Genomic DNA, 519168 nt, shown 5'->3' with positions numbered 1-519168 from the left:
ACATGTGTGATAATGAGCAATTCTATTGCTCACAAGTGCTCATTATTGCTTGGGGTTAACCCCTACACTCCTTGACTGTTGAAAGCGATCTTTTAACTGGTTGCATCATTTGTGAAATGTGCTGATAAGTTCATAAGGGACCAAAGCAGCAAACCTGCATCTGTTATAATCAGTCATTTAAAGCTAAGCAAATAAAAAATTATACAACACAGTTTAGCAGTTTAGTCATTTATCCTCCAATCAGCGACCTGCTAAGGCAAATATATATATATATATATATATATATATATATATATATATATATTATTATTTACAATAAAACCTATATGAATATATATATATATATATATATATATATATATATATATATATATATATATATCTATATATATTTATAAATATATATATATATATATATATATAGATATATATATATATAAAATATATATATATATAGTAGTTCACTTCAAACTTTTTGTAACATTCACAGTTGTTCGTGTACAAAACGTTAGTTAAAGAAAATGTATACATGGGAAGCATGGTATTAATGCAAGTATACTAGTATGTTTACTGCAAACGCAAAAAAAAATTAAAAATGTACAGTGCATACCACTTGCTGGATAAGACACCACTTGTTAAGTTCATACAACCAGCATGATATACTGTATGCTTGCATTTAGTATTGCTTGCACAGGCTGGCCATACACATCTGATTTTACAGAACTATGTTTAGTTAATAGTTTCTTGCTGATTTCCAAATTTAGCTCATATACCTATAACAAAGATACCCCAGTGCAACACAAGATATACAGTATAAAAATGCATTGCTGAAATCAATAACACATATAAGTATATATTTTAGTGCCAATAAAATGTGTAAGGGTATGTGTTATGGTCTTTTCTTAAATATAAATTATATTATAAAAAAGTAATATTTTGTTTAATAACATTCCACTGAGCTCATTTATAAACTTTATCTCCGTGCTAACTGATTAAACATGGCCATTTGGCTGGAAGTTTTGTATGTTTCTGATTTAGCTGTCGTCTTTATTGTAGGTTCTGATTCTGTGAGTGATAGCTGGCCTTTACTTTATTATCACTAGCTGTTAGCTCACTGTGCAGAACTAGTTGGAATTACTATAAAGGTTCTGTTCATACCCTGTGGGTTGGGTGAAGAATTAGGATTTATGCATTTACTTCTGCTGCAGTATTGTTTATACAGCTTTGGTTCAGTTTTGATCCCTTTTTTGCCTTTGAGGCTCTTCCACAGTGTCAGCTGTTGACTGATAGTAGGAAAACGGCCTCGTGGTGTGAATGAAAGGGACCTAGCGGTTGGTAAACAGAGATAAGGAATAAATAGAGCACAGGCAAAAGGAGATAGTTCTGTGGGAGCCCAGATTGCCGGCAGTCTGTTCAAGTGAGATGCAGAGCCTGTCCTTTTCCCAGATTAAATTAGTGTGCGAAATCTCTTGTGACCTCCTCCCCTTCTCCCCATACTCTTTCGCCAAGTTGAACAGCCTCTGCTGTAAAGTATTCATTTTATCCAGGGACAAGTTGGACAATAGAACTCTCCCTGATACTTATAGACAGCTGTCATGCTTCAAAGTGCTTTCAGTATTTCATTTTTCATTGGCATTAAAAAGGTTTTTACCTTGTAAATGAACAGAGACCATAATACAAATATAATAGTTTAGCGTTGGCTTGTAAAAAGTCTATCAGGTGTAGGTGTACCATGCTAATATTTAAATGACATTGTACTTATAAATATAAAAAAAACTTGCTTTAAAACTTTGCTATGTACGTTTTTTTTATGCAACTTATTTGCTAGTACATGTAAAACTTACAATGGCTATTCTCTGTTGTATTTTTCCATTCCAATAATATTTTTTTAGTAATTTATCACAAATATATTCACCATCTGAGTGACTGAACAGACCTCTGCCAACATTGAGGGTCACTATGTAGAGTGTGTACATAGAAAATGCATAAGCCCATTGTACTCTGGCAGCTAATGAGATTGGTCGTTAAGTAAATGACACAAAGCCTACAAAAAAGCTTAGTAGCTCACTAGAGTATCACAGAGTGTCCCTGCACACACCATACAATGACACAAACAGTGGACTAACCTAGCCCACCCTGCTTTATTCTACATCACTGCTTCCCTCAAGTCAGCAAGAGAGACAGAACAAAAGGCAAAAAACACACGGTAAGTTAGTCTGACAATTTTGCCCTGGGGAGACACTATGAAAACCTTAGCCTATCTAAGTGTCTGAAAATCCGTTGGTAGACAAGTAGGTCGTAATAAAGGGCTGATTTTTCACCCCTCATTTCACATGAATAATGATTGTAAGCTCTTTGTGCATTGGTACAGTACTTGCTAAAAGTTTGAAATACTATATTGAAGTTTTTGTAACGGAACTGGTGCATGAATTATGTAGATCACTATGTTTCATCTTCTGAAATTTAAATGCAGCAGATGCTTTGTTGTTGTCATATTGGGTCTAATAGAAGAGTGCAGAAAGACTATATAACTACATTAAAATGATAAAAGAGCAAACATATGGCACAACACAGCAGTGTATGCTAGTTCCCACTTAATAGTGAATAGGATTTATATCCTTCAAAAGTGCATGTTAATGTGATAAAGCGCATGTTGCTTTTTTAAAAAACAAATCTAAAAAAACGAAATTTCACTTTGATATTTTGAAAGTCTGAGATGAGAATTGAAAAGTGAGTGTATTTGAAAAGGAAAGGTGGTAGTAAAGTATGCGGTGATTGCATCTGGAAGAAGAGGTAATCTTGAAGGGGAAAAACAACTTTTAAACAAAATGACAATGATAATTGTTTTTTTTCTTTTCTTTTGCTCTTTATTTGTATTTGTTTTTTCAGTTTTAGTGATTGTTGGCCAGCCTAGGGCAAAAAATGTTTTTACTGAGACATAAACATGAACCATGAAATAATTGAATATTATTTTAAAGTGTCTGCTGTTTGAGTTTGCATTTTGGCTAGGTTGTAATTGAAAAAAACATAATTAACACTGTCATTTAATATCAATTCATTGAAAATACTGCGATTACACAGGTGACATTGAAGATAAAACAAACTAGTAGTATTTAAAAACACCACTTGGTGTGAGAGTTCTGCCACTGAATTCAGAGGTAGGATATTATTATTATTATTATTATTATTATTATTATTATTATTATTATTATTATTATTATTACTTTTTGACATACATAAATGTTTTGCTTTTTTTTTAAACCCAACTTAATGACAAAATATAAAGATGCACCTTAATGTAACGGGATAGGTACAATAACATTGCAGTTTCCTGAATGTACCTGTACATTTCTGTTGTACATGGCAGCTTTTAAAATCCATGTGGTGTATTCATTTTTGAAATAATACTAAACTTTGCAAGGTTTTTATGCTATGGTATAGTGAAAAGTGGACTAGAAAAAGTGTAACTAAAATATAAATATTTTTGGACAAAGACAGGCTGCAGTAAAATATACATGACATATTGCTATATACACATTTTAAGTCAATTTTATGTTCCATTGTTTGACAGCAAGGTGTAAGGTGTTCAGTGGTGTTTTCCTGAAGTTCTTTTGCCTTTTATAAAAACACTTTTGGTTTGTTACACATTATAAATGTCCATTCTAAAAAGTACTTTATGTGTACATTAATGGATAGATTAATCATTTATTGATATGCGACACATAATTAAAAAGTACTAAAATGAGTTTATATCAAATAAAGAGTTACCATACATCAAGTCAGTAAGTTAAGAAACATAGTGTTTAGCAGAACAACACCTATAGGAAAAAAAAATATGTTTATATTATAGAAAGAGCGGAGTGTATCATGCCAATAAGTTCTTAGTTGTTTGCATTTTTTTAGATTTGTCAAATATATGCTGACCAAATAAGCTTATATGGCTTATATGGATTTCAAAGGCATGCTGTGTTTAAATGTTGTTCTTCCTGCAGTTAAATAAATAAATAAATATATATATATATATATATATATATATATATATATATATTTATATATATATTTTAATGAACTGAAAAAAAAAATCTAGACCTAAAACCCATATTGTATTAGCGACATACACTAAAGGCAGACTGTTAGACCATGAGCTTATCCATAACTTTTCAGTCTTTTGCAAAACATGATTCATTATAGATAAGGCAGTACTCTGGAGAAGACTATTACCAAAAAAAAGTTCTAAGCTTCCCTATACTTTTTTCAGTAATTTTAAAGTTATCTTTAAATAGTAGGTTTAATTCTGTCAATTGTGCGTGAACACCATGGAAATGATCAAATATGATCAATCAATCACATCACATTACTATCACAATCTTCTCCTATTTGACTCTCTTATTTGAATTTCAATCTTCACATATTTGAAATAAAAGAAATTATGTATACAAAGCAGTAAATACAGTAATAGCAACTTGCCAAAAATAATCTACAAAACCTGTTTCAGGTTGCTTTAAATATCAAGATATAGTTTTGACCAAGTACTTACTGCTCTCTTATGTCCCTGTTTTTGCAAGGCACTCCAAATATGCCCCTATGGGAAATCTATATAATTAGACCTATGGTTTTTTCTGCTTGAATTTAAGTTAAAGTTCTGAACCACGGGGCGAAGTTTCATGACTTTAATTCACACCAACAAGTACATCACTGGTCCAGAAAATGAATAGATAGATTTACTACATGGTAAAATCAGCACTATATTAATTGAAACAACCTTTATGCAAAAGTGGAAAATGCAAGTATGCAAAACTTTAATGGGCTAGTTTTTCATAAGTAAGTTTTAAAATCAGGATGAAAAGAAAAAAGTTGGATGACGACTTTTTTTTTAGCTATTTTTATAGAGCATAGACATTTCCATACTTTTAAATAGTAAAAAAAAAACAACTATGTTGCATTTTCATCAAATATAATCTTCATAACCTAAGGTAGCCTAATCTGTCGGGCAACCTTTAACGTAATTGTCATTTCAGTATTCTGAAACCACAGGTGGAGAATTATGAACTACATAGAATTTGAACTTTTAACTTTTTTGCCCAAGGGTCTCCGACTGAATGACTCCATAAATCATAACACAATGCTGAAGTACTTAGTAAATACACCAGCAATAAAAAACATATATATATATATATATATATATATATATATATATATATATATATATATATATATATATATATATATATATATAAATGTCCTAGGGGCCTGTCTAATCGGTTATAAGGCAGGCCCCTAAGTTTAGCACATTTTGATATTCCGTGACAAAATATGCCCCATGCAGCCAATACAAACAGTAAGGAAACCTACCTTCTCAGCTGCCGCAGAAGCTTTAGCGATCTGTTAACATTTTTTTATTCTTTCATGAATAAGGTGTTTCTTGGTATAAAAATAAAGGTAATCGAGTCAGATACACCTCTGATATGATTAAATAATCACCTTCTTATTATTACTTTTTTTTTTAAAAAAAAAGCATGTTTTACTGTGCTGTTCTTTCAAATATAACATTTTTGCACCAGAATTACATAATTCTGTCTCTGCGTTAGTCCATATCCAATAACACAAATACCTGTATCAGAATTGTTATGCAATATAATACTGCAGTTTCCCAAACTAGTGCCCCAAAGTGCTAATAGCTCATGTTTTCTATATGTTCAGAGAGCACACATAATGTATAATTAGACCCATATCAGAATTATACATACTAATTATTTCTCTTGTGACTGAATATATACAATGACAGGGGTCCTTAAAGATCTGAGTTATGAAACATAGTATTATGTCAGAGAACAAATACTGGAAGCAAATTGTGACAAATGCTTAATTAACATACTTAAAATTGTTTTTTATACTTGTATGTGGCTCTCCTAGGGCAAATAAAAAAGGGCAATAAAAATAGGGCAAATTAAACAAAGTTTTTGTACCATAAGGTTGGACATATACAGGCAGTTCCCGCGTTACAAACATCCGACTTACATACGACTCATACTTACAAATGGAGACAACAGGAAGTGAGAGTAAATCTACCCCTAGGAAGGGAAAATCACTCCTGTAAGAGTTCTCATGGGAAAAAGGTGTCTCTATAGAAGATTTATTACCATCATTCTTTCCACAACAACCCCACAATTTCAAAATTCAATTGTCACAGGGAGAGGAAGTAAGGTGAAATCTTCTGAACAGGGGCACAGACAGAAGAACAAATGTTTCAGGGGTGTTATCCCTTCCCTATGTTATCCAAAATAATGTAAAAAATTGTATTTTTTTGGCTGAAGTTACACTTAAAAAATGTGCCTGTTCTGACTTACATACAAATTCAACTTAAAAACAAATGTACGGAACCTATCTTGTTTGAAACCCGGGGACTGAGAAAAAAAAAAAAGGTTGCAACTTTTCTGTTTTACCAGATTTGGGGAATGGGTAATGCAGGGTCTCTTCCTTTTCCATATACTGTAGAATCTCTGCATCTACTGAGATTTTACAAACTGTTGGATAGTTGTTATTATTCTATAATGAACACCGTACAGCCTAAAGCTGAAATCCATAGAAAAAAAAGATTTATCTCTGCCCTGGGTCCCTCTGCAAGGGCTAAGTGCTCCTTTTGCCCAGGGGATGATGACTAAGATGATATACTTACTATATTCCTTACTTTCTCAGCAGTCAGTGCTCTCTTCCACCATTTGAACCACTGGAATGCAGAGAATCCCTCAACGTCCTCCCGTACAATGCAGGACTGCTGGTCCTGCATTTTTTGGGATGATGTCACAAAGCTGCAGCTGGGGGACCAGGAATGCGAAGAAGATGTATGTTAGGTGCAAGGAATAAAGCAATTATGTCACTTTTTTCATCAGCCTCCAAGCAAATTGAGGACCCGCTGGAGTTCAGCTTTAAAGCGTTTACTTAGCCAACATTTTTTTTTGTAGTTTTAGATTGTTTAGAAAAGTGTTAGGACTTCTGTCAGGCTTTTATTGCTGTCTGTTTTCTGCTGAAGAGACTAATAATAAGTCACCATAAACACAAATTTAGTTTGGAAATTCAAATTGTATGATTGTCATTGTAACAAGAGCTGAACAAACTTCCAAAATAGACAGATAACACTTAAAGTGGATCCATATCTGACTTTTTTTTTTAGTTTTGGATATAGCTAAGAAGTGCTGAAAACCCTGTCAGGTTTTTATTGCTCAAAAAATAAAGGACTATTGTGCAACCTTCACTAACCCCCTCACTATCGAAAAGAAATAGCAGCTGTAAAATAATTCTTAAATATATTAATAATAAAATATTTATTATAATAACAGCACTACATAATTTGCTAAAAAAATTGGTACAAAAATGTATGCACTACCTATAAGCAATAAACTTATCAGTGCTAATAAAACTTTGCAATTTTATATAAATCATCAAATAACCCACAAATCATTATGAATACTGCATTAAATACATAAAGTGCTGATATAAATATGAAAAATGCAAATTCATATAGTTCATTTCATCATATAATAATCCACCAGTGACCATTACATATATCCTCTTTTTTTGTGTGAGAGTGTGCTAAATCTACTTCTTAGTGTGAGAATGTGCCAATGTTCCACAATTTAGGCAGCCCCATGTGTATCAAATCACTCGCCTGATTTGTCTGACCTTTTTTACATAGATGGTCAAATAGCGCTGATTTATTATCCCCAGTACACAGAGATTTACATACTCCTCATATGGCACACAAATGGTGGAAGCAAATAGTGTAAAACTGTATCTAAAACCACAATAATAATTCAATATGCTTACAAAGGCAGTGCTTCAGCCAGCACTAAGAACTATCAGCATTCACTTTCGTATATGACACTGCACCACTTCCAAAATTCTATGTCAGTACATGCAGCCACCCTTGCATGTGTAGAGAGGTCACAGCACTTTGATTTGGTTTCATCATTAAAGCGGTAGTATCCCCTGAGAAAAAAAAAACCTGCAGGACAATGGCATAATGTGCTAGTATGCATCACATACTAGCACATTATGAAATACTTACCTTAGAACGAAGCCCCCACATGGTCGCCCGGACGCCTCTGAGGGAGCTGTCATGTTCCCTCTGCATCTCTACCGGGGTCGGTGGGTTCGGCGCCTCCAGCGCTGTGAGTGGCTGGAGCCGCGATGACGTCACTCCCGTGCATGCGCGTGGGAGTTCACTTTTGGCAGGAAGTTCTGAAGGTCTGCCGGACCTTAAGAGCGCATGCGCCGCTGGTGTCAGCGGCTGCATGCAGGGTGAATATGTCCTAAACCGTGCAGGTTTAAAGCACGGTTAAAGCATTTGTTACCCCATCACTTCATATTCCTGATACAGTATCTCACAAAAGCAGGTACACCACTCACATTTTTGTAAATATTTTATTGTATCCTTTCATGTGACAACACTGAAGAAATTACACTTACTTTTCTACAATGTAAAGTAGTGAGTGTACAGCTTGTATAAAAGTCTAAATTTTCTGTCCCCTCAAAATAACTCAACACAGCCATTAATGTTTAAACCACTGGCAACAAAAGTGAGTACACCCCTAAATGAAAATGTCCAAATTAGGCCCAAAGTGTCAATATTTTTTGTGGCCACCATTATTTTCCACCACTGCCTTAATCCTCTTGGGCATGGAGTTCACCAGAGCTTCGCGGGTTGCCACTGGAGTCCTCTTCCACTTCTCCATGACAACGTCACAGAGCTGGTGGATGTTAGAGACCTTGCGCTACGTCAACCTTCTGTTTGAGGATGCCCCACAGATGCTCAAAAGGGTTTAGGCCTGGAAACTTGCCTTGCCAGTTCATCACCTTTACCCTCAGCTTCTTTAGCAAGGCAGTGGTCGTCTAGGAGGTGTGTTTGGGGTCATTTTCTGTTGGAATACTGCCCTGTGGCCCAGTCTCTGGAGGGAGGGGATCATGCTCTATATCAGTATGTCACAGTACATGTTAGCAATCATGGTTCCCTCAATGAACTGTAGCTCCCCAGTGCCAGCAGCACTCATGCAGCCCCAGACCATGACACTCCCACCACCATGCTTGACTGTAGGCAAGACACACTTGCCTTTGCACTCCTCACTTGGTTGTCACCACACACGCTTGACACCATCTGAACCAAATACGTTTATCTTGGTCTCACTCATCAGACCACAGGACATGGTTCCAGTAATCCATGTCCTTAGTCGGCTTGTCTTCTGCAAACTGTTTGGAGGCTTTCTTGTGCATAATCTTTAGAAGAGGCTTCCTTCTGGGACGACAGCCATGCAGACCAATTTGATGCAGTGTGCAGTGTATGGTCTGAGCACTGACAGGCTGACCCCCCCATCCCTTCAACCTCTGCAGAAGAATGTGCACTCAACTTCTTTGGTCGACCATGGCGAGGCCTGTTCTGAGTGGAACCTGTCCTGTTAAACCGCTGTATGGTCTTGGCCACCATGCTGCAGCTCAGTTTCAGGGTGTTGGCAATCTTTTTATAGGCCATCTTTATGTAGAGCAATAATTCTTTTGTCCAGGACCTAAAAGAGTTCTTTGCCATGAGGTGCCATGTTGAACTCCCAGTGACCAGTATATGAGAGTGAGAGCGATAACACCAAATTTACCATGCCTGCTCCCCATTTACACATGAGACCTTGTAACTCTAAGGTGTCACATGACACCAGGGAGGGAAAATGGCTAATTGTGCCCAATTTGACATTTTCACTTAGGGGTGTAATCACTTTTGTTGCCAGCAATTTAGACATTAATTGCTATGTGTTGAGTTATTTTGAAGGGACAGTAAATTTACACTGTTATACAAGCTGTATACTCACTACTTTACATTATAGCAACGTGTAATTTCTTTAGTGTTGTCACATGAAAGGATATAATAAAATATTTACAAAAATGTGAGGGGTGTACCCACTTTTGTGAGATACTGTATTAGGAATATGAAGTGATGGGGTAACAAATGCTTTAAGGACATCATTAGAGGTAAACAAATGCACTGTCCTGAAAAAATTTCCTTTCACTTCCTGTTCTGTTACCAGGTCACAAAGTAATATCTCTCCATTTGCACACAGACAGGGAAAAACTTTAATGGTCATTGTGAGACATCCCTCCTACATATTAAAACTCTCTTCTTCAATCAGTACAGTAAATAAATTGTTATGTCAGGCAGAGCAGTTGAGTCATTTGTAAAGGAAGAGTGTGATCTTAGGGAAAATAGTATTATGTAAAACAATGAAATATGAAATGAATGTCTTTAAAGTAAGCCTGTGCTTTTTCCATGCAGGGTAAAGATACAGGTTTTCTTTAAAGTATATGTAAATCCTTACCTTGTCAAACAACACATTCAGTTTAAAATAGAAATTAAAGGCAAAACATCTGTGTAGACATATAAAAATATTATAAATACCCCCCCCTTTTTTTTATAAGTGAGCCCATCATTTCTGTTCCCAGCTGCAAAAGAGCTAGGGAAGGTGAAGCAGCAGCACACTGATCTTCCAAATGTATGGCTGTACAGGGGAGGGGACATGTCAGCACATTTCTGATAACTGCATTAGTCCCCAGTACAGCCAGAAAACTGACCATGTTGTGCTCTCCTGTCTAGTGTGATCAGTTTGTAATAGGAAAGCAGAAGGACTGGTAGGAGCACCAGGCATTTCACACAAAGGAAGCAATACAAAGAGAACAGTATACGTTTTCATAGATTTACATGGTACAGCAGGCACATATCAGGGATATGAAATATTGGGTTTACATATCAGTTTTTTATCACTTCCCAGCAGCAAATTCCCACAATCCTTTTGATCCCCTGATGGCTGAATATAATAGAAGGTCCTTTGTAATTCCTGATCTGCCAGAGTTGTATGTTACAAAGGGCTGCAGACTTTTCAAATGACAAATCTGATTGGCCCAGCACTGCCAAATGAGATGAGTCGCTTGCACCTACATACCCAGAAGTACTTGGTATTACTTTTAGACACTGAATAGAATGACAGGAGTTTGAAGGAAAAGTAAATACATGCTGGGGAGAGATGCGGGATTAAAGCACATCTGTAATGCATAGGAACTGTACTGAATACAACTGATAATTATGTTACAGTGTGGGAGGGCTTGTTGACTTCTTATTCAACCATGACAACTCATTACCTTTTAAAAATTGGAAGAGCACTAAAGAAACAGCAAAGAGAAGTATAATGAAATGTGACACATTAGCTTTTATATCCAGAAGTTTGACACTCATTTTTGGTGCAGAGTTCCCTGCTGTCAACTCCCCTTCTTTGCATACTTATCTATTCTATGCTGTGCTTTGCCCATGAAGGGAAATTCATCAGGTTTAATATAATCCCTCTCCCAAAGCACCACATACTCACTTTTTCTTTACTTTTTTCTGCTGATGGGAACAGGAGTCATTAAAGATATGGCTTACACAGGTTTATGGACTCTCCTGATTTGATAGGGTTGCTGCTGCTTGGTAGGTGGTCCAGTCACATGCTCCCACACGTATCAGGGAAGTACAAGGTAGTTTCTTCCTTTTCAGGAGCTGAATGAAGGAAAGATGAGTATATACTACTGGGCAGTAGTAATTAAAGCAAACCTGTTGCTTAATAATACATGGATACTATTACAGGTTTGTACTTCAATTTGATTTATCCAGCATGATAGTTGTAGCAGAGTGTTCATTTACACAAATGCTAAGATGCAGGCGCAGGCTCCTTTAGTTAATTTTCTTACAACTCCCTTGGTTCCTGTGGAAACCCAAGGAAAATTGGATTCTCTGCTACCCTCACTCAGCAGCTCAAAAGGAATACCTGATGAGGCAGAGGTAGCTGGGCAAGTGATCTGCAGCAAGATGGGAGACCCCCACTGCCAGAATTGGAGTGTACAGCCAGGCAGAAACCTAATAGAAAAACGCTTTCCTGGAAAGCTACCCAATTGGTATTAGAGGACTCTTGACCCAGTGGAGGGGCCTGCTTCCATAGGCCTAGGATCTCTCTAGCTGTTTGCCTATGTTACCAGAGCTACTTTGGCCATCACAGAGAGAGCTGCTGTTAATGAGTATAAGCACAAGTAGCTGTTTGTGTTCTGAACTGTTTTACTTAAGTAGCGATTCCCAACTCTGTTATTATAAAGCCTAACTTAAGTCTAGTACGCACTGCTAGTTTTTTTTCGTTCAGTCCGATGTTAGTACAGTGATTTTCCCTGCTGATCCATTGTGTTCTGATAGGGGGACACCCCCCCTTCACCAGAACACTCCGGTCAGCACTCCCAGCCATTTGCATGGTTTGGCAGAACTTTTTTGGTCATGCTCCTTCAACAGAAGCCAGCGGAAATTCGGCCAGTGTGTATGGGACTTAAGACTATGCTCATTTCTCATAATGTGGCTGATTGCCCATTCTGTTACACTTGATGTCTAGGAACAGAATTGACCTTGCCAGTAAGTGATAATGGGAGTGGCCTGACAGTGAAGCACAATAGCCCACAGGGAAGTGGGGAACCTACAGCCCCTTCAATAATGACCCCCTTAGTCCTGACAGGATTCCTGTGACTTAAAATACCTAAGTTCACAGGTCCATATCAGGACTTGTCTGACTGGTCCAAGAGATCGAAGGGTCTGCTCTGATCATATGGGATCCTGACTGTTCAACAGGAAAAACAAGCCAATACGGCCTTTAGAGGGGGAAGCAATAAGATTAACCTTGCACCTCCCAGTGAACAACCTCTATTCTTTTCAAAAGCTAGTTAAAGGCATTGCACATATTCAAATGCTTTTGTTGTTTTAACTAGGTATTGGAATAGTTAAGTCCCTTGTTTTGTTTGTTTGCCTTACTTTGTAATGATGGGATCACACTTTGTGGCTGCAGTTTGTGGTGTCATAGTTGATTGATCCCCCATGTTTATTTAATGCATCAACTAGTTTGTACCTACATGCCAAAGAGACAAGACAACTTCTTGTTCTGGGTCAGACTGAATCTAGTGTACGCTTCAGTACCCTCTCTGTTTTGCATCACAAATGCGGTGGAACAGATCATCTCCAAACTACAAGTACGCCCTCTGTGTGTCTGTAAATGTTCTGCCTCCTTGTGTCTTTTTTAGTTTTAAATACTGTGTAGCTCTCACCTGCAGCAGTGCTAGACTAAGAGACACTGAGATTGTGGGATCTGTAGTTTCTTTAAAGAAGTGTCAAGCCTCATAAAACAGACCATGTATTAAACATGAGTCTGTTTAGACATTAATGGCAGTGTGTTGAGTTATTTTGAGGGGACAGAAAATTTACACTGTTATACAAGTTGTACACTCACTACTTTACATTGTAGCAAAGTGTAATTTCTTCAGTGTTGTCACATGAAAAGATATAATAACATATTTACAAAAATGTGAGGGGTGTACTCACTTTTGTGAGATACTGTAAGTTGTTTGATCACATCATGACACATGGGAAATAAAAAAAATGGACCTGATAGTCAAAGTAAGCCTGAAAATACAAACCACATAGTAAATTATTTGACACTGCCATGTTATATTTGGGCATACATCAAGGAGCTCACAGACCTATGGATCACAGTGCTCACAGAAGAACTTTATCATACTCTGACTTCATTGATTCAGGTGTGAAAATGATGCCTGTCTGAAATCCAATAGTTTTTTAAGAAGTGTCATGTTTGATTTAAGTAGATTTAGAAGCATCTAATTTTGACCTTCAACCTGGGTACACAGTGTTCTCCAATGTAAAGGCACCTACTAGCAAGGAACATCATAAAACATGGTGGAGAGATGTCCCTAGAGTTTTCCTACAACAGCATATTCCAGGTATGCCATTCTACACTATCCAGAGAGAAGAAACCCAAGAAAAACTAAGATGCCTACACTGTAAACTCATTAAACTTATAAGACTCGCAGAGAGGTCCACAAAAGGGATTTTGAAGAACCTGTCCAAGTCTGTGAACCATAAACACTAAATGATCTGTATCTTCTGCTCTTTTGCCATAATCTCCAAGATCCCCAGGAGAAGTCATGCATTCTGACAAACTTACACAGCTCAATGGTCACCTAGCTCAAACCTATTCTCCTGCTGTGGAGTCATCTCCCTCACCATCAACAGATGTACCTAAAGAAAGAGCTTCATGTCCCAGGATGTGGAAGAAAGACTCAACCCCTGAGGCCTAACTTCAGGAGACCCCCCCTGTACACTTGGCTGAATCTGAATGATCTGCAAACTTTCCAAAGACAGCAATATCAAGTGGGGTGGAGCCTAAATAGCATGCAGCAATTCTAGAAGACCCATCATCTAAGTGAAGCACCTTCACCTTCACAGTATTCTTGTTCCACTTGGGTGGCCCTGTGTTCTCAGGCCTTGCATAATTCTGGCAGCTGTTCTCATGTTACCAGAGCTACTCCGGACTTTATCGAGGGCTAATTTTTATGAGGAAAAGTGCAAGTGGCTGTTTGTGTTCCAAACTGCTGGTAATGATTCTCAGCTAGACTCTCTTGTTATAAAGACTTATAGAGACTATGCTATGCAGCCAGGTTACCTTGACTGAGTTACATTGCTGAGAAGATTCTATGTATGTGTAGCTTTCTTAAGCTAATTATTTATTTATTTTTTGTATGCATTTTCTTTTTTTTTCCTGAACCTATTTTTTATTATTGTTTCTAACTTTATATCTTTTATTGAACTGCAAGCCGCAGTTATACAATTTACATCTTTCAAATAACCTATCCCATTACACAGTTACTCACACATAACTCATAACAGCATTAAATATGTGCCTTTCTCTAAACCAGAATATGCAGAGAAAATCGCCATTTATGACCTGTGTCACAGAGAGTTTGCACGTCCTTTGAAATTGCAAAACATCTAGATTTTGTTTAGATATAAATCTGGATCAGTATTTAGTTTGGCAGTAAAAAATATGCTAACAAGCAAACAACATTACATTACATTACATATTTACAATGTATTTGATGGATTATGTCAAAGCCTGTAAAAGTAATTTGACATTCAATTCAAACTATTTTGCATAGCAACAAAATATATTTATTAGTTTGTACTAACTAATGGAGTCCCTGAGAGATCCAAAAAGTCAGCCTGCCAACCATCTCTGTAGCCTATAACCAAAGCTGTTATCAGTTGGTGAACTTACCCACATTTATTTTTGCAATAATGAATGTTTGCTCTGATAACTACACTTCCCCTTAGTATTGTGTATGTATTTCCTTTCTGTTATTTCTCACTTCATAATAAATCTGTGTGTAGAACTACCTTGTACTTTCTGCGTAATATGGATAACCTCAGATATTTAGCAATAAATTCTGTGTTTGGAAAATTCACCTGAAAAACCAAGTTTCTCTTGTCTTACCAGTATGACTTCAGTTTCCATGGACATGGATCATGTGGCTTTGTTTCACACCCATAAGGGTTTTCTGGTGTCTGGGTGGCACTGCAGCCTCCTTTTAGCCCTTCTGTGTTGTGTGGCATCCTTCCTTCAAATCTATTTCTCCTTGTACGTAATGTTTCCTGTAGACTAAGGGAGTGGTAAAGCAGGGAGATTATTACATTCTCCATAAAAGATTAGGAGTGTGCATAATTAGGTTTCAGAGGGTCTACTTGGCCTGCAGAACTATGAAAACACAATTAGACATTGCCAGAATACCAGCAACAAAACTCTATAAGGTTCATTTAATAAAGGAATATGTGTGTGTGGGCTTTCAAAACCAGACAATAAGCTGAAGTTAGGATAAGGCAAAGTTCACTTTTAATATCCAATCATGTGCAAGAGAAAAAAAAAAGAAAAGATTTTTGATTTTACATTACTGGAAGCTTCAATTTGTTTACTAAGCTAAAGTAACATTTACTTTGCAATTTCAATACTTTTTCTGTAGTACATTTTTACTTATAAAAAAAATAAACCAGAAGTCTAGTTTGGTTAGGCAAAATGGAAAGCAAAATCCAGTCCATTGATATAGTACTTACTATAGTATTTATATTGGTATATGGTAAATATGTGGAGTGTACCATTAACAAAGTGGTCCCCTTATAGCACATGTGTCAAACACAAGGCCCGCGGGCCGAATCTGGCCCTCCAGGCTTTTTCATGCAGCCCTCGACCCTCTCCTACAGCTGCAGGAGAGCTCCAGATCTCCTTCTGACCCTGTGCTTTCTGCTTTCCAGCAATGTCTCCAGCTTTTTCCCAGCAGCAGCACAAGGTAAAGTTGGTGCACTGTAATGTAAGGGAGGGTGGGGGATTCAACTTCTGATGGTGGGGAGGCTCCTGACATCTTATGTAAGGGTAGGTGATGCTCTGAACATCTAGCCTTACCGATACAACCGGCCCTTTTGAGGGCAATCCTATTGCTGATTCGGCCCTCGATTAAATGGAGTTTGCCACCCCTGCTTTATAGTATGTAAGTGTAAAAGGCTTGTTGAAATCATAATTTCCATATCTACACATCTTTACTTTTAATCCAAAAAAGGACTGTTTTCTGTCTATTTTTGCAAAGTTAAAGGTTTATTCAAGGAATTTCAAAAACCTCATATAAGGTTTTCTTTTTTTTTGTATTGATATGATTGCTTTAGTGCACAAACTTCCAAAATATGCAGAGGAAAGAGAAAAAGCAAGAAGTAGCTTACTGTATGTAGATATAAGCAGTGTAAGAGCTGTATTTTAAAAGTAAATAAATCGTTTGAGAATGAACAAAGGCAGCAGCAAAAAAAGTATACAGCAGCATTTGAATAAGAATACAATTTAACGTTTTTTCTGTTTTGTTAGTTAAATGGAACTGAAGGGGCACCAGACATTAACATTTTCAGCTTCAAAAAGTTCAAAATGACATCACGTCGGCAAAGTTGAAAGAGATTATAAAAAATGACCAGACATGTATTTGTTGAATCTGAAGTAATTGGTTTAGTGTATATTATTTCTGAATACGCATTTTTACCCAATTAAAAAATAATTTAGCTACAAAGTTTAAAAGGGAAGTGTATTCAATGCTTTTCTTCATGATGACAATGTTAGGCTTTGTCACTTCATGACATGTGGGTCACAACTGAAGTAGGAAATCTCAGCCTTTTCTGTCTACAGTAATATATTTGTAAAAAAAGTGTCCATAATACTGACAGAAGTTCATGGCACAGTTATTAAGAGCTCAGTTACGGACATGACTGCATAGCTGTGTTCTGTTGTGTTTATACATAATGCTTTTTAATGACTTTTACAGTAATTTACAGGGGTAAAGTTGAGCACCGTATTATATAAAAAAGAGATCAAAGGCAATTATTATCATACAGGATTTATATAGCGCCGACTGTTTGTGCAGCGCTTTACAACTTGAGGGTAGACAGTACAAATACAATACACTTTAATACAGTAGGAATCAGAGCTTATTAGAGATTACAGTCTAAGAGGGGGATTGAAGAGATACAAGAGGCAATAACTGTGGTGGATGTGCTGATGTAGAAATAAAGGTACAATTGTCAGGTGGGGGCCAGATAGGCTTCTCTGAAGAGATGAGTTTTCAGGGATCGTCTAAAAGTAGACAAGTAGGAGATAGTTGGACAGATTGGGGTAGAGAATTCCAGAGGACGGGAGAGTGGCTTCAGAAGAAGTCCTGGAGGAGAGCATGGGATGAGGTGACAAGGGAGCGAGAGAGCAGAAGATCTTGGGAGGAACGAAGAGGACGATATGGTTGGTATATTGAGACCAGGTTAGTGATATAGCTGGGGGCCAGGTTGTGGATGGCTTTGTAAGGTACTGTTAGTATCTTGAATGTAATTTGTTGGTTGAGTGGCAGCCGATGGAGGGATTGGCAGAGAGGGCTGGCAGGCGCCGAGCCGTTTGTAAGGTGGATGAGCCTGGCAGCAGCGTTCATGATGGACTGAAGGGGGAAAAGTCTATTTAGAATTAGGCCAATGAGGAGAGAGTTGCAGTAGTCGAGGCAAGAGAAGACCAAGGAAGTGGATTAAAAGATTTGCAATATTGCAATAAAACTTTTTCCAAAAAAGGCAGGCATTTCTTACTGCAAACATACAAAAAAAAAATAATAATAATAATTGTGTGCTATGGGAAAAACCTATATTTTAAATACAAGAGTGCAGTATAGTGGGATGTGCTTTGTTTCATTTGGGTTATATAAAGGGTTATACATGGTTTATAATATTTCCATTGCTATTGTATCTAAATATACAGGATATATGACTTAGTTTGTGTTTCTTTTACCAATTGTTTCCCTTTTATAAAAGGTAATCACTTTTAGTAGATAAAAAAAATATTCTTTAGACTACATATGCTCCCTCAATATGGAAAGATGTTAGGGTAGAGTATAGAGAAAGAAATCATGATGTTACAGGTTCAGTGAACTCATTCTTCTAAGACTGCCCATAAAGAGTGACCCTTGGGCAATCCTCCGTTTACCTGACATGCATATCCACTAGTCAGGGCATGCCAGTGATCTCCTTTTTAATGTTTATGATGCAGTGATGGCAAATGTCGATTTATTTACATTCACTTCGACATTATCCGCAGACACCGGTCTTTTGAGGTCTACAAATGCAACTGTTCTCATTCTGCACAGGGAGAATTTGTTGCACAGCTGTGCTTCAATTCTGCACCAATCTTGGCCCAAGTACGACCAGCCTGAAGCATTAAATGGAATATTGTAGAATTAACCATAAACAATCTATTCCTATTGTTTCTCAAGATCTCAAGTTCTGCAAAAACCCTATATATAAAGTATATGATAATATTTCTTTAAAATCATTGCACTGTTGACTATTACAGTGTGATTTTTTTTGTCATGTATCATATATATATATATATATATATATATATATATATATATATATATATATATACAGTATCTCACAAAAGTGAGTACACCCCTCACATTTTTGTAAATATTTTATTATACCTTTTCATGTGACAACACTGAAGAGATGATACTTTGCTACAATGTACAGTAGTGAGTGTACAGCTTGTATAACAGTGTAAATTTGCTGTCCTCTCAAAATAACTCAAAACACAACCCTTAATGTCTAAACCGCTGGCAACAAAAGTGAGTACACCCCTAAGTAAAAATGTCCAAATTGGGCCCAAAGTGTCAATATTTTGTGTGGCCACCATTATTTTCCAGCACTGCCTTAACCCTCTTGGGCATCAAGTTCACCAGAGCTTCACAGGTTGCTGTTGGAGTTCTCTTCCACTCCTCCATGACAACATCATGAATCTGGTGGATGTTAGAGACCTTGCGCTCCTCCACCTTCCATTTGAGGATGCCCCACAGATGCTCAATAAGGTTTAGGTCTAGTGACATGCTTGGCCAGTCCATTACCTTTACCCTCAGCTTCTTTAGCAAGACAATGGCCGTCTTGGAGGTGTGTTTGGGATTGTTATCATGTTGGAATACTGCCCTGTGGCCCAGTCAACAAAGGGAGGGGATCATGCTCTGCTTCAGTATGTCACAGTACATGTTGGAATTCATGGTTCCCTCAATGAACTGTAGCTCCCCAGTGTCGGCAGCACTAATGCAGCCCCAGACCATGGCACTCCCACCACCATGCTTGACTGTAGGCAAGACACTTGTCTTTGTACTCCTCCCCTGGTTGCCACCACACACGTTTGACACCATCTGAACCAAATAAATTTATCTTGGTCTCATCAGACCACAGGACATGGCTTCCTTGTGGGACGACAACCATGCAGACCAATTTAATGCAGTGTGCAGTGTATGGTCTGAGCACTGAGAGGCTGACTGCTGCATGGTCTTGGCCACTGTGCTGCAGCTCAGTTTTAGGGTTTTGGAAATCTTCCTATAGCCTAGGCCATCTTTATGTAGGGCAACAATTATTTTTTTCAGATCCTCAGAGAGCTATTTGCATAAGGTGCCATGTTGAACTTCCAGTGACCAGTATGAGAAAGTAAAGAGCAAAGGTGACCAGCGCTATGGAGTATGAGGTAGAACAGTGAAGAGTGGGTAAATAGGTGTAAGCAGCCAACAACCAAACCCCGAAGGGTTAAGAATAGAGTGAATGTGCAAAGGGGTTGAGACGGCGCTACCTAAAAATTAATAAAGTGCTGATAAAGGTGCAATAATGTGCAGAGAAACCCCTTTAAAAAGGGGGTGATACCAATTAGTCTAAAATATAAATATTAATTAAATTCTCAAAGGGTTAAAAACAACCGATGTAATCTGTCAATGTATGGTGAATTTTATCTGCAAATAATAATTGTGCCACAAGTGAACAAGTGTTATAGTGGGTTTATTCCAATAAAGTGATACAGTGCACTGCTGATTTAAACATATGGATGCAAATCCCTGGTAGTGAAGTGGTGAAAATATATAAACAAATAAAATCCTGGAGTGATATATTCCTCAGAGGTGATAGTGCTGTTTTACCCTCAGTGACCACTAGGTGTAGTATATACGACCTGATCCAATAGAGTGGTCCACAGAGGTAGATCCTGGGGTTCCTCTCTTGATCCAGCAAGGCACCAGCTGGTGATCTCACAAAAAGAAAGGAGAGGGGAGCCCCATAAAGTAGTATATAACAATGTGCCAATACAGATAGTAATATCGACTCACGGTGAAGCTGCCTCGGATCAGTGTAGAGCAACGCCGGGAGGCTTCCGCGTTCCACGGCTGCAAAGTCCGAGACCGGAAGTGACGCAATGACGCAATGGACCCGCCCTACGCGTTTCGTCAGATGACGTCTGCTGGAGGGAAAGTGAGAGAGTTTTATGAGAAAGTGAGAGCGATAACATCAAATTTAACACACCTGCTCCCCATTCACAGCTGATACACTAACAAGTCACATGACACCCGGGAGGGAAAATGGCTAATTGGGCCAAATTTGGACATTTTCACTTAGGGGTGTACTCACTTTTGTTGCCAGTAGTTTAGACATTAACGGCTGTGTATTGAGTTATTTTGAGGGGACAGCAAATTTACACTGTTATACAAGCTGTACACTCACTACTGTACATTGTAGCAAAGTTTCATTTCTTCAGGGTTGTCACATGAAAAGATATAATAAAATATTTACTAAAATGTGAGGGGAGTACTCACTTTTGTGAGATACTGTATATATATATATATATATATATATATATATATATATATATATATATATATATATTGATAGATATATATATAGATATGTATCTATATATAATTGAATCTTTGGTGCTTAGGAGATTTATGAATTGTGATTACTTTTAGTTTTACAGACTTCATAAGTATGCATTTTAATATTTTGCCAAATGGTTCCATGCACAACTGCCCATAAAGATTATAATGTAATTTCTTTGAACACAGTATGCAAAGTAATCTGTTCAAGGTCAAAAGAGATGGACACTGATATTCTCATATTAAAACATCATTCAGCTTCACATAAGTTATAAAACAACGGTCACATCTGAAAATTAGAAAACAAAATTATACAACACAGTATATGCTTTCAAAAAGATGTCCTCTTTGCTTGACCAACTTGACTTTTTTGAATTTTGAAATTATATAAATATACTGTACATTATACATATATATCATGTTATTTCTAAATATGTCATTCCATTTTGTAACAGTTTAGAACAGATGTGTCTATAAACATGTCTAATTAACACTCAATTACTTCTACAAGAAAAGATTCATGTTTAAGAGCAAACTAGTGCTTGTGGTAGTACTGCTTTGCTTTGCTGAAGTCTTGATTCAGTACTGTGCATAGCAAAAATTGTTCTCCTGTTGTCTGTGTTAGTCTGTGTTGGTCATTCATAAGGAAGGAACTGATATGAATATTAAACATGATATGAAAAAAAAAAAAAAACATATTATGAAAATGCCATGTAATAAAGGCTAATGTTGATAGTACGTTTCTACTAATTATGCAGGCATATTTACATACAGAATTTGTTTAGTTAACTATAGTTGTTGCATTTATTAACAAATTATTATTCAGCATATGGATTTTCTTGCCATCCTGTTTTCCCATAAAGATGACAATAATATTACTATTTTCTCTAGAATTGTGAATATTTTATTAAATAATTCCCAAAGGAAATCCAGATTAGCCTTTAGTATCGTGGATAAGCAGGGCTGAACTGGCAGAGGCATTGACTACTGAACATTTGTTCAGTTGAGGGCTTGAATGTGTGACCTGACCAAAGGCTTTCCAGACTCCCATGTGTACCATACCATGTAATCTTTATTCTTTCATCCTGATCCTTCCATTTCCCTACCCTAAATGTCATAACCTCATGTTAAATACAAGCTACAATTTCCAGTTAGATGAAGGCCAATAGGGCTTAAAAGTTCTTGCAGGACATTAACCACTTGCCGACCACGCACTGTACATTTATTGTGACAATGCGGGCTGGCTGCGCACAATCACATATACAGTATATACATAATCCTGTATTTTTGGGGGGCACTGCGCCCGCCTCCCCACATGCTGATCACCAGGTCCTGGCCAGTGATTGGCCGCCGGCACCCGGCGATCAGCTCTGAGCTTCATGGAACAGGTCTGTGAGTCTACACAGGACAGAGCTGTGTTTCAGTGACAGGGAATCTAGTTGATTTTTCATTCCCTGCTAAGCAGGGAATTTAAACAACTATATCCCCAGTAAAAACAGCACACAGTACACACATCAACTATTGTAAGGCACATATTTAACCCCTTGATCACCCTAGATGTTAACCCTTTCCTGCCCTGTGTAATTTATTCAGTAAGAGTGCATATTTTTAGTTTATATCGCAAAAAAAAAAAAAATCAGTAGTGATTAAACACCACCCAAATAAATCTCTATTTGTGGGAAAAAAAAGATATATATTTTATTCGGATACAGTGTTACAATAGGTGAAGTAGCACAGTGCTAAATAGCAAAAAATGACCTGGTCATGAAGGCAGTAAAATCTTCTAGAGCTGAAGTGGTTAAACTGATGGTTTGGTGGAACACGTGCATGGAGTTTAGTGATATTATCATACTGCACACCTCTCACTCCTCTCTTCCAAACTTTGTTAGGAAGTTGTTTCAAAGGAAAAGCATGTCCAAAGCTCTTTTGCAGGGCCAGTGCTTCCACTAGGAAAACTAGGCAGCCGCCTAGGGCGCATTGCCACCTAGGGGCGCAGACACGAGTTGGCACTCTCTCTCCATCATGAATGATCCTTGTAAGCTGAGGGGAGGTGCAGCAGTGGGGGAGGAAGAAGGGACAGAGGAAGATGTCAGTTGTCTGGGGTAGTGGGGGAGCTACAAGGCCCTTGCTTTCCACCACTGTTGGTGGGGGGGCCCTAAGAGGCCAGAAGGGAGCCCACCGGAGTGCTGCCTGCATGATGATCCTCTTTGTCTAGAGCTGAGCAGCCTAAATCCTGGACAAGAAGTGACTCTCTACACTGAACTTGTGGGCAGCCGTTCATTTTCCTGGGTCGGTATTAAGCAGGGAGCAGAGGAGAGCTGAACCTGAGCCAGAGCTTGGCACTGGAGGGTGGCAGCATTACTGGAGCAGAAGCAACAAGGCACCAGAATGGTCTGAGGAGGTTGGTGATGAAGGACATGTGGAGCTCTATGACTGCTGCTTCTCCCTCCACCAGGAGCCAGTTGTAGCTGTGGTGAGCACTGTGGTCCAGGAGAGGAGCGTCCTGGGAGAAGGAACCAGCAGGATCACGATGAAGGAGGGCAGAGTGCGGGCCACTCTCTTCATACTTCCCAGTGAGTGTCCCCAGTAAAGGGGATCAGGGTCCCTGGGTGTGACATGAAGGATCCCTGGTGTGAAAGAGAATTGGAGTCACCAGGTGTGCCATGGGGAATCAGAGTCACCAGGTGTGACATGGGGGATATGGGTCACAAGTGTAACAGGGGTTTGGGGTCACCAGGAGTGCCATAAGGAATTGATATCCCTGGGTGTGCCATGGGGGATTGAGGTCCCCGGGTGTGACATGGAGGAACATCAGGGTCCCCAGGTGTGACATGGAGGAACATCAGGGTCCCCAGGTGTGACATGGAAAAACATCAGGATCTCTGGGTATGACATGGAGGAACAGCAGGGGCCCCTGGAGTGACATAGAGGAACATTGGGGTCACTGGGTATGACAGCATGACATGGAGGAACACAGGGGTCCCTGGGTGTGACATGGAGGAACATCAGAGTCAGTGGGTATGACAGCATGACATAGAGGAATATTGGGGTCCCAGGATGTAACATGGAAAAACATCAGGGTCCCTGAGTGTGACATAGGGGGGATATCAGGGTCCCCAGGTGGGACATGGAGGAATAGAGGGCCACTGGGTATGACAGCATTACATGGAGGAACCATCAGATCAGGGTCACTGGATATGACATAGAGGAGTTTTTAACCCTTTTATTTTTTTTGTGGGGGGCAAGTAGCTGATCTTGCCTAGGGCATAAAATAGTCTAGCACCGGCCCTGCTCTTTTTACCATACTTCTTTTATGGGTCCCAGGAGTTCACTTAGTTCTGCAGTCCTGTGACCCAGATTCAGCTGACAGTGGGCTAAAAGCCACTGTCGGCTGATGTCACCGAGCCGGTCCAGACTCTGCAGGGATCCCAACATTAATGTTGAGATCTGCCCAGATCCCTGACCAGCAGCTGGCTCAGCCTCTCAGTGCATCACTGAGAGCTTGAGCTAGCCAATCCAGCCCCCTCCCCTGCGCTCCCTGAGCTCCCATGAGCACTGGAACAGCAGAGCACAGAGCACCAGCAGGCACCAGCTCTCTGCTCACTGAAGACCAAGAACTGAGCAATCAATGATCTTTGATTGCTCAGTTTTTGGGCTGCAGGGGACCAATGCAGCATCGGATCAAGTATGAATGTTTATTTTGTAGAAACTCACACTTCTCTTTTAAATGCTCCAACCAGAACTATTTCTAACTTTCCTGAAGTGTAAGTCAGTCCTGCATATCTCTCCATGTTTATCCTGTAAAATACCTTTTGAAGACAGAAAAATACCTGATGATCTGCCAAAAATGCACTTAGTGCTTAAGTCATGTTGTGGGCTGCCAATGCATGCAATTTTGTGATCTGAATGGTTTCAGCCTTGCCCACCTTTCTTTGCTAAACTACCCAAACTCATCCCCATCTTATTCTCCCAACGTATACACTTATAATTTTAACCACTTAAGCCCCGGAAGATTTTACCCCCTTCCTGACCAGGCCCTATTTTGCGATTCGGCACTGCGTGACTTTAACGGACAATTGCGCGGTCGTGCAACGCTGTACCTAAACAAATTTGACGTCCTTTTTTTCCCACAAACAGAACCTTTTTTTGGTGGTATTTGATCACCTCTGCGATTTTTTGATCATGCGCTATAAACAAAAAAAGAACAACAATTTTGCAAAAATAACAATATTTTTAAAAATTTTTATATAAAATTCCCCCAAAAAAATGTAAAAATTAAAAAAAATTTTTAACATTTTTGGCCAATTTGTTTTCTGCTACATATGTTTGGTAAAAAAAATCACAATAAGCGTATTTTGATTGGTTTGCGCAAAAGTTATTGCGTTTACTAACTAAGGGAAAGATTTTTGCCATTTTGTTTTTTTTTTCTTAACGAGTAATGGAGAGCTACATGAAGGTATGCATGAAGGTAAAAAACCTTCTGCTTTTACAATCACTTTAATAATCCAAGTCAATTTAGACAAGAGCAAATATTAACTGGCTCCTGTCTAAATTGGCCTTAGTATGTCTATGTATGTATGCATGCAATATAGGGACCGTAGAGAGAGCAAGAATTGATGTGAATGTACAGTATGTAAAGAGCTGTGTATATTGTCAATGCTATATAAATGCCTCTAATAGGTACATAAATAATGGGCTTTTGGGGCTCCTGGGTTTTTTGATTGCACGAATATGGACCTAAGTACATTTGTGATTTCTGTTAAAGAGGTTGTAAACCCATTCAAATTTTTTTTTTTCAACCTGAAAGAGAAACACATAATGAGCTAGTATGCATCGCATACTAGCTCATTATGAAATACTTACCTTAGAATGAGCCCCCGCCGTGCCGCCCGCTTACCTGTATGACGGGAGACATGTTTGCCCATCTTCCAGGATCGCGGCAACCGGCCATCTGATTGGCTGGAGCCGCAGTGACGTCACTCCTGCGCATGCGCGCGGGAGCCGATGGTCACGGCACGGGGCTCTGAAGGAACGGCACCAGCGCCCATTCCTTCAGAGCGCATGCGTCAGTGACGTCACTGGCTGCATGTAAGGTAAATATCTCCTAAACGGTACATGTTTAGGAGATATTTACAGTACCTATAGGTAAGCCTTATCATAGGCTTACCTATAGGTAAAAGTGTCAGAGGAGGGTTTACTTCCTCTTTAAGCTCTTTTGTATTCATCGTGGTTTCACTTATAAGCAACTCAGAGAAAACAGTTCTCCCCATATAGGTCAGTCGAGAAATCCTTAGAAATACATCCGGAAATGCTGGATGTTCAATGTGTCAGAAGGCTAGGCTATGGAAATGCCCAAGTGTGAAATGTAGGGATGAGCTGCAGTGAAGACAAGCAAAAGATTTCGTCCCAAACAAAACCCTTGGATGAAATTAATTTTTAACAAAAAAAAAAAAATCACTTTCTTGAAGTGTAAATGATAAATGACTGGTTTACTTTAGTATTTTGAGATTTTCTAAGTTCTAACCTGTTAATTGCAAAATTATATTATGGCTAATCGCCATGAACTTACATACGACATATACATTTTTTGCTGCATGTCCAAAACCTACAGAAACAATTGTAATTACAGCATACTACACAATAGTCTTTCAAGCAAACATTGTGTGTTTGTTGGTAGTATTCAGTTACTATGTACATACTCAGTGCAACATATGGAGCAGAGTACAGTCTTCCCTTCCATTTCAAAGGTCAAATGAGGTTTTGCCTAGTACAGTAATTTGATACTGAATATGATAGAGAATGTGTTTGCATTATCTAGAAGTGTTTTTGCTTACACGAATAAAAGGAAATGATTGATAAAAGTCATGTCAGTTCAAGAACAAATTGATATATTATACTAAGAACTTGTGGATTAAATGATTACCGTCAGTGTTATATAACCATATTCCATTAGTTAGAATTGAAAGGTTCATTTCAGAATCATGTCGAAAAAACTGTAAACAAACTTGAAAACGGTACGAAATGCAGGCTGCAAGATATTGAAGCAAAACTATAAGCAAAATCTTTTTTTTTTTTTTCATTTTGGATAGAGCAAAGAAGGGTTCGAACCCCATTTTTTTTTTGTTTTTTTTTTAAACTTCATGAGAAGATTTGCCTTCACATTCCTGCCCATAACAGGAAGTGGAAGGAAATCCCTGCAAATTAAGAGAATTCACTGGGGGTCCTCAGGCCACCAGAACTAGTGTCCCAATTGGAAGATTTCCCATCTATTACTGTTCTAGGGACAACCCAAGATTTGGAATTGTCTTTCACTCTCTCTTTTAGAGCCGGTTCACACTGAGGCGACACGACTTCGGGGGGGGCGACCTGTGAAGTCGCGTGCACCGCGACTTCAGCGCGACTTGCAGGGACTTCACATAATGGAAGTCTATGCAAGTCGCTCCGAGGTCGCCCCAAAGTAGTACAGGACCCTTTTTCTAAGTCGGAGCGACTTGTGTCGCTCCTATTAGAATGGGTCCTGTACTACTCAATGGACCGCGACCGACCGCGACTTGTCAGGCTGACAAGTCACCTGACAAGTCGCGGCAGTGTGAATGGGCTCTTAAGGGTAATGGTAAATAGGACTAATAGAGAGAGTGAATCGCCCTAATGGGGCAGAGGTAGAAATAAAAATCTGACGGCTACTACTGCTACAATCTACTCTACTGTCCAAAATTAAAGAAAATGTGGGTTATGAATTCAGGTTTTAGGTTATCCGTCAGAAAATATTTTAAAGTTTTGATCTGAAAATAGAAGCTACATGGTTGTATTTGTGTTTGTGTCTGCTCTGTTTAGGCCTGCATTCAGAACAGACCATATTTGTGGTGATTTTGAAGCATTGTTTTTCAGGAGTTTTGCACAGGTGTTTTTTAGGCATATAACAGGCATTTTTACATGTGTATCAAGCTTCAGGTGTTTTTTTTTTCCCAAGCTGAGTAGGGTGAAGACAGGTGTTCTATAGCAAGAGAGAAACTGTGTAAAAATGTGTGCAATAATGCACGTATCACATGTTTCTAGATACTCTCAAGTCTATGGGATCAAAATGCCTGAATATGTTAAAAAAAAAGTTGGAAAGGGATTCTGTATAGTCAGATGTAGGTAAATGAGCAGAATATGTTCACATTTGAATGGGGGGCTAAATTATTACATTTCACTATTTGTTTGTATTAATAATACACTATATTGTCAAAAGTATTGGGACACCTGCCTTTACACGCACATGAACTTTAATGGCATCCCAGTCTTAGTCTGTAGGGTTCAATATTGAGTTTGCCCACCCTTTGCAACAGCTTCAATTCTTCTGGGAAAGCTGTCCACAAGGTTTAAGAGTTTGTCTATGGGAATGCTTGACCATTCTTACAGAAGCACCTTTGTGAGATCAGTCACTGATGTTGGACGAGAAGACCTGGCTCACAGTCTCCATTCTAGATCATCCCAAAGGTGTTCTATCAGGTTGAGGTCAGGACACTGTGCAGGCCAGTCAAGTTCCTGCACCCCAAACTCGCTCATCTATGCCTTTTCAGACCTTGCATTGTGCACTGGTGCTCAGCCATGTTGGAACAGGAAGGGACCATCCCCAAACTGTTCCCAAAAAATTAGGAGCATAACATTTCCCAAAATGTCTTGTTATGCTGAGGCCAAGCCCAACCCCTGAAAAATAACTCCACACCATCCCCTCCTCCACCAAATGATTTGGATCAATGCACAAATCAATGTTCATAAAAACATGGATGAGTGAGTTTGGGGTGGAGGAACTTGACTGGCCTGAACTCGACCTGATAAAACACTTTTGGGGTGAATTAGATCGGAGACTGCGAGCCAGGCCTTTACGTTCAACATTAGTGCCTGACCTCACAAATGCACTTCTAGAACTTCCATAAACCCACTCCTAAACCTTGTGGACAGCAATCCCGGTTGAAGCAGTTATCACTGAAAAGGGTGGGCCAACTCAATATTGAACCCTATGGACTAAGACTAGGATGCCATTAACCACTTTACCACTAAGCCTATTTTTGACACTTTTTGTTCACAAGTTAAAACCAGTATTTTTTGCTAGAAAACTACTTAAAACCCCCAAACATTATATATATTTTTTTAGAAAAGACTCTGGAGAATAAAATGTCGGTCATTGCAAAATTTTTTGTCACGCGGTATTTGCGTAGCGGTCTTTAAAACGCCATTTTTGTGGAAAAAATTAGAAAAATCACATTTCACTGCATTTAAAAAATACTAAACAGTAAATTTAGCCCATTTTTTTTGTATATTATGAAAGATGATGTCACACCGAGTAAATAGATACCCAACATGTTATGGTTTAAAATTGCGCCCCCCCCCCCGTGGGATGGCGACAAACTACGGTCAATAGAGATCTCAATCTGCGACGCTTTAAATTTATTTAACGGTTACCAGTTTAGAGTTAGAGTGTAGCTCTTTTTTTTTACATTATTGCCCATGCTCTGGCGATCGCGGCGATACCTCACATGTGTGGTTTGAACAGCGATTTAATTTGCGGCTCGACTTGCGTATACGTTTTTTTTTGTGCGCGAGCTAACGGTGACGGGGCGGCTAAATTTTATTTTTTTCCTATTTCTTTTTTCTTTTTTTTAAACTTTATTACAGGTTTTTAAAAAAAAAAAAAAAATATGATCACTTTTATTGCTGTCACAAGCAATGTAAACATCCCTTGTGACACCAATATGTAGTGACAGGTACACTTTATGGAGGGATCGAGGGTCTAAAAGACCCTAGACCCCTCCACTACACTTCCCTGTATGCAAAACACCAAAAACTGCATTTTTGCATACAGCCGTTTTTCAAATCTGCCGCCTTTTGCAGCACAGTAACCCGGAAGTGACGTCATGGACGCCGCCTCCGGGTTACGTCATCGGAGACCCGATCGATGCCGTTTCCGGCATTCATCGGGACTCCATCCAGCCGGCGGACGTGCCACCGGGAGCCCCGAGCAAAGCCACGGAAGGCGGCGGGAGGGGGGGACGTCCCCTCCCGCCCCCCCGGGTAACGATTGAGCGGCTCCCGAGCCGCATCGGTCGTTACCGACGGAAAGCCGACCGTCGGCTTCAAACCACGGTACCGAAAAGTCAGCCGATGTAGGTCTACGTGGCTAGACATTAAGTGGTTAAAGTCTATGTGAGTGTAAAGGCAGGTGTCCCAATACTTTTGACAATATAGTGTATATTAGATTAATGGAATTGATATTCTTTTGGTTCAAAGATTTTTATTCAGGTTTTCAAATAATCTATACAGCAGTTAAGGAAGATGGGCCATACATTATAGAATGTTGGCTGAGGCCACTTATTTTGGGCCAAAAGAACGTATATTATAACTAGAGGTCATAATCTCATAAACCAATGAGTACAGCACTGATGATGGGAAACAATGCATTCCTCGTGTAGTAGTAAAATAGTGAGAAAAAAGGACAGGGAAATGGGTATGTGAGTGGGGGAGGTAAGGGAAGAAGGGCAAAGGGGGGTTCCCGGGGGTCCAATGTCACGGTGGGGAGGCTACCCTGATGATAAAAGGTAGGAGTGTGCTGTTATAGGTCAAGTAGTGTGGTATCATAATTTTTGGGTTATATAGTAATTGAGGTTTAATAAAGACAACAGTCCATACAGTTCAACCAGAGTAGGTGTGTGTGGACGTATTCATTTCCCATAACCCTGAATTTTGTGATCTTTGAGATGCACATCCAAGAGTCTTTTAAAAGTATCTATATTCCCCACAGTTACCACCATTTGTGCAAGAGAATTCCACAATCTTATTGCCCTTACAATAAAAAAAAACCCTTACGTATTTTAAGGTTAAACAGCCTCTCCTCTAATCTCATTGTGTGGCCATGTGTCCTCTTACACTCCTTGAGACTAAATAGTTTTTTTCCTATGCTGAGATCACCATTGAGGTATTTGTAAATCGCTATCATGTTCCCTTTCAACAGTCTCTTCTCTAGGGAGAATTAATCAAGCACTTGCAAACACTACTCATAATTAAGGCCCTCCAATCCCCTAATTAGTTTAGTTGCCCTTCTCTGGACACTCTCCGCTTCCAATACATCCTTGCTGAGGATTGGCGACCAGAACTGGACAGAGTACTCCAGATGTGGCCGGACCATGGTTTTATAAAATGGTAGAATTACGTGTTGTGCCTACCACTAGCATTGGGGGTCAGGCACAATAGCTGTCTCTGTGTTTTTCATCCATAGCAGCCCTTTTTCACATAAGGCAACCTCCCACAGACAGATAGGTGTGTTCCCAATTCTATGCAGCCCTGAAAGCACTCCATTTATTTGAACATAGCCAAAAAATTTCTGTTGGTGGCAAATGAATGCATTGACATAGCTTTGGAAAAATGAGGATCCCATCAGGGCCTGCTAACTTGTTCATCTAGTTCATTTGAGATCAAGCCAGGATGGGAAAGAGGCAATAGAGGTATAGGCTGGGTACAGTGAATGGCGTTACATGAAAGTGACATGGTTCATGATAGATCTATACACTGCACAGCACTTTTGAGTGCAATTTGGTCAGTCGGACCATCTAAACTGTATGGTAGAACTTTTTTAGATGTGGGAGCCCCAGACTGCCACATATTTTGGGCAAAAAAATAGTGGGTCTAGGGAGTCTTAGGTGTGCACGTCCCCAAATAAACTGGGAAAAGTGTTGTTGAAGTATACTCATGTAATGTAAGGGTGCGTTAACCAGCAATATGCAAAAAAAAGTGCAACATTTTGGGAAGGAGTGTAATTTTAACCTTTGTGATTATGCCCAACCATGATATATGATGTTAGCTTGGTTAGCACGGAGGGGTAAATTGGCACGATATAATGAATCATACGTAGCAGTCAGCTGAATACCCAAATATGGGATGGAGTCAATAGACCAAAAAAGGTAACAAAGCTTGTAGGGAGGCAAAGTCTTGAGGGGAGGGAGTCAAACTAAGGGCCTCTGATTTGGCTTCATTAACCTTCAAATCTGAGATGGTAGCAAACTTTTCAAGGATCTGTAAGTTATGCCCTGTACACACATGCAGATTGTCGGCCGAAAAGATTCGGCCGATTTTCGGCTTGTTAGTGTGATGCTTCCAACAGCCGACAGCGCACTTTCGGCCGAAAAGAATCTGTCGTGCAAGCATTAAAATTTTTGTATGCCGACACCAGAGTGGCCGATTGTTCGCCAGTCAATACAGAATTCGGCCGACAGACAGCAGATTTGCAAGACTGGGCATGCTCAGAAAAGAAAAAACACAGGGAAAGTTAACCATCACATGACATCACTTCTGCAGTCGGCTGTAGTCGGCGGACAAAATTCTTGTGCAGTCTTTTGCACTTTTCAGCAGACACGACAGCCCGGGGACAAAAGACGGCCGATCGTTCGGCCGACGATCTGCACGTGTGTACGAGGCATTAGGGATAGAAATTATAAAAAAAGAACGTCATTGGTGAACATATTAAGCTAGTGGTGGTGTCCCGCTAGTTTGATGCCTCTAATGTCAGGGGAAGAATGGCTTAGTTGGGTGAAATTAATAACATTACTGTATTTGTGTAATACCTGATAATTATTCCACGATTCCAAAAATGCTATATTTATTTTTTGGCACAATACATTTTCATTTATTATTTATTTATAACATGCTATTTTTTCACAAAGTCTTGACTTAAAACCCAGATCAAGTATGAACAAGTGTGAAAATTTAAACTACAGATCTCTTGTGGCTTAAGGTGGTTATACTTGTTTATACAAGTTTATTTCGTAAAACTGCTATGTCTCCCACCTGCTGGGTTTAAAGCAACTTTGTTGCTAAAAATAAACAAAATCAAAAAATGTACCATACTCCAGATAACATAATCAATACTCCCCTCTACTACAGCTCACACTGCTGATCATCCCTGAATTGCAGAGGTACAGCCACTTATAAAATATATTCTCAGTCCAACACTTCTGAGTGCAGTTTTGTTTTTGGGTTCTCTGCCATGTGGTGTGTTTCCCTCATTGACCCCTACTTTACTTCAGCACAGGTATATCTTGTCTCTCTCGTCTCTACTTTACTATAGGACACAGGAGGAACGACAGCACATGGGAGAATACCTCCTGACAGCTCCTATGCCATTACAGGATACAGTAATATGTGGAATCCAGTAATTGTTGGATCTAGAAAATTTCTTTAAAGGAATTCCCCTCTCTCCCCAATCCCCCCTTCCCTGTGAAGGTTTCTCTTCCCACACCGCTGTCACTTTTTTAAAAGCAGCAGGGCTCCACCAACACTGCCATGCTATTCATTTACAGATTCCTGTGAGTAAATAAACTACAAGTACTGTCTACCACCAAGGCAGATGGACTAGTAATTTCAGTGGGCTGCGGAAGCTCTGATGAGTGCTCTTGTAGTCCTCTGATATGTCCTCTGGCTTTCAAACAGAAAGCCTGTACAGAGGTATGAGCTGAAAGCTGGAGGATATGTCTGCAGGAGCCCGCATTGCACCCATGACCTACTGATCGTGGGTGCAATGCTTTCCAGTCTCCTGAAGAAAAAAAAGGACAAATGTACTTTTTTTTCTCCTGCAAAAATATGTGCATTTATTTATTTTTTTCTGTAAAGGTGAACTTAGCCTTTAAGCAGCAGTTTTTTCTGCAATACAGCCGCGATCAATTGTTTAGATAGCAATATAAGAGTATAAAATATATTTTTTGGACTTTTTTTTTTTCAATGAAATAGTTCCTTTAACTGAATGGAACTTCTAAACATGTGTTAGTAAATCTTCTAAAACAGCTAAACAACTGTATAGTTCTGATTGTAGGGATCATAGCTGGACAGTTACATTTCTAAATGTTTCTAGTTGAAAATAAGGCTTTAATGTTTTTCTTTCCAAAGTGCATAAGTATTTAAAAAAAATTACCTTTAATAAAACCTACAGACTTAACTTTCATATATTCCAGACTGTTCTGGTTTGTTTAGACAACTATTTGTCTGTAGGCCCTCCCCCATGCCTCTTAACAGAACCTGCTTGAGAAAACAGATGTTTGCATAGATTACAATTTCCCAGGTGATCAATATTATTTTCCTCTGAGACAGACTGCAACACCTGCAGCTTCCCCTTTCCCCTCTTTATAGGTGCACACATGAAAGTCCACCCAATGCAAAGTCACTTTTTTTTGTAATGATTGTGATTGGCAATGCTTTTTTCATAGACAGATCATACATGGATGAGTGGCTGCCATCTAAAATATATAGGCACAAGTTGACTTTTTGCTCAAACTAAATGCATTAAACCAGCCTGATAAGAAACTGATCAACAGTTATATTTTTGAAAAACAAAGTTATATGAAAAGTTTTGGGAAAAATGACGAATAGGGATAACCAATATACCTGGGTTTGATTTGTGGGGGGTTCCTCAAAACTTGCTTCAAATCAGCAAATCCAAATTTAGCAGCAAACTGCATTGATATTAAATTGAACTTGATACTGAATTCTTTTTATGAAAGATTTGCTTTAAACAACAGGCCTGTGGGGGAAAAAATATTAAATTAGCCATCAACAGATAGGAAATATTCTTTAAAAACAATAAATAGGAAAGATGTTCTGTAAAGTTTTACAAAAAAAGTTTTTTTTTCTAGCTAATGATTGGTTATTTATGGAGCACCCATGTTCACCTCTAGTAATGCTAAAAAAATAAAATAAAAACATGGTCTGAACCTGAGTTTGGACAATCCTGCAAGTAAGCTGTCAATCCTGAGCCACTCAGATGTGGTGGGGAGATTCCCTGCCCTGAAACTATAGTTACACAAAGGAGAAGCTAATTACATCATTGGCCTAATATGGGGACACTAGTCTTGGTGACCCTGGTGACCACCAGAGATTTCCCTCACTTCAGAGGGAGCTCCTCTCACTTCCTGATGTGGTTACAGGATTGAAAGTAAAAGGAAATCTCCTAATGGGATACAGATGGAAAAAACCTGACATGGGCTATACCCTCTCTTATTCTATCCAAAATGAAAAAAAAAATGCTCTCAGTTCAAATCTTTACATTTAATCAGTCATTCACTCTTCTATAGTGCCTCATTCTACTTTCTAAGATGGGAAGACTTAGAAGACTTATTTCTCCCTAACCTACCTGCTCTAAATTAAAACTGTTATTTCTTCTTGAAAAAAAGGTTAAAAGGTACTTTAGCAGAATGTGTGTGCCAAGCAGTAATCACTGCCAGTGGAGTCGGTAGCCATGCCTCACAACTCATAGCTGCAGCAGGAATCTCTGACAGAATTCCTAGAGTTCTTTTTTAACTGATGATTTACATTCAGTAATAGCAAATAATCAAAACCTCCAGACAGCTGCTTTAGACCAGTGGTCTCCAAACTACAGTCTGCGGGCCAGATGCAGCCCTTTGTTCGCAATTATCTGGCCTTTGGAGCAGTATTCCTCTCATTGACATTAACAATGTAGCATTATTCCTTCCACTTACACCATGATCAGGAATAATTCCTCCTAATAACACCAACAATGGGGCACTATTCCTCCTTCTGATACCAACAATGAGCACCTAATTTTACCACAAAAAAATGGGAAAAATGATTGACTCGAGTTTAAGCCTAGGGTGGGAAATGCAGCAGCTACTAGACCCAACTGGACCACCACGGGACCCAAAACAGGGTCCCTGCGGGCATGGTGCAGGGGCTGTGGACACGGTACAGGAGAATTCAGGGCTGCAGGCATGGTACAGGAGAATGCAGAGCTGTGGGCATAGTACAGGAGATGCAGGCCCTTGGGCATGGGACAGGAGAATGCAGGGCTGCAGGCATGGGACAGGAGAATGCAGGGCTGCGGGCATGGTACAGGAGAATGCAGGGCTGCGGGCATGGTACAGGAGAATGCAGGGCTCCAGGCATGGTACAGGAGAATGCAGGGCTGCAGGCATGGTACAGGAGAATGCAGGGCTGCAGATATAGTACAAGAGAATGCGGGGCTGCGGGCATACTACAGGAGATGCAGTACTGCGGGCATGGTACAGGTGTACCATGCCCGCAGCATTGCATCTTCTGTGGTATGCCCACAGCCCCGCATAATGGCAGGCAGTTCAGCTGTGGAGGAGTCTCACTTACCTGTTCCTGAGGCGTCTTAGATTTAAAAATGGTGCTGCCCGGCGCTAACACGTCACTACGCATGCGCCGCCGCTCGGGAAATCCTGTACACATTCGGGCTTTCCTGAGTGGCTGCGCATGCCTAGTGTGCATGTCGGGCCGGCCGTGGACATCTTTTTTTTGTTATGACTCGAGTATAAGCCAAGGGGAACTTTTTCAGCACAAAAAATGTTTTAAAAAGACTCGGCTTATACTCGAGTATATACGGTAAGTTGAATTTGTATGTAAGTTGGAACAGGTACAGGTTTTTAAGTGTATTTTTTACTTTTTTTGGATAGCATAGTGAAGGGTTAACACCCATGTAACATTTATTTTGCTGTGTGTACACCTGTTCAGAAGATTTCACCTCACTTTCTGTCCCTGTGACAATTGGATTTTGAAAATTTTGGGTTGCTGTGGAAACAAGGATTGGTGATAAAGATTCAGTGGAGGCATCTTTTTCCTATGATAACTCTTACAGGAGTGATTTTCCCTTCCTAGGGGTAGATTTCCTATCACTTCCTGTTGTCTCCCTCCGTTTGTGAGTAGGAGTCATTTTTAAGTCAGATGTTTGTAATTTGGGGGCTGTCTTTAATTTGAAGAAATCTTCAATAGTTTATTTTTCTATTATGTGGTTTAACTGTCAAAACTCTGATGTGCTAGCCTAGTCATGTGCAGTACGACATCAATATCCAGAAAGTACAAGTCATAGAACTACATTATAAGATCTGTTGTTATGTATTTGCATCACTAATTCTAAAGTTACTGGAGCACAAGTCTGCATAATATTAAAACTATACTGATAAAGTTGCACTGCGGAAATCAAAATACTTTCCAGTGTTTTTACTGTAACCCAAAAGTGTTTTTTATCCCAACACACCATACCAGAATAATCTTGGACACGGCTATATATTTCTGCATGTTTGCACAAGAATTTCCCACAATTTTGAAAAAGCAACAAATCCCTGTATATTAATTGTGCTCATGCAATAACTTGGAAGCCACATGTGGTTTTCAGCTATATTGTTTGGTGAAGCACATACACATATAGTACATGCATAGCTACCACTAACTCCAAACAATTACTTTAAACGGAATGCACCAACAGGAGTGCTTTGTATACCAAACTTGAATGTTAGCAGCCTTTGCAGTTCCAGTACTTTGAAAAATTGTTACTAGCTCTATTTACAGGACTATTTTAGTTTTAACCACTTAAGCCCTGGAAGATTTTACCCCCTTCCTGACCAGGGCCAATTTTGCGATTCGGCACTGCGTGATTTTAACGGACAATTGTGCGGTTGTGCGATGCTGTACCTAAACGAATTTGATGTCCTTTTTTTCCCCACAAACAGAGCTTTCTTTTGGTGGTATTTGATCACCTGTGCGATTTTTTGATCATGCGCTATAAACAAAAAAAGAACGTAAATTTTTCAAAAATAACAATATTTTTCACATTTTTTTATATGAAATTCCCCCAAAAAAAATGTAAAAATCAAAATTTTTTAACATTTTCGGCCAATTTGTTTTATGCTACATATGTTTGGTAAAAAAAATCGCAAAAAGCGTATTTTGATTGGTCTGCGCAAAAGTTATCGCGTTTACTAACAAAGGGAAAGATTTTTGTCATTTTTGTTGTTTTTTTTTTTAACGTGTAATGGCGGCGATCTGCGATTTTTTTTGCGATACTGCGACATTGCGGCGGACAGATCCGACCCTTGACTGACATTTTTGACACTTTTGGGGTTACCAGTGACATTTCTACAGTAATCAGTGCTATACATATGCACTGTTACTGTAAAATTACACTGGCAGTGAAGGGGTTAACTTTTTTTGAGAGGGAGGGGTTAACCCATGTGTGTCCCTAGGGGCGTGATTCGTGATTGGCTGTGGCTTGAGGTGTAGGAACAGTGATCAACGGTCCTACATAGTAGAACCGTGTGATCACTGTTTCTACACAGGGGAGAATGACAGGCGGCTTGTTTACATCAGCCGCCTGCCTTTCTCCCTCTGCACCGACGATCGCCGAGTGTATATACGTCACTTTGCCTGTGAGAGGCTGACCGCCGCAGTATATGTACTTGCGGCGGTCGGCAAGTGGTTAAATGAGGAAAATAAAACTCAGCCCAAAGGGAAGTTGATGCCCATAGTGACCTATCAAATGTCATCTCTTACTGTGTCTAAAAAGGCAACAAGGACAACTTGTTTGGGTAAAGTGTTAACAAGTTTCATTTGTGTCACTTGTAATGGGCATGTTCTGAATCTAATACTTAAATAAAATAATTTACAAAAGAAAAAGGAAACAAATCTAGACTTTTGGTCCAATGTTCTTTTCTTCTGCTTTTTATAGATTTGAAACTGTGCCCATAACAATTTTTCATTTTTTTTTAAACCTGAGATCAAATAGTCAGATAGAGGTAGTATTGTATTTTTATCTTCAAAATGTTTAACATTCATTTCTAGTAATATTAGGTGTATTGTTTTTTAATTACATCAACAAAATCTACTTAGAAAGCAAGCAGAAAAAAAAAAGAAAACTCCAGCCAGTGATGTAAATGAAAAGCATTCTTTCTAGGGCAACCAGCAGAATGGGTTAAAGAAAATATATTCGGTTGCATCTGCTTACCAAATCCCTTACTTTAGTAGAAATTCAAATTTTGTAAAGATTATTCGTTTTATTGATGCATATAATTATAATCACAAGCCATCTGCTGATTTGGCAGGCATGGGTGAAATTCTCTAACTCTCATAACCTTTCAAGTACAGTACCCTTGGGACTCTATTTCACTTTTATATTTTGGAAAACATGTAGGGACAAACAAGAGAGGTCACCTGGTGAATGTCAGACCTGGAAAATGAGTTTGTGCCGTTAGTGTGGTGGCTATAAAAGAAAATATTCCATGTTCTTTTTTTTCTTTTTTTTTTTTGGATAGAAATTAACAGAGTTTCCAAAATGATCATTGGGAAATTATCTGTTTGGGCACTAGTTCTCTGCACAGTAAAAGAGGAAGGATTTTCTATGCGGAAAAAAAAAGTTTAGCACTAATGCTGCAAATAATTTTAGCAACAAGCAAACATCCATTATTGACTTCAGTTTACTATATTTTCTTCTATTAATTCTAAAATTCATACTGCCTAACTAACGCAATTTTAACACATTTCATAAATTTGCACTTTAACATCAGAAATATAGAACTGCTGTGCAGTTAATATATTTTATGTGAAAATTGCTAACAAAGTTCAATGGCACTCTCACATTTTAATACATCTGCCAGTCTATTTTTCCTGTACATTATTCAGTGACATCTGACTTAATTTTTGATACAAGCTGCATTATAATCTACTAAGTACTCTCATGCTGAAGCAAAGGTCAATGTAGCTCCACATTAAAACATAACATGATCTTGTTCATCGAGAAGGTTTTAGCACCTCTCAAGAGTGGCAAATGTTTAGATGACATATTCAAGGGTACAAATTATGTAATACAATAAACTTATCATATAAACAGAGAGAGAAGGATTTCATGGAGTAACCTTTGTTATATTCACCTTTATCTATTTTCTCCTTTATATGTATTCAGAATGTTACAATCATTTGTATTTTAGATGTTTTACTATTTAAGACATAAACATGGTCAGTTATGGAGCCTGTAAGCTAATTTTAAATTTAGTTAAAGGATTTGTGTTTTACAATGGTAACTTCTAGAAGAATCCTAGACTGGCTTATCAATTATGAGTGTCCCATACCTGGTCAGTGAGCCTGATGTGTGGAGGAAGGCCTCTCATACAGCTTCGGATCAAGGGCCACTGGTAGTGAGACAGAAGCCACAGGAGCATGATGAGGTGAGTTCCTGTTATCATTCAAGTAGTCTGCATGGCAGGGAGTCAATGAGTAGATGTGGAAACAGAGCAGGCTGATAGTAGGTGAACTGGCACAATGCTTGGCTGGTGGCAGACTGTAGTAGAAAAGACAAAAAAGAAAAAGAGGGGCGCACCGACCTAGTGCATTACCTAGCAGCATCTTTTCTGGCTCTGAGGAAGGGGGTTCGCCCCTGAAACGCGTCAGCCTAGCCACAGCAGCCCCATGCGACTATTTGCATGCTCATTCGTCACAATTGGGACCTGGCTACCTTGGAGACTGTATATGCTATTCTTGATGTGTGTTGTATCACACCAGTCTTGTGAGTACTTTGTACACTTTTTAATATTTTAATAAATGTTTTTATGGTAATGCACTAGGTCGGTGCGCCCCTCTTTTTCTTTTTTGTCTTTTCTACCAGTGGTTCTGGATACCCTTGATCCTGAAGGGGGCAGCAAGACCAAACAGCTCTCTTTACATCTGAGTTTGTAGTGCACCTCTTTCTACTCCATCAGACAGCACTTGAGCGCAGGAGGTTTTGTTTTTACTGGGCAGACTGTAGTAAGCAGCTGGAAGCAGGAACAAGATTAAAGCTTGCTGGACTGGAAGCTGTAGCAGGCTGGATGAGCGAGGTGTAGGGTCAGATAAGGCAGCAGCCAGCGGTCGGGCAAATTAGGCATAGACGGCATATAGCAGGATAGTCAGGTAACAAGCCAACTCAGCACTGGGAGATCAATCAAGCAGAAACAGGAGGCAAAAGCAGGATCCAAAGACAAGCCGGGGTTGAGATCAGTAGTAGACAAACCCAAGTCAGAGGTAAGCCGGATTAAGATCAGAAGTCACACTGAATTAGGATACAACACACAGAAGCTGTAGACCAAACAGCAGTGAGTCCATACTGAAGCCTGCTTAAATAGCCTGCTTGGCACCAGCATTAGTGACAGACGCATGGATAGATGCGCGAGTGAGCATACACACGCATAGATTCATGAGTGCGCATGCACATGAGCCTTTGCCCACTTCCAAGCACATCTGCTCGGGCATTTGATGGTCAGCACCACGGACATGCCTTCCCTGACAGTGAGTGAATATGGTGGGCTGCTACTCGCCCTCATCATATATACCCTAGTAGCAAGGCCTTTGCAAATGATTTATGTTGTAGTGTGTCTACCTGCTACAGTATTTAAGAGGATTTGTTTGCTTCTTACTTTTAAGAAGTCTTTAATCTACATATTGGAGAATGCAACAGTAAGAGTGATACTTTTCCTGATGTTCAAGTAGCATTGAGTCTTTGGTACATGTAAGATTAGAGCTTGTAATACTAGCATGGGGGATTCACTAATGAATTCTAAATGTATTAGAAGAGAGCAGATAGCCCAATAATCTCCACTCATAACTGAAAAATTGAAGTTTGGGGCAAACTTAGCCTTTAAATTCTTGTGAGTGTTTGGAAAGATGACATGGCTGTCAGACCAGATTGCTTTTTTCAAAAAGGTAATCAAAACAACTCAAACCCAGATCTGAGTTAAGGGTTAATCCTTACCAAAACTTACATTTCTAATACAAAGGGTGCATTAGAGACATTCTGTACAATAGCTATGAGACAATATCCACAAAAATTGTTCAGTAACTGGGCAGTATATAAGCAGCTTTGATAGGCTGCAATATAAGAGGGGGGAGACGAGGCAGTTTTATCTTGAAATAGAAATTAGGGTGGATTATTTCAGAGAAAATAGCTGCACATATTGTTCAGTGACTGGACAGCATGTTAGCAGCTTCTAAGATCAATATGTAAAAGAATGAGACAAAGCAACTATAGCTTGAAATAACATTTAGAGTGGATTATTTCCCGAGACAATAGCTATACATATTGTTCAATGACTGGACAGTATGTAAACATCTTGGTAAGGTCATAATATTAAAGGGAGAGATTAGGCATGTTTTATCATGAAATAAACATTAGATTGTATCATTTAAGAGACATTATTGTTATTTGACTGGACAGTAAGTAAGCAGCTTGGTTGGACCGCAGTTTAACAGGGTGATAGGAGGCAGGTTTTAACATGAAATAAATATTAGAGGCAATATCCAAAAAAGATTGCATACTGTCTAGTCACTGCACAAACAGCTACGAATATTTTTAAATGCCAACGTACCAGAATAGGCCACAAACTTGAAGCACATTTCACAATTTTCCTTGCAGAAAACGCTTGCAAGCTGGGGTCAAACAGCAGAAAGATTGTGTGGCACCTTAAAAAGCCAGAGCACCTCCACAAGCTTTCAGATGCAACACAGGATTTACCTTGTAGCACACAATACAATTGGCCAACTGGGTTCCATCTGCCAAAGCATTGTGTGGAACTTTTACATTGGAATATGCCACAAACTTTGAGGTTCAATACAGGATTTACCTTGCAACTCAATTTCACCTGTGGAAACATTGTGTGACACCTTCACAGTGCCAGCACTCTGGAAAAGGTTGCAAAATGCAAGATACAGTGCAGGATTTACCTTGCAGGAAACATTTGAAATTTGGCAGCAGAGGTCCAGCTACAAAACAGCATGGCAGCATTATGCCTGGGACATTACATTTGTCTGGAATGCTGGTTCTTATTTTATGATTAAGCACATTATCTCTGTGTGAAATGTGTCAACCTGCTATCACCTTTGTCGTCTGGTGTGTGGTATTTGGAATATGCAATAAAATGAACTCTGACTCCAGTTGGTGTGCAGCCTTCCTTTATCTATCCTGTTTCTCAGAGGTAAGCCAGGGGTGGCACCCACACGTGGAGCAAGAAATCTGATTGATATGCTCACCTGGAGCAGCGTTCCCTTCTCTTTCCAGTTCTGAGCAGTTGCAGGATGAGGCCAGAGAGGAGGAGGGTACAGGTAACTGCGCTGTTAACAATATACAAAAGACAGTGAAACACTACAACCTCCAGTGGTGTGCCCAAGTCTGCATATTTTCCAGCCACCTATAGACTAGCCCAGTGTGCTGTGAAGGATATGTAGAAACCCTGCCCATGCTTACTGGACCAGATGTTCAGGCTCATGTGTACCCTGCTGCTGACAAAATAGTTGGGCAGCACAAGTACATTACATTCCATATGCTGGTACCTGCCACCGTGGTTTAGTGCAGACCAAAAACTTACAGAAGGGGGCTGATTCCACAAGCTAGAATATGAGCAGCTGCCAATCCAGCAGTTTTGCCAAGCTGGCATTGAATCACTGCGCTTGCAGATGATTTGGGGACATTTTTGTCTTTTGCTACAGCAGCTATGGAAGAGGCACCTGCTTTGGGTAGGATTCTGCTGTAGATGTTAGGGTGGGTGTACAAGAATTCTGCCTTCACTTTACTTTAAACTTCATGGCCCTATGACCCTCTTTCATACTTGATATGGAAAATAATAACCCTCTCAAACCCTTTTGTTTGCCACTAGAGGTCGTAGATGTTGCTGAACATGCAATAGCAGAATCTTGTGGAGAGGGGAGAGATGTGGAAAGAAAGAAGTGCTGCCCTCTTGCTGATGACTTATTTAATTTAGTTGCTGCTCCAATCACCAAACTGTGGTGCAGAGTCTTCCCATGCATGTAGTACACAATTTACTAGTACTTTTAACATGGCTAATACACTGCAGGCAGGGACTGCAAACCATGATAGTTCTGCCAGTGTTAAAAAAAAGTAAATCCACAATGCAGAACTCTGTGGACTGGCCCTGGGAATAGTAGTGGTCTGTTCCTGTGGGGCAGTTCCGTCATGTGGATTAGGGTGGCTGCTCCCACCAGTCTACTGAAAGCTGCAACTGCCGCTGTTAAAAGCCCCCCCACTCCATGGCCGGCCCTACCATGGGTCCCGCTGGGTCCATTGGACCCAGGCAGCACTTTGAGAGGGGCAGCAAATTGACTCCCAAGATTTTTTTCCAGCAGCTTTGTGTGTCATCAGTTTGTGGTGCGTTACGGGAGGCATTTACCCAGCTCCTACTGCCACCTGTAGTGCAAACTGATGAGTATGAGGAGGCGGAGCGTCTCCTTCGGGGAACGTCCCTCATGTTATCACAGGTGTGCGCAATGACTTCAGACATCAGCACTTTCCATCTCATGCAGGGCAGGCTGGATCTTCTAGGGCAGTGGGTGTGGCAGACACAGTAGTGACAGGGGTGACAGGAGGAGAGACAGTGGGTGTTTGGTGAATCGGTCCGGTGGTGAGTTATGGAAGAAGATAACAGTATATATAATATTTTCAAGATTATATATATATAATGGATGTGGGGGCCTTCTGGTGGGCCTGAATTTTTTTTTTGGAGGGGGGGGGCAGAATTTCATTCTTGGACCCAGGCAGCACAATGTCTTGGACCAGCCCTGCCCCCCTCTGATGCATGTGTGTTTAAAAATATAAAAAGCCCAACCAATAAAACTTAAAAAGTCTATGAGGGGAAGGGGGGACAACAGATAAGCAGCAACTACACTTTTCGCTGACACACAAAAAAAGTGGTTCTATAAAGTATTCTCTGAATTGTGAACCGAGGGTGGTAAACGAGAATATGCAACCCACCACACTGCAATCCACAGTAGCTTTGCACAGTACAGCACTGTAAAGAAACTAACACTCCCTACACACAGACTATAAGTTAAACTTTTAAACCTAAACTTTTCCAACACACACTTATAAATAGCTGCTGGGGAACCACCCTATTATAGTGAGAGGGCAGGTATATAATAAAGCCTTCATTATTGGCCCTTTAAAAGCCATGCGGTGCATCATGTTTAAAAATAAACTGGCACAGTGAAACCCTGCTATAGTTCTCTAGGTCACTGAACCTTGAACCCATGATAGACTCAAAATCAATTCTCATCCCTATTCCACTGAGACTGAGAAGATATGTCTGATGAGCCAAGCACAAAGGCTACAGTTTATTAGTGTCAAATATATAAAGAAAGTTATTTGCTCAAGTATCTAAACAACTGAAAGCCTGCTCAAGAAGACCAGCTAGGATAAGTCACACGCAGGGACTTTTACTGAATTTTTTCACTCTGACTTCTCCATAACTTTTATGTTTACACCTATTTATGGACCTGGTTTACTAACATACAGTTTACAGTATGTGTGAATGGCTGTTCATAAATGCTGCCCCGATGAGCAGGTCATCAGGGCATGGCAAGCAGTGTTGGACTTTCACTGATCCGAGCTGTGGGTGGTTGACGAGCTCATGCAGAGTGACCGGCTTAATTGCAATTGCACTGAAACAGATTTTTACAGCCGTTTTTTGGGATTCAGTGAGGATCTTTTATTATCAGATATTTTGTGAATCTATTTATAAACCACTTCTGGGCCGAAAGGTTTTGCCCCCTTAAAGGCCAGGCCATTTTTTTGGGATTGGGCCCTGCATTACTTTAACTGACAATTGCGCGGTCGTGCAACACTGTACCCCAATAAATTTGATGTCCTTTTTCCCACAAATAGAACTTTCTTTTGGTGGTATTTAATCAGCTGTGCGATTTTTTTTTTTTTTTTTGCTATAAACAAAAAAAGAGTGACAATTCTGGAAAAAAATAATATTTTTCACTTTCTGCTATATAACATTCCCCAACAAAATATTTAAAAATCTAATTTTGTCATCATTTTAGGCCAATTTGTTTTCCGCTACATATTTTTGGTAAAAGAAATTGCAATAAGCGTATTTTGATTGGTTTGCGCAAAATGTATCACGTCTACAAACTAGGGGAAAGGTTTATGTCTTTTTTATTTATTTAACTGTTTTACTAGTAATGGCTGCGATCTGCAATTTTTAGCAGGACTGCAGCAGACAAATCGGACCCCTAACTGACATTTTTGACACTTTTGGGGGGACTAGTGACATTACTACAGTAATCAGTGCTAAAAATATGCACAGTTACTGTAATAATGACATTAGCAGGGAAGATGTTAACCCAGGGGTGATCAAAGGGTTAATTGTGAGCCTAGGGGAGTGTTTTCTAACTGTATGGTGGAGGGACTTGTGGAATGAACACAGAGACCTGTGATCCTAAATAGGAGGATCACAGGCTCTTTCTGTTCATTCCAGAGAGAACAACGGTCAGCTGTGTTTACAACTGCATACTGTCGTTCTCTCTCAGTGGGGAGCGATTGAGGGTGCTCGCTGGGAGTCGCTGCCGCCGCTCCCATGGATCGGCTACCCCGCTTCCTATGGGGGCAGGCGCACACCTCCGGCATCGCGCGCGCCCACAGGAACGTTCCCGCAAACTGCCATACAGGTACGGTGGTTTGGGAAGCCAAGCCAGCCTGCGGCTGGCGGTCGGCAAGTGATTAAAATATATCTCAAGAGTATTAAACTATTTGAGTTTTATATATATATATATATATATATATATATATATATATATATATATATATATATATAAAACATGCATGGAGTACTGGAGGAGAGCTCTATTATCCCATGAAAGGGTGTCCCTAATAGTGTTTGGCCACACATGGATTGAAATTGTCCTGTTCAGCTGGGACAGGCTTCTCTGAAGAGATGAGTTTTCAGGGATTGTCTGAAAGTTGACAAAGTAGGAGATAGACATATTGGGGTAGAGCATTCCAGAGGATGGGAGAGGCTCTGGAGAAGTCCTGGAGGAGAGCATGATTTTTATGTCTGCCTGTGTCCTCTTTTCCAACAAGGTCACAGACAGCAATAAAAAAACCTATCAGGGGTTGTACACCTGCCCCATTTACTAATGAAACAAATGCTTTTTATTGTTGCCTGTGTCCCTATTTGAAAAATCTTGAAATCCTGCCCCAATGATGCAACAAACATGTAGGAAAATCTCCTTTGTGGGAACACAGACAACAATTGTCACCTAAAATAGTTTTTTATGGTGTTGAGACTACAGCCTCCAGTAAAGGGTATAACCCATCCCGTGGTCCAGTCCAAACAATTAATAGATTGTCTATGCATCAAAGCCAGCACATTACTTGTTTCAGCCAGATTGTGTAGTTTTTGTCTATACCAGGGGTCCTCAAACTACAGCCCACGGGCCGCATCCAGCCTGCAAGCATCATGAACCCAGGCCGCCGGGCCGCTGGCAAATGCAGAACCCAGGGACGGACTGGGCTGACATCACTTTGTCTGACTTAAAGCAGAGCGAACCCGGGGGCCTCAGTATTTAGAGAGGAGGAGGATTTAACTTCCTCCTCCTCCCTCGCTCCACCCCAATCAGTTTAGCTCCACTCACCTCCTCCATCATCTCAGGTGGCATGGTCAGAGGAGAAAGAACTGCAAGGACTTGAGGTCTGAGGTGAGGCTGACTGAGCTCTGAGGATGGATCATGTGTGTCATGGGGAGCCAGGCATTGCAGAGACACCCATACAAAGAGGAGGGGTTCATGCTGGGAATTGTAGTCCTTTGCTTTTGGAGGATGTGACCCCCCCATAAATGAAGGGCTACAGATCCCAACATGAAACCCTCAGACCTAAGGATGCGATACCCCCAACTAGTTAAGGACTACAGGCCCCAGCCTGAACCCATGAGATCTAAGGGGTTCATGCTGGGACTAGTACTCCTTCATCTTTGGGGGGGGGTCACAACTTTAGATCTAAGGGGTTCATGATGGGACTAGTAGTCCTTCACTTTTTGGGGGGGGGGGGTCACATCCTTAGATCTCAGGGGTTCATGATGGGACTTGTAGTCCATCACTTTTGGGAGGTATGAACCTCCTAAAAGTGAAGGACTGCAAGTTCTAGCAAGAACCCCTCAGAGCTGAGGACGTGACACCCCCTCCTAACTAGTGAAGGGCTATAAGTCCCAACATGAGCCCCTGAAATTTTAGAATGTGACCCCCCAAAAGTGAAGGACTACTAATCCCAGCATGAACCCCTCAGAGCTGAGGACATGACAGCCCCCCAACTAGTGAAGGACTATAAGTCCCAGCATGAGCCCCTGAGATCTAAGAATGTGACCCCTTAGATCTCACAGGTTCATGCTGGGACTTGTAGTCATTCACTAGTTGGGGGGTCAGGTTTTCAGCTCTGAGGGGTTCATGCTGGGACTTAATGTGCATATCTGGTGTATATAACAGAGTGAGCAGGTATTTAATGTGCATATCTGGTGTATATAACAGAGCATCTCTTTAGCCAAAAGCAGGTCCATACTTCCCACTGAAATGCTTACAAGTTTATGTTGATTAAAATCGTTCTTCATTTTATTAATAAATATTGTATTGTTTTTCCTGTTTTTTTGTGCACTGCAAATAAAATATGTGCATAGGAATTCGTTCATATTTTTTTCAAACTATAGTCCCCAACAGTGTCTGGGGGACAGTGAACTGGCCCCCTGTTTAAAAAGTTTGAGGACCCTTGGTCTACACAATAGATGTGTCAGAGTTGCCCAAGCAGCAATTAGCATATGAGGGTGTGCAGCACATCCCCATTGTCACTCCCTGAACTTGTAAATATGTCTTATCCATAAATGTAAAGAGGTTTCTAGTTAAGATAAACCTCAATAATTGATGAATACATTTATTGAGGGGCCAAGTAGATAGCGTAGCTCTGGGACGCATAAGGAAGCCAGGTGGTTGCCAGGTGACGCTCTATGCGTCCTTGATTACCGCTTGTACTTCCTTAAAGAGGCTTGCCTTTGCTGTGGGCAGACACCTCAGATTGGCCGAAATGCGTCAGCTTATCTCCCTGCTGTTCGAGGACACGCCGAGAACTATAGGACCACAGAATTCAAATGTGCACACTGTTTTACCTTTACTAATGTAAGTAGATGCGATTAAACGTCCTTTTTTGACAAAACCTACTACACTATGAGTTTATTGTCTTTGCGGGTCCTTGCTAACACTCCCTGTTGAACTAATGAGTGGATTATACCATCATGCCTGCCATGGGAGCCTAATGACTGCTTATGAGAAGACTCAGCTTGACACAACTACAACTATATCATTGCTTTAAAGACTAGTGTTTCTGGTAAGCAGGATTGAAGGATACACTGTGGTGCCGAGTGATCTTTTCACTTAAATTTGGTGGTGGTCTGTCTGCATGCTACATTTTAATATTGAATCAAGTTACTGCACTATGAATTTTTTTCAATCTTTTCAATATTCATGCTGGAGTATCATCATCTTATTCTCCTACTACTGAATTGACTTTCGGAGGTTCAGGAAACCCAGTTACCAGAGTGGATTTAATGACAGGCTCATTTATTTTCTCCATCTGGTAAGCAGTTTGAATCACTCTCCTTGGTTCCCTAAATCATTGAAATTGATGATCGATCATTTGATCTATTATATCTAGTGCCACATATGAACATTTTTTGGTTTAAATATAGCTCCCTAAGGTTTAAATGTTGGAGGCAGTATCTGTGTAGTTTTGACTGAAGAATCAGGGTCAGAGTCGGTTGACCCCTCATCGTAGAGGAACATCAGATCTCTGAGAGCTCTGAATTTTTTCATTGTAAAGTTTTTTATTTATTCAGTTAGATCTATTTCTAGCTTTTTCTGCTTCCATTATTTATTAAACATGTATTCAAAGGTTAGTTTACGTGAGGACAGCAAAAGATCTTTTGTAATTTCCATAGTGTCTATAGAATGTGTCAGACAAAAACCAAATCCCAGTTGTAGTACTGAGATTTGTTCTAAGGTGAGTGATATGGTAGTCAGGTTAATGATATTAAATTCTGTTTGGAGTACGCAAGGATGTGGAGTCTGAAGCCTTTAAATTGCCCTTTTTGGCGAGTCTGGGTTTAGTGACTGTGAGTTTAAGAAATCATCAGGTTGTGTATTCTGTGTTTTAGATGTGACAGAACTAGTACCCTTGTATAATACTTTCAGGAGAACCCGTGTTAAGTTACTAACACCGGAACTAATGTCTCCCAATTGTGGTGAATTGGGGCACTTTTTACTCCTAGGGTCATTGGGGGTGTACCCACCAGCATTCCGAGTGCGCTTGAGTGACCATGCCCATGACAGTTGAGGTCCAGATGCTCATGGAAGAGCCTGTAAAGATATAGAAGTAAAGTTAGAAGATTCCCACATTTTTTCAGTTTGAGAAAGAGATTGATTAGATGGGTTTCTTTGTCTAATTCTGAGGGAATGTTGCTTCTTAGTTGTCCATTTATAGACATAGTAAAATAGCATATTCCAACGCTGAAACGCTTTGGATAGAACGCTTAAATGCACTTTAATGATATGCACACGTTGAAACCCTTTTTATGACCATTCAGGTTTTAGTATATTAATTTGGCTTTTCTCATTTATTTTTCTCCCCTTCTTTTCTATTCCCCCTCCCCTCCCCCCTCTTTCCCCACTCCCCCCCCCCTTTCTTCCCCATTTATTCTCCCTCTTCCCCCATTTCTTTCTTCTTCTCTGCTCCCATGTTTCTTTTCTTCTTCTTGGTCTTCTCTTTATTATCTTTTTTCCCTCCCTTTTGTTTTTTTCCCCCTTTATCCAGGCTTATATATCCAGGCATCCCATATTTTGTTGTTACTATGTGATGCAAAGCTCATTATTATTATATCACTATGTGTATCTACACTTTGTAAAGATTCCATTTATTTTTCTTACTTTGTTTATAGTTTTGTATTGAGGAATACTTTGTTATACTAGGTTTACAACATTGTCTATTGTGATCCATTGTGATATTTGCCTCTTGGGATGATATTCATTCTGACCAGTTCATGGCGCCCTTGGTGGTTGAGCATGCCATGCCTGTAGAAGGAGGTTTAAATGGGAATTCCCTTAGGAGCCCCTCCTTCTTTCTTGTGAGCTGCTTTAGCACAGGGCTGAACCTTTGGCATGCACACTGAGGATAGTGCCTTGCGCCCTACATATATGTGTACCTGGTTCATGGCCAGCCTCCCTTGACAGGCCATTGGGCGGGTGCTTAGTCGGCCTTCCGCCCGGCCTCACTCGGTTTCAATAATAGCAATGCACATCGTTAAAATCCTTTTTCCCGAACCTTCCAAATATATATAATCCTTTTTCCCGAACCTTCCTATATATTGCAATGAATGTTCCCTGAGCAATCCTTTTAGTCATTCTGCATTGAATATAGCTGTTTATTGATTTATTTAACAAATATCATACCATTCTTTAGTTTCATCAATAAAAAAATGCCCATAGAAGCTCATGATCATGATCATGAAAAATATGGATCAAATAGTTCCCCTTGCAGTCTAAAGTAGTGAATCTGGAATGGACACAGAGGAGACATGTCCCATAAGTGAAGTGACATAGAACATCACCAAGTCTCAGTGAGTGTATCAGCATTACTAGAACCCACTGAAACTCGCAAGTCCCTGTTCAATGTACATTAATATGAAACTAGAACACTGTCTGCACCTGGATTCAGGTCGTTTTTAGCTCAGTGTCTTCTTGGTTTAGGCTCAGCTGGCTCTGGAGCAAGATAAGGTGAGTGTGAAGTAAAATGGTCATCATGAATAAGGGCTTTCACTTTCAGTCTAAGGGGAAAGGTGGTAAGGGTTAGGTTTTGGGGGGGGGGATAAAGTTAAAGGTTATGGGGGTTAAGTGTTAAATACTAATTTTGGATGTAGGTTAGTTCATAAGGTTGGGTTAAGGTACGGGTCATGCATTAACCACTTTAAGTCCGGAAGGATTTGCCCCCCTAATGACCAGGCCCTATTTTGCGATTCAGCACTGTGTTATTTTAACGGACAATTGCGCAGTCGTGTGATGCCATACCCAAATAAAATTAAGGTCTTTTTTTTCCCCCACAAATAGAGCTTTCTTTTGGTGGTATTTGATCACCTGTGTGATTTTTATTTGTTGTGCTATAAACAAAAAAAGAGCGACAATTTTGAAAAAAAAAAACAATATTTTTCACACTCTGCTATATGACATTCTCAAAAAAAAATGTAAAAACCAAAATTTTTTAGGCCAGTTTGTTTTCTGCTACAAATTTTTGGTAAAAAAATCGCAATAAGTGTACTTTGATTGGTTTGCGCAAAAGTTATCGCGTCTACTAACTACGGGAAAGATTTATGTAATTGTTATTGTTTTTTTTACTAGTAATGGCGGCGATCTGCAATTTTTTGCGGGACTGTGACATTGCGGCGGACAGATCAGACCCCTAACTGGCATTTTTTACACTTTTGGGAGTACCCTTGACATTACTACAGTAATCAGTGCTAAAAATATGCACTGTTACTGAAATAATGACACTGGCAGGGAAGGGGTTAACATTATAGGTGTTTAAGGGGTTAAATGTGACCCTAAGAGAGTGATTTTAACTGTGGGGGGAGGGTGTGACTTCTGAGATGACCATAGAGACATGTGATCCTATATAGAAGGATCACATGAGCTATGTGATCATTTCAGGGAGGACGGTTGGCTGTGTTTACAACAGCCGACCACCCTTCTCTCTCAGCGAGGATCAATCACGGGTGTCAGACGGCAATTGGAGCTGCCTGACACACGCATTGGCTTCCGCGCTGACGATCGGCGTGGGAGTGCGCCGCCGACAGGGCGCACTCGCCCCCTTGCTGCCACCAGGTGACCAACGTACCCATACGTGGTTTTGCCTGTAGGAGCCACTCTGCCGCCGTATATACATATAGTAAGCGGTCGGCACGTGATTAAGGCATAGGGTATGAAAAAAGAGTGGTGGGCAAGGTTAGGAGTTAAAGTGGTATTAAATGCAAACGCATACATTCATTATATTGCAGCTTACCAATGCTTAGATGAGATGGCTGCATTTGTTTTCTTTTTAGGCTTTCTTTGTTTTATTTCCACCTGTCAATGTGTCAGTTGTTTTTCAACTGCCCTGCAGATGTAGCAGTTAGGGGGTTGACAGAAACCATTTACCACTGACAGGGGTGCTTACAATGGTCAGCTATTATTACCCCCAAATGGAACAAAACTGTTTGCTGTAACTGCTCAAAACCGTGTTAGCTGGAGTTCAGCTTTACTTTGTTTAGTGTATCCCAATCAGTTAGTACATCCAAGAATGCTATTGTTGAAAGTGTCTCTGTTGCTACTTCATCTAGAATGTAGGCACCCTAACACAGATGAAAACAGAAGGAAAAGAGCCTAAAAAAAAGGAAACTAATGCAGCCACCACATCTAATGAGTAGTAAACTGCAATACATTATATTTTTGTTTAATGGGTTTACGACTGCCTTAAAGTGATATTAAAGAAAAATTTTTTTTTTTTTAAATAACAAACATGTCATACTTACCTGCTCTGTGCAGTAGTTTTGCACAGAGCAGCCCCAACCCTCCTCTTCTCGTGCCCCCTGTCAATGCTTCTGGCCCCTCCCTCCTGTTACCAGTGCCAGACTTCTGGTGCCAAAATACAAATGTATCATAGAAACATGCATGACTTTACTGGTTCCATGGCCCAAGGCTCTTGTTCCCTTTCTTCCCTGATAAATAATAACGATTAAGTGGTGTAAAACTTAAAAGTCCAACTCTGGGGGAATTTTAAAATGATCCCTTACACTGGGATTGTGTCTACACTGCAAGGTAAATTGTTTGTTCAGGTCTAGAAGATTTACTTGCCTCATTCCTGATTCCTCCACATTGCTAGACTGGTTCCCACAGTATAGTCTACGCTGACCTGACTAAAGATCCTGACATCATCAAGACCAATGCAAGGTCCACAGCCCTGTCCACTGGGCATCATGTGACAGTGTGACGTGTGACAGTCCACCACCGGGGTGTTGGAAGTGCCACCTGCCAGGGGAGTGGAGGTTAGGGTAAGTAAAAGAGCTTCACATTTCCCTGGGCAAAACAAGCAAGTAACCTTTGCAATGTGGGCACAACCACACTGACAGAGATATTTTTACCATTTCCCAGAGTTGGGCATCACTCTGAAGTATGCAACTCTTCTATATGTGTGGCAATACCATACAATAACTAAGTAGCTGTGAAGTCACACCACATTGACATTCCCCCCCAATCTAATATTACAGGCCCTGGGAAATGCTAAAGAGTGGAACCAATTAGGTGTTTTAGGGTTTTCACTAGTGGGATTTTTGCACTTCAACTCTCTGGCCTTCATTCTGTTTGTGTTTCACAAGCCTCCTAGTATTTATTCTAAATTATAGAAAATGCTTTGTAAGAAGAAACATCCCTTTAATACTGTAGAAACAATCATGAGACCTCAACATAGGTAGGTACAGGGTCAGGAGCAGCCTTCTTGTTGTTCCTAGAAGAAATAACCTTTCAGGTACCATAAGGCTCTACCTAAAATTGAAATGTCACTTTTGGGTGAACTAAACATTTACTGCAAAAAAACTCAACTTTTAGTAATATTTCTATATCCCTGTGTCCTCAACTTATAAAAATCAATTTATGGAAGGGCTATGGACATTTTTTAAAGATTACGCTAATGTTTTTTCATACAGGGTCACAGAGCAGCTGTCTCAGCCTTGCTGAAAATTCTAAAGTCTGATATCAGTAAAGGGTTTTACATTGTTAGATAAAGAAACTAACAGGAAAGAACAAACATTGATAAAGAGAATAATTACAATCTTTTTCATGGCAAATTACACTTCCACAAATCGCCCCCCTTCATAAAGTGGAAATCAGATTTATCTATTCAATTCACTACTGCCCAATAGCATAGAGCCTTTAGTGTGATATGCAAATCCTCGAGCTGTAAAGACCATTGAGAACTGATGTCCAAACTTATCTTACCTTACCTAAATTCCACCCTTCACAGCCTTCTCTTTATTAGAGAAAGTACGGATCCACTGGAACACTAATACATATCTTATGGTATTGTAAATACCTCAGTAGTTTCTGGAGGAAAACCTTCCAACTCCAACTAACAGAGATAATTGACTTTATAATACCACCCTCCCCAGCACTTGCAATATTGAACCTAGGTATAGATATTTTTACTCCAAATTTTCTAATTCAAATTGTTGTAACCCATACTGCTAGCTGACAGACTCATGCTTACGAGACATTGGAAGTGTCAAATTGCCACTGTCAAGTCTTCAGAAACTAGGCCCCTTTCACACATATGGGCTGTTCAGTTCATCAGTTCAGTCACGTCAAATGTATCAGTTTTCCATCCATTTTTCATCCATTTTTCATCCATTTTTCATACGTTTTTCATTTGTTTTTCATCCATTTTTCGTCAGTTGTCATCGGTTTTTCGTCAGTTGTTATCCGTTTTTCATCAGGTGTTATCCGTTTTTTCATCCGTTGTCATCCGTTTTTCATCCATTGTCATCCGTTTTTCGTCCGATCCGTTTTTTTGACAGATGAAAAATAGGGCATTCATCCGTTCAAAAAAAACGGACATTGACGGAAGCGGATGAAAACGGATGTTAACGGATGATCATCTGTTGTCATCCGTTTTTACATAGAGATACATTGATGTCCGTTTTTCATCCGTCAACGGATGGATGAAAAATGGACAAACGGACCGTATGTGTGAAAGGGGCCTTAAGGTGGTCAAAACAAACTTTGTAAAAGTATAACTACTAGCCATCCATCAAGGTAGACATTCATTGTTCCTGAAAGCTTGGGAACCTTGGATTACTTGGCTTAGGAAGTCTTAATATCAGCTTACCTCTGATATCCTTTGTTTCTCTATTTTAGGTTTTCGTTTCAATATTTTTATAGAAGATTTTCACAGAAAGTAAAGAAATGCCAATAAAGATTTCAAACAATACATCATTTCCGCAACATGAAATGCAAATATAATAATAAAAAATAAAAAAAAAGGAATTTGTGTTAAAAACAATGGAAGAACAGAAGGAATATAACCCCAAGCTCCACAGCAGCCAAATACTACGCCCTCCTAAAGGGCTCTCTTTATCACATCCGAAACACATACCTGAGTGCTTATGATCTATTCTCAACTTTTTACAGTCCAGCCATTATAGCTAATTGGAAGACTGTAGAACCTAGTAATCTCAATATACAATTCTATTGCCATGAAAACTATTATATTCCATAAAGTTCAGGGTATGCCCTCTCATTCATAAGTACATGTCCCCTCCCACATGGAGAGAGGGCATTCCACCTTCCACAGATGTAAATTACATAAGCTGAATTTTCCAAACACGTAAATAAAAGAAAAGATATATGAGAAAGAGTAGAAGGAGAGAAAGAGGTGTGGGGGTAAGGAGACTCCGCGCTCTGGCACACGCCACCAGAAGACATTTTTTAGTCTAGTATAGTCCGGGGATCATTTGTCAAATATCTGATCTACGGGGCCCCAGACCTTTTGAAACTGAGGGAGAAGAAAAACATTGGAATGCTAGTCAGTACCAATGTGCAAAGGTGTATTTGTTTTGGAAGAATGAATTACCTCTAAAGTTGGATGCCCTACATTTGTGGATGCTGCTGTATTATGCAAAACTATGTTTCATTTTATACATTTTAGAATGGGGTGTCTCCAGATTCTGCAGAATTTTAAAGGGTATTTTAAAGGTTGAGAAAAAACTGCCTTAGAGACTAAGGGCCATCCCTTTGGGTTGCTCTAATCTCTAAAGTTTTTCACTGGGACAAACTTCATGGTCGCTGCCTTATTATTTTACAGGTCAGAGGTAGGCCAATCTGTAGGTTTGAAGTACACAGATATCACAAATCTGTTGTTATTGTGATGTATTTAGCTTTTTGTGCAGTGAGTTTCAGGTTAAGTTTGGGGTAAAAGTTATTTTAGTCCTTATGGAATTTATAGAGGTTTGTATGTCTCCTCCTATCTCAACAAAACTTGTTTTATTGCACATACCAAAAATCCCATTGTTGTTTCCAATTGTGATAGTAGAGGTCTTCCCAAAATGCACAGTAGTTGTGTATTTGGATCAAATTTACCAAGTGTGTGACCAGGTTTTGTTGCATGATTTACGCTGCTATTCCAGTCCTTTGGGTAATGGGTTAATAGGGGTTTACATTCATAGTATCTATAATGACTCATCCAGGTACTCAGAGCATTGTATTTAATTTGTTAAGATGATCTATTGCGGTTGATAAAACACTTGCTGACCAAAGTGAGTATAAATATGTCCTATCAGCTCATGGTTATTAACCAGACCATGGCTGCAACTGCAGGTCCGGTCTTGGTACTGTTTTTTTCCAGCCATGGATCAGCTAATTTGTAAAAGTTATCCTGGTGGCTTTACAGCCACTTGATCCCTTTATCAGCACATGCGAAACCCCACCCCCCTTCCACCACTGCACTGGTGGTTCCCAGTATCTCCTCTTCCTCCAGGGTGCCTGGAAATGCAGTAAATTGTCAGGACTGCTTCCCACAGAGGAGATGGAGGAGATGGAGGAGAATCTGTTCCCCGATCTCTTCTGTGATGAATGAACCCGGAAGCAACAAGGATTTTGTCACTTCTGGTTTCAGAGCTGTCATTCCCTCAGCCCCACAGCCAGCTAACTAAAGCTATCTCAAGGGGGCTTTGCTAAAGGCAAATAGGCTGATTGCTTTGCAAGGGAATTTTCCTTTAGCTTAATGAATGAAGTGAAGCTCTGCTGACCTCAAACATCCAATCATGTGCAAGCAAAAATATGTTTTTTTTTTTTTTTGTTTCCTTGCATGTGATTTGGAGTTCTTTGCAAAGCAAATTTTTTACCACATTCACTAAACTAAGGGAATATTCCCCTGAAAAGTGAATAGCCTAGTTTCTATTGGAAAATCAACCCTGCTGTGTCCTAAACATAGCTGGGTGTTCCTAATTAGGAGTTTGGAGATATTTCAAACAAACCATAAATGCCCTCCGTGAGGGTTAAAGCCTAATGCACACTGCTGCTATTAAACTAATTTTTTGTTTCTGCACTTGAACTCCCCCAATGTTATCCTATGTGTCATGCACACATGGTGGTTGTTTTTAACAGTTTAGTAGCAGTCCAGTTTAGAGGATGTTTAGTGAACGCCCTAAAATCACGTTCAGGAGAGGAAATTTTGATCACAAAAAGCGCTGAATGCTGTAAAAAAACGCATGGAAATACTGTTAAATGTATCCGAACGCTAGGCAGCATTTATTTATTTCAGTGGGCAAAATAAATCAATATTCTGGTTAATGAAATAAATAAACACCCAGTCTCACTGCTAAACTTGCTAAAACTGCCTAGGGAAGTTTATAACACTGATTTTCTGCTCTCAGGATATACAGTGTTTACAAGAAACCAGTGTGCATGGGGCCTAATACCTGCAATGACAGTACTGCCAAAGTTCCACATGTGGGTATACATAGCTTTGATTGTTTCTTATGAGCATCTGTTGGATTCTCTTCAAGTCTAAAGTAGTGAGACAGTTAACATAGAATGGGATGCCAATGCAACACATCATGCAGAAAAAACAGACATGCAACATTTTTCTGATCCAGCGTACCAGAATACATGGTAGTACATTACCATGCATTGGGATGCACTGCAACACATGTGTATAGAAGCTGTGTTGTTTGAGTGCAGTGGTCTCCAAATTGTGGCCATTTGCCTGCCTTTATCTGGCCCTTGGGGCACTGTTCCTCCCACTGACAACGATAGGGCACTATTCCTCCCACTGACACCAATGATGGAGCACTATTCCTCTCACTGATAACAACAATGGAGCGCTATTCTTCCCACTGATAACAACAATGGGGCACTATTCCTCCCACTGACACCAATGAAGGAGCTCTATTCCTCCCACTGACAACAACAATGGGGCACTATTCCTCCCACTGACACCAATGACGGGGCACTATTCCTCCCACTGTCACCAATGAAGGGGTACTATTCCTCCCACTTACAAAAACAATGGGACACTATTTCTCCCACTGACATCAATGATGTAGATCTATTCTCCCCACTGACAGCAACAATGGGGCACTATTCCTCCCACTGACACCAATAATGGGGCACTATTCCTCCCACTGACACCAATGATAGGGCACTATTCCTTGCAGTTACACCAATGATGGTGCACTATTTCTTGCAGTTACACCAATGATGGGGCACTATTTCTTGCAGTTTACACCAATGAAGGGCACTATTCCTCCCCCTGATACCAATGATGGGGCATTAGTCCAACTGATGCCAATGATGGGGCACTATTCCTTGCAGTTAAACCAATGATAGGGCACTATTCCTTGCAGTTACACCAATGATAGGGCAATATTCCTTGCAGTTACACGAATGATGGGGCACTATTCCTTGCAGTTAAACCAATGATAGGGCACTATTTCTTGCAGTTACACCAATGATGGGGCACTATTCCTTGCAGTTACACCAATGATGGGGCAATATTCCTTGCAGTTACACCAATGATAGGGCACTATTTCTTGCAGTTACACCAATTATGGGGCACTATTTCTTGCAGTTACACTAATGATGGTGCACTATTTCTTGCAGTTACACTAATGATGGGGCACTATTTCTTGCAGTTTACACCAAAGAAGGGCACTATTCCTCCCCCTGATACCAATGATGGGGCATTAGTCCTCCAACCGATGCCAATGATGGGGTACTATTCCTTGCAGTTAAACCAATGATAGGGCACTATGCCTTGCAGTTACACCAATGATAGGGCAATATTCCTTGCAGTTACACGAATGATGGGGCACTATTCCTTGCAGTTAAACCAATGATAGGGCACTATTTCTTGCAGTTACACCAATGATGGGGCACTATTCCTTACAGTTACACCAATGATGGGGCAATATTCCTTGCAGTTACACTAATGATGGGGCACTATTCCTTGCAGTTACACTAATGACGGGGCACTATTTCTTGCAGTTACACAAATTATGGGGCACTATTTCTTGCAGTTAAACCAAAGATGGGACACTATTCCTTGCAGTTACACAAATGATGGGGCACTATTCCTTGTAGTTACACAAATGATGGGGCGCTATTTCTTGTAGTTACACCAATGATGGGGCACTATTTCTTGTAGTTACACCAATGATGGGGCACTATTTCTTGCAGTTACACCAATGTTGGGGTACTATTTCTTGCAGTTACACCAATAAAGGGCACTATTTCTTCCCCTGATACCAACAATGGGGCATTATTCCTCCCACTGATGCCAATGACGGGGAATTCTACTCACACTGGCCACAGTCTGGCCCCTCAAAGTCTTAAGGACAGTAGACTGGCCCTTTGCTTTGAAAGTTTGGAGAACCCTGTTTTAGTGAATTAGGTTGACATTGAATGGCACTGCTAATTTATGTAATATACTGCAACAGATTACTAAAATGAGATTCAGCCTCAAGTGCACAAATCAAAATATCTACAAGTGGATATCTTTCAAATGTATTAAAAATGAATGAAGAAAAAATAGTTCCCTTTAAGAAGTGTGTTGAGCAGAGAAAGTGAGAAAAAATGAATATGTCTAACAGCTTGCGAAACATTTAACTAAAACAAATGGAGTCTGATATAAAACTGTTCCACATAATATTTATATTTAAACACATGTGAGCGTAACACACACTATAGTATAAAGTTTTTCAAAATAAAAAAAAAAAAAAGCACACGCACAGTCTGGTATCCTAACACTACAAACATGCACACCATGTAAACAGAGATATGGCGACTGTGTTTGTCCACAGCAAGAGCTACAGATGAACACAGTGTAGCTGTGTAATGACAGGAACAGCTGACTCATTAGTAGAGAGCAGTGAAAGGTAATTAACCCTGGGAAAAGTACAGCTGCCATGCGGGCTGTTCCTTTCTGTAGGATCTGATTAGAAATTAGTGTTAAACCAGTGATTCTTAAAAAAAAAAAAAAAAAAAGAGACCGTCATTGATAATTCACTTTCAGGTAGACCCAAAAAAGATCAGTGCATAGTAATGGAACACAAAGGCTTTCTCATTAAAACGGCATTGGAACACATTTCAAGAGACACCTGTCTGGTTATTGATGAAGGAGGGGCCAAAGATTCAATTCTATAGGTTGTATTGTCGAAGTAACACAAACACCTGTTGCGGTGTCATTTAATTCACTTTTCACCAAAGCTCATTTTTTATCTATTAAGCAGGCTAGAATTTTGTTTTGTGTGTGCTTTTCTGCAAAGTATGATTAGTAACCACTCAGATGAAAATAAATATGCATTATGGCAGGCTCACAGAAGATGGTAACTTTTGCCAGATTCAACATTCATCACCATCAAATTGTGATCAAACCAGCCAAAGAACTAACAACCAAACGTAGCGAATTCACACTGACAAAAACATTTAAACATCATTTTAGGTGTCTATATATTCCTATTTTATGATTGCTATGTTATGTTTCAAAATAAAGAGTTTTAGCTTACATTCCAATGGAATAAAAGAAATGTATAAATGGAATGCACTCATCCTGAGCATTGGAAAATCACCACTGTAAAGTTGAAGTCCAAAAAAAAAAAAATATATATATATATATATATATATATATATATATATATATATATAATAAATGCACCCATATTATGGAAATATTATGCATTTAACATTTTCTTTGCAAATGAGCCTGCACTCATTGCAACCAAAATGGGATTGATTTACTAAAGGCAACTCCACTGTGCACTCTGCAAGGGCATTTGCTCCAGAGCTTTGTAAATGAGATGAAGCTTCACTGTTTAACCTTCTTAGCGGTATTCCCGAGTGTGGCTCGGGGTTAAATTTCAGAGCCAAAAGCGGTAACCCCGAGCCACACTCGGGGTACCGCCAGAAGCATCGCTGGATCCTGTAAAAGAGGTTTCTTACCTTGTCACCGGGATCCAGCGATGTGTCTCAGCGGTGTCTCGCGGCAGATCTTCCTCCCGATCGTCTCCATGCCCCGGCTTCCGTCTCCTGCGACGTGACGTTCGCAGGGGGGTGGAACCGGCGGCAAATTCAAATGTAAAAACACACCAAACACACTGATACCATTCAAAATAAAAAAAAAAATCACATTAGTTTGCCCCCCAGTGCCCTTTCCTGCAGTTTTACTATACTTTTTATGTAAATATATATATATATATATATATATATATATATATATATATATATACGTAATTCTTGTGAATGAGCAGCCCAAACCAACTGTATACATTATATATATATATATATATATACGTATATATATATATATATATATATATATATATATATATATATATATATATATAATATATATATAATATATGTATACATAATATATGTATACATACATATATATATATAATATATATAATAAATGTATACAGTTGGTCTGCTCATTCACAAGAATTACATGCAAAATAATGGTACCGCTTTCAGCACCTAAAATCCAAAAGAATCATACCGCCAGGGAGGTTAAAGAACACCCAATCAAACGCAAGGAAGATTTAAAAAAAAAAAGTGTTTTTGCTTGTTCCCTTTTTTTTCTTTTTCCGTGATCATGTGCAGTACTGTGATACATTATACTTTGGTACTCTGATGTTGTCAATTTACTGTTCCATTTTATTTTATTCCGGGGGCACCGTCCCTTAGTTTGTTGGTTGTATTTGTTATGTTTTCTTTTTCTCAATAAAAACGTAATTTTAAAAAAAAAAGTGTTTTTGCTTGCACATGATTGGATGGAGGAAATCGGCAGAGCTCTCCTTATTTACTAAGCTCTGGAGCAACTGCACTTGCAAAACTGCACAGTCTATTTGCCTTTAGTAAATCAAATCTTATTGGTGGATAGCGCATGCATTGCACAGGTTCCTGCAAACTTTTCCTTAAAGTGATTGTAAAGTCTTGTTGTTTTTTTTCTAATAAATAACAAACATGTTATACTTACCCCTCTGTGCAGTTGGTTTTGCACAGGGAAGCCCAGATCCTCCTTTCCTCGGGTCCCTGGCTGCAGCTCCTGACCCCTCCTGTTGAGTGCCCCCACAACACGCAGCTTGGTGTGGGGGCACCGGAGCTAAACTACAGCTCTGTGTATCCATTCAGACATGGAGTTGACCATTCAGCCCCACCCCCTCTCTCCTGATTGGCTAACTGACTTTGATTGACAGCAGTGGGAGCCAATGGCGCAGCTGCTGTATCTCAGCCAATAAGGACAGAGAGGCCTGGTTTGCCAAGGGACATGTGGACATCGCTGGATAGAGAGGAGGCTCAGGGTAAGTATTAGGGGGGCTGAGGGGGGCTGCTGCGCACAAAAGGATTTTTAACCTAATGCATAGAATGCAATAAGATAAAAAAAAACCTTCTGACTTTACAATACTTTTAAGCTCAGGTCCATACTGAGGTGCAGATCACCTCATAGTTGCATTATTTATATTGGGACAAGCCTTTAACCACTTTAATACAGGGCGCTTTCCTCCCTTCCTGCCCAGGCCAATTTTCCCCTTTTAGCGCTGTTGCATTTTGAATGACAATTGCGCGGTCATGCAACACTGTACCTACACCAAATTTATGTAATTTTCCCCCCACAAATAGAGCTTTCTTTTGGTGGTATTTGATCACCTCTGGGTTTTTTCCTTTTTGCTAAACAAATAAAAAAAGACCGAAAAGTTTGAAAAAAAAAAGTTTTTTTGTTTATGTTATACAATTTTGTAAATAAATACATTTTTTTCCTGCACTGATGAGCACGGATGAGACTGCACTGACAGGCACTGATGAGGAGGCACTGATGGGGTGGCACTGATTGGGTGGCACTGATAGGGTGGCACTGATAGGCGGCACTGATAGGCGGCACTGATATGCAGCACTGATAGGCACTGATATGTGGCACTGATAGGTAGCACAGATATGCAGCATTGGTGGGCACTGATAGGCAGCACTGCTAGGCACTGATAGGCGGCATTGATGGGCACTGATAGGTGGCACTGACGGCACTGATAGGTGGCACTGATGGGCACTAATGGGCACTGATATGAGGCACTGGTGGGCACTGATGGGCACTGATGGGCGGCACTGATCGGCACTGATGGGCGGCACTGATGGGCACTAATGGGCACTGATAGGCGGCACTGGTGGGCAATAATGGGCACTGGTGGGCGACACTGAAAGATGGCAATGATGGGCACTTGTGGGCAGCACTGATAGGGAGGGCACTGGCTGGCAGCACTGATGGGGAGGGCAATGGGGGGCTCCCTGAGCCCTGATTGCCATCCCTGGTGGCCATAGTGGGCATCCCTGGGGTCATAGTGGGCATCCCTGGGGTCATAGTGGGCATCCCTGGTTGTTCTAGTGGCATCCCCCCCGAGGGTCTGCACTGGTAATCAATGATCTGATTACCAGTGCCGACCCCCCCCCCCTGTCAGGGGAGCCGCCGATCGGCGCTCCTTTACTCGTGCCTGTCAGGCACGAACTAAGGAAAGCCAATCAACGGCTCTTCCTGTTTACTATGTGACCAGCCGTGATTGGACACGGCTGATCACATGGTAAAGAGCTACGTCAGTGGTCTCTTTACCGAGATCGGAGATGCAGGGTGTCAGGCTGACACCTTGCATCACCGATCGCCGCTCTGCGCGCCCCCGGGGGGCGCACAGAGCTGTATTATCCTGCCGCCGTCATATGACGTCCGGTCAGGATAATACAACCACATTCCCGCCATCAATCTGTTATAGGGCGGGCGGGAAGTGGTTAAGGGAGAGGGTATTTTTAGGATTAGTTAGTGTTACCCAGAATTCTACTTTAACCACCTAAGGACCGGAAGGTTTTTCCCCTTAATGACCAGGCCATTTTTTATGATACAGCACTGTGTTACTTTAACTGACAATTGCGCGGTCGTGCGACGCTCTACCCAAATAAAATTGATATGCTTTTTTTCCCCACAAATAGAGCTTTCTTTTGGTGGTATTTGATCACCTCTGCGATTTTTATTTTTTGCGCTATAAACAAAAAAAAAGAGCGACAATTCTGGAAAAAAATATATATATATCTATATATATATATGTATATATATATATATAGATATATATCTATATATATTGTTTTGTTTTTTTTACTTTCTGTCCAATAAAAGTTAAAAAATCCAATTTTTTCATCATTTTAGGCCAATGTGTATTCTGCTACATATTTTTGGTCAAAAAAAATCCCAATAAGTGTATATTGATTGTTTTGTGCAAAAGTTATTGCGTCTACAAACTAGGGGAAAGATTTATGTCATTTTAATTTTTTTTTCTTAGTAATGGCGACGATCAGCGATTTTTAGTGGGACTGTGACATTGCGGCAAACAGATCGGACACCTAACTGACATTTTTTACACTTTTGGGGGGACCAGTGACATTACTACAGTAATCAGTGCTACAAATATGCACTGTTGCTGTACTAATGACACTGGCAGGGAAGGTGTTAACACCAGGGGCGATCGAAGGGTTAAATGTGTCCCTAAGGGCTTGCTGTATGAACACAGAGACCTGTGTTCCTAAATAGGAGGAACACAGGATCCCTGTGTTTATCTCTGACAGAACAGCGGTCTGCCGTGTTTACTTCAGCAGGCCGGCTGTTCTGTCTCCATGTTGAGTGATTGCGGGTGCCCGGCGGACATCGCAGCTGCTGGACCCGCTGTTTGGCTCCCTCTCTAACACATCAGTGGGTGTGTGCGCCTCCAGCGGCATGCGCACCCACACTAACTGCTACACGAAGCGACACGTACATGTATGTTGTTCCGCGTAACAGAGCCAACCTGCTGCTGTATAACTATGGCCATTGGTCGGCAAGTGGTTAACAATCAGGGGAATTCATAAAGAGTGTCTACAACTATTTAAAATCCCTACGTGCCCCCGCATGACAAATGTTGGTGCAGGCAACCTGATTCATATATCTGTTGGAGTTTGTGGCAAGAACCACGTGCGATATACTGTAGACACCCTATCCTTAGTGCATCTAAGCTCCCCCCACTGCTGATGCAGCAGGAACATAGAAAGCACAGCAGCCGAGAGTTTTTAAAGTTGGGCTGGTGGAGATTCAAATACACTATTTCCCCATCAGTTCTGTTCCCCTTGTGATTGACAGCTGCCAGTGGGTGGATTCATCGCCAATAAACAGCCTGCTATTGGCTATAGAATCCACCTACTGCCAATCACAAGGCCACCTGCTACACAGCGTACAGAGACAGGCACTCTGTCTCTGTACGCCAACTTACAACTTAATTACCTCCAGTTTTGTTTTCTACAAACTGGAGGTAATTATTTTCTGAATTTGGTGTAGTAATAGCACCACTTTATAAAAGTGGCACCAATAAGAATCTGCTGTGTGTGTGTGTCAGTATACCTACTGAAATGGAGAGCAACAACTTTTTAAATCTGGCCAGGCCATTTAAAAGGGCCATACTTCCAGGAAAGTATTGTTAAAGCTTTATTAACCGCTTGCCGACCGCCGCAAGTAGATATACTGCGGCGGTCAGCCCCTCACAGGCAAAGTGACATATATATACGTCACTAGCCTGTGAGGCTCTGGGGAGCGAGCGCGCGCCGCCGCGCGGTCACGGACCCCCCCCCGCGCGTGTGACCGGCGGACCCGATGTCCGCCGCTCACCCTGCGATCATCAGGGGAGAGGGAGAAAGGCAGGCAGCTTGTGTAAACAAGCTGCCTGTCATTCTCCCCTGTGTAGAAACACTGATCATACGGTTCTACTATGTAGGACCGTTGATCAGTGTAACTACAGCTCAAGCCACAGCCAATCACAGTTAGAATCACGCCCCTAGGGACACACACAGCCCCTCCCTCTCAAATAAAGTTAACCCTTTCACTGCCAGTGTATTTTTACAGTAACAGTGCATATATATAGCACTGATTACTGTAGAAATGTCACTGGTAACCCCAAAAGTGTCAAAAATGTCAGTCAAGGGTCCGATCTGTCCGCCCCAATGTCGCAGTACCGCAAAAAAAATCGCAGATCGCCGCCATTACACGTTAAAAAAAACCAACAAAAATGACAAAAATCTTTCCCTTTGTTAGTAAACGCAATAACTTTTGCGCAAACCAATCAAAATACGCTTTTTGCGATTTTTTTTTTACCAAACATATGTAGCATAAAACAAATTGGCCGAAAATGTTAAAACATTTTGATTTTTACATTTTTTTGGGGGGAATTTCATATAAAAAAATGTGAAAAATATTGTTATTTTTGCAAAATTGACGCTCTTTTTTTGTTTATAGCGCGTGATCAAAAAATCGCACAGGTGATCAAATACCACCAAAAGAAAGCTCTGTTTGTGGGGAAAAAAAGGACGTCAAATTCGTTTTTTCGTTTTTAGGTACAGCGTTGCACGACCACGCAATTGTCCGTTAAATTCACGCAGTGCCGAATCGCAAAATACCCCCTGGTCTTTTAGCAGCCAAATCCTCCGGGGTTTAAGTGGTTAAATCCCCCATTGTATTTGTATGCACTTTTTAACCAAAGCTTTGATTAGCTTTGTATAGAATGGAGGAGGCTTAGAATGTCTTTTAGGTTGTTATAGCTGTAAGTGTCACAATTGGGGAGATTTCTCTCATATCTTGTTCTGCTGACACTGGGCATGATAGCAACAGAAGATGTAAGCAGAGGAAAAAAGAAAAAAAGTTGGGTGATTTTTTGTACATTAATAACATATAATACCAAATACAACAATAAAGCATTCTATCTTTTTAATGTTTTAGTTTGGGAAGATTTTGTTCCCCTGTTAAATCCTTACTACTGAATGTAACATGAGTCCAAACATCTCCCCCTGCCCTACCATTACTGCTCCGCCGTAAGCTGCTGTAGCTTACATTTGTAGCACATATGGACATACTAAAAGACCGTAGTGGTTATTTGTAGAATATTAGAAACAGACATACGCAAGTGCACACATAATGCAAAACACAGTTTGTGAAAAAACAGGTATCAGATACATAAACAGATGTTCAAATAATTGATTTCTTGCTGTAGGTTGTATTTTGACTGGTGTTTTACTTCCAACTAATAAGCCAGCTTTAGAGCCCATTCAGACTAGCGCGACACGACTTTAGGGGGCGACCTGTGAAGTTGTGTGCACCGCTGTGCACCGCGACTTCGCCGCGACTTGCAGAGACTTCACATAATGGAAGTCTATGCAAGTCGCCTCCAGGTCGCCCCAAAGTAGTACAGGACCCTTTTTCTAAGTCGGAGCGACTTGTGTCCTATTAGAATGGGTCCTGTGCTAATCAATGGACCGCAAACCGAGCACGACTTGTCAGGCTGACAAATCGCGCTGATGTGAATGGGCTCTTAAAGAGAATCTGTCATTTCACTCTTTGTAAACTCATGGCACTACTTTAGCGACATAAGACCATTTTTGCACCAGTACAATAGTAGTCTTCTTGCTTAGGGAAATTAAACCTGAAAATCCTGTGCAATTCTGGCCTTAGTTCCAGGACAATGCTCTGACTATGGTAACTTAAACTTAGTGCTATAGATTCTACTGATCTGTCTTTAGTGACGCAGCATTAGTTCTGGCTCTACTAATGTTGCACCGCTTCCAATCCCATGCTGATGATGATTAGTGTCCTTAGCTTGTCATCTTTGTCACTTAAAGGATAAGTCCAGGCAAAACCTAACTAACGCTAAACCTCCTCTGTTCCATATTCTAAACCTAATCTATCTAACCTTGTAAAGCAAAAATCGCTGTACTTACCTTTTCAGCACCCGATCCGGTCTGGTCTCCAGGGATGGAAGCTGTGTGCAGGAGAGGACCGACAACGGCTGTGAAATGAATGGGAACTGACATCACCCATAGACTTACTATGGGGCTTCCATTGTCGAGTGCCTCTCCCACACCTGCCTCCATGCTGAGGCCCGACGGTGACAGCTCTGCGTGGGACCGCACCGGGTCGGCTGCAGGATAGGTAAGTACAGTGATTTTTGCCTTACACAATTAGATAGATTAGAAGCAACAAGCAAAACGTCAGTGCAAAACATCTATCCCCTGCACTCTGAGTGGTGTGATCCTCTATCCACCTCAGCCACAATCTTGTAGCTGTTGAGAACTATCGACTCAGCAACACTGGATAACTTCAGCCTTGCAGCCCCTTACGAGACCAGGGTAGTCTGAGACAACTGTAATGCCAAAACAAACACAGGGGCGCACAGGCCTAGTGCATTATCCTCTAAAAAGGTTTATTTAAATAAAAGGTATAAAAATACTCCCAGACGAGTTCTTGATTAAAGCATATCAAACATGGTACGCAGTCTTCAGCATCGAGATCCAAGGGTGTACCGTCCCTTGAAGCTGTAAAGGCTTACGCGTTTCGAGGCTTAGCCTCTTCCTCAGAGCCAGGTTTAAAGTGTCGCACAGAGCAGGTTTAGCGTTAGTTTTGCCTGGACTTATCCTTTAAACCCAGCTGCACTTCTGTACTGTAATTACATATGATACTTTGTAGCCATGTGGTGCAAAGGTAGGTTGCTTCGTCACTAGTGGAACTGTGTGGGGGGGGGAGTTACTTACCAGGAATACTTATTCATGTACAAAAGAGTAACCTAAAATAAACCAATATGGGCACTGTCACTGCTGACTTTTATTACAAAGTGAAGGCTATTGCTATCTTGACTTCTGTTTCACTACCTAATGCCCAAACTTTTCTTTTCATGGTGATATGACTTTCCAGGACACCTTGTTCACCTCTGAAAACAGTTTCACTCTTTAACTTGGATCAGACTTTTAATCCACAAAGATATTGGCTGCAGAATCAAAATAATTTCCCCTATTATCCTACACATCTCACTGTACCACCTTCACCTCTATAACCTTTCTAAACTATGCCCCTTCTTATCAATAACATCCCCAAGCTATTCATTATTTCTCTTGTTATTTCTTGCCTTGACTGCTGCAACTCCCTCCTTATTAGTCTACCTTTAAACAGGTTATCCTCTCTACAGTCTTCCATGAATGCTGCTGCTAGAATCATCCATCTTACCCTTACTGGGTTCCAATTGCCCAGCAAATAAAATTTGAATTATTAACAAAAGTTTAAAAAGCCATTCACAGCTCTACCCTCGGCTACATCACAATCCTCATCTCAATATATCAACCAAACCATCCACTTCATTCCTTCCAAGACTTCCTGTTCTCTAGCTCCTTGTCACTTCCTCCATCTAGAACTTCTCAAGAGTCTCTCTCATCCTCTGGAACTCCTCACCCCAACCTGTACAGCTGTCTCCTATTCTGTCTGTATTTAGGCAATCTCTGAAAACTCATCTCTTCAGGAAAGACTGTCTCGCCCCTAGCTATTAACTGTATATTACTTTCTCAAACAACCCCCCCCCCCCACATAGTTACTACATGTTGTATCACTTCCATTTCTCTTTAGGTTGTGCGCTTTTACAAGTAGGACCCTCCTAACCCTCTTGTTTTGAATTGTATAGTACTTGTACTGTCTCCCTTTATTTTGTAAAGTGCTGCACAAACTATTGACAAAAAAGAAGAAAGTGGTGCCAGGCCAATCATAATGTAGTAAGCAAGTTTATTGTAGAGATAAAAAAAAAGTTGCATTCTGTATAAATCCTCTATAATAACGTCTGCTAAGGAGAGGATGGATTTAACCACTTGCTGACCAGCCGGCATGGTATTACTGCAGCAGGTCGGCTCTATTACGCGAAAACGAAGTACCTGTACGCTGCTTAATGTAACAGATAGTGGGGGGCTATGCTGATTGGCCAGAGGGGGAGCCAATCAGTGGGTCCGACCGACGCAATGTCCACCAGCCACCCGCGATCACTCCCCATGGAGACAGAACAGCAGTCTGCCTATGTAAACAAGGCAGACCGCTGTTCTGTCAGAGATGAACACAGGGATCCTGTGTTCCTCCTATTTAGGAACACAGGTTTCTGTGTACATCCAGTGATTACAACCCCCACACAGTTAGAAATCACTCCCTAGGAGCATACTTAACCCTTTGATCGCCCCTGGTGTTGACCCCTTTCCTGCCAGTGCCATTAGTACAGTAACAGTGCATAATTTTAGCACGGATTACTGTATTAGTGTCACTGGTACCCTCAAAGGTGTCAAAAGTTTGTATACGTGATAACTTTTGCGCAAACCAATCAATATACACTTATTGGGATTTTTTTTAACCAAAAATATGTTGCAGAGTACATATTGGCCTAAATTAATGAAAAATTTTAATTTTTAATTTTTTTTTTCTTTGGAATATTTTTTAGTAGAAAGTAAAAAATATTGGTGTTTTTCTTTCAGAATTTTTTGTTTATAGTACAAAAAATAAAATCGCAGAGGTGATCAAATACCACTAAAATACCACTAAAATAAAGCTTTATTTGTGGGAAAAAAAGGACATCAATTTTATTTTGGTACAGTGTCGCACGACTGCGCAATTGTCAGATAAATTAAGGGAGTGCCGTATCACAAAAATGGCCTGGTCATTAAGGGGGTAAAACCTTCCAGTCCTTAAGTGGTTAGGCATACCAATTGGTCATATCAGATTTTTAGTTGTAATTAATATTTAATCTGGCAGGACGTAGTACTGCATAGTAATACGTAAAATTAACACATTTCATTAATTCAATCTGAAGAAAATCAAACTAGTGTATATTTGGCATGAGCAGAACTCCAGCCACAAATAAGATAAACATGAATAGCCCATTAAAAGAAAAACAAATGACAAAACTAGATTTGCTACAATATTTACCCTCAAACCCAAGCTATTCCTCCCTACCTTTTTTTGCTCCCACTACATGTCCTCATTCTGATGGCCAGGATCATTTAACCCATTACCTCTAAGCTCAGGTCATCCTGGACCTGCTGCAAGTTGTGACTTGACAGTGAAAGGAACAAAAGCACAATGATGAACCCATCTCTGTCACTCTGCTTTCTCATCCTATCAGCATGTTTCTTATCAGTACAAGAACTGATTGTTCTACACCCTCTCCCATCCCAGCTTGCTATACAGGGACAGCAAACGGCTAACACCAGGTCTGCTTGCATCTTGAGAAAAAATACATTCAGTGATCAATTAATAAAAGCAGAGATGCATTCATTTTTTTCCATTAATTTGTGTTTATTGAAATATAGAAAATGTTCCCAAAAACACAATGAAAAAGAAGTGAACTGTTACATTGACTATCAGGATAATGTAAGGCGTTGGACCAACAATGTCCATTGAATAAGGAAGGTCTAACTTCAGTCACAATATCATTATCATACGACCAGTAATAAACTTATTTAGTGTGCTTGCAAACAAAAATCTGGTACATAACATTTATTTTTATTTTATTTTTATTTTTTTTCAGGTACTTATATAGCGCTGTCAATTTACACAGCGCTTTACATATACATTGCACATTCACATCAGTCCCTGCCCTCAAGGAGCTTACAATCTAAGGTCCCTAACTCACATACATACACATAGTAAGGCTTTTTTATACAGGATCCAATTAATCTATCAGCATGTCTTTGGAGTGTGGGAGGAAACCCACACAGGCACAGGGAGAGCATGCAAACTCCAGGCAGGTAGTGTCGTGATTGGGATTTGAACCAGCGACCCTCTTGCTGCTAGGTGAAAGTGCTAACCACTACACCACTGTGCCGCCCATAACATATAAAATGTCATATAGAATGTAGCTTGAAGAAATTGTCATTACAGTCACAATAAGTGTATATTAAGAAGAAGGTTAGGTCATTTTAGACCAATAGAGATAGGTAGGAGCAAGTAAAATGGGGAGAGAGGAAGAAAGTAGAAGAATATATAAGGATAGTCATTTGTGTATTTTATATCTGTCTGGAGTTCAGTTTTAACCAGGGCCGCTGATAGGGGGGGACCACCAGCCCTCTTGTAGGGGGCCCGAGCACACAGGGGGGCCCACACAGAGAGGGGGGATTAGTGATGGACAACAAATACAGAAATCTTCCTCCAGCACCTGAGTCTGATCTGTCCCTCCCCCTGCTATCAGCTTTTATCTGTTGAGAAAGAGACAGTCCTCCCTTCACTAATCCCCCTCCCTTGTGTGGGCCCCCCTCCCAGCACTGGCTCTAATGTTATCTCTGCTCAGGAGTTTATTTGTAAATTGTAACTTTGTTTCTCTCTCTTTCTCTCTGATCACTGAGCTCCAACTGCCCAGCCTGTATATTTTTCTCATCTCATCTTCTTTTTTATTTAACATAGTTTTTTTTTTAGATTTAGAAGGAATTATGCGAGTTATGTTATATTTGTGTCTGATAATAGTGATTTTGTTGTAACTTTAGCTAAATATATCTTTAATATTTTCTTGGGGGGGGGCCCTGCCAGGTAGTCTGTACGGGGCCCCGCGATTTCTAACAGCAGCCCTGGTTTTAACCATCACGTTTTTGCCACCATCACTGATTAAATGATGACCCTAAAATAAACAAAATTGTGGATTGGTAAATTAAAAGGGTGCTTTATGAACTATTTCAAGATAGTTGTTCCATTTTTCAAAGCTGGTTAGTTACTATGTTCAACAAGAAGTTTTTCCTAGAGCTAACATTTGATACATCATCACCAAAACATTTATATGAATGTGAATAGATAAAATATTTAGCTATTTATTTTTCTTTAGTGAAATAGTTTTTTTTTTTTTTAAACATTTTATTGAAAATTTTTATAGGCATACAGGGAAGGTCACATTGAATGCGTATACAAAATTTAGAGAAAACCAAAATGCAGTTTAAACGAACCTCAGTAGTTGTAGCAATAACACCTGACAAGCGGCACATAGTCAACACCAAAGAACCTATTGAAACGTATAAAAGAGAAGAGGCACATGAGCTAGTCCAGAAAGTCAAGGCAATATGAGCAATAGGGAAAGCGTTTGATAGTGAAATAGTTAAATCTCTTGGTAACCATCCTATTATACCTGCTTGGTCTTAATTGGAAAAAAATAGTTATTAGTACACTGTAGGTAAAGCTGAAAGGTATACATGTACACTGTAACAAAGTGTCCCTCTAGTATGGGTTGAACATTGGTAATTGCGCTTACAATCCCTTTAGGCTCTTTGGACCCTTAGTTTGAGACTACTAAAATGTTTAAGGACAATGAGGGAGGTCCCCATACACTATGCACACCTCTACTGGGAAAGCCTGATCACTGTGTGCTTATGGGAATACCATGATTTACCTACATTACTGGACTGTCTCAAGAGAGAAAAATACAAAAATATATACCTATGTGAGTATGGACAGTTTTTCCCATAAGACAAGAAGATCTTTGAATGAAAAACATCCATTTTTATGATCCTGCTGATTTTTACAAACAAATGTTATCCTTCTGTGTATATATAATAATATAAATAAAATGCATAATGCAAATAAACAATAAGATCATATAAGCCCCGGTTCACACTGGGGCGACCTGTGAGGCGACCTGGTCGCCTCACAGGTCGCCGCAGGTCGCCTCCCATAGGGAAGCTACGGACCCGTTCTAATAGGAGCGACACAAGTCGCTCCGACCTAGAAAAAGGGTCCGGAGCTTCTTTGGGGCGACCAGGAGGCGACCGCCATAGACTTCAATGTTATGAAGTCCGTGGCGGCCGCTCCGAGGTCGCGGCGCGCTGCTCGCACCGCGATCTCGGAGGTCGCCCCTGAAAGTAGCGTCGCGCCAGTGTGAACCGGCGCTAAAACAGGTTAAGAAAAAGCAATATTGTGCTTGGTGAGTTTACAGTGCCCCTAGAAGTACACTGTATAGGGATGTGCTGTCTATGAACCAGGACACCAAATTCAAATCCTGCAATAAACTTTTAGGGTCCCCAATTTTTGGTAGCCTGTGGTCTCATTAAACAGTACATCTGCAGAAGGGTCTACAACAGCAATGAGCAACTCTGCACAATATTTTATTATTTGTCTCACAGTTTTACAAATTGTCAACACACTTTTGTTCATACAGTTACTTTTGGCAACTGTATTTTGCGCCATACATTCTTTATTTAGTTTTAACAATGTGCCCAGTCCCTGCTACTGAAAAGCAACACCACGGCTTAATACCTCCACCACCATATTTAACTGAAGGTATTTGATATATTTGGGCTATGAAATGTGTTGTGTTAAAGGGTAACTCCACTTTTATTGAGAAAAAAACATTCCCCTCTGGATAATCTATGTATATTACAAGGGTTTTGACAAACTTTGTTTTAGATTCCTATCTTTTGTTATTCCCTGTGTGTTCTTCTGTGCTCCTGTGTTGAGTGAGTATAATGGGAGTGGTTTCCTAATTATCAACCAGCTGCTGCACCTGCAGGGCTCTAATCAGGAAAATTGCAGGGCCTGCACCCCTTTAGATGTGATTTCCTATTGGGAGTATCTCACCAAAAATTACATTTTTGTTGCAGGGGATGCCTGAAATCTGTCTTGTACCTTAGTGTAGACTTCTGGCAAAATCAGTGAGCCAATCACACAAGCAGGAAATGAAATATCTGGGGGTGTTCTGTACACTTCCAGGTAGCCATATTGCATTCCATTTCACAGAAAATTACAGAGCTGCAGATTGAAAAGGAAAGGTAATTAAAAAAAAAAACATTCAATTACAATATGATTTGTGTTGCAATTGTATATGCTATATTATTATTTTTTTATTTGCTATTTTTTTTCCCATGAACGTGGAGTTACCCTTTAATGCCAGATAATTGTACTCTGGCCAAAAAATATCTGCTTTGGTATCATAAAGCCATTTTCCATTATTGCAACTGGGTTACTCTATCTGCAACAGGAGCTGTCATATGTGAAGTTAGGTCATCCGTTGTGGTCTATTGCGGTCATTTTGATGGTGTCACTGTTGTCACTGCTGCTGAGGAAACTAGTTTTGAAAGAATCCAGACTTTAGCTTTGACTCAACAGATGGCATATTGGACTATTGTAGAGAGGCTGCTGCTTACACACAGCAGTTGTCCTCTCTGTAGCTGGGTACATACTTTGGATGTCTTCCAAAAGGTGCTCGTTTGGAGAGAAATTGTTTTATTACACTTATGTATTTACTATTAGAGGAAAGTCTAGTAAGGTTTTAATACTGACTCAGATATTAGATCGGAAATTCTATGTTTCCTGTGAACTAGTGAAATTCACAAATCTTTTTCCCAGCTACAACTTTCTAATATATTGGTCATTAACCACTTGCCGACCGCTCACTCGAGCTCTACTGCGGCAAAGTGGTTAGTTCCCGTCCAGCGAAGTAGACCTACGTCGCTGGACTCCTCCCCTTGTGGGCGGCGCAGCGGGAGTCGGGCCAGGGGAGGAGCGGCGGTGATCACCGCCGCTCTTCCCCGATCTTCGGGGAATTTGAGTTTGGAGATCCGCCCGCTTGTGTAAACAGAGCGGGCGGATCTCCTAAGTGACAGACAGTGACAGATTGCAGGGTTCAGCATAGCTGAACCTGCAATCTGTCCCTGTGTCACTCAGTCACCTCCCCCCACACATGTTAGTAAGCACCAGGCATACATTAACCCCTCCCTCTCCAATAAAATGAATCCCTTCCCTGCCAGTGTCATTTTTACAGTAACAGTGCATATTTATAGCACTGATTACTGTAGTAATGTCACTGGTACCCCCAAAAGTGTCAAAAATGTCAGTCAAGGGTCCGATCTGTCCGCCGCAATGTCGCAGTCCCACAAAAAAAATCGAAAATCGCCACCATTACTCGTTAAAAAAAAAAAAACACCAAAAATGACAGAAATATTTCCCTTAGTTAGTAAACGCAATAACTTTTGCGCAAACCAATCAAAATACGCTTTTTGTGATTTTTTTTACCAAACATAGATAGCAGAAAACAAATTGGCCAAAAATGTAAAAAAAATTTGATTTTTACATTTTATTGGGGGGGATTTTATATAAAAAAATGTGAAAAATATTGTTATTTTTGAAAAATTGTCGCTTTTTTTTTATTATAGCGCAAAAAGTAAAAATCACACAGGTGATCAAATACCACCAAAAGAAATCTCTGTTTGTGGGAAAAAAAAGGACGTAAATTTCGTTTGGGTACGGCGTTGCATGACCGCGGAATTGTCAGTTAAAGTCGCACAGTGCCGAATCGCAAAAAGTGGCCTGGACGTAAGACAGCAAAATCCTCCGGTGGTAAAGTGGTTAAAGAAAATTGTAGTTTGCATTGGCATATCCACTCATTTGTACAGTATTTTGAATTAAAGATCCTACTTGCAATTTGTAGAGCATTTCTCTAACTAATCATCTATGTCTCGGAAATAGAAATCTGCGCTGGTTTTCTAGTACTTCAGTGTTGCCTTGTTTATAAAAATGGAGCCGTTCTGAAGCTTTGTCAGCTATGTAAGCTGTACAGTCAGGAATTTAGCATGGTTTTGCACTAAAGTATTCTCTATATAAAATCACTAAAAGCTTATATAATCTTCAAACTGTTTAGGTCATTTTGGGTTATTTTTCATCTTTGAACTATGTAGCATTATAAGAATAATTCTTTGTGATCCCACCATGAATTCCCAAGTTCTTATCATGAAGTTACAATAGTCACACATCTGTGCATTGTAATCCTGTCAAACACACACCTGATGGAGACTACAAGTGGTCGTGCCGATACACATTGCGCTTACATGGTAACCCCATTGTTTCTATCAGGAAAAAAAGTCCAGGACAATGATGTGCAACCAATGCTGGAGCAAGTTCATGTAGACAAGAAGTAGGCTGAAAAGTAGTGAAAAAGGTGAAAAGCCAATTGTTTATGGTCTACAGTGCTTTAGCAAACCTAATGTCATCCAGTTAAAGTTTCAAGCTAATTGAATTTCTCCATCCTGCTTCCTATTGACTTCTGTAATTATTGGACAACTGTATAATGTCGTGATTGCCCTGCAATGTTACAGTTGTGTATGAATAATTGTGGAGAATGGAAGCAGCCTGAATTCTTATAGGAATGGCTTTAAGAGTCAATGGGAAGTAAGTTAGAGCAATTGATTGCTTATGCAATTACAAATTGCTTGACTTATTGATTTGGTAATCCCTTCCCTTTGTTGGAATTTCCTAATAAACACATGGACAAGATAATGTGTTTAAATGATCATAAAGGAAGCTAAAAGGATCTAGCTCAACCTCAAAAATATGCCACAGTAGGGGGGGGGGGGATAGCTTCCAGTTAACCCCTACTGAACCTACAACCACTCACAAGTATTGAACTAGTGAGAGTGTCCTCTAGACTATTTGAACCATATAATACTAAAGAGGAAAGCCCTCAAGAGATTAATCACAGAGGAATCCAATTAAATTAAACAAGCTACTTTATTGAAAACCAACACATGTAACAATGATAAAAAATGTGTTGTAAATATCACATTCACCAACAAAATTGAAAACCTGACAACGTTGTCATATGGGACAGGCAGCTGTATCGGTCACCCTTCCACTCATGCACCTGTGTGACTTAATTGTTTGCATGTAACTCTGAACCCAGCATAGCCATAAAGGTCCGTAATGCAGTTAACTAAATGAAAGTGATAAAGTGCCTTTCGGAAAAAGCTCCAATTAGGAATGGGTACTAGTTCAGTAAGCAAACTTGAAGAGAAAGGTCACCTGGAAGAGGGAACTGCTCCTGGCATAGTTGACTGCTCTTTCTTCAATACATTAGCAAGAGTAGTTAAAGCTACTGCAAAATTCAACACCCGTCATCACAAGAAATACAGCCATTGAAGCCTGATATCAGGTTAGTGGATGGATAATGTCTGGCTGCGGGTGTGAATATGAGTGCAGGTGTGTATGCCGATAAAGTGCTGTGTCAAAGCTAAGAGGGGAGCCTATGTAAATCTAGTACTTGACAGATAAGGCAGATCTCACCACTCCGTGATGCTGCAGCAAGCCATGAGCTGGTCAACCATCCATTATGCAGACTTACAGCTTAGTATCCTCTCCAGACAGAGCCAAATATCAGCAGATACAAAGGCTGTTTGGCATGTGTCTGTCCAAATCAACACATCACAAACGTGATCTCCACTGACGCATTTCGCTCATCACAACAAGCTTTCGCATGTGTTTAAACAGCCACAGAAGCCTTTTTTATTTTTTTTTTACCACAAACCAGTGACAGTTCAAATTACCAAAACCAAATAAAAAACATACCAGATAAATACTATTATAGCTGGTGGTTATGAGAAGGGCCCTTTGGTATCCATTAGCCAAAAGGACTTGTGTAAAATTGACCTCTATTTCCAACTGCACCCCACCAGCTCGAAGACAGCACCATAATTTACTTTTTCTTAGTTGTACAGTATGGGACATAGGGTCTTTAGTCATTACAGTTGGGTTGTATGCTGTTATCTTCAGGTAACTGGAAACCAGAAAAAAGAGAAGGCTGCAGGGACATCTCCCATATAACCTTCTTTACTTCCAGCCACAGTTTTTGCTTGTGTCCTTAGGCGATAGACCTCTTCTCTCTACTGGGAAAAGCTTACCTTCTTACTATGGAGCCTTTTTCTCCCTTTATCTCTCTGATGATGATTTTGTTATTAGGATTTCGGGTGCACCATAACCATTGCAACTGCAGCTTCCAGATTGATTGACTCTTTGGCAGAGACTTGGGGGAACCATACCCAAACCTTCCATGTTGAAGAAGTGGAGCTGGCCTGTAATGTTGCTGACATGCACCAGCTCCTGCTACAGAGGGTCCCTATGGCACATACTGAAAAGAATAAAGTTGCACAGAGTGCTTTAGAGGTCCAGGGCCATGGAATGTTCGCAGGAGAGTCCTGAAATCCCCTGAAGGGGTATGCCCCCCTGCCTGCAGAAGCTTCAGTGGTAAATATAGGGTCCTTTAAACATTCATTCCAAGGGTGCTTTATTACCACCTAAATCTTCCTGTGGTGTGCGGGGAGCCATCAACCAGCCTTTCATTTTACATTTTGGCACCATTGCTTTATATTGGTGCACCTTTGACCAGCTCAACTGCACCTGTGTAATATTCCACTTGTGGCACCTAGTTCACTACCATGACCCAAGCACTTACTGTGCCTGTGTGGCCCTGGCACTCACTGAACCTCATCTCAATTGCTTTACTGTGGCTGTGTATGCTGCCACCTCCTCATTCTGGATGCACTTTCCATCTGGCAAAAGCTCCTGACTCTCCTTCATTAGCATAGTGTAGCAGTTACTTCACATAACCAGGTCCACACCAGTTTACAGATGCTTGGCACCAAGGCCTTCCCCTCCCTCTACAAAGCACCACAAGTTGTGGGTACACTTCTGGAACAAAAGTTCTCAGGCACAATAAATCACAAACACTAGGGAAAGGTTCATATGGATTTGCTAGCTCAAGCTCAGCACTTAGCTACAACAGGGGTGATAGTTTATTCTCTCAGGGCCTTAGCGCCTTTTACTCCGATGGTTGCCCCCAACAGAGATGTATAGTAACTAAGTAGAACTACTTCACTACTGTACTTAAGTACAGAAAGGCGGTATCTGTACTTTCCTAGAGTATAATTTTTTTCTCCTACTTCCACTTTTACTTCACTACATTTTTTCGATGATTTCAGTACTTCTACTCTGATATTTTTTTTTTGTGCTGCATAGTTACTCGTTACTATTATAAAAATGACCACTGCCAGAACAGTAGATGGCAGGTTTCATGAAGCTCAAAACATGTGTATTATCAGCGCATACGAAAATAAATGCTACTGTATGTATAAATAAAAGCTGTATTTGAAATAATAAAAAACAATATGATGTTCAAACTTTTGACTTCTTTCTTTAATAACTACATAACACAGTACTTGTACTTTTACTTTCAGTACTTGAGTAGCGATTTTTTTTCAAAACTACTGGTACTTTTACTTTCAGTACTTGAGTAGCAAAATTTAAAAAAAAACTACTTGCAGTACTTAAGTACAAAAAATGTTGAATACTTTAGTACTTCTACTCAAGTCACTTTTTGATCGAGCACTTCCACTTCTACTCAAGTCACTTTTTGATCAAGCACTTGTACTTTTACTCAAGTATGGGTTTTGAGTACTTTATACAACTCTGGCCCCCAATCTGACTCTCTACCTTCCTCTAGCCATTCTTCTGGACTGCTCACCATCCAGAGAGGAATTTTCCACCACAAAGTCAGATTTCATGGGAAGAATTCCAGGTTTTATCCAAACACATTATCTGAGGTAGAGGGGATAGATGACGATGATTCCTCTTTTTTTCTGACTAATTGGATCAAGATGACATGCCCGCAACAGAGATTTCATTCGAGCCTAAGGATGCCATAGCAATCCTTATTGATGCTTTATACTCCTGCTTAGGATTAGAAAAGTCTGAGTTTTCTCACCCCAAGGTATCCAGCAAGGGGTTCCATAAAGTGGAACTTTAGTAAAAAAAATTAGGTCCTGCCAGATCACTTTAGGCTGGTCCCTTTTGCAGGTATAGCTATGTATAACATTAAAAATAAGTGTTAATACTGTTTAAAATCCAGTAATACATTGTCTCACTCTTCTCTACACATGCTCGTTTGCTCTCTATTTTTGGCACGGTGCCGAAAATTAGAGCCACTAGAGACCGATCAGCTGACAGCCTAAGGATTTACTGCTGCTCAGGGGCTCTGGGCTTCAGCAAAATGGTCTCCTCTGGCAAAAAGAAACAGGACCAATGCTGGAGGCAACTTTTAGCGCACAATAATTTTTGTAGCCTAATTACTTGTGTAAAATGTATGTTCCTTACTTACATAGTTACATAGTTACATAGTAGGTGAGGTTGAATAAAGACAATAGTCCATCCAGGACAATAGTCCTTACTAAAGAATGTTTTTTTTTTATCCAGTTTTTATGGGTAAAGTACCTAAACTAGCTAAGGCTTTTCTGGTCCACTTGCTGGTAGCACCCTTGCTGTATGGGAACTGGCCTCATGTAGAGAACATTTTTACTCCTCCACATTGATCAGCAGTATGCTCTTAAGCAAAGTTTCCTATTAAAATGACCAGTTCCTGTGGTCAATCTTGCCATTTCTTAGCTTAACAAAACCCTCAAGGCCCCTGTGGAGGATAATCCCACACATTGTAACCAGGATATCCCTCTTTAAAGTTCTCTTTTTGTTTCTCCCTAATACATTCTTCAGTTGCTTCTATGGCATCCAGAGCAATGCTTTCTGGACTAAGAGCCATAAGAGCCAGTTCACACCAGAACATGGTTCAGGAAACCCACATTCTGTGCGTGCACTATGTTTAAAACACACTGCAGTTGTGATCTGCAGCAGGTATCAATGTAACTTAACAAGTACGTTTGTCTACACCAGATCACATGATACAGTAGTACCATGCAATCGAGTTGCTCTGTGTATTTTAAAGCAGTGCATGTACTACTTTTGGCGCAGTCCCACTCAATTTCAGCCCATTCAAAGGAATAGGCTGAAATCGCACTGCATCCAGATCGTATGTGAATTACACAGGAATGCACAGTGCATTACTGTAACTCATGGTGTGATCTGGCCCTAAATGCATGGACAACGATTCTAGCTCCATCCTAACAGGTGCCTCTCAGTCCGTTAGAGCTTTTACCTACAGCCTTACACTTCTGAGTGAATGGCTTGGCAAAGACCCTTCTTCAGATCTCCAGAATTAGTTTTTTTCTCTATCCCCATATGCAGGATCAGTTAGCTTATAAGCTGGTGGTAACTTTAAGCAACTTGAGCAAATACTCTTTTAAGGACACCTGTATAGTACCTTCTTGGATAATTACATCAAAGAGTCGACAGGGGCAAGGCTATACTCCTCCACCAGACAAAAAATGCTTAGGTCTCTACCTGGTTAAATGCTTAGGTCTCTACCTGGTGGAAAGGTTCATTTAAGCCCTCTCACTCTTCCAGTTCTAAATATAAAGCAGGAACGTTCTTTTGTAGGAAGACATGGCCCTCTATAAAAGTTAAGGTTGGTCCCAAAGCTTCTTCCCAGTGACGTTTGTCAGCCTTCTCAGCCTTCTGGTCTCAAAAAAGATAGATCTTAGATGAATGGGTCAAGAGTTTTATTTCCAGGGGTTAAAAATCTGTGTTGTGTAATCATTTTCCTCCTCACTTCTGCTGATCTGCTTGCTAGCCAGCAGTTCTTATTTCAAGGGGTCATTACACCTTTACCAACCTTGCTTTCAAGGTTTCTATTCCAAAATTTTTATGGTTTTCAAACCAAATAGAGGAGCCTGGCCCATTCTGCACCTAAAGACTGTCAAATCGTTTCTATGAATGCAAAAGTCTTGAGTCTAAGCTGCAGATTCTGTCATTGTCTTCCTCCTTCTGGGGCTTTTTTTCATGCCACAGTAGGCATTCATTGTGTTTTCCCATTTTTCCACCTTATCAGCACTATCTGTGTTTTGCAGTGGGCAAACAGCTTTACCAATTTGTCGTCCTCCATTTTGGACTTTCCACGGCCCCCTTGGCTTTTGCCAAGGTGTTTTTCTTGGCTTTGCTCAGTGCTTAGGGGATTTATGTTGTGGGGTACCCAAATGATTTCCTGTTAATGGGAAAAGTCCTTCTTGTCCCTATTACCCAACATGTGGACTTCCACAGTCATCTGCGTCTGGATCCAGAGGTATGGAATCTCCATCCAGAGGTGTTTCAAGCCTTTTGCCACAGGTAGAGGGTGCTGAATGTGGATCTTCTGTAGTTCAGGATCCACAACAAACTGGACAGATTTGTCCTCAGGTCCAGGGACCCTTGGGCACTCAGAGTAGATTCTCAGATGACCCCGTAGGATCAGTTCAAGCTGATCAATGTATTTTCGCCTCTCCAGGTTCACCTACATATTTTCTTCAAGATTGAGCTGGAAAGAATTCCGGTGATTCTCATTGCACAGAATATACCAAGAAGATATGGTACTTTAACAGACTCTTAATGGGTCTTTCCGAATGGTCCAGATCTTCTGTTCCAAGAGGCAGATCTTTAGCCCTTGGCTTTAATGACATAGCTGTAAATGCCATGGACTTGAGAGACAAATTCTTGTCAAATTTGGTCATCCTTACAGTCTTGAATATTATGAAATTGACCTCTCATGAGGTCTACCATAACACCTCAAAAATGTATTTTGATTGGTGAGTGTTCATTCTAGAAAGTACTCAGTAGGATGCAGTCTGTCACTTCCCCAGTTTGGTCCGATTCAGCATCTAGCTTTGGACTAATCTTGCTCTTGGCTGTTCAGGTTCAGAGACTTTCAGCCTTTAACTTTTTGGTCAGGGTGTTTCACGTATATCTTCCCCTGTACACTCTCTGGTGTCTCTTCAGGACCTTAATCTTGCTTTCTCAGCTCATTAAAACAACCTTTTGAACCTATTAGAAACATTCCTTTGTCTGACCTCACTCACAAGGTGGCCTTTCTTGTGATATTACCTCTGCATGGAGGGTCTCTGAGTTAGCGGCCTTATCTTTTAACCTATTGGCGCCAACAGCACGCAATAATACGGCCTCTCCATGAGTGGACTTTGGCACCGAGAGGCCACATATTTGCATACCATGAGAGCACGCGACCTGTGCGCTCCTGGCAAAGTTACCGTTGGCTAACGAAGAGACCCCGATCGATACTTGAAATCGGAAGCTTTCCAATCATGTGACCGCCATGACAGCCAATCATTGTTCTTCCTTCCTAACATCTATAGGTAATTTCCCTTCACTTGACGTAGTACGCTTTGTGAGAATTTACCTGTCAGTCACTGCCTTTTTTTGGGTAATCAAATTCTCTCTCTGTACTTCCACCATTCCAGGACGCCAATAGGGGAGCACCATACCACTAGATTGGTCCTCTGCTTTGTAACAATCTCACCTTTTCCAGACCCCCAAAGACCCCTAACCCACCAAGCTTCCATGACAATTACATGTAAATCTGAATCTGTTGTCAAACAATAAAAAGGGGAGGAAAAGAGAGACAACTTTTTTCTCTCATCCATTTTCTGGAAAGAACTCCTAGTAGCAACTGCAAATCCCACCCCTAAGGCTCCTCCCTACTGCCTGACCCTTGACTTCCACAGGTGCAAGGCCTACTTTCCACTAAAACAGTTAACTCTTTTCTGAGGACTGTTCCTGACCCCATCCCCTCCAGGTCTGTCTTTACAATCAATCATGTCAGTATATGGTTGTGTATTGCACAACATATTTTAGTGGTCTATTTGCTTTCCTAACTCACCTGAACTAAGCATGGAAACCACCAAATAAAAAAATTATTTCAACATGAATTGAGAATAAATACCCCACCTTTTCTTAACTGTGCATGTAATCCATGATATGTGTAGCAACAACCAACCATACACCGGGAACTACACAGCCTTAACCATGAATTGGTGTTCTCAGTCATTATATCTCACAAAACTCCATGCATCTGTGAATTTTTATTACACATTTATTTACGTATTATCATCATGTTTATTTCTATTTTACAGACTCTGCTAATATTTTAAGCATACCCAACATAAGAAACAATAGGAGGTACAGTACATGGATATTTTTTTATAGATTTACATGGCACAACATACACTTGGAATGATCTGTGGGTCTAGACAATTTCTAAATGTTTTCAAATCAATCTGCTGCTTGAAATGTATCCAAACATTCTGCCATGCTACTTATTTCCACTCCAATTTGCTCTGTCCAACTCAATGTGTTTAACAAATTCTTCCATGATGAGGGCCATCAGAAGTATCCTTAGTAACTAATTATTATTTGTTATATTTTTTTTTTTCATTCTAGTCATGAGCACATAACATTTACATGGTGCCCCCTGTAACATCTGAGCATGAAGGTTCATTGGATGACCAAGTTATGCTGCCCATTGCGATCTGTCTTGAGGATATCAAGCTTGTCTTTATTACATCTGCAACTATGTTTTAACATTAGTTTTTTAGAGAACACTCTTAATAAATCTAGTGATTTCCATGCCACCTCAATAAATTACCACATCCTTTTTTGCCACTTGAGGAAATTTGAAAGTGCTACTAACTATAATATGACCCACTACTACTATTGTAAAGAATCAAACTGCTTATAGCATGAGTAAATGCAAGAGAAAGAATTTCAGCAAGTGTTTGTAATTTAGCAACAACAACAAAAAATGCTAAATATAATTAGTTATTGCCATGCCTTAGGCACACTTGAATAATACGACCCTTTTGTACAAAGGTATTAAGCAATTACTGTATCTTTTTGCTAAAATGTGCTATTTTTTGTGCTATGTTTACAACCAAAACCTATTTTTACCTTTACAAACCAACAAACAAGAATATTTAGAGTTTTTATGTTTCTTAATTCATGTTTTATGTGAGTTTTCTGACTCCTTTGAACATTCCCTGCACTGATTTACCCCTCTAGTTTATTTTCTGAATTTAGTTATTACTTAGATAACTTGGATACTTAGATAATTTGTCATATAACAAAGTTTCATTCCAATGCATAAAAGCTGTTAGTTGTAGCTAGGAGCAACCTAGAGGTAATGTTTTTAAAGCTAATTTGATGTAGCTTTTATTTCTCCCTCTATTTTCACCTGGTGATCTGGCCAGTAACATACCCCCTGTATTAGTGAAACATAGGAGGCACAGCAGGCAGTAGCATTGTCAGTCTGGCGGGGGGGGGGGGGGTGTTAAATGTATTAATATATTTAGATAAACTAACAAATTAAAGCCAAACTCCATCTCACACTTTATAATAAGTTACAGCAAGCAGTTTTTTTCTTTTTTGCTTTTGAAAAACAACAGACTTGCTGGCTGGATTACCAGATAAAAATAGAAGGAAGTAAGCCTAAAAAAAGAAATGAATACAGCCTTTACATCTGAGAGTTGGTAAGCTGCAATATAAAAATGGTTGCTTTTGGGTATATTACTGCTTTAAGAAGTAGAGACATTTTACTTAGCAAAGTTAATGCTCACTGTGCTTAAAGTGGTTGTAAAGGTTCAAGGATTTTTTTTTTAGCCGCTTGCCAACCGCCGCACAACTATTTACTGCGGCGATCAGCCCCGTACAGGCAAAGTGACGTAGGACTACGTCGCTAGCCTGTGAGCCTCTAGGGGGCGAGCGCGCGCCGCCGGAGGTGCGCTCCTGCCCCCGCTCATTCCATAACAAGTCCGCGTGTGTGACCGGCGGACCCGATGTCCGCCGGTCACTCGCGATCTCCCCGTGGAGAGGGAGAAAGGCAGGCGGCTAATGTAAACAAAGCCGCCTGTCATTCTCCCTGATCTAACTGCAGAGATCATACGATCCTGCTATGTAGGATCGTATGTCTCTGTGGGTACATCACTAGGCACACCCCTTTACAGTTAGAAGCGCGCCGCTAGGGACACACTTAACCCCTGCATCACCAATAAAGTTAACCCCTTCCCTGCCAGTGTAATTTTTACAGTAACAGTGCATATGTATAGCACTGATTACTATAGTAATGTCACTGGTACCCCCAAAAGTGTCAAAAATGTCAGTCAAGGGTCCGATCTGTCCGCCCCAATGTCGCAGTCCCGCAAAAAAAATCGCAGATCGCCGCCATTACTCGTTAAAAAAAAACACCAAAAATGACATAAATCTTTCCCGTAGTTAGTAAATGCAATAACTTTTGCGCAAACCAATCAAAATACGCTTATTGTGATTTGTTTTACCAAACATATGTAGCAGAAAACAAATTGGCCAAAAATGTTTTGATTTTTACATTTTTTTGGGGGAATTTCATATAAAAAAATGTGAAAAATATTGTTATTTTTTCAAAATGTACTCTCTTTTTTTGTTTATAGCGCAAAAAGTAAAAATCGCACAGGTGATCAAATACCACCAAAAGAAAGCTCTGTTTGTGGGGAAAAAAAGGACGTCAATTTCATTTGGGCACAAGCGCGCAATTGTCCGTTAAAGTCACGCAGTGCCGAATCGCAAAATAAGCCCTGGTCAGGAAGGGGGTAAAATTTTCCGGGGCTAAGTGGTTAAAAAAACCTTCTGGGTGCAGCCCCCCCAATACTTACCTGAGCCCAATCTTCTTTCAGCGCTGTGCACGGGAGCCTTGGCTCTCCCAGGTCTCTCCCTCCTCATTGGCTGAGACAGCAGTGGGAGTCATTGGCTCCCACTATTGTCAATCAATTACAACCAGTGAACCAATGAGAAGAGAGTGAGAGTGGGGCCGAGCTGTTCTCCATGAGTGAATGGACACACAAAGCAGCAGCTCGGGAGCAAGCCTATTCGGATACCCCCATAGCAAGCTGCTTGTTTTGGGAGCACTCGGCAGAAGGGAGAGGCCAAAAGCACTGGTGGGGAACCTGAGAAGAGGAGTATCAGAGCTGATCTGTGCAAAACCACTGCACAGAGCAGGTAAGTATAACATGTTTGTTATATGAAAAACCTGTCTTTAATATCACTTAAAATACAGTGACACTATGCTCACTTCAATCATCTAACAACATGCAAGAAAAAAAATCTCTTTTGCTTAAAGCAGAGTGCCAGTCATTTTTTTTTGGTTTATTAAAAGTCAGCAGTTACAAAAAGTGTCAGTAAACAGCCACTCTCCTGTCCCCTGTCCCCTGATCCAGCGGTATACTCACTCCAGCCGTGTTTGCTCTGTATCCTCCCTCGGCGGTACCAACATCTCTACTATGAGCACCTAGCTGTGACAGCTTGTGGCTTCACAGCTGGGTGCCCACTGTGCATGCACATGTGGTGCTGTGCTCTGTGACTGGTCCCAAAGTCTTCTAGGATCTGTCATGTGTCCCAGAAGAGTTTTGGAAGGAGAACTTCTGCATCCGATCGCCTAAGGCAACTGGAACGGAAGTGGAAGCAGGTACCTGCCAAAGTCAGGTACCTGCTCCCCCCTCCCCCATCCACAAAAGCTCAGTTTTACAAACAGGAGTCAGGAAGGAGGCCTTAAAGTGGAAGTTGCACTTTTGGATGGAACTCTGTTTTAATTAGATATTCAAACTGAATGCAGGTTCACATTCACTTTGCAACATAGAAAGAGTAGGGACGGGTAAAACTCCTGGCAGGTTATGTTTAAGTTGTCTGCTTACCATTGGATTTTTCCTCTACCTCCTTTATTAGAGGTGAAACCGGTATTTAAAGGAATTCTTCCAGATTGAGGGGAACTACCCTGCTAGACACCTGTCCTCGGAACAGGTGTCTCTAATTTTCCCCATTTGGATGTGGACAGCAATAAATACTTGACAGGAGGTCTAAGGCCCCTTTCACACGGCGACAGAGTCCATTCTGCTCAGCGGGGGATCGATCCGCCGATCCCCGTTGAGCAGGCGGATGACAGCTCCATCTACACTCTTTGTGCAGAAATGGAGTTGTCAGATCTCCGCTGTCCTCTATGGGGAGAACGGATGAGAACAGACCGCCTGTCCATTCTCTTTCAATCCCATCCGATCTGATCTTCCAGACGGATGGAAAATAGAGTTTCCATCCATCTGGATTTCACGGACAGGATCGGAATTGGATAGCAGCGGGTGTCAGCGGAGATGTCTCCACTGACATCTGCTGCCCCATAGGGATGCATGGAGCATCCGATCAAGTCCACCTGAAAAACTGACAGACGGATCGGATTGCCAGTGTGAAAGGGGCCTTAATCTTTCACACTTAGTTCAAAACAATAGAGAAAAGGTTTTGTCTTTTGCCTACAGATACACTTAAACTAAAACAACTTCATATACTCTGCAGTCACTGACAAAAATGGATATTCTGTCCATTTGCAATATCAAATTTGCATTTGCAGACTTTTTAAGAACCTAAGAAAAAAGGCTTTTTATTGAAAGGCCATTTATATTTTTTTACGTAAATATTAATAGTAGTAGCACTAGTAGTAGTCACAGTTGTATTCCACATTCTATTTAAAGACATAAAAGAGTTGCATAAGTAGAGGGACAAAATGGCCTGTGGGTCATTTCAAACAGCATAAAACAAACAAAACAAGAAAAAAAAGACACAAACAAAAAAGGAGCGGGTGGACTGAGGTTTCCAAACAAAATTAGGAGACATTAGATTTTTCCATTGTATGGTGCCAACCGCCAACAAAATTCATTGTGAGCATTTGAATATAGGGATAAAGTATAAAAAGGAAAAATTGATGATAAAGCTGCAGTGCTTTCTAAACCGCCTAACAGTTCGTGCTGTGTGATAGAACTCATAATAACAATTAGTGCAATTTTAATGTTGCACTAACTGTAGAAAGAAAAGCCTCGCCTTTGAAAGAATGAAAGGGGAGAATAATTCATCCTAATGAAATCGTTCAATGCCAGCTGTCTTGCTTTTCATTACAACGTTGAGCTGTGTTCGTCTTACAGAGATGTCAACAGTGGTCACCATTGTTGCTTTCATTTATTTGTTTAATCAAAGCAGTACTTGTCCAGTTGATTATTCCGGAGGGAGAAAAATTATTTTGTTTTTGGGATATCACCTTCAGCCTGTAACTCTGTAATGCAGCCGCGATAATAAACAGGACTTTCACAAACTTTTCATGTAGTTACAAGGACAGCTTCAATCTCCTGTCATTTTTTGTACATTAGCTTTGATTATGTTTTACGGTGAAAATACATTTATTTTAAAGGTAACAATACCGACTAGGAGAATAGCTTATGTTTCATCTATATTTATCAGCACTCGCTATACATTTGTGTCTTCATTACCAGGAAATATTAAGGGACATTGTACCATCTATTCCTGTTTACAGTTTATTATGCAGAGATAGGAAACACTTAGCATGTAAAATGAATGTAGAAATTATTCCTGGATAGAAACATGGACATTTCCCACTCGTTGGCTCTTTCTCCTCCATCACCGGATCAGAGTGTAATTGTCAGTAATCAGGCCTGCTTGCTGCTGATAAAACCACTCTGAATGCTTGCAGCCTTCTTTGTGTGATGACTCAATTATTCCAGAAGTGCCTCATCAAATCTGCCCCATCAGCTGGGCTAATAAATAAGAAGAAGAAACTGGCCCCCCAAAGCAAATTATAAATCCATTTGTATTAACCATTTCACTGTCCCTTAGCTTAGGGAGAGAAAAAAAAAAAAAAAAGTACGGCAGATTGTGCTAAGCTCACTTGAATTTGTTTTAGAGAGTGTGCAGAAGGGCACTCATTTTTTTTTCTTCTTTTGCAAGGTGTTGGCATTATCAGTAGTGAATGGCCTGTGAATGCAGTTATGGTAATTATAGCGAAGCCTCCAGCTTTCTGAAAGATTCTTTGTCAAGTAAATCAGGTGAAAGTTAAACCCTGCAAATGATCTTGCACATGTCATTGAAATTACTGTTGTATTTAAGACATTTTAACACACAAGTGTAGGTAGCAGACAATGGAGACCTGAGAGAGCGTGACTGATCTTACAACTATCACAATTCTCTCCCTGGAACTCTTTTTTCTTTTTTTTTTTGTCTGTTGTATTCAGTTTCTTTCTTATTTGATAAAATTACAGACAGCTTAGAATTCCAGGACATCCCTGAAAATTAACATGTGTCAAATATTCTGATATCTATCCCATTTATTAGTTAGTGATTAAACTGTTTTAGAGAAGTTGTGACATGCATGCCACCATAGGCGTGCGCAGGGGGTGTGCCGGGTGTGCCTGGGCACACCCTAATCACCCTGTGCGGCGCAGATTCCCCCTGCTGATATTTCACCAAAGCCCCCCAACGGGGGTCCTAAAAAAATTGTATGAAAATAAAAAACTACTAACACTGTCCGCTGCCCTACTGACACCAACCTCTGCCCTACTGACAAGTCCACTGCCCTACTATTGCCAACCTCTGCCCTACTGACAAGTCCACTGCCCTACTGATGCCAACCTCTGCCCTACTGACAATTCCACTGCCCTGCTGACACCAACCTCTGCCCTACTGACACCAACCTCTGCCCTACTGAAAGTCCACTGCCCTACTGATGGCATCCTCTGCCCTACTGACACCGTCCACTGCTCTACTGACACCATCCACTGCCCTACTAACACCATCCATGTTTTAATACATTTGGGGTGCACACCCTAATGCAATAGGCTGCGCACACCTATGCATGCCACAAATTCCTCTGTGACTTTTTCAGACTGATTCCGACTGGCACTGTCTTGTGTTCTGAAAATGGCAAGGACAAAATATCACCAGCGCAACTTAAATGGCACCCGCATTATTCAAGTTGTCTGCGGACCATCCATTCACTACAAGGTCTAGAAATTGTTAGCAGCTAAAATGTAATTAATAATAAATTCACTTATAAATATTTTAATTAATTAAAATAATTTAATTTATGAAAGAAAAAGGAAAATTCCCCCTGTGTATATGGGGCTTTGAATAGGCCACTCAGACACCAAATATCCTTATATAATAAACATTTATTAATATATAGGTAAAGTTGATTCAGGGAATATCTGATTGCCTTTCGGGGGGATCAGGAAGGAATTTTTTCCCCTGGTGGAGCAAATTGGTGGGGTTTCCACCTTCCTCTGGATCAACTGTGGTTATGGGATTGTGTATATGGAATTGTATGGTTGTTTTTTTATTTATTTATTTTTATTGGTTGAACTAGAGGAACTTGTGTCTTTTTTCAACTTGACTAACTGATGTAACTATGTAACTATATAATATACGTTAACAGATTGTTCACAAATGAGTAATACAGAAAAATCTAAAAGTATATCCCACAGCCATGTATCATATGTAACCACAATTTACAGGTAATGAGTTGGTTTTTCTCCAAAGAACCCGACGTGTTTTAGGATTGCACCTTTCCTCAGGGGTAAATCAGAGGAGATACATTGTTTCAAACAGCTATCTATTAAACAAAAAGACAATATTGTAATAAATGTACAGCAGTAATGTAATTTCCGGAACTGATATCCATCAAGAATGTACATACCTCTATGGTAGTTAAAGACATCCTCTGGCAATGTGGATGAATTTAAAAAGAAGGAGTCACCACTTCATCTGGAAGAAGGACACCAGGGGGCTGCAGCCCCGGGGGGTGGGAGGGGGGGGTGGGGTTTGTATTGCACGAAGACCCCGCAGAGGTCCCCAATAAAGGGTTGTCAGTGTTCAGATGCCCCCCAGGTGGTGCACTGTAAACAATACAATAATACATGTAATATGTAGGGTTTTGGCCAAAATAGTATTATCCTTCAGTGCCTAGTGGATCCCCCTGAAGTCATAATCCCTCCCATGGTGTGGCCTATTCAAGTAAATTAGAGTATGTTGCTACCAGAATTCCTAAATGCACAGTCACACACTGTAGATTGGGAAGGTACTGGGGTTCGCCCTGGGGAAAAAAAAAGAGAATGGGCAGAGGTTAAAGTTATACAATTCTCCGTAGTTGCCAGGGATTTTCCCTATTGTGACACTGCATCCAAACAAGAAAGGTATTAGGGTCTAGAAGAAATCAGTTTTTAATTTACCTTCTGTGGTTTATATCTTCTATTTTACTCAGCGAGATCCTAACCTGACATGGAAGATGTACGTCCCTAGTAAGAATAGTGATGAAAGCCTCAAATTTTGTACTAAAAAAAAAGAACAGCAATGAGAGTATCCATATATAAACACTGAAATATTTGTTTTACAGTGAAACACTAAGTAAAACATTCACTTTTATAATACTGGGTGGGAAGAGTTAGGGATAGCTAAATCTTATGTTAGTTTTTTACTGTGCCCAGGTTTCCATTTGGGAGATTTTTCCTTTTTCATTGGCAATACAGTATTAAATGAGGAACATTCCAATCATTTCCCATTCTTTATATATGTTTTATTACTATTTGTGTCCCCACAGGAGACATTTTTCATATTTCCTGTCAGGGCAACCATTTTACATCATGAATTATTGGGAAATATTCCTAATGGTAATACAGGTAGCAATTAAAACCCAGAGAAATTCTAAACATTCCCCACTCACTTGTAAAAAAAGAAAAAGTTGTGGTTGGAATTCCTCTTTTAGCATTTCTCTGATGAATGCTGAAAATCTCATCTATGATATAAAAGCAGAAGAGAACTTTTCTATCTGTGTGATGGGATGTATTGTTCAGTGGATAAGACCATGGTGTGTGCCACAGTCCACAGTGAGGCAGTGCTGCTCTCAGGTTTGAAGTAAACCTGAACTTAGTGGTATCACTAGGGTTGGTGTCACTTGGTGCAGTATAACATAGTGTTACCTCCCCATTAGGCTCTCTCCTGTCTAGCCTTCCACAGTGCCCTGCAGGGCGCTGGGCAGGCTAGTTTTGGGCCAGCAGCGCACAGTCAGAGTGTGCACCCCAAACCAGCTCCTGTGAATGATATGGTCAGCGTGCGCTGTCACAGATGGGGGTGACACCATCACGGTCAGATATTACTTCCTACTTGATGATGTCACCCCTCTAGCAGGTGCTACCCAGGTGTGGTCCGCATCCCCATAGCTATGCCACTGCCTGAACTCAAAGTCAGTTGTGCCTAAACAGCACCCTTAAACATGTACCTTTTGCCTTAAATTCCTCCTCAAAGATAGTAGTTACTGACATAATTGTGCATTGGCATTCCTGTTCAGTAGCTTGATAGAAGTACAACTGCAAGTTACTACTGCTTTAGACTGCTAATCTCATGAGATTGAAAGTGTGATTTGATGATGGCACTACTGTCCTGCTTACTAGTATCCTTGCTGGAGAGAAATCTGTACCAGGGCACTGTAGTGCATGCATCTGCTTGCTTTGGTTTCAGTCATTCTATGGATATGGACTTTCATCAACTCTGTTGCTGCTAACTAGTTAAAACTCCCTCAGGCATTAGAACACTAGTCTTTAGGAGGACAGCTTTAACATTGGGAAGTTAAACTCTGCTCCTCTTCCACGATGGCCACCACAATAAAGTGCTATAATCTATACCAACAAAATTCTACAAAAAACTGTCTAGTGCAATAAACCACTTGTACAAATATCTGCTTCCAAAGTGTCCAATATTGAAATAAATACAGTTCATACAAAGAATATATAATTCATATATAAATAAAGTTCAGAAAGGTTAAGTTCATCCAAAAAAAGTGATTGGTGCTTAAATAGATCCTGAAATTGCTCTGAGTGCAGTTCTCTATTTAGCTTGCTTATTCTCACTTCAACTTGTGCTATGCCACCTCTGCTTTTTATAATTCCATCTCCACACCCAGGATCACTTACCAAAAGTCGTTAACTCTCTTATGCAAAAAGTGTGTCAATAAACGCTTTTTGCACCAGGCATATTTTTGCTCCTTCTTGACCACACATGCCATATCTCCATAATCTCCTTATAAATCTCACATTGTTTCACCATGCAGACCACAGAGGAAAGAAAATTGCTCATAGCATAAGAACCCTTTTTATTATTAATAACAAATTGAAATTTTATATGGTATCCAGCACACAACATCTTGCATTTGTATAGCCCAATACTGGCTTCCTTGCACTCCAAGGCGAAACCTAGAACTTCCAGTGGAATAACGTCAGCGTTGCTAGCCCCGCTTCTATGCTTTTTACCTTCTAACATCTTCAGGGAGTGTTACAGGAGCCTGTCATTCCGCACTATTAACTACTAATTAACCCTATCCTTAACAATCTCATTATCCTCAATAAGGCCCCTTTCACACCGGCGGACCGTTAAGATCCGCCTGTCAGTTTTTCAGGCGGATCTGAACAGATGCCCCATGCATCTCTAATAAGGCATCGGATGTCAGCGGAGACATGTCCGCTGACATCCGATCCGTCAAATCTGGACAGACGGAAACCCTATTTTCCATCCATCCAGCGGATGGGATCTGATGAGAGCGGAAAGATGGTCCGTGCCCATCCAATTCCCCCCATAGAGAACAGCGGGACCTGACAGCTCTGTCTCCGCACGCAGCGCGGAGAAACAGCTGCCATCCGCCTGCTCAGCAAGGGATTGGCGGATCGATCCCCTGCTGAGGAAAATGGAGTATGCCGACGGACTCCCCTGTGTGAAAGGGGCCTTACCGGTTGTTTCTTTGCCAATCTCACCTTATTTATACCTTTGCATAGTCTTCTGTATTATTGCATTATTATACTCCTATGCTCAACCAAAATGTTCATTTATTAAAAGCCTCATAATAAAAAAGAAATAAAATTTACTTTAAAATTACATTAAAATGTTAGAAATTATAAAATATTTTTTACTTTTTTTGAATATACTACTGTTAAAAAAAACATTGGAAAAGGGATTAAAATATCTTTGAATTCCAAAAAATGTGGTTAAACAATGTTAGCTGATCTATGTGAAAGACAAGCTAGCTAAACCATGTAAAGCAGTTGCTTCCTGGTATTTATTATCACAAAATGTACAATCTGGGGGGTTAACAAAATGCTTCTAATTTTTTAATTAATGGGGACAAGAAATAAACATTCCAAGTATGTTAAACTTTAATAAATGTTCAAAGCTGACTTTCTGTCTCTTTCAGCTCCTATTCACACTTTGTAGAGCAATGTCAGGCATTGTGCAATTTTCTTTAGTGTTGTTGTGCTTCATGTATAGGGCAGCCTTCTCAATTTAATGGGCTGCCCTATGTATGAAAAACATGGCGAAGAAGCTCATGCACCTTTTTGAGCTTCAAGCTGCCCGTTATTTTTAACCTTGCATTTTGCTGCATTTTTTGCAGGGTTTATTTACATGTAAAAAACCCACATCTTTCTTGTTACATTTGGGGTGCCATTAACAATGAATGGCACCATAAGTGCAACATGCATTTTTTTGTTGCATGACTACATGTGCAGCCTTAAGCCTATACTCATGCTAAAATTAGATTAATCTCATGATATAGATACTTTTTTTTCTTTTTTTTATGCTAATGGCAATGTGCTTCACAAATAATGGGAAGATTTAACCTGTTTTTTTGTTAAATATCCCCAACAAGAAATAATTAAAAAGGATGACACAAGTAAAAATGTATGTAAACAGGTAAATCAAAAGAAATGCATCATGTTGGGTGTACACAATTACCTGCATACTGGTAATTGTGCAAAGATTGCTGACTCTATTGACTCTATTGAAAGCACTGAACTTAATATTTGAAAATTTAGTGATAATTGTAGACGCTCCTAAATCCTGGCATAGTTTAGACAGTTTTATAAAACGAAACCTTCACATCCCAACAAATATTTATTTAGCAAATATGACAGTAATGAAGAATTGATGAACAATATAGGTTTAACCCAAGTCAAAAAGGTCAACTACCAAATATTGTTATAAAGTGAAAAACCAAGCAGCAGATACTGGGAGCTACAGAAAATAACTACAATCATTTGACACCCAGACATTGAAACAACACAGAAACAAAGACATAATGTACACAAATCTGTTGTATTGTGCATAATTTGAAAAATAGCCTTGTTACAACACTGATAAATTAAAAATGTATCTTCAGCAGACAATACAAGCAGTGAAGATGAAGTACATACATCCTATGCATCTATGGTTTAATCAGTCCCAGTGACATGGCATGATAAGCCTCTTAACTTCATCTGTGTAACACATATTACTTGTAATAAGTGATAATCTCCTTTTAAATACAATGTGATGTAAGTGTAAACCATACATTTCCTAAAATAGAGCTATTATGAGAGCCTGCATAATGCACTGAATCCAAACTTTGGATTACAATATAGATAATCTTGCACAGATGTCAGACACATAACTCACATACTGTACATATACACTGAAAAAAATTATAAACGCAACACTTTTGTTTTTGCCCCCATTTTTCATGAGCTGAACTCAAAGATCCTTTTTCTATGTACACAAAAGGCCTATTTCTCTCAAATATTGTTCACAAATCTGTCTAAATCTGGGTTGAGCACTTCTCCTTTGCTGAGATAATCCATCCACCTCATAGGTGTGGCATATCAAGATGCTGATTGGACAGGATGATTATTGCACAGGTGTGCCTTAGGCTGGCCACAATAAAAGGCCACTCTAAAATGTGCAGTTTTATCACACAGCACAATGCCACAGATGTCACAAGTTTTGAGGGAGCGTGCAATTGGCATGCTGACTGCAGGAATGTCCAGCAGAGCTGTTGCCCGTAAATTGAATATTCATTTCTCTACCATAAGCCATCTCCAAAGGTTTTTCAGAGAATTTGGCAGTACATCCAACCAGCCTCACAACCACAGACCACGTGTAACCACACCAGCCCAGGACCTCCACATCCAGCATGTTCACTTCCAAGATCATCTGAGACCAGCCACCCGGACAGCTGCTGAACCAGATCCTCTCCCTGCATCCATCATCACATTTGTAAAAAAGCATGGCTGTGTGGGGCTTTGCCTACACAGCCGTGTTATTCATTCATTCATAGAGTACTGTGAATAAGTGAACTACAAGTCCTATCTTCCACCACAGCAGATGGCCTGTAGTTCTCAGTGATGAGCACCCTTCTAGTTCATTGACTCTTCCTGCACTTCAGCTGCAGTGAGTGTTTTCAGGAGCCTGGCATTGCACCGGCGAATACGGATGTCCAGCTGCAGCTCCCTGTATTTTTAACCTACATGTTTAAATAAGTTATGCCTAATTGTGGGGATTCTCACCCATTTAAGTCGCAAATCTCGGTGCTCTGGATTTGACTTGTTGGTACACCCTGAGGATATCGCACACTTTAGGATACTCGGGCATATATAGTTGACCTATTAACCCCTTGAAGCGCTCTTTGATCCGTATTCAATTGTCTTAAAGTATGGTACAATACTATTGAAATTTTCTACTTGTTTCGTCATTGAAGTAGCTCTCAATTTGTCCCCTGAGGAAACCGTTCCGGTGAAACATGTTGGGATTGCTACTCCGTGATATCAATACATATATTTGTATATGAATGGATTATATCTGCAGCTTACAAATTGATTTTAATACTGTATGTCCCCTTTTTTGTCCATTTCTGTATTCAATTTTTAATATAACAATCGATTTTGTATATTTTAAATGATGTACTTGTTTATTGGTACCTAATAAATCCCCAACCCATATTTCTCTTCCCCTTGGGTGGTTGAGTTTTCCTATCTTCCTAATAGGGATGTGGTGCCTTTGGGTCTTTTTCCAGACAAAAAACTTTCTTCCTGTCTCAGTATGTACAATAATTACTAGCTCTGCCATGATTAAAGTTGACATGATAATATAGTTTTTTTTTGTGAAGTGTAAGCTTCAGGTTATAGGTTTAATGTTCAGAATTAGGTTAACATTAGATTTATGGGTTAAGTTAAGTGTAAGTAATAGGTGAGGGGTTAGGTTTCTTATTACATTTATGGGTTATGTTAAAATTTAGGATCATATTGTAATTATTATTGTTCAGAAACAATGCATCACTTTTTAGTTTTTAATTATGATTAGTGTTGAGCGAACACGGACTGTATTATTCGTGTTCGTACCGAATAATTGGATTTTTTTTACCCGAACACGGACACGGACACTTTACTGTATGTTCGGGTAAAAATCCGTGTTCGGTCGTTTTATTTCCGGGTTTTGCATGCTTTGGCGCTCTTTTCATGGCGGGCTTTCAACAGCCAATCAACAATCGTTTAACTGGTGTGCCTTAAGCCATCCCAGCCATGCCTGCAAATGTCTTAGTAGCTGTGATTGGCCGTCTGAAGCATGTGACCAAGTCTTTATAAGTTCGAGGCAGCCGCCGCAGCAGCGTCATTCTGCTGCTTAGCTAAGGGACAGAGCACACATCAATGTGCTGGCTGCTGATTAGGGAAAGATAGGCAGGAAAAAACCATTTGTGTCCGGATAGAATTGAGGGACAGGTCGGAGTGTTTAGGCAGGGCGAGTTGTAGGCATTTTAGGGATAGAGTCTGCTGAATTATAGGGTCAGTGTCTTCTACAAACTACAATCGATATTGCTGTGTGGGGGGTGGGGTGAATCTGCACTCAATCCTGATCTACGATCTCTTCTCAATCCTGTTAGGGACAGAGTCTGCTGAATTTTAGGGAAACTGTGTTCTACAAACTACAATCGATATTGCTGTGTGGTGTGGGATTGGAGATAGGCAGGTGTCAGTGATCCACATCCATTTTTCTGTGTGTGAGCTGCAGTGAACACAATCTTTTTGGGCTGCAGTGAACACAATCTTTTTGGGCTGCAGTGAACACAATCTTTTTGGGCTGCAGTGAACACAATCTTTTTGGGCTGCAGTGAACACAATCTTTTTGGGGTGCAGTGAACAAAATCTTTTTGGGGTGCAGTGAACACAATCCTTTTTGGTGTGCAGTGAACACAATCTTTGTGGGGTGCAGTGAACAAAATCCTTTGTGGGGTGCAGTGAACACAATCTTTTTGGGGTGCAGTGAACAAAATCCTTTTTTGGGGTGCAGTGAACAACATCCTTTTTGGGGTGCAGTGAACACAATCTTTTTGGGGTGCAGTGAACAAAATCCTTTGTGGGGTGCAGTGAACACAATCTTTTTGGGGTGCAGTGAACACAATCTTTTTGGGGTGGAGTGAACAACATCCTTTTTGGGGTGCAGTGAACAAAATCCTTTTTGGGGTGCAGTGAACAAAATCATTTTTGGGGTGCAGTGAACAAAATCATTTTTGGGGTGCAGTGAACACAATCTTTGTGGGGTGCAGTGAACACAATCTTTTTGGGGTGGAGTGAACAACATCCTTTTTGGGGTGCAGTGAACAACATCCTTTTTGGGGTGCAGTGAACACAATCTTTTTGGGGTGCAGTGAACACAATCTTTGTGGGGTACAGTGAACAGAATCTTTGTGGGGTGCAGTGAACACAATCTTTGGGGGGTACAGTGAACACAATCTTTTTGGGGTGCAGTGAACACAATCTTTGTGGGGTGCAGTGAACACAATCTTTTTGGGGTGGAGTGAACAAAATCATTTTTGGGGTGCAGTGAACAACATCCTTTTTGGGGTGCAGTGATCAAAATCCTTTTTGGGGTGCAGTGAACACAATCTTTTTGGGGTGCAGTGAACAAAATCCTTTGTGGGGTGCAGTGAACAGAATCTTTGTGGGGTGCAGTGAACACAATCTTTGGGGGGGTACAGTGAACACAATCTTTTTGGGGTGCAGTGAACACAATCTTTGTGGGGTACAGTGAACAGAATCTTTGTGGGGTGCAGTGAACACAATCTTTGGGGGGTACAGTGAACACAATCTTTTTGGGGTGCAGTGAACACAATCTTTGGGGGGTACAGTGAACACAATCTTTTTGGGGTGCAGTGAACACAATCTTTGTGGGGTGCAGTAAACACAATCTTTGGGGGGGTACAGTGAACACAATCTTTTTGGGGTGCAGTGAACAACATCCTTTTAGGGTGCAGTGAACACAATCTTTGTGGGGTGCAGTGAACAACATCCTTTTAGGGTGCAGTGAACACAATCTTTGTGGGGTACAGTGAACAGAATCTTTGTGGGGTGCAGTGAACACAATCTTTGGGGGGTACAGTGAACACAATCTTTGTGAGGTGCAGTGAACACAATCTTTGTGGGGTGCAGTGAACACAATCATTGTGGGGTGCAGTGAACTCAATCTTTGTGGGGTACAGTGAACACAATCTCATACTTCTGAAGATTTGAGGGTGCTGCCTGTTCCATACTCCCCCTACTCCTCATCTAGCCTTTTAGGGGTACAAACAATAGTAATTGGGGCCTAGTGTGGTTGTGTACGTGTGATATACATACACTTTTTTTGGATCATATTTTCTATTCCGCTATTTAATCAAAAACCTTTGGGGATCAGTTAAATTGGGGGATAGTCTTTGTTGGTACGTGTGAGAGAGATCCACCTTTCCAAGTTGTTGGGGTTCATCTCATACTTCTGAAGGTTTGAGGGTGCTGCCTGTTCCATACTCCCCCTACTCCTAGCCTTTTAGGGGTACAAACAATAGTAATTGGGGCCTAGTGTGGTTGTGTACGTGTGATATACATACACTTTTTTTGGATCATATTTTCTATTCCGCTATTTAATCAAAAACCTTTGGGGATCAGTTAAATTGGGGGATAGTCTGTGTTGGTACGTGTGAGAGAGATCCACCTTTCCAAGTTGTTGGGGTTCATCTCATACTTCTGAAGGTTTGAGGGTGCTGCCTGTTCCATACTCCCCCTACTCCTAGCCTTTTAGGGGTACAAACAATAGTAATTGGGGCCTAGTGTGGTTGTGTACGTGTGATATACATACACTTTTTTTGGATCATATTTTCTATTCCGCTATTTAATCAAAAACCTTTGGGGATCAGTTAAATTGGGGGATAGTCTGTGTTGGTACGTGTGAGAGAGATCCACCTTTCCAAGTTGTTGGGGTTCATCTCATACTTCTGAAGGTTTGAGGGTGCTGCCTGTTCCATACTCCCCCTACTCCTCATCTAGCCTTTTAGGGGTACAAACAATAGTAATTGGGGCCTAGTGTGGTTGTGTACGTGTGATATACATACACTTTTTTTGGATCATATTTTCTATTCCGCTATTTAATCAAAAACCTTTGGGGATCAGTTAAATTGGGGGATAGTCTGTGTTGGTACGTGTGAGAGAGATCCACCTTTCCAAGTTGTTGGGGTTCATCTCATACTTCTGAAGGTTTGAGGGTGCTGCCTGTTCCATACTCCCCCTACTCCTAGCCTTTTAGGGGTACAAACAATAGTAATTGGGGCCTAGTGTGGTTGTGTACGTGTGATATACATACACTTTTTTTGGATCATATTTTCTATTCCGCTATTTAATCAAAAACCTTTGGGGATCAGTTAAATTGGGGGATAGTCTGTGTTGGTACGTGTGAGAGAGATCCACCTTTCCAAGTTGTTGGGGTTCATCTCATACTTCTGAAGGTTTGAGGGTGCTGCCTGTTCCATACTCCCCCTACTCCTCATCTAGCCTTTTAGGGGTACAAACAATAGTAATTGGGGCCTAGTGTGGTTGTGTACGTGTGATATACATACACTTTTTTTGGATCATATTTTCTATTCCGCTATTTAATCAAAAACCTTTGGGGATCAGTTAAATTGGGGGATAGTCTGTGTTGGTACGTGTGAGAGAGATCCACCTTTCCAAGTTGTTGGGGTTCATCTCATACTTCTGAAGGTTTGAGGGTGCTGCCTGTTCCATACTCCCCCTACTCCTCATCTAGCCTTTTAGGGGTACAAACAATAGTAATTGGGGCCCAGTGTGGTTGTGTACGTGTGATATACATACACTTTTTTTGGATCATATTTTCTATTCCGCTATTTAATCAAAAACCTTTGGGGATCAGTTAAATTGGGGGATAGTCTGTGTTGGTACGTGTGAGAGAGATCCACCTTTCCAAGTTGTTGGGGTTCATCTCATACTTCTGAAGGTTTGAGGGTGCTGCCTGTTCCATACTCCCCCTACTCCTAGCCTTTTAGGGGTACAAACAATAGTAATTGGGGCCTAGTGTGGTTGTGTACGTGTGATATACATACACTTTTTTTGGATCATATTTTCTATTCCGCTATTTAATCAAAAACCTTTGGGGATCAGTTAAATTGGGGGATAGTCTGTGTTGGTACGTGTGAGAGAGATCCACCTTTCCAAGTTGTTGGGGTTCATCTCATACTTCTGAAGGTTTGAGGGTGCTGCCTGTTCCATACCCCCCCTACTCCTCATCTAGCCTTTTAGGGGTACAAACAATAGTAATTGGGGCCTAGTGTGGTTGTGTACGTGTGATATACATACACTTTTTTTGGATCATATTTTCTATTCCGCTATTTAATCAAAAACCTTTGGGGATCAGTTAAATTGGGGGATAGTCTGTGTTGGTACGTGTGAGAGAGATCCACCTTTCCAAGTTGTTGGGGTTCATCTCATACTTCTGAAGGTTTGAGGGTGCTGCCTGTTCCATACTCCCCCTACTCCTCATCTAGCCTTTTAGGGGTACAAACAATAGTAATTGGGGCCCAGTGTGGTTGTGTACGTGTGATATACATACACTTTTTTTGGATCATATTTTCTATTCCGCTATTTAATCAAAAACCTTTGGGGATCAGTTAAATTGGGGGATAGTCTGTGTTGGTACGTGTGAGAGAGATCCACCTTTCCAAGTTGTTGGGGTTCATCTCATACTTCTGAAGGTTTGAGGGTGCTGCCTGTTCCATACCCCCCCTACTCCTCATCTAGCCTTTTAGGGGTACAAACAATAGTAATTGGGGCCTAGTGTGGTTGTGTACGTGTGATATACATACACTTTTTTTGGATCATATTTTCTATTCCGCTATTTAATCAAAAACCTTTGGGGATCAGTTAAATTGGGGGATAGTCTGTGTTGGTACGTGTGAGAGAGATCCACCTTTCCAAGTTTTTGGGGTTCATCTCATACTTCTGAAGATTTGAGGGTGCTGCCTGTTCCATACTCCTCCTCCTACTGCTCAACCATCCTTTTAGGGGTACAAACAATAGTAGTTGGGGCCTAGTGTGGTGGTGTACGTGCGAGATACATACACTTTCTTTTTGATCATATTTTCTATTCCGCTATTCAATTAAAACCTTTGGGGATCAATTCAATTGCGAGATAGTCTGTGTCGGTACGTGTGAGATCCACCTTTCCAAGTTGTTGGGGTTCATCTCATACTTCTGAAGATTTGAGGGTGCTGCCTGTTCCATACTCCTGCTCCTACTGCTCAACCATCCTTTTAGGGGTACAAACAATAGTAATTGGGGCCTAGTGTGGTTGTGTACGTGCGAGATACATACACTTTTTTTGATCATATTTCCTATTCCGCTATTCAATAAAAACCTTTGAGGATCAATTGAATTGCGGGATAGTCTGTGTCGGTACGTGTGAGATCCACCTTTCCAAGTTTTTGGGGTTCATCTCATACTTCTGAAGATTTGAGGGTGCTGCCTGTTCCATACTCCTCCTCCTACTCCTCATCCATCCTTTTAGGGGTACAAACAATAGTAATTGGGGCCTAGTGTGGTTGTGTACGTGCGAGATACATACACTTTTTTTGATCATATTTCCTATTCCGCTATTCAATAAAAACCTTTGAGGATCAATTGAATTGCGGGATAGTCTGTGTCGGTACGTGTGAGATCCACCTTTCCAAGTTTTTGGGGTTCATCTCATACTTCTGAAGATTTGAGGGTGCTGTCTGTTCCATACTCCTCCTACTCCTCATCCATCCTTTTAGGGGTAGAAACAATAGTAATTGGGGCCTAGTGTGGTTTTGTACGTGCGAGATACATACACTTTTTTGGATCATATTTCCTATTCCGCTATTCAATAAAAACCTTTCTAGGGCAAGATCTTAAATTACAGAAATATGAGGAGACCGTCAAATAAGGGCCGTGGCCTGGGTCGTGGTGCTGCTGGTAGAGCTCCTGTTGCAAGGAGAGGACGTGGTCGATCTGTGCCAGCTACACGCACAAGTGAAACACCTTCCTCAAGTGTGAGTAGGCGACAGAACCTGCATCAGTATTTGGTAGGGCATCTAACGCCCCTAGAAGTGATGAGGCCAGAACAAGTTGAGGCGATAGTAGATTGGTTTGCTGCTGACAGTGCCTCCAGTTCCTTCACATTGTCTCCCACCCAGTCTACTGCAGAAAGGTCAGAGTTGGCACCTGCAGCCAATGTCCAACCGTCTTTCACCTCACCCCCTTGCAAATCAGGCCAGCAGTCTGAGCCCCAAGCCATACAGCAGTCTCTTATTCTTTTTGAGGACTCTGTCAGCAGGGTTTCCCAGGGCCATCCACCTAGCCCTGCCCCAGAAGTGGAAGAGATTGAGTGCAGCGATGCCCAACCACTTATTTCTCAAGATGAGTACATGCAAGGATCATCGCAGCACGTCTCCGATGATGACGAAACGCAGGTGCCAACTGCTGCGGCGTTCAGCATTGTGGAGACCGACAAGGAGGGCAGGGGTGAAGACTGGGTGGAAGATGATGTGGAGGACGATGAGGTCCTCGACCCCACATGGAATGAACGTCATGCAGGTGACCTGAGTAGTTTGGAGGAAGAGGCGGTGGTCGCACAGAGCCACCAGCACAGCAGAAGAGGGAGCAGGGTGCAGAAGCGGAGCGGCCGTGCCCTAGACACTACGCCCGCTACTGCCCAACGCAGCAAGGGAACGAGCGCACCAAAGTCAGCTCAAAGGAGTTCTCTAGCGTGGAAGTTCTTTAGAAAATGTGCTAATGACAGGACACGAGTGGTTTGCACCCTGTGCAATCAGAGCTTGAAGCGAGGCATAAACCTTCTCAACCTGAGCACAACCTGCATGATCAGGCATCTAAGTGCAAAGCACGAGCTGCAGTGGAGTACACACCTTCAAAACCAAGAAACGTCTCTGGCTCATCCTGCTTCCTCTTCTGCTGCAGTCTCGGCCGCTCCAGCCACATCTGTAGTGATACCGGCACCTGCCACCCCGCAAACAGACGATCTGTCAGCAACACCACCACCTGGGTCACCAACAACCATCTCCACAATGTCCCGTGGAAGCGTTCAGCTTTCCATCTCCCAAACACTTGAGAGGAAGAGGAAGTACCCCCCTACCCACCCGCGATCCCTGGCCCTGAATGCCAGCATTTCAAAATTATTGGCCTTTGAAATGCTGTCATTCCGTCTGGTGGAGACGCACAGTTTTAAAAACCTTATGTCGGTGGCTGTCCCACAGTACGTCGTGCCCAGCCGCCACTACTTTTCCAGGCAAGCCATCCCTTCCCTGCACAACCAAGTGGGGGAAAATATCAGGTGTGCACTGCGCAACGCCATCTGTGCCAAGGTCCACCTAACTACGGATACGTGGACCAGTAAGCACGGTCAGGGGCGTTATATCTCCCTAACGGCACACTGGGTAAATGCAGTGGCGGATGGGCCTGAGGCGGATAGCAATTTGGCGCATGTCCTTCCACCACCGAGGATTGCAGGGCGCTTCAGTTTGCCTCCTGTTCCTAACTCCTCCTACTCCGCTTCCTCATCCTCTACCGCCTCCTCATCCGGACAGCGTAACACCTTCACCACCAACTTCAGCACGGCCAGGGGTAAACGACAGCAGGCAGTTTTACAACTTGCCTGTTTGGGGGACAAACCACACACCGCGCAGGAGTTGTGGAGGAGCATGGAACAGCAGACAAATGAGTGGTTGCTGCCAGCGAGCCTCAAGCCCGGCCTGGTGGTGTGCGATAACGGGCGAAATCTCATAGCAGCTCTGGGCCTAGCCGGTTTGACGCACATCCCTTGCCTGGCGCATGTGCTGAATTTGGTGGTGCAGAGGTTCCTTAAAAACTACCCCGATATGTCAGAGCTGCTGCAGAAAGTGCGGGCCGTTTGTGCGCACTTTCGGCGTTCTCACCCTGCTGCTGCTCGCCTGGCAGCGCTGCAGCGTAACTTCGGCCTTCCCGCTCACCGCCTCATATGTGACGTGCCCACAAGGTGGAACTCCACCTTGCACATGCTGGAAAGACTGTGCGAGCAGCAGCAGGCCATAGTGGAGTTTCAGCTGCAGCACGCACGCGTGGGTCGCTCTGCGGAACAGCACCACTTCACCACCAATAACTGGGCCTCCATGCGAGACCTGTGTGCCTTGTTGCGCTGTTTTGAGTACTCCACCAACATGGCCAGTGGCAATGACGCCGTTCTCAGCTTAACTATCCCACTTCTATGCCTCCTTGAAAAAACAATTCGGGCGATGATGGAAGAGGATGTGGCACAGGATGAGGAGGAGGAGGAGGATGAAGAGGTAACATTTCCAAGGCTTTCAGGGCAGTCATTCGCAAGGGGCTCCGAGGGTGGGTTCCTGCACACGCAAACGCCAGGGACGCAATTGTCCAGCAGGGGCACAGTTCTGGAGGATGAGGAGGATGAGGAGGAGGAGGAGCTGGAGGAGGAGATGGAACCATGTTCACAGCAGGGTGGCACCCAGGCCAGCTCATGGCCATCACTGGTGCGTGGCTGGGGGGATACAGAGGACACGGACGATACACCTCCCACAGAGGACAGCCTTTCGTCGCCTCTGGGCAGCCTGGCACACATGAGCGATTACATGCTGCAGTGTCTCCACAACGACCGCCGAGTTGCCCACATTCTAACTTGTGCTGATTACTGGGTGGCCACGCTGCTGGATCCCCGTTACAAGGACAACGTACCGTCCTTAATTCACTCACTGGAGCGCGATCGCAAGATGCGCGAGTACAAGCGCACGCTGGTAGACGCCATGCTGCTGGCATTCCCATCTGACAGCGGGGCCACAGTGGAAGCACAAGGCAGAGGAGGAGGAGGAGGAGGTCGCCAACGCAACCAGGGCACCGCCAGCACCTCAGAAGGCAGGGTTAGCATGGCCGAAATGTGGAAAAGCTTTGTCAGCACGCCACAACAAACAGCAGCACCAGCAGCTCAGATGGAACGTCTTAGCAGGAGGCAGCATTTTACCAACATGGTGGAGCAGTATGTGTGCACACGCCTACATGTAGTGAATGACGGGTCTGCCCCCTTCAACTTCTGGGTCTCCAAATTGGGCACATGGCCTGAGCTTGCCCTTTACGCCTTGGAGGTGCTGGCGTGCCCTGCAGCCAGTGTATTATCTGAACGGGTATTTAGCACGGCTGGGGGCGTTATAACAGACAAGCGCAGCCGCCTGTCCAGAGACAATGTGGACAAGCTCACGTTCATTAAAATGAACCAGGCATGGATCCCACGGGACTTTTCCGTACCTTATGCAGAATAGCAATGGATACCGACCTTACCCACCCATTGTTCCATTTTTGCTCTTTCTCACTCTTTTGGGGTGTACCCTCATTTAAAATTTTTGAAAAGAAGCAGTGTTGGCTACCTCGTCCTCCTCCTCAGGGCCAGATTAATGTAGGGGCTATTGGAGCTGCAGCTCCAGGCCCCTACCTTTTATATAGGCCCCGGGTTGGCCATATTCACTGTTACCGCTCTTCTGTCACTTGTAAACACAGAAGTCTGGCTTCTATGCTCGCTTCCCCAGGCAGCACCCTCAGAACCTCCCCACACAGCGTGAAGGCCGGACAAGGAGGGACAGTTGGCGATGCATGGATGTGTTTATGGGCTTCAGAGACAGCATCCCATGTTGAATTAGGCATGCATGGCTGCACCCTTCCTCCTCTGGGTGCATGGCAAGGCACGGCCCTTAAGGCCCTTCAAAATCCTCAGCACCAAGCCCATGATGCTGTTAATCCAGCCCTGGTCCTCCTCCACCGCCGCTTCCACCTACACCGCCCATAGGTGTGCGCAGCCTATTGCATTAAGGTGTGCACCCCAAAGTTGAAATACACATGCATGTGTTTGCCAGCAGGGAGAGTAATGTATCGGGGCCATGTACCTGTAGGCAAGGAGAAATAGAGCAGAGCAGGTCCCAGGGAGATCTTTCCCATCTCCTCACTGGCAATGCTATGTGCCCTAGGTGATTAGGGTGTGCCCAGGCACACCCAGCACACCCTGTGCGCACGCCTATGTCACCGCCACATCCACCACCACCTCAACCTCCCTCCTACTCCATATGGGCCTCGTCCTTCAGAGATGAAGAAGAACATTGTTTTATTTTTCTGTTTTTTTTTGTTGTTTTAAGTTATTTCCCTATCCACATTTGTTTGCAGAGCACTTGCCATGCTCTTAATTACGTTTTGCTGCCATTTGCAGCACTCTAGCCCTTTCCTTTGGTGTTTTAGAGCCATTTTAGTGCCTTAAAGTTCGGGTCCCCATTGACTTCAATGGGGTTCGGTGTCCGGGAAAAGTTCGGTAAAAGTCCGGGACACGGACCCGGACTTTTTTTTAAAGTTCGGCCGAACCCGTCGAACACGGACATCTAGGTGTCCGCTCAACCCTAATTATGATATATAAAACATGCAGCAAAAAGCATTTGCACTGAAAATGTATGTGTTGCTAAATTTCTGGATCTAAAAATCAGCTACCAAGCCAATTTCCATATGGAAATCACTAACATAATTTTATACAGTCTGGACAGTGGTAAATTAGGCTTCATTTATCAACATTGCATGAACCACATGCCTCATACAAACTGGATATTACAAGCAGGTAAAGTGGGCAGATCATTGGGTTAAGTGGACAAAGCTTCTGGGGCTGTCATAATATATCTATCATTCTTCAAAACTAACCATACCAACAAGTAATTTTCGAGCAACTGCAACAACTTTTATCAAGCCTTTGACTGCAAAAACAAACTTTCACAAATAACTTAGATGTTTGTAAAAGTTTTTCTGTATCCAGGTAATAGTATAACTAGTAGTAGTTAGTCAGTCACATTCAACTTGACTTTCTCTGTAATGTTAAAGACAATACATACTTCTTTCAAGTGACTTCCTACATTAAAAACTACAGAAGTTAACGGTATGAATGCAGAAATGACTTAAACATTACAGACTCGTCCCTTTATACAATTGTTTATAAGATAAACATTGTGCAGATACAAAACTAATGGAAATATACATAGGAATCACACTTGCGAATCATTTTTTTTTATAATCCAGTGGGTTTGTGTATATAATTAAGAAGTTTTTTTTTTAGATAATAAATACATTTTGTGAAAATTAGCACAAACCCTGACAACAGAAGTTAGAAAATTATCCATAATTGAAGTCAGTGTTAGTTTAGGCTAAAGTAGTTGGCACTTTAAAAACATGTTCAAAACATGGTCCTCAAAGTCTGTTCGGATATATGGATGTTGTAATTGTACATCTGGATGTTGTAAAGCGCTTCCCCTTGTAGCTTTTGGATTGTGCTGATCCTTCAAGGATAATCCTCTTTCAATTTGTTGAGTTTAAGTCTACTTCTTCCCAGCTGGTATAAAATGAATGGCAAGTGACGGTTTGTAAAATGATCCTTAAAGCACTATTTAGTCCTAACTAATACATTTAAGTATATTAGAGGACAACATAAGGAACTGTCTAATGAGCTTTCTAACCTGGAGCTGCCACTGTGGCAAGAAACATACTCTAATCATGACCATACACAAATAAATGAATCTTTCTATGTACAGGAGCTATATAGATTTGGCACAGTACACTTTCTGAATCAAAAAAGTAGGTTTTCAGAGTAAGGAAGTCCTGAGTGTTAAGTTACTGTTATCTTGGGGGTTATTAAAGATTTGGTTTTGTGCGCTTATGAAAAAAGCGTCCTCTCTATAAGACCAGCAGCTGAACATCAAACAATAATCCTCAATGGACAATAGTAGTACATTAAAGAAAAGAAAGGGGTGCAGCACTCTAATGACATAAAAAGTGTCTAAAACACTATACCATCATTTGCCTATAAAAAATATTTTATAACAAAACATTCCAAATAATGTGAAAATAATACCCATATCTACTAGTAACAAAACATTTGAAGTAGTGTGCAAATAATAAACATATCCACTAGTGCTATGACTATCACTAGTGCTTTAACACAGTGCGCACAAAGAAAAAAAAATATATATAATATGCGTATTAGGTGATCAAGTACTATATATGTAAACAGTCCAACCAAACTTCATGTGAAATCACTCTTCATTACAGACAATCAATCCAGTGCTAGAAGTCACTACTTGCTACAGAGGGTCCATACTTTAGTGTTAATGCCACGCCACACTTGCCCTGTGAAAAAGCATTCGCCTTTGCGACCCCTTAATTTAATAAGCAGGTCAGATATTCTACCTACAGATGATCTTTATATTTTTCTCTCCTTCTCCTCTGGTTATATAGCTCCTTAATACCAGCAAACACAATATTCGCCACCTCCACCATGGGAAAAATGCCAGAAAGACCCATAGATAGTGTAATACTGTTTATTTCATTAAAAGAAAACAACAAAAAATGCACACCTACATTTAGAGGGGCTGATTACAGAGACACAATACAAATCACCTCCCTCTAACACACAGAGCACCTCCAGCATTTCCTCAAAATGGCTGTGCACTCCAACTAGTGGATGCCACATTACGGGCAGAGCTTCACACTTTTACCAGACGGTCTAAAGTAAACAGCATTCAAAGCAAGATGAACCAAGTGAAACGGGCATCTATCACAGATAATCCAATCAGACCAGCAAGTGAGTACAATCCAACCGGGCAGCGTGAATATCAATTGCTTTGGTGTAAGAGCCCAATGGAATGGACCCAACAAATAAATTGATCCTCGTTGTAAATATAAAAAACAATAAAAATATAATTGCGCAGACATCCTTTAAAGGCTTTATTAAAACATTTGCAGAAGTCTGCACACAGGGTACTCACATTAAATCCAAGAGTAAAAGGCATATAAGTTTATAGCGGTTTGAGTTTGTTTCATCCTAAAACATGGCCGACCTCCAGTAGCATGCCAGTATCCTGTGGTTAGGCTCCTCCCGGCATGCTACTGGAGGTCGGCCATGTTTTAGGATGAAACAAACTCAAACCCTATTAACTTATATGCCTTTTACTCTTGGATTTACTGTGAGTACCCTGTGTGCAGACTTCTGCAAATGTTTTAATAAAGCCTTTAAAGGATGTCTGCGCAATGATATTTTTATTGTTTTTTATATTTACAACGAGGATCAATTTATTTGTTGGGTCCATTCCTTTGGGCTCTTACACCAAAGCAATTGATATTCACGCAGCCAGGTTGGATTGCACTCGCTTGCTGGTCTGATTGGATTATCTGTGATAGATGCCCGTTTCACTTGGTTCATCTTGCTTTGAATGCTGTTTACTTTAGACCGTCTGGTAAGAGGCTGCATGTTTTTTACCTTCCTGGTGGTGAATATACCGACAGCATAATCTTCACATCAATTTGATTTCATTTCACTGGGGGATCATTTTAAACTTATAATTTCTTCTGAGCGTGGCTATTTTATTTGATTTTGTATGAATATCCTTCACCAAGAGGACATTGTGTTAGCTGCTCATTATTTGTCCTTCTTTGGACTTTGCAATATTCTTTTATTGTGTCCATGTCCTAGCGCATTTATTTTTTGATTTTTGTCAGAGCTTCACACTTGACGTGATATCAACTCTAAATGTAATCCTGTAAATAGGTGTAATCATGGACTCTGAACTCTCCTTTCGGCCCCACATCAAATCACTGTCCAAATCTTGCAGTCAAAACCTCCATAACATCTACAAAATATGCCCATTCTTAACCAATGACACTACAAACTTCTAATTCACTCCCCGGTTATCTCTTGCATTGACTACTGCAACTCCCTCCTCATTGGATTACTTTTACATAGGGTACCCCCCTTCAGTCCATCCCCTTCCACCTTAAAAACCTTTCAGTGTCTGCTACCCCTCTCTGTCATTCCCTCCTTTGGCTTCCGCTCACCCAACCAATATAATTCAACTTCTAACAACAACTTATAAAGCCATCCATAGCTTTGCCTCAAGCTACTTCACTAACCTTGTCTCAAAATACCAACCAAATAATTCTCTTTATTTCTCTAAATACCTCCTGGTCTCTAGTTCCCTTTTCACCTCCTCCCATACTCGCCTCCAGGACTTCTCCAGAGCCTCTCCCATTCTTTGGAACTCCCTACCCCAATCTGTCCAACTATCTCCTACTTTGTCCACGTTTGGGTGTTGTTGAGGTGATCCCTAAAAACTCTTCTCTTTAGAGAATCCTATCCTGCCTCCCCCTACCAACTATTTTTCTCCATCAGCTCATCCTCCACAGTATTACCTTTTGTATCACTTGACCTTTACATTTTACATTTTAGGCTCTAACAAGAAGGGCCCTCTTATTGCTTTTGTATTGAATCCCATTGTAAATGTATTGTGATATTGTGCTGTGCAAACTACTGGTACTATATAAATCCTAAATAATAAAACAAATAATAAAATTTTAAAATGTTTTATTTTTGCACACTAACGCAAATGTTTTGGTATTAGTATAACACTAATAGATATGATTATTATTTACAAACTATGTAGAATGTTTTGTTATGAAAGATTTTTTATATTAGGCATTCGATGCAATACTTTTTAGCCACTGTTTATGTCAATATAGTACTACATGTTGTGGGTTAGGATTAGACAGAGAATTGGGTTAATGGTGGGAGGGTAGCATTCCACAGTGCCTCAGCATTTTGCCCTGTGTTAAACATCTTCATCTTGCTTCTGTACCTGTTACTTTGATCCTACCACTTCAACCTGTTCTCCTTGTACCTGTTCCTGCTCTGGTCCCCTTCCTGACCTATCTCTTTCCCACTGTTCCTTGCATCCAGGCTTAACGTAATCTCTCTCTTTGCTTGTATATAGTGTATCATAGCTAGTTTGTTTGTTAGGTAGTTTTTTTTTTTTTTTAGTAAATTTCACCTGCCACGCATGTATACTGTTTGTGGTGTTGGATAGTTTTGCTGTGTTATTAATACATTTTCTTATAATTGCAATTAGTTTGGGTTCAGTTTCCCTTGTATAGCTACACCAATCTGCTTTGCTTTTACTGAATATCAGCATTTGGTATTCTTACAATGTATCCCTATGCATTGGTACTGGTTTACTAAAGACAAATAGACTGTTCACTTTACAACTGAATCTTTTCTTTGCAAGAGAATTTTTACTTTTCAGCTTAGTGAATGAGGTGAAGCTCTGTTGACTTCCATGATTCATTCTTGTGCAAGCAATACCATTGTTTTTTTGTTTTTTTGGGGTTTTTTTTGCATATGATTGGGTATTTATTGCAAAGTGAATGTTCACCACATTTACTAAACTAAGAGAAAATCCCATTGCATAGCAACATTTCCTTTTCAAAGTGAACAGCCTTTTTGACTCTAGTAAATCAAACCCATTGAGTGTAAGCACCGCTCAAGCTGATAAAATATTTTCCAAAAAACAACAAATATAATCTCAAAAAAACAAGTGATCATATTCCAAAAATAGGTATCACTCCAAAAACCTGAATATAGCTCCTAAACCTAATAACTTGTTATGGACTTTCAATGTGCCTCTGAATTAGCTGGCACATTTGATGGCTTTAGGAGAGTCAGTTCCCTAGCATAGCCCTCTTGCTATGTTATAGCCCTCACTTCTTCTGGGACTACCAAACTACTGTCTTTGCTGGCAACTACCTATCCCTCACCTTCATACATAACCTTTTAGGCAGCAGCCAGGGAAGGAGCAAAGGGAATACTATTTTGAGTGACAGTTCTGAATCTGCTGGGGCTGCTGACATCACATCCAAGATGGCAGCACCCAGCAGTAAAGGGGAAGAAAGCTGCGCACAAAAAAGATGAAACTAAAGGCTGCTAGTACAAAGTATATCAAACCCAAGAAATATGTAAAGATGGTACAGCGCCACTAAATAAATAGCTAACTAATATGAAGGTGAACCAAAGTCCATAAGTCCATAGGAGGGAGATTTCAGATGTTGGGAATATGACTGTGAATCCCACATCAATCTTGCAAGTAGAGTTTCAGGCAGAGATCACATAAACAATAAGGATGTAACCTTACCGGACAGTTGGACCCCCTGTTACGGAAGGTCAAACAGGCATGCGATATCCACCGTCAGGGACAAAACTGCAATGGAACTCCTCTCCTATCGACCACAGACACTCCGGATAAACATAGACTATGGATCCGGCGAACCTCACTGGACCCCAGGTGCACACAGGGGATGACCTCCAATAAGACAAATGGGGGCGCACATAGTGAAGTACATTCAAGTCTTTTATTGAAATAAAAGGTAAAAAAACTCACAATTTAGCTGCTTGACACAGGCATAATAAAATCATTGGCCGCGGCTCGAATAGCGTGACTGCATGGGGGCTTAGCGTGTCTGACGCGTTTCGTCCTGCAAAAGGCGTTTTCAAAGGCAGTAGTTGCACCCAGCAGTAGTCTCAGTGCTTTTGGATTTCTGCACGGGGAGGCTTTTACAGGTAAATAATAAGCCAAAAACAGGTTAAATGACCACATACTCTTATTGGATGACTTTTGAAGTGAAGGGTGGGGTAACAGGGTCTTAGAGTCCTAACAAATGTACCTCAACTTACTTAACCTTAACATACTCCAAAACTGAGCCTTAATCTAATCTGCAATTTCTAATCTATATTTTAAATCTAACATTCAGCCTAAACTGTCTCTAAAATCTAACTCTTAAAATGATAATTCTATCCAATTCTCATATTTTAACATAATCAGTAATCATAACAAAAAGAAAACTCTCACAACACTAACAGCAACATAATAACACAAAGCTTTTACTGTACTACAAAGGCATTTTTCAAATGACAATTTTGCACTCAAAGTATTACAATATTACAAGAAAATGGATGTTATAAAAAAAAATCCCCAAATTCCCCAAAATTTCCCAATATACTTTATTTGCCAAATGGCTATTTTCAAAGTTACATCTTTTCATATAAATAATTGACCTGACCTGCTTCATGTATAGATAATATACGTTAATTAATTTCAGTTCATCTATCCTACATATACCTGCCTTACTTTAGTATATAATCTAACTTCCCTTAAAACTCTTAGCAAAGTTCCCTCCTTTTTTTCCCCAAATTGTAAACTACAGTTTAGCCTCTCTGCTAGTCCCTGTTTTTTTACATCAATTGGTTTACTGATTAAAGGAAAAATAAGTCCTTTTTGCCTCATCCTCAGAAAGAAAATGCACTGAGTATTGTCATTGTTGTTAAATAAGCTTTTATAATGTGGTTGATTTACTAAAGGAATAGAGACTGTTCACCCAGCAAAGTGAATGTTCACTGAGCTTAGTAAATAAGAAGAAGCTGTGTTTCCTTCAATCAACCAATCATGCATTAGCAAAAATTGTGCTTTTTAACCACTTGCCGACTGTGCACAGTATATTTACTGCGGCAGTCAGCCCCGGCCAGGCAGAGTGACGTAGGTGTACGTCGCTCGCCTGTCACCGGGTTTTGAGCCAATAGCGGGCGAGCGCTGAGGCGCACGCCCGCCTCGGCTCGTTCACGGAGGAGTGCGGGCGTGTGACCAGCGGACCCGTTGTTCGCCGGTCACACTACGATCGTCGGTAGAGCGGGAGAAAGGCGGAGTGGCTTATGTAAACAAGCCGCCTGTCATTCTCCCCTGTGTAAAAATGGAGATCAGACGGTTCTACTATGTAGAACCGTTGATCTCTGTTTTTACACTAGTAGCCATGTCCCACTACAGTTAGAATCACGCCCCTAGGACACACTTAACCCCTCCCTGTCCAATACAGTTAACCCCTTCCTTGCCAGTGTCATTTTTACAGTAACAGTGCATATGTATAGCACTGATTACTGCAGTAATGTCACTGGTACCCCCAAAAGTGTCAAAAATGTCAGTCAAGGGTCCGATCTGTCCGCCGCAATGTCGCAGTACCGCAAAAAATCGCAGATCGCCGCCATTACTCGTTAAAAAAAAACCCACCAAAAATGACAAAAATCTTTCCCTTTGTTAGTAAACGCGATAACTTTAGCGCAAACCAATCAAAATACGCTTTTTGCGATTTTTTTTTACCAAACATGTAGTATAAAACATATTGGCCAAAAATTTAAAAAAATTTAGATTTTTACATTTTTTTGGGGGGAAATTTCATATAAAAAAAAAAAGTGAAAAATATTGTTATTTTTGCAAAATTTACGCTCTTTTTTTGTTTATAGCGCATGATCAAAAAATCGCACAGGTGATCAATACGACCAAAAGAAAGCTCTGTTTATGGGGAAAAAAGGACGTGAAATTCGTTTAGGTACAGTGTCGCACGACCGCGCAATTGTCCGTTAAAGTCACGCAGTAAAAAATCACGAAAAACCCCCTGGTCAGGAAGGGGGTAAAATCTTCCGGGGCTTAAGTGGTTAAACTTCATTTACCAATCTTTGAGCAATAAAACTGAACACAAGTTTGCTTTATTTACTATCTTTCACTTTATAAAATGAACACTCATTTTGCTTAGTGAACTTCCTTAGTAAATCAATCCCTATATGTCTTAACGTGCATCAAACTGTTTTAAAATCATTCCATTTCAAGCTGAAAAACTGTTTTTCACCTTTTTACTTTAATGCACACCCCAAATCCAACCAACAAATGCTATTGCAGACCGCCAGTGCATAAAAGAGGCACAGTCAATCAGCAAACACAGAGATGTTCATAGGTGAGTAATCAGTGTTTTAATGATGTCAGTGTTTCAACTGGTGTTGCCATTTTCCCTTTCCTGTATTTGCTGATTGACTCCGCTCATATACAGTATGCAAAGTTAAAGTTAGCAATAACTTGTTTTTAGCTAAAGTTTATGACATATATGTGTGTTTGATATATGGTTCAATATTATACCACATATAGGTTTACATAATTATATACATTTTTACGTTTTTTATTAACCTGATAGGCACCTCAATGGTTAGATTTTACAGTGCATATTAGTTGTTTCTTTTTTACACCCTATATGTACTTTTCTAAGTGGATCTCAGCTGTGTTATCTTAACTCAGAGTCCCAGGGGATGAAATAGGCAGCAGATGGGATTAGGGCAGAGGGTTGAATGCATATGACAGCAAGCGGTTCCTTTAGACTGGATAGAAGCTGTGAGCATTAGGAAGCGACTCTTCCCCCTGAGAACCAACTTGCCACTGAAGAAAGTTGAAAACAAGCCCTTTGAGAAACACTATTAAAATAGTAAAAAAAATGTATTGTGCAGATGATGTGCTGCTGTGTGTTTATTTGGATGCTAATCAGTTTGGCATCGGGGACCTGGGCAGCAGACCCGCTACTCCCCAATGTGTTTTAGGTAATTTATCGACAATCTAGGTAAAAAGAAATTAAATACGTTGTCTTTAAAAACACATTAAAAACAATTTATCATCATAGAAATTCAGAGAAGAGGAGCCCTGTCATTTCAAGGGTCTATTTACAAGGAGTGAACATGTACGTTTTGCCATTTTAGCCAATTTAAAAGTGCTTCAGGCCATTCCCTTATTCATCATCTTCTCTATACTTTAAAAAATACTCCACATACTATTCTCCATAGGACAGTGCAAGCCAGTACTTCTCTTTACTCTTCCCAGCTAAATGATGGAAGGCAACAGGATGTTTTAGGTTTGGGACATAAAGTAAATGTTACTCCAACATTTCATATTCCTGATATGAGTCTGCTGTACCATGTATTGGTATTAAAAAATATCCTGTTCTCTTTGCATTGCTTCATTTCTATGAAATACCTGATGACCCGCTGGATTCAGGTGCCGTCAGCATTCTTGCCCCAAGGACGGTGATGGCACTCAAATTCAGCATGGAGCTGGGAACCCACGGGGTGTTAGTGGGTACAGCGTCTGCACAGAGATACCGGATTTGGTATTGTAAATCTGGTCTGATGTAGTCTGGTGTGCTGGAAGTACCAGATAAATGTGAGTACCCTTTTTATACAAATTTTAACAAAGAGCTAGCATTTAAACTATGTAAGCACTATGGGAGTCTCCTTTATCTGCACATACGCTCAACGAGGTTAACGGCTCATGGTGGGGTTGCATCATTGAAACAGAAGAATCCAGGAGATTCAGATCGCCTTAAATTCAGTCCAGGAGAGGCTAAGCTGCTATATATGACCATACTTAGCTCTGAGGTCATACTGAACAAGGTGTGAACACACCTGAGGGGGGGGGGGGGCGGGGTGTTTGCGCGCTGAGGTGTCAACTTGGTTATTGATTTTTCCTCACCTTTTGGAGAAGTTGGAGTAAACAGCATTTGGAAGTGGATGGTGTTTTGATGGTGGGATTCACCACTTAAGAAATGATATGGACTGCACCTATTATTATTATTATTATTCATTTATGCACTTGAATTGCATGATTTTTCAGCATTGAAGATTACGCTGTCACTTTGAGATTGGGAGCACTATATGTGTTGTTTTTGTTGTTTTCTTTGTACTTAGTATAAATTGAGTTACGTTATGATTTAGAGCAGGGATCTTCAAACTATGGCCCTCCAGCTGTTGCAGAACTACACGTCCCATGAGGCTTTGTAAAACTCTGACATTTACAGACATGACTAAGCATGATGGGAATTGTAGTTACTGAACAACTGGAGGGCCATAGTTTGAAGACCCCTGATTTAGAGTTTATGCAAACACACAGCTCTGCATACTTATAAATTATTTAACTAATAAAGTGGTATGCTGCTTCCTAAGATATACTACATAACAGGGCAGTAGGCAGTCCTCTATTGGAACCATAAGTACTCACTCCACATGTGAGCAAGAAATGGGGTAAATGTCTCCTTTTACTAGTTCACTATATAATGTACATCGACCTACTGAAAACAATCCTAGTGTCGGCTCCATAAATTGGAAATGTTTCATCTACGATTTTTTTCAAATACACCAAATCTTTACATTTTTAACAAAATGCTCCTTTTTTTAAATCAACATATTTTTTTAAACATTTTCTAAATTTCATATAAACAACACAGATCAAACATTTATACGCAGGAGGAAACCGAGTTTCAATTTAGCAGTAATATCAGGATTACATAAAACAAGTAATTATTCCAATCAAGTTATCTAGTCAGATACAGATTAAATAATGTGAAAGGAGAAAACACCATTGACCTTATTTAATAATGTTTGTTAAGGCATTTGTTTTATGAGAACATATTATTTATGCAAGATCACTTTAATTTCTCGTTATTACATTCTTAAACATGCAAAACACAAGTTAAAAGTATTCATACAATTTACAAATATACAATTTTTTTTTAATAGGTTTGAAATAAATGGTAATAGCTTGCATTTGGTGCAATACCTACATGACTGATACTGTGTAAAAGTATTGACACCGGAAGAGTTCTTTTCTTTCTATTCAAAATTTGTCGTTATTCTGAAAATATATAGCCAAACACAATAGGCATACAGACTAATACCCTCATGGTTGAAGGGCCAGCTAGTGTGTGCCAGTGCCAGGCCTACCCCTCAACAGCACTGGCTGCAAAAGCTGACAATCACCAGAACACACACACATATCAATGTACTTACTTGCCAGCACACTATGGATCTTCAAATAACATCCAAAAGTTTTATTCAAAATGATTATATCACAGTGGTAGAGTGCAACATTTTGGGACTGTACAGGACCGCTTCATCAGGCATGTGTCAAATATAATATGTACATTGAAGATACATGTACAAATATGTCTCTCTAAAGTTTCCAGTCTCCAGCTGGATGTTGCTGCAGCACCTGCTATGCTTAACCATTTCTAAAAAAACAGGAAAGTGTGTGATGGGAATATTGACATTAAAGCACACACATACAGACACGCAAAGTAATAGGGAAAACTGATAGTGGCAGCGGTAACCATGCACAAGAATGGGACACCCCGGGAAGAATCCAAACAGGCTAGTCCTGAACTTTTATCCAGCAAGGTAGTAAATAAATACAGTTCATTGCAAGAGGGTTTTGTACAGCAGGTCCATAGCATAAAACAAACAAAACAGCTGCTCGTCCAAGTCACTAACTAATCTTATGTCAGTTCTTAACTAAGAAATGCTCTCCATCGGGTTACCAAAAAATAAACAGTTAGCCCATGTACTGTTTTTAGCATTCTGTCAGCTATTTCACCCATCAGCAAGCTCTCTCAGCAGAGAAAATCAGAGAGAGCCTCAGTCAGCTCACATAAAAAAAGTATCAGACAGAGTCTCCAATGTACTAAAATCTGGTAAACCTTTTTCGGGTGACACTTTGGGGTCAGTTTCTACTGAGAGAACTTCCCGTTCCTGAGTTTTATTAGGTTAACATGGTACATTTTGAGGGGCTTTCTCTTTCTGGGCTAGTATAACTGGTAATTGACATCACTGATTTTCTTTCTGATCTCGTAGGGGCCCTGCCACTTTGGCAGAAACTAATTCTCTAAAGGTTTTGATTTTAGTGGAGAGGATATAAACTCTGCTCGGAGCTTCTTGATATTGCTTCATATGTTCCAAAACTATGGGTATGAGTGTTGCTATCCTATCCTGCATGTCAGCAATATGCTTAATTATACTTTTTTGAGGTGTTACCTCTTGCCCAAAGGTATTTATATTAAGAGGTTGTCTGGGGACATCTATTGTACAAAAGTTCAAACTTGAAGAACCCTATGGATGACTGTGGCACTTCCCTTACTGGTAACAGGAAATGCCATCCTTCCAACATGTTTCTGAGATTTGCTTCTGGATACTTGTTGACATAGTCAAGGACTACCAATATGTGATTTTACAGATGTTGGCAGTGAAATGACCGAGCCAAATCCATATTTTATTTGACACTAAGCACAAGATTTACAATGCTCCTCAATGGGTTAATACTGTATATACCAGGGGTGGGGAACCTTTTTTCTGCCAAGGGCCATTTGGGTATTTATAAAATCATTCGGGGGCCGTACAAAATTATCACCTTAAAAATTAGCCTGTTATATTTGGTCAAACATTTAATTAACTCACCTGTAATGTGATGGCTGCAACTGCTTCTATTTGGTGAGGTTTGTGATGTTAGCTGGTATTGATGATGTTGCTAATCACAACTGGTTTTCCAGGTTTGCGTCGTTCAGTCTGGAGGGCAGTCGAATATTTTGTGGTGGTAAGTTTTGAAAATAAATGCTGGCGGGTACTGCTGGTTGGTACTGTTGGTGGGTATAGCTGGCTGGTACTGCTGGTGAGTACAGCTGGTTGGTAATGCTGTGGGTACTGCTGGCTCAGGCTGGTACTGTTGGCTTGTGCTGTGGGGACTGGTACTGCTGTGGGTACTGCTGGCTGGTACTGCTGGCTCAGGCTGGTACTGCTGTGGGTACTGCTGGCTGGTACTGCTGTAGGTACTGCTGGCTCAGGCTGGTACTGCTGGCTCAGGCTGGTACTGTGCTGTAGGTACTGCTGTGGGTGCTGCTGGTACTGATGGCTGGTACTGTGCTGTGGGTACTGCTGGCTGGTACTGCTGGCTCAGGCGGGTACTTCTGGCTCAGGTTGGTACTGCTGGCTCAGGGTGGTACTACTGGCTGGTATTGCTGTGGGTACTGCTAGCTGGTACTGTGCTGTAGGTACTACTGGCTGATACTGTTGTGGGTACTGCTGGCTCTGGCTGGTACTGCTGGCTCTGGCTTTTACTGCTGGTTCTGCTGTGGGTACTGCTGGTTCTGGCTGGTACTGCTGCGACTACTGCTGGTTCTGGCTGATACTGCTGTGACTACTGCTGGTTCTGGCTGGTACTGCTGGCTCTGGCTGGTACTGCTGTGTGTGCTGCTGGCGGGAAATGCTGGCTAGCAGAAGTGTAGCAGCGCCATGCTGGAGGAAGAGGTGATGTTTCCTGTATTGGTCACAGGTGGAGTGCATTTGATATCACTCCGCCTGTGACTCACTCAAACTGTCATAACGGAGCAGGAACTATACAGGAAGCATCGGCTCCATTCTGACAGATCAGCTGAGATACACAGACTTAGCTGCACAGGGGGCCTGACCAGATGACTTTGCGAGCCGCATACGGCCCCCGAACCGTAGGTTCCCCACCCCTGGTATATACTAAGCCAGAAAATGTGCTGCTCAACTTATTCTTTCATTCGATCAACCCCTAAATGACCACCTAACACATTAGAATAGGCCAGTTCCAATAGCTTGCTTGTGTGATTCTGGGGAACCATTAGGTGTGCCACAACTTTCTCCCATGCTTTCTTTATGCAGTACAATAAGTCACGGTATACTGAAACATGGAGTTAAATCAGGGTAATTTCTGATTCTTGGGATACCCTTTTTATCACCTTTACATTTTTCCATGTGTTTGAAAAACTGATAACTCCCCATTTATGTGACTCCAAAATCTTTCCTGGTCACCATATCTATTAGGTCTGACACTGACACTGAGGCTTTTTCCCCTGACTTTCAAGTACCTCTGGCATAAGGTTATCAACATCACACTCATGTTTGGGCATTTAGGATACACTTTTGGAACTGCCTACCTGTTTTTTCCCCCCACAGTAACCAAAACAGCCCGGTTTTAACAAGTTCTTAACCACTCCTATGCCTCCAACCCCAAAACTTGGGTAATTTCTTAGGTAAATTTGGCGGCAGCGAGGCCCCTGTGAGCGTGAGGCCTTAGACGACCCCTTGATCGGCCTACTTTCAGAGCCACCTCTGAAGGAACGCTAGCTCATCCACACTTCTTGGAATCTGTATGCCTTTATACTATATGTTCTTATGTACCTACTTGGTGCCTGTATAGCAAAACAAGGCAAAATGGGTGACAGTGCGACCAACAAGCATGAAAACACTCCCTGGACAGTTTCAAAGGTAATTTCTTTCAGTAAAAATTAAATTCTGATTAATAATCTGAAGCTTTTAATCTTTGAAAATGGGGCATATATGAAATAACTGAAGTTGCCTGAAATATAAGGGATTTTTAATAAATGCACAGCTTGGGGATACTAACATAAAATAAAGTCTTATTAAGGGTTACTCGAGAGAAAGTTACCCTAATCAGGAAGCTAGTATACATTAGCTTTTATGAAAGGAAAGATAATTCAATAAAGTTGGTAAGCATGGTACATGGCCCTCATTCTGGGCGCTCAACAGTACATAATGACTTGGAAAAAAATATTTCAGTTCTAGGCTTAGTATTGCTACCCAACCTCCAAAAATGCATCTCCTAAGAAGGCACAAAGCAAGCTAAGAACGGTATACTTGTTCTTTATGTTTGTATAAATATTTGATGCCTTTAGAAAATCTGCAACCAAGTGTCAAACTTTCAGTCAAATCAATATGTAAAAAAAATGTTTTAGAAAATATATATTTCAAGTGCTGCTGTGTCCAATCCCTTTTTTTTTATCAAATTCCCATCAGCTAAGATTGCATATCAAACAGGTATTGAGAGTATTTTTTAACAGCAAAAAGGGGCATAACAGGTGTAAGTAACACAGCTTCATACTATATTTGGAGTCTCCTATACGGAGAAGCTGTGTTTGTGTGAGTGTGTGTGTGGGGGGGGGGGTGATTAAAAAACACACAAAAGGCCAGACAGAGGTCAGACACATGTCAGGAGGCTGAGTTGAGACTCCCCAGAGAAATAATTACACCCACAGAGAATGTGAGTCTCAGCCTTTTGTTTAATCAGTCAGACTGTAGGGGGGCATTGGAGCAAAGTACTGGCTGGCTGGATAGACAGAAACTATTTTACAGCTGGGGAGTGACCATAGTGACCACATGTGTATAACTACCCCCAAAAAATTCTAAATTGTTAAAATATAAATAACAGGTTTCTCAAATGTCTACTGTAAGCATGTTTTATGAAACATACCAAAAAAAATAAATAATAATAATTAAAAAAAAAAATTACCTGTAAAACAATGTGTATTTATTATTTTAAGTTGCAGGAGCCTGGAAAGCATTGCACCAGCGATCAGTAGATCACTGATGCCATGCAGGTCTCCTACGTCGGTCTCTCTACGGGTAAGCCGATACTCCCTGACAGGAAGACTCAATGAACTCCACAGTGGTAGTTTATTAAGAACCACAAGCCAACAGCTGCAAAGGATGTTGGGGCTTGTAGTGCATGGAGCTGTGTCTGAATGACGCAGTCGCGTGGGCGGAGCCCTGTACGGCCATGCAGCTACTGCGGGGAACTTCTCCCTGTACTGCTGCCACATGGAGGGGGGGGGGAGTGGCTGCAGCATTGGGAACATGTTACATGTTTCACCCTAAAATTGGGTGGAACATTTTCCCAAAGTTGAACTTATCCTACTAAGAAAAATATACTCATATATTACTGAGTATAGTAGCTTAATAGATGTATATCAAACATAATCACTCATTTTCTAATACATACATAATGACAGTCACACTAAAATCTACACGCATTGTAATGATCCTAAAATGCAGTGCAAATACAGCGCAAAGATCAGTGATGAACTAAAATAGCATGATGTCAATGATAAAAACCGAAATGCAGCTGTTCATAAATTATGGTGAACCCAAAATTCTCAAGTGCAAGAAAATATATATACACAGCGCAAAACAGTATTGAATGTGAAACATACACATAAAAAATTATATATAATATTCTACAATATAAAACTCTTAAAGTGCACCGTGCAGTATTGCAAATATGTGCAAAAAGGCTGAAGTGTAGAAAGCATATAGATATAAACAATAATAAAATAAGGTGCCAGTCCAGATAAAATAGTTCATTGAGATCTCAATAGATGATTAGATGTAAACAGTACCAAAAATGGGTCCCACGAAAGTGCTGGAGTGCCAGGAAGAAAGTGCACAATCATGCAATCTTTTCGCTGCAGTGAGCAAGTGCCGGTCCTCCCCCTTTAGGTATTCACTTACCGGACACCGATGACCCCTATGCTATATAGCTATAAAGGTCGACAGAGCTTATGTCCAAGTAAGGAACCGACTGCCAAACTCCTCCAAGCCAGGTGTATCTCCAAAGATGTGAATACCCCGATACATATATTGGAGAAAAGGATGCTCACATAGTGTAAATCCGATTAAAAAGTGTTTATTGTGCAAATGCTAAATACAAACTCACATTTCGTAGCTGTTAGTAAGGCATGTAATACAAAGATCTCGTCCTTCCTAGTGTTTGGTGCCGCTTGGACGCTCCGTGGTTACGGCGTGCGTTCCACCGCACCGGAAGTGACGTATCGCCAAGGCGTAGACCGGAAATTGCGTCGACGCATTTCGCCCTCCTCTTCCGGGCGTTTTCAAAGACGTATGATACGAAGCGGATCATCAAACTGAGGACGTCTAGGGGTAGAAACAATAGTGTGGGGGAAATCCTGGCTTTAAGGTGAATATTGCACCAAAAATTGGTTTTGTTATTTTATGTTTTAACAGGCTATTTTTAATCTTGTAATTTGTATCTAGAGTTCTGCTTTAACATGCCTTTCCCACCATTTTAATTATAGCAGGTAAATGTTATATACAAAAGAGTTGATATTGGCAGAGGGATGGTGCCTGGGGTGCTACAATTTGTGTGCCCTAAATTTCCAATGATGGACATTTAGTCCTAGTTTTTACAAATTTTAGCTGTTGGGATTGCATTATGTGTGTACTAAATCACCAGTATACTGTATGTAAGTGTACAATATGTACTGTAAAATAGGAAAGAAGTGACTGACTTTCAGCCCAAGGTCCTAGAATAAATTATGGTTTCAACAAAATGATATATTGTTTCTTCACAACACACTGTATGTATATTTTGGTGCTACTGTCTCTGAACTCTTTGCTTATCTGTGGCTCCCCATTGACATGTTTGTTTCTCTGCCCTGCAATGCCTTCGTGATACACTCTAATAGAAATACTTGGCACGTGTTTGTTACCTGGGGGAATAATAGAATTATTTGCTGAAGTCGTTTGGCAAAAGAACATAAACATATGGTTTTGTTTTACATTCGGCTCTGCCAGTTGTGCAAAGTTGCTTGGAAGCTGTGCAGCGTATATGGCTTTGGAGACAATGTCCACATAAGCTGCCTATGGCCTATCCATTCACTGTTGTCTATACATTGAAATACAGTTAAAATATTAAGAATCTGGTTAAAATGTCTTGTCAGAAACCCTTTGAAGTTAAGGTCTAATTTCCTCAACAGATGGAACCTATTTGTTTTCCTACTACCTAGAAATCATTTGCTAAAATCAGTTTCATATGGTTATTCAAATAATGTCATGATAAACATGTAGCACTGTTTTTTCAAAAGAACTTCAAAGAGTTACTGAACTGTTTATGAGGAATACATGGTAGGATATGTCTTACTCTCGCTCTCTATGGTGTTTAAATAATAGCTGGGGCATTAATTATGAGTATTACTTGTATTAAATATTACATGAGCCTTCTGGCATGTGAACAGTATGAAATATTCTTCACTTACTAGTTAAGAATATTATTATTATTATTATTAAATATTAGCAGCTCTTTTCTATTAGGAAATATTGAAATTGTCCATTAAATGAGCAAATCCTTAGTAACTGAACATTTGATGAGGCCCAGGCAAATGTAAAATCTGTCTATGAACTAATATGCTATCCAGGAAATATGTGTTAAAATAAATTACAAAGTCTATGCTGTTTAAACCCTAGTGTTATATAATGTAGTGGATCAGATGTAAGATTGGCTTTCTAGAATACTGCAATCACCAAGCAGCAAATGATATCACCTGTGATGTGTTTCAGTTATCGTGCAAACCTGGCCTGTTGGTGGGTCCTGAGGACCAGAGTTGAGAACCACTGCTTTAACCCCTACCATAGCATTAAGCTTTCCTTTAACCCCAACTATTTTACTTACCCTCTCTGTATCCCTAACACCCACCCTGTCTATCACACATACTTTTACACTAACCCACCCTATAATCGCAACCGTGACATTGACGTTCCCTGTAACACTAACATTTACACAAACCCTCTCTAAAACCTATAACACTAGCCCACCCTCTAGCCCCAGAACTCTCTATAATCCTAGCACTAAACCTCTCTATGACACTTACCTTAACTCTATCTCTACCTATAACTCCAACATTAAAATGTACCCTCCTTATAACCCCAACCATAATACTAACCCTCTCTAAAAACACTTACCCTGTCCATGACACTAACCTTTAAACTAACCCTCCCTATAACCACAACTATAGCACCAACCATCCTTAAAACCCCGAAGGTGACTGTCTCTGTAACCCTAGCACTAACATTAACACCAACTCTCCCTAAAAAACCCTCACTGTAACCCTAAAGCTTACTATATCTATATTGCTGATTTTTGCACTAACACTTCTCATAAACCCAACCCTAATCCTTATGTTTAACTACCTTGTAACCTTAACTAAAATGCTAAAGGTCTATTCACACTATTGAAAGTTATATTTATTGGTACAGTGTGGTTACATTCATTCTGAATGGCACCCTAACGCATCTTGTAGATGGATGCACTGCCAGAAATGGTACATGCACCATTTTGGTGTCCCGGCGGGTTAGGCAGCACATTAAAAAGAAAAGACTGCCTTCAAGTAACACACTTTATTTGCGGCATAACACTCCACAACAGTGTGGATGGGCCCTAATCCTCCTGTAGCCCAGTGCTTGGCTGGGTGCTGGAGGAGGTGGATATGCGTGTGTCTGCACCTATTCTCCACGTTCACTACCCCCGCCACTGCACAGTACATAGCCTGTTGTGGGATCCCCCCCAATGCCCACTGTCACCTCCAGGTGCCTGTAGAGCGTGGGTTCTTTGTGTTTGCTTTTTCTCCTTCACCCCTTCTTAGCAGCAGTGGTGAGAAGATGGAAGGACACAGCAGCGGCAATATGGATCATGGGACATGTAGTCCCGAAGGATCAATATACAGTGTAAGGGAAGAAGGCTGCAAATTACACCAGGGAGCCTTGGATACAGAGGATGGGAACACAATATTTTCCCAGGCAAATTTATTGGGGCTAGAGTAGCCTGAGCCAGAGAACAGAGAAAGAAAGACTGAGCCACCAGAAAGCAATTGCTGTGCAGAGAAACTAGAGAGTACAGAGCTGTGATCTAAATGTTCAGGGACTAAAACCAGGATACAGCCCGTGCTATGCTGAGGACTGGAGTTACCTCAGGCAACCCAAAGTGGACATCTAGCCAGAGGAACCACTACTGCTGTGTCACTTGGTCTGGTGAGAAGACCTTGTGGACATGGCCTGTTTGCTACTAGAAAGGCAGAGAACTTTAGGAATTGACTTCACAGCCACGTTGTAGTCTTATTGCTGCCTGTAGGTTAGAATGGGACTATTCTCATGTGCACCAACAGTACCACTGGGCTCTAACACTAGCCTGCTGAAGAGTGAGGACTAAAGAATGCCCCTTTACAGCTGTTACACAGAGAGCCTTGCCTATTACTTAGTTTAAGAGATACCTCTCAGAGGGCATTGCACCAGACTTTATCCATTCTCTTACAGTGAATTCTAGACCAGTTGTAGTATTCCTATCCACACTGCAGTTATAATATGCACTGTTTATTCCTGACTTTACTGGTTTATGAGTTAATTCTAATCCAGTGGTACAGGACTCTATTCTAAGGTAATTTTGGATAGTGATAATATTGTCTAGGTGACTGTGTCTGCATCTACTTACTGTTTGCTCATTTATGCCCAAATCTTTATTCATTCCAACCCATACCAATACATTGAGTTAATGTACCACTAATTGGTATGGTGTCTATTTCCTAGTACTAATTCACAGCCAAGTTAAAGGTATCCATACTTACAGTAACGTTCATTCAACCAGGTGTGTCAGAGGGGCAGAGGTTGTTGTTGGAGTTCTTGGAGTTGAGGTACAGAACAGAAAGCAGCTCCTTCGGCGTCAACACTAAACTCCATAGAGTAAACTGAACAAAGTGACACAAGTTCTTTAACCTTATTTGTATACCCACCTTTTCTGTACCAGGTTCCTGTGCACTAAAAACCAATATTGCAGAATTTCCCTAAATCTACTATTTTGATAAAAAAGGCGCATCACTTTCAAAAAATTAACGAATAATATATATCTTCTCAAGTTTTGGAAGGCCCACTCTTTAGCAGGTCAATATCTGTATGGAGTTTTATGTTCTCCTAATGCCTGTGGAGGTTTCCTCCTTTAGTCCAGGAACATACTGGAAGGTAATTGACTTTCATTCAAACTGATTCCGCAGTGCAGAGACTTTAGAGTGTAAGCTTGTGGGGGTGGGATTGGGGTCTATATAATCTAAAGGTAAATGTTTTGATCATACAGAACACCATGGAAGAATAAATAATTTAGCATGGAAAAAAAAAAATTATAAACCTACATGTACAAATTTACAATTAATTTGATCAGTGGTTTCTTGGAAGCTAAATAAAAGCTTGATGAATGAATACGAAGCTTTATTAAAAGGATTGAAAAAGAGCAGTGAGTTGTAAATTCTTTGAAAAAGAAATCATGATTAAACAGTGTTACATGGCATTTCAGATGCTTTATGGCCATTCTTTTAAATGTGTCCATAACTGCAGGTCGTTTGCAAAAATAAGTGTATCAATGAATAAACTTCAAGAAATACAAAACAATTAAGGGTATTGTATGTCCATAAAAGGTGTATAGAAGAACAATGAAACAAGCAGATATTTCAATAAAATCATTTCTTGGCATTTACTTAGGTTTGATCGAGTAGTAATTCTTTCCTGAATTGAAGCACAGACTGCTTTTAATTTTGTCTGTGGAGTTGCCTGCCATAAAAAACACAATAGATAAATAGTATATCTGTGCATAATATATACAGCATTCTAGAGTTGTTTATCTCAATAGACTATAGTAATCAAAAGTAATGAACCTATTATGTGTAGGACCTTGGAGAGCGTCGAATGGCAGTAAAAGTGTGGCACATAAAAGGTTTATTAAAGGAAATTAAAGTCCATCATTGCCACACCTGCTCCCCTATTATAAGTCTATGGCAGGTCAGTGCCTTCAATCACAACTCAGCAGCACAGAATAGATAATGTTTCACATTACAATTGCTTCCACAAAGAGGACACTCAGTTGTTCATCTTTAGTGTGCTCACAACTTACTAGCACAAAGCATTAAATGAAAACAAAAGACCATCTTAAAAAACATGCAATGTGTGCTTGTAGATCCTGTGTTTGCTGGCTTTTAAAGTAACACTTTTCTCATTTTATTACCACAAGATTACAAAATATAATAATAATTTGAATTATTTTATAGCTTTTATATGAAATGTGTTAAAAATGTTTCCATTGCGTGTAATTACACTTTTTCATAATATCTGAAACAAAGCATATTTTATTATATACCACAAAAATCACAATAATTGCAAAGTAGTACATAGAGTATGTTATATAAAAAAAGTAACATGCCTGGCCATTGATATACTTCTATATAGTTACATGCTTAATTTTTCCTAATTATTTATTTTTATAATTACTTCTCTCACTACATTTATGCTACTCCTGATTGCTAGAATCCTACACCTACCACCTACAGTTCTCCATTTTTGGTCAATTGGAGGCAGAAGACTAAAAATTAATTTGAGTAGTGCTGATCGGTAAATCAAAATTGTAGCCTATCTCATCTGTTATAATGAGAGTTTATAAGAGCCATTATTACTAGAGACATCATTCTGCCGAGTGATATAGGAAACAGGGTGTTTTCTACAAGCATAGATCCAATGAGTTTGAGGGTAGTTATTAGATAAGGATTATAATGCTAGGGGCAGGGGTGTATGGTAACTAGCAGCTATAATAGTGCATAGTGAAAATCTAGGATACTGGACTCAACTCAACTCCCCCAGCTCAACCAAAGCATACTGAATATATTATTATCTTATACAAAACAATTACAATATTTGACAAACTTTGATAATATTTAACATAAGTAGGCATGATAATGTTCTTTGCTACATTGGTATTATTTTTTAAAGGGTTTGCCACCCTAAAGTGATATTTTAGTTGGAACCGGTGAACTGAGTCAGACCAGGGTTTGCTTAGCTGTCTTGCTTAGCCCAAGAACAACATTTGGTGTCATAGTTCCTGAATCTGTTCTTGTCTTTCTAGAAGTTTTGGATGTTTCCAATCACCTTAAAACATTCCATCTTGCATGCTCCATTAAATAAAATTAAAAATAAACAAAAAGCACAATAAGGTGAGTTTGAAACCTTTGTATTGGCCATTCTGCAGGTCTACAGAGACCTTACCAACAGAACTAAGAGACCTAACCAGCCAACCTAACCAATAGATTCCCCAAAAATGTAATACATGCTTTTTTAGGCTAAGTATTTAATAAAAACAAAAAAAAATCACTTTTGGGTGGTCTGAACTTTGAATTTGGAATGATATACCATGTTAATTCAATAGATAATGTATTTATTCTTTTTAGATGGCTGTAGATAGAGAAGACACACATCTATGCATACTCTCAAAAGAAATTAAAGGTATGTTGCATTGGTCATATAAAGTAAAATATCTTTTTATTCTAAATATATAATAATGCCCTGTAAAAGTCAGAAAAATGAAATATTTGATAAAACTAGATTGTATGTGTATATTTTTATGCTTCCATAGAATTTATATATATATATATATATATATATATATATATATATATATTTAACCACTTGCCGACCGCCGCAAGTACATATACTGCGGCCGTCAGCCCCTCACAGGCAAAGTGACGTCACTAGCCTGTGAGGCTCTGGGGAGCGAGCGCGAGCTGCCGGAGCCGCGCTCCCGCGCGGTCACGGACCCCCCCGCGCGTATGAGCGGCGGACCCGATGTCCGCCGCTCACTCACGATCGTAAGTGACAGCGGGAGAAAGGCAGGCGGCTAGTGTAAACAAGCCGCCTGTCATTCTCCCCTGTGTAGAAACAGTGATCATACGGTTCTACTTTGTAGGACCGTTTATCATTGTTCCTACTCTTCAAGCCACAGCCAATCACAGTTAGAATCACGCCCCTAGGGACACACACAGCCCCTCCCTCTCAAATAAAGTTAACCCCTTCACTACCAGTGTATTTTTACAGTAACAGTGCATATGTATAGCACTGATTACTGCAGTAATGTCACTGGTAACCCCAAAAGTGTCAAAAATGTCAGTCAAGGGTCCGATCTGTCCGCCCCAATGTCGCAGTACCGCGTTAGTAAATGCGATAACTTTTGTGCAAACCAATCGAAATACGCTTTTTGCGATTTTTTTTACCAAACATATGTAGCATAAAACAAATTGGCCAAAAATGTTAAAAAATTTAGATTTTTACATTTTTTGGGGGGAATTTCATATAAAAAAAATGTGAAAAATATTGTTATTTTTGCAAAATTTACGCTCTTTTTTTGTTTATAGCGCATGATCAAAAAATCGCACAGGTGATCAAATACCACCAAAAGAAAGCTCTGTTTGTGGGAAAAAGGGAAGGGGGTAAAATCTTCCGGGGCTTAAGTTCTTAATCACACAGTAGAGTAATTAAGCAAATGCTTTTCAAATAAATGGAGAGAAACAAAATCTCAGGACAGGGATAGCCAGTCAATTACCTGTCAAAATCATGTGACCAGTCTCTTCTCCAATTATGAACTTTTTTCTGCAGTAGATATAACACCATGTGACAGCACAGGTTAAATACAGTTGCCTGCATTTTTGAGTGAAATGAAAATATCAGATCACAGTTTGAAGTAATACTGCAATGTTTAGCAAAGAGTAAATAGCAGTATCTGCTCACAGTTTTAAATTGGCCCTATTGTGTGACTCCAGACTCTCTTTTCAGACCTAATTAGGACCATCTCATATGGTGGTAATTTGCTGTGAAAGAGGGCGCAGACTGGATTTACTGAAGTATGAAGTGGTGTGGAAAGAGATGACATACAGTTGGGCCCATGTATTAAAGTGTAAAATGTGATGAAGTAAGCCTGTATTGAATTCAGGCATGTAATCCCAAAGAAACTTAGCTTTTTCCCTTCATCTTTTTGGTTGTTTGATGTTTTAGTAAATCAGACCCAAAATCACCATAGTTGCATACCTCAGTATGGTTAATTTGGTAGTTTAGTGATTGTCCACACAATAAAGTGAATACTTACTGAGCAAAGCTTATGTTTACTCTACCAAGTGGATATTCACTCAGCTCAGTGTATTAATGACCCCCAAAAAGCAGCTGCTGGAGATGTTTGATTCTCCCACCATTTCCCACCATTTCCAGGGATGACCCTGCTAGTAACTGGACCTAAAAATACACTGACCCACCAATATAGCTAAAATAAGTCTTTAAAAAAGCAGAAATAAGCCCTGCAGAAAAATATTGGTTAAACAAGTTTGACAGTACAAAAGGCAATTTTTTAGGAGCTGTGAGTATGGGGAATGACACTGCAGGTGACAATAAACAGCAGTCAATGCAATACAAATCTCCAATATGTAATGAGAAGGATACAGCTAAGTACTGAGATCGTGTTCATCTACTAGATCTAACTAATCACTGGCCAGTGGAAAAATCTGCACACAGTCTGCTGGCAGTGGGGGCCTCAAAACTCCACACTGAAGTGCTCAACCTTCAAGCAAAAGTATCTATAATACACAAATAACAGACTGTGAAAGGATGGTGTGGTCCCCTTAAAAATAAAAAAGCTCCACGATTGGCAGTAATGCCCCAAAGAGTGTATGTAAAAATGTAACGTTTGGACATTATTTTTGTTTTGCTAATGCTCTCCTGTCCTTCCTCTTTACCTCCCCCCCTGTACCTCCCCCCCCCACCCCCACTTCTTCCCCTACCCTCCCGTCCTGAAGCAACTAAATGGTCCTAGCACATCGTGTATATCTATCCTTTCTTACCTATGTCCACTTAACCTGATCTTTAGATCTGTTGATTTGATGTAACCCTAGAACATCTGTTTGTATGTGACGTGTTTATCAAACTTGCTACCTCAATAAAGACATATTGAAACTAACGTTGTAAAGTTTGATGCAAGGCCGCTCTCCATTCTGACATTTAATGAATGTCCTCAGATGGCTGATCCTACAGGCAGGATGGAAGCAGATGAGAAGTAGACCAATACTTCCTAGATAGGTGGGATGTGGATCACACTTCACCTGTGTCAGCAACAGGTGTGACCAGAAATGTGTGGACTGACACAGAGAACATTAGACATAATTAAGGTGTAAGAATATAATTTATTTAAAAATAAGTGAATAACACAAATGTAAACGCACCTCCAGCAAACTATAACTGTGTAAATCCAATCAGATACCCAAACAATAGTGACACACAGCAAACAACTGCTCAAACCAAATATATACAAAACAGGATAAATGAATAGTAATAGTAACAGAGCCGGGGTCATACACGGGAGATCAAGCAGAGGGAGCTGGGAGCAAGACAGAACAGAGAGAGGGTTGCAGGAGACGGAGTAAGCAAACAGGAAGGAAGGAATCAGGCTGCAGGGTCAGGATCAGAGTCCAGGATCAGGATACAGGGACACAGGAATGCAGGTCAGGCGCACATGGAGACAATACCAAGGCAGTGAGAAGAAGCATACACAGGGTTTAAATATACTTCCTGCAACCAGCATCAGGTGATGACTGATTGCATAAGATGTTCGCTTCTGACTACTGAGAGACACCCGCTGGTGGACACTGGAACTGCAGCCTATGGATCTGGGAGCTACAGTGCCACCAGCAGGTGAGCTCTTTCCTGACAGTACCCCCCCTCTAAGGAGTGGCCTCAGGACGCTCTAAAAAACCCTAGCTAAACCAGTCCATAAAAGACAGTCATTTGCTGCACAAATCCAGAGCAAAAGTTCCTTGTAGGCTGAAGAAGTGCCGGGTTCCAAGCGAGATGCCCCATTGCCAAGATCCAACAATAGGCAAAGTGTCCCACCTCCTGGGTCAGGTGACTGACTGGGTATCCCACCGCTGAGGTCAAGCAACTGGCTGGGTGTCCTGCTGGCCAGATCCTCTGACATGTACAGAATTTGATACTTCATGTCCCTCAGCACAGCAGGTACCCCATTGCTGGGGTCCCACGAGTTGTCTGCAGACTTAGCCTTGGGGTCATGTGACAATACCAGAACTCTGACACAGAAGTGTCTCGCCATAACCAAGTAGCTTGCCTGGTTTCCAGGACTTACTCTGCACTTCAAAAGCCACCTAGGTATCTCTGAGGCACTGGTTACCCGACCCGGGTCCCCTAGTGCACCCGAAGCTGGGGCAAGTGCATCCGGATCATGGAGAGGCACAGATAGTACCCCTCCATTCCCCAGGAGCTTACCATGACCAGGGCCATGAAGGCAAATGCAGCTACTAGTTACCATGGGCATCTCTGGACCACCAGGCTTTGGAGCCATAGGTACAACATTCTGCCAGAGGGACTCAACCGAGGCAACCGACAAACGAATCTCAGGCCAAACAGGTAACCCATATAAAGCATGCGAGGACTCAGAGCTTTCAAACCCATTAGCAGGTGAACACTTTGTTTTTGCATGACAGTCCAACCGAGCAGCTGGTATTGAGTCAGTAGAACCCGGCTGGGTGGTAAGTAGAAGAGAAGTAAGATCAGGCTGGTCAATGGTAAAAGGATCTTTAGACGCATGCTGGACATCAAGCATGGGATCATCAGGCTGGACATCTGGCACCAGATCAGAGGCAGAAGAAGGCAGGTTGTCAGACAGCAGATCACTAGGGGTAGACTTGTCATCGAGCAGCAGACCATCAGAGGCAGGCAGGTTGTTAGGGACAGGATGTCCAGAGACAGGCTGGGCATTGGGCACCTGCCCCTTTGGCTGGGCAACGGGGACCGGAACTTCAAGCTGGGCAACAGGGACCGGAACTTCAAGCTGAGCAACAGGGACTGGAACTTCAAGCTGGGCAACAGGGACCGGAACTTCAAGCTGGGCAACAGGGACCAGAACTTCAAGCTGGGCAACAGGGACCAGAACTTCAAGCTGGGCAGCAGGGACCGGAACTTTAAGCTGGGCAGCAGGGACCGAAACGTCAGGCTGGGCAAAAGGGACCGGAATGTCAGGCTGGGCAAAAGGGACCGGAACGTCAGGCTGGGCAAAAGGGACCGGAACGTCAGGCTGGGCAAAAGGGACCAGAACTTCAGGCTGGAGCAGATCGGCTGGCATGGAAGCAGGCTGGAGCAGATTGGCTGGCGTGGAAGCAAGCTGGAGCAGATCGGCTGGCGTGGTAGCAAGCTGGAGCAGATCGGCTGGCATGGAAGCAAGCTGGAGCAGATCGGCTGGCGTGGTAGCAAGCTGGAGCAGATCGGCTGGCGTGGAAGCAGGCAGATCGGCTGGCGTGGATGCAGGCAGATTGGCTGGTGTGGATGCAGGCAGATCGGCTGGCGTGGATGCAGGCTGGAGCAGATCGGCTGGCGTGGAAGCAGGCTGGAGCAGATCGGCTGGCGTGGAAGCAGGCAGATCCGCTGGCGTGGAAGCAGGCAGATCCACTGGCGTGGAAGCAGGCAGATCACTGGCGTGGAAGCAGGCTGGAGCAGATCCGCTGGCGTGGAAGCAGGCAGATCCGCTGGCGTGGAAGCAGGCAGATCCGCTGGCATGGAAGCAGGCAGATCCGCTGGCGTGGATGCAGGCTGGAGCAGATCCGCTGGCGTGGATGCAGGCAGATCGGCTAGTGTGGAAGCAAGCTGAAGCAGATCGGCTGGCGTGGAAGCAGGCTGGAGCAGATCGGCTGGCGTGGAAGTAGGCATGGATGCAGGCTGGAGCAGATCGGCTGGCGTGGATGCACAATTGGATAGTGGCAAGATTTTGCAAGTTGGGAAAAACTTTCGTTTCTTTTTGGGTTTTGCCACTGAGGTTCTGCATGTGAACACAGGGCTGTGAGTAGGGGGAGCAGCTGGTAGCAAAGAAAAGCTGGGGGATTTTGAAAAAGAGGGAGCAGTAACTAAGGAGGATTTCTGAAGGATTGGTGCAGGCAGTGGAGAAGAGGTAAGCTTCAAGGAGTTAAAGGCAGGGTAGGTGCAGCAAGTGGGAACAGGGTACTGACATACGGTTGGTAGAAGGGTATACTGGGCTGCAACTGTGGGTGATGGAGAGAGAGATGTTTGAGCAGGCAGGTGTCTAGCAGTAGGAAGGGGTTGTTGCAAACTGACTGAAGCTGAGTGCAATATATCTGACCATGCTAGTAGTAACGGTTGAACAAGATTCAGTTTACACTCTGCCTGTCTGACAAGAGACTGCACTGCATTAATACACTCTACTAGCACCTGTTGGGAACATGCTGCATAGTGCTCAAAGAAATAAGAAAAGTCATCCTCCAATAACCACACCAGTGATTCTACCTGAGCCATACTAAAGGGGGGAGAAAAGTCATCACTTTCTTTAGGAATACTGGACAAAGCCAACTCTGCACAAACTTGAATCAATGGCTGAACATCATCAAACAGCATCCTGCCCTGATCAACTAGGAAATGAGCAAGACGAATGCATTCTAACAGCTGGTCCCTGGCCCACTCCTTTAATATCTGGCAGCAGTAGTCTTTTTCCTCTGTCACCAGCAAAGAAAAGTAAATTACCTCCTCAAGATGCATCTTGCAACAAACAACAGAGCCAAGATGGCTTCTCTGTGCAGCCACTTCTGGTCAGGACTGGCCTTGGTATTCTGTCAGCAACAGGTGTGACCAGAAATGTGTGGACTGACACAGAGAACATTAGACATAATTAAGGTGTAAAGAATATAATTTATTTAAAAATAAGTGAATAACACAAATGTAAACGCACCCCCAGAAAACTATAACTGTGTAAATCCAATCAGATACCCAAACGATAGTGACACACAGCAAACAACTGCTCAAACCAAATATATACAAAACAGGATAAATGAATAGTAATAGTAACAGAGCCGGGGTCATACACGGGAGATCAAGCAGAGGGAGCTGGGAGCAAGACAGAACAGAGAGAGGGTTGCAGGAGACGGAGTAAGCAAACAGGAAGGAAGGAATCAGGCTGCAGGGTCAGGATCAGAGTCCAGGATCAGGATACGGGGACACAGGAATGCAGGTCAGGCGCACATGGAGACAATACCAAGGCAGTGAGAAGAAGCATACACAGGGTTTAAATATACTTCCTGCAACCGGCATCAGGTGATGACTGATTGCATAAGATGTTCGCTTCTGACTACTGAGAGACACCTGCTGGTGGACACTGGAACTGCAGCCTATGGATCTGGGAGCTACAGTGCCACCAGCAGGTGAGCTCTTTATGACAACCTGGCTGCAGCTATCTTTCTCCCTTAGATGAAGATGGCAGGGTCTCTGTGTTCTATCTTTGGTCATTTTGCAGGGAGCACAGTGGGATATAGACCACAATCTCAGGTCGCCTCAGATAAGGTCATGCACAGGTAAGCAACCAGAATGAGAGACATGGTCTGGAGACAATCCAAGTTTATACATAGGTAAGTGGCACAGTAGGATACAGAAGTGAGATCAGGAGCCAGGCCAAGCCTTACATCGAGTATCAAGTGGAAGTGAGGTCTAACAGCAAGCTGAGGTCAGGAGTCAAGACAATCAACATGTAGTCCAGGAACAAGCTGAGTCAGTAATAGGTAATCATCTAGCACAAAATCAAGGAGCACAAGAACAAGGATCCCAGATAGCTGAAGATCATCCAGTGATTATCAGTCACAACTTCTTTCCTTAAACAGGGCTTTTGGCATCAATTTGGGGAAAGGACATGTGTGACTACAATGCAAACACATGTGGCCATGTAGGTTACTGGCAGGAATTCATAGCCTGCCAATTGGTGCATGCGTACCAGTTAGCATCCTGAAAGTGCCCCCCTTCCAACAGGCAGTCTCTGGATTCCCATTCTGGCCATCTTTTCTTGAAATTTAAGCCAAAAAAGCATTTGTGGGTCAGATACTAATGTTCCAATGTTCCAAAAGTTCAAAGTATCCTAAAAATTTTAGGTGGGAGTTCAGTCAGGGTTCCTCTATACCAAACTGGTTGAACCATGCCTTTATGGAGAGTGTTTTGTGCTCAAGAGAACAGTTATATTGGAACAGAAAAGGGACTTCTCTGAGCTATTTTAAAGTCAAAATAGACTAAAATGTCTTTGTATGTAGCATTAAGAGTACCCTTCACTAAAAATACCTACAGTCAATAATATAGAGGGTTGTCCACAAAAAAAGCTAAATAGGAAATATTACTTTGCAATATTTCATATACAGTTAACTAAAAACAAAACAAATGGGTAAAGAGTGAAGTTTGCTTGGTGTTTAAGTAGTTTTCATTTTAGGAAACATTTTCAGTTAAAATTTAAAAATGCCACATTGTCCATGCATTTGACTTGAAATTAATTTTTTTAAGTGAAAGTTGCAGAAGTGTTGAAGCTTCTGTTAATTAGTTGAGTGCATCCTTCTATTTTAACATTGGCTGGAAGTGGAATTGACTTGTTAATTATCCACAACGCAAAGAAGCAAGAAGTTTTCTGAAATGAACTTCATGTTTGACTATATATTTAAAGCCTTGTGGAGAGTACATTTATTTTCACACAGTACTGTAAAATAATGGACTTCAGACACTGAAAAGACAGTACAATCACACTGCATATTTATTTCCTAAGTATGTGCTTACTGGAATTACTCTCTACTTTCTTATTTTACTAAAGAATGTCAGACTAGGGTCTTAGACTTTAATACAATAAATATATTCCAATAATGCAGTGCAGCACCAAACATAAAATACTCTCAAGTGATGCACGTCCACAAGCACTAAAACTGTTAATCACCACAGAGTTTAACATTTTTAAAGCCCAGTTCCAACCAAAACATTAAGTTTCATTTTGAATAGACAGTGATGGTTTAGACTCCATGTGAGGTTTCTATATTATATATATTTTCTAACCAATATGTTTCTATTGAAATTTTACATAATGCACAGAGCTTAGAGGTCATCATTAAATAATGTACAAATGCAGGGGGTCAGGATTAAGTAGTGCACAGAGTTAAGGGGGTCAGAATTAAGTAACAGTAGAATTCAGAGGTCAGGATAAAGCAGAGCTCCACACAAAAGAGGAAGCTCCACTTATCTGCCTCTTCCCCTCTCCGGTGCCACACTTGGCACCTTTCAGGGGTAAGGGTAGGGGGCGAAGTGCCTGGTTTTGACAGCTCGGCCCCTCTTCGTCTTCCTCCGCTGCCAGGCCATTCACAAAGCGCAGAGAGCTTAATGCATGCATAGTAGGGATCTAGCTGTTAAGCCGCAAAGGCTTCACTGTCGGTTTCTCTTACAAACAATGGCGACAGCAGCACCTGACTGAGAGCAGATGGAAAAATTGGCTGGGGGGAAGACACTGTGGGATACCTGGACAGGTAAGTGTCCTAATATTAAAAGTCAGCAGCTACAGGATTTGTAGCTGCTGAATTTTATTTTTTTTCTGAAGGAGCCTAGAGTACCTCTTTAAGTAATGTACAGAGCTCAGGGGTCACAATTAAGGCTTAATCCCGACCTCTGAACTTTGTGCAATACTTTACAAAGGTATTAGAGTCTATTCTTTAATTATTATGAGCCTTTGGCATCTGGCTCTTTATCCCTCCTCAGTGCTGTGCACTGGTGTATCTCAGTTGATGATTGAATTTGGACACAAGTGATCCATTCCAGGTTAACAGAGTGCTGGGAGTGGGAGGCTCAGGCTTACAATGTATTATGACTTGTAAGCATGTGTAACCCCTGATGATGTCCTATAGGATGAAATGTATGTAGGGTGGAGTTTAAGCCTGCTGGCATCACACGCTGCTATCCAGGAAGGCAGCAATGGCTCTGTGTGTTTTGGGCTGAAAATCTTGTGTTTTATGTTGATTGATTTTACAAAAAAAGCCTTTTAATACTGTACTATCAGAGCCCTCTGCTTATCTTGTTCTGCATGTTGATGGTTATAGTGAGTGACATTTAACCAGCAAGGCAAGGAGATAAGCAAAGCTGTGTTTGAATTGCAGTGGATCAGGCTGCAGTGTACTAGATGCACAGAGAGATCCATTCACCTCACTGTTTATAATACGTGCACTGTCTGCTCCTGCTTGGGAGGTTAAAGTTATGGTCAGCTTAAATCTGAATTCTGGGAAATTGGACATTTTGTAAAAAGTGTAGGCACACTAGGATTTGAGTCCAAGGAGGTGCATGGCATCTCCTGAATGTATCTCTTTTAAATATATGTAACAGGTTTATGATCCTGCTGGAGCATAAACTGACACTTGGAGCTAAAAGAGAGGTGAGAGAAGCACACAGAACAACTATGCCCGCCCCATCTACTCTGCTGCCCATTCAGAGGAGCCTTTTTTTATTTTGTGAATGAGTTCACATAATACAAAGGCTTCTGTGACTGGTCAGAAGGAGGGAAGGGACAGGCATAGCAGCTGCACCATCTTTATTTGTTAAAAATGTTTAGACTTGAAGCATTAGAGTCAGGGTCCAAAAATACAGCTTTTTGTGTCTACCCAGAGTGCAATAAAACTGGAAGATGTAAATAAAAGATAAGAGATAACAATAAGAGATAAGCTCATATCATGCACCTCCTTGGACTTAACTCAAAGTGTGCCTTCCCTTTTTACCAAGGAACTGAATTTCTGGAATTCCGTTTTAATACCCACTTCTGGGTGATGAGTGCTTCATTTCCACTGTTTTGTGGATCCAGGAAATTGGATGTCACATTGTTTTTCATTTTTCTTCATACTGGTGGATGATATGTTGCACTTATATTCATTGATTTCATAATGAAACCTTCTAATGCTGTACTATGAGAGCTCCCCTTTTTATCTTGTCCTGCATGATTGGGATGATACTGAGTGGCATTTAAACTGCAAGGAAAGGAAACGAAAGAAGGGCTGCTGTGTGGGTAATGTTTGTGGATCAGGCTGGTTATTCGAGGCACAGATCAATCCATCCATCAGATCCATCCATTGTAATAAATGCATTGTTTGCCTCTATTCAGAAGGTTGAAGCTCTGGTAAGCCTAATACTTACCTCTGAGTGATGGGTGCTCATTTCCTCTGTTTGCGGATCCAGGATTTGGATGTCAAATACATATATTATATCTATTTATGACACTTTGATAAGCCTAATACTTACCGCTGAGTGACAGGTGCCCATTTCCCCTGTTTGCGGATCCAGGATTTGGATGTCGCATACATATATTATATCTATTTATGACACTTTATTGTACACTTTTACATTAGTTTATGTATTACATGAAACATGTATTACATAATTCATTTATTTGGTAGGTGCTGCAAATATTTTGTGATTACTTAATCCTGACTTCTAAACCCTGTATATTACTTAATCATTAAGTAGCATATGGAGTACAGGGGTCTAGATTAACTACTTCAGCTCTGGAAGGTTTTAAACCCTTCATGACCAGGCCAATTTTTTCTATTTCGCACTGCACTACTTTAACTGGTAATTGCTCGGTCATGCAGCACTGTACCAACTAAATTTATATAGTTTTTTTAACACAAATAGAGCTGTATTTTGGTACATAGCTAATAGAAATAATAAAAAAATCGAATTTCTTCATAAATTTAGGCCAAAATTCATTCTGCTACATGTCTTCTGTAAAGAAAAAAAAAATCCCAAGAATTATATATTGATTGGTTTGTGTGAAAGTTATAGTATCTAGAAAAAATAGTATATATACTGGTATTTCTATTTAGTAATGGCGGTGATCAGTGACCTAAAGTGGGACTGTGATAGTGCGGTGGACAATCTGACACTAGCTGACACTGGGTGGGAACTGACTTACTGCCATTGACATTTCCAATGATACTAATACAGTGATCAGTGATAATACTATACACTGTCACTGTACTAATGACACTGGCTAGGGAGGGGTTAAATGTGTGCCTTACAGGTGTTAATGTGTATAATGTGAGCTGCTTTTAAAAAATGTCTTTTTGTTTTTTTCTCTCTGCTTTGTGGGGAGAAGAAACAGAGAGATCAATTCCTCTGTACAGAGCCCTGTGTTGATTATAAACACAGGGCTCTGGGCTGTGATTGGACACAGCCAATCAGCAGGTCCCAGCCATGAATCATTGGCTGGGACCTGCTGACAAACTCCTGCTGAGTACAATCACAGTGGAAGTAGGCTGGTGCGGAAACAGGCAGTGATGTACAGGTACGTTGCTACACCTGTAAGGGCCACTCGCTCACAGTACATTGCAGGCAAGAGGTCCACAAGTGGTTAAATAACAGTCAGGCCAGTCAGCTGCAGTTACTTACAGTGTAGAGCACTGTCCCCGGGAGCAACCAGGCAGTGAAAGGTTTGCAAAAGGCTCCAACCAATCACACTGCAAGCACCAATATAGATGGGTGCTTGCAATGTGAGGTAGAAGCAGTATGGCTGAAGTGGTCTGCATATATGTGGCAGCATTACTATCTATGCACACACAGGGCGCCCTAGTGGCACCTATTTTGAGTTGCCAGAGCCTATACACTACAAGCTTTATACACCTGGGGGCTCCTGTTTCCAGGGGACTGACCCTTCACCATGTGGACTGTCTCCAGGAAATGGGGACAAATGGCAACCTTTACATGATTGGATGATTGAAGTCAACACAGTTTGCCCATATTTACTGAACAGGATAAAAATTTACCTGCAAATTAAACACTCCAATCCTTTATTAAATCAGGGTCTTGGAGTCTAGACGTGTAGGAAAGAAAGAGGGGGGGGGGGATTTAACTCTTCCCTACTTTATCCAAAACAAACAAAATACCTTAAAAAGATAATATACAAATGGCAGCTCACTCTCCTCCTTTTCACTAAGCCTATCTTTACCCATTGACCCCCCCTGGATGGGAGGGGAGTCAATGGAGCTTCTGTTACCTATCAGCTTTGGCCGTGACACTGTCCTCCTTCCCTCTTCTATTCTCCCCTTTTAACTTACCCCAACATTCCCTCCCCCCCCCTTCCCCTCCCCGCCACATTCTTCCTGTCCCCTCCACCATCCTTGTCCTCCAAGAGTTTCTCTTGAGGGGTCTAATCCCTCCTGTGTCATGACTTCACGGTTTTATGGTATATATTGTCCATGTATCTAGCAATCACATGAGGTTTTTAGGTACCCCCACTCCCTTCCCTCGCTATGTTCAAGTTGTGGTGTCTTTTTCCCCTTGGATTGTTTTGTATATGTTTAAAATTCAAATAAGATATTGTTGAAAAAAAAAAAAAAGATAATATACCGTATGTTACAATGTTAATTTTATCCATATATGAATTATTCTAAACTGTTCTTCTTGTGGGGGAGGGGAAACCTAACATAGGATTAAATGCAGGACCTCAGCAAACATAATTATGTAATCCCATGTGGTAAATTTATGCAAGACAATGCCATAGGGTTAGTGGTAGCAGAATTGTCCCTAGTTGGGAGTAATGATAGATCTAAGGCTTGGTTCACACCTATGCAGTTTGCTTTCCATCTGTTTCTGCAGTGCTTTTTACAGTGCATTTTTGCACACATGCTTTTGACGCAGTTTTTTGTGCATTTTTTTAAAGCCTTTTGCATTTTTTATGTTTTTTTTTCCTGGCTAATTTGTTGTTGGGTGGATTACCCACTTCCCACCCAGCCACTATACATAAACGGCTGGGTGGGAGCTTCCCTGTACTAAGTGGACGTACCCGGCGCGATCCTGTGATGGCTGTAAACCTCAGATACAGTCCATCACAGATCGGGATATGGGCACTGTGATTGGCCCTCCCAATCACACGATGACTGTGTCAAATTACAGCCTTCACAGTTTAAACAGAGACATGTGTCTGTGTCAGTTCTGAGTTCAGTGAGAGCTTGGTGGGGGGGGGGGTTGGGTCACCCTTGGCTGACAGCTCTCTGTGTAAGTGATGATTATACACAGGGCGCTGTCACAGATCACACACACTGCAGCCATCCCACACAGTACACTAAGCACCACTGTCACCACTGTTCCTGTCCCTGTCCCATTAGTATCAGACCAAGTGTCCCCATGAACATCTGTACAGTGCAAAAAAACATCTGTCACAGTGTCCCCTCAACATTTGTACCAGAGCATAAAACATCTGCCATAGTGTCCCATCACATCTGTACCAGTGCACAAAAATATATGCAATAGTGTTCCATTGCAATGCCTTTGGACGATCAACATCTGTCAAAGTGCACAAAAATCTCTTTCAGTGTACAAGTGCACAAAAAACATCTGCCAGTGTCCCACCAATAAAGTCATAAAAAATGTAAAGCACCCCTGTTCCCCTGTACTCGCGTGCAAAGGGTAACTCGCACATTGGTCCCATACGCATACATAAATGGTGATCGCACCACGCATGTGAGGTATCGCCATGAAAGTCAGACCGAGAGCAATAATTCTAGCACCAGACCTCTTGTATAATGCTAAACTGCTAACCAAGAAGGGCTTATAAAACATCACCTATGGAGATTTTTAAATACCAAAGTTTGGCATCATTTCACAAGCGTGTGAAATTGTAAAGCGTGACATGTTTGATATCTATTTACCTGGCACAATGCCATATTTTTTATTTTACCAAAAAATGGGGTTATTATATTGTCTTTGTGTGCATTGAAATTTATTTAAATGTATTTATGCGTTAGTGTGTAAAAGTGTATAAAATTGTGTATAAAAATTTGCAAAACCCACCATTTTATTATTTAGGGCCTCTGCTTCAAAAATATATAATGTTTGGGAGTTCTAAGTAATTTTCTAGCAAAAATACAGATTTTTACATGTCAACAAGAAGTGTCAGAAGAAGGCCTGGTCTTAAAGTGGATAACGTCTGAAGGTATTCCTTGGATGCTGTGTTTCTCTTTGTGGTCAGGCTGTGAAAAAGTCTCACACATGTAGCATCGCCATACTTATGAGGAGTATCATAATGTGTTTTGGGATGTATTTGCAGGTATGTCAATGCCGTGTGTGAGAAATAACTTGTTAATATGAAATTTTTGTGAAAAAAAATTATTTAAAGGGTAAGGCCCTGTATTTACCTACTCTGCAGCCGATCCAGTCCGGTCCCATGCTGAGCTGTCAACTGCAGCTTCAGCATGGAGGCAGGTGCAGGAGAGGCACTTGACAATAGAAGCCCCATAGTAAGTCTATAGGTGACGTCACTTCCCATTTATTTCACAGCCATTGTCGGTCCTCTCCTGCACACAGCTTCTGTCACTGGAGACCGGACCAGATCGGGTGTAGAATAGGTAAGTACAGCGATTTTTGCTTTACAGGGTTAGATAGATTAGGGTTAGAATGTGGCACAGAGCAGGGTTAGCGTTAGTTAGATTTTGCCTGGACTTATCCTCTAATTTCTTTATTTTACAAAGAATTGTGGGAAAAATTACAACTTCAAAAAACTTGCCATGCCTCTTACTACTTACTTGGATGGTCTACTTTCCAAAAATGGGTAATTTGGGGGATATTTGTACTGTCTTGGCAGTTTAGGGCCTCAATAAATGAGATAGGCAGTCAGTACATCAGGTGTGATCAATTTTCAACGATTGGCACAATAGCTTGTAGCCTCTATAACTTTCACACAGACCAAATAATATACACTGATTTTGTTTTTTGTTTTTACCAAAGAAATGTAGCTTTATAAATGTGGATGAAAATTTATGAAGAAAAATGTATTTTTAACAGAAACTAAGAAAAACTAATTTTTTTCAAAATTTTTGGTCTTTTTTTAATTGTAGCGCAAAAAAAAAGAAAATAAACCCAGCGATGAATAAATACCACCAAAAAAAAGCTCTATTTGTGTGAAAAAAATTATAAAACGTTTTATAAGGGGAAAGTGTTGCATGACTGAGTAACTATGATTCAAAATTCACTGAAAGCTGAAAATTGGCCTGGGCGGGAAGGGGGTGAAAGTGCCGAAGAACTGAGGTGGTTACGCAAAACGCAAATCGTGGCAAAAATGCCCTTACTGCTTTTCTGTTGCTTTTCCATTGATGTCTATTGAACCAAAAATGCACAGTTTTGCTTTTAAAAAAGTCCCTGACCCTTTCCAAAAAAAAAAATGAAAAAAACATAGATGTGGCCGTGTCCCATAGGAAACCATGTTAAATGGACTGTAGTGCGTTTCTGCAAAAAGCATTAATAAACGCATAGTTGTGAACTGAGCCTTATGGCTTCTCAATAACGAATTAAGCAACCACTGAAATAGCTGTTCCTTCACAACTGTTTGTTGAGATTAAAAAAAAGGCAGAGAGAATACAAAAGTGTTGAATTAGCAACCATTGCAATTGCACATATCAGTCTAACTCTGGGTAAAAAAAAAAAGGTTAATGTGTGATTGGCTGTTGTAGTTAATCTATAATATTCATGTTTTTATGAATCATTCCCAAAGTAAGTCCTAGTTGTGTGTTTGCATAAGAAATGCCTTGAAGTCATTGTTTAACCAAGACATACAATTTTGCTTTTGCTTGTTTTTGGTTATTTTGCTTCATTTGTATGTAAAAAAAAAAAATAGTAAACTCAAGCAATACAGCTTTACGGGCCGCTAATGATACTTATGTGCCTAAAGCTTTTCATGCTAGTGTTATAATGGATTATCTTTACACTGCATTGCAGTCGGGGGTTAAACTAAACTGGCTTGCTCATTTATTATCTACACAGAGTGTGTTTCCGCAAGTGTCGCTGTTATAACAACATGAATAATTTTTAAACCACCTGTTGGCTCTGTCAATATGTTGTGTACCCTTGTGTGGGCAGGTATTGATAAACACCAGCTTTCATCTTTCTCAGATCATTTTACTGATAACAAGAGCAAAGCTTTCTCACCACATGTCCTAGAAAGAAAAAGAAATGCAAGCATTCAAATATGAGATTTTTAGCAATGCTAATAAGTAAGCACTTTCATAGCCATCCCTTGTTCTTTTCTTCAAATGTTCAAGCAGTCATTTACTGTATGTCTTAAAAGTATCAAAGAAGTCTCTGTGTTTGACAAGTACGTTGACTTACTCTTACTTCTCTTTATTCAACAGTGGAAGAAGACTCCTTAGCACAAGAACTCAGGTAAAGGAAAATAAATATAAATTAAAGTAGATCCCATTTGCACTATATTTGTTGATCATAACCCCATTGTAATGTTAGGAAAATGGGATCCTTATCTTTGTAAAAAATATGTTTTATTATTTCCCAATGAATTTAATAGGCAGAATTATCTGGAGAATTTGTGATGACTCTTCATCGCTAGAATGGCAAAGCTAATTGGCCCCTAGATATAGGAGTGCCAATACACTGCTTTCCCATTGCACAGATAGTATTTAAAATGTATTACCTGATTATATTAAAGAATCGGCATGTTATATACACTGCTCTAAAAAAATTAAAGGAACACTTTGAAAACACATCAGATCTCAATGGGGAAAAATATCATACTGGATAGTTATACTGCTATGGACTGGATAATGTGTTAGGAACGATAGGATGAAAATTATCAACCTACAGAGGACTGAACTTAAAGACACCCCCAAAAATAAAAACAAAAAAATTATGTAGCAGGCTAGATCATTTTGCTTCAATTTTGCAGCTATTTAAAATGGTGCTCAGTAGTTGGTATGGGCCCCCATGTGCTTGTATTCATGTCTGACAACATTGGGGCATGCTCCTAATGAGACGATGGATGGTGTCCTTGGGTATTTCCTCCCAGATCTGGACCAGGGCATAACTGAGCTCCTAAACAGCATGAGGAGCAACCTGGTGGCATCAGATGGACCGAAACATAATGTCCCAGAGGTGTTCTATTGGATTTAGGTCAAGCAAGCGTGTGGGCCATTTATAGTATCAACTTCTTCATTCTCAAGGAAGTGGCTGCTTACTCTCGCCACATAAGGCCTGGCATTGTCGTGTACCAGGAGGAACCCAGGACCCACTGCACCAGCGTAGGAATTGGCAAAGGGTCCAAGGATTTAACCCCAATACCTAATGGAAGTGAGGGTGCCATTGTCTAGCTTGTAGAGGTCTGTATGTCCCTCCATGGATATGCCTCCCCCAGACCATCACTGACCCACCACCAAACTGGTCATGCTGAACGATGTTGCAGGCAGCATAATGTTCTCCACGGCTTCTCCAGACCCATTTGTGCCTGTCACATGTGCTCAGGGTGAACCTGCTGTCCTCTGTGAAAAGCACAGGGTGCCAGTGGTGGACCTGGCAATTCTGGTGTTCAATGGTAAATGTCAATTGACCTTTACAGTACCAAGCAATGATCACAGGGCCCACTAGAGCACGAAGTTAAGTCTGTTTTTGATTGTTTGGTCAGCGACATTAACAGTGGCCAGCTGGAGGTCATTTTGTAGGGCTCTGGCAGTCCTCATCCTGTTCCTTCATGCACAAAGGAACAGATACCAGTCCTGCTGATAGGCTAAGGACCTTCTACGGCCCTGCCCAGCTCTACTAGAATAACTGCCTGTCTCCTGGAATCTCCTCCATGCTCTTGAGGCTGTGCTGGGAGACACAGCAAACTTTCTGGCAATGGCATGTATTGATGTGCCCTCCTGGAGAAGTTGGACTGCCTGTGCAACCTCTATAGCATCCAGGTATGACCTTATGCTACCAGTAGTGACACTGACCCTAGCCAAATGCAAAACTAGTGAAAAACAGTCAGAAAAAATGAGTAGGGAAAAAATAATTAAGTGGCCTCCACCTGTAAAACCATTCCTGTTTTGTGGGTTGTCTCATAGTTCCCCATCTAGCGCACCTGTTCTTAATTTCATCACCAAATTTTCAACACCAAAGCAGCTGAAACTGATTAGCAACCCCCTCCGCTACTTAACTGACCAGATCAATAACCCAGGAGTTTTATTGACTTGATGCTATACTCTGATTTAAAAAGGTGTTCCTTTAATTTTTTTGAGCAGTGTACAATTACATTGGTCTAGATTGGATCAGTAGATTTATGTATATTCCATACCTTGTCGATGCACTTGAAATCTGAAAAACACTGAAACAAGCACTTGCTTCTGAGCAACCGGCCTGATGCCTTGTAAACACAGGAGAATGGCTACTCAGCATGGGCACCATTTAGAGAATATTTTTCTGAATGAATGCAAAATGTTCTCTGATTGGACACCCTACCTTTCCACCTGGTCCAATCACAGAATATTTTGCATTCATTGAGAAAATGCAAAGCACTCCCTGAATGGCACCAGTCCCAAGCAGCCGACCTCCTGTGTTCACAATCCTGGAGAGCAGCAGCTCAGTGTGAAAGCAAGTGGTATCTACTTCAGTGATTTTCAGCTTCCAGCAGCATCAGTCAGGTATGTTATGTATATACAGTAGTTACACTGGTCCAAGCTGCACCAATGTAACTATGTATAACAGCCCAAAGCTTGGAATTATTCTCTAAAGCTGGACTCCAGTCAAACATCAACACAAATAAAATACATATAGGGGGCGTTTTAACTTGTCAAAAGATTTGTATTTCCAATTGTACATCCAATCCTGATAATTACATAATTCAATCACATAGCACAGCCCGGTCTGGTATAGGAGAGCTGCCTTTTCTCTGCTGCAGTTAAGGAATACTTACAGGTCTTGTTTCCACCCAGCTTGTCACAGGACAGTAAAAGGAAGAGCACCAGACTGATAATCTGTCATCTCTCTGTCACTCTGCTCATATCCTATTGGTATACAGGGATGGGTCGAATACCCCCCCTATTAGGTTTGCACCAGAACATCTCGAACAGGGAAAAAGTTCGAGCAAACATGCAAATTGTATTAAAGTCTATGGGACCAGAACATGAAAAATCAAAAGTCCTCATTTTAAAGGCTTATATGCAAGTTATTGCCATAATATACCAGTCCATACCAGGCCCTTCGGGTTTGGTATAGATTTTAAGAGGAACCCCACGCCAAAATTAAAAAAAAAAAAACAGCGTAGGGTTCCCCCCCAAAATCCATACCAGACCCTTATCCGAGCACGCATCGAGGGACACTATTTTTTTTAAAATAAAGGATTTTGGTTTCCTAAACCAAAAACATTGTTGGAAGCTAGCATAATCAACATTCAGGAATAGGATAGGCAGCATAGGCAGTATTCAGGGGATCCCAGATCCCTAGCAAATTCAATCAGTTACATCAGCATCAGGGGCTGGATAGCTGCTGTTGATCCAGGACTGATTCATTTTTATAAATATAATAATATATCAGTATGTGTAGCGCTAACAAAACATTGTGAAATATAAGCTGACAAAAATAATTACATTGGTGTCAGAAAATACAATCATAAGAAAAAAATCAGTGAAAAAATGAATCAAAATATAGTGCCAAAAACATATGTGTGAGCCAAGTACATGCACTATAAAGAAAATGAGAAAAAAATATATGTAAAATATATGTAAAATATATGATATTGAAGAAATTTCCAGGAACCACAAGTCCCAGCAGGTGAGTCCAATTTCCACAGCACCAGGAATATGGGAGAGGAAGAAAACACCCGTGCAAAGATCAGCAAGGAAGCACTTTTTTTATTTATTTTCGCTTGGCGCAGCAATATTTATGTATTTTTAACATAGCAGCATAGTTTCTTAGTGATTTTCAAGCACCCTGCTTGCTATAGGGTTATTGTATATCCGTGATCTAATCCTAGATATTCTGTAAAATTGTGTGTTTCTTGTTGTTGAAATCATATACACTTTTGTGTGTAAGTAATTAAAAACTTGAATAAACAGTTATTTAACAATATAACAGCATAGAAATAAAGCAGCACAAGGAAAACCTGCACGAGTATGTTTTTTTTTAATTATCATACAGGGACAATTGTTAGTGTATGAACATGTTTTTCCTGGGTAGAGTGAAGTTTCTCTTTAAGGGAAACCCTACACCATTTTCTTTCTCTTTTTTCCTTTTTAACTATTTTTGCATCAAAGGGGATAATAATCTGCCTGTTTAGATAAACCCTTACTTCATGCCAGCATTACAACTAGAACACTTTTAGTGATGAGCAAACTTACTTAGGTCAAGTTAAAAGCTGGCTCACCAAACTTTACTGAAGTTTAGGTAATGAATCCAAACCCCATTGAAGTCAGTGGGCGTTAAATGTTATAAAAACAGCAATAGCTATTTTCTAGGCTAATAGGCAAAGTATTATCAAGTATGAGAGATGGGGAACTGCCCTGGGGAAAATGTGCCAATGCAAAAAGAATATGTTTTTTTTCATCAATACTGGACCCTTATCCTAGATAGGGGTCTGGTATATATGTTAAAAAAAAAAATGATGAGGATCTGCATCCCTGGATGACATGATTGACAGTATATTGACACCATGGGGCATTTTTTTTTTTTTTTTTTTTTAATAAAGGACTTGTCAAAAAGTGTGGTGTACTATGTACTCCTTACTCATTCATATAGGAGAGTATCAGTATCTGGGGACCCCTATAATTTTAAAGGGGGTTTCACAATTTTTGTCCCAATAGCATTTTTTAAAGCAGGAAAACATGATCTGGCAGTAAGGGTCTATAACTTTACATGTCCGATCACTTAAATCTAGTACAGCAAAACTGTTCTAAATAAAGAGAACAAGAGTTTTACTTCAATAAATCTATCTTGATAAATGTACATTCCTTGTTGGAAATGTTTTCATTGGTTGTGTGTTGGGTTATAATGTGCTTTCCGTTTTCACATTTCTTCAAATGTGTTTATTTGAATTAAAGCATATCTTACCAGTTTTCAGCTGACACAAAATGCTAAAAATATTTTCTGCACTAAATGGTACAATTTTTTTCAAACAAGTATATTTTTGTTTTATGGGAGGGCTATAGAGAATGTCTGACCTAGTCCTTAAGGATTTGCAGACATGATGTTCTCAGTGGATTTGGATTCCATAGCTACCAAACGGGGGGATTAACAGATAAACATGGGTATTTATCATGCAAAAACAACATTTATAGTATTAAGCCATAAAGATAGCAGTTTTGTAATGTTGCTTAAATAAAAAATGCATCTGCTTGCAAATTGCAAGGAGATCTAGAGTTGAGTTTCCATCATTAGGAATAATAATCTTTTGCTTAAAATACAATAAAAAATGTTTGTACTGTATAACATTATTTCTGACTTTTACATTTAAATATAAAATGACTTTTAAACAAAATCAATATAGAAATATTAGCTATAATCACATTTTGTTTCAATATTAGTGGTAAAATAATATATACAATATCATTTACATATTAAAAAGTTGCTTGATCACAATTGCAGAACTCCACATATTTTTAAATCATTCATACTTACTGGGACTCCACATACTTTAGAATGATTCATACCTTTGGCAAGGCACAGTAAAGCAGGGCATCTGCTCTGAACTATTCTATTACCTCTTTAAAGAAAATTGAAAAAAAAAAAAAAAAAATTGCAAACCCTTCAGACATAGCAGTGAACTCTGTTAAAGTCTATGGAAGTCAAAACTGTAATTTTTGTCTGGCCTTTTTCAATACCAATATACAAAATATAATTTAAAAAAAAATGATTCAGTGGGAAGCTGCTCTTTTAAAAAAGTGTATGGGTGGCATTAAAAATACACAATTCAATTAAATAACATGCTTGGTGTATGCCCTAGTCCTACATATAAAGTGGCACACCTGTGCAATGCACTAAAGCAAAAGCAAGCATACAAAATCAAATAAAATTACCTCTAAATGACATTTCCCAGCCGCTATGCTCTGTTTGCAAACAAAGTAGCTGAGGATTCCCCTCGACATTTATACCAGACCCTTTTCCTAAATGGAGGGACCAGATCCCTTTCCTAGATAAGGAGGACCCCACAAAAAAACAAAGTGTGGAGTTTTCCCTAAAAATGTGTATCAGACCCTTATATTTGATGAGGTAATATGAGCTGTTTCTTGATGATGTAATTTTTAAATGGAGCGCAGTTTTAATTTTGTCATTCACTTATTCCAGATTTGTTATGCCTTACAGCCAGCTGCTTCACATTTGTTATTTGTTCAATTGGTCACAATTTTATTAACAGTATTGTTGGGTTTTATCCAGAGTAATGAAGGTAGAAGGTATTTACTCTATTTTTTAGTTTTTCACGTCCATCACTAGTGGAGGTTATCATCTGCTGCAATGGATATTTTTGATTTTATGAATAATAGAACCACAGATATTGCTAATATTTTTTCCTATGCTCAAGATTCCACACATAAAGATTTAGATCAGGACTTTAAACTACTCAAAAACACACAGGAGAAAAAAAAATGTACCGGGTGGGATATAGCTACTTATGGGGAACAAAAATGACTTCAAGGCGCTTATGATGGGACCTGGGTCCCAAAGATGGTTTGGTAGATCAAGACTTAGAAAATACATGGCATAGTTTTTTCATCCTTAATGAACAGAAAATGTTGGATTTGATTATTTCAAGGAGAAAAGTAAAATTACTCAGGTTGGAGACGAAGATAATGGAATTGAAAGGATGTTTAAGCTTTTAAGGATTCATTAGAATGTAAAGAAAAATCTGCCCAAATCCACAAGTTTTTAGTAAAAACTGAAAAAAGACATAAAAAAAATAAGAAAATAAAAAAGTATCAGTGAGATTTGAAAGATTATAAGGATAACACAGTCTATAAATGTCAGGAGGAGGGGAGGGAAGTGGTGATCAGTTCAACTGAATTATCACCATTGAGAAGTGTAAGGGACGACAATGTTAGTGTAAGTCCTAGAGTGTTTCCCACTCCCTGGAGGGGCCCTGCCACTAACTCAGTGAATCTATCCAGGGGTAATGGTAGGAGTGGAAACTATGGGCGAGGTGGCCCCTCGAGACCCTCTGGTGGAAACCATCCTACCAACCCCAGGAACACTCAGAGTGGTTGTGAGCAAGGACCACAAAATTATCAGGTACTTACCTATAATCGATTCCAACCTTTGTACTATGCTGATGAGCAACCTAGAAGTAACCATCACCATAGGGTTTTTCCACGGAGGGGACATGGGTCAACCCAGGAGGGGCGGATGGAATCAGTCCAGAGGACAATCTGGTTACAGGGGGGAAGGAGAGGGGATTTAAATGCAATCAACCCTGGACACCCCAAGGGCCACCGTCACCATGGCACCAACAAGAGAGTACAGAATCAACAAATTAATTTCCTGCAACTCCACTCATGTGACATATCTAATCATGTGTCCATGTGGGTTGCAATATGTACAACAAGAACATTGGCCACTCGAATTAATGAGCATTTGAATAACATAAAAAAGGGGCTTCCAAAACATAGTCTCTCCAACCACTTTAGGATTTATCATAACAGGGACCCTAGTCTAGCAACTTTTTGCAGGATTGACAGGATTTAACCTCATTGGAGAAGAGGTAATATGAAACAGAGAATATCAAAAAATGAAACAGAGTGGATAATTGAATTGTGTACATTGAGTCCGGTAGGAATGGATGTGGATATTGACTTAAACTGCTATATTTCAAATTTATAAATGTAAAGGTGTTTCAAACTGTCTTAATCCCGTAGATATCCTTATATTTTATTTCAATTTTAGGTATATTATATATATTTTTTATTAATATTTTTATCATATTTGTTATTTTTATTTCATATCACTTCTGATAAATAACTGGGTTGTGTTCCCACTAGATGGGGCTAAATATTAAATAGGTGCGTTACCATCTGCCACCCCTAGAGGAAGTGTTATGTATACATTTCTGATCTATTGTTTATGAGTCATTCAATAAAGTAATTTTAGTTGAAGATTTTTTTATCAATATGGGCAGTATAATTTAGTTTTTATGTATATCTTACCATTGGCAGATGTAAAGAATTGGTTTTAATTATGATATGAAAAAGTGATTAATCCATAATAAACCCTCCATTACAAAGGTGCCACATCCCGGGTTTCAATGGTACAAAATGGAGAATATCCCCTAAGGGGTTGGGACTTTGAAGACATGCAAAATGAAACAAAATGGTAAAAATAATGTCATGTGTTACATAAAGATTAAATACATACTATACAAAGCAATAACACATTAGAAAAGAGAGCAAACAGTTCCATAAAAACCACAGCACAGATATAGACGATACAAAAGAGCAACAGCAGAGTACCCAACGCGTTTTGAAGCTGGGATTCACTTCTTCTTCAGGGGTAAGTAGCTGAATGCTGCAGATATTGTTCTATAACAGGATGACATAAAATCATATTAGAACAAACATTTTTATAGTAATACAAGGTATAAGGCTCATGTCAGGCTAAGTAGAAACTCACATTATCTGTGATTGTGTTGAAAAATCAGTTTGCTGGGAGATAAAACCAAAACAGCTAGTTCCAGACCTTGCCTGTGGGTTTCAAAGGAAAGGAGGGAAAAACCCTCAAAGGGGAGGGACTGGTCCCCTGTATGGTGGATCAGAGATGGTTTGTTTGGTCCACAATCTGCATGCGGTTGGAGTCCTGGTGTAAAGGAACTCAGGTGGAAAGTAATGCAAGGGCAAAGGATCCTAATAAAGGATTAAAATAGGATTATAATATTGGTTATGCAGTATCACACAAGTACTTGTACAAAAATTCATTGTCACAATTTGTGTTTTGGAGTTTAGCACAAAATGTGTTATATTACTTATACACTCAGTTAATTTTTATCTTTCATGTAGGTGGGAATGGATTACAGCGGAGATCCTCAAACTACAGCCCTCCAGCTGTTGCGGAACTACACATCCCATGAGGCATTGTAAAACTCTGAGATTCACAGAAATGACTAGGCATAATGGGAATTGTAGTTCCTGAACAACTGGAGAGCCATAATTTATAGACCCCTGGATTACAGTACAACAGTATAAGGAGGGCAGTGATAGCACATAAGTACTTTTTAATATTTTTATTTAGGCATTACAGGTACCCTTTTCAGACATATGCTGTAAATGTATCTTCTACTTCTCCAGCTTTAAAACTATGCCTAGCTCCCTAACATTTCACTAATAAATAAAAAGCATCATTATTGACTTCTGAAGAACTCTCCAACTGAAAAGCAGATTGTTAGTGGAAGGAAGGCATAGGTATTACCCCTTAAAAAATTTGATACAAAAATCCAAGAAACGAACTTTAAAATTTTGACAAGGTGGTACCTTACTCCTAATACTATCCTTTTATGACTGACCATTGTTGGAGATGCCAGGGGAGCAGTGTAATGCTGCTCCACACATTTTGGTTCTGCCCTAAGCTGACACGCTTTTGGGCAGAAGTCCGAAACAATTACTCAAAAATTCACGGAATATAAGATTCCTGATGATCCAACCTTTTTCTTGCTGCGCATTTCAACCACTCCTGTAAAACTGTATAAAAAAAACGATTGTACAACACCTATTAAATGCTGCTAAGTCCTATATCCCTCCTCATCGGAAAAATGAACTACCATTGACTATTGCAAGTTGGCTTCACAAGGTAGGGGATATAAATAAGATGGAGGACTTGAAATGGAGGCTTTGGAACCTGTTTATACTCTCTGAAGAGGGAGCAGCCCTTTTCAGATCATAAATTCTCTGACAAGTCATATTGTCCAACTACCTTTGTTATACTGAACCATCGCCATCTCAAACTTCTTTCCCCCCCCCCCCCCACCTTTTATTTTCCTTTCTTCTCTTCTTTTCTTGAACTATCTACTTTCCCTCTACTCCTGTTCTCGTAAAAAGGGAATGGGCAGTCCCATACCTTATTTGATAGTTACGCTTATACATTTTTTGACACACAAATAAAAGAAGAAAGCTATCTGACATACTCTTCACTGGTAAATACCTGAGACTTACGTATCTCAAGAAATTGTTTTATAGCTGGGTAAGTTATATGTTATATAACTGGAATTGTCAATGTTTGCACATTATTGATGTAATGTTATGGTTTGACCTTTTCTGGGATTCAATAAAATCATTTTTGAAAAGGCTTGTGCAGTAAGAGAACACTTTTATTTCTGTTTATACTGCCTCATCCCAAGCTGTAGCTAAGCTCAGTTCTAAAGCATTCCTATGGTGGGGGGGAGCTACAGCACAGCATTTATTTCATCCCCTCCCCTTTTCTTAGAACTCATACAAGAAGTACAGTACAGTACAGTACACAAGAACACATACAAGAAATACAGTACACAAGAACTAAAGTGCAGGTTGGTTTCGGCTCACTCTGCTTGTATACAATTGTGGTGATAGTTCCCCATTAAGATCAGGAACTCCTAGGCCATATAAAAAACAGGTAATTAAAAAAAAATAAAATAAAAAAAAAAAGGTTCCTGCTACTGCCTCATGTTGCCCTCTCTTTATTTGCATTATTTGCATTAGTAATAAAAGTAACAAAGTAACAGCCTTGGAGGGTCGGGAGGGACAGGATACATTCTTTTTAAATGTATTTTTTTTAATGTTCGGTTTGTAGATGTCAAAAATAGCTTTTAAGGGTTGTCACTGCTCTACATTGCACAATGAGGTTGATCTTCTAGGAGAGTACATACGTATTGAATTTGGCTGTGTTCACTTCAATTATCCAATCATGTGATTGGGAATCTTTTATTGGTAATTGGTGCCCTTAATATGACTGGATATTTAATGTAAACACTGGCTCAAAGGGCTCCTTTAGTAAAGCAATCCCACTGAATGTGCCTATCACGTATGAGCAACAAAAATATACGGCTAAACAAAAATTCCTATGAATAAAGAAATAAATATGGCTGTCTACCAAAACAAGGTCAAGTTTAGAGGGATATGAGCTTTGGCACCCAGCATACCCTAGAGCTTAGTGCACACAGGCCGAATGTCGGGTGACATCAGCCGGGTTTAATAAAAACCAGCCGACATTTTGCCTGTGTGTATGGCAGCTGGTCCTTCTGTTGGACAAACATGCTGGAAAACCAGCAGCCAACCAGCTCCCGATCAGCGCTCTCAGTCAATGGCTGAGATCGCTGACTGTAGTGTTCTGGTGGAGGGGCCGTCCCCCTGTCAGAACACAATTGAACAGCAGGGGAAATCTCTGTACTAACAACTAACATCTAGTGGTGTGTACTAGGCCTAAATGATTTTAAAGTCTTCTTTTTTTCCTATAAAAATAATAAACATGTTATACTTACCTCCTCTCTGCAGTTGGTTTTGCACAAAGCGGCCCCGATCCTACTCTTCTCAGGTCCCTCCCTCCTGTTCAGTGCCCCCACAGCAAGCAGCTTGCTATGGGGGCACCCGAGCTGAGTCACAGCTCCCTGTGTCCATTTAGACATGGAGCCCCGATTCGGCCCACCCCCTCTCTTCCCTGATTGGCCATCTGACTTTGATTGACAGTAGCGGCAGCCAATGGCGCCGCTGCTTTGTCTCAGCCAATCAAGAAGTAGAATCTCAGATGGCTGAGACACTCGTGGACATCACTGAACAGTGAGGGGCCTCAGGTAAGTGTTAGGGGGGCTGAGAGGGACTGCTGCACACAGAAGGTTTTTTTATCTTAATGCATAGAAATTATTAAGAAAAAAAAACTCCTGCCTTTACAACTCCTTTAAGAAAGGCAATAATCAAACTTGGTGATAATAATCATTATTGGCAAGGACCCATTTTTTCCATCTCCTTCTGTAAAATCCCCACTGCACAAAAACATTTTAATCTATTCCAAAAATTATACTGTTTGGCCCTAAACGTGTATAAATTTATTACTGTACTTTGTACAAAAAGAAACTTTACTAAACTGAAACACTGAGTCAAATTTTTTACTTTATGTGTTGTATAAAGCGGTTTAAGGGGCCTAACTGGAAATCTTTGTAATGGGTTCAGTAAATGTCAATGTTGATATGTGTATAACTGCCTTTATGAATAAAATACAAAGCAATAGCATTTTACTATCAAGCAATCTATGGACGCCTATGCAGAACATACCAAAAGCTTAAATGAAGTTATATGAAGTTCTATGCTAAGACATATGAAGTTCTATGCTAAGACATAATATAACCCTGCTTCTGACATTATAGTAGAACAGAAATGCAAACAGTGTTACTGGCTTTTATTTTCAACTTTTTGATTGGGAAAAAAGTATTTCAAAATACAACTGTGAAACTAAAACTAAGCACACTAACATGTCCTGAGTAATTCAAAAATTTCTCAACATAACAGATTTCTTTTTTTTACACTAAAACATTCCAAGATGTAAACCAGTATCTCAGTTTTTTTTTTTTTTTTTGTATCTGCTATGCATCAAGATTAGCAAAAGAAAACATTTCCTTATCCTGTGTTTTCTTGGCTCAACACCGAGCAACATGGATTAACATGTTCTTATTTAGAACTGAATATTTGATTTTCAAATATGCTTTATTTTAAATGCTATTTGCTGCAGGCAAAAATAGACTTCTGCACCAACCAAATCCAAATGTTGAATTCAGACATGAAAAAACAATAATTATAATGAACTTTGTAATCTTCAAAACTCAGATCACTCAGATTTATCAATATTCCAATAATTTTTTTCTAGTGCTTACAATTGCATTATGTCAAAGAAGAGGAAATTTCAAGAACAGAGTTCCACAACTCCAATCAACAAAAGAAAGTCACTTCTAATGAAACCCCAGCACTATGACCCTAGTGAAGAACTTGATGAAGACAGCGAGGATAAGTCTGAGTTTGTTAGCTTTAAATTCACTAAGAAGAAATGCTGTACTACTACAGGTAGGTAGGCAAAGATGTCGGGATATATACACACCAAATAAAATGATTGGTAAATGTTAAAAAGTGGTATAAATAATAGCAAAATAAAAAGGTATGGGGTGATTTACAAAAACATATCAAAATTACTGCTTGGGATAAAAGTGACCGGGCTAATAATATTCCTGGCTATGCTCTCTTTCGTAGAGACAGGGTAAAAAAAAAAAAAGGCGGCGGTGTCTGTCTCTATGTGGGAAGTGATCGCAAAGCGAGTGTGAAAAAGGACCTAGTTGATGGAGAGTATAATGAGGCTGAAGCATTATGGGTAGAACTTCATATAGACGTGCGTAGTTCAAAGTTAATCATTGGAGTTTGTTATAGTCCAACAAAGGAACAGCAAGGTGCGCCAAACTAAGTGTAGCAGATTAGTCAAAGGGTGGACTTATTCAACTACAGCTGAATGGCTACTCACATGGGACTGAAGATCAACAAGCAGGAAAGAAGAAGTCTTTGGTCATGTGGGTACCCCATGAGGTATCGCAGCGGGTTTGCCATGGTATCGGCATGGTAGATGCATCAGCTGGCCAGGTCCCTGCCTCGCGGCATATGGAAACCAGTGTGAAATACACTCGGAGACTAACCAGAAGTGAATTTCCCCTTTGACTAATCTGCTACACTTAGTTTGGCGCACCTTGCTGTTCTTTTGTTTGTTTTCAGAGAATTGCTTCACTCTCAAGGGAGCTGCCACAAGTCTTGTTTTTAGTACCTAAGGACATCATAAACTTTTAAGCGGACTTATGTTAAACAAATAAACAACAACAACACTGCTCTGGAGTAAATTATAAAGCTGCTAGCACTAAGAGCAATGATACACATTCCAGATGTCAAAATTAAAAAGAAAGTGCAGCGCTAGGAACAATTCATGTATTCAGTGCTAATAAAGAGGAAATATTTGAGTCCATATATGTTTATATACAAAGGATCAGTCCCAGGCAGATCATCCATGTGATTGGAGAGAATACACCAACCAAAAAGATGTGCCAAGTACGATAGGGTGACTAAAAGAACCAATCCACTTCACAACCAAGGTGAGTATTGAATATGCTTACTGAAACCTGTGGACCACAAAATTATAAGTGGTCAAATGAAAAGTGGTCATAAGCATAAGGAAATAGGGTCTCGCTCCAAACAGCAAGCCTGGAATTACTCAGGATAATTTATGAAACTTCCACAATATCACACATGCTGTCTCTGCTCTCGGTTCCGGGGCTCATGAAGATGTCACTGTGTGTCTCTGACTTAGTCTGCTAGAGTCAGAGACATACAGTGACATCTTCCTGAGCCCCGAACCGAGAGCAGAGACAGCATGTGTGATATTGTGGAAGTTTCAGAAATTATCTTGAGTGATTCCAGGATTGCGGTTTGATGGGAGACCAGATTTCCTTATGCTTAATGTGACCACTTTGTAATTTTGTGGTCCACAGGTTCCGATAAGCATATTCAATACTCACCTTGGGTGTGAAGTGGATCGGTTGTTTTAGTCACCCTATCTTTCTTGGCACATCTTTCTGGTTGGTGTATCCCCTCCATTCATGTGGATGATCTGCCTGGGACTGATCCTTTGTATATATATGGACTTATATTAAAGACTTGCGTGCATGAATGCATTATTTTTGACATTATTCTTAACTGATCCCAGCTTGTCATTGGCATCATTTCTTGCACCATTCTTTTTAGTTTTGTTTGTTATAGGTCACCCAGTGCTAATGAGGAGGTGGAGACTCAGCTCCTTGCACAGATGAAAAAGGCTGCAAGGGCTGGGACAGTGATAATAATGGGGGATTTTAACTACCCTGATATTGACTGGAGTAATGGTACTGCTGGGACAGTTAAAGGGCAAAAATTTATAAACGAATTACAAGACAATTTTATGGTACAGTTCATAAAGCCCCCGACTAGGAATGATGTTATGCTGCTCCTGGTAATCTCAAACCAAGCAGAGCTTGTTACTAATGTTCATATAAAAAAACATCTGGGTAGCAGTGACCATAACATGATTTCATATAATGTAAGCCGTAAACAACAAACACATACTGGAAATATAAAGACCTTTAACTTTAAGAGAGCAAATTTTCCATGGATGAGGTCTGCTCTCCAAGACTTAGACTGGGAGGGAATGTTGGCATCAATGAACACAGAACAGAAATGGGAACTCTTCAAAAAGACTGTACATGAACTCACTGCAAAGTACATTCCTATGGGTAATAAGCCTAAAAGGCTAAAAATAAAACCTATGTAGCTCATATCCAAAGTTAAAAAAAAAAAGCTATAAACAATAAGAAAAGCTATAAATAATAAAAAAAAGAGTTTTTAAAAAATATAAAACTTAAGAAACATTATTATCATTTAACTGTTACAAAAAATATAACAGAATATGTAAAAAAGAAATAAAGGAGGAAAAAATTCAACACAAACATCAGATAGGAAAAGACAGTAGGACAAACCCCCCAAAATTCTTCAAATATATTAACCACTTCCATACAGGGCAGTTACAACCCTTCCTGCCCAGGCCAATTTTCAGCATTTAGAGCTGTTGCATTTTAAATGATAACACTGTACCTAAAACCAAATTTATGTCATTTTTCCCCACAAATAGAGCTTTCTTTTGGTGGTATTTGATCACAAACAAATAAAAAAAAGACCAAAAAGTTTGAAAAAAAAAGTTTTTTTTGCTTATGTTATAAAATTTTGTAAATAAATATGTTTTTTCCTGCACTGATGAGCACTGATGAGGCCACACTAGCAGGCACTGATGAGGAGGCACTGATAGGGTGGCACTGTTGGGGTGGCACTGATGATGAGACACTTATATGCAGCACTGATGTGTACTGATAGTCGGCACTGATATGTGGCACTGATTGGCACTGATATGTGGCACTGATTGGTAGCACTGATATGCAGCATTGATGGGCACTGATAGGCGGCACTAATGGGCACTGATAGGTGGCACTGATGGGCACTAAAAGGCGGCACTGATGGGGACTGATAGGTGGCACTGATAGGCGGCACTGATGGGCACTGATAGGCGGCACTGATGGGCAATGATGGGCACTGGTGGGTGGCACTGATAGATGGCAATGATGGGAAGTGGTGAGTGGCATTGATAGATGGCAATCAGGGGCAGCACTGATGAGGAGGGCACTAACAGGGTCCCTGAACACTGATTGGCATCACTAGTGGCATGGGTGGGCATCCCTGGTAGCCATGGGTGGGAAATCCCTGCTGGCTCTAGTGGCATCCCCCAAGAGTCTGCACTGGTAATCAATGCTCTGATTACCAGCACAGTCCCCCCCCCCTGTCAGGAGAGCCGCCGGTTGGGTCTCCTCTACTCACGCCTGTCAGGCACGAACAGAGGAAAGCCGATCAACGGCACTTCATATTTACTATGTGACCAGCTTTGATTGGACACAGCTGATCACATGGTAAAAAGCCTACATCATAGGCTCTTTACCGGGATTGTAGATGTGGTGCGTCAGAGTGACTCACTGCACCACCGATCACCGCTCTGTGTGCCCCCCCAGGGGCGCACAGAGCAGCCTATCCTGCTGGACGTCATATGACACCCAGCTGGGATGGGACAACCACTTTGTGGCCGTCATTTTACTATATGACGGTAGGGAAGTGGTTAATAGTAAAGAGGTCAGGTCTGAGCATGTAGGCCCTTTACAAAATAATCTAGAGTGGGTGACTGGGGACAAAGAGAAGGCAAATTTATTAAATACCTTCTTCAACTCTGTGTATACAAAGGAGCATGGGGGAGCTCATTTCCATTATGGGGATGGTACTGACCCAACCCCAAATGATCCACAATGGCTCAAAAGTGATATGGTCAGAAATATTTAGACAGAATAAAGATGGCATCCACCCACGGATCCTAAAAGAATTGAGTACTGTCACTTCAAAGCCATTGTTTCTAATTTTATTAATTTTTTAGAGACTCGTTAAGGACTGGAATAGTAGCACTGGATTGGCATAGTGCCAATGTGGTGCCAATATTTAAAAAGGGATCAACATCTTTACCAAGTAACTATTGACCTCTTAGTTTAAATTCTTTAGTCGGGAAAATACTGGAGAGTTTATTAAAAGACCACATAAATGAGTTCTTGCTCGAAAAAAATATTTTAGGTATCCGACAGCATGGATTCATGAAAGAGAGAAGTCATTGCATGTCAAACAAATCTGATTTCATTTTATGAGGAGGTAGGTAAAACCTTGGACAGAGGGCTGGCTGTGCACGTAGTATACTTGGATTTTGCCAAAGCATTTGACACAGTTCCCCACACACGGGTAATGTGTAAGGTAAAGTCAACAGGCTTGGAAAGATCAGTTTGTAAATAGATAGAAAACAAGCTAAAAAACAGAATCCAGAGAGAAGTGGTTAAAGTAGAAGTCCAGCCTAATACATGAAATTCTCACCTTTCAATCATCAATGCGAGCGGAGTTCAGTCTTATGTGTCAAAATGAAAAAATCCCAGTTTTTTCTACCGTTATTTTGCAGTATTCAGTGCTCTTCCTGCTTAATCTAAGAGCAGCAAGTGGGTGTGGTTACTGAAAGCTAGCGACATCACTTCCAGTCAGGGACACTGTTCCTGTGTAGCCCGTGGGCTTATACAGAATGGGAGGCGCTGATCATAAGTTCCCGCCCAGTGTTCTCTCATCAGTAAGAATGCATTATACATCCTAATTCATGAGAAAATGAAGAAATAATTCAAACAGGACACAGAGGGGAGAGGGGCACATCATACAGGGGGAGGGGCAGTGCACCTATACAGTATAGGTGTGCTGGACTTCGAATGAAGTCTATCATAGAAGGAGGAAACTCGACACAGGGTGGGGGGGGGGGGCGGACAGTGTAGCTGGAAGTGCTCTGGGGTCTCAGCTCATAGTCTACAATGATCATAGTACAGGCAACCTCACTAAGTCTACGTTTCAACTAATGCGACTTGTCATGCAACTTTGGACACACAAAGTCACAGCCCATTGATTTCAATGGCACCCGTTCCCAGCTATGCGACTTTGAAAATCAGTGACTTTGAAAAGGTGCCTGCACTACTTTGATGCAACTTTTGATGCGACTTTGATCCAGAGAGTGCAAAGTTAGATCAAAGTCCCACTCTAAATTGCGCAACTTTAGGGTCACAATAGTGGAAATGTAGACTAAAACTCTGTTTCCACTAGTGCGACGTGTCATGTGACTTTGGACACAAAAAGTCGTATGACAAGTTACAGCTCATTGACTTCAATGGCACCCGTTCCCATCTATGCCACTTTAAAAATCAGCGACTTTGAAAAGGTGCCTGCACTACTTTGATGCAACTTTTGATGTAACCTTGATCCAGAGAGTATAAAGTTGAATCAAAGTCACATCAAAGTCACACTCTAAATGGCGATAGTGGAAACATAGTCTAAAGCTCTGTTTCCACTATTGTGACTTGTCATGCGACTTTGGACACACAAAGTCACATGACACGTTATAGCCCATTGATTTCATTGGCACCTGTTCCCATCTATGCGGCTTTGAAAATCGGCGACCTTGAAAAGGTACCTGCACTACTTTGATGCTACTTTTGATGCGACTTTGATCCAGAGAGTGTAAAGTTGGATCAAGTCGCACTAGTGAAAACGGAGCCTAAAACTCATTACTCACATGTAATGAGCAACAGAAATCAATCCGTATCCTTCTAATCTTTCAAAAATGTTCCTTTGTACCTTTTTTCTTTCATATATTGCACTAGTCTCGTGACCCCCCTGAAAGCCCCCCCCCTCCCTTCTCTCAGGAGAAGCTGCTAGCCTAAACGAGGCTATGAAGACAGGAGATCATGCTCTGTTAGGGATAGGAGGGATGGGATCGGGGCGAGACAGGGCAGGGTGGGGCAGGGCGGGGAGGGGTGGGGATGGGCAGGATAGGGCAGGTCTAGTTATGCCTGTCTAAGAAAAACCGACAACCTTTTCAGGAAGTGAAAGACAGCTTAGCAAATTCAGATAAAGGAAGATAGCGTTGTCGGTGAAAATCAGGAAGTAGCTGATTGTCTAGCTTAGATAAAATTTTCTAGGCTAGACAAGCAGCTAGCCAGAAAATGAATAATATCAAAGATGAAGATATTTAACATACTATTAATAGGAAAAGTTTATTTTTTGACTGGAGTTTACCTTTAATGATTCTTACTCTGAATGGCCTAAGGTTATCTGTGGTGTGTCAAAGGTTCAGTGTTGGGCCCCTACTTTTGACTATCCTTATAAATTATATAGGATCTGGGATTAATGTACTATTTTGGTGTTTGCAGATAACACCAAGCTATGCAGTGGAATATCATTCTTACAGGATGTCTCCAACTTACAAGCTGACCTCAATGCACTTTTTCATTGAGCAGCTGTGTGGAAAATTAGGTTTAATGTTAATAAGTGTAAAGTTATGTACTTGGGAGCTAGAAACATGCATGCATCATACATACCAGGAGGAGAACAGCTGGGGGAGTCAATGGTGGAGAAGGATCTGGTTGTTCTGGTGGATCGTAAGCTTAATAATAGCATGCAATGCCAAACCGCAGTTTCCAAAGTGAGCAAAGTCCTTTCTTGTATTAGGAGAAGTATAGACTGCAGAGAGAGATATCATTTTTCCCCTGTACAAATCATTAGTAAGGCCTCATGTGGAATCAGTTCAGTTGTGGGCACCAGTTCATAAAAAGTATATTAGGGAACTGGAGAAAGTGAAGAGAAGAGCAATCAAACTGATAAGAGGCATGGAGGAGCTCAGCTATGAGGAACGATTAGCTCAACTGAATTCATTCTCTCTTGAGAAGACGAGATTAGGGGGGTATGATCAACATGTATAAATACATAAGGGGTCCATATAGTGAATTTGGTGTAGCGTTATTCACTTTAGGGTCATCGCAGAGGATAAGGGGGCGCTCTTTACATCTGGAGGAAATGAGATTTCATCTCTAACTATGGAAAGGCTTCTTCACAGGAAGAGCTGTGAAAATGTGGAATAGAGTCCCTCAAGGACTGGATTCTCTCCTAGATACACATAATATAACTGGATACTAATATTTATAGGTAAAGTTGATCCATGGAATATCCAATTGCCTCTTGGGGGATCAGGAAGGATTTTTTTCCCCTGCTGGAGCAAATTGGATCATGCTTTATTGGGTTTTTTTTTTGCCTTCCTCTGCATCTGGATATATATATATATATATATATTTTTTCCTTCTATTGGTTAAAATACTGTAGATGGACGCGTGACTTTTTTTTAGCTAGACTAACTACGTAACTATGTAAAAAAATATATGATAATAAAGGTATGTAATATAAATTAATAAGAATACTTAAAAACCACACACACCCCTTTGAAAAAAAAAACAAGCACACCAGTGGGTTCCTCCTACAGGTCTCTTTATGCCTACAGGACATAGTAATGACATAGGGGACACTGAATTAAAACACTGAGCCCACCGGGGGATTTCTTGTGTCTGTATTATAATTCTGGCTTTCGACGCTCAAATTTACTTGGTTGATCCCTCCTTCTATGTATCCTGCATTCTATGCATTAAGATGAGAAGCCTTCAGTGTGTAGCAGGTAGCAGCCCCCCTCAGCCCCCCTCAACCCCCCATAATATTTACCTGAGCACCATCTCTATTTAGCAATGTCCACGAGTCCCTCGGCCATCCAGGACTCTCCCTCCTGCTTGGCAGAGACACAGTAGCAGTGCCATTGGCTCCCGCTGCTGTCAATCAAAGTCAGTTAGCCAATCAGAAGAGAGAGGGGATGAGGTGGAATGGCAGCTCTGTGTCTGTATGGACACACGGAGCCGCAGCTTGGGAGCAAGACGCTTGCTGTGGGGGCACTCAACAGGAGGGAGGGGCCAGGAGTGCTGAAGAAGGACCTGAGAAGAGGCTTCTCTGTGTAAAACCACTGCACAGAGAAGGTAAGAGTAACATGTTTGTTATTTAGAAAAAAAAAAAAAAACACAAGACTTTACAATCACCTAAGTCTGGTCCTTAACATAACATTAATCAATATCCTTATACTCCAATAAAAATACATACAAATTCTCTGCTTAAAAAAGGAGCTATACTCACCCAAGCTCCAGCGATGCTCTGTCCTCGAGCTTCCCGCCTGGCTGCTGACATCTTTGAGTGGCCAGCTTCCATGTCTCGATCACTGCTGTCATTGGCAGGGCGGGGATGTGCGGGAGCTTAGTCAGATTCCATGCCAAATTTATACAGTGAGCTGCAAATGCGTGGTTCACTTTTACAAGGGTAGACGGGCAGATAAGTAACTTTAATGCTGAAGAGACAGAGCATTTGTCCACTGCATTAAAATCCCTGCCTGTTCGCCCATTTTACATTTTTCACTTACGTTCCACTTAAATGGCCTTATAATCCTTTTTTCTGCCTCCTTTTAATGTCTGAACCTCTCCTTTTCTACTTCACTTAGGTTTCGCTACTACTCTATGAATCCCATATTCAATAGTCCCTAGTCTACCTTGGGAGTGAACAAGAGAAGGTGGCTATTTTTTTACATATAATGGGACCATAGAGAACGAATGTAGTGACCCTCTAACAGGAAGTTGGATCACAGAAAAAAAAAATAATAATAATTTAGGAATTAGGAGATTTGGAGATGTTAAGCGCAATAGAAAGTACCTTTGAGAGTTAGGAAAACATACTTGAGTAGATTTACCTATGGTAGTGAATTAGACTACTTATCATACAGGGAGGGAGGTTTTTTTCTTATTTTGTTTGCGACTTTTTAAGGTAGTTGTGGTAAGTGAACTCACTTATCATGTTTCTGCTGAGTCTATCATTGGTCCACCACTAGATGAGAGTGATGTGAGCAGTCATTTATTTACCCTGCTTAGTTCAACTCTCTAAATAGGCTCTACATTAGCCTTCCAAAAAAATGTAATTCATTGATGCCATAATATGTCAGCAAAGTATTGAAATTATAAATTATGTATATATGTCAAACTGTTCCTTCCATTAATTATTTTATTATGAAGAATAAATGTATTTCTGATGTGGGAAGCTAAATGCATAATTGTAAAAATAGAGTCAAGTCTAATGGTAAGCCACAATTTTCTAACGAAAGAGAAACGAGGAAGTAAAAAAAAAAAAGAAAAAAAAGGCCCTATTTGTTATCCCTTATTTTATCTGCATGCCAAATTCTGTATTCAGCTTACAAGGGTTGGAACACAGCAGGAATCTTTTAAAAGTGAGAACTGCAAGGTTTGGGTAAAACTGCTCTTTGCAGAATTTAAATCATCACTCACTGTATGAATCCTATTCTTTTAAATATAATTAACAAATATTTTTTCTTTTAACACATAACAAACAGTTGAACCGAACATTAGGTAAGTTGGAAACGTCCCAAAATGCTAACAGTTTGGCAACAGAAAAGTGAAATGCATTGGGCCGCACATGTGCATATCTACCCCCTGTAATCTGCACTTAATAGGAATATTTTAAACTATGTAACTAAGCAACAGAGGTAATTGTTGCTTTCCAGAGCTTTTGTTAGGCACTTTAACACAGCCCAAATATGCATAATTAGGCATAATGTCTATAAATCATTATTGTACACATGTGGGTAGTTAAGTGGATTGAGAGAATAGTTCAATGAATTGAGCATATTCACAGAAAATGCTTTTTATTTGTTTTCTCCAGTTCATAATACTTTAAAATTATCATAACCCTTTACACCATCTCTCAATAGCTTGCAGTGTTATTGAGAAAAACTTCATTTGCATTTTAGACTATGTTTAATTTATTATTTAAAACTGGAGTTTGTTGGATGTGAAATCTAGAGATGATAGGCCATTGTGCTGAATGATATGTGGCTCTTTATGCAGTCTATTTTCTAGGATGCAAAATGTTAAATTTTTTTTTTTTTGGTTTAGAGTGAATAGATCCAAACAAAAGAACGCCATCTATAATCAAAGTTATTAAAAGGGCTAGTGTTGTGACTTCTTCCAAAAATGCTTTTAGTTACTATGACAATATTTACTTGATCCTGGCAGTTCACTGTTGATTTTAGGGGGATAATTACAAGAAAGATACATAATGTAGACTTTTTTTCGTGAGTGCCCTTGTCTGCAGAGCTGTTTATAAGGATTGCAGTGGAGCATAAAAGCGGTATTGTCTGCTATCATTATACCCTCTCATCCGGGTTGCTACAACCTGCTGCTTTTCTCCATTTTTTTCCAGTTCATATTGTCATTTTGACAGAAACATGATAATTAACACAGATAGAGATATTTATTAAAGTTTCCTGGCTGCAGAACTTTAGCAGAAATCTAATGAAAACAAAGGTCTATGAAATAGCATGGCTCTTTGAAAGACACTGCAGTAAGTGATGGGATTTTATGCTATGAATTTAATGCTGTTTTTCTCCCCAGCCACTTTACAAACAAAGCTGTTTCATAGAGCTTGGTCCTTGTTGGGATATTAAATTGCATTAAGAAACAGTGAAGATATTCTACCATGGGAGTATATAATTTGATATTGTTCTTTAGTAGCAAATCAGGATAAGAGGTCCTTGGCTAGTAATTGAACACACAGGGGTTACTTTTGCCTGACAATGGCCACAGGTGAGTGGACTTAAAGTCCAATTAAACCTTCCATTTAAATTGGATAAATACATTTCAGGTGCATTAAAAAGTTGTGCAAAGTTTCATAGTTTTTTATTATTTTTGTTCTTTGAAAAGCAACCAGAGCTTGAGTGGAAAAGACTATCCCCTGGCAGAGTGCTGTAGAGCGGGACCCTTACTCTTTGCGGGTAAGCAGAGAGTAAGAGGCTTAAAGACTTAAAAGTCCAATTGAACCTTTAGGTTAAATCATATAAATACATTTCAGGTGCATAAAAAAGTTGTGCAAAGTTTCATAGTTTTTTATTATTTTTGTTCTTTGAAAAGCAACCAGAGCTTGAGTGGAAAAGCCTATCCCCTGGCAGAGTGCTGTAGAGCAGGACCCTTACTCTTTGCGGGTAAGAAGAGAGTAAGAGGCTTAAAGACTTAAAGTCCAATTGAACCTTTAGGTTAAATCAGATATATTGTACCCTTCTCTAATGTGTACTTTGTTCAATAAAGCTTTTTGGAAAAAAAAAATCAGATAAATACATTTCAGGTGCATAAAAAAGTTGTCCAATTTCATAGTTTTTTATTAATTTTTGTTCTTTGAAAAACAGCCAGAGCTTGAGTGGAAAAGCCTATCCCCTGGCAGAGTGCTGTAGAGCAGGACCCTTACTCTTTGCGGGTAAGCAGAGAGTAAGAGGCTTAAAGACTTAAAGTCCAATTGAACCTTTAGGTTAAATCAGATAAATACATTTCAGGTGCATAAAAAAGCTGTGCAAAGTTTCATAGTTTTTTTTATTAATTTTTGTTCTTTGAAAAGCAACCAGAGCTTGAGTGGAAAAGCCTATCCCCTGGTGGAGTGCTGTAGAGCGGGCCCTTTACTCTTTGTGGGTAAGCAGAGAGTAAGGACCCTTTCTCACAGGGGAGTCCGTCGGCGGACTCCATTTTTCTCAGCGGGGGATCGATACGCCGATCCCCAGCTGAGCAAGCGGATGGCTGCTCTGTCTCCGTGCTGTGTGTGGAGACAGAGCTGTCAGGTCCCCGCTGTTCTCTATGGGGGAATTGGATGGGAATGGACGGTCTGTCCGTTCTCATCTGTTTCGATCCACTGGACGGATAGAAAATAGGGTTTCCATCCATCCAGATTTGACAGATCGGATGTCAGCGGATATGTCTCCTGCTGACATCCAATGCCCCATAGAGATGCATGGGGCATCTGTTCAGATCCGCCTGAAAAACGGACAGGCGGATCTAAGCGGTCCGCCTGTGTGAAAGGGGCCTAAGGGGCATAAAGACTTTAAGTCTAATTGAACCTTCAGTTTAAATCAGATAAATACATTCCAGGTGCATAAAATGTTGTACAAAGTTTCATAGTTTTGTAAATTTAATGTAATTTATGTTCTTTGAAAAGCAGCCAGAGCTTGAGTGGAAAAGCCTATCCCCTGCCAGAGTGCTGTGTAGTAGAACCCTTACTCTTTGCAGGATAGAAGTGGTCACTCTGCAGAGGTCCAGCAAGACTCTACCTATAGCATTAAAATAATTGGGTTGTTAAAGCTGCCTTGTTCACAGTACCATAGTACAATACTATTGGAGTAAACAAAAGAAAAAATCTGCACTAAGTGCCCTTGGGTTGGAGGACATAGCGGTGACGTCAGTACGCCAATTGGGGGGCAGGACGATTATTTCTGAAAGCCTGATGTATTCATTTTGCTTGTGAGTAGAATACTGTTCTTTTAATACATTTCTTATGCTGGGAAATTGCGCAGTGAGCGACTGTGTTCCTTTTTTATACGCATGCCTGGTTAATGAATGCTGACAACTAACCGTTAGAGATGTCGCGAACATAAAATTTTATGTTCGCGAACAGCGAACGTGAACTTCTGCAAATGTTCGCGAATGGGCGAACCGGGCGAACCTCCATAGACTTCAATAGGCAGGTGAATTTTAAAACCCACAGGGACTCTTTCTGGCCACAATAGTGATGGAAAAGTTGTTTCAAGGGGACTAACATCTGGACTGTGGCATGCCGGAGGGGGATCCATGGCAAAACTCCCATGGAAAATTACGTAGTTGACGCAGAGTCGGGTTTTAATCCATAAAGGGCATAAATCACCTAACATTCCTAAATTGTTTGGAATAACATGCTTTAAAACATCCAGTGTGTGAATACGATCAGGTATGATGTTGTATTGATCAGGTAGTGTAAGGGTTATGCCCGCTTCACAGTGACAGACCAAACTCTGACAGACCAAACTCCCCGTTTAACGCACCGCAAACAACCGCAAACAGTCCATTTGCAACTGGGCACAGTACAGTCTGTGGGCCTGACACTCACTGGCAGGCAACTGCAATTATATTACAGAGGAAAAATTAAATGGCTTTTTTATCTGCAAGGTGCTGTGCCACCCTATATGAGTGGTGAGCAGTGGGCACAGTACAGTCTGTGGGCCTGACATTCACTGGCAGGCAACTGCAGTTATATTACAGAGGAAAAATTAAATGGCTTTTTTATCTGCAAGGTGCTGTGCCACCCTATATGAGTGGTGAGCAGTGGGCACAGTACAGTCTGTGGGCCTGACATTCACTGGCAGGCAACTGCAGTTATATTACAGAGGAAAAATTAAATATATAAATATCACTACTTGTACTAAATTAATAGACGATGTTGTAATCCACTGCGCTTTAGGAAATACAGGTAACACAAACCTGACAGAATAACACAAATAACACAAATTGTTGCTACTTAAATGAGTAAATATAATAAAAAATAAAATTCATCCAGAAAAAACAGGAACTGGTTTTTTCATTCGAATTTCAGTAGTGCAGGGATGGTGATAACCTCTTACCAAATAAATAGGATGATAACATATACCAAAATATTTGAATCAGATGTGATAAATATAAGCATAAATTCATAAATACATAAAAGCATGAAATCACATCAATAGGAGTCCATAAAGTCCATAGGTATAAAGTGCATAGAGCAATGAAAGTGCAAACATGACGGATCACAGGTGCGACTTATGGGGACCACCCCTGCTTGCCACCACCACACAGTGCCGGGAGAAGTATCTGAAATTCAGACTCACCAGACGCCTATGCTTAACCACTCTCATGGACTAGCCAACAACAGCATATAGTAAAATCAGGTTTCCTCCAGATCTCTGATTTGTGCTGCAAAGTCTCCTCTGGAAGATTTCCTGGTAAATTTATAGTGAGACTGAATTTCAGATACTTCTCCCGACACTGTGTGGTGGTGGCAAGCAAGGGTGGTCCCCATAAGTCGCACCTGTGATCCTTCATGTTTGCACTTTCATTGCTCTATGCACTTTATACCTATGGACTTTATGGACTCCTATTGATGTGATTTAATGCTTTTATGTATTTATGATTTTATGCTTATATTTATCACATCTGATTCAAATATTTTGGTATATGTTATCATCCTATTTATTTGGTAAGAGGTTATCTCTATCCCTGTGCTACTGAAATTCGAATGAAAAAGCCAGTTCCTTTTTTTTCTGGATGAATTTTATTTTTTATTATAGGAAAAATTAAATGAATTTTTTTATCTGCAAGGTGCTGTGCCACCCTATATGAGTGGTGGGCACTGGCAGTGGGCACAGTTCAGTCAGTGGGCCTGACACACACTGGCAGGCAACTGCAATTATATTAAAGGGTAAAAATTAAATAACTTTTTTATCTGCAAGGTACTGTGCCACCCGATATGAGTAGTTTGCACACAGTACAGTCTGTATATATATAGAAAAAAAAAAATAAAAGCAGACTGATATACCAGCCCTAAAAAGGGCTTTTTGGGGTGCTGTCAGGATGCTGTCCTTACAGCAGAAGTGGACACAGAACACTGGCCTAGCTAATGATTTCCCTATTAAGTCAGCAGCAGCAGCAGCAGCACTCTCCCTGCTCTAACTAACTCTGCAGCTTCAGAATGAATCTAAGATGGATGCTGTCCTTGCTTTTTTATAGGATGTGGGAGGGTCTGGGAGGGAGGGTATGCTGATTGGCTGGAATGTGTCTGCTAACTGTGAGGTACAGGGTCAAAGTTTGCTCAATGATGATGTATAGGGGGCGGACCGAACATCGCATATGTTCGCCCGCCGAGGCGAATGCGAACAAGCGATGTTCGCCGGGAACTGTTCGCCGGCGAATAGTTCGGGACATCTCTACTAACCGGACGCATTTTTGCATGATCTTTTGGATGACACATCTAACATACGGGTCCTGTGAAGGGAGTGTTACCTACATACCCACAGTGAGGGGTGTTGCCCACTAACGCCCACTAACTAGACCTTGTTTGAGGTCTCCTCATCTGGTAAGCAACCATTCATTAATACATATGGTGGAGCACGGATAAGGGATCACGTGGAGCACTTTTGCACTGTAATTAAGCACGTGTGGAGCACCTGTGTCACCACCAGTAGTTGGAATTGGGATTCCCCTGTTTAAATCATTCACCAATTTTATGCCACATTTGAAGATTTGGCATTTTGAATAACCATTTATTGAGATTTTTTTATTATTTGCACAGAATAATTGGCAATTTAGTTGAAAATTCTCATTCTATATACCTTACCTGACATTTTATTGAATAATATCATTTATGAATGTGCATGTTTACAGCTTTACATGTATATATGGATGAATTGTCTTTTTTTTGCACTTATAGCACTTTATTCTTATCAGTGTATGAGCACTACATGATTTTGATTATTTAACTATATGTTTGTTTGAGTATATTCGCAGCACAACAGATTTTTTTTTTATTCTATTGGAGTATCATAAAAAAGTCATTTTATAGCAATTCTTTGGGTTATTGGCCCCTATACAGGGCATGGACCTTTCTACTCAGGCTGTGGCTGTTTTGTAGAGAAACCAAACTGTAAAACTGTGCACAAATTTAGTTTTGATACACCTCTAATGTATTTAGCTAATTTAAATTTTGGTTGTGCTTAAATGGAACCTTGACCCATTAGGCGGACAATAGATGCAGATTGAGCAGAATTTGAGAAATGGATGACTGTTGTGATATAATTAATCTAGAGTAGTTGCCATACTAATGGGTGCATTCTGGCTTTTGAACAAGGCAAAACCAGCACACACAGATAAAGAACCGTTAGTGGAAGTAATGATTATATGTGGATCGAACTCGCCAATAAATTCCAGCCAGCTTCTGTTGAAAGATGCGATAAGAGCTAGCAAATTGAGGTAAATAACTTGAATCCTTAAAGCTCAACTCCGGGCAAATAAACAATGATTGCTTTCAGTGGGGCTGTACCCTAACTGCAAGGGTGAGTTGCCCATTGTTTAGGATAAAAATGAAAAAAAAAAAGACTTTCTCGATCCTCTGCTCCTCTCCACAGCTAGAACAGTCCTCGCAGCATCTGCACCCCAATCCTCCACCAGTCCAGAGACCTGATGCATCAACAACAGGGCAGGGTCCAAAGCCCTGCACTGGACACAAGGATGCTGAGGAACAGTCCACCGACTGATCGTAGGGGAGCTAAGCCTGCCAAAGGAGCATTGGATAAAGTCCCCCCCCCCTAAACAAACCTAGCTATTAACCCTTGCAGTGTGGGCCTCATTGCATTGATCATTTTTTTATTTTTCTGGGCTTGAACTTTAAAAGCGTAACTCCACTTTTGTTGAGAAAAAAACATTCCTCTCTGGGTGATCTATGTACATTGCAAGAATTTTAGCAAACTTTGTTGCACCTACCTTCTGGCATTGTGAAGAAAAAGCTGTTTGTATGTCTGTGTCCATGTGCATCTGTATGGGGGTGGTAAAATTATCAATCAGCTGCTGCACTTGCAGAGTTCTGGGTAAAGTTGCAGGGTCTGCATCCCTTTTGATGTGGTTTCCTTTTGGGAGTATCTCACCAAAAATGACATTTTTGTTGCAGGGGATTCCAAGAATCTGATGTGTATGTAAGTGTAGGCTTATGGTAAAATCAGTAAGCCAGTCACCAAGCAGGAAATTACATTTTCAGGGGGAGTTCTGTACACCATCTGTGTACATAAGGCCTCCATGTAGTCATGTTGCATTGCATTTCACAGAAAATTAAAGTGCTGCAGATTGAAAAGGAAAAGTAAATTTTAATAACATTAAATTACAATATGGCTTGAGCCACAATTGTATAAGCTACATTGAAGGCGAAGTTACCCTTTAAAGAAAAAAAGTGGTTAAATAAATACAAGGGATGGCATTTCCGGACCCTTCCAGAAATGCTGGTTGCTTGGCAGTCACAATAATTTCCTGCCTTCAGTCCTTTCTGAGTCACTGATCAAGAACAAAAGTTAGTGGTGTAGAAAAATGTAGTTATAGAATCATAATGAGAGCCAGGGAACTGCTTTTACAGAAGTGGAGTTAAGAAAAGTCAGATTTGTATTTCCCTCAGCATAGGTTTGTTTTTTTTGTTTTTTTTTAGATCCAAAGCCTTTTTATTAGCTTCGGGTAGTGTAAGGAATGGGTAAAATTATGTTTAGGTTTTTTTTTTTTTTTTGCCTGTCTCCCATTGGGGAGATTTCTCTTTATTTCCTAGAAAGTAAAAAAGAAAAAATTAGTTCAACATTAATTAATCCCCATAGACTGCACAGTAAATATGGTTAAAAGTGTAAAATATATTAGAGAAAGTTTTGTTCAAAACTATTACATCAAAATAAGAACAGAAAGGGGGTGTCCAAGTTTCCACAACGTTTCATGGAGAAAGCTGCTTTATCAAGAGAGTGAAAAGTTAAAGATGTGATCATCTAGAGATATGATCACCTCTTCAACTCCTCCAGTCTCATGATGAAGCAGCTTGCTCTGGGAAACATGTTGAAGAAACTTGGACTTGAGCTTCATGATAGGATGTAACTAGTTAATATAGTTATACATGACTGAATAAAGGGGGACCTATACATGGAGGAGATAGTCTATTGTGTTTGGTTTTAGTTTTTGGTTTTATATCACATACTTTACCTTCAAACAAAACTTTCTCAAATAAAATGTACTATTATAACAGTATTTGCTGTGTACCTTTAAAGCTCAACCAGTTTTTCTTTTGTACTTCCTATTTAATCTTGGATGTGGTGCACTTCTTTTCTAAACCACCCACCAGGCTCATTAATTTCATATATCTTTTCATTTCCTGTCCAGTAGACAAAACAGAAAACAAAATGAAATCTTTTAAAAGTAGGATACATTTCTCATAGACAGCTGTCACACTGAAAAACACCCCTATTAAAATAGTTCCCTCTGTTCTGGTTATAACTCTAAAGTAAACCATAGATAATGCAATTTAATTTCTTGTAGCCAAAGGTATCTACCCACAGCACTATTGTGTTCCACTAGTGAACCTTTTCTTGCCGGAAGAACACAATGATCACTGCTAGTGGTTACAGCCGCGGGCAGTAATCACGTGAAAAAAAATTGCACAGGTTGATTGTAATAAAGTCGATCAGTGTATTGACTTTATTACAACCAGACTGCCCAAAGATGGATTGAATCTTGGCCGGTCCCTGCTAAGCCAACCAAGATTTAATCCACCTATAATTAAGTTTTGAGTGTCACCATAAGATGGCGTTATGGACACTAAGGTACAACCGTGCCTCGTCCTATTGTATGAGGAAGCAAGAGTGGTATTCTCAAAAATGGACTTTACCAGCACGACACCATGTCATAAAAAATTATACATTTTTATTCAAAACATATTAAAATACTCTTTTTTAGAAACACATATACAAAAAAGCATCGTTGTATACAAAATGCTATAATTTTTTATGACATGGTGTCATGGTGTTGTGCCGGTAAAGTCCATTTTTGAGAATTCCACTCTAGCTTCCTTAATCCACCTATAGCCAGCTTAATTTAAAATGTTTACCTAATTTTCAGTTCTAGTTAAAATAATCAACAGAAATAGAGAGCATGAATCTTCCCAATGTGAACTCAGGAGGCAAAAAAAAAACCTTTTGGATTTTGAGGCATTAAAACGTAGGCTATCTTTGTTCATTATCATGATACATGGGGCTCTTTGATGTTCTGGCAACTCACGCATATTGAGGGGCCTTGAAGAGGAATTCAAACATTTAGAAAAACTATGAAAACTATGTAAGTGGCACACCAATTGTTGAAGAATCCAGAAATATAAATATGTGTCCACAACTGAAATTAAATAAGTTACTACACCCAACACATCTTAGGGGTTGGGAAAATCCCCTCACGAGAACTTTAAAAGCTATGTCCAACTGAATGGTTGAACTCTTTAAGAAATTAAGATGGTTCAGGAATAAGGTGTCCAGCCTAATTGTAAGGTGCTACAGCAGTCATGCAAATAGACTATAAAAATAATTTTAAAAAAATGGACAAAGGTTTCAATGGTCATCCACTCTGTCCAGAACCAAAAAACATTTTAGCTTTAAATACACTTTAATGGAGGACTGCCTGAAGACTCTGAGTGTTATATATATATATATATATATATATATATACTGTATATATCAAATATTGGATATGTTTTAATGCATGTCTTGTGTTTTGTATAGGTACAATTATTGTGCAGTCAACTGGTGTGACTACCCATACAACCGAGGCAAAGACCTGTTATCAGAATCTTATCACTGATCCATCATTGCTGGGCAGGACAGTAAAGGATACAGTGACAGACAACCATACAGGAAGTGTTATTCAATCAGCTAAAAGTAATATAGAAAATCATGAAGAAAGTTATGGCATGCAGTTATCCAAGCAAAATGACTCACCACCATTTTCACCTGAAGACAATAATGGCAGCACTGACATATCTGAAAATGGGTGGGACAGTTCTTCCAGTTACTCAGAGCTCAATGCACAGGACCATGCAAGGGACACATTCAGCCATGTCAATAAGCACAACGGTGAAATGAACATTAAACATGAGAAAGTATCAGAAACTGAAAGCAACTCATCAATAGATATATCAGAGCCTGACAACACCAGTCACCAGCAGATCACCAAGAATGACGACGATGATAAATGCCTCTCAATTATCACAGAAGAGTCAGTGGATTTGGATAAAACAAAAGGAAACTTGAGTCTGCTTGAGCAAGCAATAACTATAGAAGCAGAACAAGGACACATGTTTCACAGCACTTACAAAGAACTGGACATGTTTCTCCTGGAGCATCTAGCAAGAGAAAGAAGACAGACAAAAGTTATTGATGTAGCAGGGCGACAAATATATTGCAACAAAAGTAAGAGAACCTAACAGGGGGAAGTGTTTAAACATTGGATATAACAAATGGTGTTGCTGATAAAAAATCAAAAGATTAAACTTAGTTGGTTATCATGTACATACTGGGGATGATTTACTAAAGGCAAATTGACTGTGCACTCTGCAAAGTGCAGTTGGACTCTACAAGAGCAGCTGGCCCAGAGCTTAGTAAATGAGCAGAAGCTCTGCTGACTTCCATAATCCAATCATGTGTCAGCAAAAATGATTTTTTTTCCCCTTCATGTGTGGGTATTCTTTGGAAAGTGAAGCTTTACCTCATTTACTAAGCTCTGGAGCAATTGCACTTGCAAAGTGGATCATCAGTTTGCTTTTATTAAATCAACCCCACCGTATCTGGCTAGTTGCTATGAACAACTTATTTAATTCCTAATTTTTTTTACAGTATGGGTTTTAAATGTGAAAATGAATGCCAGTGGATCTACTACCTGGTTCATCCTAGCAGAGTAATGAATGTGCTAGGATTTTAGCAGTGCAAATCCACCTTTGATGTTAAAGGGTGCCTCTTTAATTCAGCTCTTTCACAAGCCATTTTGCTCTTCCAGCCAGGACACAATCAATATACAGTCCCTGGTTTAAAACAAGTGTATTTGAGCTGCCCTTAGAAACTATTCCTATTTATAATACTCAAGATTGATGTTTCAAGCATTGTCATACCTGTGCCAAAACTATGCCTAATAAAGTATTTACATATTCTGAACAAGTAGTAACCAGCACTTTAAAACAAGCCCAAATCTACCTATTTAGCTATAGGCACTGTGAACAATCTTGTCTTTAGAGTTCACAACAGAGACACTGAATTCTAAGCTGTTTTATGGAGAGCAGATGTTAGCAGTCCTCTGATTTACCCACTCAAACTATCACCAGTGGCTGTCAGAATGGGATTTTAAACACGGAGCTGAAAGTGTGTTTAAATTTGTTCAGCTGGTGATGGACTTTCTGGTGGAAATAATTCAGCAGCCTGATCACTTCCACAGCCTGCCAAAAGTACTTGCCCCACATCTAACTGCCCCTGCCATGGTTCTTGGGCTCTGCTGTCCCACTTGCAGACCCAAAACCAGCATGGTAGGTGTTGATGGGTGGAACTGAGGGAGATCAGAGAATAACCATTCACGGATCTCCACTCTGGTGAACGAACACAGAAGTGACATGTATTACGTCACTTTTTGGGATCAACTGTCAATTCCCTGGCTGCTGTGGCTAGGGAAGAAACTAATGGAGCACAAACAGTCGCAATTAATGATTTAAAAACAACAAGGATTTCCTTGCATCTGCGCTCAGATATGTCATTTTTAGGATTCTGTGGCCAGGGAAGCAGCTAACTAAGCACAGTCTGTGCTTTACTAGTTATGGTATCGGACATGGGAGACATTGGGGGTCTAATACAGCCCTTGTGATAGCAAAAAAGTTAAATTAGTTAAAGATAAAAAAAAGTGCAAACATTTAAAAATAATTTATTAAATAATATTAAAGAATATTAAAAAAGACATTTAAAAGCACTTGTGTCACCCCACGCATACACCCAAAAGCAAAGGCATGCATAGGGCATGCATGTGTATGTAAATGCCATTGTGCCACACATGTGAGATATTGCTGCAAACGTCAGAGTGAGAGCAATGATTCTATGGCCATAATTCATAGTCAACCTGTAAAGACCTTTAAACATTGTCTATGAACAATTTTGGGTACCATTGTTTTTTGCCATTTCATGGGTATGCACAATGTTAGGGCTTCACACTTTGGGTATCTATTTACTGATTGCAATGCAATATTTTAGATTAAAAAAATGATATTATATTGTGTTTGTGTACAATAAAGTTCATTTTAGTGCATGTATGTGTTTAAAATACATAGCTGTGTAAAAATCATGCAACATAAAAAAATTGCAACTGCCAATATATTATTCTCCAGTGCCTCAGCTTTCAAAAAACATATAATTTCTCAGGGGTTTCAAAAAAATGTTAAAAAATGTTGTGCTTTGAATCCCCTCTTACTTTTTTGTTAGCAAACTCTCCTGCCCTGTCAATCCCCCATTGTCCTGCTGTCATCATCTGATCACCTAACACAAGATGGGTCCACACCACAACCTTCCTTTCTGATGTCATTGGGAGCCAGCTGTCTCTTCAGAGTTCTTGCAGCCACCCTTAATTGTGCACCTCTGGGTTTGCCGTCCTCCAGCCATTCTCTATAAGCTGATGCCTCCTCGGATATCTGACATGGATATCCCAGAAGACTACTGGCATGGGGTACACATCATTCTTGCAAAGTAAAATAGGAGTGAGGGGAGTCGCAAAATAGGAGACACCCCCCCCCCCATTTTGGCTTTTATGATTATAGGGGGAACAGAGGGTTCAGAAGATCCGAAGTGATTTAGGGGAGTGAAGGTCCAATTTAACTGACTTTACAGAGGAGGGGCTCAGGTAAGTAACACAAGGGTCTGAGGGGGCTCCTGCACACAGAAGGTTTTTCACCTTCATGCACAGAATGCATAAGGGTAAAAAACCTTGTGCCTTTACAACCACTTTAATTCCCATGGCCTAGTGCCATGGAAATTAACCCTAATGCCCATGGTACAGGTAAATTTTAACTTACGTTAGTAGAAATTTGTTTAAACACGAACTCCAAAATAATAAACAGCATTTTCTGTAACCCTCTACATACACAATAACACAAACAGGAATGTGCACATTCACACACATAAATCTTCACACACACATAATATCCCATATGTTCACCTATGTATGTACAGTATATGCAGTAAATACAATTCTTATATACATACTCATACATTCTTTAACAAATGTAGGCACACTAACTTTATCTTCCTGCCCATATAAACACACAAACTGATGCACATAATGTATACACAGGAGGATATACACAGACATTTATATATATATATATATATATATATATATATATATATACCCAAGCTTACATGCGTATACATTCACGTTATATATACAAAAAGGGAAACACATGCATACATTAACATGTACACACAGTAATATTCACAATCACAGCATTACTGACTTGCCACTGAGGTCCTAGAAATGGGCAGACCCAGAAGCAGGATAGGCACTAGAAACCTAAATTTCCACCTGCAGACATCTTGAGTTGTGGAAGCAGCAAATTGATAGGGCATATCTGGCAGCTCCATTAAAGAAGTCAGAGGTGACAATATCATTAGATTACATTTTTTTTTGCAAAAGAGCACAGTAGATGCGTAATGCTGTCAGCCATAAACATCTAGTGTTTTTGCATCCATGAAAGCTCCTGAATAAGTTACACATCCTGTTTTTTCTAGAACAGTAGAGAATAAATTGGCCTATACAACAGATTTTGCTTAATTCTTTTGCAATACATTTTAGCATTAATTTCACTGATTTGATAAAGCTGCAACATATAATGTATTTTACCAAGATAGATTCCTTGATTGTATGCTTATGGTAGGATATCCATATTTACTCAATTAAATTGTCCACTTTTACACATTTTCAGTTATGACTGACCCATGTCCTAATCACAGTAAAACCAAGGTCTCAGGTTGTTAGAACTGCACTACATTAAGCATTTGTTTTAAAACAAATAACTGAGATGTTGCGATTGGTCAGACCTATGAGTTAGATGTAATCCAAAAAATCGTAATACTCAATGTAGACTTTGGCTACCTTTGAATATAAAAGTTTTGGTTCAGTAATGCTAGATTCAAGGCTTAAAATGACATTCTTTTTTTCCTTTAGGTTCTCCACGCTCTGATAAACGTGAAACCAAATGCCCTATCCCAGGCTGTGATGGCACAGGTCATGTGACTGGACTCTACCCACATCATCGTAGTTTATCTGGGTGTCCTCATAAAGTTCGAGTGCCTTTAGAAAGTCAGTAATGAAACTTAGTGATTAATTATTATCACCAAACACACACATTGGGGTTAACCTACTTATGGAAAATAGACTGTTCACTTTGCAAAATAAATTTTCTTTAGCATAGTGAATGGGGCAAAATTCTGTTGACTTCCGTCCTTAAATCATGTGCAAGCAAAAATTCAGTTTTTGTTTTGTTTTCATTTTCCATGCACAAGATCTTTGCAAAGTGAATGTTTATCATACTCACTAAGTGCAAGGAAAATTCCCTTGCAAAGTGAAGGAAAATTCCCTTGCAAAGTGAAAATACCCTTGCAAAGCAAAAAGTATATACAGTATGTCTTCAGTATAATGTCTTATAACTGTTGAAGGGTCAGTCCACCCAAAATAGATATTTATTGATGGGTGGAAAACAGTGGTTTGAATCGCCCCCTGACTTGTTATATCTTTTGGATACTCCAGTACTATGATTTCCCCACTGGATGACTGAGCTTTTTAGCCCTGAAAAAGTCTTTCTTCTCCTTTTTTAAAACTAGCAGACAGAATGAAAACCTTTGACAAAGGTCAAAGGAAAAGCATGTGGGAAACCTTATGGCGCAGGCCTTTTGCTATGGGAATAAATATATGAGAGGTATAAAATTTAGGTGAAAATTTCAGGGGGCGGCCTGTGAAGTCGCGTGCACCGCGACTTCGGCGCGACTTGCACGGACTTCATAAAATTAATGTCTATGCAAGTCGCTCCAGGTCGCGCCGAAGTAGTACAGGACCCTTTTTCTAAGTCGGAGCGACTTGTGTCGCTCCTATTAGAACCGTTCCTGTATTACACAATGGACCGCGATGGTGCACGAGTTGTCAGGCTGACTAAGTCACCTGACAAGTCGTACTAGTGTGAATGGAGTCGAAAATGTACCAATATGCAAATGTTTACATAAAGCTATGTAACCAGTCTTGCTGGAATAGATACAGTATATATTATTAGTCTGAGGGATTGAGATACCTTTCCTGAAGAAAATTCAGCTCAAATAACCAAATTCTGCAACACTAAGTAATATAATATCTGTTGATGGGTAGGATCAGAGTTTAGATTGGCATATCGTTCCCTTCATCACAGATCGTGTGACCTAAAGCCTAACCTGGATAGAGTCTGAGACAGTATTCTCTCCAGGAAAGATAAGTATTACAAATCTTTATTTATCCATCTGCTATGCCAGGGAGTGATTTAATTCTTCAACAGAATTTAGAGCTTATTTATCAGTATTTATGATAGTAGAAAAGGTGTCATGATAGGAAATTATTGAATGTATTACCCAATTAACATGTAACCATAAAGCTGCCTCATCATATGAAATTAAATTACATTTATAACAAAATTCATTACAAAGTAGTTATAAAAAAAAAAAAATCCATACCACATAACAAAAAAATTAGCATTTTATTTTTCTACATGCAAGGTACATTTTATACATTGCTCATTTGTGAAACTGAATTAATGTTATTTTTAGATCAAATATTTTTAAATGTAAAGAATTTATGAAGTAAAATGAGATGCATATTATTAAAGTTCAAGAATTATACTCTTTTTCATAGAGATGCTGTCAGTTGTGTCTTTTAGCTTAGTTTTGGCCAGAACATCAGTGGATGTTCTGGCATTTGATAGTTGAAAAAAATGTAGGGAACTTAGCACCATGAGGGAACAGGGCTTAATATAAGTTTGGGCAGAAGTCAAAGCCCCTTGTACAGGCTGGCCATGGGACCGAAGAAAGCTAAGGAACACAAAAACTGATTTGAAGACTAACATTGGTACTTTTAGGTGTTTTCTATTTAGCACTGTTGAACGTGCATCAAAGTGGACCTTTTCATACTAAAGTTAAAAATCTTAGGTGCATGCAGTCCTGCATGTTAATCATTAAACATCCTTAAAGCATTTGTTACCCCAACACTTCATATTCCTGATATGTGTTTGCAGTACAATTTACTTGTATGAGAAAGTATCCTTTTCTGTTTGCATTGCTTCCTTTGTGCAAAATCACTGGTGTCCTGCCAGCCCCCCTACTTTCCTATTAAAAAATGATCACCCTAGGCATGAGAGCACAGCATGGTCAGTTCTCTAGCTATGCTGGGAACTCAGGCTGCTCTCCTCCAATGATCAGACTTGTCCTGACACGCCCCTGCTGCACCACCATTCACTGGGAAGCTCAGTGTGCTGCTGCTTCTCCCCCCCCCCCAGCTTTTATGCAGCTGGGAACAGAGGGAATGTGATCAATCTTAAAAATGTGAAAAAAGGTATTTATAATGTTTTTTTTTTATATCTATACAAATATGTTTTGCCTTTCATTTCTATTTTAAACTGAATGGGTTGTTTTACAAGGTGACCAATTACAATCACTGTAAGTCACATGGTTAAGTGATGCCCTGACTTCACAGAAGCCCTCTTGGAGGGCCATGTCATCAGTGCCTTCCAGGAAGATCTCTTTTTTGTCCCCTGAAAAATCACGAGATCTTGGTAAAAAAAAATTCTCAACAGAATAGTGTAATGTAATACGGTGCATGCACCAGATGAAGCAAATTATGTCATCTTATAAATATGCCATACTATGATCTGTTGGAAAAAAAATGCATTTCTTCCAGTGGTCTTGCTGGGGAAGTCCTTTTTTTCAAGCAGTCTCAGCACTCTGTCCCTACTGTCAGTCAAAATCATTGATGGCCAGCTTCTTCTTCCTCAGTTTCTATTGCCCCACTGATGCCAATTTTTAAATGACATCACAGGATTTTCACAGAAAGTAGGATCAGAGTGCCGAGACTGGGGAAACAGTGCAAGAAGGAGGCAGGTAAGTACTACTAATGTTAAAAGGTTTTAGTTGATAGACTACATTATTATAGTCAGGATAGTTAAGTAAGGGGGGGGGGGGAAGGTCTACTTTGAGCAGTAATTTAGCATTATAATCAACTATTGTCAACAGTTGTTATCTAATGCCCTAATACATTAGATCAGTGATGGCGAACCTTGGCACCAGAAATGTTTTGGAACTACATTTCCCATGATGCTCGACTACACTGCAAAGTGCATGAGCATCATGGGAACTGTAGTTCCAAAACTTCTGGGGTGCCAAGGTTCGCCACCATTGCATTAGATGACCATTGGCTGTGCATGCATATGGCTACTGAAGAAAATGTGCGTGTTTGTGCCTATAGAGCAAGAGAAACATTCTACAAACCCAATACCAGTCCATCTCTTAGGTAAAAAATAACAACTGACTGAGAAAAGCCATTGCGGCCAATTCACTCTGCCCCTGAGAAGCCTCAGGGATGTCTGTCACAGTCATGTAGGAGCTACAGATATTTGAATGTTCAAAAAAGCATCGTCTTAAGGCCGTACACATTTGACGGAAATAGGATGAAATATCCTCTGATTTTTCTCTCTCTTGCTCAGCGTTCATAACCGTTTTTAGTTGACAATGCATAAATGTTCATAAAATTTCTCGTCCAATTTTTTTTTTTTTTGGGACATTTGTTCCTAAACTTCCGGGTTGTCAGCAACTTCACATCATGCGCGGTCTTTTGCATCTGATTTTTCACAGACGTACTGCATACACATTAAACGAAAATTGGTCTTCTGGGGACGGACGATAAAAATGTTGGTGTTTGTCCCTCCATTTTTTTTCGTTGAAAATGTCGGCATCGGATGCTGAAAGTTGTGTACACACTAGCCGAAAATCGTACGATTTTACCTCGGACGGGAATTTTCAGCAGATTTTCTACTAGTGTGTACCCCACTTTATGTCTGTAGACCCCATGAGACAAGGCTGAAAGAAACAAGGGATAATTAATAAAACAAAAATAACTAGATAAGAAAAGCAGACTCTCTAATTTACTCCAACAAAAGATATGAAACCTAACTGGGTAACAACTCAATGTAAAAAATCTTAAGCAATGGAAAGTAGAGATTTTACCAATAGCAAGAAAATTGATATCTCTAGTTTAGGACTTAAAATAAAAACTACAACCCTACTGGTTGCTGATGGCAACAACCATTTTTATTGCTATAGTCTTACAGATAAATGAAACCATGTAACCTAATTAAAATGACATTGAGAAGGAAGTGACAATTACCCCTCTGGTGTTGATTTTTTCTTTAGTAGTACCCTTGATTGACATTTTCCTTTATTCCTTAATTCGGTAAGAATTACTTAGTTTGTTTTATATCTATTTTTTTTTTCTTTAATTAGTTTTGGCCATGCATGAAAACGTATTAAAGTGTCCAACACCAGGATGTACAGGAAGAGGACATGTGAACAGTAATCGTAACACTCACAGAAGGTACCGTCAATGGATACTGGATTTAAAAACTGTTGCATGATTGAACTATGATTGACAGGACAAATGACTGTTTGGATAAAGCAATAGGCTGCCATCTACAAAGGAACCATCTTGTAACAAATCAGGATTGAGCAGATGGTGTGCTTACTGGGAAGCTTTTTAGAGTCTACTGAAGCCACAGATTTATTTAAATGAAAATAGTGATTTAAAACTTTGAAAGGGTTGTGCATTTCAAAAGCAGATGCCACAAAAGGCTACAGGTTTTCATTTATGGCTTCATTGGCCTACATTACTGGTAATGATTTGCAGTATATCCCTACATTGTCTCTAGAGCCAATTTCTCTGATCATTCAACCATCGTGAATATTTAAGTTAGAAATAAGACAAGTTTGAAAGGACATAAAGTAAATATTTAGGGGAAGTGCCTCAATAGGATCACCATGTATATGTTTTTATTGTATAGGTATCTATACAATAGTTAGAGACTCATAAGTGTTAGACTCACATTTATCTACCATTTCACTTATTCTAAAAAAAATAGTTTTAGAGAAAATGAGTTTTAGAAAAAAAGAAATAGTAAAAACGTACTGCCTGAAAAGTAAATCTAATTGTATTGTGCTGTCCTACTCTTCCACTTAGCTTCATCCATTCACAGTTTTTATCCGATAATGTTTCCATGTTTTTTAAAATCTAATGTGAGTTCCTATTAGCTATGAGCTTACCCTGAGCTATGAATGATCCATAGATCCTCAATATCATTATAGATAAAGCACCCTTAACTAACTTAGTTTTCCATTCTTGTTTTCTAAACATCTGTAAAAGTATTAGGGCTCTTTCACACGGGCGATCAGTTATTTGCCTCCGCTCCGGTTCTTTTATTTTTTCACGAAGCGGATGACACTTGTGTCATCCACTCCGTATGTCCGCACATCCCATCCGTTTGCGGATGATATACGGACATAATGTAAGTCTATAGGCATTGCGGATGTCAGCGGATGACACCGCTGTCATCCGATTTTGCTTCCTTTACATTTTTTGAAAGGAGGAAAAATAGGGTTCTGTTCCGTTCCAAAAAACGTAACAGAACTGAAAGGAAGAAAATTGGACGTCAGCGGATGGTATTCCGCTGACATCCACAATGCCATTGACTTACATTATGTCCGTAAATCATCCGCAAAAAAATAGGATGATTTGCAGACATACGATTCGCCCGTGTGAAAGGGCCCTTACAGTGGTAATCATACTGGTTACTAGACAAATATAAAGGAAATCCTGTGCACTGGAATAATATGCTGAGAGTGCATGTAGCAAGGAGAGTATAGCATGCTCTTTGGGCATGAACACCTGTGGGACTAGCAATTTCGACTGTATTCCACGTAATTAGCACATGCACATCTCCAGCTCTGAATGTTTTAAATCTATTTAATTATTTGTATTTTATTATATACACTACACTATGTTGTCAAACGTGCCATGTTTAACCACTTTACCACCGGAGGATTTTCCTGCTAAAAGACCAGGGGTTTTTTTGCGATTTTTTACTGCGTGACTTTAACGGACAATTGCGCGGTCGTGCGACGCTGTACCTAAACGAATTTCACGTCCTTTTTTTCCCACAAACAGAGCTTTCTTTTGGTGGTATTTGATCACCTGTGCGATTTTTTGATCACGCGCTATAAACAAAAAAAGAGCGTAATTTTTGCAAAAACAACAATATTTTTCACTTTTTTTTATATAAAATTCCCCCCCAAAAAAAATGTAAAAATCAAAATTTTTTAACATTTTCGGCCAATTTGTTTTACGCTACCTATGTTTGGTAAAAAAATCGCAAAAAGCGTATTTTGATTGGTTTGCGCAAAAGTTATCGCGTTTACTAACAAAGGGAAAGATTTTTGTCATTTTTGGTGTTTTTTTTTTTAACGAGAAATGGCGGCGATCTGCGATTTTTTTTGCGGTACTGCGACATTGCGGCGGACAGATCGGACCCTTGACTGACATTTTTGACACTTTTGGGGGTACCAGTGACATTACTGCAGTAATCAGTGCTATATATATGCACTGTTACTGCAAAAATGACACTGGCAGGGAAGGGGTTAACAGTATTGGACAGGGAGGGGTTAAGTGTGTCCTAGGGGCGTGATTCTAACTGTGCAGGGACAGGTCTACTAGTGTAAAAACAAAGATCAACAGTTCTACATAGTAGAACTGTCAGATCTTCACTTTTACACAGGGAGAACTGACAGGCGGCTTGTTTACATAAGCCGCTCTGTCTTTCTCCCGCTGTACCGGCAATCGTACTATGACCGGCGGACATCGGGTCCGCCAGTCACACTCCCGCACTCCTCCGTGAACGAGCCAAGGCGGGCGCGCGCCTCAGCGGGCGCGCGCCCGCTATTGGCTCTAGAAGGAGTGACAGGCGAGCGACGTAGACCTACCTCACTCTGCCTGGCCGGGGCCGACTGCCGCAGTAAATATACTGTGCGCAGTCGGCAACCGGTTAAAATCGTTTAGTAACATAAATCACTGCATTGAATGAGAAGCAGCAAGGTGAATGTGAAGGAGATTTGGGGTTTGTGCTGGAGAACTACATATTTTGCTCTTAAAAGAAATGTATGGGTTTTGTTTTTGTTTTTTTTTCTAGATTTATACTTACCTAGGTGTCCCCCAGTGCCCCAGTACTGAGAACCGAGCGATCGAACACCACCGATCGCTCAGTTCTGACAGTTCCCAGAGCTGTCAGTCAGCAGCTCTCCACTCTGCCCTCTCCTCGCTTACTGGAGCGCTGAGCTTTGTAGGGGAAGGGAGCGGCAGGCTCAGGCTCTCAGTGGCTCACTGAGAGGCTGAGGCGGGTGTCAGTCCAGGCACCTGATGGATCCTGACTTCGATTGTCATGATGACACAGTGCCTGGACTGACTTCTGTGATGTGTCACCGGAGTGCAAAACAAATTGCACTCCTGGGATACATAGGAGATGTACAGCCAAACAAGCTTTGGCTGTACATACCCTTTAAAGACCAACTGTAATTTCTGCATTGAGACTAGTACTGGCGTGCCAAATAGTTAAGGACCAAGGTGTACCATCAGGGGTCACCAGAATCACAATTAAGACCCAACCTCTTCTCCAGGGGGCCATGCAGCCCCCTGTTGTTGTTGTTGCTGTGTTGTTGTTGTCACATTAGGTTTTATGAGGGGGGCAATTATAGGATCCAATCCCCTGCACAGTACAGCCTTCTTCCACTCCTCTCGCTGTTTTCAACTGCTGCATACAGGGAATCAGTTCCAGTAATTACCCCCACTGCACCAATTGTCCTCTCTGTACTGATTGTGTGTCTGTGCCTGCTTCCTGCTTGCCCCCTCCCCCTGCCCCTCTGCCAGATTCCCCCCTCCCCTCCCCCATCGGCTACTGCAAGGGATCTTTTCAGGATGGAGAGCAAGGAAGTGGCAGATAAATATGTAATTTACTGACCCCTTCCTTCTCTTAATGGGCACACAGTGAGCAATTGGTATTGATCACTCACTGTGTTCATAACTGAAGCAAGGTAAACACTGTTTACTATGCTTCCATTTATAAATTAACATAAAGGCTTGTTCACTCATTCTGTGCAGCTGAGGATGTAAAAAGGAACTGGGGAACATGTGTCCGTTACCCCTTCCCCCACCCAAAAGCATTGTGGGGAAAATATGTAAAAAAAATTAAATTGAAACAAATATAAAAAATTGAAAAACATTAAAAAATGCAAAAAATAATAAATAAATTAAGGGCTCATTTACACTGGTTCTCTGACCCATGAATGAGCAATTTGTGCAGGTGGAGCCAGCTGTTTATGGGGATGCAGTGGCTGTATGAACTTGTGGCTGTATGAACATGAATTTCACAGTTGTGCAAGTGTGGGTGGGTGGGTGGCCCTGAATGCACACTGTCTGTATTTGAGGCCACAAACATGCACCCACATGCTTGTCAAATTAGGACTGGTAGCAGTGGCATAACTACCAGGGTCATAAAAGTTGCACTTGCAAACAGACCCTGATGGCATTCTGCCACTGTGGGGGCCCCAAGACAGCAAGTAGGGGACCAGCTGCAGAACGATCCTGCTGTGGGATCATAATAAAGGACCCTCGCAATGGGAGTAAAGGGCCCCTGGGATCAGTTGGAAGGGCCCCGGCCAGGGGTCATGGTTTCTTGCACGGACCATGAAGGTTCTAGTTACGCCTCTGGTGAAGAGTATGCATTTCCTGCTGCATAATAAATACTTGCTACATAATGAATATACTTTTAAAACCCCCTCAACTGAAAATACAATATATAAAATGAATAAAATAAATATGATTGCTAACTACAGTGTGGAAATAAAAGGGGTTGACTTAACCGCTTGCCGACCGCCGCAAGTAGATTTACTGCGGCGGTCAGCCCCTGCCAGGCAGAGTGACGTTAATTAACGTCACTGGCCTGGGAGGGTCTGGGGAGCGAGCGCGCGCCCGCGGAGGCGCGCTCCCGCGGAGGCGCGCTCCCGCTCCCGCGCGGTCACGGAGCCCCCCGCGCGTGTGACTGGCGGACCCAATGTCCGCCGGTCACTCGGCGATCGGCGGGGGAGAGGGAGAAAGTCAGGCGGCTTGTGTAAACAAGCCACCTGTCATTCTCCTCGGTGTAAAGACACTGATCACACGGATCTACTATGTAGATCCGTTGATCAGTGTCCTTACAGCTCAAGCCACAGCCAATCACAGTAGAAAGCACGCCCCTAGGGACACATACAGCCCCTCCCTCCCAAATAAAGTTAACCCCTTCACTACCAGTGTATTTTTACAGTAACAGTGCATATATATAGCACTGATTACTGTAGAAATGTCACTGGTAACCCCAAAAGTGTCAAAAATGTCAGTCAAGGGTCCGATCTGTCCGCCGCAATGTCGCAGTACAGCAAAAAAAATTGCAGATCGCCGCCATTACGCGTTAAAAAAAAAAACAACAAAAATGACAAAAATCTTTCCCTTTGTCAGTAAACGCGATAACTTTTGCGCAAACCAATAAAAATACGCTTTTTGCAATTTTTTTTACCTTACCAAACATAGGTAGGATAAAACAAATTGGCCGAAAATGTTAAAAAATTTTGATTTTTACATTTTTTTGGGGGGGAATTTCATATAAAAAAATGTGAAAAATATTGCTATTTTTGCAAAATTTACGCTCTTTTTTTGTTTATAGCGCAAAAAGTAAAAATCGCACAGGTGATCAAATACCACCAAAAGAAAGCTCTGTTTGTGGGAAAAAAAGGACGTCAAATTCGTTTAGGTACAGTGTCACACGACCGCGCAATTGTCCGTTAAATTCACGCAGTGCCGAATCGCAAAATACCCCCTGGTCTTTTAGCAGGAAAATCCTCCGGGGCTTAAGTGGTTAAATGGACTTAAAGTCTATTTCCATTTTCACAAGGAATTAGGATAATGCTTACTTAATATTTGTTACATGTCCCCAGTCACATAGCAAAACTTAAAAAAAAAATGCGGCTTAAAGCAGACCTAAAAGGGGAAGTTCCACTTTAAAACCTCCTCCCCCGTTCCTGTTTTTTAAATGGAACTTTTCGGGAGGAGGGTTAGCAGGTCCCAGATTTTGGCCGGTACCCACTCCTACTTCTGCCCCGGCCACCCAGGCAATCAGAAGCGGACGTTCTCCTTTCCCCTCCCTCCTGAAGTCTTCAGGGACACATGACAGGTCTCAGAAGACGACCGGACCATTTACCATGCTCAGTGCCTGCTCGCGTATTTGCACTGGGCACCCAGCTGTGAAGCCACAAGCTGTCACAGCCGGGTGCCAATAGTAAAGATGTCGGCGAGAGAGGAAAAAATGGCCGGGGTAAGCACACCACTGAATCCTGGGACAGGTGAGTGGCTGTTTATTAAACATCAGCAGCTACAGTTTTTGTTGTTGCTGACTTTTCATTTTCACTTAAGAGACTGGAGGTCCTCTTTAACATGTTAGATGCTACTTACTGGAACTTCTAGCTATGTTTATCATAATTAACCTTTTTTGGAGACATATATCTCTTCAGTTACAGTAGATTTGAACACAGTGGGTTTGATTTACTAAAACCGGAGAGTGAAAAATCTGGTGCAGCTTTGCATGGTTAAGTGGTGGGATTTTCTGCGCTAATCAAAAAATGACTAGTGGACAAATTATAGAGGTGAGCTGCTGCACAAAGGAATCATAGAAAAACCAACGTGATTTAAAGTCAAAAAATGTTCTGCGCTGCAATAAATCACCAAAATGAGTAGGGATGTATTAGTACAATAATAACATTTAAATGGTAAATAAAAAATTAATCTCATAAAACAAGAACAATCTGTGCACGAAAGAAAATGTGAAAAAGGGTGTTTTAAATCCCAATGAAGTCCATAGCAATAAAGCACAAGGGTGGTATTCAGAAAAATCAACAAAAAGGTCCCAGAGGTTAAATCTGTATGACACTTTATGAGGATAGTGGAGACACCGACGTGCAGATCACCAGATAAGAAACAAATGGCTGCTTACCAGAGCAAGTTGGTCTCTCAACCTAATGAGTTGACCAATTGAGCTTATATGTAATACCAAGATTAGCCACCGGGTGTCTCCTTATAGACCCAAATACGACATCCACCTCGCACATCCAGAAAATAGGACTTATGTGTAATACCACAACAGGCCACAGGATGTCTCCTTATGGACTCACACACGATATCCACATCACGATGTTGAAAGAAAAGGTGTAAACAGGGACATAGCGTAACTCCATAAAAGATAGTTTATTTAAATAAAAGCAGGTAGTGCACTCACGTTTTTGTAGAACAACAAGGCATATAGTACATATAAAAACCAGGCTAAGAGCGAGCGAGCATCTCTTGCGGTCTCAGTGTCTTTAGTAGCCGGTTGTTGGGGGCGTGGTCACGTCACGACTGACTCACCCGACCGGTTTCGTCACACGTTTGACGTCATCAGGGGACGTCATCAGGGGTGCTTTGCATGGTTACCAATGAGCTTCTAACTTCAATTAAAGTGATTATAAAGTCTCATTTTTTTTATACAAATAACAAACATGTTATATTTACGTTCTCTGTGCAGTGGATTTGCACAGAGCAGCCCGGATCCTCCTCTACTTGGGTTCCTCTTCTGTGCTCCTGGCCCCTCCCTCCTGTCGAGTGCCCCCACAGCAAGCAGTTTGCTATCGGGGCACCTGAGCCAAGTCACAGCTCCCTGTGTCCATTCAGACACAGAGCTGTGGCCCAGGCCCTGCTCCCTCTTTCCTGATTGGCTGACTGACTTTGATTGACAGCAGCGGGAGCCAATAGCGCTGCTGCTGTGTCTCAGCCAATCAGAAGGGAGAGTCTCGGATGGCTGAGACACTCGTGGAAATTTCTGGATAGAGAGGGGGCTCAGGTAAGTATTAGGGGGTGCTGAGGAGGTTGCTACATACAGAAGGTTTTTTATCCTAATGCATAGAATGCATTAAAAAACCTGGGAGCAGATTTTGCCATCTCCAGTTTTAGTAAATCAAACCCATAGTGTATTACCAAAAGGGTTAAAGGCTTAAAAGCTGGAATTTTCCATTATATGTTGATGAGAACTGGACTTAGCCTTCCCTATCCTATCTATTGGAAAAGATCACGCTAAGCTAGCTAAGAAATGCTTCCACTCAGGCATTACACTCTCTCCTCAGATACATCTAAAATATAGGAAATATATATTTTTTATTTGTTTAGGTATGCTGTAGGAATAGGAACACATAACAAACATAGGAAGTGGGGGGTTTCAAATGTAACTTCAAAAGTGGAAAGCCTCTTATAGTATTGTTGAAATTACAGGTACTTCTGCAATCTATTTATTGGAACATGAATTGCTTTTGAAGCTAATGATGCGATGTCTTGATTACGTTTTTTTTTTTTTTTTATGATAACAGGGTTATCCTATTGGTTACCAGAAACACAGTATACCCCCCATAGGGTGGATGTCAAATATATTAAAATGATCATTCAAATCAAATCCCCCAAACATTGTGTTTATTTATTTTAGTCATATTAAGCATTTAAAGAAGTTTATTGATATCTCACAATGTTCTAACAGGCTTCAGCCTTAGGGAAAGAAAATAAGTATTAGCAACGGAAGTGGCAGTAACTAAAAAGACTGTCGCAAATGTAATTTATTTTCACATCAAAATCAATTTTTGTGTGGGAGGTATAATAAATATGTAAAATAGTATGTATGTTTATCCTCTTGGCCTGCATGGTTGTTGTGAGTCAAATTTTGTTATTCTCATTATTTAGACACATACTGAGATATATAAGAATGCCTGATCTAGAATGCATCACAACATTGTTTTTACACAGCAGCCATGGCTGATTCACTGACATCACATATTTGCGCATTATGTTCTTACAGATTACTAAATACTATTACGTATCGAGCAGAGCCACTGAATAATCATATCACCCTCCCCATCATCTTCCCAGATATATGTGGCTCTCCACACATTTATTGTATAATACATATTAATAAATAAGAAATATGAGGCCCACTTGATGAAGTCCAAGTGCAACCCTTCTCACCTGCTCTGTTCAGTGTCATTAGAAACTGGTCAGTGTTCTTCTCTCTATTTACCATTTTCAGAGAAATAAAAAAATGAAACAGAAGGCTGCTATTCTATGCAATGCATTATTAAAGTGATACAAATGTCTTATTTTTTTTTTAGTTAATAATGTTACCTGCTCTGTGTAATGGATTTGCACAGCGCAGCCCAGATCCTCCTCTTCTCAGGTCCCTCTCTGGTGTTCCTGGCCCCTCCCTCCTGCCCCTCCTGCCTCCAGCAGCTTGCTATGGGGACACCAGAGCCAAGGTACAGCTGCCTGTGTCCATTCAGACACGGAGCCGTGGCCACGGCCCTGTCCCCTTTCTCTTCTCATTGGCTTACTGACTTTGATTGACAGCAACAGGTGCCAATCAAAGTGTCGTGCTTCAGTCTCAGCCAATGAAAAGGGGAGTTCCGGGCAGCCAAGACACTCCTGCAACATCGCTGGATCTAGATTGACCTCAGGTAAGTATTATGGGGGCTGGGGGGAGTGGGGCTGCTGCACACTGGAGGCTTTTTATCTTAAAGTGTTTGTAAACTTGGGTTGCGATATGCTGCCAGCCCCTCTCTTGTATTCAGCTATAGCACAATGTAAGTGTTTGTGGAAAACAAAGATTCTAAATACCATTTATGCAGATATCTTCAGGCCGGTCACTTGACTCCTGGCTGCTCTTCTAGTCCGATCCAGGGCTACAGCAGGAGGAGCCGAGATCTCCTGCTGATGTCAGCCGGGAGGTCACGTGACTACTGTGCTGGCCGCTCAGGTCCTCCCGCTGTAGCCCTTAGATGGGGGTGGACATCACGTGACCAGCCTGAAGCTATGGGCAGAAATGGTATTTAGAAGCTTTGTTTTCTACATACACTTACATAGTATGTTATAGCTGAATACAAGAGAGGGGCTGGCAGTCATTTTTTAAATGTGTAAATGAATACTAATAGCGGCAGGAGGGGAGGGGAGGGGCAGATCAAACACACAGCTGACAGGCAGGAAGGGGAGGAGGGAAGAGGACAGAGGACAGAGCGGATGACAGAGACACGTATCCTGACCACGATCCCATAGCTCAGCAGCCATGATAAACGTGGTCTGCTCTCAGGGGGAAGTGAGGACCAGGCAAGATCAAACAGGTTACATAGTTAGTCAGGTTGAAAAAAGACCATCCAGGCATCCATGGACAAAAGTCCATCTGGCTCAACCAATAAAAGGTATTGTAGGAGATACAAAGGGCAAATTGAGAAAAACTGAAAAGCACTATGCAACAGCTTGCACATTAAAGGGACAGGAGCATCATATTTTGGGGGGTATAAACCACTTTAATGCATAGAATGTATTAAGATAAAAAAAATATATATATTTAGCCTTTACAACCCCTTTAAGTGTATTTTCAGCCAATTTGTTTTTTTTTTTTTCTTTTTTGGATAGAGAGTGGAAGAATTAGAACCCCAGTTAAATTTTTACAGATATCTAAGGCTTTATTAGAGAAATTTCTCCTCAAGGTCCTAGAGACAATGGTTTCACTGGACAGCAAATGAGGGAATATCTCCAACAGCAACACAGATAAAACAATGCATAAGAAAACACTAAAACTCCTTTTAGATTTTTTATTGTTGTATGTGTTCCTATCGTAGATTTCCGCATACATCCGGTGTGGTTAAACATGTGTCACCATAAGTGAAAAGAAAATCTCCCTAACAAAGCCTCAGATAACAGTTAAAACCCAACATGGGCTTTAGATCTTTCTCACTCTAAAATTTAAAATAAATGTTTTGGACTAGTGTAAACTAACAGTAGTACGCTTGTTACACCAATAACACACAACTAGCATTTATAATATTATAGCTTAATTATTTCCTAATTTTTTTCCTGAAAATTAAAACGTTAATGTTCAGTCCCTAGAAAAGGTTGGGGCCTTGGCAGATGCCAGAAAAAACATAGCTAGCTGTCAATCAGTGCCCTAGGCCTCTGGTTTCTGTGCTTAGTTTCTATTGTTTTGAGTTGAGTGGGGAAAGGTTCAAATTGCCTAGTATTTATTTATTTCTGTGACCTTATTTGCTTCCCCAGTGAGATATGTCACCGAAACAATAATTAAAGGAAAATCTACCCAGTAATGGCATAGACAGTGATAAAACCCAGCCAGAGAACCTAACTCTCACTTTATGTTGTGTTACACGAACAGTAGATAAAAGGGATAAATCCTTTCCTGGGAGATTTACCCTTCATTTTCTGTCCCAGTAAAGGCTGTACACATAGATATAACCAGCATTAAAAATATTATGGGGACATTACAACTCCATCCAGCCAAAGCATTTCAAGCTTTTTTTTTTTTCTACCTTTCCAGGTTTTGGTAGCTTTGGCTGCAGGGAGTTGTACTGCCCCAAATATTATGTGGGGTAACATTTAGCAATTAAAAAAATATCACTAGCCATGTTGCTAGTTAGTGGTTTCGATTTTTTTTTGTTTCATATAATGCCATGCTTGCGTTATCATATTTTATTTTTAACACTCATACACCAAGGCTAGGTTTCTTCTTTATTAGTGTTATACACTAATGTTATAATTTGTCTGTGTAATCATAAATTATACATATTAATATATACATATACCTATATTTTTCTGTTTAAAGTCTTTCAGGTTGTCCGATTGCTGCAGCAGAAAAGCTTTCAAAAACACAAGAAAAACATTATTCCCCTGGTGCAAACCTTGAATCCATTCACAGGTGTGTATGTGGTTTACCTTGCAGTTGCAAGTCATCATTGCCCTTTGTACTGGCTTATTAAATAAGTCTCTAGATGTTATCTGCTTCTACCTTTTATAATAGTAACCAAATGTACATTTACATTTTAAAGTGTTTGTAAACAATCACCTTGTAAAACAACCCACTCAGTTTAAAATAGAAATAAAATGCAAAACATTTTTGTATAGATATAAAAAAACATGAATACCTTTTTGTATAAGTGATCACATTCCCTCTGTTCTCAGCTGCATAAGAGCTGGGGGTGGAGAAGCAGCAGCACACTGAGCTTCCCGGTAAATGGCTGTGCAGGGGGTGGGGGGTGTCACGACAAGACTGATCTTCAGGAGAGAGCAGGCTTAGTTCCCAGCATAAAGACAGACAGAGGCGCCTCTAAGTGTAGACTTTATGCAACAGGTTTAATGAATAAAATTATGCACTCACGTTAGTAAGCATATATTCATGCCCATAAAACAAGGTTCCAATGTGGAGAAGTGTAGATCATCAGGTCATGGACATCCGTCCTGCTGGGGCCGAAAATCCTTTCGCCGTGGCCGGCTTGTACGGCAAGGTTAGAACCAGGAAGTAGGCTCGGTGTATTTGCTTGACAGCGAGGCTTGGTGGATAGTCGAACCTGGATGATGTCATCTGCATGCGACGCGTTTCCGAGTGTGCTTGCTGCCTGCCTCCCCCCAAAAATTAAAGCATATTTATATATAAACTATTTTAGATCCTTCTTTTCAAACAAATAATCTGATTTAGGGCTCATGCACACTGCAGCGTTTACAGCCATTTGAGCTTTTATTTCTCTGCCTAAAAGCTTGAAGAAGCTTGTGCTTTTTGTGCTCTTTTGCGTGTTTTTATTGAGCTTATTTAAAGCTTTTTTTGAGCATAAGCGTTTTCACACTTTTTTGTGCTTTTTTTGCTCGTTTTACATAGTTACATAGTTACATAGTAGTTGAGGTTGAATAAAGACAATAGTCCATCCAGTTCAACCTGTGTAGGTGTGTGTGGCTGTAATCATCTCACATAGACCTGAATGTCCTGATCCTCAAGATGTAAGTCTAAGAGTCTTTTGAAAGCCACCATACTTCCCGCAGTGACCACCTCTTGTGGTAGAGAATTCCACACTCTTGTAGCCCTAACAGTAAAGAACCCCCCACGTTGCCTGAGGTTAAAACGCTTCTCCTCTAATCGCATTGTATGCCCTCTTGTCCTCATGGAATCCCTTCGACTGAACAGCTTTTTTTCTAAGCTGGGATCCCCATTGAGATATTTATAAATTGCTCTCATGTCCCCCCTCAGGCGTGTCTTCTCCAGGGAGAATAAATCAAGCGATTGCAGATGCTCTTCGTAATTAAGGTCCTCCAATCCCCTAATCAGTTTAGTTGCCCTTCTCTGGACTCTCTCCAGCTTGGGCCACTTAGGTGTCTTTTCTGCTTCAAAGCTCCTCTCTTCTCAAAAACGTATTAGGTGGAGTTTTATTCTGCCTGTAAGAGCATATGCCTGTAAACTCCTGAAAAAGCCATAGTTTGCATGGACACATTGGCTAACATGGAGGGGAGTTTCGAGGCAAAAGAAAAAATAGAAATCAAAAAAGCTCAAAAGCCTGTAAGAGCAGCTTCTTTGAGCTTCTTTGAAATGCAGTGTGCATGCATGAGCATAATTATTATTTTTACATGAAATGTATTTATCACTTTTCTGTAATTCAATGTTTTTCAGAGCAACGTGTGTGAAGCATCTTGAAGTAACACAATTTAGTTATCGGACTGCACCAGTTACTACAACACGAGCAACAATAATTAAAGAGCATGACAGATTTGGGAAAGTTCCATTTGATTATGCCAGTTTTGATGCTCAAGTTTTTGGGAAACATACTATTGCAACAGTTGTTCATAGCCAAGAGACAACTAATGGTGATGGTAAGAATTGTAACCAGCTTATATTTATGGGCATAAAAGTATTTTGTCAGAATTATAATCATGCTGCTAAATCCTCTAAATCTGTCCATACTTGACTTGTCTTTACTATTCATTGAAAGTCAAAAACATGGTCTTTGTCAGTGACTAAATGGTGGCACCAAGCTTGCCAGGTGTAATAAAAAAAATAAAATACGATCCAAGAAATAAATTCTGGTTATATAGCAGCCATTTAAAAACCTCAACCAAATTACCCCTATACCATCAGAAACAATAGGCAAAACTATCAATCCCACAAGATCTATGTAGTAACGTAATGAGGGAGTCCTTGTTTTCCAGGTCAGAGTTCCACAGGGAATTCCTGGCACCATTTTAAAGAACTTAAAACTAAACTCAAGAACAAAAATGTATAATATTGTAAATGTTGTATGTGCTACTGCTGCATTAGTTTTCTTTTCCCCACTTTTTTGCTTTAATTTAGCCTGGTAATCATGGCATGAACATATTTTCGATGGTGACAACTATACTGAGCAGCATTGTCACCTTGAACATCTGCTGAAATAGCAGGGAACAATGCGAACTCCTATTTGTTTTTTTTTTGCACTTGTCAAACAGATATAATAAAACCATTTCAGTGATATATTGACCAAAAATAAGCAAATAAGAGATATTTATGGTTAGAGTTATTTATATACACTTTAACCCTAAGGCTTCGTTTCCACTATTGCGACTTGTTGCGCGACTTGACACATGTCAAGTCGCACAGCAAGTCAAAAGCCATTCATTTCAATGTGGCCCGTTCTAACTGCTGCGACTTAAAAAGTAGTTTGTGCACTACTTTTGGGCCGACTTCAGTGCGACTTCCTTCTATAATGAGGGACAAGTCACACTGAAAGCCGCAAACAACTTACACTACAAAGTCATGCTAGAAGTAGCACGACTTCGTAGCCGCGATAGTGGAAACGGAGACTAAAAGGAATCTCTTTAGAACTTGTATTCTTGTAGAGCCACCTCTTATTGATAGTGTGGCATTTCATAAGTGCACCATATCATTATGACAAAGCTGCTATTAATGGACTTAGTAAGGTTATGGTATATACTGTACATCATGATAACATGGCAAACTGAATCCTGTATCATGAATATAATACCCACTTGCCCATGAAGCCATTTACTGAATGGCAGGAGGATGGGTGGGGGTAAGAAAAAGAAAGGGAAGAAAAGCTGCTAAACAGAAAATGAACTGGTAAGGGGCACATCAAACTGTGATTCAAGGTTTGGATAAACCAGTTCACTCATTTCTAGTAGCAGTTGAAGTAGAAGAAGTAGTAATAGTGCTTGTCTTTAGAGGTGACCATTTGTTTTCTACCCTCGAAAATTAATCGGCAATGGTAAAACAATTTTTCATGCCTTGAAAATGTACCTAAGTGTTCCATCAAATTACCAGCATAAACATTTTAGCTGGCCTGTAAACCTGCAATTTAGCTTACTAAACATAAAAAGGAGTGCAAAGAAGCCCTTGTTGACCAGCGCTTTTAACACCTCAATTGCAAATGCTGAACCAAAGCTGGTTTAGGCTCCCCTGCCAGGCCACAGAAGAAAAAAAACTTCACACTGAAAAATCTAGTGCGGTATGAAACTTTTTTTTCCAGTTCCGGACAAAACCCACAGGGTAGCTCTGTCTGAGAGGGAGGTCACAGGCTGAACTACCCAGTGATTTTATTTAGAACAATGCCATTTTATACCATGCCAAATATCTCATAGTGCAACTGGATTTTTTAACTGTAAGTTTATTTTAAACGTAAGGAAGGGCTTAAACCTTTGTCAGTTTTTTTTGCCTGCCTTTGTCCCTTTGGAGAGATTTCCTTTCAATTTCTGCTTTGGAGATGCAACAAGAAGTGAGCGAAATTCTGTACAAATTGAAATTCTCTTAAACAGCTGTCCCCAAAAAAGGTGTCCCCTTCAAAAGATTTCCCCTCGCCTCTTGTTCTGGTAACAACTTCAGAATTTTGGATTTTCCATTACTGTCTGTTTCTATACCAGTGGTCACAAGGACAAATAGAGAGGGTGAACCTACCTAGATGGGACGTAGACAAAAATATTAGCTTGACCTACCATATCCAAAACTAAAAAAAATGGCTATACTGTACATACATTTTAAAATAGAGGAAACCATATGGTTAACTAATTTGTAATTATAGGGGAATAAACGTGTTCAGTGATTTAATGATAAGAACATGATACAGAGAAAATGATTAAATATATTCCCACTTAACAAATTAGTGTTAATTGTAAGATAGAATGGATGAACATTTTTATTTAAGATTCTTAGTGCTCTTCCTACATCAGAAACCATTTGTATTGTCTGAAATGTATTATCAGTTATTCAGCCATGAACAAAATATGTTGTATGCATGTAATCTCATCTCTCTTTAACAGCAAAACAATTTACAAGTCCAGTAAAATCTTCCAATCGACTGCCTAGCGCCCACACACAGAGTCCCTGCCATGCCAGCTCTTACAGCTATGGTCAGTGTAGTGAAGACACCCACATAGCAGCAGCTGCTGCCATCCTCAACCTTTCCACCCGCTGCAGGGAAGCAGCAGCAGAGATCCTGTCCAACAAACCATTGGGTCTGTCTGCCAAGGTAGGAGAATCCAAGATCCTGGAGCCTGTAGTGGCTACTGAGCTGTGAATAAACTGCTTTTCACATTAGTGTTAAAGGCCACAAAAACATGTGATGTACTGTTACTGTATCCAGGGGCAACTCTATACTTTATACAAAAACATGGTGAAATACAATTATTCTGTGAAGCTGGAAGCAAGCTATGTTTTTCTATGAGCATTAGGAAATTATTTGGATGTAAGACATAACCAATTGTCATCTGCAGAAGGCCTGGGGAGAGAAAAATTGGTTCCATTTTTATTTTCCAGGGTAATGGAGCTGAATTTTCAAAGTGCAGATATTTAGATAGCTATGATTTTCTCGAGAGATGTGCACTAGGTAATTCCATCCTGCTTGTATTGTTCTAGGAAGATTCACACAGAGTTTGGATGAACATCTTACATGGTGAATTAAGCAAGTACTAATCTATTTACCTTGAACACAATAATAGTTGAACCTTGTCATATTTAACACCTCATAATTAGGGCTCTAAAATAGTTTGATTTTTTTTTTAAGATCAAACTTATAAAGAGAAAAAATCTTACTCTGAAATTTGTGATATTTCTACATTTCAAAAAGTATCACACTTTTAGTTTTTGATAATAGTGAGTATGGATAAAAAAATATTCCAAGTATCACATTTTCACATTACAAAGTAAGGCTCCATGTACACGGGACGCTGTTAAAAGTCCCTTTGAATGCTGGAATTTTTAGGACGTTTGAAATGTCTGTTAGGTCGCGTTTGCACCCGCGGTTAGCGGGCGTTTGCGTTTAGAACCGTTCCTAGAGGTCAAAAAAATGATTCCCCTTTAAAATGGAAAAACGCAAACGCTAAACGCGTTTGGTCGCGTTCGGCCATGTTCAGTCGCGTTTTTGCGTTTGAAACGCCGGGAAACACACGTTCAAACGCAAATAATTGCATTCCAAAAAACGTCCCTGAACTCAAGTGCCTGCAAATGACTGTAAACGACGCTGTGTACATGGACAGATAAGATAACATGTAGGTGGGTTCAGGGGCTTCTGAAAAAAACGCCCAACTGCTCCTAAACGCCCGTTTACAACGTCCCGTGTACATGGAGCCTAAATGTTCAAAGTGTATCTAAAATCTAAACCCAAGAAAAAAAATAAAAATATTGCACCTAACCAGTCTTTAGAAGTGATGGCTGCATTTGTTTTCCTTTACAGTTTTTTTTTACCACTTATTTTTACTTAGTCCCTAAGTGAGCTAAAAAAAGTTTAGGTAAGCTGTGCCTGTAAAAGAAGAGAGGGGACACTTAACTTTCCTGTTGCCCCCAAAAGCCACTCTATTTCTGAAACATTGTCCCCTGAATTCCTCTGGGAAACCAACAGTTCCAGAAGAGTCAAACTCATGGGTTCTCTGCAGCTCTAAGAAACCAGTAAGAGCTGAGGAGGACCCTTGAGATCGACATTGCCAGTAATGATTGTTTTCCAGCAGACTTTGGGGGATGATTTCTTAGGAAAAGAGTGGCATTTGGGACACATGGGTGTCAGGTGTGTCACAGGTTTAGCTTGCCTTACAAATTTTAGCAATGTGACAGGGTTTCTTTAACCTAGTAATGTGTTTCTGGGTAAAAAAACAAAGCACTTGGAGGAAACTTGGAAAGGATATAAAAAAAAAAAAATTCCATGCAAATGGTGTTTCTGTTAGAGCTGAACCAAAGATGTGTTAAAAAGCTAGTGTGCTAACCACTTAGACGCCATGCTGCTTTGCTGCTGTATTCTGTTTTGCCAATATCAAATTTTAGAGTGTTCTTTTATCCTTCAAGTCTCTAAAAATAGAATGAGGGAGATATCTTCAAGCTATGCAATGTGCTGTGGTGTAGGTTTTCTTGTTCCAGCCAATATGTATTCAAATTATTAGCTAGAAGTCTTTACCAAGGATGTGAGAAGATTATATGCAATAGTCCTTGAAAGACTGCTGGGTAAATAACAGAACAGGGAGATCATTATGCTCATCCCTCCTGAGAAAATGAATCATTAAGTGGATTATTTGTTGCCATAGTGTATTGTGAGTCCAGCATCTCGATTTAGAAAAATAACAATCAAAATTAGTCTGTGGTGAGTTTCTGCAAATGCCAAAATAAAGACATTTGTGTGGTCATTGTATGTTGCATTCTCAAATAGATTAGAGGAATAAAAAAAGTAAAGAAGAAGCTATAAGCATTTAGTGGGTAAATGATTGGAGAAAGTAGCAAGGTGTATACTGGCAGGATATAATGAACATATTGAACGTGTGGCCCTCTTAACATATAAAATTGTAATTATAGAATAATACATTATAAGTGATCAATTTATGTAAGAGAAACTTCACACAAACCTAGACTACATTTTTCCTTGCTAATAGAGAACTAGAAATTAAGCAATATTGGGTAAAAGGTCCTATTCAGGAGAAAGTGAGATGATTTCACATGATTATGAAATACAAAATAGGCAAATAGAGATCTAAGCAGTAAAACAATCGTAATGCAATGCCCCAGGTCAGTCCATCTATGATCTAGCTCTAAATCTGTACAAAAGGTGCCAGTCCGGCTTGCAACCAAATAAGTTGAAGAAAAGATGGATGACTGTACACTGGTGCATTGAAAATCCATCTTTTCTTGCGCCAATAGAACCTTAGAAATGAAAATGACATCAACCCCACTTTAGTGAAGATGGCTATATCTGTCTTCTCACTTCTAAGAAGGCCTTCCACAAGATTTTGAAGTCTGTCTGTGAGAATTTTGTGCCCATTTAGCTAAAGAGATATTGTCAGGGTAGGTACCGGTGGTTTACAGGAAGACTTGTCATGACAATTCATCCCAAAGGTGTTCAGCACTCAGGACTTTGTGTAGACCACAAGAGTTCCTCCACACAAAACATGTCAATATCCACCTTCTAGGCACTCTACTTTGTTGCCCGGTTCACATCATTACTTTAAGGGGTTATTTCTAGGAAATTATTACATAAATAAATAATCATATACGTACCTGCCCAAACCTCCTCCTCTGGGGTCCCCCACTAGCGCACCTAATCTTCTCAGTGGGCCACCATAGGAGGCCACTTCATTTGTGGAACATCTGCAGGTTTGATCTTAAGCCTTGCTGCCTCTGTTTATAGACACAGCCCTGCGCCCTCATCACAGGATTTGACCTCAGCAAAGCCTGTGAGACTAGAAAGTGAGAGGTGAGAGCTGCTGTGGATAAGTATAGCACTGGATTGAGTGAGGGCTCAGGTAGATATAAGGGGGGGGGGGGGGGTGAACATCCAATAAGTATTCAGGATCCACTTTCTAAAAGCGAAATCAGTAGTACTAAATAAACATAAGTCTATAATCCTTCCACTTTATAAAACTCTGGTCCGACCGCATCTGGAGTAATCTGTCCAGTTCTGGTCGCCAGTCCTCAGGAGGGATGTGTTGGAGCTGGAGAGAGTCCAGAGAAGGGCAACTAAACTAATTAGGGGATTGGAGGACCTTAATTATGAAGAGCGTCTGCAATCGCTTGATTTATTCTCCCTGGAGAAGAGACGCCTGAGGGGGGACATGATAGCAATTTTTAAATATCTCAATGGGGATCTCAGCTTAGAAAAAAAGCTGTTCAGTCGAAGGGATTGCATGAGGACTCGAGGGCATACAATGCGATTAGAGGAGAAGCGTTCTAACCTCAGGCAAAGTGGGGGGTTCTTTACTATTAGGGCTACATGATTGTGGAATTCTCTACCACAAGAGGGGGTTTCTGCGGGTAGTATGGTGGCTTTCAAAAGACTCTTAGACGTACATCTCAAGGATCAGAACATTCAGGGCTATGTGAGATGATTACAGCCACACATACCTACACAGGTTGAACTGGATGGACTATTGTCTTTATTCAACCTCACCTACTATGTAACACTAAATTGTGGTGTTCCACCAAATTTTTTAAACTACATCCATTTATTGGTAATGATGATCATTCCATGGACCACTTGCTACACTTTAAAGACCACCACTCTAGGAACATAAATAGAGTTGACTTAGCACAATAAGTGAATAAAGTGAATATGTGTTTACTTTGAACACCCAATCATGTGTGAAGAATTTCAGGAATCAGGATTGTACCCTGCTAAAGACTGGATGATTGAAAAAAAATTAAACTTTTATTCATTAATCTTTGCTGGGTGAAAATTCTCCTTAGAATAAAAGTCCATTGTATTTTTTTGAAAACAAATTACATTTTCAAAAAGATTAAAATGTAGGCAAAAACTTTATTGTCTCTTTTTAAATGTTTAACCAAGATGTATAAAAGAGAAAACAATTATAAACTATTTAAGTCTATAAAAATTAGACAGGCCAAAATCCAGGTACAAAATGCTGCCGATTGCAAAACAAATCTATAATATCAACAATAGTAAATCTGCTCGGTATGGACTGAACACAGCAGGAAGACATTTAGTACTTGCTTTCAGTTGTTAAGTACTCAGTATGCTCTCCAATTTAGGCAAATCTGTTATTTGGAGTAAAGGAATATTGCTCATTTGCTGCCTTAAGAGTATTTTTTTCAGTGGGAGAGTTTTTACAGTTTTTGTACCATAAAAGGATTTTAGGCCAGTTGAATTGCTCTTTATCCAAGCCATCTGTTGCCGAGGTCTGGAGTTTTAGGTGAATTTTATTGTTAGCATTAAGTCTTTTTCTGTTTTGAACTATGCGATTATTTGCTTAAAGTCCTAGTTTATGATCATTCAACCTGTTTTGAACAATGTGATTATTTGATAAAATCATATTTTATAATCATTAAACTCAATAATCATTATACTCAATATATAGTGCCCTGTCATGATTATCTGTTAAAGTTCCACTGTTATATATAAAAAAACAGTACTACAGTGTTATTTTGGTATTGCAAGAGATGACTGAACAATGTATAAAACTGAAAACTTGTACCGGTAACCTGGTGTTTCTGCTCTTCAGGGTTGAATCTCTGTCTGACATCATGGGGTTGTTTTCATTAAAATGGAGAGTGCAAAATCTTGTGCTGCTCTGCATAGAAACCAATTAGCTTCCAGTGTTTTTTTTGTAAAAGCTCAACACCTTGCTGCCCCCCCTATAGCAAATTGATGGCCGAGAGGGCCTTTCTTATGACGTCCTCTCAGAAGGCGCCTTGCATCTCTTCCTTTACAACAAATGGGTAACACCAATCAAAACCATCTAGTTTTCTCATTTATCATTTGATAAAATCTAGGTCAAATGTCAGTCCATCTGGACCGAATTATTTATCTCCACAAAAATGTTGGAATAAATAATAGTCCTTTCTTACCTTTTATCACAGCAAGGCTATATCAAACACAAGTAAACCTTGGCAAAGGCCTACAGTGCAGCTAATGTTCAGGGTCCCAGTCACAACTTCTTTTGTACACATTGAATAATATGGTTTCCCCCCTCTTTCCTGATCTCAACATAGACCATATAACACATCAGCATCCACCTTCTCTCTAAGCTATTCTTCAGTGCTCTCATCTCTGCCTGTCTGAATTTGCTATTGTTGTTAAAGCAGCTAGAAGGAAACATTGTAGAGTCACTGATATAACTTTTCAACCATGTACTACATGTAGTACACTGTAGTTCACTGTTAAAAATAGGAAGCTCTTGAATCTAAAGGGTATCAACCTAAGTGCTAGTTGCTGGTGTGCAGTGTGGCCTGGCCGCACTAACACAGTGTTGATATGCCAATACTGGCGCATCTCACTTTTTTTTTTTAAACTAAGTTTATCGACATGTCATACAGTGACATTTCGTAGAGTAGTATGGGTCAGTGTGCAGTGACTCTGTTGCATGCAGTACATTTTTTTCAGTGTGTCAAAAAGGCGACGCCTATTTTGACACACTAGACCGGTCCGGGAGCACATCCAGTGTTAAGGACATTGGCTAAGTACATGGGGTTATGTGTGGTATGGCTTTATTTTGGCTGATTTTGACTCTCTGCCCTATACCTTCTTCCCTCCTCTCACCTTACCATTGAGCTTAAACTGGGCTACCTTCCTTTACAAGGAGGACCACTATCATTAGGATTTTTCCATATGCTGGTAATCTCTTTTTATTAGCTTTCCCTATTATTTTAAACTTTGGCGCAAAAAGCTGTGAATACAAAATGTATCCTTAAGAAGCCCATTTTGGGTGAAACATATTGATCCCACCACTCTTCGTTACCTCCAAGTACTTTGTCACTTGTATAACAAGATTTTAGATTTTATTGTGTATATTAAACATTGTTGTTTTTATCCTCCATTGTTCTTTTTTGTGACTGCAGTTTTTGCCACGAAAAAAAAAACCCTATTTTCCCATATCTCTCTGCTTGGGAGATCCAGGGAGACTATATTTGCTACGTCAAATTCTGACCCTACCATCTGAATGTCGTAGCTGAAATGGAGATTAATCAAACCAGGCGACAGTTTTCCAATCTTTTATTGTCCAATTTTGGTGAGCCTGTGTGAATTGTAGCCTGTTCTTAGCTGACAGTAGTGGCACCCGGTGTGGTCTTCTGCTGCTGTAAGCCCATCTGCTTCAAGGTTTGATGTGTTGTGCTTTGTTTTTCAACATACCTTGGTTGTACTGAGTGGTTATTTGAGTTACTGTTGCCTTTCTATCATCTCAAACCAGTCTTCCCATTCTTCTCTGACCTCTGACATCAACAAGGCATTTTCTTCCACACCACTTTCTTCCCTGTTCTAAACTGACCATGCAAAGCACAGGAGCTGAGCTGTGCATGTGTGGTCAGTTTTCATCCTTTGGATGGCCATTCAGAGGTACAGGACACTGTGCAGACACACATCCCCTCCCAATCACAGCCTGCCTCTTGCCTCAGGCGGAACAAACTATAGAATACAGGTACATGGTATGTCTGCATAGTATTCTGTAACCCCGCTCCCCACAAACAGGAAGAAGAACTGCATGGTCACATTACAGAGCTTTATAACCTTGTATAAAAGGGAAGAAAGATTATTTCTGAAACTAAGCAAAAACAGTTATGGTGCCTGCATAGTTATACCATTTTTAGAGAGCGTCTATAACATTGAATGTTCACAACTACTTTAACATTTCTTGGCCTCCTTTATGAGTACTTTACTGCATATAATGCACCCTTTTGCTCTTTCTGCTACTAGCAATTTGCCATGTTTGGATGAACTGTACTTAAACACTAATGTTTTTTTCAATTTAAGTACTTTTTTAAAAATGTAAAACATTTATTTAAGGGTAATTTAAATGTATCATTATCTGTTACTCATTAGCCCTTTATAATTTATTTTTCTTATTTTAATAAAAAATACATAAAATATGTTTTTTTATGACCTATATTTTTATATTACCTCCCCCAAAGTACATTCATTTATTACTATAAATCTTGGTCTACTAAGATTAAAAAACCAAACTATGCAAAGAAGGAAATGTATTCTTTAAAATCCAACAAAAAACGTTTTCTATATTTTAAAATGCTCATATCAAATTCATTCAAACTTTGGGTCATTTGGTACAGATATAGTTAATGTCTAGGATTTCTGTAACTAAGAGTTATTAATACTAACATCAAATGCATTTGATATTATACAGATGGCACAAGATGTTGTTACTAAGTTATTATCTAGGATAAGCTGCAACGTTAAATTCAGTTCTTAAAACTATCACATCAGATTAAACTATTGTAGTGAAATGGCCAGAAACACTTAGTTAAAGTACTGTAATATAAATATGGAAAAATAATGTATTTATTATGACAACAATCCAATATACCAGCTCTGTGACATCTTTTAGTTGCAGTTTATAGTACTCATGTTTTTTTTCTAAGTACTGATTTTATTTTTGAGCCTGTATTTACATATCGTCTTTTACGGTGTATGCAGCACTGTTTTGTTTGCTTGTCCTTTTAAAAAAAAAATTGTATTTCTTAAATAAAGGGCAATATTAAATGTAACCATAACTCAAAGATATTGACAACAGAAAAAGAAGTTGTTAAGCAAGTATGTTCCTCACTATTTGTGTTCTTTATATCAACAAAAATAAGCAATTTAACGTTTAGACAAAATCTGATGTTAGGAAAAAAGCACCCTTCAGCTATAACCACAACACCTGATGAAGTGTCAAGGTCTTACCTTGCCCTCCTGTCGGCAGCCATCTTGGGCATGTGCAGACTGCTGCCTCTTATAGAATCTGATTGCATCATCACTTGTCTGCTGACTGGGCGTCGCACAGTGATGATGCTGCACATCTGACTATATCTACCACCTGATGGGTTGCAGTCCTTGCCCTTGGGTTTGTGCTCCAAGGTACATCTTTGCTCTAGCAGTCTTCTATTCTCCGTGTTCCTCCGTGCATGACCTAGCTTGGCTGATGACTCTCCTGGCTCTCGACCACGCATCAACAGACGATCCCTCATTGGCAGATGACCCGACATTGGTAAACTACCCACTTCAGGACTCAACCCCTGGCTTGGATTACTACCCACTTCCGGACTTGACCCCGGCTCCTGCTCTCACTTCCTCACTCTTGCTGTGCGTTTATTGTTGTTTGCTCCAAAAAACTGCTTTATTTTACCTGCATCCCCATGTGGTCTGGTTTCCTGGCACCCAGTACGCAAGGGCCATGAATCCTGACAATGCAGGTACTCCTACTCTCCCCTACTGGTAATCAGGCTTGATCAACAAGATTGCCCTTTTGGGTCAGCTCGCTCAGGCATTGCAGGCATTGCAGACATTGCTTGCATGAACAGCACACCTTGCTCCTGGTGCTGCTAGGCCGGTGGTTCCTCCTGTTGTTGCACCTGCTGCTGCTCCTGTTGCCGCTCCTGCTCCTGCAGTTGCAGCTTGAGTCGCTGCTACCAGAGGGATAACTGGTTCAGCCCCCCTTCCACAGCGCTATGGGGGTGAACTGAGTCAGTATCGTGGCTTCCTAAACCAAGTAGGCATTTATTATGAGATGGTTCCTCAGGTGTTTCATTCTGATAGGTCCCAGGTGGGCTTCCTAATCTCATTATTCTCGGACAAGGCCTTGGCCTGGGTGAATCCCTTATGGGAGAATGATAATCCTGTGAACCTCAATTACCCGAGTTTTGTTGCCTCCTTTCATAGGGTATTCAATGTGCATTCTCACTCTGTCTCTGTGGCAAAGCAGTGCCTGTCCATTCAACTGGATATACAAACTGTTGCTGAGTATGCCATTGAATTTCGTGCCCTGGCAGCAGAGGTGGGCAAGAATAATGAGGCTCTGGTGGCTGTCTTCTCTCATGGTCTCTCCAATGCATTAAAGGACGAGATTGCAGCCAAGGATCTCCCTGACAGGCTTGAGGCTCTCATTTCCTTCTTGATTTTGATTGATACCAGGCTCAGGGAGAGAACATAGTTTAAGGAGTGCCTACCAAAGCCTCCTGCCAGATTGGCTCCTACGTTTTCTTTCCCACCCATTCCTCCCTCACCTCCCAAGCCTCCTGGGAATCGTGCGTCTGGCTGTGAACCCATGGAGCTGGGGTTCACTAGCCTTTCCAAAAGCCTTTCCAAAGCTGAGCGGGCCTTTAGGAGGAGGGACGGCCGGTGTCTTTATTGCAGTCCTTTTGGGCATTTCCTGAAATCTTGTCTGACCCATCCGGGAAATGCTCGCACATAAGGTCCGGTCAGGGGCAGATCTTAGGTGGAATTTCCTCATCCCCAGTTTCCTGAAAAGATAGACCACTAATCACAGTTGTCCTCTGCTGGGAAGTGGGTTAGAAGATTACTCAGGCGTTGGTAGACTCCAGTGCTGGTGGTTATTTTATTGACATTACGTTTGCTACTGCAAATTCCATACCCTTGCAGCCTTGTGTTTCTCCACTAGTTATCGAGGTGATTGATGGCAGATCCTTGCAACCAGAAAAGGTTACCCATAAGGCTGTTCAAAGGGTGTCGATCTGTTTCCAGGTTATTTCGTCCCCGCACTACTCTTTTGTTTGGAGTACCCTTGGCTTCAGAAACACAATCCGACATTTGATTGGCAGTCGGTCAAGATCCTTTCTTGGTCTCCACAGTGTGGCGCTGTTTGTATCCATGTGCCGGTTAAGGTACTTTGTATCTCCTCGGATTCAGTGTTGCCTATTGAATATCGTGAGTATCAAGAGGTATTTGACAAGGTGCGCACTGGTGCTCTTCCTCTTCATCGTCCGTATGATTGTGTCATAGACTTGCAAACTGGTGCCATTCCCCCTCATGGCAGGGTTTATCCTCTTTCAGTTGTGGAGAATAAGGCCATGGAGGAGTATGTTGCGGATGCACTTGTCCGGGGGCACATTCGCAAGTCCACTTCTCAAGTGGGTGCCGTTTATTTTCTTCATAAAGAAAAAGGGGGGTGAGTTGAGACCTTGCATTGATTATAGGGGCCTCAATCGCATCATGGTCAAGAATGCATAGCCGATTCCGTTGATTACTAAATAGTTTGACTGCCTCAAGGGAGCAACGGTCTTTACCAAGCTTGAACTAGGGGCCGCATATAACCTCGTAAGGATCAAGGAGGGCGACGAGTGGAAGACCGTGTTTAATACCAGAACTGGTCATTACGAATCTCTGGTTATGCCCTTTGGCTTGTGCAATGCGCCCGCTGTCTTCCAGGAGTTTATCAATTAGGTATTTTGTGATATATTGCAGCAATGCGTGGTAGTCTATTTAGACGACATCTTGATTTACTCGGACTCCATTGAATCACACTACCTGGATGTCAGACGCGTGCTGCAACGGTTATGAGAAAATGGGCTTTTCTGTAAGCTTGAGAAATGTGAATTCCACCTGTCTCAGGTTGCCTTCTTGGGCTACATAATTTCTGCTGAAGGGTTCTCCATGGACACTCAGAAAGTTTTGGCTTTTCTATATACACCTCGCCCCAGTGATCTCCGTTCCATTCAGCATTTCCTTGGGTTTGCCAACTACTATCGGAAATTTATCAGGAACTTTTCCTCTTTAACCAAACCTCTCAGATCTGACAAAGAGGGACAGTGATTCCCACAATTGGACGCCTGCTGCTATCCAAGCTTTCGAGGCCCTCAAGTCTGCTTTTACTTCAGCTCCCATTCTGTCTCACCCCAATCCTGGTTTGCCCTTTGTCCTAGAGGTGGATACATCTGAGAGGGGAGTAGGCACCCTCCTGTCTCAGCGTCGGACACCTCATGGACCCTTACTTACTTGAGGGTTCTACCCCAAGAAGCTGTCTCCAGCTGAATGCAATTACATAATTGGAGAGTTCTTGGCCATTATCCTGGCTCTCAGAGAGTGAAGACACTTGCTGGAAGGTTCTGTGGTTCCAGTTCTCGTTCCCATCGATCATAAGAATCTGACGTATTTCTGGATAGGCCAAAATGCTCACACCCCATCAGGCCATATGGGCCTTATTCTTGTCTCATTTTAACTATGTGGTCTCCTATTTGTCTGGCTCCAAGAATGTTCATGCTTATGCCTTGTCTCGCCAGTATTCTGAGTTGTCCAGGGAGGACTCTGTGCCGACACGGTCATACCTTCAGATCATATCCTGGCTGCCATCCTCACCAACTTAACCTCTCCTCTTGGGGAACAGATCTTGACTGCCCAACCTGATTCTCCCACAGGGATACCTGCTGGCAAATGTTTTGTACCTGAGGGGTTGCGCATCAGACTGTTGCACACATACCACAGCTCCAAGATTTCTGGTCATCCTGGTAAGAACCAGATGTCCTGGGCTATTTTCCAACAGGTCTGTTGGCCATCTCTCTGCACTGATGTTGCTGCGTATGTGGCTGCTTTTTTGGTCCGTGTCCAGAACAAATCTCCTCAGCACCTTCCCTTGGGCCTACTGCATCCCATTCCCAAAGGGGGCGTCCCTGGTCTCACTTGGCCATGGTTTTTATTGTGGAACTTCCCACATCTCGAGGTACATGGTTAAACTCATGGTTGTCGACCAGTTCTCCAAAATGTGCCACTGTGTTCCGTTTAAGAGGCTGCCTACTGCTCAGGAGCTTGCCTCGGTATTTGCCAGGGAGGTCTCCCGTGTACACGGGTTGCCTAAGGAGATTGTATCGGACCCTGGGAGCCAGTTTGTCTCTAGGTTTGGTGCGCCTTTTGCACCCAGTTGGGTATTCGACTCTCCTTCTCCTCGGCCTACTATCCGCAGTCCAATGGTGCCGCTGAGCATTCCAACCAAACTCTGGAGCAATTTCTCCACTGCTATATCTCTGACCATTAGGACAATTGGGTTGATCTGCTACCCTGGGCGGAGTTTGCAAGGAACTCTGCCAATAAACTCTTCTTCCAGATTGTCTCCATTCATGGCCAATTATGGGTTCCAACCCACTGTGTTACCCGAGTCGTTCTCGCCATAGGATTTTCCGGGTGTGCAGGATCATCTTCCAGGCAGACAGGAGATATTTATCTGCTACTTCGTACCAGGTCGGGGAGAGGGTGTGGTTGTTGACCTATAATCTCAACCTCAGGGTGCCCACTCCGAATTGGCACCCCGTTTTGTTGGGCCCTTTCGCATCTTCCATAAGGTGAACCCGGTGGTCTATGCCCTTGGTCTTCCCCCTGGCATACGTATCTCCAATGTCTTTCACGTGTCACTTTTGAAGCCAATGGTTTGCAATCACTATACTTCTTCACTTCCTCGCCCTAGTCCCATTTCTGTAGGCAATGATGAGGAGTATGAGGTTAGCAGCATATTGGATTCTCGTCTGTTCCGATGGTCAGGTTCAATACCTGGTGCACTGGAAGGGTTATGGTCCCGAGGAGCGCTCCTGGGTTCCCTCTGCTGATGTTCATGCTCCCACCCTTCTCCGCGCGTTCCATGCTCACTTTCCTTAGAAACCGTTTTTTGCTCCGTGGCGGAGGGGCATTGAGGGGAGGGTACCGTCAAGGTCTTAACTTGCCCTCTTGTTGGCAGCCATCTTGGACATGTGCAGACTGCTGCCTGTTATAGACTCTGATTGCATCATCACTTGCCTGCTGCCTGGGCGTCGCTCACTGATGATCCTGCACTATATCTATCACCTGATGGGTTGCAGTCCTTACCCTTACGTTTGTGCTCCAAGGTGCATCTCTGCTAGCAGCCTTCTGTTCTCCATGTTCCTCCGTGTATGACCTGGCTTGGCTCATGACTCTCGTGGCTCTCGACCGTGCATTGGCAGACAATCCTGCATCAGCAGACGACCCGTCATCGGTAGACTACCCGCTTCTGGACTCGACCCCGGCTTGGATGACTACCCGCTTCTACACTTGACCCCGGCTTGTTCCTGCTCTCACTTCCTCACCCTTGCTCTTAATTTCTATGCATCCCCCTGTGGTCTGGTTTCCTGGAACCCTGACAGGAAGTCGCTATGATGAAACAAGTAGGGCAGGAGTAACTATATCAGCACCTTACTCGTTTGCCACATGTATTCTATTTTTAAAAAAATTTAATTATTCTATGGGAGGTTTTGATCCTATTTGAGTCTTCTGATACAGTCTGAGGAGAGTCCTTATCTATAACTTACCTATAAACAAAGAGCCAGTTTACTGTCCTTCAAACTTTAGGGGGGCCAGGCTGTAGCCAGTGGGGGTCGGAACAATGCCCCACTGTTGCTGACAGTAAAATATTGCCCCAAGGGCCGTATAAAAGCAAGCAGCGGGCCACATCTGGCCCATGGGCTACAGTTTGAAGACCACTGGTTTAGAGTGATACACATTTGGAAATATTCGAACGGAAGTCATCTATCACCCCCACAAGGGGACTTGCTTCTATTTAAGAGTGAATATTCATCATGGTGAAAACTAAACATTTTTATAGACTTTTCTTGTGATATTATGTATTGCACATTGTGGCATATGATTTTGTTATACCACGGTTATGTTAAGCACTGCCTTTTTCTTTTTATTACTATTTGCTTCCACAACATGCAAACTCAAAAATGTACCAAAAATAAGTAAATATCCAAGTCAAGGTGTAGTTGAAGTAAACTGGAGCACATCAGGGGTCACTTGACAAACACTGAATTTTTAAAACCTTCAAAAAACATATCTAATCTGCTATAAATCAGTGTCTAGCTTTCAAATGTCTGCATTGCATTTTTAAATACAGCTAGAGGAAATGTGTATCACTTTTTCTTTAGAAATCAGAAGATCCAGAAACAGTGTAGTTAGCAAAACCGATGGTTTGAAAAAGTAATGTATATGCCTTCCAAACAATTATTCCATACAAGAGGGCCAACAATGGGAACAGTATCAGTAATAAATAACTCTAATGTGTGTATGCTTGAAAGAACAACAGGAATATGCATTAATGGCATAAGCTCCATTTATGAAACTGGGTCAACTTTTTTTATTGTATCAAAAAGATCAAAAAAGATCAGGCAGCTTTTTGACTGATTTTTATTCAAATACACTGAGATTTATGTTTTTTTTTTTTTTTTTTTTTTTGCTTTCTAAATTGTAGTTAAAATCTGGAAGCGTCTTATTTAAATTCTACTTGCAATAAGCTGCAAAAGATGGCAAGCATTATGAGGTTACCCAGAACTCTGGCAAAGAATTACACATTAACTGATGTGATGTAAATCAAAAGCAGCTTTTTAAATCAGATATTATTTAAATAAAAGCTTGCATTTACTTTTATCCCTTAAAAGCACCACATGGCTGCATTATCAAAGCCACAAACTGTTCATCAATTTGAAATATATTGTTACTGTTTTCCCCAGGCTGCGGAGATTGAAGTTGATGAAAATGGAACTTTGGACTTGAGTATGAAGAAGAATCGGCTAAATGACAAGACTAACAATTTAGGCGCTTGTAGTCCTATCATAACAGCAACGTCTTCTTCTCCATTTAAAACTAGTAGCCTTTTGGTCAATGCTGCCTTTTACAAAGCCCTCTGTGAAAAAGAAGGTTGGGATGCACCAATTAACTACAGTAAAGTTCATGGCAAAAGTGACGAGGACATTGAGGTAATTGATGGCTAATTACTAGGATGCTTTGAAAATGTGTCATATTGACTCATTAGGGTGTAAATGTTTAAAATGTCATAAGCAAAGCTACATTGTTTTGTGGAGGAAATCAAAACAGAAGTAAATAACACTGTCATAACTAAATGACATTTTAAGTAGTATTTTGTCCAATATTCAATGCCAGTGATAAATAACAGACAGTACTAACAATCCTCTGGTTGGGCATTGTGATGTCAAAGTGCCAGCATGTTGTAATCATCCTGTTAATACTCCATAATTGGGCAATCATATCTTCTAACCATGTGATCAGTGCAACATGACAATTAAGAATTTGAACTACACTTCAGTAAAGACATTTATAATGTCTCTTTTATCTATACCGACATAGATAATAAAAGCAATTATTCTAGACAAACAATAAAAATTGTTTGCATCAAAAGTCAGTGTATTTTGGCCAATTTTAAGATCAAAAAGAGTAAAGTCTAGGCTAGGCTTCAAAAACGCAGAACTGAAATTCAGTATTTAAATATTTGAATACCAAATTTCACATAAAGAATTAATGAACATTACCATATACATTTTGATTACATTTAAATATTTCAGTTTCAAGAGGAATATAGCTTTTATACTTTTGTAAAAATACACACAGGAAAGTTTACTAATTTTGCACGTTTTAAAGATCTGAATGTATTTATATACTCTTTACAGACAGACCCTTGTAATATATCTTATATTGTCAAAAGTATTGGGACGCCTGCCTTTACACGCACATGAACTTTAATGGCATCCCAGTCCTTAGTCCGTAGGATTCAATATTGAGTTGGCCCATTCTTTGCAGCTATAACAGCTTCAACTCTTCTGGGAAGGCTGTCCACAAGGTTTAGGAGTGTGTCTATGGGAATGTTTGACCATTCTTCCAGAAGCACGTTTGTGAGGTCAGGCACTGATGTTGGAGGAGAAGGACTGGCTCGCAGTCTCTGCTCTAATTAATCCCAAAGGTGTTCTATCACGTTAGGGTGCAGGCCAGTCAAGTTCCTCCACCCCAAACTCGCTCATCAATGTCTTTATGAACCTTGCTTTGTGCACTGGTCCAAATCATTTGGTGGAGGGGGGATTATGGTGTGGGGTAGTTTTTTAGGGGTTGGGCTTGGCCCTTAGTTTCAGTGAAGGGAACTCTTAAGGCATAAGCATACCAAGACATTTTGGGCAACTTGGCACCCCCTTTACTTTCATTGCCTGTGTGTGTGTGTGACACCCGTCCACTGACTCTATCCACTGGAGTTGTCCCCTTCCTGGGCAGACCCCTAGCAAGCTTCCCGGTACTCATGGACATGTTTTTCCCAAGGTTGCTCTGCCTTAACCTCCACCAGTCAGCTTTCCTGGACCTCTGGATTCAGCACCACACTCCTGGTCCACAAGGCCGACCGCCTGTTACCACCATCTTCAGCAAAAAGAAGGAGAGACAGCCGTAACCCTCCTTCTGGGACCTGGCTTACCACCCAAAGACCCCCTGCCTCATGTGCTCCTGGCTTTTATACCCTATCCCATGATGCACCACATTCTGTGCCAAACCCATGGGACGGTATCTAAGCCTGTGTGTCATTGGCTGGGTTTCCTCCACTGTCCAATGTATCTCTCCATTGGATGCAGTGGGGACACTCAGCCCAAATAAATCACACATGGAACACATGAGGTCTAACTAATGATCAGGCTCCACTGATAAGCAGAACGAGCTACTAGGCTTTACCTACCTTGCACCTACCTAGGGACAAGGTGTTTTGAGGTAGGGGACAGAGACCCCCTGCCCCAAAGCACCCCCATGTTGAGGTCATGTGGCCTTGTATGGTTTAAGAGGGGGGCCACTTGCCCCCCCCCCCTTCCTGGCCTGCCAGGCTGAATGCACAGATAAGAGTCTGGCATAGTTTTTGGGGGGGACCCTACGCCCATTTTTCAAAACAATTTATCATGGGGGTTCCCCTTTAAATTCGTAACCAGATCCGAAATGACCTGGTATGGATTGGGAGGGACCCCCGTGCTGTATTTTCTTTCAGATTCAGAAATGCACCGCAGTGCTCAGAAAATGCACAGGACTCTTTTGGGCTCTTTTAAAATTTGCAGTGAATGTGCACTGCTGCTGCACCGCATACATATGTGAACCGGCTCCATAGAAAGCCCGTTTGATTCACATGTCATGCGAATCGGATGCGATTCATAAAAAGGCATCCATTTCCCTTATATGTAAATGGAGCCTTAGAAAAGTTTTCCAACGTGTTCTTTCAATAGAAGTCAATCAAATATCATCTTCTGTGAACAGGGATGTCCATACACTGATAAAAATGTGTCCAGTCCCTGCTAAACCAGCCAGAGAACCCCCTCTGCAGTGCTATTGTGTTATGCCAATGGGGGGGGGGGAGAGAGGGAGGTGCACAGGGAGCCTTCTCAGCAGAACACAATGACAACAACAGCTGCCATTCATCCTCAGTAAATGTTTCTTCCAAAGTTGTAACTTACTGAACAAACATGGTAATAAGCATTCCATAGATCAGTGTTTCTCAACCTTTGTTCAGTCAAGGCACCCTTTAAAATTATAGACAATCTTAAGGCACCCTTTAAAATGATGTACAGTCTTGAGGCACCCCATTCTAAAATGTAAAAAAAAGTCTAATTTACATAATGCAGCAACATCCACACATAGGACACCCAACATTGGAGGTGATTTATTCTTCCAAAGCAAATACTTTTTGCACTCTGGTACTGACTAGTGTTCCATTGTTTCTCTTCTTCCTCAATTTCTCTCCATCAATCCGCTAATGTCACCCCAGTGCTGAGGGAGAGGGGCACAGGAGGGTAAAACAAGGATGCTGTGGAGGCAACAGACATCCTTCTTAATTGATGACATCATTGCTTGTTAAGATGCCAGTGTCTAGAAAGTCATAATGGTGCATAATGAAAACCTGTGGCTTTGTGTAACCAAAAGACAGGCTTCATCCACCTGCTGGCTTGTATTCAGTTTTTAGGCATTTCGCCAAGGCACCCCTGAAGAAACCTCAAGGCACCCCAGTGTGTCTAGGCACCCTGGTTGAAAAAGGCTGCCATAGATGATTGGTGGAAGGAAAGAAAATTGCTCAATTCTCCCATTACCATATCCAGTGTTGATGGGGGAATCGCCTCTGCAGTGCTATTGTGTTTTGCCACCGGGGGGTGGGGGGTGGCGGGGGAGGTGCACGGGGAGCATTATCAGCTGAACACAATGACAACAACGGTTGCCATTCATCCTCAGTACATGTTTCTTCAAAAGTTGTCACTTACTGAACAAACATGGTAAGAAGCATCCCGTAGATGATTTGATTTTCTTTCCTTCCACCACGGGTGTGGAAGGAAAGAAAATTGCTTAATTCTCCCATTAACATAGCCAGTGTTGATGGGGGATGTGGGAATCCCCTCTGCAGTGCTACTGTGTTCTGCCAATGGGGGGGGGGGGGGGAGGTGCACGGGGAGCCTTCTCGGCAGAACACAATGATTACTGCTATTGGCTAGAACCGTTGGCAGTAATTGCATGTAAAAATTCACCAGGCTGGGTGTACCTTAGTCAATTGATGGATCCCCTTGGGTACAACCAGCCTGTCCATAGATCCATAGATGGATCAAATCTCGGCTGGTCCCCGCTGAACTGTCCAGATTTGGATCCATGTATGGCCAGCTTTACGGTGTATATGAAATGTTATTGCCTTTCTGTTGAAAGCCATTGTATTTTTTTTTTTCTATTTAAATAACACTTTAAAATACAGCAGAAAAGGGTCCTACTGTTACAAATGGAGTGTTGAAGTAGTCAGGGCTTTCAAATAGGAAAGAGTGCATTGGAGTTGTCTGAGCTACACTGGTGGAAATGTGCAGGTGAATTGACACAGAAGTGAACAAATCTAGTGATTTCAGTGAATGTATGCATTTCATGAATAGGGCTGTGTGTGATATATCATGACGGGGAGCAGAATCACTGTGGAAATTTGTACTATTGGCTTTAATGTTTGGTAGCTGAAACCTCCAAAATAAGGATCTTATTTTTCTGTCTTTTATAATTAGCCCTTATTAAGGCTTTCATAAACTGCGTTAATTACATGTTACCCTGCATAGTACTGTAATTTTATTTTAAGGACAATAATCTAAAATAACATGGCATACTACAATTTAATTTAAAGACAGGTTATATTGAAATGCATAGACTGTAAAAACATTTCTGAGAAAAAGATTACATTTTGTAGAAAGTCTTAACTGCCTAAGCTAGTAACTGAAGCCTTTCTTTTATATTAGTGGACATTAGGTAGTATTGTCGTTCTGTTCTAAGTCAATTCAATTTAAACAGTCAATTTTCTTTATTTAATCCTTTTTCAAAATCTGCTGCACTGATCTCCCTAACATGAACTAAGTGTAGCTCAAAGTCTCCTGAAGAATGGGTGTGTAGAATACCTGCTCCCCCACAGCAAACAATAGCTCTTCCCACCAGCTTATACATCAATATAGGAGATACAAGCTATTGGAAGGAACCACTGTGAGCAGTGGAGGGGGCAGGTATTTGACTACTGCAATGGTTTGTATAATTGCAGCAGCCAGGAAGAGGAAAAACAGCTGGAAGGATAAGTATATTCACGTAAGAAAAAAATTTACTTTTTAACACGTGTTACTGTAAGTAATGCATATATGAAGGGGGTCTTAAATGTTTTTTTTTTTATGGAGCTTCTTGCTTTGGAAGACTACTCGGTTTGAGCTGAATTTTGTTTAGTTAGGTTCATTAGTATTGGCCATTCTGTTCACACAATAAATACTGCACTTTACTGCAGCATGAAGATGCAAGGGGTCCTAGTATATCGACGGTGGCTGGTTGGCAAGTGGTGAAAGATTCCTTTAACCACTTACCACATATCAACGTACCGGTACGTCGGGTAACTTTGCGGTAGTATACCGGGATGATGCCTCTAGCTAGAGGCATCATCCTGGTACCTTGGTTTGAAGCCGACGGTCGGCTTTCCGTCGGTAACGACCGATGCGGCTCTGGAGCCGCTCGATCGTTACCTGGGTGAGCGGGAGGGGACGCCCCCCCCCCTCCCGCCGCCTTCCGTGGCTTTGATCGGGGCTCCCGTCCCACCACGCACGTCCGCCGGCTGGATGGAGTCCTGATGAATGCCGGAAGCGGCATTGATCGGGTCTCCGATGACGTAACCCCGAGGCGGCGTCCATGACGTCACTTCCGGGTTACTGTGCACAAAAGGCGGCAGATTTGAAAAACGGCTGTATGCAAAAATGCCATTTTGGCGTTTTGCATACAGGGAAGTGTAGTGGAGGGGTCTTTTAGACCCTCGATCCCTCCATAAAGTGTACCTGTCACTACATATTGGTGTCACAAGGGATGTTTACATTGCTTGTGACAGCAATAAAAGTGATCAGATTTTTTTTAAAAAACCTGTAATAAAGTTAAAAAAAAAGAAAAAATAGATAGGAAAAAAAAAATGTAGCCGCCCCCGTCACCGTTAGCTCGCGTACAAAAAAAACGTATACACAAGTCGAGCCGTGAATGAAATCGCTGTTCAAACCACACACGTGAGGTATCGCCGTGATCGCCAGAGTGTGGGCAATAATTTAAAAAAGGAGCTACACTCTAACTCTAAACTGGTAACCGTTAAATAAATTTAAAGCGTCGCAGATTGAGATCTCTATTGACCGTAGTTTGTCGCCATCCCACGGGGGGCGCAATTTTAAACCGTAACATGTTGGGTATCTATTTACTAGGCGTGACATCATCTTTCACAATATACAAAAAAATGGGCTAACTTTACTGTTTAGTATTTTTTAAATGCAGTGAAATGTGATTTTTCAAATTTTTTCCAAAAAAATGGCGTTTTAAAGACCGCTGCGCAAATACCGCGTGACAAAAAACTTTGCAATGACCGACATTTTATTCTCCAGAGTCTTTGCTAAAAAAATATATATAATGTTTGGGGGTTCTAAGTAGTTTTCTAGGAAAAAATACTGGTTTTAACTTGTAAACAAAAAGTGTCCGAAATAGCACTGGGGCTTAAGTGGTTAAAACAAATCTGCGTTTTGCGCAAACATGGTAAAGCAACAGGTTCACTTTATTGTCCCTTCACTAAAACCTCATTCTTACCTTTCATTCACTGTGTCACCACTATTCAGCCGTAACAGGCTCTCAGATGTCAACTGGATTTCCCTGGGCTAAATGTAAAAATACTCACCAAAACGCACCCTCAAAAAGCTCTTCCTGAGCAGAAAAAAAGGTTAATCACACTGAAATACTAAAATACTGACACTTTTTAAACTGAAGCTTAAAGTGGAACTGCACTGCATCTGAGCACCACAAACCGAAAATGCCATTTTATTCATTTTTAATATTCAAAGCAAACTCCCCCATCCATCCATGTCTCCATGCTTAATTTTGCTGAGAAATCATTTTGAAAAACACCCCTGGCATTTCTAGCAGTGACCATCTTGAGTAAGGGCAGATGATTCATGTAGCATTTACTTCCTGGAATCCATCTGCCCCCAGTTCAAGCCTTGACTGAGCTGAGAAACCCTCCTTCTACTCCTGAAGACTCCTGGGTTGTATGACATAACTAGCCTAGGCATGGAATCCAGGAAGTAACTGAAGTAAAACAAGTAAATATGATATACTTCCCTATCCATTTGCTAATGATAGCAGCATAAGGGTTAAAAATAATCAATGTTGATTGAGCGAGTGAAGTTCCAATTTAAAGCGATATTAAACCCAAAATAAAAAAAATGTGATATTCCTTAGCTCAGCCTTTTTCAATCAGGATGCCCAGCCACCCTGGGGTGCCTTGAGCTTTCCTCAGGGGTGCCTTGATAAAATGCCATGGGTTTTCAATATGCACCATTACAACTTTCTACACACTGGCATCCTCACAACCAATGGCGTCACCAGTTAATAAGGAAGATGTCTGTTGCCTCCACAGCATCCTTGTTTGACCCTCCTGTGCCCCTCTCCATCAGTACTGGGGTCACATTAGCTGAGTGATAAAGTGAGGGAGAAGAGAAACATTAGACTACTAGTCAGTACCAGTGTGCAAAAGTGTATTTGCTTTGGAAGAATAAATCACCTCTAACATTGGGTGTCCTATGTGTGTGGATGCTGCTGCATTATGTAAAGCTATTAGAATAGTTGTTTACATTTTAGAATGGGGTGCCTCACGATTGTCCATAATTTTAACCACTTAAGCCCCGGAGGATTTGGCTGCTAAAGGACCAGGGGTTTTTTTGCGATTTTTTACTGCGTGACTTTAACGGACAATTGCGCGGTCGTGCGACGCTGTACCTAAACGAATTTGACGTCCTTTTTTTCCCACAAACAGAGCTTTCTTTTGGTGGTATTTGCAAAAATAACAATATTTTTCACATTTTTTTATATGAAATTCCCCCCAAAAAAAAGTAAAAATCAAAATTTTTTAACATTTTTCGGCCAATTTGTTTTATGCTACCTATGTTTGGTAAAAAAAAATCGCAAAAAGCGTATTTTGATTGGTTTGCGCAAAAGTTATCGCGTTTACAAACAAAGGGAAAGATTTTTGTCATTTTTGGTGTTTTTTTTTTTAACGCATAATGGCGGCGATCTGCGATTTTTTTTTCGGTACTGCGACATTGCGGCGGACAGATCGGACCCTTGACTGACATTTTTGACACTTTTGGGGGTACCAGTGACATTACTGCAGTAATCAGTGCTATACATATGCACTGTTACTGCAAAAATGACACTGGCAGGGAAGGGGTTAACTTTATTGGACAGGGAGGGGTTAAGTGTGTCCTAGGGGCGTGTTTCTAACTGTGTAGGGACATTCCTATTGGTGTAAAAGCAAAGATCATCCGTTCTACATAGTAGAACGGTCAGATCTTCACTTTTACACAGGGAGAACTGACAGGCAGCTTGTTTACACAAGCTGCTCTGTCTTTCTCCCTTCACAGGAGCGATCGCAGTGTGACCGGCGGACATCGAGTCCGGCGGTCACACGCACTGACTTGTCTGTGAACAAGCCGCGGCGGGCGCGCGCCCGCCCGCGATAGGCTCGCAAGTCAGTGACAGGCGAGTGACGTACCGATACGTCACTCTGCCTGGCCGGGGCTGACCGCCGCAGTATATAGTCGTGCGGCGGTCGGCAACCGGTTAAAGGGTTTTAAAGGGTGATAAAAGGTTGAGAAACACTGCCTTAGCTTACTAAACCCATAGATATGGGGGCTGAATTGTTTTTCTTTTTTAGGCTTTTTTCCCCCCTGTTTATACCTGGTGATCTAGTCAGTAACTAACCTCCTGTATTAGAGTACCTCCACTCTGAATGAATCAGCACAGGGGGCACATTTGGACAACAGCATTGCCAGTCTGGGGGGAAGGGAGTGTTAGATGAACTAGCAGATTTAAATACAAGAACAGATTGAATCCCAGCTCCAATTAACACATTTTAATCAGTTACAGAAAACATTTTTTTTCCTTTGGGGATAAACATTTTACACAAATAAATAAAAGCTGACCGTTGTAAGCACCCCTGTCGGTGGTTAATGGTTTGTCTCATCCCTGTAACTGATACATCTGTAAGAGAGTTTGTTCTTTTGAAAAAAAAAAAAAAAAAAAAAGACTTACTGGCTAGATCACCAGATGAAAATAGAGGAAAAAAAGACTGATAAAAGAAAATGAATGCAGCCATCACATCTTGAATTGGTAAGCTGTAACATAATACATGTTTGCTTTTGGGATTGATACTGCTTTAATTCATTTCATTAAGGTTTAGCATAGTGCTTGGGGCAGATGCACCAATTGTTCATACTGTTTAGCTGCTCAGGGTCACCTGTACAGATGAGGATCAGGCGAGTGCTGAGAATCACTCCTGCTGACACTTTAACCTCTTCTCATCCCTGCTATAGCCGAAAGACGGCTACAGCGCGGACCTTAATTGCCGTGAGGGCGTCCATGTACGTCCTCCAGTGCATGAACTGCTTGTGCGCTCCCTGCAGTGCGTGCATGGCTCGCTCTGGAATCAGCGAGTCCATGAGAGTCGGCTGATCACAGATCGGAGTAAGGTCCCCGCCCCTTACCACGTGATCAGCTGTCAGCCAATGACTGAATCTGAGCATCACAAACCAAAAATGCTACAGTATATAATAAACGTACAATATTCAAAGCAAACTCCTCCATCCATTCATGTCTCCACGCTTTATTTTGCTGAGAAATCATCTTGAGAAACGACCCCCCGCATTTTTGGCAGTGGCCATCTTGAGTAAGGGCAGATGATTCACCAGGGCCATCTTTAATATCCATTTGACCCTGGGCAAACATGTTCTTGGGCCCTCCCAAATCCACTTATCAACTATTTGTGGGCAATGCGGGCTCAAGAGTCAGCTACTTTGGGCCCTGCAACAATGGCTGGGCCCGGGGCAGCTGCCCATTTTGCCCTGCCTTAAAGACAGCCCTGTGATTCACATAGCATTTACTTCCTGGAATGCCTCTGTCCTTAACTCAGGCATGTGCTTAGCTGAGAACCCTCCCTCCCCTCCTGAAGACTCCTGGAATGTGTGACATAGATTGCCTAGGCATGGAAACCAGGAAGTAACTGAAGAAATACTATAAAAAAACTAGTAAAAAACAAGTAAATATGATATACCTTCCTATCTATTTACTAATGCAAGCAGCATAAGGATAAGAAATAGTCCATGTTGTTTGAGAGAGTGAAGTTTCACTTTAAGGCTCCGTTCACATGTCAGCGTATGGATCGCGGGCAGAACCGCCGTGGTTCCGCCCGCGATCCGGAGATTATTGCAAATCGCGGGATGCAAGTGCGTTGCCCGTTGATTTGCAATAGCCCCCCAAACGCTGAGCGATGTTGCCGCGATTTCCGCCTGCCGAATCGCGGTAACATCACGCAAAAAAAATTGCGGGACGCAATACGCTCCAAAGAAGCTCTTGTACTTTTTTGGGCGTAATGCGTCCCGCGATTTTTTTTGCGCGATGTTACCGCGATTCGGCAGGCGGAAATCGCGGCAACATCGCTCAGCGTTTGGGGGGCTATTGCAAATCAACGGGCAACGCACAGGCGTCCCGCGATTTGCAATAATCTCCGGATCGCGGGCGGAACCGCGGCGGTTCTGCCCGCGATCCATACGCTGACATGTGAACGGAGCCTAATGTGCACAGCAACAACAACAAATAAATAAATAAAAACATGGAAATGAAGGTTAGTCCTGGATTCCTTTTCTACTGTTGTGTTTTTGGAGTAATATAACTGTTCCACATTTGATTTATGTGACCAGATTACTACACAAAGAGACACAGTTGTAGAATTCCTTTCCTTCCAGTGCCTCCTACAGCAAAACATTTCCACTACTTTGGATGGAAATGATCATTTTTTTGTTTGGCTGTTTGTTTTCTAGTAAATTGTAGACAATGGTATTTTTGATATGTGGTCTTTTGCTCGTTGCACCAGTTCATACACACAACAGTTGCTTAATTTGGGTGGCAATTTACAGAAAATATTGTCTATATGTCTCCATGAAATAGCCTGTCCAGATGCCCTCTAACAAACAACAAAAAAAAAAAAAAAAAAAAAAAGGATGAATTTGGACATGGCTCAAATTCTCTACAAAATCCTTGATAAATAAATAGGGCTGTTAGTTTAGTTCAAACTGTCAGTTCTCCAACAATTTCAAGGCCTAAAAAAATGTCTAAAGTGCCAGATGCCATTATGTGTTATTCATTTTAGCACTATGTTCTGGTCTTTTCTGGAATCACTATAAACTTCCATCTGCATATTAATGGAATTTAGCGTATTCCTCCCTCTCTGTTTCTTTTTGAATCACCACCAGGCATGCAAACACAATACACCTACAAAATGTCATCTTTATCATAGTTATTTAAAGGACAAATTAAAGAGAATATTTGAAACACCATATTAAAGTCTTTTTTTTATATTTAATGTTAAATGCACATTTCAAAAAAAAAAAAAAAAATGTTTGAAAAAATTTTTTTTGTCAATTTTAAGGTTACATTTACTAATATTTTAGCGTTAGTAGCTGAACACGTTTCTAAGGGGATTAATATTTCAAAAGCCATAATACTATGAATTTATAGAGTAAGGTGAAATAGATGAACAAAAAAATATGGCAAACAATCAAAAATCACCTTTCAGAAGCAAATAATTTATCTTTAGCGCTATACTGAAAACTGATTTTTTATTGGTTGCCATTAGCTAATGCTGTCTCCCAGGGTCAGAAACTTATTGGAACCTTTGTCATTGTTTCTTATAGCCCAGAATGACCAAATTGGAGCAAAATAGAATATAAATAAATGACATAAGCCACTCATTTTCGTCCTCGCTTCGGCAGGAATTATACTAAAATTGGAACAATATAGAGAAGATTAGCATGGCCACTGTGCAAGGATGACATGCAAATTCGTTCCATATTTTAATAAACACAAAAAAAAAACATTAATTTTCATTTTTTGTTAAAAATATGAAACATGGCTATCTAAAGGGAACAATAAATACACATTTCCATAAATAATAGTAATGTACTTATTAGAAATTGAAATTTAATCTAGAAGTAGGACCATGTGCAAGAACTTTGCAAAAGAGAATTGGGTTAGAAAGACAATTATTCCTCCAAAAAAGCTGTATGTTCTGAAAACTTCAATAAACTTCAATAAACTATAGAATAATATGACAAGGGTTGTTTTTAATATTTCATTAAAAAAAAAAAAAAAAACTATAAATCATATGCTTTGGTTAGGTGAAGGCTAGAAATATTGGAAATTTACAGAAATTCCATTAATTAGTACTTTTTTTTATTTTAGTTCCCCTTACAGTTCTACCATTTTGTTCACATTTCCATTCTCTTTACTTACTTCATATCTTTCCTCTGACTACTTTTGGTATGTGATCATGTCGAACTCAAATCCCTCAGGATTTCGAGGGCAAATTCAGAAAATTTTAAACATACAGGTACAGTTATGTTAAAGTTTGTGGGATTACACATCAGGGAACACCAAAACAAGTGTCACACTATTATACAAATACCAGCTACAGCTAGGAAGTTAGTGCTTCCATTATGGACTTGGTTTGAACCAAGTTCTGACCTATCCTTACTTTGCAAAATTTGGAAACAACCTAAAGTATATGGGAACGCTTACCTTGTTAAACAACCCATTCAATTTAAAACAGGAATGAATGGCAAAACATTTGCATAAAAATATTTTTGAATCACATACCCTCTGTTCTTAGGTGCATAAGAGAGCTAGAGGAGAAGAAACAGCAACACACTGAACTTCCCAGTGAACGACTGGGGGGGGAGTGTCAGCACATTTAAAGGGGAGAGTAGGTACAGTTCCCAGCACAGCTAGAAAACTGACCACTCTGTGCTCTAATGTTCAGTGTGATCAATTTTTAATAGGAAAGCAGGGTAACTGGCAGGAACACCAGGTATTTCACACAAGAAAGCAATACAAAGAGAACAGGTTAGTTTTTTCTAGTACATGATACAGCAGGCACATATCAAGCTTTTAAAATGCTGGATTAACATATTCTTTAAAGTGGTTGTAAAGGCAGAAGGTTTTTTTTCTTAATTCATTCTATGCATTAAGATAAAAACCTTCTGTGTGCAGCAGCCCACTAAGCACTCCCTAATACTTTCCTGAGCCCATCTCTATCCAGCAATGTTCACCGAGGGCCTCGGCCATCTGGGACTATCTCTCCTGATTGGCTTGGACATAGCACCGGCACGATTGGCTCCCGCTGCTGTCAATCAAAGTCGGTTAGCCAATACAGGAGAGAGAGTGTGTGGGGTCGAACCGCGGATCAGTGCCCGAATGGATACATGGAGCTGTGGCTCGGGTCAGATGCCCCTACAGCAAGTTGCTCGCTGTGGGGACACTCTGCAGGAGGGAGGAGCCAGGAGCATGGAAGAGGGACTCGAGAAAAGGAGGATCTGGGCTGTTCTGTGCAAAACCACCACACAGAGCAGGTAAGTATGACATGTTTGTTATTTTTATAGAAAAAAAATGAGACTTTAAAATCACTTTAACCACTTGCCGACTGCCTAACGCCGATCTACGTCGGCAGTCAGCCCCTCACAGGCAAAGTGACGTAGGGCTACGTCACTAGCTTGTGAGGGTCTAGGGAGTGAGCGCGCGCCCCCGGAGGCGCGCTCCCGCTCCCGCGTGGTCACGGACCCCCCCGCGCGTGTGACCGGTGGACCCGATGTCCGCCGGTCACTCGGCAATCGGCGGGGGAGAGGGAGAAAGTCAGGCGGCTTGTGTAAACAAGCCACCTGTCATTCTCCTCGGTGTAAAAACACTGATCACACGGATCTACTATGTAGATCCGTTGATCAGTGTCCTTACAGCTCAAGCCACAGCCAATCACAGTAGAAAGCACGCCCCTAGGGACACACACAGCCCTGCCCTCCCAAATAAAGTTAACCCCTTCACTACCAGTGTATTTTTACAGTAACAGTGCATATGTATAGCACTGATTACTGTAGAAATGTCACTGGTATCCCCAAAAGTGTCAAAAATGTCAGTCAAGGGTCCGATCTGTCCGCCCCAATGTCGCAGTACCGCAAAAAAAATCGCAGATCGCCGCCATTACGCGTTAAAAAAAAACAACAAAAATGACAAAAATCTTTCCCTTTGTTAGTAAACGCGATAACTTTTGCGCAAACCAATCAAAATACACTTTTTGCGATTTTTTTTACCAAACATAGGTAGCATAAAACAAATTGGCCGAAAATGTTAAAAAATTTAGATTTTTACATTTTTTTGGGGAGGAATTTCATATAAAAAAATGTGAAAAATATTGGTATTTTTGCAAAATTGACGCTCTTTTTTTGTTTATAGCGCGTGATCAAAAAATCGCACAGGTGATCAAATACCACCAAAAGAAAGCTCTGTTTGTGGGAAAAAAAGGACGCCAAATTTGTTTAGGTACAGCGTCGCACGACCGCGCAATTGTCCGTTAAAGTCACGCAGTGCCGAATCGCAAAATACCCCCTGGTCGGAATGGGGGTAAAATCTTCCGGGGCTTAAGTGGTTAAGACTGGTACATAAGACTGAGAAACTTTAGATTTTTCATACCATAATTGCTCCTAAAAAGAGTCATTATAGTAACAGAAAAACTACCCACATTTTTAAATATTACTGGATATCCTCAATGAGGGCATAGATTTTGGGCAAATAATGTTTGCCAACTAAAATCAGCCTCTGGAACAATTAAATTACCAATGGGCAGACTATCAATATTTTTAGATTGTCAAAAGCACATTGCAGAACTCTGAAGTGCCAAGCCTAAACTTACTTTTGTGGTCAATAGTTTGCTAAAACTTTGGCCACTTTCAGAGCTCTGTGCATTGATACTAACCACAGTTCTGGGTTTTAAATAGATTGCCTCCTGATGACTGCTTTGGTTCCTTCTTCTGACCCCTTTTTCACTACTGTGTTCTGCAGTGACCAGGGGTTGGAAGGAGGAACCAGAGTGGCCAGTAGTGATGTCGCGAACCTAAAATTCGCGGTTCGCGAACGGCGAACGCGAACATCGGCAAATGTTCGCGAACCGGCGAACCGGGCGAACCGCCATAGACTTCAATAGGCAGGCGAATTTTAAAACACACAGGGACTCTTTCTGGCCACAATAGTGATGGAAAAGTTGTTTCAAGGGGACTAACACCTGGACTGTGGCATGCCGGAGAGGGATCACGCAAAAAAAAGTTCTTAAAAATTATAATTTTTTGATAGAGAGCCAATTATTGGAAAAATTAAAAAAAAATAAAAATAAAAAATTTCTTTGGATTTAGCATCTGGGGGGTCTAAAAAGTGTACCTGTGAAGTTTCAGCTCTGTAGCATGTCCAGAACCCCTAAAAAACAGCATTTTTCTTATATTTTCAGGAATATGGCTTCTCTGCGGCTGGCTTTTTCTCTTGCAGGCATTTATCGGGCATTTTTTTAGGCAGGCATGTCATTTTTTGTATTTAGTGTCTGGGGGGTCACAAAAGTGTACCTGTCAAGTTTCAGCTCTGTAGCATGTCCAGAACCCCTAAAAAACAGCATTTTTCTTATATTTTCAGGAATACGGCTTCTCTGCGGCTGGCTTTTTCTCTTGCAGGCATTTATCGGGCATTTTTTTAGGCAGGCATGTCATTTTTTGTATTTAGTGTCTGGGGGGTCACAAAAGTGTACCTGTCAAGTTTCAGCTCTGTAGCATGTCCAGAACCCCTAAAAAACAGCATTTTTCTTATATTTTCAGGAATACGGCTTCTCTGCGGCTGGCTTTTTCTCTTGCAGGCATTTATCGGGCATTTTTATAGGCAGGCATGTCATTTTTTGTATTTAGTGTCTGGGGGGTCACAAAAGTGTACCTGTCAAGTTTCAGCTCTGTAGCATGTCCAGAACCCCTAAAAAACAGCATTTTTCTTATATTTTCAGGAATACGGCTTCTCTGCGGCTGGCTTTTTCTCTTGCAGGCATTTATCGGGCATTTTTTTAGGCAGGCATGTCATTTTTTGTATTTAGTGTCTGGGGGGTCTAAAAAGTGTACCTGTCAAGTTTCAGCTCTGTAGCATGTCCAGAACCCCTAAAAAACAGCATTTTTCTTATATTTTCAGGAATACGGCTTCTCTGCGGCTGGCTTTTTCTCTTGCAGGCATTTATCGGGCATTTTTTTAGGCAGGCATGTCATTTTTTGTATTTAGTGTCTGGGGGGTCACAAAAGTGTACCTGTCAAGTTTCAGCTCTGTAGCATGTCCAGAACCCCTAAAAAACAGCATTTTTCTTATATTTTCAGGAATACGGCTTCTCTGCGGCTGGCTTTTTCTCTTGCAGGCATTTATCGGGCATTTTTTTAGGCAGGCATGTCATTTTTTGTATTTAGTGTCTGGGGGGTCACAAAAGTGTACCTGTCAAGTTTCAGCTCTGTAGCATGTCCAGCACCCCTAAAAAACAGCATTTTTCTTATATTTTCAGGAATACGGCTTCTCTGCGGCTGTCTTTTTCTCTTGCAGGCATTTATCGGGCATTTTTTTAGGCAGGCATGTCATTTTTTGTATTTAGTGTCTGGGGGGTCACAAAAGTGTACCTGTCAAGTTTCAGATCTGTAGCATGTCCAGAACCCCTAAAAAACAGCATTTTTCTTATATTTTCAGGAATACGGCTTCTCTGCGGCTGTCTTTTTCTCTTGCAGGCATTTATCGGGCATTTTTTTAGGCAGGCATGTCATTTTTTGTATTTAGTGTCTGGGGGGTCACAAAAGTGTACCTGTCAAGTTTCAGCTCTGTAGCATGTCCAGAACCCCTAAAAAACAGCATTTTTCTTATATTTTCAGGAATACGGCTTCTCTGCGGCTGGCTTTTTCTCTTGCAGGCATTTATCGGGCATTTTTTTAGGCAGGCATGTCATTTTTTGTATTTAGTGTCTGGGGGGTCACAAAAGTGGACCTGTCAAGTTTCAGCTCTGTAGCATGTCCAGAACCCCTAAAAAACAGCATTTTTCTTATATTTTCAGGAATACGGCTTCTCTGCGGCTGGCTTTTTCTCTTGCAGGCATTTATCGGGCATTTTTATAGGCAGGCATGTCATTTTTTGTATTTAGTGTCTGGGGGGTCACAAAAGTGTACCTGTCAAGTTTCAGCTCTGTAGCATGTCCAGAACCCCTAAAAAACAGCATTTTTCTTATATTTTCAGGAATACGGCTTCTCTGCGGCTGGCTTTTTCTCTTGCAGGCATTTATCGGGCATTTTTTTAGGCAGGCATGTCATTTTTTGTATTTAGTGTCTGGGGGGTCTAAAAAGTGTACCTGTCAAGTTTCAGCTCTGTAGCATGTCCAGAACCCCTAAAAAACAGCATTTTTCTTATATTTTCAGGAATACGGCTTCTCTGCGGCTGGCTTTTTCTCTTGCAGGCATTTATCGGGCATTTTTTTAGGCAGGCATGTCATTTTTTGTATTTAGTGTCTGGGGGGTCACAAAAGTGTACCTGTCAAGTTTCAGCTCTGTAGCATGTCCAGAACCCCTAAAAAACAGCATTTTTCTTATATTTTCAGGAATACGGCTTCTCTGCGGCTGGCTTTTTCTCTTGCAGGCATTTATCGGGCATTTTTTTAGGCAGGCATGTCATTTTTTGTATTTAGTGTCTGGGGGGTCACAAAAGTGTACCTGTCAAGTTTCAGCTCTGTAGCATGTCCAGAACCCCTAAAAAACAGCATTTTTCTTATATTTTCAGGAATACGGCTTCTCTGCGGCTGTCTTTTTCTCTTGCAGGCATTTATCGGGCATTTTTTTAGGCAGGCATGTCATTTTTTGTATTTAGTGTCTGGGGGGTCACAAAAGTGTACCTGTCAAGTTTCAGATCTGTAGCATGTCCAGAACCCCTAAAAAACAGCATTTTTCTTATATTTTCAGGAATACGGCTTCTCTGCGGCTGTCTTTTTCTCTTGCAGGCATTTATCGGGCATTTTTTTAGGCAGGCATGTCATTTTTTGTATTTAGTGTCTGGGGGGTCACAAAAGTGTACCTGTCAAGTTTCAGATCTGTAGCATGTCCAGAACCCCTAAAAAACAGCATTTTTCTTATATTTTCAGGAATACGGCTTCTCTGCGGCTGTCTTTTTCTCTTGCAGGCATTTATCGGGCATTTTTTTAGGCAGGCATGTCATTTTTTGTATTTAGTGTCTGGGGGGTCTAAAAAGTATACCTGTCAAGTTTCAGCTCTGTAGTATGTCCACAACCCAAAAAAAACAGCATTTTTCTTATGATTTTTAGTAGAAAACTAATGCAGTGTCTTTCCAGCTGTCTTTTTTTCTTTCTGGCAAGCTGAAATATGATATGCCAAGGCAAACATGCCTATCAGTTGAGCTATGACACAGACAACACTGCACACATGGGGAAATATGTAAAACAAAAAACAGGAAAAGGAAATTAGGTGACGGTAACAAAACATGATATTGTGATTGGCCAAATAAAAAGTCACCTCGCGATGAGGTCGCGCCAAAGTCGCGCTAAGTCGCGCCAAAGTCGCACTGGAAGCGACGCTACTTTAGTGGTAGCGGCAGTGTAAACCAGCACTAAAACATCCAGTGTGTGAATACGATCAGGTATGATGTTTTATCGGTCAAGTAGTGTAAGGGTTACGCCCGTTGCCCGCTTCACAGTGACAGACCAAACTCTGACAGACCAAACTCCCCGTTTAACAGTCAGTCAGTCCATTTGCACAACCGCAAACTCCCAATTTGCACAAGGTTGGATACCAAGCTAGCCATGTCCCGTTCCTTGTCCTCACTGACATCATTGAAGGTCTCTTCCTCCACCCAGCCACATACAACACCAAGGGTCCCCGAAAGGTGAGAACAAGCCCCCTGGGACGCCTTCTGTGGCTGGTATTCCACCTCCTCAAAGCCACCTTCCTCCTCTGACTTCTCTTCTTCAGACTCCTCTCTCTGCGTTGCCACAGGTCCAGCAATTGACAACGACAAGGCTGCTTCTGGTGGTGATGAGGACCACAACTCTTCCTCTTCATGCTCATCTACAGCCTGATCCAGTACTCTTCGCAGGGCACGCTCCAGAAAAAACGCATATGGGATGAGGTCGATGATGTTGCCTTGGGTTCGACTGACCACCAGGGTTGTCATCTCCGCAAAAGGACGCATGAGCCTACAGCCATTGTTCATGAGCATTCAGTAACGCGGCCAAAAAATACCCAGCTCCGCAGAAAGAATGAAAGAAAATGAATGTTTTTTTTTATGAAAAATTATCCTGCGGATCGCTTTTGGTCTGTACACAATGAAGCAACGACCTTATCATCTGGGGTGTGCCAACACAATCCTAGAGGTGATCGCTTCATTGTGATACGCAAGCCCCTTCACCACGACAAGGTAACGATCACGAAGGGGAATTGACACATGTATGTGCCTTTTTTTTTGTTTTTTGTTTTTTTGCAGCCACAGTGTAGCACCAGAGGCCAGAAAAATTAGGCATGTACACATGCATGAAAAAGTAGGTATTGTTGCAGCTGCTGCTGTAGCAGCGGCCTGAAAAATTGAGGTTTTAAGGCAGAAAGTGCACTAAAACATTGCTGCTTGAACCGTAGTTGGTGGCGGAGACGTCACGTAAGTCATCCGGCATGCAGAGAATGATTATATACAGCAGCGTGTGGACCATTTTTAGGCCAAGGCATCTCAGTCATCACCAGGCCTTTTTTAGTCAAATGCATCCCCCACTGTCAGTCCCTTCGGGATCCATGCCTCATTCATCTTAATAAACGTGAGGTAATCAAGACTTTTTTGACCTAGGCGACTTCTCTTCTCAGTGACAATACCTCCTGCTGCGCTGAAGGTCCTTTCTGACAGCACACTTGAAGCGGGGCAGGCCAGAAGTTCAATGGCAAACTTTGATAGCTCAGGCCACAGGTCAAGCCTGCACACCCAGTAGTCAAGGGGTTCATCGCTCCTCAGAGTGTCGATATCTGCAGTTAAGGCAAGGTAGTCTGCTACCTGTCGGTCGAGTCGTTCTCTGAGGGTGGACCCCGAAGGGCTGTGGCGATGCATAGGACTAAAAAAGCTCCGCATGTCCTCCATCAACAAGACGTCTGTAAAGCGTCCTGTCCTTGCCGGCGTGGTTGTGGTGGTAGGAGGAGGATTACTTTCACCTCTTCCCCTGTTGGATTCCCGTTGTGCTGTGACATCACCCTTATACGCTGTGTAGAGCATAGTTTTTAACTTATTTTGTAGCTGCTGCATCCTTTGCGACTGCCGGTAATTGGGTAACATGTCACAGACTTTCTGCTTATACCGGGGGTCTAGTAGCGTGGCCACCCAGTACAGGTCGTTCTCCTTCAGCCTTTTTATACGAGGGTCTCTCAACAGGCATGACAGCATGAAAGACCCCATTTGGACAAGGTTGGATGCCGAGCTACTCATGTCCAATTCCTCGTCCTCACTGATGTCATTGAAGGTGTGTTCTTCCCCCCAGCCACGTACAACACCACGGGTACCAGATAGGTGACAACGAGCACCCTGGGATGCCTGCTGTGGTTGGTGTTCCTCCTCCTCAAAGCCACATTCCTCCTCTGACTCCTCTTCCTCACACTCCTCTTCCAGTGTTGCCGCAGGTCCAGCAATCGATGGTAAGGCTGTTTCTGGTGGTGGTGATGGTGACCACAACTCTTCCTCTTCCTCTTCACGCTCATCTACGGCCTGATCCAGCACTCTTCGCAGGGCACGCTCCAGGAAAAAAACATATGGGATGATGTCGCTGATGGTGCCTTCAGTGCGACTCACTAGGTTTGTCACCTCCTCAAAAGGACGCATGAGCCTACAGGCATTGCGCATGAGCGTCCAGTAGCGTGGCAAAAAAATACCCAGCTCCGCAGAGGCTGTCCTAGCACCCCGGTCATACAAATACTCGTTGACCGCTTTTTCTTGTTGGAGCAGGCGGTCGAACATTAGCAGTGTTGAATTCCAACGTGTCGGGCTGTCGCAAATCAAGCGCCTCACTGGCATGTTGTTTCGCCGCTGAATATCTGCAAAGTGCGCCATGGCCGTGTAGGAACGCCTGAAATGGCCACACACCTTCCTGGCCTGCTTGAGGACGTCCTGTAAGCCTGGGTACTTCTGCACAAAACGTTGCACAATCAGATTCAACACATGTGCCATGCACGGCACATGTGTCAACTTGCCCAAATTCAATGCCGCCAACAAATTGCTCCCGTTGTCACACACCACTTTGCCGATCTCCAGTTGGTGCGGGGTCAGCCACTGATCCACCTGTGCATTCAGGGCGGACAGTAGTGCTGGTCCGGTGTGACTCTCTGCTTTCAGGCAAGTCAACCCCAAGACAGCGTGACACTGTCGTATCCGGCATGTGGAATAGCCCCTGGGGAGCTGGGGGGGTGCAGTTGGTGTGGAGCAAGACGCAACAGCAGAAGAGGACTCAGCCGAGGAGGTTAGCATAGAGGATGGAGTAGGAGGAGTAGAGGAGGTGGCAGCAGGCCTGCCTGCAAGTCGTGGCGGTGTCACCAACTCCTCTGCAGCAGAGCCACGCATTCCATGCTTGGCAGCCGCCAGCAGGTTTACCCAATGCGCAGTGTACGTTATATACCTGCCCTGACCGTGCTTTGCAGACCAGCTATCAGTGGTCAGATGGACCCTTGCCCCAACACTGTGTGCCAGACGTGACATGATTTCTTTTTCCACAATAGAGTACAGGTTGGGGATTGCCTTTTGTGAAAAATAATTTCGGCCGGGTACCTTCCACTGCGGTGTCCCAATAGCGACAAATTTTTTGAAGGCCTCAGACTCCACCAGCTTGTATGGTAAAAGCTGGCGGGCTAAGAGTTCCGACAAGCCAGCTGTCAGACGCCGGGCAAGGGGGTGACTCTGCGAGATTGGCTTTTTGCGCTCAAACATTTCCTTCACAGACACCTGACTGTGGGCAGGTGACGAGCAGGAACTGCTGAAGGTGAGAGGCGGAGGGGCGGGTTGTTGATAGGGGGCATGGAGGACAGCAGTGGTTGACGTGGCTGAAGATGCTGGACCAGGAGGAGGATGGTGGCTTTCAGTTTGTGTGCTGCTTTTACTCATGTGTTGATCCCATAGGCGTTTGTGATGTGAGATCATGTGCCTTCGCAAAGCAGTTGTACCTAGGTGGGTGTTGGACTTCCCACGACTCAGTTTCTTTTGGCACAGGTTACAAATGGCATCGCTGATATCAGAGGCAGACACACAAAAAAAATGCCACACTGCTGAGCTTTGCAAGGACGGCATTCTGGTGGTGGCAACAGCTTGCGTTGATTGGCGTGCTGTCTGGCTGACCCCGGGTGCCGAATCTACATGCTGTCTGACTGCGCCACTAGCTCCTTGCGATGACCTCCTCCCCCTGCTTCCAACTCGTCTCCTCCTCCTCTCTGTCTCCCCATCTGAACTTTCCCCCTCTTCTTCTGCTCTTCGAGCAGGCACCCAGGTGACATCCACAGACACATCGTCATCATCAGCCGCTTCACTTGACAACTCAGCAAAGGCAGCAGCAGCAGGTACAACATCATCATCATCACAATGTACGTCCATGTGTATAATGCTGCCTGACTGAGACATATCCCCGTTATCTACATCCTCTGGCACTAATAGTTGCGCATCACTTATTTCTTCAAACTGATGTGAAAATAACTCCTCTGACGGATCAAGTGAAGCGGCTGTGGTGCTAGTGTTGGTGGTGGTGCCGGCGGGCTGGCGAGTGGTAAATTGAGAGGTGCCCGAAGCTGAGCTGGAGGAGGATGGTGCATTAAGGTTCCGAGCGGAAGCTGTAGACGATTGGGTGTCCTGTGTAAGCCAGTCAACTATGGCCTCAGAATTTTTTGAGTTCAGGGGCTGTGGTGGCCTCTGAACACTGGGCATTATTCTAGAGCCTAAGGAAATCACAGCACCACGACCACGACGGCCTTTGCGGGGTGGCCTGCCTCTGCCTGTCATTTTTTTTTTAATGTGTTGTTACTGTTGTACTATGAGTGCAAGCTGCTGTGCCACCTTATATATCAGTGGTGGGTGGGCAGTGGCACAGTACACTCTCTGTGGACCTGACAGCAGTCACTGGCACCCAGACAACTGCAATTTAAAAAATATATATATATTTTTTTACTTTGCAAGCTGCTGTGCCACCTTATATATCAGTGGTGGGTGGGCAGTGGCACAGTACACTCTCTGTGGACCTGACAGCAGTCACTGGCACCCAAGCAACTGCAATTTAAAAAAATATATATATATTTTTTACTTTGCAAGCTGCTGTGCCACCTTATATATCAGTGGTGGGTGGGTGGGCAGTGGCACAGTACACTCTCTGTGGACCTGACAGCAGTCACTGGCACCCAGGCAACTGCAATTTAAAAAAATATATATATTTTTTTTACTTTGCAAGCTGCTGTGCCACCTTATATATCAGTGGTGGGTGGGCAGTGGCACAGTACACTCTCTGTGGACCTGACAGCAGTCACTGGCACCCAGGCAACTGCAATTTAAAAAAATATATATTTTTTTTTTACTTTGCAAGCTGCTGTGCCACCTTATATATCAGTGGTGGGTGGGCACACAGTGGCACTGCAGTGGGCACAGTACACTCTGTGGACCTGACAGTCACTGGCAGCCCAGGCAACTGCAATAATAAAAAATATTTTTTTTTTCAATTTATTGCAACAAGATGCTGTGCCAACGTATATATATCAGTGGTGGGCAGTGCACTGCAGTGGGTACAGTGCACTCTGTGGACCTGACACAGCACTCACTGCAATTATGACAGAGAAAAAAAAAATATTTTTTAAAATGCCAGGTACTGTGCCTGTGCCACCCGAAATGAGTGTGGTGTGCACACAGTACAGTCTGTGGTAGGTCTGTGGCCTCTCACACACAGCGGGCAGGCAACTGCAGTGTACAATAGATATATATATATATATATATATATAAAGAAAAAAATCTATTACCTTACCAGCCCTTGAAAGGGCTTTTGGGGACACTATATATATATATATATGTATATATATAAAAATAAAAAAATCCTCAATTACCAGCCCTTAAAAGGGCTTTTGGGGACACTAGATAGATATAGATATATATATATATGAAGAAACAACTCAATTACCAGCCCTTAAAAGGGCTTTTGGGGACGCTAGGTATATATATATATATATATATATAAAAAAAAAAAAAAACACAAATACCAGCCCTTAGAAGGGCTTTTTGGGGTGCTGATATTACAGCAGTAGTGGACCAAGAACACTGCAAGACCAGGAACACTGACTAACTGTCCCTAGCTTAACAGCAGCAGCAGCAGCAGCAGCTCTCTCCCTATTCTCACTACACACACTGCTTCAGAATGATCTAAGATGGATGCTGCCCTTGCTTATTTATAGGAGGTGGGAGGGTGTGGGAGGGAGGTACGCTGATTGGCTGGAAATGTGTCTGCTGACTGTAAAGTTCAGGGTCAAAGTTTGCCTCAATGATGTCTTATGGGGGGCGGACCGAACATCGCATATGTTCGCCGGCAGCGGCGAACGCGAACATGCTAAGTTCGCCGGGAACTGTTCGCCGGCGAACAGTTCTATACATCTCTAGTGGCCAGAAGGAGAGAGATATTATTGGTGCACATAGCCCTGCAAGAGAGCTTGCTTCAGTCAACTGGCCACCGAGCCAATTAAGCGATAAAAAAGGAAAGATTTTTTTTTTTTTTTAAATAACAAAAATGTCATACTTACAGTACTTGCTCTGTACGGTGGTTTTGCATAGAGCAGCCCTGATCCTCCTCTTCTCGGGTCCTCTGAAGGTGCTCCTGGTCCCTCCCTCCTGCCGAGTACCCCCAAAGCAAGCTGCTTGCTCCAGAGCTGCTGCTCTGTGTGCCCATTTACACATGGAGCATGACTCGGCCCTGCCTCCACTCTCTCTCCATTGGTTTACTGGCTATGATTGATAGCAGCGAGAGTCAATAGCTCCAACTGCTGTCCTAGGAGGTAGAGACCCAGGAGAGGAGGATCGAGATGGGTCTCAGGTAAGAGGGGGTTGGAATGCATGAAGGTAAAAAAAAACTTAAGTCTTTACTACCACTTTAAGCATAAACCTGCTGTTTTTATAGGGTATTGTTGTTCTGAGTTTTTTAACTACATGTTAAGTTTTCTCTAAAACAAGTATTGCATTTTTAAATTAGTTATTTTCAAATGACAAAAATATTTATTTTATACAGGGTTTGAAAAAAGAAAATCAGTTAGAGTTTATATACTCCCTCCAGAGATGGTTCTGGGCAGCTCAGTAGATTGCTTTAAAAAAGGCCTGGATCCTAGGTGTACAGAATATAACTGGGTACTAATATTTATAGGTAAAATTGATCCAGGGAACATGGTTGTGCTTTCTTTTTTGTTTTTATTGTTTGAGCCAGATGGACTTGTGTCTTCTTTCAACCTGATTAACTATGTAACTATGTAGCATCTACTTCAAGAGCCATGTAAAAAAAACTATCCATAAGTAGTGATCTATGATTCTAAAGTAGTTTCCCACTTTATAACACAAAAGTGAGCTTCTACTTTACCTCACCATGAAAATATCAATATTCACATATCGGGTAGCATTAGCAAAGTAAGTCATGAACAAGGCAACATGACATGCCAAGACAATATGGTCTTAAGAGGAAAAATGCTATCATAGATAGCACAGTTTCACACAAAATACCCTTTGCAGAATACAACTTAGGGGACCTAAAGTAAGGAAGATAAAAAATAAGAAAGGAATAATACAGAAAGAAAAGGGAAAGGGGAGTAGGGAGACCAGCCCATGCCTCAGCCAAAATACTTTAAGCTAAGATTTTTTCATTAAGGTTGTATGCTCAGGAGTATAGGAGAATACTCCATTCTGACGTCATTGATTTTAGTCAGCAATCAGCTGTCTGTCCAGAATACAGCTCTATGCTGCATTAAATAGAAGTGGCACAATCAAGCGTTGGTAGGTTGAGCTAGGAATGGTATGGTGGTGCAATAAAAAGGAGGCAGAGATCCAATGGAGTCTCGTTATCTGTGAATTTCTGGGTGATATGTCACACCTTGGACCACATATGTGAAACGCAAGGTCCACGAGTCGAATCCAGCCCGACAGGACAGGTAATTAAATGTGGACTTCGCAGCTAGGGCTTTTTTTCAGCTGGCACATGACGGAACTCTGTTCCCCCACCTCAGGCTCTCACCCTCCACTCTCTGCTTACTACTGCCACTTGTAAACACAGAAGCCTCCTGTATTTACAACAGCTTTCCTCTCGGTGGCTCTCACTGCCTGATCTGCACTTATTGTGGGGACTAGGGAAACGCAGATGCAGGTGTAGTGTGGGAAGGGGCATCAGGTGGTAACCTGCCTGATGCCGACCAATGATCTCCCTGCAAGTAAGAAAGAGAGTGGCAGAGCCACCAACACTGCTGGGAGGTGCTAGAGCCGGGCCGGGTAAGTGAGATGCAAAGAAGCTTTTGGAGGGAGGAGATGAGGGCTGCGGAGGGAGATGCATGCAGAGGGGGATGGGGGAGAGTGGTGCAGAGGTCAGAGCAGAGGAGGGGTGGAAGTGAGATGTGGACAGCCTGTGAAAGAGAGCTGAACGCTGTACACAGTGCATAGCACACCCCAAACCCTGCACTCAGTATGTAGCGCACTCCTAAGCTCTGAACTCTGCACTCAGCACACAGCTCTGTAGCTAACACACTCCTGAACTCTGCACTCTGTGCATTGGCCACCTTGAAAACTACACTCCACGCCCACCGTTTAATGCTGTTTGGCGAGGTGTGTGTGTGTGGGGGGGGGGGGGGGGGTTACGTGGTTGAGTTACTGCACCTATGCACATCTCATTCAAGGTAAGTATTTTCCCTTGTGCTGCTTTTTTATTAATTTTTTTTTGTTTTAGGTAAACTTAGGCTTTAGCTTCCAGGGCAGACTGTGATGAATTTAAAGTATTTCCACAGACATGGCCCCAGCATGCTAAGATTTGTACTTCCTCGACAGCTGTGGATACTCAGGACTTTCATGAGAGTTATAAGAGGCCTTTATCCAGCAAATATAAAATTTAAGACTAAGTTACTCATTAACACCATATTAAAAGTACACAGCAATTAGGTCCCCAAAGTAACATTTGCTTAGAATTTAACTTTAAAGGACAAAAGTTATTTATGCACTATACCTTTGTTTTAATTTTGAATCATTAAAAATACACCCACTCAACCTACAAAACAACAGATGGCTGACTTTACCTTTTTATTGATAAATAACCAGAAAGGTCAGTGAAGAGATAAAGGCTTGTTTTTAAGCTTATGTAGCATGGCAATAAAGGCCTGCCTTTGTTATATTTGAATTGGAATATGAGAAAAAATATTGGATAATGCTCTGCATAATTCCTCTTAGTGCTATGAGCTCACAGTAAATAAAACCATTATTGCATTAGCATATTTTAGATTTACACTTCACTAAAATGGTTAGATGCCCTGTTAGCAAGATAAGTGTGAAAGGGAGCTATGAGATTTTACCAAGTGCAGTTCGATTTGTACATACTTGTTCCAGTACTTGTAGGAAAGTTATCTTTTGTTTTGAATTTAGGCACCTAGAATATTTCTACTCCCCCATTCCAATGGTGAGCAAAAATAATCCTTGATGCATAAATCATAATCACATGGAGCACGTGCAAGTACATTCAAATCAACATTAGAAGTTTTCATTGAAAATCATAGGGGGTTCATTCTTATGCAGCTGACCACCCTGCATGCCTAAAATGATATGGTTGCCAATATCCTCATTGAGTGATTGGCCCCACATGTGAGCTTCAAAACTGAAAGCCAAGTGCTCCATGATTCCCAGCACAGCCCTCTAAAGATCTCAGTAAGGTCTTGTGTAACTTACCAGAGAATAGGTGCAGGTACTCCCCTCTTCTGAGTCACTCCTTGTCTCCATCCCCTACCCACCTCCGAGCGCTGTCCTTTGGTTCCACCCTCTGCCCACCTCCCAGTACCCCCCCCCCCCCTTTAGAGAGTACAGAACCAAGTATCATGTTGTGGTTCTAGGTAATTTGTATAGAATTTGTTAATGATAACTAGAAAAGCAGTAAAATAGATCCCCTGGAATCAGCAGCAATGGACCCCCCCCCCCAAAACAATAGATCCCCCCAGCAGCAATAAATCTTCCCCTGCAACAATAGAAAAAACAGTAAAATAGATCCCCTGCAATCAGAAACAATAGCCCCCCAGCAACAATAAATCCACCCCTGCAACAATCGCCCCCCCCAATAAATCCTCCCCTGCAACAATAGACCCCCCCAACAAAAATAGTTCCCCCAACCAACAATAAATCCTTCACTGCAACAGTAGCCCCCCTACACACAATAAAATGCCCTCCAGCAACAATAGATTCATCCCAGCAACAATAGATCCCCCAGCAGCCAGCATCAATAGGCCATTTAGCTCAACCCACTGGCCCCAGCACCCCTTTGCCATTGCATACATTCAGACTGGAGGTGCCGGAATGCGTTCCCCCACGTTCCCGCTGAAAAAAAGCCCTGGTAACAAGGATCTTCATTTCCCAAAGAAGTAACATGATACCAATTGAATCATGCTGCAATAAAAAAAAAAGGTCTTATAGCTTTCCTAACATTTCAAACTAAATGTCCACACACTGAGCAAGCATGGCAACATAATTGCTATTATATTTATTACGTTAGAAACCCTCTTGAGTTCAACAGGGGACATGCTATGCCAATTAGCCTTTGACTGAGAGAAGTATATAAGCTGCCAGTGCTGACCTCTTTGTGAAAAAGCTAGTTTCTTGGCTATTATGTTGATCCTAAGGCTTCAGTACACATAAGGGAACACATGCAAAGCTGCTTGCTTACTATGGGTCAGCAATGGATAACTAAAGATACCGGTGACAGCCAAGTGGACAGCATTTTCAGAAGGAGGTCTTCAGTAGCGTTTCTTTACAACAGGCTACCTTTCAGTTGTAGAAGTTGGGGGTCAGAATTTTCAAGAGGGCTTCCTTGGTGCACTGAGGAGGGTTTTCAAGTCAACAAAGACAATGATAGGCACATGATGAGGTCCAATCTTCGGAGAACTGAAAGGTTTGAAATATTGGTTAGCCCACTGTATTGTTCAATTGGCTAATGGTTGACTGTTTATATAGGATTATTGTTGTGTTTATTTTGTCAGTAGTTCTGTCAGTCAGTCATCTGTCAAAATGCTATCCTAATTTGTAAGGAGTATAATGGAGCTGATAAATGAATAAACAACTAAACTGCTCTTAAAATTCAATCTATCAATCTGATGAAGGTACAACAATCATTAACGCCTGAACACAGTTTTGTAGCTTTGACATGTGTTAGTAAAACTGTACATGTCATTGCAACTACTTAATGTGTTGGGGTCAATTATTCCTTTTTTTTTTTCAAGACAAATTGAGCTTTTGCTTTATAGTAAGTAGTAATGGATATACAGGTCCTTCTCAAAAAATTAGCATATTGTGATAAAGTTCATTATTTTCTGTAATGTACTGATAAACATTAGACTTTCATATATTTTAGATTCAATACACACAACTGAAGTAGTGCAAGCCTTTTATTGTTTTAATATTGATGATTTTGGCATACAGCTCATGAAAAACCAAAATTCCTATATCGAAAAATTAGCATATCATGAAAAGGTTCTCTAAACAAGCTATTAACCTAATCATCTGAATCAACTAATTAACTCTAAACACCTGCAAAAGATTCCTGAGGCTTTTAAAAACTCCCAGCCTGGTTCATTACTCAAAACCGCAATCATGGGTAAGACTGCCGACCTGACTGCTGTCCAGAAGGCCATCATTGACACCCTCAAGAGGGTAAGACACAGAAAGAAATTTCTAAACGAATAGGCTGTTCCCAGAGTGCTGTATCAAGGCACCTCAGTGGGAAGTCTGTGGGAAGGAAAAAGTGTGGCAGAAAACGCTGCACAACGAGAAGAGGTGACCGGACCCTAAGGAAGATTGTGGAGAAGGACCGATTCCAGACCTTGGGGGACCTGCGGAAGCAGTGGACTGAGTCTGGAGTAGAAACATCTAGAGCCACCGTGTACAGGCGTGTGCAGGAAATGAGCTACAGGTGCCACATTCCCCAGGTCAAGCCACTTTTGAACCAGAAACAGCGGCAGAAGCGCCTGACCTGGGCTACAGAAAAGCAGCACTGGACTGTTGCTCAGTGGTCCAAAGTACTTTTTTCGGATGAAAGCAAATTTTGCATATCATTCGGAAACCAAGGTGCCAGAGTCTGGAGGAAGACTGGGGAGAGGGAAATGCCAAAATGCCTGAAGTCCAGTGTCAAGTACCCACAGTCAGTGATGGTCTGGGGTGCCATGTCAGCTGCTGGTGTTGGTCCACTGTGTTTTATCAAGGGCAGGGTCAATGCAGCTAGCTATCAGGAGATTTTGGAGCACTTCATGCTTCCATCTGCTGAAAAGCTTTATGGAGATGAAGATTTCATTTTTCAGCACGACCTGGCACCTGCTCACAGTGCCAAAACCACTGGTAAATGGTTTACTGACCATGGTATTACTGTGCTCAATTGGCCTGCCAACTCTCCTGACCTGAACCCCATAGAGAATCTGTGGGATGTTGTGAAGAGAAAGTTGAGAGACACAAGACCCAACACTCTGGATGAGCTCAAGGCCACTATCGAAGCATCCTGGGCCTCCATAACACCTCAGCAGTGCCGCAGGCTGATTGCCTCCATGCCACGCTGCATTGAAGCAGTCATTTCTGCAAAAGGATTCCCGACCAAGTATTGAGTGCATAACTGAACATAATTATTTGAAGGTTGACTTTTTTGTATTAAAAACACTTTTTTTTTTATTGGTCGGATGAAATATGCTAATTTTTTGAGATAGGAATTTTAGTTTTTCATGAGCTGTATGCCAAAATCATCAATATTAAAACAATAAAAGGCTTGCACTACTTCAGTTGTGTGTAATGAATCTAAAATATATGAAAGTCTAATGTTTATCAGTACATTACAGAAAATAATGAACTTTTTCACAATATGCTAATTTTTTGAGAAGGACCTGTATATATTTTTTTATTTTGTATTATTATTATTATTAAAGGAAAACTGGCACAAAATAGTAAAAGAAAAATGTAAAAATTAGCTATATACTTTTGCTATCACCATAACCTACCACCAAAGAACAATGCAAAATAAATTCCTCTGCTCCTAGTGATGTCACATACTGTATATGTGTGTTATTTGTTGTTTCTTCCAGTAGTAGGGCCTGGAGACAATAATGCTTTTTTTTTTCCTACCTAAAGCACACTGGCACTGACACTAAGGGGTTGATTTGCTAAAAGTGGAGAGTGCAAAATCTGGTGCAGCTCTGCATAGAAACCAATCAGCTTCCAGGATTTTTTTCAAAGCTTAATTGAACAAGCTGAAGTTAGAAGCTGATTGGTTACCATGCACAGCTGCACCAGATTTTGCACTCTCCAGTTTTAGTAAATCAACCCCTAACTGACAACTGACAGCTTGGTCTTTGCGCTCTCAGCACAAACATAGCAGCACATATATGCGGTCCCACAGATAAAGAAAAACTTTTGTGAGGCTGCAAATTTGTGTACACTTTGCAGAAAGGGCTTAAGGTGATATGTTAGCTAAAGATGAAGTATAGTTGCTGGATGAAAAAACACTCCCCAAGTGATACAGGATACAAGGGAGCCATTCATGAAAAATTTAGAGGTGAGATGGCCTATGTTTTTGATTAATTTTCACACAATTTTGACACAATCTACTGTATATTCTAGGTTAGCTAGGTATAGCCAGCTGCCAAATTCCATTTTGTCCTGGCAAATATAAAAAAAATGACAATGATAAAATACAAAATAAAAATATATTTCTATATTATTGTTCCAGCTGGATCCTGGAAGCTGTTCGGAAAACACAGATGAGACAAAATACTCGGGAGATGTCAATATGACCAGCCCTAAAACAAAGTTTCATTCAAGGGATCTGAAGAAGGAGCTCATTACGTATGTTTGTTACATTTTTATTTTTTTTCTCACAGAATATTTAGTCTTTTTGTCACAGAATATTTGCAAATAAAGCCATTGAGCTCAAGGTGTTACTAAACCCAGGACCCTGCATTCACTATATATGGTTTCCCACAGGACATGGAAATGCAATTATTTTAGTAATAGTAATAGTAAACTGCTAAAGACCTTTTCTCATCAGTAGTTACAGCAGTCTTGTGACTATCAGTGTCCGTTCGAGCACTCCAAAACAATAAGGTGATGCCACCCTTCTCCTGCGCTTAGAATCCAAGCTCCCCGACCACACTCCCCACGGGACTTACAGCTGGCGTCTTGGATGGCTAGGTCTTGCAGCCCAAAAAGGACTGGGGTAGTCCAACGGTACTAAAGGCAAAAAGAAACAAAGAAAGGGGCGCACCGACCTAGCACATTATCCTCAATAATAGGCTTTATTTATGCAACATATAAAAAATGGCTACTCACAAACACAGGTGTAAAAATGATCATAGCAAGCTCAGTAGCTCCAGTGTCAGGAATAGTCCATATGAAAGTCCATAATCCAATGAGATGACAGCTGACGCGTTTCGAGGCTCAGCCTCTTCCTCAGAGCCACCGTTCGAGCACTGGTTAAAGCTTGTAGGAGGAGTTTCCTGACTTTCCTATGAGAATGCAAGACCCCTGACCCTCTGTCTGGACAGTCTTCATTGGCCCTGTGCTGATCACATGCACTTCTAAGAAAAAAAAAAAAAAACCTCTCTAGCAATACACACCAAACTGAGCATGTGCAGCCTGACTCCATAGACTCTGTGTTATCAGAAAATTATCAGGGGACAGTGGGAGGAGGGGAGGATCAATCAGCCTCTTTACACAATGCCGAGGGTTAACCAGTTAGATTCCACAGTGAGTATAACAAGCATGCTTTACTGCATATACACACTGGGATTTTACTGTTGTGGGTTTAGTAACACTTTAACTATGGAAAAATAAAAACATTATTACATGTTGATCTTGCTGTTGCCAATTTTCTAGTCATTCTGCACTGAAATCACACAACAGCAGTGTGACCCAATGGATAGGTTAGTTTTGGATTGACATGTGTTTTTAGGTTTAGCAAAAAAAAGAAAATCAGCACAGGGTACATTGCCTAATAAATTCACATTTCCCTTGTGCTGCTGGCTCCTGCATTTCTCTATACCTTCTTTCCCCCAATGCCCACTCTGACATCTGCTACTGTAATCTTTCAGTGATCGTAGATCATGTTTCATTTTTAGAAGCTTTAGTATAGATTCCATGAATGGAGGAGATGGGAGGAATGGGAGGGCATAGTCGGCATACTCTTGATAAGAGCTTGTTACTTCTTCCTTAGTTCTAATTTTCTGTTAGCAGAAGATTACAGAGGAGAGGTATGGGGGGACGAGATTAGGGACATCATCACAATAAAACAAAGTAATGCTACTTGTGCTGTTTTTTTTTTAAACTAAACTTAGGCTTTAAATAAAAGGCAAGCAAGTGAAACTCCAATTCCAGCTAACACTTGGTACAGTAACAGTTTTTGTTTTCTTTTGGGGAAAAAAAAAAAAAGGTTTAAACAATATGAATAAAATGTGACCATTGTACTTCTCAGTGTTCTATGGTTTATTCTGATCTCTGTAACTGAAACTTTTGCTGGATAGCTCCGCATGTTAAAAAGAGTAGAAAAATGAAGGCCCTAATGCACTGGTGTCAAACACAAGGCCTGTGGGCCGAATGCGGCCCCCCAGGCCATTTCATATGGCCCTCGCACCTCTCCTGCAGCTGCGGCACCCCCCTTGTCTCTGCCCCCACCTTGTCTCTGTAGTCGACAGCAGAGAGGACAGAACTCCTTTGCCAGATCCTGCACTCCTCTGTGCAGCTGTAGAAAGGTTTCTCTTTGCCCCCCCCCAGGACATGGGGTACTCTGGACATCTAATCCTACACATATAACCGGCCCTTTCAGGGCAACCATAATGCTGATGCGGCCAGCAATGAAATCGGAGTTTGACACCCCTGGGCCTAATGGAAGGATCAGCAGGTAATGAAAATGTATTACACAGATAACTAAGGAAAATAAAAATTGCTGTGTAAGTGCTAGTGGCAAACTACATCATATATGTCATTTTTAATATATTTTTCCAATGCTAGACTTAAATGTGATGTCCAGTTTAAAGTAAGCTATCCCATAGCAACCAGGTTTCACTTTCCTGTAGGCAGGTCATTTAGGAAATTACTAATTAGTGGCTATGAGTTATTATACTTCATATGTTCAAAGAAAATGTGACCGTACTCAGGAGAAATTGAAGAATGATGTGTTTAATCCCCCGTAGGATATAATACATACAGTGCTTCACATAGACACAGGACAGGTAAACGTGTTTCTCGATTCTAAGTTCGCTTAATCATTACCTTGGTCTATGTGTCTATGTGAAGCACTGTATGTATTATATCCTATGGGGGATTAAACGCTTCATTCTTCAATTTCTCCTGAGTGCAGTCACATTTTCTTTGAACTATTGGACCTTTGGATGACGGATCCGACCTGCACCGGAGCACTTTTCCTCACCTGAGCGGCTCTCTTCCTCCTATTTGCAATATTATACTTCATACTTGCACTGCCTCAATGAATAAATTCTTATTATATGTGTAGCGTATTATATGTGTAGCGCTTACCCACAGAGAAACCAATGGAAATAAATAAGAAACTTCCCTGTTCAGAGGTTGCCAGCCTAGGTACCAGTTCCCGAGCACACCAACAAAATTTGGGATGTAGGGGTGTCTTTTTGAAGATTTATTGCGGTACAACACAGGTGGGTAGAGGGATGAGGGTACAGGATACTCCAAGGTACATGAAAGCATTAAAGGACAGATTCTAAGACAAAGTCCTTTAGCAGCCAGCCTTAACTATTGCCTGAGGTAGAAGGGTTCAAGGGACAGCCAGCTAGTCTGAGACTCTGTTACAGCAGTCACAGTCCTTGTAGCAGCCTCTGGCATCTAACCCTCAAAGTACAGGCACACCTGAAGCTCTAGTCATGAGGCCTACTCACAATGTCCAGAGACAGCTCTCTTACCAGCTTCCCTGTGACACTCTTCAGTGAAGGGTGTGCTTCTCCAGCCCAGCTTCCTAAGGTAGTGTCCTCCAGCCTCTTTAACCCAGGCTCCTTTAGGCCTCAGCCAAGCACATGCTGAGTCCTAACAGAAACAGTGCTTCTGTAACACAAGCTGCCTCCTTGGGCAGAGGCACCAGAAGAGGGCACTAAACAGTCTTTATCCCCAGCCACACCTTCTGGTTGCTCCGTCCCATGAACTGGCTGAGGTCAGAAAAAAATATTCAAAACCCAGTGGCTAACCCTTTTACTCAAGCAGGAGTAATCAAGCACCAGACCTAGCATACCTCCCAACTATCTGAGATGGGAACAAGGGAAACGTATAGGCATAGGGCATGCTCCCTGTCATGTCCCCTTGAAGGAGAAATATACAAAAAATGATTAATTAAACCTTCAATTGCTTTTTTTTTACCACTGCTATTCCTTTGTACTGGCTTTTAAAATGTACAAATGCAACAGTTTAGTAATTGGAGGAAAGGCTTAGCACTGTAAAACATTTTTGATACACAAATAGTGCATTTTATATATATCTATATAGATCAGACCAAAATGAAGGACATGTGAGGAGGAAGGAGAGACAGAGGGACTTTTTTCCAAATCAGGGACAGTTTCTTTGAAATCAGGGACAGTTGGGAGCTATGGGGTTAGGGAGACCTGGCCAGACCTAGAAAATGAATTGCTGCTTAGCTGGGTACAACTGAGTCAAAAACAAATGTTTCCAGCCTAGGGCAGGACACTTCATCTGCTTGCAAATTGCATATGTCTATTTCTCTTTAACCGGTTGCCGACCGCCGCATGACTATTTATACGTCACTTTGCCTGGCGGTCAACCCCGGCCAGGCAAAGTGACGTATATATACGTCACTAGCCTGGGAGCATATAGCGGGCGAGCGCACGCTGCTGGAGGCTCGGCTCGTTCACGGACACCTCCGTGCGTGTGACCGGCGGACCTGATGTCATTCTTCCCTGTGTAAAAGCACTGATCTAACGGTCCTGCTATGTAGGACCGTTGATCTGTGCTGTTACACACACAGTCACATCCCTGCACAGTAAGAAACATGCCCCTAGGGACACACATAGTCACTGCATCTCTAATAAAGTTAACCCCTTCCCTGCCAGTGTCATTTTTACAGTAACATTGCATATGTATAGCACTGATTACTGTAGTAATGTCATTGGTACCCCCAAAAGTGTCAAAAATGTCAGTCAAGGGTCCGATCTGTCCGCCGCAATGTCGCAGTACCGCAAAAAAAATCGCAGATCGACGCCATTACTCGTTAAAAAAAAACAACAAAAATTACAAAAATCTTTCCCTTAGTTAGTAAACACAATAACTTTTGTGCAAACCAATCAAAATACGCTTATTGTGATTTTTTTTACCAAACATAGGTAGCAGAAAACAAATTGGCCAAAAATTTAAAAAATTTTAGATTTTTACATTTTTTTTTGGGGGGGGGGTTTCATATAAAAAAATTTGAAAAATATTGTTATTTTTGCAAAATTGTCGCTATTTTTGATTATAGCGCATGATCAAAAAATCGCACAGTTGATCAAATACCACCAAAAGAAAGCTCTATTTGTGGGAAAAAAAGGACGTCAAATTCGTTTAGGTACAGCGTCGCACGACCGCGCAATTGTCCGTTAAAGTCACGCAGTGCCGAATCGCAAAATACCCCCTGGTCAGGAAGGGGGTAAAATCTTCCGGGGCTTAAGTGGTTAACATAAAAAAAGCAAATCTTTGTATCTGTATTCTAAAATGCCTTTGCAAGATAAATTTGTGATTATATCAAGTATAGGTGGGAACATTTTCTGCATGATTTTATTAGTTATGTTATCTTTACATGAGATTATTAATAAATGGTACAGAAACCTTTATAACAATTTTGGTTAGTAAATTATGTTACTGACATGTGGCAGGTGAAATTCAAGATATAGTATATAGCAAGGTATCTGGTGGTTTGTGTAGCTAAACCCAAAAGCACAGAAAATGATTGTATAAATATGCTACCATTTAGAAGACAATTACATCTGCTGAACTACACCCTCACCATAACAGCCATACCCCCTTGCTCATTGTAATCTCACTATACCCATGTGTATTACAAATGCAGTATACTGGCAAAATTAAGCCTGGCACACACAGGTTGAATATCAGGCTGGTATTGGCCAGTTCAACAGAAACCGTCCAACATTCAGCAGCCTGTCTGACAGTCAAACAGGCATGCTGGAAAACCAGCAGCTGACCAGCATCTGATCTGCGCTCACAGCCAATGGCTGCAAGTGCTGACCGGTGTGTTCTGCTAGGACGGCAGTCCCCTATTCCACCAAAGACAAGGATTTCAATCTGACCATTTTCGCCACCAACTTAGGAATGTTAATTGAAGCTTACTTTAAAAATCTCAAATTGTTCCACACATTTGTTTAAAAAATATACAGATAAGGAAAGCACGTTTGGTAAACTTATCAGTAAATACTGTAAGAAATGTAATTTTGGCATTTGATTTTGTAATTTCTGCTGCTAAAAAGGTAAATAAAAAAGATGTCATATCTTGGTGGCAGAATCCAGATCACACAATGTTGTATTGTTTTACTTAAACTGCATACTTTCTGTACTGTGGAACTTTATATTCATTTTGCTTATTTGGGGTGACTGACATTCTTTGTACCCACATGCTAATGAATGGAAAGTTATGGTACTTAAAGAAAAATGTTTTAAAATGGTTTTGCTTATTTGTTTGCATCAGTTAGTCAGAAGTTAAAACGGAGCTAAACATACCTTTTTTTCAATGGTCCCCATCCCTCACCAGCACCAGCATTTTCTTCTATGTGCTGGTCTTTGGCCATCTTTGTTGACCAGCACAGGATGACGTCACTCCTGCGTATGCACAGGAGTCAGTCATCCTGGCATGTAGAAACCATGCCAGCAATGTAGGCTGAGCTGTAATTGCACAGCTCAGTTTATATGCAAACACATGATATGTATTTGAATTGCTCACGCTGCTAGGAAATGTAGTCCTGTGCCTGCTGCTGGCTGGGAAGGAGCCCACCCATGCTCCAGAAAATTACAGATAAGAGCAGAAGATCTTGGGAGCTGTACATCAGAACAAGACCTGGTGTGTATAGACAAGTGGCAGCTTACTTATGTACATGATAATCATGAGTAAGCTCCCGTGGGCGGAGTGAAACACGTTGGGGGCGTGGCCTGGAGAGGGTCCAGGCTGAGACTGCCACTTGTCTACACACAGCAGGTCTGATGTGTGGCTTCCAAGATCTTCTTCTCTCATCTGTCAGCTCAGTTTATATGCCAAAGAACAGTGCAAGCAGGCAGGTAGGAGTTTTTTATTGCAGAAGAGACATTGCATGTCTTTCCTAAATAAAGAGCCCGCCTGCTCACAGTTTGTGAACTTTAGTGCCATTTTCTGAATGGTCTGACAGCACAATCCTAATGCATGAATAAAAGAAATATGCAGCGCATCACAACACACAGATGTCCCATAATGCAAGTAAATTGTGCTGGGCTGTCTAGGATGGGCTGCCATACAAAACTGTATAATACGCTGCAGCGCACTGCAGAAGCACATAGTAATTAAAATATGTGCAGGGTGAATGGGCCCGTAAGCATTATTATAAATGGGCAATTTTTAAAATGTAACCACTTGACCTCCGGAAGATTTGACCAGGCCATTTGTGTGATACAGCACTGCGTTACTGACAATTGCCCAGTCATGCAACACTGTACCCAAACAAAATTTATGTCATTTGTTTCCTCATAAATAGAGCTTTATTTTGGTGGCATTTAAACAATTAAAACACATTTTTTTATTTTTTTTAGTGCTATGAACAAAAAACCCCACTTTAAAAAAAAAAAAAAATGTATATATATATATATTTTTTTACTTTTTTCTATAAAACCAATATATCAAAAAAAAAAAAAAAATCAAATTTCTTGATAAATTTTGGCCAATATGTATTCTGCTACATGTTTTTAGTAAAAAATGTATTCATTTATTTATTTTTTTACTAGTAATAGCAGTGATCAGCGACTTATAGCAGGCCTGATATATTGCAGGGGACAATCGGACACTAACTGACACTGTCGACTTTTTTGGAAACCAGTGACCCTAATACAGTGATCAGTGCTAAAAATATGCACTGCCACTGTACTGACATTGGATGGGAAGGGGTTAAACATCTAGGGCTATCAAAGGGTTAAATATGTGCCTAGCCACTGTTTTAGGGTAAACAGTGTGCTGCTTTCACTAAGGCAAGTAATGGATTTTATTCCCTGCTTTGCAGGGAAAAAATCTATTACATTCCTGCTGACAGGACAGGACCCTGCTTTGTTTTCATAAGCAGGGCTCTGTCCTTTGTAAATTCTGTAAGATTGGCGGGTGCTATTGGCCCCCACCCGTGATCAACATCTGCTGTGTTTAATCACAGTCAGCGGCGGAATGTGCGTGCCCCCTTACCCAGAAGTTACAGATTACTTGCTAGGTATGTGATCTGACGCAGCAAAGCTGCCTTGCCACCGTATATCTATGCTATACGGTCAGCAAGCGGTTAAAGTGGAACTTCAGGCAAGGAGCTAAATTCTTCCACTGAAGTAGGTCTCCTTATTGTAAGATTTCCCTACAACTCTTGTGCTTATAAAAAAATGTTAGCCTTCTTATCACCATCTGCCTTGCTGACAACAAATAGAAAGTAATATTCTGCCTTATGGGGAAAAAGATAGCAATAAAATCCGTCAGGGGTTTTCCCTAATCAATAAATCAATCAATCAATCAATCAACATTCTTAGGGCTCTTTCACACGGGCGGTCCGATCAGATCCGCCTGTCAGTTTTTTAGGCGGATCTGATCGGATCCTCCATGCAGCTCTATGGGGCAGCGGGTGTCAGCGGAGGTGACCTCCGCTGACACCCGCTGCCATCCGCATCCGATCCTGTGCTGAAATCTGGACGGATGGAAACCCTATTTTTCCATCCGTTCAGTAATCGGAGCAGAGCGGATCTGATGAGAGCGGACAAGTGGTCCGCTCTCCTCCGATCCCCCATAGAGGGCAGCGGGTGCTGAGACACCTCCCTCTCCGCTCTGCAAGCGGAGACGGAGCTGTCATCCGCCCGGCTCAGCGGGGATCGCGGATCAATCCCCGCTGAGCAACACGGATCCGCCTGCGGAGGCGGACCGTGTGAAAGAAGCCTTACTATTGATACACTTTAAGAACACAGAGGATAAGATGGAAATACACTTTAAGGGCTCTTTCACACGGTCCGCCTCCGCAGGCGGATCCGTGTTGCTCAGCGGGGATCGATCCGCGATCCCCGCTGAGCCGGGTGGATGACAGCTCCGTCTCCGCTTGCAGAGCGGAGAGGGAGGTGTCTCAGCACCCGCTGCCCTCTATGGGGGATCGGAGGAGAGCGGACCGCTTGTCCGCTCTCATCAGATCCCCTCCGATCCGATTACTGAACGGATGGAAAAATAGGGTTTCCATCCGTCCAGATTTCAGCACAGGATCGGATGCGGATGGCAGCGGGTGTCAGCGGAGGTGACCTCCGCTGACACCCGCTGCCCCATAGAGCTGCATGGAGGATCCGATCAGATCCGCCTAAAAAACTGATAGGCGGATCTGATCGGACCGCCCGTGTGAAAGAGCCCTAAGAACACAGAGGATAAGATGGAAATACACTTTAAGAACACAGAGGACAAGATGGAAATACACTTTAAGAACACATGACAGGTGGAATGGACCTATTATGTAAGGGATGAAAATTTTAGCTCTCTTTATTTTATGTAAAGTGCTCCTGCCATGGGTTTGGTGTGTACAATAGGGAAAATGTGGCAACAGATGATGTAAATTTGACTAAAGTCATGTTCCCGAGAGTCTGTAGGTCCACCACAATGTCTATTTTCTAGTTTACAGTTAGCATTAGCTGTAGAAAGTGCTACAGTGAATTCAATTCAGAGCCACTCATTTACTATCCAAGATGTGATAACAACATTACTGAGTTTCTAGAGCTTGTTTCTTGGACCAACAATTCTGAACACATTTTCTTACAGAAAAAAGCACACTAAGCTAAAAGATATACCTAAAAGCACAATTGTGCATTTCTGCAAACATTTTGATGTTTGCATCATGATTTTAGGTTAATGTTAAAGTTTTACTTTACATTAAGTTTTAATTCGATTCATTTTTATAAAAATGTATTTCATTCAAAAACGAACACTATAAATGTATTTAAAAATGCCTGCAGTTTATTGCCATCTTGTGGATATGCAGAAGTACTGCATTCTTCCGGAAATACCTACATACACAATACTATTTTATTCTGGATAATATTAAAATAACATTGGGAGTATCCACTTGTGAAGAAACAACACTAATATATGCAGTGCTGTAAGCAATGTACAATACCTTCATTTCAATTTTATACTTGACTTATATTAACATTTACATTGTAGGTTTAATATAATGTCTTACACAGAACAGAGCATGCTGTATGCATTTTTAAAAGGACAATATAATCAAAGTGGCTGAAAACTGACAACAAAAAGAGAATGCATAAGGTTTTCCCTAGTTAGACTGAATCTGCTAATAAATATCAAACTTTTTAGGGCCTGTCCCAAAATTCCACTGTATTTATCATAAAGTGAAGCTTGATTTTAAATGTCTTATTGCTCTTGGTATCATTCACAAAAAAAAAAAAGTCCTCTGATGCCTGCCGCCGCTGGACCAGAAAGAGAAGAGAAAAAAAAAAACCTCTGGCCCCGACTAAGGTTCCCGCAGACTGCCTGCTGCTTCGTCTGACAGTTCTTAAATAGCTAAGGGGAAGAGTCACTCAGTGAAGGGCCTGGTATGCATTGGGGGGGATCCCATGCTGTTTTTATTTCATAATTTTTAATTGCCGGCATGTTTTCCTTTGCATTCAGATGTCAGCAGGGACCACCACACATACTGCATGTTATACCGCCAGCAAAACCCTGGTGATAAATTTTGCATGTTTTTTTTTACTTTCTGTTCCATTTGTGAATTGGACCTAACAGTTTACTGCATGGTATTTTGGAGATTTTTTAACGGCACATTTTACATTTTGTGGTAAATACCGCATAATCATTTTTTTTTTTGTGCATTCACTTTTTTTGCCACAAGCAATCATTTATGCAAATGAGTCACATGACTGTGTTATCACATGCGGTAAACTTTAGTGAATTGACCCGTTTGACACTTCTAGCTAACAAGAAGAAATTAGTTTTTATCACCAACAGTTTGACCACTATAAGCAGCAAAGAACTGATGCTTACTACAAAAGAAACTTCAGTTCTCTTTGCAAATGAATTATGCCATTAAAATTCATGAAAGGACTCATGCAAAGAAAAGAAAAAAAGATCCAGGCACTACTGGGGTGTCTATTGCTCATGTTTCTATGCTTGTGGTCATTCCCAGTGGGAAAAGCTTGTGTTGCAGATAGCAAGAAAATTTGCAAATGTAAAGCTTAGAAATCTTACTCTGTGTGGTTGCAACAAAACACAGAGTTACCCAAGCGATGGTTCACACCAAAATTGAAGCAGTTCTATTGGATGAAGTTGCCACTTATGAGAAACTCTGGAAACCCTGGGTGACTAATTATTTACCTCCAGGGTTTGACGACACCTTATTACTCCCATAACTGCCACGGTGTACCCTCCCAAAATCTGATGTACACCAGCTACTGATGTCCTAGTCTCCCCAAGGGATTACACCTTTGTAACTGTTCTTTTGAAACTTTAAATATGTGTACAGAGAAAGTTTGCAAATAATTGATTTGCAGCTTCCAGCTCTCCTTCTATTTCTAACTATAGAAATTCTTCTAGATTTGTTTTAAACAACATCTGTTCTCTCTCTCCTGCTGCTTCGTTCTATGGCTACTAGCTTGCCACTAGTCACAGACTCGTGACACAGACTTGAGTATACCCAGGCATAGAGAAAGACTCCTTTCCCTGTCCTGAGGATGCATGTCATTGATATGGGGAAGAATTTCCCAAATGGTTGATAGATTTAGCTTATCGTTGTGAAAGTTTTCTATCTGCATCTTAACTCAAAAAGGAGCACACACCTAAATTCACCAGATTGATAGGTTGCCTTGTTTTGAGGAAGGCACTGCATCTCATTGAAACACAGACTTTCCCAAAATGGCCTTCTTAGCATACAATTACAGGACATGAAGCTCTACAGAGATTACACCAGTGATTGCAGCATCTAACTGTCACATAATTTCCTTTGGCTGTGCAGAGGAGCATGTATGAAGTAAGGTGCAGCAAAGTGAAAGCCATGGTGAGGGATTCTTAGAAAGGTCCCCAGTGGGGAAAACAATCAGAGGCACAGGGGAGGAAAATTTTCACTCTAACTACCACAAATACATTCTGTCAATTATGTCAAGTCAAGGATAAATAGCACTGTAAAAGCTGAATTAGCATTTATTTTAGGCTATGCTTAGGGATCAGGTAGATTTTTTTAATGAAAGTTATTGTGTTAATGTACTTTAACCACTTCTGGACCGGAAGATTTTCCCCCTCAATGACCAGGCCATATTTTGCGATTCGGCACTGCGTTACTTTAATGTACAATTGCGTGGTCGTGCGACGCTGTACCCAAATAAAATTGATGTCCTTTTTTTCCCACAAATAGAGCTTTTTTTTTGGTGGTATTTGATCACCTGTGTGATTTTTATTTTTTGCGCTATAAACAAAAAAAGCGACAATTCTAAAAAAAAAAAAAAACACGATTTTTCACATTTTAGAGGGACTGCGACATTGCGGCGGACAGATCAGACCCCTAACTGACATTTTTTACACTTTTGGGGGGATCAGTGACATTACTACAGTAATCAGTGCTAAAAAAATTGCACTGTTACTGTAATAATGACACCGGCAGGTAAGGGGTTAATACTGTGGTTGATCAATGGGTTAAATGTGAGCCTAGGGGAGTGATTGTAACTGTGGGGGGGGCGTGGCTTGTGAAATGACCACAGAGACCTGTGTTCCTACATAGAAGGATCACAGGCACTCTGTGATCATTCCAGGCAGAAGAATGGTCAGCTGTGTTTACAACAGCTGCCTGTCCTTCTCTCTCAGCGGGGAACGATCACGGGTGTCAGGCGGCAATCGGAGCCGCCTGCCCCTTGTATCTGAGTCACCGCTGCCGAGTGGAGGCGGGAGCGCGCCGGCGGCGGCGCGTGCTCGTCCCCTAGCTGCAGGCACGCGGCTGACATATACCTACGTCGATTCATGCAGGAAGGGCTATATAACTGCGGCAGGCGGTCCTTAAGTGGTTAAAAAATACAATTAGGAGCAGTGTATAGAATCTCATTAGCTTTATCATATATTGATGACCCATGTCATGTTTATTAGGTGACGTATGTGATCAGAGCATCAATAATATAGCAATTTATGGTTACTGAAAACATACAACTGAGAGTTATACTTGTGGTTGGGCATGGAGATAATTCTCCATGCTTAAAGTTTTCTAAAGCTGGTAAAGGCTGTCTCTTTTTCTGAAAAAGAAAGTTACTACTGTTGGGAGTAAAACACAACCCTGCAATTAATTGTAGTTTGAAAAAAAAATATCTTTAAAGTTTAGAGTGGACTTACCAATTTTGCTGCTATTAACCCCTTCTGTGTCTCATTTTGGTTAAAAGAGAAGTATAGGCAAAACTATTTTTTTAGCCATACTTCTCTTGTGGGTCAAAGGAGTACCCTTACTTTCATTCTCCTGTGACTCAGTGTCAGATTTTTCCCCATTATAAGCTGACAAAACAGAACTGTTCTAGGTTCTAGAAGGATCCAGATAATATGGTTGGGATCCACACAGCTGTCTGATTGACAGCTGATTCGTCATTTCAGTACATGGCTTATAGTTGGAGTCAGCTGCACCTGCTCCCTCCTGAGCCCGGCACTCCAGTAAGCACTGGAGGAGCAGAGCAGAAAGTGGTGGCTAAAAGTCACTGCTCTTCACAGACCAAAAACTGAGCAATCAGAGATCATTCTGTTCTCTGGTTTAGAGCCGACGTGGGACAGCTGAAGTTTAAGGATGAGTAGTGGTATTTTACACCCATACTTCTCTTTTAAGTATGACTTTGTTAGTACAGACCTGACTTTTCTGACTTCTAGGTTAAACTTTGCCCACCTTTTTCCAGCTTGTGCAATAGGAGTGCCTGCAATAGCCTTAAAGTGAACTTATTGAATAGATTAAATGGTTGCTGACCACTGCTGAGCTCAGAAATCAACAAAGTTAGGCCCCTAGTTAACCACTTTATGTCCAGACGCCGCAGATGTACTGTGGTAGGCTGGCTCTCCCAGGCAAAGTCCCGTACATGTACAGCGCTCGCCTGGGAGGAGCTAGGGGGCGAGCGCGTGCCGCCGCCGGCATGCTCCCGCCCCCGCTCGTCAGCTGGGGAGCCAGTGCATGTGACAGGCGACTCCGATGACTGCCGGCCACTCATGACCCCCCCTACAGACAGAGAAGAACAGATGGCTGATGTAAACACAGCCATCTGTCCTTCTCCCTGAGATGATAACAGAGACCATGCGATCCTGCTATATAGGATCGCATGTCTCTATGGTCATCCCACAAGCCCAACCCCCCCCCCCCACAGTTAGAATCACTCCCCTAGGGTTACATTTAACCCATTGATCACCCATAGTATTAACCCCTTCCCTGCCAATGGCATTATTACAGTAACAGCGCATAATTTTAGCACTGATTTCTGAAGTAATGTCACTGGTACCTCCAAAAGTGTCAAAAATGTCAGTAAGGGGTCCGATCTGTCTGCCGCAATGTCGCAGTCCCGCAAAAATCACAGATCGCCGCCATTACTAGTAAAAAAAAAAAAAGAAAAACAATAAAAATGACATAAATCTTTCCCGTAGTTAGTAAACGCAATAACTTTTGCGCAAACCAATCAAAATACGCTTATTATGATTTTTTTTACCAAAAATATGTAGCAGAAAACAAATTGGCTTAAGATGTTAAAAAATTTTGATTTTTACATTTTTTGGGGGGGAATGTTATATAGCAGAATGTGAAAAATATTGTTTTTTTTTTTCAAAATTGTCGCTATTTTTTTGTTTATGGCGTAAAAAATAAAATTCGCACAGGTGATCAAATACCACCTAAAGAAAGCTCTATTTGTGGGAAAAAAAGGACATAAATTTTGATTGGGTACAGCGTCGCACATCCGCGCACTTGTCCGTTAAAGTCACCCAATGCAGAAACGCAAAATAGTTCCTGGTCATTAAGCAACAAAATCTTACGGTCTTAAAGTGGTTAAAAAGTATAACCACATGAGAAGTGTAAGCAGTTGTAGATTTCCTGGCAAAAAAAAGTTTCAGTAGGCACTAAAGCTGGCCTTTAACATATACATTTGCTTTGTTCAGCCTACAAAGACACTATCCATGCTATACAGCACTACTAGGCGAACCTTCTGCTTAAGCTACTGTATTCTGACAGGCACAGCTGGAGGTTGTCAGAGTGCCGATCAGTGGATGCATCTGAATGGGTACAACCGCTGTTCGGATGATGATTTTCTGTTCATCTCCTACAATTTTTCATTTAAAGAATGTTCGGCAGGAATGTGCTGACAGGACCACCCACGAGGCAAATTTGTTGAGTAACAGGCTGAAATGTGTCTCATGTATGGCCAGCTTAGGCAATGCCTGCTCTTAGGCAAGACTTTGACTCCACTCACACTACGGCAACTTGTCAGGTGACTGGTCAGCCTGACAAGTCGCGGTCCATTGTGTGCTACGGGAACCGTTCTAATAGGAGCGACTCAAGTCGCTCCGACTTAGAAAAAGGTTCCTGTACTACTTCGGGGGGCGACACTGGAGCGACTTGCATAGACATTCATTATATGAAGTCCATGCAAGTCGCGCTGAAGTCGCGGTGCACGCGACTTCACAGGTCGCAGCTGACAAAAACTGAGAAACAATGTTTAAGCACAATATTTCAATGCCAAATTCTAAGCATCTAACATATTTCTGCAAAATATGTTTATTTTTGTGTTTTTTTTTACAGTTGTCCAACCCCAGGATGTGATGGTAGTGGTCATGTAACAGGAAACTATGCTTCTCATCGCAGGTACATAACCACAGGAAGCTACAATTAAATACAGGGTTTTTGTATTACTTTTAGCCTTTACTGTTATCCCTTAGAAGTAATTTGAGCTGCAAAAACTATGCGACTAAAACATGAATGGTAACGTAATGCTAATTCTCTCTGTCTAGCATTTTTGCTCATATATATTACATAATAAAAGGTTTCAATTATTCAACTTTTACAAGAATCCTGAAATGTTAAGTTCCGACCTGCCTTAAAAATACTTTGCTATGTAGATCTTCCTTCATACAATGAAAAGGCAGTCAGCTGTCAGCAAACCTATTGTGGAATGATTACCTGACAGCTGATTTTCAGTTTCTCTATATATTTTCTGTTCATTGAATTCCAGTACTACATTTTGAACATATACTATATTTTTATACTTTAAATATTTCTTAAAAGAGGAATTCCTGCATATATTAGATTGTTTTACAACAATAGAAAAACAACAAATCTGGTATTTTCTAATTTTATATACTTTACTTTATATATATTTTATAATTGAACAGGGCTGCAAAAATATATAAATTATCTAATAATATGACATTAAGTACACACCAGGGAGTCATTTGCCACTGCCGTCATGTTGTCCACTCTGCCTATCCAGCCTTTCTTAAAGCTGAAGTCCGGACTAAACCGATATTGTCTAAATACAAGACAGTTTATGAAAAGATAAAGTATCACTTCATTATTATCAATGCATACTTTATTGAAAGAAAAAAAAAAAAGGAAAAATTGTACAGCATAATCTATTTGCTATGCTTTATTCTAAATTGTATAGACACATTTGTGTCTGAGACAACATGCATAGGGACTAGGGATTGACCGATTATCGGCAAAGCCGATTATCGGAGTGCCAATATTCCCTTTTGCCGATATATCTGTATCAGCCTTGGAACTGGCTGATATTGCTGATATTCCAAATATTGCTCATGTAAGGTTAAAATGATGTCACATAATTCCATTTACAAATGTTATTGAATATGCCACTCACATATGTACAAAAGATATAAGCAATTCCACATTAGCAGATCTGCTGGCAGATCAGTATCTCTCACTCATTTGCCGTAAGTAATACCCGGGTGATACCGCTCCTTTCGGCATCCACTCAATACCACTCTGTCTCTCACCCTCTCCATCTCCCACCCACCCGATACTGCTCCGTCTCTCACCCACTTGCCATAAGTGATACCCGGGTGATACCGCTCCATTCGGCATCCACTCAATACCACTCCGTCTCTCACCCTCTCCATCTCCCACCCACCCGATACTGCTCCGTCTCTCACCCACTTGCCATAAGTGATACCCGGGTGATACTGCTCCATTCGGCATCCACTCAATACCACTCCCTCTCTCACCCGCTCCATCTCTTACCCACCCGATACCGCTCCGTCTCTCACCCACTTGCTGTAAGTGACACCCGGGTGATACCACTCCGTCCAGCATACGATCTCAGAGGTTACGTAGTCACGCACCGGGGTGTCACTTACGGCAAGTGGGTGAGAGATGGAGCAGTATCGGGTTGGTGGGAGACGGATCGGGTGAGAGAGACGGAGCGGGTGAGAGACGGAGTGGGTGAGAGACGGAGCGGTATCGAGTGGGTGCCCGGACGGAGCAGTATATGCTAGCAGATCTGCTAATGTGCCAGCAGATCTGCTAATGTGGAATTGCTTATATCTTTTGTACATATGTGAGTGGCATTTCAAATGTGTATGTTTATTCAATAACATTTGTAAACAGAATTATGATATGTGACATCATTTTACCCTTACATGAGCATCACCACCTAATGGTTGGAGGAGGAGAAGACTAGTATCAGACCCTGACATAGGATTGTTAATACAAGGTTTATTAACGTTCACCTTTTGGTGGGTGGAATATTGTGAAACTGATGTACCTGCAAGTGAAAGCTGTGTGGTTTTACTATCAGTTGTCATGCAGGTAAGGTGTGAAGAACGAGCCTTTAATGTTAAAAATGTTAATAAACAAACATTAACATGTTCAGTACCAGATTTTTGTCAAAAAATGTCTTTATTTTTCAAAACTTTAAATGTACAAAATATAGGCCCATATCGGCCGATACCGATACTTTGTGACCAATATATCGGTATTGGTATCGGCCCTGAAAAAACCATATTGGTCTACCCCTAATAGGAACACCATTCAATAGAAGCATAATAGAAGTCCAAAATATTTAGTAGCTAAAACAAGAACACAATACTTTAATATGATTTAATCCTTGTAATTTGCAGTGTTTCTGGCTGTCCACTGGCTGACAAAACCCTGAAGTCTCTAATGGCTGCAAACTCCCAGGAACTCAAGTAAGTATCTAATTTTAAAGTAAAGTTTACGCTGGGCATACACTATAACATTATCTCAGTTTGCTGTTAAAGTAAACCAGTCACAAATCTGTGTAATTCAAACTAAGAAAAGGTATGTGAAATCTCCAAGGTAAAATAATCAGTAGATCCAGAGATACATGCAGCTAAATTTACAAGCAAATCCAACCTCTTACTATAAAATTGGAGCTTGGCCCCATCATTACATCATCCTGGGACACTCAATAGATCATTGAGACCTCCCATCACAAACAGGAATTATTGGGATGCCGGAGAGGCATTATGGTGTGGGACCACGCTTGTACTTTACAAAAAAAAAAAAAAGGGATTTACATTTAACTTCAGCTGCTTATATGTCTGGCTCTTCTGATTATTTTGATAATTGGTTTTCACCTCTGCTGATCTATGTCTTATTCATATATTCAGTCTGATTTGTTAATATTGGTAGGAGGTGTATTTAAAGTGTTTTAAACAACAATAAATGATTTGTATAAATGTTTCCTGGAATCCAGAAAGGGAACAAAAAACACTTTCTAATAGGAATGTGATATATAAATGAGTTTGCCCATTTAAGGTAAAGCCAATTATTCCATTACCTTAAAGACAGATTACTCGTTACTAATGTTATTAGACAGGTTCAAGATGTAAACCACTGAGGCCCCAGAACAGTTCAAACCAAGTATACAAAAGCCCTCTTTAGTTTTATTATAATATGTATTACTGCAAAAGACTTGAAGTCATTTCCCACTTCAGCTCATTCTAAAATCCATTTCTGGTATGCCCATTGGCCAGGTGAAAGTTCAAATCAGGGTTATATCTGAATATGCTGTAAGCTGGTTGGGGCGGGCGGGGGGGGATGGGTACGTAAGAGGAAGAGGAGAGGTCAGGAAACATTTTTTGGATGGTTATTGGCAGTCCAGAGAGCAGGCAGGAGGTGGGGCAGTGGCACAAAACCTGAAAGATAGCAAACTCTGTAAAGTGAAGTCCTCCTTTTTATACTATGCAACCAAATAGCTCAAGAGGAATGACTTAATCACAAGAGTATATGCATTGGGAACCTAATAGCATGTGCTTTTTCAAGTGAATGATTATTATGTCTTCAGGTGTCCGACACCAGGCTGTGATGGATCTGGACATGTTACTGGAAATTATGCATCTCATCGAAGGTAAAATACTTCTCTAGGTGCATCTTCTCATCTACTAATAGGCTGTGATATATAAATAATTATTATGTTAATTACTTCCATAGTTTATCAGGGTGTCCAAGAGCTAGAAAAAGCGGGGTCAAGGCATTTCCAAGCAAAGAAGATAAAGAAGACCCAGAACTTAAGTAAGCAAACACATTTATAATGGTACTACTTTATATCTCTTTTTTCTGTTCATATTTAAGTATGTGTTTAGTTAGACTACTACAGAGTGATGAGAATGGTGTTCTGGGATATCCTTTCTTTCCTTTCTCCTGTCCCTCTGTTGCAATCCTGTTAAAGATGGAAAAGGCAAGGTTATATACAGAGGGTATGCTTTGCTTGCATGTGTGTGTATGCAGATATTTTATCCAAGAATACATTTGATTATATTGACAGATTATATTAACAATATATTAACAGAAATTAAAAATGTGTGCTCAGCATCAAGGTCTTGCCTTCATCAGAATAGGAAAAATAAAGTGTTGCACTATTAAAGTGACATATACAAAACAAGTTGTGCTTAATAATGAATAAAGTCTCAAATTCCAGTCAATCTCAAAACAAGTGATGTGAAATTCCAAATATAGTGAAAAAATAATGGAAAATGATGATGAAAAAAATGTGAAATGAAGAGTCCTGTAGCCAGGGGTCAGAGATTAAATGAATCAAGTCCCCCTCTATCACAGAGGCCAACTACCACCAAACCAGATAAGAAGTATTCTTACCAGAAGCATAGCACTCCCTTTCAGGAAGGTCAAACACACTTTAGGGTTATAGTCGTAGTGTGCATATTCCAGCAAGGCTCATTGATACAGTAGAAGTGTCATCTCCCAATGCAACCCATAATGAGGACCACAAACTCCCACAGCCTAATGTAAATGAAGAAAAGACTATATTGTGTAAAACCTTACAAGCTGATATTTTACTATAAAAGAGTAACACTCACAAAATCAGATGGGATATATGTATAAAAAAGCATATCCAGGCAGGTAAAGTTGCGTCTGCCTCAACTTCCGGGTAACGCGATGACGTAGACAAGTACCTCCACACTACACATTTCATCGTAATAGGACTTCTTCTGGGGCACCTTGCCTACATCAGCCAACATAGCCTAAAGCTTTAGTTAACTAAAATAATAGTTAGCAAAAGTGAATAGGACAGGAATTCCTATTCCTCATCCATCTAGCAGATCGAATCAGATGGAAATGGACAGGTGGCCCATTTCCATCCGACCGCCTTATAGAGAACAGCGGGCTGTGTCCGCGTCCATTCTGTATCAGCAGAGCAGATGTGGACCTGTCATTCGCCTGCTCAGCAGGGGTCAGCAGAGAGATCCCTCGCTGAGCAGGCAGATCTGCTTGACAGAGTCCGCTCCATGTTTTTTTTTATTTTATTTTACTTTTTCTGTTTTTTTTTTTTACAACTATATTTTTTATTTATGTATTTATTTTTTATTTTTTTGGGGGGGGGGGGTGAGGGCAGGGTCTTTGGTGAGATATTAGAAGTCTAAACAGACCCCCATATCTCTTTTTTGAGACAGAGAAAGGGATTTAAGAAAGCCCCTTTCTCTGCACCACTTTACATTAATGAATAAGGAGTCTATATAGGGACCGTATTCATTCATAAACTGACAGTCTGACATAGTAAACTCTCGGTTTAATATGTGATCAGCTGATCAGCTGACACATGAGCCATCGGTAGCGATGGCTGCCTCGGTCCACTGCATTACAGGGAGGGGGCTGGTAAACACATGTTTACCAAGCCCTCCCAAGCCCCAGCCCCCCTGCTCAGCATGACAGCTGGCAAGACACAGTGCCGGTCAGCAGCTGCAGGCGGCGGGAGGGATGCCACTGGGGGAATGAATGGGGGTGCAGGAGCCAATACAGGTGGGGATCGGCCTGCGGGGGGGGGGACATTCTGTGATCCCCTCAAGCCCCAGCAGCACCTGAAGCCACGGAAGCAGCAGAGGAGGGTTGCCGGCTTCTAAAAGTAGCTGCAGGGGTTTAAGTTTGCGGGGGTGGTCGGATCGGGTGTAAGGGGGGGAGGATCGGTGCTGGGGGACAGGAAAGGGGGTGAAGGGGATAGGAAAGGAGGGTAGGGGGAGCAATTTTAGGTGACAGGGAGCGGCGTAGGGGGAGAGGCTGGGGACAGAGAAGCAGGGGCATGGGGGGGGGGGGGCTGTCACATTTTAGGTTAATAACTGTGATTGTAATTCACTGATCATCAGAGTTATAGAATTGTCCAGCAGGGTCTGCTGATCAATTCTGTTATAAATCATGGTCATTGAAGTGACTAAGAAACTTATAGCAGGGGGAGAAATAAGGTCCGTGCAAGCAGTGCTGTAGGTTTGTATGACGTACGGACCTGGTAGTGAAAGGGTTAACACTTTGCATAAGCCTGAAATAGTGTTACACATGATTTGTTGCTACTGTTACTCTTAACTAGGGTGCATTTACTATTCCTAGAACTGAATTTTAATTATGTTTTCCTTTTTTCATGACCACCTCCCCTTTTTCCATATTGTTTACTCTCCTTTAATTCCTCTTTGTGCTAAGCAGATGAAACAAACATCTGTTACTAACTGAACATGTAATGAGTGATAAATATATGAAGCAGTGCTAAAAAATTCAACTCAATATTGTGAAACCACAAAAGCAAATCAATATAATGACAATAAACTTTTAGGTGAAAAACAAGTATAAAGAAATCACACCAAATACATAAATAGTGTCCATAAGAGCCCAAACACAAGGGCTAAAAAGGAAAAATATATGTGAAACAAGAAAGTCCAGAAAGTGCAAATGAAACAAATTGTCCACGATTCACTTGCTCCACCAGTGTCCCCACAATCACAATTCGTAGTGCTTCCACCACCAGGTGACACCAAGTATTAAAGCCTCTTCTCCTGTGGACCATCATATAGTATGATCAAATTTGCGTGTTACATCTCCTTATGAAGGGAAAATACAAAGCACCAAATGTGATCCGGTCAGGGCTGGTTCATCAGCAGGATGAAAAATAAAAAGCATATACGGTATACGCCCATAGTGTAACCCATAAAAACATTTATTCAAAAAAAAATAACAAGTGGAACTTGCAAAGGGAATCACACAAAGCAATAGTATTCATTGGGCAATAGGTTAAAAAAACTTTCATATAACAATAAAAACAGATACAATTGCTCTCCCAAAAAGCAGCAGGTTGTGTGGCTGCACCAGATTTTCCCGCCGGCCAGCAAGCGTGCGTGATCATGAAGTGTTGTAGCCACACCCAGTTTTGTCAAAGTGATGACATCGTTTGGGGACTGGCTTCTAATGAGTTGATCAGAAGTCTGTAACAGAACTACAGCAGGGAAGATTTCAGACTGGTGGCTTCATGGATAGAGGGCACCATGGGCGTCCGCAAGGGGGGGGGCAAGTGCCCCCCCTGGAATCTCAACTTCCCCTTTAAAGTGGTTGTTAAGCCACTTTATACCAGCCTGTCTGGTATGTTTAATAATCCTGTGTGCATGTGCCCCTGTGTCTGTGTTTTAAAAAAATAAGAAAATCTTTACCAGTTTTCAGAGTGCCGATCACCGCTCATGTGACCCGCCGCCTCTCTCCTCTCCCTATCTGACAGGGCTGAGGATTCCCCGCTGACCTCAGTCGGTAGGGGAAGGAGGAGGGGAGGAGGAGATCCCGAGAGGAGGAGAGAGGCGGCAGGTCACGTGAGCGGCGATCCGTTTTCTGAAAACTGATAAAGAACGGCTTATTTTTACAAAACACAAACACAGGGGATTATTAAACAGACTGTAGATAGGATATGAAACTTTAAATGAAACTACAGCAGCAGGAGGGGAGGGGGTGGGCACTGACATGGGAGCAGACAGGCAGAAAGGGGGGGTAAACTGACCACAATGTCAGGGCTCAGCAGCCAAGATATACCGTGGTCAGTTTACAGAGGGTAGGGTAGAAACTGGCAGGATCAGCCAGGTATTTTAGGTGATAGAAGGGGCCAAATTACACAGCACAAGCACTGTTCTGTAAACATGCTTTAAGGGAACAGGATTATTATTTTTTTTTTTTTTTAGGTAACAAACGCTTAAAAAATAAATTCTGCCTCTTCCCCTTTAAAAATAAATACTTACGAGTCGCGGCTCGCACGGTGACTGACATTGCCTTTATAACATTGTCAAAAAGGGGCGGAGCAGGGGTGACCCTAAAATGATGCCCCCACTGAAAAAAGTTCTGCAGACGCCCATTGAGGGCACAGCAACCACTGGTCTAACAAAACAAATGTACAGGTGAATCAGGCCTGCAAACCTAGAGAAAAAAAAGGATATTTAATGTTTAATATACCTATAAATGCATGCAACATCACATTTGTTCAAGGTGAGAACACACAATTATTGAAAAAAAAATAAAAATTCTGCCCAGAGTTTAGCTTTAATAAATCATTGAATGTTTTTAATCATGTGTTTTTGTAGAACACTGATACAGAAGCCAAGGTTGTTTTCTCTGTATTTCTTGCACAAACTGTATTTGTATGTTCTGCATAAGTTAAAAAAGTCAAAAAATAATCTTTGAATACACATGTTGCGGGAATACAGTAAACCCCCCTCCATTGCGGGGGTTACGTTCCGGACCCAGCCGCGAAAAGTGAAATTCCGCGAAATAGAAAAACCCTATTAAAATGCATTGTAGGCATGATTTTTTTACTGTCACTGTACGTGTAGAAGCATTTTAAGGTCTTTAAACACACTTTTAAAACAATAGAAACTCATTTAAACACATAAAAGATACTGAGAGACATAGCAAGAGCTATGAAAAACACAAAAATCTTTCATTTTTAATGATTTATATAGTAAAATAACATTACAAAAAAAACCGCGAATTACCGGGACCGCAAAAACTGAACCGCGATGTAGCGGGGGATTACTGTATACCAACTAGCTGTGCTAAGATTAGATAAGGTCAGAGCATTTTGTACAGAGGAATAAAATAAATATTACTGGAACTCTTCTACTGAAGACATAGTGTTCATAAAATGAACTGTAATACATGACTGTGAAGTGTTCTGAACATGTAAAATGGTATGCTTGATAGAAGGGTCTACAATGATGGGATCTTTACATGTTTGAACAGGTGTCCAGTTTCAGGCTGTGAGGGCCAGGGACATATATCTGGGAAATACACATCCCATCGAAGTGCTTCTGGTTGCCCCTTGGCTGCAAAAAGGCAGAAGGACAGCTCTCTGAATGGTGCATCACTGACTTGGAAACAGAATAAGCAGGAGTTGCCACACTGTCCACTTCCAGGCTGCAATGGGCTGGGCCATGTCAATAATGTTTTTGTCACTCACCGAAGGTAATTTCATTTTTTTCCTGTTTGCAATTTTTATGCTATACTTTCTACCATACACATACACTATATTGTCAAAAGTATTGTGACTCCTCCCTTTACACGCACATGAACTTTAATGGCATCCCAGTCTTAATCCGTAGGGTTCAATATTGAGTTGTCCCACCCTTTGCATCTATAACAGCTTCAACTCTTCTGGGAAGGCTGTCCCTCAACGTTTAGGAGTGTGTCTATGGAAATGTTTGACCTTTCTACCAGAAGCACATTTGTGAGGTCAGGTACTGATGTTGGATGAGAAGGCCTGGCTTGCAGTCTAATTCATCCCAAAGGTGTTATTTTGGGCTGAGGTCAGGACAGTCAGGTTGACGCAGGCCAATCAAGTTCCTCCCCCACAAACTGGCTCATCCATGTCTTTATAGACCTTGCTTTGTGCACTGGTGTGCAGTCATGTTGGAACAGGAAGGGGCAATCTCCAAACTGTTCCCACAAAGTTGGGAACATGAAATTGTCCAAAATGTATTGGTATGCTGACCCCTTAGGAGTTCCCTTCACTGGAACTAAGGGGCCAAGCCCAACCCTTGAAAAACCCCACACATTATAATCCCCCCTCCACCAAATCATTTGGACCAGTGCACAAAGCAAGATCCATAAAGATATGGATGAGCAATTTTGGGGTGGAGGAACTTGTTTAGCCTGCACAGAGTCCTGAAAGAACACCTTTGGGATGAATTAGAGCGCAGACTGTGAGCCAGGCCTTCTTGTCCAACATCAGTCCCTGACCTTACAAATGTGCGTCTGGAAGAATGGTCAAACATTCCCATAGACACACTTCTAAACCTTGTGGACAGCCTTACTGGAAGAGTTGAAGCTGTTATAGGTGCAAAGGGTGGGCCAACTCAATATTGAACTATATGGACTAAGAGTGGGATGCCATTAAAGTTCATGTGCGTGTAAAGGCTGGTGTCCCAATACTTTTGACAATATAGTGTATATGGTACTCTTCTACTGCAAGTCTTCTATGCTGCTAAAAGGGCTGCTATGAATTCTATTTAGCACCTTATAATCATATAAGGTTCCACAGCTGGTGCAACTATAACTGAGGGCAAGTACAGGTGTGTGTGTGAGAGAGATGGAATGCAATCTAAGATTTTTATTATAGTAGGAGCTAGATTTACCACAACAGTACTAAAAGTCATTTTCCCCTTTGATTGTTAGTTTAATAAAATATATAGTGCCCAAAGACATTTTAGAGTCCCTGGAATGAAAGGATTTTGTATTACAGCTCTAATTTGTATAATTTGTATGTTAATATTTATATCCATATTATACCATTCATATTGTAAACACAAAAAGAGGAGCGTGTTGTTTGGTACAATCCATCAGCATTTGGCTTAGTGTTATATGGTTGTTTGAAATGTGATTTTCATTCGTGTACATTGGCTTAGTACAAGCTGATCTCAAACTGTCCTTAAAGTAGATTTAAACTTGAAAAAACAAAAATGGCCTACAGCGTTTGTGTACACTGAGCCATGCATGCAGCAACAACTACCAGGGAAGAACACCAGATCAAATTCTGATTCAGAGATGCTTATATCACCCCAAAGGTAGCATCACCATAGGGTGATTATTGCCCAAAAGAAGATATTATATATATATATATATATATATATATATATATATATATATGGAGAGAGAGAGAGAGAGGGAGCGAGGGAGGGAGGGAGAGAGAGAGAGAGAGCCTTAAGTGACCATCTCTATTCTATAGAATAGAGCAGGGGTCTCCAAACTATGGCCCTCTAGTTGTTCAGGAACTACAATTCCCATCATGTCTAGTCGTGTCTGTGAATGTCAGAGATTTACAATGCCTCATGGGACGTGTAGTTCTGAAACAGCCATAGTTTAGAAAGATGAGTAATGATGCTCATCTGAAACAATCAGTCAGGCAGGGTTTGTAACCTACCCTGATCACAATGTTTTATCCCTGTCATAGGTAAAAGGGGCAGCCCTTACCAAAGCAAACTGATTGCTTACTGCTATCTCTTTCTATAGCAAAACCCATTGCCCTTAGCAGAACTATCCTGTTTGTGCACAGAGTACATTCACATTTGACCACCAATAGGTTTCCATGGGCACCATAAAAGTTGCTGCACCCAATGTAATCCATATCATTTTGCCACTTTTGTTCATTTTCAGATCACTGCACTTTTTATTATTTTAGGAGACTTGATAAGCTAACATTAAATATATTCTCCTAAAAAATTAGAATGCAGTGCTAAAAATTAAAAATACTGGCAGTCCACGATACTGATGGAGGAAGAAGAGAATGAGAACCCCGCAACAGCTTCAGTTTGAGTGGAAACACACCACACCACAGTGACACTCCAATATCCTTACCGGACAAAGGTAAAAAGCAGGCAGTAAACAGAATCTCTTGAGTAGTATGTTCCAACCACAGAGGGACGGCTGTATACTGGGTCCATCAAACTGAAAGCACTTGCCAAAATCCTCTATTTCCTCTCAGAACTCCAGTGGGTTACTCACATGTACGGTATCACCAGAAAGGAATAAAGCAATGCATAGTGAAGCCCGTAATGCACTAGGAAAGCTTTAATTGTACTTATAATAATAATGCCTTAAAAAGAGCAGTATATACATTCAAATGCCGCGGCTCATAGCGTGCTGGTGTCGTAAGCTTTCGTGGTGCATTACGGGCTTCACTATGCATTGCTTTATTCCCTCCTGGTGATACCATACATGTTGACGTACCCACTGGAGTTCTAGGAGGAAATAGAGGATTTTGGCAAGTGCTTTCAGTTTGATGAACCCAGTATACAGCCGCCCCTCTGTGGTTGGAACATAGTCATACTACTCTAGAGATCCTCTTTAATGCCTGCTTTTTACCTTTGTCCGGTAAGGAGATTGGAGTGTCACTGTGGTGGTGTGTTTCCACTCACACTGAACCTGGTGCGGGGTCCTATCCTCATTCCCTTCTTCCTCCATCTGTATCATGGACTGCCAGTATTTTTAATTTTTAGGGCTGCATTCAAATTTTTTATGTATTTTATTTGTCATTCACAAATTATTGCTGCCCGCTTTTCATATGTGAAACTTTTGTATTATTTATTAGCGCGTATATCCTTGTATATTTATTTTGTGTTTAAATATATTCTCTTACATGCTTTACAGTTTGTCTGGATGCCCTTTAAATGCACAAGCCATAAAAAAAGGAAAAACATCAGAGGAACTAATGAGTGTAAAGCTGAAGACAAGCGGAGGTAAGGTGCTGTTTATCAATGTTTATGAAAGGCCGCCGCAACTAATCTAAATACATCCTTGTCTTTGATACTCATAAATGTTTCATTCAAACATGAAAGCAAAATAAATGCATTTCTCCAAGTGAATACGATTTCTGACATTTGCGTGGCTTTTTGTAATATATCATGAGTCCACTTCAATGCTTTGCCTAAGGCTGTAAAAGGAATTCAAAGGTAACTGGTATAACCTGTAAAAGAAATATCAAATACTGTATTTCACATATTCACTTTTCTAAAGTTAATCCCACTCATTAAAAGGGAACACTAACTTTTATAAGTTTTAGAGTCCAGTCCAATAATTCAATGAGATCGCTTGGTTAAAAAGCTGTTCTTCTAACATTCAGCAATTAGACTTTGTTTGGTGTACAAAGTAAGATCATTACATAATTATCTAAATGATAACCAGAAGGAAACAAATGTGTGTTTGGGTGGGGCACAGCAAACAACGCTAACATTAAAATTGCAAAATATTCAATATTTGTTTTAATTCAAGAGTGAGAAGTTAAAGGAGGACTCCTCAAAATGTTAATCCCTATATAAACACAATTACGTAGGAAATCTTTCCTGAGAGAAGTATCTGAGCTGACATTTCTGACCCCCTTCTGAAGTTGACAATTCAGTAGTTAGGCCCCTTTTAGGAAAAGCAGCAGCTATGATCTTACCACGTTGCTCCTTAAAAATACCATCACACTTATAAAGCACAGTGGTGTGTTTTACAAATGTGCTCTTTCCTGTAGGATTCCAAGGGGGTGCCATTCATTCTAAAGAATACATGAAAACAAAATAGAAAAAAGTCAGTGGAGGAAAGCTTGCTCATGTGACTAGTTACAGAAACAATTGAGTACTGTCCGTGATACTTTTTCTATTTGCACTAACATACAATTTTTCAGGACAAGCTTCTGGGGTATGTTCTCTTATTCAAGGTCCAAGCAGTACTGCTGGGACCTTGAAGAAGGGATAAATGCAGAGGGGGAAGGGAAAGGAAAAACCCACCACTCCAAGGCAGTCTGCACGGCTTTGATCCCAGAGAGGCTGGAGTGAACCTGCAAACAGGGTGCTCGCTGAGGTCCGTAACCCAAAAGTTCAATGGAAAAAAAGAGAATGTGGCACTTCCAGTAGCAGAGAATCGTGGAGTTTATTGCACATGAAGAGATCCAACATTAGACCACAGGACAACACACCAATCATCAGACGCGTTTCACACAATAGTGCTTAATCAGTACTCAATTGTTTCTGTTGCAAGTACACTATCATGGCTACAATCACCCCATGTGACATGCCAAATTCAGGTGACTGGCCTGTCTACCAATTACGAAGTTCTATCTGCATTATAATGCAGACAAAACTCAGAGGGACACCGTAAAGTCAACACTGCACCCTCCCACTGAAAGCAAAAAGTGGCATTGACTCTCCGCTATGAATAAAACCTGCAAGCTGCATGCTTGTTCTGAATCTTGCATCACAACGTAGTGAAACTGTAACATGAGCAGGACAGCAAGATAATGAAAATTTTGAGTTGTTGGGAAAGTATTTCATTCATGGTGGCTTTCCTTTAAAATGTCCTAAAAAATCCTTGTCCTGATATCCCCTGTAACTGTAAAATGATTAAGTTTCTTTTATCGATCAGGTAAGCTAAGCAGAAAATGTATTTTGGCTTTGACTGGAGGTAAATCAGTATAGATCCTTCACAGAAGCTAAGCTCAACAACAGAGATATGTCGAGAATTACAGATTTTAGATTTTCTTTATCTAGTTCATCTCAAGAATAACTTTGGTGTATTTTTTAAGCTTAAGGAAATCTAAGCTGGCAATCTGCAAGTGTTTTGTACACTCTGATACAAAATTTACCCTACTGCATCCATTAGGCCTCATGATGAACTCTGGATGTTTTTATAGCTGATCCTAGTGGCGTCAGGCAATTCTTTTTTTTTTTACAGTTTAAAAAAGCCTCTCCATTGTCCATGCGCACATGGGCTTTTAGGAGCTGTAAGTTGTATAGGCATTTTCAAGCTGCAAAAAAACCCCAGGGCCAATGAGTTCTGGAGCAGCAGTGTTATGGCTGTAAAAATGCCTGGCTAAATGCAGCTAAATGCATGTTAATGCTGTATACAGTGCTGAGCCACGTCAAGCATTTTTAAGCAGAAGTAGTTGGATTTGGAAGTGGAAAATTGAGGAGGGCAGAGAAACGCGAGTAAATGTTAAAGCAGCTAAACATGCATTAAAGTCAATACAAAACGCTTTGGAAAGCACATTTTTGCAGTCGCTTTTCCTGGCATCAGTACTGGCTTTGCAGCTCAGTTTTTTTAATGCCTCGTGTGCATGATGCCCTTAAAACAGCCATCTTCTGTATTTGTGCACAGGTCTATTCAGGGCTTCTGGCTTTATGAAGCTTCTTGGTGTAGTATCAGAAATCTAATAAAAAAAAATAAAAAAAAAGCAATCACTTTCTGCTGCTAACTACTGGACAGAACCAGCATGCTTTTAAAAATTAAAACTGACTTTTCACATCATTTTTTTATCTGCTGTACAAATTGTGACCTTGCTTCATTTATGATAAAATATTAAGTACAACACTTCCTTTTTTACCTGGGAACTTTGGAGACAAATTCTCCCTACCATAGTTGCTAGCTCTTTTCCCCCCCATCTCTGAGTTTTCCCACCCATATTTAGGTATTTCACCCCTATATTGCTTTTTCCATAATATAAGCAACATGTAAAAAAAGATTAACAAACAACGTCAACAAAAATAGGAACGCCCCTACAAGACAGTATTTGGTCCTGAAGATAAGTCCCTAGGAAGCTTTCAAACTCTAAAAAGGATTAATGTAAGATGGACGGTAACCAGGGCCACTGATAGGGGGGAACCATCAGCCCTCCTGTAGGGGGCCTGGGCACACAGGGGGGCCCCAAAGGCATGGGGAAATCGGTGCGGTCGGGTACAGGGGAAATTACAGAAGGAAGCCCTGTTCGTCTCTCTGTAGCAGCTGAAAGCCAGTTTCACCCCCTCTTGCTGCACGGAGAGACACAAACACAGGGCATCATTCCTGTAATTGCTTCTCTGACACTGATCCCCCTCCCTGATCTGCCTGTTCCTGATCCCCCCCCCCATTTGCCCCCTTTTCACTGTGCCGTTTCCCCCCTCCTCCCTCCCGCAGCGCTGCTGGCTTCCCTGTTCTGTAAAAAAATAACAAATTGTAAAACAAATTGTAAAAAAAAGAAAAAGAACAATTAAACATTGTAATAAAACTATTGTAAAATAAAATAATTGCAAACATTTTTACCTTATAAAACATGTAAAAAAACGATTAAAAAGGGCTAATTCACCGAAGTTCTCTGATATTTTTTGTGTCCGCTAATAATGATTTTAGTGTATTTCTAGTGAAAATATTGTCTTGACATATTCAGGGGGACCCTGCCAGATAGGTTGTATGGGGCCCCATGATTTCTAACAGCAGTCCTGACAGTAACAGTAGCACTTTATGGTGCATACATGCCAAACAGCTTAGTTTAGTCATTTTGAAGTAACACAGATTTACTTTACCTTGCTGAACTGGTTGTTTTCTCATGATACCAATAAGTGACCAAGAATCCCAACCACTATCCAAAACTGATTAATAGCAAAAATCAGATTAACCTCCTTAGCGGTAATCCCGAGCGTGACTCGCGGTTGGTTTTTCATATCAGGAGCGGTAACCCCGAGTCACGCTCGGGGTAGATGTGCAGAGAGCGCAGCGGAGTCTCTTACCTTCTCCTGGCGATCCAGCGATGATCTCTCATTGCTGTGACCGCCAGCCGAGAGTCCCGCCGCTCCTCCGTCGGTCTCCGTTGCTCTGATGACTTCCTAGTTCCGTTCCCTGCAGCAGCAATGCTGCATGGGAGCGGAACTAGGGAGGGAAATTCAAAAAAAAAAAATAAAAAAACGTTGCACAAAACACAAAACACATTTTATATTATATATATATATGCATATATATATATATATATATGCATATATATATATATGCATATATATATATGTATATATATATGCATGTATATATATATATATATATATATATATATATATATATATATATATATATATATGCGCATATATATATATATATATATATATATATATATATACACCGGTATATATATATGCATATATATATATATATATGTATGCATATATATATATATATGTATATATATATATATATATATATATATATATATATATATATATATATATATATATATATATGCACACACACATATATCTATATATAATATATAATGCATGAATTATAATCTAATCAATAATATAATTTTATTATATATATTATATATTAAATAATAAAATAATATTATTGATTCGATTATAATTCACGTGTTTGTGTTTCAAATTTATCACATCTGGGATGTCTACTAGACTCTTGTTTTGGTCAGGTTTAAGTTAGTAATTACTAAGAATTGTAGGCCTATAATACATAACGCCAAATTTCCATGAAAAGAATTGTACCGCTTTTGGTATGTAATTCCTGACATAATCATACCGCCAGGGGGGTTAAGCAAGTCTTCAGGAATATATTTACAGTGGACAAAAAGAAAAGTTTGTAATTCTGCAATTAAGTTATGGGACAGGAGGATGCATTTTTCTTATAATAACTAAACTATTACTATAAATAAAAAACCCAACACAAGTTAATTTTTGCATAAGTAATGGCCGCTGCACTTTATTGGTTTTAAATAAATTAAATAATTATTTATTCAAAATTCAATCAAATAAATTTTCCAAATCAAACAAAATTATAAAACATACATCTGTATCGCTTAGACCCAGAACTCAAGCGAAATAGAAACATATTTTCAAACCACCAAAGTCCCCCCTTGATTCAAGGGTGACGTCACCACATAAAGTGCCAGCGACGGGTGGGAGGGAGGGGAGCTCGCCCGGCAGTCACTATACAACTGAGGGGCTTACCTCAGGGTCCCCCTATATATAGCCTGGGGCCAGAATATTCTAGAGGGGGCGCTGTAAAGCCCGCCAGAACTGTGAGGGGCTACTGAATTTCCTTAAAGGGGCCGCGTCCTCAAAATTAAAATACTTAACGTAAAAAATTATTATTTTTTTTTTAACATCCCCTGTCCCATGTGAGAGGGCACATATACTTGTGCCCTCTTACCATTCTTCTGAAACCTGAGTGCATATCAACCTTTTTTTAATCACATGCAGAGAATGAAAAAAATGCAGTTTGTTCTTCAAATAATTGGATGTTTAAAGTGAGCAGGTTTACTTTAATTTTCTATCCACTTGAATAAATCAGGTTCAGCTTACTTTACAGCACTTCACCTCATTTTACATTCTACAGGCCCACGGCTAGCTTTATTATGATTTTATAATTCACGGGTTCAGGAAAAACACCAATGACCTAAAAAAGAGATGTGAAGGGACCAGTCCTATTTGTTTTAAATGTAAAGCACAACTTTAACTGATTACTTTAAAACAAGCTGAATAAATATAGTTCAACATATGTGATGTTCCTAAATGAATGCACCTTTAAAAGCAAATGTCATCAAAAACAGAACGAACAATGTTGGAAGGAATTAAAAAGGATGATAAAATGCCATTTTTTATTTTCTGGAAATACTTCAATTCAAACAATCCTCTCCTATCTTTGTAAATTTCATAATAAACTTTATAAAACAACAACATTTTTAATTAACATTAGCTTCTGCTTAAGTTGTTAATCTATTGAATGATTGATTATAAATAAAGCCCTCAAATTATATATTTTAAATGTAGTTCTACCAAGCTCCCTTCCCACATTTCATTGATGTTATACTATACATCTGAACACTGGCATCACCCGGAAAACAACTGTTCATAAATATAAATGTGTTAATGTACCCAGCAGGCATAGAGAATGGGGATGATATCAGGAATTTAGATGAAGAGATCAAAGAACTGAATGAATCAAATTTGAAGATAGAAGCTGATATGATGAAACTTCAAACCCAGGTTAGAATATTTCAGTCCTTCTGTTTACACCTCTATTCAAAACACAAATTATGCAAACAAAAATTGCCGTGGTCAAACCATTTTTTTTTTTTATAGAACGGAAATCCAGTGAACACTTTTCCCTTTTTATCTGCTATCTCTGTCCCTGATGGGAACATTTACCCTCACTTCCTATAGTTGTTAGCAAGAGAAAAAGTGACAGGAGATCCAATTTTTGACAGTTGTCATCGGCAATGAGAAACTTATTGTAGTGATCACTCAAAAAATGTTCCCTAATTCGGAAACAATTGCTCATAATTTCTGTTGTTCTCTGAGACAAGAAACAAGGAAACCCAACAGAAACACAACAATAAAGACTAGGCAAGAGTTTTGACCCTTCAATACCATCAAACACATAATAACATTTTGGCTGGATGCATGGATGTGTTCTCATTAAGTGACTTCCCTGAATTTAGCATTTTGTTTGTAGACATTATCCTTTAAATAAATTTAAAAAAATAGGCTTCTTGAAAATCTGAAACATTAAAGAAGTAATAGTCACTATGTTGGTTATTAAATGATTGTGTGGAGAAAAAGAAATATCAGTTCTTTTATATTTTGGTCAGAAGGTCAAAAGGTCTTTCTATGTATAGCCAATTTAACCCCTTTACACCGACGGAATGCAAATATGCGGCCTCGGCTTTGGGGGGTTGTACCGGGGTGATGCCTGCAGCTACAGGCATCATATCAGCACTGTTGGACAGAGCCCACTGTTGGCTTTCTTGTAATGACAACCGATGTGGCTGATCAGCCGCTCAGTTGTCATTACAAGGAGCGGGAGGGAACGTCTCCCCCCTCCCGTGGCTCACCCGGGTCTCCCATGCCACCGGGAGACCCGAATGACCAGCTGTTATGCCCAGGCTTGGCTTTGATAGGGTCTCTGATGTAAAGCCTGAAAGCAATGTCATGACATCACTTCCAGGCACTGGAGACTTTAAGAAAAAAAATGACAGCATTCAAAACAGCTAAACTTGGAGTTTTGAATGCTTTTAAGTGCAAAGAAGGGATTTGTGGTCTTTTTGACCCCAGATCCCTCCATAAATAGTACCTGTCACTGCCTATTACTGTCACAAGGGATGTTTACATTCCTTGTGACAGCAAAAAAAATGATTAAAAAAAATTAAATGGACAATATAAAAATAAAAAAATGATAAAGAAAAAAGAAATTGAAAGCGCCCCGTCCCTCCGTGCTAGCGTTCATAAAATAACACATACGCAAGTCACGCCCACATATGTAAACAGTATTCAAACCACACATGTGAGGTATCGCCTAGAGATCATTAGAGAGAGAGAAATAATTCTAGCACAAGAACTCCTCTGTAACTCTGAAAAGGTAACTGTTAAAAATGTTTTAAAGCATCGCCTATGGAGATTTTTAAGTATCGAGGTTTGTCGCCATTCAACGAGTGTGCACAATTTTAAAGCATGACATGTTAGGTATTTATTTACTCGACATAACATCATCTTTCACATCATCCAAAAAAAATTGGTGTTTACTTTACTGTTTTGTTTTTTTTAATTCGTGAAAGTGTATTTCTTCCCAAAAAATTGCATTTGAAAGACCGCCGCACAAATACCGTGGGACATAAAATATTGCAACGTTCACCATTTTATTCTCTGCTAAAAAATGTATATATAATGTTTGGGGGTTCTAAGTGATTTTATAGCAAAAAATACTGATTTTAACTTGTAAGCATCATATGTCAGAAAAAGGCTTAGGCTCCAAGGGGTTAAAGAAGAGCTGCAGTTAGGCTTAAATATTTGTTTTGTTAAAATCATTTTATGTGCTATGCGCATCAGATGCTGACCTTCTTTACCGCATTGTTCTACTATAAGGTACATTTTTCTAAATTGTTAATATTAGATTTAGGATTTGATCCACACACTAGGTGACATCAGCAAAATATGTTTCCATGCTATTGGAGTGTTAAAGGGATTCCTTACTTAGGCATCACCCTCACCTCTAGAACTGCTTTACTAGCAGATACTAAATATAATCCACTTATTACTAAACTGACTAAAGAAACTGAACACCTAGCCAAATGTTACCTGTCCTGGTAAGGGAAGTTGGTGTCTTTTAAAATACTTCTTGTACCCCAAATTATTATTTTTTTTTAGAACTTTCCCTATTCCCATAAACTCTAGCCATATCCATTCCCTAAACTTTCTACTTTAAAGGTTTATTGCAGAAGTCAGAGAAATCAAAGGCATGTAAAAAAACAATTGCATTACATTTATAACACTGAATTTTCTCTTCTGCATGGAGTCCTCCTTTAATTCACTATATATGATATTGGTGGAGTATGAGACATTCATTAGTTTAATCCAATCAAAGTATAATAGTTTTGTAGTTATTTAAAAATGTGATATATACTGTATGCATTTATATTAACCATGGGTACAATGCATAATGTATATAGGTATGGTAACTAGAGTCCCATTCTGGGGTTTTTATATTGCATATTATTGGAAACATTTTAAAAACAAACTTTTTCCCAGTTTATTTTCATGCAGCCTGTTGATGGCAAAATTGCCACTATTTTCTTCCTTATTTAAGGAAGGATAATTCAATAGAACATTCTTAATAGTCACCCAACACAAAAAGTTTAACAGGTGCAGGGATTAGTACATAAATGGTATAATGAGGAGCTCTGTTTTTATCTAAACATTCACAGTAGCAGTATTTTAATATTCTGTCACAATACAGGGTTATGTATAGAAAGATACAATCTGTAACGCAAGACAAAGGGTTTCCATTTAAAATCTTACCTAGTCATTTATCTAAAACATATTAACAAGTTTCTGCCACCTCTAACCTGTCATCATGCACTATGTAGTGACATCACAGGGTTCACCTCAGCCCCTCCAGCAAATACATATTGTGACAACTCTGATAACATAATCATATACTGTATACAATATATATACAGCTTAATTTTGTAAGTAGTACCATGTAAAAATGTTCTTTTCCTAATATTCTTTGCATGTTTTGCAACAGTTTATTACCTTGAGCAAAATGTGGGGGGGTGGCAATGGCCTCTTTATCTCTTCATATTGTTTTATGGAGCAATCAGTATTAGTGGTTTATCAGATTTGCCTGATTTTGTAATAAAGGACAAAAATCATAGGGCTCAAACTAATACTAACAAGAATCTGTGCTGCAAACAAAGTCACTTGATCATGATCAGGTCACTATACATACAGTGAGAGGAATTTGCTGGAGGCCTGGAGCGCCAGAATCTGAAGCAGCTGTGCATGGCAATCAGCTTCTATTTTCCATTCTCAAACTTCATATAGCACATTTTAAGGGGTTAAAGCTCTTTCACCTGAGTAGTTGGAAAGGGGGGGGGGGGGGTATGCAGTAAAAAACAAGTGGCTGAGCAAGGATTTTAGCTCCCACTGGCCACCCACCTAAATGCTAATCTTACAGCCTAATAGGCCTGTTCACGTGCAATGGCTATGCCATTTTTAACTCAAGCTGCAGAGTTTGAGAGATGACACTGCCATTCAAAAACACCCATTGAGATTAGGAGGTAGTGGTAACACGTGTCAGACTCAGCTTTACCACCCTGTTCATTGTGGGTCGCTTTTCAGGAGGCAGAAGTAGCCTATCAGTCACAGCTATACCCTACTATTTGCTGTAGATTGCTTTTCAGACGGAGGTAAACACTGCCGCCTGTTGTCTGAAAGAGACCTTAAAGCAACATTTTTTTTTCATTTTGGGATAAAAGTTTTGCATAAATTAATAAGCAAACTTAAAAACTCATAAGTAACAAATTTAAAAGCAAACAAAACAAGGAAACTGGCATAACGGCAAACAATTTTTCCAGTACACAGCTAGTTGTCTGGGTATATGAACATATCTGCATAAAGTGATATCCTTAACATTCTTTACTTTTTTATGCTTTTATCCTTTCTCTAGCCTTTTTATCCTAACTCTAACCACCTTTAAGAACAAAATCTTATATACAGATGTAAGCAAACGAAAGCCAATGATGTAGAGTCACTAGACTTGCAATTAAAGGGAAAGAACCACAACTAATTTATTTTATAGGATAGAAAAACTACACCTAATAGTGTAACTGTAGGTGTTCAATGTTGTTCCTGAGAGGAAGTGAAACTGTATATTTGTCTGCTATACATTAGTTGCTATACTCCTGCTTATTCACAATTTGGGCCCTTATGGATCATTTGTCTACAAGCTCTATTTGGTTGATAGGTAGGGACAATGTATGTCAGCTCTGAGTTCAATCAAAAGCACAGCACAATAACTTTTTTGCTTAAGAGTAAGCCTACATAGGGAATATTCCTAGACATAAAAGCCCATTTAAAAAAGGGAAAGTACATCATATTCATTATTCCTGCAGGTCATTGAATACATTAATGTATAGTCATCTCTGTTTATGTAGTTTTTGTCTCTCATTCAGGCCATACTTTCATAGTTCCCATGTAACCCTCAAAATCTTCTGATTTAGATCTCTTCAATGGAGACAAATCTGAAAACAATAGAGGAGGAGAACAAACTCATAGAGCAGAACAATGAAAGCCTTTTGAAGGAGTTGGCTGGTCTGAGCCAAGCCCTTATCTCAAGTCTTGCTGATATACAGCTTCCACAAATGGTAAGGCTATAAAGTTTGCCATCATTATCCACCTATGATAGCATCCTTGATATGCGCCAAGTCATCTGTATGCTGTGAAACACAATTTTAAAAGAAAATCAGTAAAGTTAGATTATGTTTTGGCCAAAAGTGCATGCATGATACTATGGACCTGATGTTTAAAAATGTCAGTGCTAAGAACTGATGTGACCTTCCCACAGACAACGCTGAGACTGAAGTAATGACACTCTAAAATGTCAAGCTAACAAATACATTGGCAAGAATGCCTATATAGATCAGGGTTTTTATGGATGAAGATTAAAATCTAGATGTATCCGAGTGTGGCAGACTGTTGTCATGGACAATACTGTTTTGTTGACTTGAAACTGTTGAACATACAGTAGCTCAGTCTACAGTAGATAATCTAACCTCATGTCATGAGCTTACCTGGCTTCATTCTTCATACACTAGTATTCACTTAACGTACAAGTTGGGATGTATGGCCTCTCTACCAGAAGAATATTATTATAACCCCACAGTCTTGATCTTTATGGCAGATGTGAGATATACAGGTTAATTCAAGATAGAACCCCTCCTCCACAATTGTTTGACTGTATGTAACATCTACCAATTCCATCAAATTTTAGAGAAACCACTCAACTATTCATTTCAGCCCATATCTACTATGAAGCATACAGTCTAATGTCTCCTGTAAAAATTATAAAGAATGGCAAACATTAGTGTCAGCTTGGTTGAACACTGATTTACCTATGAGTACATTTACATACACAAACATAGTGGAAACATAAAACTCTATGCAGATAGTGCCCAAGATATGAAATGCATCTGGAATTGCATAACTTTAAAACCACATTTCTTTAAAACTATAACGCCTTGCTTCCCTTATAAAATAGGTTATTAAACTCTGTGGATAGTTGTAAATTAAACTACTGCAAAACACAACTGTCAATCTGGTAGCTAAATGTAAAGAGTGTAGTGGTTGTGCTGTATCTGGCCAACAATTACTGTGTTTTTGTACATGGAGAGTTAGATCTGAATTTTTTTTTACCAAGGCTATTGATGAACAACTTGTTCACGCCTGCTCCCCTTATGTATACACCATCTGCTAAGTACCTGCTTAGTTAGTTACTTGTTACTATGGTGAATTGCTCCCAGGATCTGTCAAATAGAACTAGTAGACAACTTCCATCTTCCTGATTTTTGTTCTTCATTTTACAGAATAGTATTTTAAAGAAATGTTTTAACCATTCATGTAGGTCCACGTCACAATGCATCTTATTCCCTAACTTCCTAAAACAAGGACACAGATATGTGCACAATACAGCTGGCTTGGCTATAACCTTAAAAAAGGCATAGGACTGATTTAGTCTGTTCATTTTTCACTTTCTAGGTAATAAAGGAATTGCATACAGTAATGATAGTTACAGTCACAGAGCTTACACAAACTTCTTGTATACTGTCTAGATGGGAATTGAATGCCTCACTGGTTGCAAAGGGCATACCAGCATTATGATTTTTTAATGGTTTCACAAAAGATACTGCCATATACTCTTGTCAACTCCCAACACCACTTTCCTCTAACAATGTTAAACTGGTATGGCAAAGCCAAAGTGTTGTAAACCTCTTAAAACTCGAACCCTCTGCCAAAACTGTGACACATAAAGATAAACCAAATGGTAGTTCTCATGGCTGCCCTAATTACTAAGATAATCCCTATGCCTTTAACTTTCTTGGACAAAACTAAAGTATTTTGCATTCGGACATACTGCCTGAAAGAAATATTGTCTGGATTCCACGCTGAAACCAGTCTAATTGATTGTTTTAAAAATAAGTTTTTTTATATTATGGGCTCTGCATAATAGTGGTTGAAGCAATCTCACTACCTGACATGACAGATGCTTAAATGTATCAGTTGAGGCCACAAGGTTCTGCCTCTTCTAAAAAAAGCACCACCTCCTTTTCCTATGTATACAGATAACTATTCTTCAAATATATATATATATATACACACAAGGGGCAAGATAGCAAATTCCCTTTTTTTGTTGACATAAAGAAGAAATCCCAGTTTATATGTGTGCATCCAAACACCTCTTGAAGGTGAATGGCCAAGCAATGTGGTGTCAGGAAAATTCAGGTTTTTATTCATTGACTTTGAAATCACAGATTATTAATTTGTAAAAATCTTTGTTTTTCTATTTTTCTTTGTTTGGATATGGTAGAATCCCTGTGTGTTCATCCTCTCTATATTTGTCCTGATGATAATTGTCACTGGGGCTGAAAGTGAGGGATACATCAATACTTTGGAGTTGTCACCAAATAAAAAAAGGGAGCTCTTCCAGTTAGAGACTTGTTCCAGGGATAACTATCTGAGATATAATTTTCCTAATTTTGGAGATTTTTCTCTTTCAGAACAGGAAGTGATGAGTTATCTCCCAATGAGATAAAGAGGTCTATCCAAAAGTTTTGATTTTAGATATACACTTGAAAGACAGATTTGTTTCTGTTTACATGCTATTTTTTGACGTGATGTTGTTGCAATCCACCTACATTAACTTGATCTGTAATAATCCATGTTTGTTTCTCCCATTAGGAACCAATCAGTGAACATAATTTTGAGGCCTATGTAAATACTCTCACTGAGATGTACAGCAATATGGAGCAGGACTATTCCCCAGAATGCAAAGCGCTCCTGGAAAATATAAAGCAAGCAGTGAAGGGTATTCATGTATAGTATGCAAAAAGCTGCTGGGCACCGCAATATAACTGAAAAGAAAAGTCCATTGGTATCTTGCTGAAGTACGTCTACCAACACAATGAAAATTACGGATTGATGTACTCCAACACTGCACTATTTACTTTCCCAGCAGTCATAAATCAAAAACTAAAATAAGTGACTGTTTAAATGAACAGCACCACACTTAAAAGTGTATTCCAATGTACTTATTTCAGCTCATTTTTTTCTCTATTGCACTCTTTTTTGTATAGTGAATGTAAAAAGGTGTTTGCAACTATTTTTTATAAATTGTATTTATTTCAGTTCAAAAAGAAGTTTTGTTCATAACTTTTGATGAATTTTTTATTTGATTAGGATTACCATATTTTTACAAATATCTTTTTTTTCCTGAGTTATTTTCTGAGTGGATTTTAAACAGATTTAATGATTGGTGATTCTGTAAATAGCAATGGAAAAATCTGAAATGAAAAGACATGTTACTACAGAAATAAAAAATGAGGTGAAGGTCATTATTATATTTTTGGTACTATCGACCGTATCCCTTAAATCCTTATTATCAGTTTAAAAGTAGCATTGCTGCACCATGAGATCAGGGATTAAAATAAAAAACAGATAGCCACCCATATAAAGTTTTTTTTTTTATTATTATTTAAAAATTTTGTTTATTTTAGACTAATGCTAGCAATAATAATTAGTAGCATATAAATTAATGTTGTTTATTGTAATATATATTATTTATTTGTGTCATAAACACTGGATTTCTTGCTAGCACTTGAATAATTCATAAATGATACCTCATGGCCTTTAGCATATAGAAAATTAAGACATATAACCTTACAGTTTCTGTTTCTGGGATTTGTTATGCTTCACTGGCATGTTTTCTTAGAAATATAAAACTTAAGTCTTCTTCCACATAAGGTGGCAATCTAATCTTAATCCTTTAGAACTCAATAATGTAATATGACTTATTTTTACAGGTTATATTTTGTAGTTTATTTGTGCAAATATAACTGTTTTCTCATTACCACAATTTTCTTAGAATGTAAATAAGGGCTGGTGTACATGGGCCTCTCTCTCTTGCTTCTTTTATGTTTATGCTTAATTACCACAGGAGTGATGGAAGAGTTCTGTAAGTTCTGCTGTGGGAATTCCCATATTTCTGCAAAAACAGTTGTTAAAAAAAAAAAAACAGATATCAAGGATAAATCTGAATATATCTATTTAACATTCTCATAAAAAAATGAACATTTGTTTAGCTAATAAGAATTGTAGGTGTACAATGTTAATTTTAGGAAATCCATTCTAGAAAAGGCAACTATTAAACCTTTATAAAGTAACAAGATGCAACATCAGCAGCCAATCATTTTAGAATTTTCTACATATGTTTTGAAGCACATGCACATTTCACCAAACAATCAGGTGTTATGTTCAGGTGATATCAGATGCGCTATTGAAGCTTGGTGATGGCTGAATGGAAATATCCAAGTTGTCTGAACAAACTATGTCAAAGTATTGTATTCTGTAACACATATAGATTTGGGACTATTTCTAGTAAAATTACCCACCAATTGAACAATTTATTTCCCATCAACTCCACATAGATTTAGCGGAGAGTAAAATAAAACACTCCATGTCGGTGTGCCTCTGGAGAGAAAAATAAAGATTTCAGAAGGACAATCTGCTAATTAATAAAATAATACATCCTAGCTAACACCTATTTGTCCTGAATGATATCAACTAAGGGTATCGGTTGAGGTTTGTAGAAACCATAGGTATCCCAGTTGTTCCCTGTTTTTTTCAATGTTATTGACATCAGATGATGAAAATATGAAGATTATAGACAACTGTAATTTGATCTCACCTTTCCTTGATGATAACATTGGCTATGTGCCATTTGGACATGGGTTATCTATTTTTACAGAGGGACTGGTATTTTCTATGCCAATAGCATCCCACCTTTTTGAAGTGGCAAGACCAAAGGCCCATTTGCTACTGATTAGAGACACAACATTTTGCCATTGTTCTGTTCCCCAAAAGATGTACTAATAGTACAATCTTGCAAGTTGAAGACCCCAAAATAGATTTTAACATCCTAATCTAAGATGACGTGGTTGCATATCTGTACTTTAGAAAAATCTACTTTCTCTTCTATTTCTTATGCCAATATGCCAAGTTCATGAGGGTGCACTATTCCTGATAACATAATTGTGTACAAATACTAAATTTGTAGAAACTAGGACAGTTAAATATGCTTATAGTGATTTCTCGTGTATTTTTTCCACATACTATATTTTTGCAAGATGATGTAAAATACCAGCTAAACTGCCTTGTGTATGCACTTTTGTTGTGCATATGTGCCTCAGTATAAATGAGTTAGTTCAACATGTGTTTGTTTAATACTAAAAGTACTTCAGGTTATTTCATTTTGATTGGTGCCCTGGTTTTTTTGGAGTTGAAATGGTCAATTAATATTAAAATCAATGAACATCAACTCAACATGGGAGCAAACGTGTTACAAATGTTACATATCTTCCATGATCACTGGCTGAAGAAGAACCTTTTAATAAAATGCACAATTTGTGCCACTTTCATAGTAATCACTGTTTAGGCATAGCAATATGAAGATTACTTCTACAGTTAAAAATGTGCCATGTGATAATAGTGAAACATTTTACAAGTTTGATATGGCAAGACATAATAAATTATTCAAAACAATATTTAGGGAAAAATTAAAAAATGTATTCATGATAAATATTTCAAAACTTAATTTCCAAGCACTTCCCTGGTAATTAAGTTGGCATAAAAACCACTGATAACTACAAAATGGAATTCAAGACCATCATATTCACTCTTCAGCTTGAAGTGGTGTATTAAAATGCAAGCATGCTTCTCTTTTTTAATTTGGCACTAACAAATTAATTTGTCAAGTATCTCCCGAAAGCTGAAAGTCTGCCTGCAATAAAGCATTGGTTTGAGAAGTTTCAATCTCCTGGTTCAAGTTGCAAGAAAATCAATTTCTGACTACCAGGTAAAAAGTAGCTAAGAAAAAAATGTACTTTTCAGTTAGAGCTAGGTAAAGGAAATGTAAACATTGCTGTACCTAAGTCAAATGCATTTTTTTAAAGTGCATACATGGTACATTGAAGTACATTGAACATTATGACAATTATTGGTTTTGAGTGCAATAATTATTAAATTGGTTTCACAGGTTGATAGAGGTGGTTCATTCTTTCATTCCTCAAGACCTGTTGGGAATGAAAGAATGAACCACCTCTAAAAACCTGTGAAACAATTTTTTTACTGATCCTTTGGAGATGGTGACATTCCTGTACCTTTAAAAGCATTTACTCTATTTTATTTATTTTTTGGGGGGGATAAAAGTTTTAGAAGTAGACTGTCTGCATCGGTGTTCGATTTACCATTACAGAACGGAAAACAATAGGTAACTTAGTAAAAAGTTCTCTGCCTGGCTGCAAGACTAATTAACATCTACTAACACTTATACCCATAAGCAATATTATGTGCTATTTTATATTTTACAACTGGTTATTTTGAAAGAGCTGGTATTGACAATGAGCAAGTTTGAGCATCTGTAGGAGAATCTCCTGATGTGGGTGAAGTTCAGTAGCACATGAACAGGCGATAATTATTCCTTGAGATAAGATACATTAAAAGCCAATGCATTGCCTCTTACTTTTGTACTTCATAAATTATCTTTTAAGTGTTTTGTATGTGCCATGGATATTAATCAATAAAAAGGGCTCAGCTACACAGATTTGTACTCACTTAGCAGTATGAGATTACCCCTTTTTTTAACTGCCTTATTTGAACCACATTGCCATCATTCAATTGATCAGCTAACATTATCCAGTGTATCTGAGCCCTAATGTCATTGCATGGTGCTAGATATGTTTTGCACATTGTGACACATTGTGTAGCATTTTTACATAGCAAAAAGTAGGGTGATTTACAATGCAATATGTAGTCCTGAAAAAAAAAGGGACATAAGGGGTGCAAGCCTTGTAGATGGGCCCAACTGGCAATCTAGCAGCTTTGCTAATTGTCAGGAGACCTGCTTTATCTGGCTTCTGACTAGGGCTTATGTTGGCTATGTAGCATGAGACAGACAGGTATTCTGACCTTGCATCTCAAAGCTTTACTTTGCGATGTTGCTATTCCATAGATAGAAAACAATTTATTTAATATCACATACAGTATGTACTCAGTTTGGGCTACATATACAAACACACACACATACAGTAGCACTTCTTTTCAAAAGGTAGACAGATAGAAGAAAAGATGTTTTATGATTTTCCCTCTCTTGTAGTGTTTCCAAACATCTCATTCCAATGCAAATATTTTAAAGAAACCATCATGCTTGTCTCTAGCCAAGTTTTGATATTAAAACAGTGACATAATTTGCTTCATCTACCTAGATCTAATATATTCACAATAAAGTCTCCATTAAGTCTACATACCTTGTAGAGTGAAGGTCAAATCTATCAATCACAAAGAATGTCTGCTATACCCAAGGATGTAACTATAGCCATAGCAACTGATGCATTTGCCATTGAGCCCAGTAGCAGAGGGAGCCAAGTAAACAGAGAAAAATGCCTCAAAGACCATTATTGTCTGGTTGAAAAATAGCTTATCCAAGTAGTACCTGGAAGAGAATTAGGATTTATTGAATGTATGTATATACTATAGTTCAGGCAACTGTGTCAGAATGCTTCAAAGCAATTTTATTACTGTAATATTAATTACAGTGTTATGGCTTTGATAATACCCGAAAGACATGGGCATTGTCGGCCTCAGCTATATGTGACCTGAACGAATGGACATGATTTGTTTTTGCCATGGGGCACACTATTCAGATTTTGCTTAGGGCACCATATAACTTAATGCTGACCCTGGACACAGGTCCCTGTGGTGAAAGTGTCTCTGAGAAGCAGTTTGAAGGGCCACTGAGGTCCTAAGCAGATTCTGCTGTAAAAAGTGGTGAGTTTACAATGCCTGTGGCTATATCTCAACAAACCTAACCTAAAAACCACAACTGTGGCTGTTACATGTTACAAGTGAAAGTTTCTGAGATCTTGCATCTACACAATGGGAGTATTCAGGGAAGTAGTAGTTACTACAGGAATCACAGCAATTGTTAATATTTAATTTACTACATGTTTAAATGTGTTTTATATTTAAGTTAAGAAAAATAAATTTCACTGACCTATGTATTTATTGCTAAGGCTTAATTATTAATTTATGTCTGATGCTAAGGGTGTTTGGTAGTATATGTTTGTATTTATTAATTTGCTTCTTTTGTAATTGATGTGTTTTTTTTTCTATTTTTTTTTCCTATGTAATGTGCACTGATTTTTGTGTTGAATTGCATCGGTGAGCAACACTGTAAATTAGATTTTTTTTTTGTATGGAGCAATGTATGCAACTTTTATCTGGAGTAGTTTATATATTGTGTCTTCACAAATTAATATTTCTTACATTCAAAGCAACAAATTGTGTTTTGTGCTGTACAACTGGTGGATGTTAGAAAATAAAGTTGATTATAAAACACCAAGCTTCATTTTGTCTTGCTGTATTTAATAGACATACAGTATAAACCTCATTTAAATACATTTTGAACAAATACATTTAAAACATATGCTTGTTTCTAAAAGTTGACAGAACTGCGTAGAAAATAAAAATGTGGCCATTTGTGTACAGTACAGTAGGTTGCCTGCACAGAGACATGACCTCGTCCCTACTGAATACCTTTGGGATGAAGTAGAACACTTCAGGTTTAAAAGTAATATGAGGAAGTATTACTTTACTGAGAGAGTAGTGGATGCATGGAATAACCTTCCTGCAGAAGTGGTAGCTGCAAATACAGTGAAGGAGTTTAAGCATGCATGGGATAGGCATAAGGCTATCCTTCATATAAGATAGGGCCAGGGACTATTCATAGGATTCAGATATATTGGGCAGACTAGATGGGCCAAATGGTTCTTATCTGCCGACACATTCTATGTTTCTATGTTTCTATGTTTCTAATTGTAAGCCAGGTCTGCCTGAAAAAAAAAATTGGTTTTGGCTAAATGCCTTAATGATTTACAAATAGTAAGTATAGTATACAGTATTATTAATTGTTGAGGTACTAGCTGTTTAATACAAGTATATATGCGAAAATAATCTAATGACAATGAATGTATAAACAAGGAAAATAGTGCAACCAATACTATTTTGCAAGAATAATCACCAAAAAAACATATATAAAAATGCAATATAAAAGTCCTGAAAATAATAACAGTTCATGCAAGACAATCAAATCTTCCATTCCACTTCTTTTTTCCAGCACATGTGAATTAGCGATGCATGCTCTTCTTATGTTACAGTACTCCACTTAAATACTGTGCTCCACTACCTAGTATTATACTGTGCTCCACTACCTAGTATTATACTGTGCTCCACTATCTAGTATTTTGGGGGCCACTCATCAGAAGGCTTTGGGCCACCAGGATCCTCACCGCTTTAATGCTCACTCTACATACTATGCTTGGTATGTAGTTAACATCCACTTCCTTAGCGCTTAAATCCAATGCCACCAGCAGGATTAACCTAGAATGGAAGAACAATAACACAGTTATCGTGCTGGTGGCATTCTGGGTTAATCCCGCGGGTGGCATCCTGTATAAATTAATCATCTAGGTGGCTCCAGTATAAGTGTAAACAAATCTGCCAACGTGCTACTTTAGAAGTATTGGCAAATTGTACTCTCTCTTGTATAAGCAGTTAGAAGGTTTGCTTATCCCTCACCCAGCTGCCATTCTCCCTGGCTGCCCCTCCCCCCCCCATAAACCATATCCCCACCAGTCACACTGCTCCCAACTTCTCTGCCCCTTTCAACATCCTCCATTCCTGGCCTTCTGCCTTCCTTCCGGTCAAGATGCTCTTCTTCTGTCCATGTTCCATCCAGTCAGGTTTTTCCTGGCTACCTGTTTCTCTGTCAGAATGCTTTTCTTTCTACCCTGACACACACCATAGCAGCCTCCAGGGATTGTTGGTATGAAAGGGGGTATTTAATCTCCATACTCATTCATAATATTTTAATAGGTTTTAAGGTAAATACTGTGTATAAGTTTTTAAGTGTATTTTTAAATACTGTGTATAAGGTTTTAAGTATAAATATACTGTATGTGTGTCAGCAGGTGAAATGAGGACAATGGTGACTCATCACAATACTATTTTTGCAGCCCAATAAAATGAATGGATTTGTTTAAAAAAATAAAGTAATAAAAAAAATCATATTAAACATTATTCTATGTTTTTTTTTTTTTTTGCACATTTTAGCATATTTTATTATTTGAGACAACTTACACAATAAGAAAAGAAGTTCAAACAGCAACATTTACAATTTAGAGATAGCAACACAAGCATGCACCATTCTTAAAAGTGCAAAGGTTTTTAGTCATACATTGCTTGCAAGCAGGTCAAGTAAAATCTTACACTTCATATAAAGAAGACTGGGACATACAGTCACTTCCATTCTGGTCATATCTGCAAATTAGTAGTTATCTCACAAGTCATTATAGGTTAGGGACCTTTCCTAGGGTTCCTACAGCACTAGAAACAATTTGTTTGCAATTCTCAGATACATAAAGGGCTACATCAATGTCTTATGCATGGCTACAACATTCATAAAAACTGATTCTGAATGGGTTTAGGGAGAAGTGGGAAGCTGTCCTACAAATGAACATCTCTGAGAAACAATGGAGAAAGGCGTGCATATTGGTGCATAAATGTTCCATAATTACTCGAACACAAGAAACAGCTTGAAAAACTGTTGACTCCCTTGCAGGGATCTAAAATGCAGGGGACACTTCTCCACGTCTGGTGGCATTCTCCACGGCTTGTGCCATTCTGAACTCAGATACGCAATTTAATTGCCCACATTACCAAAACAAATCTCGAGCTGACACCGGCTTGTTGTTTACTACATACTGTATATCTGAGTACTCAGTAAATACAAACGTAAACATGTTTGTAAATACAAACATTCTCTTGTTAAACATCTGCTCAGTGTGGCCAAATCCCTGATACCTATACATTGGAAGTCTACCTGTGTCCCTTCTGTGAAAGATTGGTTTCATAGAGTAGATCTTTTCTATGACACGGAGGAAACCCTAGCCCTCACATCTGATAACATTGCCTGCTTTCACAAAACTTGGACAACATGGCTTATTTTTTGATACTCTACAGAATACGTTGATTTATTAAATGGTTGACCAGAGTATTGTTTGCTTTCTTTGAATTCTATGTTTTGACTCATAGGGTGTTCATACATTACCCTTGTATTCCCTTCTTTTCTTGTTATTCTCTCTCTACTAATATATACCGTATATGTGATTGATAGTTCAGACTACATTGGTAAAATTTAAACTGGTTTAATCATTCATAGATTTATTACAACGACAAATTTGTTTGTTGGTATAATGTTTTAAGTGATAGAATATGGTACACAAAGGATTTATAAATGTTTTATTTACTAGTTCGAGATGAAGGCGCTGCTTCTATATATTGTGCTAAAATGACTAAGACACACTTGTTGTTAAAGAGTTTGTTACCCCAGCATTTCCTGATATGTGGCTGATGTACCATGTACTGGTATGAGGAAGTCTCCAGTTCTCTTTGTATCGCTTCCTTCATGTGAAATCCCTGGTTTTCCTGCTAGTTGCTCTGCTTCCCAATTAAAAACGGACCAGAAATATTGTTGCCCAAAATGTTAGAGGTATTCATTGAGGCAAGGGTTAGACAGAGGTTGCCCGAATCCATGACTAAAGCCAGCATAGTATTGATACTTAAGCCGGATAAACCGGTGACTGAATCAAATTCATACCGCCCTATCTCACTTTTGCAGACTGATGTCAAACTTTTGGCAAAAGTTATCGCCAGACGATTGAATAAAGTGGTGAGCTTCATAATACATGAGGACCAGGCAGGATTTATGCCCAATAAATCTACATCAGTGAACTTGAGGAGGTTATATGTTGATATGCAGACTCCAACTGACAATGGAGGACGGAGGGTATTACTGTTGTTAGATGCCAACAAGGCATTTGACAGCGTGGAGTGGGAATATCTGTGGGCCATCCTGCAGGGATTTGGGTTTGGTCCCGGGTTTATTTCCTGGATAAGGTTACTGTATAATACCCTTCGTGTATCTATTAGGGAAGGGGGAAGGCAATCTGCCGGGTTCCAATTGGAGAGGGGATCTAGACAGGGGCGTAGGGGGTATTTGCCCTGGCAATTGAGCCATTGGCAGTGTGTATTAGAAATAATGAGCATATTGTGGGGTTTAAGCATGGTTCTTTACAGGAAAAGACCCTACTATATGCGGATGATATGCTTCTGGGGGACTCTGATTCCTCGCTCAGGGAAACAATGGCGACTATTACTGAATTTGGGAGGTACTCTGGGCTTACTATCAATTGGACGAAATCATGCTCTGATGCCCCTAGATGGGATTTTTGTAGACTTAATGTACTACTGGTAAAACTCAAATATCGGGCTAAGATCTGGAGGGGAAGTTATGGCTATCTGTTGCTGGATGTGTTAGTCTGGTTAAAATGATTCTCATGCCACAATTACTTTATTGTCTGAATAATTCCCCAGTGGTCATTCCACTGCGGACTTTTCGGATAATAAATTACATTTTTAGGGATCTAGTTTGGAAGGGAAGCACTGCTAGGATAAGGCTAGAACAACTTCAGAAGCCTAAGGAGGGGGGAGGGCTCGCCCTCCCGAACCCCTGGCTGTACTATATAGCTTCACAGTTAGAGCATCTGGTGGGGGGACTGGCGGATGGGCCGATGGCCTCATTATTACGTGTTATGCTTCAATATAGTGGTGCAAAGTCTTTGGCGGAGGGCCTGGAGGCGCAGTTATTTGCCAAGTCTAATAAATCATTTCCCACGTATAGACTGGTCCAAAAAGTATGGGATAAAACCAAGCAGTTACTAGGTGTGTCTGGGTTCACAAAATATAGCCCAATATGGAATAATTATTCCTACCCAGAACTTTTAAAATTACAATGCACGGCCCAGTGGAGGGCTGTGGGGGGTGACACACCTCTATCATATTTTTGAAGGCGGCAAGTTTTTGTCCTTTGCTCAATTGCAGGCTAAATTTAATATTTCACTAAATATGAAATTCCCTTATCTTCAAATACAACATGCTATAAGAGCCCAGACAGCACTGGAGGGTATTGAGCTCTCCCCCAACTCCTGTAATTTCCCTTATGCAACACACGGCTATAACTAAAGGATTTATTTCTGGCTGCTATGCGCTTCTTTTGGGGATGTACTTCGAGAAATTTCCTAGTAATGCCCGTGAAAAATGGGAGGGAGATGTGGGAGAAATATCCGGAGAACAATAGGAGGGGGCATTGGAGGCTTCTATGACTTGCTCATTGAATGCCTCTCAGAGAGTCTCCCAACTATATATCCTTCTCAGAGTTCACTATACCCCGCTTAAATTACATCTATGGGTGTGAGGCCAGATGCATTATGTGGTAAATACAGGGGGGGACGGGTACCCTTATCCATTTGTTGTGGAGATGCCCCAAATTGCACCGATATTGGTGCAAGGTTGTGACCACAGTAAACACTGCTTTAGGTGTAGTAGTCCCTTTGGATCCTAGACAATGCTTGTTGGGCATGCTTGATATGGTCACCCAGGACAGGTGTCTTGGGGAGGCGGCAGCGAGAGCCTTTTTTTTAAGGCACGTAGACTTTTGTTAGTAAACTGGACTGCATCTGAACCTCCCACGCATGAGATGTGGCTTGAACAGTTGAATAATACATTGCGCATTGAAAAACGTATATATCAACATAGAGGCTCCCCTTAAATATTGAAGAAGGTGTGGGGTAGATGGTTGGCTACTCCGGGCCTCGCCCCTGCGGACTTGGTACTGGATAGATTGCTGCGCCAATAATGGCATTTATAATGTTACCTGGGAGGAACTGCAGAGGCTAAAGGAGCTATATGTTTGTAGCTTTGTATAATGAATAGTATTTTTGTAACATTATGAATGTATGCATCTGTTATAAATGTATTGTTGTTGGCATCTCAATAAAATTGTTCTTGATTAAAAAGAAAAAAAATGACCACACTAGGCATGAGAGCACACCGGGGTCAGTTCTCTAGCTGTGCTTGGAACTCAGCCAGCCCTCCTCCAACGATCAGACTTATCCTGACATGCCCCCCCCCCTGCATGGCCATTGACTGGGAAGCTCAGTGTGCTGCTGCTTCTCCTCCCCCCAGCTCCTTATGCAGCTGAGAACATAGGGAATGTGATCACTTATAAAAAAAGGGAAAAAAAGGTATTTATGATGATTTTTATATCTATACACAAATTTTTTGCCTTTCATTTCTAATTTAAACTGAATGGGTTGTTTTACAAGGTGATCATTTACAATCACTTTAACTCTTTTCCATGTTCTTTACTGCTCTAAATTAAATAAAACATTTAATGTGAAAAAAATTTGAAAAATTTGCTAGTTTTAACACTTTTTTTTGTTATTTTTCAAATTTATTGACCACCTTTTTTTTTCATGCTGCCTTGTACCTTTTAAGGTGAAAATGCAGCTTTGGCTGCATTGTTCTCCTCATCTCTGGAGCTGTTTGCCATAGACTTACTGCTCCAAGGTCCAATGCTGCCCGCCTTCCAGGGTTTAGAGGAGGAGATGCCGCTATGGTTTAAAGAATAGTCGGATTACTATGAGTACTAGAAACACGGAATCAAAGGTTGTGTACGACAATTACCAATTCAGTATCTTAATAACTTCCACAAATCAGTAATGGATACTATATACAATTTCAAAAGCTAAACAGCAATCTTAAAATGAGTAAAGGAATACAAAGAAAAGAAAAAAAAAGAAATCTTGAGAAAACTGTGCAACACAGTAGTGAAGCATGGGGTTAGTACCAACATGGCATCCACTCCTCCACAGATTTAACTGTGTAAACTGTGTAACATCCAGCAGTTATTTCTACTTTTAAGGCTGGCTTAGGTTTGGAAGCCATTTGTGGAAAGCGTGAGGTTAAACCCCAGGTATGCAGTTGCTTGATCCCGTCTTTGTGAGTCTGAATGGAGATTTATTGATTTTGATATATGCCCAGCAACTTCACAGGGAACCCACATTTATTGGTGATTTTGTGCTCCATGGTAATTGAAGTGACTGATGAGAAGTTCTGGTGTGCTTGAGAGGTAGTTGCAGAGATGTCGTTGTAGAGTGCTAGTTTTAGGTTCATGTAAGGACCGCATGGATCTGACAGCCCGTGGGATCTGCTCATTAATGTGGAAAAAGTGGACATGGGCTAGGATATCCATAGGAAAGGAGAATGGTAAATGCTGTGACTTGTGGATCCTGTGGGCCCAGTCTATAAGTATATCTAGTGGTGTAAGTGTTGTAAGCAGCTTGCAGATTAGTTGGTGAAAATATGGCACTATGTCAGCTGAGGTGACAGATTCTGGTATCCTCCTGACTTTAATGTTTTTACACCTGGTGTGGTCCTCCAGATCCGAGACTCTTAGGCCTAGTGGCTTTTTAGCCTCAGCTTGCTCGTCCTTAATATCCACCACTGCGATGTGGGATGAAGTTGCTGCTAAGTGTTTCTCAATATGATCAGTTCATTCCTCCAGAAAATAAAGACAATAATGCAAATAGTACAAAGTTCCCTTTTCAGGTCAGCTTGAACAGAAAGTAGCATGGCCTTAGGAGGATGTTCAGAGGCAGGATTGCCTGATATTGGATAGGCTGTAAGTGCAGGGAGAGTTTCGGCTGTGGGACTACAAGTCTCAGAGCCATGTTGCCGCTTCACATGTGGGGGGGTGGGGTTGGCAGGTGAGTGTACAGCAGAGTTAGCAACTCTCTTACCCCTGTCTGCAGGCTAGGGAACTGGGTGCATCACTGAGTGGACTGTGACCTCCATATCCAAGGAAGAGTCTACACCAGGTTTAGGCTTTCTAGGGGTGGCAATGCCTGTTCTCCTGGCAGGCGCCATGTTGATCCGCAGGCTGTGTGGGCTGCAGGTAGAAATTGAGGAGCCTGCGTGATTTTTTTGGCTGTGATTGCTTACAGGACATAGTCTGGGGGTACTGGGATAAAGCCCCCCAGAGCGGAGGGAAGTCTGCTGGTCTGGGGTGTTGGATCGTGCCAAAATAAATAGAGCTCTGTGTTGAAACAATCATCTTCTCCCACGGCCAAGCCATGTCCCCACCAGACACTCCTTTTTACCTACCTTCCCAAAGTTAACATGTGGAAACAACCTTAAAGCGGAGTTCCGGGCACAAAAACGACCTTTTTTTTTGTGCCTATCCGCTTGGTCTCCTTCACCTGAAAAGGAATTGGATAGTTAGGCATTTTTTTTTCACTCACCTTGTATTTGTAGATTGAAAATACTCACCTCAGTAAACTTCCTCCCTCTGAGCCGCGGCTCCGCCACTTCCTGTCTTGCGATGATTCCTGGGAGCTGAACGTCATCGTTCCCAGGAATCAATGCGGCGGCGCCGGCACCGCTCGTCACTTCCGGGGCAACGCCGCATTCCCCGCTAAACAGCTTCTTGGCATGCCCAGAAGCTGTGGAGAAATGCGGCGCCGCACCGTAAGTGAGGAGAGGGGCCGGTGCAGGCGCATTCTGGGACAAGAAGACGCGGAAGAGGACGCCGAAGAGGATCGCGCTGGCTTCAGCTGCCCACAACAGAGATGGCAACGCTGTGGAAGAAATTTTATAAGTGAGTATTTCTTCTAAAAGGTAAGTGCGAACCGGGACAGATCAGAGGCTAGCCATTGTGGAATGTACTAGCCCTGACTGTCCCGGGGGTATGTTTGTTGAAAAATGGTTTCTGTGCCCGGAACTCCGCTTTAAGGTCGTTCCTAGAGGCAGCAGCCCAGGCACCCATAAAGGTCCCACAGCCACCTTCCTTAAAGTTGAGCACAAACTATTGGAAGGGAATTCTTCCTACCTGCTCGTGGTTTCATCCACCAACCACTAGTGACTGATCGAGTCAGTCCAGCGCAATCTCCAACACAAAAGATGTATGACGACGATAGATCTTTCTGAAAGTGTCTCTCCTTGCATTTAGCAATGTGGGAATGATAGACTCAGAGACCCCTCTGACTCAAGACCTGGGCTTCAATAACAAAAAATGTCATTAAATCCAGTGACTGTAAGGCAGAATGGAACAGGGGGCTTTGAGATAGGAGGTCTGAATTTTGGAAGTGACCAGAAAATCTAAGTAAGTAAGAAAGTAAGTAGAAATCTAACTAGAAATCTAATTATGTCAGTGTAACAGATTCTTCTAGGCCAGTTTAATGCAATGAGAATCACTGGTTTCTGTCTCACTCTATTTTGTGTACTAGTTGAGAACTTGAGACAGAATTCACACTGGCAGAAAGGCGCTGAGTTCAGGGTATTATCACAGTATCCAACACCAATACTATAGTAGAACTATGGTTCTGGGATAACAGGGGTAACCTTTTCTTGAACCTGGAGGCCAGGCTATCTACAGTATCTCACAAAAGTGAGTACACCCTTTACATTTTTGTAAATATCTTATTATATCTTTTCACGTGACAACACTGAAGAAATTACACTTTGCTACAATGTGAAGTAGTGAGTGTACAGCTTGTATAACAGTGTAAATTTGCTGTCCCCTCAAAATAACTAAACACACAGCCATTAATGTCTAAACCTCTGGCAACAAAAGTGAGTACACCCCTGAGTGAAAATGTCCAAATTGGGCTCAATTAGCCATTTTCCCTCCCCTGTGTCATGTGACTCGTTAGTATTACAAGGTCTCAGGTGTAAATGGGGAGCAAGTGTGTTAAACTTGGTGTTATTACTCTCTCTCTCTCTCCTATACTGGTCACTGAAAGTTCAACATGGTACCTCATGGCAAAGAACTCCCTAAGGATCTGAAAAAAAAAGAATTGTTGCTCTACATAAAGATGGCCTAGGCTATAAGAAGATTGTTAAGACCCTGAAACTGAGCAGCAGCTAGGCCCGGACTGGCCATAGGGCAGACCGGGCATATTCCCGGTGGGCCGCGGCTCTCATTCATCACAAAGAAGTTCCCTCGCTGCGGCTGGCTCCGCGGCCAATCAGCCTTCTGCTCAGTGAGTCACACCCCCCTGAGCAGAAGGCTGATTGGCTGCGGAACCCGGAAAAGTCAACAGTCAAATGTTCCCACTTCTTTCCCGCCCGGGTGCCACTCACTGGGGGGGGGTGCCAGGCCGGTGTCCTGCCTGGCGCGGCCAGCCCAGCCCGCATCTCTGTGTGAAGCAGCGGCAGGTGTGGCAGCTCCTTCAGTCCGGGCTGCTCGTGGGGGGCGGCGGAGGCTGGGAGAAGGTAAGTGCCTGCAGTACTGTGCAGTTCCGTGTGTGCTGTATAGGAGGGGGATGGGGCGGCTGCATATAGAGGATTGGATGTTTTCCTATTCTGGCTCCTGCTGCCGCTGGATGCCTGATTCTCCTCCTCCCTTCTGCAGGCATTCTGCAGCTGCAGGAGAAATATGGAAATATCAATTTCTCTATATGCAGCTATCCCATCCCCCTCCTATACAACTTCTTTTACTGCCCCCCCAGTGATCTTCACCCCCCCAGTGATCTTAGTCCCCCCAGTGCTCTTAACCCTCCCTCCAGTGCTCTTAACCCCCCCCCCAGTGCTCTTATCCCCCCAGTGCTCTTAACGCCCCCCCCCAGTGCTCTTAACCCCCCAGTGATCTTAGCCCCCCCCCCCAGTGCTCTTAACCCTCCCCCAGTGCTCTTAACCCCCCGGTGCTCTTAGCCCCCCCCCCAGTGCTCTTAACCCCCCTAGCCCCCTAGTGCTCTTACCCCCCCAGTGCTCTTACCCCCCAGTGCTCTTAACCCCCCAGTGCTCTTTAGCCCCCCCCCGGTGCTCTTCAAGTCCCCACAGCTTTTCATCTCCCCCTATGCTCTCTGGCTCCCCCAGTGCTCTCCACCCCCCTGTGCTCCCTGGCTCCAGTTCCCCCCAGTGCTCTCCAGTCCCCCCATGCTCTCCATCCCCCTGGTTTTCCCTGCCCGCCCCCCCCCCCCAGTGCTATCTACACCCTGCGCCTACAAAGCCCCCTGCAATGCTTTCCAAACCCCCCCCCTTAATTCTCTCCAACCCCCCTTGCCCTTCAGCTCCTCCTCAAGAAATCCTGATTTGAAAATAAAATTGTTGCTGCCAGTGCCAGCCTACCAGGCTGGCAGGCTGGCAATGGCAGCAATAATTTTATTCAAATCGGGATTTCTTCTGCAAATAGCCTGGCCTGGCAGGCTGGCACTGGCAGCAACAATTTAATTCAAATCAGGATTTATTTTGCAAATATGCTGGCCTGGCACTGGCAGGCATATTACTAGTCTAGTACTATGCCTGCCAGTGCCAGGTCAGCCTATTTGCAGAAGAAATCATGATTTGAATAAAATTGTTGCTGCCAGTGCCAGCCTATTTGCAGAAGAAATCCTGATTTGAATTGGTCATGTCATGTGTCTGATGAGATTGTTTTTTGTTAATTGTCTGATCTGATGCCACTGCCAGCCTATTTGCAGAAGAAAACCTTATTTTTCCTAATTTTTTGATCATGTGTCTGATGAGATTGGTTTTGTTAATTGTCTGAACTGATGATGTCACTGCCAGGCTATTTGCAGAAGGAGTCATTATTTTTCCTCATTTTTTGATCATGTGTCATGATGACATTGGTTTTGGTAATTGTCTGACTCTGATGCCAGCCTATTTGCAGAAGAAATCCTGATTTGAATAAAATTGTTGCTGCCAGTGCCAGCCTACCAGGGGCTGATCTGAGGTGTGAAGGTGCAGGAATTGGGGCTAATCTGAGGTGTGAAGGTGCAGGAATTGGGGTGATCTGAGGTGTGATAGTGCAGGAATTGGGGTGATCTGAGGTGTGAAGGTGCAAAGCTCACTTGATTTCTTACTATTATTCAAGCGGTTTACAGCAGTTACTTGACAGTTGTTCTTTGACTGTTGTTTTTCATGTATCTGGCACTCCCAATTTCTTTGAAAACATTTTTCGGCACATTGTTCCCAAAAAGGTTGTCTACCCCTTGATTAGAGTAAAGCCTCGTACACATGTACCGATTGTTGGCCGTGAATTTTCGGCCAACGTCCGATCGGCCGATTGTCGGCTTGTTAGTATGATGCTTCCGACAACCGACTGCGACTTTTCGGCCAAACAAAATCTGGTGTGCATGCTATAAAATTTTTGTTGGCCGTCACCAGAATGGCCGATTGTTCTTCAGTCAGTACAGATTTCGGCAGACAAAAATGTGATGAGCAAGACTGGGCATGCTCAGAGAAGAAAAAACACACGAAAAGTAAACCAGAACATGACATTACTTCTGCAGTTGGTTGTTGTTGGCCGACAAAATTCGTGTGCAGTCTAGAGCACTGTAAGGGATTAGCTCGGTGGTAGGCGTAGATGACCCCTTGGGGGGTGCGTTTCCACAGAGAGATAGCCCAAAAGTGCTTGCAAACAACAGTTTGGTTTATTAATGGTGTTTTCTTCACCAGACTGCATGCAGCAAAAATATCCAAAATAAAATAAAACAGAAAATAAATCCTTGCCTCTGTGGGCGGCTACCTTCTCACTCTGGAACCTACCTAAGAGTCTGTCTCCAACCTACTGTTGGGCAGACTTTCTTGTCCTACAGCGGACACTCAAGAGTCCATTTATAATATCTTCACAGGGCAAAACAGTCCTTTATTTCTTTCACACAGAAACAGTTCGTCTTCTCACCTTTGAGACGTCTTCACACTTGGTTACCCTCCCTGGTACACATTACTCCGGGGGGTCTTCTCCCAGGCCCACACATCCTGTCGGGAGGCACACGTCTGACTGTCCTCCTTCTCCCAGCCCACATGGCTTCAGGAGACAGCTTCCGGAGGCAGCAATCCTCAGAGTTCCTTTGGACAATTATAGAAGCCTTAACTCCCTCATTCTGAACAGCTGAAGGCCTTTCAACTTCTTTACACCTTCCTGCTGCCTTCTGCAGCCGACACCCTATAGTAACTGGTGAATTGTATCTCCGATGCGTGACAACACTCATAGATTTAGCTGACTTCCTGTCACATTTACTTGACGTCCTGTTACAGCACATTTCAACCAACACAACATCTTATGCTGCTTCATACTATTTTTAGGACTCAACCATCAAAACAGGATTTAAAGTAAGACAAAAAAATTTTTTTGTCCCAGTCCGGGCCTGGCGGCAGCACAGTGGCCGGGACCAGACAGCTGTTAAAAACGGACAGGTTCCACTCAGAACAGTCCTTGCCATGGTCAACCAAAGAACTTGAGTGCACATGCTCAGCATCATATCCAGAAATAAACTGGGAAATAATACATGAGTGCTGTCAGCATTGCTGCAAAGGTTGAAGGGGTGAGGGGTCAGGCTGTCAGTGCTTAGACCATACGCTACACACTGCATCGAATTTGTCTGCATGGCTGTCACCCCAGAAGGAAGCCTCTTCTGAAGATGATGCACAAGAATGCCCGCAAACAGTTTGCTGAAGACAGGCAGACTAAGGACATGGATTACTGGATCCATGTCCTGTGGTCTGATGAGACCAAGACAAACGTATTTGGTTCAGATGGTGTCAAGCGTGTGTGGTGACAACCAGGTGAGGAGCACAAAGACAAGTGTGTCTTGCCTACAGTCAAGCATGGTGGTGGGAGTGTCATGGTCTGGGGCTGCATGAGTGCTGCCAGCACTTTGGAGCTACAGTTCTTTGAGGGAACCATGAATGCCAACCTGTAATGTGACATATTGAAGCAGAGCATGATCCCCTCCCTTCGGAGACTGGGTGGCAGGGCAGTATTCCAACAAGATAACGATCCCAAACACACCTCCAAGATGACAACTGCCTTGCTAAAGAAGCTGAGGGTAAAAGTGATGGACTGGCCAAGCATGTCTCCAGACCTAAACCCTATTAAGCATCTGTGGGGCATCCTCAAATGGAAGGTGGAGGAGCGCAAGGTCTCTAACATCCACCAGCTCCGTAATTTCGTCATGGAGGAGTGGAAGAGGATTCCAGTGGCAACCTATGAAGCTCTGGTGAAGTCCATGGCCAAGAGGGTTAAGGCAGTGCTGGAATAAAATGGTGGCCGCACAAAATATTGACACTTTAGGCGAAATTTGGACATTTTAACTTTGGGGCGTACTCACTTTTGTTGCCAGCAGTTTAGATATTATTGGCTGTGTGTTGAATTATTTTGAGGGTTCAGCAAATGTACACTGTTAAACAAGCTGTACACTCACTAATTACTTTGTAGCAAAGTGTAATTTCTTCAGTGTTGTCACATTAAAGTGTCCTTTTATGAAACGGAGATGACCAGTGATCCTGCTGATCACAGCTCATTTCCAGTTTATGAAACAGAAATGATCAGCGGAGAACATGTTCTTCGCTGATCATCTCTTCACATGGGAATCTGTCATTGCCTGACACAGAAACAGCCAGGCTATGAAGCTGCGATCTCTGCACTTCACTGGCGATCTGGGCCAGAATTCACACTCCCAGATTCACCAGCCTGGAGCTTGTGAAGCGGGGAGTGAAGACAGAATCGGGGGAGAACTGAGGGGGAAGGAGGAAGATTATCGACTTCCTTCTTCCTCGTTCAGACCCCCCAACACAGTAACCATGTCCCCCTGCCATATTTATGTATATATATACATGTATATATATACACACATACATGTAGATATATATTTAATGTGTATATACAGTATATATAAAATGTATGCGTGTGTGTATTCAGTGTATATATATATATATATTTATGTAAGGGGACTATTATTTATTAACATTAGTGGGGATCATGTACTCAGCAGTGATAATTTATCACTGCTTGTTAAAGATCGCCAGTGATTTTCATACTACGGTAATCTCGCTTTGTCTCACAAGATTACAGGCGCTCCCATTCACTTCTACACAGATCTCCGAGAAAACAGTTCTCCTCTGATTACCCTGGGAGAACTGAAGTTCTCCACTTCATAAAAAGGGTGCCAGAGGAGATAATTTTCCACGGAGAACTGCAGAGAAGCGAATAGAGAAAAAAATTCACCCTTTCATAAACGTACACCTAAAAAATATAATAAAATATTTACAAAAATGTGAGGAGTGTACTCACTTTTGTGAGATACTGTAAATCTGGCGTCCCTCATCTCTGACATATCAGGCTGAAGATGCTGGGATGAATGGCCCATTCTCCTTGGTCCAGGTGGTGATGACTAGAGTTGCCAGTGATAAGAGTGATTCCTCCATATGGGAAAAGAGATCCATCACTTTAGGAAACTAGCAAAATATGGAAGACTCACATAGTAGGGCAGGGTTATTTAGGGTCCCCAAGTATGTTTCCCTTAAAAGCTTTACCAGTGTCCAATCACCTAAAGTATCCTTTAACCTCGGATCTATGAAAATCAAGCATGTGTCCTCCATTATATGATTAAAGCGATTGTATAGTCTCATATTTTTTTTTCTATTAAAATAACAAACATATTATACTCACCTTCTCTGTGCAATGGTTTTGCATAGGGCAGCCCAGATCCTCCTCTTCTCGGGTCCCTCCTTGGTGCTCCTGGTTGCTCCCTCCAGTTGAGTGCCCCCACAGCAATCAGCTTGCTACGGGGGCACCCGAGCCAAGCTGCGGCTCTGTGCATCCACTCAAACTCCTAATTGGCTGAGTTTGAGTGACAGCAGCGGGAGCCAATGGTGCCACTGCTGTGCCTCAGCCAATCAGGAGAGGGACAGCTGAGACTCTTATGGACATCGCTGGATAGAGAGGAGGCCCAGTTAAACATTAGGGGGGGGGGGCTGAGTGGGACTGCTGCAAACAGAAGGCTTTTTTCATCCTAATGCATAGAATGTATTAAGATAAATAAACCTTCTGACTTTACAACCCCTTTAAGATGTAAAATTTTTAGTTTTGCAAGGTAAAGTTATTACAGTATTTCCATTTTATGATTTGTAAGACAAAAATGGTCATAATTTTCATCATATAGATCAGCATTTTTCCTACAGAAAAAAAAAGATGTTGTCTAGAAACTTATGTCATGTAAACATGCATCTGCCACTGTACTAAATAGCTTGTTCCCTGTCGTGCTAAACAGAGGATGATGATTCTCAAAGAGAATCCAGCTATACCAGCTTGTTCAATAATTCATCTATTTTTGCTCTCTTATGTGGCTAATGATCCTCTTCCTTCCCCATTCAAATTCACTTTGTTCTGTGTTTGTATATCTTATCCATCTGTCACCAGCCTACTTCTCTCCGGCACCTGTTATGGCACAATCCAAAGTTCATTTCAAGCACTTCCATTTTTGCTCACTAGAAATAATTATCTGCATGGTATACAATATAATTTCTATAAATACATATATTTATAAATCAAGTGTGCCTAACTTTTCATTTAGAAATGTCCCCCTAAAATATTGCTTTGTATATAGTATTTTTTTTTAAGAAAAACTGCAGCAAATGTTAAAACTGCAATGCATATTTCCAGTATATGTATTCATTTAACAATTGCTAAATGTATTGTTAAAGCCATTTTTTCCCCATGCAGTGCTCATTTTCTCTAGGGGTGAACACAGCACCTATCCTCCGGAAAACAGCACTCCCCCACGTGCAGTGATGGACTGCTCCCGACGTCTTCACGTATAGAGCTGGTCTACTGGGGTGATGACGTCAGGAACAGTCCATTGCACAAGAGACTGATGGACCGCTGGGAAGGGGATGGGGGGGGGGGGCAGGAGCTGAAAGGGACAGGTATTTTGCTTGGAGGATTGGAGAATTGGGTGAGTATATCTTGACTCTCCGAACCCCTAGACAAAAATGAACAGTTAACAAGTTCCCGACCACCCGCTGCTATTTTACTGCTGCACGGTGGCTCGGGCAGGCAAAAAGATGTCGCTCACCTGAGAGGAGCTAGGGGGCGAGTGCGCGCCGCTGGCAGCGCGCTCCTGCCCCCGACCATCAGCGGGGAAGCCAGCGCGTGTGTCAGGCAGCTCTGATTGCCGCCTGACACTCTCGATCGTTCCCCGCTGAAAGAGAAGGATGGTCGGCTGTTGTAAACACAGCCAATCATCCTTCTCCCTGGGATGATCGCAGAGCTCATGTGATACTGCTATATAGGATCACATGTCTCTGTGGTCATCTCAGAAGCCAGGCCCCCCCCCCCACAGTTAGAATCACTCCCCTAGGGTCGCATTTAACCCCTTGATCACCTATACTATTAACCCCTTCCCTGCCAGTGTCATGATTACAGTAACAGTGCATATTTTTAGCACTGATTACTGTAGTAATGTCACTGGTACCCCCAAAAGTGTCAAAAATGTCAGTTAGGGGTCCGACATGTAGGCAGGTTGAAATAGTTAAATAGTCGCTGCACCTGGCTTAACCACTTTAGGACCGGAGGATTTTCCTGCTTTACGTCCAGGCCACTTTTTGCAACTTGGCACTGTGCGACTTTAACTGACAATTGCGCAGTCATGCAACGCCGTACCCAAACGAAATTTACGTCCTTTTTTTCCCACAAACAGAGCTTTCTTTTGGTGGTATTTGATCACCTCTGCGCTTTTCATTTTTTTGCGATATTAATAAAAAAAGAGCGACAATTTTGAAAAAATAACAATATTTTTCTACTTTGACAGTTAAAAAATATCCAATATATTCAATTTTTGTCATATATTTAGGCCAAAATGTATTTAGCTACATGTCTTTGACAAAAAAATTCTCAATGAGCCTATTTTTAACCTCTTTAAGACCAGAAGATTTTACCCCATTCCTGACCAGGCCATATTTTGCGATACGGCACTGCCTTACTTTTACAGACAATTGCGCGGTCGTGCGATGCTGTACCCAAATTAACTTTTTGCGCTATAAACAAAAAAAGAGTGACAATTTTGAAAAAATAACAATATTTTTCACATTTTTTTATATGAAATTCCCCCCAAAAAAATTTAAAAATCAAAATTTTTTAACATTTTAGGCCAATTTGTTTTATGCTACATATGTTTGGTAAAAAAATTGCAATAAGCACATTTTGATTGGTTTGCGCAAAAGTTATCGCAGCTACTAACTACGGGAAAGATTTATGTCATTTTTATTGTTTTTCTTTTTAACGAGTAATGGCGGCGATCTGCGATTTTTTTTGCGGGACTGCGAAATTGCTGCAGACAGATTGGACCCTTGACTGACATTTTTGACACTTTTGGGGGGACCAGTGACATTACTACAGTAATCAGTGCTATACATATGCACTGTTACTGTAATAATGACACTGGCAGGGAAGGGGTTAACTTTATTGGTGATTAAGGGGTTAAATGTATGCCTGGTGTTTACTGACGTGTGTGGGGTGAGGGGACTGTGTGACACTGAATCCTGTGATCTGTCCCTGCCTGTCACATAGGAGATCCGCCCGCTTTGTTTACACAAGCGGGCGGATTTCCTCACTTGATCCCCGACGATCTGGGAAGAGCGGCGGTGATCACCACCTCTCATCCCCTGGCCCGACTCTCGCTGAGTCTAAATACAGCAGGAGCGAGCCTCCGGTGGCGCGGGCGCGCGGCCCACAAGGGGAGGAGTCCAGCGACGTAGGTCTAAGTCGCTGGATGGAATCAAGCCACTTTGCCACAGTACGATCAATGTGAGCGGTCGGCAAGTGGCTAAAGAGAAGAGTTAACACTTTTCCCAGTTCTTTGGGACTTTTGGCGGGTTCTGCTCTGGATCTGGCAAGTGAAGTCAGTGGTCCAGCCCGTTGAGTTGTTGGAGCTGAATAGAGTTTTTTGGAGTACAGCCCAGAAGGTTGAGCTTTTTTTTTCTTTTCTCAGGTCCAGCGGTGTGGAGGGTGGCGTGATTGAGGATGGATCTACATCAGGGAACATTTTATACATTTTTTTAAATAAAGGAATTGTCAAAAACTCGTGTACTGTCTTTATTAACTTTTTACACTTTTTAGGTAAATGGGTAGGGGGACTATGTACCCTACACTCATTCACATGGAGGGGGGCAGGATCTGGGGGCCTCCAGATTCTGATAAGCCCCCTTCCGCAGACCTCCACAACAACCGTCCAGGGTAGTGGGGAAGAAACCCTTGTCCCCATCAACATGGGGACAAGGTGCTTTGGGGTGGGGGGGGGGCACCCCCCAATGTTGAGGGCATGCGGCCTTGCATGGTTTCGGGGGGGACTCACTCACCCCCCCCTTTCCTGACCTTCATGCTCGGATAAGGGTCTGATATGGATTTTGGGGGGTGGCACAGTTTTTTTTTCTGACTTTTCCATTTCCGACAGTCTTTTCTTTACATTTCGGCTCTCAGTGGGGAAGCCCGCTGACAGCTGATGAGTCACTGGTTGTGAAGCCCACTCCTTAGCAACCAGCTATTCTATCTTCACACAGGATTCAAATCAGTCGATAATTTGTTGACTGATCCGAAGTTGAATCGTTCCGAAAATTTTGAATTTTTTAGAGAATTAATAAACAAAGCAAAATTAAATGAAACAAAAAGAATTATGAAACAAATCAACAACACAAAATTAGTAACCTAACTAATCTCTTTGAAACAAAACACATTTTTCTGTTCTGCACATGTCTAATATAGGGTTGAGCGAACACCTAGATGTCCGTGTTCGACGGGTTCGGCCGAACTTTAAAAAAAAGTCCGGGTCCGTGTCCCGGACTTTTACCGAACTTTTCCCGGACACCGAACCCCATTGAAGTCAATGGGGACCCGAACTTTAAGGCACTAAAATGGCTCTAAAACACCAAAGGAAAGGGCTAGAGTGCTGCAAATGGCAGCAAAACGTAATTAAGAGCATGGCAAGTGCTCTGCAAACAAATGTGGATAGGGAAATAACTTAAAACAACAAAAAAAAACAGAAAAATAAAACAATGTTCTTCTTCATCTCTGAAGGACGAGGCCCATATGGAGTAGGAGGGAGGTTAAGGTGGTGGTGGATGTGGCGGTGACATAGGCGTGCGCACAGGGTGTGCTGGGTGTGCCTGGGCACACCCTAATCACCTAGGGCACATAGCATTGCCAGTGAGGAGATGGGAAAGATCTCCCTGGGACCTGCTCTGCTCTATTTCTCCTTGCCTACAGGTACATGGCCCCGATACATTACTCTCCCTGCTGGCAAACACATGCATGTGTATTTCAACTTTGGGGTGCACACCTTAATGCAATAGGCTGCGCACACCTATGGGCGGTGTAGGTGGAAGCGGCGGTGGAGGAGGACCAGGGCCGGATTAACAGCATCATGGGCTTGGTGCTGAGGATTTTGAAGGGCCTTAGGGCCGTGCCTTGCCATGCACCCAGAGGAGGAAGGGTGCAGCCATGCATGCCTAATTCAACATGGGATGCTGTCTCTGAAGCCCATAAACACATCCATGCATCGCCAACTGTCCCTCCTTGTCCGGCCTTCACGCTGTGTGGGGAGGTTCTGAGGGTGCTGCCTGGGGAAGCGAGCATAGAAGCCAGACTTCTGTGTTTACAAGTGACAGAAGAGCGGTAACAGTGAATATGGCCAACCCGGGGCCTATATAAAAGGTAGGGGCCTGGAGCTGCAGCTCCAATAGCCCCTACATTAATCTGGCCCTGAGGAGGAGGACGAGGTAGCCAACACTGCTTCTTTTCACAAATTTTAAATGAGGGTACACCCCAAAAGAGTGAGAAAGAGCAAAAATGGAACAATGGGTGGGTAAGGTCGGTATCCATTGCTATTCTGCATAAGGTACGGAAAAGTCCCGTGGGATCCATGCCTGGTTCATTTTAATGAACGTGAGCTTGTCCACATTGTCTCTGGACAGGCGGCTGCGCTTGTCTGTTATAACGCCCCCAGCCGTGCTAAATACCCGTTCAGATAATACACTGGCTGCAGGGCACGCCAGCACCTCCAAGGCGTAAAGGGCAAGCTCAGGCCATGTGCCCAATTTGGAGACCCAGAAGTTGAAGGGGGCAGACCCGTCATTCACTACATGTAGGCGTGTGCACACATACTGCTCCACCATGTTGGTAAAATGCTGCCTCCTGCTAAGACGTTCCATCTGAGCTGCTGGTGCTGCTGTTTGTTGTGGCGTGCTGACAAAGCTTTTCCACATTTCGGCCATGCTAACCCTGCCTTCTGAGGTGCTGGCGGTGCCCTGGTTGCGTTGGCGACCTCCTCCTCCTCCTCCTCTGCCTTGTGCTTCCACTGTGGCCCCGCTGTCAGATGGGAATGCCAGCAGCATGGCGTCTACCAGCGTGCGCTTGTACTCGCGCATCTTGCGATCGCGCTCCAGTGAGTGAATTAAGGACGGTACGTTGTCCTTGTAACGGGGATCCAGCAGCGTGGCCACCCAGTAATCAGCACAAGTTAGAATGTGGGCAACTCGGCGGTCGTTGTGGAGACACTGCAGCATGTAATCGCTCATGTGTGCCAGGCTGCCCAGAGGCAACGAAAGGCTGTCCTCTGTGGGAGGTGTATGGTCCGTGTCCTCTGTATCCCCCCAGCCACGCACCAGTGATGGCCATGAGCTGGCCTGGGTGCCACCCTGCTGTGAACATGGTTCCATCTCCTCCTCCAGCTCCTCCTCCTCCTCATCCTCCTCATCCTCCAGAACTGTGCCCCTGCTGGACAATTGCGTCCCTGGCGTTTGCGTGTGCAGGAACCCACCCTCGGAGCCCCTTGCGAATGACTGCCCTGAAAGCCTTGGAAATGTTACCTCTTCATCCTCCTCCTCCTCCTCATCCTGTGCCACATCCTCTTCCATCATCGCCCGAATTGTTTTTTCAAGGAGGCATAGAAGTGGGATAGTTAAGCTGAGAACGGCGTCATTGCCACTGGCCATGTTGGTGGAGTACTCAAAACAGCGCAACAAGGCACACAGGTCTCGCATGGAGGCCCAGTTAAATTAAATAGCGGAATAGAAAATATGATCCAAAAAAAGTGTATGTATATCACACGTACACAACCACACTAGGCCCCAATTACTATTGTTTGTACCCCTAAAAGGCTAGATGAGGAGTAGGGGGAGTATGGAACAGGCAGCACCCTCAAACCTTCAGAAGTATGAGATGAACCCCAACAACTTGGAAAGGTGGATCTCTCTCACACGTACCGACACAGACTATCCCGCAATTCAATTGATCCTCAAAGGTTTTTATTGAATAGCGGAATAGGAAATATGATCAAAAAAAGTGTATGTATCTCGCACGTACACAACCACACTAGGCCCCAATTACTATTGTTTGTACCCCTAAAAGGCTAGATGAGGAGTAGGGGGGGTATGGAACAGGCAGCACCCTCAAACCTTCAGAAGTATGAGATGAACCCCAACAACTTGGAAAGGTGGATCTCTCTCACACGTACCGACACAGACTATCCCGCAATTCAATTGATCCTCAAAGGTTTTTATTGAATAGCGGAATAGGAAATATGATCAAAAAAAGTGTATGTATCTCGCACGTACACAACCACACTAGGCCCCAATTACTATTGTTTGTACCCCTAAAAGGCTAGATGAGGAGTAGGGGGGGTATGGAACAGGCAGCACCCTCAAACCTTCAGAAGTATGAGATGAACCCCAACAACTTGGAAAGGTGGATCTCTCTCACACGTACCGACACAGACTATCCCGCAATTCAATTGATCCTCAAAGGTTTTTATTGAATAGCGGAATAGGAAATATGATCAAAAAAAGTGTATGTATCTCGCACGTACACAACCACACTAGGCCCCAATTACTATTGTTTGTACCCCTAAAAGGCTAGATGAGGAGTAGGGGGGGTATGGAACAGGCAGCACCCTCAAACCTTCAGAAGTATGAGATGAACCCCAACAACTTGGAAAGGTGGATCTCTCTCACACGTACCGACACAGACTATCCCGCAATTCAATTGATCCTCAAAGGTTTTTATTGAATAGCGGAATAGGAAATATGATCAAAAAAAGTGTATGTATCTCGCACGTACACAACCACACTAGGCCCCAATTACTATTGTTTGTACCCCTAAAAGGCTAGATGAGGAGTAGGGGGGGTATGGAACAGGCAGCACCCTCAAACCTTCAGAAGTATGAGATGAACCCCAACAACTTGGAAAGGTGGATCTCTCTCACACGTACCGACACAGACTATCCCGCAATTCAATTGATCCTCAAAGGTTTTTATTGAATAGCGGAATAGGAAATATGATCAAAAAAAGTGTATGTATCTCGCACGTACACAACCACACTAGGCCCCAATTACTATTGTTTGTACCCCTAAAAGGCTAGATGAGGAGTAGGGGGGTATGGAACAGGCAGCACCCTCAAACCTTCAGAAGTATGAGATGAACCCCAACAACTTGGAAAGGTGGATCTCTCTCACACGTACCGACACAGACTATCCCGCAATTCAATTGATCCTCAAAGGTTTTTATTGAATAGCGGAATAGGAAATATGATCAAAAAAAGTGTATGTATCTCGCACGTACACAACCACACTAGGCCCCAATTACTATTGTTTGTACCCCTAAAAGGCTAGATGAGGAGTAGGGGGGGTATGGAACAGGCAGCACCCTCAAACCTTCAGAAGTATGAGATGAACCCCAACAACTTGGAAAGGTGGATCTCTCTCACACGTACCGACACAGACTATCCCGCAATTCAATTGATCCTCAAAGGTTTTTATTGAATAGCGGAATAGGAAATATGATCAAAAAAAGTGTATGTATCTCGCACGTACACAACCACACTAGGCCCCAATTACTATTGTTTGTACCCCTAAAAGGCTAGATGAGGAGTAGGGGGGGTATGGAACAGGCAGCACCCTCAAACCTTCAGAAGTATGAGATGAACCCCAACAACTTGGAAAGGTGGATCTCTCTCACACGTACCGACACAGACTATCCCGCAATTCAATTGATCCTCAAAGGTTTTTATTGAATAGCGGAATAGGAAATATGATCAAAAAAAGTGTATGTATCTCGCACGTACACAACCACACTAGGCCCCAATTACTATTGTTTGTACCCCTAAAAGGCTAGATGAGGAGTAGGGGGGGTATGGAACAGGCAGCACCCTCAAACCTTCAGAAGTATGAGATGAACCCCAACAACTTGGAAAGGTGGATCTCTCTCACACGTACCGACACAGACTATCCCGCAATTCAATTGATCCTCAAAGGTTTTTATTGAATAGCGGAATAGGAAATATGATCAAAAAAAGTGTATGTATCTCGCACGTACACAACCACACTAGGCCCCAATTACTATTGTTTGTACCCCTAAAAGGCTAGATGAGGAGTAGGGGGGGTATGGAACAGGCAGCACCCTCAAACCTTCAGAAGTATGAGATGAACCCCAACAACTTGGAAAGGTGGATCTCTCTCACACGTACCGACACAGACTATCCCGCAATTCAATTGATCCTCAAAGGTTTTTATTGAATAGCGGAATAGGAAATATGATCAAAAAAAGTGTATGTATCTCGCACGTACACAACCACACTAGGCCCCAATTACTATTGTTTGTACCCCTAAAAGGCTAGATGAGGAGTAGGGGGGGTATGGAACAGGCAGCACCCTCAAACCTTCAGAAGTATGAGATGAACCCCAACAACTTGGAAAGGTGGATCTCTCTCACACGTACCAACACAGACTATCCCCCAATTTAACTGATCCCCAGAGGTTTTTGATTAAATAGCGGAATAGAAAATATGATCCCAAAAAAGTGTATGTATATCACACGTACACAACCACACTAGGCCCCAATTACTATTGTTTGTACCCCTAAAAGGCTAGGAGTAGGGGGAGTATGGAACAGGCAGCACCCTCAAACCTTCAGAAGTATGAGATGAACCTCAACAACTTGGAAAGGTGGATCTCTCTCACACGTACCAACACAGACTATCCCCCAATTTAACTGATCCCCAAAGGTTTTTGATTAAATAGCGGAATAGAAAATATGATCCCAAAAAAGTGTATGTATATCACACGTACACAACCACACTAGGCCCCAATTACTATTGTTTGTACCCCTAAAAGGCTAGGAGTAGGGGGAGTATGGAACAGGCAGCACCCTCAAACCTTCAGAAGTATGAGATGAACCCCAACAACTTGGAAAGGTGGATCTCTCTCACACGTACCAACACAGACTATCCCCCAATTTAACTGATCCCCAGAGGTTTTTGATTAAATAGCGGAATAGAAAATATGATCCCAAAAAAGTGTATGTATATCACACGTACACAACCACACTAGGCCCCAATTACTATTGTTTGTACCCCTAAAAGGCTAGGAGTAGGGGGAGTATGGAACAGGCAGCACCCTCAAACCTTCAGAAGTATGAGATGAACCCCAACAACTTGGAAAGGTGGATCTCTCTCACACGTACCAACACAGACTATCCCCCAATTTAACTGATCCCCAGAGGTTTTTGATTAAATAGCGGAATAGAAAATATGATCCCAAAAAAGTGTATGTATATCACACGTACACAACCACACTAGGCCCCAATTACTATTGTTTGTACCCCTAAAAGGCTAGGAGTAGGGGGAGTATGGAACAGGCAGCACCCTCAAACCTTCAGAAGTATGAGATGAACCCCAACAACTTGGAAAGGTGGATCTCTCTCACACGTACCAACACAGACTATCCCCCAATTTAACTGATCCCCAAAGGTTTTTGATTAAATAGCGGAATAGAAAATATGATCCCAAAAAAGTGTATGTATATCACACGTACACAACCACACTAGGCCCCAATTACTATTGTTTGTACCCCTAAAAGGCTAGATGAGGAGTAGGGGGAGTATGGAACAGGCAGCACCCTCAAACCTTCAGTATGAGATTGTGTTCACTGTACCCCACAAAGATTGAGTTCACTGCACCCCACAATGATTGTGTTCACTGCACCCCACAAAGATTGTGTTCACTGCACCTCACAAAGATTGTGTTCACTGTACCCCCCAAAGATTGTGTTCACTGCACCCCACAAAGATTCTGTTCACTGTACCCCACAAAGATTGTGTTCACTGCACCCCAAAAAGATTGTGTTCACTGCACCCCAAAAAGGATGTTGTTCACTGCACCCCAAAAAGGATGTTGTTCACTCCACCCCAAAAAGATTGTGTTCACTGCACCCCACAAAGATTGTGTTCACTGCACCCCAAAAAGATTGTGTTCACTGCACCCCAAAAATGATTTTGTTCACTGCACCCCAAAAAGGATGTTGTTCACTCCACCCCAAAAAGATTGTGTTCACTGCACCCCAAAAAGATTGTGTTCACTGCACCCCACAAAGGATTTTGTTCACTGCACCCCAAAAAGATTGTGTTCACTGCACCCCAAAAAGGATGTTGTTCACTGCACCCCAAAAAGGATTTTGTTCACTGCACCCCAAAAAGATTGTGTTCACTGCACCCCACAAAGGATTTTGTTCACTGCACCCCACAAAGATTGTGTTCACTGCACACCAAAAAGGATTGTGTTCACTGCACCCCAAAAAGATTTTGTTCACTGCACCCCAAAAAGATTGTGTTCACTGCAGCCCAAAAAGATTGTGTTCACTGCAGCCCAAAAAGATTGTGTTCACTGCAGCCCAAAAAGATTGTGTTCACTGCAGCTCACACACAGAAAAATGGATGTGGATCACTGACACCTGCCTATCTCCAATCCCACACCACACAGCAATATCGATTGTAGTTTGTAGAACACAGTTTCCCTAAAATTCAGCAGACTCTGTCCCTAACAGGATTGAGAAGAGATCGTAGATCAGGATTGAGTGCAGACCCCACACAGCAATATCGATTGTAGTTTGTAGAAGACACTGACCCTATATAATTCAGCAGACTCTATCCCTAAAATGCCTACAACTCGCCCTGCCTAAACACTCCGACCTGTCCCTCAATTCTATCCGGACACAAATGGTTTTTTCCTGCCTATCTTTCCCTAATCAGCAGCCAGCACGTTGATGTGTGCTCTGTCCCTGAATCTAAGCAGCATAATGACGCCGCTGCGGCTGCCTCGAACTTATAAAGACTTGGTCACATGCTTCAGACGGCCAATCACAGCTACTGAGACATTTGCAGGCATGGCTGGGATGGCTTAAGGCACACCAGTTAAACGATTGTTGATTGGCTGTTGAAAGCCCGCCATGAAAAGAGCGCCAAAGCATGCAAAACCCGGAAATAAAACGACCGAACACGGATTTTTACCCGAACATACAGTAAAGTGTCCGTGTCCGTGTTCGGGTACAAAAAATCCAATTATTCGGTACGAACACGAATAATACAGTCCGTGTTCGCTCAACACTAGTCTAATACTAAACACACACTGTTTTGATGACATTGTCCCTTCAATTTCTATATATGGATAATGGCATTGTATTGTAAGAAAATAGAAAAAAATTGAAGTACCTTTTTCCTAATCAATATACAGCTGTCACTTAGCCAGCTCTTTCCCAGCCTGTCTGCAGGAAAATATAAGCAGGAGGAGCTTCTAGTCCTCTGCTGCTGGTCACATTTTTAAAATAAAAAAACAAAAACTAGCCTTTGGAATACAGAGTAAAAATAAATAAATAATAACCATAAACTGTTTTAAATTGCCATACAAATATACTGTATATTTTAAATCAGATCTATATAATTTTTGGCAATAACATGGTATAGGCGGATTTCTGCTAGTCACGGGCTGTGTTAGACCCCTCCAGCCAGTGTCTTAGAATAACAGGGAAGTGAAGCCTTCATCATTCTAAATGTAATCTCCTGCCCCCATTGTGTTTAGCTGTGGGCATGGAGGGGGAGGAAGGGAGTGGGCTGTCATTTACCACTGTGTATACGACCACCTGCATGACTCCATAGTCACATGGTTGGCTCAGATGTGATAGGGAGGAAATGCTCAGCATAGAAACTCACTGAAAACTGAGCATGTACAGATATCCCAACACTGCTCTGAAAAATCTCCAATTGCATTGGGGACATAAACAAAAGGGGGAGATCGAGAACAAAAGGATCAACCAGGTTTTTTGTAGAATACAGAAAACGAATCTCATAGTGATTAAAGCAGAGTTCCACCCAAAAGTGGAACTTCCGCTGATTTTCTCCCCCCCCCCCCCCCTCCGGTGCCACATTTGGCACCTTTCAGGGGGGAACAGAACCCTGTTTTTGACAGGCACCCTTCTTTCCCTACTTCTGGGAGATGGCGCCGCGGCGCTCTCCCTCTGAAGTTTGGTCTCCCTCCTCCTTCCCCTGCCCCTGAGCCAATCTGAATTTGCAGCACGCTTCGTGCATGCGCAGTAGGGACCTGCCCGTGAAGCCGCAAGGCTTCACTGCTGGGTTCCCTTACCGGCAATGGTGGCGGCAGCACCCAACAGCCGATGGAAACATTGGCTGCGGTGCCGACATCGCTGGACTCCAGGATAGGTAAGTGTCCTGATATTAAAAGTCAGCAGCTACAGTATATGTAGCTGCTGACTTTTTATTTTTGAAGGGGGAGGCTGGAACTCCGCTTTGAGTATGAACAGCATGTAATAACACCATTTATTGATAGTTTTGTGGGTTCAGTGACACTTTACGTTCTCAGGTAGAGTTAACTCATAAGCTACTGCATTAATCTTCCTCTTTACAGGAAAAGGCCCAATATATCCCAGCCCCAGTTTCTTTGATGGGCAGGACAATTTTAAAATTTGCAATGGATAGCCATACCTTATCCCCAGGTTTTTGTTCCAGGTTTATTAAAAAAGAATAGCGCGCAAATGCAAAAGAAATTACTACCAAATCTGAAGAGAGTCCATAAATAAAAATGGGGGTTTGGTCCCACCATATGGCCATATCGTGCTCAAGCCCACTACTGCGTCAAAGTACCCCATTATCAGTGGGTCCTACACTATCCATGAAAAAGAGATGAATCCAGACTTTCTAATGCCCTGTACACACGTGCAGATTATCTGCAGACTTTTGTCTGCAGACTTACCTTTTCTATGTAGTGCAAGGCCCTGCCAGATTGCATACAAATTGAAAGTGTTTAGGTTTGACCTCATATTATATGGTTTTGGTAAGTCTGCAGACAAAAGTCTGCAGATAATCTGCACGTGTGTATGGGGCATAACCCTTGGAGATAATACTCCTTGCTGGGAAAAATGTGCAAATGCACTACAGGGGACTCCTCCTATATCCACTTGATGGTGGACACTGATTGAGTACAGGTGTATGTGGGGGGTGGGGAGGGTTGCTCAACCACGATAGTCTGGTCAGACCGAATACATAATAAACAGGCAAAAAATTTGGGGGAGCATACCCATGTATTTCCAAAGCTGCTGCAGCTAAACCTTTTGGTTCATAGCTGCAGCAGCTTTGGAAATACATGGGTATGCTCCCCCAAATTTTTTGCCTGTTTATTTTGTTCCAGGTTACCTTTCTACTTTTTATCAAAAGAAAAATCGCTTGTTGCTTGCTTTGGATTTAGTAAAAGCTTCTTGTAGGAACTGGTTATTGGTCTTCCAGAATTCCAGACAATTCTGTACAGCTGGTACTGAAGATTGGGAAACATATCGCAGGAAAGGATGAAATTCATAGTTAGCAAAGAAAAAGTTGTTTAGTGGTGGAATGTAGTTATTATAGGCAAACTCCGCCAATGGAGGAAGAGGTGCCCAATCGTCGTGTATAAATGAAGAAAAATATTGTAAATACTGTTCCAGAGTCTGATTTATCCTTTCCGTCTGCCCATTATGAAGGATATGCAGCTAACAGGCAATGTTCAATAAAATGGGGTGTTAAAAGCAGGCAGTTGAGCTGCAGTTTTACCATCACTGACTGCTCACCTACAGTTGGATATAGAGTAGCTCAGAGCTGTAAACATGCTGTGCCCTGATTCTTTGAGCCTTGCATTCAGTGCTTGGTAAGGCTGCCCAGCATAAATAACAACAAAGAGCAGAGCCGCTCAGGTGTCAGTTCAATGGGTGGTGCTGGTCAGATCCGCCGTCCAAGCTATGAAGAATCCAAAAAAGTAGACCGCACTCAGGAAAGTAAGATGAAAACAATCAAAACTCCTTTATTCTTCTTCGGTGCAGCAGACAGACAGTACAATGCACATAACAGACGTGCCGGGTTAACGCGTTTCACGAATTAAATCGCTTACTCATAACCATACATCGTATCGTATGGTTATGAGTAAGCGATTTAATTTATGAAACGCGTTAACCCGGCACGTCTGTTATGTGCATTGTACTGTCTGTCTGCTGCACCGAAGAAGAATAAAGGAGTTTTGATTGTTTTCATCTTACTTTCCTGAGTGCGGTCTACTTTTTTGGATTCTTCAAGGCTGCCCAGCATGCCCCAGTTAAGTGTATGAGGCTGCACTGCAACTGCACGCTGCTGCGGTATGGCATTTTATCCTTTTTAACCACTTCCCACCTGCCATATAGCAGAATGACAGCCGCAAAGTGGTGAAGCTATCCTGACTGGGCGTCATATGACGTCCAGCAGGATAAGCCACGAGGGAGCGCAGAGCAGCGATCGGTGGTGCAGTGTGTCACTCTGATACACCGCATCTCCTATCCAAGTAAAGTGCCTATGACGTAGGCTCTTTACCATGTGATCAGCTGTGACCAATCACAGCTGGTCACATCGTAACCAGGAGGTGCCGTTTCTCTGCTTTTCTCAGTTTGCACTGACAAGGTGCGAGTAGAGGTGAGTGTGACAGGCTCTCAATGGAGCGGGTTCACACATCTCCGGGGCGGCCGTGGTCTGCATTGGAAAAGGGTCCTGTGCGTCTTTGGCTCCATTTCAGGTGCAAATTCAGGCAAAAATTTGGATCTGATTTGCAACTGAACCAGTGAACCCCTTCTGTGAGCCACGGCCGCAGCTAGTGTGAACCCAGCCTGACACATGTAGAAAACCTCCCAAATTTTTGATATGGATACAAGGGACACCTATTAGCAAAAGTGTAGGACACGCCCCCTTAACCACTTCAGCTCCGGAAGGTTTTACCCCCTTAATGACCAGGCCATTTTTTGTGATTCGGGACTACATTGCTTTAACTGACAATCGTGCAACACTGTACCCAAATAAATAATTGATGTCCTTTTTCTCCACAAATAGAGCTTTCTTTTGGTGGTATTTGATCACCTCTGCGGTTTTTAGATTTTGCGCTATAAACAAAAAAAAGCGACAATTTTGAATAAAAAACACAATATTTTTTACTTTCTGCTATAAAACATTCCCAATTAAAAAAAAAAAATCAAATTTTTTTATCAGTTTAGGCCAATTTGTATTCTACTACATATTATTGATAAACAAAATCCCAAAAAGACTATTTTAATTGGTTTGCGCAAAAGTTATAGCTTTTACAAACTACGTGATTGATTTTTGGACTTTTTGTTTATTTATTTATTTTTATTAGTAATGGCGGCGATCAGCAATTTTTTTAGCAGGACTGCGACATTTCGGCGGACCGATTGGACCCCTAACTGACATTTTTGACACTTTTTGGGGACCAGTGACATTAATACAGTAATTAGTGCTAAATAATATGCAGTGTTACTATATAAATGACACTGGCAGGGAAGGGGTTAACACTGGGGGGTGATCAAGGGGTTAAGTGTATGCCTAATAGTGCTTACTGACTGTGTGGGGGGATGGGTTGGACAGAGGCAGGGAAAAATCAGTGATTCAGCTTAGCTGAATTACACAATCTTTCCCTGCCTCTCTGACAGAAAAGCCACCTGCTTTGTTTACATAGGCAGGCGGCTCTTCTGTCATTCTAGCCGAAGATCGCGGGAGGCTGGCGGCGATCGAGCCTGCTCCTCCCACGGTCTGGCTCCTGCTGTGTCTATGCACATAATCACATAGATCTACATGATTGTGCGCAGCCGAGCCTCCCTGCCACAGTAAATCTGCGTGGGGCCGTCAGTAAGTGGTTAAAGAAGAATTATACAAAAAAAATGATTAGTTGAAAACACAAGGGCTTTTTTAACATTACTATTCTTTTATATTGGCTTTTGAATTTTACAAATGCAACAATTTAGCAATTGTTTAACTACTTGACATCCGCACTATAGCCGAATGACGGCCACAGCGCAGACTTGAATTGCCGGGAGGGCATACATTGACGTCCTCTCGACAACGAGCGGCCTGCGTGCTCCCTGTGGAGTGCACCCGGCTCGCTCTGTGATGGACGAGTCCCTGAGACTCGCCTGATCACAGATTGGAGATCGGGGGCAATCTCGCCCCCTTACCACTTGATCAGCTGTCAGCCAATGACAGCTGATCATGTAAAGTAAACAGCACGCGATCAGCTGTTTATTTTCTCCTCACTCTGTCAGTGTGAGGAGAAAAAAACAATGATCGCCGGCTGCTGTCAGAGGGACATCGGTCCTGAAGAGGAAAGAGATAATTTGTGCCCCCAGTGCCACCTACCAGTGCCCACCAGTGTCACCCACCAGTGCCACCTACTAGTGCCCACCAGCGCCACCTACCAGTGCCCACCAGTGCCATCTGCCAGTGCCCACTAGTGCCACCTACCAGTGTCACCTATCAGTGCCCCATCATGTGTCCCCTACCAGTGCCTATCATTGCCCATCAGTGCCACCTATTAGTGCCCATCAGTGCCGCCTATTAAAGCCCTTCAGCGCCACCTACCAGTGCCCTTCAGTGCCGCCCATCATTGCCAACCATCAGTGCCATCCACCAGTGCCGCCTTATCAGTGCCCATAAGTGCCGCCTTATCAGTGCCCATCAGTGTCTCCTATCAGTGCCGCATATCAGTGCCCATCAGTGCAGCCTATCAGTGCCCAACAGTGCAGCCTACCAGTGCCTTTAAGGGCCCATCAGTGCCGCCTCATCAGCGCACATCAATGAAGGAGAAAAATTACCTGTTTGCAAAATTTTATTACAAACTATAAAAAGTTTTTTGTTTTTTTTCAAAATTTTCGGTCTTTTTTTGTTTGTTCAGCAAAAAATAAAAACCCCAGTGGTGATTAACCACTTAAGCCCCGGAAGATTTTACCCCCATTCCGACCAGGGGGTATTTTGCGATTCGGCACTGCGTGACTTTAACGGACAATTGCGCGGTCGTGCGACGCTGTACCTAAACGAATTTGGCGTCCTTTTTTTCCCACAAACAGAGCTTTCTTTTGGTGGTATTTGATCACCTGTGCGATTTTTTGATCACGCGCTATAAACAAAAAAAGAGCGTCAATTTTGCAAAAATAGCAATATTTTTCACATTTTTTTATATGAAATTCCCCCAAAAAAAAATTTAAAAATCAAATTTTTTTTACTTTTTCGGCCAATTTGTTTTATGCTACCTATGTTTGGTAAAAAAAATCGCAAAAAGCGTATTTTGATTGGTTTGCGCAAAAGTTATCGCGTTTACTAACAAAGGGAAAGATTTCTGTCATTTTTGTTGTTTTTTTTTTTAACGTATAATGGCGGCGATCTGCGATTTTTTTTGCGGTACTGCGACATTGGGGCGGACAGATCGGACCCTTGACTGACATTTTTGACACTTTTGGGGTTACCAGTGACATTTCTACAGTAATCAGTGCTATATATATGCACTGTTACTGTAAAAATACACTGGTAGTGAAGGGGTTAACTTTATTTGGGAGGGAGGGGCTGTGTGTATCCCTAGGGGCGTGCTTTCTACTGTGATTGGCTGGGGCTTGAGCTGTATGGACACTGATCAACGGATCTACATACTAGATCCGAGTGATCAGTATCCTAACAGCAAGGAGAATGACAGGCAGCTTGTTTACACAGGCTGCCTGACATTCTCCCTCTCCCCCGCCGATCGCCGAGTGACCGGCGGACATCGGGTCCGCCGGTCACACGCGCGGGGGGGTCCGTGACCACGCGGGAGCGGGAGCGCGCCTCCGGGGGCGCGCACTCGCTCCCTAGACCCTCACAAGCTAGTGACGTAGCCCTACGTCACTTTGCCTGTGAGGGGCTGACTGCCGACGTAGATCGGCGTTAGGCAGTCGGCAAGTGGTTAAATACCACCAAAATAAAGCTCTATTTGTTTGAAAAAAATGATACAAAATTTTATTTGGGTACAGTGTTGCATGACCGCGCAATTGTCATTCAAAGTGCGACAGGGCTGAAAGCTGAAAATTGGCCTGGGCAGGAAGGGGGTGAAAGTGCCCAGTAGACAAGTGGTTAAAAGGTTTAGCACTGGGGAAACACTTTTTTTTTGTATACAAAAAATTGAAAAAAGTGTGGTACAAAAGTGTATATTAACAGTGAGGTAAACAGAAAACAATAGTCATTGTTACAGAAATAGCACCACTCATACAAAGTCTTTTTTTTCCTTGATCCTGTTGTTTAATTATATCTGACATGGGAAACACTTCTTGAAGGATTTAACCACTTGCCGTCTGAGTACGGTAGTACTACTGCGGCAAAGTGGTGCGTTATCGTCTGACGACGTAGTATTAACGTCGTCAGACACTCCCCCTTCTGGGCGGCGCTTGCGCGCCGCCGGAGGCTCGCTCCCGCTGTTTTCATTCACAGCGGGAGTCGGGCCAGGGGAGGAGCAGCGGCGATCGCCGCTGCTCTGCCCCGATCGCCGGGGATCTAGTGTGGAGATCCGCCCGCCTGTGTAAACACAAGCGGGCGGATCTCCATAGTGACAGGGAGTGACAGATCGGACTGTTCAGCATAGCTGGACATCCGATCTGTCCATGACTCACTCAGTCACCTCCCCCCACACACGTTAGTAAGCACCAGGCATACATTAACCCCTCCCTCTCCAATAAAATTAACCCCTTCCCTGCCAGTGTCATTTTTACAGTAACAGTGCATATATATAGCACTGATTACTGCAGTAATGTCACTGGTACCCCCAAAAGTGTCAAAAATGTCAGTCAAGGGTCCGATCTGTCCGCCGCAATGTCGCAGTTCCACAAAAAAAAATCGCAGATCGCCGCCATTACGCGTTAAAAAAAAAACACCAAAAATGACAGAAATCTTTCCCTTTGTTAGTAAACGCAATAACTTTTGCGCAAACCAATCAAAATACGCTTATTGCGATTTTTTTTACCAAACATAGGTAGCAGAAAACAAATTGGCCAAAAATTTTTTAAAAAATTGGTTTTTACATCTTTTTTGGGGGGAATTTCATATAAAAAAATGTTAAAAATATTGTTATTTTTTCAAAATAAACGCTTTTTTTTTGTTTATAGCGCAAAAAGTAAAAATCGCACAGGTGATCAAATACCACCAAAAGAAAGCTCTGTTTGTGGGAAAAAAAGGACGTAAATTTCGTTTGGGTACGGCGTCGCACGACCGCGCAATTGTCAGTTGAAGTCGCACAGCGCCGAATCGCAAAAAGTGGCCTGGACGGAAGACAGCAAAATCCTCCGGTGGTAAAGTGGTTAAAGTGCATTTTTTATACAACTATATAGATCAGACCAAACGAGGAGGAAAGCGGGACAGAGGGACTTTGTTCCGAATGAGGGACGGTCCCTCATAATCAGGGACAGTTGGTATGATGTAGCAGGAGTTCCTTCAATAGATGAGGTTAAGTCTGAACCCCCCTGAGCTATCCTGCTAGGAAGCTGTCAAAGCTGACAGCCAATCACAGACGGCGGAGGCACTCCCCATTTGGCAGATGCATGCGTACAAAGGGCACGTGTATACGTGTAAATTCGGGATGTGCCTCCACATCTTATGATTGGCTGTCAGCTTTGACAGTTTCCTAAGAGGATGGCTCAGGTGGGTTCAAACTCACGTCATCAATCCATTGTCCGTGGTCTGTCTGTTAATGTGATGGCTGATCAGCCACAACCCAGCAAATAATCCCCAAATCTTACAAACTCCATGGAGGATGATTTGCTAAAACAGGAGAGTGCAAAATATGGTGTAGCCAATCAGCTTCTAACTTCAGCTTGTTTAATCAAGCTTTCACAATAAAACCTGGAAGCTGATTGGTTTCTATGCAGAGCCAGGCCCGGATTGGCTCATCGGGAGCACCGGTAGAATTTCCGGTGGGCTGGTCGGTGCGAGAGCCGTTGTCATGGCACTGGGTTGAATGCTGTCACTAGGCTGCCTGCACTCACAGCAGCCCCACTCCAGTGGCGTAGCGTGGGGGTTGCTGGGGGGGCCAGCCGCACGGGCAGCAAAATTTGGGGGGATGCATCCCGCGGCCGCGCCAGTGTCACTTAAACGTGGCTTGCCCGACGTGCTCCTCAGATGCCTTAGATTTTAAATTGGCGCCACCATGTTACAGCGCATGCTCGCATTCGGAAAAGGCAATACACGTTCAGCTATTCCCGGGAATAGCCAAACGTATACGAGCTTTCCCGAGTGGCGGCAGCGCATGCACAATGACGTGTTGGCGCTGGGCGGCACCATTTTTAAATCTATAGCACCTCAGGAACAGGTAAGTGAGACTTCTCCACAGCCGCACTACCTGCCATTATGCGGGGCTGCGGGCATACTACAAGAGATGCAGTGCTGGGGGGATGGTACACCTGTACCATGGCCGCAGGACTGCATCTCCTCTAGTATGCAGGCAGCCCTGCATTCTCCTGTTCCATGCCCGCAACCTTGCATTCTCCTGTACCATGCCCACAGTCCTGAATTCTCCTGTACCATGCCCGCAGCCCTGCATTCTCCTGTACCATGCCCGCAGCCCTGCATTCTCCTGTACCATGCCCACAGTCCTGCATTCTCCTGTACCATGCCCGCAGCCCTGTATTCTCCTGTACTATGCCCACAGCCCTGCATTCTCCTGTACCATGCCCGCAGCCCTGTATTCTCCTGTACCATGCCCACAGCCCTGTATTCTCCTGTACCATGCCCGCAGCCCTGCATTCTCCTGTTACATGCCCACAGCCCTGTATTCTCCTGTACTATGCCCTCAGCCCTGTATTCTCCTGTACCATAGCGCAGCCCTGTATTCTCCTGTACCATGCCCGCAGCCCTGCATTCTCCTGTACCATGCCCACAGTCCTGCATTCTCCTGTACCATGCCCTCAGCCCTGCATTCTCCTGTACCATGCCGCAGCCCTGCATTCTCCTGTACCATGCCCGCAGCCCTGTAATCTCCTGTACCATGCTGCAGCCCTGTATTCTCCTGTACCATGCCCGCAGCCCTGCATTCTCCTGTACCATGCCCACAGTCCGGCATTCTCCTGTACCATGCCCTCAGCCCTGCATTCTCCTGTACCATGCCGCAGCCCTGTATTCTCCTGTACCATGCCCTCAGCCCTGCATTCTCCTGTACCATGCCGCAGCCCTGTATTCTCCTGTACCATGCCCGCAGCCCTGCATTCTCCTGTACCATGCCCGCAGCCCTGTAATCTCCTGTACCATGCCCTCAGCCCTGCATTCTCCTGTACCATGCCCGCAGCCCTGTAATCTCCTGTACCATGCCCTCAGCCCTGCATTCTCCTGTACCATGCCCGCAGCCCTGTAATCTCCTGTACCATGCCCACAGTAATGCATTCTCCTGTACCATGCCCTCAGCCCTGCATTCTCCTGTACCATGCCTCAGCCCTGCATTCTCCTGTAGAATGCCGCAGCCCTGTATTCTCCTGTACCATGCCCGCAGCCCTGCATTCTCCTGTACCATGCCTGCAGCCCTGTATTCTCCTGTACCATGCCCGCAGTCCTGTATTCTCCTGTACCATGCCGCAGCCCTGTATTCTCCTGTACCATGCCCGCAGCCCTGCATTCTCCTGTACCATGCCCGCAGCCCTGTATTCTCCTGTACCATGCCGCAGCCCTGTATTCTCCTGTAGAATGCCCACAGCCCTGTATTCTCCTGTACCATGCCCACAGCCCTGTATTCTCCTGTACCATGCCCACAGCCCTGCATTCTCCTGTACCATGCCCTCAGCCCTGCATTCTCCTGTACCATGCCCTCAGCCCTGCATTCTCCTGTACCATGCCTCAGCCCTGCATTCTCCTGTACCATGCCGCAGCCCTGCATTCTCCTGTACCATGCCGCAGCCCTGCATTCTCCTGTACCATGCCCTCAGCCCTGCATTCTCCTGTACCATGCCGCAGCCCTGTATTCTCCTGTACCATGCCGCAGCCCTGTATTCTCCTGTACCATGCCCACAGCCCTGTATTCTCCTGTACCATGCCCGCAGCCCTGCATTCTCCTGTTACATGCCCACAGCCCTGTATTCTCCTGTACTATGCCCTCAGCCCTGTATTCTCCTGTACCATAGCGCAGCCCTGTATTCTCCTGTACCATGCCCGCAGCCCTGCATTCTCCTGTACCATGCCCACAGTCCTGCATTCTCCTGTACCATGCCCTCAGCCCTGCATTCTCCTGTACCATGCCCTCAGCCCTGCATTCTCCTGTACCATGCCCGCAGCCCTGTATTCTCCTGTACCATGCCCTCAGCCCTGTATTCTCCTGTACCATGCCCACAGCCCTGCATTCTCCTGTACCATGCCCAAAGCCCTGCATTCTCCTGTACCATGCCCTCAGCCCTGTATTCTCCTGTACCATGCCTACAGCCCTGTATTCTCTTGTACCATGCCCGCAGCCCTGTATTCTCCTGTACCATGCCCGCAGCCATTCATTGCACACTTATATTCTGAGGTTTTAATTACATTGTTTTAATATAGTCAGTCGTGAACTAAAGTGGGCTGGTCTAAGGCATGAAACTCCAGGGCTGAAAACGAGTCCCACTCCGGCCCTGTGCAGAGCTGCAACAGATTTTGCACTTTGTAAAATTTAGTAAATCTCCCCATACCTTCTGTCCCAGCTGTATAATCCCTACTAATAAACCCCTCCCCCCACAGACGACTAGTCTGCCAAACTTTGCACTCAGCGGTGTCACATGACAAAGAAGAAGCACACAAAGGAGAACAAGGTATCCCCCTCAGCCTGTACTCCCCTATACACGAGGCCAGGGGGCGCCCTACGTATAGTGTCAGGATAATCACCCCCTCCTCTCCATAAGTATCATGTCTTTACCGATCTCTCTAACGCACAATACAATCCACAAACCCCGCCCTCTTCACTGACATCATCGCACACGAACACACCACAAAGGCTTTGTGATTGGCCAGCACTGTAGCCGGTCACGTTGCCACACTGTTTACATCCTCTCAGCTGTTCACCCCCACCTTCTCCCACAATGCACCGCACATATCAAAACAAATAACGAGACAGGCTTTTCCCTCAGGATGCACCCCGGCCTCCCTTTAGACGTGTGAGCTCCAGGCCTGTCTGGCCCTCTCCTAGCTCAGCAGACACCTATTGTTACATTGTGTCTCCAGGCAGAGTTGTGTATAGTAGGAGGAAGAGGTAGACTTTGTATTGCTGGCTGTGTCCCCTCTGAGTGAGGACATTCACTTCTCTCATTGTACTGAAAGTGAGGGGAACAACATTTTACAGTTGTCCCCAGAACAAAAAGTGAGGGTAAATCCTCCATTGGGGTCCCACTTTGGGGGATTTCCTTTCACTTCCAGTTGCATTTCTTGGACAGGAAATGAAGGGGAATTGTCCCCAATGTTAGGGGGTGTAACCCTTCTCCGCTACAGCCAAAGCTATATGTACACTTTAACCACTCCAGCCCCAGAAGGTTTTACCCCCTTAATGACCAGGCCATTTTTTGCAATATGGCACTGCATTGCTTTAACTGACAATTGCACGGTTGTGTGACACTCTACCCAAATACATCCTTTTTCCCCCACGAATAGAGCTTTCCTTTGGTGGTATTTGATCACCTCTGCACTTTTTATTTTTTGTACTATAAACAAAAAAAGAACGACAAGTTTGAAAAAACAATAATTTTTAATTACTGCTATAAAACATTCCCAATAAAAAAATAAAAAAAATCAAATTTATTTATCAGTTTAAGCCAATTTGTATTCTGCTACATATTGTTGGTAAAAAAAAAAAATCCCAAAAAGTGAATATTGATTGGTTTGCGCAAAAGTTATTGTGTTTACAAACTATGGGATAGATTTATGGACTTTTGTATTTTGTTTTTATTAGTAATGGCAGCGATAAGCGATTTTTAGAGGGACTGAGACATTGCAGTGGACAGATCTGACACTAAGTGACAGTTTTTGGGGACCGGTGACACCAATACAGTGATCAGTGCTAAAAAATATGCACTGTTACTGTATAAATGACAATGCCCCACACCAATGACTGGGCCCTGGGCAGCTGCCCCTTTTGCCCTGTGTTAAAGACGGCTCTGGCCGGATCCACAAACTGGCACGTACGCCCCTTAGAGCCTTAAAGCGAAATAACGTATATGTATGAGATTTTGCACTTAAGGGCGGCCCTGTCGCAGTATATGTACGGTGGGCGGTCCTTAAGTGGTTAATGAAAGTGGTTCTTAGGCCGGGTCCACACATATGCCAATTGGATGTGGGTTTCCCTGCATCCAATGTCCATGACAGGCGAGTGTGACCAGCTCACAATGGAGCCGGGTCACACATGTTTGGGGCGGTCGCAGTCCGCATTCTAAAAGGGTCCTGTGCGTCTTTGGGTCCAATTCAGGTGCGAATTCAGGCAAAAATTCAGACCTGATTCACACGGGACCCCAGGCACGAACCCACGGGTGCATACGTGTGAACCCAGCCTAACGGGATTCCCTACATGAACTACCTCAGCTCTGGAAGGTTTTATCCTCTTCTTGAACAGGCCATTTTTCGTTATTTAGCACTGCATTATTTTAACTGGTAATTCCACGGTCATGCAACGCTGTACCCAGATAAAATTTATAGAATTTCTTTACACAAATAGAGCTTTCTTTACTTTCAATGTTTTTTATCACTATAGAGCTCTCTTTAGTATTTGATCACCACTGGTATTTTTATTATTTATTATTTAAATGACCAAAAAATTAAAAAAACAAAAACAATATGTTTTACTTTCTGCTATAAAATATATCCCATAAAACTATTACTGCGGCAGGCAATTTGACACTAACTGATGCTGGGGGAACAGACTAGCTGCCAATGAGATCACCAGTGACACTCATACAGTGATCAGTGATAATACCGTATGGCAGCACTCATGGTTGCACTGTGGGGAGCAGCACGGAGTCTGGAGCCTGGGTTCACACTTGTGTGATCAGACACTGCATGTGATTCACACAGGAATCGCACTGCATTCCTGTGCACATCACATGCAATGTCTGTGTAGTGTGACTTCAGCCATACATTTTGTATGGCTAAAATTGCATCGCATCTGCACCAAAATGATGCAGGACCCTTTTTACTCCCCTGCACCAGAATCGCATCACATGAATGTTCACAACCAGATGCGATTCTGACAATCGTACTGCATTTTGCAATCTGTTTCGGGGTCTAGTTATGATACCATTGACACCCGCAGCAGATTGAATGGACGCTGTGCGATTGCAATGCAGTGCGGGAAATGCACAGGATTTGCTGCGGTTCCAGCATTGCACAAGTGTGAACCAGGGCAGAGTGTCCATGGCAGACACTTTGTGCATGTTCACCCAGGCTGCCCAGTGCCATTGGTGGTTATACTGCAGGCGCCTATGTCCTAGCAACCAATGACACTGGTTGCGGCCCCACCACCAGTGTCCAACAAGCCAAGATACTTTGTGCCCTGGCCTCCAATGTCTTGCAACCAGTGATGCTGTGTGACCTGGTTGCCAGCATCCTAGCAACCAATGATGCTGTGTGACCTGGCTGCCAGAGTTCCAGCAACCAATGACACTGTGTGACCTGGCTGCCAGAGTTCCAGCAACCAATGACACTGTGTGACCTGGCTGCCAGAGTTCCAGCAACCAATGACACTTTGTGACCTGGCTGCCAGCATCCTAGCAACCAATGATGCTTTGTGACCTGGCTGCCAGCATCCTAGCAACCAATGATGCTGTGTGACCTGGCTGCCAGAGTTCTAGCAGCCAATGACGCTGTGTGACCTGGCTGCCAGAATTCTAGCAACCAATGACGCTGTGTGACCTGGCTGCCAGAGTTCTAGCAGCCAATGACGCTGTGTGACCTGGCTGCCAGAGTTCCAGCAATCAATGACACTGTGTGACCTGGCTGCCAGAATTCTAGCAACCAATGACGCTGTGTGACCTGGCTGCCAGAGTTCTAGCAACCAATGACACTGTGTGACCTGGCTGCCAGAGTTCTAGCAGCCAATGACACTGTGTGACCTGGCTGCCAGAGTTCCAGCAATCAATGACACTGTGTGACCTGGCTGCCAGAATTCTAGCAACCAATGACGCTGTGTGACCTGGCTGCCAGAGTTCCAGCAACCAATGACACTGTGTGACCTGGCTGCCAGCATCCTAGCAACCAATGATGCTTTGTGACCTGGCTGCCAGAATTCTAGCAACCAATGATGCTGTGTGACCTGGCTACCAGAGTTCTAGCAGCCAATGACGCTGTGTGACCTGGCTGCCAGAATTCTAGCAACCAATAACGCTGTGTGACCTGGCTGCCAGAGTTCCAGCAACCAATGACACTGTGTGACCTGGCTGCCAGAATTCTAGCAACCAATGACGCTGTGTGACCTGGCTGCCAGAGTTCCAGCAACCCATGACACTGTGTGACCTGGCTGCCAGCATCCTAGGAACCAATGATGCTGTGTGACCTGGCAGCCAGAGTTCTAGCAGCCAATGACACTGTGTGACCTGGCTGCCAGAATTCTAGCAACCAATGACGCTGTGTGACCTGGCTGCCAGAGTTCTAGAAACCAATGACACTGTGTGACCTGGCTGCCAGAGTTCTAGCAACCAATGACGCTGTGTGACCTGGCTGCCAGAATTCTAGCAACCAATGACGCTGTGTGACCTGGCTGCCAGAGTTCTAGTAACCAATGACGCTGTGTGACCTGGCTGCCAGAGTTCTAGCAACCAATGACGCTGTGTGACCTGGCTGCCAGTGTCTTAGCAATCAATGATGCTGTGGGGTTGATTAAATAAAACTGTAAGGAGAGCAAAATCTGGTGCAAATCAGTATAGAAACCAATTATATTCCAGGTTTTTTAACTGAACAAACTGAAGTTAGAAGCTGATTGGCTACCATGCACAGCTGCATCAGATTTTGCACTCTACAGTTTTAGTAAATCAACCCCTGCATGACTTGACTACCAGCTTCCTAGCAACCAATGACGCTTTGTGACCTGGCTTACACTGTCCTAGCAACTAATGACACCGTGTGATCTGGTTGCCAGCGATTTAGCAACCAATGATGCTGTGGGGTTGATTTACTAAAACTGGAGAGTGCAAAATCTGGTGCAAATCTGCATAGAGACCAATCATCTTCCAGGATTTTTTAATTGAACAAGCTGAAGTTAGAAGCTGATTGGCTACTGTGCACAGCTGCACCAGATTTTAAACTTTTCACTTTTTTAGTAAATCAACCCATGTGTGACCTGGCTGCCAGCGTCTTAGCAACCAATGACATTGTGTGACCTGGCAGACAGCGTCCTAGCAACCAATGACATTGGGTGACCTGACTGCCAGCATCCTAGCAACCAATGATGCTGTGTGACCTGGCTTCCAGCATCTTAGCAACCAATGATGCTATGTGACTTGGCTGCCAGCATCCTAGCAACCAATGATGCTATGTGACTTGGCTGCCAGTGTCCCAGCAACCAATGGCTGTCATTGTCCTAGCAACCAATGATGCTCTGTGATCTGGCTGCCAGTGTCCTAGCAACAAATGACACTATGCCACCTGGCTGCTAGTGTCCTAGCAACCAATGACACTGTGTGACCTGGCTGCTAGTGCCCTAGCAACCAATGACGCTGTGTGACCTGGCTGCTAGTGTCCTAGCAACCAATGACACTGTGTGACCTGGCTGCTAGTGTCCTAGCAACCAATGATGCTGTGTGACCTGACTGCTAGTGTCCTAGCAACCAATGACGCTGTGTGACCTGGCTGCAAGTGTCCTAGCAACCAATGATGCTGTGCAGCTTGGCTGCCAATTTCATAGCAGCCAAGGAGGTTGGGCAAAAGCAGTGCAGCCACATTCTTCCTAGCAACTAACAATGCTGTGGGGTCCCGCTGCCAGCATCCTAGCAACCATCGTCAGGAAGTAGCGATGGCAAACATGTCCACCTCAAGTGGCGTCTGCCCTCAGCACAGCTCTGCATCGTTGATTTGGCAGAGTAAAAAATGCTCCAATATTTAGAGGCAGTTCATACCACATGCAGTCCAGTGCGCTTTTTTTCTGGATCAAAAATGCATGAAAACTAGATTATATGGTTTCCAATGGCTTAGTTCACACCAGTGTGATCAGTTCCAGAAATAAAAGTAGAACATGATGCATTTTCCTGCACTGGAATGCGATAAAATGCATTGGAATGCATTTAAAAACGCACCAGACCCCAATATTGGGGGGGGGGGAATAAATATAAAAGCATCTGGAATGCATCCAGGAAACACATCAAAAATGCACTGGACCGCGTCAAAAATGTAGTTAAACATGCATGCAGAAATGCGTCCGGAATGGATGGAGTGCGTTTTTGTGGTGTGATCCTTACGCTAAAATAAAATGACGAATTTTCTTGCTTTACTTTAATTTTCAAAGTTTGAAAACAATGTTTGCCATGACATCATCCTGTGGAAGTTTATATGAGGTTATACTTGTATAGATCTATTGAAGGGCTGTGAGGAGATTGGCATTGAGCGGTATGACACACAGCGCCCCCTGGCGGGTGATGGAGGAAGTGTATACCCGTGTAGAGGGAGTCTGGGGATGCGGAGTGATAGAACACAGGCTGTACACGGGCCTGTATGTACTCCGTGCTCCCCCCCTCCCCCGTCCTGCATCGCCAGAAAGAGCTCGGGGCATCTGTGAGAAGACGGCGGCCGGCCGGGCGGGGACCGAGTGTGCCGCCACCCCTGACACCCTTCCCCGCTTCTCATGGTGAGTGGTCGGTGTCTGGGTCAGTATGGAGTCAGAGGAGGCTTGTGGCGCAGTCAGCGGCTGTGTGTGTCAGGCATGGAGGAGCTCTGTAGGGGGCGGGGCCTGCTGGGACTTGTAGTTCTTCAGGGCTATCGTTGTGTGGTTCCCCCCTCCCCCCTGTACATGTGGCATTCAGTCTCCCCCCCCCCCCCCAACTAGGGTTGCCACCTCACCCCTTTATACCAGGACACATAATAATTACACAGGTTCTGAGGCTGATTAAGGTTGTATATAAACTCACTTGGTGCCTTATGTGCATTATTTCAGCCTCAGAACCTGTGTATATAATATGTGTCCTGGATTAAAGGGACCCCCACCCCCCACACCACACTGACAGCTGTCCTGTGACAACTCTGACTCAACTTTCCCATCTTCCTGTCCTGGGGACACGGCACCTCCTTTATGTAGATGTGAGGTCCATTCACACCGATCACACTGTACACTACATACTATGTACATGTCACCCTCCGATCACACTGTACACTATATACCATGTACATGTCACCCTCCGATCACACCGTACACTACATACCATGTACATGTCACCCCCCCCGATCACACCGTACACTACATACTATGTACATGTCACCCTCCGATCACACTGTACACTATATACCATGTACATGTCACCCTCCGATCACACCGTACACTACATACCATGTACATGTCACCCCCCCCGATCACACCGTACACTACATACCATGTACATGTCACCCTCCGATCACACCGTACACTACATACCATGTACATGTCACCCTCCGATCACACTGTACACTATATACCATGTACATGTCACCCTCCGATCACACCGTACACTACATACCATGTACATGTCACCCTCCGATCACACCGTACACTACATACCATGTACATGTCACCACCGATCACACCGTACACTACATACTATGTACATGTCACCCTCCGATCACACCGTACACTACATACCATGTACATGTCACCCTCCGATCACACCGTACACTACATACCATGTACATGTCACCCTCCGATCACACCGTACACTACATACTATGTACATGTCACCCTCCGATCACACCGTACACTACATACTATGTACATGTCACCCCCCCCCCCCCCCGATCACACCGTACACTACATACTATGTACATGTCACCCCCCCCCCGATCACACTGTACACTACATACTATGTACATGTCACCCTCCGATCACACTGTACACTATATACCATGTACATGTCACCCTCCGATCACACCGTACACTACATACCATGTACATGTCACCCCCCCCCCCGATCACACCGTACACTACATACTATGTACATGTCACCCTCCGATCACACTGTACACTATATACCATGTACATGTCACCCTCCGATCACACCGTACACTACATACCATGTACATGTCACCCCCCCCGATCACACCGTACACTACATACCATGTACATGTCACCCTCCGATCACACCGTACACTACATACCATGTACATGTCACCCTCCGATCACACTGTACACTATATACCATGTACATGTCACCCTCCGATCACACCGTACACTATATACCATGTACATGTCACCCTCCGATCACACCGTACACTACATACCATGTACATGTCACCCTCCGATCACACCGTACACTACATACCATGTACATGTCACCACCGATCACACCGTACACTACATACTATGTACATGTCACCCTCCGATCACACCGTACACTACATACCATGTACATGTCACCCTCCGATCACACCGTACACTACATACCATGTACATGTCACCCTCCGATCACACCGTACACTACATACCATGTACATGTCACCCTCCGATCACACCGTACACTACATACCATGTACATGTCACCCTCCGATCACACCGTACACTACATACCATGTACATGTCACCCTCCGATCACACCGTACACTACATACCATGTACATGTCACCCTCCGATCACACTGTACACTACATACTATGTACATGTCACCCTCCGATCACACCGTACACTACATACCATGTACATGTCACCCTCCGATCACACCGTACACTACATACCATGTACATGTCACCCTCCGATCACACCGTACACTACATACCATGTACATGTCACCCTCCGATCACACCGTACACTACATACCATGTACATGTCCCCCCTCCGATCACACCGTACACTACATACCATGTACATGTCACCCTCCGATCACACCGTACACTACATACCATGTACATGTCACCCTCCGATCACACCGTACCCTACATACCATGTACATGTCACCCTCCGATCACACCGTACACTACATACCATGTACATGTCACCCTCCGATCACACCGTACCCTACATACCATGTACATGTCACCCTCCGATCACACCGTACACTACATACCATGTACATGTCACCCTCCGATCACACTGTACACTACATACTATGTACATGTCACCCCCCGATCACACTGTACACTACATACTATGTACATGTCACCCTCCGATCACACCGTACACTACATACCATGTACATGTCACCCCCCGATCACACTGTACACTACATACTATGTACATGTCACCCTCCGATCACACCGTACACTACATACCATGTACATGTCCCCCCTCCGATCACACCGTACACTACATACCATGTACATGTCACCCTCCGATCACACCGTACACTACATACCATGTACATGTCACCCTCCGATCACACCGGACACTACATACCATGTACATGTCACCCTCTGATCACACCGTACACTACATACCATGTACATGTCACCCCCCCCGATCACACCGTACACTACATACTATGTACATGTCACCCTCCGATCACACTGTACACTATATACCATGTACATGTCACCCTCCGATCACACCGTACACTACATACCATGTACATGTCACCCCCCCCGATCACACCGTACACTACATACCATGTACATGTCACCCTCCGATCACACCGTACACTACATACCATGTACATGTCACCCTCCGATCACACTGTACACTATATACCATGTACATGTCACCCTCCGATCACACCGTACACTATATACCATGTACATGTCACCCTCCGATCACACCGTACACTACATACCATGTACATGTCACCCTCCGATCACACCGTACACTACATACCATGTACATGTCACCACCGATCACACCGTACACTACATACTATGTACATGTCACCCTCCGATCACACCGTACACTACATACCATGTACATGTCACCCTCCGATCACACCGTACACTACATACCATGTACATGTCACCCTCCGATCACACCGTACACTACATACCATGTACATGTCACCCTCCGATCACACCGTACACTACATACCATGTACATGTCACCCTCCGATCACACCGTACACTACATACCATGTACATGTCACCCTCCGATCACACCGTACACTACATACCATGTACATGTCACCCTCCGATCACACTGTACACTACATACTATGTACATGTCACCCTCCGATCACACCGTACACTACATACCATGTACATGTCACCCTCCGATCACACCGTACACTACATACCATGTACATGTCACCCTCCGATCACACCGTACACTACATACCATGTACATGTCACCCTCCGATCACACCGTACACTACATACCATGTACATGTCCCCCCTCCGATCACACCGTACACTACATACCATGTACATGTCACCCTCCGATCACACCGTACACTACATACCATGTACATGTCACCCTCCGATCACACCGTACCCTACATACCATGTACATGTCACCCTCCGATCACACCGTACACTACATACCATGTACATGTCACCCTCCGATCACACCGTACCCTACATACCATGTACATGTCACCCTCCGATCACACCGTACACTACATACCATGTACATGTCACCCTCCGATCACACTGTACACTACATACTATGTACATGTCACCCCCCGATCACACTGTACACTACATACTATGTACATGTCACCCTCCGATCACACCGTACACTACATACCATGTACATGTCACCACCGATCACACCGTACACTACATACCATGTACATGTCACCACCGATCACACCGTACACTACATACCATGTACATGTCACCCTCCGATCACACCGTACACTACATACCATGTACATGTCACCCTCCGATCACACCGTACACTACATACCATGTACATGTCACCCCCCGATCACACTGTACACTACATACTATGTACATGTCACCCTCCGATCACACCGTACACTACATACCATGTACATGTCACCCCCCGATCACACTGTACACTACATACTATGTACATGTCACCCTCCGATCACACTGTACACTATATACCATGTACATGTCACCCTCCGATCACACCGTACACTATATACCATGTACATGTCACCCTCCGATCACACCGTACACTACATACCATGTACATGTCACCCTCCGATCACACCGTACACTACATACCATGTACATGTCACCACCGATCACACCGTACACTACATACTATGTACATGTCACCCTCCGATCACACCGTACACTACATACCATGTACATGTCACCCTCCGATCACACCGTACACTACATACCATGTACATGTCACCCTCCGATCACACCGTACACTACATACCATGTACATGTCACCCTCCGATCACACCGTACACTACATACCATGTACATGTCACCCTCCGATCACACCGTACACTACATACCATGTACATGTCACCCTCCGATCACACCGTACACTACATACCATGTACATGTCACCCTCCGATCACACTGTACACTACATACTATGTACATGTCACCCTCCGATCACACCGTACACTACATACCATGTACATGTCACCCTCCGATCACACCGTACACTACATACCATGTACATGTCACCCTCCGATCACACCGTACACTACATACCATGTACATGTCACCCTCCGATCACACCGTACACTACATACCATGTACATGTCCCCCCTCCGATCACACCGTACACTACATACCATGTACATGTCACCCTCCGATCACACCGTACACTACATACCATGTACATGTCACCCTCCGATCACACCGTACCCTACATACCATGTACATGTCACCCTCCGATCACACCGTACACTACATACCATGTACATGTCACCCTCCGATCACACCGTACCCTACATACCATGTACATGTCACCCTCCGATCACACCGTACACTACATACCATGTACATGTCACCCTCCGATCACACTGTACACTACATACTATGTACATGTCACCCCCCGATCACACTGTACACTACATACTATGTACATGTCACCCTCCGATCACACCGTACACTACATACCATGTACATGTCACCCCCCGATCACACTGTACACTACATACTATGTACATGTCACCCTCCGATCACACCGTACACTACATACCATGTACATGTCCCCCCTCCGATCACACCGTACACTACATACCATGTACATGTCACCCTCCGATCACACCGTACACTACATACCATGTACATGTCACCCTCCGATCACACCGGACACTACATACCATGTACATGTCACCCTCTGATCACACCGTACACTACATACCATGTACATGTCACCCCCCCCGATCACACCGTACACTACATACTATGTACATGTCACCCTCCGATCACACTGTACACTATATACCATGTACATGTCACCCTCCGATCACACCGTACACTACATACCATGTACATGTCACCCCCCCCGATCACACCGTACACTACATACCATGTACATGTCACCCTCCGATCACACCGTACACTACATACCATGTACATGTCACCCTCCGATCACACTGTACACTATATACCATGTACATGTCACCCTCCGATCACACCGTACACTATATACCATGTACATGTCACCCTCCGATCACACCGTACACTACATACCATGTACATGTCACCCTCCGATCACACCGTACACTACATACCATGTACATGTCACCACCGATCACACCGTACACTACATACTATGTACATGTCACCCTCCGATCACACCGTACACTACATACCATGTACATGTCACCCTCCGATCACACCGTACACTACATACCATGTACATGTCACCCTCCGATCACACCGTACACTACATACCATGTACATGTCACCCTCCGATCACACCGTACACTACATACCATGTACATGTCACCCTCCGATCACACCGTACACTACATACCATGTACATGTCACCCTCCGATCACACCGTACACTACATACCATGTACATGTCACCCTCCGATCACACTGTACACTACATACTATGTACATGTCACCCTCCGATCACACCGTACACTACATACCATGTACATGTCACCCTCCGATCACACCGTACACTACATACCATGTACATGTCACCCTCCGATCACACCGTACACTACATACCATGTACATGTCACCCTCCGATCACACCGTACACTACATACCATGTACATGTCCCCCCTCCGATCACACCGTACACTACATACCATGTACATGTCACCCTCCGATCACACCGTACACTACATACCATGTACATGTCACCCTCCGATCACACCGTACCCTACATACCATGTACATGTCACCCTCCGATCACACCGTACACTACATACCATGTACATGTCACCCTCCGATCACACCGTACCCTACATACCATGTACATGTCACCCTCCGATCACACCGTACACTACATACCATGTACATGTCACCCTCCGATCACACTGTACACTACATACTATGTACATGTCACCCCCCGATCACACTGTACACTACATACTATGTACATGTCACCCTCCGATCACACCGTACACTACATACCATGTACATGTCACCCCCCGATCACACTGTACACTACATACTATGTACATGTCACCCTCCGATCACACCGTACACTACATACCATGTACATGTCCCCCCTCCGATCACACCGTACACTACATACCATGTACATGTCACCCTCCGATCACACCGTACACTACATACCATGTACATGTCACCCTCCGATCACACCGGACACTACATACCATGTACATGTCACCCTCTGATCACACCGTACACTACATACCATGTACATGTCACCCACCGATTACATCACAATACACCTGGCTGACCGGTCACTTTGTGACCCTCTTATAAACTTTAAACTCTTGCTGACCGCCAGTAGTACATGTACAGGCAGCAGCTGCGGGCGCAGCGACATACCCGTAAATCTCTGTGTACTTCCTCGTATAGAGGCGCGCATGCTGAACTATGCTTTGATTGGACAAGAGTTTGCCAAACATTTTGGCTGTATACAGGCTGATTGGCTGTGGCCAATCGCAGCACAGAGATCTGGCCTGGCTGGGTCTCTCCCTGCAATCAGGCACCGTTCAGAACTGAAAGCAAGGAGAGACCCAGCCAGATGATCTGTGAGTAAGCCCTGGTTCACACTGCTGCGATCTGACAGTTCCAAATGCACAACAATTCGCACCCTATTGCCCACATTGGCACTGCTCTGATCACCGCAAGTCGCGCTCCTTTTTCTTTCATTGCGACTTGCATAGACTTCTGTTAAATGAAGACGCAAGCTGCAATGAAATCAGAGGCACCGATCTGTGGCCTAGAAATCACAGGGAAGTAGCACAATTTCAAAGCCGCACTGGTGTGGACCAGCACACAAATACTTGTTAGGTACATATTTACCCCTTGGTGGCCCTCCTGATCATTCCTGTCACCCAGACAGTGTAGTTAGTACAGTATTATCACTAGTGCACACCGGCTAAAAGTCGGATGACATCGGCCGGTTCAATTAAAAACAGCCGACTGTCGGCTTCTGTTAGATGAACATGCTGGAAAACTTGCAGCCGACTGGCCATTGGCTGAGAGCGCTAATCTGAGTGTTTCGGCAGGGGGGCTATTCCCCTATCAGAACACAATAGCTCAGCAGGGGAGATAGCTGTACTAATGTTGGATTGTTAGTACAGCAGCTCCAACCAGAGCTGGCAGTTTTTTTTGCATTCAACCCGCTTGGTTGAATGGAAAAAAAAACACTGTGTGTACCAGGCTTTAGTGTCACTAGAGACATCAGTGTCAGTTTGTGTCCCCCCCCCCCCCAGCCAGTGTCAGTTAGAACCAAATTGCCCACCACCCTGTCACAGTCACATTATAAGTCGCTGATCACCGCCTTTACCAGTATAGCGTCTGTACGGATCAGTATCTTGATCACGATCAGAACTATACTAGGGTCCCCAATATAATAGGGTCCCCAAGGGATCGACCGATAATCGGCACCACCGATATATCGGGGGCCGATATACACTTTCCTGGATATATCGGAATCGGCCCCGGAGGTTACCGATATTGCCGATATTTAGGGAAAGTGCTTGTACCAGTGTGATGCCTTCAGCTAGAGGCATCACCCCGGCACCGGCGTCCATAGCTGACGATCTGCTGTCTTGTAATGACAACCGATGCGGCTTAGAAGCCGCTCGACTGTCATTACAATGAGCGGGAGGGGATGCCCCCCCCCTCCCACCGCTTTCCGCGGCTCGCCAGGGTCTCCCGTCCCACCAGGAGACCCGGGCATCCTACCTGCACGGACGCCAAAGAGAAGACCTGATTAAAGCCGCATTCGGCTCTGATCGGGTCTCCATGTAAACAACCCGGAAGTGATGTAATGACACTTCTGGGTACTCGGCGCCACATTAAAAAAACTGACAGCATTCAAAACAGCCAAACTTGGTGTTTTGAATGCTTTTCAGTGCCGAGAAGGGGTTTGGAGAAGTCCCTCCACAAGAGTACCTGGAAAAAAAAAAAATAAATAAATAAAACATTTTTTACATGCCCGAAAATTTATCGGCCGATATTGACCGATTTCCGATGACCAAAGCATTGGTATCAGCACTAAAAAAACAACATTGGTCGATCACTAATTTATTTATATATATATATATATATATATATATATATATATATATATATATATATATATATATATATATATATATATATATATATATATATTGGTCTTTTTTTTTTCATTTATATAATAACAATAAAAAAAAAAAACCCTGAGGTAGTCAAGTACCGTAAAAAAAAAAAAAAAAAAGCTATTTTTGTTGGAACAAAACAATAACCGTTTGGTTTGGTTACAGTGTTGCATGATGATGACGATATTGTCAGTAAACCACATTAGGTCTACCCTATAGCAGTTTTAATGCTACAGGGCAGCAGCTGAGCACCAGATCACATGTGTGTGTATATATGTATGTGATCCGACACATACGGGTAGGGGGCACACATACATGACATGCTGCCAGCAGGGGCAGGGTACCCGATGTCCTCCAGCACCCGCAGATTGTTGGGCAGAGACACAGAACGGCGATCTACCTATGTAAACAAGGCAGATCGCTGTTCTGACAGGAGGGAAAGGATGGAAATTGTATCCCTGTGAAACAGGAGGGAGTACATTCTATCTCTTCCCCTAGTAAAAGCATCTAACACAGTACACATAAACACTAATTGGGCACACAGTTAACCCTTTGATCGCTCCTGATGTTAACCCCTTCCCAGCCAGTGTCATTAGTACAGTGACAGTGTATATTGTTTTTTAGCACTGGTCCCCAAAATGTGTCCGAATGTCCACGGCAATATCGTAGTCCCGCCATAAGTTGCTGATCACCGCCATTACTAGAAAAAAAAATCCCATAGTTTGTAGATGCTATAACTTTTGCCCAGACCAATCAATATACGCTTATTGGGATTCTTTCTTACCAAAAATTTATAGCAGGATACATATTGGCCTGAACTTATGAAGAAGTTGTTTTTTTTAATTTTCTTTTGGATATGTTATAACAGAAAGTAAAAATTATTGTTTGTTTTTTTTAATTGTCGGTATTTTTTTTTTCATAGCGCAAAACATAAAGGCCCCGTACACACTAGGGCGATCCGACTTCCAGGGGCGACCTCCGAGGTCGCGGTGTGAGCAGCGCGCCGTGACCTCGGAGCGGCCGGCACGGACTTCATAACATTGAAGTCTATGCAGGTCGCTCCGGGTCGCCCCAAAGAAGCTCCGGACCCTTTTTCTAAGTCGGAGCGACTTGTGTCGCTCCTATTAGAACGGGTCCGCAGCTTCCCTATGGAAGGCGACCTACGGCGACCTGTGAGGCGACCAGGTCACCTCACAGGTCGCCCCAGTGTGAACGGGGACAAAAAGTCCTGTGGTGATCAAAAAGCTCTATTTGTGGGGATAAAGGACATACATTTATTGGGTACAGTGTCGCACGACCGCACAATTGTCAGTTAAACTAACGCAGTGTCATAACGCATAAAATGCCCTGGTCATGAAAGTCTCTCCGCTATCAGAATACAAACCCTTTGTGGGAATGATTCCCCTCTCTACATTAAGTGTGTAGATGGGGGAGCCCAGTCATTTTTTTCATTCAACATGCTGGTTAAATAAAAAACTAAAATCATGGAAGAAGAATGGTGTAGGAGCTGCTTACGTTCGTTTACCTTTCCTTCAACATTTCCCACCCTCCCTGTCACCTTCTTCTGGGTGCCGGTCTTCAGCTGTTTTCATTGGCTGGAGCAGGATGCTGTAACAGATTTGTAGGAGACAGCCATCCCGGCACACAGGGACCGCGGGACCATGCCAAGGATGTAAGCTGCAGGGCTCAGTTTTCATGCCTGAGAACTCTGCAATCAGGCAGGTAGGTGTAGTGTCAGAAGAGGCATCACATGTGTCTTCTGCAGAGCTACCAGCTTGCAGTTTGTGATTTTAGTTCGGTTTTAAAGTGAATGTAAAGTCTGATTTTTTTTTCCAATAAAAATACCAAACATGTTATACTTACCTGCCCTGTGCAGTGGTTTTACACCGAGCAGCCCGCATCCTCCTCTTCCCGGGTCCCACTTCAGCTCTCCTGGACCCTCTCTCCCTTTAAGTGCCCCAATAGCAAGCAGCTTGCTATGGGGGCACCCGAGCCGAGGCACAGCTCCATGTTTGCTACAGTCTGGCCCCACACCCTCTCCTCATTGGCTAACTGACTTTGACAGCAGTGGGAGCCAATGGCACCGCTACTGTGTCTTAGCTAATGAGGCTGAGACAGTCGTGGATATCCCTGGATAGAGAGAGGGCTCAGGTAAGTATTATGGGGGGGCTGAGGGGGGACTGCTGCACACAGAAGGTTTTTATCTTAATGCATAGAATGCATTAGGATAAAAAACCTTTTGACTGTTTGACTTTACAATCCCTTTAATCCCACAGATCTTTAGTCAACTCTGGGGGTTCAATTTAACCAGCCTTTCTCAAACTTTTCAACACGGGAGCCCTTGAAATCCATTTCCAGTCTCTGGGCACCCCAGCTAAAAGTGACTATATCTACAACTCATGATACATTAGTGTGATGGTCAGTGGGAAGAATTCTCCTTACACTTGTGGAGATTGGGAAGAATGACCCCCCTATAGATAGCTAAAAGGATCAATGGTGTCAGGGGGAACTGATCTAATGGGTAGAAATTGCTCAAGGAACCTCTGGAGCCGGGGTCTCCAAACTATGGCCCTCCAGTTGTTCAAGAACTTCAATTCCCATCATGCTTAGTGATGTCTGTGAATGCAGAGTTTTACAATACCTCATGGGACGTGTAGTTCCTCAACAGCTGGAGGGCCAGAGTTTGGAGATCCCTGCTGGAGGAACCCTATGGTTCCATGGAACCCTGGTTGAGAAGCCCTGAGATAAACACTGAATTACATTTCGTTTGCTTAAGCACTGTGTATTCTATGCTTTTAGTTCTACTGTTTCCCAAAACAATTACATTCAAGACATTCAATGAATGATAGTTGGTGTTATAGGTGATCACATATGTAGCACCATGGCAACTGCACATCAGAGGCTAAGATGGCAGCTTCTTTGGCTGTGAAGGGTGGCAGGGTTTAGTTCTGTTTTAAAGCCCTGGCTATAGCCAGTACTAAAGGGTTAAGAAAATACTTATTAACACCTTTTTTTTATCCTGTGTTGCATCTCCTGCAGGCTCTTTGCAGCTACTTCCTGTCTACATGCATGGCATTTCTCAGGGGGGTTCTGATGATTGATGATGACAATAGCTGATCAAGCCTGTGTAATCTACACTGAAGCTTGTAGTCTCCATTGGGAGAGCATGTCACAGGGTGACAACTTAGGAGAACAATTAGGAGACAGTAATAGAGTGTTGTCACCCTATAAGGACCCATCAGACAACGAATGCCAGTATAAATCTGCAATTCTTGCTGGCACAAGAACCTTCTCTATGTGCATTCTGTGTGTGAACAGCCAGATTTCTACTCAATTTGTAGAAATCAATAATTGGTGTCACTGCTGTTCATGTGTAAGTGCTCATCCGAGTTCTTACATGTGACTAGGGGCTGTTACTGGTCCTGGATGCAGCTGGTCATCCAGTTTGTATGGGGCCAAAGCACAGAGAGTCATGGAGTTTAGCTGCCTCTGAATGCTAGAGCCCTCATTTGTCCATCTGAATGAGGCCTAAACAGGGCCGGTGCTTCCACTAGGCAAACTAGGCAGCCGCCTAGGGCGCATTGCCACCTAGGGGCGCAGCCACGATTCAGCACTCACGCTCCATCATGAATGATCCTTGTGAGCTGAGGAAAGGGGCGGCAGTGGGGGAGGAAGAAGGGACAGAGGAAGATGCCAGGTGTCTGGGGCAGTGGCAGAACTACCAGGCCCTGGCTTTCCACCATTGTTGGGGGAGCCCCAAGGAGCAGGAAAGGAGCCCAGAGGAGTGCTAGCTGCATAATGATCCTCTTCCTCTGGAGCTGAGCGGCCTAATCCCTGGGCGGGAAGTGACTCTCTAATCTTAGCTGGTGGGCAGCTGTTCATTTCCCTGGGTCAGTATTAAGCAGGGAGCTGAGGAGAGCTGAACCTGAGCCGGAGCTCGGCACTGGAGGGCGGCACCTTTACTGGAGCAGAAGCGACGAGGCAACGGAATGGTCTGAGGATGTTGGTGATGAAGGAGGTGCAGAGCTCTCTGGCTGCTGCTTCTCCCTCCACCAGGAGCCGGTTGGAGCTGTGGTGAGCACTGTGGTCCAGGGGAGGAGCGTCCTGGGAAAAGGAACCAGCAGAATCATGATGATGGAGGGCAGAGTGCAGGTCACTCTCTTCATACTGCCCAGTGAGTGTCCCCAGAACAGGGGATCAGGGTCCCTGGGTGTGACATGGAGTATCCCTGGTGTGAAAGAGAATTGCGGTCACCAGGTGTGCCATGGGGAATCAGAGTCACCAGGTGTGCCATGGGGAATCAGAGTCACCAGGTGTGACATGGGGGAGAGGGGTCACAAGTGTAACAGGGGTTTGGGGTCACCAGGTGTGCCATGGGGGATTGAGGTCCCCAGGTGTGACATGGAGGAACATCAGGGTCCCCAGGTGTGACATGGAGGAACATCAGGGTCCCCAGGTGTGACATGGAGGAACATCAGGGTCCCCAGGTGTGACATGGAGGAACATTGGGATCTCTGGGTATGACAGCATTACATGGAGGAACCATCAGATCAGGGTCACTGGATATGACATAGAGCATTTTTTAACCCCTTCCCTTTTTTTTTTTTTTTTTTTGAGGGGGGCGCAAGTAGCTGATCTTGCCTAGGGCGTAAAACTAGCATCGGCCCTGGGCCTAAATAGAGACCTTCATAGCAGAATCACCACTGTTTCTTAGTAGTCTATCGTGAAACGACAGAGCATATATCGGATTTTAGTAGTTGGGTTTTGGTATACTTGGACTGCTGACCATTCATCAGCAACAAAGTAAAGTTTTGCTCATCACCCAGACAATGGCGTCATACTGCCGGTGTTTTCAGTGTTGCCACAGCAGTGTTTACTGTGAGCCTGGGGGGGGGGGGGGGGGGTAGTTCTCAGCTCATCTGTCATACAGTTCAGCAAACTCCGCTTAGAAGAAAGCCTGAAGATCTCCGAGTCAGGTTACTTCCACTTTCTTTGCTATGTTTTGTTATACTTTGTTATGCTCAGTTCAGCACTGCATTTGGACGTTATGCAACTTGCAGGCCCTTCCCCATAAATAGACAAAGGTTTACCTGCCATAAATAATAATAAACATGACATCAGTGCAGCTCTGCAAAGCAAAGGGCTGGCTCTATGAGTCATCCTTATCATCAGACAACAGGAAAGCACAAACATGGATTTTCATAGTCATGAACATTATTTAAAAACATGTCTGTGTGGGAAATATGCTAAATAATTTCACACGCTGACAATAAATAAACATCCCAAGACAATTGTGTAAAAAACCTGATGTAGGTAATCCATGAAAGCCGGTAGGTGTAGTTGCAGAATAGAATGGGGAGATTGTGTAAACTGCTGTACAAAAAGCAGATCAGATTGCATAATAAATGGGCAGATTGTGTAAGATCTGTCAAATCGAGCTGAGTGTTTTTGGTAATTTTTCAGGCTTTTTTTCATTTTAATCTTTGTACAGACATAATTGCACATCAGGCTAGAGCGTTTTTTTTTTTTTTTAACCACTTAAGCCCCGGAAGATTTTACCCCCTTCCTGACCAGGGCCTATTTTGCGATACGGCACTGCGTGACTTTAACGGACAATTGCGCAGTCGTGCAATGCTGTACCTAAACAAATTTGACGTCCTTTTTTTCCCACAAACAGAGCTTTCTTTTGGTGGCATTTGATCACCTGTGCGTTTTTTTTTTTACTTTTGCGCTATAAACAAAAAAAGAGCGTAAATTTTGCAAAAATAACAATATTTTTCACATTTTTTTTATATGAGATTCCCAAAACAAAATGTAAAAATAATTTTTTTTTTAACATTTTAGGCCAATTTGTTTTATGCTACATATGTTTGGTAAAAAAAAAATCGCAAAAAGCGTATTTTGATTGGTTTGCGCAAAAGTTATTGCGTTTACTAACTAAGGGAAAGATTTTTGTCTTTTTTTTTCTTTTTTTTTAACGCATAATGGCGGCGATCAGCGTTTTTTTTTTTTTTTTTTGCGGTACTGCCGCAGACAGATCGGACCCTTGTCTGACATTTTTGACACTTTTGGGGTTACCAGTGACATTACTGCAGTAATCAGTGCTATACATATGCACCGTTACTGTAAAATGACACTGGTAGTGAAGGGGTTAACTTTTTTTGAGAGGGAGGGGTTATGTGTGTCCCTAGGGGCGTCATTCTAACTGTGATTGGCTGTGGCTTGAGGTGTATGAACAGTGATCAACGGTCCTACATAGTAGAACCGTATGATTACCATTCATACACAGGGGAGAATGACAGGCGGCTTGTTTACATCAGCCGCCTGCCTTTCTGCCTCTCCACCCGATGATCGCGAGTGACCGGCGGACATCGGGTCCGCCGGTCACACGCGCGGGGGGGTCTGGGAGCGCGCCCGCTCGCTCCCTAGACCCTCACAGGCTAGCGACGTATCCCTACGTCGCTCTGCCTGTGAGGGGCTGACTGCCGACGTAAATAGTCGTGCGGCAGTCGGCAAGTGGTTAAAGCTAGTTACTAGGCAAGACACACACAAAAACTAGTGTTATAGGCATTTTCACACACTCCCATAGAAGTCTATAGTGGTCAAAACACTCAAAGCTCTTGTTTTTTTTTTTCCCCTCGAGCAGTGGGCTTTCAGCAACACTGTGAATAGGCATTTTTGAAAATAATAGAAGTTCTAGTGTCACGTGCTGAAGTATTTCTGGTAAAGCATAAAGTCGTGCTTCGAAAAGCTCAGGTATGAGCTGGGCCTTATGCTAGCCATAGATGCTACAATTTCTTTGACCTCAGAAATAATGAAGGGATCAAGGCAAACTGCCACAGACTGCTTTGATTGTGGCACAGTTCAGCCCCTTGCATGCGTGGCAGGCTTCGTTGGAGTCTGCTTGCCCAGCGGGGAATCTTTCTGCTGATCCCAGATGGCTGGTCCATGTCCACTCTTTAGACACAGTTATGCAGAGCATACACAGCCTGCTCACCTCTATGGGCCGTCGGATGTAAACAGACCGTCTGTCCGTTTATGCCTGACTGCCACCTGATCCGATCTGCCAAACAGATGGGGAACGGATCTTCATCCATCTGTTTTTAGTGGACAGGTTCAGATGTTGATGGGTGTCAATGGACACATGCCCACTGACACCCTTCATTCCATAGAAGAGACTGGAGGGTCCGATTGGGTCCGCCCGTGTGAAAGAACCCCTAGAGATAGGTTGTATTGATCTTTTGCTGGTTTGAAGAGGATGAAATTGCTTGAAAGTCGGCATGCCTGTGATCGACATTGCAAAGCACCAGGTACCATTAGTAGTACCATCTTTCCTTTTGTGGGTTTCCAGTGAAAGTATCCCTTGACTTTTTCCTGTGAAATAGTTTGAATCAGTCCTGATTTTGTACCATGTGCTTTAACACTATATAAAGGAGTTGCATGTAAACATGACTGACCATTTTTTTTCTTGTTTCTTATCTGTGGTTTGCAGACCAGAAGGGCATTAAAGAAGTCTCACCAGAAGTTAAAATGCTTGTTAATACCCCCAGGGCACTTGTCCCTGTTAACATTTGTGCTGTGGTTGCGGAGTATTGTGATTGGATAGCTGGCCCACCCCTTCCTCCACCAATATCCGACCATGCTGAAGTTAGCAGATAGACTTCTGACTGATAGCACACAACCCCTGCCTGCCAGAAGAAATATCTACAGCCCTTTGACTCCACTGCTTCCTTGTATTGACTGAGCTGAAGACCGGCTAGTTCAGAGGACTTTACTACAGTAGTAGCTGGCAGTTTGTATTGTGAATGACAGCAGCTGGAGAGGAGCGCCACCATTCCCAAAGACACAAGCTGACAACAAACAAGTTGGCTACTACATTTGTTCCAGGGAGAATATTGTAATAGCTGCCGGTTGTGGTGTTGTGGACTTGTGTTTTGTGGCAGCTATGGGAGGTCGGGGGCTCAGTATTTTATTAGTACAAACAGAGGAGGTAAAGCCTAACTCCAGGTTTCTTGTGACTTTAAATGTTTTGGACCAAGCAAACTATTTGCTAACAGATGCAGCGGCTGTGAGCACTGTATAAACTGTATGTAATCCCAGTGTTTTGTTCTGGCAGCAGTACGGAGACTACCCATCTCACTCCCAGGACAAAATCAAGTTGGGCTGAACTCTGCTCAGCCAATCACAGGAAACCCTGTATTTCACCAATAATCACAAAACTTCCTCTGATTGGCTGAGGTGAAGAGGCAGGCAGATTTCGTCACAAACTGCACCTCAGCCATTCAGAGGAAGTTTCTATATATTGATGAAATACAATTCTTCCTGTGAATGGTTGAGCAGAACTCAGCCAAAGGGTGGATGGACTATCACAGATTGGTCATCAAAGCTTAATATTTGGGGAGTATGTGTAAAGTCAATCCAATACGCCTTTTGAAATAGTTTCCCTCTGTGGTTTGAAGAGGCCATGACATCCTCCATAAATTTAATCTCGCTAAAGGTAGGTTTTTTTTCTCTTAATGTATTAAGAGAAAAAAAACCTGTGTGCAGCAGCCCCCAGTCCCCCTAAGAGCCGGTTCACACTACTCCGACTTGTCAGGCGACTTGGTCACCTGACAAGTAGCTCCCAATGCTGTGCAATGGAACCGTTCTAATCAGAGCGACTCAAGTCGCTCTGACTTAGAAAAAGGTTCCTGCACTATTTTTTGGCGAAGTCGGAGCAACTCGCATTGACTTCTATTATGAGAAGTCATTTGCAAGCCGCGATGAAGTCGCGCTGCACAGGCGACTTCAAAGTCGGGGCGACTTTGAGTCGGGTTAGTGTGAACCGGCTCTAATACTTACCCGATCCCTATCTAGATCCATCAATGTTGCACGAGAGCCTCAGCTGTCTGGGATTCTCCCTCCTCATTGGCTGAGACAGCAGTGGTGCTTCCGTTTTTTACCTAGTGGTGCTCCATTGGCTCCCCCTGCTGTCAATTAATGTCAGTGAGCCAATGAGGAGAGAGAGAGAGGATGGGGCAAAGTAGCGGCTCTGTGTCTAAAAGGATACACAGTGCAGGCACTCGGCTTGGGTGCCCCAATAGTAAGCTGATTGCTGTGGGGGCAGAAAGGAGGTTCCAGGAGCGCCTGTGAGGGACCTAAGAAGAGGAGGATCTGGGCTTCTCTGTGCAAAACCACTGCAAAGAGCAGGTAAGTATGACATGTTTGTTATTTTTAAACAAAATAAACTAGACTTTACTATCAATTTAACTTTACTGAGCCAAACTCTGACTGGAGGCAGAGTTGCATGTTTCTGTTATAGAGGAATGCAAGCACATTCATAAGATGCATCAAAAGTGATTGTACTTTTCTAACAACACTGTTAGATGAAGTAAGAAGGCTGCAGGGTTGTCTCCAAGACCGATCTCAGTCAAGTGGAATGTAATGTCCCTCATCTGGTTTTAAAAATTATGCAAGAGTGGGCAGCTTCAAAACACAAATATTATAGTTTGATTAATAAAATGGAATATAAATATGAGTTATATGTCCACTACCTGCACCAACTAATGGTGAATGGTTGAACTAAAAATAAATATCTGCATACAAACATATGTGTTATAAGACTACAGGGTCTAAATAGATAAAAATTCAAAAAGAACCGGTCAACTGATTAGTCGATCGATTCTTTAAACCGCGCTTAATAGTATCAAAACATATTGCACATATGAAATCTGTGCATATGTGGCAAAACATTGCCCCTAACATGGGCAGATAAATTATGCTGTGACTGCAATATACAAATTCATACGTGAAATAAAGTGCATTGTGTAAATAAATAGTGCCTTGTAATAGCGGAAAGTTAACATTGGCAATATGTTTAAATAAATGAATAAATAAATAAAGTGCTGTGAATGAAGAAAACTTGATTTCTGGATGCAAAAGTGGTCTTAAACCATCCTTCAAACCATGTGCTGTGATAAACTTTGTGTCCACCACCAGTGGCCAAAATGCCTAGAGGTAAGTGTAAATATCGCCTAATTTGGTGGTGGACACAAAGTTTATCACAGCACACTATTTGAAGAAGTTTGGAAAAATATTATAGTTTTGCACTATGGGAATATTTTATGTAAGGTCTTAGGAACTCTATGCCAGCTTGACTCAATCTTAAATGCGGTCTCTTGTATTTTACTTAAAATTGATGCCTTATTGATAAACCAAACAATTTGGTTTTTCTGTTGGTCTGAAAAAAGGCCTTCCCATTTCTGCTTCCCACTTTACAATATTATAAGGCCTCTTTCACACGGAGCGGACCGTATTGCGATCCGCTAGGCACTTTTTTTTTTTTTTACGGACACGGATGTCAACCGGTCCGTATGTCCGCATATCATCCCATCCGTTTGCGGATGATATACGGACATAATGTATGTCTATGGGATTGCCGATGTCAGTGGATGACACCGGTGACATCCGATTTTGCGTCCTTTCAATTTTTTAAACGGAAAAAAAATAGGGTTCTGTTCCGTTCCAAAAAACGGAACAGAACTGAAAGGACGTAAATCAGATGTCAGCGAATGGTCATCCGCTGACATCCGCAATCCCATTGATATGCATTATGTCCGTATATCACCCGCGAACGGATGGGGTGATATACGGACATACGGAACGCCAGTGTGAAAGAGGCCTAAGTAAGAGTGACTTCCATGTCTGATCGGGTAAGTGGTGGATCCAATTTAAGTTGGCCGTAGAGGGAGCGATTTTCTTTCCTGCAACTAGGCGTTGCAGGAAAGAAAATTGCTTGACTTCCCCATTGACACAGTCAGTATTGATGGGGAATTCCTTTGTGGAGTCATTGTGTTCTCCCAGCATGGGGAGCATTCCCAGACAGGAAAACACAGTAATTACTGCTTGAAGCTATAATAGCCATAATTAATTGGATCTTGGTCTGTCCCTGCTGGACCGGCTGAGATTTGAATCATCTATGGCCGGCTTTAGTCAAAGGCAGTTAAAGCAGAAGAGGGTTGACGCCGTTTCACATGTCTGGTTTAGGAAGTTAAAAAGCCCGCCACTGGGAAATGGGAGGGTCTATCATGCTTTAATTTCTGATGGTGTGCACCCATAGGAAATGTTTTAGGTGACAATGGCTGGAAGACCTTATCCGAGTATCCCAGCGGGAATTTAGGGAGTCCTATAAAGGGGGTTACAATGCACTTGTCTGAGTACAAGATTTTAATAGTATTCCCTATCACGGATGACATGAGTTATTTATAAGTCACAAGAAACCTAGAGTTAGGCTTTACCAAGCCTTTTTAAGGTGTATCTATGGTTGGTATGCAAAGTGAACACAACTTCACCTTATTTACTAAACTGAATAAACATAAGTTTTGCTAAGACAACATTCACTTTGATAAGTGGACAGCCTCTATATTTTTAAAGTGTATCTACAGGTCACATTTAAAGTTAGATATTCATTTTCACGTTGTATTTCAGTTACTTATTAGATGACTCCTATTACTCTGAGCTATCTTGAAGTTTGTCCCTACACATTTTCTTCCTTGAATTCTTTGACACATTTTCACTATGCCCTGTGAGTAGGCACTCCTATATCACACATTTCACAGAGCCTGCCTTCTGAACTACAGAGGTGCTGGGAGGAGGAGTTTCAGGAGGCGGAGTCAGTACAGGAATCACTGCTTGCAGGCAGCAAGGTACCATGGGATACATAGTCCTTAGAAATCAAGAGTAAACAGCAGAGGAGAAACTGCAAAGCATGCTGGGAATCCAGGACGTTGTGGAAAGAGATGAGCAGCAGACAGGCAGCAATCACAACATGAAAGGAGATTTTTCAAGTAAGCTTATATTGAATTGTCAAAAATAACTATTGTTTGAATTGTTATTACAATGCTGATGTTCTGAGATGAACGTGTATGTTGTGATCATAGAGCTTCTGGTGGAAATGATTCCTTAAAATCTAGTTGCTTGCAATGTGAATAACAAATGGAGCCTATTCAGTGATGCAGTGCAAAGAGCACGGCAGATTTCCATATATCGCAGCAGTGCTGGAATTCGACAGTAGAAGCTAACACCTGATTACTTCTTATATATAGTGGGTATAGAAAAGAATCACCCCCTTTAAAATATATACATTTTGTTTCTTTGGGGCCTGGAATGAAGACCAACACAGTTTTTGTTGAATCCAGCTGTATTTACTACTGCAACTTTTAACATCCAAGTGAAAGATATAACACCAACATGTCAGAAAAATAAATTAAAAAAATTGAAAAATAGAATCATTGAGTTGAAAAAAGGATCACCCCCCTTCCCTATGCCCGTATTTTATTGGACCACCTTCTGCTTTAATTACAGTCTTTAGTCTGTTGGGATAAGTCTCTACTAACTTTGCACAGCTAGACTTTGCAATATTTGCCCACTCTTCTTTGCAGAACTGCTAAAGTTCAGTTAAATTTGGTGGTGACCGTTTGTGGACTGCAACCTTCAAGTCACTCCAAAGATTTTCAATGGAGTCCGGGCTCTGACTAGGCCATGCAAGGACATTCACCTTTTTCTCCTTCAACCTCTGTGTGGTCATTTTTGCTGTGTGCTTTGAAAGGTCATTGTCATGTTGGAATGTAATTCTTCCCACCGACAACTTTCAGGCAGAGGGAAGCAGATTTTCCATAAGAATTTCACAGTATTTTGCCCCATCCATTTTTCTTTCTATCCTGAGAAACACCCCCTTAACAGGATATAACCACCTCCATGCTTTACTGCAGGAATGGTATTATTTGGAAGATGAGCTGTATTCGATTTCCACCAGACATTTGGTGTTGAGGCCAAAAAATTACATTTCAGTCTCATCTGACCATAACACCTTTTTCCATGTGGCCTCAGAATTTTCAAGGAGCATTTAAGGTAATCAGATGAGACTAAAATTGAATTATTTGGCCACAACACCAAACGATATGTCTGGCAGAAAGCTAATCCAAATAACGCCATTCCCATTATGGGGGTGTTCCTCTGCAGCAGGGACTGGAGCACTTCTCATGGTAGAAGAAATATGAATGGGGCAAAATACCATCAAATTCATGAGGGAAATCTGCTGCTTCCCTCTGCCATAAAGTTGTCAATGGAAAGAAAGATTATATTCCAACATGACAATGACCCAAAGCACACAGCAAAAGTGACCACTCAATGGTTGAAGGAGAAAAGGGTACAGCCTAGTCAGAGGCCAGACTTAAACCCCATTGAAAATCTGTGGAATGACTTGAAGACTGCAGTCCACAAACTGTCACCATCAAATGTAACTGAACTTGAGCAGTTCTGCAAAGAAGAGTGGGCAAATATTGCAAAGTCTAGATGTGCAATCTTAGTAGAGACATATCTCAATAGACTAAAGGCTGTAATTAAAGCAAAATGTGGTCCAACAAAATACTGACACAAGGGGAAGGGGGGGGGGTGATCCTTTTTTCAACTCAGCGATTCTGTTTTTTAATGTTTTTTTTTTTCCCCTGAAATTTTGGTGTTACATCGTTCACTTGGATGTTCCAAGTTTCTCTAAGTCACAGCAGCTGGATAAAACAAAAACTGTATCTGTCTTCATTTTGGGTTGCAAACCAACAAAATGGTGATTATTTTATTGGGGTTGATTCTTTGCTATACCCACTGTATGTCTGTGCCCTTTGCACATCGTAACTCCCTCTACTGCTCTATTGAATAAGGGCCATTTGAACTTGTCCGTTTCCTGGCAGTAAAATGCATTTCAAGTAGAATCCCCATTCATTCCTATAAGTGTCCTCTGAGTTTCCTGTTAAGTTGTCCTTAGCAGCACTGACACACTCTCCATTCTGTGTCTGCCCACTGTGTCCCTGGGACCCATGGAGTCCAATATAGGCGCACTTGCACCCAGTACTACAGCCCTACCTGCAGCCTCTGCAAGAGTCGCACACACAGCAAAGGCTGTTGTCAATCACTGCTGTAGAGGAGTAGAGACATTGATTTTGGTGTGTGTCTTTCCCCCCTCCTGCTGCCTGTGTGTGGCACTTGCAATGGCTTTGCGTAGAGTTCTTGTACAGGGTGGGAGCACGCACATACAGGATACTCATATGGGGTCCTGGGAGCACAGTAGGCAAACATTCCCCCATCCACATTAAATGTGTGGATGGGGGAATCACTCCCACTGTTCTATTGTGTTCAATGTGTCAATATATCCTGAGGAAAACTTGAAAAGTAAACTCAAAAGAGGAAATGTATTAACAAAGAAAGATAATATATGTAAAAGCGGCCATACATGGATCAAAATTTGGGCGTTTTAATAGGAACACAACCAGCCTGTCGGGTTTTACCCAAACAATCAGTGCCATCGACTATAGCCGACAACACTGATTGGTGTATTCTGATGGCAGAGAAGTCTCCCTGCTGTCACAACACAATAGCACAGTGGGCCTGATTCCCCCATCCACATGTTTAATGTGGATGGGGGAATTCCTTACGCTGTGCTATTGTGATCATTTTTTTTACGTTAAATCTGCTAGTGGAACGGAAAAAAAAAAAGTTATTTTATAGGCTGATTTAGTAATATTATTTGTATCTGTTTTATGAAAAACAAATTAGACTTTAAACACTTGTTCTACATAAGGTTTTACACCCTGCATGACTAGGCCATTTTTCGCTATTCAGCATTGCGATACTTTGACCAGCAATTACTCAGTGATGCAACACTGTACCCAAATAAAATGTATATATATATATTTTTATATATAAATAGAGCTTTCTTATGGTGGTATTAACCACTTAAGCCCCGGAGGATTTGGCTGCTAAACGACCAGAGGGTATTTTGCGATTCGGCACTGCGTGACTTTAACGGACAATTGCGCGGTCGTGCGACGCTGTACCTAAACGAATTTGGCGTCCTTTTTTTCCCACAAACAGAGCTTTCTTTTGGCGGTATTTGATCACCTGTGCGAATTTTTGATCACGCGCTATAAACAAAAAAAGAGCGTAAATTTTGCAAAAATAGCAATATTTTTCCCTTTTTTTTTATATGAAATTCCCCCCAAAAAAAATGTAAAAATCAAAATTTTTTAATGTTTTCGGCCAATTTGTTTTATGCTACCTATGTTTGGTAAAAAAAATCGCAAAAAGCGTATTTTGATTGGTTTGCGCAAAAGTTATTGCGTTTACTAACAAAGGGAAAGATTTTTGTCATTTTTGTTGTTTTTTTTTTTTAAACGCGTAATGGCGGCGATCTGCGATTTTTTTTGCGGTACTGCGACATTGCGGCGGACAGATCGGACCCTTGACTGACATTTTTGACACTTTTGGGGTTACCAGTGACATTTCTACAGTAATCAGTGCTATATATATATGCACTGTTACTGTAAAAATACACTGGTAGTGAAGGGGTTAACTTTATTTGAGAGGGAGGGGCTGTGTGTGTCCCTAGGGGCGTGATTCTAACTGTGATTGGCTGTGGCTTCAACTGTATGCAGAGTGATCAATGGATCTACATAGTAGATCCATGTGATCATCTCTCATACAGAGAGGAGAATGACAGGCAGCTTGTTTACACAAGCTGCCTGACTTTCTCCCTCTCCCCCGCCGATCGCAGAGTGGCCGGCGGCGATCGGGTCCGCCGGTCACACGCGCGGGGGGGTCCGTGACCACGCGGGAGCGGGAGCGCGCCTCCGGCGCCGCGCGCTCGCTCCCTAAACCCTCACAGGCGAGCGACGTAGACCTACGTCACTTTGCCTGTGAGGGGCTGACCGCCGCCGTAGATAGTCGTGCGGCGGTCGGCAAGTGGTTAAATCCCAATAAGTGTATAATATTTTTTTTTAGCAGAGACCCTAGAGAATACTATGGCAGTTGTTGCAATTATTTTATGTCACACTGTATTTGGTCTTTCAAATGCAATTTTTTGGGAAAAATGCACTTTAATGGATTAAAGAAAAAAATAAACAGTAAAGTTAGCCTCATTTTTTTTGTATAATGTGAAAGATGATGTTATGCCAAGAATCGTGGGAGAATCGCGATCCCTATTCTAAGCAAAAAAGTTGTGATTCTCATTTTATCCAGAATCGAGCAGCTATAGTATATATACTGGAATTTATGCAGCTATAGACACTATACTGTAATGGTGGAGATCAACAACTTATAGTGAGACTGTGATAGGGTGGCGGGCAGTCTGGTACTAACAGACCCTCCCTGGGACTGACACTGACATCAATAGTGACACTAAAGCTGCACGACGATTTAGATTCAACTCCCCTTACGATCTTAATCTGGCATTTCCATGATTCATACAGTGCAGTGCCGTTCTCTGCTCACTCACAGCGGTCTAAAAAAAAAGAGCCTCCGGCAATTGTTTATCAACATTGCTAAGCGCTGGGAGATAACTATAAACAGGTTTTAAAATGTATAATTTGGTTCTTTTAGATCAAAGGGTTGAACTTTGGTCTGTAAGTGAGGGCAGTTTAACCACTGAGACCCCGTTCAGACAGGGGCTGGCTTGCTCCATTGTGACCACAGGAAATCAGCCACGCAGCAGAGGTACAATTCAGAGATTGCTTTCCATAACCTCAGCAAATGCAAAGCATTCTCTAATTGGACGAGGTAGAGAGGTGGGGCAGGGATGTCACGCTCTCCACCTTGTATGGTCATAGAACGTTTTGCAACCATTAAATGCAAAGTGTTCTTTCCAGGTTATAAATGGATCACACAAGTTTGGTATATGAATAGATACATTGGTCTAAGCTGGTAAAAATGCAATACCTTGAACTTTTAGAGCCGCTTCTCACTGAGGCGATCCGACTTCGAGTGGCGACCTGTGAAGGGACTTCACATAATGGAAGTATATGCAAGTCGCCTCCAGGTCGCCCCAAAGTAGTACAGGACCCTTTTTCTAGGTCGGAGAGACTTGTGTCGCTCCTATTAGAACTGGTCCTGTACTAATCAATGGCGAGCGACCCACCGCGACTTGTCAGGCGACCAAGTTGCCTGACAAGTTGCGCTAGTGTGAATGGGGTCTTAAAGACTAAGCCTTTTCCTGACACTTCTTGCTTACAAGTTTAAGCTAGCATTTTTTGCTAGAAAATTACTTAGAACCACCAAACATTATGTATAACTTTTTAGCAGAGAACCCAGAGAATAAAATGGCGGCTGTTGCAATATTTTCTGTCTCACTGTATTTGCGCAGCAGTTTTTCAAACACATTTTTTTGGGAAAAAATACACTTTAATAAATTAAAAAAACTACACTATAGTTAGCCCATTTTTTTTGTATATTGTGAAAGATGTTGTTACGCCGAGAATCGTGAGAAAATCGTGATCTTTATTCCAAGCAAAAAAATTGTGATTCTCATTTTATCCAGAATCGTGCAGCTCTAACTGACACTAACACAATGATCAGAATTAATACTGTACACTGTACTAATGACACTGGTTGGGAAGGGGTTTAAATCTAGGGGAAATCAAGGGGTTAAAGAGGAAGTAAACCCTCCTCAGGAAGTTGTACCTATAGGTAAGCCTATGATAAGGCTTACCTATAGGTACTGTAAATATCTCCTAAACATGTACGGTTTAGGAGATATTTACCTTTAATGCAGCCAGTGACGTCACTGGCGCATGCGCTCTGAAGGAACGGCTGATCGTGCCGTTCCTTCAGAGCCCCGTGCCGTGACCGTCGGCTCCCGCGCGCGTGCGCGGGAGTGACGTCACCGCGGCTCCGGCCAATCAGATGGCCGGATGCCGCGATCCCGGAAGACAGGCGACTGAACATGTCGCCCATCATACAGGTAAGAGAGCGGCACGGCGGGGGCTCGTTCTAAGGTAAGTATTTCATAATGAGCTAGTATGCGATGCATACTAGCTCATTATGTCTTTCTCTTGCAGGTTGTAAAAAAAAAAAAAATTTTCTGAACGAGTTTACAACCTCTTTAACTGTGTGCCTAACAACTGCTTTGAGGGAGAAGAAACAGCCAGATCGCTGTTTCAATGCACTCTGAGTTCTGTGTGTTTGTAAACACAACTCTTTGTGTGATTGGATGCAGCCGATCAGCTGATTTCAGCCAAAATCATTAGCTGAAATCTGCTGCCAGACTTGTGCTGTGTCCATTCACAGCATGGGTCAGCAGGGGGCGTGCACCCCGAACCCGGAAGAAAGCCGCGACGTACAGATACATGATTGTGCCTGTACCTGACATCCGCTCACAGTATATTTATTACAAGCATACGGAGGGTGGTTAATGTCACTTTAAGCAGGCCTAATTAATTTTAGTGCAAATAAACAAGAACACATGTACTGTATCATGCAGTTGTGTTTGTTTTTCATTTATCTGTACCATGGAAAATCCCTATTCTGAAAGTATTCTCCACACTTTGTATAATCAATTATAAAGGACAAAATAAAGGTGAATACAGACTGCAGAAAAATGTATGCATCATTGTGCATTAAAATTGCATGTTCTTGCATGTGCCAAGTGTGAAAAGGCCCAGAGGCACATGTTACGCAAGCTAAACTGTGTGGCAACTTGCTGGTGACAAAAGTAATCTGGGTCCGTTCACGTTCTACTGCCGCGTTCCTCGGTTACAGTTGATCATGATTGTACAGCATTTCAGCCTGTGAGAAAGCTAAAGTGGTAGGTGCAATGAGGTGATTCTGTTACTAGAGAGGTGTTTCCAGAAGAAGAACATGGATCTAAAGGCTCATACACACAATAGGAAAATCAGGCCAACATTTTCATCCAAAGAATTTTCATATGATTTTCGTATAATGTACACAACGAAGGGACAAACTCCAAACTTTTTTCTCGTACCGGAAAAAACAAAATATTTTTGTTTAATGTGTACCGTTTTCATACGATTTTTGTACAAGAAAAATCAGAAAAGAAAAGCTGCGCATGATCAGAAACAATAAACAACAAAAAAAAAAAAGCCTTTGTCGTACGAGAATTTTTGTACGCATTTTCGTTCATTGGTTGCAATTTGCTGTGAAACGAGGAAAATCAGACAATTGTTCGCCCGATTTTCTTATAGTGTGTACCCCACTTAAGGCCACATAAACACGGAGTGTCTGTTAAAACCCTTTTGAATGCCAGAGCTCATGGCAGGAAAATTCTACTTTAGGCCCCTTTCACACAGGCGAACCGTTCAGATCCGCCTGTCTGTTTTTTTGGCGGATCTGAACGGTCCCCCCATGAATTCCTATGGGGCATCGGATGTCAGCAGAGACATGTCCGCTGACATCCGACCCGATCCGATCCGTCAAATCTGGACGGATGGAAACCCTATTTTCCATCCGTCAATCGGATCGGATGGCATCGGATGAGAACGGACCGACGGTCCGTTCCCATCCGATTTCCCCCATAGAGATGCATGGGGAACTGACAGCTGTGTCTCCACACACAGCACGGAGACACAGCTGTCCTCCTGCTGCTTAGCGGGGGATTGGCGGCTCGCTGAGAAAAACGGACTCAGTGTGTGAAGGGAGCCTAAAGGAGTTGTAAAGGCAGATTTTTTTTATCTTAATGCGTTCTATGCATTAGGATAAAAAGCCTTATGTGTGTAGCAGCTGCCCCCGCACCCCCTAATACTTACCTGAGCCCCCTCTCTATCCAGCGATGTCCTCGAGTCCCTTTGGCCGTCCAGGATGGCAGAGACACAGCAGCGGTGCCATTGGCTCCTGTTGCTGTCAATCAAAGTCAGTTAGCTAATCAGGAGAGAGAGGGGGCGGGATCAATTGGCAGCTCTGTGTCTGAATGGACACACAGAGCTGCAGCTCAGCTTGGGTGCCCCCTTAGCAAGCTGCTTGCTGTGGGGGCACTCAACAGAAGGGAGGGACCCAAGAATAGGAGCATCCAGACTGCTCTGTGCAATACTACTGCACAGAGGAGGTAAGCATAACATGTTTGTTATTTAAAAAAAAAACAAGACTTCACAATCACTTAAAAAAAAAACTGCCAAAAGCAGTGTTTAGGCGCGTCTAGCGTTTGCGCATTAAAGCATTCTGTTGGCCAGAATATTAATTCTGGCCATTGGAATGCATTTACTCTCAGCCACTAGATGCATCTAGCATTTATGCGCGGTTACGCATATTTAGACACATTCCACCTTATTTCTACACTTGAGTTCTTTTTCTGAGCGTACGCTTTGGTGTGTTTTTTTTTTTTTTTTTTGTATGTAAACACTCCTCTTCTAACATATGTAACCGAGTGATGATGTGCGCTGCCTTAGGTGTAATCAACAAAACCCTAAAATAGCTGCTGCAACCACAGAATGTGTTCCCACGCCTATAAAACTGAAAGATAAATGATGTGTGTGTGTGTGTGTGCTGCTAAAACTATACGAATATAACCGTGTTTTAAATTCATAACATATAAATACACTCCAGTGATCCCAAATATGGTATAAGCATTGCTTCTGCTATAAGAAAACTCTACGTACAATGACTATATTATAACATTGAGAAATCAAGTGATAACGGATCTGACAGTTTGTGTGGTGTTACACTCAAAATAACAATATATATATATATATACAACAAGTATGCCAGATAAACAGCGAATTCACCAGTGGAAAATAATAATCCTCAAAAGTCAAATCCAAGTGCTTCAATAGGTGTCTGTATTAAAGGGGCTTCACCCTCATAAGCTTTGTGCTCCACCGCAAAAACAAAGTGTTTCTCCACCAACTAAATTGTTTGCTCACCTTTTTAAGTCAGTAATGCTTATGAGGTAAAAATCAACAGTGCAATGATCCTTCAGCTTTGGGCATCAGCCCCATCTTGATCCAGTGATGTTGCAGGAGAGACTCGGCTACCCGGGACTCTCCCTCCTCAATGGTTGAGACAGCAGCGAAGGACCATTGGCTTCCACTACTGTCAGTCAGTGAGCCAATGAAAAGAGAGAGGGGGCGAGGCCTAGTCAAGGCTCTGTGTTTAAATGAACACATGGAGCTGCAGCTCAACTCAGGTGCCCCATAGCAAGCTGCTTACATTGGGGGCACTCATCAGAAGGGAGGGGCCAGGAGCGCCGAAGAGGAAGATCCGGGTGCCCTGTGCAAAACCAACTGCACAGAGGAGGTAAGTAGAACATGTTTGTTATTTTTAAGCAAAAAAAAAAAAAAAAAAACTAGACTTTAGTATCATTTTAATCTTCTGGTGCAGAGAGGATTAAGAGAACTAAAGTTCCGTACACAATGCTGAATATCGGCCAGTTCAAAAGGAACCGGTCAACATTCGGCCCGTGTGTACGGCAGCCTGTCCGTCAGAAGGCAACTGCATGTCCAGCTTCTCTCCTAGGAACATGACGGAAAAACATCTGCCGATTGCGAACCGGGCTGTTCCGACAGGGAGGCAGTCCCTCTGTCAGAACACAATAGCCCAGTGAGGAGATCACTGTACTAACATCAGATTGTTAGTACAGCAAGCTCCTCATTTTTTTTTTTGTCTAGCCCGCTGGGTTGAACGAAAAAAGTAATTAATAGTGTATGACTTGCTTTAGGGCAGTGACAGGCACTAATCCAGAGTGCCCCATTATGCCTGCCCTTTCTGCCTAGCAGCTCCATTCATAGAAGCCTTTACTACATTTTCTATGAATAAAAGAGAATCTTAAATGGGGGATGGGCATGCATTAATACATCCTATTTAGAATGTTTATACCAGCTTACAGAGAAAACCCGCTTTCTCTAATTATGCCCCCCCCCCTCCCTTTACTTTATCCAGTCCTGTGTAATAAGTGTTTATATATTACATTATTATAGTAAAAGCAGCACACATTACACATGTATGTTAGCACCGGGTTGCTCACCACACTCCTAGTCCCACTATAAGTTGCTGATTACCAGTAAAGCATCATAGCTGTGTAAATTCTAGTATAGTGTATATATATGTATGTATGTATGTGTGTGTGTGTGTGTGTGTGTATATATATATATATATATATATATACACATACTGTACCATAGTTTGTAGTCGCTATAACTTTCACTCAAACTAATATACACTTATTGGGATTTTTTTTTCACCAAAGACATGTAGCAGAATAAATTTTGCCCTTCATTTATGAAAACATTTTTTTTTTTTTAATTGGGTATGTTTTTAACTGATATTTGAAAATGTTGTTTTTTTCCAACTTTTCTGTCTTTTTTTTTTAGTTTATATATTAAAAAAACCCAGTGGTGACCAAATACCACCAAAAGAAAGCGCTATTTGTGTGAAAAAAAGATGACATTTTAATTTGCGTACAGTGTTGCAATTGCCAGTTAAGCAGTGCTGAATAGCAAAAAATTATCTGGTCATGAGGGGGATAAATCTTTCTGGAGTTTAAGTGCCTAAGATCCAGCTGTCCTTCCTTAGACCCGAGCTCTGTTAATTATAAAAGAAGCTACCCTTGCAGTGGGCCTAAATGCTTCTTAAAGGAGGAAGTAAAGTCTTCTTAAAGGAGGAAGTAAAGTCTTCTTTTTTAATTATACCTACAGGTAAGCCTATAATAAGGTTTACCTGTAGGTACAGTAAATATCTCCTAAACATGCACAGTTTAGGGTATATTACGAGTGCATGCAGCCAATGATGTCATTGGCACATGCTCTCTGAAGCTCTGGCTTACCATGCTGGGATCTTCAGAGGCCGTGCCGCAAACGGCGGCTCTAGCACGCATGCGCGGGAGTGACATCATCGCCGCTCCTACCACTCACAGGGCCACAGCCCACGAACCCAGAAGAAACACGGGGAAGATGTCAGCCATCTCGGTGTGCGGTTGCTGCTGAGACAGTTTCATTCTAAGGTAAGTATTTGTGTTGCAGGTTTTTTAACTCTTTAACTTTTGATTACATGCAACCGCAGCCCTGAGTGCCTTAAAGGATAAGTTCACCTTTTGTAACGTGTTACTCCCACATTCAGGGTGTAACATGTTACAGATCCACTGACCCCTGCTCCCCCAAACCAACAGTCTGACAGCTAGCAGGGGATAATCTCCCTCCTGCTAGCTGTTACAGTCTGTAAAAGAGACAGCCGTGCAGGGCTCCGCCCGCCGGCCACGTCATCCATTCACAGTGTACTAGGGTTTAGGGTGAATCTGCGCTCACCTGTGAAAAGCACAGGGCACCAGTGGTGGACCTCCCAATTCTGGTGTTTATTGGCAGGTCCACCCTCAGTCCACCCTGATGAAGTCTCTTTTTGTTCTGTTGGGTCAGAGACATTCACACCAGTGGCCTTCTGGGGGTCATTTTGTAAGGCTCTGGCAGTGCTCATCCTGTTCCTTCTTGCACAAAGGAGCAGATACCGGTCCTACTGATGGGTTAAGGACCTTCTATGGCCCTGTCCAGCTCTCCCAGAGTAACTGCCTGTCTCCTGGAATCTCCTCCACGCTCTTGACAATGTCACATATTGATGTGCCATCCTGGAGGAGTTGGACTGCCTGTGTAACCTCTATAGGGTCCAGGTATCGCCTCATGCTACCAGTAGTGACACTGACCCTAGCCAAATGCAAAACTAGTGAAAAAAATGTTAGTGGCCTTCACCTGTAAAAACGTTCCTGTTTTGGAGGTCGTCTCATTGTTGCCCATCTAGTGCACCTGTTGTTAGTTTAATTGATACCAAAGCAGCTGAAACTGATTAAAAACTTCCTCTGCTACTTAACTTACCAGATTAATATCCCAGGAGTTTAATTGACGTGATGCTATACTCTGATTAAAAAGTGTTCCTTTAATGTTTTTAAGCTGTGTATATTAAAAGGTTGGATCACCCACTGGCTTGTTTCCCTGTGACTATAGCAATGAGAGCTCTGTGTTTCAGGTTCACCTATCTAGCAAGAATGGCTGCTGTTCAGATTCATTTAAAACTAGCAAAGAAGTAAAGGTGCACATGGGCAGGGCAAAATACAAGGCAATACAAAATTCCCTAACACAGTTTTCAGATAGTCAGCAAAAAATCTCAGGTAGAAACCAGATGTTTCCTTATCATACAGGATAGGGCATTTGCCTAATTAACACCATGGGTTATGTGCTGCCACCTTGAGGTGAGGACACTGGCAGACAAAGTTGTTAGGAAAGCCCATATAACCCCTCCCACTCCCAGCAATCCTCAGTTTATGCTAGGGTCCTTAACCACTTGCCTACCAGCCGCCTATGTGCGGCGGCAAGTTGTCAGGTTCCTGCGAATCAGCGACGCACTTGCCCATTCGCCAGTGAAGAAGCTGAGGCGTGGAGCTGCCCCCGGGCACCCGCGATCGCTCCCCATGGAGAGAGAATGGCAGTCTGCTGTTGTAAACATAGCAGATGTAAACACAGCAGACCGTTGTTCTCTCAATAATCATCACAGGGCTCCTGTGTTCCTCCTATTTAGAAACACAGGTCCCTGTGATGATTCCATAAGCCCCCCCCACACTTAGAAAACACCCCAAGGCAAACATTTAATCCTTTGATCGCCCCTGGGTTAACCTTTTCCCTGCCAATGTCATTATTACAATAACAATGCATATTTTCAGCACTGATTACTGTAGTAATGGTCACTGGTCCCCCCAAAAGTGTCAAAAATGTCAGTTGGGTGTCTGATCTGTCGCAATGTCGCAGTTTCGCTAAAAATCGCTGACCGCCGCCATTGCTAAATAAAATTACATAACTCTTTCCCCTAGTTTGTAGACACAATAACTTTTGTGCCAACCAGTCAAAATACGCTTATTGGGATTTTTTTTACCAAAAATATGTAGCCGAATACAAATTGGCTTAAAACAAGGAAAAAATTTGATTTTTAATTATTTTTATTGGGACTGTTACATAGCAAAATGTGAAAAATATAGTTTTTTTTTTTTTTTTTCAGAATTGTCACTCTCTTTTTTGTTTATAGCGCAAAAACTAAAAATCGCACAGGTGATCAAATACCACCAAAAGAAAGCTCTATTTGTGGGGAAAAAGGACGTCAATTTTATTTGGGTACAGCTTCGCACGACAGCGCAATTGTCAGTTGAAGTAACACAGTGTTGAATCAAAAAAAATGGCCTGTTCATTAAGGGGGGAAATCTTCCAGGCCAGAAGTTTTTAAGTAATGGAAGATGCAGAGCCTGCTTGTAGTGTTGCCTCTGTCACTGAACTCTGCGTTTGGTGCTCACCCTTTGTACAGTAGTGCAACAATATGCAGTAAGCTGCAGGGTGCTATACAGGTCCAGGGCAATAGCAGTCAGCACCAGTGTTACCCAGTCTTTGAAAACACTGTTCAAGGAGGAGGGGGAATGCCCTCCCAAAGCAGGGAGTACCCAACTGGTGGTTTCTCCCTTTGTTAAGGACACAGTACCCTGGTGTGGTGAATCAGGGGCTTTGCCTCTAGTCTGGTCCCCTACTAACTTCTTTCATGCACTCCCATCCCTACCCATTTATGTGGGTAGTCCCTTGACACTGGCCCCCTCTCTTGAGCACATAGGGGTGGATGAGTTCCATGGGCTGGGAGCAGAGTGTTGCAGGGCAGCAAAATGGTTTAAATGATGTTTGAAGGCCATGCAACACTTTACTCCATTGTTTGTAAACTGTCGCATCATCTGGAAAACATTCCCCTTGCTGTGATAATTGTGTCATCTCTTCCGAGACACTTTTCCCTTCCTGTGGTATTTATGCTGCATCTTCTGCAACACTTTTAGGCAAGCAGTAGCCTGCTCTGTGTGGATAATGCTGCCTCTGCAGATGGTACCTCTGCCCCCCTCAGCCTAAGTCTTGAGCACAAGAACAAGGCACTGCTGCTTCAGGCATAACCCTGCTCCATTGTGAAGCCCTACTCTCCATGTTCATTGCCTTCATTGGGTTATCTGGCGACCTTTTAGTTGTTAGTCACAGGACGGCTTCATATCGTCTACTCCACAGCAACAGTTGTGGGTACTCCTCAGGTGATCCCATCCTGGCAGACATCAGGCAAATGGACCAGAAACAAAAAGAGTGATGCTGAGCACCCTGCTCCTGCGCTCATAACCAGGTCCTCAGGCTACCTCTATCTCGGAACTCACACTTGGTATCCACTATGGCTAAGCCTTGCTGCCCTCTACGACCGGGGTGGTCAACAACACTGCAAATACAAACACAAAGAAAGGGCGCACCAGCCTAGCGCATTATCCTCAGCAGGCTTTTAATAACATAAGTTTAAAATCAACTACTCACAAATATGCGTGATAGGCCAGCATATCAATTCCAAAGAGCAGCATCAATAGAAAAGTCCAATGTCTCATGTAGACGGAGGGCTGACGCGTTTCAAGGCCGTGCCTCTTCCTCAGAGCCTTCATCAGGCAAATGGACATAGAAGAAGAGCTGTAAGCATGCTGCGCACAGGACCTTAATGGGGTTATTCAAGGTTCCACTGAAAACTCTATTTCTACTACTTTGTAACTCAGTCTCCACCTTTTAGGGTCTCCCCTTAACTCCTTGGATACCCCCAGTTCCTTCTTTTTACCTAGAGAGGAATGTTTAGCCTCTATGCGCTGATAGAGACCACTGGACACCCATGGTGAAAGCACTGCCAGTCCCCTGCTGAGTCATTGCCCTAATTGTCCATCACAGCAGCATTGCTTCACAGTGAAAGTGAGGAGAGGGAGGAAGAGAAGGTAGAAGGTAAATCCTTGGAGTCTGAGAACTCCAGTCCCCCTGATCTCTTCCAAGCTGAAAGAAACCATTAGGTTCTGGTGAATGAGGTATGCTCCTGTTTGAAGTTGGGAACCTGATTCTCTTGTTTTGGGCCTTTTGCCGTTGTTTACTCTTTTGCCCACCACTTAGTTAAATTGCTTGGGGACATATTCAGATCTTGATTGATGGAAGCCTGTTTCATGTACTGTACAATTGAGGATTTGGAACTACTTGTAAAATCCTTTTTTTTTTCTTTTGAGTACAGTACAGCAGTGGTCCTCAACTCTGGTCCTCAGGACCCACTAACAGGCCAGATTTTAAGTATTACCTTGGAGAGATGCAGACTAGAATACTGCAATCACCGAGCAGCAAATTATATCACCTGGGATGTATTTCAGTTATCTTGCAAACCTGGCCTGTTAGTGGACCCTGAGGACCAGAGTTGAGAACCACTGCAGTACAGGACACGCCACCCTCCCCTCTTTCTAGGTGTATTTTCTTAATATTTGCTAAAAAATTGGGAGTGGGAGGGGTTATATAGGCTACTCTAACAACTTTGTTTGCCAGTGTCCTCTCCTGAAGGTGGCAGCATACAGTATATAACCCACGGTCTTGATTAATGGAAGCCAGTGTTATTTTTGTTGCATGTTTGAAAATAAATGTGAAGCCGCAGTGCTTCTTGAACTTACCTTTCGTGTCCTTATTTGTGCAGTTGTTTTATTATTTAACCTCCTAAAGGTGTGAGACCCAAGACAAGGGAATAGACCTGGTAGCTCTTGAGAGATTTTTGCCTTTTAAAGGAGGACTCCAATCATAGCCCACCTGCTCAGTACTCCTGTTTTTCATCCATACATTTCTGTAGTGCACCAATATACCCCACACTCATTCATAATGCCTAATGAGAGAAAACGTTTTATTATAACCCTTTTCTCTTGGATTTCTACCTGTCTTTGAGGTTTGTATGTGATTGTTGGTAGAAGAAGCAAGGTGAGGGCAGAAGAAACACATCACAGACTTCAATACTTCCAATAAACTGCATGAGGGCTTGTTGTGGGGATTACAGAGAACGTAGGTTAAAGCGGTATTAAGTCCAAAAGCGAACATTTATTATATTGCAACTTACCAATTTTTAATTGCGATGGCTTTATTCATTATCTTTTTTAGGCTTTCTTTCATTTATTTTTGCCTAGTATTCCAGGCAGTAAATCTGTTTTTCAAAAGAACCAGCTGTCCTGCAGATGTAGCAGTTACAGGATTGAGACAAACCATTTACCACTGACAGAGGTGCTTACAATGGTCAGCTTTTATTTATTATGTAAAACCTTTATCCCAAAAAAAAAAAAAAAAAAACACTGTTGCTGTAATTTACTATAAATTGTTAGCTGAAGTTTGGCTTCAATTTGTTAGTGTAGCTTTGCTAGTACATCTTCACACTCTCCTCCCCCCATACTGACAATGCTGCTGCCCAAAGGTGCCCCCTGTGCTCCTTCATCCAGAGTGGGGGCACTGTAACATAGAAGGTTTATTACTGGCCAGATCACCAGATAAGAACAGAGGAAAAAAGCCTAATAAAAGAAACCGAATGTAGCCACCACATCTAATGATTGGTAAACTGCAATATATTACATTTTTGGTTTTGGGTTTAATACCGCTTTAGCGCGGGTTCACAGTCACACTGCTCTGACATCGGTCAGACTTTAATAGACAGGATCTGACTTGAGATGAGTGCAACTTGGGTCTGGTATGGATTTGTTTTTTTTTTCCAATACATTTTGCAGTTCTAACATTGCCTCTGAGCACACGACGCATTTAACAAGTCAGTTAGGATGCTGATATGACTTCAATGATATTCAATGGGCTGAAATCGGACCAAAGTAGTGCACAAACCTTTTCCAGAGTCGATCCGACACAAGTTGGACCAGTTAAGACGGCTCTCGTTGATTTATACACGTCATGCGATATGTGCTCTCAAAGTTGGAGCGTATGTCACACCAGTGTGAACCAGGCCTTAAGGTAAATTTAGGGAGACATCTGACTAGCACAGCTGCAATGTTTGCTGGACAGCATTTGTAGCTCACTGATGGTTTTTATCAGTTGTCTGTATTTTCTTTAAAAAAAAAGAGAAATGGCAGCCTTTAAAATGTACACAGGTGATCCCAAAAATCGGAACCTTTGCTCTGGGTTGATTATTCACTGTGACCCGACAGCTAGAAATAAGGTAGTAAAAGGGGTGTCCTATCATAGGCAATTGCTTGTTGGGACATTCCTCAGATCCTGTTCACAGGACATGAATAATTAAGAAACCTATACTAGTAAACCCCCAGATTCCCACAGATTATTGTATGATTGCAAATATCAGCTTGCCTAATTGATTTGCTCATCTCTGCTCCAGAGTATTGCAACATGTGGTGCGGCAGGGCCAAGACTCATTTTGCCATGATTTTTTGCAATGTACAGCAGAAAAGTCTACACTGAAGGCACTTAGCAATTCCTCCAGGGCCAAACTTTGCTAAAAAGACTATAATGGCAGTATCCTAGCACAGTGTTTGGCAATTCATCTTTTTCCTGGCTTACTGGACAGGGGAGAATTTAACAGTCCATTAGATACATGTAAGTGGCACTCCCCATACCAACATTTTTTTAAACCTTTTGTCTGTTGGCATGGAGATGATGGTTGCAAAATGGATCCAAGTGCCAGGGTGGACCTTCTGCGTTAAGCATCTGTTTTATTGGCATATGTACCTTCATGCTGCGGGTATACCAATCCATATGCTCTTTTATTGGGACTAACAGATTCAGTGATAGCACCCTAGTGTGGTTATATTTATCCAAATTCTTTGTGAGAAATATATTTGTGAAATTATCCTTGGCACTCCTCCTGTGGCTCACCATATACCACTCTGGGCTCTGAAAGGGAACAATTTATGTGGGGCTCTTCTCTAGGGGTTACATCCGGTCATTGTGTATATTGAATAAACTTGTTGGCGCTTTAGTAGAATGACTCCTGATGAAGCCAAATTAAAAGCAAAACATGTTGAGATGACTTCTCCTAGTCACCATCAGTGGATATGCATCAAAACCTATATCAATTTTTGTATATGGTGTAACTGCCATGTTTTGTATTTACATGTTTTTATCATTTTAAACTTGTGTGGGTTTTGTGTAAGAAATTTGTAGATCAATAGAAAATGTGTGAATTTTATATCGTGTATGTCGATATCTGGTGACTTAAAAGTCTTGATTTTGATAAATATTTTTTTTTGCTCTGCCATTTTTGAGGGATGTTGGTGCCCTTGGTTTCTCTCCTATCTGTTATCCATATATACAATACATTCATAAAGTATTCAGACCCCCTTCACTTTTTTTTTTATTTTTGTCATGTTGAAGCGTCATACTACAGTTGTTTAAATTCATTTTTTTTCTCTCATTATTCTGCACTCACTACCCCATAATGACAAAGTAAAACCAGAATTTTAGAAATGTCTTTGGATTTATTAAAAAGAAAACACTGACATATCACATGTATAACACAAGTATTCAGTCCCTTTACTTAATAATTTGTTGAAGCACCCTTGCCAACAATTACAGCCTCGAGTCTTTGTGGATATGACATGACAAGCTTTGCACACCTGGATTGGGGGGTTTTATGCCATTCTTTGCAAATCCTCTCAAGCTCAGTCAGGTTGGTGGACAGCCATTTTCAGGTCTCTCTAGAGATGTTCAATAGGGTTCAAGTCAGGGCTCTGGTTGGGCCACTCTAGGACATTCACAGAGTTGTCCCTAAGCCACTCCTGTGTTGCCTTGGCTGTGTGCTTAGGATCATTGTCATGATAAAAGGTGAACCTAAAGGCCCGTACACACGTACCGATCGTCGGCATACAAACGTCGGTGGACGAAGGATCTGCCGATTGTACGCGTGTTAGTATGGTGCCTCCGACAGATGTCTGCGCACAATCCGCGGACAAAAGTCTTTCGTGCAAACATGAAAATATTTGTATGCCGACACCAGAACGGACGATTGTTCGCCTGTCAGTACACAATTCGGCCGACAGACCGCAGATTTGCAAGACTGGGCATGCTCAGAAAATAGAAAACACAGGGAAAGTTAACCATTACATGACATCACTTCTGCAGTCGGCGGACAAAATTCTTGTGCTGTCCTTGTGCTGTCTTTGCACTTTTCAGCAGACACCGACATCCCGGGGAGAAAAGAGGAACATTTGTAAGCCGACCATCGGTACGTGTGTACGGGGCTTTAGTCTCAGTCTGAGGCCATGAGAGCTGTGGAACAGGTTTTGATTGCGGATATCCTTGTACTTTGCTCTATTCAGCTTTCTCTCAACTCTGACCAGTCTCCCAGTCCCTACTGCTGAAAAACACACCCATAGCATGAAGCTGCCACCAGCATGCTTCACTGTTGGCATGGTATTGGGGGCAGGTGATGAGCAGTACCTGGTTTCCTAGAGACATAAATTTAGGAATTGAGGCCAAACAGTTCAATCACAGTCCGAGAGTACTTCAGGTGCTTTTTTTTTTTGCAAACTCCAAGAGTTTCATCCAGCCACTCTGCCACAAAGCCAAGATATGTGGAGGGCTGCAGTGATGGTTGTCTCCACACAGGACCTCTGGAGCTCAGTCAGAGTGACCATCGGGTTCTTGATCACCTCCCTATTGTTTAGTTTGCACAGCTGACCAGCTATTGGAAGAGTCCAAGTTGTGCCAAACTTCTTCCATTTGAGAATTATGGAGGCCACTGTGCAGGCAGTTACTTCATGGCTTTTGCCATGTACAATATGCATTGTTAAGCCCCGTACACACGTTCAGATAATTGGACGACATTTTGTTGCATGATACTAATATCGAATTCAACAACATTCCTGGTTGCTTAGCTACGTATCAGATGGTGCAAAACAAAAACAATGGCAGCCAGGCTTTTTCCGTGCTATTTTAGTGTTTCTGATCATGCGTGGTCTTTGTCGATCGATTTTTAGCAGATGCATAGTGTACTGATGAAACGATTGTCGTTCGTGGGGCTATCGTACGACAGAAGTTTTCCTGTTTGTCCCTTCGGATTTTGTTGGACCAACTGTCGGGATCGGCTGTCGAAAGCTGTGTACTAACGATCAGATTATTGTGCGATCAGGTCGAAAGCGAGTTTTACGTACGATTATCGGAACGTGTGTACGGGGCATTAGCTGTGAGGCCTTTTAAAGAAATGCCTTTTAGCGCTACTTGTAATTATTATTGTTCTTTGGGGTGTTGGTCACACTTGAAGTCGCTGCTTTTTTCTTTCTACTTTGGTTGGATTAGCGCAGTTGTTTTTTCTATTTTATAAAGAAATGCCTGTGGCTTTCCAAATCATTTCCAATTAATTTAGTTTACCACAGGTGGATTCCAATCAAGGTGTAAAAAATATCTCTGCAACGATCAAGAGAAATGGGAGGCACCTAAGCTGTTGTTGCAAAGGGTCTGAATACTTATGCCAATGTGATATTTCAGTTTTTCCTTTTTGATACATTGGCAAACATTTCTAAACTTCTGTTTGTAATGCAAGTGAAATTTAAAAAAAATATAGTAAAATTGCAGCAGCCTGCCTTGATTGCAACCTAACAAAGTTTTTATTTCTAATTTCTTGTTTTTTTAACATTTCACCCATCTCTGAAATTGATATAAGTAATTTTTTTAATTGCAAAAAACATTTAAATCCAGTCTTTGGTATGTCTAAGTCTTAAAACATTTTCTCTATTTAAATCACCGAAATCTAAAACTGTTCATTATGTTCTAAAATGTATAAATGACCACCTACAGTGGTAATGCACAGTATGTAATGGATGTGTGAAAAGAAACCATGTTGTATGGGATTTACATTAATAGAATTACTGTCTTTGCAGTAACAAATCTTTGATTCTCACTGCTCTATTCTAAACAGCAGGAAACCCTAAATATGACCACTGAATAAAAGGATTCTTCTCTTTGTGAGTCATTATATTTTATCATACCATGATGGTATACTGAAATTGTGGCTGCTTCAGTAGGAGATCCTGCTGTGTTACTAAAAGAAAGGGTCAAGAAAACACAAATTGTTCTCTTGAAATGCCTTCTACCACCAACCCTGTTAATGTTTGCTTTTGTTCTGTTTGTTTATGAGAAACTCAAATCCATTGCATCTTTTTTTTTATTTCCACAGGGTGCATATACTGAAGTTGTAGCAAAAACCTGCTAGAGGTCAGCTGAGTCAAATTGGTGATCTCATTAATACTTTACTCTTCCTTTGTCGAATGTAACAAATTTATTTTAAACTATTGACCTATCATGGGAGGAGCAGTGAGCGCCGGGGAAGACAACGATGATTTAATTGATAATCTGAAAGAGGCACAGTATATACGTACTGAAAAAGTAGAACAAGCCTTCAGAGCAATTGACCGAGGAGAGTATTACTTGGAAGGTTACAGGGACAATGCATACAAAGACTTGGCATGGAAGCATGGGAACATACACCTATCTGCACCTTGCATCTATTCAGAAGTCATGGAGGCATTAAAGCTTCAACCGGGATTATCTTTTCTAAACCTTGGAAGTGGAACTGGATATTTAAGTACAATGGTGGGCTTAATTTTAGGTAAACAAGTTTCATTTTTCTAATTAATTTAATTTTTTGCTGTATATTGTTGTAAGAAGTTTTTTTCAGATTTGGTTGAGCAATATATTGAACAAATGTTTATTGTAAATCACGCCTAAGACTCTAGTATCAACATTTTATATTATTTGCATTATATCATTAGCGATCTGATTTATTGTAAATGTTATTGTTTACATTTATAAGGATGGTATATAATGACACATGGTATACGTGTATATGTTAGTGTATACCTACCATAATAAAGAAATCCCAGGTATGACATTTTTTACATATTTACATTATATAACTCTGCATATACCATACATGTTGGATCCCTCTATAACAGGGATTCCCAAATTACGGCCCTGCAGCTGTTGCTGAACTACACATCCCATGAGGCATTGTAAAACTCTGACATTCACATACATGACTAGGCATGATGGGAATTGTAGTTCCTGAACAACTGGAGGGGGCCGTAGTTTGGGAATCCCTGCTCTAGAAATCACTGTAGTAGACACTGCTATTTCAGTGATCTCCACTAGCTTCCAAGTCCCATGCTGGGCTGCTGGCTTGCTCCATTGTGAACACAGGAAATCAGCCACCCAGCAGAGGTACAATTCAGAGATTTCTTTGATTAACCTCAGCAAATGAAAAGCATTCTCTAATTGGACGAGGTGGAGAGGTGGGGCAGGGATGTCACCCTCTCCACCGTGTATAGTCAGAACGTTTTGCAACCATTAGGTAAATGCAAAGTGTTCTTTCCAGGTTATAAATGGATCACACAAGTTTGGTATATGAATAGATACATTGGTCTAAGCTGGTAAAAATGCAATACCTTGAACTTTTAGAGCTGGTTCACACTGAGGCGATCCGACTGCGAGGGGCGACCTGTGTGCACCGCGACTTCGGCGCAACTGGCAGGGACTTCACATAATGGAAGTCTATGCAAGTCGCTCCCAGGTCGCCCCAAAGTAGTACAGGACCCTTTTTTTAAGTCGGAGTGACTTGTGTCGCTCCTATTAGAATGGGTCTTGTACTACTCAATGGCGAGCGACAGACCGCGAACTGTCAGGCTGACAAGTCACCTGACAAGTCGCGCTAGTCTGAATGGGGTCTTAACAGTTTTAATTGCACAATTCTGATTGTCAAAATTATAAATAACAGAAATTACATGTGTTGCCAAACTGTAGCATTTATGTTATGGTTAAAACAAAAATCCTATTACATGATTACACTGTTAAAGCTTATCAAAACTCAAATGTAATATATCACAGCTTACTAATTCTTAATTGTGGTGGCTGTGTTGGGTTTCTTTTTAAAGAGGAAGTAAACCCTCCTCTGCAAGTTTTACCTATAGGTAAGGCTATGATAAGGCTTACCTATGGGTACTGTAAATATCTCCTAAACATGTACCGTTTAGGAGATATTTACCCTAAATGCAGCCAGTGACATCACTGGCGCATGCGCTCTGAAGGAACGGCCGCTGGTGCCGTTCCTTCAGAGCCCCGTGCCGTGACTGTCGGCTCCCACGTGCATCCGCAGGAGTGACGTAATCGCGGCTCCAGCCAATCCGATGGCTGAATGCCGCAAACCCAGAAGAAGGGCGACAGAACATGTCGCCCATGAGAGAGGCGAGCGGTCGGCACTTCAGGGCTTCGTTTTAAGGTACTTATTTCATAATGAGCTAGTATGCGATGCATACTAGCTCATTATGTGTTTGTCTTTCAGGTGTTTTAAAAAAAAAAAAAAATTGGAGGTTTACAACCTCTTTGAGGCTGTTTTTTTTTTACTTTATTTTCACCTGGTGACCCTGCCATATGTGCTTTAGTCTTCAACTTACTTTATTTACCATGCTCCGGAAGATTTAACTCCCCCCCCCCCCCCCCCCTTCATTACCAGACCATTTTTTTGCGATACAGCATTACGTTACTTTAACTGACAATTACGCAGTCATGCAAAGCTGTATCCAAATAAAATTTTCTCCACAAATAGAGCTTTCTTTTGGTGTTGTTTGATCACCACGGCGGTTTTTATTTTTTGCGCTATAAACAAAAAAAGACCGACATTTTTGAAAAAAAAAAAAAGCAATATTTTTTACTTTCTGCTATAAAACATATTCATAAAAAATCAAATTTCTTCAAAAATGTAGGTCAGTATGTAATCTGCTACATGCTTTTGAAAAAAAAAAAAATCCCAATATATATTATATACCATATATTGATTGGTTTACGCAAACGTTATAGCTATAAACTATGGTATATATTTATGACATTTTTATATATATATTTTTTTTATACTAGTAATGGTGGTGATCAGAAACTTATAGCAGGACTGCAATATTGCGGCAGCCATTTGGACACTAACTGACACATTTTTTGGGAACCAGTGGCACTAATACAGTGATCAGTGCTAAAAATATGCACTGTCACTGTACTAATGACACTGGCTGGAAAGGGGTTAAACCTTTAGATCAAAAGGGTTAACTGTGTGCCTAGCCAGTGTTTTTGTGTACTGTGTTAGGTGTTTTTACTAGGGAAAGTGATGGACTTTATTCCTTGCTTTGCAGGAGCACAAAAAGCTATCCATTGCCCCCTGTCAGAATGGAGATCCGCCTTGTTTACATAGGCAAATCTTCGTTGTGTGTGTTTTATAAACGATCGGCGAGTGCCAGCAGACATCAAGTGCCCAGCACCTGGAGATTGGCTTCTGCTGTGATTAATCACAGCAGAAGCGGCCCCTGAAGGCGGAAGTGTAGAATCACATATGGTATATATGTGAGTCTGCACAGAAGAGCTGCCTTGAAGCAATAAATGTGCAATGGGGTGGTCTTGAAGTGGTAAAAAGGATTAGCTGGAGTTCCGCCTTAATTTGTTAGACCTCACATCTACACTAAAAAAAAAAAGAAAAAAAAGTCTATATAATATATATTTAGCAGAGAATAAAATGGTGGTCATTGCAATATTTTATGTCACACCGTATTTGCGCAGCGGTCTTTCAAACGCAATTTTTTGGGAAAAAATATACACTTCAATTGATTTAAAAAAAACGCAACCGTAAAGTTAGCCCAATTTTTTTGTATAATGTGAAAGATGTTGTTACGCCGAGAATCATTAGAGAATTGTGATCTTTATTCTAAGCAAAAAATCATAATTCTCATTTTATCCAGAATCGTGCAGCTCTAATTCACTGCATTGTTCATATATCGGTATCAGTATTTCTGAATGTCCAGGTGATGTATACAGATATGATGTCTTACATAAAGTCCACTGTCATGTGATATGTGCGTCATAGTTAGTGTACCGGTTGCCTAACGGTAAAATCTACAAAGCCCAGGTGTTCCTTCTAACCTGTGCATGGTTCATTGGGGCAGGGCAGAAGATTGAAAAGATGTTGACCAAATACAGCGCTGATATCAAAGTAAAAGGGATATTCTGACAGGTGAAAATTTAACTCCCTGGGGGTCATTTTTGGTCTCTTATTGGAAGCAGCCCATAGGCCTCATGTACACAGGGCGTCTGTTTAGCCTCTCTGAATTCCAGAACTCATGGCCGGAAAAAGATGCTTAATAAAATGCAATAAAAGCCTCATATTGAACACATGTTTAGGCACGTCAGGCATTTGAGCGGTAATGCATTCTATCGGCTAGAATATTAATTTATTTTAGCCATTGGAATGCATTAATGCTGAAACAATAGATGTGTTTACACACGCTTAAGCCCGTCTAGAGCTTTCCTGCTCTCCAGCTCCTCTCTCGAACATGCCTTTGGTGGGTTTTCTTTTTTTTCAGCCTGTAAACTCTTCTTTTAATAAAGTATTTCTGCAAATGCCTATGTTTGCATGCCATGGACACATTGGCATTTTGTTTCAGCCTGTGAAAACACCTCTATGTACAGTGGGTACGGAAAGTATTCAGACCCCCTTAAATTTTTCACTCTTTGTTATATTGCAGCCATTTGCTAAAATCATTTAAGTCCATTCTTCTTCCTCCACATAGCACCCCATACTGACAGAAAAACACAGAATTGTTGACATTGTTGCAGATTTATTAAAAAAGAAAAACTGAAATATCACATGGTCCTAAGTATTCAGACCCTTTGCTGTGACACTCATATATTTAACTCAGGTGCTTTCCATTTCTTCTGACCATCCTTGAGATGGTTCTACACCTTCATTTGAGTCCAGCTGTGTTTGATTATACTGATTGGACTTGATTAGGAAAGCCACACACCTGTCTATATAAGACCTTCCAGATCACAATGCATGTCAGAGCAAATGAGAATCATGAGGTCAAAGGAACTGCCTGAAGAGCTCAGAGACAGAATTGTGGCAAGGCACAGATCTGGCCAAGGTTACAAAAAGATTTCTGCTGCACTTAAGGTTCCTAAGAGCACAGTGGCCTCCATAATCCTCAAATGGAAGACGTTTGGGACGACCAGAACCCTTCCTAGAGCTGGCCGTCCGGCCAAACTGAGCTATCGGGGGAGAAGAGCCTTGGTGAGAGAGGTAAAGAAGAACCCAAAGATCACTGTGGCTGAGCTCCAGAGATGCAGTAAGGAGATGGGAGAAAGTTGTAGAAAGTCAACCATCACTGCAGCCCTCCACCAGTCGGGGCTTTATGGCAGAGTGGCCCGACGGAAGCCTCTCAGTGTAAGACACATGAAAGCCCGCATGGAGTTTGCTAAAAAACACCTGAAGGACTCCAAGATGGTGAGAAATAAGATTCTCTGGTCTGATGAGACCAAAATAGAACTTTTTGGCCTTAATTCTAAGCGGTATGTGTGGAGAAATCCAGGCACTGCTCATCACCTGTCCAATACTGTCCCAACAGTGAAGCATGGTGGTGGCAGCATCATGCTGTGGGGGTGTTTTTCAGCTGCAGGGACAGGACGACTGGTTGCAATCGAGGGAAAGATGAATGCGGCCAAGTACAGGGATATCCTGGACAAAAACCTTCTCCAGAGTGCTCTGGACCTCAGACTGGGCCAAAGGTTTACCTTCCAACAAGACAATGACCCTAAGCACACAGCTAAAATAACGAAGGAGTGGCTTCACAACAACTCCGTGACTGTTCTTGAATGGCCCAGCCAGAGCCCTGACTTAAACCCAATTGAGCATCTCTGTAGAGACCTAAAAATGTCTGTCCACCAACGTTTACCATCCAACCTGACCGAACTGGAGAGGATCTGCAAGGAGGAATGGCAGAGGATCCCCAAATCCAGGTGTGAAAGACTTGTTGCATCTTTACCAAAAAGACTCCTGGCTGTATTAGATCAAAAGGGGGCTTCTACTAAATACTGAGCAAAGGGTCTGAATACTTAGGACCATGTGATATTTCAGTTTTTCTTTTTTAATAAATCTGCAACAATGTCAACAATTCTGTGTTTTTCTGTCAGTATGGGGTGCTATGTGTACATTCATGAGGAAGAAGAATGGACTTAAATGATTTTAATCAATTTGTAGAAACATCTCAAGGATGAACAGTGGAAACAGGATGCTCAATTTTGAGTGCCCTAGCAAAGGCTGTAAATACCTATGTGCATGGTATTATTATTTTTTTTTTTTTTTCGTTTTTTTAACCACTTAAGCCCCGGAAGATTTTACCCCCTTCCTGACCAGGCCCTATTTTGCGATTCGGCACTGCGTGACTTTAACGGACAATTGCGCGGCCGTGCGACGCTGTACGTAAACAAATTTGATGTCCTTTTTTTCCCACAAATAGAGCTTTCCTTTGGTGGTATTTGATCACCTGTGCGATTTTTTTTTTTCTTGTGGCACAGATGACGTCATCTGTGACACAGGGGGCGTGGTCTCCCGATGACGTCATCTGGCGGCCACGCCCCTAATGGCTATATAATAAGCTGCAGAGACCAGAGGCCGGCATAATCGCTGAAGACGTCGTCGGAGGAGGACCGGAGGAAGAAGGACAGCCGACAGCAAAAGAGCAGAAGATCGGAGAGGAGAAGACAAGAAGATTGGACAGCAGAAGGGCGGACAGCAGAAGACCCTCGGAGAGGAGAAGACAGCAGAAGACCCCCGGAGAGGAGAAGACAAGAAGGGCGGACAGCCAAAGAGCAGAAGACCCTCGGAGAGAAGACAGCAGAAGACCCCCGGAGAGGAGAAGACAGCAGAAGACCCCGGAGAGGAGAAGACAAGAAGGGCGGACAGCAAAAGAGCAGAAGACCCTCGGAGAGGAGAAGACCCCCGGAGAGGACAAGAGCCGGATGAAGATTTTTAATAAATTTTCCAAAACTTCTCCTGTCGTTATTTCCATACACTGCATTTTATGGGGTGAATGAGTAGGGGTACAGTGTACCCCATACCCGTTCACATAGGGAGGGGGTCCGGGATCTGGGGGGGCCCCCTTGTTAAAGGGGGCTTCCAGATTCCGATGAGCCCCCTGCCCGCAGACCCCCACAACCACCGGCCAGGGTTGTGGGGATGAGGCCCTTGTCCTCATCAACATGGGGGCAAGGTGCTTTCAGGTGCGGGGTGCAGAGCTCCCCCTGCCCCAAAGCACCCACACCCCCCCCATGTTGAGGGCGTGTGGCCTGGTATGATCCAGGGGGGGTGGGGCCGCTCGCTCGTCCCCTCCCCTTTCCTGGCATGCCGGACTGCATGCTCGGATAAGGGTCTGATATGGATTTTGGGGGGGACCCCACGCCGTTTTTTCGGCGCGGGGCTACCCTCAAATTCCATACCAGATCCGAAGGGCCTGGTTTGGAACCTGGGGGGGAACCCCACGCCGTTTTTTTCCCCATTTTGGCGTGGAGTTCCCCCTCAAGATTCTCACAGTGCAGGTCGCACCGCAAGTCGGATCACCCTGATCCGACCTGCGGTGTGACTTCCATTCAAATCAATAGGCTCCCATAGGGAACCATTGATTTTGAATGGAAGAAAAAAAATGTATAACGTGGCTTAACGCACGTTAAGCAACGTTATGGAGCCTCATGGAGCCTTTAGCAGCGTCAGACGTTTTTTGCAGCTTGACGCTGGAGCTCCTGAACCCACAGTTCCTGGGTTTTTTTTGGAGCTGTAAAACGCCTATGCCACTTGGAGCTCCTAAAAGCTCTATGTGTGCATGAGGCCATAGAATAACATGGATGGGCGTTCTGCAGCTGCAAAAAAAAACGTCTGACGCTGCTAACAGCAGCTGTAAAAACGTCCAGTGTGCATGAGGCCTTAAACTTTAGGCAGAAGTAGTGCAGCTGAATGGGAGAATTACTCCAACTCTGCTACTTTGGCCTCAAGTTTAAAATTCCCTTTTCAATTTCGTGTAATTACCTCTTTATTGATTAGACCCTATAATCTGATGATAAGTAGGCGGAGATTAATTATGTGGAGTGGGTGGAGCTTCAGGGAAGTGGGTTTGGTAAGTAATTGATAGCTGTGCTGCATAGTGTCCCTGGAAATTTTTTTCAAATGTTGGCAACTATGGTTCACATATTCATCACACAGTATAAGGCCTCTTGCACACTGCAGCTTAAAAAAGCTCAGTACAGTTTTTTTTTTTTTTTCTGAGCTAAAATACAGCCCATTCATTGTGATGTGCCTATGCACACAGGCGCGTAAATGAGCCCTGTGCATTCTTCAGTAAGAACAAAATAGAAAAATCAGCATTTTTGGACAGTAATTTAAGCCTAATGCGCGCAAATACGAACAATTGTGAACAAATGAGCGCATACAAACATACTGTTGATCTGAAAAATGTGAATTTGCATATTTTACAAGAACGCGAGAATACATTTGCGTGAAAAGACGCGAATTTGCGCAAACTCATATGCGCGAAAATGCACGCGAATGCGCAAATTTCAATAAGACAAATACGCCTGAAATTTACGGCTGAAAAAGGAGATGCTCAAACAGGAGTATCGTGTGCGTGTGTAAGAGGCCTAAGCGTGAAGTGTTAGTGCACCTTTTCATTCAAATACTCCATGCAGTCAAAGGGACTCAGTGTGTTTTAAAAACCATATGAAGGGGAAGTTCTGCTCTTCCTCCCCCCCCCACCCTACTCTTTCACATTTGGCACTTTGTTTTTTTTGTGTAGGAGCTGGTACCTGGTTTTGACAGGTTGCCGCTCCTACTTCTGATTGGATCGCCACAGCAATTTGAGCAGGAGTCCCCCCCCTCCTCCTCCCCTGCAGCTTTATGAGACCTGTGACATTTCCCAGAAGGCTGCGGGGGAAGGGGGGGCAACTTCCCCTTTAATAGCCGTGAAAATCCAACCGGAAGTGGGAGCGGGTACCTGTCAAAACCCCCCCCTTAAATTTTTTTTTAAATAGTGCCAAATGCGCAGCGGGCAGCTGGCTGTAAAGCGGCAAGCAGTCACAGCCAGCAACCCACAGTTAAGATGCCAGTGCTGGGGTCTGAAGACTGGAAGAAGTCGGCGGGGGGAGAACAGCACTGGATCCTGAGACAGATGAGTGTCTCTTTAACACTTAAGGACCGACCCATGTACATATACTGCAACAGGTCGGCCCTTTAGCGCAAAATTACTTACCTGTACGTGATTCAGATCTTCTGCTCTGGGGCCCACGCCGCTGGAGCCCTGCACTGGCTGGACACAGCAGGAGCCAATCCGCTGGAACAGCGGCCACGATGGACGCTGGGACCCGCCTATTGTTCTCTATTGTTCAGAGGAGATTCAGAACGGCGGTCTGCCTATGTAAACAAGGCAGACTGCCGTTCTGTGAGATTTTGTGTTTCCGGATCTCTGTTTTCCTCCAGTCACAGCACCCCCCCCCCCCCCCACAGTTCGAAAGCACTCCCTAGGAGCACACTTAACTATTTGATCGCCCCTGATGTTAACCCCTTCCCTGCCAGTGTCATTTATACAGTGACTGTATTTTTTTTTTAAGCACTGATCACTGTATTGGTGTCACTGGTCCTCAAAAAGTGTCATTTAGTCTGATTTGTCTGCCGCAATGTCGCAGTCCTGCTAAAAATCGCTGATCACCGCCATTACTAGTAAAAACAATAAAAAAAATAAAAAGTCCATAAATCAATCCCATCGTTTGTAGACGCTAAAACTTATCCGCAAACCAATCAATATACGCTTATTGGGATTTTTTTTTACCAAAAACATGTAGCCGAATACATATTAGCCTAAATAATGAAGAGATTAGATGTTTTACCTTTGTTTTTATTGAATGTGTTTTATAGCAGAAAGTAAAGTTTTTTTTTTTTTTTTTTTTTTTTTTCAAAATTGTTGCTCTTTTGTTGTTTATAGTGCAAAAAATAAAAAGCACAGATGTGATCAAATACCACCAAAATAAAGCTCTATTTGTGGGGAAAAAAGAACATGCATTTCATTTAGGTACAGTGTCGCAAAACCGCGCAATTATGAGCTAGAACAACGCAGTGCCGTATCGCAAAAAATGGCCTGGTCAGGGAGGAGGTAAATCCAACAGAGTGTCCTAGCAAAAGTACAGAGCAAAGCTACCTGTATTGTATAGGGAGCAAAGCTCCCTATACAGGTTTTTCTGGCCAAGCTTCAGAGAAAGTGCAACTGACCTAAGCGCAATGTTCCCCACACACCAATTCTTGAAAATAGCTGTTCAGTAATCCTGGGTGCTGTAATGACCACAGGCTGTAAACCCTGGACAATCAGAGTGAAGAAATGTCAGCACACCAAGGATTCCTCAAAAGGGTCCAAAGCTTTGTCTTTGTGGTCACATTTTTTTTTTTTTAATACACCGGGACCCCTTGACAGCACATAGTATTTTATTGAAAAGGTGAAGTAAAGTGAGATTAAAGCCTTGTTTTTTTTTTTTTTAAATAACAAACATGTTATACTTACCTGCTCTCTGCACAGAGCAGCTCAGATTCTCCTCTTCTCGGGTCCAATGTCAGCGCTCCTAGCCCCTCCCTCCTGCCAATTGCCCCCACAGCAAGCAACTTGCTCTAGGGGCACCCAAGCAGGCATAATCCCGACCTGTGGCTGTGTGTGTCCATTCACACACGAAGCTGTGGCCCATCCCAGCCCTCTCCCTCTCCTGATTGGCTCACTGGCTGTAAATGACAGCAGTGGGAGCCAATGGATATATGGAGTATTCAAAAAGTTCATGAAAAAAATGTAATAAGCACATACTTTTAGGAATAACCTTTATTCTGAATAAGCTCTATTCAAATCAAGACATTTCTGTAAGCGATGATACCAGCCATTTATACTGATCTGGGAGGGCCCTGAGAATTTAACCATGTCAAAGCAGCCTATTTTACATCATTGATGGTTTCAACATTGGTGTCTTTCAAAAATGTTTTCAAGTTCGGAAATAAGAAAAAGTCGGGATGTGCTAACATAGAATTGCAAGGTGGATGTCGCTTTCCCACTGAAATTCTCACAGTGCAGCTATTGACTGATGAGAAGAATGGATAGGGGCAATGTCTTGGTGGAAGAGGACTTTTCTCAAAACGCATAATAAGCAGATGTTACTTTTTCCATCCAAAAAAGTAAACTAATATGATTCCCTCAGCATCACAGAAAACAACCACCATGACCTTTACTCCTGACCGGCTTGTTTTTCCTTTGACTGGACTTTTTTCTCCTTTAGTGATGAGCCGAAATCCCCCTGGTTCGGTTCACACCAGAACACCGCGAACAGGGGAGAAAAGTTTGTTAGAACATACGAACACCATTGAAGTCTATGGGACTCGAACATGAAAAATCAAAATTCCTCATTTTAAAGGCTTAAATGCAAGTTATTGCCCAAAAAATGTGTATGGGGTTCTGGGTACTTCCCTGGGGGACATGTACCAATACAAAATTTGTTTTTAAAAATGATCCTTTTTACAGGAGCAGTTATTTTAATGATGCTTAAAGTGAAACAATAAAATTTTCCCTTAAATATTGTGCCTGGGGGGTCCCCTTGATGTGCCTGTAAAGTGGCGCATTTGTACGATGTATGGAGCCTGCTGCAGCAATACTGACATTTCTAAAGAAAAAAATGTCATTTAAACTTGCTCGCGGCTGTAATGTATTGTCAGGTCCTAGCAATACAGATAAAAAAACAGCGCCAAAATTGAAAAAAAAAAAAAAAAAAAACGGCATGGCCCCCCCCCCCCCCCTCAAAATCCATACCAAACACTTATCCGAGCAAGCAGCCTGGCTGGACAGGATAAGGAGGGGGGGGGCGAGCAAGCTCCCCCCCTCCGGTACCATACTAGGCCACTTGCCCTCAACATGGGGAGGGTGCTTTGGGGTGCCCCCAAAGCACTTTGTCCCCATGTTGATGGGGACATGGGCCTCTTCCTGGACAACCCTGGGCTGTGGTTGTTGGGGTCTGCGGGTGGGGGGGCTTATCGGAATCTGGAAGACCCCTTTAACAAGGGGGCTCCCTGATCCCGGCCCCCCCCCTCCCATGTGAATGTATATTGAGTACATTGTACCCCTAACCCTTTACCAAAAAAGTGTACAAAAAAATAAAGACAAAAGCCAGTTTTTGACCAGTCCTTTAATAAAAAATAAAAAATAGTGTCCCCCGATGTAAATCCATTGTCAATCACGTCGCCCGCCGCCGCACCCGAAAAAAAAAAAAAGAAGCTCCTGCCTCTTCAGACACCTCCCCGCATAATGAGCTGTTTGAGTTTGACAGCTCTTTTATAGGAATCTGACGTCACGAGCGACCCATAATGCACTGCTCAGGTGCAGTGAATAAATTACTGACGTCACGTCAGAAGAGGCAGTGCCACCGGGTGGTGTCCCCGCCCCTTTCCTATACAAGAGCTGTCACAGCTCCAGCAGCTCATTACGCCGCAGGAGACTGAAGAGGCGGGAGCGTTTTTTTTTTTTTTTTCTATTTTTCGGGTGCGGCGGCGGGCAACGTGATTGATGGTGGATTTACATTGGGGGACCCTATTTTTTTAATGAAGGACTTTTCAAAAACTGGCTTTTGTCTTTTTTTTTTTTTTTGTACACTTTTTCGGTGAATGGGTAGGGGTACCCGATATCCATTCACATGGGGGGGGGGGGGGCGGGATCTGGGGACCACAACCCAGGGTTGTCCAGGAAGAGGTCCTTGTCCCCATAAACATGGGGACAAGGTGCTTTGAAGGGCAAGTGGTCTGGTATGGTTCAGGAAGGGGGGCGCTCGCTCTTCCTCCCCCCACCACCCCCATCCTGTCCAGCCAGGCTGCTTGCTCGGATAAGGGTCTGGTATGGACTTTGGAGAGGACCCCACACCGTTTTTTTCATGTTTGTTATCTGTATTGCCGGAAGTCGACAATAGATTAGAGCCGCGAGCTAGTTTAAATGTCATAAGAATCAGCCCTACACTACACTGCACTGCATGATGTATATCCTGCCATAACTGATATATACACACACACTACATTGCCTCATCTATTACTAGATACAATGCACAATCCACTAACTACCTGCCTAATCTCACTCCTGTCTCGCCTAACACAGTATACGCGGCTTCCGTATAAGCAGCAGCTTTATATCGTGTGGGGCGTGGACTTAGCCCCTGCACCATGATTGGCTAAAGGCACCCTGCCTTTGGCCAATCACGGACATTGTGCTGTTATTGGCCAAAGCATACAGGTCATGTGCATGCTTTGGCTAATCATCAGACAATAGGTAATTTATTCACTGCACCAGCGCAGTGCATTATGGGGCGCTCATCGGAGGGTGAACTTCCCGCCAAGCGCCCCATTTGATTGTGTGTTCAGCGAACACACGAACGCCCGATTGCTCAACTGAGCTTTGTCTTCAGGATAATACTGATAAAGCCAAGTTTCATCGTCAAAATTTTGATCCAATTTGTTTAAAATCTCCATTGAACGCTATGTGGTTTTCTGTTTGCTGAAGTGGGCGCAGCAGTTATCATAAGCAATGAGCAGACCGTTTGCTTAGCTTTAATTTCCTAGATAAATTGTGTGACCAAACCCTACTGAGATGTCTAGGGTGTTATTTTGTCTGCCGGTAATCATTGGTCACCCTCAATTAAATCTCAAACAGTATACATTTTTTTCTCACAAACTGATGTCAATAGTCTGCCTGTTTGTTCATCGTCTCCAACTCTGTCTCGCTCTTCTTTGAAACGGGCTATCTATTTCTAAATTGCAGTTTCTTTTGGTTAATCATCCCCATAAACTTTAATCAATGCGGAATTGATGTCTTCATTTTTACAACCAAGTTTTTACTATAAATTTAATGTTAGTTCTTGCTTCAATTTTGACAGAATTCATGTTGCTCCAAAGAGGATTGATTTCACACTGGCATAAGTTTCAATCTAATATTATTAAATACTACCTGTTGTACATGTTTTGAAACTGTTAAATAAATGGGTTTAGTTCCGCTTTAATCTTTAGGCTGTCAGCAGATCAGTCTCTTCAAATTCAACACATTGCTCGAAAAAAAGAGAGCAACTGAGCATGTGCAGAGCAGGGAGAGACAGTGTGTTACTGGACTTTAAACATTATAGGCACTTCTTTTTTAATCGTGAAAATAAGTCTGGTGCGCTAAATACTAAGTATCATTCCCAAGTGAAATAACTTAGTGACAAAAATAAATATATAAATAGGATGACAGTATACTAAAATATCTATCAAATATTCATCAAAGTGAAACATAAATACATAAATATGTGCTCCACATAAAAATGTGCAATTTCCCCTGAAAAAATGTCCAAAACAAATTTCCAGTTTAAAGTCCAAAACCCTGAGTGCAAAATGAACGTGCAAAAAAACTTGTTGCTGGATAAAGTTCAAACAGTGCTCCCGTGTTGATGTGACAATTCAATATCCCACCACCCAGCAAGTTGGCTTCTTACTAGCAGATTTAAAAGTAAGAATAGACCCCTCGTGATAGGAAAAGATATATACTCTCTTCCCACACCTCTCAAAAAGGGTGAATGAGCTTCTTACCAGATGCTGAATTTTTATAGCATATGATAATTTTCTTTTTTAGATATTTTAGTATACTGTCATCCTATTTATATATTTATTTTTGTCACTAATTTATTTCACTTGAGAATGATGCTTTGTATTTAGCTTATTTCCACTATAGACTTATTTCCACTATTTATTTATTCCAGTACATTTGGATTTTTGGTTGCAGCTTAATTATATTATTATCGGCGCACCTTTACACATTCACACTTATTTTTTAATATTTTGCTTAACTATACCTGCAAAAGGGGCCAGCCTGAAGTGATCTAGCAAGCCTTAATTTTCTGAATTTAATAAAATGATTTTCCTTGAACTTTTTTGAATAACCCTAGTATAGTGTGTGTAAAATGTTTTACAGCTGGTAAAGTTATTCATTTTTTATGATTGATTTAAGGAGGCAAAAGTTGACAATGTTGAAAATCAATTTTGAGTATTTGCTTAGTTATAACCCTTCTCTTCTCTTCATATGCTTGTTGTCTTAGTAACTGGTATTGTGCTTGTATAGCCTTCAAAATATGTAAATATCAAAGAGGATAATTATATTTTTTCTAATGAGACAGCGCAGATTTCACCAGGCATTCTCTCTGCTCCTATTTCAGGTCCCTTTGGCATTAATCATGGAGTTGAGCTTCATTCGGATGTGGTTGAATATGCAAAGGAGAAATTGGAGTCTTTCATTAAATACAGTGATAGCTTTGATAAGTAAGTTTATTTTATTATCTTTGCCACTGAAAGAAAGCACTTTGAAACACAAGGTGGAGGATATTTAAACTTAGGGAGAATATTAAAAGGGTTTATGCAGTTAAGGACCTTGAAGGACTTGCAATCAGATTCATCCAAAAAAGTCAAAGATTAAAAGGATGGTATCTGAGCCTCGGGAAAGCAAATATGAGGTTTTGCTTGTAACGCTGTCCTTTTTCGGCACTGGACCCTGGGATCCAGACCCTTGGTAAAACAATTCCAAAGGCACTCCGGCAGGGTGCGCTACAGTGGCCCCTCAAAAACCAGGGAACCCAGTCCTTGAAGGTCAGCAAGTGACAAAACTCACCGTGATAGGTGAGGATTGTATTCTTTAAAAATATTTTTATGCACTGTTCCCTTTAAAGATAACAGATACCGTGTGCCCTGTTGGTCTCTACAAGAGACAATAGGTATTTTAGCTATGTCAAAACACACCTTGTTTGTTTTAAACATTTTGCTCTCTATGTGCACAGCAGTAAGTGTATCAGCTGTGTCAGAGCACACCCTGTTTGTTTAAACGTTTTTTGCTATCCATGTGCAAAACAGTTGGTGTATCAGCTATGTTAACACATACCTTGTTTGTTTAAACACACTCTTTTCACCCTGTGCTGATCACCTGAAAGGTATCAGCTGTGACAAAGCACCTGTTTGCTTAAGCTGCTTTCACCCCATGTTGTTGGCATGTCGTTTTAGCCTTGACGCGAAAGCGTCCGCACATCCGTTTCCTCCAAAAAAGCTCTGGTCAAGCAACGCCTTCAGTGGCGTGTCTGTGGCGAAAGATTATCCGCGCACGCACGCATCTTCACCATTTAATCACAAACGTATGCGTGGAGCAAGAGGGGTGTGCCTGGATGGGATCAGCGTGCACATGGACACACGTAACACTCTGCGCATGCGCAGTACAACCACAAACGGTGTGATTCTTCTTTTTTTTTTTTTTTTTCTTTCAAAAAAAAAAACAGAAACAAACACTAACAAATAAGGCACAACACCCTACGCAGAGGGCACCAGCAATACAAAAAAAAAAAAAAGGGGGGTAAGTATCATAAAGAGCATGAACATTCATGATCAGATAACCAAGGAAAAACGTAACCCATCAGGGCATATGATTAACCAAACTCAAGTATAGCAGTCAGAAAATATGAAGCTCATGGAAACTAGGCAGGAAAAAGAAGAAAGGAGAAAAAAAAAAAGAAGGGAGAGGGAGGGGAAAGAAACAGAAAAAAAAAAAAAAGGAACATAGTAGAAGACAATTCAATCCCTGTTGGATAACAATTCTAACTCGCAGCGTCAGGAACAGGAGGCATTGGCACACCCACAGCATCAATCCAAGCAGACCAAATTTTGTCAAATTTCCTAGGACAGTTCCTGCTCTCGTAAGTAAGACGATAGAGTGGAAGCGTCCTAGCGACAGCGACTATCCAGGTTGTCCGGGTGGGAGGCTCAGGCAGCTTCCACTGCAGAAGGATTTCTCGCCTAGTATAAAATAAAGCATAGGTAATACACAATGTGGCATATTTGTCCCCAACAGAGTTGTATAAAGTACTCGAAACCCATACTTGAGTAAAAGTACAAGTGCTCGATCAAGAAGTGACTTGAGTAGAAGTGGAAGTGCTCTATCAAAAAGTGACTTGAGTAGAAGTACTAAAGTATTCAACATTTTTTGTACTTAAGTATTACAAGTAGTTTTTTAAAAAAATTTGCTACTCAAGTACTGAAAGTAAAAGTACCAGTAGTTTTGAAAAAAAAATTGCTACTCAAGTACTGAAAGTAAAAGTACAAGTACTGTGTTATGTAGTTATTAAAGAAAGAAGTCAAAGGTTTGAACATCATATTGTTTTTTATTATTTCAAATGCAGCTTTTATTTATACATACAGTAGCATTTATTTTTGTATGCGCTGATAATGCACGTTTTAAGCTTCATGAAACCTGCCATCTACTGTTCTGGCAGTGGTAATTTTTGTAATAGTAACAAGTAACTATGCAGCACAAAAAAAAAATATTGGAGTAGAAGTACTGAAATCATCGAAAAAATGTAGTGAAGTAAAAGGAGAAGTAGGAGAAAAAAATTCTACTCTAGGAAAGTACAGATACCGCCTTTCGGTACTTAAGTACAGTAGTGAAGTAGTTCTACTTAGTTACTATACATCTCTGGTCCCCAACCACCTCCCCAAGGTTATTCAAAAGGGTCACGGCCAGATCCAAGGGGACAGTGGTATCCAGAACTTCACCTAGGGTGTCCGTCACCGCCTTCCAAAAGGAGGCAAGCTCAGGGCACGAAAAACAACATGAAAAAAGGTGCCAATGTTGCGGCCGTGTATAGTATACTCTGTGTAGGAACTTGAGTTGTATAAATCTATCTCTGGCCGATATCATAGAGGGAATGTAGTTACTGACACAGTCTTCCCAGTCCTCATCGGTCAAGTCCGGGATGTCCCCTTTCCATTTATTATAAGTTTTCTCGAGAGACTGACTATGATCCATCGATAGCTGCAGATATATGGAGGAGAGGGGCTTACCCATGACCTTAAAGGTCAACATTCGTTCCAAAGGGTCCGATTCCAGAACAACCGGGCCCAGGAACTGCGCCAGCATAGCATGGCGGAGTTGCCAATAGTGGAACTCCATCGTTCTAGGCAATGAGTGTAATTAACGGAAGACCTCAAACGGGGGGATTCTTCCATCTTGGATGACATGTTTCATGGTCACAATCCCCTTAGTCGCCCATACCTGAAGATGTGTCACGGTGTGATTCTTAAACAAGTATCTGCAGCGTGCAAGCCTCTATCAGAGGCTGGAGGGAACACAGAGCAGCAGCAGCTGGGTTGCGTGAGTCACTGTGGGTGTATGTTTACTGGCAAGGACAGGTTCTGTATCTTTGGGATAATCAGTGCTGTGTGTGATAAGCTGTATAGCTTGGCACAAGCCGCGAGTACACTAAAGTTAGTACCTCAGGTTATTCTGGCCTAAGAGCAATGTCTGCCCAAAAAAGGGCTGGGGGGGCACAGTTGGGAGGGGCACTGTGGTGCCACCATCAGGCCTTGAAGGTCCCAGCCGTGCTTCCTCTGTGTCTACTCCCCCTGAAGAGCCAAAGGCGATTAGCCAATCTGAGCCATTACGATTGTCAGACATAGCAGCTACTCCTAGTGCTTCTGTCGCAACCTACGTCACTAAGGACGATTTGGCATGAGCCAGCCTTGAGGGTAAGATTGCTGGCATGATTGCAGCATCGCAAGGAAGAAGCAAACGTGATAGATCCCCCTCACCTGAGCCACCCCATTAGTCCGTTCAGGATTGGGCAGAGGATGTGGAAGAAGTAGCTCAAAATGACCCTATAGAATGTCAAGCTGGGGTTTCCACTTCTGGGGAGTCAGGATCTGCGGAGTAAGGCTCCATGTACACGGGACGTTAGAAAAAACGTCCTGCAAAGCTATTTCTGACGCCGGGAAAAAGCAGCTGTTAAACGTGCTTTCAGTAGCTTTTTCCATTTGCGTTATTGCACGTTTGGCCACGTTGCTTTTAGCAGCGTTTTTCTGCCTCCATTCAAAATCAATGGTTCCCTATGGGAGCCTATTGATTTGAATGGAAGGCGCACCGCAAGTCAGATCAGGATGATCCGACTTGCGGCGCCACCTGCACTGTGAGAATCTTGAAGGGGAACTCCACCCAAAAATGGGAAAAAAATTGTGTGGGGTTCCCCCCCAGGTTCCAAACCAGGCCCTTCGGGTCCGGCATGGAATTTGAGGGTAGCCCCACGCCGAAAAAACGGCGTGGGGTCCCCCCCAAAATCCATACCACACCCTTATCCGAGCATGCAGCCCGGCAGGCCAGGAAAGGGGAGGGGACGAGCGAGCGGCCCCACCCCCCCTGGACCACACCAGGCCACATGCCCTCAACATGGGGGGGTGTTGGTGCTTTGGGGCAGGGGGAGCTCTGCACCCCCCACCTCAAAGCACCTTGCCCCCATGTTGATGAGGACAAGGGCCTCATCCCCACAACCCTGGCCGGTGGTTGTGGGGGTCTGCGGGCAGGGGGCTCATCGGAATCTGGAAGCCCCCTTTAACAAGGGGCCCCCCAGATCCCGGACCCCCTCCCTATGTGAATGGGTATGGGGTACACTGTACCCCTACTCATTCACCACATAAAAGGCAGTGTATGGAAATAACGACAGGAGACGTTTTGGAAAGTTTTATTAAAAATCTTCATCCGGCTCTTCTTGTCTTCTCCTCTCCGGGGTCTTCTCCTCTCCGGGGTCTTCTGCTCTTTTGCTGTCCCCTCTCCAGGGTCTTCTGCTGTCCCCTCTTCTGCTGTCCTCTCTTCTTTTCTTCTCTACTCCGGGGTCTTCTGCTCTTTTGCTGTCCCTCTTCTGCTGTCCTCTCTTCTCTTCTTCTCCTCTCCGGGGTCTTCTCCTCTCCGGGGTCTTCTGCTCTTTTGCTGTTGGCTGTCGGCTGTCGGCTCTTCTTCCTCCGGTCCTCCTCCGACGACATCTCCTTGATTGTGACGATCTCCGGTCTCTGCAGCTTGTTATATAGCCATTAGGGCGTGGCCACGATGACGTCATCGGGAGGCCCCGCCCCTCACGTCACAGATGACGTCATCTGTGACGTGAGGGGCGGGGCCTCCCGATGACGTCATCGTGGCCACGCCCTAATGGATATATAACAAGCTGCAGAGACCGGAGATCGTCATAATCAAGGAGATGTCGTCGGAGGAGGACCGGAGGAAGAAGAGCCGACAGCCGACAGCCAACAGCAAAAGAGCAGAAGACCCCGGAGAGGAGAAGACCCCGGAGAGGAGAAGAAAAGAAGAGAGGACAGCAGAAGAGGGACAGCAAAAGAGCAGAAGACCCCGGAGTAGAGAAGAAAAGAAGAGAGGACAGCAGAAGAGGGGACAGCAGAAGACCCTGGAGAGGGGACAGCAAAAGAGCAGAAGACCCCGGAGAGGAGAAGACAAGAAGAGCCGGATGAAGATTTTTAATAAAACTTTCCAAAACGTCTCCTGTCGTTATTTCCATACACTGCCTTTTATGTGGTGAATGAGTAGGGGTACAGTGTACCCCATACCCATTCACATAGGGAGGGGGTCCGGGATCTGGGGGGCCCCTTGTTAAAGGGGGCTTCCAGATTCCAATGAGCCCCCTGCCCGCAGACCCCCACAACCACCGGCCAGGGTTGTGGGGATGAGGCCCTTGTCCTCATCAACATGGGGGCAAGGTGCTTTGAGGTGGGGGGTGCAGAGCTCCCCCTGCCCCAAAGCACCAACACCCCCCCCATGTTGAGGGCATGTGGCCTGGTGTGGTCCAGGGGGGGTGGGGCCGCTCGCTCGTCCCCTCCCCTTTCCTGGCCTGCCGGGCTGCATGCTCGGATAAGGGTCTGGTATGGATTTTGGGGGGGACCCCACGCCGTTTTTTCGGCGTGGGGCTACCCTCAAATTCCATGCCGGACCCGAAGGGCCTGGTTTGGAACCTGGGGGGGAACCCCACGCAATTTTTTTCCCATTTTTGGGTGGAGTTCCCCCTCAAGATTCTCACAGTGCAGGTCGCGCCGCAAGTCGGATCATCCTGATCCGACTTGCGGTGCAACTTCCATTCAAATCAATAGGCTCCCATAGGGAACCATTGATTTTGAATGGAAGAAAAAAAACGTATAACGTGGCTGAACGTAGGTTCATCACGTTCAGTCACGTTTAGTCACGTTCGGCCGCGTTTCTGCGTTTGAAACGTCGGGAAACACACGTTCGAACGCAATATAATTGCGTTCTAAAAAAAGTCCCTGAACGCAACTGCCTGCAAATGACTGTAAACGACCATGTGTACATGGACAGATAAGATAACGTGGAGCTGCGTTCAGGGACTTCTGAAAAAAACGCCCAACTGCTCCTAAACGGCCATTTCCAGCGTCCCGTGTACATGGAGCCTAATACTCAGCCTCTCAATCCCAGAGATTGTTGATTCAGTCTCTCACTGAAATGGTCCGATTTGGATACAAATCCCTTAGAGATGTCTCTTTTTCCTCTCTAGGCTCATTGGACCCTCCTCATAATCCTCAGGCTTTTCCCTTACATCTGCTCTTGGAGCAGGTAATGTATGCTGAATGGGATCATCCTGATAGGATTTTCGTTCCTCCTAAAAGGTTTCACTATTGTATCCTATGGAGGAAAAGTTCACAAAAAAATGGAGTATACCTACTGTGGATGCTGCCATTTCTTCTGTTTACAAAAGTTGAACTTGTCCTGTGCATAATTCCCAGGTTTTAAAAGATTCAGCTGATAAAAAGCTGGAATCTTTACTAAAAGCCTCCTATGCTGTTGCAGAGTCTGCCATACAACCAGCAGTAGCAGCTTGTAGTAGCAGCAGGCGTTTGTCAGTCTTTAAAAGACCGTATTAAACGAGTGTCCAGGAGGGCTCCTTCTCAAGGAGAGTCTGTGGAAGATTTGACAGAACTACCTTGCAATGGATGCTCTTAAAGACTCCATACAGCAAATGTCACGGTTGCACTTTTGACAGTGCATATGCACAGAATCCTATGGCTAAAAAGCTGGTCTGCGGAATTACCATGTAAAAAGTTGCTGGCTAGCTTTCCCTTTATAGAGAATGCCTATTTGGTGATGTTCTGACTAAATATATCCAAAAGATTTGGGGGGGGGGGGGGGAGAGTGTGTTGCTACCCGTTAAGAGGAAAAGCAAACGTCCTTCTTTTAAGATTCCCAGCACTCGGACTCCCAGTGCTTCTAATCCCAGGCAGTTGCGACGGCCCCAGCCATCTGGTCTCAGAACCAAGCCTTCAGGGCAAGGGCAGAAGAAACCCTGGGCCCAAAGACCTAACAAGTCAAGTCTTCCTCTAAGCCTACCTTGTGATGGGGTGCCCCCACTCAATCGGGTGGGGGGAAGGCTGCTGCAGTTCTCAGAGGTCTGGGTAAATATAATCCAAGACAACTGGGTTATTTTCACCATCTCGCAGGGATACAAACTGGAATTTCGGGTGTTCCCGCATCCTCGGTTTGTAAAGTCGAACATACCTGCAGATCCTCTAAAAAGAAGATCTCTCTTTCTGGCTCTGGGCCAGTTAAGGTCCCAAAGAGTGATTACAGAGGTTCTAGAGGATGAAAGATTCAGGTGTTTTTACTCAAACCTTTTCGTAGTCCCCAAGCCAAATGGAGATGTGATACCTATTCTGGATCTCAAAGCTCGGAACCAGTTTCTGAACATTCATACTTTCCGTATGGAGTCAATTTGTTTAGTCATGGCCTCCCTACAGGGAGAAGAATTTCTAGATTCCATAGACATCAAGGATACATATCTTCATGTGCCTATATTCAGGCCCATCAAAGGTTTTTATGCTTTGTGGTAGAAAACCGTAATTTGTAGTTTGTGGCCCTGCCCTTCGAGTTGGCCACAGCTCCAAGAGTGTTCACAAAGATCCTAGCTCCAATATTGGCTGCTCTAAGGTTTCAAGGGATATCAGTGATAGGAAATCTAGATGATCTATTACTAATAGATCGATCGGCTTTGACTCTTAAGCCAAAATGTTCTCCAAACAGTACAGTTGTTAGAAAGTCTGGGTTGGATTCTGAACTTGGCAAAGTCAGCATCACAGCCAATCTAGCGTCTCGAATATCTGGGTTTCCTTGTGGACACAATACAGGCAATGGTATTCTTGCCATCAAGAAAGGTCACAGACCTGAAGGATCTGGTTTGATCCGTAAGAAGGCAAAAGTATCCTGTACGTCTTTGCATGAAGCTTTTAGGGAAGAGTCCACATTCGGAGCAATTCCCTCTGCTCAATTCCATGCCAGGCCCTTACAGAACAATATTTTGTCAGCATGGACCAGAAAGGTCCAGTCCCTAGACTGGTGCTTGTCTCTGGTACCAAGAGTACCATAGAGTCTAAGTTGGTGGTTGTTAACCAGAAATTTGGAAAAAAGAAAATCCTTTCTTTTAGTAGTCTGGAAAGTAGTGACTACAGATGCTAGTCTCTCCAGTTGGGGAGCTGTTCTGGAGGAAGCCACTGTCCAAGGGAAGTGGTCTTGGGTAGAGAAAAGTCTCCCCATCAATGTCTTAGAAATCAGAGCAGTTTGTCTGGCTTTAAAATTCTGGACTTCGGGGTTACCCTGTCAAGGTACTATCCGACACTGCCACAGCTGTGGCTTATATCAACCATCAAGGAGGCACCAAAAGTTAGTTTCCCAGAAAGAGGTGGATATCATCCTATCCTGGGCAGAAAAATGTATTCCATGCCTATAGAAAACTGCCAGGCAGACTTTCTGAGTTGTCAACAGATGTTTCCTGGGGGAATGGTTCTTACACCCCGAGATCTTTGCATAGATCTGCCAAGAGTGGGTGGTCCCAGATGTAGACCTGTTTGGCATCCATGTTCAACAACAAGGTGAAGAGATTTGTGCCCAGGACCAGGGATCCATTTGCAGTCAGAGGGGATACTTTGGAGACTTCTTGAGAGGAGTTGTCAGGGGATCTATGCCTTTCCTCCGGTTCAGCTGCCACCCCTTTTTTTACGCAGAATCCAGCTAGAGGGCAAACCAGTAATCCTGGTAGTTCTAGCATGGCCGAGGAGGTTTTGGTATGCACAAATTCTAATATTAGCAGTGACAGGGCCTTGGGTTTTTCCACTGCGTCCGAACCTGCTCTCTCAAGGTCTGATATTCCACCCTGCTTTACAGTTTCTAAATTTTATGGCTTGGCCATTGAAGCCTTAATTTTGAAAGAGCGGGATATATCTGGCCCTGCAGTTTCTACCCTGATAAATGCTAGAAAACCAGTCTCTTGAGGAATTTATTACAGAATCTGGAAATCTTATATTGCCTGGTGTGAGGCCAGGAAATGGCATCCCCGCATATATATTATCAGGAGAATTCTAGCATTCCTGCAAGTAGGGGTGAATATGAAATTTGCCCTGCGTACTATTAAGGGTCAAAATTTCAGCCTTGTCGGTTTTTTCCAGAAACCAATCACTTTGCATTCCTTGATTCAAGCCTTTGTCCAAGGGATGTTATGTATGCTTCCACCAGTGCAGCCACCATTGTGTCCTTGGGATCTAAATTTGGCACTGGCAGTTTTACAAAACAGCCTTTTGATCCTTTGGGTCATATTCCCCTGGTTCTTTTGACCAGAAAACTGGTCTTTTTGATTCTGATAACTTCAGCCAGAAGAGTATCGGAACTAGCAGCTCTTTCTTGTAAAGAGCCATTCTTGATTTTACATCGAGATAGGGTAATTTTACATCTACACTGAGGTTTTTTGCCCAAGGTGGTGTCCGCCTTTCTTTTGAATCAGGACATTATACTGCCTTCCTTTTTTTCCAGACCCTCAAACAGAGGAGGAAAAGGTATTACATTCTCTTGATGTAGTACGTTCACTTAAGATTTACTTGGGAAGATCGGCTCAGATTCCGAAGACCGATTTTTTTTTTTTTTTTTTTTTATTTTGTTCATGCTGCCGGAAGGGCCCAGGAAAGGGTAGGCAGCATCTAAGTCTACGATTTCTCATTGGATTGTTCAGATCATTATCCAGGCGTATCCACCTTTTCCTGTAAATGTACACTCTACCAGAAGAGTAGGTGCCTTGGGCAGTTCCCCATCAAGCTTCTATGGCTCAGATTTGCAAAGCCACGACTTGGTCATCATCGCACACGTTCACTCATTTTATCGAGTGGATGTGAGGACCCAGGAGGAGTCTGCATTTGGCCGCAGTGTTCTGGAGGCAGCTGTGTAGATTTTTTTGTGGTCTGATGGCGGTATTTATGGTGTCCCCCTCCCCTCAGATGCATTGCTATGGGACGTCCCATATGGTAAATAATATGGCTCTGTGTCCCGTGATGTACGGAAAAGGAAATATTGATTTTTTTTAACTACAGATTGCCTGTAAAATCAGTTTCTTGGAGTACATCACAGGACATAGAGGTCCCTCCCCTCTTGTATGGGGCCTTTTTATTGCTAGCTACAAACTGAGGTACTTCCTGTGTAGGAGGGTTTATATAGAGAGACTTCCTGCCTGATTGGTTGCCAGTGTCTATTCACCTGAAGGTGGTGTATAACCCATATGGTAATGAATATGGCTCTGTGTCCCACGATGTACTCCAAGAAATTAATTTTTTCAGGTAATCTGTAGTAAAAAAAAATCCATATATTAGGCTGGTGCGGATTGAAGGCAGGTATGAGATGCAAAAGCTAAACCATTTGTAATTGGGTCCCCTGGAGACAAGGGAGTTGACACTTCTATAAGGACCGTTCATTTTACAAGTTCAGTCACGTTTTTTAGTATTCGTTTTTTTTCAGTCAACATCTGTTTTTCATCCTTAGTCATCTGTTTTTCATCCGTTGTCATATTTTTTTCATCCGTTGCCATACGTTTTTCAGCCGTTTCCTTCCGTTTTTCGTCCGATCTGTTTTTTAACGGATGAAAAATAGGGTTTTCATCCATTCAAAAAAAAAAAAAACGGATGTTGAAGGAAGCAGATGGAAACGGATGTAAATGGATGATCACCCTATTTACATATACATACATACATACGTTTTTCCATAGGAATGCATTGATGTCCGTTTTGTGTCCATGAACAGATGGATGAAAAACGGACGAACGGTCCGTATGTGTGAAAGGGGCCCAAGTGTTGTATTCTGCAGGATCTTTAACTGACAGTTTCTTCAGGGGCTTGAGCAGCAGAAGAGGGAGAATTAGAGATCTTTGTAGGAGGCCCTTTGATTTAGACATGGACTTTAGGGAAAATGTGTTGTTTGAATATACTTATTAAAGACCAGAACCCTAGTCCGAGATACTGGATACACTGCTCAAATCATCTTTCTACATTTCTGATCACAATCCTTTGTGATCTTTGTCAAAAAACATTTGTTCCATGCATACTTGAGTGTCTAAGATGAGTGTGTTCATAAGTGCCGGTTCACACTATTGCGATGTGGGAACAATGCGAATATACTGCGTGTTCCCCTATCACATCCGCAGCACAGGCAGTTCACACTGCCATATGCGATAAGCTGGGGGTGTCAATTCAAAGTTAACGACACCCCCAGATCAGATCGCATTTCGCAGTGCGATCTGACAGTTCGCACAGAAATCGGATCGCACTTGTGTGAACCACCATGCGGTCCGATTCTGCTGCGGACCAAAAAAAGGGTCCTGTGCGTGTTCACTGCGATTGCGGTGCAAATTCAGCCATACAAACTGTATGGCTGAACTCGCACCGCACAGATATCGCATGTGATTTTAGGAGCAGTGCGCTCCGAATCATATGCGATGTCTGTGATCGCAATAGTGTAAACCGACACTAAGGGCAGATGGACGTTTAAGAGAAAAGAATTTTGTACTTTAAAGTCATAATAAGTGTGCCTTCATTCAACTGGTTTCTGTAAATCATTGTTCATGTTTTGAATGTTGTAGTTATAGCCCTTGTATAACCTACCGTTTATATAGTACTGCAAAAGATATTATTGCTGTGTAAACTAAAAATGCATTAAAAATAATAGCAGTAATGAAAACATATATAAAGTGGATTCATACTATTGTGCTGTGGCATTGATGGCATTGGTGCTGTCTGGTGCCATTTATTCTTAATGGCATTCTACTGCTCATACATAAAAGGGCACAATAATGCATGGTAACACACTACTGTATGTTGTAGTGTGCTACATTTCAAAAATTAGTGGATGGACATTTTTTAACGGTCATTGGTTTTTATTAATGTTTTCGTGAACATAACAAAATGAAACAAAAGAAGAACAATGGTATACATGGTATATAACGATCGCAGTAAGAAAGCAGAAAGTCATACGGTATTAACAAATCCATGTGGTGATACCGGGAAAAATTAAATACTGAAGTAGGACCACTACCCGCGCCACAGCACTGGGATAGGGCAGGGTAACATGGAATAATAAACAGTAGTCCTCCAATAGAGGAAAAGGAGGGTGATATCAAAAGGGGTAAGTTGAACCATCAGGAGCTTCACCTGATTGGGAACCAGGGCCAGGCATTGTGCCCCCAAAAGGGTGGCGAAACAACTGGGCCTAGACCAGATTCCCAATGGAGATGCCCCAAAGGAATCAGCAGTGTAAGAGAAATATAAGGAGAAAGAAGGGTGAAGAGGGGGTAGAATAAAGTTTAGAGAGGGAAAGTGTAAAGCGTCAACGGGGAACCAGGTCCCCAAAATAAGCTAAAGACAATGAGGAAGGTGGAGTAATAGAAAAGCAGACAATCCGGCTCCAAACTTCAAATAGAGACCTGTACATATGCAGCCCTAGGTTCCAAGACCAGTTTAAACTGAGCTACTTTATTGGCAAGTATGCTGGATATTTTCTCTTGGGACATTATCCACGAGATTTTCAATTTGGTTTCCCTAATGGAGACCTTTGGCCTTTTCCAAGCCCTAGCTATGGGGAGCTTAGCGCCCAACAGGATAAAGTGGAATAGCTCCCGTGAGTGTTTAGATATACCAGTGACTGTGCGGTTAAGCAGAGCAATCTAGGGAGATTGGGCTATTGGGTGATTGATGACCTTCCGGTCAATGCGAAATAGATTATTCCAGTAAGAACGGATCCTGGGGCAGGACCACCATATGTGGAGAAGGTCACCAGTCAGCTCACAGTTCCGAAAGCAGAGAGGGGAAGTGTTCGGGAATGGATGGACATTTTTTAATGCTTGCACTAACTTAATGCATTGGCGTAAATCCAACCCAAACACATAATAATAGAATGTTGTATTCATTACAGTACTGTTCAATACATTTGATTAGTTTCTTTTTGTCGTTTTTAGATTTGAATTTTGCGAACCTGCTTTTGTAGTTGGCAATTGTTTGGAGATTGCATCAGATAGTCCACAGTATGATCGAATTTACTGTGGAGCTGGTGTTCAGAAGGATCATGAAAACTACATGAAAATTCTATTGAAAGTTGGTGGTATTTTAGTTATGCCTATTGAGGACCAGGTGAGACTTTGTCGAATATTGTTCTTGCTCTGTTTCCTTTGGAAAAATAACAATAACAAGCCAGATGTGTTGATTATGATGTCTGAATGTGAATTACAGGAGTCCAAACAAAATTGTGTAAAGCATTAAAGTTTGGCAGCCAGAATTGGAGGAAATGTGTGGCATTATGTTATTTTGTTTAACAGCTGCCCTGGGTACATATACATACCGGTAGTTGCTCCTAAAAAATTCTTCATCTTTATTCAGGAACCACAGAACACGACTGCTGATAAGATCAGTTGACGCGGTTCAGCCTATAAGGCCTTAGTCATAACTACATAAAACTTTGAAATATATAGTGACTCTACATATCACAGGCTCCACCCATTCATTGTCCCAATTAATTGCAGATAATTAGCAAAAATTAGAATCAGTTGTATATACTAAGGAAACCCATGTATGTGCCACTTAATATCCACAAACTACACAATGATAGTATACATAGATAAAAATGAAAATACAAAAATCAATGAAAATAATTAAGAAAAATTATAAAGAGACCAAAAGGGAAGAGAGATACTGGAGAGAGACAGTTTAATGTATGTGCAGATCTAGATCCCATCTCAGGTTTAACCCCTGAGGTGATCTGGAATTAAGTCTAAAAATCCACCATTCCTCTCTTCCTAGTAACCTTCTCTCCCTATCGCCTCCTCTTTGTGAGTGAGACAGCCGTTCTATTCCTCTAAAACAAAATGAGGAAAGCTCACCCTGATGGCATTCTCTAAAGTGACGTGTTTCATTGGAAATATTTCAACATCTAAATTATTTGTGTCACAATAGTGTTCCCCCATTCTGGTTCTCAGGGGACGTGTGGTGCAGCCTACATATTGTATTTATATTTATATTTTTTTAAGAGCAACTACCGGTGTGCGCATCATCTTTCTACATATGTACTCAGTTAAACAGCTGTAGATCGGGCAACCGGGAGCTCGTTTATTGGTGAGCTGTATGGGTAATAGCACTGCTCCTTTTGTTTGAATTTTACATATAAATACCACCTGGGCAGCAAGTGGTTGTACCAGGATCATGTTAGTGGCTTCAACCAGGATGCTGGTATTGTTTATTTAAACCTGGCAATGGGCTTTCCTGTAAAAGTGATCTGACCCCCCCCCCTCCCCCCGTACATCGTTGACATATTATACCTGTCTTTACCTTTCCCCCCTACATCTACTCCCTCTTTGTGACAGCAGGCAGGGGACCTTTTGGTCCACATGGCCTTGTCAATCATTTACAGAGTTCTGTGAATTAATGCCTACAAGTACGGTCAGCCATTACGGCTGAGCGCTTGTAGTTCTCAATGAACTCATTGAGCTTCCTGGACTTCAGTAACTGTATGCCCGTATCGAAGGTCAGTTTTAGGTTTTATAGTTTGTCGCCATGTCACGAGCATACACAATTGTAAATCTTGACATGTTTGGGATCTATTTACTCAATGCAACATCATATTTTACAAAAAAATTGGGTATTTTTTTGTGTGCACTAACATTGATTTAAGTGTTTGTTCATGAAAATTTGCGTTTGAATAACCACTTGCCGACCACCCACAGTATATATACTTTAATACTTTGACGTTTAATACCGGGGTTAAGGCAGTAGCTAGCTGCCATCACCCCGGTTTAATTTTTTCTGTGGGCGATTCGGCGTCTGCTAAAAGTGATCCCGGGGATGGATTTGCCACGGGATCACTTTTAGAGGTGGCGGGAGAGGTGCGCTGCCCGTTTCAAGATGTTTCATGGATTACTGGAGCCATCCGTAGACCCGGAAGCAATCCAGTCTAGCTGATGGCTAAGCAGAAAGTCGAGTGAGGGCAAGATGGCCCCCATTCGGCTCTATGTTCTTGGAGGACAGGAGCGACCTCTGAAGTCACTTCCTGTTCTCGGGCATAAATCATTTTTTTTTTAAGTCAAAGTGTAAATTTTTTTTTTATTTTGCTTTTAAAGGTAAAAGAGAGATCTGAGGTCTTTTTGATCCCAGATCTCTTAATAAAGAAGACCTGTAATGCTTATTTCTATTACAAGGGATGTTTACACTGCAGTTTATACTGCATATGTAAGTGGTGTTCACAAACCACACATGTGAGATATTGCCGTGAATGTTAGATTGAGAGCAATAATTCTAGTGCAAGACCTCCTCTGTAGCTGTAAACAGGTTATCTGTAAGAAATTTTAAATCGTCGCCTATGGGGATTTTTAAGTACCGTAGTTTGTCACCATTCCATAAGAGTGCGCAATTTTTAAACATGACACGTTCAGTATCTATCTAGTCAGCGTAACATCATCTTCCACATCTTACAAAAAAATGGGCTAAAGTTATTGTTTTTTTTTTTCATCTTTAAGTTTATTTTCTCCCAAAAAAAATTGTGTTTGAAAGACTGCTGCACAAATACAGTGTGACATAAAATATTGCAACAATCGGCATTTTATTCCCAAGGGTCTCTGCTAAAAAAATATATATATATATATATAAATGTTTGGAGGTTCTAAGTAATTTTCTAGCAAAAAAATTCTATATTTTATGAAAGCAGAGGCCCTGGAGAATAAAATCGTGGTTGTGATTTTTTATGTCATGCGATATTTGAGCAGCTGTTTATCCACTTGCTGACTAGGCCTTTTCTGGAACTTTTGTTTACACGTTTAAATTAGTAGTTTGGGGGTTCTAAGTCATTTTCTAGCAAAAAAAAAAAAGGGATTTTAACATGTATGTAAAAAATGTCAAAATCGCTCTGGTAGGCAAGAGGTCAAGGTAAGGTGCAGTGTTGACCTAGGTCATGATGTATTGAAGTAATGTGAACAATAAAATGTGCAAACTGAGAGTCTATCTGCTTGATGTATGTATTATTTTTTAATTCAGTTTATTGTTGTTAAACATGTGGGGGCATATGTATAGCTGATGAACTACATGTTCTCTTTATCTTTTTATAGCTTACTCAGATCCAGAGAACAGGGCAAAACACATGGGAAAGTAAAAACATTTTAGCGGTTTCATTTGCTCCCCTAATGCAACCAAGTAAAAACGACAACCACAAACCCGAGACTGTGAGACTACGTAAGTATTTACATGCTGATTGATTGCCAGTTTTAAATTATTACTCGTCCTAATATACAGGGGTACACAATCCAAAACACAGTTCTAAACACTCAAAGAAATTAAATATTCTGTTAGAACAGGGGTGGGGAACCTATGGCCGGGGGGCCGTATGTGGCCCTCAAAGTCATTTGGTCTGGCCCCCCATGCAGCTGAGTCTGTGTCTCTCAGCTGATCTGTCAGAATGGGGCCGATGCTTCCTGTATAGTTTCGGCTCCATTCTGACAGTCTGAGTGAGTCACAGGCGGAGTGATATCAAATGCACTCCGCCTGTGACCAATACAGGAAACATCGCCTTTTCCTCCAGTGCAGAGCTGCTGCTAGCCAGCATTTCCCGCCAGCAGCACACACAACTGTACCATCCAGAGCCAGCAGTACCAGTCAGAGCCAGCTGTACCCACGAGCAGTACCAGCCAGCTGTACCCACCAGCAGTACCAGCCAGCTATACCCACCAGCAGTACCCACCAGCAGTTCTTTTCAAAACTTACCACCACAAAGAGTCGACTGTGCTCCAGACTATCCGACACAAGCCTGGAAAACCAGTTGTGAGTAGCAACATCATCATTACCAGCTAACATCCCACACCTCACCAAAGAGAAGCAATTGCAGCCATCACATTAGGGATGAGTTAATTAAATGTTTGACCAAATATAACAGGCACATTTTTAAGTTGATAATTTTGTACGGTCCCCGAACGATTTTATAAATACCCAAATGGCCCTTGGCAGAAAAAAGGTTCCCCACCCCTGTGTTAGAAAGTAAGTGCATCCATATTTGCATTTTTATTTCTTTTGGGAAACTGCAGCTTTGATTTACCTTTGCTCCAATGCACAGTGAGCCTGATATGCCAATTCATGGCCTGGGCAAATCCTCACTAAATTACATAGCATTTATTGTCTGCCTACAAGTTGAACTCTTTAATATAGATACTCTATGTATAAGGTAGGATGGAATTGTTTGGTCATTGCTTGCTGTAATGACTTTAACTACATGTTGTCTGTGATTAGTCACTTTAATGCTGGCTATGTGCATAATGAGAAAGATCAGTCTATCGTGAATTCAGTAGTTTGACAGATTTAATTATTTATAGTATCTTGTCCCCTTTGCTACTATATGCGAAACAAAAAGCTGAGGGGGGGGGGGGGGATAAAAATCTCAAATGAGGCTTGCTGCTATACACCTATATGTGTTGCCACATAAACTAAACTGTAACTTATAATAAAAGTAAAGCGCTATCCTTCTACCATAAAAGTAAATATTATATGTGAATCATGCAAACAGTCAATGCTCTCCAAATACACAATTAATAATAATAAGTTGTAATCCCCTTTACCAAAGGAGATGATAAACTGTGATTAAGACAGGCATATAAAAAAAATATTTATAACCGTAACGGAATCTCATACACATCAAATATAAATCACCTCCTGGTGACAACACTCCATGTGAGAATGCTCGGAATAAAAAAATGTGAACAAAGTCCTTAGAATCAACACTCTTATGTGAGTCTAGTGTTCTTTATAAATCACCAACTGTGCCCCTTCACCATCCAAACTATGTGCTCACCTCATATATAGACCTAGAACAGGTCCATATAAGCCTTCTTCTTAAGGGGTGTTTACTCCAATCGCTGGCAGCTTGTCTCCACGTTCCAGGGACACTGGCTTCAATGTGCAGTAATCCTCATACAGATGGTGATCATAGAATTAAGAAACTATTGCTGATTTATTAACTTTGTCTTTAGCTGTCTCTCTCTGGTTTTGTGGCTGTCCCTGACTTTTCAGTTTTCAGAACTGCTTTTTCATTCTTAGTTTGTTGCTGCTTAAGGCTTCATTCTTCTTATGTTTTTCTGGTTGCTTTTTACAATCGATGGAATCCAAGTACACCAGCTACAGGTAGCATGAGACTACAATGATGGAGAAACCTCTTAAAGTGGTTGTAAAGGCTGAAGGTTTTTAACCTTCATGCATTCTATGCATGAAGGTAAACTACCTTCTGTGTGTTGCCCCCCCCCCCAACCCCCCACTAATACTTACCTGAGCTCCCTCTTGATCCAGCGATGGGCATGAGAGCCTCGGCTGTCCCAGGGCTCCCTCTCCTCATTGGCTGAGACAGCAGCAGGAGTCATTTTCTCCGACTGCTGTCAGTCACATACATTGAGCCAATGAGGAGAGAGCGGGGGACAAGGCCGAGCCGTGGCTCTAAATGTCTTATGGACTCATAGTGCAGGGTTTAGGAGCAAGCATTCACCAGTTCCCCCATAGCAAGCGGCTTGCTATTCGGGACACTGGTCAAGGGTGATGAGCCAGGGCCCAAAAGAGAAGAGGATAGGGGCTGCTCTGTGCAAAATTATTGCACAGCGCAGGTAAGTATGACATGTTTGTTATTTAAGCTTTATTACCACTTTAGGATCACCATGTCTCACAAAAGAATGTGTTACCATGTGCCTTAATTACCCTAAACTAATCATTTTGGGTGGTCTTTTTTTTAAATAATAATGTAAGGTTTAACTGGGAACATTCAAAATTATGGTGGTTGTATCTGGTGTATGAAATATGAACAGATTGCCTGAATATTCTTTACTGTAATACTTTGTGGCAGTATGAACGACTTTCCTCCTGTAAGCATAATTAAATTTCTTTTAAACAGCCGCATGTAATGTCAGGAGCCTTCAGGACTTGGCCCGCATCTATATTCGTCGCACACTTAGAAACTGCATAAATGAGGAGATGCAGGCCAAAGGTTTACCTCCAAAGGCACCCCCAAAGCGGAAAAGGAGGCGGTGCCGTAGGCGCCGCATAAACACCTATGTATTTGTAGGAAACCAACTTATTCCTCAAGCCTTAGATAGCGACGATGATGAAAAGATTGATGAGGACAGTAAAGAAGAAGAGAAGGATCATAATGAGGTGATGAAAGCCGAGGAACCTCCACCAAATCTTCTTCGAGAGAAAATTCTAAGCTTACCTCTCCCTGAATCTTTAAAGGCATACTTGACCTACTACAGAGAGAAATGATGTACGTGAAACTAAAACTGTAATGCCTGCTGATTTCATTTCTTTCTTGAAAATGTAGCATTTGTTAATAAACTATTTGGCAGTTAAACCTTTTAGTGACAGTTTCAGTGGACACCTAAAACTGTCTAGAGTCCATTCAGCTTTTTTTTTCTAGAATTTCTCTATTTCTCTACATTTTCAGATACAGTATACACACATTTTTAGTGTTGCAAGTTATCACTTTGTAGCATAGCTTGCAATTTGGAAAGAACTTCTGTAGCCCTGAGTCGAGATACAGGACAAAGCACACTTCAGACAGGTCCAAGTGAATAGCAGTTGGCTTATCCAGCCATCAAAGTTACTTCAGTCACATTGAAACATTCCATTCTGTTTCACTTTTTAAAAATTTCTTTATATATCACAGTTTAAAGCAAGTGTAATAGATTAGCAAAATAACATTTTGTGGATGCCACAAATTGTGCGATTATTAAAAACGTTGAAGGTGTCACAGATAAGGAAATCATGCTGCCTTTTGAAGAAACTGTTGCTTCTTACAATCTTCTTAAAGTAATCAGTTCTGTGTATGTTCTGTATAAATAATTTGTTAAACTCTTCACTGGATATCTATGAATATCCTGTTTTATAGTGGTAAAATATTAGTTGTTTGCTGTAATTAGGGGAGTTTTCAGTAGACATTTCACTGTGCTCCATTACAGTTACATTTTCCTGATATTTCATCTGGCTGTTTTTTTTTTTGTATTTTCCTATCATGTAAGAGCAAATTTATGTTAAGTAAAAAAATTTTTCTTGATATAGGCCTAATGTTCCATGAAACAAAAGGACATGACAGTAATTTTAGCCACTGGATGGAGTCAGTTGGGTTCCCTCTGGAACAAAGACGCTGGTTTTGTAGGTAATGGAACTGAACACTGCATGTGTTTAATAACCATTATAATGTGAAACACAACTGCATTTTCTGCAGTCACTGTTTCTGGTATTTTGTAATTCAACGAGCAGTGCACCATGAAGCAAGTTGTGAATAGAAAAGGCCTCATGAGTTTGGTGTAAGCTTTTATGACATTTCTGACTCTTCTGAGTTTAAGGATGTGAGGATTTGTCACTGTTGCTGTGAAAACCACATAAGCAGACTGCTACATTGGCATACGCTATATGGCAAAATGTTTGTCACACCTTTTCTATAGAAAAGAGTATGTGGATGCCCCTCCAAATTATTGAGATCAGCGATTTCCTGTGAGGAGTACTGTTAATGCTACAGCATGCCAAGGTATTAAACCAATTGTGCACATCCTGCCTTCTAGCACCAGTTTGGGGAAGACCTATTTCTGTTGTAGCATGACTTTGCACAAAGCCAGGTCCAGAAAGATATGTTTAGTGTGGGGAATCTAAGGTGGTCTGCGCACAACCCTACTGAACATCTTTGGGATGAATTGGAATGCCAATTCGAGCCAGGTCTTTTCATTCATCATCAGTTCTTGACCTCACAGATGGCTTCCGAGAACAGTAGAGGCTGTTATAACCATGGTTTTGGAATGTGATGTTCACCAAGTGTGATGATGAGGCATCTACAGACTTTTGGCCATGTAGTATATTTACAGATTTTTTTTGCACTACTGATCTTCATTGTATACCATTAGTGAATTCCTTAATGGAGGAGTAGCTTTAAATTCCTCTTGGGATGCTCCCAGTCCCCTGACCTTATTGGGGGGGGGGGGGGTCTTTATGTAGGAACTTATGTGACAGGCTAAGCTTGGCTTTTCAGCTGAGCTTCTGATGTCCCCTGCTTAAAGCTTAAAGTGGTTCTAAAGGCAGAAGGTTTTTTGTCTTAATGCATTAAGATAAAAAACCTTCTGTGTGCTGCAGCCCTGCTCAGCTCCCTCATACTTACCTGAGCTCAATCCCGATCCAGAAATGTTAAACGAGAGCCTTGGCGGTCCGGGGACTCTCCCTCCTCAGCAGCGGGTGCCACTGGCTCTCGCTGCTGTCAATCAAAGTCAGTGAGCCACTGAGGAGAGGGGGCGGTCCAAAACACAGTTCCGTGTCTGAATGGACACACAGAGCAGCGGCTTGGCTTGGCTGCCCCATACTAGGAGGGAGGAGCCAGGAGCGCCGGCGGGATACCCAATAAGAGGAGAATCTGGGCTGCTCTGTGCAAAACCACTGCACAGAGCAGGTAAGTATAATATGTTTGTTATTTTTAAACAAAAAAAAAAGACTTTATTATCACTTTTAGTAAACTCTAAAAAGATTCCAATTAAAAGTCCAGTAGAGGGCACGGAAGACTTTTATCACTTATCTTCCAATGCACTTGTCACATGAACATATAAAGATCACATTTGATATGAAAAGCTGTGCTGAAAAGCCAAGCACATTGCCACAGCAATGGCAGGAGTTGCAGCAAGTTAATCTATTGAGTAGAAAGGCCGCAGACTTGAGTAATTGTTGTTATGATACTAAAGTCTATTTAAGTGAAACGATCATATTGAAATACCTATTTGTGTTGGCTTCTTGTACCAGTGTAAATGAAAGGTTTAAGCAGCAATTTCATTAACTTGTGCTGTCACGTGGTCTTAAGGTTTAAAAATGTGTCTGTGACATTTTTCAATAAATGGGCTCTAAATTTATTGTAAATCTTCTGCTTATTTTCATCTTACATTCAGACAAGTGGCAATCTTTATCTTTCAGATGCACCGAGACATTTGTTCCCTCTAATCAACTGAGCTGTCATTCTCCCAAAGTGCCTGATTTACTTAGCTATGAATCAAGTTAAAGTGAACCTGTGTTCACCTCAAGCATCCACTCATATGAAAAAGATGTATTTTTTCGAATTCCCCCTACACGTGATTAGGTGCTTAAAGTACACAGAGATGCACTTTTCTTTCCTTTACACTTTAGCACGTTAGACTGGCAGTGTGAGAGACGGCATCACTCAGTCATTCACAGAGATGTGGGAAAGTATGTCTGAGTGCAACACATTTCTTGTAAAAAATACAGCTTGTCACTCTTCTGAAGAAAGCTAGTTGACCATATTTTCAATTTCTACAACATGACTTTTTAAACATAACTGTACAGTTTTCTGAGAGAGAGTTTATAACTGAAGTTGCAAAGTAATAATAACTCAGCCTCTGAGCTAACACAGCACACCTATTCTGCATGACATTACTGGGCAGCATTTTGAATACATTTCTTCTAAGTATGTATTGATGTTCTTGAGTAAAAGGAACGTGCTGAAATATGTAGTTTCTGTGAAAGCATAGATCAATCATACTTCTGTTTTGTTACTTAAAAAGAAAAGAGCGTAGGGTATACAAAATGAATACAAAAAGCTCTTCTGCCTCCTTAATCACCAGGCAAAGGAAAAATACTTGTATCTTACTACCTAAAGGCCCATTCACACTTCTGTGCTTAAAATGCATGCATTTGTAATGTTTTTGTAACTTGTGATGCACTTTTTTCTTTCATTAGAGTGCATTTTAGGCGAATTGCATGTAATATGCATGTTTACTTTTTGTCCTTTTTAGTGGAAAAGAAGCAAATGGCTCTGCAGACTTTAAAATACTTAGAAAACATGATGTACATGGACTTCTTTTCCCCTATTAAGGCGCAGTTAAATGCACTTAAGCATGCAGGATTTAGGAACCTAGACTGCACTTAACTGCTCCATTTTAAAGCAAAGGCTTAGATCCCACACTTTCGGTGCAGTTTTTAATGTCTGTTAGGTACAGAAGTGGGAATGGGTTCCAGAAGGCTTATAAAAGTTCTGCAGCTAATTATAAAATGTTTTCTACTTCTTTCCATTGGGGTGCTGATACAGCAGTGCTCCATGATATGCCATATTCGGCTTATCGAGCATCAAGAAACTCTAAACTCCCTAAGTAGGCTTGTTTTGTTCAGCAGCAGTCTGAATGTTACAGAATAAATTGTGACATAAATAATCGTGACTAGCAATTAAGTACTGATATGACATTCTATCGTACAATTCCTGTTTCTGAGAAATATACAATTAAAAAGAATTCCGTAGAATTGTTATTGAATGTGGATGCATTTAATGCACACATTAAAGATAATGCTGAGTGTGAGCTGGCATAATTGCTAGACACAAGCACACAAGAAATGTTTTTATTAGTTGGCTGCGAAATAGGGGCAAGCTTTACTAACCCTCAGGAGAAATTAGTTTTCTTTTGTGTTTCTATATAAGATATCCATGCTTACTCATACTTGGTGTATTATTTACACATTAACACCTTGAAGTAACTGCTGCAAAAACTTGCTAAGGTTTACTAATACACTGAACTTGCATCTGATGAATATGGGGTATTTACTATTCTCCAGCACACTAGAAATGATTTTTTAGCTGGACACATTTTGCCAATGCATAGAAGAAAACATATTTTATGATGTAATCAGCATTCACAAAGAGCAGGCTCTTTAAAAGTACAAAAATGCTTTGTGAATTCAGATAGAATAGAAGAAATAAATCTGATTGTATTCATGGCACTGGATTGTTGGTAACAAGTGCTTCGTCGGTGTATTACATCTAAACTTAAAGCCTAATTGAAGCCCCAGAAATAGATGTTTTGATGGGCAGAAATTGTATGAACCATTTCCATTTTCATACTAATATGTCTACCTATGTGACTGTGCAGTACCTCTAAATGTGATTGTGCAGCACCAGAGTTTACCCAGGCTGTCCAGTGCACACTAAAGCCTAGTATACACAATCAGAAAATCATATGAAAAATACAGCTTTTGAAGCGATTGTACGAAATTCTGATTATGTGTGCATTGAGATTTTGAGAGCCGATCACGACAGTTCAAATTATCCGAAGGGACAAACGAAAATTTTTCTTGTTCGATGCAAGAACGTACGATATTCATTTAATCAGTATAGTATTAGTCCAAACAAAATTGGATAACCATGCATGCTCAGAAACAAATGAATACATTACAATACAGTACAACACATTACATCACTTATGAAGTTGTATTCTGTTGTATGAGAATTTTAATAATAACCTCTTCATTGTCGAAATGAGACTAGCATGCAAAAAAAAAAACCACGATCATTTGTCCGATTATTCTCATCGTGTGTACGAGGCTTATGTGACTTAGATATGCCCCTTTTTTCCTGAGGGTCCTATTCACACCATTGTGGTGCATTGCTGTAATGCAAGCTATGTGCACTAACACCTTGCAGTGCCAATCATTTTACCACTTGCTAACAGCCCTATAGCAGTTTAGCTGCAACAGGGCAAGATCACGTATATATACATGATGCTGCACTTCCGCCTGCAGGGGGGTGCGTAGGGGCTGTGATTATTCACAGCAGAAGCCGATCTGCGAGTGCCGGGCAATCTATAGTCGCCGAACATCGGGCAGAGACTCAGAACGGAGCTTTGCCTATGTAAACAATGCAGAGTTCCATTCTTACGTGGGAAGGGATGCATTTTGTGTTCCTACAAAGCAGGAACTAAAACCTATCTCTTCCCCTAGCAAAAGCAGCACACATAGTAAACACAAACACTGGCTTGGCACACTCTGAACCCTTTGATCACCCTAGATGTTTAACCCCTTCCCAGCCAGTGTAATTAGTACAGTAACAGTGCATATGTTTAGCACTGATCACTGTATTAGTGTCACTGGTTCCTGCAAAGTGTCAGTGTAAAATTGTTTGCCACAATATCTCTCGCTATAAGTTGCTGATCACCCTTATTACTAGTATATAAAAAAAAATTCCAGTATATATTCCATAGTTTGTTGATGATATAACGTTTGCGTAAACCAATCGATGTACGCTTTTTGAGATTTTTTTTTTTTTTTTTTTACCAAAAACGTAGCAGAATACATATTGCCCTACATGTATGAAGAAATTCGATTTTTTTTTTAAAAAAAAAACATTGGATATGTTTTATAGCAGAAAGTCAAAATCATTGTTTTTTTTTTGTTTTGTTTTTTCAAAACCGTTGGTCTTTTTTTGTTTATAGTGCAAAAAAAAAAAAAAACACAATGGTGATCAAATACCACCAAAAGAATGCACTATTTGTGGGGGAAAAATTACATAAATGTTATTCGTATAAAGTGTTGCATGACCCTGAATTGTCAGTTAAAGTAATGCAGTGCCATATCTCAAAAAGTGGCCTGTCATGAAAGGGGTAAATCTGGAGGTCAAGTGGTTAAAGGCACTGCAACCCTTAACACTTGTCCATCAGCACCCCACATGCATGGTAAAATACTACCATGTGTTGTGGTGTAATGCATTATTAAAATGGGGCATGCCCCTTTTTTTTTGACAATGTGGCACATTGCCATACCATTTGAATGGGCTGCCTTAACACAACTCGTCTTAATGAACTGCAAAGGTGTGAATGGACCCTAACAGTACACATGTGCATAAAGCCAATGAGTGGTATGGACAGTACTTAAGTATAGAGCAGTGGTGAAATGGGAGATTGGGAAACACATTTCCACTAAAACAAAAGAGTATTTGAAGGCATTTCCGTGTGAAAATAAGTTAAAAATCCTAACGTGGTACTACAGAACTATAAGGAAAGGAAAAAGGTGTGAGACTTCATTTGAGCTTTAAAACAATTCTCTGCTGTCCCAGCAAGTTGATGACGAGCTGTTTATCACAGCACAACCCTTTCAGTAGAAAACATTTTATATTTCCCGTAGCCAGAGAATCTCTGGAATTGTTACATACCAAATACCAACTACGTTGACGTTTTTCTTTTGCTTGGGCACAAATTTCAAACATTCCTTTAAGATAGTATCACCAGCTAAAAAAAAAAAAAAAAAAAAGATAGGTTAATAGTCCAACACATAATATATTTTGACAATATAAAAGATAGCTTTCTTACTGATACTCAAAACTACAATAAAAATTGTGCGAATATATTGAAACATTTTAAATGTAAATACCCATTTCAAACACCTATAGTGCTAATTTTGAATACATATAAACTTAGTTCCACCCTGCTTTGGGTAAAGAAAATTATATTTCAAATGATAAATCCTATAAATATTAATAAAAAATATTGAAAAAAAAAACGAATAAATGTAGCTTCAGTTAGTCATGCTTTCTATAGTGTGTGTTGTTTTCTTTAAACTGATAGTCTACATAGCTGCTATATTTACCCTGAACCTATTACTGTTCTATTGCTTATGTCAGCAGCGTAAAAGGACTTCCCCACAGTAACAGGTTAAATACCAGCTCAGATGTTTTTCTTTTAATGAAGAATTTTCGAAATCTGTAGTGGTGTTTCTAATGTGTGGTTCTCTGGGCCTGTTGGACAGCCGAGGTAGTTAGTACATTGTACTTGTAACATGCTTTTGTAGAAAGACTGACTGCACTTTCATTTGATTGTACTCTTTGCAAGCGGTTAATAGATATGTTTTCATGACTATTTTTAAATGTTTGGTTTATATATGTATTTTCAAGAATTGCTTGTCTCATCCTTTTCACCAACTTGACAGCTGCATTAAATGAAAATAGAAAAGCAAGTAAAAAAATAAGTGGTTATTGAAACATTTTGCATATGCTGTTGATTGGGACATTATTGCAATAAAAAAATAAATAAAATAAAAAATCTTGTTTTTTGTTTTTCTTTCTTTAAAGCCAGTTGAACACGGAATAAAAAAATGCTGAGTTTTTTACCGATCTATAATGAGATTTGTTGTTGTCTATGGGACATTGCACACAGCTGGGTAAAGATCAGCACAGTGTTAAGTACAGAGCAGTAAAACAAAAATAGAAAATGTTTCATTTGAGTGCAGTAATTTACTCTCATACACGTGTTTACTTGTCTTAAGGCATGTTTAAATAAGTATATTACAATACTGGCAATGAAGAATAATTTTACTTGGCTATACTCTTACGCACCTTTACATGTCTATACTTAACATTACTCCGCTCTTTACTTACAGTTTTTAGCTCTTTTGCACATGGACATCACAAGTTCCTGAGTAAAAATCTGTACATTAAGATGCCTGTGTGCAAGGGGCATTAAGGGTCAGTTTACTCAAAATCGATTCAGTTTTGGTAGTTGCTAGAATTTTAAACATCTGGTTCATACATATTTGGATTATAACCATAGGTTCCTGGGCCTGTACACTTGCTGTGCCAGTAAGCAGTAAGATGAGGGCCAGCCCTTTCTGTTTTTTTATTTTTTTTAGTTATTTTACATTCTGGAAAAATCAACAGATAGAGCTGGAAAATGCATAGGTGGACAAGAACATCAAGAGACAGAGGTGGGAAGTATTAAAGACAGATCTCACTGTTGAAGTATTCAAGACCTATGACATTCCACCTGTAATAAAATGATCCCATTTGGCAAATTTACCATTTATATAGACCTAAAAAGGAATCCTTTACTAGAATATACTTGCTATAAAATTAGTAGGGAGCATATAAAACTAAGCTAAACACTCATCATCCCTATGTTGTCCATCACAAAGAAAGGATCACAACTCATTACTTTTGGGGCAGGTATATGAAATGTTACTCTAAATTGCTCAGCTCTCAGTCTACAGCCTGAAGAGAGCTGGTGATTGTCAGTCACTGACTCTCTGCTTTGTCTCTCCAGTGTTCATTGGAGCTCTGGGCTTTGAGGGGGCGAGAGCAGCTAGCTCAGCCTCTCAGCAGCTCACTGAGAGGCTGAGCCAGCTGCCGGTCCAGGCACCTTGGTTGATCATGACCATATGGGTTGGGATCTTTTCAGAGCATGGACTGGTTTTAGCTCGCTGTCAGCTAAAATCTGGTCACAGGAGTGCAGTTTGTTCTGAGTCTCAGAGCCGACTCAGGCTCTGAAAAGCTTTAGCGACCTGTCAACTGAAAACCGGTCACAGGAATGCAGGACAAACTCCACTCCTGTTGTCGATATGAAAATTACAGCCAAAAAAGCTTTGGTTAAACTACTTATTAAACACTAAATTAGAGTGTAAATCCACCCTAATGAAGGATCAATATCCTTCAAACATTGACCCCCCAGTGCTGGTCTTGTGACTAATGCTAAGGTGATAGCTTTATTCCTTAAGCACAGGCAATGGAGTTGATTTACTAAAGGTAAATAGGCTGATCACTTTGCAAGTTTTTTTTCCCTTCGCTTAGTGAATGCAGTGATCATTTACTTTATGAAGAATAACCAATCATGTTAAAAGAAAATTATTAATTGAAAAAAAAAAAACGTATTTTTCTTGCACGTGATTGGGTGATGGATGTCAGTAAAGCATCACCATTTTAACTAAGCCGAGGGAAAATTTCCCTAAAAGTGAACATATTTTTGCCTTTAGCCAATATAACAAAATGCCTCAAAAATGACCTGGCTGTAGCTTTTGTAATCATTAGTTAGCTAAGTGATTATTTTCCAGGAAGTCTAAGTAACAATCCACTGGAGAAAAAGCCTGCATCTGGGTGGGTCAACAAAATGTATTCTTCCTTTAATAAATCAATTGAATACAGCTGTAAACCAGTGATTTAAAAAAGAAAGACCCCATTTTGTTGACCCACCTGGTTGCCGACTTTTTCTCCAGTGGGTTGTCTTGTGGAGACATCAGAAGACTCAGTCTGAGCACCGGGTCTGGAGCTGTGGATTGAGAAGGTGGTACACCTGTTCCATTGAGGTCTAAGTAAGCCTCAAGAATATCTTAGCTAAACAAGGACCTGGATCCCTCCAACAAATACAGAAATGCAATTTTCATATATATATATATATATATATATATATATATACGGTTTTCAACTAAGAGAAAACCCAGAAACCCAAAGGACACTTTGCATTGCATGTCAGTACTGTATCTTGTGTTGATTTAAATTTTTTTTTTTTTTTTAGCAGACTTAGGATTTATAAGGTTAGTTCAACTTTTCTCAAAAATAAAAAAGGTGAACTAACCCACTACACCTTCCCCACATGCTGGGCCCCTGATTCATTATCTCCTTCCTTGAATATCTTCTGCTACCTATGCAGCTGGTGTATAGTCCGGGCATCCTAAAAATGCAGTACACTACCTGGAGACCATGTAACATCATGGTGGTGAACGAGCATTGGTCAGCACCAACATGTGACCATGCTGACCGATGAGAATCTCTCCAAGTCATTCCAGAAAAGTTAGAAGGGTGCAGAAGAGCTCAAATTTCAAGTATCTGAAGTGCTAAATCAGCTAGCGTGGGCAGGTACGTGCAATGGGGACCAGGGGTGTGGGAAGGGGGTTGTGAGTTAGTTTGCCTTTTTCACTTGAAAACAAAGTGTGCTCTTTATTGTTATTGTGTACACCCTGCCCAAACTTTCCTATAGCCTATTTGACAATTTCAAACTTAAAGTTCATTATGTGGCTCCTAATTAAAGAGGACACCTTATAAATTAGTAAGAATGTCGGAGAAGGTTGATTTTATCATTCTCCTAAAATAGCAAAAACTTAGCAAACTGCAGTTTGAGTGCATTTTTGCTTGTAGCACACTGAAGACTATCCCTCAAAGTATACCTTTAGGATACCTGAAACCGATTGTTTGTTTTTTTTTTTTTTTTATTGACTGTTCTAAAGCTTTAGTAAAAAATGGGCTACAATTCTCTTCTGAAGTTGTAGCCAGTAGTTTATCCACTTGATGGCAGTAGAGCACCATTTCTACTGTCCCCGTTGAGATGTTTCATTGGGTATACTTTGCAATACTCTATAGGACCTTTACTGTGTAAATATCAGAGATGTCACCCTGACCAGTTCAGTTCTGGTAACACACCTCCACTTGGATATTGTATCAGTTACACCCATTACATTAAATAGTAAATTCAGCAGAAAAGTTTTAAATCTTGGAAAACCAACTAAATTTAACCTTACAAGATTTTATTTAATAACAAATGACAAAGGGCTGTTACATAGTGTAATCCATAGAAACCAATGAGAAATAGGCTTGCTAAATAGCTAGGGCTTTCACATTGTTTGTACTTAAAAGAGCAAATATTCTAATACACATTTTGCATATACAGTATATTTCATGGGCTGCATTTCATGTTCCTTTTTTAGCAAAGCACAATGTATGTAAAAAAAGCAAAAAATATATATATATATATATTTGTTTTTTGTTTTGTTTTTTTACATGTGGCACCATTTGGCACTATAGAAGATGCACTTGTTAGAAAGCTCACCTAATATAAAACAAATAGGATTCTTTAAACGAGTACCATGCTAAACACAACAATATTTGTGACAACATTTGTATATTTGATAACAAGGATAATGAATTTCACATGCATTTTAGTTTAGTGTAAGGCCCTATTCAGGATTTTCTGGTTTGATATGTTAAGGCATGTTATGTTGTGAATTAGTGTGTGTTGCATTAAAGCCAATCTCCAACCAAAAACCATAATAAAAAAAAGAACAGTCCATTAAAAAAATAACAAAAACCGCTTTTTCTGCAATATTTACCTTTAACCACTTGTGGACCGCCCATCGTACATATACTGCGGCAGGGTGGCCACTGTGCGCCGGATCACATACCTAGTACGTGATCCGACACTTCCAGGTCGGGGGCACAGGTGTGCTGTCGGTGACCTGATTCCACTATGATTAGACACAGTGGGAGCTGATCTGCGGGTATCACGTTCTCGACGTTCACCGACACCCGCAGATCATTAGGTAGAGAAATAAATATATAAATAAATAAATAAAATTAAGTCGCGCTAGTCATATGATCATGGAAGAAATGAATGTCCATAAAGTCCAAACAGTGAATGATGTTATATTCAAAGAGCAGGTCCCCTTAAGGGTGTAAGCTTACCACAAGGAGGTAAGGTATAAGCCAAATTCTCCCGTGTAGATCTTGTCACCTTGATAGTGAATCTAGGCTCACATGAATGATGAACTCAGTGATGATTAGACCATGGAAATAAATAAAGAACGCAATAGCATAAAACCCAAAGTATGAATGGATTAACACCACAGTGTGCTAAAGCAGGATTGTGAAGTGGAATTAAACCGCCACCAATAGACCAATGTCTATTATTAAGTGAATCGTGCATATAGGTGAAAAAATAAATAAATAGGTACCCCTTACCAAATAAGGGATAAGTAACAGTGAAATGAATCGTGTTCTGGCTAGAGTCACCTCTTACCGGACATCACTAAATATCAAGCAGTTTGAAGAAATAATGAGTAAAGGATGAAATGTAGAACCGTCACCAGTCTGATTGGCCTCTTACCAAATAATGATAGATAGGGAGCAAAACGTGCAGATCACTAATCACTGTGACACACGGAGCAAGAGACAGGATACACTGATGGGGGTCGCCTCTTACCAGCTGGAAAAATAAACTGAGCCCATAGGATATCCACACATCCAGGAACCGATATTGACTGGTAAAGCAGCTTCTTAACAATCTCCAAATAGTTGCCAAAGATCACCATTAAAAGAAAAAAGAAGCTCCCATAGTGTGAAATCTTTAAAAAATTTATTAAGCTAAAAGCAATAACACTTACAAGAAAACGGGAGTAAGTAGCAGTAGGTATAGCCGCCGGCCGGACGGCTCCGCTCGCCCGCACTTTCAGTCTCGGTCGCAATTGGATGACGTCAGTACGCCGTGCCCTGACGACGTTTCGTCATAGATGACGTTATCAAAGTTATCAAAGTCCAAGTGTTATTGCTTTTAGCTTAATACATTTTTTTAAAGATTTCACACTATGGGAGCTTCTTTTTTCTTTTAATGGTGATCTTTGGATATCCTATGGGCTCAGTTTATTTTTCCAGCTGGTAAGAGGCGACCCCCATCAGTGTATCCTGTCTCTTGCTCCGTGTGTCACAGTGATTAGTGATCTGCACGTTTCGCTCCCTATCTATCATTATTTGGTAAGAGGCCAATCAGACTGGTGACGGTTCTACATTTCATCCTTTACTCATTATTTCTTCAAACTGCTTGATATTTAGTGATGTCCGGTAAGAGGTGACTCTAGCCAGAACACGATTCATTTCACTGTTACTTATCCCTTATTTGGTAAGGGGTACCTATTTATTTATTTTTTCACCTATATGCACGATTCACTTAATAATAGACATTGGTCTATTGGTGGCGGTTTAATTCCACTTCACAATCCTGCTTTAGCACACTGTGGTGTTAATCCATTCATACGTTGGGTTTTATGCTATTGCGTTCTTTATTTATTTCCATGGTCTAATCATCACTGAGTTCATCATTCATGTGAGCCTAGATTCACTATCAAGGTGACAAGATCTACACGGGAGAATTTGGCTTATACCTTACCTCCTTGTGGTAAGCTTACACCCTTAAGGGGGCCTGCTCTTTGAATATAACATCATTCACTGTTTGGACTTTATGGACATTCATTTCTTCCATGATCATATGACTAGCGCGACTTAATTTTATTTATCTTAGTTGGGGTGTGGTCACACTAGAAGTTGCTGCTTTACTCTCACCTTTAGCGCGGTTATTATTATTGTGTTATCATTAGGTAGAGAGCCAGAATGGCGATCTGCCTATGTAAACAAGGCACCGTTCTGTCAGCAGGTAAGACATTGATGCAAAGCAGGAACATTGATCAATGCCTTCCTCTAGTAAAAGCACCTCCCACTTAGTAAACACTGGCTAGGCACACAGTTAACCCTTTGATCGCCTCTGATGTTAAATCCCTTCCCAGCCAGTGTCAATAGTACAGTGACAGTGCATATTTTTAACACTGGTCCACAAAAAAGTCTCAGTTTCCCGACTGTCCACCACAATATTGCAGTCCTGCTATAAGTCACAGATCACCGCCATTACTAGTAAAAAAAAAAATAAAATTATACCATAGTTTATAGAAGTTATCATTTTTGTGCAAACCAATCAATATACGCTTATTGGGATTTTTTTTTACCAAAAATATGTGGCAGAATACATATTGGCCTAAACTGATTAAAAAAAATTGATTTTTGTTATTGGGTATGTTTTATAACAGAAAGTAAAAAATATTGTTTTTTGCTTTATTGTTATTATTGTATTCTCATCTACAAGATGCTCTCAGTTCTCCGTGTTGAATGCCATCCAGTGTCACTTAAAGCGGAATGAATAAAAAACAATAATTATTTTAAGTGTTACTAAACCTAGGACCCTGCATTTACTATATCTGGTCTCCCCTAGTACACAGAACATGGAAATGCAATTATTTTAGTAAATATAAACTGCTAGATACCTTTTCTCATCAGCAGTATATAGCTGTCTTATGGCTTCTATCAGTGTCTGGTTAAAGCTTATAGGAGGCGTTTTAATTCTCAGTGCTGATTGGTTCTGTGCTGATCTCATGCACCCTCCCAAGAAAAAAAAAAACTTTTTAGCAATACACACCAAACTGAGCATGTGCAGAGTGCCCCCAAGGCTCTGTACTATCAGGAGATTGATTGGGGACAGTTAAAGAAGAGTAGACAGGCCTTTTTACACGAATAGCCTTTTTACACAATGCCGAGGAGGATTAACCCCTTAGGTTCCACAGTGAGGATAACAAGCATGTTTTACTGCATATACAGACTGAATTTACTGTTATGGATTTAGTAATACTTTAATTTGCTAATAAAAAATCAATTCATTTTTAATTAAAAAATGCGAGCAGGCAGGCTTTTTGTATATAGATGAGGCAAGTCTCTTTCTGCAATAAAACAAACATACCTGCTTTTCACAGGTACTCTGGGCAGCTCATGCACAGCTCACTGTACATTGCTGGCACACCACAGTGCCAGAATTAATGAACTCCCTTGTGCAATGTCATTCTGGCCTGACTGTTCAAGATGACTGTAGATCATAAACCTGATGAGGGAGTGAGTGTTAGAAATTAGTTCTGCTTTAATTCAGAAGACAGAGGACACTGTGATTGCAGGGTATCAAGAATCCCATACCATAAGGGGGCTTAATCATGTCACCCTTCATTTATAGTGAACTGGCACATCATTCCAGTGCCACCCCACAGTTGTAGAAAATCTCTGGCACGCTCCATCAGAGCCAAGCAGGTCCATCCTATATTTCTTGTAGCGATCACATGTTGCGCTAACCCCAACATCAACTAAAAAACATCATAAACAAAATGTAAGCGATAAACAGTTCATAGGTCTAATATAGAAGTAAAATTCAAGATGAAAAAAAAATGTGCAAAGTGATCCGATAAATAGGTGATATTCCCCCATGGCTATGGCTAGCTGGAAATAGTGCCTGAAACGAGATGGCACAAACTCCTCCACCAAAGTGCACCCAGAAAGGCCTAACAGATAGCCATGACCTCCTTATGACAGGAAGGTCAAACAGTGCATCTGCCCCAAGGACTAAGTCGGTGATTCAGCCTGGATCCTCTAGGTAATGGGATGCTGTCATTCGTCATCAAAAGTAACTCAGTACTATTACTGTCATGGGATCATTGATATGTATGTCAAAAGAAAAAGTACCACATAGTGTACACCAATAAAAACATTTTTTACTAGCAAAAAGAAAGGCACTCACATTTAAAATGAAATCGTTAGACCAGCCTTTCTCAACCTTTTCAACACAGAGGAACCCTTGAAATAAATTTCTGGTCTCGGGGAACTCCTGCTAAAAATTAAAAATCTACAACTCATGACACGTTAGTGTGAAAGTCAGTGGGAAGAATGCTCCTTACTCTTGTCATCATTGGGAAGAATTACCCCTTTACAGATAGCTAAAAGGAACAATGGTGTCATTGGGAACATATCAAAGAGGCAGAAATAGCCCATTGCTCAAGGAACCCTCTAGCAACCTCAAGAAGAACCGTTCTACGGAACCCTGGTTGAGAAGCCCTGAGTTAGACCTTAAGTACATCAAATCTGGCCAGTAAACAAAACAGACTTCCGGTAGCATGATGACAGAGCAGGCTCTGTTTTATGCATTTCATCACACCTGATGTCTTCCGGGGGAGCATCATCATGCATTATCACTGTGACTTCTCCCAATGCATTTTGTCACAAATGACATAATCAGAGACACAGAGCACAGCTAAACAATGCATTGTATGTATGTAGACGAGCCAGCCACAGTTGCACTCTTGTGTTAAAGACTAATTGAATGAAACCCCCCCCCCCCCCCAAAAAAAAAAAAAAAAAAAAAACGTAGACCGGATCAGATTAAGCAGAAAGCAAAACATTTTTTTTACATTTTTATTTGGTTTTTATTATAAGTTTATTTATCTCTGCCTGTCATCACCCTGTGAATGAAACACTTGGATATACTGTAGTACTCAAGATGTTTTGCTTTCTGCTTAACCTGATCTGGTCTCTAATCTTTGGCTTTTTTTGCATAAAATTAGTCATCAGCATGAGAATACAACTGGGGCTTGCTCTTCTGCATACATATACAATGCATTGTCCTGCTGTGTTCTGTGCCCTCTGTGATGTCATTTGTGACAAAATGCATTGGGAGAAGTCACAACAAGCCAGGACTGAATACACTGGTGTGAACCCCAGGGTTCCGAGCTTTTTATTATGGTTTATGTTTTTTTTTTTCTTCTAACTCTGAGCAGTAGCTTTTACTAAGTTGAGCACCTTTATCTGCCATACATGTGAGTGCATTTTGGTCTTTAACCACTTGCCCACCGCTCACATTGAGCGTACTGCGGCAATGTGGCTCGTTCCCATCCAGCGACGTAGACCTACGTCGCTGGACTCCTCCCCCTGTAGGTGGCGCTCGCGCGCCGCCGGAGGCACGCTCCCGCTGTTTTCATCCACTGCTCTGCCCCGATCGTCGGGGAATCGAGTGAGGAGATCCGCCCGCCTGTATAAACAGAGCGGGCGGATCTCCATAGTGGCAGGGACTGACAGATCGGAGTGTTCAGCATAGCTGGACAACCGATCTGTCCCTGTCTCACACAGTCACCTCCCCCCCCACACGTCAGTAAGCACCAGGCATACATTAACCCCTCCCTCTCCAATAAAATTAATCCCTTTACTGCCAGTGTCATTTTTACAGTAACAGTGCATATGTATAGCACTGATTACTGCAGTAATGTCACTGGTACCCCCAAAAATGTCAGTCAAGGGTCCGATCTGTCCGCCGCAATGTCGCAGTCCCGCAAAAAAAATCGCAGATCGCCGCCATTACGCGTTAAAAAAAAAACACCAAAAATGACAGAAATCTTTCCCTTTGTTAGTAAACGCAATAACTTTTGCGCAAACCAATCAAAATATGCTTATTGCGATTTTTTTTTTTTACCAAACATAGGTAGCAGAAAACAAATTGGCCAAAAAATTTAAAAATATTTGATTTTTACATTTTTTTGGGGGGAATTTCATATAAAAAAATGTTAAAAATATTGTTATTTTTTCAAAATAAACGCTCTTTTTTTGTTTATAGCGCAAAAAGTAAAAATCGCACTGGTGATCAAATACCACCAAAAGAAAGCTCTGTTTGTGGGAAAAAAAGGATGTAAATTTCGTTTGGGTACAGCGTCGCACGACCGCGCAATTGTCAGTTAAATTCTCACAGCGCCGAATCGCAAAAAGTGGCCTGGATGGAAGACAGCAAAATCCTCCGGTGGTAAAGTGGTTAATAAAGTGTTTTTACTGCATTGAGCACTACTGTATGTCTGTTTTTCTCTGATTTGAGCTTGGAAGGTATTTCTCTTTTCGGGATTATTTAGGGCAGAGGAGTGGCTGGGCTTCATGCTTCCACAGAGGTTTTATTCTGAACTACACAGGATACAGGCTGATTTGACGAAGACGGTAGTTCCTTTGGTTGTTTGGTCACAATCTCTCAAGGGTCCTGGTGCCTGACAAATATTGTCGTGAACAAGCACGATATGTTCATGTGAAACGCGTCAACCTTGTCCTGTTACATCTGTCTGACATGGTGATAAATAAAGAACCTTGACGAGCATTCATCTAACTGTGGTGTGCGGCTATCTTCTTTCTCGTTATACCTGCTATTAACAGTGGTAGACCGGGGTGAGCACCCACAGTAATGTGCTGAGTCTTTACTGACCTGAGGGGTGTGTTCATTTCTGTTTGGATGCCTGACAAATATGCAAGCTTGACCTTTGTAGTGGGGGTCAGTCAGTGAGGTCAGCATTTGCCCTTTGGGGGTTGGTAGAGGTTTCTTCTGGCGGAGCACCCTGATCACAACTGAAGAATTTTTGCACATTTAAGATTTTTCACTCAATTTGGGACTTTTTTTAAATGATATATGATTCATTTTCTTAAAATGATACACACACATGGCTGGACATGATCATATGAATGTTTATTTAGTATTGTAGTATTTTCACATTTGCAAATCATTTAACATTTTTTATTTAATATCTTAATAAATAGCTAGACAGCGTAGCACTCTCATTAACATTATCATAGGCCCTAAGGATCACCCAGCCTGAAGAAGAGGTGAAGATGAAAATGAAGAGGACCCTGTAACATGATGTGACCGACCTAAAGACTTCAGAATAGGCCACTAAAAAAAAATAGCATAAAATAAATTTGGTCCACAGGCAGAAAAGGGGGTTGATTAGGGGAGGGAGCACATTTAGAATACACATCTATCATGTTCTCAAATAATAAAAAATGTATAAAGACATATTGGAGATGGATGTTCTCAAATCAGTTTAGAATGTTCTGTGTGTTGCAGGGAATATTTATGAAGTTCACAGAAACTCTCATTCTGTCATTTTGATTGATACCAGTGTGAGAAATATGTTTCTACTACAGCTGAAGACACATCTGCCATTACAGCATATTATACGCTGAATTAATTATTACCTATATTTAATATACACGTAAATTTCCACTCTATGGCACCATTTTTTAAGATATACCAAACACATAAGTTGAAAAATGTAAGCTTTTTTTAACCCCTCTGCATCCACAATCTCTAAATTCCCCTGCTGGGAAAACATTAATAAGCACCCTGTAGCAGAAATAGTGGCCATCCGTGAGACCTGTGACTTTGCTGTATCTGACAGCGAAAACAAAGCTTGCACCGCACCACCTATGAAACAATTTAGCTGGAGGTTTCTAAACTTTTCACTTTATGTCCTGCTGTTTGATGTAATAAAGGAAGATTCAAAGAATGATTCTTTGTGAGTGCTAAAGTTGTGATGTTTCTGACAGCAATCGAGAACCAAACAGCATGGTTCCTGATTACATGATTACACTATTCTGGCTGTGCAGTCATTGTGCCTAATACAGAGAGCATCAAAAAATATCCGTGACACATATGGCCATCATCCATAATTGTATACCAAAGAAAAAAAAGAAGAAGAAAAAAATTGGAATTTATAGGCCAAAAAGTGGAGGGATAATCAAAAATTAGTAAAATACAGGTTTTATTGTATCAAAAAATGGTTTACAAACAATACATAATGACAATCAATACATAAGTGCAAACAATAAAAATTTGTAAATGAGAACTGTAGATATTGCAGTAAATACTGTGTGTAGCGTGGGTCTTTGATGCCGTGTTTCACCAAATACTTCCTCAGGGCTACAAAGACCATACAGTATTTGTCTGGAAAACTGCACATGCGAAGAATGTTCCCTGGGCAGGCTCCGGGACAATATCAGGAGACAACTGTCTGGTATTGATCATATAGTGTGACCTCCCAATATATGTCCAAACAAGAGGGTTGTGATCTAGTAGCTATTGAGAGTTGATGAACTGATGCCCTGAGGGATTAAATTTATAAAATATTGTCCCCTTATTAGTTGACCAGATATGTCATAACTAAGCTGTAGAGCCTAGTTAAAAATAAAATAAGTCTAGAAAACTGTTGACTTTCAGAGACCCTAAAAGGTAGACCTATGTAATGTAATCTGTCAGGAGAAAACTATATTGATCTCGAGTATATATCGATCTTGGCAGATTTTTTTTTTCTCTTTCTTTTTTTTCTTAGAAGGGTTGTTTTAAGAATGTAGTTAGTTAGGATTTAAAATGGAAAAAATAGTTATATACTAGAGTATGTGCATGTGGCGAGATGAAGGTATTTTTGTACAGAGAAAAATAATGATCACATATATATGTATCGATGGATGTACATAGATCTGTTGTTATTCTCGTCTATATATGTGCGTTTGATTTTTGACTATTGTACCTATCTTGTTGTAGTGTCAATTTTTTCTTTAATAAAAAAATTATCTGATTGAAAAAAATAAAATAAATAAAATACATTTATTCATATAGCTTACAGAAGACTTTATTAATCCCAAAGGAAAAGTGGGAAATTGTTGAGACACAGACACACAAGATACAAAAACACAACAAAATTACCAATAACAGCCATTAGCACCCAATAAAATATTTATCAGTTTAACCACTCTCCCTCTAAAAGATTTACCCCTCTTCATGACTGGCCATTTTTGAGATACGGCACTGCGTTATTTTAACTGACAATTGTGCAGTCGTGAAACACTGTACCCAAACAACATTTATTGCCTTTTTTCCACCCAAATAGAAATTTCTTTTGGGGGGTATTTGATTACCTCTGCGGTTTTTATTTTTTGCGCTGTAAACAAAAAAAGACCGACAATTTAAAAAAAAAAAAAAAACAATATTTTTTGTTTTCTGCTATTAAACATATCCAATGAAAAAAAAAACTAATTCCTTCATCAATTTAGGCCGATATATATTCTGTAACAAGACACAAAAAGATTCCAAGCTCTCCTTACTGACCAGTCTGCTGCCAATCAAATTGACCTGTCTAACGGTATGCGTTAAAAACAGGGGTTTAGTTGCACACATCTGAAAATACATTCGTAAGCCACAGAGCCCGACATGGCACCCCATTTTCTGTGGTCCTAACTATAAATTCTGTGAGTCTCCAACAATGGAAGCACATGCAGGCAATCCAGCAGCAGTAGAAGCAGGAGCAGAGTCAGATGAACTCGGCCATAAACAAACAGACAGATCAGGTGCAGATTCTTAGGCAGAAGCATGGTCAAAGGCAGGCCGGGATCAATGCAGGCAGAGTTCAGGAAAAGTCACAACAAGCCAGGTCAGTAACGGTATTTAGATGCAGAGTAACAGGTTGCAGGTATGCAGGAGAGCTCTATAGACAAGACAGCACTGAAGCATAGCACAGGTTTAGTTTAAATAGCCATTTGGCACCAATGCGAGCAGACGGTTTTGCATGTGCACGAACATGTGCATGTCCGCTTGCGAGCATTTGCACAATTTCTATGAGCATGAACAAGAATACGAAGTAGCCTGTACCTATGGGCAGGAAGCTGCCTAGAAGAGCCATTCTGTCTGCTGGAATGTCCTTCCTGACAGTAGTTCTGGAGGGGCTCTAAAATACGAGAGTTGACTGCAGGACTACAAGTTCCAAGATCCTCTGCTCTGTCCAATCAGAACAGCTTTCCTCCTCTATAGGCAGAAAGGGATTTAATGGTCAGGTTCCCAGGCATTAGTAACTAGCTAGTCTATAGTTCTGTTTGATTATGTCCTCTTGGTTCCATCTTGCAATAGCCAGAACCTGCCTACAGCCCTTATTCTGTCTTTTATATATTATTGCCTCGTGTGCCCTCTGGATTCAGTTCTTCACTCAATTGACTGAAATGAGTATTCAGATAAGGACTTCTGACTTTTTTCTGACTTTTCTGTTCTGCATACTGTACCTGGCGAAGGATAGTGATTCAGAAAGTGTCAAAGCCATCGTATTAGAATAACAGCCAGACAACTAGCATTTATAGAAAGTCAGTACTATCATCGTTGTTGCTTCTCTTATGACAAGCTTCATGTAGCAAATAATTGTTGGAATATATGATTGCTTTGATATAGGTCTTTGGAATATGATGTAACCTGAGTTAGGGCTTGTTGCTGCTCCTCTGAAAAGTCTTCTGTGGTGTATCACTTTTAAGAGGGCATTTAACAGGCAGTGAGATGATATGTCACTTCCTCACTGTCTGTTTTAACCGCAAAAAGGCTGAACAACCGGTCTGCATGTGGGCCTTATACAGTACAATTAAATGGGTTGCTTTTGGCCGCGGTACTGCAAGCATTGCAACCGCAGCATGTGTTCCGCCCTGAGACGTTGCATGCTCTTGTTTGGGTGGGTAATAAAACCACAGCTAAGCAGCCTGTTTTTACACCCCTCTGTCTACACATGTGAATGCGCTGCAAAACATGTATCAATATGAATGTATAGTATCTATTTGGTCTTTTTTTGGTCTATTTTGTATGCTGCTCAGTATAAATCTGGTATGCTGGGAATCAGATAGAGAGTATAATGTGCTCTTTTTGGGCATTTGGATGAACATTTCACTAGCAAACCCAGTGAAGTAATACAAAAGACCTCTTGCCAGTGCATTTCTGGCACCATAGAATGGCAACGAGCAACAGGAATCCTGCAATCCCTATTCTCTGGGTGAGGATGCTACTTTAAGTTTCTGGGACTTATGGGATGAGGGTTATCCTGTTCCTGTCACACAGGGCTAGCCCTACCATGGGTCCCGCTGGGTTTATTGGACCCAGGCAGAACTTTGAGAGGGGCTGAAAATTGACGCCCAATAATTTTTTCCAGCAGTTTTGGGTGTCATCCAGGGGCGGCTGCTGGGCGCGAGGGTGCTCGCACACAGTCTAACACTGGACGTTAAACACCCAAGCACACATGAAGAGCTAAGGTGTGTGTGCTTCCATGGGCGAAGTACCCGCAGGAAACCGCGAGCAATGAAAGATTCCTTCCCCACCAGGAGCCGATGTTCGGGCAAAGTGTGCAAGGCTTGCAGAGGGTGCAGCCAGCCTCGTGCCCGGCCCACCTTCTTCTGCTCTGGTGCATACGTGAGACTAGGCACTGGAAACTGTGGAAGCACTAGGAGAGAGCAACAGAGAGGTAATATAAGTTAGTTCTGTGTGACAGGACGCAATGAGTGTCCATCATTTTTTCTAGTAGTGGCTGCTGATCTGATGGATGGCCAAATGTTGCATAGCCTGTCATACTCAAAAATCACTATACAGCCTTGCTTGCTATTATACTACCCTAGTCTGCCCCTATACTGCCCTAGCCTGCCCCTATACTACCCTAGCCTGCCCCTATACTTCCCTAGCCTGCCCCTATGCTGCCCTAGCCTGTCTATATACTACCCTAGCCTGCCACTATACAGCCCTAGCCTGTCTATACACTACCCTAGCCTGTCTATATACTACCCTAGTCTGCCCCTATACTGCCCTAACCTGCCTATATACTACCCTAGTCTGCCCCTTTACACGCCTAGCCTGTCTATTTACTACCCTAGCCTGCCCTCTTACAGCCCTAGCCTGTCTATATACTACCTTAGCCTGCCCCTATACTGCCCTAACCTGTCTATATACCAACCCAGCCTGCCCCTATACTGCCCTATCCTTCCCCTATACTGCCCTTCCCTGCCCCTATACTGCCCTTTTTTTTGGGATGGTGGGGCAGCATTTCATTCTTGGACCCCGGCAGCACAATATCTTGGCCCAGCCCTGATGTCACAAGAATAGTTACTTATGCAAAATTGAAAAAAAAATGAGAAGTCTTGTATTCTTAAAAAAAAGGATTTTTTGTATGAGGAAAAGAACTTTGCCAACGCTTTTAAAAGGATTAGACCAAGAAGAGTTGGGACTGCACATCACCACTCAACTGCCTAACAGTAATTCAACTGGGTTATGCAGCCATTGGCACAAAACAATGTCTATGTTCAGTGATGAAAACACTGCAGAAGAACCATCCAGTGATGCATACTTCTAATTAAATTCTGACCTCCTGACATGGCAAGAAGTAACAAAAAGGATCCCTTTTAATCCCCTGAGGATGTAATGTAGAGCAACATAAAACAAGTGACTTATATCTACCACACAGGGGAGCTATAGGTTCACTACAACAGAATAATACCACACGAGAGCACAAGTCATCATGTATACATACAGTATACCTTTGCAAAAATTGACAATGTGAGATAAAGGGCCCAAATGGCAGAAAACCATAGATAATTGGAAATCTTTATGAGCCTGGGAGCCATGATTTCATTTTCCATATCACAGAAGATGTCCTCCAAGTGGTAGCTAGTAAAATACAATATCTGTTCATAGCTCTCACCTACCTGATTAACCAAAGAATATTGTTCCTGCCGAACCTTCACAGAACAGTGTCTTAATAACACCTCATCTCTCAAGATTTACCCATTAACAATCTAAAGAAAATTGCTCTGTAATAAAATGGGGCTACAAGTCCTGTATTGATTTCTTGAAAGCTGGTAACAGTATATTTTATTGTTTCTTTTCCCATGTTGTACTAGCTGAATGTTTCTGTAAAACAGTGGTGTCAGTCACTAAATTATTTTATTTTGTCCTGCATCAAACTGTATGTGTACATTCCCTTTTTTTAGTAAAATGTACACATCTCAGCCTTATAAAATATTAGAATTAGTTTATATAACTTGAAAGCATTATAAATCTTCCTACCTGCACCTTTTTGTCTTTCACCTGCATAAGATGTGCATTGATCATGTAGTTTTATGATGTCATTTGTTGGCCTGGATGCTCAGCCTATATGTAGAGCTTACCCCCAAAAGGAGCCATTGTTTCCTCAGGTCCCCTGTTCCTACTGCCCATGACTCTCCAAGCAGCACCGCACTCTTCGACACATCAGAGATGAAATGGAAATGGCAAAAATCACAAAGATGTGAAACAGGAGAGAATTAAAGTATGCAATTAGCAAACCAGAGAATAACCCTTAATCCTTATACTGAGAAAGGTCCTGGCTAGGGCAATGCTATGACAATAGTCCAACAGTGTTTACCAAACGCTTCCTTAGTGATCAGTACGTTGGGCTCAAACGTGGCATTGGAGTACTCTATAATCAAATGCTTTTTATTAAAGTCTGTGTAGTACGGTCATAAAAAGCCAACAGGACTTTAATAAAAAACATTTGATTATAGCCGATGCACTGGAGCGCCAGCTTTCTCTATATACTATTGGAATATTGGAGGTTACAAGAGACCTTTCTAGCTGGACGCCTGTGCTTGCAAGCTGTTATTGCTTAAGGAGGTTGAAGCTCTGATTCACCTGTCTTAGTCTTTGTCTGATTTTCAGATTTCCCTGTTTGGGTATATTCCCTTTGCATTCCTAAACTGGATGTCAGCTTCATCAACTTTGCTCTTATAGGAAGATGAAATAATGTGCCATGGGCGTGAGGCAGCAAACAGATCTATCTATTTCTACCTACAATGAAGGTCCATTGCCAGGGTAAGATTGCACAAGTCTTCACCAGGGATGTACCATTCCTTTGGACACTGTTTGTAATATGAAATATAAAAAGCTACTGCATGCCATGAAACAGGAGATTAGGATTTGGTGGGATCTGGATGGTTTGGGGCAGTATGTGGATGAGAACATGATCCCACAAGGTTTGAGATTGAAAAATATTCCATCTACCATTAATTCAGAAACTTATGTCAAGCACTGGATTTATATTTTGTCCACTGGACACTTGTTCACTGGAATTAATTAAACTAATCATTTTACAAGAAGAAATAGCTTTAGAATCGGCTGGTATGGAAATTAATATTTATAGAACATCTTTTGATAAGTACATACTGCACATGTGCCGATCTATGAGGATTTGAATAAACAGTTGCTGGACACTGTGAATAACCTGGAACAATCTATAATGGATACAAAGAGATCCAAGTACTCAAGAGATACGAAGGATTACCAATTTGATGTTGTTTATGTGTGGGGTAGATGGGACCAAGACTCTTTTGAGACTCCCCATTCCATTTTGAAGAAAAAAAAAAATAAAAAGTATAAGCGCAAAGGAAGGGGGCCCTTTAAGATAGTCAGTTTCAGTTCACCTGATGTGAGTGACTCTCAATCTGTGTCAAATCCTAGAAGTTTATTCGGCTCTGTTTTTTCTCATGAGGATGACTCTAATGAAGCTTCAAAAAAACGATCCCCCCTTTGTCTTATTTCAAATGACCAAAGAAAGTAAAAGACAAGGCAGGAAAAAAAAGGAGGGGGCAGACGGGGGAGAAACAAAAATATATCCTGTTTGCAAGAAATCACAGAAGAAGGGACAATAACTACCGGTAGTTCAAAACATATTGAAACTAATGTAGTGAATTTGGTTTTCCCCTGTCTGATTGTGATCTTTCTTTGCTTTCGAAAGGATTATCTTTTATTCCCACTTTTCATTTGAATGCTTTTTCCACTGTTTTGGATGTTACTAAATTAATCAGAAATGTATAATGTCACAAACATTTTTATAATGATAACATTAGTAGAAATGCACAAACAGCAATTGACATTGGCAATCAGGTGATAAATTGTCGCAAGTGGCGATTTTAATTATTTTCAAGATTCTTATGCCAGACTGTCATTGAATCAGTTGTATGCTGAATCATCTCAAGGTGTATGTAGAGTAAGCAGTGGCATGTTGGAAAAGGGAGATAAACACTTCTATCCAATTCATGCCAGAGGCTTGGCGGTGGAAGTATTTCAGGATGTTGTTCAAAAACAATTACTTGCTCTGAAAAATTGCTTAAGTATCCCTAAGATGTTTAATTTAAAGAAAGAGGAGGATTGTGCTATCAAAAAAGTAAAGACAATAATGAGCTGGTAATTAGAGAGGCAGATAAGGACGGTGTGGTTGTTGTGCTCAGTGCTACACAGTATCATGCAGCAGCCCTTAGGCAGGAAAGAAATTTGCACGATTTCCCCATTAACACACACAGTGCTGATGGGTGAATCCCTCCTGCCGAGCTAATGTTTGCCATAAGAAGACTGCGATTATCGCTAATTATCGATAATTGTAAGAGACTCTGGCAGGCGGGTTGTACCCAAGTTGATCGATCAATCAACTTGGTACATTCACCCTGCCCATTAACGGTTCAAATTTTGGCCAGTTTCTCCTGAACCGACCGAGATTCAAACCACGTATGGCCAGCCTTGGACACCTAAGCAATTTAGATACTTACTGTCCTCTCAAACAGAATCCTATTCAGACTTTTAAGATAATATTGTATAGTTTGGTGAATGAAGGTAAGGAACTGGGCATTGTAAGCTCTTAAATTGCAGATTTTTGTCCGTGAGTGATTCTGTTGTGCCTGTATTTCATAATTTGCCTAAAATACATAAAGCCCAGTTCCTGTACAGGGTCGTCCCATTGTTGCAGGGATAGGCTCTAGAATCGAGTCCCTGGGTGAGTGGGTTGATATACATTTGCAGCCCTTGTCCAGAGGTTATCAGGTTACATTCAAGATAAAGGGCATATATTGTTTGACCTTCAGCATGTCTTCTGATGTCACTGCATTGTACTCTTCTATACCTTATTCTCTGGCTTTGGCATCAGTAAAAATTCATCTTTGAAGATATAGTTCTTATGTGAATAAGCTCCAGGATTACCTTATTAAATGTGTAGATTTTCTTTTGACTAACAATTCTTTCAAATTTGATGAGACTCATTATATACAGCTTCGTGGCTCTATGGGCGCTAACATTTCTCCATCTTTGTCGATCTCCTAACTCATATTGACAAACGTATACTCCACTTGTAAAGAATCCTATGGCCCAATATAAAAAAACTAGAAACCATTCTCACTAAAGGCTTTCACTCCAACATTTTGAACAAAAAGGAGAAAGCCTTTCTGGTACCTAAATGTCCCCGTACTTCTGTCATCTACTATCATTCCAAGATACATAAGAGTCTTGTTTTCCCCCCGGGTCGTCCCATAGTTGGTGGCATTGACTCTGTGATGTTTTGGGTGGAGGAATATATAGACTCTTTTTTTACAGCCATTAGTTCAGAATATACCCTCCTATATTAAAAATACCAGGCATGTTATTCATTTATTGTCTGGATATACTCCTAAGGAAGGCCTTTGGTTGGTGACACTAGATGTTACTTCATTGTATACAATTATTCCTCATAATTTAGGCTTGGGGGCTGTTAAGTTGTTTTTGGATCGAAAATTTTAATTTACCAGAATTACATGTGTCCTTTATTATGGAACTTTTAGAGTTTGCAACATTGCATAATTACTATTGGTTTGATGGCCATTACTACCGTCAAGATAGGGGAGTGGCCATGGGGGCTAAATATGCCCCCAGTTTGACCAACCTCTTTAGGGGGTTTGCGACATGCTGACATCACCCGCTAGTTGAGACGGATCCCGGAAGGACAGGCAGCAGAGAGCCGTCTGGCTCCGATTGTGTTCATCTGTATACTGCACGATTTTTCTGTGACACTGTAAGTGGAATTTCTATTGCTTATTAAAGTGGTTGATGGTTTTACACTATGGAGCCTCTTCCTCTTCTTTTGGAGATACTCTTTCTGGAGACGTGTCTTTAATATGGATACAGCACAGTGAGCTTTTCATCAGCGTTATTTGCTTTGTTTGGCGTTCTGACCTCTTCAGGTCGCATTCATCTGGTAAGCAGGTTTTTTATATAGTGGTGGTTTTCACTGGTGGTGGAAAGTCAATTCTTCACGTGTTATCATTTATGTGCTGTCTAAGAAGATCTTAGACTCTTGGCTTATCATCATTTTGTCACTTTTGGGACTATTTATCACTGGTTTCAAATTAACCCTTATTATACCTTTTCATATTAATTCAATTTAAATTGTGATTAATTTATTCACATTTTATTCATCTTGTTATTTACAATTATTTTTCATATATAGCGCAACTTTTTGATTTTATTTTGGATATTGTGTTATCTCACTGTAAGTTGCTGCTTGACCTTTACCTTAACGAGCGCAGTTATTTTGACAATTAGTTACTACATTACCACCCGATACAGCCCGAATACAGATATCACCTTACTGACATCACTTACTTGGGAAGGTATACCCATACCAGAGATGGCCCCAGCCCAACATTCTCCAAACACTATGTATAAGAGCAAGAAATCAAAACACTAGTATGTGTAAAACCACTTACTCACCCAGCGCTAAAAACCACTATAAGAACAAGCAATTAATGCATAAAACCATAAAGGTTTTATGTTCTCCAAACACTATTTTGGGCCACGCCCACCTTCAAAAACCCTTGACCCCTGCCACAGATGCCCAAGTGTGAAACCTTACGCTTGGGCGGCCCGCCACAGACTAAAAGCATGTTGGAGAACATCCTGCAAGCTCAAGAACCACATATCTATGCCTATGGCGTTCAAGTGAACCCCATCCCCCCTTAAATAGAGCCAATTATCATCTTCCAACTCCAATGGTGCACCATTTTTGACAAAAAATCTAGCAACCTCTTTATTCACTTTTATCCTAGCCTTATTGAGCTTGGCCACGGATGGAGCCAGATGCCAGGTGGATCTACCAACAATATCGGACCATATCAAAATGGTGCCGGGAAAAAAGGCCCATAAGCGAAGAAAATTTTATGTCCTGGATCAATTCCTGCGTAGAGCGGATCCCAAGATCATTGCCCCCAACATACAATAATAACACGTCCGAAGGTCTATCCCATCACGCATAACGATGGACCTCTGGCAGCATCCGGGACCACAATCCACCTCACCCTGACTGTGCACTTAGGGAAGCCCAACTGCCTGTCTTCTGGTCTGACTGCGGTCCTCTTGGCACCCCAGTCAAGTGGCAGAGTATCTACACCGAACATTCCTTGTCTGAAAAACATAAGCATCAAGAATCACAAGCAAATGAATTTATGATAACAAAAAAAAACATCAATACCACCACTGAGCACCCTAGAGCCAATTACCACACAATCCAGGTCCCCCTTACAAATTAAACATCAACTAGCCCAAAACACACCCAGAGCAACGATAGACAGAACATGGGGATACAGCTACACCATCAATTTACAAGAGATGAGGAAAAACATACAAACAGAAACGCTGGGATTCCCAGCGACCAATACGCTGTAAAAACCTTGTCTCATAGAACCCAACGGACGGCCTCCATGACTGCCCCAATCCTGCAAGAGTGGGAAGCATAGTCTGTCAGAGTAACACCGGCAGACAACAAACATTTTCTAAAAACTTAAATAAACTGAAACCTTGACAATGCCAAATCATAGGTGTGTTTCAACCAAGCATAGCAGTTACAGCATTGACTGGGCGAAAAGCAGAAAAGGAAACACACCCAAACTCGACGTGTCCTGTGGCCCAACTGATCAGTTTTCGATCTGCGGACGAACAAAGAAACCTTGTCCCCTTGAACCCTGACATCTGAAACCGCCATCCCTCCACAGGTACGGGTAGAAGGACTCATCAGTTCTCCCACCTGAAGAGCCCCAAAAAAGGCCTGAACAAAAGCCGTATTGCAAAGGAAACTGGCCGGCGGAATCTGGAACATGCCTGCCCTTCGTGTAACCCTGCAAGGCTTTTGCGACCAAAAAAGATTTAGTGATGTCTGTGAAACCTGAAAGCCTGAACAGAAATGCCAAACCAGCCATTTTGCGATTTAACGAGGAAATGGAAACACCTTCCTCAAAATTTTTCCCAATGAAGTAAAACAAGGCATGCAGCCAATCTTCCTCTTAAAAGCAATCACCCACTGAACTCACTAATTCCATACCATTCAAGCCAGACCCGTTCATATGCTGACCAAGTGGAAGAACAAACTGACTGTCGAATCAATCCAGCTATAGTGGAAAGGCAACATTCTAAAAATGACTGGGGAAATTATTAATAGCAGATTACCGCAATATTGGCCCATACCCCTATATATATATGAATAATTTGAAAAAGGAAAGAAAAAAATGGGGCTTTCAAGGCCAATGGGAGGGGGAGGATCATGAATATCACACAATTAGTATAAAACACATTTTTATTATACATATGTTAAAAAATGTACATCGAAAGGGCAAAAAGCCATGCATAACATATAAAAGAAAAAAGAAACGCATGTGCAGAAATAAATTCCCATAAGGGAATGCCGATACTTGGTGATGTTTTTTGGGGTCTCTGATGGAGCATGGTCTAAGGGTCCCTAGCAATCTGACGCGTTTTGCACAAGGCTTCCTCAGGGCCAGAGAGACCAAGACAGATCGATGTTTCCCACTGCGAATCGGATCATGGTGGGCAGAACAGACTGATGGACCAATCGATCAGGCTTACCACAATAACAGATTGCCGCGGTAATGCCCATAGGATAATGTCAAAATAGTGATACTGTGGTCTTCAAGGTATAAAGATGCATCTACAAATGCTTGCATTTATACTGGAAAAATACCTCCAACCTATGCCAACCTGGCCTTGGTAGCTGCTTAGTCTACCACATTACCAGCATACAAACAACTTAAAATGGGGCCACTCATTGGGATTATACATATCCTCATATTTTTTGTAGCATAAACAGAGCCAGATACTCCAACTATATATAATCCAGTAGCAACATGAGGCAGTTAAGTTCAAAATAGGTTCCCCATAGTCAGTTTATAGTAGCCGCCAACCCCTGCACTATAAGGCAAGGTAAGCTTGAAATTTATCCGAGATATGGACTGCCTGCCTGGGTAAATTAATTTCAAGCTGCTCCACCTCCAGTGCCAACTGACGGAATTTGTCCCACTGTAAGCAAGAGAGGGCATCAGACACTGAGTTATTGACCCCAGGCGCAGGGACAGCATAGACAAATGCATTTAAACGTAGACATTGAAAAACTAAAAGCCTAAGCAAATGCACTACAGGCGGAGATGAAGCTGTAATAGTGTTAATGGCATGACTGACCCCCAAAATATTGCAGTGAAACCGGACGCGCTTATTCCGGAATTCCTGGCCCCATAGTTCAATAGACAGCACTATGGGGAACAATTCTAGTAGCGCCAGGTTGTGGCCATCGCCCCACGCTCCACTGATCCCGTAAATAGGCAGCATACCCCACCAAACCTGCCGCATCCGTATAGAGTTACAAATCAAAATTGGTCACTGCTGCCTCCATCCACAGGGACCGCCCATTATACTTGTTGAGGAACATCGCCCAAACCTCCAGATATTCCCAATGTTCCCTGTGTAGTCTCAGAAAATGGTGCAGGCTTTTGCCCCAGCCATGGCTGCCGCCATGCGTCAGCTAAAAACCTAACCTTAGCTTACCCAGAAGATTGTAATTGCAATTTCTTGCTACTAAGTGCACTGACAACTGTCCCCCGAAGATCTTTCAGTTTGTGGGCTGGCAAGCGGCATTCGATCCTGATCGTGTCGCTGATGATCCCCTAAAATTTCAGTTCCTCGGTCGGATCTCCGGTTTTATCTGAAGCCAATGGCAGGCCAAAAACTTTGAACACATGATGAATTGTTGTCAATAAAATCTGGAAAGTCTGAGCCCCTGGGGGACCTATAACCAGAAAATCATCAAAGTATTGGATAATTGACTTCAGACCCGACAAATCCCACACCACCCATTTAAGGAAGGAGCTAAAAGTTTTGAAAAGAGCATAGGAAATGGTGCAACCCATAGGCAAGCAGCGATCAACATAGTATTGTCCCTGCCAAATGCACTCTAACAAATGGAAACTGTGGGTGGAGGGCAGCAACCAAAAGGCTGCCTCAATGTCAGTTATGGCCAAAAGAGCACCCTTGCCAAATGTACACACCCACGCAACTACCTCATTGAAAGAAGCATAGGGCACCGCACATAAAGCAGGGTCAAGCGCATCATTGACCGAACCGCCCTGAGAATAGGACAGGTGCTCGATAAGGCAAAATTTTTGTGTTCTTTCTTGGGTACCACCCAGAGGGGGGAAACCACCAAATCATCAAGTGGACGGGAAGTAAGTGGGCCTGCCACCCTCCCCAAGGATACCCCCTTCACCAATTTAGCTGAAACCACCGCGGGAGGTGAGTTTGCAGATTGTAAATTATCCACCACCAGGGGGATACCGAAAAGTGTCCATGGGATTAGAAAACCGTTGGTAAAGCCCTGCAACAACAACTGGGCAGCCGCTCGGTCAGGGTACCTACTGAGAAAAGGTGCCATTTTTTTAACCCTTACCGGAGTTCTCCCTCTTTCCAGCGTCGGTCAACTTTCCCTTTCCTTGCTGAAAACATTTGGATGAGGGGTGCGAGCCTCCGCAGTCGGAGCATTTGTGACGAAAACGGCAGGATCCCCCGGATCTGCAGGTCCCATCATTAAACTGCCAGCAGTACCCCTTCTTTCTTGTGGCCAACGGTGATGAGGCAGGTGCACCCCGACCACACCCCTAAGGGGTGGGTACCAGCCCTTGACTGGGTCATGAGTTTCATCCACAAGCTTATGTCCTTGTGGTCCCACCTCAGCGAAGGTCTAACCGCCTTGCGCTGTCGCAACTGCTTGTCGTAGCACAAACAGGCCACCACTCCATACCCTCTCTGGGCCTCGCTAATGGAGTCCAGATAGCAGAAGAGAGCTGAGAAGCACTCCGGCGCCTTCTCGATTTAGCTGGCGATAATGTTAAATGCTTGAAGCCTTTTCCCGAAAGTCCTGGGAATCAGGCGATAATGCTGCTTTTCTTCCTCTTTCTTCTTGCTCTCATCCGGCTTGCCCTTAGGCCTTTCCTCTTCTGTATCGGCAGTGGCGCCCCGGAAAGAGTTAATTCTCACTCCCCTGACAGGGTGCCTGCTGACTATGTCATTGGCCGCCTGCCTCTCGCGCTGCCTGGCCACTTCGTGCCTTCTTCCCCCGCTGTGCACTCTGCATAGTGGCCCTGGCCCCAGATGCAGCTCGTCAGTCCAGAACAGGAGGTGGTGTTGCAGGGGCTGGATGCCTGGGACCTTGGCTTCGCTCACGGGTAGTTGCGGTCGCAACCCAGTGACAGGCCAGCACCAGCAGCTCTCTCTCTCCCGCGCCGGGCCATGCTGGCAACAGGGGGGGGACCTGCTGAGCCGGCCGCATGTTCCTGGGGTTCATCGGATAAAGGGGGTTGGGAGTAGATAGCTGGTATAGGTCTGCTGCCCGGGTCCTGCCCTTGGAGCAGATTCCTCCCATCCCTGCCAGCAGAAGAAGGAGCCTGCCTCTTTGCTTTTGGAGCTGAAGGTTCCCTGATGGGGCTCCCAGTGCGACGGCTTACCCTAGGGGTCATCTCAGGACTAGAGCGCACAGGAGGCCGTGACCTCCTAGCATGTGGATGAGTGGGGGCAGGTGTAGCAGGAACCTGCCCCGACCCCTGCATCATACATGACAGCTGGGATTGCAGCCACTGCGGGCCATTTGCCACTGCCACTGCTCTGATTTGTGAGAGTATGCTCTCAATGTCTGCTATGGTTGACAAAAGCTTCTCACGCTGACCAGTCTCCCACAGCTTTTCTATGTTGACCAGTCTCCAACCGACCCTTCAATCACATCCCCTACTACTAGACCACTAGTGCTCCACCCCGCCACACCCTGCTCTCGTGCAATCTTGTAAGCCTGTATCCTTGTTGACCACTTCACTAAAACTGCCTAACAACAGCCTAGATTGCAAACTCAGCCATGTAGGCCCTCCTCTTATGCTAAGCCTCCAGTTCCAGGCCTATACTCTATTGTGATAGCTGTAATGATAATACAAAAAAACCCTTTAAAAATGTGCATAATGGCAATATGGCTTCATTCATTTTTAATGGTATATAAAGAGTGTTGCCAGCTAAAAGAGGAGGTGATAGATACCGACATTTACTACAGCAAGGGGTATACTGGATGCAAAGATTACAGATCTGCAACCCCTCTGGACTTAATCCAACACAGCCCAATTAATGTGGACCTGTTTCTTAAATTCGATTTTTGGTCCTTTGCTATTTTTCTACTTTTTCTCCAGTTTATGGTTTGATTCTTTTTTTATTTATATGTTAATTTATTTGGTATGTGGATGGTTCAATTGCTTTTTTGACGTATGCAGTGGTCTATACAGGTATAGTTATATTCTGATGTCTGTTTGCTTTTGTTTTTAATGCATCTATTTAAATGCACACATGTTTTATACTGCATAATTTATTCCTCCCTCCTCGAGTCATGTGATCCTAGGAAGTGGGATTGACAATTATGTTTGTACTATCATGTTCATTTGTTTGTTTGGTCTGACAGCCGAAATGGGTTGGCTTTTTATGACTGTACCACATGGACTTTAATAAAGAACATTGGATTATAGCCGTTTCACTGGAGCGCCAGCTTTCTTTATATACTGTTTGAAGATTGGAGGTTACCAGACCTTTCTAGCTGGAAGCCCATGCTTGCACGCTGTGGATGATTAAGGAGGTAGCAGCTCTGTTTCACCTTAGACTGTGTGAAACCGACCACAATGTGTGTCCTCTCTGAAATTGGCCCTAGCCCAGGAATATTCTATACTTTTCCTTTCTCTAGAGCTTTCGGGATCCATAGTTCCAGAGTCTATCTGTAGTACAGGCTAGGGATAGACCGATATGGTTTTTTCAGGGCCGATACCGATACTGATATTTTGGTCACAATGTATCGGTATCGGCAGATATGGGCCGATATTTTGTACATTTAAAGTTTTGAAAAATAAGGACAATTTTTGACATAAACCTGGTACTGAACATGTTAACTTTTGTTTAATGCTTAATGGCTAACTGGCACCCTGTGGTGGGTGGGTGGCCAACACAGGTGGACCGCTCTAGGTAGAGTATGATTCAGTTACAGGTCGGATCCGCCATCCAGATGAATAATCAAACATAGAAAAAAGGTGACCACACTCCGAAAATTTTTAATTTTCGGAGTGCTGTCACCTTTTTTCTATGGGTGGGTGGGTGGCTGGCACAGGGGTTGTGGGTGGCTGGTACAGGGCCTTTGGGTGGCTGGGTGGCTGACTGGCTCACTGGTACAGTGTCTGTGGCTGGCTGGTACAGGGCCTGTGTGGGTGGCTGGCTGGCTGGCACCGGGCTGCTGTGGGTGGGTGTATGGTTGTGATACACTCCCGCGAGACTAGTCCCGGCTCCAGACAAGGCTGTCCAAGGCAAACGAGGCGGCCTAAGAAGGCAGAATGACGTCACAAAAATATCGGTAATATCGGCTAGTTCCCGGGGCCAATACTGATATATTGGGAAAAGTTGATATCGGCCCTCCGATAATCGGCTTTGCTGATAATCGGTTGATCCCTAGGACAGGCTCAGTCACTCTGGGGACTAAATATCCCACAAGTGCTTGCTCCTGCCAGTAGGATTTGTCCTTTCCCAGGCTGTAGTCTAGGGACTGATACTTTCTGTGAAGGAACGAATATCCCACAATCACTTGGCCTATCAGTCTAATGCTCTTCGAGCATAACAGTTATGAGACCTGCCACAGCCACACACAGGCACAGCAATGAAGGGAAGAAATTTGTTTCATCACATTAGCACTCCAACATTTGTGATGCAGCACAAAGAAATTGTGAGGCATGGATTGGACTGGATTGGAAGTGTGGCTCAGAAAATAAGTTCCCTGTACCCTCAGTGAATACAAACAAGCTAGGTGCATGAATACATGGATATAGCGGAGCAAATCAGCCATGATACTACAAACTGCAGCCACAACATGTGAGACCATCATTACAGGGTTAGGCAATAAATAACACAGGGAATATAACTAAGCTAATATTTAGTTAAAATACCACAGACATTTAAAAATTGTACAATGCCTTTGTTTATGTGGATAGAGGAATTGGTTAGTTTGGCCAGGTTTGGCCTTTAGGCAGCATTGCTAAAGCCTTTAAGGAAAAGTTCAGTTCCAATATGTGGATAGTAAACTTAGATCTTAATGGTAGTGCTGTCACTTTAAAGAGGAGTTTCGGCCACAAAACTTTTTTTTTAATAAAAATACCCCCGGGACAGTCAGGGCTAGTACATTCCACAATGGATAGCCTCTGTACTGTCCCGGGTCGCACTTACCTTTTAGAAGAAATACTTACCTTGAAAATTTCTTCTCCAGCGCTGCCATCTCGGATGTGGGCAGCTGAAGCCAGCGCGTCCTCTTCTGCGCCCTCTTCCATGTCCTCTTCTCCCAGAATGCGCCTGCACCGGCCCCGCTCGTCACTTCTGGTGCGGGAGCCTCATCCCTCTACAGCTTCTGGGCAAGCCCAGAAGCTGTTTAGCAGGGAATGAGGCGCCGCACCGGAAGTGACAAACGGGGCCGGTGCAGGTGCATTGATTCCTGGGAGCGATGACGTTCAGCTCCCAGCAATCAATGCAAAGAGGTGTTGACGGCGTGGGCCGTGGCCGCAGAGGGAGGAAGTGGAAGAAAGGTGAGTATATTTTTCTTCAATAACAAGGTAAGTAAACAAAAAAAAATCGTAACTATCCATTTCTTTTTCAGGTGACCAATAGCAAGCGGATGGCCCAAAATCGATTATGTTGATTTTGTGGCCGGAACTCCGCTTTAAACAAGTTGCAAGTAGGTTTTAGCATGTTTTCAACAAGCTTCAAGCAGGCCTGAAACCTACTGGAGCCAGCCAGCAGCTTGCTTTAAGTGGATCTTAAACTCCATGGGAGTGGGAGAAGGTTACCTTACAGAAATATATTATATTGTCAAAAGTATTGGGACACCTGCCTTTACACCCACACAAACTTTTGAGTTGAGCCACCCTTTGCAGCTATAAAAGCTTAAACTTTTCTAGGAAGGTTATCCATAAGGTTTAGGAGTGTGTCTATGGGAATGTTTGACCATTCTTTCAGAAACACATTTGTGAGGCCAGACACGGATGTTGGACGAGAAGGCCTGACTCGCAGTCTCTGCTCTAATTCATCCCATAGGTTTTCTATCAGGTTGAGATCAGGACTGCAAGCTAGTCTCCACCCCAAAGGTACAGAAAGCAAGGTCCATACAGATCTGGATGAGTGAGTTTGGGGGGGAGGAACTTGACTGACCTGCACAGAGTCCTAACCTCAACCCGATTAAACACTTTTGGGGGGAATTAGAGTGCAGACTGTGAGCCAGGTCTTCTCATCCAACATCAGTGTCTGGCCTCACAAATATGCTTCCGGAAGAATGGTGAAACATTCCCATAGACACAATCCTAAACCTTGTAGACAGCCTTCCCAGAAGAGTTGAAGCTGTTACAGCTGCAAAGGGTGGGCCAACTTAATACTAAATCCTACGGACTAAGACTGGGAAACCATTAACGTTTATGTGCGTGTAAAGGCAGGCATCCCAATACTTTTGACAATATAGTGTAGGTACCCCCTCCCAGAAAAAAAAAAAGTTCCCTATAATGAGAGAGGAAATGGAGGAGGAGGGTGAGTGGAACTTCATATTTTAGGGGAAGATCTGCTTTAAAATAATTCCATTTCTAAGGATTCTATGTAAAAAATGTGTATAAATGTGCTGCCCTAAAATAACATAATGATCTATACAAATCTCATATAAAACATAACAATAAAAATCTCCTTTAAAAATGTACAAATATGTGTGTATAGAAGTGACAACAAAAATCTACCCAAAAACAACTCACATGTTACCCATAATAGCTCATATGTTGCACACAAATTAATTGTTGTAAAAATATGTAGTTTTCAGTGCAGCACATTTATACACATTTTTACACCTTTAGGTGATTCAGGATACATACAGCTATAGTTATAAATATATCGGGGTTGTTGTAAAAAATTTTTCTTTATCACATCTATGTTTGTTGTGCGACGTCATTGTGACGAAACATGTAGGGAGGAGCTACCAGCATCATTGCGTCACTTCCGTTAGAGTCCGTGGAACACACCACTACCCGGACTTCCTGTATTCTCTCATGCTGTGTACATGCCGGCTTGCTGTAAGTGCATTAGAATGCATTTTTAATAAAGGAACCATACAATTTTGCACTATGGGCAATTGTTTCTCGTGTTTTTACATGTAAAACGAGGCAAAAGGAAAAAGGTATACCCCCGCATGTGAAGCTTAGGTCTGCCGCTCCAGCCCCTGGCTGTCATTTACATGTGGATCCTAGGTCTGCTGTCCTAAACATTAATTGCTGTAGATGCTGGTTATCCCCAGAGGGGCAAGCTCTCTGGTGAGTGAGGCACAAGAGGGGGAGCACGTTTGTGGAACACCAGAAACCAGGACTTATGTAAAGAATTAGTTGGAGCACTTTCAGAGCACCTGTCCCTTTATGAGTATGATGAACTTTTGAAGGAACTGTTTTAATGCATTTTTATTTTTAATTTTTTACACATATTTATTCTACCAGCAGTCTTTTGTGTATAAAGCACAGTTGTAAAGCAGCATCAATCACTTTTTTTTATCACTATTTTTTGATTACAGGTATTCTATTTAATGATATTCGTTTTTTTTTATGTTGTGTTTACCTGTATTCACTTTTACCAAACACTGGTTATGCACCTATAGCACCTTATATATTTGAGCATAAAGCACATTACGGTACACAATTAAAACCCTTCCAGAGGCATATTTACATTGCTAAGCAGCGCCCCACCCACTATACAACTTTTTCAATACCAAAAACATCCCCTTTTCTCAGGAGAGCTTTTAAAGCGGAGTTCCGGCCTCAAATACCTTTTTTAACTAAAAATACCCCTATAATACTAATCCATCGCCCTTTACAGAACCGCTATTCTCATACTTACAAGGTGTACAGTATTGGATTTTAGTCAAAATCGTATTTTTAAAAACGCTGTCTGAGCGCAGCCATCTTGGATGTGGGCATCTGAAGCCACAGTGTAATCTGCTGTGTTCTTCTTCCCGATTCCAGGGAGTGTTCTGGGAGTTCTTCCTGATTCCAACCTCCTGGGAGTGATGACAAACAGCTCCCAGGATGCAATGCAAAGGCGGAAGTGATGTCGGTGGCCATGGCCACAGAGGGGGGAGAAGGAGGAAGTACAATCAAAAATGTCCTGAAAATAAGGTAAGGGACCCCAGAAAAAAAAATTGAAAATGCCCAATTGTTGATCAGCATAGAGAGCACTCCAGGAATCACTTTAGTTGCAAAATAGGCCGGAACTCCGCTTTAAGGTTTGACTCAACACCATACATTGCACAGGACTAGCCTTTAGCATTTTTTGATACAAACACAACATATATAAAATTCCCTCTAAATTCCTTCTAAGGTCTTTTTCATGTAAGGCTTACTAAAGCATATGCCCGTGGAGGTGTTCTCTGCATCCCTATGCAGGCAGTCTCGTTGATGTCATTTGGGATTCTGTGGATGCACAGACACAGCTGCAGCTCCCAACCCATGCGAGTGCAGGGGCATGGACATGAAAGAAGACAGCATGAGTGTGGGGACAGATTGTGTCAGATTGGGAGCAGCAGCTGTGCCTGTGCAGCCCTTGCATCCCAGTTGAGATCACTGGGACTGCCTGTACGGGGATTCATGAAACATCTGTGCATCCCTCTGTGGGTAAACATGGCCTCGCACAGATGTACACGTAGTAATCCCTGTGTGAATGAGGCCTTTCTACATTTTTTTTATTTCTTTATCTTTTTTTACAATTTTATTTATATAAATTTCTCAATATTTTAAAATTAAAAAATGTTTTAAAGCCTTGTTTGGGGGCTTTGAAGAGATACCAGGGGTCTCTTTTTTGAGACAGAGCAAGGGACTGAGGATATACATAGAAATCCTCGTTCACTTTCTCCGCAGCATCAGCTGCACTGCAGATGAATGAATAGAAGTCTCTGTAAAGGCTTCTAGTCATTCATAAACTGAAGCATAGCAAACACAGCTTACTATGCTTCAGTGATGAATAAACACTGGAGTGATCGGCAACAATCGCTCACTGTATTCATTCAGGAAGTGGCTAGTGAACATACAATGTTTGCCAGCCCCCCCCCCCCCCCATCCTAACACCAATCACCCATCTAAGCAGCAGCTGCTGCCACTGGGAGGTGGGAGGGTTAGAACAGCGGTGGGGGGTTTTATTTTATTAAGTTCAGTCCTTCTGCTGTTCCCCTGCAGCAGCTAAAGCCAGCTACAGGGGAGAGTAGGAGAAGCCTGTAGCAGGGGAGCCGCAGGTTGGTTGGTGCTGGGGGGGGGGCCAGAGCTGGGGGGTAGAGAAGAGTGGTAGGGGGCAGAGAAGAGTGGAAGAGGATGAAAAGAGAGGCAGAGCAGCAGGTTAGGGTGCAGCAGCAGGGAGAGCAGAGAGTGCTGCTGCTGTCCCTGTGGCTCTAATTCTAGAACACAGCCACGGTCATGGCAAGACAAATGTGACGGTCCTGTCAAATCCAGAACAGTTAGCAACTATGGTACTTTAACCACTTTACCACCGGAGGATTTTGCTGTCTTCCGTCCAGGCCACTTTTTGCGATTCGGCGCTGTGCGACTTCAACTGACAATTGCGCGGTCGTGCGACGCCGTCCCCAAACGAAATTTACGTCCTTTTTTTCCCACAAACAGAGCTTTCTTTTGGTGGTATTTGATCACCTGTGCGATTTTTACTTTTTGCGCTATAAACAAAAAAAGAGCGTTTATTTTGAAAAAATAACAATATTTTTAACATTTTTTTATATGAAATTCCCCCCAAAAAAGATGTAAAAACCAATTTTTTTAAAAATTTTTGGCCAATTTGTTTTATGCTACATATGTTTGGTAAAAAAAATCGCTGACCCCTGACTGACATTTTTGACACTTTTGGGGGTACCAGTGACATTACTGCAGTAATCAGTGCTATAAATATGCACTGTTACTGTAAAAATGACACTGGCAGGGAAGGGGTTAATTTTATTGGAGAGGGAGGGGTTAATGTATGCCTGGTGCTTACTGACGTGTAGGGGGGGAGGGGCCTGAGTGATTCATGGACAGATCGGATGTCCAGCTATGCTGAACAGTCCGATCTGTCACTCCCTGTCACTATGGAGATCCGCCCGCTGTGTTTACACACAGCGGGCGGATCTCCAGACTCGATCCCCGACGATCGGGTAAGAGCAGCGGCGATCGCCGCTGCTCCTCCCCTGGCCCGACTCCCGCTGTGAATGAAAACAGCGGGAGCGAGCCTCCGGCGGCGCGCAAGAAGGGGGAGTGTCCAGTCACGTTAATACTACGTGGCTGGACGATAACGAACCACTCTGCCGCAGTAGTATTACTGTGAGCGGTTGCAGAGTGGTTAAGAATGCCTATGTGCAAGAGGCTACTGTGTCACTCAGACTTAATTTTATGGTTTACCATATTTATCATAACAATTATTATTTACCATATACAGTATCTCATGAAAGTGAGTACACCCCTCACATCTTTGTAAATATTTTATTATATCTTTTTATGTGACAACACTGAAGAAATGACACTTTGCTACAATGTAAAGTAGTGAGCGTACAGCTTGTATAACAGTGTAAATTTGCTGTCCCTTCAAAATAACTCAACAAACAGCCATTAATGTTCAAACCACTGGCAACAAAAGTGAGTACACCCCTAAGTAAAAATGTCCAAATTGGGCCCAAATAGCCACTTTCCCTCCCCTGTGTCATGCAACTCATTAGTTTTACAAGGTCTCAGGTGTGAATGGAGAGCAGGTGTGTTAAATTTGGTGTTATGCTTTCACTCTCTCATACTGATCATTGGAAGTTCAATATGGCACCTCATGGCAAAGAACTCTCTGAGGATCTGAAAAAAAGAAATGTTGCTCTACATAAAGATGGCCTAGGCTATAAGAAGATTGCCAAGACCCTGAAACTGACCTGCAGCACGGTGGCCAAAACCATACAGTGGTGTAACAGGACAGGTTCCACTCAGAACAGGCCTCCCCTTGGTTCGACCAAAGAAGTTGAGTGCACATGCTCAGCATCATATCCAGAGGTTGTCTTTGGGAAATAGATGTATGAGTTCTGCCAGCATTTCTGTGGAGGTTGAAGGGGTGGGAGGTCAGCCTGTCAGTGCTCAGACCATACGCTGCACACTGCATCAAATTGTTCTGCATGGCTGTTGTCCCAGAAGGAAGCCTCTTCTAAAGATGATGCACAAGAAAACCCACAAACAATTTGCTGAAGACAAGCAGACTAAGGACATGAATTACTGGAACCATGTCCTGTGGTCTGATGGGACCAAGATAAACTTATTTGGTTCAGATGGTGTCAAGCGTGTGTGGTGGCAACTAGGTAAGGAGTACAAAGACAAGTGTGTCTTGCCTACAGTCAAGCATGGTGGTGGGAGTGTTGTGGTCTGGGGCTGCATGAGTGCTACCAGCACTGAAAAGCTACAGTTTATTGAGGGAACCATGAATGCCAACATGTACTATGACATTCTGAAGCAGAGCATGATCCCCTCCCTTCGGAGGCTGGGCCGCAGGGCAATATTCTAACATGATAACGACCCCAAAGGCACCCTTAAAAGGACCACTGCCTTGCTAAAGAAGCTGAGGGTAAAGGTGAAGGACTGGCCAAGCATGTCTCCAGGCCTAAACCCTATTGAGCATCTGTGGAGAATCCTCAAATGGAAGGTGGAGGAGCACAAACTCTCTAACATCCACAAGCTCCATGATGTCGTCATGGAGGAGTGGAAGAGGACTCCAATGGCAACCTGTGAAGCTGTGGTGAACTCCATGCCCAAGAGGGTTAAGGCAGTGCTGGAAAATAATGGTGGCCACACAAAATATTGACACTTTGTGCCCAATTTGGACATTTCTACTTAGGGGTGTGCTCACTTTTGTAGCCAGCGGTTTAGACAATAATGGCTGTGTGTTGAGTTAACAAAGTTTCATTTCTTCAGTGTTGTCATATGAAAAGATATAATAAAATTTTTACAAAAATGCGAGGGGTGTACTCACCTTTGTGAGATACTGGTATAGTGGTGTGTGTGTGTGTTGTCAGCCCCAGTATACTAAATGTAGACTATACTCCCCCAACAGACAGTGGTGTGTGTGTTATTAGTGACAGTATAGTAATACTGACATACATGGAGTCCTTACTGCTCCTGGTGACAGTGCTGAGGAACAGACATTGAATTTGTTAGAATAACTTTCGCTATGTTATTATCAATCTTTGAAATAAAAAACACCATTTGTTGTAAGGGTCCCTATATTGTTTATATTTGGAATCCTCAAATTAGTTTTAATAAGCCCCAAATTACCTCACCTGTGTACGTCTTATGTTTTACTTTTTTGAAGGTTTTTGTTTTTCCCCCCTAGGGTGGAGAGTTTCAGGTTATGTCTAAACATCACTGTACCAGATGGTGTATTTAGTGGGTGCTGAGAGTATATTAAACCGAAGGGGTGGCTGGGTTACTTCTAGTCACCCACTTAGCTTTTTGTTTACCAGAAATGAATAGAGATCAGTTTTGAAAGTGTCACACGTCTCTCTCAAAACCGTCTCGCGTGACAATCTCAAACTGTGTGTGGCTATCTGCCAGGTTTAGCATGAAGGCTTTCTTCTGTGTATTTGCCATAAACCATCTGCTATCTTGGTAGACTGAAGAAACAGAGAGATTTATATCTTTAAGGAAAATGTCTATTTTTAAAAAATGTAAATCAATGTTGGAAACTACTTTGCATTGTCACTTGTTGCAGTGTATGTATACCCTAACTATGAATTTCTCTTATTTTCTCCCTTTTGGTCTATTAACCACTTGCCAACCAGTCACGTTGACTGTACTGCGGTAAAGTGGTTCGTTATCATCTGGCGACATAGACCTACGTCACCAGACATTCCCCTCTCTCGGCGGCGCTTCCGCTGTATTCAGTCACAGCGGGAGTCGGGCCAGGGGAGGAGCGGCGGTGATCACCACCACTCTTCCCCGATCGTCGGGGAATCGAGTGTGGAGATCCGCCCGCTTGTGTTTACATCTCCTAAGTGACAGACAGGGTCAGATTGCAGGGTTCAGCATAGCTGAACCTGCAATCTGTCCCTGTGTCACTCAGTCACCTCCCCCCACACACATCAGTAAGCCCCAGGCATACATTAACCCCTCCCTCTCAAATAAAAATTAACCCCTTCCCTGCCAGTGTCATTTTTACAGTAACACTGCATATTTATAGCACTGAATACTGTAGTAATGTCACTGGTACCCCCAAAAGTGTCAAAAATGTCAGTCAAGGGTCCGATCTGTCCGCCGCAATGTCGCAGTCCCGCAAAAAAAAAGAAAATCGCAGATCGCCGCCATTATTCGTTAAAAAAGAAAACACAAAAAATTACAGAAATCTTTCCCTTAGTTAGTAAACGCAATAACTATTGCGCAAACCAATCAAAATATGCTTATTGCGATTTTTTTTTACCAAAAATATGTAGCAGAAAACAAATTGGCCTAAAATGATAAAAAATTTACATTTTTTTGGGGAGGAATTTCATATAAAAAAATGTGAAAAATATTGTTATTTTTTCAAAATTGTCGCTCTTTTTTTGTTTATAGCGCAAAAAGTAGAAATTGCACAGGTGATCAAATACCACCAAAAGAAAGCTCTGTTTGTGTGAAAAAAAGGACGTAAATTTAGTTTGGGTACGGCGCTGCATGACCGTGCAATTGTCACTTAAAGTCGCACAGTGCCGAATCGCAAAAAGTGGCCTGGACGTAAGACAGCAAAATCCTCCGGTGGTAAAGTGGTTAAGCATCCTGTACTTTTTTAATAAGAGCTAATAAGTGCAAACAACTGTTAACCATGTTAGATATTCAGAGCTTTCCTGTGTCTTCTGCACACTTTCGGTGTTATCCCCAAACAGCCCTCCTAGTTCTTATCTTAGACTACAGAATGATTTGCCTTTATGTTGTAGAGGACTAAGAGTAGAGCTGGCCATACATTAATAATCTTTTGGATTTAACCAAAGGATTGAATGAAAAAAAAAAAAAATTACCCATTTCCCCCATCCACACATTTGAGATGGATGGGGGAATCACTCCCAGTGAGCTATTGTGTTCAGACAGAGGGGAGCCTTCCCCACCATCAGAACACACTGATTAGTGTTGCCGGCTATAGCCAGCGGCACTGATTATGTATGCAGAGTGCCAGCGCTTAGGAAAATAATAAAAACATTTAGATAAATAAGCTGCTGCTGATAAAAAAAAGGGGGATACCTTTTCAAACGATAGATATAATATGTATCAGCGCTGCTAAATGAACATGTGCAAAATACAGTGTCCGGTTTGCACGGGTGGAACGCACGGCCATGTTGGGCGTCCCGTACCAGGAAATCTAACTGCATGTAATCTTCTGAATGTTGTAAGTGCAACCTTTTTAGCTTTAAAATAAAGTTCAAATATACTGCACGATGAAGGCTTTTCTCTCTCTCTGTTAATCCCGCATGGGGAAATGGATCCTGGATGCTCTGAGCTGGAGATTGCTTTATAATATTATGGTGTATGGTGCTGCTATCTGGTGACAACCTGCGATCCAGACCAGTGAGGATTATAATACAAAGGCTGTTTTACATTGTTTATCTGGTGAGTAAGGGACCGAGAGGGGAGCACCTGATTGCACCATTAAGCACCGGCACTTTGGATGTTTTATGTCTACGGACAAGCACTGAGCATTTTGTCAAAGACTTATTCATTGATATAGAGACCAGCACGGAGCACTTTTTGAAGAGAATTTATTAATTAATTAATTTATTTATTATTTGTGTCACAAGAGCACTGGACACTTTATATAATATTATATTTTATGGTGATGTACATTGATTTCTTATGATATTAGTTCACAGTATATTTACCGTATTGTTTTACTATTTATTTATAGTGGTAACACTGTATGGCACTTTGATAAGCAGCACGCAGTTTATAATGCATATAATACCCTTGCATTATTATTAGTAGTATATTTATTGAGATAGCAAGGTATAGCACTTTATTCATTTTTGAGTCACTTTAATCATGGAGACACTGTATTTTGCACATATTCATCGAACAGCGCTGATACACGTCTGCAGCTCTTCTCTCCCCTCACTTTTGGGTCTCACTGGATTTGCTGAGGCACTGGGAGCCAATAGCTCCTGCTGCTGTCAATCAAAGCCAGTGATGAGGGAGCCAAGTCCCACTGTCTGTGTCAATGGAGGCAGCAGCGGGGCTCGGGAATGAGCAGGCAGGAGTGCTCCCATAGTAAGCAGCTTTCCATCGGGGGAGGTTCACGGCCGCTCTGTACAATTCCATTGCTCAAGCATAAACCTGTTTGTTATTTTTCTTTTTTTTGAAATCTTTTACCTTTACAATAGCTTTAATTGTTTTGCAAAAGAAAACTAGACAGGGCTGACAACAGCAGCCACAACAGGACATAAGAGTTGAGTTAATTTCTGGCAGATCAACTGGTATTCTTCTGTATTGTGTGGTGTTTAACCGGTTGCCGACCGCCGCACGACTATATACTGCGGCGGTCAGCCCCGACCAGGCAGAGTGACGTATGGGTACGTCACTCGCCTGTCACTGACTTGTAAACCAATCGCGGGCAGGTCAGTGCGTGTGACCGGCGGACCCGATCGTCCGCCGGTCACTCACGATCGCTCCAGTGAAGGGAGAAAGGCGGAGCAGCTTATGTAAACAAGCCGCCCGTCATTCTCCCTGGTGTAAAAATGAAGATCAGACGGTTCTACTATGTAGGACCGTTGATCTTTGTTTTTACACCAATAGCCATGTCCCTTTACAGTTAGAAACACGCCCCTAGGACACACTTAACCCCTCCCTCTCCAATACAGTTAACCCCTTCCCTGCCAGTGTCATTTTTGCAGTAACAGTGCATATGTATAGCACTGATTACTGCAGTAATGTCACTGATAACCCCAAAAGTGTCAAAAATGTCAGTCAAGGGTCCGATCTGTCCGCTGCAATGTCGCAGTACCGAAAAAAAAAATCGAAGATCGCCGCCATTACGCGTTAAAAAAAAAAACACCAAAAATGACAAAAATCTTTCCCTTTGTTAGTAAACACGATAACTTTTGCGCAAATCAATCAAAATACGCTTTTTGCGATTTTTTTACCAAACATATGTAGCATAAAACAAATTGGCTGAAAATGTTAAAAAAAAATGTTGATTTTTAAATTTTTTTGGGGGGGAATTTCATATAAAAAAATTTGAAAAATATTGTTATTTTTGCAAAATTGACGCTCTTTTTTTGTTTATAGCGCATGATCAAAAAATCGCACAGGTGATCAAATACCACCAAAAGAAAGCTCTGTTTGTGGGAAAAAAAGGACGTCAAATTCGCGCAATTGTCCGTTAAAGTCACACAGTAAAAAATCGCAAAAAACCCCCTGGTCTTTTAGCAGCCAAATCCTCCGGGGGTTAAGTGGTTAAAGTAATAAAATGTGCATATAATGGTATCAATTCCTTCATTCTCCAGGAACTGGCTGCATACTCTCGCCACATGAGGCCCATCAATTATCGTGCACCAGGAGAGACCCAGGAAACCATTGCAGCAGCGTAGGGTCTGACAATGGGTCCAAGGATTTTATAAGGATACCTAATGACAGTCAGGGTGCCATTGTCTAGCCTGTAGAGGACTGTGCGTTCCTCCATGGATATGCCTCCCAACACCATCATTGACCCACCACCAAACCGGTCATGCTGAACAATGTTACAGGCAGCATAACATTCTCTATGGCTTCTCCAGACCCTTTCAAGTCTGTCACATGTGCTCAGGGTGAACCTGCTCTCATCTGGGAAAAGAACAGGGCAACAAGGGCGGACCTGCCGATTCTGGTGTTCAATGGCAAATGGCAATCAAGCTATACAGTGTCGGGCAGTGAGCACAGGGAACATCAGATGATGTTGGGCCCTCAGGCCACCCTTATGAAGTCTGTTTATAATTGTTTGGTCAGAGATATTCTCACCAGTGGCCTGCTGGAGATCATTTTGTAGGGTTCTGGCAGTGCTCATCCTGTTCATCCTTGCACAAAGGAGCAGATACCGGTACTGCTGATGGGTTAAGGACCTTCTACGGCCCTGTCCAGCTCTCCTAGAGTAACTGCCTGTCTCCTGCAATCTTCTCCATGCTCTTGAGACTGTTCTGGGAGACACAATGGCAATGGCACATATTAATGTGCCATCCTGGAGGAGTTGGACTGCCTTTGCAAACTCTATAGCAGGGGTCTTCAAACTATGGCCCTCCAGTTGTTCAGAAACTACAATTCCCATCATGCTTAGTCATGGCTGTGCATGTCAGAGTTGTACAATGCCTCTTGGGATGTGTAGTTCCGCAACAGCTGGAGGGCCATAGTTTGAGGATCCCTGCTCTATAGGGTCCAGGTATCGCCTCATGCTACCAGTAGTGACACTGACCCTAGCCAAATGCAAACCTAGTGAAAAACAGTCAGAAAAGATGAGCAGGGGAAAAAAGTTCAGTGGCCTCCACCTCTAAAAACATTCCTGTTTTAGAGGTTGTCTCATTGTTGCCCATCTAGTGCACCTGTTTTTAATTTCATCAACATCACAGCAGCTGAAACGGATTAACAACTCCCTCTGCTACTTAAATGACCAGATCAATATCCCAGGAGTTTATTTGACTTGATGCTATACTCTGATTAAAAAGTGTTCCTTTAATCCATTGGAGCAGTGCATATACCGTTTTTTCCGGCGTATAAGACAACTCCCCTAATTTTCAAGTTAAAACATAGGTTTTGGGCAATACTCGCCGTATAAGACTACCCCCCTTCCGAAGCAAGGCAACACCATTGAAAAACATCAGATTTCTCAGATCTCTCATATACAGTATCTCCAAGGTACTATAAGAAAGTATTAGATGCAATCTCTCAAAGCGCTCACTGTCTGTGCCCTATTATTCTCCAAGGTACCATAAGTACTGTAATTGTAATCTCTCATATTTCTCCAAGGTACTGTAAGTACTTTAAATGTAATCTCTCATATTTCTCCAAGGTACTGTAAGTACTGTAAATGTAATCTCTCATATATAAATCAAAAAAGAACCAAACGTCCTTCCTGCCCTATGTAAATAATGCTAGACTTATGCAGCTGTTCATCACCGTGTGATCAATTAAGAAAACACAAATAACAAAGCGCAAAACAGTGAAAAATAAATATTCACGCTCTATAAACCTTTTGTGCTCAAAATAAAATTTATTTTTGTGAAAAAAAAAAAAAATATTATAAATATAGGGATATTAAAAAATTGGCAGAGTCAGAGAGGCGGGCTGAGGTTACTCTCTCTGACTCCGCCAATCCGAGCAGGCTTTGTATTCAATAATAAAAAACATCCCTCACCATGATTGGCTCAGCGTGGTATGCTGTATGTAGCCGAAGCTACAGTACGTACAGTATACCGGTACAGGATTCCCACACAGCCAGCGCCTTGAGAGATACCGGTAATATTTACTTACGGTACCTTGGAGATATAAGAGAGATTACATTTACAGTACCTATGGTACCTTGGAGATTAATAGGGCAAAGACAGCCAGCGCTTTTGAGAGATTACACTTACTTACCTTGGAGACTTTTATACTCGGCGTATAAGACGACCCCCCATGCCAGAAAATACAGTATATATATATATATATATATATATATATATATATATATGTAGCACCCTCCTAGTCAGGTGCTAGGTAGAAAGAGTAGTTTTGGCTCTGTCTGCTTATCAGAAGAGCATCAGGCAAAACCTATGTGCACTCTGCTTATCAGGGAGCAGGATTGGTAGTTAGATCTTCTCAGTGTGCCCAGTGTGTATTCATGGTCTCAGGGAGTGTCCCCAGCAGGTCCATTGGGGAGGCACATTGGATGCTGGAGGAAACCTGACCAATGGTACACAGGATTTTGGTACTGTCCCAGTGGGTTGGCACAGACAGTGGTGCATTATGGGACAGGGTATAAAAAGCCATGGGCACATGTGGTAGAGGTCTTTGGGCGGGAAGCCAGGTCCCAGAAGGAGGGTGGCGGCTGCCTCCTCTTCTGCAACAGTTGGTGGTGGTCACAGGCAGTCGGCCTGGTGTACCAGGGGCGTGAGACTGAACCCAGAGGTCCAAGAGAAGCTGGCTACAGGAGTTGGGGCACAGCTGAATCTGGAAAAACAGTGTCCATGAGTACAGAGGAACTTGCCCAGGGGTCTGCCCAGGAAGTGGACTACTCCGTAATGTAGAGTCAGTGGACGGGTGTCAGCTAGCCCAGAGAGAAAGGGGGTACTAGGGGAGTGCCCTGAAGAGAAATGTAATTTAAACACTTACCTTATCTTCATTCAAGTGGCAGGATGAAGCAGCGGCCTTGCCAAATTCTCAAGTTTAGAGTCCTCAGCATTGTGAATAGTTAAAAGCTGGAGTATCCCACTCATCCTTTCTCCCATCCCAATTACAATAAAACCAAAAAAACAACATCCCCTGGACTAATCTTTCACTGAGCCAAGAACTTAAAGTACTATATACAGTATATATATATATATATATATATATATATATATATATATATATATATATATATATATATATATATATTTATACACACACTGCCTGACCAAGAAAAAAAAAAGGTCACACACTCTAAAATGTTGTTGGCTTTGATTACAGCAAACATTTGCTGTGGCATTGTTTCAATGAGCTTCTGCAATGTCACAAGATTTATTTCCGTCCAGTGTTGCATTCATTTTTCACTAAGATCTTGTATTGATGATGGAAGAGTCGGACCACTGCGCAGAGCCTTCTCCAGCACATCCCAAAGATTCTCAATGGGGTTAAGTTCTGGACTCTGTGGTGGCCAATCCATGTGTGAAAATGATATCTCATGCTCCCTGAACCACTCTTTCACAATTTGAGCCTGAATCCTGGCATTGTCATCTTGGAATATGCCCATGCCATCAGGGAAGAAAAAATCCATTGATGGAATAACCTGGTCATTCAGTATATTCAGGTAGTCAGCTGACCTCATCCTTTGGGCACATGCAGTAACTATCCAATAGGATAATTACTTCATGCTTAGTTTAGTTAGTTGCTTAGTTAATTCCAGATGGCAACTTTTTTTTTTTTTTTTTTTTGGCCAGGCAGTGTATACAGTGTATATCTATATATATATACAGTCTCTCACAAAAGTGAGTACACCCCATAACATTTTTGTAAATATTTTATTATATCTTTTCATATGACAACACTTAAGAAATTACACTTTGCTACAATGTAAAATAATAGGTGTACAGCTTGTATAACAGTGTACATTTGCTGTCCCCTCAAAATAACTCAACACACAGCCATTAATGTCTAAACCACTGGCAACAAAAGTGAGTACACCCCTAAGTGAAAATGTCCACATTGAGCCCAATTAGCCATTTTCCCTCCCCAGTGTCATGTGACTCATTAGTGTTACAAGGTCTCAGGTGTGAATGGGGAGCAGGTGTATTAAATGTGGTTTTATCGCTCTCACTATCTCATACTGATCATTGGAAGTTCTACATAGCACCTCATGGCAAAGAACTCTCTGAGGATCTGAAAAAAATAATTGTTGCTCTACATAAAGATGACCTAGGCTATAAGAAGATTGCCATTACCCTAAAACTGAGCTGCAGCACAGTGGCCAAGACCATACAGTGGTTTAACAGGACAGGTTCCACTCAGAACAGGCCTCACCATGGTCAACCAAAGACGTTGAGTGCACAGGCTCAGCGTCATATTCACAGGTTGTCTTTGGGAAATAGATGTATGAGTTCTGCCAGCATTGCTGCAGAGGTTGAAGGGGTGGGGGGTCAGGCTGTAGTGCTCAGACCATACGCTGCACACTGCATCAAATTGGTCTGCATGGCTGTGGTCCCAGAAGGAAGCCTCTTCTAAAGATGATGCACAAGAAAGCCCGCAAACAGTTTGCTGAAGACAGGCAGACTAAGGACAGGGATTACATGAACCATGTCCTGTGGTCTGATGGGACCAAGATAAATTTATTTGGTTCAGAGGGTGTCAAGCGTGTGTGGCGACAACCAGGTGAGGAGTACAAAGACAAGTGTGTCTTGCCTACAGTCAAGCATGGTGGTGGGAGTGTCATGGTCTTGGGCTGCATGAGTGCACTCAATTGTGCACCCTCTAGCAGCCAATCTGGGCTGTTCAAACTGTGCGCATGTGCAGTGTGCTTTCCCCTTCATTAGCTAAGCTCAGCTGCTGCAGCTAGAGAAGAAGAGAGGATAATGTAGATTGAATGTTTGTACTTTGGGCAGCACCGAGTGGCAGCTAGAAGGGGCACCATTGTGCATCAGCATGTGCAATGGGAGCAAGTGCAACATTTGAAAAAAAAAAGGGCCACTAATATGTTCTATTCAGAGTATACAGAATTGCATAGAGGTCTTTTTTTGGAAAAATGTTGCTTAAGATGAACTAACACTGTAAGCCGCCTGTGGATGGTGCCAAGTCAATAGGTGACTATATTGTCAGGAAAGACTAGGACTAAGGAGGTATGCCAATGCATAAAGTGGCATTTGAAACAGAAGATGAATTATTATATTGAATCACTGTGAGCTAATTATCTATAAGATAAAACAACTTAGAATAACTAGCTTTCAGGCTCTGAGAGTGCTGAGTAACTGTTTAAGCAGCTTATAGAGAGAATAGAGCCTAGGGAGGATCACCACTGTGATCAGATATATCCACAGTTCAATGAGCAAGCAAGCGACAAAGGAGGATAAACAGCTGCAACATTGAATAACATTGTCACCCTTCTCTTTATGTTTGTTAAAGATTGTCTAAACCCAAGAACATAAATGTAATTTATTTTAGCTTACCCTTCCTTAGAAGTTGCTGGTTGCATTACATTTTCTTTTTTTAGGTTAAGTGCATTTTCTGCGAGTACAGAAAAATACCTGTTGATCTTTTAACCTTACGTAGATTGAACTGATATTTCAAACAATGTTATTAGCCTTACCAGCTATCTTCTGTGAACTACAAATCAGCATCTCTCTATATTGTGAGGTGAGGGGAGAAGAAGGCATTTATTGTCCAAATGAATAGAGCAAACTACAGTCACTCTAGCACTGGAAGGATCATCAGATAAAAAAATAGAAAAATGCATGAAAAAACCAATGCAGCCACCGCCATCTAAGGACTGATAACTGCAATTCATTACATTGGCTAGTTTTAGGTCTATGTATGCTTTATGGGTATAGTAAAGTGGACTGAAGTGTGACTAAACTGCAGTTAAAGCAATCTTCAAATACACATTAAACCGTTTTTATAGCTGAATAATGCCTGCACATCCCCCCAAAAAGCAAAACAGAAACAGCTATAGAGAGCTACGTAGGACCATGATGTTCACCAGTCAGTGCTCCTAAGGATCACTAGATGGCAGTGTTACTCTACTGACATTTTGTTGATTCACTGCTTGGATTTTGTTAGATTTTTATTTGTCATATTGTACTTATAAAATTCCATTGTATTTCACACTTGCTTATAGTCACTCCATGTTCCACATTATTGATACGCGGTAGAACATAGTTTCCATAGTAATGGCTAGTAGTGTTAACTGTACATTAATGTTTTTTTTAGAATACACCTTTTAAGCACTGTATTCTGCCAGTATGTAGGATCTGAAAGTGAAACATGGGATACCTGTGGGCTGGTACATTGCGTGACAGCAAGCAAAGTTACTGTACATGTCCACATATATCATTTTTTTTTTCATTCACAGGAATTGTATAGTCCATTTGGTAAGCATGATATTGTAGCTCTGTTTTTTAACCCCCCTTGAAGTTTCTTTCCGCAGGCTAATAAAATACGATGCACCTGTACAGTAACAGGATACTGTGCCTTTTCAAGGTGGGTACAGTCTTTGTCAGTGCCTCCACTAAGTTGAGCCTTGTGTAATGCAAGTAAAATTTCCAAATGAGATAAAAGCAGGAATGGCAGTCAAGACCATGTAATTATTTTAAAGGTTTATTGCACAAAAAGGTATAACAGGGGGTGGGTGGAATACCCAAACAGTAGCACATCTTCTCAAAGATGATGGTTGTTGGATGGCGCCGATCTCTTCAGTAGACACAATTATTATTTTTTTTTAAATTATTATCTAGAATTATTATATAAAGCAACCGTTTTCCCTTATACCAGGTACTGACTGCAACATCAGACCAGTGGAGGTCCAAATGTTACTCTCCTGTCCCCAGCGATATCTCTTCAGCTACTGCAACAACATAGGTGAAGTTCCAGACCAGTGGAGGTTCAAGTGTGGCTCCAGTGACCCCAGTAATATCCCTTTAGCAGCGTGATCAGCAAGGTAAGGTCTTCTTAATCAATTATGACCTAAGGCTTCAGCCCAGGACTTCAAACCTCAGACAACAGCTTGTGTGCATTGTGTGCAGAATTTCCCCTATTTGAGATGTTCTGGTGCGTACTGAACAGGGGGTTGTTCGGCTCATCATTACCCTTAATAGGCAGAATGCCAATGAGAATCCTTTGTGGCAAAAAGGCCCAGATTCCGGCAAACCTCCCGACTGAGGAAAAAAGAACCCTTAGGGAGGCTGCCTTCATGACTTTACCTAAAATTGGACTGAAAGAGACCCCACCTGGAGCAGCAAACTGCCAAAGAATCCTAAAGGTCCTGATTCTGCCAAACTTTCTGCTGAGGATGTTGCCCTTAGAGAGAAAGACATCATGGCTCAATTCTTACTTCAACTGGACTTGGATCCCTTGGAAGCTTGGAATCTTTTTGTTTCTTGTTACATACCTTGCCCTTCCAATGCTCCTTACTGCAGAGACCAGTTACAGGTGTGGGCAGTAACCATTTGTTTGTGCTATGGATTATATTGGCCCAGCAATGCACTGAAACTTTTGCTGCCATGGTGCTATAGGCTGGGTGTTCTGTGTGCCCCTGTGCCTTTAAAAAGGGTTGGGGGGGGGGGGGCTCCCTATATCTGCCCTACACCTGTCCATTTAAATGCATGTGCTTCCATTGTTGGAGACTCACAGAATTTAGAGTTAGGACCACAGAAAATGGGGTGCCTTTTACTCACAAAGAAACTTCCCAACAGGGGAGTTCTACTGGCAAAGAAACTTCCTAACACAACACTTCCACTGGCAATATCTCAGCAGCACAGAAGATTTATTACTGTGCCAACACCCAAGGCTTCATCTGCTTGTTTACAAGACATGAATCGCTGGGTGCATGATCAACATTGGAGAAAAAAACCCTTTAAGGACAAGAGGCCATTCCCATTGCACACACCTCAATATAGGGATGGGTAAGTTTGCCCTTCCTAAACACTCTTTTTATTTTTACTTACAAATACGCCATTTTTTCAGATCGATGTCAGCATCGCTGTCTCTGGAGAGACCCACTGCCTTTGAATATTTCTGTGCTCATGGCCTCCATCAGAGACATCTGGTGTCCTCTATTTACAATATCCTTCATGATGCTTAACCACTGACTGAGGATGACCACCCCTACATGCGAAAATGGTCACCCTGGGGGCGCATGCGCGGCGCCCCTGCTGGACTAGGTGCGCAGCTCCGTCGGAGAGGAGAGAGAACGACGGGATCCCCGGGGCCAATTTCGCTCACACTTACCTATAACTTTCAGCACCCCCGTGGGAATACCTGGTGCATGCCGTCAGCAAAGAAGAAGAATCGGGGGGGTCCGCCAAAGCTTTTGACACTGTCCCACATAGAAGACTTATCAATAAACTACAGTCATTGAGCATGGACTCCCATATTGTTGAGTGGATTAGGCAGTGGCTGAGTGACAGACAACAGAGGGTTGTAGTCAATGGAGAACATTCAGAACAAGGTCATGTTACCAGTGGGGTACCTCAGGGATCTGTACTGGGACCAATTTTGTTTAATATCTTCATAAGTGATATTGCAAAAGGTCTCGATGGTAAGGTTTGTCTTTTTGCTGATGACACAAAGATATGTAACAGGGTTGATGTTCCTGGAGGGAAACGCCAAATGGAAAAGGATTTAGGAAAACTAGAAGAATGGTCAGAATTCTGGCAACTGAAATTTAATGCGGATAAGTGCAAGATAATGCACCTGGGGCGTAAAAACCCAAGGGCAGAATATAGAATATTTGACACGGTCCTGACCTCAGTATCCGAGGAAAGGGATTTAGGAGTAATTATTTCAGGAGACTTAAAGGTGGGAGGACAATGTAATAGAGCAGCACGAAATGCCAGCAGAATGCTTGGATGTATAGGGAGAGGTATAAGCAGTAGAAAGAGAGAAGTGCTTATGCCGCTGTACAGAACACTGGTGAGACCTCACTTGGAGTATTGTGCGCAGTACTGGAGGCCATATCTCCAGAAGGATATAGATACTCTAGAGAGAGTTCAGAGAAGAGCTACTAAACTAGTACATGGATTGCAGGAAAAAACTTACCAGGAAAGGTTAAAGGACCTTAACATGTATAGCTTGGAAGAAAGAAGAGACAGAGGGGATATAATAGAAACGTTTAAATACATAAAGGGAATCAACTCGGTAAAGGAGGAGAGCATATTTAAAAGAAGAAAAACTACCACAAGAGGACACAGTTTTAAATTAGAGGGGCAAAGGTTTAAAAGTAATATGAGGAAGTATTACTTTACTGAGAGAGTAGTGGATGCATGGAATAACCTTCCTGCAGAAGTGGTAGCTGCAAATACAGTGAAGGAGTTTAAGCATGCATGGGATAGGCATAAGGCTATCCTTCATATAAGATAGGGCCAGGGACTATTCATAGGATTCAGATATATTGGGCAGACTAGATGGGCCAAATGGTTCTTATCTGCTGACACATTCTATGTTTCTATGTTTCTATGTTTCTCCCTGACGACCTATTTGCTCCGTACCAAGGAAATCACCAGGATGCCTCAAGATGGCGCCCAGGCCTTCCCATCTCCACAGGCAGAGACAGCACAACCACCCTCTTCTCCCAGCACACAATCCGGGACTCGTGAGTACTCTTGTGTGGTTACAAAGGCAGATTTGGATGCAGGGTTTGCTGCTATCTATGAGAAGCTGGCAGACAAATTTCAAACTGAGATTCACAAATCTACCATTACGTTAACACAAGAAATAGCTGCATTGGGAGGCCGCACAGACTTATTAGAGACCAAGCATGATGAACTTTCTATCGCCCATAATGACCTTAGAAAGGACTTTGAGCTGCTTTCTGATAACTATGGCTTGTTGCAAACGCAGGTGGAGGATTTGGACAATAGGAATCGCAGGAATAACCTGGGTCTTAGAGGCATTCCTGAATCGGTCACAGATTTGATCCCTGCGGTTTCCAAGCTCTCTACCGACTTGCTGCCTGACAAACAGGAGTCTGATTTCACCTGTGACAGGATTCACAGAGCTCTGCGCCCCAAACCTCCCCCTGATAAGCCTCCAAGAGACATCATTTTGTGCCTCAAGGACTTCCTGATCAAAGAGGACATTTTGCGGGCCTCCAGAAACACCCCCAATATTTTAATGGAGGGCACGCGCATTCAGATCTATCCTGATATATCGCAGGCTACACTTGAAAGGCGGAGCAAAATGAAAGAGGTCACCTCTGTGCTGCAGGCGGCCCGAATCCGATACAGATGGGGCTTCCCCTTTAAGCTATCAGTCCCTCACAATGGCACAGTTTATGTGGTCTATAACCTGGCTGAAGGCAAAGAACTTCTCTGTAAACTAGGCCTCCTGGAAGCTGCTCCTGATGCTCGTCCACAGAACACCCCTAGACCTTCACCCTCCTCGTCCACTCCAGCAACCAGAAGAGATCAGCGTAGATGGCATAATCCCTTCAGAGATGGTGGTTTCTGAGGATGTCTGCTATGGAAGAAAATTTTTCCTGGTGCTACACTAAAGTTCACATACGTGAACCCTTTGATTTTTAGACGCTGGTGTGCCCTTGCCCCAGTGTGGTCACTCCCTCACCATGGGGCGGCTGTGCTGGGGGTGACTGTGCCCGCCGGTATGTCTGCAAAGATACTCTGTCGTTTTAAACTTTTCTGACGCATTTATTTAAAATTGTTTGTTAGCCTTTCTCTCTCCTCTCCCGTTGGTTTGTCTCCCATGTGCTGTCTTGCGAGGACCCATGCACCTGGGATATGGGGGGTCCCCTTGAACCTTCCGCGCCTTCGGTGTCCGGGTCTCCGCACACGGCTTTTGGACGGTTATGTCCATTGGGTAATGATCTTTTGGATGGGTTCTATTTTTCTGCCCATCTCCAAGAAGTATTTTCAGGTTAAAAACTTTTGGTTGATCACTACATGTATTGTCAGTAGTTGTTTCAGAAAATATTCGTATGTAAACAGAAAGTCATTTTTTCAGGTCCTTATATATATCATGCAAGTATTTTGGTTGATATACACTTTTATAACCCTTAACTTGGAGCAGGGTTCATACTCCACCGAGTCAGGGATCCAGCCCTCACTCGCATTGGGGCCCCTTCCCTGGGTCCCCCAGGTGTTTCATGTGTCAAAAATCCAACCTTCAACGGTCTCAGATTGAGAGTAGTCCTTCTTATTTAGATCATGGGGATTAAGATTTTGTCACATAATGTCCAAGGGTTCAATTCCCCCAATAAAAGGCATAAGTCCTTCAAACAATATAAAAGATTAGGTGCGGACATAATCTTGTTACAGGAGACGCACTTTGCAACAGATAGACACCCAAAATTTTTTGACAAATCCTTTAGACAATTTAAATGTTCATCTTTCCAGAATAAGACAAGAGGGGTTGCCATCTTTATACGTAATAGTATAATTTTCGATATTTCATCCACGTACTGCGACCCAGAGAGTAGATTTTTGATTATCAAGGGGAGTATTGCTGGCAAAGCTATTACCATAGCTTCTCTATATGCACCTAATGACACGCATGCCTCATTTTTTAGACATTTTTTGGAAGTTCTAGACAGCTTTGAATCCCCCCATGTGGTGGTAGGAGGGGACTTCAATCTTGCTGCTCACCCTTCACTGGATAGGAGTAACATTACAGCCTCATCTAAAGCTTTTCCGAAAAGCCTGACACGTGCTTTAAGTGATATGCAACTGATAGACACCTGGCGTGCACACAATGTTGGAGTAAGGGGTTACACCTTTTATTCTCATCCTCACGATAGCTCAGCCAGGCTTGACTATATTTTTTGTACCCCGGTTTGGTTGGCAAATTCTTCAGATGCACGTATCCATGTCTGCCCTTGGTCTGATCACCAAATTGTGATGTTTGAATCAGGGGGAGTAGGTCTGGGTAGCACGACGTATAACTGGAGATTGAATGATTCTCTGCTGAACGATCCTGCGTTGGTTGCCCAGATCTCCTCTTCACTGGTGGAGTATTTCCAAATTAATGAGGATGGGATTTCACCCACTCCCATAGTGTGGACAGCACACAAAGCGGTCATCAGGGGAAATTTGATTGCTTTGGCCTCAGCCAAGAACAAGTCTAGACTGTCCGACATTAAATCCCTCACGAAAGAATTAGATCGATTATATAACAAACATAGCCTCTCCCCCTCCTCTACACTTATGGATCAGATCCATACTAAAAGGAAGGCACTGGATGACATCCTTTCTAGTAACACGGAAAAGGCCCTTAGGTGGTCCAAAGCCAAATTTACACTCCACAGCAACTCTACATCTACTATGTTTGCCAAAAAATTAACTCAGACAACTAGACCCACTCATGTATACAAGCTTAGGAGGTCTGACGGGAGGATGGTTTCGCACCCCAAGGAAGTTTTGGAAATTTTTACAAACTTCTACAAGGATTTTCTCTCGGTGCCTTCTACGCTGCCTTTAAACGAATTTCACCCCTGGATTGATAGATTATCTGCCCCATCCTTGTCAGTTGCACAAAGGGATGTATTGGAAGCACCTTGTACAGTTGACGAGGTTTTAGATATGATTAAAGCACTCAAAACCTCCACTGCCCCCGGCCCTGATGGCTTTTCCTCTTCTTATTATAAATCCTTTGCCACAATTCTTGCCCCTAGATTAACTAAATTATTTAACCATGTTCTTCAGGGAGGAAGTTTTCCAGAAGAAATGCTCCTGGCCAACATGTCCCTCATTCCAAAATCTGATAAAGATCATTCCCTCCCTCAAAATTATAGACCCATCTCGGTCATGAATAACGACCTTAAATTATTCGGCAGACTGTTAGCTAATAGACTGTCCAATATTATCCATAAATTGATCCACCCTGATCAGACTGGTTTTATTCCAGGGAGACAACTCTCAGACAACATTAGGTTAGTCGCTAATATTGTTAATGATGCTAATCTCAGCAAATCCCCTACCTGCCTTGTGAGTTTAGATATTCACAAGGCCTTTGACAGCGTCAGCTGGCCCTATCTTGAACACCTTCTACCTAAATACGGGCTGGGTGACGGGTTCATTCACGGTTTCAAAGCTTTATATGAGTCCCCACAAACAAGAGTTCGCCTTCCTGGGTGTAACTCCGAATTTTTTCATTTGCAAAGAGGTACGAGACAGGGCTGCCCGCTTTCCCCCCTTCTGTTTGCTCTAGCAATCGAGCCCTTGGCAACAGCCATTAGAAATAATGTTCTTATTGCGGGGCACCACAGACGGGGGAAAGAATTCAAACTAAGTATGTATGCGGATGATGTCTTATTATTTTTGTCCAAACCTCATATTTCATTGCCTCATTTGCTGATTGAGTTGGATAGATTTCGATCCATGTCAGGCTTGGGGGTTAACCTTTCCAAATGCTCTCTTATGCCGATTAACTTGCCTAATTGGATGCAGACCTCTATAAGGGAGAGCTTTTCTTTCACCTGGTGTACGAGATCATTTCTTTACTTAGGGGTTCAGATCACTCCTCATTATGAATCACTTTTTATTTCTAACTTCCCCCCAGTGTTTAAGAAATTAGGCTTGTTGTTAAAGATGTGGTCTTCGTACCACATCTAATTTCTGGGCAGAGTTATGGCCATAAAGATGATTATTTTACCAAAGGTCTTGTTCTTCTTTAGGGCCCTTCCGATTAATGTCCCTAGATCCCATGTCAGCTCTTTTCAGCGGGAGATCTCTAGATTCATATGGAATGGCAAAAGCTCTAGATATAATAGTCACATTCTCTATGCCCCCCAATCCCTGGGTGGTCTGGGTATCCCAGATCTATGGTCTTATTACCTCTCTGCCAAACTCATACAAATTGCACAGTGGAATGCAGATCCCGAGAGTATTCCCTGGCTCTCATTTGAACAGGCTACAGTTTCCCCGAGCTATCTCTCGGCGGCTCTCTGGAGTGGTTCACACCCGGTTAAATATAACTCATTTGTGAACAAAATAATAATCCATTTATACCGGCTGTGGTTAAAACTGAAGACTCCCCTAGGCCTGACATCTCAAGTCTCTCCATTGACATCCTTTCTGGGACACATTGATTCCTGTTTACTCCCGCTGAGCAGAGAGGACTTATCTCCATGGATAACTAGAGGCCTGGTGAACTTTAAGAAGCTCTCAGTGGGCAACATTTTTTGTACCTTTGAACAACTGGTAGATATACATGGACTCCCCAGCTCTGAAAGGGATCACTATACCATTGTGAGAGCATTTTTTCAATCACAAGGCCTCCTTTCACTGAATCCTCTATTTACAATTTTTGAGAACATTTGTTCTTCCTCATCCAGAGATCGAGGGCTGATATCTATACTATACTCGCATATTGTTACCCTCACCCTCCCAGATAAGCATACGTATATGATTAAATGGGAACAAGACCTTAACTGTAGTTTCTCCATCCCTGAATGGCATCACATGATATCCAACATGTGTAAATGCTCACGTTCTAGTGCATGCAGGGAGACGCCTCTTAAGCTAGTTACAAGATGGTATTTGACCCCCTCCCTGGTTCACACCTTCTACGGTTCAGTCTCCCCTCTCTGTTATAGGGGCTGTCCAGAAGAAGGTAATTTACTCCATCTCTTTTGGAGCTGCAATCTCTTGCGGCCCATCTTTGATCATGCACAAAGGCTTGTGACTAGACTGGCAGGGACATTGGTTTCTCTCTCTCCCAAGTTATGTTTACTTTTTGTAAAAGTCCCATGTGTTCCGAAATCTACCTCCAATCTGATCCATACATTGATGTGTTCCATTCATTGGATGATTGCCTTTAATTGGAAATCAGATTCCCTACTGTGGCCTCAGGTACTTTCCAGGATGGAATGCATTAAGTTAACTGAAAGGATCTTTCATTCCCTTCATGGTTCCATGATGACCTTCCATGTTAAATGGGATCCTTGGGATATTTGTGTTAGGCCTGATGATGCCTCTTGATTTCTTATAAAATGCCTAATTTGACAGTATTGACCCTATGTGTGCAACAGACTCTTTGATATTCTGTTATATTATGACCAGTGCTCTTTTGATACTTGCAATTTTTTCAGAGTATTTTTCTAATGCAATGTATAATTATTGTTCTTATGTACGATGTTACACTGTTGACCTGTGTAAAAGAAACTGTTTTTTTTTTACTGACTTTCTAATAAAATCTTTTGTAAACAAAAAGAAAATGGTCGCCCTATAACGTTACCAATGTGGAGCAAAATTTGGACTTCTGCCTTTAAATCCTCTAGATGCGTGGTGCAGAGAGAGACTACTCTAAAAATCTTTCTATTTTGGTACAACAGAACCCGGGTCCTCCTCCATAAAATTGATCCATCATGCTCCGCCATGTGTTGGCGGTGTGGGATGGAACTGGGCAAATTATACCTTGATCACCTGATGACGTCAGCACGGACTGTTGAAACGTGCATCGGGAATGTGAGAACGTAACTTCAAGTTAGGTGGAACGCAGGCGAGGAGCAGCGTTCTCACTCCCTGGAACCGAGACTTTTTGATATTCAAGGCTTGTAACTGCTGAATTGTAGTAAGTGCGTTTTAAAGTAATAAATGGTCCTTTAACATTAATTACTGCACCATGAGAGCCTTCTTGTTTTCTTTCACTTATGGCTTGGTCCTGCAATTAACCATTGGTCTGGCTACACACTCTCAGTGGTGAGAGAGTGCCTGGCTCATACAAAACACCACGCTAGATTGGTGTGTCTGGTCGGATTGAGTGAGGATAAACATGCGCTTGCGACCCCCTATAATCAAGGGGTCCTGTACTTCTGGTAAGCAGTACATACATTAGCACTGGGTGAACGTGTGGAGGGGGAGGCTCTAAGGAATACACTCCTATCAAGTCTGTGTTTTCTCATCAGTTGCTGTTTACAATTTTTCAACGCTTTGATGTTTGGAGCACTAGAGACTTTGATATATATATGTTATTATTTGCACTTTTTTGATGCACAAGTCTATAGCACTTTAGTGGTTTACATTATTGGAATATTATTGTGATTTATTTGTTGAGCGCTACATTTTTTCTATTTCCTAATCTGTCACATTATACCATATCTTCTGGTAATGTTCTGATATGCAACCTTTCTGGAATATGGTCATGTCATTGATTTTAACTGTTACGGGTTTGCACTTGCCATTGGATCGATTACACTACTTGTTGGGACTCCCATTCTCCGGTATCTCCAAGTCGACTAATAGACTTATTTCCTTTTTTCTTTTGGCCGCAAGAAGGGCTATTCTGCTCTATTGGCTTCAGCAAACATCCCCTGATAAGCCTCTTTTTTGCTTTGCTTTCGGAGATTCGGGGGATGGAATTCCTAACGGCAACTGTTCATGATGAGCTTCCAAAATTCAATATTGTTTGGGATGCTTGGGATCTTCATACTCTTGAGTCTACATGATGCATGTCTATCTCCCCTCCTTATTTTTCTTGTTTCTTTTCATATACTAATTTGCAGTACTGTTATACATTGGATGTTGTACTCTACTGTTGTCAACTTATTGTTCTTTTTTATGGGTGCACCATCCCCTAGTTTGTTGACTGTATTTGTTATATCTTTCTCAATAAAAATATAATCAAAAAAAAATATAGGGATAGGAGAGACCATGGTCCTGATCATCAGGTATTGAGACGCTGACAGAGAGGAAAGCCAGGATTACCCAACGTCCTAGCACCAGTATGCTCTAGTGGCAAAAACTATGTATCCTGAACCATAAAGGATTAAGCTCTCAGATACACAAGGATTTGCATAGGATCACATAATCCTTTTTTTAATTTAAAGGTTTTTATTGAATTTATTCAAGAACATACATAGGAAAAGAAAAGGCTTTACAATAGTAATACAACAGTCCAAAAGACCACAATGTGGCCGCATTGGCAATATAAACATCGCAGAAGTGAAATACGCTTCATCTGTTATCAAGAAGCAAATAGAAATAGTTAGCGATGCAAGCAATGTATTTTCATACTGAACTCAAAAACCAAAAACAGAGTGATGTGAGAAACAATATTAAACAGTATTACATGACCACCAGTTGACACAAGAAGGCTAGAATCTCCTGTCTCCTGTAATCCCATATAGGTAAATTGAACAGTCGGGCTCACCCCATAGCCTCCGCTTCCCAGGCACCCCCAAGGGGATCAAAGCTGTGCCCGAGGACAGAGACCATGAGGAGGAGCCGCACCGTCCTTCGATAGGGGACTTTATAGTAATCATATCAAGGGAAGAAATTGAGCTAGCTAGGGGGTAAATTGCCAACTCTGTGCTTAGACCAATTTATCCAAGGTTGCCATTACAGATTTGTATCTCGTGCTGATTTGTGTTTAAGGGAGAGAGTACGCTCAAACATGTAGTGCGTGTTTACAAGGTCAACAACCTCCTCAACTGTCGGGGAAATCTCTTGTAATCTCGGGTAATAACAAGTCTCGCTGCTAACAGAATATGTAGGGTTGAATGCCTTAGGTTCCTGGGGACGTCTTCTATCCCGAGTGACAGTAACGCCAAACTCGGATTGCTTAAGATAGGTCTCTGCGATACTTCACAGATGACCGCAAAGACACCTTTCCAATAAGGTAGTAGCTTTGGACATTGCCACAGTGTGTGGAAAAGAGTACCCTCCTCCCCACACAACCTCCAGCAGGTATTATCATATTTACTATCAAATCTGTGTAATCTCGAGGGGGTCAGGTACCATTTAAGAGATATTTTCAGGGATAGCTCCCATAAACTTGAGCAGCTAGTAACTTTATGGACTGATTGGAGTGCCCGGGTCCATTGTCGGTCTGTGTAGGTTATCCCCAAATCCCTTTTCCATTGTATATGAGGGGTGGACTTGGTGAAGAACAGTTTATGTTGGAGGAGGTTATAGAAGAGGGTGATTCCCTTTTGCCTAGTGGGCCCAGAAGCAGAAAGATATTTCCAGGCTGGGGTAGAAATAAATTGCGGCCATGGTGGAATCGAGTGCAGGAAATGGACTAATCTCATATATGTGAAGAGAAACGTGTGGGGAAGTTGGGATTTAGTCTGGAGGGCGGTGAATGATAGTAACTCGGTGCCCTGATACATGTCATCTATATATTCAATAGCTTTCCTCCGCCAATCCACAAAGTATGCACAGTCCATAAGGGAATGAAGTGCTGTAACGGGGATCCGAAGAGGAGTTTGTGCAGAGGCGAAGGACTGTTGTGCTAACAAAATCCTCCAGGCTGTAGCCGCTGCTTTCATAAATGGTGGGAGATGTGAGGGTATCTTAGCTCCTAAGGTGGTTGCCATAAGCCAGGCCGGTAAATCCTTTTTGATACAATAGGAGGCTTCGATCGAACCCCACAAAGTCGTGGGGACCGGCCGGAACCAATCCTGTAATTGGGTGAGAACTGATGCGACGTAGTAATCTTGTACATCCACATAACCCGCACCTCCCACTGATCTATGTTTGACAAGTTTAGTATGCGCACATCTAGGTTTTTTACCTTGCCAGACAAATTTAGAAATCATCGATTGGAGGGATTTAAAATAATATTTCGGTATAGGGATAGGGAGTGTACGGAACAAGTAAAGCAGTTGGGGAAGGTACATCATTTTAAAGGCTGCCAACCTCCCCAGCCAGGAGAACTCAGAGGACGCCAAATGCTTGAGGTTATCTTGTAGAGTGGAGCGGGCTGGAATGAAATTGTACTTAAATAACGTTTTAGCGGAAGCTGTCAAATGAACTCCAAGGTAGGAAATGCATTTGTCTTCCCATACATAAGGAAATTGCTGTTGAAGGAGATTGCTCGTAGTAGCATCTATCCCTATGCCCAGGATATGAGATTTCGATTCGTTAACTTTATAGAATGAAACATCTCCAAACCATTTTAGAGTCCTCTGAATTTCCGGCAGGGAGACGGAGGGATTAGTTACCATAAGGATAACGTCGTCTGCGAATAGACTGATTTTGTGGTGTTGGTCCGATATACGTATCCCTGAGATTTTAGGGTTAGAACGAATATGTTCAGCAAGTGTTTCCATGATCATATTAAAGATCAGCGGGGAGAGGGGGCATCCCTGTCTGGTGCCGTTGGTTATGCTAAATGGGATAGATATGGCTTCTGTAGTGCGAACTATTGCCGAGGGGGTGGAGTACAGTGCCATGATGGCATTATGTATAAACCCGTGTATGCCGAATTTATGGAGGACAGCCGATAGGAATCCCCAGTGGACCCTGTCGAACGCCTTCTCTGCGTCCAAGGAGAGGAGCAGAGAAGGCGTTCCAGAGAGGTCCGCCTGGTGGATAACATTGATAACATGTCTCGTGGCATCTGACGCCTGGCGGCCTTTGGTGAAGCCCGATTGGTCCTTATGGATAATGGAGGGAAGAAGATCCACCAACCTAGTAGCTATCAGTTTGGCATATACCTTTACGTCCATATTTAAAAGGGAAATAGGCCTAAAGTTCTGGGGTTGATTGGGCTCCTTTCCAGGTTTGGGTAGAGTTACAACCATAGCCTTTAACATTTCGCCAGGGAAGGAGGAGGAAGAAGCAGCACTATTAAATACCCCTCGCAATAGTGGAATTAATGAAGATTGAAATGTTTTATAATATTCGGCCGAATAACCATCAGTGCCAGGGGATTTCAGGTTGGGAAGAGCCGAGATGGCTACAGCGATTTCCTGATCTGAAAAAGGACGATTGAGGGACGAGGGACTCCAGATCAGTAGAGGGAATAGATGACAGTTTAATGTGGTCAAGGAAGGAAGCAATGTCCTGCGGGGAGGGTTGGTGTGTCATCGGGTCATCCTTGAGATTGTATAAGGATGCATAATAGGAGCTGAAAGCGTTTGCTATGAGATTTGGCTTAAGCAATTTTGTCTTCGAATCAGGATAATACATGAAGGGGATCTTGGATTTAATTCTTTGCCCTTTAATACGTAGGGCCATTGCTTTGGTGGCTTTGTTGTTAGTGGAAAGAAGCGGTAGCTTTCCACTTTTTAAGAGAAGTGCTAAATTTTTCTAACAGGAAGGCTCTAAGGTCCTGTCGTAGGGCAAAGATTTGTGATTGCAGGGTAGGAGAAGGTGATTGTTTGTGTTGCGAGTCCAGGGAAGAAAGTTTGCGGGTAATCTCATCAATCTGCTGTGTCCTCCTCTTCCTGTCCCTGGCTCCTAGTTGCATAAACACCCCTCTCAGGACCGCTTTGTGAGCATTCCACACAACCAGCGGATCAGAATCAGGTTGTAAATTGTCAGATATATAGTTATCAAGATGTGGTTGAATTTCTTCAATATATGACGGATTAGAGATTAGATGGTTGTGCAACCTCCACACATAGGTGGAGTATGCTGGTGGACCATGGGAAATTCTAATGCTCAGTGGTGAATGATCTGACCAGGTAGCTGTGTGGAGCTCAGCAGCCAAAACACGTTCTAATAAATGCTTATCAGAGATACACAGATCTATGCGCGAGTAGGTGCCGTGATGCGGGGAGAGGAAGGAGTAGTCCCTCTCCGACGCATGACAGCACCTCCACACGTCATAGAGGTCGTTGGACCAAAGAAATTTAGACAAAGAGGAATTATGTCGTTTAGACACTGCGGAAGAATCCAAATCACTGTCCGGAGCTAGGTTGAAGTCCCCACAGACAAGGAGGTTGCCAAATTGGAGTGCTTTAGCTTTACCTATTACAGAGCGTATGAAAGGCATTTGGTGGCTGTTGGGTGCGTACAAATTTACAATAGTATACTGTCTATTGTCTATAGAGCATCTGAGTATGATGTAGCGCCCTTTGGGGTCCAGGATAGATTCATGGTGCTGGAACACCAGAGAATGCTTGATGGCCAGAAGAACTCCCTTGCGCTTCTTTTTCCCTGATGCCATATAGATGTTAGGGAAGTTCTTATGGCTACATTGTGGAGTAGCAGAGCTAGCGAAGTGCGTTTCTTGTACACAGAGGATATTTCCTTTAAGTGAGCACGCTGTGGATCACAAAGAGGCACGCTTGGCAGGGTGGTTCAAGCCCCTGGCATTGATGGACACAATGGTAAATGACATTGCCTGTGGTTTGTAGAAGGCTAAACCAGTGCAAGGATATGCAGGTGCGCTTTACAGTAGATATTTGCAGATACCTTACCAGGATGGACAAGGCTGGACGGAAACTGTTTGTGGTGCTGTAGGTAGATGCACAGGATCCGAGGAGACGGTGAATTCCCTGCGGGGAGGTCAATGGTGGTCACTCCTAGATCAACACACCAGTCACGTAGAACTAGTTGCTGAAACGTTCAATGTAGCAAGAGTCGCTTCTGGTGGAAAAAAAAAGAGTTATAACAAGAAAAAAAAAAAAAACTTGCACAACCGTGCTCAAGCACTGAAGCTAAGGACTATGCTTTGCGGTCTGGTTAACAACAAGTGCCAACACTCAGCAAGTGGAACCCTGTGTTAGGCTTGCTGATAACAAATCGGGGGTTTTCCATGAAGGTGGAAGGACAGAACGTGAGGTAAAAGAGGTAATCACACATTTGTAGCCCGGCCGGACTAAGTGAAGCTAATGAGGGGTAGCTCTGAACTCATGTTTAAAATCTGAAGTTTGGGGGCCCCTGGGGTGGTCTGGATCTAGGCGGAGGAGGGAGTCTTGCGCCATCATGGGAGCCCTTGGGGAGTTCCGGAATGATACCCCAAGAGTGAAGTAGCTTCATTCCGCCTTCGATGGTAGAGATAGTATGGGGAATGCCGTTGTACGTGACCATAAGTGTGGCAGGATGACGCCATTTATAGGTGATTTTATGGTTGAAGAGAGCCTTGGTCAGGGTCTTCAATTGCCGTCGCTGCTGGAGAGTATGTTGAGACAGATCTGCATACAGCTGAATAGCCTCGTATGGAGCTGGCAACGCGCCCATTTTCCTGGACATTTGTAGGATTCTTTCCTTAGCAGGGTAAAAATGTATGCGTAGGAGTACATCCCTGGGAATAGAGTCCTCTAGGTGGCGAGGTCTAGGGAGCCTATGGATCCGATCGATAGTAAGCTCTATAGGTGTTAGCTTCGGAACCATAGTGGAGAACATAGTAGTTGCATACTGTTGTAGGTCAGCGGGTTGCACAGACTCAGGGATGCCTCTTATTTTGATATTATTACGGCGAGAGCGATCCTCAAGATCCGCCAATTTATGTTTAATCCAGTCATTATCATCTCGCTGTTCATTATAAGCATCAATGAGATCATTCACTGTGTCTGTGCATTCCTCCATTTTGTTTTCTATATGTGTCACCCTCCTGCCCATTTGCAACATCTCACATGAAAACTTCTGCATAATGGTGGACAAGTTCGCCATCAGAGATGATTGGAAGGTCATCAACATATTTTTCATAGTGGTATCTAGCACAGGTTGTCCTGTGGTAGGGAATGCAGCAATTGAGGATTGCAGCGCCGACATGGCGCACATAGCTGGTAGCGGTGTACTCACAGTGGGATCCGACATGTCCTCCGGCTCCATCCTCATGCGGGTCTTGGCGGGGCTGCCTGTGACCGGGGTCGCTGGAGGGGATGTCGAGGAAGAGTCAAGAACTTGGTCATCTGGGATCAGCGGCAGCACGTCTGGGAGATCCGTATAGGCCGCGGCATCTCCCCCCTCAGCAGGCGCGGTGGCGCCATCTTGGGACTTCCCGGGCTTTGCTGGCGGCTTAGAGAAGAAGGCCGTAAGTTTGGTAGGGCCCCTCTCCTCCTTTCTTTTGCGAGACAACATGCTTCTAAGGGGTCAGGGGTGCTGGTGGAGTGAATTTGGAGGTTTGATGTCTTCTTGCTGCCCCGATGCTGGTGGATTCTCCGGCCGGTTACAAGGAGCTCTCAGCTCATGCAGCCATTCAGCTTGCGCGCAAGCCACGCCCCACATAATCCTTTTTGAAAGACTAGCCAGCCAAACTCCTGTAGGGTTCTGAGAAGAACTCCTTCTGTATTCTTGACAGGGACAGGGATCCCTGTCTAGATGAGAAGTGCTTGTCCAACCATCCGAGACCAAAGCTGTATCTTCCCATCAGAAGAGGAGCAACCAGGTACCCATAAGATATGTATGGGTGGCACAATATGAAAAAGGCCATTAAGCAACCTCTCCCCAAAAGTGGAGCTCTTTGCTGACTACTTGGTTGGGGACCCTTCCTCTCTACAATATTTTCTGGACTCCAAGCCGGAACTGCAGCAGCAAATCTTTTTGGAGTTAGGCACTGCTCTTGAACTGCAGTCTTCTTTCATTCAGCATAAATTTAGTCTGAGGCAGGAAGCCAGACTAAACACAGCTCTTAGCTATCAAATGAAGCTAGCCCTTGAAGGGGACAGTTTAAACTCTCTCAATGCAGACCAGATTGTCCCACTTGTCAGAATTATTCTTTAGGATAGAATTAATATTCTTCATCCCAGCTTCCATTGCATTGGAAGAGAGGCTAGGCTAGGGTTAAGGCAGGTTCCCAGGCTGGTACTGCAGACAAATATACCCCTTAGGGACAAGTCAAACACAAAGTTACCACTAGAAGATGCCACACCCCCCCCCCCCCCCCAAGGACACATCCAATCATCATGATTGAGTATACCCCTAAAGGACACAGCATCCTCCAATGACAATTTCAAGTATATGGCAGCCTGACAGGTGACTCATTGCGCTGGAAAACCCTTTCCCCATAAGTGCCTAATCTGACATCCTGCAGTGCAGGAAGAAGGGTCCTGATTGGGGTTTGAACTGGGCAACTTAGTGGCACAAGATGCTGAGCACTAAGACATTCTGCTACTCTGTCCTTCTGTTCAGTTTGTACCCATCTTCAAGAATGAACTTCTAGCTTAAACTTCCACTCATGGGTGCTTCTTTGTTGGAGAATTTTTTCTAATGGTTGCCACCCCTTTATTGTGTGGGATGATCCCATAGAGCGATTCAACGTCAATGGTGACGAGAATCGCTGATTCTGGAATTTCCAAGTTTTCAATTATCCTTAACAAGTGAATCGTATCCTTGGTGTAGGATAAGAGACTTGTAAAATGTGGTCTCAGGTAAGCATCTATTACTTGGTTAATCCCTTTCAAGATACATCCATTTCCCGATATAATGGGTCTTCCCGGTGGACGAGTCTCTTATCCTACACCAAGGATATGATACACTTGTTAAGGATAATTGAAAATGTGGAAATTCTAGAATCAGCGATTCTCGTCACCATTGACTTTGAATTGCTCTATGGGAGCATCCCACACGATAAAGGGGAGACAGCCATTAAAATTTTCCAACAAAGAAGCACCCATGAGTGGAAGTTTAATGCTTTTATAGTACAAATGCTGGAATATATCCTACGGCATAATGTGTTTCAGTTTCAGGGTTCCCACTACCTCCAGGTACAGGGCATAGCTATGGGTACTTGCTGCACACCCTCCTACGCAAACTTGTACCTGGGGGAGTGGGAAAAAGATTTTTTGGCAAACTACTCATTATCTGTGTAAACTTGATACATTGTTTTGTGGCAGAGGTACATAGATTATATATTTGTTGTGTGGGATAATCCTGAATCCAAACTTAAATCATGTTTGGACTGCATGAATCAGAATGATTTGAACTTTTTCTAATGACCTATGATTTTCATAGTAAATTTTCTGGATATTTGTATCTCCAATGAACAAAATGGTGTTCTTAGGAGCAGGCTTTTCAAGAAGGAGACTGTTGGCAACACCTACAGCCCCTAAAAAAAGTCCATACCCTACAGTCAGTTTTTGCGGATTAAACATAATTGTACCACCAATGAAGACTTTCAAAGAGAAGCCAATGAACAAACTCAAAGACTACTCACTAGGGGTTACACCAAGTCTTCTCTAAAAAAAAGTGTTCAATCGGGTCAAATATACTGAGAGGAAAGACCCAAAAAACTAACAAACAGAACAATGCCACAAGAACTATTATGAGATATTCAAATCAACAGATTCTTAAAAAACATTGGTCCATCCTCACAGAGAACCCCACCTTGGCGAGTGTGGTTACAAAAAATCCTCTAATCACATATAAAAAGGTTGGATCCATTGGGAAATATCTTATCCAAAGTGAATACAAAGGGGAATCAAGGAAAGACCCCTGTAAGACACGGGGGACTTTTCCATGTGGGTCATGCTCCCTATGTCCAGTGATTAGAAGCAATAAATACACAATTCTCCCCAATGGGTAAACAATTTTATGCAAAACATTTCACAAATTGTAAAACTAAGGGTGTGGTATATTTAATGCAGTGTCAATGTGGTTCCTTCTATATAGGAAAGACACGACAGGAATTGGAACAAAGAATCAGTAAACACCTGCATAGCATGAGAATTGGTAACCTATATTTACCTCTGGGTCGACATGTTGCAAAACATCACAAATATAGGATGCCAGAGGTGAAGTTTATGGTACTGGATCGTGTACATATTCCAATTAGAGGGGTGATTGGAACAAGGTGCTTCTCCAGCATGAAATGCATTGGATTATGTACTTAAATGCTAACCCCCCCCCCCGCCTTAACAAGAATGTAAGCTTTAGCCCTTTTCTGAAATGTTTAAACTGTGACAAAATGGGCTAATTTATCTCTGGGATATTAGGAATGACTCCATAACAGCACCAAAGCCTCCCATCTCTCTCCCCTGTGGTTCTATATTAATTTTTGCATTTTTCCCCCTCCCCCTCCCCCTTTCCCCCCTTTTTTCCCTTCCTTTTTTTCCCCTCACCTCCCTTTTCCCCCCCTTTTCCCTCATTTTTCCCCTCCCCCTTTTCCCCCTCCCCCCCTTCCCCCCCCCCTGTCGTTAGGTCTAGATACACACCATTGAGTTTTAGTTATATTTTTTTTTCTCTAGTTTCTTACATTTTGTGTAAATTAATTCATGCTCGTTGCTCTCCTACGTAATGGCCAAATGTACTGGTATGAGTGCACCCCTGGGATTTTAAAAGTTTAATTTCTCCTTTGCTGTGACAACTAGTGATTGCACCGGACACAGGAAGGCCCCCACACTACAGTGATTGGGGCTTTGTACATTCTTAAGTATGGCTGCACTTGAGTAGAGAAACTTTGCTTTTCCTTGCTCCCCTTCAATCACTAGAGAAATCCCCTGCTTTTCTCCCCAATATGGCCGCAATCTGGTCTCCAGGTGTTGTTATCATGAAGACCCGAAGTGACGCAGAGGCGCATGCACACTGCATATATTGAAATGCCGGTAAACGCCTCCGACCCATTCCCTTTCCTCTCCACACGCGGATGTACTAGGTGCTGCATTTTTTTCTGCTCTTAGTCAATTTATGGCAGCATTAGGAGGACTTAAGGGGCCAATCCTTGTGGTTTTTCTGGTCCCTTGGTCACTGAACGCCAGGTGTAGGAGGGTTCAAAAAACTTTTTTCAAATATAAATGTCTATGTAATGTTAGTGAATATATCTTTATAGCACACAACTTCAGTTTCATTTTTGTATATTACAGAAGGGGCAGAAAAATCCCTGAAAAATAATCTGTTGCATATTTTGAAACAAGTTGCATCTTTCACTCTCTGTGGTAACATCCATGCTGTCATCCTATATAGATTCATACAGCAGCCAGTTGGAGAATGCCACTCAGTAACTGACCTTATCAAGTATCATTTTTTCTTTATTCTCTGTTCCTCACGGTTAGAAATGCATATGCCTTTTTTTCAAATTGTCTGTATTTGTCTTTTTAAAAAAAAAAAACAATGTTTTGAATAAAATACTTTTTTTGATGATTTATCAGGGATAACGGCAATTACACCACTAGCCACCTGAGTCATTCTATTTCCAGCAGTGTCATTTACCTGAGCCAATTTGTCACTCAGTGCTCGGGTGCTGCCACCGCCATCTTGGGTAGGGGAAACCGGCAGTGAAGCCTTATGGCGGAGCGCACTGTGCTTTGTGCATGGCACGGTGCGGAGGAAGGAGGAGCAGGGGGGTTGAACTCCTGGATGACTTTGCCATGGAAGTGGGAGTGGGTACCTGTCAAAACCAGGTACCTGCTTCCCCATGAAAGGTGCAAAATGTGGCAGCAAAGGGGGGAGAAGGCAAATAGGCAGAGCTTCCCCTTTTGGGTGGAGCTCCGCTTTAAAGGAGCAGTGGTTTCAATGATGCCTAAAGTGAAACAATAAAATGAAAAATTGCTTTAAATATAGTGCCGGGTGGGGGGGTTTCCTTTAGTCTGCCAGTAAAGTGGCACATCAGTACCATGTATAGAACCTGCAGTGGGAAAACTAAACTTTATAAAGAAAATAAATGACATTTAAATTGCCGGCAATACAATACTATTGCAGGCAATACAAAAATATTTTAAAAAAATAGCGTGGGGTTCCCCCCCAATCCATACCAGGCTGTTTGAGTCTGGTATAGGTTTTAAGGGGAACTTCATGCTAAAATTGACACTGATACAAAAATATAAACTCACATAAAATATAATATGGCTCAGCAATATAAATCAAAGGACAGGATTACTTTTTCCCAGAAGGAGTAAAAAACATATATTAAGAGTTTTATATATCAGACTAAATTGTCGGCGAATTGCGTAGCCAATAGTCACTTCGCTGCAGTTGGAGTAAGAATCGACTATGCAAAACGTGAGACTAATTCACTAATATAGCGCTAAACCAAGAAGGGAAAAATGTATAAAAACAAAAATAAAGTTTAGAGAAAAATCTACAATGGTTGTTACAACTGGGAAGGTAATCTAGATATCCTGAGCATACGATTTTATAGCATACAAAGAAAGTAAAATCAAAGAATCAATAATGCATAATTACCACTCCAAAATGGCTGCTGGCTCAAAATGGTCATTACCAGAGTCCTAACATGGCTACCTTTCCCAAAATGGTGGCTGGTTTGGGAGGAGCTTGTGTCTGGCGTCATTAAAGTTTTTCAGTGTCAGCCGTAAATTGAGGGTGTGAAATAAGATGGAGTATGATGAGTGTGAATGAGTGTTTGAATGTGTGTGGGTGTATTGATGTGTGTCCCCCTATGTTCCTTTATATATTGTATAGGACAAAAAGGGCATAAAAATTATAATAAGCCGAACCCAGAAGGTGGAACTTATTCCCATTGGTTGCGGTAAATTACCAGTAACTGGTTGTGTAATTATGCAACTACCTCTTTTAACCACCATGTATGTCAGGGACCAAAAATAAGTTACTACATTAACCACTTCTGGACAGGAAGGATTTGCCCCCTTATTGACCAGCCATATTTTGCGATTCGACACTGCGTTATTTTAACTGACAATTGCACGGTCATGCAAGGCTGTACCTAAATAAAATTGATGTTCCTTTTTCCCCACAAATAGAGCTTTCTTTTGGTGGTATTTGATCACCTGTGCAATTTTTATTTTTTGCGCTATAAACAAAAAAATAGCGACAATTCTGAAAAAAAATATTCTGCTACATAACATTCCCCAAAAAAATTTAAAAATCCAAATTTTTTAATATTTTAGGCCAATTTGTTTTCTGCTACATATTTTTAGTAAAGAAAAAAACTGCAATAAGCGTATTTTGATTGGTTTGTGCAAAAGTTATTGCCTCTACTAACTACAGGAAAGATTTATGTAATTTCTTTTTTTTTAACTAGTAATGGCGGCGATCTGCAATATTTTTGTGGGACTGTGACATTGCAGCAGACAGATGGGACCCCTGACTGACATCTTTGACACTTTTGGGCGGACCAGTGAAAATACTACAGTAATCAGTGCTAGAAATATGCACTGTTACTGTAATAATGACACTGGCAGGGAAGGGGTTAAGACTGTGGGTGATCAAGGGGTTAAATGTGTACCTAGGGGTGTGTTTCTGAATGTGGGGGGGGCGTGGCTTGTGAAATGATCACAGAGACCTGTGTTCCTATATAGCAGGATCACAGGCGCTCTGTGATCATTCCAGGGAGAAGAACGGTCAGCTGTGTTTACAACAGCTGCCCATCTTTCTCTCTCAGCGGGGAACAATCGCGGGTGTCAGGTGGCAATCGAAGCCGCCTGCTCCGTGCATCGGAGTCCCTGCTGACAAGCGGGTGCGCACCGCCAACGGCGGACGGTTCGCCCCCTACGTCGGTTTGCACAGGAGCGGCTGCCTGCCGCAGTATAACTGTGGCGGGCGGTCGGCAGCTGGTTAATTTATAGTAATTTAAAAAAATGAAAATCTGTCCATATTCTCATGGTGAAGGCATGGCCATCTGATATTTCTGTTATACCTCATTGAAAGGTTCAGTTCTAGTAACGCCATTTAATAAGTATGCATACTAATGCCATGTATATATCTTAGTTGAGAATGCATGATTTACCTATATATTTTATCTAAATTGATATACAGTAACTGAGAACTATAATTGTTTAAAAAAAATGATATATTCACTCAGAAGGTTATCTACTAGAGAATTATTATGCTAGTAAATAATATAATCATGAAATGGTCTGGGATCTACAATATGGAATCTAATTTAATCATCAACTACTATCTAACTGATATAATATAATTTTCAATAGAGGATTGTCCATATAAAGATAATTTCCACATCCCCTCTTGATATATGATGGAACAAGGAGATGCTTATGATCATATGGAATTCATTTAAAAATACAGTTCGAATAGTTCTAAGTTGATGACCAGAAAAAAAAAAAAACTTTCTTTCTCTGGCTTCTCTGTTGTTGACTTTTTCATAGTTGAAACAATGGTCTATTATTTAGGTAACTAATTTTACAGCCATCCTTGTGAAGTCTGTTAGCAGCTGCTTTTTTATGGAAAGCAACTCATGGTCAGGACACTATGTTTATGGCTTCTTCAAATATATTCTCTTTCCAAGACCATAGAATATAGTTGTTATCTCCAGGGTTAGTCAACAACGGCTTACCACTTTTCAACAATGAACAATGTAAACTAGAAACCTGAGTCTCCTAGTGAAGTTTCTAGCGAAGGCCACGAATTGAGCTTTGTCTCTGGGTTCATGCAGTTTATAATTCTTCACATGCAATATGAAAAATATGCCTATTTCTAACAATAGTCCTGACATCGGGTACTCCGATGACAGGTACTTGGGTACTCCGATGACAGGTACTCCTGTAGTCTGAGTACCTGTCATCAGAGTACCTGTCACCAGCCCGTCAGAGTATTGGAGTACCTGTCATCAGAGTACCCGATTACCTGTCATTGGAGTACCCAAGTACCTGTCATCGGAGTACCCGAGTACCTGTCACCGGAGTACCCGAGTACCTGTCATCGGAGTACCAGAGTACCCGAGTAACTCTATGTAGCCCATCTGATTACCCAAGTACCTGTCTGCAGCCCAGAATACCCGAGTACCTGTCTCCAGCCCAGAGTGCCCGAGTACCTGTCTCCAGCCCATCAGAATACCCAAGTACCTCTCTCTAGCCCATCAGAGTACCTGAGTACATGTCATCAGTGTACCCAAGTACCTGTCACCAGCCCACCAGAGTACCTGAGTACCTGTCATCAAAGTACCTGAGTACCTGTCTCCAGTCCTTCAGAGTACCTTAGTACCTGTCTCCAGCCCATCTTGGTATCTGAGTACCTATCTGCAGCCCATTAGAGTACCTGAGTACCTGTCTCCTGCTCATCAAAGTACCCGAGTACCTGTCTCCAGCCCATCAGAGTACCTGAATACCTCTCTTTAGCCCATCATAGTACCTGAGTACCTTTCTGTAGCCCATTAGAGTACCCCGAGTACCTATCTGCAGCCCAGAGTACCCGAGTACCTATCTGCAGACCTTAAGAGAACCCGAGTACCAGTCTCCAGCCCAGAGTACCCAAGTACCTGTCTTCATCCCAGAGGGCCCGAGTACCTATCTGCAGCCCATCAGATTACCCGAGTACCTATCTCTAGTCCATCAGAGTAACCAAGTACCTCTCTGAAGTCCATCAGAGTACCTGAGTACCTTTCCTAAAGCCAATCAGTGTACCTAAGTACCTGTCTGCAGCCCATCAGAGTACCTGAGTACCTATCTGCAGCTCATCAGAGTACATGAGTACCTATCTGCAGTGCATGCTTCATAGATTATGTGTTGGGGTGTTTGCTTTCCAAAATGGGGTAATTTTGTGGGTAATTCGATTGTCCTGGTTCTCCAGGGCCTTTAAAAGTGTGATAGGTCGTTAGGTAATTATATGTGTAATTCATGCTCATAGAACACCTGACGGTGCTTCTTGCATGTAGGGCCTCTGTGTGTGGCCAGGATGTGTAAAAGTCTTACACATGTGGTATCGCCATAGTCACAACGAGTAGCAGAATGTATTTTGGGGTCTCACTTTTGCTATGTACATGCTATGTGTTAGAAATATCTTATAAATTGACAACTTTGCGTAAAATAAATAAATAAATACATTTTCGTTTTCTTTCTACATTGTGGAAAATAAATGACATGTTCAAAAGACTCATTATGCCTCATAGAATATACATTGGGGTGTTTGCTTTCCAAAATGGGGTCATTTTGTGGGTAATTCGATTGTCCTGGTGCTCCAGGGCCTTCAAAATTCAAAATGTATGCTCGTACAACTGTGGAATCGCCATACTCAGTAGCAGAATGTATTTTGGGGTGTAATTGCAAGTATGCATATACTGTGTGTGAGAACTAACTTGTTATTATGACAATTTTGTGTAAACAAAAATAAAAAAAAAAATGATTTTTTAATTTCCCCAAAAATTATGGGAAGAAATTACAATTTGAAAAAATTCACCATGCTTCTTACTAAATACCCTTGAATGTCTTATTTTAAAAAAGGGCTCATTTGGGGGGTATTTGTACTGTCCTGACATTTCAGGGCCTGCACATCAGGTGTGATTAGGTGTGATCAATTTTCAATGATTGGCGCCATAGCTTGTAGACTCTATAACTTTCCCAAAGACTAAATAATATCCACTTTGGTTTATTTTTACCAAAGATATGTAGCAGTATAAATTTTGGCCCAAATTTATGAAAATAAATTACTTATTTGCAAAATATTTTAATAGAAACTAAAACAAAATGTTTTTTTTTTTTCAATATTTTCGCTATTTGGACTTACAGTATTTTGCCATATATGGGAGTTTAGCCTCACTGTGGAAACTTCTTTACAGGCTCGTCTGAAGATGTTTAACTATACAACAGCCCTACTTATCCATAATATATGAAGCACAATGCATGATGTGAATACATGCATCATGCAAAGGACAATAAGGGGATGCAATTTTGATCTGAGGACTTCCAGACATGCTTCTGGTGGGAACGTGTCATGGTTTTTCTACTCTATATGAGTTTCAGTCAGAATTGTGGAATACCATATTGCTGACACATGCTAAAGATGTGTATTGAGAGCTCTATAATTTAGGGCATTCTGACTGGGCTGACCCACTCTTATTTATACAGTTTGACATAACTGTTGTGCATTTTCTTTATGTATATCAGAGGCAAATTAAACAGCCAGGTGTAGGTGGTGTTTTTATTGCATTTATCCTTGGCCAAAATGTTTTAATTGTCTGGTTCTATTGTTAGACTTTGATGTAAAAAATATCTTTATTTTCTACATATAAGAGTCTCTGCAACTTGTGTTTTCTTATGGATATGATTATGTGTAATGTATTACATGAGACAGAGTTTTAGAGTCATAGTCAGGTTTGTTAGCATTTGAAGTATATACTGGAGCAAGCACCGGTAACTCCACCACCTTTAATCTTTTTTTATAATTAGTTTTTTTCATTTTTGTTATACTCATGGACCCCCTTTGTGGGCAGGGAGGTCAACATGTAGACAGGTGCAGTCTGTACTCCACACTGAAGGTGGCCCTCAACCGAAGCTGCAATGCAGAAGGGGAAGGAAGTTGTGAGGAACTCCGTTCCTGTATGATTTCCTGAGGTCACCAGGGAGATAGCTGTCGGATTGGACACTTGTGCCTCACGTAACCTCAAGGGCCTTCTTAGGGCAGGGCAGAACCTTTAGACTTTGACTCCCAGGGTTTGGTGCACTATGTGTGAGTGGCTAGTGTAGGGATAGGTTCCCCATCTGGCAGGGACAGTAAATAGTGGCGGGGAAGGTTACTGAGGAGTAGGGAAAGTGTAGGGATTATCCTATCTCCATTAACCTCCTTAGCGGTATTCCCGAGTATGGCTCGGGGTGGAATTTCAGTGCCATTAGCGGTAACCCTGAGCCACACTTGGGGTACCTCCAAGGAGCATCGCTGGATTCTGGAAGAGGGGTTACTTACCTTGCCCCCGGGATTCCGCGATGTATTCCTGCAGCATATGGCAGCCGGATCTTCCACCTAAAGCTCTGTGCCCCGGCTTCCGTACCCTGCGAGCGTCATGTCGCAGGGGTGTGGAACCGGCGGCAAATTTGAAAAGTAAAACACACAAACACACTGATATATTGAAATCCTACTGGATTACATTACTAAATAAAATAAATTGACATTAGTTTGCCCCCCAGTGCCCTTGCCTGCAGTTTTACTGTACTATATATATATATGTGTGTGTATACATATATATATATATATATATATATATATATACAGTATATATATACACATATACGTATACGTATATATATATATATATATATGTATATATATATATATATATATATATATATATTGTGGGAGATTAGCTCAGTGGCGGGTGTGGATGACCCCTTTGGGGGGTTCGTTACACAGGGAGATAGCCGAGAAGTGGATGCAAACAACAGTTTGGTTTATTCTTGCAATTTACTTCACACAAGTGCAAGCCTCAAAAACATCAAAAATAAAAATAAAACACAAAATAAATCCTTGCCACTGTGGGCGGCTACCTTCTCACATACAGGAACCTACCTACGGAGTCTGTCTCCAACCTACTGTTGGGCAAACTTTGCTGATCCTACAGCAGACACTCAATAGTCCATTTATTTTCTCTTCCCATAACAAATGTCCATTGAACATGTCCCTTTTCCTCTTCACATTGAACATGTCCCTTTGCTTTTCTCTTCACATAGAACACATTCCTTTGTTTGTCTCTTCACATAGCCCACATTCCTTTGCTTGTCTCTTCACATAGCAAACAGTTCATTTATTTCTTCCACATAGAAATAGTTAATTTTCTCACCTTGAGAAGTCTTCACACTTTTTACCCTCCTCAGCGCACATCGCTCCAGGAGGTCTTCACACTTTTTACCCTCCTCAGCGCACATCGCTCCAGGAGGTCTTCTCCCATGCTCACACAGTGTCGGGAGGCACACATCTAACTGTCCTCCTCTCCCCAGCTTCACACAGCTTCAGGAGGCAGCAATCCTTCTCCCATGCTTCACACAGCGTTGGGAGGCACACATCTGACTGTCCTCCTCTCCCCAGCTCACACAGCGTCAGGAGGCAGCAATCCTTAGACTTCCTCTGGACAAATTATAGAGGCCTTAATTTCCTCATTCCGAACAGCTGAAGGCCTTTCAACTTCCTTAAGCCGTCCTGGCTACCTTTTCAGCCAACACCCTATAGTAATTGTGAATTTTCTAAACCAGGTGGAAATGTATCTCCTGTCTGTGACTACATCCACAGATTTACCTGACTTCCTGTCACAATATATATATACACACATATACAGTGGGTACGGAAAGTATTCAGACCCCCTTAAATTTTTCACTCTTTGTTATATTGCAGCCATTTGCTAAAATCATTTAAGTTCATTCTTCTTCCTCATGAATGTACACATAGCACCCCATACTGACAGAAAAACACAGAATTGTTGACATTGTTGCAGATTTATTAAAAAAGAAAAACTGAAATATCACATGGTCCTAAGTATTCAGACCCTTTGCTCAGTATTTAGTAGAAGCCCCCTTTTCATCTAATACAGCCAGGAGTCTTTTTGGGAAAGATGCAACAAGTCTTTCACACCTGGATTTGGGGAATCCTCTGCCATTCCTCCTTGCAGATCCTCTCCAGTTCTGTCAGGTTGGATGGTAAACGTTGGTGGACAGCCATTTTTAGGTCTCTCCAGAGATGCTCAATTGGGTTTAAGTCAGGGCTCTGGCTGGGCCATTCAAGAACAGTCACGGAGTTGTTGTGAAGCCACTCCTTCGTTATTTTAGCTGTGTGCTTAGGGTCATTGTCTTGTTGGAAGGTAAACCTTCAGCCCAGTCTGAGGTCCAGAGCACTCTGGAGAAGGTTTTTGTCCAGGATATCCCTGTACTTGGCCGCATTCATCTTTCCCTCGATTGCAACCAGTCGTCCTGTCCCTGCAGCTGAAAAACACCCCCACAGCATGATGCTGCCACCACCATGCTTCACTGTTGGGACTGTATTGGACAGGTGATGAGCAGTGCCTGGTTTTCTCCACACACACCGCTTAGAATTAAGGCCAAAAAGTTCTATTTTGGTCTCATCAGACCAGAGAATCTTATTTCTCACCATCTTGGAGTCCTTCGGGTGTTTTTTAGCAAACTCCATGCGGGCTTTCATGTGTCTTACACTTTCTCCCATCTCCTGACTGCATCTCTGGAGCTCAGCCACAGTGATCTTTGGGTTCTTCTTTACCTCTCTCACCAAGGCTCTTCTCCCCCGATAGCTCAGTTTGGCCGGACGGCCAGCTCTAGGAAGGGTTCTGGTCGTCCCAAACGTCTTCCATTTGAGGATTATGGAGGCCACTGTGCTCTTAGGAACCTTAAGTGCAGCAGAAATATTTTTGTAACCTTGGCCAGATCTGTGCCTTGCCACAATTCTGTCTCTGAGCTCTTCAGGCAGTTCCTTTGACCTCATGATTCTCATTTGCTCTGACATGCATTGTGATCTGAAAGGTCTTATATAGACAGGTGTGTGGCTTTCCTAATCAAGTCCAATCAGTATAATCAATCACAGCTGGACTCAAATGAAGGTGTAGAACCATCTCAAGGATGATCAGAAGAAATGGAAAGCACCTGAGTTAAATATATGAGTGTGACAGCAAAGGGTCTGAATACTTAGGACCATGTGATATTTCAATTTTTCTTTTTTAATAAATCTGCAACAATGTCAACAATTCTGTGTTTTTCTGTCAGTATGGGGTGCTATGTGTACATTCATGAGGAAGAAGAATGAACCTAAATGATTTTAGCAAATGGCTGCAATATAACAAAGAGTGAAAAATTTAAGGGGGTCTGAATACTTTCCGTACCCACTGTATGTATATATGTATATATATATATATACTTTAACTTTTTATAGTTATTTATTATATTATAATTTATTATTTTGTGTTTCAAACATTATCATACTCGAGATGTTATAAAAAAGAACGCACAGTAAAAAAAATCATATGTAAATAGTTGGTTTGGGCTGCTCGTCCTTAAGAATTACATGCAAAATAATTGTACCAATTTCAGCACCTAAAATCGGAAACAATCATACCGCCAGGGAGGTTAAGGAAGCCTTCTGTTGGGTCTGGACTGGGCAGGCTGCATTCCCACTCCTTGCTGCAGAAGCTGTTTGCATCATTTCAAAAGCACGATCCTTGGCTGCTGTTTGTATGTGGCTCTGGTCGGCTGTCCGCCAGGCCTGATTGTACATTGTTGGGACTTTCTTGATATACCAGTCTCACCTACCTCGACCTCTGAGTGATTTCTTTACTCCCTACTCACGAACATATTGGGTCTTGAGAATTTTTTGTCTTGGGTTTAAAGATGTTTGAAGCCTGTGGAATCCTTGCCTGCTAAAGTGAATGCTTTCTATATTGAATTTTAGAATGATGTTTTTGATACAGTATGTATATACTATGTGTTTAGGGTGTTAGACATCAGCTTTAAAACAATTGACTCTAACATTTAAAGAGAGCGCTAGAAAATTGTTTTGTATAAAGATAATTGTTTTTTATAAAGTATGTTTTCTGCATATGCCATTTTAATAATTTTAAAGTGGAATTAAACCCCCCCCAAAAAAAACATTTGGTATATTGTAGTTTACCAATTCTTAGCTGTAGTGGCTGCTCAAGTTTTCTTCTTTTAGGCTTTTTTTCCATTTTTTTCCACCTAAATAGGAAATCTAATGCAGAAATATTTAAGTATTGGTAAACTGCAAAAATAAACAACAAAACAATTGTTGTTCAATAAATACCTATCAATTATTTTCTCAAAGATTCTAAAAACAATATCAGTGGTTTCTTTCTTGTCCACTGTACAGTGTACCTCCAGAAATGTAATTTCCTGCTTCTGCGATCAATTGATACAAGTCAAATTTCAGACATTCTAGAGACAAAAAAGTTCTCTATATACTCTATAAGGTATATGCTCACATAAAGCGACACCAGCACTATAGTTTTTTTAATTAACATTGCTACAGGTGGTAAAGTGAAAGTATGTTTTTCTATAGAGAAATCAGTCTGTGGGAGGACACCATGAAACAGACATTTCTTCAGAATAGAGAAAAGTATAGGTTTGCAAAAAACTGTTGCTAAAATTCCTGCATTATATGAAGTTAATCAAGAGGGGATTGTTTTTTTCCGCAAAAAAACTGTAATTATACGTTCAAGGGACAGTCTACCCAAAACTAATGTTATAGTTTGGCAGCTCCAATATTTTCCATGCAACATGTTTACTTTAAATCTCTCAGCTATCCCAATGACTAAATTGCTGTGGTTGATTTTCCAGGTCTTACACAGCAGTTACAAAAAAAGGGGAGGATATCCAAGAACACCCCTGTTCTAGCAAACATAAAGGGAATCCATCTATTTCTAACCCCTTATAACAAAGAAAGTACAGAGTATATATCACCTGATTTTTCTGATGGTATTTTGTCTATAGCAAATAGTAGGTGATGGCCAACCATTATGTAATCTACAGTATAAGGGTACCTTTATAAAATGTCAGTTAGCAGCTGATATGTGTGAACCCAGCCTTCATGTAACTCCAGGTTCTAGTTTGTCTACATCATAGCAAAGCTAAGCCCCTGGACTTGTCCAGTCACTGCAGCTTTCCTAGTCCTCCAGACTTGCTTAGCTGTCCTGACTCTCAGTCCTGTTGGTAAGGAATTTCTCCTCTAATATGGAGTGCTGATGAGTAGAGCACCTCTCCTAATGGTAGTATACCTGTCTTCTGGATAGTCAGGTCCTTGCTTATAATGAGTGTGAACACCTGCACACTCACACAGTCTGTAGGCCTCTAACAAAACCTGGACATAGGATTGAAGGCTTCGCCAGGGTCCCCCACTTTGCATTATTGCAAATCAAGAGTTACTTTTCCCATATATATATATATATATATATATATATATATATATTGTACAAAGGCAAAGTATGATAGGACTTTAATTATACCTTGGGCAACCACCAAATATCAAATATCTAGAAAGTGTAAAATATAACAAATTTTATTAATAATAATTTAAAAGACATCATAAAAACTTGTGATACAGTAGTTCATTACACTATCAATGTATATCCTAAAACAGGGGGTCTACGCGTTTCACGGTCAAACTGCTTCCTCAAGACCCGTAAGAATCAATAGAATCAAACCTGTAAATAACATTCATAAAAACTAGTACTAGAAAAAAAAAAAGAGAAAAGCATACATAAGTATTTTGTTCATACAGTGTACTCAGTCATCATTATATACAACTATTTAATTACACCCCCAATATGCAATACCTAAAAAAAGTTACATCTATAAACCATATTTACAAAAAAACAAAGCAAAACAAAACAAAAGAACAAAACAAAAATATTACACTAGTAAAGCTGGGGAATAGGGCATCCAAAAAAATTGAATAGAGGTGTCTTCCTGTTAGGTCAGTATGTCCGCCGGCAAGTGACAATTTTGAAAAAATAACAATATTTTTCAAATTTTTTTATATGAAATTCTCAAAAAAAATGTAAAAATCAAAATTTTTAACATTTTAGGCCAATTAGTTTTTTGCTACATATTTTTGGTAAAAGAAAATTGCAATAAGTGTTTTTGGATTGGTTTGCGCAAAAGTTATTGCGTTTACTAACTACGGGAAAGATTTATGTCATTTTTATTGTTTTTTGTTGCGGGACTGCGACATTGCGGCAGACAGATCAGACCCCTGACTGACATTTTTGACACTTTTGGGATTACCAGTGACATTACTACAGTAATCAGTGCTATAAATATGCACTGTTACTGTAAAAATGACACTGGCAGGGAAGGGGTTAACTTTATTGGTGATCAGTGGGTTAAATGTATCCCTAGGGGCGTGATTCTAACTGTGGGGGGGCGTGGCTTCTGATGTAACCACAGAGACATACGATCCTACATATAGTCTCTGCACTTACATCAGGAAGAATGACAGACGGCTGTATTTACATCAGCTCTCTGCCTTTCTCCCTCTCCTGCGGGAGATTGCGAGTGACTGGCGGACATCGGAGCCACCGGTCACACGCGAACGAGCGGGGGCGGGAGCGAGCCTCCGGCGGCGCATGCTCGCCCCCTACAGGGTCCTGGGCGAGCGATGTAGCCCTACGTCGGTTTGCCCAGGAGCAGCTGACCGCCGCAGTAAATAGTCGTGCGCCAGTCGGCAAGTGGTTAAAATACTAACTACGACATACAAAGCCATTCTCTCCCCTCCTCTCAAGACCTCCTGCTCTTAAGCTCCCTTGTATCCTCCCAAGCTCATTTCCAGAGCCTCTCCCATCCTCTGGAACTCTCCACCTCAATCTGTCGGCTATCTCTGACTCTGGCTGCCTTTAGGTGATCCCTGAAAACTCATCTCTTCACGGAAGCCTATCATGCCTCCAACTAATCTGTTATCACTTTCATCAGCTCATCCCCACAGGTATAACTTTTTGTACCACCTGCCCCACCCTCTTAGATTGTAAGCTTTTTTGAGCAGGACCCTCTTATATTTTATTGTATTGTAGCTGTAATGTCTCCACAAGCATGTCAACCACTGCATAAACTGTTATCGTTCTATAAATTCTGTATAATATTAATATATACAGTATATACTGTATACAGTATATATTAGCTAAACCCACTCCTTAGATGTTGTATCTGCAGTAGTTTTTTTACAGGCTAAGAAAATATCTGTTGCACTTACCAGAAGTTCTTGTCACGCCCCTTGAGCTGAACTGAAAGCATGAAATGTTATACCCCTTGGTGGGTACACTTCTGCTGGCCAACCTCCCTTCAACCTGTAAAGAATGTACAAGCACTCAAAACATCAGACAGGTATGGTCTTTCAGTCTGTATTCAACAGCATTCAGATCAGGACAGCTTATATACAGTTCATAAAGGGGATGTGACATTAGTTTGCCAGACCAATTAAAAATATACATATAATATTTAAGCGCAATGGACATAACATATACATAATAGGAAAGCAAACTCATTTATTCCCACAGAAGGTTCACACTGACAGGTACCCTTCATATAATTCTGATTGTATGGTGGACCAAGTCGCCCCTGTGTCTATTATAAAATAGAGAATTATGCCGTCTACGGTTAAAGGTATTGTTGGCTGATCAGAATATTGAGAGGATATCTGAAGGATCATGAGGGGACTACCTTCCGGGCAACCATATTGTTGTTTTCCCTGTCATTGTAATGGGTATTTTATGGTATGCTGCTCATTATTACCCTTGAGTTGCTGTCTTTGTTGGGGGTAGTTTCCAGGATTATATCCTGAAGTACCACTTTTGAACTGTGTGCATTATTTCCTCCAGTGTCCTAATTCCCCACAATTAAAGCATCTCTCATTTCTCTCTTTTATTTCCTCCATATCCTCCCCTACAGCTGTATCCCCCTCTATTTCCATATCGAGCATTATCAAATTTCCCTGGGCTATGCTAAAGTCCCTCGAATTGTGCTCCTGAAGAAGTCATGTGACCGTGACGATACGCATAGAGACGTATAGGCTGAATGCGGAAGTGCAGCATCACGGACCGCTCGGGACCCACATCCCCTACTACCTGCTATTGGAAACGTTAATTGTAAGTTCCTTCTTTATTTTTGATAAAAAGTATACTAAAATTCTACACCAGAGGAAGCTCTCTGTTTGTCCACCCTCACCTGGGAGTGTATAGGAAAATGTGACCCCCCTCGGAAGGCGCAAGGAGTGCAAAGGGACCCCGGCTACCAGCTGCATTCCTACAGCTGTAAGGACATCTATTGAGCCCTCCTACATATCAGCCCCCCCCCCATCCCCCGGATGAGTATAGGAGCATTGGAAAATCCATCTCTCAATGCTGTAACCTTACAGCAGTAAGGTTAGGGTGTAGCACACCCAGAAGTTTTACATATTGGCTATCACACCGTTCACTACCTGGTGTTGCAATCATTCTGGATCAGGGTCAAACAATGAGAAAGCCTCCCTGTCTCCCAGGCACAGACCCTTCACCATATTCATATAAAACTCATCATTTGCACCATTGCTAGGAAAAGGGCTTGAACTACAGTATACATTAACTCAGTATATCCTGACAGATTATCTACTCAAGGATTTACATAATAATCCCATGGGGATGTCCATGCAACATACTCTTTACATGTTACATTTTCAGGATTTGGTTTTGGAGCTGATTCTGGCATTTTACCAAGTTTACGCAACAATTTTCTTTCTCCAGGAACCTTTCTAGGAGGCTTAGGTGGGTCTAGGATTTTCCCCTTACCTAAGGATTTTCCCATCCTTTGGATGCAAAAAAGCGGTTATGCAAGCGGTTCCTAGTGTAGTGATAATATGCCTGATATTCTTTTTGCTGAATTCAGTACACCCCTAACACTCCGTCTCTCCCCCACTTGCTTTCACCTGCTCTGGGTCATGGCTGTTAAATTAGCCAGAGAGTTGCTGCGTCTTGAGGAGATGAAGAGTACAAAAATTCTAACATTTCATTCTGACAACAGCACAATAAGCAATCTAACAAAAGCACAATAAGCAAAACATGTGTATCACTCTTAACAGGTTGCAGGGAGTATTCCTACCACTATTTAAATTTGCCTAGGCTAATAATCTGTCCGTGAGCTACCTCAGTTCAAACAGATCTATCTCCTGTGCTCCCACAGCAATAGGGTTCTTTGAAATGTGCCCGCAATCAGGGTGTTATATGACAGGAAGTCTCACTTACCTCTGATGGTGATCCCACTTCTTATCACCAGTTCTGACAGGTAATACAGCTTGGTAGGTACATTTATGACGGCTAGCCTCCCTTTAACCTGTAAAGAATGTATGAGCACTCGGAAATAAGACATCAGACGGGTATGGTCTTTCAGTCTGTATTCGACAGCATTCAGGTCAGCACAGCTTATAAACAGTTCATAAAGGGGACGTGACATTAGTTTCCCAGACCAACTAAAAATATACATATAATATTTAAGCACAATGGACATAACATATACATAATAAGATGTATACATAACAGGAAAGCAAACTCAGTAAACAACATCTCAGTATAGCAAAATACTGTGCAACCAAAAATGTTCTCACAGCCCAGATAATAATGGGAGGAAATTTACATCCTCAACGGCAAAAATGTCTAAGTTGCAAAGAGAGAGATTTTCAGTAGAATTCTAAGTTTCTAAGTATAACTCCAGCATTCAATTAAGCATGACTATATAACATGTAAATAAGGCATTATTCTAACAAAGCACATTGTTATCATTCTTCTGAAAACTTCAAATTCTCCAACCCTTAATGTAAATTCTGTGAAGTTGGAAAGACATGTTTGAAGTCCAGCCTGGTTGATGACCATGGCTCCATCTATATATAGAGTGGAGTGAGTGTGTGTAGCCACCTACTCCACTGTATGTTGCTGGCTGTGGCTGAACCACCAGGTAAAAATAAAGGGGTAAAAAAATAAAAATAAAGCTAATTCAGTTACTACATCTAAGGACTGACAAGCTGCAATATATTGTATTTTTGTTTTTGAGTTTTAATACGCTAGAAGCTTGTTGATTTGAATTTTTAGCCTTCGTCACTTGTAACATAGCATGTCATATTTTTGTTAACAGCATGTGAGGCCATAATAGCATATCCCACAAATAGGCTTTGTAAATCCTGACTTTCAGCTGTCATTGAACTAATGTTAATTAGAACATGTACACATTTGAGTACATAGTTGTTATTGTTGCTTTAATTTAAGGAAAACGACTTAACCAGACATTGAATTTGATTAGATAACACAACTGTACACTGTTTATAAGTAGCAAGTGATAGATCAGCCACAGATGGGAGGAAAAGGCTTTAATTTGAGTGTGCTGATCTATTGTACCTTTGAGCTCCATACTACAGTTAGCTGAAGTTTGGCTCATCTGGCTTGGGCTCTGATGGAGGTGACTGTATGGCTGACGTTCAATGTAATCATGGCTAATGAGAGACAAGCAGACCTGCTGTGTTTTCTTATACATAGCATCTGCCATTTGGAGTTTTCTCTTCGTCACTTTAATGATAATAGCTTTCAAGAGACAACATTCACTGATTTAATCCTGTGTCCTACTCTACAGGGTAGTCCATCAATGTTTGTGTGCTTTTCTTTTATACAAAGGCATTCAAATTATAGTCTTAGTATTTACCAACCCAATAAAAACCTACTCCTAAACAACAGTGTAATGGATGCCTTGGCCACAATGCGTTTGTAGTGGCAGATTCTCTACTATGCCAGACCTTACATTTTTTAACACCAATACCATCACCAGTGCCATGAGCCTGTTTCTTTCCTGCTGACCTCATTATCATTCTATAACAAAATCAAAGGAGTCTGGGACATCCAACTCAACACACTGAAGCATTGAACAAACTGTTTGCAATATTTTTGTGAGTTGAAATGTACACATTTTCCACACTTACCTAAGTGAACCTAACAGTTATAGGTACAGTGCAAAGCAGTGGGGTGATGATGTTAATCCATGATCACAATGATGCATGGTTAATCCATGATCACAATGATGCAATTTCACATGATGTCATCACATGCATACCATCTATCAATAATGTATTATTTCCCATATTATTTCTCAACTTCATTTTATTATTAGAGTGGCAGGGATGAATTACTGTCGCTCATAAGTGTATTGATTTGGTCATTGCCGAGACTTTTGTGATATATCTGTATTCATAAATACTCTCTATATTTCTAATTATACAATTTTATGACATCAACAATATTTTCTAAATTGACGTTGTCTGAAAGTCTGTGTGTAGATAGTACAGTTGGGCTTATATCTCGATGCCAGGCCTGATAGTATATTTTCTAGCTTTTTACAGTAAAAAGGAATGTCACATTTCTAGAGTGAATGGTTCAAGGTAAATAAAAAAAAATGAGGTTTAATAAACATGCAATCATTTTTTGGTGGTGTGTTTTAAAATGGTTTTGGTATATAGTGAGAGATCGTTTAGCTTCTGGAGGTATATCAACCACCTAAATTGCATTAACAGTAGAAAAGGCAAATAGTGTTATTTAGAACAATAGCCAGGTATCAAAGAATGCATGAAAATGAGGTTATAGGCGCAGAGGCTTGGTCATAATACCTAATATGCAAGAAATGTAGTTCTAAGGTATAAGTCCATAGTAAGTCCTAAAATGTCCAGGGCCCTAGGGTCTTGGTGGAGTTTAGCAGACTCGGGGTATATACAGACAAACACAAAAGCAGAGAAGCACCTCTAAGTGCAGTAAGACAGTGTATTTTAACCTCCTCCCACCTGGCCACTGCATATGAATGGCCAGGTGGGAGCTTCCTTCTTCTGAGTGAACATTCCTGAACCTCATTTTGCACTGGTGCCTTTTCATGTGTGTAGGGTTCTGTAGCTGGTTTGCTGAGCCGCTCTGTAAGAAGCTACTGGCAGAGTTTCCTTTCCATAGGGAACGCCTCCTCGGTGATGACCTGGATATCAACCTATTTCTGGCAGTAAAAGCTCACTCTTGCTGCTCAAGAACAAGGCCAAACATCTGTCTTATAGAGGTTCTGCCACTCCAGCTTCAAGCTCCTCTTCTTTTAGGCAGTCCTTTTGGCACTCTCAGAGGAGGAATGCAGAGCCTGCCCTGCCCTGGTAATTATAATCACACCACCTTAACCCAGGAGGGCATGGTATACCAACTACAGGAACTTGGCAGTTGGGCAGCTCTCCTGTCTCAGGGTCCAATATTGCATCTTGTATTGCAGTTGCTGGATTTAATGGCTTGGCAATTGAAACCTAGGAGTTGAAAGTATGTGGGAGCTCTTATGCAGTCATACCTACAATACTGAAGGCCAGAAAGCCTTTCTCTAGCAAATTTTTCATAGGACTTGGAAGTCTTATGTTTCTATAAATATGGGATTGGTTGCATTTTATTATTATTATATAGTATTTATATAGCGCTGACAGTTTTTCTCCAATCAGGCGTGGAATTGAATTTGCCCTTAAGTATCATTAAAGGCCAGATATTGGCACCGGACATTTTTTCCAGAGACCATATGCCTCTCATTCATTTGTACGCAATTTTGTTTAAAGGGGAACTCATATGGTTATGACTGTTATGTCTCCTCTGTGTCGATGGAACTTGAATATGATTGTGAATGTTTTGCAGAAATCACCTTTTGAAGGTGTCGTGAGATTCTGTACTTTTGACTTGGAAAGTCGTTATTTTGGTAGCAATCACTTTGGCAAGGAGAGTTTTGGAATTTCCTGTAAGGAACCATTTATAGTACTCCATCAGGACAAGGTAATAGGTGTCCTCATCCATCATTAATGCCAAAAGTGGTTTTGAGTTTTCATTTGAATCAGGACATTGTCTTACCTTCATTTTTTGCCAGTCCCCAGTTACTAGGGGAAAGAGCCCTGCACACATTAGATATTGTTTAGGCTGTCAGGACATATTTGAAAATGTCCATGGCAAACAGGCAGTCAGGATTCATTGTCCATCCTTCTTCTAGGAAAGGCCTGGTGGCTACTTAGTTGATCATTTCACTATGGATTTGTCAGCTTATTGTCCAAGCCTATGACTTCAAGGGTAAGCATTCACCTTTTTCAGTAAAGGCTCATTTTACAAGGAGTGTGAAGACCTCTTGGGCTAGTCGTCATCAGGCATCAGTGGCTCAGATGTGCAAGGCTGCAACCTGGTCTTCAGTACACACCTTTAACAAGGTTTTACCTGATGGACGTAAAGGCTTACGAGAATGCTACATTGTTTTGCAGGCTGCAGAGTAGTTTTCTTGAGCCTGACAGTGGCTGCTGTGTCCCCCTCCTTCTCCTATGGGTACATCACATGGGACATCCCATGTAGTCATGATTTATAGCCTTTTATGTGTCCCATGATGTACAGTATGATAAAGAAAATTGGGGATTTTTGTACTTTCTTGGAGTACATCATGGGACACAGAGGTTGCGTCTGTTCCTGTCTGTTTTTTTTTTTCTGCCAGTGTTCATTCACCTATAGATGGCGCTTAACCCAGTTATTCATGAATTATAGCCTGCTTGGTGTCCCGTGATGTACTCCAAGAAATTGATTTTACAGACATGTACAAAAATTCAACTTTTCATTTGTGTTTTGATAAACACATTCACTATTCAAGTGTGGTGAACTGAATTAGTTGCTTCCTATTTCTATGAAAACCCACATAATAAATTGCTCATTGACATGCTTCTTGATGCACACTACTAACTGTCAATCAACATAATTTGTCTTGTCTTTGCAATAATTTTTTTAAAATTTTGTTCAACTTATTTTAAGGTTAAGCTCATTTTCATGTAGTGTTTCTTTTAATTTGTCCTGTATGGTAAAATTAATTAGGGCACACAATGTATTTTCAGGTGAATCATTTATTCTAGAAATTCAGCCATTCAAAGAAACTTCTAAGAAAATCAAATTAAAACATACTGTACATACATTACCCAAGTCTGTGTTGTATTCTGGAATGCTATTGAATGAGACAAACTGTGCAATTGACCAACATCCAATCAGTCATACACTATATTACACCTACACACACACATACACACACACATACACACACACACACACACACACACACACACACACACACGCACACACATACACAGACCACATGAGAAGCAAAATTACAAAATTAAAAATCAATAAAGCTCATCACAAAATGTATCTCCGTCAGGGCTACCTGGTTACCGCACCATTCTCCGCTTGTTGGTCGGGACCGCGCTGTGACGAAACGCGTAAGAGTGTGGGCACGCGGTGACCATAGCAACGGTACGTCTTGTGCGCCTGATGTCACACCGACACCCGGAAGTCCGGCGGTGGTTTCCAAGCCACGGTCCTGACCAACGAGCGGAGAACGGTGCGGTAACCAGGTAGCCCTGACGGAGATACATTTTGTGATGAGCTTTATTGATTTTTAATTTTGTGAGTGTATTTTATTTGGGTTTTTGGTCTTAATAAACTTGAGTGTGAATATGGATTTACACTATAAGTCCATTATTTATTTGCATGGCATGCGATATTTTGGAGGATTGACCCGGGCATCAGATCGATGGAGATCAAAAGGAGTCCTATGGTTCAGATGTCCTACTTGGTCTATTATTTTTGTGTAATTCTCCCCATTTTGAGGTATGTGGGCACTTCTTGGGGGGCACACCGGTGAGGTGGTGGTGCATGCCAAACTCAAGGACTTTGTGGATGAACACTGACTTGGACTACATTGCCTATAATGTCTATTGGACTTTCACTCACACGATTAATATATATATATATATATATATATATATATATATATATATATATATATTTTTTTTTTTAACACACATGACAGGCATTGTTACACATGTGATAGCGCTGTTAGTGTATACATATGATTTGATATATTGAATTAGATGTACGCACCTTGTCCAAATACTGGGTCACAGTTACTGAAAAACTGAATAAAAATTTAGCATCAGAAAATGGGATTACTCCAAATTCCTATGTTTTCACTTATAGTTGGTATTAAGCTGCACCCATTAAAACACACCTATTTAGCCTTGTCCAAGGTCCTACTAGAAAGGGGAAAGTGTGCTTAAATAGTTTACAGATGAAAAAAGGGAAAGTGTGCTTAAATAGTTTACAGATCACAGAGGAAAACAAATTTGATGGAAAACTACTTACCTTAGGTTAATAAAAACGAGATTCCCAAACTAAAGATTTTCTTATAGGCAAAAAGAGGAACCAGGGAGTTTGCTTTTAAAGTTTTTGCTAATGAAACATTCTTTTTAGGAGATTTGGGATTTTCTACACATTGTTTTAAATCTGAGCCACTAGAGGTATTTTTTCTCATCTTTTTGTGGAACTCAAAAAAACTGTCTTTGTCAGTCTTGCTTTCTTAATATCTTTTTCTTGTCTTTTTGCGTTGTTCTTTCTTTCTTACAGTTGTTCTCTATCAATGTCCCACTGCAGGAAAATGTGTCTGTGCTCATTTGTACTGACACAAAGCACCAACCCCTGGAGCATAAGGCATATGTCACATGTATCATTCACATGGATTAATCAGTCACTTCTCAGAATCTGTCTCCCAAAGTGCTCAAGTAGGTAAACAAGAAGGCAGAAGATTGAGATACATATGCAGCCAGAGTTGATGATGTGTTTCTGTGTTCACTGGAGCAGAGAGAAGTATCCCACTGTAATTGTTACGGCACAGCCGTATTTAGAAATCATTGCAGACTGTCAGTATAAATACCATGCTAGCTGACTGATTTCTCCTTAAAAGTTGATATGGTTCTAAGGTTGTAAGCCTTGTCTTTCTTGCACTGAAATTACTTTCTTGAGCCAGCAACCTGGAATAAACGCTAAAAAAGATTTTCTGCTCTAGCCACAAAACTGTGATAACCCTTTTTTCATATAAATATGGGGGGTTATCTTCTAAAATCTCCGGCATTTTAGCTGTTAAAGTGTTTTTTTGAGTTTATTAAATATATGGGAAACCCTTTGTTATGGGTGGATAGCTTGAAGCAATGGTGGTACCCTTAAACCCCATCTGACAATTCCCTGGATCCCATATGTCAGATATGAAGTGCTCCGAAGACATTTCTCTTTACCTTGACCTCTTTTTGAAGGCAATTAATAGATGTACTATCAGAAATCAGGTGCACTCTTTAAAAGTATTAAATAATAATAAAATATTAAAATAAAAAACTCCTCTAGAGTCCACTAGCGGCGCTTATCAGTCTATGTTCACCATATACTATGTATAGGTAAATGCAACAAAAAGAGTCCAACACCAGATGTGTAACGGTAGTCCAAATATTCAAAGTCCAGCCGCCAGCCAGTTGCAATATGACTGGACTCCTGAGAGGGATAAGATGACAAGACCGTGGTGAGGTGGAGGTCTTGTCATCTTATCCCTCTCAGGAGTCCAGTCATATTGCAACTGGCTGGCGGCTGGACTTTGAATATTTGGACTACCGTTACACATCTGGTGTTGGACTCTTTTTGTTGCATTTACCTATACATAGTATATGGTGAACATAGACTGATAAGCGCCGCTAGTGGACTCTAGAGGAGTTTTTTATTTTAATATTTTATTATTATTTAATACTTTTAAAGAGTGCACCTGATTTCTGATGTCTTTATATTTATAGTGGCAGCTTTTTGACATTTATTGTCTCATAGCACACTTGAGTGTGTATGCTAGGGTATATAGTATATACCCAGTGACAATCTATTTTATTTTGTTTTATCTTTTGTGCGCTGGGTGAGCAGAAACTATATTTTATATTTTTTCTTCTCCTAGTATAATAATAGATGTACTATATTGGATTACTTCTTAGGGTATCTATAAACATGAGATGACAGTCACCTAATCTGTCCTTTTTTAGACCAGGAGGTAATCATGTCTATAGTCCAGAAGTCCTAAAACACTTTTTGTTTAAAGGTGACAGCTCTGCTCCTCCACAGATGCAGTAAAGTGATAGAGCATTGTCACCCTACGACAGAATCACTAGGTGAAAATAAGGGGAATCCTTCAAAAAGAAAACAAATGCAACCAACACATCTAAGGACTGCTAAGCAGTGTTGGGGTAGTTACTCAAAAAATGTAACTAGTTACTAGTTACTTCTGTAAATTGTAACAAGATTACTTTACTAGTTACTGCATTTGAAAAGTAACTTCACTACTTATTATTTTATTTTCCTCTTTCTTAATTGACCGTGTAGAAGAAGATACATGACACTCTTTCTGCATAGAGTTTATTGTATAAACACAGGCTTTGGGAAACATGAGAACAAAACCTGAAAAAACAGAATAAAACATAAAGTGCAACAAAAAGTCATAAACTTCATCCCTCTCTATTCTTCCAAATAACAATTGTATCGCACGGCTTGGGTAACGCAGGAAAGCGCGTTCCTATAGCCTAGTAAAGTAGTGTAGTTACCTCCTATTGCCTAGTAAAGTAGTGTAGTTACCAATATTAATATTGTAACTAGTTACATTACTTAGTTACCAAAAAAAGTAATGTAGTTACTGTAATCAGTTACTTTGTAACTAGTTACCCCCAACACTGCTGCTAAGCATCACTATATTAAAATTTTGTCCTTGGGTTTAGATAGACTTTTAAGCACAGCTACAGTTTTTGCTGGATAGTATTAATAGCTTGGTGATTGATTTAATGTATTGCCTGGAACTGCTGTTTAAGTACAATTTAATATAGAGAAAAATGCAAAGACCCCTTAGAGATTAATTACTGTTACTGTTCAAGAAATGTTCTCCCTCTTCTTGGAACTTCAACCAATTCCATTTCTATTTTTTTTTTTTTATTATTCCATTCTTTATAATTCAACAATACATTATTACAGAAGAGTTACTCAGAGGGTGTGAAACGTAAGGTCCCAAATTGCAAGTTTCAGTATAGTTGCCCCTTTTTTGTTAAAGAATCCCTCCAATTACTGAGTTCTGTTGCGTACACTGATGTGTGATATAATGAAGCAATGAAGAGTACAGGGTCAAAAAAATTGGGCGTACACTTTTTATTATTATTATTATTATACAGGATTTATATAGCGCCAACAGTTTGCGCAGCGCTTTACAATGTGAGGTTGAGTGGAGAAGGGATTGAGTGCAAATGGGTAACGCTATATGAGCAGAGAGGGGGGAAATAAAGGGGGGAAAAGGGTTAGAGAGGATGCAGGTGGTGAGGAATACACTGGGGAAAGGTGGAGAGAGGAAAAAAAAAAAGGAAGAAAAATATATGATTGTAGGGGGTTTACCAAGGGAAAATCATTCAGTCCCTCAGTTGAGTCTGTCATGAGGATTATGTTCTGTCCATTGGGGTTGAAGATTATCATCTTTCCGGAATAGGAGGACAGTTTTCCATAGATCAGCAGGCAGGGGCGTATCATGAAATCAGTGGACCCGTGTGCAAGATCCAAAGTGGGCCCCCCCATGCTGTGTGAAAAGAAAAAAAGCAGTATGCTTTGCGAGCTGCAGTGAAAAATGGGCATGGTTTAAGTTGCAATAAATATTGGGCGTGGCTTAAAGAGGTGTTGTTAAATAGAGTCTGAGATGACTTACATAGTTCAGAATGTGGTAATGTTAAATAGGGAGTAACTGTGTTCTGGCCTTGCTGAGTGGAGTAGTGCACGTTTCTTTGGTAAGAGAGACCCCCCCCCCCCCCAGGCCGGGTGTATAGAGTAGCAGTTGGAGTACCTGGGTCCTGGCCCTGCTGAGTGACTCCCCTCAGCAGGACCAGTACCCAGGGTCTGCCACTTTATACATCAGGACTGGGCCTGGGGGGTCCCTCTTACCAAAGAAACACATGCGCCACTCCACTCAGCAGGGCCCGGACCCAGGTACTCCCACTACCACTCTACTATACACCTGGGCTCTCTATACACCTGGGCTAGCTGGGGGGGGGGCTCTCTTACTAAAGAAACACGTGTGTATGCCACTCCACTCAGCAAGACCACCAGGTACTCACGACTCCGCTGTTCCCAGTTGCCACCACGTCAGTACAGGCTGGAGCAGCTTCCAATCCAGTCCTCACATCAGCACCTGGCTCTTTCTCTCTCTCTTCACAGCTCCACCCTTGCAATTTATAGAGTGTGCCAATGCTGGGACAAGGTCATCCAGTACTCCTCACCCCCATATATACCCTTTTAGCACACATCACTCCTTTCAGTACAAATCCTCACTCCCCATATCCCCCTTCCAACATTAATCCCCCCAAAACCCCTCCATTCACAAATTCTCACTAAAAATCCCCCCTCTCATCACAGACCGCCCCCCACCCCATCCATCTCCCCCCTTCCAGCAAAAATCCCCCCTTCCAGCACAAATCCCCACTCTCACCACAAATCTCCACCTCCCAGCAAAAAAATCCCCCCGTTCCCCTCCTTTAAAGTATAAATCCTCCCAAATCCTTCTTTCTAACACAAATTCTCTTACCCCCCAACCCCCCACTCCCTCAGCCAAAACCCATTGCCTCCATTTTCCCCCTCCCAGTACAAATCCCCCCCCCATAACCCCCTTTCAGTATAAATCCCCCAAACCCATCCTCCTTACACAAATTCTCTTACCCCCCAATCCTCCCTTTCAGCACAAATCCCCCTCCCATTCCGCCTTCTGGTATAAACCCTATCCAAACCCCTCCTTCTTACACCAATTCTCTTATACCCCCAAATCCTCCCCACAGCACAAATCCTACTACTGGGACTGAGGATTTCTGAGTACCCCCCAGCATATTCTCAGCAT

The 519168-nt window shown here is 41.6% G+C and overlaps 2 protein-coding genes across 3 annotated transcripts; both read left to right on the top strand.

Annotated features, from left to right (window-relative positions):
• Positions 1 to 39993: 39993 nt before the first annotated feature.
• On the top strand, positions 39994 to 294074 carry ST18 (ST18 C2H2C-type zinc finger transcription factor). The gene is made up of 21 exons (XM_082258427.1): positions 39994 to 40139; positions 132538 to 132592; positions 149095 to 149125; positions 161531 to 161724; positions 180872 to 181558; positions 185340 to 185474; positions 189686 to 189776; positions 200992 to 201084; positions 202822 to 203021; positions 205458 to 205666; positions 220363 to 220608; positions 252075 to 252190; positions 267358 to 267420; positions 269691 to 269759; positions 270881 to 270943; positions 271027 to 271107; positions 276088 to 276309; positions 279490 to 279578; positions 285517 to 285620; positions 290135 to 290278; positions 292869 to 294074. Exons 1-21 carry the CDS (start codon positions 40029 to 40031, stop codon positions 293007 to 293009), a joined length of 3144 nt encoding a protein of 1047 aa, XP_082114553.1. The 5' UTR covers positions 39994 to 40028; the 3' UTR covers positions 293010 to 294074.
• Positions 294075 to 342705: 48631 nt separating this feature from the next.
• PCMTD1 (protein-L-isoaspartate (D-aspartate) O-methyltransferase domain containing 1) lies at positions 342706 to 418811 on the top strand. 2 transcript variants are annotated; one of them, XM_082257847.1, is made up of 7 exons: positions 342706 to 342874; positions 363438 to 363642; positions 384569 to 385000; positions 399490 to 399592; positions 412411 to 412582; positions 415543 to 415666; positions 418356 to 418811. In XM_082257847.1, exons 3-7 carry the CDS (start codon positions 384694 to 384696, stop codon positions 418721 to 418723), a joined length of 1074 nt encoding a protein of 357 aa, XP_082113973.1. In that variant the 5' UTR covers positions 342706 to 342874; positions 363438 to 363642; positions 384569 to 384693; the 3' UTR covers positions 418724 to 418811. The 2 variants fall into 2 exon arrangements, with proteins under 2 accessions (XP_082113973.1, XP_082113972.1); XM_082257846.1 differs by lacking the exon at positions 363438 to 363642.
• The last annotated feature ends 100357 nt before the right edge of the window (positions 418812 to 519168 follow it).

Source organism: Pelophylax lessonae (genome assembly GCF_965119305.1).
Source record: "Pelophylax lessonae genome assembly, chromosome: 5".
Lineage (NCBI taxonomy): Eukaryota > Metazoa > Chordata > Amphibia > Anura > Ranidae > Pelophylax > Pelophylax lessonae.
This window is presented reverse-complemented; position numbering and strand designations above follow the sequence as displayed.

Bases quoted from the DNA above. Each gene is read 5' to 3' on its own strand.
- ST18 (XM_082258427.1), top strand. From the start codon at position 40,029: ATGAGTGTCCCATACCTGGTCAGTGAGCCTGATGTGTGGAGGAAGGCC. The intron at 149,126-161,530 runs GTAAAGGAAAAT...ATTTTTTTCTAG, and splicing joins TCCTTAGCACAAGAACTCAG to TGCTTACAATTGCATTATGT. The intron at 290,279-292,868 runs GTAAGGCTATAA...TTCTCCCATTAG, and splicing joins ATATACAGCTTCCACAAATG to GAACCAATCAGTGAACATAA.
- PCMTD1 (XM_082257846.1), top strand. From the start codon at position 384,694: ATGGGAGGAGCAGTGAGCGCCGGGGAAGACAACGATGATTTAATTGAT. The intron at 399,593-412,410 runs GTAAGTTTATTT...TGTCGTTTTTAG, and splicing joins TACAGTGATAGCTTTGATAA to ATTTGAATTTTGCGAACCTG. The intron at 412,583-415,542 runs GTGAGACTTTGT...ATCTTTTTATAG, and splicing joins TTATGCCTATTGAGGACCAG to CTTACTCAGATCCAGAGAAC.